The sequence below is a fragment of the Aquarana catesbeiana genome, linkage group LG04 (genome assembly GCF_042186555.1).
Source record: "Aquarana catesbeiana isolate 2022-GZ linkage group LG04, ASM4218655v1, whole genome shotgun sequence".
NCBI lineage: Eukaryota > Metazoa > Chordata > Amphibia > Anura > Ranidae > Aquarana > Aquarana catesbeiana.
In genome coordinates this window covers 446,298,301-446,875,016 of record NC_133327.1, presented here as the reverse complement: position 1 = coordinate 446,875,016, position 576,716 = coordinate 446,298,301, and the positions used below count along the sequence as shown (strand labels likewise).

General features: G+C 42.9%; 1 non-coding gene and 1 pseudogene across 1 annotated transcript; one reads left to right on the top strand and one right to left on the bottom strand.

The window, feature by feature from the left end:
• Positions 1-225,196: 225,196 nt before the first annotated feature.
• Positions 225,197-225,298, top strand: LOC141142043 (U6 spliceosomal RNA). The gene has a single exon (XR_012244292.1). It is a non-coding gene; the product is annotated as a U6 spliceosomal RNA (small nuclear RNA).
• Positions 225,299-523,772: 298,474 nt separating this feature from the next.
• Positions 523,773-525,737, bottom strand: LOC141141548 (E3 ubiquitin-protein ligase RNF128-like; annotated as a pseudogene).
• Between the last annotated feature and the right edge of the window lie 50,979 nt (positions 525,738-576,716).

The window sequence follows — 576,716 nt, the reverse complement described above, 5'->3', positions numbered from 1 at the left end:
ATTTTTAGTCTCGGAGGAATGAACCAATTTGTTTTTAACATGTTTTATCCTTCATTAATTAAAGATTTATGAACCTGAATTTTTCATTAATTAATTTTTAACACATTTTTTGTGATTAATACCTACTTAGTATTCATTGTATAATTATTTACGTTTTAATTTCTTATATGCACTTTTTTATTATGTACTTTATGAATTATATTTTTATTTTTCATATGTTGTTCCTATTATTATTATTGTGCTCTAGAGGTAGATATAATTATGCAGGAACACCCCCCCTTCAACGTAGTAGGGATTGATCTTGTCACTTGCATTGAAGGTACTTGTTTTTCTGCCTCACATACACTGGAAATCGATTGGAGGTATCTTCTGATTGAATTCTGGTGCCTCCTACTGAGGTATATATGCATCATGGTGTGTGACGTCTCATCCTAGCCTCCTTCCCTATAGATGCCTAGTATGGAGAAATGCAGCATTGGGCGGAGCTAGAGGATCTGACGTCACTGCGCACCAGCCAGCTGCGGCTGTGTTGTTTTTTCGCTTTGAAGTGTCTGCTTTTTTGTGCATGTCAGTGTTTTAATAAAATCCCTATTTTAAAATGGACTGCACTATGAAGCCCTCTTTTTTGTTTCTATGACTCATCCTTTGAAAGCCCCCATTCCTACTCGCTAACGCGGGTCCCACGGAGCATAGCGGAGCCTGGTCTTACCGGTGGAGGAGAGGATTCGGACGGACATTGGAATCTACCACCCTTGCCTGAGTGTTTCCTCCTGTCTGTGCCCATTAGACCTCTGTAACAGAGGTCCTACGGTTCTGGTAAGTGGCCATCCGGCATTCCTTATTATCCTTTGGCTATCGTGTGGGACTACATTCAGAAAAGGATTTACAGGGTGTCCCCGGGTTACAAACAAGTTAGGGACTGTAGGTTTATTCTTAAGTTGAATCTGTAAGTCGGAACAGGTACATTTTTAGAAGTGTAGCTCCAGCCAAAAAAACTATTTTTAAGCTTTTTGGATAGCATAGGGAAGGGTTAACACCCCTGTAACATTTGTTTTAATGTGAGTGCCCCTGTTCAGAAGATTTCACCTCACTTTCTGTCCCAATGACAGTTGGATTTTGAAAATTTTGGGCTGTTGTGGAAACAAGCCTTGGTGATAAAACATCGGTGGAGGTACCTTTTCCCCATAATAGCTCTTACAGGAGTGAATTTCCCTTCCTAGGGGTAGATTTCCTCTCACTTCCTGTTGTCTCCCTCTGTTTGTAAGTAGGAGTCGTTTGTAAGTCGGATGTTTGTAACTATGGGACCCCCTGTATTGGGGGTTTTCAACCTAAAATCTACATCTATTGGACTCTATAGAACACTTTATGGACCTTTTTCCGTGTCTTTGCTAGTATATGTTTTTATTTCAGCACAGGTTGAATTTATGTTAATTCCTTTTGACATTATTTTGCTGGTATTTGTTCTCATTTGGTTGATTTGTTTTAAAGGGACATTTATTGCACCTATTTGTGTCTTTTTTTGCACACATTTGATTTTCTTTCTTTTGTTTGGGTTGTGCATCTATTTCTTACATTACACCTATCCCAAATGAATGCCTGCCCCACTCAAACCTTCAGGTGCAGACTCTGCAAGCGTGTAGATCAGGGATCTCCAAACTACGGCCCTCCAGCTGTTGTGGAACTACACATCCCATGAGGCATTGTAAAACTCTGACATTCACAGACATGACTAGGCATGATGGGAATTGTAGTTCCTGAACAACTGGAGGGCCATAGTTTGGAGACCCCTGGTGTCAATGATCAAGGAAGATAGCTGAATGGCCGCACTCCAAATATACACCTTTATTGTGGCAAACAGTGCTTAAAAATCCAAAGCTGTCACATCATGGCTGAAGTTGGTACAGAAAAAGAGGCTAACAAGTTTCACATCATAGTAGATGCTTAGTCATAGCTGAGCTGAGCTATGACTAAGCATCTACTATGATGTGAAATGCGCTAGCCTCTTTTTCTGTACCAACTTCAGTCATGATGTTACAGCTTTGGATTTTTAAACACTGTTTTTGCCACAATAAAGGTGTATATTTGGAGTGTTGCCGTTTACCTATCTTCCTTGATCATCTATATTCTAGAGTATCTATATTGATAGCAAGTGAAGTAGACTTCTCCTGTATACCCCCCCATACTCCCCAGAGGTACTTAAAGAGCTATTTAATTTTATGTATGACAAAACGAAAGTTCCCTAGCTAATAGGAGATTTCAATAATTATCTTGATCCTCCTTTACATAAATGTATCCTGGATACAACTCCAGTAATTTCTGCATGTACTTCTTTTTCTTGATATATCCGGGAGATAGGCCTTATGGATATCTGGAGTAGGGATGAGCCGAACACCCCCCTGTGCGATCAGGCAAAAAATTTGTTCGAACACGCGAACACCGTTAAAGTCTATGGGACACGAACTTGAATAATCAAAAGTGCTAATTTTAAAGGCTTATATGCAAGTTATTGTCATAAAAAGTGTTTGGGGACCTGGGTCCTGCCCCAGGGGACAAGGATCAATGCAAAAAAAAGTTTTAAAAACGGCCGCTTTTTCGGAAGCAGTGATTTTAATAATGCTTAAAGTGAAACAATAAAAGTGTAATATCCCTTTAAATTTCATACCTGGGGGGGTGTCTATAGTATGCCTGTAAAGGGGCGCATGTTTCCCATGTTAAGAACAGTCTGACAGCAAAATGACATTTCAAAGGAAAAAAGTCATTTAAAACTACTCGCGGCTATTAATGAATTGCAGTTATGACAATACACATAAAAGTTCATTGATAAAAACAGCATGGGAATTCCCCACAGGGGAACCCTGAACCAAATTAAAAAAAAATGACATGGGGGTCCCCCTAAATTCCATACCAGGCCCTTCAGGTCTGGTATAGATAGTAAGGGGAACCCCGGCGAAAATTTTTTAAAAAATGGCGTGGGGTCCCCCTCAAAATCTATACCAGACCCTTATCTGAGCACGCAACCTGGCAGGCCGCAGGAAAAGAGGGGGGGAAGAGAGAGTGCCCCCTCTTGAACCATACCAGGCCACATGCCCTCAACATTGGGAGGGTGCTTTGGGGTAGCCCCCCAAAACAACTTGTCCCCATGTTGATGAGGACAAGGGCCTCATCACCACAACCCTGGCCGGTGGTTTTGGGGGTCTGCGGGCAGGGGCTTATCAGAATCTGGAAGCCCCCTTTAACAAGGGGACCCCCAGATCCCAGCCCTCCCCCCTGTGTGAAATGGTAAGGGGGTACAAAAGTACCCCTACCATTTCACAAAAAACTGTCAAAAATGTTAAAAATGACAAGAGAGAGTTTTTGACAATTCCTTTATTTAAATGCTTCTTCTTTTTTCTTTCTTCTTTCTTCTATCTTCCTTCGGTTTCTTCCTCCATCTTCTTCTTCTTCTGGTTCTTCTGGTTCTCCTGGTTCTTCCTCCGGTGTTCTCGTCCAGCATCTTCCTCCGCGGTGTCGGTGTATTCTTCCTTTCTTCTCCTTGGGCTGCTCCGCATCCATGATGGCATGGAGGGAGGCTCCCGCTGTGTGAGATTTCTCTCTTCATCTTCTTCTCTTCATCTTCTTCTCTTCATCTGCTTGTCTTCATCTTCTTTTTGGGCCGCTCCACATCCATGATGGCATGGAGGGAGGCTCCCGCTGTGTGACGCTTCTCCTCTTCTGACGGTTCTTAAATAACGGGGGGGTCGGGCCACCCGGTGACCCCGCCCCCCTCTGATGCACGGTGACTTGATGGGACTTCCCTGTGGCATCACGGGGAATGCCACAGGGAAGTCCCCTCAAGTCCTCGTGTGTCAGAGGGGGGCGGGGTCACTGGGTGGCCCCACCCCCCATTATTTAAGAACCGTCAGAAGAGGAGAAGCATCAAACAGCGGGAGCCTCCCTCCATGCCATCATGGATGCAGAGCGGCCCGAAAAGAAGATGAAGAGAAGAAGATGAAGAGAAGAAGATGAAGAGAGAAGCGTCACATGGCGGGAGCCTCCCTCCAAGCCATCATGGATGTGGAGCGGCCCGGAAAAGAAGGAAAGAAGACGCCGCTGAGGGAGATGCCGGACGAGAACACCGGAGGAAGAACCAGAAGAACCAGAAGAAGAAGATGGAGGAAGAAACCGAAGGAAGATAGAAGAAAGAAGAAAGAAGATAGAAGAAAGAAGAAGCATTTAAATAAAGCAATTGTTAAAAACTGTCTCTTGTCATTTTTAACATTTTTGACACTTTTTTAGTGAAATGGTAGTGGTACAACTACCCCCTTACCATTTCACACAGGGGGAGGGCCGGGATCTGGGGGTCCCCTTGCTAAAGGGGGCTTCCAGATTCCGATAAGCCCCCCACCCGCAGACCCCCACAACCACCGGCCAGGGTTGTGGGGATGAGGCCCTTGTCCTCATCAACATGGGGGACAAGGTGTTTTGGGGGGCTACCCCAAAGCACCCTCCCAATGTTGAGGGCATGTGGCCTGGTACGGTTCAGGAGGGGGGCCACTTTCTCATCCCCCCTCTTTTCCTACGGCCTGCCAGGTTGCGTGCTCGGATAATGGTCTAGTATGGATTTTTGGGGGGACCCCCACGCCGTTTTTTCTTAATTTTGGCATGGGGTTCCCCTTAAAATCCATACCAGACCTCAAGGGTCTGGTATAGATTTTGAGGGGGACCCCACGCCATTTTTTTTTTAATTTTGGCTGGGGTTCCCCTTAATATCCATACCAAACCTGAAGGGCCTGGTATGGAATTTAGGGGGACCCACCACATCATTTTTTTTTAAATTTTGGTTCAGGGTTCCCCTGTGGGGAATTCCCATGCCGTTTTTATCAATTAACTTTTATGTGTATTGTCGGACCGGCAATTCATTAATAGCCGCGAGTAGTTTAAATGACTTTTTTTCCTTTGAAATGTCATTTTGCTATCAGACTGCTCTAAACACGGGAAACATGCGCCCCTTTACAGGCATACTATAGACACCCCCCAGGTATGAAATTTAAAGGGATATTGCACTTTTATTGTTTCACTTTAAGCATTATTAAAATCACTGCTCCCGAAAAAACGTTTTTAAAACTTTTTTTTGCATTGATCCATGTCCCCTGGGGCAGGACCCAGGTCCCCAAACACTTTTTATGACAATAACTTGCATATAAGCCTTTAAAATTAGCACTTTTGATTTCTCCCAGAGACTTTTAAAGGGTGTTCCATGGCATTCGAATTTGCCGTGAACACCCCAAATTGTTCGTTGTTTGGCAAACTTGCGAACAGCCGATGTTCGAGTCGAACATGACTTCAACTCGAACTCGAAGCTCATCCCTAATCTGGAGAATGAGAGCGTTTTGCTGCTTCTCTTGCACCTATGGGACCTTATCTTGAATAGACATGGCATTGGTCACATCTATGTTACCTGTCATATCTGAAGCTACATATGCAGCTAGAGGATTGTCCGATCACTCCCCAATAGTTCTTAAGTTGACTTTAAATTTAACTCACATCAGTACTTTATGGAAAGTCAACCCCTATTTTCCAACAAAAATAAAGCTTGATATTTTGGCTCATGGTACTATTAACAAGTCTACTGTATCTCTACATATCTATTGGGATTCATTAAAAGCCAATATGAGAGGTCTGTTTATTTCTCAAATTTCAAGAATAAAAGATCTAGGGCCTGGGAATATTCAGTGACTGAAGATGTCTTAAAGGCTGAACTTCAATATATAGCGAACAGATATGGATACAAAAACAGATATATTCTGATATCTCTCGTAAAAAAGCAAAGCAGAAAAGTTTTTTCCTTCAGCAACCTTATATTTAGGATGGGGAAAACATGGGTCATCTTTTGTCTTCAATTGTACAATCCCCAAAACCAATGTCACAAGTAGTTCTCCTACTGAAATTGCGTGAATAACTTTTAAGATTTCATCAGCTTTTCTTAAATTCTACAAAAACCTGTATAATAGCAAAGTATCCTATTAGGAGACTGATTTGAAACTCTTCTTGAATTCCATTAAGTTAGCAGAACTATCAGAGAGTGATAGGAAGATGCTGGACCAACCCCTGGCACTATAGGAACTAAATAAAGCCCCAGGTACAGATGGGTTACCAGGGGAGGTTTATAAGGTTTTTGGAGAAGACTTATTGCCTTAATTGTCTTTAATACAGCATTTGAAAGTGGTTATTTACCATCTTCTATGAATGAAGCAATTATTATAGTGTTGTTAAAACCTGATAAAATCCCTAGTAACCCTGAAACATATCGTCCAATTTCTTTACTTACCTCAGATGTGAAGCTACTTGCAAAAGTGTTAGCCACCAGATTGACAAAAGTAATACCTAAGATAGTGCATAAGGCTTCAATCAGGCTTTATTCCAAATAGATCCACGGCAGTGAATATAAGGCGTTTATTTCTTAATTTACAGGTTCTGTCTGAAAAAATGGGTAATAAAGTAATATTGTCACTTGATGCGGCTAAAGCTTTTGATAGCATATAATGGGATTTTTTGTGGCATTGTTTAGAAAAATTGGATTTTGGACCCCAGTTTATAAGATGAATACAACTTCTTTATACTGCCCCAGTGGCACGGGTGCAGGTAAATGGACATATATCAGCACCTTTTTTCTGCAATGAGGAGCAAGACAGGGATGCCCATTATCACCTTTGTTGTTTGCTTTAGCTTTAGAACCTTTGGCTGCCTTTATTCATCAATCAAAGAATATCATTGGGTTTTGTAGATGTATAGGAGAGGATAAAATTGCCCTATATTCTGATGATATACTTCTATTTTTGGGAGATACCTTGTCTTCATTGGAGGTAGCAATGTCTCTAATTAACACATATGGCTCCTTTTCAGGCTTTAAGATAAATTGGGATAAGTCAGTACTTTTACCAGTGAACCCCATTGGTGACCAATCTGACAATCTCTGCTTCTCAGATTGCTGTAGTCTCAAGTGGATACATATATGGAGAGTAATATGACCCCATTACTTAAGCGGCTTGGGCAAGTGGGAAAAATTTGGAGTAAATTGCCTTTAACTATAATGCCCTGTACACACGGTCGGACATTGATCGGACATTCCGACAACAAAATCCATGGATTTTTTCCGACGGATGTTGGCTCAAACTTGTCTTGCATACACACAGTCACATAAAGTTGTCGGAAAATCCGATCGTTCTGAACACGGTGACGTAAAACACGTACTTCAGGACTATAAATGGGGCAGTAGCCAATAGCTTTCACCTCTTAATTTATTTTGAGCATGCGTGGCACTTTGTGCGTCAGATTTGTGTACACACGATCGGAATTTCCAACAACCGATTTTGTTGTCGGAAAATTTTATAGCAAGCTCTCAAATTTTGTAATTCCGATGGAAAATGTGTGATGGAGCCTACACACGGTCGGAATTTCCGACAACAAGGTCCTATCACACATTTTCCATCAGAAAATCCGACCGTGTGTACAGGGCATAATAGGTAAAGCCAATTTAATAAAGATGATTTGGATGGCACAACTATTATATTTGTTACAAACTGCCCCATATGTTTACCATGGACATTCAGATCAGTTTGGAAATTTTGCAGTTACCTAAGGGTGAAGGAGGGTTGACTGTCCCTAATGCCAGGTTTTATTATCTGGCATCCCAACTTCAACAATTAAATTGATGGAATACTATAGATTGTGAGGATCCCATACAACAAATTATACTTTCCCAATTGCCGATAGATCTACTAGTGCAGTCAATAGTTTCTTACCATTTTTACAACCAATGTAGATATCCTACATTCTATTTGGTGCATAGTATCTGGCATAGGATAGGATCACTGTTCAACAAGAAACTCATTATGAGGGTTATACACAATATACACCCATATGGAATAATCCACAACTACCTGAAGTGGCGAAACTTAAAAGTTTTGATCTGTGGAAAAAGGCAGGTATTCTGTTTTTTAGCCAACTTTATGATAATAATAAATTGAAAAATGAAATATCATTTGTCAAATTTTTTTTTTAATACTTACAGTTGCAACATGCATTGCAGACTCAAGCAAAGACCTTTATTAAAATATAATCCTTCACCAATTTTAGCTATGACGGTAAGTGGATGTACTAAACAGGGACTAATGGGAAAGATATATTCTTCTATTCAAAGGATGACTAGAATTAATTCACAAGAGGGTAGTTTTGGACAGTGGCATAGAGATCTAGAGACACTTAGTGATGAGGAACGAACAAAAATAAAGCAGACTTATAGGGAGCTCAGAACAGTAATGCCCTGTACATACGGTCGGATTTTCCTACAGAAAATGTGCGATCGGAGCGTGTTGTCGGAAATTCTGACTGTGTGTGGGCTCCATCGGACTTTTTCCATCGGATTTTCCGACACACAAAGTTTGAGAGCAGGCTATAAAATTTTCCGACAACCAAATCCGATCACGTCAATTACAACCGTGTGTGGACAATTCCAATGCACAAAGTGCATCGGAATTACTCAGAAGAAATTCCGAGATGGAACAGCTCGGTCTGGTAAAATTAGCATTCGGAATGGATATAGCACTTTCGTCAGGCTGCAATGTTTTAAATTATTTAATACAGCGCACTCTCTTCTTCTTTATAATGCTACAAGAATGAAGTAGTTTTGCTGCTGATATTCACACAGACTTCTCACAAACTTCTTTCTTTATTATTTATCGTGATTTCATCAATATATTTTGATTTGTCACATCTGACAAAAAAGATATGTTTTTTTTTTTTGGTTTGTGTTGTTTTTAAGCCTGATCGTGTTTTTAATTTTTTTTATTTTTTTATTTTACATCCTGAATATTTTTGGGTGTGTTTTGTGTGTCAAGTTATCACCACACCATTATTATCTTGTATTATTTAATCTCAAGGAGATTACTTGGTGTTGGTGTCTCTTGTTAATTTCACATTGTATTTTTGAAATGTACCTGCCTCCTCACAAACAAACTGTCCTTTTTGAAGGAAAACACACATAGGCAAGTATAATTGAATCACAAAATCCTTTATTAAGGGCTCAGAACCAAACAAAAAGGGAGGCAATGCTGGAGAAACAGCAGAAATTGGCGAAGCCTTTGGCCCCCAGGGCACACATCAATTATTTTACTGCAAAATTGGTGGCCTGAGGAGTCCATATCTAAGGAAGTGCAGTCTGGCCTAGAAGTCCCAGAGATCCTGAACAGCAGCAGATGACATCTGTGTTCCCAGGATGTGGTCATACAAGAGCCTGCATCTTTTGTCAGACCAGACTGAACCCAGGTCATCGCTCTCTGGTCTTCCTTCCACGCTTCCTTCCACGCTGTAGCTCTGTTGGTGGAGTTGTGGCAGGAGGAGGAGGAGGATGGTCCAGCTCACACAGGTGGGTTTTGTGTGTGATTTCGCCCCTCACCCCCTTAGTTAGTGTTTTGTAAAGAAGGTCCTCACATAGGAGGCATTGACCCTCCTGCATGCCCTGCAGTTTTGTGGCAGCCATCCAGGCAAAGGCCTCTTCAGGAGTGGATAAGGCTCTGAGGGACGCAGAAGCCTCCTGTATCAGCCTCAGTGCTGAATCCTGCACATTACTCCCCTTCCATGGGTCTTTTGTATGGAAGGCGGAGGGGAGGGACCTGCGATTCTGTCAGGCTCCTATTGGGCCCGGCCTCCTCCTGGCTGCCACATTCCACAGCCTCCTCCTGTGTGCCACATTCCACAGCCTCGTCCTGGCTGAGGTCTTCCTGTGTATGAAAAAGGGGACATAGTTTTAGTTTTTTCTTCATCAATCACACACAATTTTCACCTCATGACTGTTGCAAATTGAATGTTCAGAAATATAACTGATGATCATCCTGAGCCCAGCATTTTTCATTGTCCCAATTATTTTTGCCCACTACTGTCTATTGATATGTAAAACACTTTATGAAATCAGCAATCAGTGATCAATAATAACATCTAGTAAACATCATTTATTTATTGACCAGAAATCTGTAGAACAATGCTATACCTGGCTCCAGCTGGGCTCCTCCACTTCTTCCTGGCTTGAAGTCCCAGGTTGGACATCGGAAGCCTCAGCTGGGGTGGAGGATAGGGTGGAAGGAAGAGTGGAAGGAAGAGTTGAGAGGGATTCCCTGACTCCAGTCTGGTCTGACAGAAATCGCAGTCTCTCATAGTACCACAGCCTGGGGACATAAACGTCATCTGCTGAAGCTCCAAATCTCTGGGAATCCTGGACCTTCTTGCGCTCCCTAAGATAAGTGCTCCTCAGGCCACCAATTTTGGCTTTTAACCGGTTCAATACAGGGCATTTCCACCCCCTTCCATCCCTGGCCAATTTTTAGTTTTCAGCGCTGTCGCATTTTAAACGACAATTGCGCGGTCATGCAACGTTGTACCCAAAATAAATTGACGTCCTTTTTTCCCCACAAATAGAGCTTTCTTTTGGTGGTATTTGATCGCCTCTGCGGTTTTTATTTTTTGCGCTATAAACAAAAGAAGAGCGACAATTTTGAAAAAAACACAGTATATTTTACTTTTTGCTATAATAAATATCCCAATTTTTTTTTTAAAAACACATTTTTTCCTCAGTTTCGGCCGATACGTATTCTTCTACATATTTTTGGTAAAAAAAAAAATCACAATAAGCGTATATTGATTGGTTTGCGCAAAAGTTATAGCGTCTACAAAATAGATTTATGGCATTTTTAAAAAAAAAAAATGTATTTATTTTTTTAGCGGCGATCGCGATTTTTTTTCGTGACTGCGACATTATGGCAGACACATCGGACACTTTTGACACATTTTTGGGACCATTCACATTTATACAGCGATCAATGCTATAAAATTGCATTGATTACTGTGTAAATGTGACAGGCAGTGAAGGGGTTAACCACTAGGGGGCGGGGAGGGGTTAATATGTTTCCTAGGGAATGCTTCTAACTGTAGGGGAAGGGAACGTACAAGGGGAGGAGACAGATCAGTGTTCCTCCATTCTGGGAACACAGATCGGTCTCCTCTCACCTGACAGGCTGTGGATCTGTGTGTTTACACACACAGATCCACGGTCCGGCCCGGTTAACGGGCAATCGCGTGTGCCCGGTGGCTATCGCGGCCGCCGGGCACACGCACCGGGTCCCAAGCAACGCGGCGGGCCCCCTAGACGGCCAGGAATCCCAGGACGTCATATGACGTCCACCCAGGATGGGAGATCCCATCCTAGGACATCATATGACTATGGCTGGGTAGGGAAGTGGTTAAATAGGGGATGGTTGCTGTGGGGACCACTGGCGTCACCAACTCCAGCAGTTTCTCCAGCACTGCCTGCCTCTTTTGTTTATGATTATAATGAGGATGTTTCACCTGCCACAGACAGGGCAACTCCCTGTACTTGTCTATGAACAGGGGGAGGAAGTTGTGGTCATTGAAGCCATCCATTTTATCTGCAAGACACAACACAAGACAAACCCTAATGTCAGGCGAAATTCTCCTAATCTTGTTACAATATAGGCCTCAATCTAGAAGCAGTATAGGCCCAAGTTTAGATCTTACCTTCGTTATCACGATCGGCGTCTCCGATACTCCTTCCTCCGCTCACAAATCGTACGTACTACGCACTTGTGTTATGCTTTATATACACTGCACATGCGTGAAACTCCGCCTGCCCCTGACGTTCTTTCTAGCTTATTCCCTGCCCCTTCTCATTCAGCGCAGTGGGGAAGAGCACATGGTGGAAACACAGCAGGTGCGTGCTAATTACAGCAACGAGGAGGAAGAGGAAAGCCCGGAGCCAGAAACGTCCCGATCCCGGAAGAGATGATTTAAGGCCTCAAATATGTCCTTTGGGGAGATGTTGGAGATGGTCGACATACTGAAGAGGGCTGACTATGACGGGAAGTATGGACCTTACCCCAACCCCAATGTCAGAAAGGCCAAGATCATGATGAAAGTGGTCAAAAGTCTGCAGAAGAATTTTGGGGTATGTCGATCGAAAGATCAACTCAGGAAGCGGTGGTCGGACCTCAAATTAAGGGAGCATGAGCAGTACAGAAGGATCAGGAGAGTGCTGCAAAAAAGTAAGTAGTTGTCCTGTGTTCCTATTCTTTATTTTTCTAACGTTCGTGCTGCACCATGTGCTTTTCTTTACTGTTGTATAGTTTAAAATGGCAACTTTCATGTTCATGGGCACATTATTCGTTCGTATGAAACATTGTTCGTTCGGCATAGAAAACACCATGTTTTGGACATATGCATTCGAATACATTTTTGCTAGCCTACTTCTCGTCAAATAATTTTGGTGTCTAAATGGGTTGGTAACTAGAATGAAATGAAAACTAGATTCTGGGTAAGGAGAGTACACTCAGCAGCTGTTTACACATCTGGACACTGGAGCACTAGTGTGGGACACCAGAACACCCTTTTTTATTAGGGGGTCCCACACAGGTGCTCCAGTGTATACTATGGGGGTGACTCCATTTGTGAAGCTTGTACAAAACAGGTAAGTATTCAAGCTTGACAAAGTGACAAAAATATTTCTTCATCTTGGAACTCTAACAGACAATTGTACCCCACTTCCAAGCAATGTTTCATGTTCCTATTTCTGTCATCAAATATCTGTGTGCTAAGTATACCTATTTTTTTTTTACATAGGGGAGAAAAGACTCGGAGGACACCCCTCATCCGAGGAGACCACAGACCCCCCACCTCATGAGGAAGTGAAAATCCAACAAAGTCAACAGGAGGAGGATGATGAAGGAGACGTGATGGAAATAGTCACCACAACAGGTGAGTGTCTGCGACCACAGGCTCAGGTAAAAGATGGATGCCGGAATATTTATAATACATGGTGTGTTCTGGTTTTTATATTTTTAGGTGATCGTGATGTTGTGGATGAAGGACATTTCACCAGTGAGAGTGCCCAGATCCTGATCGGGGAGATCATGGGGTGTAATAGGGACTTGGAAAACATCCAGAAAAACATCAATGATGTTTGAAAACAAAATGAAGAACATCATTGATGTTTTAGGGAGAGTTTAAAACAGCTCCAAATCCCTTACTTTTTTTTAGTTTTTTGAATTGAAAATTTTTTTTAGGTTTTTGGACATATTCGAGAAAAGCCAAATTTTGAAGATGCACACAGTGTGTCAACATGTGCTATCTGCCATCACGGGAGATCAATGTAGGCATTTTGGGGGTGCAAAAAAATCCCATAAAAATACATATGAAGACTGGGAGCAGCTACAGTGTCTTATTGGCATCTTGATAAACCTATATCCCATAGATGGACATTAAAATTCCACATGCCTACATTTTGATACATTTATGTACTTTATATTTTAACAAATAAGTCTGACAGACACGCAATACTGCTGAGTTTATTTATATTACATTCACGTCAGTTTATATATATTGTGTTATCCTTCTTTACATAATTTGGTGTTTTCAGGTTATTCATAATCTGTTATTCTCATTCAGTTTGGAGGTCACACCCACTATAACAGATTTACTTATTTGTTATTTATTACTAGGAGTTACACGTTGTTAAATTTTAATACTCCTTATAACATAAGGACCCGAGGTGCAAGGGAGGCCTCCCTACAACTTCGGTCTCACATCAGGTACGTGGCCCTCGTGATAGAATAATCCAGCCATGTCTGAGACTGAGGGGAGTGCTTCCGCCTTCAAGGCCCTGTGCCAACAAGTGGCCTCTGTGTCTCAGGCCCTGACGTCCATACAAGAGGGGTACTTTCAACTGGAAGGTCAGCTGACTTGAATGGCCATTCCCTCAGTTCTGAGCCCTGCGGAACCACCTGTTATGGCTATTGAGCAGCCCATCTCTACTCCAGCTTCTGAACCACGGGTTCCTATGTTGAAACGTTTTTTAGGGGTTTGCCACAAGTTCCGGGCTTTCTGGAATGCCTGTCGGCTATACTTTACCTTACAGCCTAGGACCTTCTCTTCAGAGGATGCACAGGTCGAGTTCATAGTAGCCTTACTTCTAGAAGATCCTCAAGCATGGGCTCATCAGCTATTGGAAAGGGAGAGTCCTATACTGCAATCACTGTCTTCTTTCTTCGATGCCGTGGTAATCCTCTATGATGACCCACAACGAACCACCACGGCTGAAACAGTGTTGACCTCTCTACAACAGGGAAAATGCCCTGTTGAGGACTACGTAACGGAATTCCGCAAGTGGGCTGCAGAGACTCCATGGAACGAAGCTGCCTTGTGCCATCAGTTTCGCTTGGGCGTGTCCGAGCCCCTTTAAAGAGGAATTAGCAAGAGTGGGGCTCCCTGATAATTTGGAACCTACAATTCAGTTGACTATCCAGCTTGATCGCAGACTCATAGAAAGTTGTAGGGAACGATCCAGTATGGCCATCCCAGGTGGATGCTCCCACGAGTACCCATGGCTCCACACCTGAGAACCCCTGAGACCCACTCATCAACCCCAATTTATGACACAGAACCAATGCAACTCAGCTTAGTTCATGCACCCCTCACACCCGCAGAGCGACAATGCAATCGCCTGAACAATTTATGCCTGTATTGTGGTGGAGTGGGTCACTTTCTTCAGGTATGTCCCATTAGGCTGAGTAAGTGGATCGAACCCCCATCTGTTTCAACGTACAATGTTAAATCCTCACATCTCACTCTCTGCCGCTCGGAAGGATATTGACTCGGAGGCTTGCAGCTGCTTTATTGACATCCACTTCTCCAAAAAGCATGGAATCCCACTATGCAATAAGCCCCAGCCATTTACTGTTCATCTGGCAGATGGCTCCACACCATCCTCGGGTCCCATAACCCATGAGACCACCCTCATATTGGCCACCACCGAAGCAGACCATCAGGAATATCTTCTGCTGGACGTGATTTCTTCCCCCATTTTTCCAGTTATTTTGGGGTTACTGTGGCTTTGACAACACCAGCCACAGATTGATTTTCTTTTGGCTCACCCTATTGCTTACACCACTGTTTCCCACAACAAGCCTGTTGATGGTTCAACCCCTTTCCACAGATGACAACACTCTTCTCTCCCAGGTTTACAGAGACTTCCTGGACATCTTCAACAAGAAGTGGGCTGAATTCCTGCCGCCTCACCGGCCGTATGATTGCACCAACTCAAAATCTAAATGTGGTTAATCTATCCTCGTACAATTTGTCAAACCTAGAAACCCAGGTTCTGGCTCGAGGGCTGAGTTTCTGCCCCAACGAGGTCGAGGTGATCAAAGACTTACAACTCTTTGCTAGAAAACTCATTTTCAAACAAATGTATACCAAAGAAGTACCTACAAAACCTGACTTTGAGCCATATGAACTTGAAGCATTGGATACACTGATTGAACTTTTGGAGGAGAATGACACACCGGACCTGATTGACCACATAGACCTTGAGCATCTGCTTGGTCGATTCGACCGATCAGAACTTCCGGCTCCCCCCTCATCCACCTTGAAAAAGAAATCAGACAAATTTCCAATCTTAAGTACCATTTCGAATGTCCTGGCATTCGTGAAACTAACAACCAATTAGATCTGTAAGATTAAGTCACCTGAATCAAAACATGACAATCTATCTAAAGCCGAATGTGAAGCCCTTAGATCACTTAAAGACCATCCAACGATAACCATCAAACCCTCCGATAAGGGGGAACATCGTTGTGATGGATAACAAGATGTACGTGGAGATGTGTAATAAAATAATTAAAGTGGATGTAAACCCAATGTCATCCTTTCTAAACTACTGCCATAGGGGTTATCTATAAGGATATACATGTCTCCTGCATGTATCTTCACCCGTCAAATGTCTCCCCTCTGTCTGTTATTAGACCCGAAAAACTGCATATTCTGTGGGTGGGTCTGTTGTCTGGAGCTCGGTGGTGGAGTCGTGATGTCAGTAGACTCTCCGCCCACCTCTACACTCCCCTGTGTATTTCTAACACTGAACTTCTGCTATGATCTCTAACATCCAGTGAAAAAAGAGGAAAGTAACCACATGACTTCAGCATGCCAAATCATGCTGAGGTGTGGAACAGCCAATCCTTGCAGAGCTGCTGAAGAAAGGAGTGGGGGAGGGAATTAAAAAATACTTCATGTGTCTTAGGCTGTCACTCATTCCAAAGGGATTCCAAAGGGAGTTTTACAACTTTGTGGACCATGCCTACACTGAGAACATTCTCAACAAAGCAGAGTGGGAATTTATATACACGCAACTTCCATGTACCCCAATATTCTACGCTCTGCCCAAACTCCACAAAAGCATGACACACCCATCTGGGAGACCCATTATATCAGGGAATGGCTCCCAAACAGAGAAGTTAAGCAAGTTCCTAGATGGATACCTACACCCCATGTTCTCAACCTCCTGAGCTACATTTGGGACACCATGCACTTATTACAAAACATAGATGGGCTGTGCATCCCCTCCACATCTGTGCTTGTGGCAATAGATGTGGAGGCATTGTACAGCTCAATCCCACATGATAAGGGCATCCCATGCATACAACACATAATTGCTCAAAACAGCAGATACCAAAACAAGACCAATGACTTCCTCGTGGGTGCCTTGGAGTTTATCCTCCTCCACAATCATTAAAAATTCAATGGTTCCCCCTATCTCCAGGTGCAGGGTGTCTCGATGGGGACTTTGTGTGCCCCATCGTACACCAACCTGTACCCGGGGGAGTGGGAAAGCACGATCAATCAATCAGAATCTCTTGCCCCCCACATGGAGAACGTCTCCTTTAGGTATTGATACATTGACGACGTCCTCCTTGTGTGGAATGGACCCATGGACCAGTTGCCAACCTTCCTTGAAGAACTCAATTCCAACGATTTCAACCTGTATTTCACTATGACATGGGACCAGGAATCAATCACATTTCTGGATGTCACAATACACAAAGACATCAATGGATGCCTAACCACCAGCCTATATAGGAAACCCTCAGCTGGCAACTCAATCTTGCATGCCAGCAGATTTCATCCCCAACCTTTGATCTCCTCAATCCTGTACAGTCAGTATTTACAGACCAGGAGGAACTGTATGGATAAAGAGGTTTTCAAAAAAGAGGCTAATATACTAAGAACATGATTACAGGCACAGGGTTATTCTAACAAATGTCTTAAAAAAGCTTTCAAACGGGCATGTACCAGAACCTGTGATGACCAAAGACCCTATCTCTATCATTGCCAGATTTTCAAATCAACACCAAACCATCAGATGGGTGGTTAGCAAATACTGGCACATCTTAAACATGGACCCCCTAATTTGTCCATTTGTACCAGACACTCCAGCATTTACCTTCAGGTGGGCTGGCTCTCTTCGAGACCAACTGGTATGTAGAGAGTTCAGAGGAGATGGCAAACAGGACCCCTGTAAAAAAAAGGGACTTTCACATGTGGTGGCTGTAAATATTGCCAGTTTATGAATATTTATAAAAACATCACATTACCCAATGGCGAACTGTTCAAACCTAGACACTACACCAGTTGTCAAACATCTGGCGTAGTTTACCTTCTAATGTGTGAATGCATGTGTTTCTACGTGGGAAAAACCATCCAGAAATTCTGGCGTAGAGCATATAGACATATCACATCCATGAGAACTTGCAATCCCAACCTTCCACTTGGCAGACTTGTGACTTCAGTACATGAGGGTATCTGCCCCAAATTCTCTTCCCTTATCCTGTATGATGTACATCCAGGAATAAGATGGGGAGACAGGAACAAGACCCTTCTATAATTTGAGCAGATATGGATTTTTTGTTTAAAAGCCACCCAACCAACTGGACTGAACGGCTCTATGTCCTTCAGACCTTTCCTTGAAGGCTTCACTTCAGGGGGGTCAGAATGGGAGCCTAATGAACCATCCTAATACACATACCTATACTACAAACTAACTCCTCTCTTTGGTTGTATGCTCTACTTTTTGTTTGTTTTTTCTATTTTCCTACTATGCATCAGATATGCTCACGGGGGATTTTCTTGGGAAGGGGCGTGACCGAATAGTATGGGACACTCTGAAAGTCTTTTTGTGAGGTATGATGATACAGCAGATTTCAAAAATTAAGAAGCAGACTAAGGGCTGGGAGAGAATAATTGGTGAGAGGGTAACAACTGCGGAAGAACAATATATTAACAACCCGACACCCGATTCAGGAGCTGGATAGAGGAGCAACAAAATTACCGGCTAATGACCCTCCGGAAGGCAGAGAATAAATAACTCTTCCATAGACAAGTTGCCTTTGGAGAAGGGGAAAGGGTGGGATGGATGTTGGCACAACTAGTCAGGGCAAACTCCCCCACCTCTGTGGTACCTGCGATTACCATGGAGGATGGGAGAGTGACCTCATACACTCCAGAAATAGGGGATAAGTTCCAAGAATATTATGAAGATCTTTATAGACCCCGGCAGAGGGAGATGAATGAAGAGATGGACACTTTTTTCAAGGACTTGAACCTACCTCTCCTCAGTGAGATGGATAGAGCCGAGCTGGATCGCCCTATAACATTAGAGGAGATGACGCATATTATCAATGAGATAGTGAGGCAGAAATTGCCGGGACCAGATGGCCTTCCAGCCGAGATATATCGGCACTATGGAAAGGTGCTGCTCCCTGAGTTGTTAAGGATACTGAATAGTTCGCTAATACAGGTAGAGCTTTCTTCTTCAATGATGGACTCCACTATAATTATTATACATAAGGAGGGCAAAGACCCTCTTGATGTAGCCTCATATAGGCCGATCGCGCTGTTGAATACTGAAATGACCTGGCGAAGGTCTTGGCAGCTAGATTAAAGAGGGTTATATCTAAACTTATCCACCCTGACCAGTCGGGCTTTATACCTGGAAGAAAAACTAGTGTTAATATAAGGCACTTATATCTGAACCTCCAGGTCCCGATGGACAAGGATGGGGAGAGGGCTGTCCTGTCCCTGGATGCCGCCAAGGCCTTTGATAGCTTAGAGTGGCAGTACCTGTGGAAGGCCATGGAAATGGCTCAACTGGGGCCGGGCTTCATGAATTGGGTCAAAATGCTTTATAGAGCACCTGAGGCTAGAGTAAGGGTGAACAGCGAGCAATCCGACAAGTTTGGACTGGGGAGGGGGACGAGGCAGGGATGTCCCCTGTCGGTCTTGCTTTTTGCCATTGCAATTAAACTTTTGGCTATCGCTCTCAGGTCATCTGACCAGATGAAGGGTTTTAGAAGAGGTGATCTGGAAGAAAAAGTTGCACTATATGTAGATGACCTTCTGTTGTTTCTCAAAGATACACAGGATTCCCTTCGGAAAGCCATGAACATTATTAACAGATTTGGCCAAATTTTCGGATTACAGATAAATTGGGCAAAGTCCAGCCTGTTACCAGTGGACCCTTTGATAGTCTCCTTGCCTGAGGAAGTAGCTCAGATCCCAGTTGTGAATAAATTGAAAAATCTGGACATAAATATTTCAAAAGAACCTCAACAATACAATACCTCAGATAATATTGACCCTCTGTTGATTAAATTCAGGGGAAAAATAAAAGTCTGGAAACATTTGCCAATATCTGTGGAAGGTCGGTGTAATTTGATTAAAATTATTTGGATGCCCCAGTTCCTTTATGTATTACGTAATTTGCCAACCTGGCTCTATAAAAAATGGTTCCAAAGGATAGAGACTCTGCTTAGGGAAATGATCTGGAAAGGTGGTCCAGCAAGAATCCGAAAAAGTACCCTGCAACTCCAGAAACAGGAAGGAGGAGTAGCGCTTCCGCACCCCTTTAGCTACTTTTGGCGTCACAACTTCAGTACTTAGGGGGGGTAACATAGTTGGCCAAGAAGTAGGAAGAAAGATGCTTCTACAAATCACCCCACATGAATCTATACCTGAGGCTTTGGAGGCAGGATCCTTTCCCCCAAAACTACCAACTTTGAAGCTAATGTTGAGGGTTTGGGACACAGTGAAAACAATACTGGATTATAGAGGCTTTACGGAATTTACTCCACTGTGGGAAAATAGTAAACTAGGAGAGCTCCAGAAGATAAGGACAATAAGGGAATGGGAGAGATACGGAATAAAATTCATTTCACAGTTATACCAAGAAGGCACCTTGAAAACTTTCCAGGAATTGAAAGCCCAACATGCCTTACCGAATAAATCCTTTTTTTAATACTTACAGGTTAGGCACGCACTAGAGGAACAGTTTAGAGGAAGAACCTTAGAATGGAACACAATCCCTGTACTTCAAAAACTAATTAATGCATATTCAGCGAAAGGCTTAATTTCAAAAGTATACCCACATATTAATAATGGGAGATTGAGCAGGCTAAATCCCCCTTTGTACAAGAGCAAATGGAAGAAAGATGTAGGTGATATCTCTGATATCCAGTGGAATAGAATCCTCGCATTGTCCCCACTGGTCTCGTTATCCCCCTCGCAGAGGATGTCACATCTGTTTTTATTGTATAGAACTTATTACACTCCCTACAGACTTTTTCAGTTTGGTCGTCAGCCAAATTCTACTTGCCCCAGATGTGGGGACTCAGAGGGGGACCTGCTCCATATGTTTTGGAGGTGTTCAAAGCTTTTCCGGTATTGGACGGAGGTGCTGAAAATTATTGACGGGTTGTTTGGAACTTTCACTGAGCTAGAGCCGAAACAATGCCTATTGGGATTAGTGGAGGGAGAGGGTAAACTATGAAATACCCAAGTGGCAGCGGTGAGATGTCTATTTCAAGCAAGGATTTTGATTGCCCGAAGATGGCAGTCTGTATTACCCCCGTCCAGTGAGGAATGGTTAAATAGTAATCCTTAAAGAGAAATCGGTATACATAAAGCAAGGTGTGCCAAGGAAATATGATATGATCTGGAAACCCTGGTGGGAAGCAAGAGGGATTAGTATGTAAACTCTAATAAATATAGAAATAAACACATGAACGATAAGTGATGACCCAAGAGAAACCAAATTATGAAAGAGTGGAAGTTGAGGAAATGAGTGTGACGTACGAAGTTGTGAAGGCGATGGAAGTGGGCGAGAATTTTAGCTTATAATAATAACAGACAACCCCACGAGACACACCCCCAGGTTCCATCCAAATCTCACATAGGACACCCTAGGTTTACCAATTCTGTGGAAAGAATCTAGGAAGGAGGGTCGGGACATCATAGGGGAAGAATATGTACTGATTTTTTTTTTCTTTTTTATCTGTGAAAAAACTTAATAAAGAAATAAAGTAAAAAAAAATACATCAGATATGCTAATATAATGAGGTGTATTCTGCTCATCTTTGTGATCTGCCTGTATCATTATTAACATATCTCTCTCCATGGACATCGGCTCATTGGTGTACATTAATTTTTCACATGCAATTTATTTTACTGTAGATCTTGAATGTATTGCAGTCTGTACAATCTGTCCTTTACACAATCCTGTTTGTTCCATCATGCACAACAATTTGTGCATAGATGGTTAAGTGTCCTGCACTGTCCTGTGTTATCTGCAGTTCCTGCCATGGCCGGTGGGGCTTATCTGGTGTGGGCACATGGATTTTTTCACCACTCGATGCAGGGGGGCTGTCCTGTGCCTTTTGACACAGGCGGCGCCCCTTACATGGGAGGTGTGGTTTTGGGCTATCCTGCCATACTGCTCCTCCCATTACAACTGCGTCACGGGCCGCCGGCGTGGGCTCCTGTCCCTGCCGCGCCAGGTCCGGCATTATGACGCTGGACGTCTGACATCATCGCGCCCGGCGTCCCTGACGCCGGTTGCATCCACCATCCTTATGCACCAGATGCATGGGGGCGGAGGCAGCTGCGTGTGCCGATGGCTCGGGGGGTGTCTACACCCCCCGCAGCCTCACCCCTGATAAGTACAGGGACTGGCGCTTTGCCCGACCCCCTCACCATACTTAAACCCAGCCTCAGTTTGACATTGCCATGCCTGACACCTACAACAGCTGCCACCGCTTCTCCGCTGGATACTGCTCCATCCCAGGTCATATAGGTATGTTTTTCTCCCCTTATCAGGGGTTGCTGTACATGCAGCCCAGACCTGTTTTTGTCATTTAACTGTGCAAGGAGGACATCCCGTTTGACACCCTGGGAAAGCCATAGGGAAGTCCCCATGTGTCAGAGGGGGGCAGGGTCACCCAGGAACATCATGGTGTGGCCCCACCCTCAGTTATAAAAGAACTGTCAAAGCGAAGACACGTCATACGGAGGGAGCCTCCCATGGAGGCGGTTTGGTTGCGGCTTGTTTTTTTCCTTTTTTGATCCATCAGCGGAGAGAGAGAAGAAGAAAAATGGACTTCGTGGGACATTTTTATTTTTTAATTTTCTAATAAAGGACTTGTCCCAAGCTGTGTCTTGTCATTTTTACCATTTTGACACTGTTTTTGTGAAATGGTAGGGGTACATTTGTACCCCATTACCATTTCATACGGGGGGAGGCTGGGATCTGGGGGTCTCCTTGTTAAAGGGGGCTTCCAGATTCTGATAAGCCCCCGCCTGAAGACCCCCACAACCACCAGGCAAGGGTTGTGGGGATGAGGCCCTTGTCCCCATCAACATGGAGACAAGGTGCTTTGGGGGGCTACCCCAAAGCACCCTCCCCATGTTGAGGGCATGTGGCCTGGTAAAGTTCAGGGGGGCGCTCTTTTGTCCCCCCTCTTTTTCTGCAGCCTGCCAGGTTGCATGCTCAGATAAGGGTCTGGTATGGATTTTTGGGGGGACCCCACACCATTTTCTTTTTAATTTTGGTGCGGGGTTCCCCTTAAAATCCAAACCAGACCTGAAGAGCCTGGTATGGAATTTGGGGGACCCCCACACAATTTTTTTTTTTTAATTTTGGTTCGGAGGGTTCCCCTTAATATTCATACCAGACCCAAAGGTACTGGTAATGGACGGGGGAGATCCCATGATGTTTTTTTCAATGACTTCTTTTATCTGTATTGCTGGAACTGACAATTCATTATAGCCACGAGTAGTTTTAAATTACTTTCTTTCCTTTAGAAATGTCATTTTGTACAGGGACTGTTCTAAACACGGGAAACATGTGCCACGTTACTAGCATACTATAGACACCCCCCAGGTACGAAATTTAAAGGAATATTTCACTTTTACTGTTTCACTTTAAGCATTATTAAAATCACTGCTCCCAAAAAAATTGTAAAACTTTTTTTGCATTGATACATGTCCCCTGGGGCAAGACCCAGGTCCCCAAACAATTTTTATGATAATAACTTGCATATAACCTTTAAAATGAGCACTTTTGATTATTCATGTTTGTGTCCCATAGACTTTAACGGTGTTCGCGTGTTCAAACAAATTTTTTGCCTGTTCGCATGTTCTGTTGCGAACCGAAACCGGGGGGGTGTTCGGCTCATCCCTAGTCAGCGGTATGGTATTTGTATATTGAAATCATATCCCCTCTCAAGTGTCTCTTATCCAGAGAGAATAAGTTCAGTGCTCGCAACCTTTCCTCATAACTAATATCCTCCAGACCCTTTATTAGCTTTGTTGCCCTTCTTTGTACTCTCTCCATTTCCAGTACATCCTTCATGAGGACTGGTGCCCAGAACTGGACAGCATACTCTAGATGCGACCGGACCAGAGTTTTGTAGAGCGGGAGAATTATCGTTTTATCTCTGGAATTAATTCCCTTTTTAATTCATGCCAATATTCTGTTTGCTTTGTTAGCAGCAGCTTGGCATTACATGCCATTGCTGAGCCTATCATCTACTAGGACCCCCTGATCCTTTTCCATCCTAGATTCCCCCAGAGGTTCTCCCCCAGTATATAGATTGCATTAATATTTTTGCCACCCAAATGCATTATTTTACATTTTTCTACATTGAACCTCATTTGCCATGTAGTTGCCCCCCCCATTAATTCTTTCAGATCTTTTTGCAAGGTTTCCACATCCTGCGGAGAAGTTATTGCCCTGCTTAGCTTAGTATCGTCCGCAAATACAGAGATTGAACTGTTTACCCCATCCTCCAGGTCGTTTATAAACAAATTAAACAGGATTGGTCCCAGAACAGAACCCTGGGGGGGACCTCTTGTCCAGGATTAAACTTGCCTCCTCCCTAGACCAATTGCCCTCATGAGATCTGCAAAAAAAGGACGGACTTTTCTTCCATGACCATGCTGTGTTTGTGCCCCTTCAACTGAGAGTTCCTGTGCTCAAACTCTGCTATGACAACAAGTTAGCAGGGCATTTCGGGGTGAACAAAACCACCAATCTGCTTTTGCGAACCTTTTGGTGACCTGCCCTCAAGGCAGACTGCCACACTTACGTCAATTCCTGCCTGGTATGCAATCACAGCAAAACGTAAATTAATAAATCATGGGGTCTCCTACGCCCCCTGCCTGTTCCCTCCACACCCTGGGAACAGATCAGCATGGATTACATAGTGGAGCTACCACCCTCTAATGGATTTACATCCATATTTGTTGTTGTGGACCGCCTTACAAAAATGGCTCATTTTATTCCTATGGTTAGCACTCCTTCTGCCCCAGAAACAGCTCAGGCTTTTATCAAGGAGATCATACGCCTCCATGGGATCCCTAGAAATATTGTATCGGATCACGCACGCACGAACCAAACTCTTGAACAGTACCTTCATTGCTTCTCCACCTTTGTCCAAGACAATTGAGCATCCCTACTTCCTTGCGCAGAATTCGTATACAACAACGCAATACATTCTACCACTAAGCAATCACCATTCTACACCAACCTGGGGTACCACCCTTCTTTTTCCCCTGTCCTACCCACTTCCGCTTCAGTCCTGGCTGTTCTTCTTCTGATTAACCCTTTTATGCTTCCTTGCCCACCTGGACTTGACCTCGGCTCGGATCCCGGACTAAGGCTTGCACGGTGCTCCGCACCCCTGGCACCCTGCCACTTGGTGTCCCTACAAAGTCTCTGTCTCCATCTCCAGAGGCTTTAAGGACCCAGGGTGCAAGGGAGGCCTCACCACTACTTTTGTTTCACATCAGGTACGTGGCCCTCGTGACAGTCTCAAACCACTAGGTGAGCGCTGGGTAGTGGGATTGGAGAAATCAAACTTCTTTTTTTTTTTTAAATTCTTTATTTAATATATATAAAAATACAAAAACCACATAATTCAGAATATCACAACCATGTAAACACTTCATTATTACCCATGCAGCCCCTCCTTAACTCTACCCTCCCTCCCCCCTCCCCCCCATCCTCCAGTATCACTCTGTAAAATTCAAATACATTATCTCATAATCACTTCGGTGAATCTCTTTGATTTTTTAAAGGATAGCCCATTTATCCCTATCGTCTACACCTCCCCTGGGCAATATATCTACGACCTCAGTTTTCTCTAAGATGTAGGTTTCATTAACCCTTGCTATCCAATCTCGAATTGTTGGTCCCTCTACCTCCTGCCATTTTTTTGGTATTATGCTTTTAGCTGAGTTCAATAGAATAGGAATTATTGAAGATTTATACATTCTATTAAGTCCCTCTGACCCATGGAACAAGCAGGCCCAATGGGTCTTCCGGAATGTTTTTCCCCGTAATCTCATTAATAAGCTGAATAATTTCCTGCCAAAATTTTTTAATAATAGGGCAATCCCACCAAAAGTGTGCCATCGTTCCCAGGACCCTACACCCTCTCCAGCAGTTCGAGGATTTATCAGATTGAAATTTGCTGATCTTATCGGGTGTCGCATGCCACCTGGCCAGACACTTATAATTTGTCTCTATCATTCTCATATCCACTGCCGAGCTATGGGTTGCCTTAAAAATAGTCTCTAATGTGCTTTTACTACAAATTGATCCCAGTTCGTATTCCCACTTTTTGATGTATGGTGGCACATCCCGCTCCCCTCCACTCATCAAAATTTTATATAGCGCTGATATATTATTTTTTGATTTATCCCTTAAAAAGAGCTTCTCCAATGGCCTACAATTTTTTTCATCTCTTATAGGCCCTGGAAGGCTTTTAACAAAATGAGCAAGCTGGCAGTACCACCACACATCAACTTTCATTAAACCGTGAGTAAGGATAGTTCCTGAAAAGTGATAATTTTACCATTCTTGGTGATATCTTTTAGTTGTGCATCCCTTTTTTTATCCAATTACCTACCACCGCCTCCATCCCTGTCAAAAAAACTCTCATAATCTTTTAAATAAATTAATGGTGAATTATAATCCCATTTATTTTGTGAATAAATCTGATCCCAGATTTTAAATGTGTGAAGTGTTATGTCGTGTGTGCTTGAACCTAGGTTCCTAAAGTGTGGGGGATTCCAAATTAAATGATTTAACTGTGAATTACTCAAGGCCATTTGCCCAATCTAATAACCCTGACAAAACTATCGCATTATAATATTTTTTAAAATCTAGAATAGCAAGACCACTCTGTGCTTACTCAAAACCGTGTAGGCGATCCGTGGTTTCCTATTATTCCATACAAATCTCGTTATTAAACCATTCAGAATTCTAAAATATGTTTGGGCCAGTGGGATTGGGATGCATCTGTATCCTATAAAAGATTTTAGGGGCCAAGACCATTTTAACTATGTTTATACGACCGATACAAGAGATTGGGCGGTTGGAAATTTTTTAAATTTCCTGTTTAATTTCATCAAGTAGTGGGATGTAATTTAGCAGATAGATTTTCCTTAGCAAATTGGCTAGTTTAACCCACAGATAATTGATGTTTTTTCTCCAAGGGAAATGAAACACATTCATGAGTCTGGCTACTTCCTGTCTATCTATATTGATGTTTAGGGCTTCCGACTTACTGAGATTGATTTTATAGTTTGATAACTCTCCGTACTTCCTCAGGATGGACAGCAAATTTGGGATCGAGATACTCAGTTTGTTGATAAAGAACAGCACATCGTCGGCAAACACCACCAATTTGTGTTCTTCCCTTCCCACCGCACAACCACTGATGTCCGGGTTATTTCGAATCATAGCCAATAAAGGCTCAAATGTCAGGGCAGAACAGAAGAGGAGACAACGGACATCCTTGCCTGGTCCCATTCTCCTACTTTGACAAAAGCAGAAGGATGATTGTACAATATTTTAAGCCATTTCAACATAGTTGGGCCTACTCCCATGGCTTCCAGCATTTTAATCATGAATTCCCAGTCTACTCTGTCAAATGCTTTCTCAGCGTCAATTGACAGAAATAGACCTGGGGACCCACTATCTTTGATAGCTTCCAAAATAAGGAGCGACCGCACGCCATTGTCTCTCCCTTCTCTCCCTGGGATAAAGCCAACTTGGTCTGGATGGACCAAGTAGGACATTTTTTCCTTTAGCCGCATTGCCAGTACCTTGGCATAAAGTTTCATATCTGCGTTCAGTAAAGCAATCGGCCTGTAGCTGGAGCAAAGCATGCTATCCTTGCCTTCTTTTAAAATTAGGGTCACTGATGCTGTCAGTGCTCCCCCACATAGTTCCCCTTGCACCCCCAGCCCATTCCAAACCTGACAGAGCTTCGGGACCAAGGAATCTTTGCATTTTTTGTAAAAATAAGATGTAAAACCATCTGGTCTGGGACTTTTTCCCGGGGGAGATAATTTTAGAGCTAGAGAGATTTCTTCTTCAGTAATAGGTCTATCCAATTCTAGTGTATCATTTTCAGATAAAATGGGTAGTCTAGCAGCTTTTATAAATTCAATCACCCTCTCCTCTCTTCCCGAAGGTCCGCTTTCACTTTGACTGAATAGAGGGCTGCAAAATATTACCGAAATTCTTCTCCTATCTCTTTAGTTGTATGCCTAAATTCCCCTTTTTTATTTTGAATTTTATCGATAACGTTTATATCTCTTTTCTTCTTAAGCACTGCTGCCAAATGCTTAATTATCTTGTTTCCCCATAGAAATCTATCTTTTAAATGTTTATTCAAAATCCTATTTGATTCAATCTCCATTAAATCATTGAGTTCTTCTCTTTTAGTTATAAATTGCTGCAGGAGACTCCTATGGTTCCCTTTGTAGGCTTTATGTGCTTGGTCAAGTCTATGTATTTCAGTGATAATATTCTCCTTTCTTTTTAATCTTTCTTTTTTCTTGCCAGCCCCAATAGATATCAAAACACCCCTGATATACACTTTTAAGGTCTCCCACAAGACTGTTCCTGATGTCTCCCCCGTGTCGTTTATCGAAAGAAACAAGTCGATTTCCTGCTGTATTTTTTCGGCTACCTTTGCATTATTAATAAGATTTTCATTAAGACGCCATGTAAACGGGTACTTTTGGAGCCCCGTGATTCTCACTTTGAGGGGGGTGCGCACCGCATCTGGTTGACACCCACCAGAGGGGTGACACTAATGCGGAAATTAGGAGGGTGTGCATGTGCCCTGGTGCCACATTGAGAGGGGCACCACTGTCCCCATGCTCCAGGGGGCTGAGTGGCCTCCCTGTCTCACCTGGACAGGAGGGGAGGTGGAGCGATATTTGCTAAAACCGATCAGCAGTATTGAATGCTCCTGCGGGTGCTGATCCTGCCGCCCCTCCGCTCCATGTGCTCCTTTCTTCTGTTGCCCAGAATTCTTCCCCCCACAGCACTGCCTCTCCAGCCTGCTGCTGCGGGGGATGTTGACAGCCTGCTTTCACTTACGTTATCCAAAACCTTCAGCGTGCAGACTCAGGAGCGAGGCGGGGCAGGACATCTTTTCTGGACAAATGACAATCTGTGTGGAATCCACCCTCAGTGTGTATTCCCCCCTGGCTCACCGGCATCTGAGGAACCACAGCAACATACAGTAGGAAGTAGCTCAGTGACTGCAAAAGTGAGTGGTGATTGGGCGAGATTCAAAGAGGGAAGGGTACAGAAGTGTGCTGGGGGAAGTACAGAAGTGTACTAGGAGGTATAGATGTGTGCTGCGGGGTAAAAAAGGTGTGATGGGGTGCAAAAGTCCTGGGGGGTACCAAAGTATACTGGGGGGACAGAAGTGTGCTGGGGTGCTGAGCACTGCTGGGGGTTAAAAAATGTGCAAAGGGGTACAGAATTGTGCTCTGGGGAACGGAGACATGTTGGGGGTACATAAGTTTGTTGGGGGATTACAGAGGTGTTCTGGGGGATACAAAGGTTTGCTGGGGGGTTACAGAGGTGTGCTGGGGGGTACTGATCACTCACTATGTTCATTAAGCCTAGGTTCACACTATAATGCAGAGTGGGAAGCCCGTGATCTGTGAGCGTTTCCTGCACCACATTTACTATGCACTGCCTTTGCGATCCGCAGTGGGTGTAGTTTTAAACTGAAATTAAAAAATTAAAATTGAATCAGAAATGTATTACATCTTTCGTTACATTAAAATTATGATCCAGATGCAAAGCATGGAAAAGGTATTTACAAATGAAGATTGGTCATTTTAATGCAAATCTGAAACTGGAATTTTACTTTAAATGTTGTGTACATTCCCTAAACACGTCTATAAATGTTTGTGAACATTAAAAACTTCTATGTGGAGATATTGAACTTTCTGCTGTTAAAACCCTGACAACCCTACGATCTTCTAGGCACACTCTACTGGTAGATTGTGATTGATAGGTAGCCTACTTTAAAGCCTAAACTAAAACATATTGTATATTTAATATTTAGAGCTAATATATTTAAAATCTATTAATTTAAACATGTATTTCTGTGTCTATGTCTTTCTACATCATAATTATAAAGTGGACAGGAAATGTGAAATAGGCTAAAAATCCCTTCACCTATCCACAAGCAGATCTTCTTTCAAACATAGGGTATTTACTCACCATCACTTCCATTATCACATCATAATGAATATCTGCAAAATATACTGCACAGATATCTCTTTTATTTAAGACTCATTCTATGCATTTACAATAGTGTGGAGATGCGTGTGATATCCAGTCCTGAAAGATATACCTAAGAATCTTGTACATCTGCTTGATTTACATGGCTGTATTTGACATCTGTTACAAATCATAGAGATGTCCCATAGGTTTAGCAAGAAGAGATGCACTGCTTGCCCTCAGCTGCATATATTCTGCTTCTAAAAGAGACCTCCATTTGTCATTCTGCACCCAAAAGGCATGGAGCTCCATTTTCATCTATGCTCATGCTGTGTTATGAAAAATGAATTGCCACAGGCATAATCTACAAACTCTTCACACAACTCTCTTGTGCATGCTTTACATTGTCCCTCTCTGCCCTTATAACCCATAAACTGACTATTCCTATAGATGCCATCTACTCATGCTCACAAGTTTCCTACATTTGCTAATGTATCCTTATTTTCCTTCACGTTCCTCTAAAAATGGATCTTTTTACTACTGCATACACAAATCTACTTGCTACTATGTTCATACAGTATATGTGTTAATAAAGAACATGTTAATTCTTCCTACATGTTCATTCATTCCATCTATTCTCTATTTAGGGAAAATAAAATGTTTAAAGAATACATTTGCAGTTCTTACAATAACCTTTTCAATTTTAAACTTTTACAGTTTCCGAAATGATTTATAAACATTTCACACGGGGTGCTTCTATGATCCCATTTTTGCAGAGCATGCTTTTTTAAGCAATAGCCCAGTAGCAGTGCAACATTTGTGACAGTTACTGCAGAAGCACAATTGATACAAAGGGACAGGATGTGCTTGGACAAAGTATTATTTTCTGGAAAGCTGCAGAAAGAAATATTAAAAAATACTTTTGAAATTACAATAACGTATTAGAGATTATATGATTTTTTATTGATTGGATTTATATACATTCTTAAGTTGCCTTAGAAGGATGTGTGAATGTGAACAAGTAAGAGGATTGAGCCAGCAACTCTGTAGTCCATATAGCGATTTTAATGGTTGGTTACAGGAAGTGAAAATTAAACCTGTTGACATGTTTCAGCAACAGCCTTAGTTGTAGCATGTTGAACATAAAAATGGCAATACATTTATACTCATATAAGCTCCACCCCAAAATCAATTTGCATGGTAAATTGAAGCAATTAACTGAGCAATTAAGAGGTTAATATCAAGATGCCAAAATGCAGGAAAAGGATTGAGACAAAAGATATACATCACATGACATGTTTCAAAAGATATAAAAGCACAGTGGAATACTATACATGATCACCCTACACATGGGCAGAAAAAATGTGTGAATGTGCTTGGTTGTGTTCAGGGGTCATTCTTTCAACCCATTGTAAATTTCAAAAAATATCAGTATAAGTTAAACCTGAACCCCATTAAAGTCTATGGGGGGCTGAATCTGGAATATAAATTCTGGTCAATTTTAAGGCTAATAGGCAAGGATTGTCAATCAAAATGCATTGAGGGCTGGGCACTGCCCTGGGGGACATGCACCAATGCAATAATATCAATATTTTTTTAAATCACATTCAGCAGGGAGGAGATCCTACTTTTTAATCAGTTTTTAGGCAGACATTGGAAAAACACCAATTGCTTGCTTGACAGATGCCTTTAAGTTGTATGTGGTGTTACAGAACAGTTCTCACAGACAGCCCATCCACACTGCATTCTGACATCATGTAATTTGTAAGTGTAGTGCATTTTTTTTTTATTTTACACTATTGCTTGACATTAATATGGCATTAACAGCATCCCAATCTGATTCATTATCTCTAGGAAAAAAAAAGGTTTTTTTTAAGGTAGCGTTGGATGTGATGCCTTACTTTTGCAGTAGCAGCAACAAAAAATGTTAAACTGTACCCTTCAAAAAATAAAACTTAAGCCCTTAACTTCCTACCAAACAGCTTGATGGCATTTATTTGTATGCTTCTCTTTTTTTGCATTACCACACCGAGTTTAATAAAATGTCAAAGCAGATTGTACCAAAGCACTTCAAAATCCCAAAGCTACATCTCCAAAAACCCTACCATCTCTGTATCTCCAGTTATTTCCCAAATATTCAAAATATTTACTTCATGTTTGTGTCTGGTAGACATTTGCTAGCATGAAGACATACCCAAGCACTTGAATAGGCAGCAGATTAAAAGAGCTGTTTAGTGTAGGCTTCTGCTGCCATCAGGACATCTGCCTGTAGTGTATCAGCCACGGTAAAAGTGCCAGACATTTGAATACCAAGTACACAAAGAAACCCATGGCTATGCACCAAAAAGTTTGATGGGAGCAGCACCTCAATAATACCTGTCAGCAGCAAAATGACAAGGTCTTTGATCACCAAGGGCAAAGATGCCTAAGCATGCTCCCCCTTGAGCCTTGAGCTAGCTCAGCAGCAAGGTTGCAGGTCCTACCCTGTTTGCACTCTCCTGCTGAACATGCCTTCTACCCAAACTTCAATCTTGCCCTGACTGCACTTCTCTTCCTCCCTATTTGTTTCTCCCACCCTCCTCTCCCTCCATAATAATCACTATCTTTAACCACTGCAACATCAATGGCCTCAATGATAGAGAGAGAAGTCTGACAATGTTTTTGAGAGAATTACCTTATAGCACATCAAGTGTGGAAGAGGGTTAGTATGGGACAATGTAGGGCCAGGCATAGACATGAACCTTGCCATACATTTCCTAACTCCACCCCCACCATCTCTAGCAGCATCCTTTACAAAGCATATGTCTCTCTTCAGCAGGTGTTAGAGTAGAACAAAAATGTCCTTTAATCACCCCCATGCCCTGTGTCTCATAGCAAGCTTTGCAAAACAGCTGATTTTACAGCTGCTCCCATTCCATCTGGAAGTTGATCTCTTTCCACCCATTTATAGCCTGTGCTGCACCAGAATGGCAGGTACCCAGAAGGCCATGCCTGGATGGCCATGCATGGAAGGAACTGTACATCTTGTTTATAGCACACTGGGTAAATTTGATGGTGGATGGGAAGAATACAGGACAGAGAATGTCACATACCCAATTGAGGCAGAGCCGATGAGAGGGCTTCTCTTACACCTCCTTTCCAAACCCCCCGGCGTTAATGAAAAGGTGGCAGGATGAGGATTGTCATGGATGCCTACGGTAGGTCTGGATAGTGCTAAAACACTGTGTATGGAGAACTTGAGCTTGTGCAAAATACTGTTATGCAGATGGAAAACAGGAACTCATGAGTACAGGAGTCAAAGCCATAGTAAAAGCGAGCCAGAGTTGGCAACAACCGGGCAGACGAGGTACCAATTTGAAAAGGAGAAGCAGGGTCAGATGAGCAAAATAAGTAAAAAACAGCAGACAAATAACAGTCAGAGCACAAACCAAGGTCATCAACAGGAGATCAGAATCAAAGCAGAGGATAATCCAGATGCAGGTCTGGTCACTGAAGCTGGTGACCACTTAGCATTTCCCTTTAGTTATGTTATACCTTAACTGCTTTCGATTTGGCCATAGTACATAAATGGCCAGACTTGAGCAGCACCAAAGTGGATGGAGGTACCTGTACGTCCTCTTGCAACTCCCACTTATTCAAACTCTCTAGAGCATGTAGCGGTGGGTTCTGTGACTATCAAACACAGTTGATCATCGATAATTTTACCGGACCACTGTGAGCGGCCCTGGTGCCATGTGATCGCTGTCACCAATTACATTGAGATTATGAACAGTAGTAAACAATGCTGTCATTGTTTACTAATGAGTGAGCTCTGTGATTGGTCACAGTGATCACATGGTACCAGGGCAAATCACTGTGGCCCTGTACCACGTGAAAGCTGTGATCAATCACAGCATCACAGTAGTACACAAGGTTTCATAAATAAAACCCATACCCTTTTATTGATTGCTTATTACAGTGATCTTCACTGTTATAAGCAATCACAGTGTTAAGACAAACATCCTGCCCCCACAGAGTAGTACAGTGTCACTATGGTAACACTGCATGTCTCTGGTGACAGTATGTAAAAAAAATATATATATCTTGTGACATGGGGGATGTTTAGCTCAGTGGTAGATACATTTTTAAGTAAGTTCAAGTAAGTCAGTCAGGAACTATACAGTATTGTATACAGTAATAAAAGTGGGCCTGGTAGCCCACCTTTATTAAAAGGAAAACAGAAAGTCCATAAAACAAAAGGCTTCCCACACAGGGGTTCTTCTCCAGCAAAAAATAAAAATGAAAAATGCTAGCCAATCTGGCTCTTAAACTCTCACTCGGCTTTAATCGAAGTACCTCTGCTCTTTATGTTGATCACCCAGACCACAGTTTCTTCAATGCAGATGACTTCACTTCAATGCACACAGCTCCTCTCTGGCTCCAGGAGAGGGCTTGTAGTCCTTCTGACTCCTGGACAAGAGACCCACCTCTCTTGTGTGAATCCCTGGGGTATTCCCAAACCTCCACTATAAGGCCTGTGTGCTACAGAGCCTCGTACTGTCACAATATATATATATATATATATATATATATATATATATACAGTATTCATGTAATTCAAAAATGTACCGTAATTAGAACTCTCACCAGTCAGTGTCCTTGATCACTGCCACATAGAGATGAGCCAAACACCTCCCAGTTAGGTTTGCACCAGAACCTGCGAACGGACCGAAAATTTGCGCAAACTTTAGAACCCCATTGAAGTCTATGGGACTCGAATGATCAAAATCAAAAGTGCTAATTTTAAAGTCTAATTTGCATGGTATTGTGCTAAAAAGGGTTTGGGGACCCGGGTCCTGCCCCAGGGGACATGTATCAATGCAAAAAAAGTTTTAAAAACGGCTGTTTTTTTGGGAGCAGTGATTTTAATGATGCTTAAAGTGAAAAAAAAAAAGTGAAATATTCCTTTAAATATCGAACCTGGGGGGTGTCTATAGTATGCCTGTAAAGTGGCATGTGTTTTACATACTTAGAACAGTCCCTGCACAAGATGACATTTTTAAAGGAATAAAAGTCATTTAAAACTGCTTACGGCTTTAATGTAATGTCCGGTCCCAGTAATATGGATGAAAATCAGTGAGACAAATGGCATGGGTACCACCCCCCAGTCCATTACCAGGCCCTTTGGGTCTTGTATGGATATTAAGGGGAACCCAGCACCCAAATTAAAAAAAAGGAAAGACGTGGGGCCCCAGGCCCTCTGAACAGCAGTATACAGGCGGTGTAAACAAGACAGGGACTGTAGGTTTGTTGTTAAGTATAATCTGTTTGTAATTTTGAACTGGTACATTTTTAAAGTGTAGCTCCAGCCAAAAAAACTGTTTTAAGCTTTTTGCAAAACCTAGGGAAGGGTTATCACCCCTGTAGCAGTGGTTTTGCTGTCTGTGCACCTCTTCAGAAGACTTCACCTCACTTTCTGTCCCAATGACAAATTTTTTTTGAAAATTTGGGGTTTTTAGTGAAACAAGGATTGGTGATAAAGCATCAGTGAAGAGGAGACACGTTTATCCTATATTAACTCTTAAAGGAGAGAATTTCCCTTCCTAGGTGTAGATTTCATCTCACTTCCTGTTGTCTCCTTCCGTTTGCAAGTAGGAGTCATTTGTAAGTTGGATGTTTGAAAGAAGGGGCCTGCCCTATATACTCTGCAGAAATTGGGGCCTTAGGTGTTGCCACAACACTATAAGCCCTCAAAATTACTCTTGGTGGGCGCAGGAATGGGCTCTGATGTGAAATATTAGATCAAGAATTGTAATTACATGCCCCTGTTGAACAGGGTCAGAAAAAATGGGCCTTTGGTGGTGGTGGTGGTGCTGGTGCCACAACACTGTAAGTCCTCACAGTTACTCTTGGTGGGCACAGAAACGGGCCCCGCTGTGAAATATTAGATCAAGAATTGTAATTACATGTCCCTGTTGAACAGGGGCAGAAAAATTGGGCCTTAGGTACTGGTGCCACAACACTGCAACCCCTCACAGATACTCTAGTTGGAGCGCAGGAATGAGCCCTCCTGTAAAATATTGCATCAAAAATTGTAATTACACGCCTCTGCTAAACAGGGGATGAAAAATTGAGCCTTAGGCACTGGTGCTGGTGCCACAACACTGCAACCCCTCACAGATACTCTAGTTGGAGCACAGGAACGAGCCCTGCTGCAAAGTATTGCATCAAAAATTGCAATTACACGCCCCTGTTAAGCAGGGGCTGAAAAATTGGGTCTTAGGCACTGGTGCTGGTGCCACAACACTGCAACCCCTCACAAATACTCTAGTTGAGTGCAGCAACAAACCCTCCTTGCAAAATATTGCATCAAAAATTGTAATTACACGCCCCTGTTAAACAGGGGCTGAAAAATTGGGCCTTAGGCACTGGGGGCGGCGCCCAGAATCAAAAATATTCTTACAAGCTATCAGCATGATCATTGAGGAGGAAGAGGATAGTCACTCAGCATAACAGGATAGTCACTCAGCATCAGCATAGGCAGTCTTGAAGGGATCTGACATTTCAAAAAAAATTATCCGGTTACATCAGCATCAGGTGCTTGGTAGCTGGTGGTGATCCAAGACTGATTCATTTTTATGAAGGTCAGCCGATCGACCGAGTCGGTGGACAGGCGCACCATGTGATCGGTTACAAAACCATCAGCAGCACTGAATGTGCGTTCCGAAAGAACGCTGGATGCAGGACAGGCCAGTAGCTCAATTGCATACTGTGCAAGCTCTGGCCAGTGATCCATCCTCAAGACCCAGTAACCCAGAGGATTTTCGGTGGGAAAGGTGTCCAAGTCAGATCTTGCCCCTAGGTATTCCTGCACCATGTAAAACAGATGCTAGCGATGGTTGCTGGAACCGATCATACCTTGGGGCTGCGGACTAAAGAATTGTCTGAACGCATTGGTCAGACGGCCACCTTCTCCACCGCACCTTCTTTGACTGACTGATGCCTCAGCAACACGTTGTCCAGGAACAGGAGTTTGTAACCTCCCAGTCTGGGAACGCGTTGCACAGACCTTTCTGCAAGGCCTCCCGAAGATGTTTCATCCTCTGCTCTCTCTGCGACAGCAAGATAAGGTCCGCAACCTTACCCTTGTAACGTAGATCAAGGAGGGTTGCCAACCAGTATTGATACCACGAATACGAGGATCCTTCCACAGGCTTTGCAGGATCAGGGAGGCCATGCAGCGTAGGTTTGCTGAGGCATTCGGTCCGGAGTCCTCTGGGTCACTAAGGACGACATGATCTGCAGCCACCTCCTCCCAGTCACGTACAAGTCCATGGGTTTCTTGGAACTGTAAATGATCCCTCAAAAACTGATGCTGAGTGCCAGGCTCCACCTCCGTGCTGACACAATCCTCTTCCTCCTCGTCTTCTTCCTGTGTGATCGGCGGGCACGCAGGAACACTGTCTGGATAAAGGGGGCCTTGAGAGCTAAGGAAGTCCTCCTCTTCCTGTCTCTGTTCTGCCTCAAGTGCCCTGTCCATTATTCCATACAGCGTGTGCTCCAACAGGTGGACAAGGGGGACAGTGTCAATGATGCATGCACTGTCACTGCTCACCATCCTCGTGGCCTCCTCAAATGGTGACAGGACAATGCATGCATCCCTGACCATGCCCACTGGTGTGGGGGAAAAAAACAAGCTCTCCTGACCCTGTCCTGGTGCCATAGTGGCACAGGTACTCATTGATGGCCCTCTGCTGCATGTGCAGCCGCTGCAGCATGGCCAACATTGAGTTCCACCTGGTGGGCATGTCACAGATTAGGCGGTTCTTGGACAGGTTAAATTCCTTTTGGAAGTCAGCCAGCCAAGCACTGGCATTATATGACCGGTGGAAATGCACACAGACTTTCCTGGCCTGCCTCAGGACATCCTATAAGCCCGGGTACCTGCCCAAGAACCGCTGCACCACCAAGTTAAGGACGTGAGCCAAACAGGGCACATGGGTCATTTGTCCCTGTCGGAGGGCGGAAAGGAGGTTGGTGCCATTGTCGTAAACCACCATTCCTGCCTTAAGTTGGTGTGGCGTCAACCACCTCTAAACCTGCCCCTGCAGAGCTGACAGAACCTCTGCCCCAGTGTGGCTCCTGTCCCCCAAGCACACCAGCTCAAGCACCGCATGGCATTTTTTGGCCTGCGTAGTTGCGTAGCCCCTTGAACATCTACGGAGCACTGCTGGTTCAGAGGACAAAGCACAGGTAGAGGCCATGGAGGAAGAAGAAGAGGAGGGGGTGGAGGAGAGAGGTGTGTCAGAATCACCAGTAGTAGCATTTTGGAGGCATGGTGGCGGAACAACCTCCAACACTACTGCACCTTGTCCTGCATCCTTCCCAGCTGCCAGCAGAGTCACCCAATGCGCCGTGAAACTTAGGTAATGTCCCTGTCCATGCCTGCTGGACCATGAGTCAGCGGTAATATGCACCTTACCGCTGATCGCCCTGTACCAGGAGGCATGGACATTGCATTCCACATGCTGGTAGAGAGCCAGAATCGCCTTCCATGAAAAAAAGTGGCGTTTGGGTACCTGCCACTGAGGAACCGCACATTCCACAAACTCACAGAAGGGGGCAGAGTCTACCAATTGAAAAGGTAGCAGTTGAAGTGCTAGCAATTTTGCCAAGCTCACATTCAACCGCTGGGCATGTGGATGGCTGGGAGCGAACTTCTTTCAGCAGTGCAGCAGCTGGGGCAGGGAAATTTGCCTGGTGCAATCTGACGTCGGTGTACCGATAGCAGATTGCCCACAAGTACTTGGCTGTGACACACCTAATTCTACACCTTCATTCCTCTCAGTACAGGTCTCAGAGAGAACTGAAGGTATAGTGGGGTTGGCAATCTCAGCTGATGAGGAGCAAGGAGAGGTCCTCTTTGTTCTTTGGTGTGGGTCTTTAAGGTACGTTTGCCAACAAACTGCATGGCAGGTCAACGTATGTCTGGTCAAGCATGTGGTGCCCAAGTGGGAGATGTTTTGGCCACGCGAGAAACTCTTGAGACATATGTTGCAAATAGCAGAGGTGCAATCTGATGCACTCGTCTCAAAAAAGGCCCACCAAAGAACTTTTGGAATAACGCGCAGAGACAGCAGTGCCCTGCACATGCGGAGCTTTGCGGTGTGATGCAGTCAGTGTGCTGCCCTTAAGCTGGCCCCTGGAGGGCATCCTGCCTCGTTGGTGATGTGCCTCCTCCTCCTCTCTCCTATCAGGCACCCACGTGAAGTCAGTGACCTCATCATCCCCTCCCTCCTCATCACTGGACCAAACCTGGCAGTATGCTGCAGCAGGGGCAACATCACTGCCAGATTGATGTCCTTCTTGGGCACCCCCTCTATCTGGGCTCATGTTACTGCCTTCCTCTAGATGAGTACCATCATCGGAGCCTTCAAAACGCTTGGCATCCTCCTGGAGCATGTACCCAACACTGTGGTCAAACAGTTTGGGGGACTCCTCAGGAGGACATGGTGGGGCTAGGGAAGGAGTGACTGATTCCATTGAGCCAAGAAAAGAGGCCGGGTTGGCAGCTGCTTTGCCAGACAAAGTACCCTGAGCATGGGTGAGAGAGGATGAGGAGGATGAGGATGGCTTGGTCATCCACTTGACCAAGTCTTCCGCATGTTGCAGCTCAACGCGGCCAGCTGCCAAAAAAAAAGCCAAGCGTGCCCCACGGCCACGTGTTGATGAGGATGCACTATGTCCACAACCAGCACTGTTGCCTCTAGACACAGAGCCTGCTTGCCCTCTTTTATTGGCTTGTGACTGTCTGCCTCTCCTTGTTGGCCTTCCAGACATAGTAATGGCCTGCAGTGAGATGTAGCTGCACTAAGCTGGGATATATATATATGATATATATATATATATATATATATATATATATATATATATATATATATATATATATATATATATATATATATATATATAAAAAAATATATATATACTGATACTGCAGCTAGCAAAATCAACTGCTTGCCTGTAGTATTGTTAGTATGAGAACACCACCAATCTTCTACAGGTAGCTTTAGCTGAACACTGTGCAGAGGTTGCACTACACTAACTTGTAGCTTAAGCTGAACACTGTGCAGAGGTCGTACTACACTAACTTGTAGCTTTTGCTGAACACTGTGCAGAGGACGCACTACACTAACGTTTAAATAATGTAGCTACCTGCGGTAGTGATAGGATCAGGAAAACACCACCAACCTTCTACAGGTAGCTTTAGCTGAACACTGTGCAGAGGACAAACTACACTAACGTTTAAATAATGTAGCTGCCTGTGGTAGTGATAGGATCAGGAAAACACCACCAACCTTCTACAGGTAGCTTTAGCTGAACACTGTGCAGAGGACGCACTACACTAACGTTTAAATAATGTAGCTGCCTGCGGTAGTGATGGGATCAGGAAAACACCACCAACCTTCTACAGGTATCTTTAGCTGAACACTGTGCAGCGGTCGCACTACACTAACGTATAAATAATGTAGCTGCCTGCGGTAGTGATAGGATCAGGAAAACACCACCAACCTTCTACAGGTAGCTTTAGCTGAACACTGTGCAGAGGACACGCTACACTAACGTTTAAATAATGTAGCTGCCTGCGGTAGTGATAGGATCGGGAAAACACCACCAACCTTCTACAGGTATCTTTAGCTGAACACTGTGCAGAGGTCGCACTACACTAACGTGTAAATAATGTAGCTGCCTGCGGTAGTGATAGGATCAGGAAAACACCACCAACCTTCTACAGGTAGCTTTAGCTGAACACTGTGCAGAGGATGCGCTACACTAACGTATAAATAATGTAGCTGCCTGCGGTAGTGATAGGATCAGGAAAACACCACCAACGTTCTACAGATAGCTTTAGCTGAACACTGTGCAGAAGTCGCACTAAACTAACGTGTAAATAATGTAGCTGTCTTCGGTAGTGATAGGATCAGAAAAACACCACCGCAGTGAATTATGGGCCATGACGCGCCACTCGAATTTGATGTGAACGGCCCATATCGTTTGCAATTCAGCGAAAGACCGAACAGACGATGTTCAAGTCGAACATGGGTTCGACTCGAACACAAATCTCATCCCTACTGCCACACCAGTTACAGTGTCCTTGATCACCACAACACGTTACGGTGTCCCTGGACTGTGTTTTGGCCTAGGCCGACAAGGCCTAGGGCGGCACTTTGCAGGGGGGCGGCAAAAAAAAGGCACCTCCCCGCATGAGAGAAAGCCCCCCCACTCGATTCCCGGCTCCCGCGGCCGCCCCCCGCACACATGCAGCCCACGGCGACCGCCTTGCTGTAGCGGCTCTGCTGTGTATGGGCGTGTTTGGCAGAGGGTGGAGGGGCGTGTGTATGGGCGTACTTAGCAGAGCTCACGCCCTTCCACACTCTGCCAAGCACGCCCATACACAGCAGCACCGCCCACTACAGCAAGGCGCCCACCGTGGGCTGCATGTGTGCAGCCGCGGGAGCCGGGAATCGGGTGGGGGGACTTTCTCTCATGCAGGGGGCAGCGTGTGACTCACGCCCCCATAAGCGGCCGGTGACTGGCGGAGGTGGAGCCTTATGCTCCGCCTACCCTCCTCCACACTGCTTTCCTTAACTCTTCTACTCAGCACTGGGGCAGGATCTGGCTTTGACGTCAGGAGGAGAGAGAGAGAAGCACAAGGGAACCCCCCAAGACAGCAGATAAAGGCCTTTTTTATAAATTATATCAGTGTTATGGGAAGAGTGTTGGCATTTGATGGCACAGTGGCTACAATTGATGGGCACAGTGACAGCGTTTGAGGGCACAGTGGCTGCGTTTGGGGGCACAGTGGCTGCAATTGATGGGGCACAGTGGCTGCGTTTGATGGCACAGTGGCTGCAATTGATGGGCACAGTGGCTGCATTTGATGGCACAGTGGCTACAATTGATGGGCACATTGGCTGAGTTTGGGGGGCACAGTGGCTGCATTTGATGGCACAGTGGCTACAATTGATGGGCACAGTGGCTGCGTTTGATGGGCACAGTGGCTGCGTTTGATGGCACAGTGGCTGCATATAGGGATGAGCTTCGAGTTTGAGTCAAACTCATGTTCGACTCGAACATTGGCTGTTCGTAAGTTTGCTGAACAGTGAACAATTTGGGGTGTTCGTGGCAAATTCGAATGCCGCGGAACACCCTTTAAAAGTCTATGGGAGAAATCAAAAGTGCTAATTTTAAAGGCTTACATGCATGGTATTGTCATAAAAAGTGTTTGGGGACCTGGGTCCTGCCCCAGGGGATATGTATCAATGCAAAAAAAAAGTTTTAAAAACGTCCGTTTTTTCGGGAGCAGTGATTTTAATAATGCTTAAAGTGAAACAATAAAAGTGTAATGTCCCTTTAAATTTCATAGCTGGGGGGTGTCTATAGTATGTCTGTAAAGGGGCGCATGTTTCCCGTGTTTAGAACAGTCTGACAGCAAAATGACATTTCAAAGGAAAAAAAGTCATTTAAAACTACTCGCGGCTATTAATGCATTGCCGGTCCGACAATACACATAGAAGTTCATTGATAAAAATGGCATGGGAATTCCCCACAGGGGAACCCTGAACCAAAATTTAAAAAAAAATGACGTGGGGGGCCCCCTAAATTCCATACCAGGCCCTTCAGGTCTGGTATGGATATTAAGGGGAACCCCGTGCCAAAATTAAGAAAAAAACGGCGTGGGGTCCCCCCAAAGATCCATACCAGACCCTTATCCAAGCACGCAACCTGGCAGGCCGCAGGAAAAGAGGGGGGACAAGAGCACCCCCCCTGAACCGTACCAGGCAACATGCCCTCAACATTGGGAAGGTGCTTTGGGGTAGCCCCCCAAAACACCTTGTCCCCATGTTGATGAGGACAAGGGCCTCATCCCCACAACCCTGGCCGGTGGTTGTAGGGTCTGCGGGTGGGGGGCTTATCGGAATCTGGAAGCCCCCTTTAACAAGGGGACCCCCAGATCCCAGCCCTCCCCCATGTGTGAAATGGTAAGGGGGTACAAAAGTACCCCTACCATTTCACTAAAATCTGTCAAAAATGTTAAAAATGACAAGAGACAGTTTTTGACAATTCCTTCATTAAGACCCCAGTTGAAGTCTTGGTAGACGAAATGCATTGGGTGTGTGACGCTACCATAGCCACCATATTTTACTGCGCTAGATTTTTGTTCATATGAACCAAACTTTTACCTTTTAATTTTCATCGGAATTTTTTATCAATAGATTTTCCCCTTTTTATTTGGATTTACACCATGTGGAAGCTTTTTTCTTTTCCTTCTTCTTGATTGCATGCGGGGGGTTTCCAAGTGAGCGGCATCTGGTAGAGGACTCCAGCTGACAACCGAACATGTTTCCTGATCAAAATAAATCAACACAGGAGGAGCAGGTCCTACTTAGGAGTGTTAAAGTCGTGAAGCCCTTCCCGGTACCCTTCCAGCATTGGAGGCATCATTAACCCTACCGCCCAGACGGTAAAAGCCTGTATGACTCACCACCAATGGCCAGTGAGTCCATCTTTTCTGGTAAGGGCATTTTATTTTCATCCCCTCCAGTTGAAAGCAAGAATTTTTATGAAGATCCATCCTTGGCTTAACATGTATTTAGCAGTGTGAGATATGAATATAAGTTTTGGAATCACCTCCACACCTAAATGAACTGTGAACTCCCAGAGACTTTTGAGTCCATTTATTCATATCAGTCACTTTTTGATCACTCGGCTTTTATGTCACCTTTCTAAGTAAGATTTTGAGTCTTATGCCCTTCTTGGGGCCGTTTTGATGTGGCAACATTTTTTGGGTATGATAACACTTCACTATTAATTGATTATGCTGATTAAGCGTTCACAGGAGCCTTTAATGAGACCCTTTGATATCACTTATAGATATTTTTTATTTTTTATTGTTATAATCATTCACATTTTTTATGAAGAGGCGGCCTATGTATAGACCCCACCAGCATCACCTTCACATTTTTAGATGTGATTTCATTTGAATATAGCGCTACACTTCTTGCTTTATAGTTCTATACACAATTTGTCTAATTGTTAGTGTTGGCTGCTTTGTATATTAGAGTGGGCGCAGCAGTTTTTTTCCTTTTATTTACTAAACCTTTATTTAAATGCTTCTTCTTTCTTCTTTCTTCTATCTTCCTTCATCTTCTTCTTCTTCTGGTTCTTCTGGTTCTTCCACCGGTGTTCTCGTCCACCATCTCCTCCGCGGCGTCTTCTTCCCTTCTTCTCCTCGGGCCGCTCCGCATCCATGGCATGGAGGGAGTCTCCCGCTCTTCTCTTCATCTTCTTCTCATCTTCATCTTCTTCTCTTCTTCATCTTCTTCTCCGGGCCACTCCGCATCCATGGTGGCATGGAGGGAGGCTCCCACTGTGTGATGCTTCTCCTCTTCTGACGGTTCTTAAATAATGGGTGGCGGGGGCACCCGGTGACCCCGCCCCCCTCTGACACACAGTGACATGATGGGAATTCCTCATGACGCCACGGGCGAAGTCCCGTCAAGTCACTGTGTGTCAGAGGGGGACGGGGTCACCGGGTGGTCCCGCCCCCCGGTTATTTAAGAACCGTCTGAAGAGGAGAAGTGTCACACAATGGGAGCCTCCCTCCATGCCACCATGGATGGGGAGCGGCCCCGAGAAGAAGATGAAGAAGAAAAGAAGATGAATTAGAGAAGAAGATGAAGAAGAGAAGAAGATGAAGAAGAGAAGAAGATGAAGAGAAGAGCGGGAGCCTCCCTCCATGCCATGGATGCGGAGCGGCCCAAGGAGAAGAAGGGAAGAAGATGCCGAGGAGGAGATGCTGGACGAGAACACCGGAGGAAGAACCAGAAGAGACAGAAGAACCAGAAGAAGAAGAAGATGGAGGAAGAAACCGAAGGAATATAGAAGAAAGAAGAAGCATTTAAATAAAGGAATTGTCAAAAACTGTTTCTTGTCATTTTTAACATTTTTGACACTTTTTTAGTGAAATGGTAGGGGTACTTTTGTACCCCCTTACCATTTCACACAGGGGGGAGGGCCGGGATCTGGGATTCCTTGCTAAAGGGGGCTTCCAGATTCCGATAAGCCCCCCGCCCGCAGACCCCCACAACCACCGGCCAGGGTTGTGGGGATGAGGCCCTTGTCCTCATCAACGTGGGGACAGGGTGTTTTGGGGGGCTACCCCAAAGCACCCTCCCAATGTTGAGGGCATGTGGCCTGGTACGGTTCAGGAGAGGGGGCGCTCTCTCGTCCCCCCTCTTTTCCTGCAGCCTGCCAGGTTGCATGCTCGGATAAGGGCCTGGTATGGATTTTTGGGGGACCCCCATGCCGTTTTTTTTTTTTTTAATTTTGGCATGGGGTTCCCCTTAAAATCCATACCAGACCTGAAGGGCCTGGTATGAAATTTAGGGGGACCCCCCACGTCATTTTTTTTTAAATTTTGGTTCGGGGTTCCCCTGTGGGGAATTCCCATGCCGTTTTTATCAGTGAACTTCTATGTGTATTGTCGGACCAGCAATGCATTAATAGCGCAAGTAGTTTTAAATGACTTTTTTTCCTTTGAAATGTCATTTTGCTGTCAGACTGTTCTAAACATGCAAACATGCGCCCCTTTACAGGCATACTATAGACACCCCCCAGGTACGAAATTTAAAGGGATATTACACTTTTATTGTTTCACTTTAAGCATTATTAAAATCACTGCTCCCGAAAAAACGTCTGTTTTTAAAACTTTTTTTTGCATTGATCCATGTCCCCTGGGGCAGGACCCAGGTCCCCAAACACTTTTTATGACAATAACTTGCATATAAGCCTTTAAAATTAGCACTTTTGATTATTCATGTTCGTGTCCCATAGACTTTATCGGTTTTCGCATGTTCAAACTAATTTTTTCCTGTTCGCATGTTCTGGTGCGAACCAAACAGGGGGGTATTCGGCTCATCCTTAGCGTTGGCATTTGATGGCACAGTGGCTACAATTGATGGGCACAATGACAGCATTTGAGGGCACAGTGGCTGCGTTTGAAGGCACAGTGGCTGCAATTGATGGGGCACAGTGGCTGCATTTGATGGCACAGTGGCTGCAATTGATGGGCACAGTGGCTGCGTTTGGTGGGCACAGTGGCAGCATTTGATGGCACAGTGGCTGTGTTTGAGGGCACAGTGGCAGCAATTGATGGGGCACAGTGACTGCATTTGATGGCACAGTGGCTGCAATTGATGGGCACAGTGGCTGCGTTTGGTGGGCACAGTGGCAGCATTTGATGGCACAGTGGCTACAATTGATGGGCACAGTGGCTGCGTTTGATGGGCACAGTGTCTGCGTTTGATGGCACAGTGGCTGCAATTGATGGGCACAGTGGCTGCGCTTCATGGCACAGTGGCTGCAATTGATGGGCACAGTGGCTGTGTTTGATGGCACAGTGGCTGCAATTGATGGGCACAGTGGCTGCATTTGATGGCACAGTGGCTGCAATTGATGGGCACCATAGCTGCGTTTGGTGGGCACAGTGGCTGCGTTTGGTGGGCACAGTGGCTGCAATTAATGGGCACAGTGGCTGCGTTTGATGGCACAGTGGCTGCAATTGATGGAACAGTGGCCGTGTTTGATGGAACAGTGGCTGTGTTTGATGGGGCACAGTGAGGCTGCAATTGATGTCTTTTTTTTCTGAATTTTTTAGTTTGTTTGCACCCCCAAAAAAAATTTTGAGCACCAACCACCACTGGCATGTGTAAAGTGCTCCATGCATGCTAAAACCAATGCAAACCCTTTAAACAGTCCAATCTAAAAGGATAAAGAATGCGTTTGGGACTTTGCGTGAGGATAGTAGGGCCGCTCATTACCCCTCCTCCATCCCGGTTCAATAAGAAAATGAGAGAGAACAGGTGCGGGACTTTGAATGAGGCATAAGGAGGCAGAAGTATAAATTGGTTAAGAATGTAATTTATTGTTAAAATTATAAAAAATTTCATATATTTACATATTTAGGCACATAGCTCTATATATGCTGGCACATAGCTCTATAATGATAATTTGTAGTCATCCAGAAAATACATTCCGACAAGGGTTTCTATTGCAAACATAACATACAATAAATTAGGAACGTTCATACACATATGATGGATCATTGTGTGCACACAATGGTAGTTGTAAGCTCTACGACATTTCGGGGCCTTATAGCCACTCATCAGGAGCATAACCGTAGTGACCACCTATAAATTGGGGAAATAGCAGTAATGAATGATATTGAAAGACAAATGGGTAGTGATGGAACAGGACTTTGTACTATTTTCTCAGCAAAAACATGGACCCGCAGCATGTATGCGCAGAGGTAGCGCGGCCCCACATGTCCAACCAGCCAGTATGCCAGGGTCCGAAGCTGAGGGGGCATGTCCTGGCGGCACCACCAACACGGATGGTCCCCCAGACTGGATCAGTGTAGGGAGATGGAATGGATGAGTGATGAATGTGGCCTCATAGAGAGCAAAGGGAGGTGAGAGGATTTCCAACCTATAAAAGTAACAAGTGTGGGGAATGATGTGTGAATGACAAAGTTATATGCGACAAAGGACAGAAAATTGTAAAGTAGGAAGTGAATGGGGAAGAGGGGAGAGAAGAAAAGAAAACAGAGGGGAAAAGGGAGAGTGGAAAGGAAGATAGAAAAGAAGAGAGAAAGGAAAGGGTGGAGGAGTGTAGAGAAAGGAGGAATAAAATCTAGAAAGGAGAGGGGAGAGGAAGGGAAAAGTGAAGGGAGAAAGAAAGAGAGAAAGCAAAAAGGCAGAAGGAGAAAAGAATACAGCAGAACACTAAAAAAAGAGATGAAGGCGGTCAGGGAGAAGACCAAAAAAGTGGAAGAGTGAGTGATGGAAGGTGAGGGAAAACATACCTACTTGTGCGAATAAGGGCAGAACTGCCAATGAACTTATGATGGAGGTGAGTGGTGGGTGAAATAGACAGGTAAAAACCCATGCTGGGAGAGAACACTGCGGGGGGCGCCACCGAGGAAAAGACCCCCAACGTCATGCACCAGCTGCCCAAGGGGTGGCCGGGAAGCGCCCCGATCCCGCCAGCTAAGATCCTAGACCGGCCGGTCGTAGGTCTGCCTCCAAGCCTACCGAGCGCTGGAGAGTGTTATCTTGAGCAGCCATTATATGGCGTCTCAGGACACCATACAACCGGCGCGAGATGCGTGACGTTGACGCGCAGTGGGGAAGGTCCCGCCCGTCCTAGGTCGGAGGAAAGGGGCGGAGGGGATCCAACCACAGTGCGCGTCGCAGCTTCGGAACATAGCATAGGTGGCAGCAAGGACAGGCAGCAGCCAGAGCCACCAAAGCGCACACAGGAGGAGCCCCAATGCTCCAGGGGACAAAACAGACAAAGTGATAGCCCAAAGTTTGTTCAGTAGAAGGAATCACAATAGTTCATAGATAAACTTAGTAGAATATGTGTAAAATGAACAATGAACAATGAACAATTGAGTATTGAATGGAAAATAAAATGAAGAAAATGAAAAAAAAAATGAAAAAAATATAGTATTTATGCATGCGACCTTATGCCTCCATTCCTATTTAGTTTAATCTAAAAGGATAAAGAATGCATTTGGGACTTTGTGTGAGGATAGTAGGGCCGCTCATTACCCCTCCTCCATCCCGGTTCAATAAGAAAATGAGAGAGAACAGGTGCGGAACTTTGAATGAGGCTTAAGGAGGCAGAAGTATAAATTGGATAAGAATGTAATTTATTGTTAAAATTATACAAAATTTCATATATTTACATATTTAGGCACATAGCTCTATATATGCTGGCACATGGTTGGATCATTGTGTACACATAACGGAAGTTGTAAGCTCTACGTCGTTTCGGGGCCTTATAGCCACTCATCAGGAGCATAACCGTAGTGACCACCTATAAATTGGGGAAATAGCAGTAATGAATGATACTGAAAGACAAATGGGTAGTGATGGAACAGGACTTTGTACTATTTTCTCACCAAAAACATGGACCCGCAGCATGTATGCGCAGAGGTAGCGCGGCCCCACATGTCCAACCAGCCAGTATGCCGGTCTCCGAAGCTGAGGGGGCATGTCCCGGCGGCACCACCAACACGGATGGTCCCCCAGACTGGATCAGTGTAGGGAGATGGAATAGATGAATGATGAAAATTAGTACAAAGTCCTGTTCCATCACTACCCATTTGTCTTTCAATATCATTCATTACTGCTATTTGCCCAATTTATAGGTGGTCACTACGGTTATTCTCCTGATGAGTGGCTATAAGGGCCCGAAACAACGTAGAGCTTACAACTACCGTTATGTGTACACAATGATCCATCATATGCGTATGAACATTCCTAATTTATTGTATGTTATGTTTGCAATAGAAACCCTTGTCGGAATGTATTTTCTGGATGACTACAAATTATCATTATAGAGCTATGTGCCAGCATATATAGAGCCATGTGCCTAAATATGTAAATATATGAAATTTTGTATAATTTTAACAATAAATTACATTCTTATCCAATTTATACTTCTGCCTCCTTATGCCTCATTCAAAGTCCCGCACCTGTTCTCTCTCATTTTCTTTAAACAGTCCACATTTAGTGAAAGTGCATTAATATACAGATCATGATATTGCAATAAAGTGCTCCATCAATGCTGAAATCAATGCAAACTCATTAAAGAGGAGTCCCGCCCCCACCCTGTGAAAACATTGAAACTCAGCAGCTACAAATACTGTAGCTGCTGACTTTTAATATTAGGACACTTTCCTGTCCAGGGATCCCTCGATGTCGGAACCTCAGCCGATTTTCCGATTGGCTCTTGGGTTTTGCCAGCATCATTCATGGTAAGGGAAACCGGACGGTTCACTACTGCATGTGTTAGAAGCGCGTTGCACTTTCTGAATGCTCCAGTGGAGGAAGGAGGAGGGGGGCAGAACTTCAGAGGGGGCAGCGCAGTCTCCAGGGAGTGGGGAAGCGTACCTGTCAAAAACAGGTACCTGTTCCCCCCTCCCCCCTGAAAGGTGCCAAATGAGCCTAAAGAGGAAGGGGTGTGGTTTACAGATGATAGGGTGGGTCTTAAACAGGAAGGGGTGTGGCCGTGGCAGCAAGGGGTGGGTCTTATTTAAATTAGGGGGGTGCATGAGTTTAGTCAGGCCTAGGGCAGCACAAAACCTAAATACACCACTGCCCTGATACACCAGTTATGGTGTCTCTGATCCCCTCCACACCAGGCATATTGTCCCCAATCATTGCTACACCAGTTGCAGTGTCCCTAATCACCACCACACCAGTTATAGTGTCCATTATCTTTATTAGATTCTTAATTTATGCCCCTTAATAGCCTGAAGGTGCTCCTTGGATAATGGGCCTCTCAATGTGGGTAGGCTGTGAAAAAGTCTCACACATTTGGTATTGCCTATACTTAGAAGGAGTAGCAGAATATGTTTTAGAGTGTGATTCTAAGTATGCATATGCTGTGTGTTAGAAATATCTTATGAGTTGATAACTTTGTGTAAAAAAAATCATTTTCATTTTCTTTCCTGCATTTTTCAAAAACTTGTGGTAGATTTACCTGTTCATTTATTATTTTTTGTCAAAAAGTGAACTTATCCTTAATCTCCTCTTCTCAAGAAAGAATACATTCTGTTAAGCTAATCGTTCCTCGCAGCAGAGCTCCTTCATGCCACAAATCAGTTTGGCTGCCCACCTTTGCACTTTCTTCAGTTCTCTCTATGGTCAGAATGTTGATTGCAATGGTTTGGCTCAGGGAATCACCCCTGACTGTCCAGCAATGGATCGTGGCTATCAATGCTACCTTACCTTACAAAAAAGTCCTATATATTCATAGAAGCTGTCCAAACAAGTACCACAACTTGGGACAGATGGTTGGAGAATGCCTCCACATGCGTGGAAAAGGAATAAATCACCCTGCTAAGTTCACCTTACAGGAACCACATAACACTTCATGTACACTCTCCACCCAGGTTCCCCATGGTTCCTATTTGGACCATTTCTTATGCATATCAACAGATGTTATAGATGGCTGCCTGCATATTATTGCCAATAATCACTGTTTATCTGTACTCCCTTTTGGTATTGCAAGTGTTGTATACTCCAACATCCTCACTCTGTATGAAGTTGTCACCATGTATACTATATTTACGGAGCTTGTTGCACTGTTGTTTGTATGTCAATTTCTCTTTATATAATAATTAGTTTGTTTTGATTTTAAAAATAAGAACGTTATTCCACTACATCGTTTGGTGTCATCTGTAAACAATGAAAAGATACTTTTAATCCCAAACTCTATATCATGTATAAATACTGTAGGTTAAAAGGTAAGGGGCCCAACAATGAACCAATAACCTTAGACCATTCAGTATGAATCATTAATCACTACTTTCTGAATATGGTCTTTTAGCCAGTTTTCTATTCATTTGCCAACTGAATTTTCTACACCTTTAGACTTTAACTTACACATTACCTATGTGTTGGGAACTGTGCCAAGCGCTTTTGCAAAATCCATGCATACTATAGCTACAGTTACTCCTTTGTCTCAGTTTTTGTTTACCTCCTCATTATTGATTCATTTTGTTTTGTCTAAGTATTTGCATGCTTCAAAGGCATGAGTGTAACAGAGTGTAGTGCAATGAACATAAGAACATACAGTATATGTAGATTCAGAGGTGGGACATCCATGCTACTATCTTCTACTTAAAACTCCTCAAGATTCCAGTTACAATGAAAATTACCACCACTCATCGGATGTATTGATCTCAGAATAACAAAGAGGTCAAATGCTCATATTGAAAAAAAATCTTCATTTAAGAGGATCACCACCATCACCAGATAATTCAAATGTGAACTCACCAGACTGCATTTACAGATGTCAATCACCAGAGGGTGATGTGTTTCAAAGGTATTTCCTTATTAAAAATATAGTTCTATTTGAAATGTAATCATACAAAGATAGAAAACACTCCCATAGTGCAGCAATGTTATTTTATTAAAGCAAACATAAAAGCCAGCAATGCACTCTTATGCCCTGTACACACGATCGGACATTGATCGGACATTCCGACAACAAAATCCATGGATTTTTTCCGACGGATGTTGGCTCAAACTTGTCTTGCATACACACGGTCACACAAAGTTGTCGGAAAATCTGATCGTTCAGAACGTGGTGACGTAAAACACATCCATCGGGACTATGAACGGGGCAGTAACCAATAGCTTTTGTTTCTTTATTTATTCTGAGCATGCGTGGCACTTTGTGTGTCGGATTTGTGTACACACGATCGGAATTTCCAACAACGGATTTTGTTGTCGGAAAATTTTATAGCAAGCTCTCAAACTTTGTGTGTCGGAAATTCCTATGGAAAATGTGTGATGGAGCCTACACACAGTCAGAATTTCCGACAACAAGGTCCTATCACACATTTTCCATCGGAAAATCCGACCGTGTGTACAGGGCATGACAGAGAATGCTGTCACACTGACAAGAGCCGACAGCATATGACATCAGTGTGCAAAGCTCCAACTAAGGCATTTTGTCGCAAGGAACATCATTAGGGCTATCCATACAGATGACTCACATTTCCTTGAAAGATACACAGGAATTGATCTGCCCATCACCTCATCATATCTTTCCTATCTTCTTTCCACATAAAAGCCCAGTAAATCATCTTGGTGTATGACGTCAACAGATACTGACATGATACAATACTACAAAAAGATTACAGACATTACACAATATTGATGCACACGTTCCCCATTCATGTACACATCAAAACACCTGAGGCACGGTACATGTAAATGCTAAAATATATAGAAATACAGTACATATATACAATCCAAATACATGTACGCCCTAGTGTTAATATATTATGAATGGACATAAAAAATAAACTTAATATGAATCCTGTACATCTATATAAATGACCAGGGCAGTCATCAGAAATTTGTGGGCCCCTTACACAGCTTTAGGTCAACATTTCCCAGGGCTTGCCCATGGGCCATCCTACTGAATCCGCACACCGCCCCCCCCCTACCTGTACACACTGAGCCCCCCTCAATCCTGTATATATGTCAGCCCCCCACACACCTGTATATAAGCCAGCTCCCCACACAGCTGTATATGTGTCAGCCCCCCCCCACACACCTGTACATATGCTAGCCCCCCAAACACACACCTATATCTATATGTCAGCCCCCCACACACCTGTGTATATGTCAGCCCCCCACTCCACACACCTGTATGTATGTCAGCCCCCCACCCCACACACCTGTATATATGTCAGCCCCCCACCCCACACACCTGTATATATGTCACACCCCCACACACCTGTATATATGTCACACCCCCACACACCTGTATATATGCTAGCCCCCCACACACACACCTGTATACATGTCAGCCCCCCTCACACCTGTATATATGTCAGTCCCCCTTCACACCTGTATATATGTCAGGCTCCCCCCCACACACACCTGTATATATGTCACCCCCCCTCACCACTGTATATATGTCAGCCCCCACACACCTGTATAAATACTAGCCCCCACCACACACACACCTGTATACAGTGGTGGCTAGTGCTCCAAATTTTTGAGGGTGCAAACAAACTGAAAATTTCAGAAAAAAACATCAATTGCAGCCTCACTGTGCCCATCAATTGCAGCCACTGTGTCATCAAACGCAGTCACTGTGCCAATCAATTGCAGCCACAGTGCCATCAAATGCAGCCACTGTTCCCCATCAAACGCAGCCACTGTGCCCATCAAACGCAGCCACTGTGCCATCAAACGCAGCCACTGTGCCCATCAATTGCAGCCACTGTGCCCATCAATTGCTGCCACTGTGCCATCAAATGCTGCCACTGTGCCCATCAAATGCTGCCACTGTGCCATCAATTGCTGCCACTGTGCCCATCAAACGCAGCCATTGAGCCATCAAATGCCGACACTGTGCCCATTAAACGCAGCCATTGAGCCATCAAATGCCGACACTGTGCCCATCAAATGCCAACACTGTGCCCATCAAATGCTGCCACTGTGCCCATCAAATGCCGCCACTGTGCCCATCAAATACCGCCACTGTGCCCATCAAATGCAGCCACTGTGCCCATCAAATGCCACCACTGTGCCAATTTAAAAGTTAACACCATGACCCCCCTCCCGCCCGCTCGCTGTCTGCCCGGCATTTACACTCGGTGGGGCAGCGAGTGACGGCGGCGAGCTGTGTCCTCCATGCGTCTCCTCTCCTTCTCCTGATAGGTGTCTATTCACAGTGCCTGTCATTTTAGCCAATCAGGTGATAGGTAACACACTCGTGCTTCCTGATTGGTGGAGATGCGGTTCATTCGCTGTTCTAACACACCTGGGTGAACTTCGAGCGCAGTGCTCTGCGCTCGCATTTCACCTTTTTTGAAGCCTATTAGAGCCTATGGCTCTAATCAGGTGCTTCAAAAATATGCCCCCACTACTGTAAATCAGGTGCCCAGCATCCGAAAAGGGGCCAGACACCTGAATAGGGGGTGTCTACAGTGGCCATGGATAGATTCATGCAATGCAATGCATGAATCTATCCATTAACCACTTGACGACCGCCTCACGCCGATTTACGTCGGCAAGGTGGCACGGACAGGCAAAATCACGTACATATACGTGATTTGCCTTCCGCGGGTGGGGGGTCCGATCGGTCCCCCCCCGGTGCCCGAGGCGGTCGCCATTTCTTCCCAGGCGATGAGAGGTGAGGGGGAGGCCATCCATTGTTGGCCACCCCCTCCCGATCGCTCCCGGCGAATGAGAATGCTTCCTTTCCCTCTGTAATGTAAACAGAGGGAAAGGAAGTGATGTCATCCCTCCTCGAGTCGGTCTTTTTGATCCGGCGCCGAGGAGAGAAGACATCAAGCAAGTCTGCACAACACTACACTAACAGTAGAACACGCCAGGCACACTTGTCACCCCCCATCACCCCCCGATCACCCCCCTGTACCCCCTGTCACTCTGACACCAATACCTTTTTTTTTTTTTTTTGCATTGGTGTCAGTTTGTGTCAGTTACAAGTGTTAGGGCAGTTAGGTTAGCCCCCTTTAGGTCTAGGGTACCCCCCCTTAGGTCCAGGGTACCCCCCTAACCCCCCCTAATAAAAGTTAACCCCTTGATTACCCCCCGTCACCAGTGTCGCTAAGCGATCGTTTTTCTGATCGCTGCATTAGTGACACAGGTGACGCTAGTTAGGGAGGTAAGTATATAGGTTCGCTGTCAGTGTTTTATAGCGACAGGGACCCCCATATACTACCTGCTAAAGGTTTTAACCCCTTGATTGCCCCCTAGTTAACCCTTTCACCAGCGATCACCGTATAAGTGTTACGGGTGACGCTGGTTAGCTAGTTTGTTTTTTGTAGTTTATTACAGTTTATTACAGTTTATTATAGTTTTAGGGCACCCGCCGTTTATTACCCTATAAAGGTTTAACCCCCTAATTGCCCGGCGGTGATATAAATTACATTTTTAGGGTCAGATAAGGTCTGCGTCGCCCCAGGCAGCGTCAGGTTAGCGCCAGTACTGCTAAAACCCACGCACGCAGCATACACCTCCCTTAGTGCTATAGTATCTGAGCGGATCGATATCTGATCCGATCAGATCTATACTCCCCAGCAGTTTAGGGTTCCCTGAAACGCAGTGTTAGCGGGATCAGCCCAGATACCTGCTAGCACCTGCGTTTTGCTCCTCGGCCCAGCCCTGCCCAGCCCACCCAAGTGCAGTATCGATCGATAACTGACACTTACAAAACACTAAGCACACATAACTGCAGCGTTCGCAGAGTCAGGCCTAATCCCTGCGATCGCTAACAGTTTTTTGGTAGCATTTTGATACAGTCGCTGACAGTCAGGAGCTTTTTTGCCTGTGAGTCTCACTAGTGTACCCCTAAATTTAGAGCCCAAAATGGCAAATCGAAGGTACACTAGTGAAGAGGCCTACACGTTTCTGAGTATGACAGATAGTGAAGAGGAAGTCACTCATCTGTCAAGTTCAGGCTCAGAATACGAACCTGTAGAGGACAGCGGCTCCATGACAGATAGCTCTGACGACAGAGTTGTGGTCCCTGCTAAGGTCAGGCGTACCAGACCCCAATCTTCTTCTGTCCTTGAAGTGCAAGAACCGCAGGGCTCTCGTATGGAGCAGAGAAGTACTAGCGCCGCTATTCCTTCTGGTGAACTGGCAAGCACCAGCGGCCTAGTACACCCTGGTCGTACATCCAGCACTGCAGTATCACGTGGTGACGTGGCGAGTCCCATAAGTGCAGTTCAAGCTGGCGAGGTGGCAAGCACTAGTAGTGTCCCGCTGCCACCAAGAAGACAAAGACAGGCCCGTCGTGCCCATAGTGCCCTTCCTGCTGCATTGGCCAATCCGAATTGGGAACCCTCCACTTCTGCAGCACCCGTACTTCCCCCTTTCACTGGCCAACCCGGAATTCAGGTGGAAACAGTTGACTTTACGCCACTGGATTTTTATTCACTGTTTTTCACCGAAGATCTCTAAAGATCTATTGTGGACCAAAGCAATTTATACGCTGGTCAACACATCGCCGCTAATCCCCAGTCCTCCCTTGCCAGAGATTGGAGACCAATTACGGTCTCCGAATTTAAGACCTTTCTGGGCCTTTCCCTCCTCATGGGGTTGAATAAAAAGAGTAAGTTGCGGTCATATTGGTCCACTGACCCAATTTACCATTCACCCTTGTTCTCTGCTTCCATGGCCAGGGCACGATACGAGCAGATTTTGCGGTTCATGCACTTCAACGACAATGAACTCTGTCGTCCTCGTGGAGACCCTGCATATGATCGGCTCTACAAAATTCGGCCCCTCGTAAACCACTTCAACCAACGTTTTGCAGACTTGTTTACCCCCCATCAAGTTGTCTGCATTGATGAGTCCCTGATTAAATTTTCTGGCCGCTTGTCATTCAAACAGTACCTTCCCAGCAAGCGTGCCAGATACGGGGTCAAGATGTATAAGCTCTGTGACAGGGCCACAGGCTATACATATAGTTTTATGGTTTACGAGGGCAAAGATAGTCACGTAGAGCCGACAAACTGCCCTGACTACATAGGAAGCGCTGGCAAGATAGTGTGGGACTTGGTGTCACCCTTATTCGGAAAGGGGTACCACTTGTACGTGGACAATTATTATACGAGCGTGCCACTTTTTAGTCACTTGTTTGATCAGCAGATTGGAGCATGTGGCACCGTGCGACCTAATCACCGGGGCTTTCCCCAGCGGCTTGTAGATTCCTGTCTTAGGCTGGGGGAGAGAGCCTGCTTGAAGTATAATAATTTGCTCGCTATGAAGTGGAGGGATAAGAAGAATGTTTTCGTTCTCACCTCCCTTCATGCAGACACGACGACCCAAATTCCTACGGCGACTGGTGTTGTGGAGAAACCCCTCTGTGTCCACGAATACAACCTTAATATGGGAGGGGTGGACCTCAACGACCAGTTGTTGGCGCCGTACCTAGTTGCCCGTAAGGCCAGACGCTGGTACAAAAAAGTGTCTGTTTATTTATTTCAATTGGCTTTGCTGAACGCTCATGTGCTATACAGAGCTTCAGGACAGACTGGATCCTTCCTTAAATTCCAGGAAGAGATCGTCAGAGCCCTTCTGTTTCCAGACGGTGCTCTACCTCACCTTCCCCAACCAAATGTAGTAAGCCGGCTGCATGAGCGGCATTTTCTTTATGCCATCCCGAGTACCCCTACCCAACGAGCCCCCCAAAAAAGATGTCGTGTCTGCAGCAAGCGCGGATTTAGGCGTGACACCCGGTCTTATTGTCCCTCCTGTCCTGGCAATCCTGGTCTTTGCATGGGTGAATGCTTTGAACGCTACCATACATTAGTTGAGTATTAGCGTAGGGTTCAGCACTGCACAGACTAGGCACACTAACACAGGGTCTCCCAAGATGCCATTGCATTTTGAGAGACCCAAACCTGGAACGAGTTACAAAAGTTAAAAGTTACTAAAAAAAAGTGTAAAAAAAAAAAATAAATAAAAAATAAAAAAAATAAAAACACAAAAAAAAATATAAAATAAAAAAAACAAAAATAGTTGTTGTTTTATTGTTCTCTCTCTCTCTATTCTCTCTCTATTGTTCTGCTCTTTTTTACTCTATTCTATTCTGCAATGTTTTATTGTTATTATGTTTTACCATGTTTGCTTTTCAGATTTTTTATACTTTACCGTTTACTGTGTTTTGTTGGTAACCATTTTATTGTTTTCAGGTACGCCATTCAGTTGCAGCGCGGATTTATTTATCTTGACAGCAACAGCGTTTGCTCCCACGATATATAAAGCCGTGACTCCAGCGCTGTCGGAGGTGATTTCACCACCACAGTTACATACTTCAGCATATATGCCGAAGCGTGGGGGCAGCAGTGGGTGGAGGAGCAATTTGCTCCTGCCTTTTGCGGGAGGATGCCCCCATGCTTCGGCATATATATATTTTAGGCACAGGCTGCGTTAAATGTTTTATTTTTTACTATGTTTTTTTTTTTGTATTTGCTTTGCAGGTATGGTAAGTCTTACTGTTATACTGTAATGTTACTTTGTTTTATTGTTAACCATCATTTGCTTAGCAGGTACGCCATTCAGTTGCAGCGCGGATTTATTTATCTTGACAGCAACAGCGTTTGCTCCCACGATATATAAAGCCGTGACTCCAGCGCTGTCGGAGGTGATTTCACCACCACAGTTACATACTTCAGCATATATGCCAAAGCGTGGGGGCAGCAGTGGGTGGAGGAGCAATTTGCTCCTGCCTTTTGCGGGAGGATGCCCCCATGCTTCGGCATATATAAATGGTGCATGTATGCCCATCATTAGAAGTGGGTGGATGAAGGGAGGTATTCTAATGGTGGGCATACCCACCGATCAATATCTTTTTTTCGTTCAGCCCACAGGCTGCATGAAAAAAAAGTTTACAATATATGCCTAACAAGGACCAGCAACGTACTGGTATGTTGCTGGACTTTGAGTGGTTATACCAGAATGATGCCTGCAGGTTTAGGTATCATCTTGGTATCATTCTTTTCAGCCAGCGGTCGGCTTTCATGTAAAAGCAATCCTAGCGGCTAATTAGCCTCTAGACTGCTTTTGCAAGCAGTGGGAGGGAATGCCCCCCCCCACCGTCTTCCATGTTTTTCTCTGGCTTTCCTGTCCCAACAGGGAACCTGAAAATGCAGCCGGTGATTCAGCCAGCTGACCATAGAGCTGATCAGAGACCAGAATGGCTCCAAGCATCTCTATGGCCTAAGAAACCGGAAGCTACGAGCATTTCATGACTTAGATTTCGCCAAATGTAAACAGCGCCATTGGGAAATTGGGAAAGCATTTTATCACACCGATCTTGGTGTGGTCAGATGCTTTGAGGGCAGAGGAGAGATCTAGGGTCTAATAGAGCCCAATTTTTTAAAAAAAGAGTACCTGTCACTACCTATTGCTATCATAGGGGATATTTACATTCCCTGAGATAACAATAAAATTAATAAAAAAAAAATAAAAATGAAAGGAACAGTTTAAAAATAAGACAAAAAAGCAAAAAAATAATAAAGAAAAAAAAAAAAAAAAAAAAAGCACCCCTGTCCCCCCCTGCTCTCGCGCAAAGGCGAACGCAAGCGTCGGTCTGGCGTCAAATGTAAACAGCAATTGCACCATGCATGTGAGGTATCACCGCGAAGGACAGAACGAGGGCAGTAATTTTAGCAGTAGACCTCCTCTGTAAATCTAAAGTGGTAACCTGTAAAGGCTTTTAAAGGCTTTTAAAAATGTATTTATTTTATCGCCGCTGCGCGTTTGTGCGCAATTTTAAAGCATGTCATGTTTGGTATCCATGTACTCGGCCTAAGATCATCTTTTTTATTTCATCAAACATTTGGGCAATATAGTGTGTTTTAGTGCATTAAAATTTAAAAAAGTGTGTTTTTTCCCCAAAAAATGCGTTTGAAAAATCGCTGCGCAAATACTGTGTGAAAAAAAATATGAAACACCCACCATTTCAATCTGTAGGGCATTTGCTTTAAAAAAAATATATAATGTTTGGGGGTTCAAAGTAATTTTCTTGCAAAAAAAAATTATTTTTTCATGTAATCAAAAAGTGTCAGAAAGGGCTTTGTCTTCAAATGGTTAGAAGAGTGGGTGATGTGTGACATAAGCTTCTAAATGTTGTGCATAAAATGCCAGGACAGTTCAAACCCCCCCCAAATGACCCCATTTTGGAAAGTAGACACCCCAAGCTATTTGCTGAGAGGCATGTCGAGTCCATGGAATATTTTAAATTGTGACACAAGTTGCGGGAAAGAGACAAATCTTTTTTTTTTTTTTTTTTTTTGCACAAAGTTGTCACTAAATGATATATTGCTCAAACATGCCATGGGAATATGTGAAATTACACCCCAAAATACATTCTGTTGCTTCTCCTAAGTATGGGGATACCACATGTGTGGGACTTTTTGGGAGCCTAGCCGCACACGGGACCCCGAAAACCAAGCACCGCCTTCAGGCTTTCTAAGGGCGTAAATTTTTGATTTCACTCTTCACTGCCTAGCACAGTTTCGGAGGCCATGGAATGCCCAGATGGCACAACCCCCCCCCAAATGACCCCATTTTGGAAAATAGACACCCCAAGCTATTTGCTGAGAGGTATAGTGAGTATTTTGCAGACCTCACTTTTTGTCACAAACTTTCGAAAATTGAAAAAAGAAAAAAAAAATACATTTTTCTTGTCTTTCTTCATTTTCAAAAACAAATGAGAGCTGCAAAATACTCACCATGCCTCTCAGCAAATAGCTTGGGGTGTCTACTTTCCAAAATGGTGTCATTTGGGGGGGTTTTGTGCCATCTTGGCATTTTATTGCCTTCAAAACTGTGATAGGTAGTGAGGAGTGGAATCACAACTTAACGCCCTTAGAAATCATGAAGCCGGTGCTTGGTTTTCGGGGCCCCGTATGCGGCTAGGCTCCCAAAAAGTCCCACACATGTGGTATCCCCGTACTCAGGAGAAGCAGCAGAATATATTTTGGGGTGTAATTCCACATATGCCCATGGCATGTTTGAGCAATATATCATTTAGTGACAACTTTGTGCAAAAAAAAAAAAAAATTGTCACTTTCCCGCAACTTGTGTCAAAATATAAAATATTCCATGGACTCAACATGCCCCTCAGCAAATAGCTTGGGGTGTCTACTTTCCAAAATGGGGTCATTTGGGGGGGTTTTGTGCCATCTGGGCTTTTTATGGCCTTCAAAACTGTGATAGGCAGTGAGGAGTGAAATCACAACTTTACGCCCTTAGAAATCCTGAAGGCGGTGCTTGGTTTTCGGGGCCCCGTATGCGGCTAGGCTCCCAAAAAGTCCCACACATGTGGTATCCCCATACTCAGGAGAAGCAGCTAAATGTATTTTGGGGTGCAATTCCACATATGCCCATGGCCTGTGTGAGAAATATATCATTTAGTGACAACTTTGTGCAAAAAAAAAAAAAATTGTCACTTTCCCGCAACTTGTGTCAAAAAATAAAATATTCCATGGACTCAACATGCCTCTCAGCAAATAGCTTGGGGTGTCTACTTTCCAAAATGGGGTCATTTGGGGGGGTTTTGTGCCATCTGGGCATTTTATGGGCTTCAAAACTGTAATAGGTAGTGAGGAGTGAAATCAAAAATTTATGCCCTTAGAAATCCTGAAGGCGGTGATTGGTTTTCGGGGCCCCGTACGCGGCTAGGCTCCCAAAAAGTCCCACACATGTGGTATCCCCATACTCAGGAGAAGCAGCTGAATGTATTTTGGGGTGCAATTCCACATAGGCCCATGGCCTGTGTGAGCAATATATCATTTAGTGACAACTTTTTGTAAATATTTTTTTTTTTTTTTTGTCATTATTCAATCACTTGGGACAAAAAAATAAATATTCAATGGGTTCAACATGCCTCTCAGCAATTTCCTTGGGGTGTCTACTTTCCAAAATGGGGTCATTTGGGGGGGTTTTGTACTGCCCTGCCATTTTAGCACCTCAAGAAATGACATAGGCAGTCATAAACTAAAAGCTATGTAAATTCCAGAAAATGTACCCTAGTTTGTAGACGCTATAACTTTTGCGCAAACCAATAAATATACGCTTATTGACATTTTTTTTACCAAATACATGTGGCCGAATAAATTTTGGCCTAAATGTATGACTAAAATTGAGTTTATTGGATTTTTTTTATAACAAAAAGTAGAAAATATCATTTTTTTTCAAAATTTTCAGACTTTTCCATTATAGCGCAAAAAATAAAAACCGCAGAGGTGATCAAATGCCATCAAAAGAAAGCTCTATTTGTGGGAAGAAAAGGACGCAAATTTCGTTTGGGTACAGCATTGCATGACCGCGCAATTAAAAGTTAAAGCAACGCAGTGCCAAATTGGAAAAAGACCTCTGGTCCTTAGGCAGCATAATGGTCCGGGGCTCAAGTGGTTAAACATAGAGGTGGGTGGCTGGAGAGAGGGGGCCTGCCTGTGCACCCTTAAGGGGTGCACCGCCACTGCCTGTATATTTGCCAGCCCCCACACACACACCTGTATATATGGCAGCCCCCCACATACACAAATCTGTAAACACACAAGGCTCTGGCCCCTCCCTGTACACAAACACCCCCCCTCCCTTTCCTTCATAGTCCCTACTTGTAAAGAATTTCTTCCTACCTTGACTTAGCTCGTTTTCACAAAGCTGACATGTTGCTCAAACCAAAAAGCCCAGTACATGAGGGGTGCACATGCACATAGTAGCCAGAGGTGGCAGTAAAGAGCTTGATGTCTGCGCTCAATGCCACAGAGAACACACGCTGTGAGATCATTTCTATAATGCACAGCACGGCTCCCCTTCACCCGTCCTGCCTTCTTCTGGCTTGGGGCAGGCCCCTTGGGCCCTGGGGCCCCTTACAGTTGTAACGGCTGTACCCCCCTGATGGCGACCCTGTAAATGACTAATCATAACTTCAATACATTAAACATATGCACTGTGATATAAAGTGCCAAAAAATAATATGTAATGATATTTTACCTACATGATAAATATGATCATATATACCAAATGTGTTCTTACCTTATTATATTTAGTCAAATCTGTAACACAAATATTTACTCATTTGCTGTCTATAAAATAGTTAATCTTCCATTCAATATATAACCTATGTGGGGAAAATGTTTTAATTCATAGATTTTTCCCTTTTAGAAATGTCCTGTGTTCTGTTACACCCTCTCCAATTGGGATTCTGCTTGTTAATTATATTGTACACATGTTCCTTTAATCGTATTTGCAATGTCTATGGCCCTACTGTGTACTACGGGCCATATGGACATTGCAAAAAGATAGACAACATATTTAGTATGACATTGCAAAAGCACAACATTTTCAATATCATAGGAAATTAGTGTCACTGGAAGCAAAGAGTCCTTCTTTGGAACATGTACTGTACAGTTCCATTTTAATGTACATATAGTACATTTTTTATAAGGAACAAAACTTTTCAATCCACCAAATAAATTCAACTTTATGGGGTGGATTGGTTACATTTGGAGCCAGTTTACTACATAAATTAGAGACTCTTCTATATAAAACAGTGGGTTATTTGACAAAACCTTATTGAAGATGGGGTCCTTCCTTAAAAATAGCCAGTGTTGCCATTCAAAAGTTGGAAGGCATGCATGTATCATCTATCCATCCACCCACCCACCTGAGCCACTGAGAATCCTTGCAGAAAAGGAGTCCATCTGTTTAGTGTTTGAGCACATATTGACCTTTGTCTTGGGGGTCAATACAGTGAGATCTGATGTCCTTGGAAGTACCATACATTTCACCCAGCTGCCGAATGATTGGGAATCTAGGCACATCAGTCTATTGGAATTCCTGGTGTGTATCATCTACCCATCATCGTTCTGGATGTAACCATTGAAGTACACCATCACATCATCCGTGTCCTCCATTAAAGACCTGCTGGATTGAATGGTCCAAATGCTTGTCTGACCCACCACCGTATGGCATGTGTGTCCACCTTTTGCGGTAAGCGTACCCAATTTTCCTTTATTTTACATGCATACAGTATCTGCGAATGACATATGGAGAAGCCTATGCAGTTTCACCTATCATCTGTGGAAAGGACATCACTCTATTATTTCCCTTACATGGGACTATATCACACTCTATAGAGGAGCATTGCAGTTGACATTTTTGTTCACCATGGACTGACTGTCTGTTGGTTTTTTGGTCACAAAAACCTTATATGTTTTTTTATTGGTATTTATTTCTTTTTTGTCATTCACCGCACGCTGATTTTGCGATTTATTTTATGTTATACTCACTAGACATTGGCTTCTCATCTATGAACTGCCATTGGTCCTGTACTTATTCCTGGGGGCCACTCTGGGGATTGTGTATATCACATTAGCGCTGCATTTTTTCATGTTTTTTGGTCATTACACAGTTCACTACACTGCTGATGCTGGCTGCTGATCTACTGTTTCACAGATTCACTAGTAGCGCAACTTTTTTCACTTATACCAGCTTTCAATATAGATACCTGTGTGTAATAATCTTTATTATCATCACAGTTTCTTTTGATTCTAATGACTTGCTTATTCAGAACATTTGTTACCCATGTTGAGTGATGACATCTTTTTACTGGAAAAGAACTATTCCTATCAGTATTCTTGAAAAAGGAATCCAATACCTATGCTTTCGTCTTTAAATACAGGGTCATATCCAAGAGATTAACTTGAAAGATAGTTTTATGGTCCTATGATTGTCTTTAAGTAGGTAGTTTTTTTTATATTTGTCGTTTTATTTTTTTATTTTTTTTTACCTTTTTTTATAATATTATTTTTTATTATTTTTTTTTTAAATTGGGAGCCTCATTGGGGGACTTTGATGAGATATCAGTAGTCTAAACAGAACTCTGATGTTTCACCTTTGAGATAGAGAAAGAAGATCGAGGATACCACCCTAAATCTCCTTCTCTGCAGCCTCAGCTGCACTGAATAAATGGACAGGAAAATATCTGCACAAGAGCTTCCTATTTATTCACAAACTGAAGCATAGTAAACACAGTTTGCTATTTTTCAGTTGTGAATGGACAAAGTCATTGTACCGATCACTGATTCAGAAAAGGAAGGGGCCGGTAAATTATTAATTTACTGACCCCTTCCCTGCTCTCCATTCTGACAGATCCCCTGCAGCAGGCAGCAGGACAGGGGAGGAGGAACCTGGCAGAGCTGTGGGGCACAATGGGGGTCAGAAGAGAGCATGGCGGCTGGGAAAGAACACAGGGGCTGGAGAGCACATGGGCAGCAGCAGAAATAAGCTGAATAGGAGGAACAGTGGGGGTGGCTACATATAGAGGAACCAATCTCTCTATTTTCCTCCTGAAGTGACTAAATGCCCGCTTCTCCCCCTCTCCCTCCCGCAGGCATTTAGCGGTTGCAGGGGGAAAATGGAGAGATTGGTTCCTCTATATGCAGCCGTCCCCGCTCCTTCTCCTATCCAGGCATATGAGGGGGCTGTACGGACCCCCTGCAGAATAGGGCCAGGTCACAATTGCAACCCCTGCAACCCCTGTAGGTACGCTCCTGACCCTACTTCTCCTAAATCATACTAGCAATACATTGTCTACTACCAGTTTATTTCTGTTTATATCGGGAAATCTTCAAGCATGTTTTACAAGGACTTTCCCACTCCATGGTTAGTGGTTTGGTTCATGCTTTAGCCTGATTACTTTTTTGTTTATTTATGATTACATTGGCTTTTTACAGGTATATACCATTGTCCTCTTGTATCTACATTTTATGCGCTCAGGTCTAAATAATTCCTTTTATGTTATTCTGTCATTATCCATGCCTCCCACTGTTCTGTATTCATGTTTTGAATTCATGTTTTAAATTAATAAACATATTGAACAAGTTAGGAGTATGTAATGTAAAATGAAAATATCTGTACTTGTATCCACAATCTTGTAAATAATGGCAGCTAGACAAGAAGGACTCAGATATTTGGAAGCTTTCAAAAACAATATAACACACAGTTGCAGTGCCAGCAATGTAGCCCTGCTTTCACTGTAATTGCAAGGTGAGACTTCCTTTCTATTATCTTCTACTTAAAGACTCCTCCAGTTCCAAAAAAAATCACCAAAACCGAGCAAAGGTATTGACCTCAGAATACCAAGGGGATCAAATGCACATATTCAATAAAGTACTTCATTTATAAGGCTTACTATCATAACTTGAAGTTTTAAATGCAAACTCAGCAGTCTGTGAGACCTCACTTTGCATTTGCAGAGGTCAATATGCACTTGTAATCTCCAAACAAACTGCTAGAGTTTACCATGACACATAATTATCCACTTGAGCTCTGGAATATTCTACTCCCTTCATGACCATGCCATTTTTTTCCATAAGGTGTTTATTAAAGGTAAAGGAAGACAATGTAATATGATGTAATACAAAGCCGTCAAATACATAGCAATAGGTTTGTATCTTTATCCTTACAAACTGGAATAATGAACAGGAAGGGTACATGTTAATTGTAAGTACAAAACAAATGACATTTGAATAGGTAAATTAACAGAGATAATATTATGTCATATCAAGTATCAGCGAAGGACATGTAATTTAGGCAAATCACCAAAAATCCCATGAATTAGAATCAATCAGTTATAAGGATCTCTAGGTGTTAGGTGAAATAACATATAAGAGTGAGCGAGTCTTGGGATCCATTAGCTCAGAGGTGAGGATTAGGGTAATGGTTTAAGAGTTGGGTCATTTTGGTTTTAGACTGGTATTAACAGTTATCAAATATACCTAGGGGTTTATTTAAAATTATAAAAGGGGGTAAAATGATACAAGAAAGAATGGGATGTTGTCCAAGTTGTTGGGGGTTGGCATTTAAAGCTTGTGTTTGTCAGAAACTTTGAGTGATACTGGTGGGGAGGTCTCTGTATTTTGAGAAAAGAGCTCAAAGAGGAAAAGAAAAGAAAGAATCTGATGGGGGTGGGGGGTAGAGGCCTGGGAAGTCCATCTCTCCTTCCCTCTGGTAGGTGGTAGGAGAGGAGGTGGATTGAGTTAGGGTAAAGTTAGATAATGGATTAGGGATATTATATCTAGAGGGGCAAAATAGACACCTGGTATTGGCATTTCTTAGGAGACCATGTGGGTCGGGTTGTCAGCAAGATCAGGATGAGGGCTGTGTGGTAGGATTCACCAGGTGACAGGATTATGCAGTAGTCAGGAAATGGGTCCAGCAAGCCCATTTGGTTGAAAATTTTGCAGGGGTGTCACAAGCTATGCCAATCAAACGTTCCATTTCTGCTTGTTGACTTTAGCTAGCCATTCGTTAACTGAGGGGGTGTGTGAGGTACCCCAGAGGACCGGCATGCATTGCTTTGCAGTGTTAACCATGTACATGGCTAGGGATTTGAAATAAATGCCTTTTGGAAGGGAGGAGTGGTGTAGTATTAATGTTCTGTGCTCTGTGAGTGCACAAGTGCTGCGAGTGCACGCATGTTGCGAGTACCTGTGCATTGTTGAGTATTAGTGTCAGGAAGCTAGTTGTTAGTTAATTTGGACAGGGCATAATCCCAATCCCCGTTAAATTAGTGGGTACAATGCCCGGTGGGTGTGGAGCTGCGACTTGGTGTACATCTTGAGGCATGCATGCATTCCTTGATCATCCGATCGAGGGCGAATACTGCTGTGCAAATTGTAAGCATGTTGTTTCCCTGGAAGCCCAGGTTCTGAATCTAGGGAAGCAACTGTCAACACTGAAAAGGCTCTCCATACTAAAGGAGAATTGCGATCGTACCAGGCAGCTGCTGGCAGGGGCCAGTACAGAGGCGGGTGGAGATAAAGAGGGGCAGGCACCAAAGCAGAGTAGATGGGTGACAGTCCGGAAGGGTAGAAGGGAAAGTGTCAGGGAGGCCGGTCCTGGGCTGGAACATCCCAATAAGTACGCCCTGTTGCGTGACATTGGTGAAACCAGTCAGGGACCAGCATTGTTGGAGCTGAATGACTCCCCTAGCTGCCAGGGGAATAACTCGTCCAGTGCGGTCAGGGGCTTTTAAACTAGGTAACGGGGGGAAGGTCCAGAGGTAGAGATAGTCAGCGTGGGACAAATTCCAGAGGGTAGTATTGGGGGCATTATTGGTAGGTTGACTAAACCACCTAGACCGGGGTAAGTACAGTAACAAGTCCTATTTACAACCTCAGAACACCCAATAAGGAGATAGTATGCGACCGGTTTACACTACATGGCATATTCGCCAATGCCAGGAGTCTGGCGGACAAGATGGGAGAACTAGAGCTACTGTTGTACGATGAGGATTTAGATTTTGTAGGAATTTCAGAGACTTGGTTCAACAGGTCTCATGATTGGCTGGCAACCATTCAAGGGTATTCCCTATATCGCAGGAATAGAGAGGGTAAAAAAGGGGGAGGGGTGTGCCTGTATATCAAAAATGATGTACAAGTGAATGTGAGAGATGACATCAGTGAGGGAGCAAAGGAGGAGGTGGAATCCTATGGGTAGAGCTACAAAGGGAGGAAACTAAGGGGAAAGTAATACTGGGAGTATGCTATAGGCCCCCTAACCAGAGGGAAGAGGGGGGGGGCAGACCTATCACAATCTGGATTAGCGGCAAGAATGGGAAGTGTCATTATAATGGGGGATTTTAATTATCCAGACATAGACTGGGAACCACGCATTCATAGACTAAGGAACCACGCATTCATCTAAAGCTTGCCATTTCCTAAATGTCTTGCAGGACAATTTCATGGGTCAGATGGTAAATACACCAACTAGAAACAAAGCATTACTAGACCTACTGATTACCAACAATACAGACCTGATCACGTGTGGAAATATGGGGCAATTTCGGAAACAGCAATCTCAGGTCAATTCGTTTCAGTATAAATCACACAAATAGATAATATAAGGGGAATACAAAGACACTGAATTTCAAAAGAGCCAACTTCCCTAAACTACGATCCTTACTAGAAGGTACTAAATGGGATTAAATCTTAGGAATAAAGAACATGGAGAAAAAATGGGTATGCTTTAAGAGCATATTAGATAAAGGTATTAGCCAGTGCATCCCAGTGGGAAATACATTTAAAAGAGCTAATAAAAGTCCTGGGTGGCTTAACTCCAACATAAAAATGCATAAAAAAGCAAAGGAGAAGGCCTTCAAAAAATACAAGGTCGCGGGATCATCATGAGCATTCCAACTTTACAAAGGATGCAACAAGAAATGTAAGGGTGCAATCAGGGCAGCTAAGATAGAACACGAAAGGCACATAGCGGAGGAGAGTAAAAAAAATCCCAAGAAATTCTTTATGTATATAAATAGTAAGAAAGTGAGGTCAGATCATATTGGCCCCATTAGGAATGATGAAGGGAATCTGGTTACTAAGGATGGAGAGATGGCAAAGGTATTGAATTTATTCTTCTCCTCGGTCTTCACGAGGGAAACGGGTGGCTTCAGTAACCAAAACTGCAATGTTTATCCTCATGACACGTTACAGGAAGCACCCTCATGGCTAACCGAGGATTAAATTAGAAATAGATTTGAAAAACATAACATTAATAAGTCACCAGGACCAGATGGCTTGTACTCGAGGGTCCTTAAGGAACTCAGTCAAGTAATTGCCAGACCATTGTTCCTAATTTTTACGAACAGTCTACTGAATGGTACCAACTGATTGTAAAAAGCCAAAGTAGCACCAATATTTAAAAAAGGACCAAGATACACACCTGGGAATTACAGGCCAGTTAGCCTAACGTCAATAGTATGCAAACTCTTGGAGGGGATGATAAGAAACTATATAGAAGATTTTAGTAATGAAAACTGTATCATTAGCAGTAATCAGCATGGATTCATGAAGAATCTTCCTTGCCAAACCAATCGTGTTTAAGGAGGTGTGCTGCCATCTAGATAAAGGAAGGTCCATAGATGTGGTGTAGCTGGACTTTGCAAAGGCATTTGATACAATTCCCCATAAACGTTTACTGTACAAACTAAGGTCTGCATGGACCATAGGGTGAGTACATGGATTGAAAACTGGCTACAGGGGCGAGTTCAGAGGGTAGTGATAAATGGAGAGTACTTGTCTGGTGTGGAAAGCAGGGTCCCACAGGGTTCTGTCCTAGGACCAATCCTATTAAATTTATTCATAAACTATCTGGAGGATGGGATAAACAGCTCTATCTCAGTATTTGCGGACGATACAATGCTAAGCAGGGAAATTTCTCTGCAGGATGTGGAAACCTTACAAGAAGATCTAAATAAAAAAACTAATTTGGTGGGCAACTACATGGCAAATGAGGTTTAATGTAAAAAAAATTAAAATAATGCATTTGGGTGGCAAAAATATGAATGCAATCTACTCACTAGGGGGAGAACCTCTGGGGGAATCTAGGATGGAGAAGGACCTGGGGGTCCTAGTAGATGATAGGTGCAGCGGTGGCATGCAATGCCAAGCTGCTGCAAACAAAGCAAACAGAATATTGGCATGCATTAAAAAGGGGATTCACTCCAGAGATAAAGTGATAATTCTCCCACTCTACAAGACTCTGGTCCAGCCGCACCTGGAGTATGCCGCCAGTTCTAGGCACCAGTCCTCAGGAAGGATGTGCTGGAACTGGAGAGATTCCAGAGAAGGGCAACAAAGCTAAAAAAGGGCCTTGAGGACATTAGTTATGAGGAAAGGTTACGAGCACTGAACTTATTCTCTCTGGACAAGAGACGCTTGAGAGGGGATATGATTTCAATGTACAAATACAATACTAGTGACCCCACAATAGGGATAAAACTCTTCCGCGAAAGGGATTTTAAAAAGACATGCGGCCATTCACTAAAATTAGAGGAGAAGCGGTTTAACCTTAAACTGCGTAGAGGGTTCTTTACTGTAATAGCAGTAAGGATGTGGAATTGTCTTCTACAAGCAGTGATTTCAGCAGGGAGCATAGATAATCTCAAAAAACGATTAGATAGGATTAGATAGGCACCTAAATGACCATAACATACAGAGATATACAATGTAATACTGACATAAAAGCACACACAGGTTGTACTTGATGGACTTGTGTTTTTTTGTTCAACCTCGCCTACTATGCAACTATTTAACTATGTGTAGTCTAGCTCATAAGTTGTTACCTTTGTGATAATCCGATGGACCTTGGTCCAATAAGTTTGAATATTAGGGCATGCTCACCATGTGTGCAGAAGGGTTCCCCGATCGGATCGACATCTCCAGCAAGTCCCTGGAATGTCAGGGCAGAATTTATGGATGAGAGTAGGGGTTCGGTACCATCACACCTGGATTTTGTATCCATTTTTATGTGTAGAGATGATTATAGAGCCCTTATGAATGTTTAGGTATACTGTATTTGTTCCCAATCTTCTGGCAAAAATGAAAGAAAGAGGTCCCATGCTGTGCAAGCTAGTCCAGAATGGGGGGGGGTCTGCAAATAGAAGTGAGTGCATAGTGGATATTAAATGATGTTGAGGGTTTTCTTTAGAGCATAGGGTTTTGAAGGGAGTTAGGAGTCTAGAGACATTGAATTTTTTATCCAGCGAACAGATATAGTGTGAGAGTAATGTATAGGTCCAAGGGGAGGTAGAGGGTCCCTCCCTACTTGATGGAAGGATTTTCACATTAAAAATCTGCCCTGGGTGAAAAAGTGGTATACTGAGACAGTTTTGTGCGGCCAACTATCTTTCAGAAAGTGCCGGTGCATGCCAGGAGGGAAGTCTGGGTTAAGGCAAAGAGAGGTGAGTGGGCCAGGTACTGAGGACAAGGATGTGGATCTGCAAAAATGTTGCTAAAGCATCAAATGGTGAGACCAATTAGAGGATGCAGGCAAAGTTCTGTTGGGATGTGTTTTGGAAGTAGCTAAGGTAAGGAGTTTAGGGGGAATGGGGAGAAAGATGACTCCAAATCAACCTATTCTTTTTTTTTTTTTTAAAAGGTTTTTATTTGCCAAATAGTTATACATGTTATTAGCAAAATGCAATGGACATATATATATAGTACAATCCAAAATGTATCCAAATTCTAATATTGCATACAAATAAAAGATTAATACATTTATTATATTACTTTTGTCATTACTCTTTAAACATTTGGCTGGTTTTTTTTGAAAACCAGGACAAAACTAAACTTTGTCTAAACAGTATTACAACAGAAAAGATATCTTACGTTCCTATAAACAGAAACTATATCATTCATACAGTATTCCAAATACCAGAGGAAAATGTCCCTCATAAACCCTTTGTGCTGTGTGCTGCTGTGATTCAACTCCCTAGGAGATCATTTAGTTACCACCTAAAAGATATAAAAACCTTGTGCAGTTACAAGACAGATTGTAGGGTGTTTTCAGAATTAATCCATCTTCCCCATACTTTATTACATTTTTTGTTCGATCCTCTGGATTCATACGTCATTTTATATATGGTTATATTGGCATTAACTAAACCCTTCCAGGCATTCAATGTAAGATAGTCTCTTCTGATCCAGTGAAGTGCAATTAGTTTTCTTACATAGTAAAACAGTAATCTAAGTAGTTTTCTCATATAATTGCTCATAACTTCATCTTCTATGATCCCTAGGAGGCCCAGAAGTGGGCTACAGATGTTTGGTATATCTAAAGTGTCAGCAATAAATTGGGTCACCTGGGACCATTATGGTCTCACTCTGTCACACTCCCATACCATATGTATAAAGGATCCTTCTGCCCTCAAACATTTATGACAAAAGGGGTCCTCCCTTCGTCCCATTTTATAGAGCCTCAAAGGGGTATAATACATTTGATGCAAGTACCTAAGCTGTATTAGTTTGTCTCTGGCAGAAATAAACGTAGGCAAGTATGATGCAAGGACTCCCTCCCATTGACCATCTGTAATTTCTGGAATGATCTCCACCCATTTTCCTTTAAGTTTACTTTCTCTAGGATTCACCCTTTCTGCTAGTGTATTGTAATATGTAGATATTCGTTTAGTATGATCTGGATTTGCAAGTAGTCTTTCTATCTTAGAGTTCTCCAGTGGCACCGGTCCAACACCAAACTGAGCATGGGCAGCATGTCTCAATCTAGTATATTGGTATTCCCATGCCTCCGGGATATTCAATTCTCTTCTCAACTGTGAAAAGGTTTTCAGTTCCCCATTACTGTATAATTGGTGTAAGTATGTGAGCCCATACTTGGCCCATCTAAATCCCTCCTCCAAATTGAAAAATTCTTTCAGGTTAGGGTTGAACCATAATGGGGCATTAGGGGATAAGTGAAGAGGATTATCTATTATATGTTTTATACAGATCCCCAATATCCTTTTAGCAGATTTGAGTATCTCTTTGCCCCCTTCAGTGGGGACTTCTCCCCTAAAAAAGAAATTCAGTAAGGTTTCATATTAAGTCACTGCTGCTGCTTCTACTGCAATCGTAGCATTATTTAATTGTGGGAACATTCTCCAATGGATAAATACTAATTGAGATGCCAAATAGTATAATCGTAGGTCAGGTATTGCCAAACCACCTCTCTGAACTGGTAGCTGTAACATTTCAAGAGATACCCTAGCAGCCTTATTGCCCCATAAAAAAGATATCAATAGGGAATTTATATGTTTGAATATTTTTTTAGGGATATATATTGGTGCATTAGAAAGTACGTACAAAAATTTCGGAAGGAAGACCATTTTAAATAGATTGGCCCTACCATAGAGTGTAAGCTGAAGATCCTTCCATTTCTGTATTCTTTCACTAAACGTTCTAATTGTAGGCCATAAATTGGCCTCAATGAATGAATCTACTGGTAATTGGACCATTATTCCCAGGTATTTAAACGTCTCTACAATGGCCAGAGGGCACTGGGCTGGAAGTATTAAGTTCGGCTGTGGATCCAGCGGAAAGAGGACTGACTTGGTCCAATTGATTCGGAAGCCATAGAAATCTCTGAACTGCCGTGGCCAATGACTTGTCTGAATCTCTCAAATATAGGAGCATGTCATCCTCGTATAGCGACACACGCTCTTCCAGGTCTCCGACTAGAAACCCCTGTAAAGCGTCATTAGTTCTGAGTTTAGCAGCCAGTGGCTCTATGGCCAAAGCAAATAGGAGAGGAGACAGGGGACAACCCTGTCTCGTTCCCCTATGAATCTTGAAAGAAGCAGAAACAGAGCCATTTACTCTAATACTTGCTCGAGGGTCATTATACAAGAGTCTGATCCATGAGATAAATTTTGGTCCAAAACCCAGTTTACCTAGAAGAGAAAATAAATAGTTCCATTCCACGGAATCAAATGCCTTTTTTGGTGTCTAAGGACGCTACAACTCTTTTACCTTTATTTAGGTGATGGGTCTGAAGATTAACATACAGTCTACGTAAATTCATTTGAGTAGAACAGCCAGGTATAAATCCAGTTTGATCTGAATTAATTAATTTAAGGATCACCGACTTCAACCTACCGGCCAAAATTTTGGCCAGTATCTTGACGTCAGAATTTATCAAAGATATTGGCCTGTATGACTCACATTCCTGCAGATCCTTCCCCGGTTTGGGTAGCACTACAATTAAAGCTTCCCGCATAGACTCCGGTAATATGCCTTCTCTTTCTGCAGCTATAAAAACTTTTTGTAGTGTTGGCACCAGCTGCTCTTTATGCAACTGGTACCATTCAGCCAGGAACCCATCCAAGCCAGGTGATTTGCCCGGCTTGAAGGAGGAGATTGCGCCACTAATCTCCTCCAGTGATATTGGCTGCTCCAAAAGTTCACTATCTTCCTGAGCTAGGGATGGGAGAATTAAATTCTCAATATATAGCGCCAATTCCTGATTAGTGTGTTGGGTTTGTGTCTGGTAAAGAGTTTCTAAAAATTTAGGAAGGCGTTTAGAATCTCTTGGGGTTCCTCAACCACCTCGCCAGTTAGTTTCCTAATCTTCCCTATCGAAACCGGGGCATAAAGCGGGCTCTCCAGAAAGGATAAGAGGCGTCCACTCTTATTGCCAAACTCAAAGAAAGATCTAGCCTGACGTAATTGTGTTTTAACAGTGTGCTCAGTTAGAAGTAAGTTATACTGTCATGTTTAGTCTTGCCAAAATTGGTATCTACCTGGAGATGAATCATGAATATATTCCCTTTCAGCTTCTGAGGCCTTAATCTCTGCATCTTTCATATGGGAATTGAGTGCTTTGGTGAAACTCCTCGTTTCCGAGGCAAATACCCCTCTCATAGTTGCCTTAAAGGCATCCCGCTGATTAGCCAATGTTGTTTCCTTCCCATTCTCCTTCCAATAGTGATCAATGCTCTCTTTGCATTTTATAGTAATATAGTCTTCCTGGAGCCATTTTGTATTCATCCGCCATTGTCTCCTTCCCCGTGGAGCGTTCAGATCCAACGTAACCTCCAAAGGGGAATGGTCTGATATAGCTCTAGGGAGATGTCTGACAGCGGTTATGTAAGGAAGGCCATCTATAGATGACAATGTCAAGTCTATTCTAGAGAGTGTCTCATGGGTCTCAGAATGACATGAATACTCCCTGGCACCAGGGTTCCTCTGTCTCCAAATGTCAGTGAGTGCATAACTCTCCAACCATGAGGATAAATTATGTCGGGATTCAGAGACGGTCCCATGTTTGTCTAGAACTCCATCCGACACTGCGTTAAAATCTCCTAAAAGTAGTAATGGGCCTTGAGCAATAAGTATAGCCTCCTTAATAATATGATCTAGTATTGGGAAGGAGAATGGGGGTGGAATATAGACACATACCAACGTCAAAGACACATTATACATTTGACATACCAAGATAGCATATCTGCCATTCGGATCTAGTTTGACTTGCAATATGTGCGCTGCTGCTTTTTTTGTAACTAGAATAGCTACACCCCTAGAATACGTTGAGTATTCAGCATGTAGTACCCTCATTACATTAGCTTTTTTTAGTGCCATAACCTTAGATCCCTGCAAGTGCGTTTCTTGCAATAGTATGATATGAGGTTTGTATCGTTTTATGAAGTCGAAGATGAGAGATCTCTTAATCTTGGAGTTCATATCATGCACATTCCATGACAACAGCGTTATCTTAACCTCCATTTAAAAAAATAATTGTAGAGTACCCGGGAATATTTGCTTGCAAGTCGCATTCTGAATGGACAGATCTCCTGTGGGGAGAGAACAAAACACACCAGCAGCACACAGCACAAACCAACATTGAACAGTAACATGAACCCCATCCCTCCCTCCCTGCACACACCCCCAACTTGTTGTGTGCCTGAGTCCCATAACAAAAAGGCAGAAGAATTAAAGTGACCTCAGAGGGTCACGGTTCTCTAAGAAGAACAGAAACACCACATAATCATATATGATGTGTCATATAAAGGCGTAAAATCAACCAACTTAAAAAAAACCTGAGATGGTTCAACCAGGGGATATCTTCCTATAGAGGATAAGGAAAATACCTGAGGAAAGGGAGATAGGAATGAAGAAAAAAATATAATAATAAAAATAACAACTCAATGGGGGAACAAAAAGTATTCCCTCTTAAAACTAAAAAAAAAAAAAAAAAAAAAAAATTCTCCAGTAGCCCCTATCTCCTCCCTCTCTCTCCTATATCAGGAACAGTCCAGATAAGTGTTGATATGTACTGTATATCGATCCAGGTGGGACATTGCGCCATAGCATTGTAGTGTCAGAAGGTATCATGAGCATGGTCACCTCTACACGCTGGTATAGGGTGCCCTGTAACAAACATCATGTGTACTCAGCAATTATCTCCTTATACAGTTACCGGTGATCATTTGGGCTGCGACGCCCTCTGGTATCCAGCCATCTTGAGGCCTCTGTGGGATTTTTAAAGAACGACACCTTTCCCCCATCCACCACACTTAGTTTCGCTGGGTACAGCATACTGTAAGTAAGTTCTAAGTCTCTGAGTCTTTTTTTAACATGGATGAAGCTGGCTCTCTGTTTCTGTGTGGCCGCAGAAAAGTCGGGATAGATAGATATACGATTCCCATTATATTGCAATTCACCTCCAGTGCGTGCTGCTCTAAGTATGACTTCACGATCCCTGAAGTGTAGAATGTATGCAATCATAGGGCGCGGGTGTGCTCCAGGAGAAGGAGGTTTAGAAGGAATCCTGTGTGCCCTTTCTATGGTGAATAAGCGGGAAAAAATAGTGTCAGCCATATTATCTTTAAGCCAAGGTTCTAAAAAATCTTCCGGCTGCGTTCCCTCTGCTTTTTCAGGGAAACCTACAAAACGGACATTGTTCATCCTTTGTCTGTCTTCCATGTCCCCCAGCTTATCTGTCTGGGTTTTATTTCTCTATGTAGATGTTGTACCTTATCCTCCATAGGACGCACCACATCCTCCATGTCACTAATTCTTTGCTCGTCTTCCGAGGCCCTCTCTCTAATGGTCTGCACATCCTGCTTCAGAAAGGACATTTCTGCCCTAATCCCATCAATATGCTCAGTCAAAGTAGTTTGGCAGGTGTAAATGGCCTCCATAATTTGCTTTAAAGAGGGTTCCTCTGCACCATCTGCTGACTCTGTATCTCTTATACCATCACAGGGGAGTCTATCCAGGAATAAGCCTCTTTTCCTACCCAGAGATCTGCTTCCCAGGATGTGGGGATGTTCGCTGTGTTCTGCTGGGGCCTTGTTCTGCTGCCTCGTGTGCGCCGCCATCTTGGCTTCCCCAGGCATAGCTGGACAGACGCTCCGCGGCCGGTTCCATGGATGCCGGCCCGTATTTAACCATACCCTGACGATCTGCAGGGTCCTGTGAGTAAAGGGATGCCGGTATTGTAGAGGATCCGTGTCTCTGACACTCAGGATTTAGGCAATATGTTACGTCCCGGCTGGAGCTCCTGTGAAGAGCTGCTCACATGTCCGCTGCTAGCTCTGCCCCCAAATCAACCTATTCTTTGATTTTATCATGTATAATCCAGTCTAATATCCTGGATGGGTGGCAAGCATGGTGGTGATTCCTAAGGCCTGGTAGGCCTATCCTGCACTCGTGTTTGGGGAAAAATAGTTGGGAGTATCTTTGGGAGTAGCTTTCCTCATAGCTGAGCTCCTCCATGCCGCTTATCAGTTTGGTTGCCCTTTTCTACATTTTCTCATATTCCCCAATGTCCTTTTTGAGAACTGGTGCCCAAAACTGAACTGTATATTCCAGATGAGGTCTTACTAATGATTTGTACAGGGGCAAAATGATAGCTCTCTCTTTGGAGTTCATACCTCTCTTAATACAAGCAGGCCTGGACTGGGACAAAAAATAGGCCCGGGCAATTTAGACTAAGCAGCCAATTTTACGGCAAACACTCGTTCGCGAGGGCAGTGGGTGACAGGATAATCACAGAGTTGGTCCTCTGCACTATAATGTAATGGGGCACTGTGATAAAAAGGGGACTGCACTGTAAAGGAAACTGTAATCATTACAGTCCCCCTTTACAGTGCAGTTCCCTTTTCATCACAGTGCCCCTACCAATCACAGCCCCCCTTCACAGGGCCCCTTGCAATCATGCCCCCTCCTTTGTCTCTGTAATCACAGTGGCCCCTTTTACTCTCTCCCTCCCCTGCACAGTCCTACCTTTGGCAGGGCAGAGGCAGGATTCAGACTGTGTGCCTCTACTGGCTCTCCCACCCCTCCAACAATGTCATCCTATCAGCAGAGTAGTCTTTATGCTTTTTTATTTTTCACTCATATTTTTCTCTTAATTTTCTCTCCTTTGTCTCTCTTTTTCCGTTTCTTTTTTTCTTTTTTCTCTCATTCTCTTATTTTCTCTTTATATATCCCCCCTTTTTTGCTATAACGTTCTTCTTCCCTCCTTCCCCTCTTCTTCCCCCTTCCTTATCTCCTTTTTGCCGCCATTCATCTTTATCTATTTACACTTTCCCGTGTCCTCCATTACTCCTTGGTCTGCCTTTTCTTGTTTACCTGTTTTCCTTCTGTGTCTCCTTTCCTTGTATGCACTCCTGATCTGATGGCTTCACTTCTCTCTGTGCACTTAAACTTCTCAAGGTTACTGTCTCTTTCACTCCCCTTAGTTTTTTGAATGGATGTAATCTGCCTAGGTGGGCGGGGTCTCCTAACATCATACGTTTCCATGACATCAGAGGCCCCAGCCCTGGCAGCGTCCCCCATTGCCTAGCTATCGCCGGCCGCAGCGCATGTGAGCGGTTAGCGATAGCTGTTTTCATTGGATTCAACTTGCTGCCTAGCAACCACAGATCCCTGCACTCACGCTGTTTAGTGTACAGATCTCAGGCTCCTCCCGCCCCTGCTCTGCTGATAGATGACATAGTTGGCAGGGCAGGAGAGCCTGGAGAGGAGACACAGGCACAGCCGCATAGCGGGAGGTGAGCAGTGACCGGGGCCTGTGTTAACCCTCTCCAGGCCCAGAGGTTGTGCCCTGCTGCCCTGGCCCACTGGGCAAATGCCCAGTGTGCCCTATGGCCAGTCCTGGCATGAATACAAGAAAGGACTTTGCTCAGTTTGGAAACCAAGAAGGACAAAGAACAGTGCCCTCTAAGTGAAGCAGGTAAACAGTTTTCATTGTAAACAATAAATATGAATACACTCACAAAAGAGTAGTATGTTCAGGCATGGAATATAGTTCATCCGCTGGCATCACTGGCTTAGATGTTGGTCCGCGATCTGGCCATCCTCCGGCCGCACTGTTGGTTCACAGCACTTCCGTATGGCTGGAACAATGACAAGCGGTGCACACAGGCGGCGTCACTTACAGGTCAGGTCAGCGGGTGGTGTTTCACGTTCGGAGCATGCGTGCTCCTTCCTCAGGCTTCACTGGTGGCCATCTTTGAATGAGGTTATTATATACACACACACGCTATACTAAATGGCTCACGTAACAGGTAACCATGGTGACATAAAAACAATAATAATAATAGCAATAATACGATATCACGGCTAAGACACTGCATTAACTAATAAATAGCTAAGACACTGCATTAACTAATAAACGGCTACTATTGGACTATGATACCTACTTCTGACGACCAGTTGGATCATGATTTATCTGGCAATGGTATATCTATGAAAAGATAGTGGTAATACTTTTACAAATTATAGAAATTATAAAAAATCAGTTATTAATTAAAAAAGTTACGTAAATTAATGATTAAAAATCAAAAATAAACATTTAATTAATCACTAATATTAATTAATTGGTGTTAATCAATACCAAATATATGGCCTAATTATTTGGGTTATATTTTACCGCATATAGATTAATGCATATAGAGGAGTAAGTACACCTGTACAAAACTTGTTGTATATAGGGAGAAATTATGTATACAATATGATATATTATATGATATGCCAAAACCTATTATTATTCATTTTAATTGAGATTAATGAAATGCAGGACCATAAGGTGTCAGAGGAACTGAGCCACCCTCTTACACCAGGACCAGACCATGCCCCTGACCAGGCCATTTTTTGCTATTCAGCACTGCGCTATTTTAACAGGTAAATGTGCGGTCATGCAACACTGTACCCAAACAAAATTTATATAATTGTTTTCAAGCAAATAGAGCTTTCTTTTGGTGTTTTTTTTTAATTTGTTTGTGATATAAACAAAACAAAAATGTTGAAAAAATCAATTTTTTTACTTTCTGCTATAAAATATTTCCAATAAAAAATTTTTAAAAATATAATTTCCACATAAATTTTGACCTAAATGTATTCTGCTACATGTTTTTGATTTTAAAAAAATCCCAATAAGGCCTCATGTATACTACAGCTGATAAACAGAAGTTTAGGAGCTGTTAGGCATTTTTTTTTAGCAGCCCCTGAACTCTCCTTTATGTTATCCTATGTGTACATGTACACTCAGTCATTTATAGTACTTTAGAGGCAGTTTTACAGGCATTTTTTTTGAAAGGCAAAAAATTGCAATCTGCACTGTAGTTTACCGCCATTTCAAATACCAAATGTTTGTAACTGCGTGTAACCACATTTATGCATGTTTGTGTTTATAAGCATTTATAAAGGGATACAACATTTCTGATATATTTTGAACATATAAAAATGTTGAAAAAAATAACACAAATTTCATCACATACTGTTGCCTGCATCAATGTAGGAGTCCAGTAGTGATGAACTTTGGTCCTCTCACGTCATTTTCTATGTCTTTGGAGCCTCAGCAACATCAGGAGCATTTCCTCACATGTGCTCATGATGGGATCCATAGTGAAAACACAAAAATAAGACCGCTATCTACAATCACACTGCTCTCTCTGCTGCTGCTCTCTCTTCTCTCACAGAATGGCTGAAATAGTTAATAATTTTCATGCATTGTGGGCTATTGGGAGGGTCTCCTGAGGTTATCTTTAAAAAAAATGCTTCTAACCTCAATCGCTCATAACTGCTGCTAAACTTGCATAAACGCGGTATGTAAAAGCTGTCCAATGGAGGTTTTTTAGCATTGGTTTCCAGTGTTCAGAAAAGGTTTTCAACCACTCTGTGTACATGATCCCTAAGTGTATATTGATTGCTTTGTGTGAAAGTTATAGTGCCTACAAACTATGGTATGTATACTTGTGTAGCGCTGGTAGATTTTAAAATCTACCGCTTATATGTAAATGTAGTGGGTCATCTGTTCTGTACATAGTTCAGATTCAATCTATAGTTAAATTAGCTTCTGTTCCAGCCTTGGTTGTGTTGCGTGCAGTTCCACTCCGTCACCTGTAGATGTCGGTGTAACTACAGACCGGAGCTGGAAAGTAACAAACTGAGTTGTATTGAGTGCTCTTCTTTCTCAGAAGTAACTCGGCAGAGGTTGTCCCCTGAGGTGCATTCTGGGAGGGGGTATTTAAGGGACAGACGCCATATTTCTGGGTTTTTTCTTTCCGCCTGCTGGCCCTCCTGGCCGAAAGGTATGTGCTAGGAGTCCTACTTTGTGGTCCTCTGGGGCGGAGGACTGCGTTGCTGCAGCATGTGGGTGGGCCCAGAAGTCTGTCTGGGGCCTACTACAACTGTTGCAGAGATGGTCCTGTGCTGTCTGTCCTGCGGGAAGAAGCTGGACAATTGAGAAGAATCCAGGGGAGGACCCATCTTGGAAGGATCAAGCGAAGCACTGGTCTGGAGAGGGGCCTGGTGACTCAATTGGAGGACGCATCTTAAGTTAACCTACCACATAGTACTGCCAGGTCGGCTTAAAGGTTCTGGTACTGTTTTGCTGTTCATTTAAAACTACCACATCCTGTGGCAGAGGATTGTACAGTTTGTTCTGCCCAAGTCTGTGGCAGAGACTTTCTGTTCGTGCTGTGTTCCGGCTGCTAGGTTAGTGAGAGAGGCCTATCCGGGCGGGAAAAGATTTAATCCTGAACTGAAGATACATTCATCCCTGAGATTTCAATTCCTTAGTGCTACACCAAGAAAAGGTATTTGAACTTTCCTGCTACTTCTTCCAGTTATCTCCCATTAAAGCATTGGAAAAGTATTAAAGTGACTGGTGCCTACATTGTCAGATGATAAGTTCAACATGGACTCTAATTCTGGTATTGGTGAAACTACAGGTAAAAAGGTGACGGAAACAGCCCGTTTTAAATCAGCAGCTCCACCGTGAGTTATTGCTACACTTGAATTTAAATTCAATTTTTCTTTTTAAATTAACAATCGCGGTGATCAGTGACTTATAATGGGACAGTGACAGTGTGACAGAAATCTGACACTAACTGACGCTGGGGGGGGGGGACTGACTAACTGGCACTGACATCATCAGTGACATTAATACAGTGACCAGTGATAATACAATACACTGTCACTGTACTAATGACGCTGGCTGGGAAGGGGTTAGCATTTAGGGGGTTAAAAGTGTGCCTAACTATGTGTAATATGTGTAAAGTGTGCTGCTTTTTACTAATGATCTCTCAGTTTCTCATCCTTGCTTTGCAGGGATGAGAAACTGACAGATCGCTCCCTCTGTACAGAGCATTGTGTTGTCCACCAACACAGAGCTCTGGGCTGTGATGATCAGCAGGTCCTGGCTGTGATTTGTGAATCATTGGCTGGGACTTGCTGATAGGCTCCCTCTTTGTACAGACACAGAGGGAGTTGGAAAAACAAGGGGATGACGGGTCCACTTATGGCACCTCTACCATGCAAGTAGATTAATACAGACCAGGTGCCATTCATCCATGGAGGGTGTTGCTGCCGTAGCCAGACATACTGAACCAAAAAGAAAAATTGGGAGAACCCTCAGATGGGGAAGTCTCGGAGAATAAAGCAGCTACCAAGGCAGCAAAAGGCAAAGCTAAAGTCTGGTAATGAAATACAAAAATGTTTTTATTAATAAATATTCCGGTAAAAATGAATAGAATAAGCTGAAAAACAATTGATGTGCACACTGGTTATAGTTTGTTGATTCCACACTGCAAAATTGAAGTGTGGAACACAATGGACATACAAACAAATAAAAAAGAACTAACAAAACAAATAACAAGGTCCGGACACCAACTTACCATGCACACAGAGACTGCCAGTGCTAATAATCACATAAGAGATAGAGCAAAAATTGTACCAGGAGAACATCCTATTAAGACGGACTGTGCGTGTATGGCCTCCGGGCGATATTGAAGAGCAATTTTTAGTAAGTCTGCTGATTGCTGAATGGAAAATAGCAAATACTGGGGCTTGCCGTAATCTGAAGCAGAAGTTCAATGCATAATGCCTGTATCTTCCAATACTTCGGAGCTGTATGTCTGAGGACCAGGTAGAGATATATGACAACTGTCACGTGAGGAGATCCTACAAGACAGAATGGTGTGTTGCCATATATGATGATATCCAGAATAAATAGACCCAGGTAACTGCTGGTATAGTCTGCTACTCATATGAGCAAATAACGAGTCGTGGGCCTCCCACTATGTGCTTGGGACAGGCTACTAGCTCCTGAGTAGCATACAGTAGTGGGTCTCAGCAAAGGATGTCTACACGGTAATGCCCCGTACACACGGTCGGACTTTGTTCGGACATTCCGACAACAAAATCCTAGGTTTTATTCAGACGGATGTTGGCTCAAACTTGTCTTTCATACACACGGTCACACAAAGTTGTCGGAAAATCCGATCGTTCAGAACGCGGTGACGTAAAACACGTACGTCGGGACTATAAACGGGGCAGTGGCCAATAGCTTTCATCTCTTTATTTATTCTGAGCATGCGTGGCACTTTGTCCGTCGGATTTGTGTACACACGATCAGAATTTCCGACAACAGATTTTGTTGTCGGAAAATTTTATATCCTGCTCTCAAACTTTGTGTGTCGGAAAATCCGATGGAAAATGTGTGATGGAGCCTACACACGGTCGGAATTTCCGACAACAAGGTCCTATCACACATTTTCCATGGGAAAATCCGACCGTGTGTACGGGGCAGTACAGTTCATCCAAAGAAAGTTTTCATTTAAGCTGCTGCAATAATGAAGAATTCCGTGCATGTATTTAGTGACATGCACATCCCAAATCCAATCACAATAAAGTGGAATCCCAATTGGGAAATTCATAGTGTGTCAAATGAACAGGGTAGGCAGTTCAACTATTGTATGGATACTAGCTCCAGAGACGTACTTTAAGGCATAAAGAGGATCCTACTTTACCAAGTCCCAAAGCCGGTACGATAAATAGATTCCTTTTCCACGGCCGCCAAACCTGGAGTCCTCGCTGTGTGCCTCAGGCTGTCCCTGGCCAATTGAGGAGGCAACACTAATTCATAGCCAGCGCTAACCAGGTGTTAGTGCGGTGGACGCTGAACATGCCGTGATAGTTGCGAGCAGGTTCGTGGATGTTTCCGGCTGTATGACAGACCTGCGCTCTTCCTGTGCCTGATGAATGGGGGATCGTGTGAGTGGCATCACATGACCATGATGATGTCAACACATTTCGCAACAGCAAGTGGCGTAGCTTCGTCTTGGTGAGGTGATAACTTGGAATTGGATTATCTCATGGTGAAGAGCCCCTACGGCCATGAACAACGGAACAGTCTCATGAGTCACATGGGCAGGCTGTAGAGGTCTCCCATCAAGAGCCTCAATGGCAAGTGGAGTGTCATGCAGCTGCAGCAGAATCGAATGCTTCGATACAAAGGCAGCATCAATGAACAGCAGCCACAGAGTCGATTAGAGCCTGTATCTAGACATACGACTCAGCCGAAGAAAGGGTAACCAAAACCAGGGGCTTATCCTTCTGGATAACTGGGGATGAAACAACGCTACCTAAAGTCTGTCCATGACAGGACCTCAAGGTTTGGGCGTTCCCTGGATGGGTAGGACAAGACTTCAAAAAGTGACCTGCCTGGCCACAATAAAGGCACAATCTCTCCCTCCTCCTAAGAGTTCTTTCACCCACAGAGAGACACGCGAAGCCCGAGTGCATGATTTCATCTTCACAAACCGACTCGGTACCAGGAGGCATGGGAGGTGAGGGAGGCAAGGGTGGGACTGCAAAGTTCGGAGACCAATGTACAGGAGGCTTCCGCAAGCGCTCCTTAAAAGGAAGTCTTTCTCTGAGTCTGGAGTCAATGAGGATGGAAAATGTGATCAACTTCTCCATCTCAGTGGGTTTATCTCGGGCTGCTATGTCATCCTTGATGGTATCCGAGAGACCATGAGAAAAAGCAGCCAAGAGGGCCTCATTGTTCCAAGCAACCTCTGCTGCCAGAGTACAGAATTCAATGGCATAGTCGGCAATAGTTCTCGTACTCTGTTTGATTGACATGAGGCCGAGCGTGCGGGAACGTCAAATACCCATTTAAAGGAAGCCACAGACTCAGGGTAACTCAAGACAACAGGTTTTTGCGTCTTCCATAGAGGGTTTGCCAAGGCCAAGGCTCTCTCAGAAAGCAAAGATATCACAAAACCTGCTTTGCTTCTATCCATGGGAAACGCCTAGGGCAGCATTTCAAAGTATATCTCAACCTGGTTGAGAAACCCTCTGCATTGAACTGGATCGCCCCCAAATCGCTGGGGAAGCGGAGCGGAACCAGACATACTTCTTATAGAGGTAATACTCAAGGAGGGTGCCTGCACAGAGACTGGCACAGCACCAAGGATGGCCTGCAACTTAGGTTGTACCAGAGCAGCTACAGTGGGAGATTCCAGGTGAGCCGTGCGACTCAGAAGCATTTGTAACGCCATGGCAAGCTGATCCATGTGGTGATCTTGCTCATCCAATCTGGAGAAAATATTACCAACAAGTGGATTGACTGTATTTTCGAAATTCATGGCCTTCGCCTACTGTCAGAAACCATGAAATCAGACCGAGACAGAAGTACAGTTTAATCACACTTGTTTAATAATAAAAGTAAATAGAACAAATGTAGTCAATACATAGCCAGAGTTCAGGAACCGGAATGGATAGACAAGCCAAACGTCAGGGAGCCGGAGATGAGCGTAGTAAAACAGCAAGCAGGATCTGGAGCCAGAAGGGATGTCAGCCAAGCAAGTCTTTTAACAGGAATGCAGGAGAGCGTATCTGTGTTGTTGACTAAGGCGAAGGCAGAGCTTCGCTGGACTGGACGGCTTAAGTAGGCAGGACTGATGAGCAGGATATCATCAACAGATGAGTACTTGTAGAGAGATAGGAGCTGGCAATTAGCCAACAGCTGAGCGGCCAGCTCAGAGAAGGAAGGGCTGAGCCCAGCCCTGACAATATTGCAGTGCGTTAATACACATTTAACGCAGTATATTTCAGTGCATTACTGCAGGTTTAACAAAGTATATTTCAGTGCGTTTTTGCAGGTTTACCGCAGTATATTGCAGTGCATTACTGCAAGTTTAATGCAGTATATTAGATTGTGTTTTTGCAAGTTTACCGCAGTATATTGCAGTGTGTTGGTGCACGTTTAACGCAGAATATTTCAGTGCATTATTAGAGGCTTACCGCAGTATATTGCAGTGTGTTAGTGCCCACTTCCCAGAGCTCAGCTATCTGGGCCTTTTTTAGCACATGTGCAGCCGATCGCACTAATTATATATAATTTATCATTTTTATATGATTGTTTATCAGGAATCAATCAACATGATTGCATTTTATTCTTTAATAGTGTGCTTCATTTAACCCCTTCCCGACCAGCCGTCACAGTTTTACTGCGGCAGGTTGGCTCCCCTGGGTGAAACATTTTTACCTTACATCGCTTTGCCTTTTGACCACTAGGAGGCACGCACATCTGTGGCTCACCTCCGGAGCTGATGCGAGTGCCCGGCGGGCGCACCCGCGTAAACACACAGATCCCGGTTCTCTCAGGGGAGAGTAGACAGATCGTGTGTTCATACAAATTATGAACACTGATCTGTCATTTCCCCTAGTCAGTCCCTTCCCCCCCACAGTTAGAACACACACTAGGGAACACAGTTAATCCCTTGATCGCCCCCTAGTGTTAACCCCTTCCCTGCCAGTGACATTTATACGGTAATCAGTGCATTTTTATAGCACTGATCGCTGTATAATTGTCACTGGTCCCAAAAATGTGTCAAAAGTGTCCGATGTGTTTGCCGCAATATCACAGTCCAGATAAAAATCGCTGATCACTGCCATTACTAATAAAAAAATAATAATAATAAAAATGCCATAAATCTATCCCCTATTTTGTAGAGGCGATAACTTTTGCGCAAACCAATCCATATACGCTTATTGAGATTTTTTTTTTTTTTTTACCAAAAGTTTGTAGAATAATACATACTAGCCTAAACTGAGGGGAAAAATTATTTATTTATTTTTTTAAATGTGGGATATTTATTATAGCAAAAAAGTAAAAGATATTGTGTTTTTTTCAAAATTGTCACAAATTTTTTTGTTTATAGCGCAAAAAATAAAAACCACAGAGATGATCAAATACCACCAAAAGAAAGCTCTATGTGTGGGAAAAAAAGGATGTTAATTTTGTTTGGGTACAGCTTTACACGACCGCACAATTGTCACTTAAAGTGACACAGTGCTGTATTGCAAAAAATGGCCTGGTCATTGAGCAGCCAAATCTTCTGGGGCTGAAGTGATTAAATCCCATAATTCCTCCCTTTTTCTCAATATACAGTGGAGAGAACAAGTATTTGATACACTACTGATTTTGCAGGTTTTGCTACTTACAAAGGATGTAGAAGTCTGTAATTTTTATCAAACTGCGAGAGACGGAATCTAAAACAAAAATCCAGAAAATCACATTGTATGATTTTTAAATAATTAATTTGCATTTTATTGCATGACATAAGTATTTGATCACCTACCAACCAGCAAGAATTCAGGCTCTCACAGACCTGTTATTTTTTCTTTAAGAAGCCCTCCTGTTCTCCACTCATTACCTGTATTAACTGCACCTGTTTGAATTTGTTACCTGTATAAAAGACACCTGTTCACACACTCAAACAGACTCTCCACAATGGCCATGACCAGAGAGCTGTGTAAGGACATCAGGGATAAAATTGTAGACCTGCACAAGGCTGGGATGGGCTACAGGACAATAGGCAAGCAGCTTGGTGAGAAGGCAACAACTGCTGGCGCAATTATTAGAAAATGGAAAAAGTTCAAGATGACGGTCAATCTCCCTCAGTCTGGGGCTCCATGCAAGATCTCACCTCATGGGGCATCAATGATCATGAGGAAGGTAAGAAATCAGCCCAGAACTACACGGCAGGACCTGGTCAATGACCTGAAGAGAGCTGGGACCACAGTCTCAAAGAAAACCATTAGTAACACACTACGCTGTCATTGATTAAAATCCTGCAGCGCACGCAAGGTCCCCCTGCTCAATCCAGCGCATGTTCAGGCCCATCTGAAGTTTGCCAATGACCATCTGGATGATCCAGAGGAGGAATGGAAGAAGCTTATGTGGTTTGATGAGACAAAAATAGAACTTTTTGGTCTAAACTCCACTCGTCGTGTTAGGGGGAAGAAGAAGGATGAGTACAACCCCAAGAACACCATCCCAACCGTGAAGCATGGAGATGGAAACATCATTCTTTGGGGCTGCTTTTCTGCAAAGGGGAAAGGACAACTGTACTTTATTGAGGGGAGGATAGATGGGGCCATGTATCGTGAGATCTTGGCCAACAACCTCCTTCCCTCAGTAAGAGCATTGAAGATGGGTTGTGGCTAGGTCCAGCATAACAACGACCCAAAACACACAGCCAGGGCAACTAAGGAGTGGCTCCGTAAGAAGCATCTCAAGGTCCTGGAGTGGCCTAGCCAGTCTCCAGACCTGAACCCAATAGAAAATCTTTGGAGGAGCTGAAAGTTCCTATTGCCCAGCGACAGCTCCAAAACCTGAAGGATCTGGAAAAGATCTGTATGGAGGAGTGGGCCAAAATCCCTGCTGCAGTGTGTGCATACCTTTTCAAGAACTACAGGAAACATATGATCTCTGTAATTGCAAACAAAGGTTTCTGTGCCAAATATTAAGTTCTGCTTTTCTGATGTATCAAATACTTATGTCATGCAATAAAATGCAAATTAATTACTTAAAAATCAAACAATGTGATTTTCTGGATTTTTGTTTTAGATTCTGTCTCTCACAGTAGAAGAGTACCTATGATAAAAAATACAGACCTCTATATGGGCGGCACAGTGGTGTAGTGGGTAGCACTCTCGCCTAGCAGTAAAAAGGGTCGCTGGTTCCAATCCCAACCACAACACTACCTGCCTGGATGTTCTGCCATTGTGGGTTTCCTCCGGGTACTCCGGTTTCCTCCCACACTCTAAAGACATGATGGTAGGTTAATTGGCTTCTGTCCAAAATTGGCCCTAATATATGGATGTGAGTTGGTGATCTTGGATCTTGGATTGTGGGCTCCTTGAGGGTAGGGACTGATGTGAGTGTGCGATGTATGTGTGGAGTGCTGCATAAAAATTGACTGTGCTATATGGGTACCTTAAATAAATAATAATAAATAGATGAGAATCTTAATGAGACACAATGTACAGGGATAGGGACAATTGTAGATACTCAGGATGGACTGGTGTCTTTATTCAACCTTATTAACTATGTAATATGTTTTGTAAGTAGGAAAATCTGCAAAATCGGCAGTGTATCAAATACTTGTTCTCCCCACTGTATTAGGGATAGAGGCATTCAGTGCCTCATATAAAGTCCCACCCTTGTTTCCCCCGTTTCATGCACAGCTGGAACACACTTAACCCCTTGATCTTCCCCTAGTGTTAATCCCTTCTCTGCCAGTGTCATTTTTACATTGATCAATGCATTTTTACAGCACTGATCAATGTAATAATGTGTGAACAAAAATTTGATTCACCGCGAATAGACAACCCCAAAAATGGTGAAACAAATAGTGGCGCTAAACTAAATAAAGTAAAATAATCGCATAATGCATCAAATAAATGATTGCAACATACTAAACATAGACGATATATAACATGTGATAAAGTAAGTGATATATAACCTGTGACAAAGTACACCAAAGGATGATAAATATCCTGATGGGTGTAAATGAAGTGAAGAAACGATCAAATATATAATTATAATAAGTGATCCAAAAAAAAAAGGAAATATAATAAAATCCTTTAAAGTGAACAACCAAAAAGTGTAAATATGTGAACCAAGTCCATAATAAAATTCCAAAATAATTAATAAAAAATAAAGTCTTAATAAACTCTTCACAGGGTGCCGTGAAGAGGCCTTGCAGCTAATGCATGCGTTTGCAAATGCGTGCTAACTAAACCCCTGTTTTTAACGCAGACTGTTGGACAGGTTTATTTGGTCAGTTGGCAAATTGGTTGAGAGCATTTGTTTGAAAACCCTGGATGCTAACGCTGGAAGGTCGGAAGTCATTACTTATCCCCCGCTTGTGTGGGTTAATGCGCTGTAGCCGAACATGAGAGTGTAAGGCAAAGTCAGCTGGTGAGTTTGTTTTCTTTTTTTTTTTTTTTTTTTTTTTTTCAATTTTAAAGAAGTTTTATTGAAGAGCAGTACATTACACTTCATAGACTGGCAATGCTGTGGGACGCAGCCCACTTCTGTGAACAATGAACAATAACAGAGAAGTTGATCAAAAACGTATGGTTATACGTAAGGATAGGGAGAAAAGAACCCTCAGGAATGACAAGGTAAGACCTAGTGCTGCATGTGGGCTCGACACCCCTAACGGGAACATACTGTGTCGAGCACCGAAGAGTGGCCTTCGATAACCATAAGGTGAGTGGCTATTCTGTTAGGGCCCATCGCACCTTCCGGGAGATTAATTGTCCCAGACTGCATGAGGGAACCTTCCCAGGCTCTCTCTAGCCAGAAGGCCAAAGGGGCTAGGGGAGCCGTAAAGAAATCCTGAGGGTTCCAGCTTAGAAGATCGACCCATGTGGAATGGATCGAGGTACCATCTGAGTACACACTAGTGCAAATAAAACTGGAAGGAACCGTGTGAAACCGTATACTTACAGTAAAAATTTAATAACAACTTCCTGAGATTTAAGAAGAAAGAGAGAGAGGAAAAGTGGGAAGGAAGACAGAGGAGAAGAGAGGAAGGGGGTGGGGTGTGTTGACAGACTGCAAAATCACAATAGCACCAGGTCAAGCTTCAACTCCCGGTATAAGAGAGATGCCTACATGCCGCGCCCAGGGTTCCCAAACCGCCAAAAATGCTTTATTTGAGTCTGCTATGGTACTAACTAACTTTTCCTGAGACATGATCCATGAGATCTTTCTCTTGGCTGATGCTAGGGAGACCCCCGGTTGTTTCCAAGCCTTTGCTATGGAAATCTTGGCGCCTGTCAGAATAAAAGCGATAAGTTTAGCAGTTGTTTTGGAAGTTTTGGGGATATTACCATTTAAGAGAGCCATTTGGGGGGATTTTGGAATGGGAGTGTCCGTAATTTTCCTGATCAGGTGAAAGATCCCGTTCCAGAACCCCCTGATTTTAGGACATTCCCACCAAATGTGTAACATGGAACCCTGGGCTTGGCAGTTTCTAAAACATAAAGAAGACGAGGAAGGGAACATCAGTGCAAGTTTGGAAGGAACCAGATACCATCTCGTAAGGACTTTCATGTTAGCTTCTATTAATGCAATATTAACTATACCTTTGTAGGCTCTTGTGCTCATTCTGTTCCAGCTCTCCAGGTCCCAAGACTCGCCCAAGTCCCTCTCCCAGTCTGTCATGTATGTGAGTTTGGATGTGGGAGTTGACAGGGCTTCATAAATCAGGGATATGCCTCCTTTTTGCTCTGTTGCTTGTCCACACCATTGTTCATAAGGTGTGCACTCTGGTGGGATTGATTTGACTTTCCAAATGGTGTGAAGGAAATGGGATATTTGAAGAAATCTAAATTTCTCGGAATCTGGGAGTTCTAGTTTATCAACGCAGTATTTCTTGGAGATTGGACCGGAGGCGACGAGGTAATGTCCGATACGGTACATTCCCTTATCAAGCCACCATTGAAAGGATTTGATGTCTAATCCTGGCTTGAAAAGGGGGTTGCGGAAAATGTGTGAGAGAGGGCGGAGCTGTGAGGTCAGAGCTGGGTTTTGAATCAGGGTGTCCCAAAGTTTGAAGGAGTGTGAAAGTGTGGGTGCCATGATGGGCGGTCTAGATTTGCTGGGGGTCCAGAGTAGATAGTCTAGTGTGTGGGAAGGAACCGCTTGGCGTTCTATTTGTATCCAGTCGGGTTTTTCGCCTCTGAAATATAAGGTGGAGAGTTGGGCCAGTGTGGCTGCTTGGTAGTATTTGAATAGTTCGGGGAGACCCAGTCCTCCCTTAGACTTTGGGGCATAAAGGGTGTTTCTCGAGAATCTATAACCTTTCCCCCCCAGATAAATTTTATGATCTTCCCCTGGAAGTGTTTGAGGTGATTTCTGTTAATCGCGATTGGGAGAGCTCTAAATAAGTACAAAATTCTGGGGAACAGGGTCATTTTGATGGCATGGATTCTCCCCAGCCATGATAATTTGTGGAAAGACCAGGCTCGTATGTCTTCCTCCAATCTACAAAACATAGGAGGGAAGTTAGCTTGGTAGAGGGAGTCTATGCTGGGTGTGAGGTTTATACCTAGGTATCGGATTGAAGAGTCACTCCAGTTAAAATTAAAGGACAGTTTTAACCTCTCAACTAGGGCTGGATTAAGGGAGATGTTTAAAGCTTGTGATTTGGTCATGTTGACCCGCAGGCCTGAGACTTCGCCAAATGTCTGGAGTAGTCTGTTAATGTTAGGGAGGGTGGTAATTGGAGATGTGACGAATAGAAGAAGGTCGTCTGCGAAGAGGGCGCATTTATGGGTGTTCAAGCCGCAGTTGACACCTTTGATGTTTGGGTCTGACCTGATCGCAATGGCTAGTATTTCTATTATTAGAGCGAAAACGAGTGGGGAAAGGGGACAGCCCTGTCTTGTGCCCCTGGCAATTTTGATTGGGGATGAGAGGAAGCCCTGTAGTTTGACTTTCGCTTCCGGTTCTGAATAAAGAGATTTGAGGATTCCGATGAAATGTTCTCCGAATCCCCAGAATTTAAGGGAAGCGAATATAAAGGGCCAGGACACAGAATCGAAGGCCTTTTGAAGATCTAGGGAGAGGAAGAGACCCTCCTGCTTTGGGCCTCCGTCCCATCCCGAGTGCAAAATTGAGGCTATGTCTATGGCCCTTCTGACCTGGTCCGGACCCTGTCTGCCGGGGATAAAGCCCACCTGATCCTTGTGGATATAAGTGTTGATGAATGTATTTAATCTATTGGCGTAAATTTTCGTTAGGATTTTTAGATCGTTATTTATTAGTGATATTGGTCTGTAATTTTCTACCTGATCCGGATTTTTGTCGGGTTTAGGGATGACTGTAATGAAGGCAGCATTCATCTGGGGGTCTATGGGGTCTCCCTTTCGTTTGGAATTGAACATTTTAGTTAAATGTGGCGCTAGAGTCACGGCAAAAGTCTTGTAGTAAAGATTGGAAAGACCATCTGGACCTGGAGCCGAGCCCCCTTTCAGATTTTTTATGACCTCCAAGGTTTCCTCCACTGAGATCTGAGCCTCCATAATATCTTTGTGGGATTTTTGTATAGTGGGGATAGGGAGGTGCTCTAAAAATGCTTCTATAGCTCGTGAATCTTTGGAATCATTTGCTCTGTATAGTTGTGAGTAGAATGCTTGGAAAGAATCCAGGATTCTATGTGGATTTTGGGAAGACGTCCCATCCTGTAGTTTTATTTTGGGGAGGGCGAAGAGACGGGTCCTAGGGGATAACTTGGAGGCCAGCATCGTGCTCATTTTGTCCTGATTCAGGTAGAATTTCACCCCATTCCAAGGCAGAGAATCCTCAGCTTTAACCGTGAGCGCCAGGTTTAGTTTAATCCGAGCAGCATCAAGCTGGTCGGATTGAACCAGGGATGGGTTAGCTTTATGGTTTTTACGTAAGAGGAGGAAATCTCTCTCCAATTTTGCAATGTCCATGGTTCTCTCCTTTTTGAGTTTGGAGGATATTTGGATCAGTTTGCCTCGTATCACGGCTTTGTGGGCTGCCCAGAGGGTCTCGGCTGAGATGTCGTCTACGTTATTCAGGAGAAAATATTCTTTTAGTGTCTTGGTGAGTTCCGAAATCTGAATGGGGTCTTTAATGATGTGTTCTTTAATACGCCAGATGGGGGAAGAGGGTCTGAGAAGCGAGCCTTGGATAGATAGGGAGATCATAGAGTGGTCGGAGAGGGGAGTATCCTTAATTTTAGCTGAGATAGCGGCTGGAATATGCATGGAGGAGATCAGGATATGGTCAATTCTGGAGTATACTTGGTGGGGTATTGAAAAGTGGGTATAGTCCCTAGAAGTGGGGTTGAGTTCTCTCCAGATGTCTGTGAGGCCCTGTTGGTGAATCAGTTTAGCAATTTTGGAGCTGGTTTTTGTTGGCCTAGAGAGCTGTTTAGCCGGGGGTTTAGATTTATCGAGGCTCTGATCAAAGGCGACATTCGAGTCTCCTCCAAAGATTACTGTTCCTTCCAGAAGGGGACCTAGTGTTTGGAAAAGCGAAGTGAAGAATACAGTCTGTCCCTTGTTTGGGGCATAATAGGAGATCAGGGAGAGAGTTTGGTCTGCGATCTGACCTTTTACTAGTATGTACCTGCCTTCGGGGTCACAAAGAGTCTGGCTTACTTTGAATTGGCAATCCTTAGCAAATAGGATCGCGACTCCCCTGGTCTTATCCTCAGCATTCGCCAAATAAAACGAGGGGAAGCGCGCATGTAGGAATGAGGGGGAGAATCGAGAAGGGAAATGCGTTTCCTGGAGCATTACTATCGAAGCCCTTTGTTTATGATATGATTGGAAGGTTTTCCTTCTTTTAATTGGGGAATTGAAGCCTTGGACGTTGTGGGAAATAATTTTTATCTGGGGGCGAGATGGAGTGGTGTTAGGCATGTTTTTTGAGTGATGTGTGTGCTAATGAAAGAGGAACACTTACCCTGACCCAGTTGAAGAGGGGTGGGCAGGAGGCGAATGAGGAGCGAGGTCTGGAACCCGGAGATGCTGGACAAGAAGGAGCTGCAGACAATCCGTCAACCCTGGCAGGAGGGGGTAAGGGAGAAAAAAGCACAGATGGGTTAAAACATAGAGACAGAAGGAGAAAGATAATATGTACAAAATGACCTGAAATAGGCCGGAGGCGGAGAGGGGGGAAGGTATTCCCCTTTCCGAACTCCAACAACAGGAGAAGGTGGTCCTTGGATCGAACCACCAATCCATCGAACGAGAATGGGAATTCCATTTTCGTAGGATGGAAGAAGTCGCAGGGCAGCTACCGCAGCCCAAACCACCCTTGAGACCTTGCATAGAGAAATAAGCTTTGTAACAACATAGATAAAAAAAAGGCATACGGAGAACAATAAGGAGTATCAAAATCTGAAAAAAACTGAAGTGTTTTTAACTTGGGGCCGCTCTGGTCTGGAGTACAGATAGAGTCTTCCTGGTAGACATAATGGGTTCCTCTGTGGGGATGGAGAAGGAAGGTGGTGTGGGGAATCCAAGTCCCACTGTGGGCTTAGCCAGTCCGTTGTGAGGGAATGAGGTTGTGGAGATGGGCCATAACATCCTGCTGGCGCTGGGGGAGCCCAGAGGGACGATGAGGGAGTGATGTTCAAGAGCCGATGAGGCCATTCTTGTGGAGATCAATGGGCTAAATCTTTAAACCTCCTTGAGGCGTAGGTGAGGGATAGGGGCAATAGTAGATCTTGGGGATCTGGATGCGTAGCCCCGCTGGGGTGTTGGGATGCAAACTTGAGAGTTAGGGGCGAATGGAAAAATTTCCCCTCGCGGGGACAATGCCTCTTTGTGAAGGATCCGAGAAAGGTGGAGAACATCTGGTATGAGATGGATTGGGGACAGTGGAACACAAAGAGGAAGAAGGGTGTCGCCGGGGTCTTGTGTAAGACCTCCTCAGGTTGGTAATTGTTCTTTCAGTCGCCTGCTTTTATTAGCTTTCCAGGCTGGAGAAATGGGGCTGTTGGGAGTTTGGCGTTTAGATGAACCCGCTTGAGTGTTGGTTATGTCCATTTCCGAGTCTAGGGATATGAGCTTGAGTGAGAGGAGGATTCGTTCGCCTTCAGTGAACGTGGTGAATGAGTGGGTTCTGCCTTTAAGGGAAAATTTTAGGGCGAAAGGGAATGCCCACCAATATTTAATCTCCTTCTGGGAGAGGACGAGCAGAAGGGGCTTGAGGGCTCTGCGTTTCTGGATGGTCGTGGGGGAAATGTCCGCGAAAATTTGCACTTCCTGTCCTTGAAAAAGGATGCGGGATTGCTGGCGTGAAATTTTCATTATTTCTTCCTTTACACTATAGAAGTGTGGTTTCACGACCACATCTCTGGGGGATCCGTCTTTTCTGGGTGGGCCCAGGGATCTGTGTGCCCTGTCCAGCTCCAACTTGATGGGGGGCAGCTCAGGGATGAGGGATTTGATTAAATCCTGGATAGCTTTGGGGACGTCTGTGATTGATTCGGGGATACCTCTTACTCTGAAATTGTCCCTTCTCGACCTGTTCTCCAGGTCATCGATTCTGTTCAGTGCCACCTCTAGTTGCTCTTGAACAGTATGAATGTGCTCAGTGTTCTGGTTAGCTCTGGACACTGTAATGTCTAATTTGTGTTCTATGGCTTCCATCCTTGCTCCCAAGTTTTGAAAGTCTGCTCTTATCTCGTTTGTGATTCTTGTGGCTGTGTTTGCTAAGCCTCTGTCTAGTAGATCTGACAGTTTGAGGAATAAATCTCCTGTGTTAAGGGGTATGGCAGCCTCCGGATCTCCTATGGAGGTTCCAGCTCCCTGATGTGGTGGTGTAGCGATCAGTGGGGACAGGGAGTAGTTCTCATAGGTGCGCTCTAGGAGGGATACTGTGGAGGCTGGGGATGGGGTCCCCATAGGCTGGTTATGCAAAGCAGGTAAGGGTGTGTAGGCCAGAGTGGCAGGAGCGATCACTTGCCTGGTTTCCACGTGTCCCCCTGCATACTGCTCCTTGTGCTGTGCTGCGGCCGCCATCTTGGATAAGGCCCGGGAATCCTCTGCTGAAAACCGCGGTCCCAGGTCCCTACGGACCGTGCTGTTTGGCATGGGTTGATACAGCGGGTGTTCCCGGGTCCGGTTCCGCTAGTGGTGGGCGAAAAGGCGGCCTTAATCCAGCTCTAGGGTGGCTTGCTGGGCTGGGTAGAGCGGAGCTCCCGGCTTACGCGGCCATCTTGGGAGTCCCGCGCCTGCGCACTTCGTGAGTTTGTTTTCTAAAGGGGAGTGGAATCACAGACACGGAGGTGTGGTGGAAGATTTATTAAGCTGGAAGTCCTCACTGTATCACGTCATGGACTATATATATTAAGACTTTATTTTTTATTAATTATTTTGGAATTTTATTATGGACTTGGTTCACATATTTAACTGTTTGGTTGTTCAATTTAAAGGATTTTATTATATTTCCTTTTTTTTTTGGATCACTTATTATAATTATATATTTGATCATTTCTTCACTTCATTTACACCCATCAGGATATTTATCATCTTTTGGTGTACTTTGTCACAGGTTATATATCACTTACTTTATCACAAGTTATATATCGCCTATGTTTAGTATGTTACAATCATTTATTTGATGCATTATGCGATTATTTTATTTTATTTAGTTTAGCGCCACTATTTGTTTCACCATTTTGGGGGTTGTCTATTCACAGTGAATCAAATTTTTGTTCACATATTTACTCACACCAAGTGGCTGCTCTAGTTATTCAGGTTTGAAATTTCCAAGAGCGCAGTGCTGGTATTATAAGGGCGGGCGGATTTCCTTTATACCTAATTTTTTGATATTCAATGTAATAATGTCACTGGTCCCCAACAAGTGTTATTTGGGGTCAGATTTGTCAGCTGCAATGTTGCAGCCCCACTAAAAATCGCAGATCGCCGCCATTACCAGTAAAAACAATAAAAAAATAGAAGTCCCTAAATCTATCCTGTAGTTTGTGGACGCGATAACTTTTGCGCAAACCAATCAATGTACACCTATTGCGATTTTTTTTAACCAAAAATATTTAGAAGAATATATATCAACCTAAACTGATGAATAAATTAGTTTTTTATATATATTTTTTGGATGTTTATTATATCAGAAAGTAAAAAAAATATATATTTTTTAAATTGTTAGTCTTTTTTTGTTTATAGCACAAAAAATAAAAACAGCAGAGGTGATCGAATACCACCAAAAGAAAGCTTTATTTGTGGGTAAAAAGGGACACTAATTTTGTTTGGGTACAGCGTTGCATGACCACGCAATTGTTCCAGGGCTGAAGTGGTTAAACTTATGTTATTGTACATGTTGATCATATCCCCCTTAATCTCCTCTGCTCAAGAGAGAATACATTCAGTTACTCTGATCTTTCCTCATAGCTGAGCTCCTCCATGCCTCTTATCAGTTTTGTTGCCCTTCTCTGCACTTTCTCCATTTCCCCGATATCCTTTTTGAGAACTGGTGCCAAAAACTGAACTGTATATTCCAGATGAGGTCTTACTAATTATTTGAACAGGAGCAAAATGATATCTCGCTCTCTGGAGTCCATACCTCTCTTAATACGAGAAAGGACTTTGCTCGCTTTGGTAACCGCAGCTTGGCATTGCATGCTATTATTGAGCTTATGATCTACCAAAACCCCCAGATCCTTCTCCACTATGGATTCCGCCAGTTGTACTCCCCCTAGTATGTATGATGCATGCATATTCTTAGCTGCCAAGTGCATAACTTTACATTTATCAACATTAAACCTCATTTGCCACTTAGTTACCCAATTATACAGTGCATTGAGGTCAGCTTGCAAATTGTAAATCTTCCATTGCACAGCTTGGTATATAGACAGCTATAAAGACAGAAATTGTACTTTTAATTCCTGACCCTATTTTGTGTATAAAGTTAGTAAATAGTAAGGGTCCCAACACTGAACCTTGGGGTACACCACTGATAACCTTAGACCATTTAGAGTAAGAATCATTAACCACTACTCTCTGAATTTGTTTCCTATCCATTTACAATGTGATCTTTCCAAGCCTGTAGGCTTTACCTTACACATTAGTCATGTGGGGAACTGTGTCAAATGCTTTTGCAAAATCCAAGTATACCACATCCACAGCAGTCTCTCTGTCCAAGGTTTTACTTACCTCCTAATAAAAAGAAATCAGGTTTGTTTGACTACTTTGTTTTCTGTCTGTGTTTCATGAATCCATGCTGTCTCTTGCTTAAAATATTTTTTTTTCAGAAAGAATTAATCTATGTGGTCTTTAGTATCTTCCCAACTATAAAAGTTAAGCTAACAGGTCTACACAGGTTACTCCTCACTTAACGACCGGGTTCTGTTCCAGTGACCAAACGAATTGGTCATTAAACGAGGAATCACAAGAAATCAATATTTTAAGCATTCTTAACCACTGTACTGTACTGTATTGTGATAAAAAGGTCTAATCACTAAACTCCAGCTCAATAACATTGTTTTAATTTGAATAAGTACAGAACAAAAACAAAAATTCTGTACTGTACAATACAATGATGTATATACGCGACGTTAGAGTGGGGAAAGCCAGTCGGAAGTCAGAGGAGTCATTAAATGGGTAAGTCGTTAAACGAGGAGTATCTGTAGTTACTTGGTAAATACTTTGATCCTTTTTAAATATAGGCACCACATTGGCCCTATGCGAATCTAGTGGTACCATTCCAGTCATTAACAAGTCCCTAAAAATTAAAAAAAAATGGCTTTGAAATGACAGAGCTCAATTCTTTTAGGATTTGTGGGCGGATGCCATGTGGTCCATGTTCTTTATCCACCTTTATTATGCCTAAAAATTTCTGGACCATATCACTTTTGAGCCATTATGGATAATTTGGGGCTGTGTCAGTATCATCCCCATTATGGACATGAGCTCCCCCATGCTTCTTTGTATACACAGAGCTGAAGAAAGTATTTAATACATTTGCTTTCTCTTTGTCCCCAGTCACCCACTCTAGATTATTTTGTAAAGAGCCTACATGCTCAGACCTGACCATTTTACTATTTATATATTTGAAGATTTTTGGGGGGTTTGTCCTACTTTCTTTTGCAATCTGTTGTTCGTTTTGAATTTTTGCCTTGATTTCCTTTTTACATATTCTGTTATATTCTTTGTGACATTTAAATGATGATGGCATAGACTATATATTCAGTGTTTACTTGTTTACTCGATATTCAGTCAGGGCAGGCAGTGTATTTATATATATATATATAAATGCAGAGTATGCAGAGTATATATACTCTGCATCCAGTGAAGCCTATATCTACAGTGCATTCCATGGAGTACTGTTTCTAATACACTTCAGGCATTGTATTAATATATATATATATACGTATATATATTCTGCATCCAGTGTAGCCTATATCTACAGTGCATTCTGTGGTATACTGTTTCTAATACACTTCAGGCAGTGTACACAGTATCTAATACAGTGTGTACAGTTTCTACTACACTTCTGGTGGTGTACACAGTATAAAATACAGTGCAGCTGTTGTACAGTTTCTATTACAGTGCAGGCAGTGTACACCGTATCTAATACAGTGTGTACAGTTTCTACTACTTTTCTGGTGGTGTACACAGTGTCTAATACAGTGTGTACAGTTTCTACTACACTTCTGATGGTGTACATAGTACACAATACAGTGCAGCCATAGTACAGTTTCTAATACTTTCCTGGTGGTGTACACAGTATCTAATACAGTATGTACAGTTTCTACTACACTTCTGGTGGTGTACACAGTACAAAATACAGTGCAGCTGTAGTACAGTTTCTAATAAAGTGCAGGAGGTGTACACAGTATCTAATACTGTGTGTACAGTTTCTACTACACTTCTGGTGGTGTACACAATACACAATACAGTGCAGCCATAGTGTAGTTTCTAATACAGTGCAGGCAGTGTACACAGTATCTAATACAGGGTGTACAGTTTCTACTACATTTCTGGTGGTGTACACAGTATACAATACAGTGCAGCTGTTGTACAGTTGCTTATATTGTGCAGGTGGTGTACACAGTATCTAATACAGTGTGTACAGTTTCTACTACACTTCTGGTGGTGTACACAGTCCCCAATACAGTTCCGCCATAGTACAGTTTCTAATACTTTTCCGATGGTGTACACAGTATCTAATACAGTGTGTACAGTTTCTATAACACTTCTGGTGTTGTACACAGTACACAATACAGTGCAGCCATAGTACAGTTTCTAAATCAGTGCAGGCGGTGTACACAGTATCTAATACAGTGTGTACAATTTCTACTACACTTCAGGTGGTGTACACAGTATCTAATACAGTATAGTGTTGTGTTGAAAAAAAAAATACATTATGTCCAGAAGGCCACCAAGGAGAGGCAGAAGCTCACAGGCCACTACAAGTGAACAAGCAGCCTTTGTGTCTACAGTCAACAGTGTTGGTCGTGGACATGGTGCATCCTCTTCATGTGGCCGTGGGGCACGCTCATCCTTTTTTTCTGTTGCTGGCCGTGTTATTGAGCCAGAACATGCAGAAAAGTTGGTGGAGTGGATAACAAAGCCGTCCTCATCCTCCTCATTAGGGATGGGCTGTCCGTTCGAGTCGAACATGAGTTTGACTCATGTTTTGCCGTTCGTGCCAAATTCGAGCGGCGCGTCACGGTCCATAATGCACTGCGTCATTGCAGTGCATTGCTGGCTGATGATTGGCCAAGCATGCATTATGACCCGCATGCTTTGGCCAATCACAGTGCTGTCGGCACAGGGGGTTAAGTCCACGCCCCATACTATATAAGGCCGCCTGCACGTCGGCCGTGTGTAGTGTGTTGGTGGCGTTGTTAAGAGAGAGACAGAGAGAGAGAGAGAGAGAGAGTGTCATTTCATTTAGTTTGAGCAGGCAGGCGATTCAGTTAGCTGCAGTGTATATTTAGTATATATATATATACATCCCGGTTTTGTACATAGATAGATAGATAGATAGATAGATAGATAGATAGATAGATAGATAGATAGATAGATAGATAGATAGATAGACTGTATACAGTTTAGCTTCATATCACTGCAGACCATTCCTGGTGTACTGTTTCTGATATACTTCAGGCAGGCAGTTGATTCAGCTAGCTGCAGTGCATTTAATATATATATATATATATATATATATATATATATATATATATAGATAGATAGATAGATAGATAGATAGATAGATAGATAGATAGATAGATAGATAGATAGATACACTGTATACAGTTTAGCTAGATCTCACTGCATACCTTTCCTGTTGTGCTGTTTCTAATATACTTTAGGCAGGCATATACAGTGAGTATAGTATATATATATATCCACTGCATACAGTTTAGCTAGATCTCACTGCAGACCGTTCCTGGTGTACTGTTGCTAATATACTTCAGGCAGGCGATACAGTTAGCTGCAGTGTATCTAGTATATATATACATCCCAGCTTTGTCAGTCTCATATATATATATATATATATATATATATATATATATATATACTGTATACAATTTAGCTTCATCTCACTGCTGACCGTTCCTGGTGTACTGTTTCTGATATACTTCAGGCAGGCAGTTGATTCAGCTAGCTGCAGTGCATTTAATATATATATATATATATATATATATATATATATATATATATATATATATATATATGTATATATACAGGCTTGTATATATATATATATATATATATATATATATAGTCTATTGGGGCGTATGCGCGGCTCTCTAAGATGGCGGATGCGTGATCCCTGAGCTCCGCTCCCGTCCAGTGTTCCGCGGCCTCTACACAGCAACATTAGCCACCAAAAGCTCCGGAGGCGAGACGCCACGACTCTGCCACACACCCCAACACCCTATGGGCAAAATCAGGGACCAGAGATCCCACTATCGAGCTACGCAACACCCGAGGCCTTCCTCCACCATGGACCACTTCCTGACAAGGCCTCAATCCCCGGTCTTGATTTCTCCAAGGGAGATCCGGAGAATTACGTCAGCACCCAAATGGCGGAGGACGGATCGCAGCAGCAGGCCATCCTCCCATGCACGGCTTCCTCTCCTCACCCGGTTCTAACCCCAGAGATGATGGACCTTAAACTCCAGGACCTGGCTCAACAGATAACCAGAGATATAGCACAGGAGACGGGGAGAATATCTAGAAAGCTCAGGGGAGAGATAGATGCACTTGGAGAATGTACAGCTTCCCTAGAGACAAAATTTGATGAGACTCTGCTCTATGTACAGGCTCTTGAAGAGGAAAATGCAATCCTAAAAAACTCAGTGTCCCAATTGCAGCTTCAGCAGGAGGACCTCGGAAATAGGGAAAGACACCAGAATCTGAGAATTTGCGGAGTCCCTGAGACTGTTGCCGACAACAACATCAGGCCTTATCTCTTGGGCCTATTTAACACCCTCGCACCTAAAATTGTGGACATTGATTGGCGCCTCAACAGGGCTCATAGGTTCCTGGCCCCTAAACCCCCTGCGGGGGCCAGACCCTGTGACATAGTGGTATGTTTCCACTTCTATGAGTGTTAAGAGGCTCTAACTAAGGCCACATGCAACAGATCAGGCCTTGACTACAAAAGAGACAAAATGCAATTGTTCAGTGACCTCTCTGATCACTCTGGCACTCCATCAGTTCTCATCTACAGCAACACACGGTACCTTATTTTTGGGGCTTCCCCTTTTCGCCTTAATTTCACTCTGGATGGGGTCCAACATGCCCTTCGGGATCTTCAAGAAGGGGATGCATTCATCAAACATCTGGGTCTACCTCCACTCCCTGCGGACATGGATCAGGCCCTGCCTACCACCCCGCGTCCATTGTCAGCTCCATCCAGAATCTGGACCCCAGTGAGAGGAAGAGGTTCAAAGACCTACTCCTCACCCCAGCATTCTCAGCGCTCAAGACCACCCACTTGATTTGATGTGGACACCCCACCCTTGTCCATATCCTTTTTCTGCTCCATTTGGGATCTTGACCATCATTCAACTCCCTATATGGGCCCACTGTGTTTACAGCATGCCTCCCCTTACAGGTGTCCTGCAAAGTTTAGGCTATATTTGCTGCCAGTTTGTCTTTTTGTTTATAGTTCCAATTTTCTATAGGAAACAGTTGTTTTTTCTTTATCTAAGGTTCCCCCATGGCTGCTTCTTCCCAGGTAGCCCTGAGGTGTGCTCGGACAGGTAACGCTAATGGCGGATCATTGTGACGGGTAGTCGCGAGTCCCTCACCACCTTGGAGGCGGCTATGCTCCCCTACTGGTCCTCAGGCTACGGCCGAGGATTCCTGAGCAAGGACCTTGCTCAGGCCTTTTTGTGATGTTGTTTTCTTTTTTCCTCATTTTTGGGCCTCACAGGCCTTTTTGTTTCTAAGTGACATAATCTCCCATGATCCTTTTTTTGGATCACCTCAGTTTTGCTCCAGTGATGCTGTCTTACTTTTTCTTTTTTATATTTCTTATATTTTATGTTTTTTTATCAGCTCACAATAAGGGATCTTTTGGTCAGACTAAGGTCTGCACTTAGGCTACGCATACATACATTTACTGTTGGGCTGTTACCCATTGTTTTGAATATTTCTAAGCTGAATTATGATGTTTACTCATGGCTTTAAAACTATTATCATATAATGTGAAAGGTTTGAATTCCATAAAAAAAAGATGGATGGCCTTAAATGAATTCAGGGCCTCCGGTGCGGATGTTATCTCTGTGGGATCCCAGAGAAAGAGGGACTCAGTTCTTCTGAGGTCCTCTTTAATTTTGTAACTAACGACTGCTGAACGCTCTCTGCTACAGGCCCCCACGATGGTCCGGCTGCGCACGGTAACTTCTCTAAGCAACTGTATAAAGTCTCTAGACATGTCTAAAATCGATAAATCTATTCTCTGGGCTAAACAAAAATTCTATGAATTTTCAAATAAACCGCATAGGATATTGGTATCCAGGCTTAACCCTAGGCCCTCCCTCTTTTTCCCGGATCATATAAAATGCACGGATGGGACTCCCACCTATTGCCCACAGACAATGACTCAAGTATTTGGGGAATTTTATGACAAACTTTATAACTGCCTCTCCCCTGACCAACATCCCTCTTTTGACCAGAAAGCTTTTGAAACATTTATGGCGGATCTCCGTCTCCCCCAGCTTGCTGAGGAGGAGGTGCAAATTTTAAATGCACCCATTACTGAGGAAGAACTTACTTGCACCGTCAAATCTCTCCCATCCCATAAAGCCCCAGGTTCGGATGGCCTTCCATACACTTATTATAAGACCTTTCTCCCGACTCTTTCGAAACACTTGGTATCTCTATATAATTCCCTCCTTCAGGGTCAGCGCCCCTGCCAACACTTTTTACACTCCTATATTACGGTAATACCCAAACCAGACAAGGATCCATCGCTCTCAGACAGCTATAGGCCAATTGCGCTTTTAAACTCAGACTACAAGCTCTTTGCCAAAATTTTGGCTAATCGCCTTTCCCAATTCCTGATGAAACTGATAGATAGAGATCAAGTGGGTTTTGTCCCTTCTAGGCACGCAGGGGACAACACCAGACAAACCATCGATCTCATTGATATATTAAACAGAGTCCGCCGCCCTGCCCTGATCCTTATGCCCCGTACACACGGTCGGATTTTCCGATGGAAAATGTCCGATCGGAGTGTGTTGTCAGAAATTCCGACCGTGTGTGGGCTCCATCGGATATTTTCCATCGGATTTTCCGACACACAAAGTTGGAGAGCAGGAGATAAAATTTTCCGACAACAAAATCCGATCGCGTCAATTCCGACCGTGTGTGGCCTGTTCCGACGCACAAAGTGCCACGCATGCTCAGAAGAAATTTCGACACAGAACAGCTCGGTCAGGTAAAATTAGCATTCGCAATGGATACAGCACTTTCGTCACGCTGCAATGTTAAAAATGGTTTAATACAGCGCACTCTCTTCTTCTTTATAATGTGACAAGAATTAAGTAGTTTTGCAGCTCATATTCACACACACTTCTCACAAACTTATTTTTTTGTTTTTTTCTTGGGATTCCCTGAATATATTATTATTTGTCACATCTGACAGAATTTTTTTTTTGTTTTCTTTTTTTTTTTTTATTTAAAGCCATTTTTGGTTTAGATTTTATGTTTGTATTTTTTCCAAGGCTGATCTTTGTTTAATGTTATTTTTAGTTTTACTCCAGACTATTTTTGTGTGTGTTTTGTGTGTCAAGTTACCACAACACCATTGATATCTTTTATTATTTAATCTCAAGGAGATTGCTTGGTATCCCTTGTTAATTTCACATTGTATTTTTGAAATGTACCTGAATCCTCACAAACAAACTGTCCTTTTTGAAGTAAAACACACATAGGCAAGTATAATTCAAAACAAAATTCCTTTATTAAGGGCTCTGAACCAAACAAAGAGGGAGGCAATGCTGGATAAACAGGAGAAATTAGCGAAGCCTGGGACCCCCAGGGCAGACATCAATTCTTGAACATCAAAATTGGTGTCCTGAGGAGTCCATATGTAAAGGAGGGCAGTCTGGTCCAGAAGTCCCAGAGATCCGGAAAACAGCAGATGACATCTGTGTCCCCAGGCTGTGGTACCACAAGAGGCTGCATCTTTTGGCCGACCAGACTGGATCCAGGGTCCTCACTTTCTGGTCTTCCTAAAACCCTTCATTCCGGGCTGTGGCTGTGCTGTTGGAGAAGTGGCAGGAGGAGGAGTAGGACCTGGAGGAGGAGGAGGACTGAGAGGACCTGGAGGAGAAGGAGGAGGAGGAGCTGCAGGAGGAGGAGGAGGACCATCTGTGAGTTCGCAAAGGTGTGTCTGAGATGTAATTTGGGCCCTCATACCTTTATTAAGAGCCTCCAATATGAGCGACTCACACATGAGTTGTTGTCCCTCCTCCATCCTCTGCATTTTAGAGGCAATGATGGCAGCGAAGTCATCCTCCATGGTCTGTGGTGCTCCCAGGGCCTCTGTAGCCCTCCAAAAGAGGCCTATGGCAGCCTCCTCTAGGGCACTCCTCCTCCTGCCACTTTCTCTTTCCAGGTGTCGGGGAGGGACCTGGATATCAGGCAGCCAGCTCGGCCTGGCCACCTCCTGGCTGCAACTTCCCTGTGTACGAAAAAGGGACATGGTTTTAGTTTTTGCATCATCAATCACAATCATAAATTAGTACTCCAAACTAACATCTAGTTAACATCATTGATTGGACAAGTAGAAATATTTAGAAGAATGCTATACCTGGCTCAAGCTGGGCTCCTCCACATGTTGCTGCCTGGAAGGCCCAGGTTGGGCGTCAGAAGCCTCAGCTGGGGGGGAAGGAAGCGTGGAAGGAAGACTGGAGAGGGATGACCTGGGTTCAGTCTGACTGCCAGAAAATGCAGCCTGTCATAGTACCACATCCTGGGGACATAGATGTCATCTGCTGCTCCGGATCTCTGTGAATCCTGGACTTTCTGGCGCTCCCTTACATATGTGTTCCTCAGGCCACCAATTAGGATCTTCAAATATGTGATGTCTGCCGTGGCTATCACCTGCTTCACAATTTCCAACAATTGATCCAGCGGTGCCTTCCTCTTTGTTTGGTTCCTGTAATGTGGGTGGTTGATCTCCCACAAACAGGGCAGCTCCCTGAACATGTCAATGAATATTGACATGAAGTCATTATCTTGTAATAAGATATCCATGTTCACTGCAAGACACAACACAAGCCTAATGTCAGACCAAACTCTCCTAATCTTGTTACAATATAGGCCTCAATCTAGAAGCAGTATAGGCACAAGTATGTCTCTTACCTTTGTTCTTACGATTGGCGCGTCCAATGCTCCTTCCTCCGCTCACAGATCTTACGTAATATGCACATGTGTTACGCTTTATACACACTGCGCATGCGTGTAACTCCGCCCGCCCCGACGTTCTTTCTAGTCTATTCCCCGCCCCTTTTCATTTGGCACAGTGGGGGAAGAGCACATGGCGGAGTCAGAGCAGGTGCGTGCTAATTATAGCAACGAGGAGGAGGAAAGCCCGGATCCGGACATGTCCCGATCCAGAAGGAGAAGATTTAAGGCCACAAATATGTCCTTTGGGGAGATGTTGGAGATGGTGGACATCCTGAAGAAGGCTGACTATGATGGAAAGTATGGGCCTTACCCCAACCCCAATATCAGAAAGGCCAAGATCATGGGGAAAGTGGTCAAAAGTCTGCACCAAAATTTCGGGGTACGACGATCGAAAGATCAGCTCAGGAAGCGGTGGTCGGACCTGAAATTAAGAGAGCCCGAGCAGTGCCGAAAGATCCGGAGAGTGCTGCAAAAAAGTAAGTAGTTGTGCTGTGTTCCTATTCTTTTTGTCTTTATTACGTCCGTGCTGCTCCACCATATGCTTTTCTTAATTGTACAGTTTAAAATGTCAATTTTAATGTTCATGGGCCCATTATTTCGTTCGTATCAAACATTTTTTTTTCGGCCTCTAAAACACCATTGTTTAGGCCATATGCATTTTCCTACATTTTTTAGGGCCTACTTGGATGCAAAATATTTGGTTGTGTAGATGGGTTTGTTACTAGAATGAAATGCAAACTAGATTCTGTGTAAGGAGAGGACACTCAGCAGCTGTTTTCACATCTGGACGCTGGAGCACTAGTGTGGGACACAAGAACACCCTTTTTATTAGGGGGGGCACACAGGTGCTCCAGTGTATACTATAGGGGGGTCTCCATCTGTAAAGCTTGTACAAGACAGGTAAAGTATTGCAGGTTGACAAAGGACACTGAAAATGCTACATCTTGGAACTCTGCTAAAATTGACAATTGTACACCACTTCCAAGCAATGTTTCCTATCAATTTATAGTTCTGCCATCAAATATCTGTGTGCTAATTATACCATTTTTGTTTTACATAGGGGAGAAAAGACTCGGAGGACACCCCTCATCCGAGGAGACCAGAGACCCCCCACCTCGGGAAGAAAGTGAACTACCCCCAACACAAGTGGAGCAGGAGGAGGAAGAAGATGTGGTAGAAATTGGCACCACAACAGGTGAGTGTCTGCGACCACAGGCTCAGGTAAGAGATGGATGCTGGCAGATTTTTGATACCTGTTTTTGTTTGGTTTCTCTCTTTTTAGGTGATCGTGAGGTTAGGGATCGAGATCCTTTCACATCAGAAAGTGCCCAGATCCTGATCAGGGAGATAATGGGGTGTAATTTAGAATTGGAAAACATCAAGAAAAAAATCAATGATATGATTCAAAAAATAATAACATCATTGATGTTTTGGGGCGAATTTAAAACCCCACAAAATCACTTTTTTTTGTGTGGTACAATGTTTTAAATTTTTTAGCAATGTTTCGAAATGCCAAATTTGGAGGATGCACACAGTGTGCCAACATGTGCTATCTGCCATCACGGGAGATCAATGGATGCGTTTTGGGGGTGCAACCCCTTCCTCAATAATAAAGTAGCTGTGAGGAAGGGGTTCCTCCCAAAAAACATGTCCCTTGATCCCCCGTGATGGCAGCTAGCACATGTTGACATTCGTAAATTGGTGTGCATCTTCCAAATTTGGCTTTTCCAGGGGTGACTTCACCCCATCTGAACGCAATATCAAACACAGTTCCTAAATACTCATGTCTGATATTGCCTTCAAGTTTTACCTTATGTGAACTTTGTAAGTTCAAGTTTTTTGTCTTTCTTGTTGGTTTTACACAGGCCTGTTTTATCGTAAATGGACATTTTTATTTTTGATAATGCCACCCCAAAAATTGTTATACAACAAACATGTTGGTTTGTTTTAAAACCGTTTCTAAATGCACATGTGATTGTGCAGGTATTAAAAAGTTTGTTAATCAAGAATGTGTGGATTATTGTCTCAACGCTACAACACTTTTGTGGTGATGTAATTGCTGTTTTCTGAGAAAATGGTGGTTATTTCCTAAGGGCAAATCCTCTTTGCACTACAAGAGCATTTTCATTGCAGTTTCAAGAGCACTTGTAGTATAAAAAGTGTCTTTGCCTTTAGTAAATAACAGCCAACAGTGCTTTGTATAAGGTTACACAATCACGCCATTTTCAGGACTCCCCACATTTCTGTCAGGGTCAGCTAAAACAAACACAAGCAGTAAATGTCCACAAAGAATTTCTTTTTTTTTGCTTTTTTATTTGAAAAAGGCTTCACAAATTTGCAGGCATATTGATGGCCCCCCTACCTGCAAAGAACTCCAGGTATCGTAACCGGACATCACGGGCACTCAGGGAGGGCAAGCCAGGACGGCCGCCATCAGTGTTGTTTCAGGTATCACTCCGGCCTCAGGCCCAACTGAGCCAGCATAGTTGGCTGAATGTTTCCGTAAAAAGTTATGGAGAATAGAGCACGCCATGATTATATGATTAAGTTTATACTCCGCCATATGGATAGGTGTCAGAAATAGGTGGAACCGGCTGGCCAGGATTCCAAATGTGTTCTCCACCACTCTTCGGGCTCTGGCCAGCCGGTAATTAAAAACCCTCTTGTCACGGAACGTCCCACACTCCGCTTGAGTGCTTCCGTCATATACCGCTTCCTAAGTTCTGGAAAACGAGTCCAATGGATCTGGCTATAGGAACCCCAAGAACTAGACAACACCAGTCTTGGAGTACATCAGAACTAACTTTTATTTTGAGATCTCACACACATTTATACAGCAGGGATGACTCAAAGCTAACCTAATTAACATGAGCTAATTTACTACAAAATGTACCCAGACCAGATGACAGACTTGTGAGCACCGAGCTTCACACATTAATATAAACACAATAGCTGGAGCTAATTACAATTAACAATACAAACAACAATCTACCCCCTCCTCAGCCTAGACCATTCGTCTACTAGCCAGTGCTGGTGGCTAATGTGATCAGCTCTCTCAATTAACATAAACACAGGTTGATGACACCAGCATCTCCTCACAGGATGTGTCCCAACAGAATGAATCAGTCTTATCAGCAGGGGGCTGCTGGAGGAACCCCCCCTCCCTCTTCAGGGACACAGATCCACAGCAAGGAGTCCCCAACAGAATCAAACAACAAACAATATATACATATATACACGACTGAGTCCAATTAGTACAGTTCAGCCTGGATTTCTCATTCACCTCACAAAGAGTATTGTTCCATTGAAAATCCAGGGCCCATAATCAAAAGGCAACAGGCTTGCATACAGTCCTCTCCAACAGCCTCTGTTCTGGCTAGGTCTGTCACATTTCTCCCCTTTCGGCAGGAGACTAACACAGGAGGAGACCCCAGACGGGTTGACTCCGAAGTTAGTCCATAGTTCCAGTCCTCTACTGCCTGTACCCACACAGTACCCCAAACAAATTATTCCAAACAGAGTATTACTCACCCAGCCATCCTCTGCCTCTCTCAGAGAACATATCCGCCGCTGGGGAGAGGCCCGGACTGGCCCTTCTCCCTGGAATCCTTTCTGCCGCTGGAGAGAAGACAGGGGGACTGGGCTCACTCCATCCTGCTGTTGGGGATCTGGGCCGACTGCCCAGCATCCCTGGGGTATACAGGTGGGGACTGAAGCCCCATCAACCGACACCAGATCAAGCTGCAGTTGTGAGGTGATGACTGCATTCTCTCCTTGGATCCTGATCTGCAGCTCGCGATAGACTGCCACCTCCTCACCTTGGGCCTCCACAATTGCTGCAGGTGTGGGGCAGAGATCTTGGACCCTCTGTCCGGTTGCCAGCACTTCTGCTGGGGGTTTGCCAGGTGGTTCCTCCTCTACAGAAATGTCTATTAAATCCCCAGTCTCTGGAGGTGGTAAAATTGTGGGACAGAGGTCTTTTACTCTCTGTCTGGCTGCCAGGGCTTCAGCTGGATTGTTTTTAACATTCCTGGGCTCGGTCTGCTGCTGGGCAGAGGGGCCAATCACCCCTGCTTCTTGAAGCTGTAGAGGGACACTAGGTGCTAGGCAGAGGCCAGCGGTGCTCTGCCCTGTTGCCAGCGATTCAGCTGGGAGTAGCAGCTCCACTACATCAGCTTGTCGTCGGAGAGAGGGGCCAACTGCCCCGGCTCCCTGGAACTCCACAGTCGTTGCCGGTGCTGGGAAGAGGTTGGTAGCACTCTGCTCTGTTGCCAGCACTTCTGCTGGGGACTCTGCATCCTCTGCTCCGGCTAACCGTTGGGGCAGGAGGCTGGCTTCCTCCACTCCCAAACTGTGTAGTTGCCATTGGAAAAGGGAGCCAGCTGCTTCCTTTTCTATTCCCTCATCTGGCTTCTGGGACGACATGTCGATGGTACTGTCTCCCAGGTGCACGGATCTTTGCTGGGGAGGAAAGTCCGCTTCCTCCACCCTGGCCAACTGTTGGGGAGGGACAACACACACCTCCTCTCCCTTCTCCCCCTGTATCTGCTGCTGGGAAGAGATTGCCACCTTCTCACCCTGAGCCTCCGAAACTGCCACAGGTGTGGGGCAGAGGTCTTGGACCCTCTGTTCAGTTACCAGATTTTCAGCTGGAGAAGTTTGTTTTAACTCCATAGATGCTGCTGGCAGAAAATCACATGTCCCTGTCAGTGTTGTGGGAGAAAGGCCGACTACCTCTTCTCTCAAGAAGGCCGAAGCCACTGTTGGTGCTGGGCAGAACACAGTGAACTTTGGCCCTGATAGCAGCTCTTCTGCTGGAGGCTCATCAGGTTGTTTTTCCTCAGCAGAAAAGTCTATCAAATCCCATGTCTCTGCAACTGATGTCTGGGGATAGAGGTTCACCATCTCCTGTTCATGGAACCCAGAAGATGCTATCATTTCTGGGCAGAGGTTAGCAGAGCTCTGCCCTGTTGTCAGCACTTCAGGTTTGGGGATGGCAATCTCCAGATTTTCCACTGCTGATTCTCTGGCATGCTGCTGAACTTGTTCTAGCAGTTTCCTGTATGCCCTTTCCAGATGCTGTTCCTTCCTTAGCAAATGGTCCAGATCAGGTTTGAGCTCTGAGACCCCTGCAAGACCGAGCATAGACTCTCTATATTCTCTCAGGTCCTCAAGGTCAGGTTCCCCTTCATCGCCAAACATAAAAAGATCTGTAAGGTTCTCCCACAGCAATCCAGGGCCGCCAAAGTCATATCCCTCCGGAGAGCATTCTGTCGTCTCCCCTAAATATTCCTCCTCTGCGTGCCATTGCAGAGCCCGATAACGATTGTCCAGCTCTATCTCCTGCTGGACCAACCTGTCTAACTCAGTCACCCATCGCTCCTGGGGCTGCTCTCCCAGGAATGCCATCCACAATGCCCGTTGGTCACTGGCCCATTGCTCTTGGGTTGGAAAGCACTTGCCCTGTTTTATACCAGCGAGACGGAGGGCTGCAATCCAGAGCTCCACCCGAATTTGCTGCCTAAGCTCCAGGTATTCATCCTCAGACACAGTCCTGGTGTATGTTGAAAGGATGATCCGCAGCAGCCCCGGGAATTCTGATGCCAGGTCCATATCTCCGCTGGGGTGACTGAAGTCTGATATCCTGATCTTGGATCCAGGTGGAGGTTTAGATTTCCCAGACTACAGGAAGCTTTCCCGCTGCTTGCCACCAATGTCACGGAACGTCCCACACTCCGCTTGAGTGCTTCCGTCATATACCACTTCCTCCCAGTCTGTATACAGATATCAGATATTCCAACCTCTCTGAGCAGAAAACAAGGCGACACTTGCTTCACTGCTAACATGGACTGACTTTATTCAGAACCAGAATACAGTCTTATATACACAGGAGAAGATTACTCTAACAATACAAACGTAACCTAATTAACATGAGCTAATTATCTAATCCTTTATACAGCCTAGGTGACTGAGACATGACCTTTCGCCCAGACTTGTGGTCACCGAGCTTCATACAGTTAATTAACACAAAAGCAGTCGTCCCGTCTCCTACATTGTATAGAGGACAATGTCATTAGCTCATTCAATTAACATAAACACAGGTTGATGACACCAGCATCTCCTCACAGGATGTGTCCCAACAGAATGAATCCATTGAAAATCCAGGGCCCATAATCAAAAGGCAACAGGCTTGCATACAGTCCTCTCCAACAGCCTCTGTCCCGGGTAGGTCTGTGACACCTCTGTTCCGGGGTGAGGGTCCTCATGGGGAATGGCCGCATAAGATGGTCCCCCAGCGCAAACGCTTCATCAGCAACGAACACGAATGGGAGTCCTTCCACATTGTCCTCTGGAGCTGGCAAGTCCAAGCTGCCATTCTGGAGATGCCTGTAGAACTCCGTCTGGACGATGACTCCACCATCGGACATCTGGCCATTCTTCCCCACGTCCACATACAAGAAGTCGTAATTAGCCGACACCACCGCCAACATCACAATACTATTGAACCCCTTATAGTTGAAATAGTACGACCCCAAATTGGGTGGTGGGATGATGTGGACGTGTTTCCCATCAATTGCCCCTCCTCAGTTAGGAAAGTCCCACCGCTGGGGAAAGTGGGAGGCCACAGTCTGCCATTCCTGTGGCGTGGAAGGAAACTGTTGAGGGAAAAAAAAATAATATTTTTGCTCAGAAACATGGCAAGCAGTTTAGGCACAAACATTCTGGGGCAACCTCCAGATAGCATTTATTAAGGGGAATTTAACAACACCAAAGTATAAGGTACACCTATCATATCCCCCCCCCTCTCATGGGCCATTTCTAACATTATGGGGGGTGGGGAAATCTTGGACAGGTAACCCTCTTCACTTCATTGAGAGATGAATGCCTAAATCCAGGGTATTACTTGGAACAGCCCCTCCTTAGTTACACTATTGGCAGCCCACTGGACAGGTAAGAAATGTCATAATACAAAGATATAAATACACATTGTACACATTTGAGCACATTTGGACATTCTGCTATTACCTGTCAAGATAATAATAGGATATAAAAAGTTTAAACAGTACCATTTGAAAGTATACAGGCAGGCCCTTGCATTACATGCTTTGGGGAATTCATCCATACATCTGACCACAAAAGAGGTGGGTATAGTGTGTATGGGTTTGGCAAAGTCAGCAGATAGATGATTGAGGATAGATAGAGAATTGGGATCAGCTGACTTAGCAGTTGGGGGGAGGGAGGGTTACTAAAAATGATTTGGGGACATCACAAAAAAAGCCTCTGGCACTCTGCCTAAATTTAAAGCAAAAATCACATTTCTAAACATTTTAGGGGGTGTTTGGGGTAAAGCACTACTATGGAGCTGATAAAATACATTGTTAAGTGACTACATGAGGTGAATATAGGGCCCGTAGACCATGCTGGGGAGGTTATTGAAGGACAATCTGTATGAAGGACCTAAAAAATTAATTACATAAAAATCCAGCATGAATGAGAACAAAGGGGACATTCACAGCATATTCCAATCATGGTAATTAGGGAATGAGGAAAGAAATACAATATATTATCAAACATTAAATACAATAAAATGTGATATTAAATGATAAAAATCTTAGCTTCATATACTCCTTCTGCAGGACCTGGATGATGGCAGAACAGGTCTCTGGGATGATGATATCCAGAGCCTGGGGGGAGATGCCTGTCGAGAACTTGAGGTCCTGCAGGCTTCTCCCTGTCGCCAAGTACCGCAGGGTAGCGACAAGCCTCTGCTCCGGAGTGATGGCTTGCCTCATGCAGGTATCCTGCCCGCTGATATAGGGGGTCAGCAAAGCCAGCAGACGGTGAAATATGGGGTCCGTCATCCTGAGAAAGTTCCTGAAATCATCAGGATTATTCTCACGGATCTCACAGAGCAAAGGCATATGAGAGAACTGGTCATGCTGAAGCAACCAATTCTTGGTCCATGAACTCCTCCCCACCCTGTTCATGGACTGGACTTGTGTCAAGGTCAGGACCCCAACACCAAGCCCCCGCACAGCACGAACTCTACGAGGAGTACGCATACGCAACATGGCTAGAAAACGGACGGCTGCTCAGAACGAAGTAACAGAACGCACTGAAGAACAGCAAGGCCTGTGAAGAGCGACCTGAAAATCAGTAACGAACGCACAAGAACACAATGACTACTTAAAGTCACGCGGAACTTGCTTGCACGCACTGAAGAGCAGATACAAACCCATAAGCACAAACTGAATGGCAGAAAACGATCTGAAAACCACGAGTCTGAAAAAGCGCGAATCGTCTCTCACCAAACTTTTACTAACACAAGATTAGCAAAAGGAGCCCAAAGGGTGCGGCGCTTGGTTCTGAACTGGCCTTTTCTAGTCTCGTCGTATGTGGTCTATGTGACCGCGTGGTTGGCGATCGGAAATTCCGACAACTTTGTGCGACCGTGTGTACGCAAAACAATTTTGGGCCAACATCCGTCGGAAAAAATCCTAGGATTTTGTTGTCGGAATGTCCAAACAAAGTCCGACCATGTGTACGGGGCATTAGCCTCAATGCCCAAAAGACGTTTGACTGATTAAGCTGGCCATATATGTTCGCAACCCTTACTAAATTTGGATTAAGTGGTCCTTTCCTCACGACCCTTTACTCTAATCCCTCCTCTCAGGTCCAATTAGCATCCTTTACATCCCATCCGTTTTCTATGTCAAATGGTACCAGGCAGGGCTGCCCCCTCTCACCACTCCTTTTCATCCTCTGCCTGGAACCATTAGCTGAGGCTATTAGATCACACCCAGACATACGAGGGGTTCCTATGTGACAAAGGGAATATAAACTTTCTCTATTTGCCGACGACGTGCTTCTGACTCTTACAAATCTCCATGTATCACTCCCATCCCTACACACCCTACTTTCTCAGTTTAGTTTACTTTTGGGATACAAAATTAATACATCCAAGACTGAAGCTTTGCCCTTACATCTCCCTCCTGAAGATCTCCTTTCGCTAAAGAACTCATATCCCTATCGCTCTTGCACCTCTTCTCTCAAATACTTAGGAGTACAAATCACTCCGTCATATTCTACCCTTTACTCGGCCAACTATGTCCCCCTATTTAAATCTGTCAAAGATATGTTAAATAGATGGAATCCCCTCCCGATATCTTGGATAGGCAGGACTAAAGTGCTGAAGATGTCCGTAATGCCCAAACTGCTGTATTTTTTTGAAACACTACCTGTTCCTATCCCAATGGCCCAATTGAAACTCCTTAAACGGTGGTTTCTCAATTTTATATGGAACAATGGGGCACATAGAGTGGCCAGCTTGGTTATTTTTTTCCCAAGGGGTCAGGGAGGTATGGGAGCCCCGGACATCCACAAGTACTACTTGGCTTCCCACCTCCATGTGGTGGTGTCCTGGGCCAGCATGCGTCCTCCAAACAGGTGGACGGAGATAGAGATGGGTTCACTGTTCCCGACCCACCCCTGCTCCCTGGTTTGGTCTCCTGCATTATCTACTGATCCCAAACTCCATGACCTCTGTCTGGGCCCCATGCTGTTGTCACTCAGGATTTGGTGATCCTGTTACACCAAATTTTCACTGGCATCCACTTGCCCTCTCCTTAATAATGTTCTTTTTAATCCCCTGCTCCCTGACAGTCTCTCACACTCCCGGATGTTCCCTTGGGCCAAGGCGGGTTTGTTCCAGCTCCGACATTTTGTGCGCCCTATCACTCGGAAACTTTACTCCTTCCAGGACCTACAAACTATAAATCAAATTCCAAACCAGCTGTTATTTTCATACCTCCATATAACCCACGATCTAGCATCCCTCTCACCCTCTCTTACTTTGACCAAACCTACGCACTTCGAAGTTATATGCTCTCAGGCACCATACCAACCTCGACTGATATCTGACATATATCGACTTTTGGAAGAGAACCTTCCACTCTCCGTGGAGCCCCACTCATATATGAGTAAAGGGTCACATCTGACACAACAACAAATTTGGCAGTGTGAATTGATAGCTCCCTTCTGGTCCATGGTTGTATCCGTGCTCCAGCAGATTCTTGATTCCCCTATCCCAACAGATCCGGTTCATCTTCTTTTAGGCCTCCCAATCCTTGGATTGGTAAAAACTTCAAACAAATTGGCATCATATGTATTACTGGCTGCAAAGAGAGCTATTCCTGCATGCTGGCTTTCCACCCCCCCTCCAACTCAGTCCCAGCTTATACAAGCTATTACTGATATCCGTAGAATGGAGCATATGACAGCCATGGTGGAGGATGCTGTTGAGGGTTTTGATAGGATCTGGGCCCATTGGGACCGCTATATACATAGCTCTTCTTAATGTTACAGCTCCTATCATTCTATTGTTGCCCCTTGTCTGACAATTGAGACTCCCTTTATTCTTTTTCTTTTCTTTTTTTTCTACGATGGCCGACTATATATCCCTAATCCATCCAATGGTGGTTACAGTTTCCAAATATATAGTAGCGTTCACAGCTTGATGATCAACATATTTTGATTCTAATATGTTCCTTTTGCTGCTATTTTTTATTATTTTTGTTTACATTTTGTAAAAAAAATACTGTGTTTGTATTCTTACATCTGCTTATTTTCTGTTCTTGATTGATATTATCAAAGTCTGTATGCTATAATATTTGAAAAACTTTTTCAATAAAAATACAATAAAAAAAAAATATATATATAGTCTAGCAAAGCCTATACCTGACTGTAGGCCATTCCCGGAGTGCATGTTCAAAGACACTTTCAGGCAGGCAGGCGACTCAGTGAGCTGCAGTTCATAAAATATATATCAACTGCATTGTAGTCCAGCCAAGCCTATACCTGACTGGCTTTGATGATGGTACCCAGGTTGAGGATGAAGGCAGTAACCTGAGCCCAGAGAGAGAGGGTGCCCAAGAAGGACAAGAAACTGGCAGTCATGTTCCCGCAGCTTCGGCATACTGCCAGGTTTGCTCCAGTGGTGAGGAGGGAGGGGATGATGAGGTCACTGACTCTACGTGGGTGCCAGATAGAAGAGAGGAGGAGAAGGAGGAGGAGGCACGTCTCCAATGAGGCAGGATGCCCTCCAGGGGCTAGCTTGAGGGCAGGCAACCGACTGCATCACACTGTAGAGCTCTGCATTTGCAGGGCGCTGCTGACTCTGCGCGTTTTTCTAAAAGTTCTTTAGAGTGGGCCTTTTTTTGAGACGTGTGCAGCAGATCTCACCGTTGCTGTTTGCAACATATGTCTGAAACGTATCAAGCATGGCCAAAACAGCAGCCGCTTGAGGCACCACATGCTTGACTAGACATATGTCGAGCTCCCATGCAGACCGTTGGCAACAGTACTTAAAAAACCCGCACCAAAGAACAAGGTGGACCTCTCCTTTCTCCTCATCAGTTTGGATCTCCAACCCCACTATAACTTCAGTCCTCTCAGAGACCTGCACTGAGAGGAATGAAGGCATAGAATTAGGTGCCCCAAGCACTTCCGGGCAATCTGCTAGCAGTACACCAACATCCAATTGTAGCAAGCAAAATTCCCTATCCCAGTTGCTAAACCGGCTAAAGAAATTCGGTCCCAGCCATCCACATGCTCAGCGGTAGGGATGAGCCGAACACCCCCCTGTTCGGTTCGAACTAGAACTTGCGAACAGGCAAAAAATTTGTTCAAACATGCGAACACCTTAAAGTCTATGGGACACGAACATGAATAATCAAAAGTGCTAATTGTAAAGGCTTATATGCAAGTTATTGTCATAAAAAAGTGTTTGGGGACCTGGGTCCTTCCCCAGGGTACAAGGATCAATGCAAAAAAAGTTTTAAAAACGGCCGTTTTTTTCGGGAGCAGTGATTTTAATCATGCTTACAGTGAAACAATAAAAGTGTAATATTCCTTTAAATTTTGTACCTGGGGGGTGTCTATAGTATGCCTTAAAGGGGCGCATGTTTCCCGTGCTTAGAACAGTCTGACAGCAAAATGACATTTCAAAGGAAAAAAAGTCATTTAAAACTACTTGCGCTATTAATGAAATGCCGGTCCGACAATACACATTCATTGATAAAAACGGCATGGGAATTCCCCACAGGGGAACCCTGAACCAAAATTTAAAAAAAAATGACGTGGGGGTCCCCCTAAATTCCATACCAGGTCCTTCAGGTCTGGTATGGATATTAAGGGGAACCCTGCCAAAAATTTTTTTTTTAAATGGGCTGGGGTCCCCCTCAAAATCTATACCAGACCATTCATGAGTTTGACTTGAACTTGAAGCTCATCCCTACTCAGTGGCTGAATGCTAGTTTGGCTAAACTGCTAGCACTCCAACTGCTGCCTTTTCGGCTGGTAGACTCTGCCCCCTTTCGAGAATTTGTGGAATGTGCGGTACCTCAGTGGCACGTTCCCAAATGCCAATTTTTTTCTCGGAAGGCCATTTTCTACCAACATGTGGAAGGCAATGTCTTGGCCTCATTGGACAGGGCAGTCAGCGGTAAGGTGCATATTACCGCTGACTCATGGTCCAGCAGGCATGGACAGGGATGTTACCTTTCTTTCATGGCGCACTGGGTAACCCTGCTGGCAGCTGGGAAGGATGCAGGACAGGGTGCAGTATTATTGGAGCTTGTTCCCCCACCACGCCTCCAAAATGCTGGTAGTGGTGATTCTGCCACACCTCTCTCCTCCACCCCCTCCTCTTCTTCTTCCTCTATGACCTCTTCCTCTGCAGATCTGTCCTCGGAACCAGCGGTGCTCCGTAGGCATTCTAGGGGCTACGCAAGCACTCAGGCAAAAAGATGCCATGCAGTGCTTGAGTTGGTCTGCTTAGGGGACAGGAGCCACACTGGGGCAGAGATTCTGTCAGCTCTGCAGGGGCAGGCTCAGATGTGGTTGAAGCCATGCCAGCTTCAGCCAGGAATGGTGGTTTGCGACAATGGCACTAACCTCCTCTCCGCCCTCTGACAGGGACACTTCACCCATGTTCCTTGTTTGGCTCACGTCCTTAATTTGGTGGTGCAGTGGTTCTTGTGCAGGTACCTGGGCTTACAGGATCTCCTGAGGCAAACCAGGAAAGTCTGTGGGCTGACCTCCAAAAGAAATGCAACCTACCCAAGAAACACCTCATCTGTGACATGCCCACCAGGTGGAACTCAACGTTGGCAATGCTGCAGTGGCTGCACACGCAGCAGAGGGCATCAATGACTACCTGTGCGAGTATGGCACCAGGACAGGGTCAGGGGAGCTTGGCTTTTTTTCGCCACGCCAGTGGCTCATGATCAAGGATGCATGCACTGTCCTGTCACCATTTGAGGAGGCCACGGGGATGCTGGAGGGTTGTAACCAATCACAGAGTGCGCCTGTCCACTGACTCGGTTGATCGGCTCACCTTCATAAAAATGAATCAGTCTTGGATCACCAGCTACCAAGCACCTGATGCTGATGTAACTGATTAATTTTTTTTATGAATGTGAGATCCCTTCAAGACTGCCTATGCTGATGCTGAGTGACTATCCTGTTATGCTGAGTGACTATCCTATTCCTCCTCAATGTTCATGTTGATAGCTTCTAAGAACATTTTTGGTTCTGGGCACCACCACCAGTGGCTAAAGCTCAATTTTTATGCCCCTGTTTAACAGGGGCGTGTAATTACAATTTTTGATCAAATATTTAACAGCAGGGCTCATTACTGAGCTCAACAAGAGTATCTGAGAGGGGATGCAGTGTTGTGGCACCACCACCACTGCCTAAGCCCCAATTTTTCTTCCCCTGTTTAACAGGGGAGTGTAATTACAATTTTTGATCTAATATTTCACAGCAGGGCCCGTTCCAGCACCTACCAAGAGTAACTGTGAGGGCTTATGCCGCGTACACATGAGCGGACTTACCGGCATACTTGGTCCGGCGGTCGTGTGTAGGCTTCGGCTGACTTTTTTTTCCCAAAAGTCCGCCGGACCTAGATTTGAAACATGTTTTAAATCTTTCTGAAATTCATCAATTCCTGATGGAAAGCCCGTTCATCTGTATGCTGGTCCGACAGAAAGCCGTTCATCTGTATGCTGGTCCGACGGACCAGATACGATGCAAGGGCAGGGTATTGCATCTCGTGCTCGCTGCAAAAGGAAAAACAAATTTTCCTATTGCGGCAAGCGTGGGGCATACCAGGCCCTTAGATCTGGTATGGATTTTAAAGGGAACCCCTACACTGAAAAAACGGCGTGGGGTCGCCCTTAGAATCCATACCAGACCCCGATCCGAGCACGCAGCCTGGTCGGTCAGGAAAGGGGGTGGGGACGAGCGAGCGGCCCCTCCCCTCCTGAACCGTGCCAGGCCGAATGCCCTCAACAAGGGGTGGTGGGTGCTTTGGGGGTGGGGGCGCCCTGTGGGGCCCCCCACCACAAAGCACCTTGTCCCCATGTTGATGAGGACAAGGGCCTCTTCCCGACAACCCTGGCTGTTGGTTGTCGGGGTCTGCAGATGGGGGGCTTATCGGAATCCCGGAGCCCCCTATAATAAGAGGGCCCCCAGATCCCGGCCCCCCACCCTATGTGAATGAGTATGGGGTACATGGTACCCCTACCCATTTACCTAGGGAAAAAGTGACAATAATAAAACACACTACACAGGTTTTTAAAGTAATTTATTAGACAGCTCTGGGGGGGTCTTCTTCTGGCTTCGGGGGTCTTCTTCTGACTTCGGGGGTCCCTCCGGTTCCTCTTCTCCCGGCGTCCTGTTGGTTCTTCTCCGCTCTCTCTGGCCTCTTCTCCCGGGGTTCCAGTTCTTCTGCCAGCTCCTCCGCTGTCTTCATGCCGCTCTTTTGCCAGCGGAGGCCCGAACTTCTTGGCTTCTGGGTTTCTTGGCTTCTTGGCTTCTTGGCTTCTTCTCTTCTTCTCTTATTCCGATGTTGACACGATGGTCTCTCATTGACCACGCCCCCTTATGCCGTCACAGTCCCAGCATGCCCAGGGACTGCGACGGCATAAGGGGGCGGGGTCTCCGCCTATATAAGTCACATCGGAGCGCTCAGAGAGCATTCCAGCCAGAGAGACCATTGTGTCAACATCGGAAGAAGAGAAGAAGCCAAGAAGCCAAGAAGCCCAGAAGCCCAGAAGCCCAAAAGTCCAGGCCTCCGCTGGCAAAAAAGCGGCATGAAGACATCGGAGGAGCCAGCAGAAGAACTGGAACACCGGGAGAAGAGGCCAGAGAGAGCAGAGAAGAACCAACAGGACGCCGAGAGAAGAGGAACTGGAGGGACCTCCGAAGTTGGAAGAAGACCCCCAAAGCCAGAAGAAGACCCCCGGAGCTGTCTAATAAATTACTTTTAAACCTGTGTAGTGTGTTTTATTATTGACACTTTTTCCCTAGGTAAATAGGTAGGGGTACCATGTACCCCATACTCATTCACATAGGGTGGGGGGCCGGGATCTGGGTGCCCTCTTATTATAGGGGGCTCCCGGATTCCGATAAGCACCCCGCCCGCAGACCCCGACAACCAACGGCCAGCGTTGTTGGGAAGAGGCCCTTGTCCTCATCAACATGGGGACAAGGTGCTTTGTGGTGGGGGGCCCCGCAGGGTGCCCCCTCCCCCAAAGCACCCACCCCCCATGTTGAAGGCATGCGACCTGGCACAGTTCAGGAGGGGGGGCGCTCGCTCGTCCCCACCCCCTTTCCTGACCGACCGGGCTGTGTGCTTGGATCGGGGTCTGGTATGGATTCTAGAGGCGACCCCATGCCATTTTTTCAGCGTAGGGGGTTCCTTCTAAAACCCATACCAGACTTAAGGGCCTGGTATGCCCCGCGACGGGGCTCGCAAGGTGTCAATCTCGCCGATAAAAGCGGCAAGATTGACTTCTTTTTCTAGTCCTGTTGTACCTGAGTCACGTTCAAAATGAACGGACTTGTCAGTGTGTGGGCAAGTCCGTTCATTCTGAAAGTCCGCCGTAATTCCGGCGAAAGTCCGTCGGAAAGACGGGCGGACCTAGCCTGCTGGAAAGTCCGGTCGTGTCGGGTGGTGTGTAGGCAAGTCCGTCCGTTCAGGTAGTCCGGCAGAAAGACCGTTGGACCAAGTCTGCTGGAAAGTCTGCTCGTGTGTACGAGGCATTACAGTGTTCTGATACCACCAACACCTAAGACGAAATTTTCCGCAGAGTGTATAGGGCAGGCCATATAGTATATAAAGGCGGTCCCCTATTTTCAAAAATCTGACTTACAAACGACTCCTACTTACAATCGGAGGGAGATAACAGGAAGTGAGAAGAAATCTACCCCTAGGAAGGGAAATTCTCTCCTGTAAGAGTTATTATGGGAAAAAGGTGTCTCCTCCACTGATTTATCACCAATCATTGTTTCCCTTAAAAACCCCAAATTTTCTAAATCCAATTGTCATTGGGATAGAAAGTGAGGTGAAATCTTCTGAATAGGGGCACAGACAGCAAAACAAATGTTTAACGGGGGGTGATAACCCTTCCTTATGTTTTCCAAAAAGCTTTAAAATAGATTTTTTTGGCTGGAGCTACACTTACAAAATGTACCTGTCCCAAATTACAAACAGATTCTACATAAGAACAAACCTACAGTCCTGTCTTGTTTGCACCGCCTGTATACTGCTGTTCAGAGTATTTAGGGCCTGGGGGCCCAACGCCTTTTCTTTTTTTAATTTGGGTGTGGGGTTCCCCTTAATATCCATACAAGACTCAAAGGGCCTGGTAATGGACTGGGGAGGGGGGGTACCCGGGGTACCCATACCGTTTGTCACACTGATTTTCATCCATATTGCCGTGACCCGAAATTATATTAAAGCCTCAAGCAGTTTTAAATGACTTTTATTCCTTTAGAAATGTCATTTTGTGCAGGGACTGTTCTAAGCGCGGGAAACATATGCTACTTTAAAGGCATACTATTGACACCCCCCAGGTATGATATTTAACGGAATATTTCACTTTTAATTTTTAAATTTAAGCATCATTAAAATCACTGCTCCCGAAAAAATGTCTGTTTTAAAACTTTTTTTTGCATTGATACATGTCCCCTGGGGCAGCACCCGGGTCCCCAAACCCTTTTTAGGACAATAACTTGCATATTAGCCTTTAAAATGTGCACTTTTGATTTCTCACGTTCGAGTCCCATGGACTTACGGTGTTTGAATGTTCGCGCAAACTTTCGATCCGTTCACATGTTCTGGATGCGAGCCGAACCAGGGGGGGTTCGGCCCATCCCTACTCCTCATCCTCAGTCACTCAGGCCCAGAGTAGTTTGCCTTCCAACGCAGCTGCCAAAGCAGCCTATTCCATCGGCTCCTTGTCCACAGGTACTCCTTCCGTAGCCCCACCATCATGCACGGAGGAGTCCCCAGAATGATTCGACCACAGTTTTGGGTACATGCTGCTGGAGTATGTGCAGTGATTTGAAGGCTTCAATGTTGGTTCACAGGTTGAGGAAGGAAGTAACATGAGCCTAGAGAGAGGGGGTGCCCAAGAAGGACAAGAAACTGGCAGCCATGTTCCCCCAGCTGCAGCATACTGCCAAGTTTGCTCCAGTGACGAGGAGGGAGGAGATGATGAGGTCACTGACTGTACTTGGGTGCCTGAGAGAAGAGAGGAGGAGGCACAACTCCAATAAGGCAGGATGTCCTCTAGGGGGCAGCTTAAGGGCAGCCACCCTGTTTCTTCACACTGCAGAGCTCCGCAGGTGCAGGGCACTGCTGTCTCCCTGCTGACTTTTAAAAGTTCCTCGGTGTGGGCCTTTTTTGACACTTGTGCAGCAGATCGCACCATTGCTGTTTGCAACCTTTGTCTGAAGCGGAGCAAGCGGAGCCAGAACAGCAGCTGCTTGGGCACCACATGCTTGACCAGACATATGACGACCTGCTATGCAGTATGTTGGCAACAGCACTTGAAAAACCCACATCAAAGAAAAAGGCAGACTTCTCCTTGCTTCTCATCTCCACCTCCAGTCCTCTCAAAAACCTGCATTGAGAGGAATGAAGATATAGCAATAGGTGTCCCAAGTACTTGCAGTCAATCTGCTAGCAGTACACCACCATCTGATTTTAGCAGGCAAATTTCCCTACCCCAGTTGCTGAACCATAAAAAGAAATTTGGTCCCAGCTGGTAGACTCTGCCCTCTTTTGTGAATTTGTGGAATGTGCTGTACCTCAGTGACAGCTCTAAAACGCCATTTTTTTTCACTGAAGGCCATACCGGCATGTGGAAGGCAATATTTTGGCCTCATTGGACAGGGCGGTCAGCAGCAAGGTTATATTACCACTGACTCATGGTCCAGCAGGCATGGCAGGGACGTTACCTTTCCTTCACAGTGCACTGGATAACTCTGATGGCAGCTGGGAAGGATGCAGGACAGGGTTCAGTGTTGTTGGAGCTTGTTCCGCCACCACGCCTCCAAAATGCTAGTGGTGATTCTGCCACAGCTCTCTCCTCCACCCCCTCCTCTTATTCTTCCTCTATGGCCTCTTCCTCTGCAGATTTCTCCTCTGAACCAGCAGTGCTCTGCAAGCTTTCAAGGGGCTATGCACACAGTCGGGCTAAAAGATGCTATGCAGTGCTTGAGTTGGTCTGCCTAGGGGACAGGAGCCACACTGGGGCAGAGATTCTGTCAGCTCTGCAGGGGCAGTCTCAGAGGTGGTTTACCCCATGCCAGCTTCAGCCAGGAATAGTTGTATGCAACAACGGCACCAATCTTCTCTCCGCCCTCCGACAGGGACACTTGACACATGTTCTATGTTTGGCACAAATCCTGAATTTGGTGGTGCAGCGGTTCTTGAGCAGGTACCCAGGCTTACAGGATCTCCTGAGGAAGGCCAGAAAAGTCTGTGGTCATATCCACCGGTAATACAATGCCAATGCTTGGCTGGCTGACATTCAAAGGGAGTGCAACCTGCCCACCAACCGCCCCATTTGTGACATGCCCACCAGGTGGAACTCAACGTTGGCAGCTGCGGCGACTGCACACACAGCAAAGGGCCATTAATGAATACCTGTTTGGCTTCTTTTTGCCACTCCAGTGGCTACTGATCAAGAATGCATGCACTGTCCTGTCACCATTTGAGGAGGCCACAAGGATGGTGAGCAGCAACAATGCATGCATCAGTGACACTGTCCCTCTAGTCTTCCTGTTGGAGCACATGCTTCTTGGAATTAGGGATGAGCTTCGAGTTCGAGTCAAACTCATGTTTGACTCGAACATCAGCTGTTCGCAAGTTCGCCAAACAGCAAACAATTTGGGGTGTTCGTGGCAAATTCGCCCTCTCTATGGGAGAAATCAAAAGTGCTAATTTTAAAGGCTTATATGTATAAGCTGCGAGTCGTTTTAAATGGGTTTTTTCCTTTGAAATGTCATTTTGCTATCAGACTGTTCTAAACACGGGAAACATGAGCCCCTTTACAGGCATACTATAGACACCCCCCAGCTATGAAATTTAAAGGGATATTACACTTTTATTGTTTGACTTTAAGCATTATTAAAATCACTGCTCCTGAAAAAACGGCCGTTTTTAAAACTTTTTTTTGCATTGATCCATGTCCCCTGGGGCAGGACCCAGGTCCCCAAACACTTTTTATGACAATAACTTGCATATAAGCCTTTAAAATTAGCACTTTTGATTATTCATGTTCGTGTCCCATAGACTTTAACGGTGTTCGCGTGTTCGATTGAACTTTTTTCCTGTTCGCATGTTCTGGTGCGAACCGAACAGGGGGTTGTTTGGCTCATCCCTATTTATAAGAACGGCATGGGAATTCCCCACAGGGAAACCCTGAACCAAAATTAAAAAAAAAAAATGACGTGGGGGTCCCCCTAAATTCCATACCAGACCCTTCAGGTCTGGTATGGATTTTAAGGGGAACCCCGTGCCAAAATAAAAAAAAAAAACGGCGTGGGGTCCCCCCAAAAATCCATACCAGACCCTTATCCGAGCACGCAACTGGCAGGCCGCAGGAAAAAAGGGGGGGCGAGAGAGTGCCCCCCCTCTTGAACCGTACCAGGCCACATGCCCTCAACATTGGGAGGGTGCTTTGGGGTAGCCCCCCAAAACACCTTGTCCCCATGTTGATGAGGACAAGGGCCTCATCCCCACAACCCTGGGCGGTGGTTGTGGGGGTCTGCGGGCGGGGGGCTTATCGGAACCTGGAAGCCCCCTTTAACAAGGGGACCCCCAGATCCCGGCCCCTCCGTGTGAAATGGTAAGGGGGTACAAAAGTACCCCTACCATTTCACTAAAAAACTGTCAAAAATGTTAAAAATGACAAGAGACAGTTTTTGACAATTCCTTTATTTAAATGCTTCTTCTTTCTTCTATCTTCCTTCATCTTCTTCTTCCTCTTCTTCTGGTTCTTCTGGCTCTTCTTGTTCTTCCTCCGGTGTTCTCGTCCAGCATCTCCTCCGCGGCTTCTTCTATCTTCTTCTCCTCGGGCCGTTCCGCACCCATGGCATGGGGGGAGGCTCCCGCTCTTCTCTTCATCTTCTTCTCTTCTTCATCTTCTTCTCTGGCCCGCTCCGCATCCACGCTGGCATGGAGGGAGGCTCCCGCTGTGTGATGTGTCTTCTTTTCTGACGGTTCTTAAATAACGGGGCGGGGCCACCCATTGACCCTGCCCCCTCTGATGCACGGGACATGACAGGGCTTCCCTGTGGCATTCCCTGTGACATCACAGGGAAGTCCCGTCAAGTCACCGTGCGTCAGAGGTGGGAGGGGTCACCGGGTGGCCCCACCCCCCTGTTATTTAAGAACCGTCAGAAGAGGAGACGCATCACACAGCGGGAGCCTCCCTCCATGCCAGCATTGATGCGGAGCGGCCCGGAGAAGAAGATGAAGAAGAGAAGAAGATGAAGAGAAGAGCGGGAGCCTCCCCCATGCCATGGGTGTGGAGCGGCCCAAGGAGAAGAAGATAGAAGACGCTGCGGAGGAGATGCTGGACGAGAACACCGGAGGAAGAACCAGAAGAGCCAGAAGAACCAGAAGAAGAAGAAGATGAAGGAAGATAGAAGAAAGAAGAAGCATTTAAATAAAGGAATTGTCAAAAACTGTCTCTTGTCATTTTTAACATGTTTGACAGTTTTTTAGTGAAATGATAGGGGTACTTTTGTACCCCCTTACCATTTCACACAGGGGGGCCGGGATCTGGGGGTCCCCCCTCCCGCAGACCCCCACAACCACCAGCCAGGGTTGTGGGGATGAGGCCCTTGTCCTCATCAACATGGGGACAAGGTGTTTTGGGGGGCTACCCCAAAGCACCCTCCCAATGTTGAGGGCATGTTGCCTGATACGGTTCAGGAGGGGGGGCGTTCTCTCGCCCCCCTCTTTTCCTGCGGCCTGCCAGGTTGCGTTCTCGGATAAGGGTCTGGTATGGATTTTTGGGGGCTCCCCACGCTGTTTTTTTTTTATTTTGGCGCGGGGTTCCCCTTAAAATCCATACCAGACCTGAAGGGTCTGGTATGGTATTTAGGGGGACCCCCACGTCATTTTTTTTTTAAATTTTGGTTCGGGGTTCTCCTGTGGGAAATTCTCATGCCGTTTTTATCAATGAACTTTTTTGTGTATTGTCGGACCGGCAATGCAATAGCCACGAGTAGTTTTAAATGACTTTTTTTCCTTTGAAATGTCATTTTGCTGTCAGACTGTTCTAAACACGGGAAACATGCGCCCCTCTACAGGCAAACTATAGACATCCCCAGCTATGAAATTTAAAGGGATATTACACTTTTATTGTTTGACTTTAAGCATTATTAAAATCACTGCTCCTGAAAAAACTGCCGTTTTTAAAACTTTTTTTTGCATTGATCCATGTCCCCTGGGGCAGGACCTAGGTCCCCAAACACTTTTTATGACAATAACTTGCATATAAGCCTTTAAAATTAGCACTTTTGATTATTCATGTTTGTGTCCCATAGACTTTAATGGTGTTCGCGTGTTAGAACAAACTTTTTTCCTGTTCGCAAGTTCTGGTAGGAACCGAACAGGGGGGTGTTCGGCTCATCCCTACTTGGAATCATGGACAGGGCACTTGAAGCAGAACAGCAGGAGGAAGAGGAGAACTTCCTTACCTCTCTTCTTACCTCGAGATAGCATTCCTGCAGGCCCGCCAAACACACAGGAAGAAGAGGAGGAGGAGAAGGATTGTGTTAGCATGTATGTAGAGGATAACACTCAGCAGCAGTCTTCAAGGGATGGTTTTCAGTCTCCAGAAACCCAAGGAGTTGTACGTGGCTGGGAGGAGGTAGTTACAGATCATGTGATCCTTAGGGACGCAGAGGACTCAGAATCGAATGCCTCCGCAAACTTACACTGCATGGCCTCCCCCTGATTCTGTAAAGATTGCAAAAGCACCCTAATATATGTGGTGTCAAGGAGAGGGATCATTACTGACTGGCAACCCTTGTTGATCCACGTTACAAGGATAAGGTTGCAGAACTCATCCTGCCTTCGCAGAGGGAGCAGAGGATAAAACATCTTCAGGAGGCCTTGAAGAAAGGTTTGTGCAATGCAGTTCCAGACCCTGGGAGGTTACAATTTCCTGGTGCTAGACAACATGTTGCTGAGGCTTTGTTCAGTCAGAGGAAGAGCGGTGGAAAAGGGACCAGCTGACCGATGCCTTTAAACAATTTTTCAGCCCTCAGAGCCAAGGTCTGATCGGTTCAAGAAACCATCGCCAGTGTCTGCATTACATGGTGCAGGAATATCTAGGGGCAAGACCAGACTTGGAGACCTTTCCAACAGAGCATCCACTGGGTTACTGGGTCTTGAGGATGGATCAATGGCCAGAACTTGCTCAATATGCAATTAAGCTACTGGCCTGTCCTGCATCCAGCGTGCTTTCTGAATGCACATTCGGTGCTGCTGGAGGGTTTGTAACGGATCAAAGAGTCCGCCTGTCCACAGACTCCGTCGATAGGCTCACATTCATAAAAATGAATCAGTCTTAGTATAGCAGCTATCAAGCACCTGATGCTGATGTAACTGATTGAATTTGCTATGGATGTGGGATCCCCTGAAGACTACCTATGCTGACTATCCTATTCCTCCTCAATCTTGATGATGCTAGCTTCCAACAATATTTTGGTTTAGGGCACCACCACCACCACCCAAGGCCCAATTTTTCTGCCCCTGTTTAACATGGGCATGTAATTACAATTTTTGATATAATATTTCAACACAGGGCCAGTTCCTGCGCCCAACAACAGTAACTGTAAGGGCTTACAGTGTTGTGGCACTAACACCAAAGGCCCAATTTTTCTGCCCCTGTTTAACAGGGGCATGTAATTACAATTACAGCAGGGCCTGTGCCCAACAAGAGTATCTGTGAGGACTTACAGTGTTGTGGTACCACCACCGCCCAAGGCCCAAATTTTCTGCCCCTGTTCAACAGGGGGCATGCAATTACAATTCTTGATATAGTTTTTCACAGTAGGGCCCATTCCTGCGCCCAACAAGAGTAACTGTGAGGGCTTACAGTGTTCTGGTACCACCAACTAAGGCCCAATTTTCTTCAGAGTATATACTGTAGGGCAAGCCGTATAATATATATACTGAGGTTCAGAGTATATAGTGCCTGGGGGCCTGGGGAACATCCACGCCATTTTTTTTTAAATTTGGGTGCAGGGTTCCCCTTAATATCCATACCAGACCTGAAGGGCCTGGTATGGATTTTGGGGGTGACATCCACACCATTTTTTTTTTGGTATTTTTTGTATTTTTATCTATATTGCCAGGATCCCACAATACATTACAGCCGCAAGCAGTTTTAAATGACATTTTTCCTTTAGAAAAGTAATTTTGCTGTGGCACTGTTATAAACATGGGAAAGATGCATTAATTTACAGGCATACTAAGGACACCCCCCAGGCACGATATTTAAAGGAATATTTAATTTTTATTGTTTCACTTTAAGCATTATTAAAATCAGTGTTCCCGAAAAAAAACAGACGTTTTTAAAAAATTTTTTTGCATTGATACATGTCCCCTGGGGCAGGACCTGGGTCCCCAAACACTTTTTATGGCAATAACTTGCATATAAGCCTTTAAAATGAGCACTTTTGATTTTTCACGTTCGTGTCCCATAGACTTTAACGGTGTTCACGTGTTCAAACTAATTTTTTGCCTGTTCGCATGTTCTGCTGTGAACCGAGCTGGGGGGTGTTTGGCTCATCCCTACTTACAGCTAACATTAAATGAAATCATGTTATGGTCACTGCTACCCAGATGTTCTTTTATATGAATATTGGTAATAAGCTCTGCATGGTTTGAGATTACCAGGTCCAGCAGAGCATCATTCCTAGACAGGGCCTCAATAAACTGGACCATAAAATTGTCTTGTAATAGGGTTATACATTTTTTGCCCTTTAACTGTCCCAGCAGTGCCATTATTCCAGTCAATTTCCGGGTAGTTTAAATCCCTCATTATTATCACTGTCCCAGCCCTTGCAGTCCTTTCCATCTGTGCAGGGAGCTGAGTCTCCACCTCCTTATTAACACTGGAAGGTCTATAACAAACTCCAATGATAACCTTTGTAGTATGCACACCCATTTACAGTTCCACCCATAATGCTTCAGACTCATCACACTCTCCATCAACTAGGTCCTCTTTCACTCTCTTTTTGAGAAGAATGAAGCCAAGATTCAGCAATACAAATTAGACAATAGTTCTCCTCGTGCACCAGAGTTTCCAACTCACCTATTTTGCTTGGCAGATTTCTGGCATTGGTGAAAAAAACACATTCATTGTCTCATTTTGCAAACGTATGTTAAGTATTTTTTATTTTAGTTTAAATAGTACAATTTCCAATGGTTGATTGTAACATAGGAACCTTCATATCGTCTGCCATAGCCATCCTCCCATCTTTCCCCATTCCACCCTCCAATAGGAGCTGACCCCTGTCTGACCTGGCTGCCCCCTTATAATCTAATTCACCTTCCCCTCCACTATCCTAGTTTTAATACTCCCCCAGGCTTCCCATAAACCTCTCCCCCAGCACAGTAGACCTCCCTCCATTTAGGTGCAAACCATTCGGAGATAAACAGAGTTAGAAAAGAGTTGTAGGGAGTGCATGCTCACATTATCTCCCACGCTTGATTTTAGACTGCTGGGAGACACTAGTGCCCCTCCTCCTTCAGTAGTGATGTGTTTGCATAGATTACAGGACAGAGCACAGAGACCTTGGGAAACAGCATAGGTAAATGGAGGAGACCTACATTGAATGACACACACCTAGCATAGCATTGGCTGGACAGATGTTTTGCTTGCCATGTTTTTGCTAGAAGTGTGTGTTGATCTAGCTTGCACTTGCGTAATGATTACATGACTGCAAGGCAGATCAACAAACATGCATAGTAGGCAGGCACCAGTCAGCAAAAAAAAAGTGCATACTCATACAATAAAGTATTCAAATGCATTACTATTCTTCTATTGTTTGAATATTAATGAAAGTATAAGAATGAAAAATATGTATCCCCATATTTTTATTACGTTTTGATTGAGCTGCCCTTATTTAATAGGTTACATAATTTGCGGTAACGCACCACACCAAGTTAAGTAGACCCTTAGCCCTCATGCACACAGGCTGTTAAAAAAACGTTATGAAAACGCCAGTATCTTTGCAGTGATTTTCTTTTACTTTTTTCAGCGTTTTCAGCGTTTTTGCAATAGCGTTTTTTAGCGTTTTTGAGCGTTTTTTAGCGTTTTTCCGCGTTAGCGTTTTTGAGCGTTTTTTTTTTTTTTTCAAATTTTTTTTTTTTTTTTCAATGGATCAAAAACACTAAAAAACGTTGGTGAATGACGTTTTTGAGTGTTTTTGAGCGTTTTTGAGCGTTAGAGCGTTTTTACAGCTGAAAAACGTCTTTCAGAACCCACTGGTCCTGGGTTTTTTTTACAGCTTAAAAACGCCTATGCCACTTGCAGCTCAAAAACGCCTAGGTGGGCATGAAGCCATAGACTAACATAGACAGGCCTTTTTAAGCTGCAAAAAAAGCTCAAAAAAGCTGCTGTAAAAACGTCCGTGTGCATGAGGACTTATACCGCGTACACACGATCTCACATTCCGACAACAAAATCCATGTTTTTTTCCGATGGATGTTGGCTCAAACTTGTCTTGCATACACACGGTCACACAAATCTTGTTGGAAATTCCGAACGTCAAGAACGCGGTGACGTACAACATGTACATCAAGCCGAGAAAAATGTTCAATAGCCAGTGCGGCTCTTCTGCTTGATTTCGAGCATGCGTGGAACTTTGTGTGTCGGAATTGTGTACACATGATCGAAATTTACGACAATGGATTTTGTTGTCAGAAAATTTGAGATCCAGATGTCAAATTTTGTTTGTTGATAATTCCGATGGAAAATATCCGATGGAGCCTACACACAGTCGGAATTTCCAACAACAAGCTCCCATCAAACATATCCCATCAGAAAATCTGACCGTGTGTATGAGGCATAAGCCTGGGTTCACACATGTGCGGTGCGAATTGAAGCTCAGGTTTCACTGGGGAGATAAAAATCTCCTGTTCAAAGGAATCACTGCATTTTAGCTCAGGATCAGTGAGCAGGGAGAGGGGGAGGGAGAGGGGGGGAGAGGGGGAGGTGTAGTGAGGAGAGTGAGAAAATCCATGTTCAGAACGCAATGCATCTGCGAAGCAGATGCGTTCCCATAGAAGATAAGGGACTCGTAATTCGCACCGCAATGCCCAGAAAACGCACAAGTTTTTTGTGCAATGCACAGTGCGATTGCAACGCACATATGTGAACCAGATGCATTCATATGAATGTATTTTAAAATGTCCTTCGAATTAGATGCGGTGTAAGCCGCATCTAATTCGCATAGGTGTGAACGGGGGCTTACTGTAGAGGCATGGAAGAATTTGAGGAAAATTATCAGGCCTTGGTATCATTAAGTTCAAGAAACGCTGCTCTATACCTAGTGCATTATATGACTGACAGCTCAATCACTCTATTATGGATGCTTTTGGTTTGTTATTTTACCCGACCACTGTACTGGGCTGTATATAACTCAATCCTGACCACTGCACTGTGTATTGTGGCCTGTATAGGATATATTTCTAATCCCTGCACTCTGTACCCTGGGCTGTGCATGATATATTCCTGACTCCTGCACTCTGTATGCAGGGCTGTTTATAACATCCTCCTGACCACTGCACTCTGCAAGCTGGGTAGTATATGACATACAGTACTTCTGGCCTCTGTACATTTTTCTTTTTCCTGACCCCTGTACTGTTTATTATTTATTTTACAACAGTTTCTGGCTGCTCAGTAGTCACATGTTAATGAAGCTATTCCTAGAGGCTGTGTGCAGAAAAGCATAAAGTATGTATTGGAAGAATTATATTACAAATAAGTGTGCATGTCTGTTTGTCACTGTACATAATCCATAAAAATTGTGGCACATACAGAAAGTGAACACAATACATATTTATATGAGTAAAAACAGCACAGCAGAAATTGAGAGTCCATAATATGTAATATTGGGATTGGTCTACGAGTTTTGTGAACAATGCCGCTTCTTCAGGACCTTGGGCGCTAACTTGTCAAACTTGAAAATCATAGTTGTTGATACTCTACAACAAAGACAAAATGTAATTTAAAATGTACAAAACACAGAGTGGAACTTAATTTGCTGCTGACCACGAAATCTGGGAAGAGTATTCTTTGGGATACAGACCTGTTTTATGTCCATAGGGACAAAATAGGCACTATGTTGGCACATAGCCTATCCCCTAGGACTAGAAGTCATGCTATGCCTAAAATTAGATGCCTGGGAGGTCTGTTGTTGCAAAATCCACAAAAAGTCTTGGCAGCCTTTCACAAATGTATGCTGCCTACATTTTGGTTGTCCCTAAGCCTCAGAAGGACTATTGATTTGCCCTATTTCTGTGATAAAAAATGATCTTAAATTACCAAGCAGGCTCATAATTTACGTTATAAAAAAGTATAGAGTACACAACTGTTCGTTATGTATAATGTTTAACCACTTCAGCCCCGGAAGGGTTTACCCCCTTCCTGACCGGGACATTTTTTGTGATACGGCACTGCGTCGCTTTAACTGACAATTGCGCGGTCGTGTGATGCTGTAGCCAAACAAAATTTGTTCTTTTTTCCCCACAAATAGAGCTTTCTTTGGTGGAATTTGATCACCTCTGCGGTTTTATTTTTTGCGCTATAAGCAAAAAAGAACGACAATTTTGAAAAAAACACAATATTTTTTACTTTTTGCTCTAATAAATATCCCCAATTTTTTTTCAAAAACACATTTTTTCCTCAGTTTAGGCCGATATGTGATCTTCTTCATATTTTTGGTAAAAAAAATTGAAATAAGCGTTTATTGATTGGTTTGCTTAAAAGTTATAATGTCTACAAAATAGGGGATAGATTAATGGCATTTTTATTATTATTATTTTTTTACTAGTAATGGCAGTGATCCACGATTTTTATTTGTACTGCGATATTGCGGCGGACACATCGGACACTTTTGACACTTTTTTGGGACCATTGACCTTTATACAGGGATCAGAGCTAAAAATATCCACTGATTACTGTATAAATATCACTGGCAGGGAAGGGGTTAACACTAGGCTGCAATCAAGGGGTTAACTGTGTTCCTTCGTTGTTTTCTAACTGTGGGGGGACACACTAGGAACACACAATCTGTCTCCTCTCCCCTGTCAGAACATGGATTTGTGTGTTTACACACACACAGATCCTCGTTCTGACTCTGTCAGGACCAATTGCGTGTGCTCGGCGGACATCGCGGGCACCGGGCACGTGCATCGGCTCATCAGTACCGCAGCGGGCGCGCCCTATACCTCTTAAAGCAGCCTCCGTACAGCTACGGCGATTCGCGCAGGGGAGACATTCTGCTGCCGTCAGGCGGTCGGCAAGCAGTGAATGGAATGTCTTGTGAAAAAAGTGTACAATCCCGCTCAAGAATCCTGCATCACAACTGTTGTTATGTGCTGTATATCTAATACACTACTAGTGAATCTGAGATATCATGAGGATTTGATTAAATTCCATGGGTATTAGCATTGTGTAACAGGATACTATTGGCAGGGCAATTCGACTCCGTAATAGAGTCCATTGATTCTGGTAAGAGTCCATTCACTTATTGGTGATGGCCCATGTGGTGAATATGGAATTTTTATGACACCTTCTATCACACACAGCAGTGTATGAATTTTTGGATTTGGAATTGTTGCTCCCATAATATGTACAGTATTTAAAGTAAACATTATTATTTTTATTTTTTTGTACTTTATTGGTGTGTAACGCAGCAGAATTTTGTTTATTTAATTGCACAGTGTGTATTTTTTACACCTGCCAGCATGGTTTCTATTACAAATAGACCTTAAACTACTGACTAAAATTATGGTCAAAAGATTCTCCTCCTTTATTATTTTTACATTCATAAGGATCAGGTTGAGTTCATACGGTGCAGGCAGGGCCCAGACCAGATTAGACGGCGGCGGATGTAATTTCTCTCTTACACACCTGATGGGCCGGGTGCAGGAGGACCTCCTGCTTTCTATTGATTTGCAGAATATCTCGGATTTGGTATCTTGGCCCTGTTTGCTATTTTAAAGGCTTTGGGGGTTGGACCAGTATTTCTACATGTTTTAGGTACTTTATATTCTAACCCCACAGCACAAATTAAATTGAAGGTACATTTATCCAAACCCATCTCCATTGCTAGGGGAATCCAACAGGGCCGCCCGCTGTCCCCACTAATATTCGCTATTGCGTTAGCAACACTAGCCATACCACTTCGGAATAATGTTGATGTCAAGGGAGTACAATGCAGACATAGACAGCACAAAATGTGCACTATTTGCAGATGATTTATTGCTGTTTGGGGAGTTATCTGGCCTTAGGATGAATGAAAACAAATCATTGGTTATGGTCATGAATTAATTTCTGGACAGCCGCACTCATAGATAGCCTTGATTATTTAGAAGGTGCACATCAAATACAAAAATCACACCAGACAGGGAAGAGCTGACGTTTCGCACTAGCGTTAATGCTTACTCATAGCTGACAATCACACAAAAGGAAATCGAATAAATACTATTGTTAGGTATTGAAAACACATTTTTTTTGTTTTTTTATTTGTTTTTTTTATTATTATTTATTTTTATATTTATTTTTATTTTAATTTTTATATTTATTTTTATTTTTATTTGTATTTGTATCTTCACTTTTACTTCTACCTTTCTCTTACTCCTTCTTTCTTCTTTTACCTTCTGTTTGCACTGGATATTTGATAGCTAAGGGACACATATACAATTGTCTCGGATCACAGAGATTTTTTTCTTCAGAGACATGTGTATGCGCAAACCAACTATTAATTAATACTCATAAATATACATTATTTGTAGCTCGTACTGTCCCACTGCTAGTATAATGGTTACTCGTTCTTTCATTTTCCAGTTTTACATTGGGCTAGTGCTAGATGGCCAGGTTACAAGGCTATCTATGAGTGCAGCTGTCCAGAAATTCATTCATGTCCAACGCTATCAGCATTAGCCAGCACCTACGACCTCCGAACAAAGATCAATTCACTTTTGGTCTGCTAAACGCTCCTGGAGCGGTGATAGTTTTCTCCTATACTCGGCTTCTGGATCTTGCTATTATATTCACCAGTAGGGATGAGCCAAACACCCCCTGTTCGGTTCGCACCAGAACATGCGAACAGGAAAAAAATTTGTTCGAACACGCGAACACCGTTAAAGTCTTTGGGACATGAACATGAATAATCAAAAGTGCTCATTTTAAAGGCTTATATGCAAGTTATTGTCATAAAAAGTGTTTGGGCACCTGGGTCCTGCCCCAGGGGACATGTATCAATGCAAAAAAAAGTTTTAAAAATGGCCGTTTTTTCAGGAGCAGTGATTTTAATAATGCTTAAAGTCAAACAATAAAAGTGTAATATCCCTTTAAATTTCGTACCTGGGGGGTGTCTATAGTATGCCTGTAAAGGGGCGCATGTTTCCCATGTTTAGAACAGTCTGACAGCAAAATGACATTTCAAAGGAAAAAAAGTCATTTAAAACTACTCACGGATATTAATGTATTGCCGGTCCGACAATATACATAGAAGTTCATTGATAAAAACAGCATGGGAATTCCCCACAGGGGAACCCCGAACCAAAATTTGAAAAAAAAAAAATGACGTGGGGGTCCCCTAAATTCCATACCAGGCCCTTCAGGTCTGGTATGGATATTAGGGGAACCCGGCCAAAATTTAAAAAAAAAATGACGTGGGGGGTCCCCCTAAATTACATACCAGGCCCTTCAGGTCTGGTATGGATATTAAGGGGAACTCCAGCCAAAATTTTTAAAAAAATGAAGTGGGGGGGTCCCCCTAAATTCCATACCAGGCCCTACAGGTCTGGTATGGATATTAAGGGGAACCCCGCACCAAAATTAAAAAAAAAAACACTTTGGCTCCTCCCAAAAATCCATACCTGACCCTTATCCGAGCGTGCAACCTGGCAGGCCGCAGGAAAAGAGGGGGGATGAGAGAGCGCTCCCCCTCCTGAACCGTACCAGGCCATATGCTCTCAACATTGGAAGGGTGCTTTGGGGTAGCCCCCCAAACACCTTGTCCCCATGTTGATGAGGACAAGAGCCTCATCCCCACAACCCTGGCCAGTGGTTGTAGGGGTCTTTGGGCGGGGGGCTTATCGGAATCTGGAAGCCCCCTTTAACAAGGGGACCCCCAGATCCCGGCCCTCCCCCCTGTGTGAAATGGTAAGGGGGTACTCCTACCATTTCATTAAAAAACTGTCAAAGATGTTAAAAATGACAAGAGACAGTTTTTGACATTTCCTTTATTTAAATGCTTCTTCTTTCTTCTTTCTTCCTTCTTCTATCTTCTATCTTCCTTCGGTTTCTTCCTCCATCTTCTTCTTCTAATGGTTCTTCTGGCTCTTCTGGTTCTTCCTCCGGTGTTCTTGTCCAGCATCTCCTCCGTGGCGTCTTCTTGCCTTCTTCTCCTCTCCTTCTTCACAGGGAAGTCCTGTCATGTCCCCGTGCGTCAGAGGGGGAGGGGCCACCGAGTGGCCCCGCCCCCTGTTATTTAAGAACCGTCAGAAGAGGAGAAGCGTCACACAGTGGGAGCCTCCCTCCATGCCAGCATGGATGCAGAGCGGCCCAGAGAAGAAGATGAAGAAGAGAAGAAGATGAAGAAGAGAAGAAGATGAAGAGAAGAGCGGGAGCCTCCCTCCATGCCATGGATGCGGAGCGGCCCGAGGAGAAGAAGGGAAGAAGACGCCGCGGAGGAGCTGCTGGACGAGAACACCGGAGGAAGAACCAGAAGAGCCAGAAGAACCAGAAGAAGAAGATGGAGGAAGAAACCGAGGAAGATAGAAGATAGAAGAAAGAAGAAGGAAGAAAGAAGAAAGAAGAAGCATCTAAATAAAGGAATTGTCGAAAACTGTCTCTTGTCATTTTTAACATTTTTGACAGTTTTTTTGTGAAATGGTAGGGGTACTTTTGTACCCCCTTACCATTTCACACAGGGGGGAGGGCTGGGATCTATATAAAGAATCTTCACATTTATTTTTTATCCGGTCTTCCGGATCTTTATTTGTGTTTCTAATGGAGGCCAGTCCATCTATGGATCACGTCACACCAATTTCATCCACAGCAGATACTGGATACAGCAGAACCCTGACGGCACCTTTGAGTAACCCTTTGAGGACAAGACTACAGCCACACACGTTTCAATCCACTGATGATGATGGGGTTTCACTTATACGCCAATTCAGAAAATTGGAAAATCTAATGGCTAGGGAGATCAGGTCGTATTGGGACATTAGTTTCCTGACAGAGTACACTTCCCTTGCACAAATCCCACGTGGACTAAGGATTAAAAAGTTTCCTTCTTCTGAATTGTTTGACAAAAGCTTAAAGAAAGAATGGACAGACACACTTAACACTTGCTCGTTTAAACTCATGAGAATTTTGATTTTGTCCAAAAAGAAAGACGTTGAAACATTACAAGCCGAAATGTGTATAATACAAAAGGACTTAACTACCTTGCTAACCCATACAAACTTTCCAGAATTGGATGGGCGGCTCAATAAAAGATTAGACAAAATGGAGAAACTGGTTATAGAGAACAAAAAAGGCAAAATGACCCGTGGTAGAATAGACTATGAAAATGATAAAGTTTACACCTGGAAAAGGCCTATGTTCTACTCTAACAGATCCCGCAAGAATCATGGAAAGCAGGTCAGCTTTTCAGATCAGGAAAGCGATGCAGCTAATGACACCTTAGTCAATTCAGCATCAGATTCTTCACCTGAACGATCTACTATATCCATGGGACTACAGCCGCCAAACAACAGCCGCAATTCAGGACACCCTCATGACTCCAGCCGAACCCCAAAGAAAAAATCCATCATAAAAAACACGAAGAGGAGGCAGAAGACATAAAAACTCCAAAAAATACCCATTACTCTTTAAGAGGGAAGACGAATCGGTGATTTCTAACGTGAGTAACATCTCCAGCAGAGTTCTTAAAGAAGAGGAAACCACCCTACTTGCTAAAGGAGTTATTTTTTGCCCTAATCGACATTTCAATCTCTTTGGGACTTTATTGGATGTTAATAGATTTTTGCGCACTTTGACCCTCAAAAAACATTATTTTGAACTTCCTTCTGTTAATGACCGGTCCTCTATGGGCAGTCCCGGGTCAGGTGAGTCTTCTCCCCCTTTCCCTCACATTTTTACAGAGGTCTGCGCTTTGCAATACCTCATTGATCTAGCACAAGAGTCTAATCCAACCCCCGTCAATCCCACCGATACTCAGGGTAAAATATCATTTAAACATAGATCAGATTTTTATCCGGCGGCCCCTAGGGGGAAGGACCTTGACCTTTTTCAAAAAATGGTTGAGAGGGATTTGACTCAGCTGGCTCGGAACTGTCGTAAAGGACCAATTACTGACAATTCAACTAACTCTGAAAGACAAGCTCTCAAAACACTGTCATCTGACAATACAATTGTGATTAGGAATGCGGACAAGGGGGGCTCCGTGGTAGTTCTGGATTCAGTAGTTTATAAAGATTAAGCATTGCGTCAATTGTCTGATGCCAACACGTATCAAAAACTTGCGGGGGACCCCACATCCTCTTTTAAAAAAGCTTTGTCATCACTTTTAGACGGAGTAGTCCGTGCTGGCATTTTTTCAAACAAAGAAAAGGAATTGTTCATCCCTGAATGCCCTGTCATGCCTGTGTTCCACCACCTACCCAAGGTCCACAAGGGGTTCAATCCTCTTGTGGGCAGACCTATAGTCAATGAGCGTCTTGGAGAATGGATTGACAGACAGCTACAGCCACTTGTATATGGTCTCCCTGGGTTTCTCAGGGACACCAAACATTTACTTAGCCAACTACAAGATATAGAATGGCATGATAATTATAAGTGGATTAGCTGTGATGTCACAAGAATATACTCCAGCATTCCACATCATTTAGGCATCCAAGCGGTTGCTTGGCATTTAAAACAATCTGGCAAATTTTCACTTGTTCTTCAGGAGTTTATTTTAAAGTCTCTTGAATACCTTTTGAGTCACAATTATTTTATGTTTGACGGGGGCTATTATCTCCAGAGATGTGGTGCCTCTATGGGGGTTAAATTTTCACCCTCATTAGGGATTTACCATGAAATCCTTTCTGGGGGCATAAGGTCAGTCTCCCCAAGACCACCTACGTTGGGTAGTTTTCTTTCTCCCAGCCTTTTCTCATGTACACAGCCAGGGTCACATTGGCTACATTTCAAGGGGAATTTTAAATGTGGAATCAGAGAATGTAATTATTGTTGTTACATCAAAAAAGGCAAACAAGTACGATCCTGTACTAATGGTAAAACCTTTGACATATCGTCATTTATCAATTGCAATACCCGATTTTTGGTTTAATTACATGTGACATTTGTCACATCCAATATGTAGGTCGCACCAAACACCGCCTAAAAGATCGGCTATGTGATCATTTATTTGACATAGAAAAAGATAGATCTACAAATGTTGCCAAACATTGGAATTCCATCCATTCTAAAGATACTTCTAGCCTCTCCATACAGGGCATTGAAAAAATTGTCACACCAAAAAGGGGAGGTGATAGATTCAGGATGCTCTGCAAACGTGAGGTATTCTGGATCTTTTCCCTTCATACTAGAATCCCGTTCGGGCTCAACTTTGAGTGGGATGTTTCCCTCTATTACGATTGACTTTTCTTCTGTTAGTGAACTTTTTCTATACATTCATTTATTCAACCCTATATGCTAGATTTATTATACCACACTCTTTTTTATCCAATTCATTATCTTTACCGATGACATGATCTTTGCCATTACTCTGGATTGGTCAGTTTCAGTGGGCTTACACTGTCTGATTGACAATGAATTAGTTTGTCAATGCGTATATCTTTTGGGCTACTACCACCACTGTAGTCAGACTCTGTTTTCATCCTCTGTCTTCTGTTTCCATTCCTTCCCTTATCTTATTTTATACCCAATCTCCTTTTCTCGGACAGAATTTCCTCTGCCCAATCTACTTGGATTGCTACGTGTGTGTAGAACAGCCGTCAACTTTTAGATTACCGTCGGCTGATATGTATTGCACTATGGTGCTGTAGTATCTCAATAATTCACTATATGGCCAGTCATTTAGCTCATTACTATTGTAACGGTGTACCTTCATTTTTACCTTTATTTTCATCTTTTTTTTTATTATTTCTATATTTATTTTTATTTCTTTTTCTATTTTTATTTTTATTTATTTATTTATTTATTTATTTATTTATTTATTTATTTATTTATTTATTTATTTTTATATTTATATTTATATTTATTTTTATTTTTACTTTTACTTTTATTTTTATATTTATTTTTATTTTTATATTTATTTTTATTTTTATTTGTATTTTTATCTTCACTTTTACTTCTACCTTTCTCTTACTCCTTCTTTCTTCTTTTACCTTTCCATTTGCACTGGATATTTGATAGCTAAGGGACAATTGTAATTGTATATATAATTGTATAATATACAATTGTCTCGGGTCACAGAGATTTTTCCTTCAGAGACATGTGTATGCGCAAACCAACTATTAATTAATACTCATAAATATACATTAAGTATTGTTTTGGGTATATATTTTATATTTATATATTATATTGATTTTAATATACTTTTTGCACATTTTTCCCGTTTTTTAGACATTCTTCTTTCCCCCTCCTCTCTCCTAGCGACAGTGTCTAGACAGCACCGAGAAACTATTAAACCATGTATATATATGAGGGAGAAGACCTTTTGCGGGGGGGGGCGTGGGGGGGGCTGGGGTTCTCATTTTTATACCATTCCCTGGGATTTGATAGGTGTGTTGTGAATTGTGTTGATACAAAGTATGCCTTTCATGGATATGGATAAATACACTGCTTGTCCATTTTTTATCAATCAATTTCAACATCTATTCCCTTCAAATTAGCAGTCATTAGGCTTACAGGTTTTAGTACTTACTAACTTACACATCAATGCATCCTATTACCCCTACATTTTATTTTTCACGTATACATTTTTTAAAAATTTTTTTATATTTTTATATTTTTTATACATCTTCATATTTTCACTTCATCACTATACTTTCACTTTACCTTATTTCACTTCATAATATTCAATATTATTAGCAGCAACCCATATGCATTCCACTCAAATTACACACTAATAGGGCGTACACATGGTCGGACTTTGTTCGGACATTCCGACAACAAAATCCTAGGATTTTTTCCGACGGATGTTGGCTCAAACTTGTTTTGCCTACACACGGTCGCACAAAGTTGTCGGAATTTCTGATCGCCAACCACGCGGTCACGTACACCACGTACGACGAGACTAGAAAAGGCCGTTTCTGAACCAAGCGCTTCTTTTGCTAATCTCGTGTTAATAAAAGTTTGGTGAGAGACGATGCGCGCTTTTTCAGACTCGTGGCTTTTAGATCGTTTTCTGCCGTTCAGTTTGTGCTTGTGGGTTTGTATCTGCTCTTCAGTGCGTGTAGCAAGTTCCGCGTGACTTTAGGTAGTCATTGTATTCTTGTTCGTTTGTTACTGTTTTTCAGGTCACTCTTCACAGGCCTTGCTGTTCTTCAGTGCGTTCTGTTACTTCGTTCTGAGCAGCCGACCGTTTTCTAGCCATGTTTCGTATGCATACTCCTCGTAGAGTTCGTGCTGTGCGGGGGCTTGGTGTTGGGGTCCTGACCTTGACACAAGTCCAGTCCATGAACAGGGTGGGGAGGAGTTCATGGACCAAGAATTGGTTGCTTCAGCGTGACCAGTTCTCTCATATGCCTTTGCTCCGTGAGATCCGTGAGAATAATCCTGATGATTTCAGGAACTTTCTCAGGATGACGGACCCCGTGTTTCACCCTTTGTTGGCTTCGCTGACCCCCTATATCAGCAGGCAGGATACCTGCATGAGGCAAGCCATCACTCCGGAGCAGAGGTTGGTCGCTACCTTGCGGTATTTGGCCACAGGGAGAAGCCTGCAGGACTTGAAGTTCTCGACAGGCATCTCCCCCCAGGCTCTGGGTATCATTATCCCAGAGACCTGTTCTGCCATCATCCAGGTCCTGCAGAAGGAGTATATGAAGGTAAGATTTTTATCCTTTAATATCACATTTTATTGTATTGAATGTATGATAATATCTTGTATTTCTTTCCTCATTCCCTAATTACCATGATTGTAATATGCTGTGAATGTCCCCTTTGTTCTCATGCATGCTGGATTTTTATGTAATTATTATTTTAGGTCCTTCATACATATTTGCCCTTCAATAACCTCCCCAGCATGGTGTCTCCTGCCCTATATTCACCTCATGTAGTCACTTAACAATGTATTTTATCAGCTCCATAGTAGTGCTTTACCCCAAACACCCCCTAAAATGTTTGGAAATGTTATTTTTTCTTTAAATTCAGGCAGAGTGCCAGAGGCTTTTTTTTGTGGTGTCCCCAAATAATTTTTAGTAACTCTCCCTCCCCCAACTGCTAAGTCAGCTGATCCCAATTCTCCATCTATCCTCAATCATCTGTCTGCTGACTTTGCCAAACCCATACACACTATACCCACCTCTTTACTGGTCAGATTTATGGATGAATTACCCAAAGCATGTAGTGCAAGGGCCTGCCTGTATACTTTCCAATGGTACTGTTTAAAGTTTTTGTATCCTATTATTATCTTGATAGGTAATAGCAGAATGTCCAAATGTCCTCAAATGTGTACAGTGTGTATTTATATCTTTGTATTCAGACACTATCTTATTTAGGCATTCATCTCTCAATGAAGTGAAGAGGGTTACCTGTCCAAGATTTCCACACACCCCCTATAATGTTAGAAATGGCCCATGAGAGGGGGGGGGGGGAATATGATAGGTGTACCTTATACTTTGGTGTTGTTAAATTCCCCTTAATAAATGCTATCTGGAGGTTGCCCCATAATGTTTGTGTCTAATCTGCTTGCCATGTTTCAGAGTAAAAATAGTAATGTTTTTTCCTCAACAGTTTCCTTCCACGCCACAGGAATGGCAGACTGTGGCCTCCCACTTTGCCGAGCGGTGGGACTTTCCTAACTGCGGAGGGGCAATTGATGGGGAACACGTCCACATTGTCCCACCACCTAACTCGGGGTCGTACTATTATAATTACAAGGGGTTTAATAGTATAGTGATGTTGGCGGTGGTGTCGGCTAATAACGACTTCTTGTATGTGGACGTGGGGAAGAATGGCCGGATGTTCGATGGTGGAGTCATCGCCCAGACGGCGTTCTACAGGCGTCTCCAGAATGGCAGCTTGGACTTGCCAGCTCCAGAGGACAATGTGGAAGGACTCCCATTTGTGTTAGTTGCTGATGAAACATTTGCGCTGGGGGACCACCTGATGCGGCCATTCCCAATGAGGACCCTCACCCCGGAACAGAGGGTTTTTAATTACCGGCTGGCCAGAGCCCGAAGAGTGGTGGAGAACACATTTGGAATCCTGGCCAGCCGGTTCCGCCTATTTCTGACACCTATCCATATGGCGGAGTATAAACTGAACCATATAATACTTGCGTGCTGTGTTCTCCATAACTTTTTACAGAAACATTCGGCCAACTATGCTGGCTCAGTTGGGCCTGAGGCCGGAATCCTACATCAAACCACACTGACGGCGCTTGAAAGCGGCCGTCCTGGCTTGCCCTCCCTGAGTGCCCGTGATGTCCGGTTACACTACCTTTCTTTGTGGGTAGGGGGGCTATCAATATGCCAGACAATATGTGAAGCCTTTTTATAATAAAAAAAAAAGAAATTCTTTGTGGACATTTACTGCTTGTGTTTGTTTTAGCTGACCCTGACATAAATGTTTTGAGTGCAGAAAATGTTGTGATTGGTCTAACCTTATACAAAGCACTGTTGGCTGGTATTTCCTAAATGCAAAAACACATTTCACTACAAGTGCACTTGCAACTGCACTGAAACTGCACTTGTAGTGCAAAGAGGATTTGCCCTTAGGAAATAACCCCCATTTTTGCATAAAACAGCTATTACATCACCCCAAAAGTGTTGTCGTGTTGAGACAATAATCCACACATTCTTGAGTAAGCCACTTTTTTATACCTGCACAATCACGTGTGCATCTACCAAAGGTTTTTAAAACAAATCAACATGTTTGTTGTATAACAATTTTTGCAGTAGCATTAGCAAAATTCGAAATGTCCATTTCAGATAAAACAGGCCTGTGTAAAACCAACAAGAAAGCCAAAAAACTTGAACTTACAAAGTTCACATTAGGTAAAACCTGAAGGCTATATCAGACATCAGTATTTAGGAACTGGGTTTGATATAGCGTTCAGATGGGGGGAAATCACCCCTGGAAAAGCCAAATTTGGAAGATGCACACCAATTTACGAATGTCAACATGTACTATCTGCCATCAGGGGGGATCAAGGGACGTGTTTTGGGGGAGCAAGCCCTTCCTCAACGCAACTTTATAATTGAGGAAGGGGTTGCACCCCCAAAACGCGTCCATTGATCTCCCGTGATGGCAGATAGCACATGTTGGCACACTGTGTGCATCCTCCAAATTTGGCTTTTCAAAACATTGCAAAAAAATTTAAAAGATTGGACCACAATCCAAAAAGTGATTTTGTGGGGTTTTAAATTCGCCCCAAAACATGAATGATGTTATTATTTTTTTTTATAACATCATTGATTTTTTGCTTAATGTTTTGCAGTTCGGCATTATACCCCATGATCTCCCCGATCAGAATCTGGGCACTTTCTGAAGTAAAGCGTTCTCTATCCCTCACATCACGATCACCTAAAAAGAGAGAAAGAAAAAAAAAACAGGTCTCAAAAATCTGCCACCATCGGGGGACAGGAGGTGGAGCCTAGCGGAGCAGACATGCATTGTTAGAGCTCCGCACTGCTGAGGAGAGAAGAGAAGGACAAAGCGAAGCCTGCAGGCTCAAAAGGTATCCATTTGAACCTTTTTGCCCCAGGGAACAAACTGTGAAAGTTTGGGCAGGAAATATGGTACTGGGAGGAAGCCGTGGCAGAAATAAAAATCACCTCACAAAGAGCTCACAGGCACTCACTGCAACTAAAGCAGCTCCAGTCACCTCACAATATACAGCATCAGGGCGCTCTCACAGACAGAATATGTCACAGCAAGACTCTCCATTTGAGTCAGATACAGAACAAATCCTCTCACAAACTTCTCCACAAGCCTCCTCAGCATCCCCAGTAATATTATTACAATTTGAAAAGATGCTTCATAAGGCTTTAAAACAAACCTCAGACCAAATAACAAACAGCCTAACCAAAGAAATAAGAGAGCTGGGAAACCGCACCGCTGCCTTAGAAATAAAAATGGATGAAATTGAAATTACAACCCAAGAAAATATAACAGAATTGGAACAATTAAAAGAAGAGAATTTAATACTTCAAACTAAGCTTGAAAATTACGAAAATAGAGCCAGACGTTCAAACTTGCGCATAAGGGGAATACCTGAAACTGTGACAGACCTGCAATCTACTATTACTGCTCTATTACAAGAACTAAAGCCAGATATCCCTATTGAACGTTTAGAACTGGACAGAGTACACAGAGCCCTCACAGCCAAAAAGAAAGACGGACCCCCACGTGATATAATCACAAAATTTCATTATTACAGAACGAAAGAACAAATAATAATTGCTGCAAGAGAAAAAAAGGAACTTAATTTTCAAGGACACAATTATCAAATTTTTGCTGACCTATCCCAACTTACTATTACTAAAAGACGATCCATGAAACCCCAACTAATGGAACTGCAACGCCACAACATTATGTATCAATGGGGCTTCCCCTTTTCAGTCAGATTTAACTACCAAGGTACAATTTACAGAAGCAGATCAGCAGATGAACTACAATAAACCCTTTTAAAATTAACTCTGACAGAACCCACAAGCAGCAACACTCCCACACGCAGAAGAATGGCATCATCTTCACCTTCAGGCAGCACCCAGAAAATTTCAGAACAAAATGGGAATCATCATTCTCACAAAAGAGGCCGTTATGCCACATCATCCATGGACCAAGAAGATTCAATGGACTGACATCCTAATTCCTGATATCTCTTCATTTATTATACTAAGAGATGGTTCTCTATAAAAAACCTGTATTTATAACTGAATGTATCTGCATTCTGATAGACACACACTGTATGGGATCAAGTTACATTCCAGTTATATTTCTTATTACTTCTGATTCATATAGCCTTAGAATATATAAGTGAAATAAGGAAATTCTTGTTCAGTTATATATTTTCAGGTAATAACAATAGATTTATTACTTTTTAGGACAAATATGTTCAATAATCCAGAAGTAATGGAAGCTTTTTCTTTCTTTTCTTAAAACAAATATATTAGTACCTAACTAGTTCCTAGAACTATGTTTTTGTTTATTCTAATCTGAACCAATACAACCTCAATTTTATGAGTTAACATATCTAAACAGTTACATATGAATAAAATATGTAATTGTTTACTCTAAAAGGGTTAAAATCCCAAAATAATTCAAACTATCTTCATCAATACCAAAGTTATTAACAGTACCTTTCTAACTGAATTATTTAGCCTAGGGCAAGACTAACCATATACAACCACCCTGGAATAAATAATTTCAACAAAAACTATATTCTGCACTCCAATTAATGAATCATCATTTTGATGTCTTTTGACATAGCACTTCTCTCCTGTAAGCGGAAGATCCGTGTACCCCCATTAGCCCTCCTCATTCTCCCAACCATATTATGTGGGAGTGTGATGAAGGCACTTATTCCCCTGAGAGGGATATTTATTCTCTTTCACGGATAAATTGTGATTACTTGCAAAAAATAATTTATACAATGTATCATCTAATCTCATATGTTTTTTGTTTACTCTTTACTCCAGAATTCACTGGTTTCTTTTCTATCTTTTCATCTCTTCAGTCCACACAGGTTGATCTGCGCAGTCAGCTCTGCATAACAAAAAGTAAGTCAAAACTATTTGATCTGTTGCCATGGCACCACTGAATATATTTTCAGTGAATAAATGTCCCTCAAAAAAGGACCAAAGCCTTCCGTACTTTCCATAACAAGAAAGCTCACATAGTATGCCTCCAAGAAACACACTTCAGCAAAGATTTTATCAACAAATTTACACGGCTTCTGCCTGTACCAAACAAAGGGGTACTCTAATTGCATTTCACCGATCCACACCATTCACCTTATCATCAGAAATTAAAGACCCAGAAGGTAGATACCTGATACTCATGGGTTATATAATGGATACAGCAATCACGGTGATTCCCTACTACGCTCCTAACAAACAACCTACACCATTCCTCTCACATATATTACAAGTGATCAATACACACAAAATAGGAACAGTGATAATGTGCGGGGATTCGAACCAGGTCCTCCTCCCATTTCTAGATAAATCACCTTTTACACCATCCAAAATAACCTCTAGATTACCTTTTTCTCAACTTCTTTCCAAATACAATCTGGTAGATTCGTGGAGAGAAAGTAACCCAATGAAAAAGAAATTCACTTATTTCTCGCACCCTCATCAAACCTTCACCAGAATAGATCATATTTTTCTAACAATAGGAATGATACCAGAAATTATTGCATCAGATATAATTCCGATTCTGTGGTCTGACCATAATGCAGTATACACTACTATAGCCTCAACCATACCAAAAGCGCATGACCCAACGTGGTACTTACCGGACATAATGCTCAAACACCCACTACATCAGATGGCCATTGAACAAGCTTTAAAGGAATACATATCAATTAATAATACAACAGACATTTCCCCAATAACACTGTGGGAAGCTCATAAACCTGTCTTGCGTGGTACAATACAAAGACAAATGGCACTATTTAAACGGGAACGCAAAAATCTAGCAAAAAAAATAGAACTTAATTTTAATGCAGCCTACATATCATTCCAAGATAATCCATCTCAGAGTACAAAATCTCATCTGGAAAAATCTAGATTGGAATACGATCTATTTCTCACTGAGTCAGTTGATAAATCCCTCAAACGCTCCAAACACAATTTCTACATGAATACAAACAAACCAGGTACATATTTGGCTCGGGCATTAAATTCAACTAACAAATCTTTCAAACCAATACGTTTGAAATTATCAAAAAATGTTTATACTTGTAATCCATTTAAAATAGTCCATAAATTTCACTCACATCTCGCAACTTTATACAAGACAAACAATGAATTTAATCCTACAGAGGCTGAATCCTTCTTCTCAAAAATAACCTTACCTGAGTGGTCTCAGAATCAAAAAAGCAGTTTGGATGAGCCTATAACTATAGATGAAGTTGCTAACACCATAAAAAACCTAAAACTTAACAAAAGTCCAGGCCCAGACGGCTACTCGGCTTTATACTATAAAACATTCTCAGAAATACTCTCTCCCATTCTCACTGAAACTTTTAACAAACTTCTAGAAGGACATTCTTTTCGGCAAGAAACACTAATGGCAATTGTTTGTATGATCCCAAAACCCCTTTCTGATGATACTTCCTGTGTGAATTATCGGCCTATCTCTCTGTTAAACCTTGATATTAAATTATTAGCAAAAATAATAGCAAAACGCCTCAATAGCATTATAGGAAAATTAATACATAGAGATCAAGTAGGCTTCATGCCAAATAGACAGGCAGGCGATAGTATACGCAGGGCAGTGTTATTGGCACATATTGCTAAAAAACAGAAAATCCCTTTATGTTTTCTATCTCTCGATATTAAGAGGGCATTTGACACAGTATCTTGGCAATATATGCAATATTCATTACAAAAATGGGGTTTTGGACCCCACTTTTTAACATGGATCAAAGCATTATATAATAAACCCAAAGCCTATATAAAATACGCTGGATACAAATGTGATGCCTTTAATATCGAAAGAGGTACCCGACAGGGTTGCCCATTATCTCCCTTATTATTTGCCCTTATACTCGAACCCATGGCCCAATACATCAGAACAAACCAAACTATAACTGGCATTGAAGTAGGAGGTATTACACACAAATTATGTATATTTGCAGACGATATATTACTTTTTCTATCATCACCACAGGTCTCTGGTCCTAACTTAATACCAGCTCTTGATGGATTTGCAGCCCTATCCGGCCTTATGATTAATCCTAAGAAATGCCTAGTGTATAATATTTCACTCACAAACATGGAATTGATCCCGGCTAGGGCTGCACTTCCATTCACGTGGGCAGAAAAATCAATCCCATATCTTGGAATTCATTTAACAGCATCTCATTCTGACTTATTCTCAACCACTTATCCTCCTGTATTAAGACAGATCACAAATCTAATAAAACAATGGTCACAACTTCCTTTTCCTGGATAGGGAAGATTAATGCAATCAAAATGACTATTCTACCCAAATTGCTTTATCTATTCAGAGTCCTCCCTATTCCAATTCCTTCCTATTTTTTGAGAATAGTACAAAAAAGAGCAACTTCATTTATATGGGGCTCTTCTAAACCACGTATACCTATACACACACTACATCTTCCCAAAAATAAAGGAGGCCTGGGATACCCTAATTTTACTAACTACTACAGAGCAGCACATTTGGCCAGTCTGTCCAAATACCATGCAAAACAGGAAATCCCATTATGGGTATTTATAGAGGCTTCAGAAAATGACCCTCTATTAATATCAAACTTGTTATGGCTTGATCCTAAAGACCGCTTTAAAATTCATAATCCCATAACTAAACACTTCTTATCTCTCTGGGATAAACTAAAAACCAAATATCAGTTACAATCTCCACACAATCCTCTCCTTTCTTTTATCAGAAATCCGGCCTTTTATCCGGCATGGATCTACCCAAATTCTTTTAAAGCTTGGACAACATCAGGCATTCAGACACTAAATGACTTCATAGCATCTAAATCATTCCTTTCATTCCCATCGCTTAGAGAAAAATATGATCTACCAAACTCTGAGATATTTAGATATCTCCAAATCAAAAATTTCTATACACCATTCCTAAAGGGGGATACACCATTATCCCAATTATCCATTTTTGAATCAATCTGTACAAAAGATCCATTTGCTAAAGGTACAATTTCATCACTTTATAATCAATTATATGGAGTAGTAAATCTTAATAGACCCTCTTACGTTCAGAGGTGGGAGGAGGACCTGGGACGAACTTTAGAAGACATGGACTGGTCTAACACATGGCTCACATCTAAGTCATCTTCACCCAACATCTTAGCACTGGAGACAAATTATAAAGTCCTAACTCGCTGGTACCTTGTACCCGCTAGAGTGGCAAAATATTCACCTAATACCTCAGCTCTTTGTTTTCGAGGATGCCCAGAAATAGGCACACATTTACACATATGGTGGACGTGCCCAGTAATCCAAACCTTCTGGAAGGAAGTCTTCGTGATTGCATCTAAAATATTTAAAAAAATAATACAACCAGATCCATATATAACTTTACTTAATCTAAAACCGGAATGGTTAACACTCTCTCAATTCAAACTTATGATCCAACTAATAACGGCTGCAAAACAAACAGTGGCCAAAGCATGGAAATCTCCTACGTTGGTACTAGCAGAAACAATTCACAGAATGAATAATACAATGTCCCATGCTAAGATGGTAGCCATCGATCAAAATCAAATTCCAAAATTTGAAAAACTTTGGCATCCTTGGATAAAACAAAAGTTCCTGTCAAATTTCAATGACTCTGTCCTGTTGCCATGGTAACAGATTAAATGACTTACAGAGACACCCATTCTAAGGCTTCAAAGAGAACTAAAAAGAATAATAAACTGACGAGCGGGACAACCTTGTGGACCATACCTCTGCTTTTCTACCCTTTTTCTTCTTTCTCTTTCCTTTTCTCCACCTTACAATTAAAGATCATTATCAGAATGTATTTGACCTATATACACTCTACCTGTAAACAATATATATAGTAGGTATAAATCATTTAAATACCTACAAAAGTAACTAAGGAAATGATATATATCTTTTAGGTTTACGTGAACCCAATGTTTAATATTTGAAATTTCATGATATTTACCTATATAATCCCTACTGTAAAACAATGAGCTTACTTTATAGATCCTTGTAAACTTACTTTATGTATCTTTATAATATTGTATACTCAATAAACTTCTTTTGACAAGGAAAAATCTGCCACCATCCATTTCTTTTACCTGAGCCTGTGGTCGCAGACACTCACCTGTTGTGGTGCCAATCTCCACCACATCTTCTTCTTCCTCCTGCTCTTCTTCATTTGGGGGTATTTCACCTTCTTCCATAGGTGGGTGGTCTCTGGTCTCCTTGAATGAGGGGTGCCCTCCGAGTCTTTTCTCCCCTATGTAAAACAAAAATGGTATAATTAGCACACAGATATTTGATGGCAGAACTAGAAATAGGAAACATTGCTTGGAAGTGGGGTACAATTGTCTATTTTAGCCGAGTTCAAAGATGTTTTTTTTTATTGCCCTTTGTCAAGCTGCAATTCTTTACCTGTTTAGTACAAGCTTCACAGATGGAGACCCCCCTATAGTATACACTGGAGCACCTGTGTGGCCCCCTAATAAAAATGGTGTTCTGGGGTCCCACACTAGTGCTCCAGTGTCCAGATGTGAAAACAGCTGCTCAGTGTCCTCTCCTTACACACAATCTAGTTGGCATTTCATTCTAGTAACAAACCCATCTACACAAACAAATATTTGGCATCCAAGTAGGCCCAAAAAAAATGTAGGAAAATGCATATGGCCTAAACAATGGTGTTCTAGAGGCCGAAAGAAAAATGTTTGATACGAACGAATAATGGGCCCATGAACATTAAAGTTGCCCTTTTAAACGTTACAATTAATAAAAGCACATGGAGCAGCACGAACGTAATAAAGACAGAAAGAATAGGAACACAGCACAACTACTTACTTTTTTGCAGCACTCTCCGGATCTTTCGGTACTGCTCTGGCTCTCTTAACTTCAGGTCCGACCACCGCTTCCTGAGCTGATCTTTCGATCTTCGTACCCCGAAATTCCTGTGAAGGCTTTTGATCACTTTCGCCATGATCTTGGCCTTTCTGATGTTGGGGTTGGGGTAAGGCCCATACTTCCTGTCATAGTCGGACTTCCTCATGATGTCGACCATCTCCAACATCTCCCCAAAGGACATATTAGTGGCCTTAAAACGTCTCCTTCTGGATCAGGACGTGTCCGTATCCGGGCTTTCCTCCTCCTCCTCCTCGTTGCTATAATTAGCACACACCTGCTCTAACTCCGCCATCATGCTCTTCACCCACTGCGCCGAACGAAAAGGGGCAGGGAATAGACTAGAAGAACGTCAGGGGCGGGCGGAGTTACACGCATGCGCAGTGTGTATAAAGCGTAACACACGTGTGTATTACGTACAATCTGTGAGCGGAGGAAGGAGCATTGGACGCGCCGATCGTAAGAACGAAGGTAAGAGACAAACTTGTGCCTATACTGCTTCTAGATTGAGGCCTATATTGTAACAAGATTAGGAGAGTTTTGTCTGACATTAGGCTTTGTCTTGTGTTGTGTCTTGCAGTGAACATGGATATGCTACTCAAAGATAATGACTTCATGTCAGTATTCCTAGAGATGCTAAGGGAGCTGCCTTGTCTGTGGGAGATTAAACACCCCCATTTCAAGAACCAAGCAAAGAGGAAGGCAGCACTGGAGCAATTGTGTGAAATTGTGAAGCAGGTGATCCCCACGGCTAGGGATGAGCCAAACACCCCCCTGTTCGGTTCGCACCAGAACATGCGAACAGGAAAAAAGTTCGTTCGAACACGCGAACACCGTTAAAGACTATGGGACACGAACATGAATAATCAAAAGTGCTAATTTTAAAGGCTAATATGCAAGTTATTGTCATAAAAAGTGTTTGGGGACCTGGGCCCTGCCCCAGGGGACATGAATCAATGCAAAAAAAAGTTTTAAAAACGGCCGTTTTTTCAGGAGCAGTGATTTTAATAATGCTTAAAGTCAAACAATAAAAGTGTATTATCCCTTTAAATTTCGTACCTGGGGGGTGTCTATAGTATGCCTGTAAAGGGGCGCATGTTTCCTGTGTTTAGAACACTCTGACAGCAAAATGACATTTTGAAGGAAAAAACTCATTTAAAACTACCCGCGGCTATTGCATTGCCGACAATACACATAGAAGTTCATTGATAAAAACGGCATGGGAATTCCCCAAAGGGGAATCCCGAACCAAAATTAAAAAAAAAAAAAATGACGTGGGAGTCCCCCTAAATTCCATACCAGGCCCTTCAGGTCTGGTATGGATATTAAGGGGAACCCCGGCCAAAATTAAAAAAAAAAAATGACGTGGGGTTCCCCCTAAATTCCATACCAGACCCTTCAGGTCTGGTATGGATTTTAAGGGGAACCCCGCGCCAAAAAAAAAAAAAAAACGGCGTGGGGTCCCCCCAAAAATCCATACCAGACCCTTATCCGAGCACGCAACCTGGCAGGCCGCAGGAAAAGAGGGGGGGACAAGAGTGCGCCCCCCCTCCTGAACCGTACCAGGCCACATGCCCTCAACATTGGGAGGGTGCTTTGGGGTAGCCCCCCAAAACACCTTGTAACCATGTTGATGAGGACAAGGGCCTCATCCCCACAACCCTGGCCGGTGGTTGTGGGGGTCTGCGGGCGGGGGGCTTATTGGAATCTGGAAGCCCCCTTTAACAAGGGGACCCCCAGATCCCGGCCCCCCCTGTGTGAAATGGTAAGGGGGTACAAAAGTACCCCTACCATTTCACTAAAAAACTGTCAAAAATGTTAAAAATGACAAGAGACAGTTTTTGACAATTCCTTTATTTAAATACTTCTTCTTTCTTCTATCTTCCTTCATCTTCTTCTTCTTCTTCTGGTTCTTCTGGCTCTTCTGGTTCTTCCTCCGGCGTTCTCGTCCAGCATCTCCTCCGCGGCGTCTTCTATCTTCTTCTCCTCGGGCCGCTCCGCACCCATGGCATGGGGGGAGGCTCCCGCTCTTCTCTTCATCTTTTTCATCTTCTTCTCTTCTTCTTTTCTTCTCTTCTTCTCTTCTTCATTTTCTTCTCCGGGCTGCTCCGCACCCATGCTGGCATGGAGGGAGGCTCCCGCTGTGTGACGGCGCTCCTCGTCTGACAGTTCTTAAATAACGGGGGGGGGGCCACCCGGTGACCCCGCCCCCCTCTGACGCACGGGACATGACGGGACTTTCCTGTAGCATTCCCCGTGACGTCACAGGGAAGTCCCGTCAAGTCACCGTGCATCAGAGGGGGGCGGGGTCACCGGGTGGCCCCGCCCCCCATTATTTAAGAACCGTCAGACGAGGAGTGCCGTCACACAGCGGGAGCCTCCCTCCATGCCAGCATGGGTGCGGAGCGGCCCGGAGAAGAAAATGAAGAAGAGAAGAAAAGAAGAAGAGAAGAAGAGAAGAAGATGAAGAAGAAGAGAAGAGCGGGAGCCTCCCCCCATGCCATGGGTGCGGAGCGGCCCGAGGAGAAGAAGATAGAAGATGCCGCGGAGGAGATGCTGGATGAGAACGCCGGAGGAAGAACCAGAAGAGCCAGAAGAACCAGAAGAACCAGAAGATGAAGGAAGATAGAAGAAAGAAGAAGTATTTAAATAAAGGAATTGTCAAAAACTGTCTCTTGTCATTTTTAACATTTTTGACAGTTTTTTAGTGAAATGGTAGGGGTACTTTTGTACCCCCTTACCATTTCACACAGGGGGGGGCAGGGATCTGGGGGTCCCCTTGTTAAAGGGGGCTTCCAGATTCCGATAAGCCCCCCCGCCCGCAGACCCCCACAACCACCGGCCAGGGTTGTGGGGATGAGGCCCTTGTTTTTTTTTTTTTGGCCGGGGTTCCCCTTAATATCCATACCAGACCTGAAGGGCCTGGTATGGAATTTAGGGGGACTCCCACGTCATTTTTTTTTTTTAATTTTGGTTCGGGGTTCCCCTTTGGGGAATTCCCATGCCGTTTTTATCAATGAACTTCTATGTGTATTGTCGGCGATGCAATAGCCGCGGGTAGTTTTAAATGAGTTTTTTCCTTCAAAATGTCATTTTGCTGTCAGAGTGTTCTAAACACAGGAAACATGCGCCCCTTTACAGGCATACTATAGACACCCCCCAGGTACGAAATTTAAAGGGATATTACACTTTTATTGTTTGACTTTAAGCATTATTAAAATCACTGCTCCTGAAAAAACGGCCGTTTTTAAAACTTTTTTTTGCATTGATCCATGTCCCCTGGGGCAGGACCCAGGTCCCCAAACACTTTTTATGACAATAACTTGCATATTAGCCTTTAAAATTAGCACTTTTGATTTCTCCCATAGACTTTGAAAGGGTGTTCCGCGGCATTCAAATTTGCCGCGAACACCCCAAATTGTTCGCTGTTCAGCAAACAGGCGAACAGCCAATGTTCGAGTCGAACATGAGTTCGACTCGAACTCGAAGCTCATCCCTACCCACGGCAGACATCACCTATTTAAAGATATTAATTGGTTGCCTGAGGAGCACATATCTAAGGGAGCGCAAGAAGGTCCTGGATTCACAGAGATCCGGAGCAGCAGATGACATCTATGTCCCCAGGATGTTGTACTACGACAGGCTACATTTTCTGGCAGGCCAGACTGAACACAGGTCATCCCTCTCCGGTCTTCCTTCCACGCTTCCTTCCCCCCCGGCTGAGGCTTCTGACGCCCAACCTGGGCCTTCCAGGCCACATGTGGAGGAGCCTAGATTGAGCCAGGTATAGCATTCCTCTAAATATTTCTGCTTGTCCAATCAATGATGTTAACTAGATGTTAGTTGGGAGTACTAATTTAGGATTGGGATTGATGATGCAAAACATTACAACCATGTCCCTTTTTCATACACAGGGCAGTCTCGGCCAGGAGGCGGCCGGGCCGAGCCGGCTGGCTGATCTGCAGGTCCCTCCACCCCCCCTGAAAAGAGAAAGTGGCAGTAGGAGGAGTGCCCTAGAGGAGGCTGCTGTAGGATTCTTTTGGAGGGCTACAGAGGTCCTGGGAGCACCCCACACCATGGAGGAGAACATTGCTGCCTTCATTGCATATAAAATGCAGAGGATGGAGGAGGGCCAACAAGTCATGTGTGAGGCCCTCATATTGGAGGCTCTTGAGAAAGGTATGAGGGGCCAAATGACACCTCAGACACACCTTTGGGATGGTCCTCCTCCTCATCCTGCAGGTCCTCCTCCTCCTCCTCCCTCTCCTCCAGGTCCTCCCAGTCCTCCTCCAGGTCCTCCCAGTCCATCTCCTCCTCCAGGTCCTACTCCTCCTCCTGCCACATCTCCAACTGCACAGCCACAGCCCGGAAGGAAGCGTGGAAGGAAGACCAGACAGTGATTGCCCTGGGTTCAGTCTGGTCGGCCAAAAGATGCAGCCTCTTGTGGTACCACAGCCTGGGGACACAAATGTCATCTGCTGCTATCCAGATCTCTGCAAATTCTGGACCAGACTGCCCTCCCTTACATATGGACTCCTCAGGCCACCAATTTTGATGTTGAAGAATTGATGTCTGCCGTGGGGGTCCCAGGCTTTGCTAATTTCTCCTGTTGATCCAGTGTTGCCTTCCTCTTTGTTTGGTTCTGATCCCTTAATAAAGGATTTTTGTTTTGAATTCTACTCTCCTATGTGTTTTACTTCAAAAAGGACAGTTTGTTTGTGAGGATTAAGGTACATTTCAAATATACAATGTGAAATGAACAAGGGACACCAACACTAAACAATCTCCTTGAGATTAAATAATACAAGATATCAACGGTGTTGGGATAACTTGACACACAAAACACACACAAAAATATTCTGGAGTAAAAATAAAAATAACATTGAACAAAGATCAGCCTTGGAAAAAATACAAACATTAAAGAAAAAAAAAGGCTGAAAATTCAAAAAAAAAAAAAAAAAAATAATATAAAACTGTCAGATGTGACAACTAATAACAATATATTCAGGGAATCCCACTAAAAAAACACAAATAAAACTTTGTGAGAAGTGTGTGTGAATATGAGCAGCAAAACTACTTCATTCTTGTCACATTATAAAGAAGAAGAGAGTGCGCTGTATTAAACCATTTTTAACATTGCAGCGTGACGAAAGTGCTGTATCCATTGCGAACGCTAAGTTTTCCAGAATGAGCTGTCCCGTCTCGGAATTTCTTCTGAGCATGCGTGGCACTTTGTGTGTCGGAACAGGCCACACACGGTCGGAATTGACGCGATCGGATTTTGTTGTCGGAAAATTTTATCTCCTGCTGTCCAACTTTGTGTGTCGGAAAATCCGATGGAAACTGTCCGATGGAGCCCGCACACGGTCGGAATTTCCGACAACACGCTCCGATCGGACATTTTCCGTTGGAAAATCCGACCGTGTGTACGGGGCATAATAGTCTCTTTCATTATATTATGTTTTTACCCATATACATGCACTTTTCATTATTCACTCAATATATATGCATATATACATATTTTTCTTCATATATACATGTTTTTTACCTATTTTTTCACATTTCTCCATTTTTATTTTTCACATATTAATATATATATATATATATATATATATATATATATATATATATATATATATATATATATATACATATTTTTACTCACAGATTACTTTCATTTTTATTTTTATTCATTTACACATATATTTTTCACCTACGACCTCCGAACCAAGATCGATTCACTTTTGGTCTGCTAAATGCTCCTGGAGCAGTGATAGTTTTCTCCTAAAATCATTGGTTATGATTGCTAATCTTCACTCTTTTCAATAGGCTGCAATACTTCTACCAATTCCAATGGCAGGACTGCTCTCCTCTCTATTTGGAGGTCTCTCTATCCTCCTCTATATCTGTTATACCATCTTAACTACCCACCCCTGTTCCGATGTCTGAGGCAGAGCTCGCTAAATGGTCTTTATATGATCTCTCATGGCTGGGACGCTTATACGCAGTGAAAATAATGATCTTACCAAATGTGTTGTACCTTTTTCACTTTCTTCCTATCGCACTCAACTGGTCAGATCTGCTCCATTTCCAGGCATGTTTAAGTTTATTTGTGGTCAGCGGTGACATAGATTTTCAAAAAGAATCTTATACATTCCCAGTAGCCTAGGCACCCAAAATTTATGGATGAACTATCAGAGAGCTAACACTATTGTCTGTAGTCTATTATAACCATGAAAACCAGACTGGATGTGCATGGAAAGACAAGCTATTCGACCATTCACAGTGGATTTTGTGATGTGACAGTCCTCTAGGGCCCTCTCAGCGATCATGGTCCCATCATTGTCTCACTTCTTAGTTCTGAGGGATACATTGTGTACACATGATAATTTAATTTCCCGATTCCATCCTCTTACCCACATCTTTAATAATCCTAGATTCCCTCCAGGCATAGATGCTAGGGCATTGAACTGGTGGTTGGATAAAGGTCTCTATAGAATTGGGCACTATTTCACCTCAACTGGATCCTTCACTTTGGCCCACTGTGTATCTAAGCTGAATTACCACAATCTGAATTCCTTATGCCCAGTGGGGCAAGCCGCCCCCTCTCTCACACCCTATAAAAATGGTGTAATATGGATAAAGGACAGAGAGGAGGAATCTCACAGATATATGGCCTGTTGCTTGTCTTCCCAAATAAATTATCCTATATGGTGGATTGGGATAGGGATTTGTCCTCTGATGCAACCTTGGAAGCATGGCATACTTGCTTTTATGTTGCTTTCCACAGTTTTGTGTCTCTCTTTTAGGGATGAGCTTTGTGTTCGAATCGAACCCATGTTCGATTCGAACATCGGCTGTTCGATCGTTCGTAGAATTGCGAATGATATGGGCCGTTCAAGCCAAATTCATGTAGCACGTCACGACCCATAATTCACTGCGGCATCGCAGTGCATTGCTGGCTGATGATTGGCCAAGCATGCACTATGACCCGCATGTTTGGCCAATCACAGTGCCGTCGGTAGAGAGAGCTGTAAATGGCCAAAGCCAGAGTGGCTTTGGCCAATTATGGCTCAGGGGGTTTAGAACACACCCAACACTATATAAGGCCGCCTGCACAGCAGCCCTGTATAGTGTGTTCCGGCGTGCTTAGAGAGAGAGAGAGACAGTGTAATTTCATTTGAGTTAGCTTGATTAGGCAGGACAGTCAGTGAGTTAGCTGCACTTACAGTGTATTGTGTGTATATATATGCATCCCAGGTGTTGCATATATATATATATATATATATATATATATATATATATACACACTGTATTCAGTTTATCCGTTCCTGTTATCTTCCTACTGACAGGCAGGCTTGTCTTGTTACAGTATTTACAGCTACCTGAAGAAAATTGCTGGTGCTCTTTTGATCCTAATAGTACCACAGTCAGGCAGCTAGACTATTTACAGTTAGTGTAGTGCATCCTCCTCACAGTGTTCAGTTAAAGCTACAAGTTAGTTTAGTGTGACCTCTGCACAGTGTTCAGCTAGAACTACAAGTTAGTGTAGTGCACAGTATTCAGCTAAAGCTACAAGTTAGGGTAGTGCGTCCTCCTCACAGTGTTCAGCTAAAGCTACAAGTTAGTTTAGTGTGACCTCTGCACAGTGTTCAGCTAAAGCTACAAGTTAGGGTAGTGTGTCCTCCTCGCAGTGTTCAGCTAAAACTACAAGTTAGTGTAGTGCGACCTATGCACAGTGTTCAGCTAAAGCTACAAGTTAGTGTAGTGCGTCCTCCTCACAGTGTTCAGCTAAAACTACAAATTAGTGTAGAGAGACCTCTGCACAGTGTTCAGCTAAAGCTACAAGTTAGTGTAGTGCGTCCTGCTCACAGTGTTCAGCTAAAACTACAAGTTAGTGCAGTGCGACCTCTGCACAGTGTTCAGCTAAAGCTACAAGTTAGTGTAGTGCGTCCTCCTCTAAAGCTACAAGTTAGGGTAGTGTGTCCTCCTCACAGTGTTCAGCTAAAGCTACAAGTTGGTGTAGTGCATCTTCCTCACAGTGTTCAGCTAAAGCTAAAAGTTGGTGTAGTGTGTCCTCCTCACAGTGTTCAGCGAAAACTACAAGTTAGTGTAGTGCGACCTCTGCACAGTGTATAGCTAAAGCTACAAGTTAGTGTAGTGCGTCCTCCTCACAGTGTTCAGCTAAAACTACAAGTTAGTGTAGTGCGACCTCTGCGCAGTGTTCAGCTAAAGCTACAAGTTAGTGTAGTGCGTCCTCCTCACAGTGTTCAGCTAAACCTACAAGTTATTTTTTTGCGAGCTCTGCACAGTGTTCAGCTAAGCTACCTGTAGAAGGTTGGTGGTGTTTTCCTGATCCTATCACTACCACAGGCAGCTAAATAAGCTACAAGTTAGTGTAGTGCGAGCTCTGCACAGTGTTCACCTAAAGCTACCTTGTAACGAGCCCCTTACTTACTCGGTTCCACTCTCCCGACACTCCTCTGCAGCTATAGAATCAGATTGCAGATCACAACATCTGATTGTTCGGTCATCCGATGCTCCGGGATTAGAACTACAGCTCTGTGCCATTCTAGTCCAGTTGTGATAGCTCAGAACAAACACCAGGCAGGCTGTATGTAAGTTCAAACAGGAATCTCTTTTATTGCAATATACAGGCTCTTTTATACACTAAAAGTGGAGGTGCATACCTCCGACTCATATTACTCTAACAATACAGCTGTAACCTAATTAACCAAATTAACATGAGCTAATTAACTAATCCCTTTAGACAGCCTAGATGACTCAGACATGACCTTTAGGCCAGACTGGCCGTCTTGTAGTTCAGAAAATCCAATCAACATTATCACAATAGCAGAGTTAATTAAACAAAAACAACAATGGGATCTAATGACTCTTAGATCCCATACTAGAGACTTATTTACAATACACATTTTAGCAGACAACAGACAGGTAGTTGGAATTGATGACATTAGCATTTAACAATAGGAGTCCCAACGGTATGAATCAGTCACTATTCCAATATGGCAAATCCAGAGTCCCCAGAGTCTGTGTGTCCTGGGGGACCAGGACCCGAATCCACAGTAATACCACCTCAAGGGTCCACAGGCATACAGCTCACAAAGAGCACCGTTCCCCCAAATGCCAGGGCCCACGATCGATCGGCAAGAGGCTAGCATACAGTCCCCTCCAAAAGTCTCTCTCCCGGCTAGGTCTGTCACATACCTGTAGAAGGTTGGTGGTGTTTTCCTGATCCTATTACTATCACAGGCAGCTAAATAAGCTACAAGTTAGTGTAGTGCGAGCTCTGCACAGTGTTCACCTAAAGCTACCTGTAGAAGGTTGGTGGTGTTTTCCTGATCCTATCACTATCGCAGGCAGCTAAATAAGCTGCAAGTTTTTTTTTGGTGAGCTCTGCACAGTGTTCACCTAAAGCTACCTGTAGAAGGTTAGTGGTGTTTTCCTGATCCTATTACTACCGCAGGCAGCTAAATAAGCTACAAGTTAGTGTAGTGCGAGCTCTGCACGGTGTTCAGCTAAAGCTACCTGTAGAAGGTTGGCGGTGTTTTCCTGATCCTATCACTACCGCAGGCAGCTAAATAAACTACAAGTTATTTTTTGGCGAGCTCTGCACAGTGTTTACCTAAAGCTACCTGTAGAAGGTTGGTGGTGTTTTCCTGATCCTAATACTACCGCAGGCAGCTAAATAAGCTACAAGTTAGTGTAGTGCGAGCTCTGCACAGTGTTCACCTAAAGCTACCTGTAGAAGGTTGGTGGTGTTTTCCTGATCCTATCACTACCGCAGGCAGCTAAATAAGCTACAAGTTAGTGTAGTGCGAGCTCTGCACAGTGTTCACCTAAAGCTACCTTGTAACGAGCCCCTTGCTTGCTCGGTTCCACTCTCCCAACACTCCTCTGCAGCTATAGAATCAGATTGCAGATCACAACATCTGATTGTTCGGTCATCCGATGCTCCGGGATTAGAACTACAGCTCTGTGCCGTTCTAGTCCAGTTGTGATAGCTCAGAACAAACACCAGGCAGGCTGTATGTAAGTTCAAACAGGAATCTCTTTTATTGCAATATACAGGCTCTTTTATACACTAAAAGTGGAGGTGCATACCTCCGACTCATATTACTCTAACAATACAGCTGTAACCTAATTAACCAAATTAACATGAGCTAATTAACTAATCCCTTTAGACAGCCTAGATGACTCAGACATGACCTTTAGGCCAGACTGGCCGTCTTGTAGTTCAGAAAATCCAATCAACATTATCACAATAGCAGAGTTAATTAAACAGAAACAACAATGGGATCGGATTACCCAACCGAGCTGTTCCGTCTCGGAATTTCTTCTGAGCATGCGTGGCACTTTGTGTGTCGGAACAGGCCACACACGGTCTGAATTGACGCAATTGGATTTTGTTGTCGGAAAATTTTATAGCCTGCTCTCAAACTTTGTGTGTCGGAAAATCCGATGGAAAATGTCCGATAGAGCCCACACATGGTCAGAATTTCCGACAACACGCTCCGATCGGACATTGTCCATCGGAAAATCCGACCGTGTGTACGGGGCATTAGAATATTAATAATAATTATCTGTATATATCCTTTGAAGTACATGTTTTCAGTACAAAGTATTTTATATAGACTATTATTTTACATTTCCCAACCTATACTATTTCCCATAAAATAATTGTAAAATTCTTATAATTTCTTAACCTTGACTCCACCTATCAGTCACTTTTACCCTGGTCATGTCATACTGTCAATATAGTCAGTCCAGATATGTAATTAGTTTTAATTTTGTAGTCTTCCCACAAAGTTTGCTAAACCCAAAACCATTTCACTTTTTGTCTATCCCTGCACATACTATACTGCAGAATATTATACAACAGTCAGCATGAGTCTCTTCTGTCAGTCACTGCTATATTATCCAAGTTAGTAGTCTACCTCTCCTATGTCTTAAAACATAAGTTATAAAACAATATCAAGATAAATATCATAAAGTATCTTATAAAGCATCAATATCATACATTCTTATCGAAAATGTCATACTCATTACATTTTACCTCCCCACTTTTTTTTTTCAAAAAATGATAAAACTATTTGTTTATAATGGGAAAAAGGAGGGGGGGGTGTGGGATTATTGCGGTGCCACAAATAAAGTAGAACAGTTTTATTATAAAAATTTCTTTTTTATTTTAATCATATCAAAAAGGCTAACAAAAATGTACATTAGACATACATATATATAAAATTTAAAAAGACAAGAGAGCACAAATACAATTCAAAATAATGACCGTCACCAATGATGTTAGAGGGTGATCGCTGGTCACTTGTTCCCAAAACATTGGCTTCATCAGGGGAATGTACAAATTAACACATGAAGTAAAAACAATGGAACAAGAAAAAAGGAATAAATTATTAAATTGGGTCCACATGATCTGGTATCATTAAGGCGAACTGTCATATCGTGAAGCGGTCAAAATTCTGTCCAACCCCTGTCCCCGGTCTCCCAGTCCCTACACCCAGAACATACCATGCAGGAATTCCAGGATACGGGGAGGACACCACCAGAGCACTGAGAATGAGAGTCACACCCAGCCCTGTATTTGGCTACAGGGGAATCAAGAGGCGCCTAAGGAGATGAAAATTAGCATATAAGTATTCAGTTATTCATTAATTAATAAGGGGAACTAAGCCTCAATTACATACCCTGATTATATGCAAAAAGAACACTCACTGGTGCACAGGAAAAATTCACGGCACAGTAGATTGGATACAGGAATCACTAAATTTATGTATAGCCAAAAAGACTGGAAGAATGACAAGATAGTGGTATTAGTAAGGTGACCTAATATTTTATATAAATTGGATAACTTAATGACGAATACTTATAATGGATTTAGAAAGCTTATTAAATAATTAATAAACTAGGAATGCTTACCAAAAAGGTGCATATAGCTAGAAACAAAGGTGCACACTAAGCATGAGATTCTGCCAATGTATAGGCTAAGCATTGGAACCTCCCCGACATATCCTTCAGATAGCACCAACTGGATTAAGTGATCTAAAAATCCAATGCAAGTAGGGGTGCTGTCAGCATGGAGACCAGCCAACATAACCACATATAACAGCAATGAAGGAGATAAGAAGGCTTAGGCGCAAAATGAAAGAGAAGGGGGTACAAAGTTATTACCTTTAACAAGTATTGCTTGGCCACCACACATATCCCACAGCAGGTAAGTAAAGATTACTAAGATGTGGCTGCCTTTTAAATCCCCCACCTGATCAGCGTAGCAAAGATCAGCCAATCAGGAGTGGACAAACGACGGATGGGGCACATGCGCAGTGACCAAAGCCGCCAGCCTACACTACCCAGAGGGCTGAGCATCGATCGCGTCACATGGCAGTGTTTACCAGTGACGCGGTCTGTATAGATGTAAATAGGGCATCGGACCTATCCGAGGTGAGGGGGAGGGAAGATGGAAACATCACAACCATCCAAGGAGAAGGGGAAGGAGGCATTTGGATTGGCATTGGAATATCTGCGATGGTCCCGGCCAAAGGGGCGGGCTGACTATAGAGTCAGCCCTTGGGCGTCCATGCAGCCAAAGGCTGTAGTGAGACGAATTCTCAAACGGGATGGAGGCGAAACATCCGAGCATACTGGATCCACATAGCAGATCAAAGGGGAAACCGGAACGACCTAGGACATAAGCGGGACAGCCTGTCCAATGGACAGTTGTTGTCACCAAAACGACTGAGACACGACCCACCAGACAGGGCACCTACAACAATAGAGATGTGAATTAAATAACAAAAATACACTGATAAGAACAATGTTATAATCTGGTAATAAACTCAATATCTTTAAATTCCATTTGGTTTTACGTGAATAATAATCATCAGATTAGTCACCAAACCCTGGGGACCAGATTGGCCAAAGGACCGGTCAAGCATTAGGGGGACAATCGATGGATGGATTGGACAGGATTGGACAGCAAGAAACTAAGATGATTAATACAGGCAAATAATACCATTCTAAAGAAAAGATTTAAAACTAATATATTCATTTAAACCAGGGAATTTTACAGCGTCCAATATATATATCCATCTAGTCCCCATCTGAAGCAAGGTGTTATCGATATTACCACCCCGGGCATGTGAAGGAATATGCTCAAGGGCCGCAAATCTGACAACATCAGGGTCATAGTTATGTTCCAATGCAATATGCCTATTCAGGGCTGTAGTAGTTAAATGTTTGTATAAAGGTGCGATATGATCCTTGATGCGTTTGAAAAACGGACGCTTTGTTTTCCCCACGTAAAAGCAACCACATTCACATAGGGCTAGATATACTAGACCAGTTTTTTTACAGGTAACTCTATATCTCAAATGGTGAGTCTTACCATTTGGAAGAAGGGTGTTCCTGGAATTGTGGATGAAAGGACAAAAATCACATACACCACACGGAAAGGTACCAACAATGGAATGATCCACGGGACCTCATATCATGTGGTGACTGTGAACTAGTAGATCTCTCATAGATGGAGCACGTCTATAGGCAATTTCAGGGTATGGTTTGAGAAATTTTTTGATAGTATTGTACCTCCACATCTGAGGCCACCAGCCAGGTATTGGGAGGGACCTGTTTTCCATCGATATGACCAATACCTGGCTGGTGGCCTTAGATGTGGAATGTTTATATAATTCAATCCCACACACCAAAGGCATCAAAGTAATTCGTACCCATATTCAGGAACGAGGATCATCTTTTGATAGCTACAGCCGGTTTGTCCTTCAGCTGCTTGAGTTTATCTTGACTAGAAACGTTTTCATGTTTGGTTCCTCCCACTTCCTCCAGGTGCAGGGGGTGGCTATGGGGACTAAGTGTGCCCCTTCATACACCAACCTGTACCTGGGGGGGGTGGGAGAGGGACTTGTTTTCCCAAGAATCCATGTCAGAATTGCTTTCACATATTGTAGCCTGGTATAGGTACATTGATGATGTTTTTATTTTATGGTTGGGTGGTCGAGATGAACTCTCTCAGCTGATGGATTTACTGGCTGTTAACATCTTTAACATAAGTTTTACAATGGAATGTAGTCAATCTAAGATAAACTTTTTGGATTTACAAATACATCTAGGTAAGGATGGTATTTTACATTCATCCTTATATCGTAAGCCCTCTTCGGGCAATACGATTCTACATGCAGCTAGTGCACATCCCCAGCCGTTATTAGATAGCATACCCTATAGCCAATTTTTAAGGCTTAGAAGGAATTGCACTCAGGATTCAGATTTCCATCTGGCAGCTGGTGACCTGTATGAGAGACTTCGTCTGCGGGGATACAGTCGTTCCTTGCTGAAGAGGTCTTTCAACAGAGTCATTAAGCGAAACAGACATGTTCTCATTCACCTAACTAAACCTCGGAAATTAAACCCTTCTGTTAGGATTATTACCCAATTTTCCAAACAACATGGTCAGATGAGAGGGATTCTTCAAAAATACTGGCCACTTTTGACGGCCGACAATACTATCAAAAAATTTCTCAAACCATACCCCAAAATTACCTATAGACATGTTCCATCTATGAGAGATCTACTAGTTCACAGTCACCACATGATACGAGGTCCCATGGATCATTCCATTGTTGGTACCTTTCCGTGTGGTGTATGTGATTTTTGTCCTTTCATCCACAATTCCAGGAACACCCTTCTTCCAAACGGTAAGACTCACTGTTTGAGATATAGAGTTACCTGTAAAACAATTGGCGTAGTATATCTAGCCCTATGTCAATGTGGTTGCTTTTACGTGGGGAAAACCAAGCGTCCATTTTTCAAACGCATCAAGGATCATATTGCACCTTTATACAAACATTTAACTACTACAGCCCTGAATAGGCATATTGCATTGGAACATACCTATGACCCTGATGTTGTCAGATTTGCGGCCCTTGAGCATATTCCTTCACATGCCCGGGGTGGTAATATCGATAACACCTTGCTTTAGATAGAGACTAGATGGATATATATATTGGACGCTGTAAAATTCCCTGGTTTAAATGAATATATTAGTTTTAAATCTTTTCTTTAGAATGGTATTATTTGCCTGTATTAATCATCTTAGTTTCTTGCTGTCCAATCCTGTCCAATCCTGTCCAATCCATCCATCGATTGTCCCCCTACTGCTTGACCGGTCCTTTGGCCAATCTGGTCCCCAGGGTTTGGGGACTAATCTTGTCCTCATTTCCTGCCCTCATCCTGTGCCCACTGCTAGATTGTCTCTTTACATTAAGTTTAACAATGGATGTTGAGTTGTTTAACTAATTCTTTGTTTTTTCAAATTTTTCATTATATAAAAAATTATTTTATTTATGTATTTTTTCATTTTGTATCCACTGGAATGTATTGATATTCTGTATTGATTGATGAGTAAATAAATTCGTGGCTATGATGATTATTATTCATGTAAAACCGAATGGAATTTAAAGATATTGAGTTTATTACCAGATTATAACATTTTTCTTATCAGTGTATTTTTGTTATTTAATTCACATCTCTATTGTTGTAGGCGCCCTGTCTGGTGGGTTGTGTCTCGGTCATTTTGGTGACAACAACTGTCCATTGGACAGGCTGTCCCGCTTATGTCCTAGGTCGTTCCGGTTTTCCCCTTTGATCTGCTATGTGGATCCAGTATGCTTGGATGTTTCGCCTCCATCCTGCTTGAGAATTCATCTCACTACAGCCTTTGGCTGCATGGACGCCCAAGGGCTGACTCTATAGTCAGCCCGCCCCTTCGGCCGGGACCATCGCAGATATTCCAATGCCAATCCAAATGCCTCCTTCCCCTTCTCCTTGGATGGTTGTGATGTTTCCATCATTCCTCCCCCTCTCCTTGGATAGGTCCGATGCCCTATTTACATCTATACAGACCGCGTCACTGGTAAACACTGCCATGTGACGCGATCGACGCTCGGCCCTCTGGGTAGTGTAGGTTGGCGGCTTTGGTCACTGCGCATGTGCCCCGTCCGCCTTTCGTCCGCTCCTGATTGGCTGATCTTTGCTACGCTGATCAGGTGGGGGATTTAAAAGGCAGCCACATCTTAGTAATCTTTACTTACCTGCTGCGGGATATGTGTGGTGGCCAGGCGATACTTGTTAAAGGTAATAACTTTGTAAATCCTTCTCTTTCATTTTGCGCCTAAGCCTTCTTATCTCCTTCATTGCTGTTATATGTGGTTATGTTGGCTGGTCTCCATGCTGACAGCACCCCTACTTGCATTGGATTTTTAGATCACTTAATCCAGTTGGTGCTATCTGAAGGATATGTCGGGGAGGTTCCCATGCTTAGCCTATACATTGGCAGAATCTCATGCTTAGTGTGCACCTTTGTTTCCAGCTATATGCACCTTTTTGGTAAGCATTCCTAGTTTATTAATTATTTAATAAGCTTTCTAAATCCGTTATAAGTATTCGTCATTAAGTTATCCAATTTATATAAAATACTAGGTCACCTTACTAATACCACTATCTTGTCATTCTTCCAGTCTTTTTGGCTATACATAAATCCTGTGATTCCTGTATCCAATCTACTGTGCCGTGAATTTTTTCTGTGCATCAGTGGGTGTTCTTTTTGCATATAATCAGGGTATGTAATTGTCACAGACCTAGCCGGGACAGAGGCTGTTGGAGAGGACTGTATGCAAGCCTGTTGCCTTTTGATTATGGGCCCTGGTTTTTCAATGGATTCATTCTGTTGGGACACATCCTGTGAGGAGATGCTGGTGTCATCTACCTGTGTTTAGGTTAATTGAATGAGCTAATGACATTGTCCTCTATACAATGTAGGAGACGGGACGACTGCTATTGTGTTGATATAACTGTGTGAAACTCGGTGCCCACAAGTCTGGGCGAAAGGTCATGTCTCAGTCACCTAGGCTGTATAAAGGATTAGATAATTAGCTCATGTTAATTAGGTTACATTTGTATTGTTAGAGTAATCTTCTCCTGTGTATATAAGACTGTATTCTGGTATTGAATAAAGTGAGTTCTTGGTAGCAACAAGCAAGTGTCACCTTGTTTGTGCTCAGAGAGGTTGGGATATCTGTATACAGACTGGGAGGAAGTGGTATATGACGGAAGCACTCAAGCGGAGTGTGGGACGTTCCATGACATTGGTGGCAAGCAGCGGGAAAGCTTCCTGCAGTCTGGGACATCCAAACTTCCATCTGGATCCAAGGTCCAGATAGCAGGAGAGGAGAGGTACAGATACCAGCCACCATGGATGAGGAATTCAGAAGGAGGTTGCGAGAGATGCAGATACAGCACAGAGGACCAGTATCGGAGCAGGTCCTGCTGGGATGGTGTGATTCTATTCGCTGCAAACTCTGGAAGGAAGCGCTAGCCCGTGAGCAGCGACACCAGGGAAAAGTTCTCCCCTCCATCGAGGAAAGGTACTGGTCGCAGTACGGACTGCGGGTGCGGTTTTTGGGAGAAAAACCACACAAGAAGCAGACAGCTGAATTAAGCAGGCTGGTCTGGGCAGAGATAAAGCTGGATGAGAGCTACAGAGCCCTCCGGTGGCATGTATCCCAAGCATGTCCCTGGATAGCGGATGACAGCCCAACGGAAGACTTAAGCTACGGCGGCTTGGGACTGTTGTTTGTGAAGCTGACAGGGGACCCTAACTTTGGGAGTGATTTGGAGCGGCGGGTGGACGAAATCATGGATTTCAGAGAAGGGCTACTGAACATTTCGGAAGTGCACTGGGCACAGGAAGATTTGGAGTTTCTGGCCATTCAGGAATGGGAGCTAGAGATTGCCTACAGATGGCTGCTAGACATTGCTCAGTGCCAGGGCTGGGCTCCCTTTGCCTGGGACTATCAGGAAATACCAGCTGACAACCCTGAAATCCTGGCTGAAGAGGCGGCAATGTGGCAGAGCAATAGTGTGCTTTGCCAACCTGCCCCCACAGCTATGGAGGTGGAGGTCTTATGGCGGATGCAGCAAGTGCTGACTGACCTTGATGATCCTGTTTCTGCATGGGATGATCTTGGATGGAGGAATGTGCCTGTCCGGCAGCATGCCAGAGAATCTGCAGTGGAAAATCTGGAGATTGCCATCCCCAAAGCTGAAGTGCTGACAACAGGGCAGAGCTCTGCTAACCTCTGCCCAGCACTGATAACATCTTCTGGGTTCCATGAACAGGAGATGGTGAACCTCCATCCCCAGACACCAGTTGCAGAGACAGGGGATTTGATAGACTTTTCTGCTGAGGAAGAACCATCGGGTGAGCCCCCAGCAGAAGAGTTGGGATTAGGGCCAAACTTCATTGCGCTCTGCTCAGCACTGATGGCATCTTCTGAGTTCCACGGACAGGAGATGGTGAACCTCTATCCACAGACACCAGTTATAGAGGTAGGGGGTTTAATAGACTTTTCTGCTGAGGAAGAACAACCTGATGAGCCTCCAGCAGAAGAGCTGCTATTGGGGCCAAACTTCACTGTGCTCTGCCCCGCACCAACAGCAGTATCTGTGGAGTTACAGGGAACTTCCCAAGTTGAAGCACCGGCAACCGGGCAGAGTGCTACCAACCTCTGGCCATCACCTGCAACAACTACAGAGTTCCAGGGAGGTGGAGCAGTCGGCCTCCCTCCCCAACAGGTAGCCAGAGCAGATGGTGTGGGGTTTCCAGCAGAAGGGCTGGCGACAGGGCCGAGGACTGCTGGACTCTGCCCTCAACTAACAGAGGATGGATTTCCTGTGAAGGTGGATGGGACTTCAGTCTCCACCTGTATACCCCAGGGATGCTGGGCAGTGGGCCCCAATCCCCAACAGCATGACAGAGTGAGCCCAGACACCCTGTCTTCTCTCCAGCGGCAGAAAGGATTCCAGGGAGAAGAGCCAGTCCAAGCCTCTCCCCAGCGGCAGATATGTTCTCTGAGAGAGGCAGAGGTTGGCTGGGTGAGTAATACTCTGTTTGGAACAATTTGTTTGGGGTACTGTGTGGGTACAGGCAGTAGAGGACTAGAACTATGGACTAACTTCGGAGTCAACCCGTCTGGGGTCTCCTCCTGTGTTAGTCTCCTGCCGAAAGGGGAGAAATGTCACAGACCTAGCCGGGACAGAGGCTGTTGGAGAGGACTGTATGCAAGCCTGTTGCCTTTTGATTATGGGCCCTGGATTTTCAATGGATTCATTCTGTTGGGACACATCCTGTGAGGAGATGCTGGTGTCATCAACCTGTGTTTAGGTTAATTGAATGAGCTAATGACATTGTCCTCTACAATGTAGGAGACGGGACGACTGCTATTGTGTTGATATAACTGTGTGAAACTCGGTGCCCACAAGTCTGGGCGAAAGGTCATGTCTCAGTCACCTAGGCTGTATAAAGGATTAGATAATTAGCTCATGTTAATTAGGTTACATTTGTATTGTTAGAGTAATCTTCTCCTGTGTATATAAGACTGTATTCTGGTTCTGAATAAAGTGAGTTCTTGGTAGCAACAAGCAAGTGTCGCCTTGTTTGTGCTCTGAGAGGTTGGGATATCTGTATACAGACTGGGAGGAAGTGGTATATGACGGAAGCACTCAAGCGGAGTGTGGGATGTTCCGTGACAGTAATTGAGGCTTAATTCCCCTTATTAATTAATGAATAACTGAATACTTATATGCTAATTTTCATCTCCTTAGGCACCTCTTGATTCCCTTGTAGCTAAATACAGGGCTGGGTGTGACTCTCATTCTCAGTGCTCTGGTGGTGTCCTCCCCGAATCCTGGAATTCTTGCATGGTATGTTCTGGGTGTGGGGACTGGGAGACCGGGGACAGGGGTTGGACAGTATTTTGACCGTTTCACGATATGACAGTTCGCCTCAATGATACCAGATCATGTGGACCCAATTTAATAATTTATTCCTTTTTCTTGTTCCAGTGTTTTTACTTCATGTGTTAATTTGTACATTCCCCTGATGAAGCCAATGTTTTGGCGACACTAGTTGGGAACAAGTGACCAGCGATCACCCTCTAATATCATTGGTGACGGTCATTATTTTGAATTGTATTTGTGCTCTCTTGTCTTTTGAAATTTTCTATCTATGTATGTCTAATATACATTTTTTAGCCTTTTTGATATGATTAAAATAAAAAAGAAATTTTTATAATAAAACTGTTCTACTTTATTTGTGGCACTGCAATAATCCCTTCCCCCCTTTTTCCCATTAGAATATTCTTTAATAGGGATGAGGTGCCGTATCTACTAGGACATACCACCTATCACTTATTTATTTGTTTTAATGATTGAACATTTACTCAAAGTGGAACTCTACTCACAAAAATGTGATAAAATAAGGTTCATTAGCAAGAAAAATACATTCCACATTAATTATTATGCTACCATTTTACTGAAGCCCAGAACCTTTGAACAGCAGTAGAATTTCATGCTGTCAGCAGACTGGCCTCTAGATTTTAATCAGTGCAAAAAAATAGAGCACAACTGAGCCTGTGTAGAGCAGGGTGGAACAGTGGATTTTAAACAGTATAGGCACTTATTTTTTACTGTGTTTCATAGCTACACCTGCAAAAGGGGTCAGCCTCAAGTAACCCAGCAGGAATGAAGTTCCACTTTAAGGTGTTTACAATAATAATACTTATAACATATATAACAAACAAAACAACAGTAAGTCTCTACATACAAAGTATCACATATAATTGATTAGAATTGTCCATTACTGAAATACTCCCAATGCCTTTGTTTGGAACAGTCTCTTGTATGTATTCCACTTGCACTTATGTGAATAACACTCCTGCTGATCTCACTCAGACTTTGACTACTATAGAAACTGAAAATGTCACTGTCACAAATGTGGATTTAAATGGACACTTGAATTGTGAATTATTCCACTTCCTTTTATGATCTTTAATGTACTTGCAGTCATCAAGAGTTACTGACATACATTCCTTTAGTGGCTTTGATTGGAACAAGAGATCACATTTAAAACAAGGATCTGTTTAGAAACAAAACTACACCAATTTGGTTAATTATTTTAAACACATGAACATTTTATATCCCACTGTACAGCATGAAGTCTAAGCAACTATCATTTGCCTCTAGAACTCCTAAACTTAGTGACAAATCTATCCAAAGTTTCATATGGCCAGCAAATTGTATTTAATTTGGTCTACAACAGCCCACACAACCTATCCACCAATGAATATGAGTGTGGACACAAGGTTCTATTGTCTATGCCAAGCATAGAGCAGAATGGGACTGATTTTTCATAAAAATGGGTACAATTATCTGATATCAGTGCTGTATACACTCCAATCCTGGGAAAAATTTCCCACATCAGACACTTAGCTGTTGCATGACCATATGAAAAACTTTGATTTACTTTAAAAAGGAGCAGACATTTATTAAAGTATATCTATATCTACAGATTTGTTCTTTCATTGCAATAAAGTCTATATGCAGGCACACAAAATAGACTTTGAAGAACTACATTTTGTGAAACTACATTGTGATTGTCCATGATTAAAAAGAAATCAAAATAAAATTACACAGTCACTTGCACAGTCTGTTAAATCTAAAGAGATTAAGAAAATGTGCATTACTATGTCCCTACTTAGCTGAAAGAGGAAAATAAAACCTGAAAACATTAATCGGTGTTATTATCAATGATGAAACAATGCCTAGATCAACATCCTACAAACTTAAGATCTAAATATTTGAGTATACCATCACTAGCAACAAATACCACTGTTTATGAGCTTCTTTAACTCACCAACTCTGCTGCTATCTTTATTACCATTGATTTGTATGTGTTTGTTTTTCTCTTTTTTTTTTTTTTTTTTCTTCTTTAACATTCTGCTTAAAAATTTGTGAATCAGTACTGCTTGGACTTTGAAGAAGGGGACATACCCCGAAAGCTTGTCCTGAAAAATTGTATGTTAGTGCAAATTAAAAAAGTATCACGGACAGTACTCAATTTTCACTGTTTATGAGCGAAAGAAAGCTTCACATTTTTATAAGACACGGTTTCTGTTGTCAGTAAAACTTTCTAAATGTAAGATTAAAATGTATCATATATCCTTTACAGGGGCCATAAGTAAATAGAATGTCATTACAGTATATTTAATTACATTTGACACATTAGCACATTGTACTCATGTCTCCATAAAACATTTTTTCCCACATCAGTGAATGTAACCCTTATAATTGGTGACCATAAACAAGCCACATATCTGTGATAAGGCTAACCCAATGTTTAATGAAGTAACAAAACGATAGATTGATCCCGCACTACATAAATATATATACACATACTCCTTTTCCAAAAAGTATTATACTTAATTGATTGGTTGCAGAATTACATTGCATGCTATTACTATGTATGATCCCCAAAAATCCCAATTTTAATATAATGTTATTCAGGAGAGCGCCTCCTAAAATATGTCTCATGTATATTGCAACCGTAGTTTCCAGATCTTTAAAAATGTTAATAGTTAACTAGAGTTTCCTTAAGAATAATTATATACACATGTTATTGTTAATTAGATCATATTAATGCAGAGCGACCCTAATCCAAAAACTGACTTTGCCACCTGCAGTAGCATAACTAGGAACTTGAATAATAAAAAATCAAAAGGAGTGAAATTTTACAAAGTATAACTTTACATATGAAAAAGTGCTGGCTGCTCCTGGAATAAAGAAACAAATTATTTCTTTAGGCAAACTAATAATCAGCCTGATGATTACTAAATATTGTAATCAGGTAGGACAAAATAAGTTATAGCCAATACCAATAAGGGACCTTGCTCACCAGAGCTTACAAGCTAAGATTAAAAATTAAGACTCTAATTATCTAATTCACCCCCCTGTATGTGCTACATATAGCACATATAATAAGATGGTAGCACTGTTGTTACCATGCATTCACTATTCTTTTTAGAAAATAAGAAACAAATATAAATTTGGAGTTCCCTTGTACCAAATAAATACATCCTGTTGCTATCTCTGTGATTACTACTAAGTAGGCAAATATATAAAGATGACAGTATACATAATACTGTACAATAAGATAGGGACATGACAAAATAAACAACAAAAGCAACAAGGGAGAATAAGCACCCTACTTACAAGAGTGATACACTAAAAATAAAATACACCTTTCACTTCTACAGTCCATAATATAAAAGACAAAATACCTATTTATCTACAGTTCAAATTCTAATAAAAAATCAACAAATGTTTAAGAATAAGAACGTATTCTGAGATTTTATTTATTTATTGATTTATTATTTATTTATTTATTTATTTATTTGATTATTTATTTTCTGGTCAGCTCATCCAGTTTCTGTCTAAAAGCACCAGACATAACTCCCCTAAACGTGCCCCTTTCATCTTAGTACAGAGTGATTTAATGTTTTTGCATATACGTGCACACAGCTATTTCTAAAATGGTGGTTAAACTTTCTACGCTGGTACTGAAAGAAATACATTATCTGGTCTAACATGTAAAACCTACAACTGTAAAATCATTTTAAGCATGACATTAATTATATTAGCAGCACTGAATTTATCTACAGATTCAAGCTATGCTGTGACTTGTGGTTCTACAACAGATAGTACTTAGAGAGCAGCTACAGCAATGAGATATATACATACATTGTATCTAAGCACCCAATAAGGGGAGAGATCATTACAGTCATCTGTATCATCAAAACGCCTAATATTCTTATGACTATAAACTTCAGTATTATTTATGTCACATTGAATCCTCTGCCTTTGCAGTATTTCAGCAAGAAGGGGGCTAACGACTATAAAACAAAACAAACCCTTTGTTTTCAGTTTAAGATGCTATGATTACCTACATAAATTACTTAAAAAGAACAACTTTATTTTTTCTACAGTTTAAATAACTTCTAACTCCTCAGCCCATTCATGGTGCTATCCAGCTGAGGTACATATTTAAAAGAATATAAAAAAGATTGCTGAATTGTACCTTCCACACACACACTCACTGCCAATAACATTTAGAACTTTGACACCAATCAGTCACCATAGATGTATCAATCCCTAGCCTCTCCACGAAAGACACATACAATCATTCACATAGGGATTCATTTTACACCTCATACAAAAAAAACAAACACACACATTTAACTCATATAAATATAAATCCCCCTATCAAATACTAATAACAACTGTCACGAAATCAAAGATATGACACAGAAAGTTCTAATTGTATTTGTATGGACGATACATACCATTTCCCTATTCATCATACACTATGCAGAATTCAGCATCAGTTGCATACTTCTTACAAATCATTCATAGAACTAACACACAGGGTCCTTCCACACCAATGTTTTTACAACCACTACAGACTTATTCTAACCTAATTTGGGAGATGATCAGTCTCCCTCACACATACAATATTCCCTAACAGTCTACAAAGATTACAAAGAAATTAACTTACATTTGTGAACATTCATTAACAAAATGTCATTATTTTCTGTTTTCTATATAGCAATACACAGTCACTCCACCTAGCAAAGTATGCATACATATGAACACAAATTCCTGACTATATATATATATCTATGTATATAGATATATATACACATATACAAATATTCACAGAATTATTAAAACTGACAGGTTAGTTAGTAATTACTTATGGACAGCAGTGCTCAGAGTAAAGCCAATAGGCACCGTATGCGCATACGTCTCCTTACCAAAATGCTTGTCTCAAGACACAAAAAACCACCAAGCCCTGCTTGCCACGGTGATCAGGAATGTCTCAACCTGATCTTAACTCAGTTAGTACACAGACCGTTATAACAGATACATATAAACACATACACTTATAGCACAAAGACGATACATACCTTTTAACTTTGTTAACAAATGGAGCTCCAAAACCTTTACCTTATTTACCTGTCAGGACTTTCTCTAAACTCTTGAGTATTATTCTCCTGCTTTTAGTGCCGGCTTGAATTTCTGTACACACTTCTGGCCATTTAACGTACGTATGGAGTTATTTAAGGTCTTTTCACACAGATACTTATACACAATGTTTTCTTCTCGCAGATCGACACAGAATTCCTTAAGAGGTTACTGTACTTTTTCAACCCTCCTAGTCCTGTGCTCTACTAGAAAACATTGGTATTCTTACCCTTTATACACAATATTTTTGTCATCTCACAGATCAACACAGAATTTCTTTCCTAGTCCTGTGTTCTACTAAAAAACATTGGTATTCTTTACCTGTCAGGACTTATCTCTCCTGACATTTCTAAACTTATGAGTATTATTTTACACCACAATTTTTATGTTCAATATTTTACAAAACAAAGGTACCTTTTTCTACTAGGAACTAGGAACTACATATTAGTACTCATCCTAAAAAAAATATTTAACTTAGGCTTTCCAGGGATCTGATAACCCCAAAGCCTTCTCCTGATTGATTGCCAATCCAGGAAACCAACATGCATGTTAACGTAGGTTCTCCAGGGGTCTTTAAGTCCCCAAAAACCTCATCCAGACAAAATTTTGCAGTCAAGCTAAACAACATGCATGTGACGCAGGTTCTCCAGGGGTCTTTAAGTCCCCAAAACCTCATCCAGACAAAATTTTGCAGTCAAGGTAAACAACATGCATGTTATGCAGGTTCTCCAGGGATGTTTAACCACTTCAGCCCCGGAAGGATTTACCCCCTTCCTGACCAGAGCACTTTTTACAATTTGGCACTGCGTCGCTTTAACTGCTAATTGCGCGGTCATGCAATGCTGTACCCAAACAAAATTTGCCTCCTTTTCTTCCCACAAATAGAGCTTTCTTTTGATGGTATTTGATCACTCTGCCGTTTTTATTTTTTGCGCTATAAAAGGAAAAAGGCGGAAAATTTTGAAAAAAATGATATTTTCTACTTTTTGTTATAAAAAAATCCAATAAACTCAGTTTTAGTCATACATTTAGGTCAAAATGTATTCGGCCACATGTCTTTGGTAAAAAAAAATGTCAATAAGTGTATATTTATTGGTTTGTGCAAAAGTTATAAACTAGGGTACATTTTCTGGAATTTACACAGCTTTTAGTTTATGACTGCCTATGTCATTTCTTGAGGTGCTAAAATGGCAGGGCAGTACAACCCCCCCCCCCCCAAATTACCCCATTTTTGAAAATAGACACCTCAAGGAAATTGCTGAGAGGCATGTTGAGCCCATTGAATATTATTTTTTTTTTGTCCCAAGTGATTGAATAATAACAAAAAAAAAAATTACAAAAAGTTGTCACTAAATGATATATTGCTCACACAGGCCATGGGCATATATGGAATTGCACCCCAAAATACATTCAGCTGCTTCTCCTGAGTATGGGGATACCACATGTGTGGGACTTTTTGGGAGCCTAGCCGCGTACGGAGCCCCGAAAACCAATCACCGCCTTCAGGATTTCTAAGGGCGTAAATTTTTGATTTCACTCCTCACTACCTATCACAGTTTTGAAAGCCATAAAATGCCCAGATGGCACAAAACCCCAACAAATGACCCCATTTTGGAAAGTAGACACCCCAAGCTATTTGGTGAGAGGCATGTTGAGTCCATGGAATATTTTATATTTTGACACAAGTGGCGGGAAAGTGACAATTTTTTTTTTTTGCACAAAGTTGTTACTACATGATATATTGCTCACACAGGCCATGGGCATATGTGGGATTGCACCCCAAAATACATTTAGCTGCTTCTCCTGAGTATGGGGATACCACATGTGTGGGACTTTTTGGGAGCCTAGCCGCATATGGGACCCCGAAAACCAAGCACCGCCTTCAGGCTTTCTAAGGGCGTAAATTTTTTATTTCATTCTTCACTGCCTATCACAGTTTCGGAGGCCATGGAATGTCCAGGTGGCACAACCCCCCCAAATGACCCCATTTTGGAAAGTAGATACTCCAAGGTATTTGCTGAGAGGCATGGTGAGTATTTTGCAGCTCTCATTTGTTTTTGAAAATGAAGAAAGACAAGAAAACATTTTTTTTTCTTTTTTCAATTTTCAAAACTTTGTGACAAAAAGTGAGGTCTGCAAAATACTCACTATACCTCTCAGCAAATAGCTTGGGGTGTCTACTTTGCAAAATGGGGTCATTTGGGGGGGTTGTGCCACCTGGGCATTCCATGGCCTCCGAAACTGTGATAGGCAATGAAGAGTTAAATCAAAAATTTACGCCCTTAGAAGCCCTGAAGGCAGGGCTTGGTTTTCGGGTCCTGTACGTGGATAGGCTCCCAAAAAGTCTCATACATGTGGTATCCCCGTACTCAGGAGAAGCAACAGAATGTATTTTGAGGTGTAATTTCACATATTCCCATGGCATGTTTGAGCAATAGATCATTTAGTGAAAACTTTGTGCAAAAAAAAAAGTGTTTTTTTCCCGCAACTTGTGTCACAATATAAAATATTCCATGGACTCGACATGCCTCTCAGCAAATAGCTTGGGGTGTCTACTTTCCAAAATTGGGTCATTTGGGGGGGTTTGAACTGTCCTGGCATTTTATGCACAACATTTAGAAGCTTATGTCACACATCACCCACTCTTCTAACCACTTGAAGACAAAGCCCTTTCTGACACTTCTTGTTTACATGAAAAAATTTTTTTTTTTTGCAAGAAAATTACTTTGAACCCCCAAACATTATATATTTTTTTTAAAGCAAATGCACTTTTTTAAATTTTAATGCACTAAAACACACTATATTGCCCAAATGTTTGATGAAATAAAAAAGATGATCTTAGGCCGAGTACATGGATACCAAACATGACATGCTTTAAAATTGCGCACAAGCATGCAGTGGCGACAAACTAAATACATTTTTAAAAGCCTTGAAAAGCATTTACAGGTTACCACTTTAGATTTACAGAGGAGGTCTACTGCTAAAATTACTGCCCTCAATCTGACCTTTGCGGTGATACCTCACATGCATGGTGCAATTGCTGTTTACATTTGACGCCAGACCAACGCTTGCATTCGCCTTTGCGCGAGAGCAGGGGGGGACAGGGGTGCTTTTTTTTTTTTTTTTTTTGCTTTTTTATCTTATTTTTAAACTGTTCCTTTCATTTTTATTTTTTTTTAATCATTTTTATTGTTATCTCAGGGAATATAATTATCCCCTATGATAGCAATAGGTAGTGACAGGTACTCTTTTTTGAAAAAATTGGGGTCTATTAAACCCTAGATCTCTCCTCTGACCTCAAAGCATCTGGCCACACCAAGATTGGTGTGATAAAATGCTTTCCCAATTTCCCAATGGTGCTGTTTATATCCAGCGAAATCTAAGTCATGAAATGCTCTTAGCTTCCGGTTTCTTAGGCCATAGAGATGTTTGGAACCATTCTGGCCTCTGATAAGTTCTATGGTCAGCTGGCTGAATCACCGGCTGCATTCTCAGGTTCCCTGTTGAGACAGGAGAGCCAGCGAAAAACATGGAAGACCGTGGGGGGGGGCATTCCCTCTCACTGCTTGTAAAAGCAGTCTAGAGGCTAATTAGCTGCTAGGATTGCTTTTACATGAAAGCCGACCGCTGGCTGAAAAGAATGATACCAAGATGATACTTAAACCTGCAGGCATCATTCTGGTATAACCACTCAAAGTCGTGAATGGCGTACCTGAAGATAAAAATAAGGTTAACAATAAAACACAGTAAACAGTAAAGTATAAAAAATTGCATACCTGAAAAGCAAACATGATAAAACATAATAACAATAAAACATTGCAGAATAGAATACAGTAAAAAAATAGCAGAACAATAGAGAGAAAATAGAGAGAGAGAGAACAATAAAACGACAACTATTTTTTTTTATTTTATATATATTTTTTTTGTTTTTACACTGTTTTTTGTAACTGTAACTTTTATAACTGTAACTGGTTCCAGGTTGGGGTCTCTCAAAATGCGATGGCATCTTGGGAGACCCTGTGTTAGTGTGCCTAGTCTGTGCAATGCTGTACGCTAATACTCAACTAGTGTATGGTAGCGTTCAAAACATTCACCAATGCAAAGACCAGGATTGTCAGCACAGGAGGGACAATAATAGCGGGTGTCACGTCTATATCCATGCTTGCTGCAGACACGACATCTTTTTTGGGGGGGTTTGTTGGGTAGGGGGGCTCAGGAGGACATAAAGAAAATGCCTCTCATGCAGCCGACTCAATTTGGTTGGGGATGTGAATGGGGAGAGTATGGGCGCTGCAGAAATGGTGGGTTCCCAATTATTAGGATTGTGAATGCAGCAGGAAGGGCATTATGGGCACGACGGGCCTTTGTTTGTCTTCTTCTTGGTGGCAGCGGGACACTACTTGTGCTTGCCCCCTCACCAGCTTGAACTGCACTTATGGGACTCGCCACGTCACCAAGTGTTACTGCAGTGCTGGTTTGACTATGAGCGGGGTGTACTAGGCCGCTGGTGCTTGCCAGTTCACCAAAACGCTACCAAAAAAACTGTTAGCGATCGCAGGGATCAGGCCTGACTCTGCGAACGCTGCAGTTATGCATTTAGTAAGTGAAAGTGATCGATCGATACTGCACTTGGGTGGGCTGGGCTGGGCCGGGCGGAGGGGCGAAACGCAGTTGCTAGCAGGTATCTGGGCTGATCCCGCTAACACTGCATTTTTGGGAACCCTAAACTGCTGGGGACGCTAGTATAGATCTGATCGGATCAGATATTGATCCGTTCAGATACTATACCACTAAGGGAGGTGTATGATGCGTGCGTGGGTGTTAGCAGTACTGGCACTAACCGGACACTGCCTGGGGTGTTGCAGACCCTATCTGATCCTAAAACCTAAGTTATATCACCGCCGGGTGATCGGGGGGCTAAACCTTTATTAGGTAATAAACGGCGGGTGCCCTGACACTATAAAAAATAAACTAACTAACCAGCGTCACCCGTAACAGTTATACGGTGATCACTGGTGAAAGGGTTAACTAGGGGGCAATCAAGGGATTAAAACCTTTATTAGGTAGTATATGGGGGTCCCTGACGCTATAAAATGCTGATGGAGAACCTATATATTTACCTCCCTAACTAGCGTCACCAGTGACACTAATACAGCGATCAGAAAAATGATCGCTTAGTGACACTGGCGACGGGGGGTGATCAAGGGGTTAAAACTTTATTGGGGGGTTAGGGGGGTACCCTAGACCTAAAGGGGGCTAACACTAACTGCCCTACCACGCTAACTGTCAGAAACTGACACCAATGCAGTAGTCAGAAAAAAAACTGCTTGGTGTCAGTGTGACGGGGGGTGATCAGGGGGCGATCGGGGGGTGATGGGGGGTGTAATGTGTGCCTGGCATGTTCTACTGTGTGTGTGTTGTGCACTCACTTGGATGTCTTCTCTCCTCGGTGCCGGAACGAAAAATACAGATCCGAGGAGAGATTACATCACTTCCTCTGCTGCTGTTTACTATACAGCAGCAGAGGAAGAATCCCATTGGCTGGGAGCGATCACGAGGGAGGGGCCATGAATAGATGGTCTCCCCCTCACCTCTGATTGCTCCCAGACAGAAGCACCGGGAGGTCCGATCAGACCCCCCGCCCGCGGGAGGCAGATCACGTACCAGGTTCGTGATTTTGCCTGCCCGTGCCATTCTGCTGCAGTATATCTGCATGAGGCAGTCAGCAAGTGGTTAAGTCCCCAAAACCTCATCCAGACAAAATTTTGCAGTCAAGGTAAACAACATGCATGTTACGCAGGTTCTCCAGGGGTCCTTAAGTCCCCAAAACCTCATCCAGACTTAAATTTGCAGTCCAGGGAACCAACATACATGTTAACATAGGTTCTCCAGGGGTCCTAAATCCCCAAAACCTCTTCCTGACTAATTTTCGCAGTCCAGGGAACCAACATGCATGTTAAACCTAGGTTTACATAGAGAGTAATTAATCCTCTACAGGGGTACCCCTTCGGAAAAGAAAGAATTGAATGAAAAGAAAAAGAGAGAAGAAAAAAAATAAATTTTCTACCCAGGGTATCTCATCATGTACTTTAAGGCACCTACAGTTGAGAAAACCCAACCTGCCATCACAAAGATCTGCCTGGTGGACAGCGATACCCCAACAACAACCACCTGCCCCTCCTAGCTCTAGCAAAACATGGCACAACACAATGCAGAACTAATAATAGGTGTTTGCTAACCTGATATAAATTGCGCAAAATTGTGTTGAGCTCAGTGCCTCACCAGCATGGAGTTAGGCAAGATCAGAGTTGAGGTTATGCTGTCCCCTTACGAGCTACCAAATAAAGTAGAATAGTAAAGTATAGAACCAGGCAGAACTTCAGCAATGCAGGTTTATTAACAGCTGATAACATACAGGTTTATGTTAAAAGTATTACAAGATACAGGTGTCATTTATACAGTTTCTTACAATGGAAGCATATTAGATATAGGTATTCTTATCCTCTAACCAAATTGAAACAATTGTGAATTGTTCTCACCTTGAACCAGAATGGGTCTTTTCTGCCAATTCTTGGGAACCCATCACCTGATAGGGACCAGTCTGGGTTCCAGCTCAACCAAGTTTGTGAGGGAAATTCACCTGAGACCACTTTCTGGAACAAGTTAAGAAGTCTTCTCTGACTCGTACGAGGAGACAAGTTACGGACAGATACTTGCTCATTGGTTCTGACCTCTATGACCCTTGCAATAGGGCAGCATACACAGAGTTCAGCCTTATGAGCGCCTATCTGACTTGTCTAACAATTGTAGAGCTTGCGTTTATATACCCTTTTACAAGTCTTATCTTAACCATCTCTCTTACATATGATTGGTCGCTAAGATCTACGTCAATGTAACTAACCATTAATCTGACACCTGTTCTACAACCAGACAAACTTAATTATTACCAAAATTCCTATATGTTCATTAAAGTGATTTATAACTGTTTTTGTCCAATTAAAAACACCTGTGTAGAGACAGTCTGGCACCCAGCTGTGTTATCAAACTCTCCTCATCTTGATAAGATTTAACTAAGTTCAAGAATTACAGATTTATGACATTTGGGAAAATGAACTTTCAATAACCCCAACAGATGTTTTATATGTTTCACTATATTCATGTACTTTAACAGTTTTAATGAGGGCACAAGCAGACCTTTGTTTGACCCTGTCAAACTTAATTTAATGTACTGTACATAACTTTAATTATTTCTAAACCACCTGTTTTCTTATCTTTATCTGTCTGATTTATATGCATTTCAAAGACTTGAGACAATTCTATTTAACTTGAATCTATTCTAATGAACTTTCACACAGTAGACTATCTTAATACATTTTCAAGAACACCTGTGTACAAGTATTTGTCATAAAGCGGAGGTCATTTAAAGTTCAACACTTAAAAATGTAGACTTTCTAAATCTATGGAAAACACAGTATACATTATTAAAGATTAATAATTGTTGCTTTACTTATTGAATAATATTGATAAAACCACTACTATATAATAATAATAATATGAATAATAATAATAATTATATTATCAATAAAACATATGCAAATCAATATGAATAATATGAAATACATTGGCTAATATGAGATTCTACAACAATAGACACACATTATCCTGCTGCCTTCTAGCCATTCACAATTCCCTCATGTAGGGGCAATAGTGCAATGTTTCCTACAAGTTGGGGTGCAGAGCTGTGCTGTGCTGGCCATTGTGTTCTGTTATCTATGGAAGCTGTGTCCCCCCCACTCACACACCATACACATGTTTTCAGCATGGCTCTTTATGTTGGAGCAGATGACAGAGAAGAAGGATAAGACAGCAAACCAAGGAACTATTAATACAGTATTGGAACCAGAGAACCCAGCACTGCCTGCTTCCCTATACTGAGTGTTGTTAAAAAGATAGATTTACATATCCATATACATAGCAGAAGACATGTATGTCTGCAGAATGATGGCCTGTGGGTGTTACTACATTATTGCTCATTGGTCCTAAATTCTTCCTAATAGAGACTACTATATTTATAAACTCAGAATTCTGACTTTGAATCTCAGAATTCTGACTTTAAAACTCAAAATTCTGACTTTTAAACTCAGAATTCTGACTTTGAATCTCAGAATTCTGACTTTGAAACTCAGAATTCTGCCTTTTTTTTTTCCAACAGTTTTTTATTAAATTTTAACAGATTACAATTATAGACAGTAATCTTTGCCATACAGTTATATATATTCTTTCAAGATTCATTATACAAAAAAGTATGACAAAATAAAACTTATTCATTTACGATGAGATTAAACTGTGAGATATCTATGTGGATTTAATGCAGGAGGCTCAGGATGCCTTCCATCAGCTCCGATCACCCCAATTGGGTTCAGACTGTGTCCGGAGGAGAGAGTCGGCACCCTCTATTTTGCGTAATATCCGGTCTTTTCTTTTTGTGATATAAGAAAGTAATGGATACAGGTATCACGATTTGAGTTAGATATCTCTAGAGTAATGTAAATTGAGGTAAATGGTAGGAGAGAGGGGAGATAAAATAAAATATAGAAGGGAGAGAAAGGATGAAGGTTGGAAGGGCCTAGAAAAGATAAGGGGGGGGGAGGTTAATGTGTTCTAGATCCTCTCCGGCTTCCATCTTCAAGTTTGTTTGGGTATTTTGAAGACTTATTTGGGCAATGTAGATTTCGAAAAGGCTATTGTTTGGATATTAGAAGAGCTGTTTTGGGTTATTGATTCGAGAAGTAAGGCAGTTGTACAATTATTAAGGTGTGTGAGCAGTGTTTATTATTTCGAGGGGTTATTTAGTTTACTAAAATCAGAAGATGATTGGAAGTGGAGCCAGCAACTCCATTTTTGGGTGAATTTAGAAGGATTTTCCTGAGCAATATGAATTAGTTCTTCCATTTCTGATATTTTTCGGATTCTAGCAAACCATTCTCTTAAGGTGGGTGTTTGTGGGGAGTTCCAATGTATGGGGATGCATTGTTTAGCTGCGTTTATCATGTGCATTGCAAGTGATTTGTGGTATGTTTTATGTGGTAGAGGGGAGAGGTGAAGTAAGAATTGGGCTGGGGAAAGTTCAAGGTCATAGGATGTGACTTGTGAAGTGATTCTATGTATCTCCCTCCAGAACGTTTGTATCAAAGGGCAAGACCACCATATGTGTAGTAGAGTTCCCTCATCTGCATGACATCTCCAACAATTCACAGATGTAGCAGGATAAATTTTGTGTAGTAGGGAGGGAGTACGGTACCACCGTGAGAAAATTTTGAAACCATTTTCTTGTGTAGTGACGTTTCTTGATCCTTTATGTATGTTGAGGAAAGATTGTTCCCATTGAGTTGCCGAGGTCTTTTTCCCATTTTTGACAGGCTATGTTCTGGTTAGTCTGCAAGTTTGTGAAAAGGAGATTGTGAGTTATAGAGATTAGGTGTGATTGGGCGCTAGTTTGGTTACATATTGTTTCAAAAAGGGTGAGTGGTCTTGAGCATGCAACTAGTTTATCTTTTGATTGCAGGAAATGAGCAAGTAGAATATATGTCCAGGGGGAGATGGGTGGTTTTCCTGTTTGGGTAGAGATTTGGGAGGCAGTAAGGATTTTCCCTTGATGGAAGAATTGGTGTGCCTTTATGTTATCTTGTGGAAAGTTCTTAGATAGGAAGCGTTTATGCATTCCAGGAGGAAAATCTGGATTTAATTTCACAGGGGTTAGTGGTCCTGGGGCAGAGGATATATTCACTTGGGAGCAAACTTTATTAAAACACTTAAGTGTGGGTCCTATTAAGGGATGTGAAAAATGTGTCATAGGTATATGCTGTAGATTCATCCATGGTAGGGAGGCTAATGGCAGTGTTGTGAGGGATGCTTCCAAAGCAACCCAGTCTTTGTGGCTTGAGTGAATATTCCAATCTACTATTCTAGTAAGATGAGTTGCACTATAGTAGTTGAGAATATTCGGAAGACCTATGCCTCCTAGGTGCTTTGGTTTGGTGAGTTGTTTAAAGCTAATTCTAGGTTTCTTTGGCCCCCATAAGAATCTGGAGCATGCTGATTGATATGCTTTGAAGAACGTTTGAGGAATTAAGATGGGAATTGTTTGAAGGATGTATAGTACCCTTGGTAAGGCATTCATTTTTAATATTGCGGCTCTGCCGAACCACGAGAAGGATGGGTTGTTCCAAAGTTTAAAGTCTGAAATTAACTTGTTAAAGATGGGTATATAATTTTTTATGTATAAATCGGTGAGTTTGGAGGGAAGTTGTATTCCTAGGTAGGTTATCGATTCTTGTCTCCAGTGAAAGGGAAATTTTTTTTTGCATTGGTCTACTAACTGGTGAGATAGGGAGATATTTAGTGCGAAGGATTTCGCGAAATTTATTTTAAGGTTGGATAACACTTGAAAATGTTTGAATTCTGATAGTAAGACCAGTAAGGTAATCAGGGGTTGTGATAGGAACAATAAGATATCATCCGTAAAGGCAGCATATTTGTATTCCTTGAGGGGAGTGTTTATACCATGAATGTCTGGATTGAATTTTAGTTTTCGAAGAAGGGGTTCGAGGGTAAGGACAAAAAGAATAGGGGACAGGGGGCATCCCTGTCTTGTCCCATTACGTATGTGGAAGGCATTCGACAGAGTGTTATTGACCCTTACTCTAGCTGTAGGGTTCGTGCAAAGGGACAGGATCAGACCAGAGAAGTAAGGTCCAATTCCTATAGCTTGTAACACTGCTGCCATGTAGTCCCATGCCACTCTGTCGAATGCCTTCTCTGCATCTAGGGATAGAAAAAATCCTTTTTGGTTGGTATGGGTGATGATATGATGTAGATTGATTGCTTTGACTGTGTTGTCTCTAGCTTCTCTACCTATGACAAAACCTGCTTGATCTGTGGACACAAGGGAGGGGAGGAGGGGAGTTAGTCTATTTGCCAATATTTTGGAGAATATTTTGACATCTACATTCAATAGCGAGATTGGTCTGTAATTTCCTGTATTTGTGGGATCTTTACCTTCCTTGGGGATGACCGAAATATGGGCTTCTAGCCTTTCTTTGGTAAGTGGATTAGTAGGGGAAAGTGTGTTAAATGCATTAAGAAAGGGGCTTTTAAGTGTATCTGTAAATGTCTTGTAGTAGACTGCTGATATGCCATCTGGGCCTGGACTCTTGCCCGGTTTCAACTGTTTGATTGCTTGTTCCCATTCTTCTGGGGTGATTGGAGATTCTAGGGATGTCGAAATTTCTTCTGAAATTTTATCTGGGGAGAATTGCTCTAAAAAAGTTTTTATTTCGTTATGTCTTTTGGACAGGTGTGTAGGGGGAGAATTTGTCGTGTTTAGGGAGTATAGAGAAGTGTAATAGTTTTCAAACTCTTTCGCTATGTCATGGTTTTTTGTGATTGCTGCTCCTGTTTGTGAACATAGTTGATGTACTGTATTATTGGTTCTTTTTGTGCAGAGGGCCTGAGCAAGCAAGCGGCTACATTTGTTTCCGAACTCGTAGAAGAGTTTCTGAGATAGTGCAAATTTCTTCTTAAGTTTATGTCCCAGCTCTTCCTGTATTTGTGTGCGCGTTTCTATTAAATCTAGGTAAGTTCTCTGAGCTAGGTTCTTTTTATGAGAGGCTTCTAGTAGTTTAAGTTTGGAAAAGAGGTCAGACAGTGTCTTTTTCCTTTCTTTCTTTATTGCCGCTGTCATGGAAATCAGTTTACCCCTAATAACACATTTATGTGCTGCCCGCTGTGTCATTTTGGTGGTGTCAGGGGTGTCGTTTTCTTTGAAGTAATTGGTTAAGCATGTGCGAATTTCCATTTCCTTTATTTTGTCTGTTAGGATAGATGGATCTAATCTCCAAATGGGAGTGTAGGTGGTCTTTTCTGGGAAGCTAAGAGTGAGTGAAATGGGATGGTGGTCAGATAATGTCATTGGTTCAATGGAGGTAGTTTTTAGTGTTGGTAGGTCTTGTTGTGTGAGAAAGAAGTAATCTAGACGGGAGTATTTATTATGGGGGGTAGAGTAAAAGGTATAATCTTTTTCTTTTGGGTGCAGGGTGCGCCAGGTGTCGTGAAGTTGTAGCTCTTGGAGGCACCGTCTAATCTGTTTGATCGCTTTGTAAGGCAAGTGCCTGAGGAGGTGTCTAATAGAGGGTCGAGAGGAACGTTAAAGTCGCCCCCTAATATCAATATTCCTACTTGGAAATGGGCTAGAAGGTGGGTAATTTTGCGGAAAAATGGTACCTGGGCAGAATTAGGGCTATAAATATTCGCAAGCATGATTGGTGTGTTTCTAAAGGTGCCTTTGAGAAAGATGTATCTGCCCTGATCGTTTATTAGGGAGTCCGTAATTTTAATTGGGACATTTTTGGATAGGAGTATGGAAACCCCTTTGGATTTCGAGATTGGGGAGGTGGCATGAAAACTGTGTGGAAAGGAGTGGTTAGAAAATTTAGGGATGGCGTTGGTGCGAAAGTGGGTCTCCTGAAGGTATATTATGTCTGCCTTCATTGTCCTCATGGCCGTCAGCACTAGGGAGCGTTTCTCTGGTGTGTTGAGACCTTTTGCATTAAGGGATAGAAGTTTCAATGATATGTCGGCCATTTTGGGCTTTGAAGATGTCATTATGATGGGAGAGGAGTAGTTGTGAGCTGTTGAGAGAGCTTCTGGGAATGGGAAGCCGGAGAGGATCTCAAAAAAGAAGAAGAAGAGAAAAAAAAAAAAAGGGGAAGAGGGAGTAAGAGGGGTAGAAAGAGGGGGTGTGTGGGAGGGTGTGTAGCCGGATGTGGAGGTGTAAGAACACGTCCACTAAAAGTGTTAGGGGGGAGAACCGGCAGGTGTCAACGGTCACAACAGGGACCGCTGTATGGAGTAGTGGTAGGAGTCGTTCAACTAGTGAAACAAGGTGGACGTCTCCACGAGGTCAGTAAACTAGTAATTTTGGTGCGTCCTGTTGATGATCAGGGGATCAGTTAAAACGAGAAAATAAAAAAAATAAATTTCTCTTCTTCCCCTGTCCTCTGAATTGGCAGTAGATTATTAGTTTGTAAGTGTATGGAACATGAGAAGGATTTCGGGAAACTCGCAAAGGGGCAGATCTGTCAGGGAGTTGTTTTAGTACTTCCTGAACGTGGAGAGGTAATATAAGCATACCTAGACGTAAATGTTCATACCCGTACTCTAGGCTAAATAATCAATTAAGTGTGTAAAAAACATTTTAATATTTTAAGAAAGCCATCCTGGATAGTATATAGTTTGTTGACTCAAAACAGCAGAATGTATCTCAAAGTGGCAACTGGTTAAAACATAGAACTGTAACCATCATAACCTTTTAAATCATTGCAACTGTGGTGATACTGGAGTAGTTAAGACTACAGAGAGGGACCCTTGGGTCCCTCTCTGTATTGTCTGAGAGGGACGCGGAAATCACTAGGCCCATCAGTTGGGGCAATTTCCCCAATTAGTGATCACACCTGTGTGTATTACACTAGAGCCTTCCTAAAGGGAAGGTGTTATGTAAGAAATTATTGTGAATAGGAATTTCGCGCAAACACATCTAAATCAATAATAATCAAACATAAATGTAAATAATGGCTATTATGTCACGTGACCTGTGTGTAACCATTAGTATAAAGCAACAAAACAAGTGTCCAGTAAAGGTAAACTGATGATAAATACTGGCTCCAAAGCTCCTAGCCAGGTAATAAAGTGATCAAACAGCTGTGTAACGTGGCTTTAGTGGTGATAATTCCAAAAATATAAAATTCACGGCTAGGCTTGTCCCCTCTATGTAAGTTCTCCCATTGCCCTTACCTGAAGGGGCTTAAGATAAAGCCTTGATGTATGTAGTCTGGGGATGTCTATCCTCTAGGTTTCCAGGTGATGTCCTCTGGTTCCAAGAGAAAAAAGGCACCTTGGCTGCTTCTTAGTAAAGATGATTCTGCATCCTTGTCTTCCAGCAAAAAATGAGAGAGAAAAAAAGGGGGCCTCCAATAGTGTGTTACTTTTTAAAAAAAAATCAATTTATTTGGATAAAAATATATAAAAAGGTGGCATACACACTGTGGATACAGTGTGGAGATGTAACAGAGAAAGATGGCGTCGGATGCTGTACGTGATAGGCTAGCGGGATCCCACTAGCCTATCACGTACAGCATCCGACGCTGATCCCGGATGTTGTTCCTGTGAACCGGAAGCTTTGCACCAGGTGACGGCATTCTGCCGCCATCTTTCTCTGTTACATCTCCACACTGTATCCACAGTGTGTATGCCACCTTTTTATATATTTTTATCCAAATAAATTGATTTTTTTTTAAAAAACGTAACACACTATTGGAGGCCCCCTTTTCTTCTCTCTCATTTTTTGCTGGAAGACAAGGATGCAGAATCATCTTTACTAAGAAGCAGCCAAGGTGCCTTTTTTCTCTTGGAACCAGAGGACATCACCTGGAAACCTAGAGGATAGACATCCCCAGACTACATACATCAAGGCTTTATCTTAAGCCCCTTCAGGTAAGGGCAATGGGAGCACTTACATAGAGGGGACAAGCCTAGCCGTGAATTTTATATTTTTGGAATTATCACCACTAAAGCCACGTTACACAGCTGTTTGATCACTTTATTACCTGGCTAGGAGCTTTGGAGCCAGTATTTATCATCAGTTTACCTTTATTGGACACTTGTTTTGTTGCTTTATACTAATGGTTACACACAGGTCACGTGACATACTAGCCATTATTTACATTTATGTTTGATTATTACTGATTTAGATGTGTTTGCGCGAAATTCCTATTCACAATATTTACTTTATGGTGTTACAGTGTGCACTATTGATTTTGCAGCATCACTTTTTATAAGTTTTTTGGTAGCTTTATCTACATTGGAACCTTTTCATTGCATGTTCATATAGTAGCGCAGAGGTCCCAGTACAAATTATTTATGTGAGAAATTGTCATTACCATGGAGAGGTAGTGTTCTATAAATTTGAAATCAAGTGGAACCGTTACCTTTTCGTGGCCCTCTCAGAGTTTACCCTGCACGGACATCAGTGTATCAATTAGGCATTACAGATGATGTATTACCAACTACACAAAAAAAAAAAAAAAAAAAAAAAAAACAGTTAGTAATACTATATCTACCTTATACCTCTATTTTGCTATCAGCTTCTAATGGGGAGGGAGGGGAAGGTGAGGGGTGAAAAGGTGGGAGTGGGAGAAGGGGATGTGGAGAGGGGAGGGAGGGGGGTTAAGGGAAGAAGAGGGAAGGAGAGGGGAGAAGGGGATAAGAGTAGTAGTGAAGCACATGTATAGCTGGTTTTTAATGAAAAAGATAAGTTCAGTGACTGCCTTCCGGTTGTCTTCTGGGGACAGGTCTTCTGGTCAGCTTGTCTGTATCTGTTTAGTATAAGGCTTGATGGCTTATCTCCTTGCTGATCTTTTTGCTTGAGAAAGACTCGTGTGGTTGTAGCACTGTATGTTAGGTGTCATTGTGGAAAGATTAGGACACTGGTAATCCTTTTCTGGTTGTAAAATCAGTTTCTTATTATCCAGGGTATGATAGCATCAAGTCTGGTCCAAAAAAGAAGAGGATATTATCTGATTGGCGTTAATGATATAAAGACCAATAGTTATTGGATAGACTGTTTGTTGGTTTAAGCGTGATGAAATCCAGGAAAGGATTGTTAAGGTTGTGAAAGTGATAGTCAGTGGTATCTTGGTCGTTGTTTCCAGATGAGGGATATATGGGTGCAGTGCTCCATCATTTGAAAGATAGGAAAAAGTATAGTAAACCAGCGTGGACAGTAAGTCTCAGGTTAGTGAGGGGTATCCTTGGTATCGTATAAATGTGGTATAGCAAGTGTGAGCTTTAGTAATCTCCCTGGTTAGGTTAGGTGTGCCCTGCGGTGGACTGGTGAAGCAGTTGGGCTGCCATTGCGGGGTGTTTCTGAGGATCTCGTATTGGCACGAGAAGGGAAGTGGTGTGGGCGGCGGCGACCCAAAGTGAAATTGCCTGCTTCATCTATTCCTTCCATGGATAAGGCTCTATTCAGGGGAGGTAAGCGAAAGTCACTGTACCAATCTGGGACATCTACAAATGGGATGTCCAGGGTACTGAAGAAATATTCTAGATCTTCTGGAACTCTGAAATTCGCAGTGCGACCTTGATGAGTCGCAGATAAACAGAATGGGAATTTCCAACGATATAGGATTGATCTGGCTCTTAATGCTTCTAACAGGGGCTTTAGTTCCCTTCTGCGTTGGAGTGTGATATTAGAGAGATCCTTGTATATTTTAATTTCTGTGCCCTGAAAAAGGATTTGGTTGCGACCCCTGGCTTTACGGAGGATTTCTTCTTTCAGGGGGAACTGAGAGAGACAACAGACTGTGTCTCTGGGGGGGTCTGTGTCTCTTCCTCTCGGGCGTAATGCTCTGTGAATGCGTTCAAATGAAATTGGGGTACCAGGGGGCCTTTCTAGGAGATTATTAAAGATGTCGGTGACTGTTTGTGAGAGAAGATTGGCGTCTATGGCTTCCGGGACACCCCTCACTCTCAGATTGCATCTTCTCCCCCTATTGTCAAGGTCTTCCATATGGCGATTAATCTCCCTGAGATGAATAGCATGCGATTCTGTGACCTGTTGTACCTGGCAGAGGGAGACATCATGGCGGGCCTGTGTAGATTCTATGTCATCCACTCTCAATGCTATGGCTTGGATGTCTGCTTTTAGATCTGAGATGGCTGCCTGCAGTGTACATTTAATATCTGCAGCTACACTGCGTAGGTCGTCTATGTTAAGAGCAGGAGTGGTTGGCGGGGGTCCCTGTGTTGTGTCTATTGCGGCCGCCATGTGAGCTCCGATGCGCTGTGGGCTGTAGCTGGGGGAGCGGGAAGTACGAGCGGAGGTGGATTGTGAGGCCTGCACTCTTTCCCTGGGCCGGGAGCGGAAGATCTCGGGGATCTGAGCACTTAACTGAGTCCTCAGAGAGCGGGAGCGGGTTGCTGACATACTCCTCGGCGTCCTCACCATGTCCCAATAGCTTTGCGGAGGGGAGAATGTTGTTTAGCTGTAAAACGCTGATGTAGAAGGGCCTCGTGGAGCGGGAGCTCTTGTCTCACACGTCCATCTTGGATCGGCTCCAGGCCACGCCCATGAGAATTCTGACTTTGAATCTCAGAATTCTGACTTTGAATCTCAGAATTCTGATTTTGAAACTCAAAATTCTGACTTTTGAACTCAGAAGTCTGACTTTGAAACTCAGAATTCTGACTTTGAAACTCAGAATTCTGACTTTGAAACTCAGAATTCTGACTTTTAATTTCAGAATTCTGACTTTAAATCTCAGAATTCTGAATTTTAATCTCAGAATTCTGTAGATTTTTTTTTAAACTCACGATTCTGACTTTCAATTTCTGAATTCTGAGTTTGAAAGTGTCAGGTCACTCTGCAAGGGATCATCTGTGGGTAGCGGCACATCAGCCGGGTCCATGGCTAATCAAACTGTCAGGTCACCTGGGACCAGGTGACAAATGCACTCTGTAGGAGTCAAAAGTGCACCGCTAAGGTAGTGGACCCTAGGACTGACTGCTGTGGATTGAACCCTGGAAGCTTCAGGAAGCAGGTCTACAGGATAACTAACATGGATCCCAGTGGGAGCTAGAGCATAGATTCCCCAGGGCGCGGAGTCTAAGAGCCAGTGGATGTTCACCAGAAGATGGACTGCACTGCATACTGGCTCCAGGTCGCGGCCCCCAGGGTCTCACAGCTCACGCTCACCGTAGACTACAGGAGAAGGGGAAGGAGGCAGCAGGCTGGAACGGCAGGGAAGTAAGGGGTAAGCCAAAGGTCAGGGCGACTAGCAGGCAAGGATAAACATAACACACCAAAGGTCAGGGTAACAAGCAGACAGGGAGAGTCAAGAACAGGCCAAAGTCGGTAACAGGAATCAGACATAGGAAACACAGCAAGTACACACGGAGGCTAACACACAATGGTTGATCAGCACTGCTGGCTTGCAGTGCACAGGTTAATATAGGGTTCCCTGATAGGGCCTGGGGTGGGGCCATGCTTTGAGGAGAGGTTATAAAACCAGTCAGGTAAGAGGAAGCTGGTCTTTAGAGATGAACACATGGAGACAGGTAAGCTGACAGAGGAAACTCTATTGCATAACCATGACAGTACCCCCCCTCTTATGAGGCCTCCCCCTCCCCCGCCTGGGCCCTGGCTTAAAGGGAAACTCCAGATGAAACCTCCTCAACAGACGAGGCACAAAGATCTCAGATGCAGTGATCCAAGACCTCTCCTCAGGACCAAACCCTTCCCAATGTATGAGGTACTGAAGAATGCCTCTACAGCGCTGGGAATCGAGAACTTGACTAACCTCGTACTTAAGATTATCCTCAGAGACCGAAACCGAGGTAGGGAGAGGACAAGAGGACTTATTGAGGGCTGAAGGCTTCTTAGGAATGGGTAAAGGCATAAGAAGACCATCAGGAGTCTGAGCAGGGCCCCCCAGACCCTTAAAGTTGAGCTGGACATCCAACACAGGATCATCAGACTGGGCAGAAGTCAGCGGATCCCTGAGACCAGGTTGGTTAGAAAGTGATGTGTCACAGAAGTCAAGCTGGATAGCTTCACTGGGCATAGGCTGAACTGGTGCAGAGGCCGACTGAATGGCATTGCCAGGTGCAGTGACCACCAGAATCACATCACAGGGCGTAGCGACTGTGGAACTGGTAGATGAGTCAGCCTGGGTGTGCGTCCAAGGGGGTCCAGGAACAGGCAAAGGTAAATGACCATGCAAATTGGAGTGAATGATCGGCTCAAGTTCCCAGGTGGACTCCTCATCCAGAGTGCCACATGACCCAGAGAGTGCCTCAGCCTGACTATTGCAGGAGACATTCCAGAAATTGCTATATGCAGCAGGAAGAGCAGAAGATACTGGGATGGTGGCAACAGGAAGTTTCTCTTTTGGGGTAACCTTGAGTAGGCAGGAAGAGGAACAGGAGGAACCCCAAGCCAGGATCTGTCCAGCAGACCAGTCAATGTTTTGAGAATGGAACCATAACCAAGGAAGACCTAATATGATAGGAGATGAAGCTTTAGGTAAGACAAGGAAGGACATCCACTCCTGGTGCAGTGTCCCTACCGACATCTTAACAGGAAGGGGTCTGGAAGCGGATAGGACCCCCTGGGAGAACAGTGCCATCAATCGCCAAGACCACCAATGGCGTTGAAAGGGGCAAAAGGGTAAGTCTCATGGAAGATGCAGTTTCCCAATCCATGAAATTGCTAGCGGCTCCGGAATCCAGATGTGCCGAGACCGAACGTGAGGAAGCGCCGACATAAAGGAACACAGAAAGAAGAAGACGAGAAGGTGAAGGTGATACTTCAGGGTCTAAAACTCCACCTTCCAGATGTATTAGCCCCGATCGTTTTTCCGGATGAAGAGAACAAGTGTCACGAAAATTACCTTTGGCCCCACAATAGAGGCACAGGCCCAGAGTTCTGCACCTAGCGTGTTCTTCAGGATACAACTTGGTCCAGCCCAGCTGCATAGGTTCCTCAGCGGGCAGGGGGTGCTCCTCGGATCGAAGAGAAGGGACTGGGAGCTCAAGCTGCCTATGGAACGGGGAGTGCTGGAGTCTTTTTTCCAGGGCCCTCTCCTGAAAGCGAATATCGATCTAGTTACACAAGGTGATGACACCATCCAGATCAGCAGGAAGGGATCTTCCTGCTAATTCATCCTTCACTCTATCAGAGAGGCCATGTAAAAAGGTTGCAACTAGGGCCTCATTATTCCAGCTCAATTCAACTGTGAGGATACGGAACTGAAGAGCATACTGTCCCACAGAAGCGAACTCTTGCCAGAGATGTAAAAGAGCGCTAGCTGCTGAGATGACATGACCCGGTTCCTCGAAGATATTCCAAAAAAGTTTCAAGAAATCAGACAGGCTAGAAACCACTGGATCATTCAGTTCCCACAGAGGGGCAGCCCAAGCTAGCGCCTCGCCGGACAGGGGGGATATAATATAGGCTACTTTCGCCCGATCGAACAGGAAGTTTTGGGGTTGAAGTTCAAAATGAATCGTGCACTGGCTAAGGAACCCCCTGCAAGCCTTGGAGTCCCCAGAGAAAAGGGCCGGAGCTGGCAGCTATAATGAATGTGTGGCTGCGACTGGTGCGATAGGTGCAGCAGCAGATAGCAGTTGAGGTTGTTGAACCGGGGGTCCTAATGAGGCCTGAACCTGTTCAAAACGGGATGCCAAATGCTGAAGGAATCGCATCACTTGGGTCTGATGCGATTCCTGGGTCTCAAGTCTGCGAACTAAGCCCTGCAACGGATCATCTGCGGGTAGCGGCACATCAGCTGGGTCCATGGCTGATCAAACTTTCAGATCACCTGGGACCAGGTGACAGATGCACTCTGTAGGAGTCAGAAGTGCACCGCTAAGGTAGTGGACCCTAGGACTGACTGCTGTGGATTGAACCCTGGAAGCTTCAGGAAGCAGATCTACAGGATAACTAACATGGATCCCAGTGGGAGCTAGAGCATAGATTCCCCAGGGCGTGGAGTCTAAGAGCCAGCGGGTGTTTACCAGAGCCTCTAGTGGTGAGGATGGACTGCGCTGCAGTCTGGCTCCAGGTCATGGCCCACAGGGTCTCACAGCTCACGCTCACCGTAGGCTACAGGAGAAGAGGAAGGAGGCAGCAGGCTGGAATGACAGGGAAGTAATGGGTAAGCCAAAGGTCAGGGCGACAAGCAGACAAGGATAAACATAACACGCCAAAGGTCAGGGTAACAAGCAGACAGGGAGAGTCGAGAACAGGCCAAAGTCGGTTACAGGAATCAGACGTAGGAAACACAGCAAGTACACACGGAGATTAACACACAATGGTTGATCAGCACTGCTGGCTTGCAGTGCACAGGTTAATATAGGGTTCCCTGATAGGGTCTGGGATGGGGCCATGCTTAGAGGAGAGGTTATAAAACCAGTCAGGTGAGAGGCAACTGGTCTTTAGAGATGAACACATGGAGACAGGTAAGCTGACAGAGAAAACTCTATTGCATAACCATGACAGAAATTCAGAATTCTGAGTTTGAATCTCAGAATTCTGACTTTCAAACTCAGAATTCTGACTTTCAAACTCAGAATTCTGTAAAAAAAAAAAAAAAAAATTTTTTTTTTCAAACTCATAATTCTATATTTTTTTTATGATGGCCCCAGGGCTGGAGTATGTAAACTTTTGATCAGGGTCATTTGGGTAGTTTCTATTGTAATTACCGTATTTATCGGCGTATAACACGCACTTTTTTCCCCTTAAAATCAGGGGAAAGTCGCAGGTGCGTGTTATACGCCGATCCCCGCCGATCCCGAGCTGTCACATTTTCAAAATCGCGGACCGCGATTTGAAAATGGTGCCGCCGGAGCCGAAGTACACAGAGCCGGTCCTCGGCTCTTTCCGGCGGCTCTCGTTTACTTTCGGCTCCACTCGTAGTCCCGAGCGGAGCTATCCGAACCTACTCGGATAGCTCCGCTCGGGACTACGAGTGGAGCCGAAAGTAAACGAGAGCCGCCGGAAAGAGCCGAGGACCGGCTCTGTGTACTTCGGCGCCGGCGGCGCCATTTTCAAATCGCGGACCGCGATTTTGAAGCCCTGGAAGCAGGGACAGGGGATCCCAGGCTGCACTGGGGCAAGGCTGCACTGGGGAAGGCTGCACTGGGGAAGGCTGCACTGACAAGGCTGCACTGGGGAAGGCTGCACTGACAAGGCTGCACTGGGGAAGGCTGCACTGACAAGGCTGCACTGACATGGCTGCACTGGGGAAGGCTGCACTGACAAGGCTGCACTGACAAGGCTGCACTGGGGAAGGCTGCACTGACAAGGCTGCACTGACAAGGCTGCAATGATGGGCATTTAAATGTAAGTTTTTTTCCCTTCAACTTCCCTCCTAAAAGTTTTTTTTCCTTAAAATTCCCTCCTAAATTGGGGTGCGTGTTATACGCCGGTGCGTGTTATACGCCGATAAATACGGTATGTTTTTATGTTATCATTCATATTCTCTGAAAAATGGCCAAGAAAGTAGCACATACTGATCCCCTACTCTTTTCTTTGTATAGTGCCGTGCATTTTGTCACCTTTTTGATGTACATTTTAAGTGTTAAAGAGGTGGGGTGATGATCTGAAATAAGCATGGGGTCAATGGAGGTTTGGTGGATTAGAGATAGATCGTGTTGTGTCAGAAAAATGTAATCAATCCTTGAATATCTGTCGTGGGGAGCGGAATAAAAGGTGAAGTCTTTAACGTTTGGGTTCAGGGTGCGCCAGGAGTCATGGAGCAGTAGCTGAGTAACGATTTAATTGTCTTAAGGGCCGAATATGGGAGTGAGGATGAGCCAGTGGATGTGTCTTGGATAGGGTTAAGTGGAATATTGAAGTCTCCTCCCAAGATGAGGGTTCCTTCCTGGAAGGTCCTGAGTGTATTCGTGATAGTTCTAAAGAAAGGTACTTGACGTCTATTGGGGGCGTAAATATTAGCCAATGTGAATTTCCTATTGAGAAGAGATCCTTTTAAAAATAGGTATCTGCCTTCCACATCTATTAGCGAGTCGGTGATTTGAATGGGGCAGGATTTAGCAATGAGTATTGAGACTCCTTTTGATTTGTGCAACGGGTTGGTAGCATGATATACCGTGGGATACCGGTGGTTTTGTAATTTTGGCATGGCATTGGATCGGAAGTGGGTTTCTTGAAGGAAGATAATATCAGCCTTGTTGCGGTACATGGTAAGGAGTAGTTTAGAGCATTTCTCTGGCGTGTTAAGGCCTTTTACATTGAGTGAGATTATTTTGAGCATGGAGCTGTGTGTGGTGCTGGATGAATTTGTCATTGTATAGGTGTTTGAATGTATTTAAGAGGAGAGTAGGTGCTGCGGTAGTGGAGGTGGTGGGGTGGGTCGAAGGGTGTATGCGTATAGGCAAGGTAGATCGGGGGACAGGGGAAAGGGAGGGTTATCAATACCGGCAATGAATGTGATCTCAATCACCTAATTCAGTGATCAGGATCACAGTAATTTACTAGTCGGATGAGGTCAGTGGTGTATGTGGGTTAGTATAATGGAGATGCTTGATAAGATTTGCTTAACCACTGTGTGGGGGTTGGTCTATCAATCGAGAGATGTATACAGTAGGTGGGAGAGTCTGTCAGTGAGGTCTGGCTCACCAGCAGCCTTATTTTATATATTTGGTGGAAAAGGGGGGACATGTATGTGATACTCACGTTGGGATACGTGGTGGAATGGGGCCACATAATTGTTAGGGTGGCCAATAATTTGTGATGAAGAGACGTTTAGTTGGGTAATGTTATCAGTATTTATTTATGCCTCAGACCGTGTGAGAGGGAGCAGTTCTTTGGGTGATGGTTACAGGTAAGGTCATATCAACGAGGGGGGGAAAGGCAGATCTTGGTCCACGGATTCGGGTTGGCCTCTCACCCTGAGATTGTGTCTGCGGCCCCTGTTGTCGAGATCTTCAACATGGCGTTGAAGGTCTCTAAGTTGCATGGTGTGGGAGTCCACTTTGTAGTGAATGGTTTGCACTGCTGAGCCTTGTAGTGCCACATCATCCTCCACACGCTGCATTCTCCCTGAGATGGCCTGTAGCTCGTGGCGCAAGTCCGTGATGGCCGAGAACAGGGTGTCTTTAATGTCAGCTGCCACAGCTTGGAGATCCCGTAAGCTCGGTTGACAGAGAGATGTGCCGTCGGTCTCCATTTGCGATGTGCGGGCTTCGGATGGGGTGAGGACAATCCCTGTCAGCTCCTGAGGAGGAGGTGAGGCGGGAAGGGGAGCCGCCATGTTAGGTCTCTGGGAGCGGAATATCTCCGGTATAGTATGGTTCGTGCGGCCGGTAAATTCTCTCGGGGAGCGGGATCGTGACTGCGAGCTTCCGCGGGAAGAAGTTCCCATAGTGGGTGGTCGAGAAATGTCGGTTTTCCCCTGTATAAGCAAATGAAAAGGCAGTGGTGAGCGGGAGCCTAGGGATCAAGCAGCCATCTTCTCTCAAGGCAAACCACGCCCCCCTTGATGTACATTTTAAATTAATTTTAGTTTGTTTAATGGATAGATTTAACAGGAATTGAGTCAGCCCTTGAAGTGGATAACATTAACCTCTATTGCCCTAGCCCTTGAGGTGTAATTTGGTACCCAATAGAGGTCAGACCTCACAATTTGCTGCTGGATTTATGGAGGAGATGTGTCACGGAACGTCCCACACTCCGCTTGAGTGCTTCCGTCAGTATACTGCTTCCTAAGTTATGGAACACGAGTCCAATGGATCTGGCTATAGGAACCCCCAAGAACTAGACAACACCAGTCTTGGAGTAAATCAGGACTAACTCTTTATTTGAGATCTCACACACATTTATACACCAGGCTGACTCAAAGCTAACCTAATTAACATGAGCTAATTTACTAAAACATTTACCCGGACCAGATGACAGACTTGTGGGCACCAAGCTTCACACAGTAGTATAAACACAATAGCTGGAGCTAATTACAATTAACAATACAAACAAAACCTAATTAACCTAATTAACATGAGCTCCAATAGGAGTTGTCCCGTCTCCTACATTGTATAGAGGACAATGTGATCAGCTCATTCAATTAACATACATTACCATAAACATCAACACAGGGTTAATTAGAACAAACAACAATGAGTTGAATACCCTTAGAACCTAGACTAAACTTATTTACATTAAACACATTATAGCCGACATCAGACAGGTGAGTGGAGTTGATGACATTAGCATCTCCTCACAGGAAGTGTCCCAACAGTATAATTCGGTCTTATCATTCAAATATGGCATATAACGGGTTCCAGAGTCTGTGTGTTTTGGGGGGACATGGAGCTGAATCCAAAGTAACACCAACCCCAGGGTCCCCAGGCATACAGCTCACAGAGAGCACTATTCCCCCAAATGCTAGGGCCCATAATCGGTGGGCAAGAGGCTTGCGTTCAGTCCCCTCCAATAGCCTCTGTCCCGGGTGAGTCTGTCACAAGATGGTACATAGTAGGTGAGGTTGAAAAAAGACACAAGTCCATCAAGTCCAAACTATGTGTGTGATTATATGTCAGTATTACATTGTATATCCCTGTAAGTTGCTGTCGTTCAGGTGCTTATCTAATAGTTTTTTGAAACTATCAATGCTCCCCGCTGAGACCACCGCCTGTGGAAGGGAATTCCACATCCTTGCCGCTCTTACAGTAAAGAACCCTCTACATAGTTTAAGGTTACACCTCTTGTCTTCTAATTTTAATGAGTAGCTATGTGTCTTGTTAAACTTCCTTCCGCAAAAAAGTTTAATTGTGGGTTCACCAGTACGGTATTTATAAATTGAAATCATATCCCCTCTCAAGCGTTTTTTCTCCAGAAAGAATAAGTTCAGTGTTTGCAACCTTTCCTCATAACTAATATCCTCCAGACCCTTTATTAGTTTTGTTGCCCTTCTTTGTACTCGCTCCATTTCCAGTACATTCTTCCTGAGGACTGGTGCCCAGAACTGGACAGCATACTCTAGGTGCGGCCAGACCAGAGTCTTGTAGAGCAGGAGAATTATCATTTTATCTCTGGAGTTGCCCCCCTTTTTAATGCATGCCAATATTCTGCTTGCTTTGTTAGCAGCAGCTTGGCATTGCATGCTACTGCTGAGCCTATCATCTACTAGAACCCCCAGGTCCTTTTCCATCCTAGAATCCCCCAGAGGTTCTCCCCCCAGTGTATAGATTGCATTTATATTTTTCCCACCCAAATGCATTATTTTACATATTTCTACATTAAACCTCATTTGGTATGTAGTTGCCCACCCCATTAAATTGTTCAGATCTTTTTGCAAGGTTTCCACATCCTGCGGAGAAGTTATTGCCCCGCTTAGCTTAGTATCGTCCGCAAATACAGAGATTGAACTGTCTACCTCATCTTCCAGGTCATTTATGAACAAAATACATAGGATTGGTCCCAGCACAGAACCCTGGGTGACCCCACTACCCACCTCTGGCCATTCTGAGTACTCCCTATTTATCACCACCCTTTGAACGTGGCCTTGTAGCCAGTTTTCAATAAATATACTCACACTATGGTCCATATCAACGGACCTTATTTTGTACAGTAAACATTTATGGGGAACTGTGTCATATATGTGCTTGGTGATGCTGCTGCTGCATGTTCTGCAGTTGTTCTGGAGGAAGACCCTGTGAGGAAAAGAAGAAGATATTGGTATATATCACTGCTCAGAGTACTGCGAGTACCCACACCAACTCACTAAAAAGGACTTTGACACAGGGCTTTCATAAGGTGTTAAATCACCATTGTGACCTCCTATCTAACTTGTGTTATAGTTATGCAACTAAAAGATTATCCAGAGGACTGTTAATATTACATAAAAGTGTTATCCCAATATGAAGCTTAGTCCCCATACAAATTCCAAAGACCATCCGGTAGCTCTTGATCAACTTTATTCCTGCAATTTTACTTTTACCCATTTCCAGTGCATGGACCTCACCATCCTGAGATGACACCTTGGTGCCCTGATGTTCTTGGACATATACTGTATATATACTGTATATTGTGATTTGGGGGATGTTTAGCTCAGTGGTAGATGCGTTTTTACAGTGAGTCCATGGCAGTTGGCACTTTGGTTTAAGGGCATGGCAGCCCATTTTTATTAAAAGAAAACATAACTAATACAAAATACCAAGCCATCTGGCTCTTAGGCTCACTCAGCCTCGATTGCAGTACCTTGCTGCACGGGCCCAGTCCCGGCCTCCACATATGGTTCTCTAGCCTCCCCCCGGGTTTGCTTACTCTCTCTGAGACTACCAGACTGCCTCCAGCTTCTCTGGGCTCACTAGCCACCTTGGCTTTCCCAGATTCCCAAACAATCTCTTGGTCTCCCAGGCCCATGTAGCCATCACCACCTTCCACGTCCTTTGGGCAAGAATTCCCCCTCACCAGGGATGCAGTCTCAGAAACAACCAGGTATCTGGACAGGGGTCTGTCTCCAAATGGCAGCAATATATGGGTATTTTATCCAATTTATTTCATTCATTTTTGTGGGTACCACTGTATGCTTTTTTATACGAGGTATGTCTAAAAAGTTCTGTGAATGGTATCAGAAAACAAACAAAACAGAAGATACAAACAAATTACCTTTATTGGCCTTCAAAATAATTACCATACTTCACAACATACTTTTGGCAACGTTCATAAAGCTTCTGGAAACTGTCAGCAAAAGCCTCTTTAGGAATCGATCGCAGAACTGCTGTCACACATTCTTGGATTGCATCTTTCATGACACTGTTCAGGTGGGGAAACATAAAAGAAGTCCGCTGTCACCAGATCACCAGATCAGGGGAGTACGGTGGATAATCGAGAACAGGTATGCCGCACTGAGCACTGATAGCACTAGATCTCATTCCCTGTGAGGATGGTTCACAGAAAGGATGGATCCTGGTCACACATGGTAATGAAAACTCCAGAGGTTTCCATTCGTTTTGCTTTATGTTCGTTTGTCGGGTTGTGTGGAACACACCGGGAACAGATCTTCTGCTTACCCAATTTTTGCAGACGATGGTGAGCACTTTGCTAATGCCTAATTCCTCCACCATTAATTGTAGAGTCAGTCCCTGATCTTGTGCCAGCATTTGTCGCACTCACTTATGTCTGGATTTCTACTTGATGACTGCTGACCCGAATGTGACTCATCCTCAGACGTTTCCTTCCTGTTGCGAAAGCATTTGAACCAGTCGTCAGGTATATTATTCCTGCGCTACCATGCAATAATAGAAGTGGTGAGGGGGGAAAAGCAGCTTGCACCGAATGGGGTCCAACCTGGCCCCTGATACGGACGTAAGCTCACAAGTGGGAATGGTGCTGCGCTAATCTTTATATACACACGGGTGCATAGGTGCAATCATACTAGTGTATTACTAGCTGGAAGGAAAATCGCCTACACTCAGTATACTATATAATATTAAACTCAAACAAACAATTAAACTCAAACAAACAAAGGTATACACGTGCTGTGCTCGATTAGGAAAAAGTTAAAAAATAGGTGGAGATAATCAAACTACACATAAATAATACTAAATGAGAATATCAACATAAGTGTATAGATTATGCAGTGTAAGCACTTCACCTGTAGTGCAAAAAATAAATAATTAATAACATAAATCACATAAAAAAAGAATAGACCGCAAAGGTGCAATGTTACAATGGATGTCCGGAGAGATCACAATGTCTGTGACGGATGCAATAAAGTGCAATAAAGTGTCCAGTGCCAACAATAGGTGCTCACAATTGTATAAAAACAATATTAAAGTTCAAAGAAAAACTGACTTGTGCAGCAGCAAACAGCTCCAATGCTTCATCAGACGTGCCAGACAGTGAGATAGTGCAGGCAGCAGCTAGATTCTAGCATCACTTGCTTAAATAGGTGGAGAATGTGAAGTGTATAAACCAGTCCTCTTCATGCAACAATCCTACACTGGAAGGTAATGGCCTCTTACCTCATTACACTGAGGTTACAGAATAAGGCATGTGGTGATCTGACCTCAATACAAAGAAGGGGTGGCCAGGATAGTTAACTGAATCCCCCCAAGTGTCCACTTGTCCCAATACCGATCAGTGTGTGAATAGACAAGGGAAGGTGAATGTAAGATATGGATGTGGTATAGGGAGATAAATTGGTACTTCACTATGGAAATGTACCTTCCACTGTAATCAATGCACTCTCCTACAGTTACTCCACAATTAATCATCCTAATATTTACTCGACATTTAATATATAAAAATACTGTACAGTATATTATGATAATAATATAATGAGATGAGAGGCAATAAAAATAGAAAATACATTTTTTTTTGATAAAAATATAATAAAAATATAAAAAAATAAAAAACGCCCATAAGGTTAAAATTCGATATAAAAATAGTAATAATCATGATAATCAATGGGTCCAGAGGGGGCCATATTATTTGGAGACTAACATGCAATAGCAGAATGTGGTGCCGTAAACGAGGGTACAGGGACGGAAAATTGGGTGAGACACGGGAAGGGGGTGTGGGAATGGTAGGGGTACCGACTTTAATAGCGAAATAGGTGCATATACATACAAGACTAAAAGTCACTTAAAAAACAATTCAAATCGAATTCTATGTTAAGGCCCCGAGGTGCAAATGTGTCCAACGTGAATATCCATCTGGATTTGGCCTGGCTGAGGGTCCTAACCTTATGTCCCCCCCGCCAACGTCTGATATAGGGTTCAATCCCCCAGAATTTGAGATGGGTTGGATCTTTATTATGACATAGTAGAAAATGCTTAGAGACGCTGTGCTTATCATAGCCATTAAGGATATTTTTCACATGTTCTTTAATCCATATCCTAAGTGGTCTTTTTGTCCGGCCAACGTACTGGAGCCCACAACTGCATTCTAGGGCATATACAGCTCCTTCAGTATTGCAGCTAATAAAATTGTTTAACTTGTATGTGTCTCCCGTACTTATTGATGTGAACTTGAATTTTCTTTCGTTTGGCCTTCTCGTTTTCGAGCAAGCAAAACACCTTCTGCACGGGAAAAAACCTTTCCCGGTAAAAAAAGGTATAGGTTCTTTTAGGTGGGTCAATTACATTTTTTACCACCTTATCCCGAATAGTAGGTGCTCTTTTATATATAAAGTGCGGAAGCGCGGGTAGGGATCCTTGCAATTGTTTATCTGCTAACAGGATGTGCCAGTGGCTTTTAATGATCTTTTCAACTTTCTTATGCTGTGCGCTAAAGTCTAGAATTAAAGGTGCTCCCCCTAGTGGCTGTTTAGATTTGTTGGTATCCTTAATCAATTCATTTCGATCCATCGCAGAGACCTCTTTCACTTTCTTTTCTATGAATTGGCGATCATATCCTTTATTTGAAAATCTCAGTGCTAGCTTTTCTGCTTAGTCTAGGAACGGGTTCAGCTGCGTACAGTTCCGTCTTAGTCGTACAAATTGGCCCTTCAGTACATTGAAGAGCCAGTTCTTGTGATGACAACTCTCAATAGGCAGCTAACTATTTCTGTCTATGTTTTTAAAGTGCGTTTGTGATCTAAGTCCAGATTCATCTTGTATAATTTCAAGATCTAGAAATGTTACCTTACTGTTGCTAATGTCCCAGGCCATAGGATGAAGATATCGTTGATGTATCTTTTATAGATCATAAATTAAAAATTGATTCACCATAAACTCACCCCAAGTGAACTCAAATTAGCAGCGCTAAACCAATCCCTAACCACAAAGGGTCATAAAGTGAAGAATTATGAAAAATTATATCAACCAAAAAATATATGATCATAACATCACTCCTCCCCATTAATGTGCATCACGTGATATGATCAAGAGATCATAGAAGATGGTGCGCAAACCACTAAAGTGAATAACATAACTGTGCACACAAACTATGATATATAAACAAAAAGCAGTGTGAATCGATGTGAATCAGTCCACAAAATTATAAAAAAATATATAGACTGAAAAATAAATATGTGTCCACAAACAATTCAAAAAAAGTATAGTCCAAAAAAAATCCGTGACGTGATGTAGTGTAGATCTTCCACTTAATAAAATCTTCCACCGCACCTCTGTGACTGTGAATCCACTCCCCTTAGGTAAATAAACTCACCAGCTCCTTTTGCCCACACTCTCATGTCAGGGCCACCAAGCTTTTATCCCACACAATAAGGGGAAATATATGATCTCCAATGGTACACCTTTACATATCCAGAGTATGATGCCAAAGAGCAGGGATGTAGTCTCACACAGGGCGGACAGCTTTCCAGACACAAGTCTGTCTTGATACAGCAGCAGTAACAAGCTGCCCACACTTCCACCTTCCTCAACTACCCCAAGATATCAAGACTCTGATGGGAGAAACACGTATCACCAACCATCTACCCCATATCGAGGGGACATAAGACCTCAGCCAAATCGTACTCCGCAAAATGGAGGTAGAAAACCCTATTGGAAAAATAACAGGAAGCCGTTTAACAACTGGCATAAACAACCCTATGACCAGAGAGAGTATAGGGGACCACCTCAAGGATCTAGAGATCAGAGAAGATCATCCTATGAGTATAGGGAGAACAAGGAACCACCATATGAATACTACGGGCCAAGAGGAAGGAGTCCGATATACGAATATAGTCACGGGGAAAGAAGAGGCCCCCAACAAAGAAACCAATATCATAATGAACGGAGTCCAATACCGACATATAACTACTATGCTCCACTTATGCATAGAGGTGAAGAAGAGGGACAGGAGAGAAACCATACCTCACAGTATGGAGATCAAGCATACAATAGGCCTTTTTTAGACAGGGGCAGGGAAGACAATCCACCGAGATTGACAGAGGAGACCAGAAATTCCATAAAAAGTCCAGGAAGAAGAGAGGACGGAGATCAGGAAAGAGAGAACAAAAGAAAAAGAGAATGAAGGGAGAAGGGATCTTCAACCTAAGTGGACAGGAATTAACACACAAAGAGATTGCTGTGCTGGATAAAGGCCTGAAGTATGCACCCATGAAAAATCTGGATAAATTCCAGACGTACATTGGAATTCAGAAATTTATAAGAAAATTGAACATCCAGAAATACATTATAAGTAACCCCATTCGATCAAAATACCCGATCGTCGAGGATAATGGCGTCACACACAGCACATTGAGGAATAAATCTGTTTTTAATCCACCCATGAAGGATAACAAATATATTGAAGTTTTTAAAAAAGTGGTTTTAGAAGATATTAAAGAGCTTAAAATTAGGAAAAAGGAGGACCCCGATTACATAAAAAGTGGCACTCGGAAACTAGTAAACAGGAAAGATTTGGTAATCTGACCAGCCGATAAAGGAGGGGGGATTGTTGTGCTCTCAAAGGAACAATACCACCAGACCATGATAGAGATGCTTAGCGATGAGAATACCTACACGAGACTATTGAGTAATCCCGTATATAAGTGCAGGAAAGCACTGGAACAGACTATATGTCTTGGAGTGAAGAAAAATATACTGAACAAGAAGGAAGCTACGTTTTTAGTCCCAGAGTCGTGTCGTACACCTATCATATATACCGTACCTAAGATTCACAAAAATAACACTAATCCACCTCCAAGACCAATAGTAAATGGTATAGACTCTCTCACATCCCGACTAGGCCAATATATTGATTTTTTTTGCAACCTGCTGTACAAAACACACAAGCATATTTGAGGGACACAAAACAGATGCTGCAGATCCTAGAAAATATTCCAAATGAAGAAGGTCCATGGGTTATGGCCACTGCAGATGTCGCCTCCTTATATACTATTATAGTATATAATATATACTATATTATAAAGTGTATTGACCTCAATTTAAAGAAAAACTACTTCTGGTACAATAACAAGTACTACCGACAGCATACCGGAGTTGCAATGGGGGCCAAATTCGCCCCAAGCATAGCTGGATTATTCATGGCACAGTGGGAGGAGGATAGTGTCTTTGAAAATGTACCAAGAGAACTGGTGATCTACAAAAGATACATCGACGATATCTTCATCCTATGGAAAGGAGATACAGATCGTCTCATTTGCTTCTTGGAGAGACTCAGTAGGAATGACAAAAATATCACGCTGACCTGGGACATTAGCAACAGTAAGGTAACATTTCTAGATCTTGAAATTATACAAGATGAATCTGGACTTAGATCACAAACGCACTTTAAAAACGTAGACAGAAATAGTTAGCTGCCTATTGAGAGTTGTCATCACAAGAACTGGCTCTTCAATGTACCGAAGGGCCAATTTGTACGACTAAGACGGAACTGTACGCAGCTGAACACGTTCCTAGACCAAGCAGAAAAGCTAGCACTGAGATTTTCAAATAAAGGATATGATCGCCAATTCATAGAAAAGAAAGTGAAAGAGGTCTCTGCGATGGATCGAAATGAATTGATTAAGGATACCAACAAATCTAAACAGCCACTAGGGGGAGCACCTTTAATTCTAGACTTTAGCGCACAGCATAAGAAAGTTGAAAAGATCATTAAAAGCCACTGGCACATCCTGTTAGCAGATAAACAGTTGCAAGGATCCCTACCCGCACTTCCACACTTTATATATAAAAGAGCACCTACTATTCGGGATAAGGTGGTAAAAAATGTAATTGACCCACCTAAAAGAACCTATACCTTTTTTACCGGGAAAGGTTTTTTCCCGTGCAGAAGGTGTTTTGCTTGCTCGAAAACGAGAAGGCCAAACGAAAGAAAATTCGAGTTCACATCAACAAGTACGGGAGACACATACAAGATAAACAATTTTATTAGCTGCAATACTGAAGGAGCTGTATATGCCCTAGAATGCAGTTGTGGGCTCCAGTACGTTGGCCGAACAAAAAGACCACTTAGAATACGGATTAAAGAACATGTGAAAAATATCCTTAATGGTTATGATAAGCACAGCGTCTCTAAGCATTTTCTACTATGTCATAATAAAGATCCAACCCATCTCAAATTCTGGGGGATTGAACCCTATATCTGACACTGGCGGGGGGGACATAAGGTTAGGACCCTCAGGCAGGCCGAATCCAGATGGATATTCACGTTGGACACATTTGCACCTCGGGACCTTAACATAGAATTCGATTTGAATTGTTTTTTAAGTGACTTTTAGTCTTTTATGTATATGCACCTATTTCGCTATTAAAGTCGGTACCCCTACCATTCCCACACCCCCTTCCCATTTCTCTCCCAATTTTCCGTCCCTGTACCCTCGTTTATGGCACCACATTCTGCTATTGCATGTTAGTCTCCAAATAATATGGCCCCCTCTGGACCCGTTGATTATCATGATTATTACTATTTTTATATCGAATTTTAACCTTATGGGCGTTTTTTATTTTTTTATATTTTTATCAAAAAAAAAAAATGTATTTTCTATTTTTATTGCCTCTCATCTCATTATATTATTATCATAATACACTGTACAGTATTTTTATATATTAAATGTCGAGTAAATATTAGGATGATTAAGTGTGATCATCCGACTAGGCCAATATATTGATGTTTTTTTGCAACCTGCTGTACAAAACACACAAGCATATTTGAGGGACACAAAACAGATGCTGCAGATCCTAGAAAATATTCCAAAAGAAGAAGGTCCATGGATTATGGCCACTGCAGATGTCGTCTCGTTATATACTATTATACTGCACCATCTGGCATGCGAAGCAGCGAAATGGGGTCTGAGGAAATATACCCAATTACTCTGTATGCAGAGGAAATTCCTAATAAAGTGTATTGACCTCAATTTAAAGAACAACTACTTCTGGTACAATAACAAGCACTACCGACAGCATACCGGAGTTGCAATGGGGGCCAAATTCTCCCCAAGCATAGCCGGATTATTCATGGCCCAGTGGGAGGAGGATAGTGTCTTTGAAAATGTACCAAGTGAACTGGTGATCTACAAAAGATACATCGACGATATCTTCATCCTATGGAAAGGAGATACAGATCGTCTCATTTGCTTCTTGGAGAGACTCAATAGGAATGACAAAAATATCACACTGACCTGGGACATTAGCAACAGTAAGGTAACATTTCTAGATCTTGAAATTATACAAGATGAATCTGGACTTAGATCACAAACGCACTTTAAAAACGTAGACAGAAATAGTTAGCTGCCTATTGAGAGTTGTCATCACAAGAACTGGCTCTTCAATGTACCGAAGGGCCAATTTGTATGACTAAGACGGAACTGTACGCAGCTGAACACGTTCCTAGACCAAGCAGAAAACCTAGCACTGAGATTTTCAAATAAAGGATATGATCGCCAATTCATAGAAAAGAAAGTGAAAGAGGTCTCTGCGATGGATCGAAATGAATTGATTAAGGATACCAACAAATCTAAACAGCCACTAGGGGGAGCACCTTTAATTCTAGACTTTAGCGCACAGCACAAGAAAGTTGAAAAGATCATTTAAAGCCACTGGCACATCCTGTTAGCAGATAAACAGTTGCAAGGATCCCTACCCGCACTTCCGCACTTTATATATAAAAGAGCACCTACTATTCGGGATAAGGTGGTAAAAAATGTAATTGACCCACCTAAAAGAACCTATACCTTTTTTACCGGGAAAGGTTTTTTCCCGTGCCGAAGGTGTTTTGCTTGCTCGAAAACGAGAAGGCCAAACGAAAGAAAATTCGAGTTCACATCAACAAGTACGGGAGACACATACAAGATAAACAATTTTATTAGCTGCAATACTGAAGGAGCTGTATATGCCCTAGAATGCAGTTGTGGGCTCCAGTACGTTGGCCGGACAAAAAGACCACTTAGGATACAGATTAAAGAACATGTGAAAAATATCCTTAATGGTTATGATAAGCACAGCGTCTCTAAGCATTTTCTACTATGTCATAATAAAGATCCAACCCATCTCAAATTCTGGGGGATTGAACCCTATATCAGACACTGGCGGGGGGGACATAAGGTTAGGACCCTCAGCCAGGCCGAATCCAGATGGATATTCACGTTGGACACATTTGCACCTCGGGGCCTTAACATAGAATTCGATTTGAATTGTTTTTTAAGTGACTTTTAGTCTTGTATGTATATGCACCTATTTCGCTATTAAAGTCGGTACCCCTACCATTCCCACACCCCCTTCCCATTTCTCTCCCAATTTTCCGTCCCTGTACCCTCGTTTATGGCACCACATTCTGCTATTGCATGTTAGTCTCCAAATAATATGGCCCCCTCTGGACCCGTTGATTATCATGATTATTACTATTTTTATATCGAATTTTAACCTTATGGGCGTTTTTTATTTTTTTATATTTTTATTATATTTTTATCAAAAAAAAAAAATGTATTTTCTATTTTTATTGCCTCTCATCTCATTATATTATTATCATAATACACTGTACAGTATTTTTATATATTAAATGTCGAGTAAATATTAGGATGATTAAGTGTGATCATCCGACTAGGCCAATATATTGATGTTTTTTTGCAACCTGCTGTACAAAACACACAAGCATATTTGAGGGACACAAAACAGATGCTGCAGATCCTAGAAAATATTCCAAAAGAAGAAGGTCCATGGATTATGGCCACTGCAGATGTCGCCTCGTTATATACTATTATACTGCACCATCTGGCATGCGAAGCAGCGAAATGGGGTCTGAGGAAATTCACCCAATTACCCTGTATGCAGAGGAAATTCCTAATAAAGTGTATTGACCTCAATTTAAAGAACAACTACTTCTGGTACAATAAAAAGCACTACCGACAGCATACCGGAGTTGCAATGGGGGCCAAATTCTCCCCAAGCATAGCCGGATTATTCATGGCCCAGTGGGAGGAGGATAGTGTCTTTGAAAATGTACCAAGTGAACTGGTGAGCTACAAAAGATACATTGACGATATCTTCATCCTATGGAAAGGAGATACAGATCGTCTCATTTGCTTCTTGGAGAGACTCAATAGGAATGACAAAAATATCACACTGACCTGGGACATTAGCAACAGTAAGGTAACATTTCTAGATCTTGAAATTATACAAGATGAATCTGGACTTAGATCACAAACGCACTTTAAAAACGTAGACAGAAATAGTTAGCTGCCTATTGAGAGTTGTCATCACAAGAACTGGCTCTTCAATGTACTGAAGGGCCAATTTGTATGACTAAGACGGAACTGTACGCAGCTGAACACGTTCCTAGACCAAGCAGAAAACCTAGCACTGAGATTTTCAAATAAAGGATATGATCGCCAATTCATAGAAAAGAAAGTGAAAGAGGTCTCTGCGATGGATCGAAATGAATTGATTAAGGATACCAACAAATCTAAACAGCCACTAGGGGGAGCACCTTTAATTCTAGACTTTAGCGCACAGCATAAGAAAGTTGAAAAGATCATTTAAAGCCACTGGCACATCCTGTTAGCAGATAAACAGTTGCAAGGATCCCTACCTGCACTTCCGCACTTTATATATAAAAGAGCACCTACTATTCGGGATAAGGTGGTAAAAAATGTAATTGACCCACCTAAAAGAACCTATACCTTTTTTACCGGGAAAGGTTTTTTCCCGTGCAGAAGGTGTTTTGCTTGCTCGAAAACGAGAAGGCCAAACGAAAGAAAATTTGAGTTCACATCAACAAGTACGGGAGACACATACAAGATAAACAATTTTATTAGCTGCAATACTGAAGGAGCTGTATATGCCCTAGAATGCAGTTGTGGGCTCCAGTACGTTGGCCGGACAAAAAGACCACTTAGGATACAGATTAAAGAACATGTGAAAAATATCCTTAATGGTTATGATAAGCACAGCGTCTCTAAGCATTTTCTACTATGTCATAATAAAGATCCAACCCATCTCAAATTCTGGGGGATTGAACCCTATATCAGACACTGGCGGGGGGGACATAAGGTTAGGACCCTCAGCCAGGCCGAATCCAGATGGATATTCACGTTGGACACATTTGCACCTCGGGACCTTAACATAGAATTCGATTTGAATTGTTTTTTAAGTGACTTTTAGTCTTGTATGTATATGCACCTATTTCGCTATTAAAGTCGGTACCCCTACCATTCCCACACCCCCTTCCCATTTCTCTCCCAATTTTCCGTCCCTGTACCCTCGTTTATGGCACCACATTCTGCTATTGCATGTTAGTCTTCAAATAATATGGCCCCCTCTGGACCCGTTGATTATCATGATTATTACTATTTTTATATCGAATTTTAACCTTATAGGCGTTTTTTATTTTTTTATATTTTTATTATATTTTTATCAAAAAAAAAAATGTATTTTCTATTTTTATTGCCTCTCATCTCATTATATTATTATCATAATACACTGTACAGTATTTTTATATATTAAATGTCGAGTAAATATTAGGATGATTAAGTGTGATCATCCGACTAGGCCAATATATTGATGTTTTTTTGCAACCTGCTGTACAAAACACACAAGCATATTTGAGGGACACAAAACAGATGCTGCAGATCCTAGAAAATATTCCAAAAGAAGAAGGTCCATGGATTATGGCCACTGCAGATGTCGCCTCGTTATATACTATTATACTGCACCATCTGGCATGCGAAGCAGCGAAATGGGGTCTGAGGAAATATACCCAATTACCCTGTATGCAGAGGAAATTCCTAATAAAGTGTATTGACCTCAATTTAAAGAACAACTACTTCTGGTACAATAACAAGCACTACCGACAGCATACCGGAGTTGCAATGGGGGCCAAATTCGCCCCAAGCATAGCCGGATTATTCATGGCCCAGTGGGAGGAGGATAGTGTCTTTGAAAATGTATCAAGTGAACTGGTGATCTACAAAAGATACATCGACGATATCTTCATCCTATGGAAAGGAGATACAGATCGTCTCATTTGCTTCTTGGAGAGACTCAATAGGAATGACAAAAATATCACACTGACCTGGGACATTAGCAACAGTAAGGTAACATTTCTAGATCTTGAAATTATACAAGATGAATCTGGACTTAGATCACAAACGCACTTTAAAAACGTAGACAGAAATAGTTAGCTGCCTATTGAGAGTTGTCATCACAAGAACTGGCTCTTCAATGTACCGAAGGGCCAATTTGTATGACTAAGACGGAACTGTACGCAGCTGAACACATTCCTAGACCAAGCAGAAAACCTAGCACTGAGATTTTCAAATAAAGGATATGATCGCCAATTCATAGAAAAGAAAGTGAAAGAGGTCTCTGCGAAGGATCGAAATGAATTGATTAAGGATACCAACAAATCTAAACAGCCACTAGGGGGAGCACCTTTAATTCTAGACTTTAGCGCACAGCATAAGAAAGTTGAAAAGATCATTTAAAGCCACTGGCACATCCTGTTAGCAGATAAACAGTTGCAAGGATCCCTACCCGCACTTCCGCACTTTATATATAAAAGAGCACCTACTATTCGGGATAAGGTGGTAAAAAATGTAATTGACCCACCTAAAAGAACCTATACCTTTTTTACCGGGAAAGGTTTTTTCCCGTGCAGAAGGTGTTTTGCTTGCTCGAAAACGAGAAGGCCAAACAAAAGAAAATTCGAGTTCACATCAACAAGTAAGGGAGACACATACAAGATAAACAATTTTATTAGCTGCAATACTGAAGGAGCTGTATATGCCCTAGAATGCAGTTGTGGGCTCCAGTACGTTGGCCGGACAAAAAGACCACTTAGGATATGGATTAAAGAACATGTGAAAAATATCCTTAATGGCTATGATAAGCACAGCGTCTCTAAGCATTTTCTACTATGTCATAATAAAGATCCAACCCATCTCAAATTCTGGGGGATTGAACCCTATATCAGACACTGGCGGGGGGGACATAAGGTTAGGACCCTCAGCCAGGCCGAATCCAGATGGATATTCACGTTGGACACATTTGCACCTCGGGGCCTTAACATAGAATTTGATTTGAATTGTTTTTTAAGTGACTTTTAGTCTTGTATGTATATGCACCTATTTCGCTATTAAAGTCGGTACCCCTACCATTCCCACACCCCCTTCCCGTTTCTCTCCCAATTTTCCGTCCCTGTACCCTCATTTACGGCACCACATTCTGCTATTGCATGTTAGTCTCCAAATAATATGGCCCCCTCTGGACCCCTTGTTTATCATGATTATTACTATTTTTATATCGAATTTTAACCTTATGGGCATTTTTTTTTTTTTTTATATTTTTATTATATTTTTATAAAAAAAAAATAATTTTCTATTTTTATTGCCTCTCATCTCATTATATTATTATCATAATATACTGTACAGTATTTTTATATATTAAATTTCGAGTAAATATTAGGATGATTAAATGTGGAGTAACTGTAGGAGAGTGCATTGATTATAGTGGAAGGTACATTTCCATAGTGAAGTACCAATTTATCTCCCTATACCACATCCATATCTTACATTCACCTTCCCTTGTCTATTCACACACTGATCGGTATTGGCACAAGTGGACACTTGGGGGGATTCAGGTAAATATCCTGGCCACCCCTTCTTTGTATTGAGGTCAGATCACCACATGATTCCAGCAGGATTATACGGCAGAGACTGAGTTCACACCGGCCAGCAGCCTTGCTGACCTCTCTGTCCATTTGGATAACCAGAAAAATGGCCGCCCCCATGTATCCCCAGGAAGATGGCCGCTATGGTATTTTCCCATAGGACTTCGAGAAAATGGCCGCCATACATCTAGTTTACCTGATCTATTTAAAGACAATCCTGTGTGCCCTCTATCATCCCCTGATGAAGCCATGTGACCCGTGACGCCACGCGTAGGGACAGGAACCTTCCACTGTCAGCAGTGTACAAGCTCGCCGCTTGTTTGGTTACAATTTATCCTCTGCTACGTTACTGTGTGAGTACCCTTGTTTGTTATTTATGAATAAAGCCCTAAACATTTTAAAATACTACACTATATGGCATCCTTGTCTCTCCTTTGACCACTATGCCCCCTGTGGATCTGAGGTATACTGAATGACAGTCCGGGATCCAGGACCCACCCCCACAGGAGATACCACAAGCGCTGATTGCCTTATGCTGTAACCTCAGTGTAATGAGGTAAGGGGCCATTACCTTCCAGTGTAGGATTGTTGCATGAAGAGGACTGGTTTATACACTTCACATTCTCCACCTATTTAAGCAAGTGATGCTAGAATCTAGCTGCTGCCTGCACTATCTCACTGTCTGGCACGTCTGATGAAGCATTGGAGCTGTTTGCTGCTGCACAAGTCACTTTGTCTTTGAACTTTAATATTGTTTTTATACAATTGTGAGCACCTATTGTTGGCACTGGACACTTTATTGCACTTTATTGCATCCGTCACAGACATTGTGATCCATTGTAACATTGCACCTTTGCGGTCTATTCTGTTTTTATGTGATTTATGCTCCAGACATTTAATTATTTATTTTTTGCACTACAGGTGAAGTGCTTACACTGCATAAATTATACACTTATGTCGATATTCTCATTTAGTATTATTTATGTGTAGTTTGATTATCTCCACCTATTTTTTTATTTTTTCCTAATCGAGCACAGCACGTGTATACCTTTATTGTTTGTTTGAGTTTAATATTATATAGTGTACTGAGTGTAGGCGATTTGCCTTCCAGCTAGTAATACCCTAGTATGATTGCACCTATGCACCAGTGTGTATATAAGAATTAGCGCAGCACTATTCCCATTTGAACCAGTCGTAAACACATTTTCTGCTCACGGCGTCCGTCCTCCGTCCTGTACACTTGCACCAACATTTCATGCGTCTCCGTCATGGTTTTCCCCAATTTGTAGCAGAATTTGATGTTCACTTGTTGCTCCATTGCACTGTGACCCTACCTGTCACACTGACTATGTTCAACTGCCCACAGCAAGTTTACCCTGACAATCACATGTACTCTATGTTAGGTGGCGCTTCTCAACGTGTCTTTGGATTGGACAGTCATGTGCTTGCGCATGCACCTGGCCCATGTTGCTGTTGAGATATTGGACCATTCACTGATCTTTTTAGACACACCTTATATACAGTGTCTTGAAAAAGTATTCACACCCCTTTACATTTTCCACATTTTGTCATGATACAACCAAAAACATAAATGTATTTTATGGGGATTTTATGTGATAGACAAACACAAAGTGGCACACAATTTTGAAGTGGGAGGAAAATGATAATTGTTTTATTTTTAATTTTTTTTTACAAATAAATATCTGAAAAGTGTGGAATGCATTTGTATTCAGTCCCCCTGAGTGAAAACTCCATAGAACCACATTTTGCTGCAAATACAGCTGCAAGTCTTTTTGGGCATGTCTCTACCAGCTTTGAACAACTAGAGAGTGAAATGTTTGCCCATTCTTCTTTGTGAAATAGCTCAAGTTCTGTCAGATTGGATGTTGAGCATATGTGAACAGCAATTTTCAAGTCTTGCCACATATTCTTAATTGGATTTAGGTCTGGACTTTGACTGGGCCATTCTAACACATGCATATGCTTTGATCTAAACCATTCCATTGAAGCTCTGACTGTATGTTTATGGGTATTGTCCTGCTGGAAGGTTAACCTCCGCCCCAGTCTCAAGTCTTTTGCAGACTCTAACAGGTTTTGTTCTAAGATTGTCATGTATTTGGCTCCATCCATCTTCCCATCAACTCTGACCAACTTCCCTGTCTCTTCTGAAGAAAAGCATCCCCACAACATGATGCTGCCACCATGTTTCATGGTGGGCATGGTGTGTTCAGTGTGTTCAGGGTGATGTGCAGTGTTAGTTTTCTGTCACACATAGCATTTTGCTTTTGAGCCAAAGATTTCAGTTTTGGTCTCATCTGACCAGAGCACCATCTTCCATATCTTTGCAGTGTCCCCCATATGGCTTCTCGCAAACTGCAAACAGGATTTCCTATGGCTTTCTTTCAACAATGGCTTTCTTCTTGCCACTCTTCCATAAAGGCCAGATTTGTGGAGTGCACGACTAATAGTTGTCCTGTTTACCATGGGCCTCTTGGCTGCTTCTCTGATTAATGCTCTCCTTGCCTGGCCTGTCAGTTTAGGTGGACGGCCATGGCTTGGTAGGTTTGCAGTTGTGCCATACTCTTTCCATTTTCGGATGATGGATTAAACAGTATTCCGTGAGATGTTCAAAGCTTGGGATATTTTTTATAACCTAACCCTGCCTTAAATTTCTCCGCAACTTTATCCCTGACCTGTCTGGTGCGTTCCTTGGCCTTCATGATGCTGTTTGTTCACTAAAGTTCTCTAACAAACCTCTGAGCACTTCACAGAACAGCTGCATTTATGCAGAGGTTAAATTACACACAGGTGGACTCAATTTACTATTTAGGTGACTTACGAAGGCTATTGGTTCCATTAGATTTTAGTTAGGGGTATCAGAGTAAAGGGGGGCTGAATACAAAAGCACGCCACACTTTTTAGGTATTTGTAAAAAATTTGGAAAACCATTTAGCATTTTCCTTCCACTTAACAATTATGTACCACTTTGTGTTGGCCCATCACATAAAATCCCAATAAAATACATCTAGGTTTTTGATTGTGACAAAATGTGGAAAATTTCAAGGGATATGAATACTTTTTCAAGGCACTGTATATTCATGTACAGACAATTGCTATTACCATTTTTATTGGGCTATGTCTTTTTGTGTTACTACTTACATATTTAATTTGCTGTGGCTCACAGCTTGGCTATTGGTATGTTCCAGGCCCACACACTCAGAATTATTAGAACTGTTTATTTCCAGCTGTCTATATTTACTGGGTAGAGGTTTTGTTCATATTGTTTAGTACTGTTTCTTTTTCCCGATCCCACAACTGGTTTCATCTATCAACTTGCTGCTGTATATACAGTGTATTTCTGTTATATGTTTTTTTCTTTGTTTGATCTAGATGCTGGCAAACTGTACTATTGCAGTAGCTTTTAATGTTCTTTTACGTTAGGCTGTGTGACATGATCTGGATGGGCTGGCAACTTCTTGTAGCTACCTTTAGGGACATTGATCTTACACTTATAGGACCCGCACCAAATATTATCCCATTCCCCCATATCACACTAAAGCTTCTTGTAGTTGTAATTCATAGACATGTATTTAATATAAAGTGAAATACAGTATCAAGGAATTTGAGTGGACATTGTCCTCATCCAAGAGACACATTTGACTGGTAAACATCCCCAGTTTTTTTTCCAGATCCTTCTGACAATGTTTTTTCACCACCTTTTCTCCTAAAACAAGATGGTTGCCATCATTAACTATAACACCCTACCATTTGTATTGCAACATGTAAACTCATTTACAAAGGCCCTGATAGTATATTTGTAATTTTACAGGGCTCACTATCCCAAACATTTAAGTCGTATCCAAGTTGCACCCATCCTAAGTTGTGTCAAAGTTGCCCTCCAAAGTCGGCACAACTTTGGAGTCGTACAAGCGTGAATGGAGCCTAAATGATTCTATCATGACTGACCAACATTACTCCAACAGATTTGGAAAAATATTATCTTCATAGTGACACAATGGCTGTCTCTATCCCTATGGCATAGACAGCCCATAAAGCTGATATGAAAGGTCATCTGATTAGTATAGCCGCTGCTAAGAATAAAGCTGACCTAATGAACATTCTCTCACACTGAATAGCATGAATTTTACAAAGCCCATATTCAGGATCACTCTCCCCTCCTCCAGCAAATTACACAAAAACATCTATCATTAGATACCCTTTTCTGAAAAAGACCTATGCTGTTTTAAAGCTAGATTCATTTTACATAGTAAATTGCTTCAGCAGCACATATACTAAAATTGGAATGATACAGAGAAGATTAGCATGGCCCCTGGCAAGGATGACATGCAGATTTGTGAAGCGTAAGGGAGAAATGATCAACATGTATAAATACTTAAGTGGCCCATATAGTGAACTGGGTGTAGAGGCATTTACTTTAAAGTCAGCACAGAGGACAAGAGGCACTATTTACACCTGGAGGAAAAGAGATTTAATCTCCAAATATGGAAAGGTTTCTTCACAGTAAGACCTCTTTCACACTGAGGTGCTTAAAAACTGCCTATAAAACGGCAAACGTTTTTCCAGTGCTTTTCAATCGCTTTTTGGGTGCTTTTGAGGAGTTATGCCCCGTACACACGGTCGGACTTTGTTCGGACATTCCGACAACAAAATCCTAGGATTTTTTCAGACGGATGTTGGCTCAAACTTGTGTTGCGTACACACGGTCACATAAAGTTGTCGGAATTTCCGATCGCCAACAACGCGGTGACGTCAAGCACGTACGACGAGACTAGAAAAGACCATTTCAGAACCAAGCGCGGCACCCTTTGGGCTCCTTTTGCTAATCTCGTGTTAGTAAAAGTTTGGTGAGAGACGATTCGCGCTTTTTCAGACTCGTGGTTTTCAGATCAATTTCTGCCGTTTAGTTTGTGCTTGTGGGTTTTTATCTGCTCTTCAGTGCGTGCAAGCAAGTTCCGCGTGACTTTAAGTAGTCATTGTGTTCTTGTGCGTTCGTTACTGTTTTCAGGTCGCTCTTCACAGGCCTTGCTGTTCTTCAGTGCGTTCTGTTACTTCGTTCTGAGCAGCCGACCGTTTACTAGCCAAGTTGCGTATGCATACTCCTCGTAGAGTTCGTGCTGTGCGGGGGCTTGGGGTTGGGGTCCTGACCTTGACCCAAGTCCAGTCCATGAACAGGGTGGGGAGGAGTTCATGGACCAAGAATTGGTTGCTTCAGCGTGACCAGTTCTCTCAATGCCTTTGCTCCGTGAGATCCATGAGAATAATCCTGATGATTTCAGGAACTTTCTCAGGATGACGGACCCCGTATTTCACCGTCTGTTGGCTTTGCTGACCCCTTATATTAGCAGGCAGGATACCTGCATGAGGCAAGCCATCACTCCGGAGCAGAGGCTCGTCGCTACCCTGCAGTACTTGGCGACAGGGAGAAGTCTGCAGGACTTGAAGTTCTCGACAGGCATCTCCCCCCAGGCTCTGGGTATCATTATCCCAGAGACCTGTTCTGCCATCATACAGGTCCTGCAGAAGGAGTATATGAAGGTAAGATTTATCCTTTAATATCACATTTTATTGTATATAATGTTTGATAATATATTATATTTCTTTCCTCATTCCCTAATTACCATGATTGTAATATGCTGTGAATGTCCCCTTTGTCCTCATGCATGCTGGATTTGTATGTAATTAATTTTTTAGTCCTTCATACAGATTGTACTTCAATAACCTCCCCAGCATGTTCTCCTGCCCTATATTCACCTCATGTAGTCACTTAACAATGTATTTTATCATCTCCATAGTAGTGCTTTACCCCAAACACCCCCTAAACTGTTTTGTAATGTGATTTGTGCTTTAAATTCAGGCAGAGTGCCAGAGGCTTTTTTTGTGGTCCCCAAATCATTTTTCTTAACCCTCCCTCCCCCCAACTGCTAAGTCAGCTGATACCAATTATCTATCTATCCTCAATCCTCTATCTGATTACTTTGCCAAACCCATACACACTATACCCATCTCTTTTGTGCTCAGATGTATGGATGAATTCCCCAAAGCATGTAGTGCAAGGGCCTGCCTGTATACTTTCAAATGGTACAGTTTGAAGTTTTTAGATCCTATTATTATCTTGAGACAGGTATAGCAGAATGTTCAAATGTGCTCAAATGTGTACAGTGTGTATTTATATCTTTGTATTCTGACACTTCCTACCTGTCCAGTGGGCTGCCAATAGTGTAACTAAGGAGGGGCTGTTCCAAGTAATATCCTGTATTTAGGCATTCATTTCTCAATGAAGTGAAGAGGGTTACCTGTCCAAGATTTCCACACCCCCCATAATGTTAGAAATGGCCCATGAGAGGGGGGGGGATATGATAGGTGTACCTTATACTTTGGTGTTGTTAAATTCCCCTTAATAAATGCTATCTGGAGGTTGCCCCAGAATGTTTGTGCCTAATCTGCTTGCCATGTTTCTGAGCAAAAATATTATTTTTTTTTTCCTCAACAGTTTCCTTCCACGCCACAGGAATGGCAGACTGTGGCCTCCCACTTTGCCCAGCGGTGGGACTTTCCTAACTGCGGAGGGGCAATTGATGGGAAACACGTCCACATCATCCCACCACCCAACTCGGGGTCGTACTATTTCAACTATAAGGGGTTCAATAGTATTGTGATGTTGGCGGTGGTGCCGGCTAATTATGACTTCTTGTATGTGGACGTGGGGAAGAATGGCCGGATGTCCGATGGTGGAGTCATCACCCAGACGGAGTCCTACAGGCGTCTCCAGAATGGCAGCTTGGACTTGCCAGCTCCAGAGGACAATGTGAAAGGACTCCCATTCGTGTTCGTTGCTGATGAAGCGTTTGCGCTGGGGGACCATCTTATGCGGCCATTCCCTATGAGGACCCCCACCCCGGAACAGAGGGTTTTTAATTACCGGCTGGCCAGAGCCCGAAGAGTGGTGGAGAACACATTTGGAATCCTGGCCAGCCAGTTCCGCCTATTTCTGACACCTATCCATATGGCGGAGTATAAACTTAATCATATAATCATGGCGTGCTGTATTCTCCATAACTTTTTACGGAAACATTCGGCCAACTATGCTGGCTCAGTTGGGCCTGAGGCCGGAGTGATACCTGAAACAACACTGACGGTGCTTGAAAGCGGCCGTCCTGGCTTGCCCTCCCTGAGTGCCCGTGATGTCCGGTTACGATACCTGGAGTTCTTTGCGGGTAGGGGGGCCATCAATATGCCTGCAAATTTGTGAAGCCTTTTTCAAATAAAAAAGCAAAAAAAAGAAATTCTTTGTGGACATTTACTGCTTGTGTTTGTTTTAGCTGACCCTGACAGAAATGTGTTGAGTCCAGAAAATGGCGTGATTGTGTAACCTTATACAAAGCACTGTTGGCTGTTATTTACTAAAGGCGTACACACTTTTTATACTACAAGTGCTCGTGCAATGAAAATGCTCTTGTAGTGCAAAGAGGACTTGCCCTTAGGAAATAACCACCATTTTCTCAGAAAACAGCAATTACATCACCACAAAAGTGTTGTAGCGTTGAGACAATAATCCACACATTCTTGATTAACAAACTTTTTAATGCATGCACAATCACATGTGCATTTAGAAAAGGTTTTTAAAACAAACCAACATGTTTGTTGTATAACAATTTTTGGGGTGGCATTATCAAAAATAGAAATGTCCATTTACGATAAAACAGGCCTGTGTAAAACCAACAAGATTGAATGGCCTGTATTACCATAAGAATTTTAATACGTGCAAGTACCATCATCCCAGAATATCATTATCAAGGAAAATAAGAGGGTAGAGCCGCTATCAGGAATAGCCTCCTGACGCTGAGCCAAGTCCTGGATTGCTTCACACAAGCCATAGTGACCTTTGTGTTACGTACCCACTGTCCTATTTATTGGGGTGCCTGAAGTTACAATGCCCTTCACGGTTCCATATGATCCCGTTTACCTACGGTTTCTATAATGTGAATTTCTACATCCAACTCCAGCTCATGCGTCACACAGTACTCTAATTTTCAGTTGAGGCTGTCTGTCATCCCCTGTGTCCACCGCGAGGGGATTTTTATGGGGTCCGGCATGCCCACAGAAATCTCCAGAGTGGATATGGTTCTCCTGAAGAAGCGGTGCTAACCGCGAAACCGGTCGAGAATTAAAGCTATACATACACTTCCCATCTAAAATTGTGCAGAATCCACTGTCTCAGACTATGTGGTATTTCCTCCTTTATGGTTATATGTAGTGTTGTTGTTTATAATTGCAATTGTATGCGGAATTGCATTTTTATTAATATTTTTTCTATTAAAAGTGATTTTTTATAAATAAATTTTATTTCTTTGTTCCATACCCATTATTGTATACTGATATAGAGTACCGTAATAGTCCCTCTTCCTCCTCCTGTTGGGGGTCGAGACGCTAGCTGACACTAGCAGCAACTGCGGCTACCGCTCTACCCTCTTATTTTCCTTGATAAAACCAACAAGAAAGACAAAAAACTTGAACTTACAAAGTTCACATATGGTACAACTTGAAGGCAATATCAGACATGAGTATTTAGGAACTGTGTTTGATATCGCGTTCAGATGGGATGAAGTCACCCCTTGAAAAGCCAAATTTGGAAGATGCACACCAATTTACGAATGTCAACATGTGCTAGCTGCCATCACGGGGGATCAAGGGACGTGTTTTGTGGGAGCAACCCCTTCCTCACAGCTACTTTATTATTGAGGAAGGGGTTGCAGCCCCAAAACGCGTCCATTGATCTCCCGCGATTGGCAGATAGCACATGTTGGCACACTGTGTGCATCCTCCAAATTTGGCTTTTCGAAACATTGCTAAAAAATTTAAAACATTGTACCACACAAAAAAAAGTGATTTTGTGGGGTTTTAAATTCACCCCAAAACATCAATGATGTTATTATTTTTTTGAATCACATCATTGATTTTTTCTTGATGTTTTCCAATTCTAAATTACACCCCATTATCTCCCCGATCAAGATCTGGGCACTTTCTGATGTGAAAGGATCTCGATCCCTAACCTCATGATCACCTAAAAAGAGAGAAACCAAACAAAAACAGGTATCAAAAATCTGCCAGCATCCATCTCTTACCTGAGCCTGTGGTCGCAGACACTCACCTGTTGTGGTGCCAGTTTCCACCACATCTTCTTCCTCCTCCTCCTCCACTTCTATTGGGGGTATTCCACCTTCTTCCAGAGGTGGGGGGTCTCTGGTCTCCTCGGATGAGTGGTGTCCTCCGAGTCTTTTCTCCCCTATGTAAAACAAAAATGGTATAATTAGCACACAGATATTTGATGGCAGAACTATAAATAGGAAACATTGCTTGGAAGTGGTGTACTATTGTCAATTTTAGCAGAGTTCCAAGATGTCGCTATTTTATTGTCCTTTGTCAACCTGCAATACTTTACCTGTTTTGTACAAGCTTCACAGATGGAGACCCCCCTATAGTATACACTGGAGCACCTGTGTGGGCCCCCTAATAAAAATGGTGTTCTTGTGTCCCACACTAGTGCTCCAGTGTCCAGATGTGAAAACAGCTGCTGAGTGTCCTCTCCTTACACAGAATCTAGTTTGCATTTCATTCTAGTAACAAACCCATCTACACAACCAAATATTTTGCATCCAAGTAGGCCCTAAAAAATGTAGGAAAATGCATATGGCCTAAACAATGGTGTTTTAGAGGCCGAAAAAAAAATATTTGATACGAACGAATAATAGGCCCATGAACATTAAAATTGACATTTTAAACTGTACAATTAAGAAAAGCATATGAAGCAGCATGAACGTAATAAAGACAAAAAGAATAGGAACACAGCACAACTACTTACTTTTTTGCAGCACTCTCCGGATCTTTCGGTACTGCTCGGGCTCTCTTAATTTCAGGTCCGACCACCGCTTCCTGAGCTGATCCTTCGATCGTCGTACCCCGAAATTCCGGTGCAGACTTTTGACCACTTTCGCCATGATCTTGGCCTTTCTGATATTGGGGTTGGGGTAAGGCCCATTCTTTCCATCATAGTCGGCCTTCTTCAAGATGTGCACCATCTCCAACATCTCCCCAAAGGACATATTTGTGGCCTTAAATCTTCTCCTTCTGGATCGGGACGTTTCTGTCTCCGGGCTTTCCTCCTCCTCGTTGCTATAATTAGCACGCACCTGCTGTGACTCCGCCATGTGCTCTTCACCCACTGCGCCAAACGAAAAGGGGGGGAATAGACTAGAAAGAACGTCAGGGGTGGGCGGAATAACACGCATGCGCAGTGTGTATAAAGCGTAACACACGTGCGTATTACGTACAATCTGTGAGCGGAGGAAGGAGCATTGGACGTGCCGATCATAAGAACGAAGGTAAGAGACATACTTGTGCCTATACTGCTTCTAGATTGAGGCCTATATTGTAACAAGATTAGGAGAGTTTTGTCTGACATTAGGCTTTGTCTTGTGTTGTGTCTTGCAGTGAAGATGGATATCTTATTACAAGATAATGACTTCATGTCAATATTCATTGACATGTTCAGGGAGCTGCCCTGTTTGTGGGAGATCAACCACCCACATTACAGGAACCAAACAAAGAGGAAGGCAGCGCTGGATCAATTGTTGGAAATTGTGAAGCAGGTGATCCCCACGGCAGACATCACATATTTGAAGATCTTAATTGGTGGCCTGAGGAGCACATATGTAAGGGAGCACCAGAAAGTCCAGGATTCGCAGAGATCCGGAGCAGCAGATGACATCTATGTCCCCAGGATGTGGTACTATGACAGGCTGCATTTTCTGGCAGGCCAGGCTGAACCCAGGTCATCCCTCTCCAGTCTTCCTTCCATGCTTCCTTCCCCTCCAGCTGAGGCTTCTGACACCCAACCTGGGCCTTCCAGGCAACAACATGTGGAGGAGCCCAGCTTGAGCCAGGTATAACATTCCTCTCAATATTTCTGCTTGTCCAATCAATGATGTTAACTAGCTGTTAGTTTGAAGTACTAATTTAGGATTGTGATTGATGATGTAAAAAATAAAACCATGTCCCTTTTTCATACACAGGGAAGTCGCAGCCAGGAGGTGGCCGGGCCGAGCTGGCTGCCTGATCTGCAGGTCCCTCCCCTCCCCCTGGAAAGAGAAAGTGGCAGGAGGAGGAGTGCCCTAGAAGAGGCTGCCATAGGCCTCTTTTGGAGGGCTACAGAGGCCCTGGGAGCACCACAGACCGTGGAGGATGACTTCGCTGCCATCATTGCCTCTAAAATGCAGAGGATGAAGGAGGGACAACAACTCATGTGTGAGTCGCTCATATTGGAGGCTCTTAATAAAGGTATGAGGGCCCAAATTACATCACAGACACACCTTTGCGAACTCACAGATGGTCCTCCTCCTGCAGGTCCTCCTCCTCCTCCTCCTCCTTCTCCTCCAGGTCCTCCCAGTCCTCCTCCTCCTCCAGGTCCTACTCCTCCTCCTGCCATATCTCCAACAGCACAGCCACAGCCTGGAATGAAGCGTGGAAGGAAGACCAGAAAGTGAGGACCCTGGATCCAGTCTGGTCGGCCAAAAGATGCAGCCTCTTGTGGTACCACAGCCTGGGGACACAGATGTCATCTGCTGCTTTCCGGATCTCTGGGACTTCTGGACCAGACTGCCCTCCCTTACATATGGACTCCTCAGGCCACCAATTTTGATGTTCAAGAATTGATGTCTGCCCTGGGGGTCCCAGGCTTCGCTAAATTCTCCTGTTTATCCAGCGTTGCCTCTCTCTTTGTTTGGTTCAGAGCCCTTAATAAAGGAATTTTGTTTTGAATAATACTTGCCTATGTGTGTTTTACTTCAAAAAGGACAGTTTGTTTGTGAGGATTCAGGTACATTTCAAAAATACAATGTGAAATTAACAAGGGACACCAACACCAAGCAATCTCCTTGAGATTAAATAATAAAAGATATCAATGGTGTTGTGGTAACTTGACACACAAAACACACACAAAAATAGTCTGGAGTAAAACTAAAAATAACATTAAACAAAGATCAGCCTTGGAAAAAATACAAACATAAAATCTAAACCAAAAATGGCTTTAAATAAAAAAAAAAAGAAAACAAAAAAAAAAAAAATTCTGTCAGATGTGACAAATAACAATATATTCAGGGAATCCCAAGAAAAAACAAAAAAATAAGTTTGTGAGAAGTGTGTGTGAATATGAGCTGCAAAACTACTTCATTCTTGTCACTTTATAAAGAAGAAGAGAGTGCGCTGTATTAAACCATTTTTAACATTGCAGCATGACGAAAGTGCTGTATCCATTGCGAACGCTAATTTTACCTGACCGAGCTGTTCCGTGTCGAAATTTCTTCTGAGCATGCATGGCACTTTGTGCGTCGGAACAGGCCACACACGGTCGGAATTGACGCGATCGGATTTTGTTGTCGGAAAGTTTTATCTCCTGCTCTCCAACTTTGTGTGTCGGAAAATCCAATGGAAAATGTCCGATGGAGCCCACACACGGTCGGAATTTCCGACAACACGCTCCAATCGGACATTTTCCATCGGAAAATCCGACCGTGTGTACGGGGCATTAGAGGTGCACTTTTTTGAAGGTCACGTGACTCAAAAAATTGCTGCAAGAACAATTTGAGGCACTTTTGCAGCACTTTTGAAGAGCTTTTCAGGCGCTTCCTATTCATTTCAATGGAGAGGGGTGCATTTGAGGCTTTTTGTAGAGCTCCAAAGATGCTGCTTGCAGGAGTTTTTTCACCTCCCCACCAGTGCACCGCCCCAGTGTGAAAGCATCCATTGATTTTAAAGGGAAGAAGTTTTTCGTGAGCTTTTCAGGCACTTTTTTTTAACACAAAACCGCCTTAAAAACTCGTCAGTGTGAAAGTGGTCTAATGCCCCGTACACATGATCGGAAATTCCACCAGCAAAAGTCCGATGTGAGCTTTTGGTCGGAAATTCTGACTGTGTGTATACTCAATTGGACTTTTGCTGGCGGAATTCCCACCAACAAAAGATTGAGAGCAGGTTCTCTATTTTTCGGTCGGAAAAAGTTCTGATCGTCTGTACGGATTCCGATGCGCAAAATTCCTATGCATGCTTGGAAACAATTTGACGCATGCTCGAAAGCATTGAACTTCATTTTCTCGGCTCATCATATTGTTGTACGTCACTGCGTTCTTGATGGTCGAAAGTTCAGAAAACTTTTGTGTGACCGTGTGTATGCAAACCAAGCTTGAGCAGAAATCTGTGGAAAAAAACATCCAAGAGTTTTCCGACGGAAATTCCGCTCGTGTGTACGGGGCATAAGAGCTGTGAAAATGGGGAATAGACTTGCTCCAGAGGTGGTTTTGGCCAGCTCTGTAGATTGCTTTAAAAAGCCATAGATTCTTTCCTAAATGTACATAATATAACTGGATACTAACATTTATAGGTGAAGTTGATCCAGGAAATATCCGATTGCCTCTTGGGGGATCAGGAAGGAATTTTTTCCCCTGCTGGAGCAAAATGGATCATGCTTTGCTGGGGTTTTTTGCCTTCCTCCGGATCAACTGTGGGGATAGGATTGTGTACATAGGATTGTATACTTTTTTTTTTCTTTTATTTGGTTGAACTGGATGGACTGGATATATTTTTTCTACCAGACTAGCTATGTAACTACTGTATATGTAACTCAGCTACCTCTATGTTCACCTGTGAAATATATCACTCTTTAAACTCTTTATCCCTTACTTATAAATTTCAGAATCACAATGGCCACCTTCATCCCACCTAAAGACATTTTGAACATATTTTAAACCTTTTAAAATAATTTATTACCCCCACCTCTTATTGTGTGTGTTGTCCTCCAATATTCTAGCCTTGTTAAAAAGTATTTGCCTTCCCACCCTTACTAAATAGCAACTGTATAGCTTTAATGGCACTTGCTCTAAAACAGAAATTTTATGCACAATTAGCTCCCAGAAAACCTCTACAGTACCTGGTCCTGACAGATAATCAGACTTTTACTATAATAAACCTGGGACAATATCGGTGTCTAAAATACCTGAATTGTATAATACCATTAATTACTGTATTTCCCTAAGGAAATGTTATTAGCTAATAGTAAAACAATCAGAAACAGTGCTGCGCTACTAAATAATAACAAATGCATATATAAATCATGTGCTCATGAATCAATCGACAATAGTAATATAGCTAAACATATGCAATTAAAGTCAATAAATTAGTGACATGTGAAAAGTAGGAAAAATGATCCACCACTCTGTGCAGACAAATCCAAAAGTGCCCGTAATCTCCTCCATATGTATCTTAGGCTGCTCATCTCACACTTTGATTCCTGTTTCACCAGCGGGTCAAAGACAGCAATTCCCCTCTGGGGATATCAAAAGAAACTGACTTGATGCTGGCACTTGTAGTCCTCCGTCTTCTAAACTTCCTCTATCCGGCTCAATGAGCCCCGATGTCTTTCACCGGTCAACAGATATATGGCAGAATCTAGTGCTCTCTGTATAATAAATATTTATCCCCGTTACATCAAGGTGTAGACTTCTTTAGTAGGGGTCCCTATAACAACAATAATAACAAAAAATCCAGAAAAATGCATTTCATTGATTTGTATTTTAATGTGTGAAATAAGTATTTGACCACTTCGCAAAACATGACTTAGTACTTGGTGGCAAAACTCTTGTTTGCAATCACAGAGGTCAGATGTTTCTTGCAGTTTGGCACCGGGTTTGCACACAGCTCAAGAGGGATTTTGTCCCACTCCTCTTTGCAGATCCTCTCCAAGTCATTAGGGTTTTGAGGCTGATGTTTGGTAACTGGAACTTTCAGCTCCCTCCACATATTTTCTATGGGATTAAGGTCTGGAGACTGGCTCAGCCACTTCAGGACCTTAATGTGTTTCTTCTTAAGCCACTCCTTTGTTGCCTTGGCCATGTGTTTTGGGTCATTGTCATGCTGGAATACCCATCCACAACCGATTTTCAATGACCTGGCTGAGGGAAGGAGGTTTTCACTCAAGATTTGACAGTACATGGCCCTGTCCATTGTCCCTTTGATGCAGTGAAGTTGTCCTGTCTTCTTAGCATAAAAACACCCCTAAAGCATAATGTTTCCACATCCATGTTTGATGGTGGGGATGGTGTTCTTGGGGTCATAGGCAGCATTCCTCCTCCTCCAAACGCCGTGAGTTAAGTTGATGCCAAAGAGCTCGATTTTGGTCTCATATGAGCACAAAAATACGTACAAATGGTATACTTTCTGATTATGTAAAGATATCAAATGGTACCCGACAAGGGTACCCCTTGTCCCCCTTGTTATACGTGATAGTAATGGAACACCTTACCACAGCTATTCATAATAACAGGGATATTAAAGGGATTTGCATTAAAGAAAAGGAGTATAAGATGTCAGTATATACGGACGACCTATTAATATATGTCACTAATCCGATAGTAATGTTACCAAATCTTATGCAGGAATTTAAACGGTTTTGAGAGGTAAGCAATTTTAAAGTCAATTATGATAAGTCAGGGATGTTAAATATATCGTTATCTAACAAAACTCAGGAACTTCTTCAGAAAAACTTTTCCTTTAAATGGTAAGAAATAGCAATCAAATATCCAGGGGTATATATCCCAAGGGACATGGCCATACTACAGGAATTAAACTACTCTTCATTAATTTGTGAATTTATAAACTCACTTCAAATATATGATATATGTGTATTCATGGATAGGGAAAATGAATATAGTGAAAATGGATATTTTACCAATATTACTATATGTATTTCAAGCAATACCTTTGATTCCTTCAGTTAATTTATTGGTATAGCTACATAAAGCCATAGGAAGCTTTATTTGGGCTCAGAAAACACCACAATTAAAAAGATAAATCATAATTAGGACAAAAAAGAATGGAGGTCTCACTCTTCCGGATTTTACAATATATTTGCAGCATCTATAATTAGGATTATGGATTAGGATTATGGATTGGTTTCATAATTCAAAATACAAACAATGGGTAACTCTGGAGGAAGATATTACCCCTTTGAAACTTGGATCACTCCCATGGGTTAAACCCCAGTTTCGACCGGGAAAAAAGGATTAACGCTTTTTGTGTCATCAACCCTGAAGATATGGGATTTAATGCTGAAAAAAATGTCTTTCTACACAGATTGGGCCAATGACTCCTTTGTTCTCTAATCCCAAATTCCCACCAGCACTAGAGGCTACCACTTTTTTTAAATGGAATAGGATTGAGAATACAAGGATAGTTCAGACCCTATTGGATGGTAGGATCCTTCAGCTATCCGATTTTGGGCCTGAACATGACATAAATGGATGCAGTACCAACAGTTATATACATATATAGGATCTACTTTTCAACTTCCTTTGTTTGATAGATTGTTAACTAGTTTTGAGCAACTATTAATACAGGAACAGAGACTGACCCATGATTTATCAACTGTATATACGCTTCTACTCCCTTCAGGTTCTCTTAACTACTTGTTTACTGAGCACTTAAACCCCCTTCCGGCCAAGACCAATTTTCAGCTTTCAGCACTGACGCACTTTGAATGATAATTGCGCGGCCATACAACACTGTACCCAAATGAATTTTTAATCATTTTTTTCACACAAATAGAGCTTTCTTTTGGTGGTATTTAATCACAGCTGGGGTTTTTATTTTTTGCTAAACAAACAAAAAAAGATGGAAAATTTTATTTTCAATAGATTTTTATTGAATTTTGCATTTAATACACAAGAATACAATGTGCACATTGTATAGTGGTAAACAGTAAGTCAATTAAATATAGACATATAGTAAGATTATCTGGTTGTCCATATAACATAAATCAAGGAACTGTCTTAATCTCAACCGTAAATACTAAGAGTTAATTATTACTTAAGTGACCCCCTCCCAGGAACCCCATTGGGAACTCTTTTGTTACCTGGGGGGGTGACACTCCATGAGGACAGTATCCATCAGAAAGAGTATGTAGGTCTGAAAGCAGTAACAATAGAGAGTAGTAGTATCAAGTAGTAACTCTAACAACTTGTTGCTTGTCAATAAAAAAAATGAAAAAAAAAAAGGTAGGTTAGTGGGTATTAAAGTAATGTCGCAGCCCCAAACCACAGCTCCCATTGCTACCATTTTGCCCTTTCTTTGTGTAGGAGGCCTGTACTAGAGGCCATCATTAGTTCAAAACTATAGTGGAGATTCACCGTGTCAAGAGTGTGTTCTACGGATGGGGGTTTATCAGTTTTTCATAACCTCGCAATACATAGTCTCGCGGCCAAAAGAATATGGGTCACTACATGTCTATAAGTCGGGAGAACTGAGTCAATTTTGAGGATTAGAATCGCGAGATCAGGTGTTGGATGCAGGTCTTGATGTAGAATGTCTGAAAGTATTTGAAAAATTGTGTTCCAGTACTTCTGTAAGCGTGGGCAGGACCAAAAGATGTGGAGTAAGTCTCCCTTGGCTGAGCTGCAGCGCCAGCATTGGTCGCATGTAGAGGGTTTAAATTTAGAAAGTCTGGAGGGGGTTAGGTACCATCTAAGGTGCAATTTTTGGGTGGTTTCCCAAAGCGCGGAGCATTTTGTGGATTTGTATATTGACTGGAGTGCCTTCTGCCATTGGGGTTCTGTGTAGGTCTGACCTAAGTCGTGTTCCCAGTGTATATGGGGAGGTTTTTTAGTAAATTGCAGCTTGTGGTGCATGATGTTATAAAATAGAGATATTCCCATCTTTTTGGGGGTGGAGGTCGTTAGATGGTCAGATGCTTTGGGATGCACTGTGTATACATGGAGGTGGGAATCCCTAAGGCAGTGCGCGACACGCATGTATGTGAAGAGGTCTGTGTGAGGCAAGTTAAACTCTTGTTGAAGGACAGTGAAGGGTGTGGGTCTGTCTTTTTGGAGAATATCTTGGATGGTATGAATACCTTTCTTGGGCCATTGGGTCAAATATAAGTCGGGGGAGAGATGGTGAAGAGATTCGATCAGGATAGGAATGGGAGGGGTGTTAGGTGTGTCGTAATTGTTTTGTATTAGTTTTTTCCATGCTGCGATCAATGCCACCATGGTGGGAGGTGTTGCAGACGTTAGTTTTGGACCCCAGGGTGAGCTCATTACCCAAGATTTTAGATTTGGATGAAGTAGAGTTGAGTGCTCTATTGAGCTCCAGAGCTTGCTAGGGTTTGACTGGAACCACTCAGTGAGCTGGTCCAGTATCGCCGCTGTGTGGTAATCTTCGAAGTGTATGGTCCCTGAGCCTCCCGCCGATCTATGGTATCTAAGTGATGAGTGTGCACATCTAGGTTTGGCGCCATGCCAGATGGTTTTGTTAAGCATAGACTATAGTGTTTTGAAGTAGTATGTAGGCAAGGGGATGGGGAGAGTTCTGAACAGGTAGAGAATTTGAGGCAGGTGGAGCATTTTGAATGCTGCGAGTCTTCCAGACTAGGAAAGGTTGTGTTTGGTTATGACTTGTGTTTCTATCTTTAATTTGTCAAGGAGAGATTTGAAGTTTGCTGTAAATAGGTGTTTGACTGATTTTGTGAGGTGGACTCCCAAATATGAGATGCTATGGTCAGCCCGGGTAAAGGGAAATTGGGCCTGTAGTAAGTTTCTAGTGGTAGCGTCTAGATTAATGTCTAAGATATGTGACTTAATTACGTTAAGTTTGTAGTATGATACGCATCTGAACCAGTCTAGTAATTTTTGGGCTTCAGGGAGGGAGGAAGTTGGGTTGGTGAGTATGTGTGATATTTTGCCTATCCTTAGACCTGTGATTAGGGGGTTTGAGTGGACGTGTTCCGCTAGTGGTTCCATCGCCATGTTGAAGATCAACGGGGACAGTGGGCAACCCTGGCAAGTGCCATTCGTTATGTGGAATGGTTGTGAAAGCATGTCTGCAGAGTATACTGACGGGGGAGTATACAAAGCCATTATAGCAGTATATATGAGATCCTTGAAGCCAAGCTTAGTCAATACTGCCCTTAGGTAGGTCCAGTGGACTCTATTGAACTCCTTCTCTGTGTCCAAAGAGAGGAGCAGAGAAGGCGTTCCACTAGATTCAATATGGTGTATTAGGTTTATCATCCGTCTTGTGGCATCAGGGGCTTGTCTGCCTTTAATGAACCCTGATTGGTCATTGTGAATGAGATCAGGCATAACAGCCATCAGGTGTCTGGCAATCGTTTTGGCATACATTTTTACGTCAAGATTTAGTAAGGAGATAGGGCGTAAGTTTTGAGGGGAGGTAGGAGCTTTACCTGGTTTCGGGATGGTAATTATTATTAAGAGCATTAAGTGATTCATCAGTGAACTTTGAAGAGGAGGCAGCAATGTTGAAAAAATCCGTCAGATGGGGGAGTAAGTGGCTGGAAAACTTTTTATAGTATTCTCCCGTTAGACCATCTGGTCCAGGAGCTTTGCCTGAGGGCAAGGGTGATATCGTGTCCAGAATTTCCTGTTCCGAGAATGGTTCGTTAAGGGAGGAAAGTTGAGAGTCAGTCAGAGTTGGGAGTTTAATTTGGTGGAGAAAGTCATTGATGTCAATAGAGGATGGTTGGTAGGTAGTATGGTCATGTCTGATGTTGTACAGGTTGCTATAGTATTCACTAAATGTGTTCGCAATGTCCTGGGGGTTAGTCAGTTTGTCCTTGGCGTGGGGGTGGAATAGAATTGGAATTTTGGATTTGATCCTCTGTCCCTTGAGGCGTTGCACTAGTCTCTTGCCCACTATGTTGGATATGGAGTATGTGTTGGCTTTAAGCTTGCGCTGAATTAGTTCGTATGGAATGGAGAAGTAGCGAGCGTAGGTCTCATCGTAGGGTCAGTAGTTGGGCCTGGATGGTCGGGCCTGGGTTGGTCTTATGTTGGGATTCAAGAGTCGTGATTTGAGAAGTAAGGGTATCTATTTGCTGCATCCTCTTTCTCCTACAAATGGAACTCAATTTCATTATAGTACCTCTAAGAACAGCTTTGTGCGCATTCCACACAGTCACGGGGTCCCCCACTGATCCTTTATTTAAATCGAAATATTCGTGGATGTGTTTTTTTTTCTAGGGAGTAGATGGGGACTAATTCCGCTGGGGTGCAGTGTCATTGATAAAGATAGATATTGGGGCGTGGTCCGACCACGTCACGGTGTGGATTACAGATGCACCAATGTTTTGTAGTAACCATTTGTCTGTGAGGAACAAATCAATTCTGGAATACGATTTGTGGTGGGGGAGAAATAAGTGTAGTCTTTTTCAGACCCGTAATGGCATCTCCACACGACAAAGACATCATGTGACGTGAGGAGCTGCCACAGGGGGGATTCTCTTCAGGTACTATGTTGAAATCTCCGCAGATTATCAAGTGGCCCTTACAAACTGCTTGTGCCTTGGTTAGAGCTTTTCTCAGGAAGCTTATCTGGCGAGTGTTAGGGGCGTAGATATTCATTAAGGTATAAGTGACTTTGTTGAGGGTGAATGACAAAATGAGATAACGCCCATTTTGGTCGGAGATTTGTTGTAATAATTGGAAGTCTAGACCATGTTTTATAGCAATGAATACACCCCTTTTCTTGGAATTGTAGGGGGCATGGTATACTTGGGGGTACTTGCTGTTGTAGCATAGGGCTGTTGACGTGGGGAGCATGTGAGTCTCTTGGACACAGAGGATGTCACAGTCCAGTTTAACTGCTGTGTGCCAAAGGGAATGGCGTTTTGCCGGGTGGTTTAGGCCCTTGGCATTAAGGGACACAATGTTGCACGGCATGGCCGGAGGCTAGGGGAAGAGATGAATCAAGGACAGAAGTAGCACTTACAGTTCGTTGCTTGTAGTGTGTGGAGAGTAGGTGTCTCTTTCATGGAGTAGATTGCTGGCCGGACGTTCGGTCTTATGTTGTAGAAGATCTGGATCAAGAGCCGCGGGAGGTAGCCTGGGGGAAGCAACAAGTCAGAAGGCTAGAAAAAGAAACAATGAGATCAAGAACTATAGTAGGTTTACTGTTATACTATAATCCTGCTGTAAAAGGGACGTGGCAGCGTGTAAAACAGGAAGTTATGGAAAGCTATGCTGCAAGTGGGGGAAAACAGTTAGTAATTAGAAAATTTACAAAGATATGCATAAGGCAGCGAGGGAGAAATATGCATTTGTGGTTGTGGCCCAACTTATTCAAGTATCCATTTGGGGATGGTGTATTTTGGAGCTCTGGTTGGTGCGCCTGTGGTGAGATTTCCGTTGTGGCAGAGGTGGAACTCCTTCTGTTGGGGTTTCTAGAATGATCCCCCAGTCGTGTAGCAGGCGCATGCCTTTCATTAGGTCGTTGATAACGTGGGTGGTGCCATTTTTTGTGATAAGTATAGTCACAGGATACTTCCATTTATATAGGATTTTATGGTTGAAGAGGCCTTTGGTGATGGGGTTCAGCTTCCTCATCATTTGTAACGTATATTTGGAAAGATCTGGAAAGATCTGGAAAGATCTGGATTGCCTCATGTGGTCTGGGCAGAGGAGCTTTGGACCTAGCTTCTGTCATCATTTTTTCTTTGATGTGGAAAAAATGGACTCTCATGAGAACATCTCTTGGCACTGATGCAGATAGGTGAGAGGGTTTGGCAATCCTATGGATTCTATCTATGATGATATGTCTGGGGGCCGCGTCAGGTAGGATAGTGTGTATGAGGTCTTTGGTGCATTTAGGGAGGTCGCTCGGGGGTACAGACTCAGGGACCCCCCGCAATTAGACGTTGTTGCGTCTTGAGCGGTCTTCCAAATCTGCCAGCTTGGCCCGGACCCAGTCTTGCTCATCTTTAATGTCTTCCACTGTGTCAATGATGTCATTTACAGTGGATGAGCAGTCTGTCATACCTTGTTCCATGTTAGAGATTCTATTGTCCATAGAATGCATGTCTGTGGAGATTTTGCTAAACAGGGATGACAGGTCAGTCATCAGAGACGTTTGCAGGGACATGAGCATCTCTTTTAGGGTAGTGTCTATGACTGGCTGGCCTTAGTTGGGAAAGGATGCCATAGAGTTATGCAGGGCCTGGTTGGATTGGAACGGATTGAAGACCTGGGTCTGGGCTTCTCTCCTATCATGAGGAGATTGTGGATGCGGTGTATCCATCCACATCCGAGCCTTAGCTGGGCCGGAGGTAAGGGGGTCAGAGCCTGGGTCCTGTGTAGGGGATAGAGGTAGTGGAACTGTGCCCATTTCACTGTGGATGGCGTCTGGGAGGTCTGTGTAAGCCTTTTGAGGCTCCATCAGGCTGCCGGCGCCATCTTGGAACTCACTGATCTTGTCCTGTGGAAACATGAATGTGGTGAGTTTCCTGAGGCCGCGTTCTCCCATCCGTTTACGGGACATTGTTGGTCGGCACTCTGGGAAGGTGTGTGGCGATTTCGGGCTTAATCTTGCTGTTCTGTCGGGTCTAATGCACTCCGGTGTTGTACCTCGCTGTGGAGCTGTGAGATCAGGCAGCCATCTTCAGCACCAGCTAGCCACGCCCCCAAAGATGGAAAATTTTGAAAAAAAAATCATGTTTCATAGTTTGTTATAAAATTTTGCAAACAGGTAATTTTTCTCCTTCATTGATATGCACTGATGAGTCGGCAATGGTGGGCACTGATAGGCTGCACTGGTGGGCACTGATAGGCTGCACTGATGGGCACTGATAGGCACAATTAAGACAGCACTGATAGGCACAGGTAAGGCGGAACTGATGGGGGACAGATAAGGTGGTACTGATGGGTACAGATAAGGCAGCACTGATGGCCACTGATAAGATGGCACTGATGGGCCCTGATGGGTGGCACTGATGGGCACTGATAGGTGTTACTGATAGGTACCACTGATAGATGGCACTGATGGGCACTGATAGGTGGCACTGATGGGCACTGGTAGGTGACACTGATGGGCAGCACTGTTGATGAGGCACTGATTGGTGACACTGATAGGTGGCACTGTGGACACTGATGGGTGGCACTGTGGGCACTGGTAGGTGGTGCTGGTGGGCACTGGTAGGCAACACTGTTGTGTACTGCTAGGTGGCACTGGCAAGTGGCACAGGTGGGCACAGATGAGCTGGCGGCAGCTCTCTTGATCTTGACCGATGTCCCTCTGAGAGCTGCCGGTGATCGGATTTTATTTTTTCCTCACACTATCAGCGCGAGGAGAAAAAATAGCCGATTACAGCTCTGTTTACATCACATGATCAGCTGTCATTGACTGAAAGCTGATCATGTGGTAAGGGGTCAGGATCAACCCCTTACTCCGATCTGTGATCAGCCGAATCTCATAGACTCGCTGATCACAGAGCATGCCGCGCGCCCCCTGTAGGCTGCTCGGGCACAGGAGGACGTCAATAGACAGCAAAGTAGGTCCACGCTGTAGCCATCATTCAGCTATAGCGCGGATCCGAAGGAGTTAAGGAATTACCATGTATGAGAAAATGGGAAAATGAAGTAGAAAAAACAATTTCACTATAAGAATGGAAGAAGGCATTTCTTTTTACACACAAACTAGTGATATCGGCTAAACATCAGGAAAGAAATTACAAAATTGTGATAAGATGGTATTGGAGTCCAGTTGACTTGCACATTATAAATGGAGATAATTCAGATACATGTTGGAGATGCCTTAAGGAAAGAGTTACAATGGCACATATATGGCGCAGGTGTCCAATGGTGAAGGATTTCTGGCTTAAGATATTTGGCATCTACTGGATGGTATCGGGATCCGATACACAATCAAGTATCAGTATCTCAATGCTATCTATTATTCCAGGATCAATGAAAGCCATCAAAGCAGATATTCTGCGTCATATGATAATAGCCGCTAGAACAATAATAGCTCATAACTGGCGAAAAGCAAAAAGTCCTACAATAAATGAAGGGGTCTGGGAGATGAGGGTAATGCAATCCATGGAGGAAATTAGTATGTTTGAAGAGAATTCAAGTAATCAATCGCAAAAAAAATATGGCAATAATGGGAAGAGTTTTGGACCCCGGCAATTTTTTAAAAATACTTATGAACATGACCGTATCTTTTTTTTTTTTTTTTTTTTGCGTTGTCGCTTGGGTAGTGTTATAGTTTATATGTTTTGTTTAGTGATGAATGTTAGTGATGAATGGAGGTTGGACAATGTAGTGAACTATATATCAAGTGAATTGATATAGGATTGGAAAGTAGTAATTATTATGAAATATTGTTATCGTTTGCTGAAGATGCATTATAGTATCCAATTTTACAATGAGAATAATATATATGCATTTGTATAACTGTTTCAAAAAACGTATAAAAGGAGATTGAAAACAAAATATATAAAATCAAGCAACAGAATGCCTGCTTACATTCGTGAGTGCCTTCTCCTGTTCATTGAGGATAGTCTGCATAAATCACTAGGCAGGAATCATAGACCGCCCAGCTTGCGCTCGTGGGTCAGCGTACGTTCCACTGCTGTGTGGAGATGAAATCGGAAGTTCGGGACCCTGAAGTGACGTGACCATGATGTAGTTTATTTTACAATGTCATCAGGAAGTGTTCCGGTCACTAGGCAGAAGTTATTATATACCATGGAAGTGAAATGTGATTGGCAGGGAAGTTAGTCTCCGCTTACCTCATTCCTTCTCGTTCAATTAAACACAACCCCCATATAAAGACAAGCAGTGAGTGACTACAATCAATGATTTTTAAATCCGGAAATTATACAAGAATTTATAAATCCCTTAATCCAAATGAAAATAAATAGAAAAATTAATAAAATAAAAAGAAATAAAGTAAAAATAAAGATGAAAATAAAAGTAAAATTAAAAATTAAAAAACAACAAAAAAAGCAAGAAAATAAAATCAAATAAAAATAAAAAAACTAAAACTAAAATAAATATAAAAATAGAAATAAAATAAAATAAAAATAGATATAAATGGAAAAAAAAAATATATATATATTATTTGAAATATAGATAAAGAACATTACATAATAAATAAACAATGAATTGGTGGAACATGGCATATCATCTATAGGATAGAAATAAAAAAGAAAATAGGAATATAACCAATATCTTGGATCTGTGAGAGATCCAGATAATGTGAACTAGGTGAATTGTCAGAGAGAGAGGGAGGAGTTTCTGAAAGGCCACATGGTGAGTTATGCCAGTATAACCAAATATGATCAAAGAGATCTAATTGATCTCTCAATTTAGCAGTGAGATGTTCTAAGTGATGCAACTCTGAAATACCACTGAGGATTTGAGACAAAGTTGTGGAACTGTAGATCACCAGTTGGGCGGAATCTGTTACCCAGACACCGTCAAAATATGAATAATACTTTTCTTTGCATATTTAGGCATTCCAGGATAAGATAGGCAAGTATGCAATGCATAGGGTCTTATGTTAAGGATACATCAAACACTCATTGAAGCACTTGAAACTCCTGTTGTCAGAACGGTTGTATTAAGGAACAATGCTACAATATGTGAATTAATGTCCCTGTGTCTTGTCCATAATGTCTGCAATATTTTGAAATGAAACGATCAAGTGCATGTGGGACCTTGGGGATTCTATACCAAAACTTTAAAACCTTATCATTAGTTTCTTTGTGCAACACATGTGTCAATGATTTTTCAGTGACTGTGCAGAATTTATCCCAGTTTGCCGGGAGAATAGGACACTGAAGAGCAACCCCCCATTTTTTTTTATTAAGGAATGTTGTACTCCCAATCCTTGAGTAGAGTTATGCAGACACTTATAAATAATGGTTTCAATCGGGAGGGGCCCTGGCTACAGACACGTTCAAAATCAGTAGATCTTACCAAAAAGAAAGAAGATTGTTTAGATAGGAGGTAGTGTTTAAACTGTAGATAGGAGTACAGCATGTGATCAGGAAGCTTCTTTTTGAGGGACAAATCAGCAAAAGTGCTAAATTTGAGAGAAGTTGGATTAAGAAAGTGTTCGAGCTGAAGGAGTCTTGCCAGGACCCAGGGAAGCATCTGTAAGGTGGATAAACTATCTGGGATATAAAACAATATGGATGATCTGAACACCCCCCCCTCCCCCAGTTTGGTTCACGCTAGAACAAAAACAGGCAAAAAATTTGTACGAACAAGTGAACACTGTTAAAGTCTATGGGACATGAACATAAAAAACCAAAGTGCTCATTTTAAAGGCTTATATGCACATTATTGCCATAAAAAGTGTATGGGGTCCTGGGTCCTGCCCCAGGGGACATGTATCAATGCAAAAAAAAGTTTTAAAAACGGCCGTTTTTTTCTGAAGGAGTGATTTTAATAATGCTTAAAGTGAAACAATAAAAAAGAAATATTCATTTAAATATCTTGCCTGGGGGTGTCTGCAGTATGCCTGTAAAATAGCGCATCTTTCCCGTGTTTAGAACAATACCACAGCAAAATGACATTTCTAAAGGAAAAAAGTAATTCAAAACTGCTGGCAGCTGTAATGAATTGTCGGATCCCGACAATATAGGTAAAAATTATTGAAAAAGTGGCAGGGGTCCCCCCGAGTACATTACCAGGCCCTTCAGGTCTGAAGTGGATATTAAGGGGCACCTTGCACCAAAATAAAAAAAATGGTGTAGAGGTCCCCCCAAAATCCATACCAGATCCTTATCTAAGCACGCAAACTGGCAGTCCACAGGAAAAAGGGGGGAACGAGAGAGGGAACGAGAGACGCCCCCTCCTGAACCGTACCAGGCCACATGCCCTCAACATGGGGAGGGTGCTTTGGGGCCTCATCCCCACAACCCTTGCCCGGGGGTCTGCAGGCGTGGGGCTTATCGGAATCTGGAAGCCCCCTTTAACACACCCCACTATGTGATAGGGTATCGGGTACAAAAATGGCAGTAGACAATTTGGGACAAGTCCTTTATAAAAAAAAAACTGTCCCGCAATGTCAATTCATCTTTGATCACAGCATCCGACGACCCGAGAAAAAAAATAAAAATGCAACAACTCTGCCTTCATGGGAGGCTCCCTCTGACTTAAGCCTCTTCGTGATGACAGCTGTTATATAGCTGAGGGCAGGGTCACACGGTGACGTAAACGGATGACCCCATCTTCCTCTGTCATGACGTGGCGTCACCTGTTCACGTCATCGGGTGGCCCCGCTCTCAGCTATATAACAGCTGTCGTCGCGAAGAGGCTTCAGTCAGCGGGACCCTCCCATGGAGGCAGAGTTGCATTTCTTTTTTCTCGAGTCATCGGACGCTGTGATCGAAGATGAATGGACATTGTGGGACAGTTTTATTTTTTTATTTTTTTATAAAGGACTTGTCCCAAATTGTCTACTGCCATTTTTACCATTTTGACACTTTTTTGGTGAATGTGTAGGGGTACAATGTACCCAATACCCATTCACATAGGGTGGGCCAGGATCTGGGGGTCCCCTTGTTAAAGGGGTTCCAGATTCCGATAAGCCCTCTGCCTGCAGACCCCCACAACCACCAGGCAAGGGTTGTAGGAATGAGGCCCTTATCCCCATCAACATGGGGACAAGGTGCTTTGGGGGGACCCCAATGCACCCTCCCCATGGTGAGGGCATGGAGCCTGGTACTGTTCAGGAGGGGGGCGCTCTCTCACCCCCCCCTTTTCCTGCAGCCTGCCAGGTTGTGTGTTCAGATAAGGGTCTGGTATGGATTTTTAAGGGACCCCACGCCATTTTTTTAATTTTGGTGCAGGGTTCCCCTTAAAACCTATACCAAACCTGAAGGGCCTGGTATGGATTTTGGGGGGACCCCTACGCCATTAAAAAAAAAAAATTGGTGCAGGGTTCCCCTTAATAATCATACCAGACCTGAACGGCCTGGTATGGATTTTGGAGGGACCCACTAGCATTTTTTTTTAAATTTTGGTGAGGAGTTCACCTTAATAGTCCCAAAAGGCCTGGTAATGGACTGGGGGGAACCCATGCTGTTTTTATCAATTATCTTGATCTATATTCCCGGGATCCGACAATTCATTGCAGCCGCAAGCAGTTTTAAATGACTTTTTTTCCTTTCCTTGTCATTTTTCTGTGGTATTGTTCTAAACATGGGAAAAATGTGCTACTTTACAGGCATTCTAAGGACACAACCCCAGGCACGATATTTAAAGGAATATTTCATGTTTATTGTTTCACTTTAAGCATTATTAAAATCACTGCTCCTGAAAAAACGACGGTTTACAAAACTTTTTGTTTGCATTGATACATGTCCCCTGGGGCAGGACCCAGGTCCCTATACACTTTTTATGGCAATAACTTGCATATAAGCCTTTAAAATTAGCACTTTTGGTTTTTCATGTTATGCCCTGTACACACGATCGGACATTGATCTTACATTCTGACAACAAAATCCATGGATTTTTTCCAACGGATGTTGGCTCAAACTTGTCTTGTATACACACGGTTGCACAAAGTGAAAATCCGATCGTTCTGAACGCGGTGACGTAAAACATGTATGTCGGGACTATAAACGTGGCAGTAGCCAATAGCTTTTGTCTCTTAGTTTATTCTGAGCGTGCGTGGTACTTTGTGCGTCGGATTTGTGTACACACGATCGGAATTTAACCGATCGGATTTTGTTGTCGGAAAATTTTATAACCTGCTCTAAAACTTTGTGTGTCGGAAATTCCGACAAAAAAAGTCAGATGGAGCACACACACAATCGGAAATTTCCAACAACACAATCCAATCGCACTTTTTCCGTCGGAAAATCCGACCATGTGTACAGAACATTAGTTTCCCATAGACTTTAACGGTGTTCCACGGCTTTCGAATTTGCCGCGAACACCGCATAATGTTTACTGGTCAGCGAACACCCGATGTTGGAGTCGAACTTACATTCGACTTGAACATCGGGCTCATCCCTACTAAACAAGACACTTTTAGAGAGTAATCTTATTACATTTTTGCCAAATGCATAGTGTAAAAGTCAAATGTGCTAAGAATTGATAATTCAATGAGGTGGCATATTTAGCATTGTCCGCCCAGAGGAAATAATTTAAATGTACTGGTGCTAAGCATCCTTGTTCTTCTTTTGTCTAAGAGTTAGGAGAGGTCTGGATGGACCATGAGGCTAACTGTCGGAGGTGGGCCATATAGTAATATTTAAGTAGGTCAGGAGCGTGCAATCCTCCCTTATGCCCTGTACACACGGTCGGACTTTGTTTGGACATTCCGACAACAAAATCCTAGGATGTTGGCTCAAACTTGTCTTGCATACACACGGTCACTAAACGCGGTGACGTAAAACATGTACGTCAGGATTATAAACGGGGCAGTGGCCAATAGCTTTCATCTCTTTATTTATTCTGAGCATGCGTGGCACTTTGTCCGTCGGATTTGTGTACACACGATCGGAATTTCCGACAACGGATTTTGTTGTCTGAAAATTTTTTATCCTGCTCTCAAACTTTGTGTGTCAGAAAATCCAATGGAAAATGTGTGATGGAGCCTACACACGGTCAGAATTTCCGACAACAAGGTCCTATCACACATTTTCCGTCGGAAAATCCGACCGTGTGTACGGGGCATAAGTCTTTCTCATTGGGTCCACAGTGTGAGCTATTCTATGTGCACATGATGCCATATAAATTTAATGAAAGCCCTTTCAGATTACGCAGCTGAAGAATGGGAATTGGGATGAGTAGGGTCTCAAAATAATATAGCAGCTTTGGAAGAATTGCCATTTTGAGGGCTGCTATACGGCCCAGTACGGAGAGGTTATAAGTATTCCACTGTCTTAACGATCTGTAAATATCTTGAAATAAAGGATAATTTGTATTGTAGAATTCATAATATGTGGGGCTGATATTATTCTCTAAATATGTGATTGAATGTTGACACCAAAGATAGTGGTAGTGCATTTGTAGGCCTGAGAGTCTATCTAGTATTTTCACCAGCCTGTCAGGATATACCTTTCTAAATATGGTAAATAGTGGGATACTGAGAATGTGAAAACAAACCACATCTATGAAGACACACACATAAGCATATACATACATCAAGAAAGAGCTGTAGGTCTCCATATTGAAATGCATATGTGTACAAAGCTGTGATTGTTAATCATCCTAATCAAGTGCCATACTGCACATAGTTAAAATGTAATACAGTATAGAAAAGCATAGTTAATCTTTTTTTTAAGTGAATTCATTAATTATTAATTTAGCTAGATTCTGTATGTGTAAGGGTTATGAACTATGTTCTTGATGTGTGTAAAAAGTTGACATTTTTAACTAACAATATCAGATGTTGCAATCATTAAGAAGCCCTATGGACCACTGCTCTAGGTTTGTTGAACATAGTAAGATAACTGATGGGCAAATAACATGTTGTAACTAATAAAATAGTGATTTAATAGACTCACAAACCAGAATATTGCTTATAAACCTTAATGCAAAAGATTGACAAATTAATTTGTTAATTAAACACTTCCTGGGTCATGCGCTGGCCAAAAAGAATGACTTCACAGGTTCCATGTTTGATTGCCATGGATTTTTACATTTAAATCATGTTTTTTTAATTATTTGGAATATGACAAAAGTACTCTACAATGATTAGTTCATGTAAAGTAAACCATTATACTTTGTGCTTTGTGTTTTAATTAAAATACAAATGCAGTAAATCAAACACAGCACATTTATTTTCCATTTTTGGTGTGTAGTGATATTCAAATGAAACATCTGCTCTAATGAGTTTGACATTTGCACTAATGACTGCATTCGTTTACTTAATGCCCTACATTAGACTTCTGTCCCAAAAGAGTTTTTTTTTTTGCGGGGGAACACATTTGCACTTGTTACACAGACAGCTTATTTGGCAATTGCTCTTAGAAATTAAACATGTTATGAAATAGTTATTATTTAGTTAACTATTGCTGTTTTTAATAACATTAGCACATTTCTTCTGTTTCAATAAATGTTATTAGGAATGTGCAAAATAAACTGCTACTGAATCGCATGTTTAATAAGTCAACCATCAAGTGATTAAACAATCTTAAAAAAAAAGCATGAATGATTTTTTTCGACACATACATGAAATAAAAACAAAGATCCAAGTACCATTATATTAAGCACTATTCAATTAAGGATCTATATAGACTCGTTCAAGTTCTTAAATTATTCAAACAAGTTATTTAACTAAAGATTTTTCATGTCCTTTTCCATTGATTTGGTGGATAACAGTGGATCAGAAGTCTGTGGGTCTATTCCACTGTAAACCATAAACTGTCATTTTGACTGTGACCATGATAACTAAGTTAACCAATGAAAAAAATCTTTCTTGATAAGTACTAACTCTCACACCCAGTTCCAGGTGTCAGTCCTTTCATAGAATAGGCAAACTGCTTGGAAATGTCACATAGCAGATTATGTGTTGTTTGTAAGCTGTTTGCCTATTCTAAAAAAAGATTAGAACTAGGAACTGGGTGTGAGAGTGACTACTTTTCTTGATATGGGCATATACAAAGCCCTTTCTTGGATCAGTGCTTTCATTGGGAGAGGATGGAGTGGTGGGGTTGAGTAGATATGCAGCTTATTCCTCTTTTTTAGTCGAAGCACACAAAAAGCCATTAACTCACTTTTTTACGAATGTCATAGTGTAGGTTTGTATATGTACACACCAGATAAAAGGTAAAACAAACCCTTAAATAGAGATGGTGAAAACAGAAAATAAACTGCGCTTATGATAAAAAATAAAATATACAGCTGCAACAATCAAGTGAGATAATATCACCAAACAAAGTAAGTAAATAGGTATGTTGCGCTAAATAAAAAAAACAATAAAAAAATTATATGGAACAAGTGAGTCCGAGAGTCACAAAACTTGACAAAAAGTGAAAGTTTGACTGTTGTGTCACCAACTTCACATATTGTGGCATTTGTCTCTCATTTGGGGTATTTGACCTGATGTCATGGTTGGAGTGAAAGAAACCTGATGTCTTTCCCGATGATGGCTTGGATCTTTGGTTGAGCGGACCTCTTTACAGACGTGGTGTATCCCAGATACAAGCCTATGTTAATCCCCCATCCTATTTTTTGGTGGTGGTCTCACAAGGTGGAGGAAATTGGTGACACAATAGTCAAACTTTCACTTTTTGTCAAGTTTTGGAACTATTGGGCTTACTTGTGCCATATAATTTATTTATTGTTTATTTTATTTAGCACAACATACCTATTTACTTAAATAGAGATGAGCTGCTAGTTTGGTCCAAACCTAGCTTCAGACTTAACGTTGCTTGTTCAGAGGTTCATCAAGCGGCCAAACTATAATTTAACAAAGTTGTTTAAAAAAGTTATGGGGGGGCGTGGCCTGACTCTGCATGGCGTAGGACACATCTTCCCTGAGCTCCGGTGAATACTCCTGTATATACTTTAATCCTGCAACTCCGGGGCAAGAATTCACCCTCAGCTAAGTGCGGACAGGTGCCAGTGCTCCCAGCCAGCATGTCCCCTCCAAAATCCCAGAAATCGGCGGCCACCAAGCTCTCACAATACCGCCGTCAGGAGGGAGAGGATGGGGAGGAAGATGGTGGCGCCAAGAAAGAAACAGGAAAGCATTGAACGCGGACACAGACAAACTCCTGGAGGCTATCACGCTATGCCGCACCTCTCTTACAGCCCGTATAAAGGGAGTCAAAATGGACATATCATTAATTAGGCAAGATTTTCAAAAACTCAGAGACCATGTCAGAGAGACAGAGACCCGAATCAGCACAGTTGAAGATACTTTACCGCCACTGCAAGCAGGATAGGATTGCATGCAGCGACAAATCACTCAGCTCATTGCTAAGCAGGATGAATTGGAGAAATGCCTGCGGAGGTGCAATATCCACCTCACTTATCTCCCAGAGGGGGCAGAAGGTAAGCATCCGACAACCTTCCTGGAACAGCTACTCATAAACACCTATGGGCGTGATGCCTTCTCCCCCATGCTGGTGGTCGAGAGGGCACATCACGTGCCTGCAAGGCCCCCCAGGGAGCTCCCCCACGCATCTTCATCGCAAAACTTTTGAACTATAAGGAACGGGATGCTGCTCTCATGATGGCGAGGGAGAAGTTCAATATCCCCATTGGTAATATTAAAGTGGCAATCTTCCCTGACTTTTCTGCTGAAATACAGAAACGTCGCCAGGGATTCATAGAGGCGAAACGGATGCTACGCACTCACCATCTGAAATACTCCATGTTGTTCCCAGCCCACCTAATGCCGCGTACACACGGTCGGACGTTTCAGCTACAAAAGTCCGACAGACTTTTGACAGACTTTCGACGGACTTTTGGCGGACTTTCAACAGACTTTCTAATGACCGGACTTGCCTACACACGATCACACCAAAGTCCGATGGATTCGTATGTGATGACGTACACCAGACTAAAATAAGGAAGTTGATAGCCAGTAGCTAATAGCTGCCCTAGCATTGGTTTTTGTCCGTTGGACTAGCATACAGACGAGCGGATTTCTGGGTCCGGCGGAGTTACGACATAAAGATTTGAAGCAAGTTCCAAATCTAAAGTCCGTCAGATTTGTGACTGGAAAAGTCCGCTGAAGGTCCGGTGAAGCCCACACAAAGTCCGACTGTGTGTACGCGGCATAAGAGTTGAGAGTGGTGATCGTGTCCTTTTTTTCAAAGACCCCCTGGAGGTCTCTTCCTGGCTAGGACGAAGGATTGCTCCTGACAGAGCGGAATGAACGAACGCCAGTAGGACTGCATGGTGAAGTGTTGCTTCTCTTTTCCCTTGCTGTACTGATTCCCATACCCCTTGAATCAAAATGTCTTTCTACTGGATACATGGTCACTCTGACCCTCATCCTCAGTTGTCACTCTTCTCAAAACTCATTACATCAGACTATGGTGGCACAAGAAGTCCATTCAATCTATTGGGCATGGAGCTAGTAGTGCTGGCATAGACCCAGGCAAGTGTCATTCAGCACGCAGGACCCCTTCGTCAGGCATGTGATAAATGTGGAAAAACAGTGTAAAATATTTAAAGAAACATCAACCAATCAGAAAAAGAGAAAGGAAAAAAAACAGAAGCTCCTCCCACCCCCAGACTGGTATGACGTCACAAATCCCGCCAAAAAAAAATAACAAATGTTTAAAAAAATTTTTTCACGAATGAAAGAAAAGCAAATGACAAAGGAAGGTTTAGAAAAAAGTATTATGAAACTGTCATCATGGTACCTTCATGATAATGTTGCAGACCATTGTGGGGATTAAATAGCTGTAAGGTAACATCAGGCTGCAGCGCATGATCCTGCAAAGGATCGGCGCCAGTGCAGGGATCGGAGGCTGTGTGGCAAGATACCAGCAATAATCATAGGACACGCTTGCATCAATCTCTTTTTCTGATTGGTTGATGTTTCTTTAAATATTTTCCAGTTTTTTCACATTTATCACATGCCTGACGAAGGGGTCCTGTGTGACTCCGAAACGTTGCACTCTCCTTGTGTTGTGATTGTTCAATAAATTACACGCTTGGACGCTATCTACGCTGTTCCATGGTGTGCTGGCAAATATGACTTGTACCAGTATCCAGCTTGTTGTTGCTGCAGCACCCATATTCATGAGCCTATCCAGGAATGTGTGCAATGGGAATATGAAGTATGTAAATATATTGAACGGTTGCTGCATACATTGTTTACCTTATTGATGCTCCTAATGTTATTCATGTTTTTGTTTTTTCATGCTTTCTCAATGGGCTATGTAACGCAAGATGCTATTGAGGGGTGTTACATCCCAAATGCACTATTATGCACTATTATGGCATCTATAAAATTCCTCACATGGAATGTAAGGGGTCTGTGTGAGAAAATTAAGCTCTCAGCAGCCCTTTCATTCCTCAAAAAGCAGAGGGCGGATGTGGTGGCATTGGTGGAGACACACGTGGAGGGGCGGCTGCAGATGGCCCTCCGCCGACTATGGGTGGGGTGGGCGTACCATTCCACCCATACAACTCATGCTAGAGGGGTCTCAATTCTAATAGCCAAATCAGTTCACTTTGAAATGTACAAAGTACTCACAGACCCACAGGGCCAGTATGTGTTTATCCATGCTAAACTATACGGTGAACCGTTTCTCCTCATGGCTCTTTACATACAAACTCCAGACTACACAGACAACATGGACAGGAGCTGAAGAGACAAAAGTCTCGAAAATGATCTCCACCTTCCACTAAATAGACACTTGGCGTTATAAATATCCACACACAAAGGCCTGCTCATGCTTTTCCTCATCCCACAATTCTATGTCCCGTATCGATTTCATTCTCATGTCAAGTACCCTAACACCACGGATCCTTGACGCTGCTTTTGGTCCAAGACTATTATCTGACCATAGCCATATTGGACCTCCCTAAGAATCCCTATGGATAAACCCATGAGGCCATGGTGCCTAAACCCATTCTGTCTGTCATTATTACCAGAAGATAATGAGCCCTCAAACCTTTGGGAAAAATACTTTCTAGAAAATGACCAAAAAGCATCTTCAGCAATTTGGAAAAATATATGCCCGCACGACACTGAACTCGCTCATAAATAAATTCAAGACAGATTGCCTTTGATAGGGCGGTAGTGGAATTAACTTCCACAGAATGGGAATATACCACCAATCCCACTCCAGAAATCACAGCCCGACTCAAAATGCAATCTAGAGTAGTAACCCAACTTCAATTCACAAAAGCCAGACAAAAACTCTTTTTTACCAAGCAAAAATTATTCTATCACAGGGAAAAGGCGGGTAAACTTCTAGCATATCTGGTACATAGTAAGGACAGACCCCCAGTGGTTATCACCCTGCGTGGGCCCAGGGACCAACGGATTACAGATCCACATAGCGTATCAACTAGGTTCAGAGAATTCTTTGCAGACCTATACAACACGACAGCGACAGATTCAACAGAAGTGAGAATGACGTTCTTCCATAGTATAACTCTCCCTCAACTGACGCACGATCAAATTGAACTCCTTGAGGCACCCCTTAATACAGATGAAATAACTACTGCTGTGGCTAGCTTCGCTAGATCCAAATCCCCAGTCTCAGATGGTCTTTCAATCGAGTTTTACTCCCCGTTCAGCGAAATAATTACTCCAAAATTACTCAATCATTTGTTCGAGACATTTACTTTATCACCCTCTATGACTGAGGCCATGATACTCCTCATACCTAAACCGGGGAAATATCCAGGATACCCAGAATCATATCGCCCCATCTCCCTACTTCAAGTAGATATAAAAATCTTAGCCAAGGTACTATCCCTGAGATTGAACCAAGTCATTCTTTCGTTGATACATGCAGACCAGGCAGGATTCATGCCAGGCCATAATACTTCATTTAACCAACTTAAACTCTATATTAATCTACAAGCCACACATATAGAAGCTGGATCCCGAGTAGTAGTAACTTTAGATACGGCAAAAGCATTTGACTCCGTAGAGTGTGATTATTTGTGGAGATGCCTGGAGGGATATGGCTTTGGTCCAAGGTTCATCAAATGAGTACAACTCTTATATCAGTCACCCATGGCTAGGGTGGTAGCTAATGGATGGCTCTCCGAGCGGTTTGACCTCAGTAGAGGCACAAGGCAGGGCTGCCCTCTATCACCAATTTTATACGCTTTGGCCGAGGAACTCTTGGCCATCTCCATATGGGCTAATCCAGAAATCAAGGGATTGAGCTCTGGCACCCTAACCGAAAAAATTAGTATGTATGCGGACGATACACTGCTCTACTTGGCGGACCTGGGCCCCTCTCTGTGCATAGCATTGCAGACAATAGAACAGTTTGGGACCTTCTCTGGACTAAAATCAACTGGGAGAAGTCTCAAATATTGCCAATAGACAGTTTCCCATCGACTGAATCACAAGCCAACCTACCACTCAAACGGGTCAGTACCATCAAATACCTAGGGATACACGTATCCAGAATACCAGACTATATCCAATTAAATATAGAACCTCTTATATCCCACGTGAAATCCAAACTTAGGGTCTGGGCCGCTTGCCATTGGGAGTATGGGGCCATATAAATTTAATTAAAATGATTCTCCTCCCCAAAATATTATATGTCATTTGGCACACCCCAATATACTTACCCCTGAAATACTTCAGATCCATAGAGGCCCTCCCTAAACCCTTTGTCTGGGGTTCTAACAGACATAAACTGGCACAGCAGGCGCTTAAAAACCCAACTGATCTTGGAGGTACTGCAAAGCCTGATTTCAATCTTTATTATATTGCGGCCCAACTGTCCCAACTTTACCACCTGGACAAGACAGATAGTGAGAGGTTTCTTCAACTAATATGTCCTAAGTGGGCTAGAAATACCAAAGATGCAATATATGCGATAGCAGTAGGATCTAGTGATACAGGACCACGAAGTAATAAGAAAACCCTGTTATACCATTACAGACAAATATGGGAAATTGCTTCAACTAAATTGGAGATCCCTCAATACAATGATTACACCCCACTGTGGCGTAATAAAAACCTAGCTGAATTCATGCAATTGCAGGATGTGAACCTTTGGTTCACTCACGGCATCCTCTATCTACATCAACTTACTACAAATGGAACTCTCAAAACCTTTAATGCACTTAAAGAAGAATTCACACTCCCTAATCACATGCTCTACAGATATTTGCAAGTCCAATATGCGGCTCAAACTCAATTCCCAACGTCCACCCCAACCCACTCCAAATGTCATTATGGCAATAGTTAAAAACACGGATCCCCAAAAACTAACATCGGCATTTTACAACATACTTACCACTCCAGTTACCACTAAACTAGCATATGGCCTCAAGCCCCGCTGGGAGAGAGCAATAGGACCTGTAGAAGATGAGGAATGAGAGGAGGCCATGGAATCCTGCAAGACAGTTTCACCTAAACTCTCCGATAGACTAACCCAAATCTTCATACTTCATCAGGCATACCTCACCCCCCAGGGTAGCTAGATATAAGAGCTCATAATCCACCCTATGCCAGTTGTGTGGGAAGGAGGTAGGCACATTTATCCATCTACTATAGTCATGTCCCAAACTACAAGGTTTATGGACTCAAGTGGTGACATTCCTTCATGACATCATGGGCTCTCCAGTAACACTTGACCCAAAAATATGCCTTCTCGGGATACTGCCTGAATCTATTGATAAGTACACAAAGACGTTCTTGCATGAGACACTGTTCTTGGCGCGGAAAGTAATAGCTGGGAAGTGGATGAGACCCTTACCCCCGAAGATTACGGAATGGAAGGCTGAAATAAATAACACCCTACCATACAAAAAATTCATATATACTAATAGAGGGTGTCCTATTAAATACAATAACATTTGGGATAGATGGCTGCAAGAATTTGACACCTACTCATAGCATAATGTATACACTACCCTCCAGATAGATATTTTTTTTTTTTGCCACTTCAGTCGACCTTTTCGAGGGGCTTAAATCAACTTTATAGTTCATTTTGCTTGAGTCACCCTCTAGTGTCTCATCATCGTGGCCATTTGCCATATCAAAAAAGTAGTGTAGACATAGAATAAAAACACTATTTCGTACCACGGCCCCTAATAGACTTAATCAAGCCCAAATTTCTATGCTTTACTCCCCTTTCCTTTTAATTCTATTCCCACCCCCCCATCTCCTCCCTCCCCTTCCCCGGGCCCTCCCCACCCCACCTCTCCAAGGTCTGTTCTTCTTCTGTTCTCCTTCTTTAGTCTAAGGCTTTCAGTTCTTTAGCATAACTCCATGTTTTTTTTAATTTTTTTCCAGCGGTCCCACCTGCCTAGATTCACACTTCTTGTTTCGTCTAGCATGCTCCCCAAAATCTCCATATTGCATATCTCCTCTACTGCGTCTAACCACTCCCATATCTCTGGGCTCTCCCTCCTCTGCCAACTCCTCGGTATCGTTCTTTTTGCCGCATTCAAAAGCTGCGGGACCAGTGACTGCTTGTATTTATTTAAATCTCCAACCCCCCCATGGAACAGAACCTCCCATGGGTCTTCTACTACTTCTATTTCCGTGATCTTCTTAATTAGAGCGAGTATCTTCCTCCAGAAATTTTTAATTTTGGGGCAACTCCACCATAGGTGCCCCATTGTTCCTACTTCTTGGCAGCCTCGCCAACAGTTAGCCGACCCTTTCTGGTATTTGCTTGTTATCTCTGGGGTTAAATAACTTCTACTAATACATTTATAATTCATTTCTGCCATTGGGGCATCAATTGCTGAGTTGGCGATCATTTTCAAAATTCTTCTGATTGTGTGTTCATCCTTCTTTGAGCCTAATTCCCTTTCCCATTTAGCCAAGAATGACGGTATCTCCAATTTTTCTGACGTCATCAGAATTTTATATATTTTGGAGATTATATTTCTTGGGTCCTCCATATCACACAACCTTTCAAAGTCTGTCAATTGTTCCCCAGACCTAATCGGATGTGGTAGTTTATTGACGAAATGATTCCGCTGAAGATATTGCCATTCATCCAAACCCCGTGTTTCCCTCCCGAGTGAAAGTTGTTGAAATGACATAATTTTACCTTCTTTCATGATTTCTCTTAATTGTGTTTTCCCCCTTAGTGCTTCTTTTCCTCCTATATTCTCTGTTCCCGGTGCAAAAAGATTATTATCTATTAATGTAATCAGCGGTGAATTATATTTCCCATTAACTTTCTTGTATACCCCATCCCATATTTTAAAGGCATTTCGTGTTATTACGTGCGTGCTGTTATCCATTATTCTAAAGTGTGGGGGATTCCAAATAATATTGCCTAATTGTGCTTTACTAAAACTTTCCTCTATTTTCACCCACTTTTTTAACTTTTCCTTCCTCGCCCATTCTACCATTCTTGATAGTACTACGGCTTTGTAATAGATCTGCACGTCTGGCACTGCCAGGCCGCCATCTGTTTTCCTTTGTTTTAACTTCTGGAAGGAGACTCTCGGTCTTTTGTTTTTCCAAATGAAAGTCATTATTATTTTTCTTAACTTCCTCAAGTAGTACTGGGGGAGAGGCACTGGTATCATCTGGAAATGATACATAATTTTAGGTAATAGGACCATTTTAATGACGTTAATGCGTCCTATCCATGAGAGGGCCTTACAGGCAAATCTATTACAGTCCAATCTAACAGTGTCAAGTAGGGGCATGTAATTAATAGTAAACATCTTCTTGATTGAATTAGTTAGTTTAATACCCAGATACTTTAATTCCTTAGTCCATTTAAAATTAAATTCTTTTTTCAAGGTCTCTACCTCTGTCTTGCTTAAATTTATATTTAATATTTCTGATTTAGTCATATTTATTTGAAAGTTAGATACCTCTCCATATTTCCTCACAGCTTTTACGAGGTTGGGCATGGTGGAAACTGGGTCCGTTAAATAGAACAACACGTCGTCCGCAAATGCTGCGACTTTGTGTTCCTCCTCTCCTACCTTGACTCCTCTTATATCGGGATCCCTTCGTATTGTTGCCAGGAGGGGTTCCATAGCCAAGACGAAGAGCAACGGGGAAAGGGGACACCCCTGTCTCGTACCGTTTTCCTTCTTAAATGGTTGAGACATTAACCCATTAACTTTTATTACAGCGGTTGGATGGTGGTACAGAGTTTTAATCCTCCAAATCATTTTAGGTCCTAGTCCCATGGTCTCCAAGGTCTGTATTATGAACCCCCAGTCTACTCTGTCAAAAGCCTTTTCGGCATCAATTGACAGAAATAGTCCTGGGGGCCCACTCTCCTTTATTTTTTCAAGCAGGAGGAGGGTCCTAACCCCGTTGTCCCTCCCCTCCCTATTAGGGACAAACCCCACCTGGTCTGGGTTAACCAACGAGTTCATAAATTCCTTCAATCTCTCTGCCAAAACCCTTGCATATAATTTTGTGTCGATATTAAGCAGAGAGATTGAGCGATAACTTGAGCATAGTGTTTTCTCTTTACCTTCTTTCAATATGATTGTAATGGAGGCCTTTAATGCTTCCCTACTCATATCAAAGCTGTCTCCCAATCCATTCATATAATGACACAGCCTAGGTACTAATATTTCTTTGAATGTTTTATAATAGAGTGATGTAAGGCCGTCCGGGCCGGGGCTTTTCCCAAGGGCCATTCCTGCTAATGCTTTCCTTATTTCATCTTCAGAGATTGGTCTTTCCAGTAGTTCTCTACCCACCTCAGTAATCTTGGGGAGCGCTGCCTTTTTTAAATAATTATAATTTCTCGTTCTCCTATTTTTTAAAGGGATGTCTTGTTTAGAGACTGAGTATAGATCCTGGTAGTAATTCTTAAAGATATCCGCCACCTTCCTAGCTGAATACTCCATATGGCCCTCTTTAGTCTGGATTCTCTCAATGAAATTCCTAGCTTTCTTCTTTTGTACCATTTTTGCTAGCTGTTTGCTAGGTTTATTGCCCCATCTATATCTCTCCCAGGCTATCTTACTATATAATGCTCTAGACTCCTGCTCCATTGCCGTTTTCATCTCTGATCTTTTAATTACCATCTGCTGGTGTATCTCTTGAGGTAGCTGGCCGAGTTGTTTTTTGTGTTTTTGTTCCAATCCTGCAAGGTCTACCATTAATTTTTGGATTTTCTCACGTCTCTCTTTTTTCTTCCTCGCCCCCATTTCAGTTAGGACCCCTCTGATGTAGGCTTTATGAGCCTCCCACAGAGTGGCCCCTGATACATCCCCGGTGTCGTTTACCGCAAAATAGTTCTCCAATTCCTTTCTGATTCTATTGACCCCCTCCTCCTCCCTTATCAGCTCCTCGTTTAGCCGCCACTGCCCCGCATAGGCCTGACCTCTGCCTATTATCATTTCAATGGTCATAGGTGCGTGGTCTGAGTAGGTTATGTTTCCTATCCTGGACTCCACTACCTTATCAATCTCCCTATGCTCCACTAATCCCCAATCGATCCGGGAGTATGACCCGTGCACAGGGGAGTAAAACGTATAATCCCTTTTACCTGGGTGTTGGACTCTCCATATATCCACCAATTGGTGGGTGGAGAGTTTTTGCTTTATCTCTTTCAAATGTACGCAGTTCTTCCCCTGTGCTCGGGCCGTACTGTCCAATCCCGGGTCTAAACAAAAGTTAAGATCCCCCATTAATATCAAATGCCCTTTCGTAAACTCTATTATTTTCCCCAATATGTTTGTGAGGTATTTCATCAGATTTTTGTTAGGGGCATAGATATTAACTAAATGGGGAAATGGCGCTACCCTGTATATATCTAATATTAAATAACTGGCTATAATATAAAAAATACAAATCCTAATATGGCTACCAAATTAGGGGTAAATTCCATAAATGTGTGTAACAATAAGCATGTATTAATTTCCTTACCATACAGTGTCTAAACTGTGACAGTGTGCCCCTCAGGGCAAACAACATTAGTGTGCAATAAGGTATATATTCAATGTGTGTATTTATTCCAGAGGCAAAATACCACTTAGAACAGACACCAGCAGTAATGCATACTCAAGTAAAGACTCAAAATATGCATACAGTACAATGGCTGCTGTTCAAGGTGGAGTGTTGTGAAGTGACAACAACTAAAATGTCAGAAAACCCACCACATATGCATATATAATCAAAAAATAAATAAAAAACCTTAAACCATACATAAACTCATGTGACATATATATACCACAATCTATAAAGATATATCAGGACCGCATGTGTAAATACCTATATGGACTCATATAGCACAATTTATAAAAATATATCAAGACCACATGTGCAAATGCCTATATGAACTCATATATGTGACAAAAGTCTGTGAAAAAAATAAAAATTATAAAGATTATAAACTCTGTGAGGAACCACAGTCTCTGTGCAGTCCAAAAAAGTAGAAATTGAAAGTAATAAATATGTATATCAGCGGTGACTTCTGTGCTCATCAAAAAATGGTGACTCCAGGTGCTCCCCCAATGTGTCCCCACTCACCAGAAGCAGTCACCCCTGCAGGGGTAGTGGGCATAGAGTGGGTGTCTGGGGTGGATGTTCCCTTGGATGTCCTAATTAACCTCCGATCGTCCGTGTGTGAGCGTGACTCCGTCTTACGCGTTTTGTCATAGGACGTTGTCAAAGACGTCTTTGATAACGTCCTATGATGAAACGCGTAAGGCGGAGTCACGCTCACACGTCACACCCAGAAGCTTTGGTTGGAACGCAAGCTGGGACGCATGCCGCTCTTGGCTTCCTGGGTTCATTTTTGGGCAGCCGGGCTGCACTGGGTCAGCTGTTTATGATTTTATGCAAATGTTTTAAATAAACCTGAACATACTTCACTACGGAAGTCCCCTGTTTCTTCTTTCCAATGGAGGAAATTACATTGATATGGTGATGAGGCACGGTGGAGTCCACCTCTGAAAAACGCCAGCTGGAAACCTCAAAGTGGACTACCGGGATATACCCACGGACGATCGGAGATTAATTAGGACATCCAAGGGAACATCCACCCCAGACACCCACTCTATGCCCACTACCCCTGCAGGGGTGACTGCTTCTGGTGAGTGGGGACACATTGGGGGAGCACCTGGAGTCACCATTTTTTGATGAGTACAGAAGTCACCGCTGATATACATATTTATTACTTTCAATTTCTACTTTTTTGGACTGCACAGAGACTGTGGTTCCTCACAGAGTTTATAATCTTTATAATTTTTATTTTTTTCACAGACTTTTGTCACATATATGAGTTCATATAGGCATTTGCACATGTGGTCTTGATATATTTTTATAAATTGTGCTATATGAGTCCATATAGGTATTTACACATGCGGTCCTGATATATCTTTATAGATTGTGGTATATATATGTCACATGAGTTTATGTATGATTTAAGGTTTTTTATTTATTTTTTGATTATATATGCATATGTGGTGGGTTTTCTGACATTTTAGTTGTTGTCACTTCACAACACTCCACCTTGAACAGCAGCCATTGTACTGTATGCATATTTTGAGTCTTTACTTGAATATGCATTACTGCTGGCGTCTGTTCTAAGTGGTATTTTGCCTCTGGAATAAATACACACATTGAATATATACCTTATTGCACACTAATGTTGTTTGCCCTGAGGGGCACACTGTCACAGTTTAGACACTGTATGGTAAGGAAATTAATACATGCTTATTGTTACGCACATTTATGGAATTTACCCCTAATTTGGTAGCCATATTGGGATTTGTATTTTTTATATTATAGCCAGTTATTTAATATTAGATATATACAGGGTAGCGCCATTTCCCCATTTATTTTATATAACACTCAAATAGTCCCATTAGGGACTAATTAGGGGAGGCTGCAACCCTTTGACTCCTAAGCGTGGACTTGTTATTTATATAGATATTAACTAATGTGTATTCCCCTTCATTCAATCTGCCTCTGAGAAATAGGTATCTACCTTCTGGGTCCACCATTCTATCCTCCAACACGAACCTTGTTTTCTTTGCAAAACCAATAGCTACTCGCCGTGCTCTACCTGAGATAGTATCTCCTTGGTACCAGACCGGGTATCCGCTTGAAAACAGTCTAAGTCTCGATTGATGTGAGATATGTGTTTCTTGCAAGAACACCACGTCTGGTCCTAATAATTTAAGCTCGTTAAAGATTTTAAGTCTTTTATTGGAGGTATTTAAACCTTTGACGTTATACATTGTAAATTTTATTGTGGCCATAACCATTTTTCCGTTCACCCTTTACCTTAGACCTTGGAGAGGTTTCCTCCTTTCTTAATGTTGAGGTTAGGAAGAGCCCCCTTCCCCTATTTCCCCTCCCTCCACCCCCCCTCTTCCCCTCCCTCATCCCTCCCCATCCCCCCGCAACCCCCTACGTCCCCCCTTCCCTCCCTCCCCCCCAATTGGTCCCCTCAGGACGTTTAGACCAGTGAGGGTCACCTATATTGTGGCCCTCCATTGGTCTCCTCCTCTGAAGGTGGAGCTTTAGGTGTGTCATCCCTCCGGTCTATGGTGCCTTAGTGACCGGATGTGCTAGACTTCTCCTATCGGGACTTCCCTCTCCATTGTTTTCTATTAGTATTAATCTTATCCCACCCCCTCCCCCCCTGAACCCCCCCGTCCTTGTGGCATTTTACACTGAACCCATACTCAATTCAATCCACCATTCATTAGACCAGTCCAGCAACGGGGGCACCTGCATGCCCAGTTTCTCACAGAACTCCTCTAATTCTCCCAGGAATCTTAATCTTGCAGATCTCCCATCTTTACTTCCTAACAAGCAGGCTGGGAATCCCCATGTGTATTTTATATTTTGATTTATCATTTGTTCCAGTAGGGGTTTCAGATGTCGCCTTCTCGCCAGTGTGTCTTTGGCCAGATCCTCAAAAATTTGAATCCTTGCCTCTTCATATTGCAGTGGGGTATGCCCTCTCAGTTTAACCCATATATTTTCCTTATCCTCATAGAATCTAAACCTCACGATTATATTGCGACTTCTTTCTGTCCGTCTGGTGTCTAACCTACCCACCCGGTGCACCCGCTCAATTTTTGGGAAGTCTTCTCCTCCCAGTCCCAAGAGGGGGCTGAAGATTGTCGCTACAGTCCTCCTCAGGTCCTCTCCCCTATTTTCCGGGACCCCTTGGAGTTTCAAATTTTGTCTACGATCTCTGTTTTCCTGATCTTCCATCCTGTAACTTATTTTTATCTGATTTTTTAGGGTTATTTTAAGTTGTTCTTTTAATTCTGAGATCTCCCACTCTTGTTTGTCCAGCTTGTCCTCAGCCCCTTCCACTCTGGTCAGAAGGCTGCCCAGATCTGTCCTCAACATACCAATCTCTGCTTTAATTGAAGTTTCAAGTGCTTTAAACATTTCTGCCATTTCATTTTTCGAGGGTAATTGTGATTCCTGTTTATATTCATCTGATCTAGATATCTCCAGAGTGTTTTCAGCTAATAGATCCTATCTTGAGTGACCAGGGGTCTGATCTTCCCTCTCATTTAGTCCCTTCTTCTTTTTGTCTGCCATACTTGATTTTTGGGTCTCTTGATGGGCACTCCCCGGGCTCCCCCCCTTAGCCAGATATTGCTTGCTTGTGCTCCTGGCAGCACTTCCCGAAAGATTATCTTTTGGGGTTTTCAGTGGTCCCCCCTTCCCAGTTTTGGATGCGTTCCGACTCATACTGTTTTCCTGTTGACCTAGTCCAGTTGATTTTGATCACTGTATCCAACAGTATTAAGACTAGTCCTGGGTCCAACTCTCGCTAATAACCGACCAGTGATATTTGAATGCACACTGCACATACAAGTGTGGCAATGGTGTAGTATTAGCAGGTTTAAAAGAGCTCTGTACTACTGAGTTTGGCACTGTGTCGCAGTGTCTAGAAAAATCGTTTCCAAGGTGTTTTATGGCTCATCAGTATTGTACTTATAACAATCTTGGCGGTAATTTATAATGATACTAGACGTAATTTAACTGACCTGTGCCTGACTTCAGATGATGTGGGTGTGAAGTTAGCAAATGGGTGGTTTGGTATTAGGTTACAGAGATGTGGTTAACTATGAATGCCAACCTCTCAACCTCAAGAGGCTGCCCATATTGTCTATTTAAAATGGATAAATACTTCAAATGCTACAATCGTGCGTTTCTATGGGTATTGATGGGAGTATGTCCGAATTTATTTTGCACAACATCTAAATATCGACAAATCGTACTCCCAATAGTTTAAATGTGCCACTAGGATGAAAGGTGAGTATATACACGTAGAGATTGTATTGGTATATTAGGCTGGTTATTTATTGCCCAGCCTTCCCTCCCATCTGGGGTACGGGTACCATAAATAGAAACTTAATTGCAGTGTTCGTCGTGGCTATCTCTGTTACACTTCAGCTGTACATAATGTCTTGAGGCTCCTCCCCAGTGTAGTATATATAGAATATAGTTACAACCAAGGGTTAAGGTACTTAGATAGCATCGTCTTAACTTTGGTAGAGTTCATGGTAGTAAGTATATACAGTGAATAGCCAAGAGTCACATTACCCATAGACCGTCCCACCGGTTTTGCAGAATAAACAGATATTACCATATACAGGCTGCTCTGCAGAGTCTCTTACATCTCAATCCACAGTCTTCCTTCTCCTGGCGTGATCCTATTGCACTCTTACCTTTGTAGTTGTAAAACTTAGTGTATCTCTTACCGCCACCACTTGTTGTACCTCTGCCTTCTGCTTAGTACTTTCTGCGATTGGATTTGGTTGCCGAGTCTGCTTGCCGCTTTCAGGGCACTGTGTATCCCAGCGTTTGCCTCTCTTTGCAGCGTTCTATCTAGGTCTTATCACACGTACTGCCAGCTTTCGGTACGAAGGATAGGGGAGGGAGGGGGAGCGGGGATCCCCGGGCGGGTGGCCGAGGTCGTCACCGCGTCAGTTCCTTTCAGGTCTCCGTGCGCAGCCCTGAATCCATCAGGCTCCTGTTTCTCTAGCAGCCACGTAGTTCTCCCAACGTGATGGTTCTCCCTGCTCCTCTCGGTCTGCCCCTTTCCACTTATCCTGCTATGGGAGAGAGCCCGCCAGAGCGCCAGCAGGCTGTCACACCTCCCACTCCTCCCTTCCCATCCAACGTCTCACGTCATACCGCCCCCTCCAGATAGATATTAAGCAGTAGATTGGTAATCCCACAAGAAATAAGATTTTTTTTTTGTTTCACGTCTGAATAGGCCATGGTAACATAGTTCTAAGATGAGTATGCAACTGTTATTTACAATTCTCTACGATATGTACTATTCCCTGTAAAGTATGTCATAGCATGTAAGCACTTTGGACTAACTGAGAAAAAACTTTTTTGTTAAAAAAAGTTGTTGGGAAGAGGTCCTTGTCCCTATCAACAAGGTGCTGGGGGGGGGCAGAGTCCCTTCTGCCCCAAAGCACACCCTATGTTGATGGCATGTGACTTGGTATGGTTCAGGAGGAAGCCATTCGCTTGTCCACCCCCTTTCCTGGTTTGCTAGGCTGCATGCTCAGATAAGGGTCTGGTATGGATATTTGGCGTGGGGTTCCCCTTGAAATCTATACCATATCCAAAGGGCCTGGTATGGATTGGGAGGACCCCCACGCCATTTTTTGTTCATATTTCTATATTTCCGGCAATTTTTTTTTTTTTTTTACATCCAGCTGTCAGTGAGGAACCCCACTGACAGCTGATGACTCATCTGTTGTTAAGGACGTGGCAGGCCGGCAGTTAAAAAAGAAGGACCAACTCCCAAAACAGCAACTGTAAAAATGGCCAGTGCGCATGAGGCCTAATTATTGAAAAACACAAGGCACCAACAACTCCACCAGTTTTATACTGCCTCTAATCCCAAGTCATTCCAGACTCTTAGGGGAGAATCTCATTCCCAAAACACAGGTTATGTTTATTCCTGCTGTATTTTTCCCCTATCCAAAAGGCCATTTTACCATCCATCTGCTCCATGCCCCCTAATCTCCTTTGTATTAAACATATACAATCATTAACATTTATCAAGCACCTTCTACTGAGGTCATATCAGTGAAGTTAAACTTCAATATGATTAACACACCAATTTGCCATTTCCTTAATATCTCTAAGATTATTGGATTAATGATATACACTAGGAGCTACTTTATTCATTCCTGATCCCAGAGGTATCCTCAGGCAGGACTTACAGTATGTTTAATGACATTGAATTTTGCATCAGGGTATAAATACTGTAGATCTATCTCTTGAACCCCTTTGTGAGTATAAGAAAAAGTCACAAATTTCCACAACAAACTAATGCACATGTTGAGCGGTTTGTGCAACTTGTTACAAAGGAAATAGAACAGATCCCATTTAAATCAGGCCACTCTAAGTTTACAGGCCCAACAGACAGCATTGGGAACTTCACAAGAAAGGGGGGACATCAATATTAAACCTTCGGACAAGGGACGAAATATACTGATTCTGACGATGTGAAAAAAAAAAAATTTGTACGGAAGAGGGATATGTCACAATATATGAAAAAATTCTGAACAATCGTGAATGATATTGCAAGATTCTTAACTGACCCCCTGGTAAGGCCCATAATATCGAGGATAGAATCTCTAACACATAAAGCCAGTTAGATGATTGGCGAATATCTAAAACCACATGTGGAAGGTTTGCCTTCCTTTTTGAAGGAAACAATCCATTTGTTTACAAATCTAGGTAATGTACCTGTTACAATAGACTTTATTATTGCCTCAATAGATATGGAGGGACTTTACTCAAATATCCCACATGACAGACACATTAACCTCCTTTCTATAAGAGAAGGGTGTGGAATTTGCGCCTTATAATGCATTTATAATTGAAATGTTGACTTTTATTCTTTTGCATAATGAGTTGCTATTCAATGGCTCCCACTACCTCCAGGTGAAGGGTGTGGTGAAGGGGACAACTTTTGCTCCATTGTATGCAAGTCTGTACCGGGATGTGTGGGAACAGGCCATTTTTTTCATCTGAGGATTGACACTGACTTGTTGCAGGTGTGTTAATAATATCCTAATATTCTGGACAGGCTCAAAACAAATAAACCCAAACTAAAGTGCAGCACTCATAAAACAAAAAATAAAAGTGATAACAGTGCAAAGCATGTGTCTATGATAGATTGTCCATGCAAATAAAAAAGTCCACTGTAAATTAAAGATGAACTAAAGATGACAAAATCTTCATATGGTATAAAAAACTCTGGAAGAATAAATCTTTAAAGCATTCCCTAATTTCAAGTCACTCCTCAAGGAATGGCTCTGAGGAGCCATGTGACTTTCTGCCTAGGGGGTCATTTTAAATTGGCAGGTCCTCATGTTGCAAGTATATTGATGGAAGGCAGCAGATAGTCCTGCCCAAATAAAATGTTAATTCTTTAACCACTTGCCTACTGGGCTCTTTCACCCCCTTCCTGCCCAGGCCAATTTTCAGCTTTCAGTGCTGTCGCATTTTCAATGACAATTGCACACTCATGCGATTGTAGATAGTGATAAAGAATTGGTACTTGGACTTTATAGGCACTGAGGTACACAATATCAATATAAAAAATGTTTTAAATTGATTAAAAAAAATCACAAACAATCACACAAACAATGATTAAAAAGCTTTGCAAAGTAAGGGTTGCCTAGATACTGATACCACATACAACTCATGCACCAAGGAAACAATACTGTAAAATTGTAACAGTATTCTTGTTGCAGTAACAAATAGTTGGTCTTTCAGTCTTGGTGGGAGTTAGTCATGTTGTGCAGTAGCTTGGCTATACATGTTATGTGTATCTATAAACTTCTTCAGGAGCTTAGGCATACATTCTGAATAAATTAAAAAAAACAAAGATAAAACTTGAAATGAAAGACTGATCTTCATTATTAATCAATCTATAGCACATAATAAGGTAGTACAAACTGACCGTTAATTAACCCATATGAGTGGACTTAAAAAAGCAATACATAGATCTAGTACAGAGGAGACACAAAGGCAGCCATGGGATGGATGGGGTAATATCTAACAGTGTATAAAAACATTATACACAAATATATTACAAATTGCTACTTGAAAAATCAAAAAGACAAAAAAGTCTCTCAAAATGATCATCATCAAAAAGATCCTACATAGCAGTTTTAAAGGACAAGATATCTTAACAATTTCAAACTTACAGTTCACTCATCACACAGGATTTGGCAACAAGGTAGGTATTGAGGTAAGTAAATGTCCAGGAATGCGGCAGGTATGATAAATATATAGCATCAAAAAGGTGACTAATCTATGTAATAAAGAAAAATGGTAAAAATCAATTTCAATCACAAAAAGAATATATATGTGTTATGATGCAAGTAATTAAAGCAGAGTTCTGCTTTTAAAAAAAATAAAAGTCAGCAGCTACAAATGCTACAGCTGCTGACTTTTAATAATCGGACACTTACCTGTCCCAGGGTCCAGCGATGCGGCGGAACGAAGCCCTGCTTGTCTCCCCCTCCTCTCTGTGGCGCCAGCATTGCAACTGTGGGCTCCCATCTGTGGCTTCACAGCCGAGCACCCACTGCGCATGTGAGAGCCGCACCGTATGCCGTGACTGGCCGGGCAATCATCTGGGACCTTTGACATGTCCCAGATGATTGCCGAGAGGGAGAGAGGAGAGGTGATCTCCCTTCCAGTGCCGCGGTGCACCGGGAGGAAGTGGGAGCTGGGACCCTCTGAAAAGAGGGTACCTGCCCCCCCCAAAAAAAATGACATGCCAAATGTGGCATGTCAGGGGGTCACCTCCCTTAAAGCGGAAGTTCCATTTTTGGGTGGAACTCCGCTTTAACTGAAGAATAAGGCATAGGGATAACAGACTTACCCATAATTTTTTTTAAGGGTTAAGTATTACTGTGATGTTATAGGATGGGTATAAACAAAGAATAAGTGAACAAGCCTGCGACTCCCAAATAGTAGTTAAAGCTGCATAGGGTCTCTGAAGAGAGATGCGATCCTTATAAAATACAGCAGTAGGTTGTCAACATCTCTGTGAGAAAAGACATTTCTCTGGTCAAAAAGCTGTGTTTAACAGCTTGATTCAAAAAAGCAAGGTGGCGTACAAAATACAGCAAAGAGAGGGCCAAAACGGCACCTACCATGGGTGTGAGGTTGCTTGCTGATTTCTGCCGCTCCAAGGAACGCACATCGTGGTAATGGTGTGGATGTATTGAGCGGCGCCATAGCAGCCATTTATACCCCAACCTGAACCAAGAAATGCCGCAGGCCATGCCTACAGTAACGTCAGACACTCCGGCCTATGTGGCAATGTGCACAAGCACAGGAACCTTGCATGCTCCATGTTTACGAAACGGCACAGAGATCAGAGCGAAAAGCACATATTAAACCACCTATGGAAACTTTGTCCCCTAGAGTGGGCCTCCGTGCACTGCATACTAAAGGACAAACAGAAAGCAGGGGAAATAGTAATACAGCGCTGATGGGCCACATTGCTGCACCAAGTGCCTCCAATTAACAGAAAGGCCAGGACTCTACTCATGATTGCAAAACAAGGAACACAAATGGTCAGCTTGAAGTAAGACAAGTTCAAAGAAGATAGGGACATAGCCAGTCCCACATAAGCATGGGTAATCTTAACCTCAAAATGATAATGATTTTTGATCAAACACAAATTTTTAGTATAACCAAATACAAAAAGAAACACCAGTATATACTAACCATTTGTGTTTGATCAAAAATTGTTATCATTTTGATGTTAAGATTACCCATGCTTATGTGGGCTATGTCCCTGTCTTCTTTGAACTTGTCTTACTTCAAGCTGACTGTTTTTGTTCCATGTTTTGCAATTATGAGTAGAGTCCTGGCCTTCCTGTTCATTGGAGGCACTTGGTGCATCGAGGTGGCTTATCAGCGCTGTATTACTATTTCCCCTTCTTTTTCTTTGTCCTTTAGGATGCGGTGCACGGAGGCCGACTCCAGGGGCCACTGTCCCCCTAGGTGGTTTCATATGTGCTTATCACGAGTAGTCGAAGGCTTGTTGACTTATTTTTTGTTTATACCCATCCTATTACAACACAGTAATACTTAACCCTTGAAAAAACATTATGGGCACGTCAGCTTAGAGTATGAGTATTTTGCTATTTCATACTCATTCATTGAACACCCTCATCCTTTTCCTGATGAAGCCGCTACGGCGAAACATGTTGAAATTCCAGGATGTGGGAATAATTTGTATGTGACTTCAGCTCTCTCATTGTTCAGGGTTAGGATATGTGTGTATACCCAGGACTATGATTGTAACTGCAGTCCTTACTTTTATCTGGCTTTTTCTTAATAAATGATTTATATTTCTATACTATTAAATTGTCTTGTTTTATATATGATGTACCTTTAAAGTCCCATTTTCTCAATTTTCCTGCTTTACCATCAGTCAGAGCATAGCAAATTAAAATAAAAAGGTGTCATTCAGCACAGTTGCTAGCTTCTCATGGATCATAATCCACAAAACGTTATGTTTAGCATGGGTAAAAGATGCAGATGACTTCTTCCAGGTCCCCACAATTGTATATTTAGCCACTAGAATGAAGAAGGAGGCAGACCTTTGTTCACTGTGAGAGAAGTCAGGAATAGCCTCATTTAACAGAGCATAGTGAGTCTGCTGTGTGATACTTTTACCAAGTACATGACAAAGTAATGAGAAGATCCTATTCCAATATCCTCTAATAAGAGGATATGTATGGTACTGTACATAGTTCTCTTCATGGATCATCCATGAAAGCAGCACAGAGAAGAGCCACTGTACATCTTTGCAGGGTGAGCTGGGACAAGGTACTACTGTGTAATAATTTTAAGATTTGCCTCAATGAGGGAGATAGAGAGTAGGGATGAGCCGAACACCCCCGGTTCGGTTCGCACCAGAACCTGCGAACGGACCGAAAATTTGCACGAACGTTAGTACCCCATTGATGTCTATGGGACTCGAACGTTCGAAATCAAAAGTGCTAATTTTAAAGGCTAATTTTCATGGTATTGTCCTAAATAGGGTTTGGGGACCCGGGTCCATCCCCAGGGGACATGTATCAATGCAAAAGTTGTAAAAATGGCTGTTTTTTCGGGAGCAGTGATTTTAATGATGCTTAAAGTAAAAAAAAAAAAGTGAAATATTCCTTTAAATATTGTACCTGGGGGGTGTCTATAGTATGCCTGTAAAGTGGTGCGTGTTTCCCGTGCTTAGAACAGTCCCTGCACAAAATGTCTTTTTTAAAGGAAAAAAAAGTAATTTAAAACTGCTTGCGGCTTTAATGTAATGTCGGGTCCTGGCAATATGGATGAAAATCAGTGAGACAAATGGCATGGGTACCACCCAGTCCATTACCAGGCCCTTTGGGTCTTGTATGGATATTAAAGGGAACCCCGCACAAAAATTAAAAAAAGGAAAGGTGTGGGGCCACCAGGCCCTATATACTCTGAACAGCAGTACACAGGCGGTGCAAACAAGACAGGGACTGTAGGTTTGTTGTTAAGTAGAATCTATTTGTAATTTTGAACGGGTACATTTTTAACATGTTTAGCTCCAGCCAAAAAATCTTTTTTAAGCTTTTTGGAAAACATCACCCCTGTGACATTTGTTTTGCTGTCTGTGCTCCTCTTCAGAAGATTGAACCTCACTTTTTGTCCCAATGCCAAATGTTTTTTGAAAATTTGGGGTTTTTTGTGAAACAAGGATTGGTGATAAAGCATCAATGGAAAGGAGAAATGTTTTTCCCATATTAACTCTTACAGGAGAGAATTTCCCTTCCTAGGGGTAGATTTCATCTCACTTCCTGTTGTCTCCTTCCGTTTGCAAGTAGGAGTCGTTTGTAAGTTGGATGTTTGAAAGTAGGGGCCTGCCTTATATACTCAGCAGAAATTTGAGCCTTAGGTGTTGTTGTGGCCACAACACTGTAAGCCCTCACAGGGCCCTGCTGTGAAATATTAGATTAAGAATTGTAATTACATGCCCCTGTTGAACAAGGGCAGAAAAATTGGGCCTTTGGTGGTGGTGGTGGTGCTGGTGCCACAACACTGTAAGTCCTCACTCGCTCTTGGTGGGCGCAGAAATGGACTCTGCTGTGAAATATTAGATCAAGAATTGTAATTACATGCCCATGTTGAACAGGGGCAGAAAAATTGGGCCTTTGGTGGTGGTGGTGCCACAACACTGTAAGTCCTCACTCGCTCTTGGTGGGAGCAGAAATGGGCCCTGCTGTGAAATATTAGATCAAGAATTGTAATTACATTCCCCTGTTGAACAGGGGCAGAAAAATTGGGCCTTTGGTGGTGGTGGTGGTGCTGGTGCCACAACACTGTAAGTCCTCACTCGCTTTTGGTGGGCACAGAAACGGGCCCTGCTGTGAAACATTAGATCAAGAATTGTAATTACATGCCCCTGTTGAACAGGGGCAGATAATTTGGGCCTTTGGTGGTGGTGGTGCCACAACACTGTAAGTCCTCACTCGCTCTTGGTGGGCGCAGAAATGGGCCCTGCTGTGAAATATTAGATCAAGAATTGTAATTACATGCCCCTGTTTAACAGGGGCTGAAAAATTGGGCCTTTGGTGGTGGTGGTAGTGCTGGTGCCACAACACTGTAAGTCCTCACTCGCTCTTGGTGGGCGCAGAAACAGGCCCTGCTGTGAAATATTAGATCAAGAATTGTAATTACATGCCCCTGTTGAACAGGGGCAGAAAAATTGGGCCTTTGGTGGTGGTGGTAGTGCTGGTGCCACAACACTGTAAGTCCTCACTCGCTCTTGGTGGGCGCAGAAACAGGCCCTGCTGTGAAATATTAGATCAAGAATTGTAATTACATGCCCCTGTTGAACAGGGGCAGAAAAATTGGGCCTTTGGTGGTGGTGGTGGTGGTGCTGGTGCCACAACACTGTAAGTCCTCACTCGCTCTTGGTGGGCGCAGAAATGGGCCCTGCTGTGAAATATTAGATCAAGAATTGTAATTACATGCCCCTGTTTAACAGGGGCTGAAAAATTGGGCCTTTGGTGGTGGTGGTGGTGCTGGTGCCACAACACTGTAAGCCCTCACTCGCTCTTGGTGGGCATAGAAACGGGCCCCGCTGTGAAATACAGTATTAGATCAAAAATTGTAATTACATGCCCCTATTGAACAGGGGCTGAAAAATTGGGCCTTAGGCACTGGTGCTGGTGCCACAACACTGCAACCCCTCACAGATACTCTAGTTGGAACGCAGGAACGAGCCCTGCTGCAAAGTATTGCATCAAAAATTGTAATTACATGCCCCTGTTAAACTGGGGCTGAAAAATGAGGCCTTAGGCTCTGGTGCTGGTGCCACAACACTGCAACCCCTCACAGAAACTCTAGCTGGAACGCAGGAACGAGCCCTGCTGCAAAGTATTGCATCAAAAATTGTAATTACACGCCCCTGTTAAACAGGGGCTGAAAAATTGGGCCTTAGGCACTGGTGGAGGTGCCCAGAACCAAAAATGTTCTTATAAGCTATCAGCGTGATCATTGAGGAGGAAGAGGATAATTACTTAGGATAGTCACTCAGCATCAGCATAGGCAGTCTTTGATGGGATCTGAGATTTAAAAAAAAAATATTCGGTTACACCAGCATCAGGTGCTTGGTAGCTGGTGGTGATCCAAGACTGATTCATCTGTATGAAAGGTCAGTCGATCGACCGAGTCGGTGGACAGACGCACCCTGTTACAAAGCCTCCAGCAGCACTGAATGTGCGTTACAAAAGAACGCTGGATGCAGGACAGGCCAGTAGCTCAATTGCTTACTGTGCAAGCTCTGGCCAGTGATCCATCCTCAAGACCCAGTAACCCAGAGGATTTTCGGTGGGAAAGGTGTCCAAGTCAGATCTTGCCCCTAGGTATTCCTGCACCATGTAAAACAGACGCTGGCGATGGTTGCTGGAACCAATCATACCTTGGGGCTGTGGACTAAAAAATTGTCTGAACGCATTGGTCAGACGGCCACCTTCTCCACCGCTCCTTCTTTGACTGACCGAAGCCTCAGCAACACGTTGTCCAGAAACAGGAGTTTGTAACCTCCCAGTCTCTGGGAACGCGTTGCACAGACCTTTCTGCAAGGCCTCCTGAAGATGTTTCATCCTCTGCTCCCTCTGCGACGGCAATATAAGGTCCGCAACCTTACCCTTGTAACGTGGATCAAGGAGGGTTGCCAGCCAGTATTGGTCCTTCTCCTTGATACCACGAATACGAGGATCCTTACGCAGGCTTTGCAGGATCAGGGAGGCCATGCAGCGTAGGTTTGCTGAGGCATTTGGTCCGGAGTCCTCTGGGTCACTAAGGACGACATGGTCCGCAGCCACCTCCTCCCAGCCACATACAAGTCTATGTGTTTCTTGGGACTGATCCCTTAAAGACTGCTGCTGATGCTGAGTGCCAGGCTCCACCTTTATACTGACACAATCCTCCTCCTCATCCTCTTCCTGTGTGATCGGCGGGCACGCAGGAACACTGTCTGGATAAAGGGGGCCTTGAGAGCTAAGGAAGTCCTCCTCTTCCTGCCTCTGTTCTGCCTCAAGTGCCTTGTCCATTATTCCACGCAGCATGTGCTCCAACAGGTGGACAAGGGGGACAGTGTCACTGATGCATGCACTGTCACTGCTCACCATCCTCGTGGCCTCCTCAAACGGTGACAGGACAGTGCATGCATCCCTGATCATGGCCCACTGGCATGGGGAAAAAAAACAAGCTCCCCTGACCCTGTCCTGGTGCCATAGTCGCACAGGTATTCATTGATGGCCCTCTGCTGCATGTGCAGCCGCTGCAGCATGGCCAACGTTGAGTTCCACCTGGTGGGCATGTCACAGATTAGGCAGTTCTTGGGCAGGTTAAACTCCTTTTGGAGGTCCGCCAGCCGAGCACTGGCATTATATGACCGGCGGAAATGCACACAGACTTTCCTGGCCTTCTTCAGGACATCCTGTAAGCCCGGGTACCTGCCCAAGAACCACTGCACCACCAAGTTAAGGACGTGAGCCAAACAGGGCACATGGGTCATTTGTCTCTGTTGGAGGGTGGAGAGGAGGTTGGTGCCATTGTCGCAAACGAAGAGGGGGTGGAGGAGAGAGGTGTGTCACAATCATTAGTAGTGGCATTTTGGAGGCGTGGTGGTGGAACAAATTCCAACACTACTGCACCTTGTCCTGCATCCTTCCCAGCTGCCAGCAGCATCACCCAATGCGTGGTGAAACTTAGGTAACGTCCCTGTCCATGCCTGCTGGACCATTAGTCAGCGGTAATATGCACCTTACCGCTGACCGCCCTGTCCAGCGAGGCCAAGACATTGCCTTCCACATGCCGGTAGAGAGCCGGAATCGCCTTCCGTGAGAAAAAGTGGCGTTTGGGTACCTGCCACTGAGGAACCGCACATTCCACAAACTCACGGAAGGGGGCAGAGTCTACCAACTGAAAAGGCAGCAGTTGAAGTGCTAGCAATTTTGCCAAGCTAGCATTCAACCGCTGGGCATGTGTATGGCTGGGAGTGAACTTCTTTTGGCGGTGCAGCAGCTGGGGCAGGGAAATTTGCCTGGTACAATCTGACGTCGGTGTACCGAAAGCAGATTGCCCACAAGTACTTGGCCGTGACACATCTAATTCTACACCTTCATTCCTCTCATCTCAGAGTGGACTGAAGGTATAGTGGGGTTGGAGATCTCAACTGATGAGGAGCAAGGAGAGGTCCTCTTTGTTCTTTGGTGTGGGTCTTTTAGATATGCTTGCCAACGAACTGCATGGCAGGTCAACATATGTCTGGTCAAGCATGTGGTGCCCAAGTGGGAGATGTTTTGGCCATGCGAGATACGCTTGAGACATATGTTGCAAATAGCAGCGGTGCGATCTGATGCACTCGTCTCAAAAAATGCCCACACCAAAGAACTTTTTGAATAACGTGCAGAGACTGCAGCGCCCTGCACATGCGGAACTTTGGGGTGTGATGCAGTCAGTGTGCTTCCCTTAGGCTGGCCCCTGGAGGGCATCCTGCCTCATTGGTGATGTGCTTCCTCCTCCTCCTCTCTCCTATCAGACACCCACATTGAGTCAGTGACCTCATCATCCCCTCCCTCCTCATCACTGGAGCAAACCTGGCAGTGTGCTGCAGCAGATGGGAGCATGACTGCCAGATTGCTGTCCTTCTTGGGCACACCCTCTGTCCGTGCTCACGTTACTGCCTTCATCTAGCTCAGTATCATCATCAGAGCCTTCCAAACGCTGGGCATCCTCCTGGAGCATGTACCCAACACTGTGGTCAAACAGTTCGAGGGACTCCTCAGGAGGACACGGTGGGGTTAGGGAAGGAGTCACTGATGACATTGAGCCAAGGGAAGAGGCCGCTGCTTTGCCAGACAAAGTACCCTGAGCATGGGTGAGAGAGGATGAGGAGGATGAGGATGGCTTGGTCATCAACTCGACCAAGTCTTCCGCATGTTGCGGCTCAACACGGCCAGCTGCCGAAAAAAAGGCCAAGTGTGTCCCTTGGCCACGTGCTGATGAGGATGCACCGTTTCCACGACCAGCACTGTTGCCTCTAGACACAGAGCCTGCTTGCCCTCTTTTATTGGCTTGTGACTGTCTGCCTCTCCTTGTTGGCCTTCCAGACATACTAATGGCCTGTAGCTGCACTATGTACTGATACTACAGCTAGCAAAATAAACTGCCTGCCTGTAGTATGAGAACACCACCAACCTTCTACAGGTAGTTTTAGCTGAACACTGTGCAGAGCTCGCCAAAAAAAAACTTGTAGCTTATTTAGCTGTCTTCGGTAGTGATAGGATCAGGAAAATACCACCAACCTTCTACAGGTAGCTTTAGGTGAACACTGTGCAGAGCTTGCCAAAAAATAACTTGTAGCTTATTTAGTTGCCTGCGGTAGTGATAGGATCAGGAAAACACCACCAACCTTCTACAGGTAGCTTTAGGTAAACACTGTGCAGAGCTCGCCAAAAAATAACTTGTAGCTTATTTAGCTGCCTGCGGTAGTGATAGGATCAGGAAAACACCGCCAACCTTCTACAGGTAGCTTTAGCTGAACACCATGCAGAGCTCGCACTACACTAACTTGTAGCTTATTTAGCTGCCTGCGGTAGTAATAGGATCAGTAAAACACCACCAACCTTCTACAGGTAGCTTTAGGTGAACACTGTGCAGAGCTCACCAAACAATAACTTGTAGCTTATTTAGCTGCCTGCTGTAGTGATAGGATCAGGAAAACACCACCAACCTTCTACAGGTAGCTTTAGGTGAACACTGTGCAGAGCTCGCACTACACTAACTTGTAGCTTATTTAGCTGCCTGTGGTAGTAATAGGATCAGGAAAACACCACCAACCTTCTACAGGTATGTGACAGACCTTGCCGGGAGAGAGACTGTTGGAGGGGACTGTATGCTAGCCTCTTGCCGATCGATCGTGGGCCCTGGTATTTGGGGGAACGGTGCTCTTTGTGAGCTGTATGCCTGGGGACCCTTGAGGTGGTATTACTGTGGATTCGGGTCCTGGTCCCCCAGGACACACAGACTCTGGGGACTCTGGATTTGCCATATTGGAATAGTGACTGATTCATACCGTTGGGACTCCTATTGTTAAATGCTAATGTCATCATTTCCAGCTACCTGTCTGTTGTCTGCTAAAATGTGTATTGTAAATAAGTCTCTAGTATGGGATCTAAGAGTCATTAGATCCCATTGTTGTTTCTGTTTAATTAACTCTGCTATTGTGATAATGTTGATTGGATTTTCTGAACTACAAGACGGCCAGTCTGGCCTAAAGGTCATGTCTGAGTCATCTAGGCTGTCTAAAGGGATTTGTTAATTAGCTCATGTTAATTAGGTTAATTAGGTTACAGCTGTATTGTTAGAGTAATATGAGTGGGAGGTATGCACCTCCACTTTTAGTGTATAAAAGAGCCTGTATATTGCAATAAAAGAGATTCCTGTTTGAACTTACATACAGCCTGCCTGGTGTTTGTTCTGAGCTATCACAACTGGACTAGAACGGCACAGAGCTGTAGTTCTAATCCCGGAGCATCGGATGACCGAACAATCAGATGTTGTGATCTGCAATCTGATTCTATAGCTGCAGAGGAGTGTTGGGAGAGTGGAACCGAGCAAGCAAGGGGCTCGTTACAAGGTAGCTTTAGGTGAACACTGTGCAGAGCTCGCACTACACTAACTTGTAGCTTATTTAGCTGCCTGCGGTAGTAATAGGATCAGTAAAACACCACCAACCTTCTACAGGTAGCTTTAGGTGAACACTGTGCAGAGCTCACCAAACAATAACTTGTAGCTTATTTAGCTGCCTGCTGTAGTGATAGGATCAGGAAAACACCACCAACCTTCTACAGGTAGCTTTAGGTGAACACTGTGCAGAGCTCCCACTACACTAACTTGTAGCTTATTTAGCTGCCTGTGGTAGTAATAGGATCAGGAAAACACCACCAACCTTCTACAGGTATGTGACAGACCTTGCCGGGAGAGAGACTGTTGGAGGGGACTGTATGCTAGCCTCTTGCCGATCGATCGTGGGCCCTGGTATTTGGAGGAACGGTGCTCTTTGTGAGCTGTATGCCTGGGGACCCTTGAGGTGGTATTACTGTGGATTCGGGTCCTGGTCCCCCAGGACACACAGACTCTGGGGACTCTGGATTTGCCATATTGGAATAGTGACTGATTCATACCGTTGGGACTCCTATTGTTAAATGCTAATGTCATCAATTCCAGCTACCTGTCTGTTGTCTGCTAAAATGTGTATTGTAAATAAGTCTCTAGTATGGGATCTAAGAGTCATTAGATCCCATTGTTGTTTCTGTTTAATTAACTCTGCTATTGTGATAATGTTGATTGGATTTTCTGAACTACAAGACGGCCAGTCTGGCCTAAAGGTCATGTCTGAGTCATCTAGGCTGTCTAAAGGGATTAGTTAATTAGCTCATGTTAATTAGGTTAATTAGGTTACAGCTGTATTGTTAGAGTAATATGAGTGGGAGGTATGCACCTCCACTTTTAGTGTATAAAAGAGCCTGTATATTGCAATAAAAGAGATTCCTGTTTGAACTTACATACAGCCTGCCTGGTGTTTGTTCTGAGCTATCACAACTGGACTAGAACGGCACAGAGCTGTAGTTCTAATCCCGGAGCATCGGATGACCGAACAATCAGATGTTGTGATCTGCAATCTGATTCTATAGCTGCAGAGGAGTGTTGGGAGAGTGGAACCGAGCAAGCAAGGGGCTCGTTACAAGGTAGCTTTAGGTGAACACTGTGCAGAGCTCGCACTACACTAACTTGTAGCTTATTTAGCTGCCTGCGGTAGTAATAGGATCAGTAAAACACCACCAACCTTCTACAGGTAGCTTTAGGTGAACACTGTGCAGAGCTCACCAAACAATAACTTGTAGCTTATTTAGCTGCCTGCTGTAGTGATAGGATCAGGAAAACACCACCAACCTTCTACAGGTAGCTTTAGGTGAACACTGTGCAGAGCTCGCACTACACTAACTTGTAGCTTATTTAGCTGCCTGTGGTAGTAATAGGATCAGGAAAACACCACCAACCTTCTACAGGTATGTGACAGACCTTGCCGGGAGAGAGACTGTTGGAGGGGACTGTATGCTAGCCTCTTGCCGATCGATCGTGGGCCCTGGTATTTGGGGGAATGGTGCTCTTTGTGAGCTGTATGCCTGGGGACCCTTGAGGTGGTATTACTGTGGATTCGGGTCCTGGTCCCCCAGGACACACAGACTCTGGGGACTCTGGATTTGCCATATTGGAATAGTGACTGATTCATACCGTTGGGACTCCTATTGTTAAATGCTAATGTCATCAATTCCAGCTACCTGTCTGTTGTCTGCTAAAATGTGTATTGTAAATAAGTCTCTAGTATGGGATCTAAGAGTCATTAGATCCCATTGTTGTTTCTGTTTAATTAACTATGCTATTGTGATAATGTTGATTGGATTTTCTGAACTACAAGACGGCCAGTCTGGCCTAAAGGTCATGTCTGAGTCATCTAGGCTGTCTAAAGGGATTAGTTAATTAGCTCATGTTAATTAGGTTAATTAGGTTACAGCTGTATTGTTAGAGTAATATGAGTGGGAGGTATGCACCTCCACTTTTAGTGTATAAAAGAGCCTGTATATTGCAATAAAAGAGATTCCTGTTTGAACTTACATACAGCCTGCCTGGTGTTTGTTCTGAGCTATCACAACTGGACTAGAACGGCACAGAGCTGTAGTTCTAATCCCGGCGCATCGGATGACCGAACAATCAGATGTTGTGATCTGCAATCTGATTCTATAGCTGCAGAGGAGTGTTGGGAGAGTGGAACCGAGCAAGCAAGGGGCTCGTTACAAGGTAGCTTTAGGTGAACACTGTGCAGAGCTCGCACTACACTAACTTGTAGCTTATTTAGCTGCCTGCGGTAGTAATAGGATCAGTAAAACACCACCAACCTTCTACAGGTAGCTTTAGGTGAACACTGTGCAGAGCTCACCAAACAATAACTTGTAGCTTATTTAGCTGCCTGCTGTAGTGATAGGATCAGGAAAACACCACCAACCTTCTACAGGTAGCTTTAGGTGAACACTGTGCAGAGCTCGCACTACACTAACTTGTAGCCTATTTAGCTGCCTGTGGTAGTAATAGGATCAGGAAAACACCACCAACCTTCTACAGGTATGTGACAGACCTTGCCGGGAGAGAGACTGTTGGAGGGGACTGTATGCTAGCCTCTTGCCGATCGATCGTGGGCCCTGGTATTTGGGGGAACGGTGCTCTTTGTGAGCTGTATGCCTGGGGACCCTTGAGGTGGTATTACTGTGGATTCGGGTCCTGGTCCCCCAGGACACACAGACTCTGGGGACTCTGGATTTGCCATATTGGAATAGTGACTGATTCATACCGTTGGGACTCCTATTGTTAAATGCTAATGTCATCAATTCCAGCTACCTGTCTGTTGTCTGCTAAAATGTGTATTGTAAATAAGTCTCTAGTATGGGATCTAAGAGTCATTAGATCCCATTGTGGTTTCTGTTTAATTAACTCTGCTATTGTGATAATGTTGATTGGATTTTCTGAACTACAAGACGGCCAGTCTGGCCTAAAGGTCATGTCTGAGTCATCTAGGCTGTCTAAAGGGATTTGTTAATTAGCTCATGTTAATTAGGTTAATTAGGTTACAGCTGTATTGTTAGAGTAATATGAGTGGGAGGTATGCACCTCCACTTTTAGTGTATAAAAGAGCCTGTATATTGCAATAAAAGAGATTCCTGTTTGAACTTACATACAGCCTGCCTGGTGTTTGTTCTGAGCTATCACAACTGGACTAGAACGGCACAGAGCTGTAGTTCTAATCCCGGAGCATCGGATGACCGAACAATCAGATGTTGTGATCTGCAATCTGATTCTATAGCTGCAGAGGAGTGTTGGGAGAGTGGAACCGAGCAAGCAAGGGGCTCGTTACAAGGTAGCTTTAGGTGAACACTGTGCAGAGCTCGCACTACACTAACTTGTAGCTTATTTAGCTGCCTGCGGTAGTAATAGGATCAGTAAAACACCACCAACCTTCTACAGGTAGCTTTAGGTGAACACTGTGCAGAGCTCACCAAACAATAACTTGTAGCTTATTTAGCTGCCTGCTGTAGTGATAGGATCAGGAAAACACCACCAACCTTCTACAGGTAGCTTTAGGTGAACACTGTGCAGAGCTCCCACTACACTAACTTGTAGCTTATTTAGCTGCCTGTGGTAGTAATAGGATCAGGAAAACACCACCAACCTTCTACAGGTATGTGACAGACCTTGCCGGGAGAGAGACTGTTGGAGGGGACTGTATGCTAGCCTCTTGCCGATCGATCGTGGGCCCTGGTATTTGGAGGAACGGTGCTCTTTGTGAGCTGTATGCCTGGGGACCCTTGAGGTGGTATTACTGTGGATTCGGGTCCTGGTCCCCCAGGACACACAGACTCTGGGGACTCTGGATTTGCCATATTGGAATAGTGACTGATTCATACCGTTGGGACTCCTATTGTTAAATGCTAATGTCATCAATTCCAGCTACCTGTCTGTTGTCTGCTAAAATGTGTATTGTAAATAAGTCTCTAGTATGGGATCTAAGAGTCATTAGATCCCATTGTTGTTTATGTTTAATTAACTCTGCTATTGTGATAATGTTGATTGGATTTTCTGAACTACAAGACGGCCAGTCTGGCCTAAAGGTCATGTCTGAGTCATCTAGGCTGTCTAAAGGGATTAGTTAATTAGCTCATGTTAATTAGGTTAATTAGGTTACAGCTGTATTGTTAGAGTAATATGAGTGGGAGGTATGCACCTCCACTTTTAGTGTATAAAAGAGCCTGTATATTGCAATAAAAGAGATTCCTGTTTGAACTTACATACAGCCTGCCTGGTGTTTGTTCTGAGCTATCACAACTGGACTAGAACGGCACAGAGCTGTAGTTCTAATCCCGGAGCATCGGATGACCGAACAATCAGATGTTGTGATCTGCAATCTGATTCTATAGCTGCAGAGGAGTGTTGGGAGAGTGGAACCGAGCAAGCAAGGGGCTCGTTACAAGGTAGCTTTAGGTGAACACTGTGCAGAGCTCGCACTACACTAACTTGTAGCTTATTTAGCTGCCTGCGGTAGTAATAGGATCAGTAAAACACCACCAACCTTCTACAGGTAGCTTTAGGTGAACACTGTGCAGAGCTCACCAAACAATAACTTGTAGCTTATTTAGCTGCCTGCTGTAGTGATAGGATCAGGAAAACACCACCAACCTTCTACAGGTAGCTTTAGGTGAACACTGTGCAGAGCTCGCACTACACTAACTTGTAGCTTATTTAGCTGCCTGTGGTAGTAATAGGATCAGGAAAACACCACCAACCTTCTACAGGTATGTGACAGACCTTGCCGGGAGAGAGACTGTTGGAGGGGACTGTATGCTAGCCTCTTGCCGATCGATCGTGGGCCCTGGTATTTGGGGGAACGGTGCTCTTTGTGAGCTGTATGCCTGGGGACCCTTGAGGTGGTATTACTGTGGATTCGGGTCCTGGTCCCCCAGGACACACAGACTCTGGGGACTCTGGATTTGCCATATTGGAATAGTGACTGATTCATACCGTTGGGACTCCTATTGTTAAATGCTAATGTCATCAATTCCATCTACCTGTCTGTTGTCTGCTAAAATGTGTATTGTAAATAAGTCTCTAGTATGGGATCTAAGAGTCATTAGATCCCATTGTTGTTTCTGTTTAATTAACTATGCTATTGTGATAATGTTGATTGGATTTTCTGAACTACAAGACGGCCAGTCTGGCCTAAAGGTCATGTCTGAGTCATCTAGGCTGTCTAAAGGGATTAGTTAATTAGCTCATGTTAATTAGGTTAATTAGGTTACAGCTGTATTGTTAGAGTAATATGAGTGGGAGGTATGCACCTCCACTTTTAGTGTATAAAAGAGCCTGTATATTGCAATAAAAGAGATTCCTGTTTGAACTTACATACAGCCTGCCTGGTGTTTGTTCTGAGCTATCACAACTGGACTAGAACGGCACAGAGCTGTAGTTCTAATCCCGGCGCATCGGATGACCGAACAATCAGATGTTGTGATCTGCAATCTGATTCTATAGCTGCAGAGGAGTGTTGGGAGAGTGGAACCGAGCAAGCAAGGGGCTCGTTACAAGGTAGCTTTAGGTGAACACTGTGCAGAGCTCGCACTACACTAACTTGTAGCTTATTTAGCTGCCTGCGGTAGTAATAGGATCAGTAAAACACCACCAACCTTCTACAGGTAGCTTTAGGTGAACACTGTGCAGAGCTCACCAAACAATAACTTGTAGCTTATTTAGCTGCCTGCTGTAGTGATAGGATCAGGAAAACACCACCAACCTTCTACAGGTAGCTTTAGGTGAACACTGTGCAGAGCTCGCACTACACTAACTTGTAGCTTATTTAGCTGCCTGTGGTAGTAATAGGATCAGGAAAACACCACCAACCTTCTACAGGTATGTGACAGACCTTGCCGGGAGAGAGACTGTTGGAGGGGACTGTATGCTAGCCTCTTGCCGATCGATCGTGGGCCCTGGTATTTGGGGGAACGGTGCTCTTTGTGAGCTGTATGCCTGGGGACCCTTGAGGTGGTATTACTGTGGATTCGGGTCCTGGTCCCCCAGGACACACAGACTCTGGGGACTCTGGATTTGCCATATTGGAATAGTGACTGATTCATACCGTTGGGACTCCTATTGTTAAATGCTAATGTCATCAATTCCAGCTACCTGTCTGTTGTCTGCTAAAATGTGTATTGTAAATAAGTCTCTAGTATGGGATCTAAGAGTCATTAGATCCCATTGTTGTTTCTGTTTAATTAACTATGCTATTGTGATAATGTTGATTGGATTTTCTGAACTACAAGACGGCCAGTCTGGCCTAAAGGTCATGTCTGAGTCATCTAGGCTGTCTAAAGGGATTAGTTAATTAGCTCATGTTAATTAGGTTAATTAGGTTACAGCTGTATTGTTAGAGTAATATGAGTGGGAGGTATGCACCTCCACTTTTAGTGTATAAAAGAGCCTGTATATTGCAATAAAAGAGATTCCTGTTTGAACTTACATACAGCCTGCCTGGTGTTTGTTCTGAGCTATCACAACTGGACTAGAACGGCACAGAGCTGTAGTTCTAATCCTGGAGCATCGGATGACCGAACAATCAGATGTTGTGATCTGCAATCTGATTCTATAGCTGCAGAGGAGTGTTGGGAGAGTGGAACCGAGCAAGCAAGGGGCTCGTTACAAGGTAGCTTTAGGTGAACACTGTGCAGAGCTCGCACTACACTAACTTGTAGCTTATTTAGCTGCCTGCGGTAGTAATAGGATCAGTAAAACACCACCAACCTTCTACAGGTAGCTTTAGGTGAACACTGTGCAGAGCTCACCAAACAATAACTTGTAGCTTATTTAGCTGCCTGCTGTAGTGATAGGATCAGGAAAACACCACCAACCTTCTACAGGTAGCTTTAGGTGAACACTGTGCAGAGCTCGCACTACACTAACTTGTAGCTTATTTAGCTGCCTGTGGTAGTAATAGGATCAGGAAAACACCACCAACCTTCTACAGGTATGTGACAGACCTTGCCGGGAGAGAGACTGTTGGAGGGGACTGTATGCTAGCCTCTTGCCGATCGATCGTGGGCCCTGGTATTTGGGGGAACGGTGCTCTTTGTGAGCTGTATGCCTGGGGACCCTTGAGGTGGTATTACTGTGGATTCGGGTCCTGGTCCCCCAGGACACACAGACTCTGGGGACTCTGGATTTGCCATATTGGAATAGTGACTGATTCATACCGTTGGGACTCCTATTGTTAAATGCTAATGTCATCAATTCCAGCTACCTGTCTGTTGTCTGCTAAAATGTGTATTGTAAATAAGTCTCTAGTATGGGATCTAAGAGTCATTAGATCCCATTGTTGTTTCTGTTTAATTAACTATGCTATTGTGATAATGTTGATTGGATTTTCTGAACTACAAGACGGCCAGTCTGGCCTAAAGGTCATGTCTGAGTCATCTAGGCTGTCTAAAGGGATTAGTTAATTAGCTCATGTTAATTAGGTTAATTAGGTTACAGCTGTATTGTTAGAGTAATATGAGTGGGAGGTATGCACCTCCACTTTTAGTGTATAAAAGAGCCTGTATATTGCAATAAAAGAGATTCCTGTTTGAACTTACATACAGCCTGCCTGGTGTTTGTTCTGAGCTATCACAACTGGACTAGAACGGCACAGAGCTGTAGTTCTAATCCCGGCGCATCGGATGACCGAACAATCAGATGTTGTGATCTGCAATCTGATTCTATAGCTGCAGAGGAGTGTTGGGAGAGTGGAACCGAGCAAGCAAGGGGCTCGTTACAAGGTAGCTTTAGGTGAACACTGTGCAGAGCTCGCACTACACTAACTTGTAGCTTATTTAGCTGCCTGCGGTAGTAATAGGATCAGTAAAACACCACCAACCTTCTACAGGTAGCTTTAGGTGAACACTGTGCAGAGCTCACCAAACAATAACTTGTAGCTTATTTAGCTGCCTGCTGTAGTGATAGGATCAGGAAAACACCACCAACCTTCTACAGGTAGCTTTAGGTGAACACTGTGCAGAGCTCGCACTACACTAACTTGTAGCTTATTTAGCTGCCTGTGGTAGTAATAGGATCAGGAAAACACCACCAACCTTCTACAGGTATGTGACAGACCTTGCCGGGAGAGAGACTGTTGGAGGGGACTGTATGCTAGCCTCTTGCCGATCGATCGTGGGCCCTGGTATTTGGGGGAACGGTGCTCTTTGTGAGCTGTATGCCTGGGGACCCTTGAGGTGGTATTACTGTGGATTCGGGTCCTGGTCCCCCAGGACACACAGACTCTGGGGACTCTGGATTTGCCATATTGGAATAGTGACTGATTCATACCGTTGGGACTCCTATTGTTAAATGCTAATGTCATCAATTCCAGCTACCTGTCTGTTGTCTGCTAAAATGTGTATTGTAAATAAGTCTCTAGTATGGGATCTAAGAGTCATTAGATCCCATTGTTGTTTCTGTTTAATTAACTCTGCTATTGTGATAATGTTGATTGGATTTTCTGAACTACAAGACGGCCAGTCTGGCCTAAAGGTCATGTCTGAGTCATCTAGGCTGTCTAAAGGGATTTGTTAATTAGCTCATGTTAATTAGGTTAATTAGGTTACAGCTGTATTGTTAGAGTAATATGAGTGGGAGGTATGCACCTCCACTTTTAGTGTATAAAAGAGCCTGTATATTGCAATAAAAGAGATTCTTGTTTGAACTTACATACAGCCTGCCTGGTGTTTGTTCTGAGCTATCACAACTGGACTAGAACGGCACAGAGCTGTAGTTCTAATCCCGGAGCATCGGATGACCGAACAATCAGATGTTGTGATCTGCAATCTGATTCTATAGCTGCAGAGGAGTGTTGGGAGAGTGGAACCGAGCAAGCAAGGGGCTCGTTACAAGGTAGCTTTAGGTGAACACTGTGCAGAGCTCGCACTACACTAACTTGTAGCTTATTTAGCTGCCTGCGGTAGTAATAGGATCAGTAAAACACCACCAACCTTCTACAGGTAGCTTTAGGTGAACACTGTGCAGAGCTCACCAAACAATAACTTGTAGCTTATTTAGCTGCCTGCTGTAGTGATAGGATCAGGAAAACACCACCAACCTTCTACAGGTAGCTTTAGGTGAACACTGTGCAGAGCTCCCACTACACTAACTTGTAGCTTATTTAGCTGCCTGTGGTAGTAATAGGATCAGGAAAACACCACCAACCTTCTACAGGTATGTGACAGACCTTGCCGGGAGAGAGACTGTTGGAGGGGACTGTATGCTAGCCTCTTGCCGATCGATCGTGGGCCCTGGTATTTGGAGGAACGGTGCTCTTTGTGAGCTGTATGCCTGGGGACCCTTGAGGTGGTATTACTGTGGATTCGGGTCCTGGTCCCCCAGGACACACAGACTCTGGGGACTCTGGATTTGCCATATTGGAATAGTGACTGATTCATACCGTTGGGACTCCTATTGTTAAATGCTAATGTCATCAATTCCAGCTACCTGTCTGTTGTCTGCTAAAATGTGTATTGTAAATAAGTCTCTAGTATGGGATCTAAGAGTCATTAGATCCCATTGTTGTTTCTGTTTAATTAACTCTGCTATTGTGATAATGTTGATTGGATTTTCTGAACTACAAGACGGCCAGTCTGGCCTAAAGGTCATGTCTGAGTCATCTAGGCTGTCTAAAGGGATTAGTTAATTAGCTCATGTTAATTAGGTTAATTAGGTTACAGCTGTATTGTTAGAGTAATATGAGTGGGAGGTATGCACCTCCACTTTTAGTGTATAAAAGAGCCTGTATATTGCAATAAAAGAGATTCCTGTTTGAACTTACATACAGCCTGCCTGGTGTTTGTTCTGAGCTATCACAACTGGACTAGAATGGCACAGAGCTGTAGTTCTAATCCCGGAGCATCGGATGACCGAACAATCAGATGTTGTGATCTGCAATCTGATTCTATAGCTGCAGAGGAGTGTTGGGAGAGTGGAACCGAGCAAGCAAGGGGCTCGTTACAAGGTAGCTTTAGGTGAACACTGTGCAGAGCTCGCACTACACTAACTTGTAGCTTATTTAGCTGCCTGCGGTAGTAATAGGATCAGTAAAACACCACCAACCTTCTACAGGTAGCTTTAGGTGAACACTGTGCAGAGCTCACCAAACAATAACTTGTAGCTTATTTAGCTGCCTGCTGTAGTGATAGGATCAGGAAAACACCACCAACCTTCTACAGGTAGCTTTAGGTGAACACTGTGCAGAGCTCGCACTACACTAACTTGTAGCTTATTTAGCTGCCTGTGGTAGTAATAGGATCAGGAAAACACCACCAACCTTCTACAGGTATGTGACAGACCTTGCCGGGAGAGAGACTGTTGGAGGGGACTGTATGCTAGCCTCTTGCCGATCGATCGTGGGCCCTGGTATTTGGGGGAACGGTGCTCTTTGTGAGCTGTATGCCTGGGGACCCTTGAGGTGGTATTACTGTGGATTCGGGTCCTGGTCCCCCAGGACACACAGACTCTGGGGACTCTGGATTTGCCATATTGGAATAGTGACTGATTCATACCGTTGGGACTCCTATTGTTAAATGCTAATGTCATCAATTCCATCTACCTGTCTGTTGTCTGCTAAAATGTGTATTGTAAATAAGTCTCTAGTATGGGATCTAAGAGTCATTAGATCCCATTGTTGTTTCTGTTTAATTAACTATGCTATTGTGATAATGTTGATTGGATTTTCTGAACTACAAGACGGCCAGTCTGGCCTAAAGGTCATGTCTGAGTCATCTAGGCTGTCTAAAGGGATTAGTTAATTAGCTCATGTTAATTAGGTTAATTAGGTTACAGCTGTATTGTTAGAGTAATATGAGTGGGAGGTATGCACCTCCACTTTTAGTGTATAAAAGAGCCTGTATATTGCAATAAAAGAGATTCCTGTTTGAACTTACATACAGCCTGCCTGGTGTTTGTTCTGAGCTATCACAACTGGACTAGAACGGCACAGAGCTGTAGTTCTAATCCCGGCGCATCGGATGACCGAACAATCAGATGTTGTGATCTGCAATCTGATTCTATAGCTGCAGAGGAGTGTTGGGAGAGTGGAACCGAGCAAGCAAGGGGCTCGTTACAAGGTAGCTTTAGGTGAACACTGTGCAGAGCTCGCACTACACTAACTTGTAGCTTATTTAGCTGCCTGCGGTAGTAATAGGATCAGTAAAACACCACCAACCTTCTACAGGTAGCTTTAGGTGAACACTGTGCAGAGCTCACCAAACAATAACTTGTAGCTTATTTAGCTGCCTGCTGTAGTGATAGGATCAGGAAAACACCACCAACCTTCTACAGGTAGCTTTAGGTGAACACTGTGCAGAGCTCGCACTACACTAACTTGTAGCTTATTTAGCTGCCTGTGGTAGTAATAGGATCAGGAAAACACCACCAACCTTCTACAGGTATGTGACAGACCTTGCCGGGAGAGAGACTGTTGGAGGGGACTGTATGCTAGCCTCTTGCCGATCGATCGTGGGCCCTGGTATTTGGGGGAACGGTGCTCTTTGTGAGCTGTATGCCTGGGGACCCTTGAGGTGGTATTACTGTGGATTCGGGTCCTGGTCCCCCAGGACACACAGACTCTGGGGACTCTGGATTTGCCATATTGGAATAGTGACTGATTCATACAGTTGGGACTCCTATTGTTAAATGCTAATGTCATCAATTCCAGCTACCTGTCTGTTGTCTGCTAAAATGTGTATTGTAAATAAGTCTCTAGTATGGGATCTAAGAGTCATTAGATCCCATTGTTGTTTCTGTTTAATTAACTATGCTATTGTGATAATGTTGATTGGATTTTCTGAACTACAAGACGGCCAGTCTGGCCTAAAGGTCATGTCTGAGTCATCTAGGCTGTCTAAAGGGATTAGTTAATTAGCTCATGTTAATTAGGTTAATTAGGTTACAGCTGTATTGTTAGAGTAATATGAGTGGGAGGTATGCACCTCCACTTTTAGTGTATAAAAGAGCCTGTATATTGCAATAAAAGAGATTCCTGTTTGAACTTACATACAGCCTGCCTGGTGTTTGTTCTGAGCTATCACAACTGGACTAGAACGGCACAGAGCTGTAGTTCTAATCCCGGAGCATCGGATGACCGAACAATCAGATGTTGTGATCTGCAATCTGATTCTATAGCTGCAGAGGAGTGTTGGGAGAGTGGAACCGAGCAAGCAAGGGGCTCGTTACAAGGTAGCTTTAGGTGAACACTGTGCAGAGCTCGCACTACACTAACTTGTAGCTTATTTAGCTGCCTGCGGTAGTAATAGGATCAGTAAAACACCACCAACCTTCTACAGGTAGCTTTAGGTGAACACTGTGCAGAGCTCACCAAACAATAACTTGTAGCTTATTTAGCTGCCTGCTGTAGTGATAGGATCAGGAAAACACCACCAACCTTCTACAGGTAGCTTTAGGTGAACACTGTGCAGAGCTCGCACTACACTAACTTGTAGCTTATTTAGCTGCCTGTGGTAGTAATAGGATCAGGAAAACACCACCAACCTTCTACAGGTATGTGACAGACCTTGCCGGGAGAGAGACTGTTGGAGGGGACTGTATGCTAGCCTCTTGCCGATCGATCGTGGGCCCTGGTATTTGGGGGAACGGTGCTCTTTGTGAGCTGTATGCCTGGGGACCCTTGAGGTGGTATTACTGTGGATTCGGGTCCTGGTCCCCCAGGACACACAGACTCTGGGGACTCTGGATTTGCCATATTGGAATAGTGACTGATTCATACCGTTGGGACTCCTATTGTTAAATGCTAATGTCATCAATTCCAGCTACCTGTCTGTTGTCTGCTAAAATGTGTATTGTAAATAAGTCTCTAGTATGGGATCTAAGAGTCATTAGATCCCATTGTTGTTTCTGTTTAATTAACTATGCTATTGTGATAATGTTGATTGGATTTTCTGAACTACAAGACGGCCAGTCTGGCCTAAAGGTCATGTCTGAGTCATCTAGGCTGTCTAAAGGGATTAGTTAATTAGCTCATGTTAATTAGGTTAATTAGGTTACAGCTGTATTGTTAGAGTAATATGAGTGGGAGGTATGCACCTCCACTTTTAGTGTATAAAAGAGCCTGTATATTGCAATAAAAGAGATTCCTGTTTGAACTTACATACAGCCTGCCTGGTGTTTGTTCTGAGCTATCACAACTGGACTAGAACGGCACAGAGCTGTAGTTCTAATCCCGGCGCATCGGATGACCGAACAATCAGATGTTGTGATCTGCAATCTGATTCTATAGCTGCAGAGGAGTGTTGGGAGAGTGGAACCGAGCAAGCAAGGGGCTCGTTACAAGGTAGCTTTAGGTGAACACTGTGCAGAGCTCGCACTACACTAACTTGTAGCTTATTTAGCTGCCTGCGGTAGTAATAGGATCAGTAAAACACCACCAACCTTCTACAGGTAGCTTTAGGTGAACACTGTGCAGAGCTCACCAAACAATAACTTGTAGCTTATTTAGCTGCCTGCTGTAGTGATAGGATCAGGAAAACACCACCAACCTTCTACAGGTAGCTTTAGGTGAACACTGTGCAGAGCTCGCACTACACTAACTTGTAGCTTATTTAGCTGCCTGTGGTAGTAATAGGATCAGGAAAACACCACCAACCTTCTACAGGTATGTGACAGACCTTGCCGGGAGAGAGACTGTTGGAGGGGACTGTATGCTAGCCTCTTGCCGATCGATCGTGGGCCCTGGTATTTGGGGGAACGGTGCTCTTTGTGAGCTGTATGCCTGGGGACCCTTGAGGTGGTATTACTGTGGATTCGGGTCCTGGTCCCCCAGGACACACAGACTCTGGGGACTCTGGATTTGCCATATTGGAATAGTGACTGATTCATACCGTTGGGACTCCTATTGTTAAATGCTAATGTCATCAATTCCAGCTACCTGTCTGTTGTCTGCTAAAATGTGTATTGTAAATAAGTCTCTAGTATGGGATCTAAGAGTCATTAGATCCCATTGTTGTTTCTGTTTAATTAACTATGCTATTGTGATAATGTTGATTGGATTTTCTGAACTACAAGACGGCCAGTCTGGCCTAAAGGTCATGTCTGAGTCATCTAGGCTGTCTAAAGGGATTAGTTAATTAGCTCATGTTAATTAGGTTAATTAGGTTACAGCTGTATTGTTAGAGTAATATGAGTGGGAGGTATGCACCTCCACTTTTAGTGTATAAAAGAGCCTGTATATTGCAATAAAAGAGATTCCTGTTTGAACTTACATACAGCCTGCCTGGTGTTTGTTCTGAGCTATCACAACTGGACTAGAACGGCACAGAGCTGTAGTTCTAATCCCGGAGCATCGGATGACCGAACAATCAGATGTTGTGATCTGCAATCTGATTCTATAGCTGCAGAGGAGTGTTGGGAGAGTGGAACCGAGCAAGCAAGGGGCTCGTTACAAGGTAGCTTTAGGTGAACACTGTGCAGAGCTCGCACTACACTAACTTGTAGCTTATTTAGCTGCCTGCGGTAGTAATAGGATCAGTAAAACACCACCAACCTTCTACAGGTAGCTTTAGGTGAACACTGTGCAGAGCTCACCAAACAATAACTTGTAGCTTATTTAGCTGCCAGCTGTAGTGATAGGATCAGGAAAACACCACCAACCTTCTACAGGTAGCTTTAGGTGAACACTGTGCAGAGCTCCCACTACACTAACTTGTAGCTTATTTAGCTGCCTGTGGTAGTAATAGGATCAGGAAAACACCACCAACCTTCTACAGGTATGTGACAGACCTTGCCGGGAGAGAGACTGTTGGAGGGGACTGTATGCTAGCCTCTTGCCGATCGATCGTGGGCCCTGGTATTTGGAGGAACGGTGCTCTTTGTGAGCTGTATGCCTGGGGACCCTTGAGGTGGTATTACTGTGGATTCGGGTCCTGGTCCCCCAGGACACACAGACTCTGGGGACTCTGGATTTGCCATATTGGAATAGTGACTGATTCATACCGTTGGGACTCCTATTGTTAAATGCTAATGTCATCAATTCCAGCTACCTGTCTGTTGTCTGCTAAAATGTGTATTGTAAATAAGTCTCTAGTATGGGATCTAAGAGTCATTAGATCCCATTGTTGTTTATGTTTAATTAACTCTGCTATTGTGATAATGTTGATTGGATTTTCTGAACTACAAGACGGCCAGTCTGGCCTAAAGGTCATGTCTGAGTCATCTAGGCTGTCTAAAGGGATTAGTTAATTAGCTCATGTTAATTAGGTTAATTAGGTTACAGCTGTATTGTTAGAGTAATATGAGTGGGAGGTATGCACCTCCACTTTTAGTGTATAAAAGAGCCTGTATATTGCAATAAAAGAGATTCCTGTTTGAACTTACATACAGCCTGCCTGGTGTTTGTTCTGAGCTATCACAACTGGACTAGAACGGCACAGAGCTGTAGTTCTAATCCCGGAGCATCGGATGACCGAACAATCAGATGTTGTGATCTGCAATCTGATTCTATAGCTGCAGAGGAGTGTTGGGAGAGTGGAACCGAGCAAGCAAGGGGCTCGTTACAAGGTAGCTTTAGGTGAACACTGTGCAGAGCTCGCACTACACTAACTTGTAGCTTATTTAGCTGCCTGCGGTAGTAATAGGATCAGTAAAACACCACCAACCTTCTACAGGTAGCTTTAGGTGAACACTGTGCAGAGCTCACCAAACAATAACTTGTAGCTTATTTAGCTGCCTGCTGTAGTGATAGGATCAGGAAAACACCACCAACCTTCTACAGGTAGCTTTAGGTGAACACTGTGCAGAGCTCGCACTACACTAACTTGTAGCTTATTTAGCTGCCTGTGGTAGTAATAGGATCAGGAAAACACCACCAACCTTCTACAGGTATGTGACAGACCTTGCCGGGAGAGAGACTGTTGGAGGGGACTGTATTCTAGTCTCTTGCCGATCGATCGTGGGCCCTGGTATTTGGGGGAACGGTGCTCTTTGTGAGCTGTATGCCTGGGGACCCTTGAGGTGGTATTACTGTGGATTCGGGTCCTGGTCCCCCAGGACACACAGACTCTGGGGACTCTGGATTTGCCATATTGGAATAGTGACTGATTCATACAGTTGGGACTCCTATTGTTAAATGCTAATGTCATCAATTCCAGCTACCTGTCTGTTGTCTGCTAAAATGTGTATTGTAAATAAGTCTCTAGTATGGGATCTAAGAGTCATTAGATCCCATTGTTGTTTCTGTTTAATTAACTATGCTATTGTGATAATGTTGATTGGATTTTCTGAACTACAAGACGGCCAGTCTGGCCTAAAGGTCATGTCTGAGTCATCTAGGCTGTCTAAAGGGATTAGTTAATTAGCTCATGTTAATTAGGTTAATTAGGTTACAGCTGTATTGTTAGAGTAATATGAGTGGGAGGTATGCACCTCCACTTTTAGTGTATAAAAGAGCCTGTATATTGCAATAAAAGAGATTCCTGTTTGAACTTACATACAGCCTGCCTGGTGTTTGTTCTGAGCTATCACAACTGGACTAGAACGGCACAGAGCTGTAGTTCTAATCCCGGAGCATCGGATGACCGAACAATCAGATGTTGTGATCTGCAATCTGATTCTATAGCTGCAGAGGAGTGTTGGGAGAGTGGAACCGAGCAAGCAAGGGGCTCGTTACAAGGTAGCTTTAGGTGAACACTGTGCAGAGCTCGCACTACACTAACTTGTAGCTTATTTAGCTGCCTGCGGTAGTGATAGGATCAGGAAAACACCACCAACCTTCTACAGGTAGCTTTAGGTGAACACTGTGCAGAGCTCGCACTACACTAACTTGTAGCTTATTTAGCTGCCTGCGGTAGTATTAGGATCAGGAAAACACCACCAACCTTCTACAGGTAGCTTTAGGTAAACACTGTGCAGAGCTCGCCAAAAAATAACTTGTAGTTTATTTAGCTGCCTGCGGTAGTGATAGGATCAGGAAAACACCGCCAACCTTCTACAGGTAGCTTTAGCTGAACACCGTGCAGAGCTCGCACTACACTAACTTGTAGCTTATTTAGCTGCCTGCGGTAGTAATAGGATCAGGAAAACACCACTAACCTTCTACAGGTAGCTTTAGGTGAACACTGTGCAGAGCTCACCAAAAAATAACTTGCAGCTTATTTAGCTGCCTGCGATAGTGATAGGATCAGGAAAACACCACCAACCTTCTACAGGTAGCTTTAGGTGAACACTGTGCAGAGCTCGCACTACACTAACTTGTAGCTTATTTAGCTGCCTGTGATAGTAATAGGATCAGGAAAACACCACCAACCTTCTACAGGTATGTGACAGACCTAGCCGGGAGAGAGACTTTTGGAGGGGACTGTATGCTAGCCTCTTGCCGATCGATCGTGGGCCCTGGCATTTGGGGGAACGGTGCTCTTTGTGAGCTGTATGCCTGTGGACCCTTGAGGTGGTATTACTGTGGATTCGGGTCCTGGTCCCCCAGGACACACAGACTCTGGGGACTCTGGATTTGCCATATTGGAATAGTGACTGATTCATACCGTTGGGACTCCTATTGTTAAATGCTAATGTCATCAATTCCAACTACCTGTCTGTTGTCTGCTAAAATGTGTATTGTAAATAAGTCTCTAGTATGGGATCTAAGAGTCATTAGATCCCATTGTTGTTTCTGTTTAATTAACTCTGCTATTGTGATAATGTTGATTGGATTTTCTGAACTACAAGACGGCCAGTCTGGCCTAAAGGTCATGTCTGAGTCATCTAGGCTGTCTAAAGGGATTAGTTAATTAGCTCATGTTAATTAGGTTAATTAGGTTACAGCTGTATTGTTAGAGTAATATGAGTGGGAGGTATGCACCTCCACTTTTAGTGTATAAAAGAGCCTGTATATTGCAATAAAAGAGATTCCTGTTTGAACTTACATACAGCCTGCCTGGTGTTTGTTCTGAGCTATCACAACTGGACTAGAATGGCACAGAGCTGTAGTTCTAATCCCGGAGCATCGGATGACCGAACAATCAGATGTTGTGATCTGCAATCTGATTCTATAGCTGCAGAGGAGTGTCGGGAGAGTGGAACCGAGCAAGTAAGGGGCTCGTTACAAGGTAGCTTTAGGTGAACACTGTGCAGAGCTCGCACTACACTAACTTGTAGCTTATTTAGCTGCCTGTGGTAGTGATAGGATCAGGAAAACACCACCAACCTTCTACAGGTAGCTTTAGCTGAACACTGTGCAGAGCTCGCAAAAAAATAACTTGTAGGTTTAGCTGAACACTGTGAGGAGGACGCACTACACTAACTTGTAGCTTTAGCTGAACACTGCGCAGAGGTCGCACTACACTAACTTGTAGTTTTAGCTGAACACTGTGAGGAGGACGCACTACACTAACTTGTAGCTTTAGCTATACACTGTGCAGAGGTCGCACTACACTAACTTGTAGTTTTCGCTGAACACTGTGAGGAGGACACACTACACCAACTTTTAGCTTTAGCTGAACACTGTGAGGAAGATGCACTACACCAACTTGTAGCTTTAGCTGAACACTGTGAGGAGGACACACTACCCTAACTTGTAGCTTTAGAGGAGGACGCACTACACTAACTTGTAGCTTTAGCTGAACACTGTGCAGAGGTCGCACTACACTAACTTGTAGTTTTAGCTGAACACTGTGAGCAGGACGCACTACACTAACTTGTAGCTTTAGCTGAACACTGTGCAGAGGTCTCTCTACACTAATTTGTAGTTTTAGCTGAACACTGTGAGGAGGACGCACTACACTAACTTGTAGCTTTAGCTGAACACTGTGCATAGGTCGCACTACACTAACTTGTAGTTTTAGCTGAACACTGCGAGGAGGACACACTACCCTAACTTGTAGCTTTAGCTGAACACTGTGCAGAGGTCACACTAAACTAACTTGTAGCTTTAGCTGAACACTGTGAGGAGGACGCACTACCCTAACTTGTAGCTTTAGCTGAACACTGTGCACTACACTAACTTGTAGTTCTAGCTGAACACTGTGCAGAGGTCACACTAAACTAACTTGTAGCTTTAACTGAACACTGTGAGGAGGATGCACTACACTAACTGTAAATAGTCTAGCTGCCTGACTGTGGTACTATTAGGATCAAAAGAGCACCAGCAGTTTTCTTCAGGTAGCTGTAAATACTGTAACAAGACAAGCCTGCCTGTCAGTAGGAAGATAACAGGAACGGATAAACTGAATACAGTGTGTATATATATATATATATATATATATATATATATATATATATATATATGCAACACCTGGGATGCATATATATACACACAATACACTGTAAGTGCAGCTAACTCACTGACTGTCCTGCCTAATCAAGCTAACTCAAATGAAATTACACTGTCTCTCTCTCTCTCTAAGCACGCCGGAACACACTATACAGGGCTGCTGTGCAGGCGGCCTTATATAGTGTTGGGTGTGTTCTAAACCCCCTGAGCCATAATTGGCCAAAGCCACTCTGGCTTTGGCCATTTACAGCTCTCTCTACCGACGGCACTGTGATTGGCCAAACATGCGGGTCATAGTGCATGCTTGGCCAATCATCAGCCAGCAATGCACTGCGATGCCGCAGTGAATTATGGGTCGTGACGTGCTACATGAATTTGGCTTGAACGGCCCATATCATTCGCAATTCTACGAACGATCGAACAGCCGATGTTCGAATCGAACATGGGTTCGATTCGAACACAAAGCTCATCCCTAAAAGAGAGACACAAAACTGTGGAAAGCAGCATAAAAGCAAGTATGCCATGCTTCCAAGGTTGCATCAGAGGACAAATCCCTATCCCAATCCACCATATAGGATAATTTATTTGGGAAGACAAGCAACAGGCCATATATCTGTGAGATTCCTCCTCTCTGTCCTTTATCCATATTACACCATTTTTATAGGGGGTGAGAGAGGGGGCGGCTTGCCCCACTGGGCATAAGGAATTCAGATTGTGGTAATTCAGCTTAGATACACAGTGGGCCAAAGTGAAGGATCCAGTTGAGGTGAAATAGTGCCCAATTCTATAGAGACCTTTATCCAACCACCAGTTCAATGCCCTAGCATCTATGCCTGGAGGGAATCTAGGATTATTAAAGATGTGGGTAAGAGGATGGAATCGGGAAATTAAATTATCATGTGTACACAATGTATCCCTCAGAACTAAGAAGTGAGACAATGATGGGACCATGATCGCTGAGAGGGCCCTAGAGGACTGTCACATCACAAAATCCACTGTGAATGGTCGAATAGCTTGTCTTTCCATGCACATCCAGTCTGGTTTTCATGGTTATAATAGACTACAGACAATAGTGTTAGCTCTCTGATAGTTCATCCATAAATTTTGGGTGCCTAGGCTACTGGGAATGTATAAGATTCTTTTTGAAAATCTATGTCACCGCTGACCACAAATAAACTTAAACATGCCTGGAAATGGAGCAGATCTGACCAGTTGAGTGCGATAGGAAGAAAGTGAAAAAGGTACAACACATTTGGTAAGATCATTATTTTCACTGCGTATAAGCGTCCCAGCCATGAGAGATCATATAAAGACCATTTAGCGAGCTCTGCCTCAGACATCGGAACAGGGGTGGGTAGTTAAGATGGTATAACAGATATAGAGGAGGATAGAGAGACCTCCAAATAGAGAGGAGAGCAGTCCTGCCATTGGAATTGGTAGAAGTATTGCAGCCTATTGAAAAGAGTGAAGATTAGCAATCATAACCAATGATTTTAGGAGAAAACTATCACTGCTCCAGGAGCATTTAGCAGACCAAAAGTGAATCGATCTTGGTTCGGAGGTCGTAGGTGAAAAATATATGTGCAAATGAATAAAAATAAAAATGAAAGTAATCTGTGAGTAAAAATATGTATATATATATATATATATATATATATATATATATATATATATATATATATATATATATATATATATATTAATATGTGAAAAATAAAAATGGAGAAATGTGAAAAAATAGGTAAAAAACATGTATATATGAAGAAAAATATGTATATATGCATATATATTGAGTGAATAATGAAAAGTGCATGTATATGGGTTAAAACATAATATAATGAAAGAGACTATTATGCCCCGTACACACGGTCGGATTTTCCAATGGAAAATGTCCGATCGGAGCGTGTTGTCGGAAATTCCGACCGTGTGCGGGCTCCATCGGACAGTTTCCATCGGATTTTCCGACACACAAAGTTGGACAGCAGGAGATAAAATTTTCCGACAACAAAATCCGATCGCGTCAATTCCGACCGTGTGTGGCCTGTTCCGACGCACAAAGTGCCACGCATGCTCAGAAGAAATTCCGAGACGGGACAGCTCATTCTGGAAAACTTAGCGTTCGGAATGGATACAGCACTTTCGTCAGGCTGCAATGTTAAAAATGGTTTAATACAGCGCACTCTCTTCTTCTTTATAATGTGAGAAGAATGAAGTAGTTTTGCTGCTCATATTCACACAGACTTCTCACAAACTTATTTCTTTACTATTTATCGGGATTCCCTCAATATATTTGGATTTGTCACATCTGACAACATTCTTTTTTTTTTTTTTTTTTTGGTTTTAAGGCAGATTTTTTTTGGTTTGTCTTTTTTTCAAGGCTGATCTTTGTTTCATTGTATTTTAATTTTTACTCCAGAATATTTTTGTGTGTGTTTTGTGTGTCAACTTACCACAACACCATTGATATGTTGTTCTATTTAATCTGTAGGAGATTGTTTGGTGTTGTCTCTTGTTAATTTCACATTGTATTTTGAAATGTACCTGAATCCTCACCAACCAACTGTCCTTTTTGGATGAAAACACACATAGGAGAGTATAATTTTCCAAAAAATTTCATTTATTAAGGGCTCACAACTAAACAAAGAGGGAGGCAACGCTGGAGAAACAGCAGAAATGGGTGAAGCCTTGGACACCCAGGGCACACATCAACTATTTTCAATCAAAATTGGTGGCCTGAGGAGTCCATATATAAGGGAGTGCAGTCTGGTCCAGAAGTCCCAGAGATCCGGAAAGCAGCAGATGACATCTGTGTCCCCAGGCTGTGGTCATACAAGAGACTGCATCTTTTGCCAGACCAGACTGAACCCAGGGCCATCACTCTCTGGTCTTCCTTCCACGCTTCCTTCCACACTGTGGCTGTGGTGGCGGAGTTGTGGAAGCAGGAGGAGGAGGATGGTCCAACTCAATCACGTCGGTCTTGTGTGTTATTTCACCACTCACCCCCTTAGTTAGGACTTTATAAATAAGTTGCTCACACATGAGGTGTTGACCCTCCTGCATGCCCTGCAGTTTTGTGGCAGCCATGCAGGCAAAGGCCTCTTCAGGAGTGGGTAAGGCTCTAAGGGACGCAGAAGCCTTCTGAATGAGCCTGAGTGCAGAATCCTGAATGTGGCTCCCCTTCCTGGGTCTTTTGTATGGAAGGCGGAGGGGAGGAACCTGTGATTCGGTCAGGCTTCGACTGGTCCCAGGCTTCTCCTGGCTGACACTTAGCCCCGCCTCCTCCTGGCTGCCACTAACCCCCGCCTCCTCCTGGCTGCCACATTCCACAGCCTCCTCCTGGCTGAGGTCTTCTTGTGTATGAAAAAGGGACATAGTTTTAGTATTTGTTTCATCAATCACACACAATTTTCACCTCCTGACTGTTGCAAATAGAATGTGAACAAATATAACAGACTATCATTCTGAGCCTAGCATTTTTCATTCTTGTCCCAATTTTGGGTGCCCACTACTGTCTATTGATATGTCAAACACTTTATTAAATCACCATTTAGTGATCAATAATAACATCTAGTAAAGATCGTTTATTTATTGACCAGAAATCTGTAGAAGAATGCTATACCTGACTCCAGCTGGGCTCCTCCACTTCTTCCTGGCTGGAAGGCCCAGGTTGGACATCGGAAGCCTCAGCTGGGGTGAAAGGAAGAGTGGAAGGAAGAGTGGAGAGGGATTCCCTGACTTCAGTCTGCTCTGACAGAAATCGCAGTCTCTCATAGTACCAGAGCCTGGGGACATAAACATCATCTGCTGCAGCTCCAGATCTCTGGGAATCTGTGACCTTCTTGCGCTCCCTAAGATATGTGCTCCTCAGGCCACCAATTTTGTTTTTTAAATAGGGGATGGTTGCTGTGGTTGCGGCTTCACCAACTCCAGCAGTTTCTCCAGCGCTGCCTGCCTCTTTTGTTTATGATTATAATGGGGGTGTCTCACTTGCCACAGACAGGGCAGCTCCCTATATTTGTCTATGAACAGGGGGAGGAAGTTGTGGTCATTGAAGCCATCCATTTTCTCTGCAAGACACAACACGAGACAAACCCTAATGTCAGGCCAAACTCTCCTAATCATGTTACAATATAGGCTTCAATTTCGAAGCAGTATAGGCCCAAGTTTAGATCTTACCTTCGTTATCACGATCGGTGCCTCCGATGCTCCTTCCTCCGCTCACACGCTCACAGATCGTATGTAATACGCACGCGTGTTACGCTTTATACACACTGCGCATGCCTCTAACTCCGCCCGCCCCTGACGTTCTTTCTAGTCTATTCCCCGCCCCTTTTCGTTCTGCTAAGTGGGGGAGAGCACATGGCGGATACACAGCAGGTGCGTGCTAATTACAGCAACGAGGAGGAGGAAAGGCCGGAGCCTGAAACGTCTGGATCCAGAAGAAGACGATTTAAGGCCTCAAATATGTCCTTTGGGGAGATGTTGGAGATGGTCGATATCCTGAAGAAGACCGACTATGACGGGAAGTATGGACCTTACCCCAACCCCAATGTCAGAAAGGCCAAGATCATGGCGAAAGTGGTCAGGAGTCTGCACCGGAATTTCGGGGTACGACAATCGAAAGATCAGCTCAGGAAGCGGTGGTCGGACCTGAAATTACTAGAACATGAGCAGTACAGAAAGATACGGAGAGTGCTGCAAAAAAGTAAGTAGTTGTGCTGTGTTCCTAATCTTTTTCTGTTTATTACGTTCGTGCTGCTCCATGTGCTTTTCTTAAATGTGTACATTTTAAAATGGCAACTTTCATGTTCATGGCCACATTATTCATTCGTATCAAACATTTTTATTTCGGACTATAAAACACCATTGTTTAGGCCATATGCATTTGGCCACATTTTTGACTCCCTACTTGTATGAAACTAATTTGGTTGTGTAGATGTGTTTGTTACTAGAATGAAATGCAAACTAGATTCTGTGTAAGGAGAGGACACTCAGCAGCTGTTTTCACATCTGGACTCTGGAGCACTAGTGTGGGACACAAGAACACCATTTTTATTAGGGGGCCAACACAGGTGCTCCAGTGTATACTATAGGGGTGACTCCATCTGTGAAGCTTGTTTAAAACAGGTAAAAAGTATTGCAGCTTGACAAAGGACACTGAAAATGCTACATTTTGGAACTCGGACAAAATAGACAATTGTACCCCACTTCCAAGCAATGTTTCCTATTTATAGTTCTGCCATCAAATATCTGTGTGCTAATTATACCATTTTTATTTTATATAGGGGAGAAAAGACTCGGAGGACACCCCTCATCCGAGGAGAACAGAGACCCCCCACCTCGGGAAGAAGGAGAAATACCCCCAACCCAAGCAGAGCAGGAGGAGGAAGAAGATGTGGTGGAAATTGTCACCACAACAGGTGAGTGTCTGCGACCACAGACTCAGGTAAGAGATGGATGCCGGCATATTTTTGATACCTGTTTTTGTTTGGTTTCTCTCTTTTTAGGTGATCGTGATATTGTGGATCCAGATCCTTTCACATCAGAAAGTGCCCAGATCCTGATCGGGGAGATCATGGGGTGTAATTTAGAATTGGAAAACCTCAAGAAAAACATCAATGATTTTATTCAAAAAACTAAAAACATCATTGATGTTTTGGGGCGAGTTTAAAACCCCTCCAAATCCCTTTGTTTTTTTGTGTGCTACAATCTTAAAAATGTTTGAGCGATTTTTAGAAAAGCCAAATTTGGAGGATGCACACAGTGTGTCAACATGTGCTATCTGCCATCACGGGAGATCAATGGACGCGTTTTGGGGGTGCAACCCCTTCCTCAATAATAAAGTAGCTGAGAGGAAGGGGTTTCTCCCCCAAAACACGTCCCTTGATCCCCCGTGATGGCAGATAGCACATGTTGACATTGGCAAAATTGTGTGCATCTTGCAAATTTGGCTTTTCCTGGGGTGACTTCACCCCATCTGAACGCAATATGAAACACAGTTCCTAAATACTCATGTATGATATTGCCTTCAAGTTCTACCAAATGTGAACTTTCTAAGTTCAAGATTTGTGTCTTTCTTGTTGGTTTTACACATGCCTGTTTTATCTTAAATGGATATTTCTATTTTTGATAATGCCACCCCAAAAAAGGTTATACAGCAAACATGTTGGTTTATTTTAAAAACCTTTTCTAAATGTGATTGTGCAGGTATTAAAAAGATTGTGAATCAAGAATGTGTGGATTATTGTCTCAATGCTACAACACTTTTGTGGTGATGTAATTGCTGCTTTCTGTGAAAATGAGGGTTATTTCCTAAGGGCAAATCCTCTTTGCACTACAAGTGCAGTTTCAGTGCAGTTTCAAGTGCACTTGTAGTGCAAAGTGTCTTTGCCTTTAATAAATAACAGCCAACAGTGCTTTGGATAAGGTTACACAATCACGCCATTTTCAGGACTACCCACATTTCAGTCAGGGTCAGCTAAAACAAACACAAGCAGTAAATGTCACCAAAGATTTATTTTTTTCTTTTGTTTTTATTTGATAAAGGCTTCACAAATTGTCTGGCATATTGATGGCCCCCCTACCCGCAAAGAACTCAAGGTATCTTAACCGGACATCACGGGCACTCAGGGAGGGCAAGCCAGGACGGCCACTTTCAAGCACCGTCAGGGTTGTTTGATTTAGAATTCCAGGCCTCAGGCCCAACTGAGCCAGCATAGTTGGCAGAATGTTGGCGTACAAAGTTATGTCGAACACAGCACGCCAGGATTATATGATTATAGCAGTTGGGGGGAGGGAGGGTTAATAAAAATGATTTGGGGACACCACAAAAAAAAGCCTCTGGCACTCTGCCTGAATTTAAAGCACAAATCACATTTCTAAACATTTTAGGGGGTGTTTGGGGTAAAACACTACTATGTAGCTGATAAAATACATTGTTAAGTGACTAAATGAGGTGAATATAGGGCCAGGAGAGACCATGCTGGGGAGGTAAGTGAAGGCAAATATGTATGAAGGACAAAAAAAATTATTACATAAAAATCCAGCATGCACAAAGGGGACATTCACAGCATATTACAATCATGGTAATTAGGGAATGAGGAGAGAAATACAATATATTAGCAAACATTATATACAATAAAATGTGATATTAAAGGATAAATCTTACCTTCATATACTCCTTCTGTAGGACCTGTATGATGGCAGAACAGGTCTCTGGGATGATAATCTCCAGAGCCTGGGGGGAGATGCCTGTTGAGAACTTCAAGTCCTGCAGGCTTCTCCCTGTCGCCAAGTACCGCAGGGTAGTGACGAGCCTCTGCTCCGCAGTGATGGCTTACCTCATGCAGGTACCCTGCCTGCTGATATAGGGGGTCAGCAAAGCCAGCAGACGGTGAAATATGGGGTCCGTCATCCTGAGAAAGTTCCTGAAATCATCAGGATTATTCTCACGGATCTCACGGAGCAAAGGCATGTGACAGAACTGGTCACGCTGAAGCAACCAATTCTTGGTCCATTAACTCCTCCCCACCCTGTTCATGGACTGGACTTGTGTCAAGGTCAGGACCCCAACAACAAGCCCCCGCACAGCACGAACTCTACGAGGAGTACGTATACGCAACATGGCTAGAAAACGGTTGGCTGCTCAGAACGAAGTAACAGAACGCACTGAAGAACAACAAGGCCTGTGAAGAGCGACCTGAAAAACAGTAACGAACGAACAAGAACACAATGACTAATCCAAGTCACGCGGAGCTTGCTTGCATGCACTGAAGAGCAGATATAAACCCACAAGCACAAACTGAACTGCAGAAAACGATCTGAAAGCCACGAGTCTGAAAAAGCGCGAATCCTCTCTCACCAAATTTTTACTAACACGAGATTAGCAAAAGGAGCCCAAAGGGTGCCGCGCTTGGTTCTGAACTGGCCTTTTCCAGTCTCGTCGGACGTGGTTGATGTCACCGCATTGTTGGTGATCGGAAATTCCGACAACTTTGTGCGACCGTGTGTACGCAAAAAAGTTTGAGCCACCATCCATCGGAAAAAATCCTAGGATTTTGTTGTCGGAATGTCCAATCAATGTCCGACCGTGTGTACGGGGCATAAGAGTATATAGTATATGGATACATGTATATTATTTTAGTGGATGTTGTAGAAGTAAAAGGAACACGCTAAATTAAGTTATTAAATAAAATGAGAGTGTAGGAGCCATTGCTTTGTAGGTTGCCCTGAAGTGCTTGCCAGAGACTAATTGTATCCTGACACTGATTATTATTTTTATTTTTTATAACTATAATTTGAGAGATAGCATAGTGGTTAGAGAAGTTGTGGGTTCTAATCCAGGTGAGGGATTTTTTTTTATATATATGTTTTAAAATATGAGATAGTGACGGCTTAAATTGTATTTTATCAATATATCCAAATTGATTTCAAGGTATATTAACAAAGACACACTGATATATTGAGCACACGAAGTTGTAGTATATGCTGGCTACTATAAATTAGAAAGTAGAGATTTCAAAGAAAAAACTGTGTGGGGGCAGGAGGCGGAGCCTAGCGGAGCAGACATGCATTGTTAGAGCTCCACACCGCTGAGGAGAGAAGAGAAGGACAAAGCGGAGCCTGCAGGCTCAAAAGGTATCCATTTGAACCTTTTTGCCCCAGGGAACAAACTATGAAAGTTTGGGTAGGAAATATGGTACTGGGAGGAAACCGTGGCAGAAATAAAAATCACCTCACAAAGAGCTCACAGGCACTCACTGCAGCTGAAGCAGCTCCAGTCACCTCACAAGATACAGCATCAGGGCGCTCTCACAGACAGAAAATGTCACAGCAAGACTCTCCATTTGAGTCAGATACAGAACAAATCCTCTCACAAACTTCTCCACAAGCCTCCTCAGTATCCCCAGTAATATTATTACAATTTGAAAAGATGCTTCATAAGGCTTTAAAACAAACCTCAGACCAAATAACAAAAAGCCTAACCAAATAAATAAGAGAGCTGGGAAACCGCACCGCAGCCTTAGAAATAAAAATGGATGAAATTGAAATTACAACCCAAGAAAATATAACAGAATTGTAACAATTAAAAAAAGAGAATTTAATACTTCAAACTAAGCTCGAAGATAACGAAAATAGAGCCAGACGTTCAAACTTGCGCATAAGGGGAATACCTGAAACTGTGACAGACCTGCAATCTACTATTACTGCTCTATTACAAGAACTAAAGCCAGATATCCCTATTGAACATTTAGAACTGGACAGAGTACACAGAGCCCTCACAGCCAAAAAGAAAGATGGACCCCCACGTGATATAATCACAAAATTTCATTATTACAGAACGAAAGAACAAATACTAATTGCTGCAAGAGAAAAAAAGGAACTTAATTTTCAAGGACACAATTATCACATTTTTGCTGACCTATCCCAACTTACTATTACTAAAAGACGATCCATGAAACCCCAACTAATGGAACTGCAACGCCACAACATTATGTATCAATGGGGTTTCCCCTTTTCAGTCAGATTTAACTACCAAGGTACAATTTACAGAAGCAGATTAGCAGATGAACTACAACAAACCCTTTTAAAATTAAATCTGACAGAACCCACAAGCAGCAACACTCCCACGCGCAGAAGAATGGCATCATCTTCACCTTCAGGCAGCACCCAGAAAATTCCAGAACAAAATGGGAATCATCATTCTAACAAAAGAGGCCGTTATGCCACATCATCCATGGACCAAGAAGATTCAATGGACTGACATCCTAATTCCTGATATCTCTTCATTTATTATACTAAGAGATGGTTCTCTGTAAAAAACCTGTATTTATAACTGAATGTAACTGCATTCTGATAGTCACACACTATGTGGGATCATGTTACATTCCAGTTATATTTTTTATTACTTCTGATTCATATAGCCTTAGAATATATAAGTGAAATAAGGAAATTCTTGTTCAGTTATATATTATCAGGTAATAACAATAGATTTATTACTTTTTAGGACAAATATGTTCAATAATCCAGAAGTAATGGAAGCTTTTTCTTTCTTTTCTTAAAACAAATATATTATTACCTAACTAGTTCCTAGAATTATGTTTTTGTTTATTCTAATCTGAAGCAATACAACCTCAATTTTATGAGTTAACATATCTAAACAGTTACATATGAATAAAATATGTAATTGTTTACTCTAAAAGGGTTAAAATCCCAAAATAATTCAAACTATCTTCATCAATACCAAAGTTATTAACAGTGCCTTTCTAACTGAATTATTTAGCCTAGGGCAAGACTAACCATATACAACCACCCTGGAATAAATAATTTCAACAAAAACTATATTCTGCACTCCAATTAATGAAACATCATTTTGATGTCTTTTGACATAGCACTTCTCTCCTGTAAGCGGAAGATCCATGTACCCCCATTAGCCCTCCTCATTCTCCCAACCATATTATGTGGGAGTGTGACGAAGGCACTTATTCCCCTGAGAGAGATATTTATTCTCTTTCACGGGTAAATTGTGATTACTTGCAAAAAATAATTTATACAATGTATCATCTAATCTCATATGTTTTTTGTTTACTCTTTACTCCAGAATTCACTGGTTTCTTTTCTATCTATTCATCTCTTCAGTCCACACAGGTTGATCTGCGCAGTCAGCTCTGCATAACAAAAAGTAAGTCAAAACTATTTGATCTATTGCCATGGCACCACTAAATATACTTTCTCTGAATGTTCAGGGAATAAATGTCCCTCAAAAAAGGACCAAAGCCTTCCGTACTTTTCATAACAAGAAGGCTCACATAGTATGCCTCCAAGAAACACACTTCACCAAAGATTCTACTCCAAAATATATTTCTCCTTTTTATCAACAAATTTACACGGCTTCTGCCTGTACCAAGCAAAGGGGAACTCTAATTGCATTTCACCGATCCACACCATTCACCTTATCATCAGAAATTAAAGACCCAGAAGGTAGATACCTGATACTCATGGGTTATATAATGGATACAGCAATCACGGTGATTTCCTACTACGCTCCTAACAAACAACCTACACCATTCCTCTCACATATATTACAAGTGATTAATACACACAAAATAGGAACAGTGATAATGTGTGGGGATTCGAACCAGGTCCTCCTCCCATTTCTAGATAAATCACCTTTTACACCATCCAAAATAACCTCTAGATTACCTTTTTCTCAACTTCTTTCCAAATACAATCTGGTAGATTCATGGAGAGAAAGTAACCCAATGAAAAAGAAATTCACTTATTTCTCGCACCCTCATCAAACCTTCACCAGAATAGATCATATTTATCAATTTTAATGCAGCCTACATATCATTTCAAGATAATCCATCTCAGAGTACAAAATCTCATCTGGAAAAATCTAGATTGGAATACGATCTATTTCTCACTGAGTCAGTTGATAAATCCCTCAAACGCTCCAAACACAATTTCTACATGAATACAAACAAACCAGGTACATATTTGGCTCGGGCATTAAATTCAACTAACAAATCTTTCAAGCCAATACGTTTGAAATTATCAAAAAATGTTTACACTTGTAATCCAGTTAAAATAGTCCATAAATTTCACTCACATCTCGCAACTTTATACAAGACAAACAATGAATTTAATCCTACAGAGGCTGAATCCTTCTTCTCAAAAATAACCTTACCTGAATTATCTCAGAATCAAAAAAGCAGTTTGGATGAGCCTATAACTATAGATGAAGTTGCTAACGCCATAAAAGACCTAAAACTTAACAAAAGACCAGGCCCAGACGGCTACTCGGCTTTATACTATAAAACATTCTCAGAAATACTCTCTCCCATTCTCACTGAAACTTTTAACAATCTTCTAGATGGACATTCTTTTCGGCAAGAAACACTAATGGCAATTGTTTGTATGATCCCAAAACCCCTTTCTGATGATACTTCCTGTGTGAATTATCGGCCTATCTCTCTGTTAAACCTCAATATTAAATTATTAGCAAAAATAATAGCAAAACGCCTCAATAGCATTATAGGAAAATTAATACATAGAGATCAAGTAGGCTTCATGCCAAATAGACAGGCAGGCGATAATATACGCAGGGCAGTGTTATTGGCACATATTGCTAAAAAACGGAAAATCCCTTTATGTTTTCTATCTCTCGATATTAAGAGGGCATTTGACACAGTATCCTGGCAATATATGCAATATTCATTACAAAAATGGGGTTTTGGACCACACTTTTTAACATGGATCAAAGCATTATATAATAAACCCAAAGCCTATATAAAATATGCTGGATACAAATCTGAAGCCTTTAATATCGAAAGAGGTACCCGACAGGGTTGCCCATTATCTCCCTTATTATACTCGAACCCATGGCCCAATACATCAGAACAAACCAAACTATAACTGGCATTGAAGTAGGAGGTATTACACACAAATTATGTATATTTGCAGACGATATATTACTTTTTCTATCATCACCACAGGTCTCTGGTCCTAACTTAATACCAGCTCTTGATGGATTTGCAGCCCTATCCGGCCTTATGATTAATCCTAAGAAATGCCTAGTGCTTAATATTTCACTCACAAACATGGAATTGATCCCGGCTAGGGCTGCACTCCCATTCACATGGGCAGAAAAATCAATCCCATATCTTGGAATTCATTTAACAGCATCTCATTCTGACTTATTCTCAACCAATTATCCTCCTGTATTAAGACAGATCACAAATCTAATAAAACAATGGTTGCAACTTCCTTTGTCCTGGATAGGGAAGATTAATGCAATCAAAATGACTATTCTACCCAAATTGCTTTATCTATTCAGAGTCCTCCCTATTCCAATTCCTTACTATTTTTTGAGAATAGTACAAAAAAGAGCAACTTCGTTTATATGGGGCTCTTCTAAACCACGTATACCTATACACACACTACATCTTCCCAAAAATAAAGGAGGCCTGGGATACCCTAATTTTACTAACTACTACAGAGCAGCACATTTGGCCAGTCTGTCCAAATACCATGCAAAACAGGAAATCCCATTATGGGTATTTATAGAGGCTTCAGAAAATGACCCTCTATTAATATCAAATTTATTATGGCTTGATCCTAAAGACCGCTTTAAAATTCATAATCCCATAACTAAACACTTCTTATCTCTCTGGGATAAACTAAAAACCAAATATCAGTTACAATCTCCACACAATCCTCTCCTTTCTTTTATCAGAAATCCGGCCTTTTACCCGGCATGGATCTACCCAAATTCTTTTAAAGCTTGGACAACATCAGGCATTCAGACACTAAATGACTTCATAGCATCTAAATCATTCCTTTCATTCCCATCACTTAGAGAAAAATATGATCTACCAAACTCTGAGATATTTAGATATCTCCAAATCAAAAATTTCTATACACCATTCCTAAAGGGGGGATACACCATTATCCCAATTATCCATTTTTGAATCAATCTGTACAAAAGATCCATTTGCTAAAGGTACAATTTCATCACTTTATAATCAATTATATGGAGTAGCAAATCTTAATAGACCCTCTTACGTTCAGAGGTGGGAGGAGGACCTGGGACAAACTTTAGAAGACACGGACTGGTCTAACATATGGCTCACATCTAAGTCATCTTCACCCAACATCTTAGCACTGGAGACAAATTATAAAGTCCTAACTCGCTGGTACCTTGTACCCGCTAGAGTGGCAAAATATTCACCTAATACCTCAGCTCTTTGTTTTCGAGGATGCCCAGAAATAGGCACATATTTACACATATGGTGGACGTGCCCAGTAATCCAAACCTTCTGGAAGGAAGTCTTCGTGATTGCATCTAAAATATTTAAAAAAATAATACAACCAGATCCATATTTAACTTTACTTAATCTAAAACCGGAATGGTTAACACTCTCTCAATTCAAACTTATGATCCAACTAATAACGGCTGCAAAACAAACAGTGGCCAAAGCATGGAAATCTCCTACATTGGTACTAGCAGAAATAATTCACAGAATGAATAATACAATGTCCCATGCTAAGATGGTAGCCATCGATCAAAACCAAATTCCAAAATTTGAAAAACTTTGGCATCCTTGGATAAAACAACAGTTCCTGTCAAACTTCAATGACTCTGTCCTGTTGCCATGGTAACAGATTAAATGACTTACAGAGACACCCATTCTAAGGCTTCAAAGAGAACTAAAAAGAATAATAAACTGACGAGCGGGACAACCTTGTGGACCATACCTCTACCTTTCAACCCTTTTTCTTCTTTCTCTTTCCTTTTCTCCACCTTACGATTAAAGCTCATTATCAGAATTTATTTGACCTATATACACTCTACTTGTAAACAATATGTATAGTAGGTATAAATCATTTAAATACCTACAAAAGTAACTAAGGAAATGATATATATCTTTAATTTAGGTTTACGTGAACCCAATGTTTAATATTTGAAATTTCATGATATTTACCTATATAAACCCTACTGTAAAACAATGAGCTTACTTTATAGATCCTTGTAAATTTACTTTATGTATCTTTATAACATTGTATACTCAATAAACTTCTTTTGACAAGGAAAAAACTGTGTACAAAATGGCCCTGCATCGGTGGTGTCATTGGATGGAAAAAAAAATGACCCCCCTGCATCGGTGGTGTCACTGGATGGAAAAAATGACCCTGCATTGGTGGTGTCAGTGGATGGAAAAATGACCCTGCATCGGTGGTGTCACTGGATGGAAAAATTAACCTGCACTGGTGGTGTCACTAGATGGAAAAAAAATGACCCTGCATCAGTGTTGTCACTGGATGAAAAAAATGACCCTGCATCAATGGTGTCACTAGATGGAAAAAATGACCCTGCATCGGTGGTGTCACTAGATGGAAACAAAATGACCCTGCATCGGTGGTGTCACAGGATGGAAAAAATGACCCTGTATCGGTAGTGTCAGTGGATGGAAAAATGGCCCTGCATCGGTGGTGTCACTGAATGGAAAATTGACCCTGCATCGGTGGTGTCACAGGATGGAAAAATGACCCTGCATCAGTGGTGTCACTGGATGGAATAATGACCCTGCATCGGTGGTGTCACTGGATGGAAAAAAATGACCCTGCATCGGTGGTGTCATTGGATGGAAAAAAATGACTGTGCATCGGTGGTGTCATTGGATGGAAAAAAATTACCCTGCATTGGTGATGTCATTAGCTGGAAAAAATTTCCCTGTGTCACTTGAAACAGATTTAAGCCTGCCATACATGGAACAAAATCTGGTCATTTCAGCAGGGACTGGCCCAATTTCAATACATGTATGGGCAAGCTGGTTGTACACAAAAAGTTTTGAAACATTGACTTTTGTACAAACAGCCTGTCAGGTTTTTTTCCAAAAGATTAGTGCCACCAGCTATAGCTGGCAACATTAATTATTGTGTTCAGCAGGCAGGGAAAGGTCCCTGCCAGCAGAACACAATAGCACTGTGGGAGGGATTTCCCCATCCACACTGACTTTGTTGATGGGGGAATCAAGCAATTTTTTTTTCCTTCCATCCATGGTGGAAGGAAAGAAAATTGCACAATCTATGGCCTGCCTTATACATTAACCCAACTGTTTTAGGCCTTCCAGACCTCCCAGTGTTAATGGGGAGGTGGAGACTCATAATAATAACTGGGGATTTTAACTACCCAGAAGTTGAGTAATGGCACTGCTGGAACAGTTACATAGTTAATCAGGTTGAAAAAAAGACACAAGTCCATCTAGTTGAACTAATAAAAAAAACAACAACCATACAATCCCATATACACAATTCTATACCCACAGTTGATCCAGAGGAAGGCAAAAAAACCCAGCAAAGCATGATCCAATTTGCTACAGCAGGGGAAAAAATTCCTTCCCGATCCCCCGAGAGGCAATTGGATATTCCCTGGATCAACTTTACCTATAAATGTTTGTACCCAGTTATATTATGTACATTTATGAAAGAATCCAGGCCTTTTTTAAAGCAATCTACTGAACTGACCAGAACCACCTCCGGAGAGAATCTATTCCACATTTTCACAGCTCTTACTGTGAAGAAACCTTTCTGTATTTGGAGATGAAATCTCTAGATGTAAAGAGTGCCCCTTTTCCTCTGTGAGGACAGTTAAAGGGCAAAAATTTGTAAAATATTACAAAACAATTTTATGGTCCAGTTTATTGAGGCCCTGACTAGGAATGATGCTCTGCTGGACCTGGTAATCTCAAACCATGCAGAGTTTATTACCAATATTCATATAAAAGAACATCTTTGTAGCAGTATAGCAGTGACCATAACACAATTTTATTTTATGTTAGCTGTAAGCTACAAACACATACAGGAAATATTAAAACACTTAACTTTAAGAGAGCAAATTTTCCAATGATGAGGCCTGCTTTCCAAGACTTAGACTGGGAGGCAATATTGGCATTGATGAACACAGAACAGAAATGGGAATTCTTCAAAAAGACTATGCAAACTCACTGCAAAGTATATTTCCATGGGCAATAAGTTTAAAAGGCTAAACATTAAAATCATGTGGCTCACGGCCAAAGTTAAAAAAGCTATAAATTATAAGAAAAAAGCTTTTAAAAAATAGAACAATAAAGGAACATTATCATCATTTAAATGTTACAAAGAATATAACATAATATGTAAAAAGGAAATCAAGGACACAAAAATTCAAAACGAATGACAGATTGCAAAAGATAGTAGGACAAACCCCAAAATGTTTTTAAATATATTAATAGTAAAAAGGTCAGGTCTAAGCATATAGGCCCTTTACAAAATAAGCTGGGGTGGGTGACCAGTCATCTCTATGACCATTGGAGGCCCGGGCGCGATGTAAATCACTTTAAGGTCATCACAGAGGACAAGTTGGCACTCTTTACGTATAGAGGAAAAGAGATTTAATCTCTAAATATGGAAATATTTCTTCACAGTAAAAGCTGTGAAAATGGTGGTTCTGGTCAGCTCAGTAGATTGCTTTAAAAAAGGCCTGCATTCTTTTCTAAATGTACATAATATACTGGATACTAACATTTATAGGTAAAGTCCATCTAGGGAGTATCTGATTGCCTCTCGGGGGATCGGGAAGGAACGCTGTATCAAATTGGATCATGCTTTGCTGGGGTTTTTCGCCGTCCTCTGGATCAAATGTGGGTATAGGATTGTGTATATGGGATTGTATGTTTATTTTTATTTTTGAATTAGTTGAACTAAATGGACTTGTGTCTTTTTTCAACCTGACTAACTATAAACTTTTATTACACTCTAGCTCACATCCGCCGAAGTCTTTAAATCTATCTCAATAAGTCAGTTTGCTAAGGGTTAATCATATTGTCAGTGAGGAATTGATGAGGGGGCGAAGGATGAAGGAGATGCAAGAGAGATTAAATGATAGGGGTTATCCACTATAGCAGGATATGCAATTAGCGGACCTCCAGCTGTTGCAAAACTACAAGTCCCATCATGCCTCTGCCTCTGGGTGTCATCCTTGTGGCTGTCAGAGTCTTGCGATGCCTCATGGGACTTGTAGTTCTGCAACAGCTGGAGGTCCGCTAATTGCATATCCTTGCACTATAGCATTTAATTCTCAAAATAATGACATTTGAGGGGGTTAATAATGAAAGAAATAAACAGAAGAGGAGGATTGCATTGTGTTACAATCTCATTCAGCATTTGACAAGATTTCTTCTATCATTAGGAAACACTAAAAGGTTTTAAAGGAAAGTTACACAGGCATTCAAGAATTTCATCTTCCACTGCTACAGTCTTAAAGAAAAGGGAGATCAATTGGAGACATTGTGGTTCAAGCAGAATTTCAGGGTGAGAAGATGGATAGACCTTTAACTTTACAGGGTCCTAGAAGGAGCATATCCTTTTTCCCTGCCTATCATGTGCACGGTATTCTAATATGATTAAGGGCATTGCATTTACACATCCACACACAGGAAAGGTGATCAACATTAAATAATTTTTTGAGGATTTTTAATTTGTTTTGTGATTTATATTCTTAAATCGGTAGTAAACCGCCAACCCCCCCACAAAATGGCCAGAGCCGTGATGATGTTACTCCAGCGCATGTGCGAGGGAATCTTCCATTCCGGCAAGTTCCGGCACGAGTCGCAGGCCCTTCAGCTCGCATGTCCCGCTGACGTCAGGAAGGGTGAATATCTCCTAAACCATGCAGGTTTAGGAGATGTTCATTTTACCTACAGGTAAGCCTTATTATAGGCTTACCTGTAAGTAAAAATGACAAAGCGGACAATACAACCGCTTTAAATGCCCTTGTGACTTTTATTATGGGAGTGAGACAACACAGAAAATAAAGCACAGGATCTCACAACACAAATAATATTTGTGATTGTCTAACACTCTACTGCCGCGTACACACGGTCGGATTTTCCAACGGTAAATGTTGGATGGGAGCTTGTTGTCGGAAATTCCAACCGTGTGTAGGCTCCATCGGACATTTTGCGTCTGAATTTCCGACAAACAAAATTTGAGATCTGGATCTCAAATTTTCCGACAACAAAAATTCCGATTGTGTGTACACAATTCTGACGCACAAAGTTCCACGCATTCTCGGAATCAAGCAGAAGAGCCGGAATTTCCGACAAGATTTGTGTGACCGTGTGTATGCAAGACAAGTTTAAGCCAACATCTGTCAGAAAAAAAACATGGATTTTGTTGTCGGAATGTGCGATCGTGTGTACACGGCATAACGCTTTAAACAATGTGGCCATTCACCTGCACAACTCAGATTTATGGTGATCGATAGCGTACCTCAATCCAAGAGAGGAGGTAATAGGTGAACTGAGACTGAAAAAAAAGGCCTTAAATTGATTGCTCAGTTAGATACTGTAGCACTATAAAAGGGTTAAAGGTTAAGTTCACCTTTTGTAGCATGTTACACGTTACACCTATATTCCGGGTGTAACATGTTACAAATGTTATAGCCCCCAAATCCCCTGAGTCCATATTTTGACATCTCGTGGGGAGGTCAGAAAAAAAAATGTGACTCCACCCGCCTGGCCCCATCATTCATTCACAGTGTTCTGTGAATGGGAAACCTACAAGCCCTCAAAGCCTGTGCGACTGTCGGCTTGTAGTTCTCAATGAACTACCAGAGTGCTATTGATCTCGTGTTAGTGCACTGAGCTTCCTGCCAGAGAGTCAGCAAAGACGTGAAGTAGACTCACCCTTAGTTCAGGGGAATCAATGTGGGGCTTCTTTAACCACTTGCCGCCCGCCGGCTGTCATATGATGGCCAGGCGGCGCGGCTCTCATTCTGGGAGGGCGTCATATGACGCCCTCGCCTTCCCTACCCACAAGGGGGCACGCACGTGCCGCTGGCAGCAATCGCGCGTGCCCACCGTGTCACTGGGCACCCGATGCGCGTGCCCGGCGGCTGCAATGTTGGCTTCAATGGGCACATGCGATTGCTCGGTAACACGGCAGGACATGGATCTGTGTATGTAAACACACAGATCCACGTCCTGTCAGGGAGGAGAGGAGACCGATCTGTGTTCTCAGTACAGAGCAACACAGATTGGTCTCCTCCCCTTGTGAGTCCCCTCCCCCTTCAGTTAGAAACATTCCCTAGGAACACAGTTAACCCCTCAATCACCCCCTAGTGTTAACCTCTTCCCTGCCAGTCACATTTATACAGTAATCAGTGCATTTTTATAGCACGGATTGCTGTATAAATGTGAATGGACCCAAAAATGTGTCAAAAGTGTCCGATGTGTCCGCCGCAATATTGCAGTCACAATAAAAATCGCAGATCAACGCCATTACTAGTGTAGGAACGGTTTCCGCGCTCACGGACAGAGGCTTGCAGCCTCCCCTTACGCACCCCCAAGGGGGTGAGATATGTTAAAATGAGTTTATAGATAGGGGCAAGTGGCGCTACCTGTGTTGGATACCTAGTTAGATATATAGTCTCGTCTGGATGAGCAAATGTGCACTCAACTCAAAATAAAATTGTATTGATTTTATTAAAAGAGGCGGAGCTACGTACCTACATCACACGCGGAAGTCGGAGAGAGTGTGGAGCGCAGCTGAGGCGCACGCCGCTCGGCTGTCAGCTTGCATCCACGAGCTCCTCTCCGGGATTGACCTCCCATTACGCAGTGTGATAGTCTGACTCCTGTTTAGGAGTACGGACCTTTTTTAATACTTTTTATTATTTATTTTATTTAATTTGGTTGCTGTTATCTAGCATTTTTTAATAAAATCAATTACGTTATCACACTATGGGAGCCCTGTTTCTTTCATATGAGGATAACCCGGAGCATTGAAGGGTACATCGTACTTGGAGCGGAAGCCCCCAGGGACAATTTCATTGGAATCCTAGACGCCATCGAGTGCCGGATACTATATGCTGATTACCCCTGTAGGGGTGTAGGGAGATGGTGAGTGGGGATCCTTGAGGGGGAGCACCGGAGTCACTGGATATCAACTGTCGTTGTCACTAAGGTCACTTTACACAGAAACTTTGAATTTGGTGGAACTATATGGAATTTTTTCAAGCTGGGACTTTCACAATTAATTTTTCATATTTCATTTTTTATATTTAATTTGGTTCAAAATTTTTCACAAGTTTTCACATTTTTTCTTATTACTATTGTATCTCTTTTAACGCTGATGAACTGTGTTAAGACTGTATTCAGCTGCCCAATTGTCTGTTGGGGAGATAATGTGGTAACACGTAAATCAGATGTTATATTAATAGTTGTAAATTGATTAATGGTCAATGATTAGTTATTACATTAGTTGGAAGGAGGATTTCAATTATATCTATTTAGTCCCCTCCACGCACCTAGGGGGGACGTTTACTAGATTATTTATACATCTTGGATTAACTGTCACTGATGTGGATGCATTTACACCTTTTTATACAATAAGGATCCATTTGTTTGCACACACTAGCACGGGACATTAATCCCAATGGGCACATATTCACTTTACAATTTTATTTTGAGTTGAGTGCACATTTGCTCATCCAGACGAGACTATATATCTAACTAGGTATCCAACACAGGTAGCGCCACTTGCCCCTATCTATAAACTCGTTTTAACAACGCCATTACTAGTAAAAAAAATTAAATAAATAAAAATGCTATAAATCTAGCCCCTATTTTGTAGATGCTATAACTTTTGCGCAAACCAATCAATATACGCTTATTGATATTTTTTTTTACCAAAAATATGTAGAAGAATACATATCGGCCTAAACTGAGGAAAAAATTTGTTTTAAAAAAAAATTGGATATTTATTATAGCAAAAGTAAAAAATATTGTGTTTTTTTCAAACTTGTCCCTTTTCTTTTGTTTATAGCGCAAAAAAAAAAAACGCAGATGTGATCAAATACCACCAAAATAATGCTCTATTTGTGGGGAAAAAATAATAAAAATTACATTTGGGTACAGTGTTGTATGACCGCGCAATTGTCATTCAAAGTGTGACAGCGCTGAAAGCTGAAAAATGGCTTGGGCAGGAAGGGGGTGAAAATGCCCTGTATTGAGATGGTTAAACATCTGTCATTCCTTTACCAATGGGGTGGGTCTACATACCAGAAAAATTGAATGCCTTTGAGTAATGGGAAGAGTACCCAAAGTTGGTATAGAGTGACCCATTTTATACCAACTTTCCCTGGGAACTCTTTCCATTACTCAAAGGCATTCCTGCCAGAGAGTACCTGCCTGCCTGTATCCAAGGTACGGCAGACAGATACACAGACAGTCTGCAGCTCGGCTCCGTGATTGTCCACGTGTGTCTACCTCAGCTCCCATGCCGGACCTTTCTAACAGCTCTGATCCTCTGTTCACATCTATGCAGTTGATGTGAGTATTTATAGGGATGTCCATGCTGTCCCTTATACCCATTACTTATTCATATTATTAAGCTACAATAATATGCATGATGTCCATACAGATGATTTTATGTCTCTTATATTGTTTTACTCTAGATTTTCCAACACCATCCAGCCCTTCCAGTGGCCCATGTTGCTCAGTACTTGTCTTTACCCCATGATAAGCCAAGTACCATGGCGTCAATATTTATATGTGGTTTTTAGCATGCCCTGTATTTATGCGATTCTGTGTATGCTTTTTTTTTTTTTTTAGTGTCATTCAGTATGCTGTACATGATTTCCTAAGGTATAATAAAATGTTCTTTGCCAAGACACATCTCTCATTCAAAGTCCCCCAAAAAACTCCCCCCCTTTTTGTTGGAACACATAAAAGCAATACTGTGTTTTATATCCCACATGCTTACTCTATATAGCGATTGGCCTCATTCAAAGTCCCGCCGACCAAACTTTCTCTCTTTTTGTTCAAATTTGGGATGGAGGCCAATTACTTATGATGCCTTGGACCACATCATTCTCTCTCGCAGGACTGTGGCAGTACATCCACGATCTGCTGATCATGGGTGCAATGCTTTACAGGTCCCTAACAAAAAATAATAAATGCATATTTTTTTACCTGCATGTGCATTTTTATTTTTTTGTAAAAGTGAATGTATCCTTTAAATAAAGATTTTGATTTGCATTTATTTTTGTGATCTTTAAGATGTTGATTAATGATATTGTTTTTTGTTTGTTGTTATGTTATAGGAATTGAGACTAGGCTTCTGAAAATATTATCTTGTATCCCTTTGTATTAAAAAGATTACATAATTAGCTGTCTTTATTTGAAAAGTATTTCAGCTGTTATGTGTTTAAATTTACAACTATATGCTATGTACAGTGGGGACAGAAAGTACTCAGACCCCCTTAAATTTTTCACACTTTGTTATATTGCAGCCATTTGCTAAAATCATTTAGGTTCATTTTTTTTTCCTCATTAATGTACACACAGCACCCCATATTGACAGAAAAACACAGAATTGTTGACATTTTTGCAGATTTATTAAAAAAGAAAAACTGAAATATCACATTCTAAGTATTCAGACCCTTAGCTCAGTATTTAGTAGAAGCACCCTTTTGATCTAATACAGCCATAAGTCTTTTTGGGAAAGATGCAACAAGTTTTTCACACCTGGATTTGGGGATCCTCTGCCATTCCTCCTTGCAGATTCTCTCCAGTTCTGTCAGGTTGGATGGTAAACGTTGGTGGACAGCCATTTTTAGGTCTCTCCAGAGATGCTCAGTTGGGTTTAAGTCAGGGCTCTGGCTGGGCCATTCAAGAACAGTCACGGAGTTGTTGTGAAGCCACTCCTTCGTTATTTTTGCTGTGTGCTTAGGGTCATTGTCTTGTTGGAAGGTAAACCTTCGGCCCAATCTGAGCCCTGACTTAAACCCAATTGAGAATCTCTGGAGAGACCTAAAAATGTCTGTCCACCAACATTTACCATCCAACCTGACAGGACAGGAGAGGATCTGCAAGGAGGAATGGCAGAGGATCCCCAAATCCAGGTGTGAAAAACTTGTTGCATCTTTCCCAAAAAGACTAATGGCTGTATTAGGTCAAGAGGGTGCTTCTACTAAATACTGAGCAAAGGGTCTGAATACTTAGGACCATGTGATATTTCAGTTTTTCTTTTTTAATAAATCTGCAAAAATGTCAACAATTCTGTGTTTTTCTGTCAATATGGGGTGCTGTGTGTACATTAATGAGGAAAAAAAATGAACTCAAATGATTTTAACAAATGGCTGCAATATAACAAAGAGTGAAAAATTTAAGGGGGTCTGAATACTTTCTGTCCCCACTGCATATACAGTATCTCACAAAAGTGAGTACGCCCCTCACATTTTTGTAAATGTTTTATTATATCTTTTCATGTGACAACACTGAAGAAATGACACTTTGCTACAATGTAAAGTAGTGAGTGTACAGCTTGTATAACGGTGTAAATTTGCTGTCTCCTCAAAATAACTCAACACACAGCCATTAATGTCTAAACCACTGGCAACAAAAGTGAGTACACCCCTAAGTGAAAGTGTCCAAATTGGGCCCAAAGTGTTAATATTTTGTGTGGCCACCATTATTTTCCAGCACTGCCTTAACCCTCTTGGGCATGGAGTTCACCAGAGCTTCACAGGTTGCCACTGGAGTCCTCTTCCACTCCTCCCTGACGACATCATGGAGCTGGTGGATGTTAGCGACCTTGCACTCCTCCACCTTCCATTTGAGGATGACCCACAGATGCTCAATAGTGTTTAGTTCTGGAGACATGCTTGGCCAGTGCATCACCTTTACCCTCAGTTTCTTTAGGAAGGCAGTGGTCGTCTTGGAGGTGTGTTTGAGGTGGTTATCATGTTGTAATACTGCCCTGCGATCCAGTCTCCGAAGGGAGGGGATCATGCTCTGCTTCAATATGTCACAGTACATGTTGGCATTCATGGTTCCCTCAATGAACTGTAGCTCCCCAGTGCTGGCAGCACTCATGCAGCCCCAGACCATGAAACTCCTAGACCATGACACTCCCACCACCATGCTTGACGTCTGTGTACTCCTCACCTGGTTGCCGCTACACATACTTGACACCATCTGAAACAAATAAGTATATCTTGGTCTCATCAGACCACAGGACATGGTTCCAGTAATCCATGTCCTTAGTTTGCTTGTCTTGAGCAAACTGTTTGCGGGCTTTCTTGTGCATCATCTTTAGGCTTCCTTTTGGGACGACATCCATGCAGACCAATTTGATGCAGTGTGCGGCGTATGGTCTGACCACTGACAGAATGGCCCCCCACCCTTTCAACCTCTGCAGCAATGCTGGAAGCATTCGTACGTCTATTTCCCAAAGACAACCTCTGGATATGACGCTGAGCACGTGCACTCAACTTTTTTGGTTGACCATGGCGAGGCCTGTTCTGAGTGGAACCTGTCCTGTTAAACCTCTGTATGGTCTTGGCCACCATGCTGCAGCTCAGTTTCAGGGTCTTGGCAATCTTCTTATAGCCTAGGCCATCTTTAAATAGAGCAACAATTCTTTTTTCAGATCCTCAGAGAGTTCTTTGCCATGAGGTGCCATGCTGAACTTCCAGTGACCAGTATGAGAGAGTGAGAGCGATAACACCAAATTTAACACACCTGCTCCCCATTCACACATGAGACCTTGTAACACTAACGAGTCACATGGCACCAGGGAGGGAAAATGGCTAATTGGGCCCAATTTGGACATTTTCACTTAGGGCTGTTAGGGCAATTTTTGTTGCCAGTGGTTTAGACATTATTGGCTGTGTGTTGAGTTATTTTGACAGGACAGCAAATTTACACTGTTATACAAGCTGTACACTCACTACTTTACATTGTAGCAAAGTGTCATTTCTTCGGTGTTGTCACATGAAAAGATATAATAAAATATTTACAAAAATGTGAGAAGTGTACTCACTTTTGTGAGATACTGTATATATATATATATATATATATATATATATATATATATATACTAAACTGCCTGCACACCTCTGACTAACCTGCCTCTAGCTAACTTCTCTCATTCATAAATACTATATATGGCCGCTGTGTAAGCAGCCTTATATAGTGCGAGACGTGGCCATGATTGGCTAAAGGCATGCTGCCTTTGGCCAATCATGGCTCTCACAGCAGAGTGCACTGTATTTGGCCAAAGCATGCAGGTCAGGTGCATGATTTGACCAATCATCAGACTTCAGTGCATTATGGGGCATTCTGTGGTGCTCAAATTTGCTGCAAATGCCCCATAATGTTCGTGATTCGACGAACTTTCGTTCGACTCGAACATCAGGCTCATCTATAGTTTTTAAGGTAATTTACTATATTTTCAAAAACTGTACTCAAGCAGGTGGCTTAACAGACAAGTTACTGCAGTTTGAAGTTATGTATGACTTCAAACCAGTAATTTCACAGTACAGGGGGTCCCCTAGTTACAAACATCCGACTTACAAACGACTCCTACTTACAAACGGAGGGAGACAACAGGAAGTGAGAGGAAATCTACCCCTAGGAAGGGAAATTCACTCCTGTAAGAGCTATTATGGGGAAAAGGTACCTCCACTGATGCTTTATCACCAAGGCTTGTTTCCACAACAATCCAAAATGTTCAAAATCCAATTGTCATTGGGACAGAAAGTGAGGTGAAATCTTCTGAACAGGGACACAGACAGCAAAACAAATGTTACAGGGGTGTTAACCCTTCCCTATGCTATCAAAAAAGCTTAAAAATTGTTTTTTTGGCTGGAGCTACACTTAAAAAATGTACCTGTTCCGACTTACAAACAGATTCAACTTAAGAACAAACCTACAGTCCCTAACTTGTTTGTAACCCGGGGACCCCCTGTAAATAGATAAATTATACATTATTATGTTATAACATATAGCATAATAATATATGGTTTATCTTGATTAAAACAGTACCTTTTCAGCAAGCAGAAAATTCTCATTCTCCCTCTTAACTGTGTGAGAAAAACATGGGATTATGGGTAAATCTTATACCCATAAACCCATGCTTTTTCCTTCTAGTTAAGAGGGCTGGGCTGGAAGGGAGCATTTTTTTTTTAGACACATGCCCCTTCTATGACACTGCACTGAGAGGAGAGCCTCCACTGCAGCATTTTTATTGGACAGCTTGTTTCAATGGTGCTTTAAGCTGTCCATTAAGCTCAGTGCTTCTGACAAGAAGTGAGAGGCACTGTGAGCTCATCCTCCCTCCTCCTTTTGTCTGCTGCAAACAGAGTGTGCCAGCTTGTACTTAAAGAGTTACTGTAGTCTGCTCAAATAATTTGTAATAAAAACATCTTTGCCATTCTGAAGCTTCCCTACAACCACTTTGCATATTATTTTATATATGATGTGATTCTGTACTTGCCAAATATGCTGCAGAAATCTCCCTCCACTGAATCTGGCTGCATCCATTTTAACTGCGGGCAGCTAAAGCTGCTGACTGTTCACTTGCTGAATTTACACAGACACACAGAGGTGCACCTCTAACTCTGCATCTCTGTAGCTCTCATTGGCCCTCTTATGACTCATCCCCCTTCCTTCCTGCAAACTCTGAGGAGAGTGAGAGAAAGAGAGCTGTGCATGATGTCATAAGCTTAGGTTTTTTACCAGACAAGAAACAGGAAGCGGGTTGTATAAGGTATTTACTGGCAGAAAAAAAAATACTATCCAAAGTTAAAACAAGGGCAGAAGATTTAATAGATGGAAAGATGAAAAAATTACTGAAGGTCCGCTTTAAACTGGCTGCTCTGTATGTAGATTCTGACAGGCTGCACAGGAAGCCCCAAATTTTGACCAATAGTGGGGTAGGACTTCAGCGACCCCAGGTCGCTGAGCTACGACCCTCAAAGCTCAATCTTCTTTTTTTTTTGGTATTTTTTTTTTTTAGATTCATGGCTCTGCCTCCCCTGCCTCCCCTGACTGCACATCCCTGATACATAGTTCAAACTGCTTTGGTGCAAACTTCTAAACATTTAGCCAGATCAAGGGACAATGTGTTTTGACAATTGTGTGATTTTCATGCATTCTTTTAACTGGTTCAGTATTCTACTTACTTGATCTTTGTTGATAGTTACGTTGTTGGCTTTTAATGTGAACCTTCTGATTCTATTTACAACGTAGATAGATTTCACTTAGATCTATGCGTGTGCATAGAGGTGCATTATCTGCATCAATGTGCTTTGCCATCGTGTGTTAGCATGTGTTAAAAGGCATTTTCAAATGCATTGTAAGGGGTCAACACACATTATTTTTTTATATGTTACAACCGTATCACCAGAGCAGCACTCAACAAGTAAAACACTTGTATAATAAGATGCATTGCAGAGCAGGCATAGACCCAATCTCCAAAACATATCAAATAAAAGTAGACCAATCTGCAGCACTGTGTATATTTATTTAGTAATCCATAACCATGTATAACAGTTACGGCTCACCACCGATGCTTCATCAGGTACAAAATGATCACAGCAACCACAAACAACATTCACATACAGTATATATATATATATATATATATATATATATATATATATATATATACTGTATATTATATACAGTGTAGTCAGTGTATTGTAGACTATATATACAGTGCAGGCAGTGTATTAACATATATATATATATATATATATATATATATATATATATATATACTGTGTAGTTATATATATACTCTGCATTCAGTGGAGAATATATATACAGTGCAGGCAGTGTAATTAATATATATATATATATATATATATATATACAGATACACAGTGCAGTCAGTGTACAGTATATAATACAGTGCAGGGTATATAGTGCAGTGTACAGTATATAATACAGTGTATTGAAGTGGTCAGGGGAACTCCCCTATGACTGAATTAAGAAAAAAAATGTCATGGGTTTCCCCCCAGTCCATACCAGGCCCTTTGGGTCTGATATAGATTTTAAGGGGAACTCTACACCAAAATTTTAAAAAACAAATATGGCGTGGTTCCCCCCGAAATCCATACCAGGTACTTTGGGTCTGGCATAGATTTTAAGGGTAACTACGTCAAATTAAAAAAAAAAATGGTGTGGGGTCCCCCCAAAATCCATACCAGAAGCTTATCTGAGCAAGCAGTCTGGCAGGCCAGGATAGGAGGGGACGAGTGAGCGCCCCCCCTCCTGAACCATACCAGGCCACTTGCCCTCAACATGGGGAGGGTGATTTGGGGCCGCCCCAAAGCACCTTGTCCCCATGTTGATGGGGACAAGGGCCTTGTCCCCACAACTCCCACCCGGGGGTTGTGGGGGTCTGCAGGCGGGGAGCTTATTGGAATCAGATCCCACCCCCCATTCACCAAAAAAATGTAAAATAGTAAAAACCACAATACACAGTTTTTTGACAATTCCTTTATTAAAAAAATAAATAAATAAGTGTCCCGCGATGTCCATCCATCTTCAATCACTGCGCCAATGGACCTGAAAGATAGAAAAAACAAACGAAAATACTCTGCCTCCATGGAAGGCGTCCCACCGACTGCTGTCTTTTCACATTGACAGCTGTTATATAGGCAAGGGACCCCACTGTCAGGAAAGTCCCCGTTGAAGACGCAGTGCTGGCCACTCTGGTGGGCACCAGCATTCCCCCGTGCACCAGCATGCAAAGGCGCGCGCACACCAATGCGCACCTTAACGCGCATAGGCGCATGCGCACCAACGCACACAGGCGTGCACCAGAGCGGCCAGCACTTGCATCTTCCACGGGGACTTTTCTGACAGTGAGAGCATAAAAACTTGGAATATCTGAGGACTGCCAAGAGACTGCCAAGAGACTTTTTTTTCAAGATTCCTGTTCCACATCATGTACAGACCAGGGTCAAAGAATATTAAACTAGATGCTCTTTCCCGTATGTTCAATGACCCTGAGAAATCCACAATCCCAGACACCAGCCTCCATTCGGGAAACTTCCTGTTGCTTCAAGGGGATCTCATATGCTGAATCAAGCAAGCTTCTGCTGAGTTGGCCCCGTCTCCTGAAACCAGCGTAAGGGCGCAGGATGGTTTAAATTGGCACCAGGGCAAAATTGTGGTCCCTGAGAACCTAAGGGTAGCAGCGTTGGAGCTCTGTCATGACCATAAGTTAGCCGGACACTTTGGTGCTCTGAAGACGGCCGTGTTGATACAACGCACATTCTGGTGGCCTCAGCTGGTGAGTGATTGCAAAAGCTACATAGAGTCATGTAACACCTGCTCCCGAAGCAAGAGTAGCCGGGCAAGATTGAGGCCAATTCCTATCCCTGAGAGACCTTGGAAAATGATCTCGATGGATTTCATCGTGGAACTCCCCCCGGCAGAAGGTTTTTCCACCATTTTCAAGGTAGTGGACAGGCTGTCCAAAATGGCTCACTTTCTGCCTATGAAAGGAACACCCTCAGCTATGGAGACTGCAAAGATCTTTATTAGAGAAATAGTGAGGCTGCATGGAGTCCCAGCCAACATTGTGTCTGATCGAGGTGTCCAGTTCACCTCCAGGTTCTGGAAGGCTCTATGCGGTTCCCTTGAGATCGAGTTGGCTTGTTTTTCTGCTTACCACCCCCAGACGAATGGGCAAACAGAGAGAAACAATCAAACCTTGGAGCAATATCTCCGTTGCTTTGCTTCTTTCTCACAGGATGATTCGGTCTCATTACTGCCTATGGCTGAGTTTGCTTACAATAACTCTCTTCATTCTGCTATCAAGCAGACTCCGTTTTTTGCCAATTACGGCTTCCACACATCCTTCTTGCCCAGTACTATACCTGAGTGTGCTATTCCTGTGGTCTCCGAGACAATGGATTTATTTTCCACAAACAATAAACTATTACAGGAAACCATGTCCAGAACACAGGAATATAACAAAAAAATGTTTGACAAGAAGAAGCGAGGAGAGCTTATTCTGGAACCTAGCAACCAGGTATGGTTATCCACGACAAACTTAAAAATGGATTGCCCCTCAAGGAAATTGGGCCCTAAATTCGTGGGGCCTTTCCCCGTAAAAGAGAAAAATGAACAATGTAACTTATGAGCTTAAGCTGCCTGACACACTTAAGGTCCATCCAGTCATCCAGTCTTCCAACCTGTTGTCCCTAACCCATTTGCCGACCAAACTGCCCCACCAGAACCTGTAATAGTTAACGATGAGGAGGAATTTGAGGTGGAAACAATTCTGAATTGTAGGAAAAGCTACAACCAGATCCAGTACTTGATAAAATGGAAGGGTTATGGACCAGAAGACAACTCCTGGGAGCCTGAGAGTAATATACATGCTGACGAGCTTATACAGTCCTTCAGGAGATCCCATGCTACAAGACTTGCCCGACTGGGCATCCAGAGGCTTCCCTTGAGGAGGGGGCACTGTCAGGAAAGTTCCGTGGAAGATGCAGTGCTGGTCACTCTGGCGCACACCCGTGCGCGCTGGTGCGCGGGTGCGTGCTGGTGCACGTGCGCCGCTTGGCGCCAATCAGTCTATTTAAACCGGAAGTGCACTCCAGTCCGGTGCTGTCTGATCTGCAGCTCCCTGTGATCCATGCTCCTGTTTAACTGCCTTATACGTTTGATCTCCTGACGACCCGGCTTTCCCTTTGGATTCTCCTTATCTTCTGCCTGCACCTGACCTCAGCCTGCCTTTGACTCTGAACCCATCTGCTCCTCTGGTACCTCGTTGCCTGCCTGTTGTTGACCCGGCCTGTGACCTGACCTGTTGCTCTGCTCCTGCTCCAGCTCTTCTGCTTGCCTGTCTGCTGTTCTGGTGTCATCTCCCCTGCACTTGTGATCCAAGAGCCGCCCTTCCTGCAACAAACCCACCAGGCTCTCATACCACTCTGTACTCCTATGCCTCCTGTTTGCTCTACCAGGGGCCACGAGTCAGATACGTAAGAGAGACCTTCCTCTGCTCCATTGGGCTCATCAGCCAGGTACGTGAAATTCTGACACCCATGCTGTTTTTTTGTTTTTTTTTAAATCTTGGCGTGGAGTTCCTCTTAATATCCGTACCAGACCTGAAAGGCCTGGTATGGAATTGGGGGGACCCACGCCAATGTTTTCCACAATTTCTTTATCTATTTTGCGGGATCCGGCAATTCATTACAGCCGCAAGCAATTTTAAATGACATTTCTTCCTTTAGAAATTTCATTTTGCTGCGGCACAGTAAAACACATGAGTCAAATATGCTACTTTACTTGCAGACTAAGGGGACCCCCAGGCACAATATTTAAAGTAATATTTCATTTTTATTGTTTCACTTTAAGCATTATTAAAATCACTACTCCTGAAAAAAACGTCCATTTTAAAAACTTTTTTTTGTATTGATACATGTCCCCTGGGGCAGTACCTGGGTCCCCAAACACTTTTCATGGTAATGACTTGCATATAAGCCTTTAAAATGAACACTTTTGATTTTTCACGTTCGTGTCCCATAGACTTTAACGGTGTTCGCACAAATTTTTTGTCTGTTCGGATGTTCTGGTGCAAACTAAACCAGGTGGTGTTTTGCTGATCCATATTAAAAACAATATATAATAATTATCTGTATATAACTTACTTATGGTAATTAACCACTTGCCACCCAGGCCAATTCTGACACTTCTCTCCTACATGTAAAAATCATAATTTGTTTGCTAGAAAATCACTCAGAACCCCCAAACATTATATATATTGTTTTAGCAGACACCCTAGGGAATAAAATGGTGGTTGTTGCAACTTTTTATGTTACACGGTATTTGTGCAGCAATTTTTCAAACACTTTTTTTTGGAAAAAAACTGTTTCATGAATATAAAAAGAAAACACTAAAGTTAGCCCGATTTTTTTGTATAATGTGAAAGATGATGTTAAGCCAAGTAAATAGGTACTTGACACAATTTAAAATTGCGCACACTCATGGAATGGCGCCAAACTTCGGTACTTAAAAATCTCCATAGGCAATGCTTTACATTTTTTTACAGGTTACATGTTTAAAGTTACAGAGGAGGTCTAGTGCTAGAATTATTGCTCTTGCACTAACAGTCGCAGGGTATGTAACCTGTGTGTATTTGGCTCTAATACTAGCCAGTGCCTCACCAGCCACTGAACTGACCGCATTTCCCTGCTATGTATGCATGTTTTTTCTTGAAAGCAAAAAACCCTTATTTAAATGTTCAATGCATACTGAAAAGGGAAATTGTAAAGAATCAATTTTACCGTGCATTGTACTAGATTAGTTAAGGGGCCATCCAGCTCTAGCTTTTTGCTATTTGCTTTTAGTAAAGCAGGTCCAGAGTGTTCACAGATACAAAACCATATTGTCTGTCATCTTTTGTGGTATTTTTACAAATTTTGATGTGCTATACATAATGATAAACATAATTTATACATTTCACTGTATAATTTAATACATAAATACAGTATACTGCATTTCTAAAAACTTAAATATAGCACTCAAATCGTCCCAATTTGTTAAGCTTCAGTGAAAACCTCTATGCTGCAAAAAAAGATTAAGACTGATTTCCGCAAATGGACCTTTTAATAAACTGATACATTTTTGCAATGTATGCAGAAACTTGAACAGGATAGTGCATTGGAAAAATTTAAAGAGATTTCCACATTGCAGCTGAAGAACAGGCCTAAGGCTTAGGGAAAGGCTTTTCTTCTGCTGTAATGTGCAGATCTCAACAAAGCCTCCCGATGCTCTATCTTGCTGTTTCTGGAAACATTTCAGCACAGCAAAAGCTGGTGGACCAGTATGCTGCAAGCAGTGTAGATGCTGTCCAGTTCCCTAGCAACAGCAGCTATGGATTGGATACATGGACTTACAATTTTTGCAACATTGCAATTTATGAGCTGCTTGGCTGTGTTTAGCTTTTGCATTCGCACTTGCACTAGTATAATAATTCACTTTGCAGGGTTGGAAAATGTTTTTTTTTACAACCATTACTTAATGGCCCTGTAATCTATTTTTCATGAAATAGTTTATTACTATGTTTTTTAGTCTTCTTGTAAAGTCCTTCATGATCATGAGCTCCACAACCTCTTCTTTTATTCATCTCTTGAATGAACAATATGTAACCATAGTACATAAGTCATCTCTGGAGTGAGCAAAAGAGGGTTGCTCGGTTTCTACATACAGTGTGGCTATGGAGAATGGGCATAGCAAGCCTCTAACATGAAATCCAACCACATCAGCAAGTAAAGGGAGATTTGGAGGTGTCTGAGAGCAATAGAAGGTATTTTTTGAGTTGAGAATACATACTTGATTAGATTTTTTAAAACCAGAGTTTAGTGTCACTTTAAGGAATATCATATCTTGCTTTTAACTTGAAGACTGGTATGGTAAACCCCCGTCCTGTCCAGGCAATTTTTCACATTTTGAATGACAATTACTCAGCCATGCAACACTGTACCCTGTTGAATTTGATATAATTTTTAATAGTGACAATTTCTCCTGTTTGCCTTTATTGTTTGCTATATTTAAAAAATAAAAATAAAAAAAAAGTTCTTACTTTCTGTTAAAACCGATATTATTATATTATCCCCTTCCCGCTGAGTATACACAGATGTGTGTACTCGGGTTTCAGTGGTTATACTGGGATGATGCCCACAGCTGCAGGCATCATCCCAGTACTGTTTTTTAGAGCCAGCGATCGGCTTTCCAGGTATAACAACCAATGTGGCTAAAAGGGATGTCCCCCCTCCCGCTGCCTCCCGCCGCTCCTACTGGGCCTCCCGTTCCATCGGGAGGCCCGATGACCAATTTGCCACCTCCAGTGGCTAGTGACAGTCTGGAATGAAGCCGTGAGTGGCTTTGTTCTAGCCTCCTAATTGTAAACACGGAAGCAACGTCATGACGTCACTTCCCATTTACTCGGCTGCCAATGGCGCCGTTTTTAAAAAAATATACAGTATTCAGAATTGCCGAAAATGGCGATCTGAATACTTTGAAGTGAAAAGGAGGGATCGGGGGTCTAGACCCCCGATCCCTCCATAAAGAGTACCTGTCACCACCTATTACTGTCACAAGGGATGTTTACATTCCTTGTGACAGCAATAAAAGTGATCAATTTTTTTTTTTTTTTTTAAACACAATTTATTAATATAAAAATAAATAAATAAGAAAAAAAAAAATTTTAAAGCGCCCCCCTCCCCGCCAGCAAAGAAAACGAATATGGAAGTCACGCCCGCATATGTAAATGGTGTTCAATTCACACATGTGAGGTATCGCCTCTGTAACTCTAACCTGGTAACCGTAAAAAAATTTAAAGCGTCGCCTATGGAGATTTTTAGGTGCCATAGTTTGTCGATATTCCACGAGTGCATGCAATTATAAAGCGTGATATGTTTGGTATCTATTTACTCGGCATAACATCATCTTTCACATTATACAAAAAAATTGGGCTAACTTTACTGTTTTTTTTTTTTTTTTTAATTCATGAGTTGCATTTAAAACACCGTTGCACAAATACTGTGTGATATAAAATATTGCAACAATCGCCATTTTATTCTCTACATTCTCTGCTAAAAAATATATATATAATGTTTGGGGGTTCTAAGTAATTTTCTAGCAAAAAATACGGATTTTAACTTGTAAACACCAAATGTCAAAAATAGGCTTAGTCATGAAAGGGTTATTATAGTCTACAAACTATGGTATACAGTATATATTTGAAAATGGATCAACCCTGATATTTTGACTGCCTATCTCATTTCTTACACTCCTAAATGTCCAGAACAAATACCCCCAAAATTACCCTTTCTGGATGGTAGACAGTCCAAGGTATTAAGTAGGAGGCATGGTGAGATTTTGAAATTCTTTGGAAAATTACAAAAACAGATTTCCTTTTTCACAAAGTTGTAATTTTAACAAATTTAACAAATCTCACACACACAGAATAGGCATACCTACAGTGGAAACCCACACAAAATTACCGCATGCCAAGGTATTTTCTAAGATGCATATGTATAATTAGAGCATAGGCATTGAAAAAGTAATTTTTTGGCACAAGTTTTTGGAGTGCGGCAAGAAAATGAAAATGTATTTTTTACACAAAGTTGTTATTATTAGTATTATTATTATTAGTAGTATTATTGTTACTATTATGGATTTCAATATCACCAACAATTTGTGCAGACCTTTAAAAAAAGGGAGACAGTACAAATACAATATAATACAATAGGGTTGGGAGGGCCCTGCTCATGTCAGCTTACAGTCGAATAAGGTGGGGCAAGTGGTACAAAAATTAATAGCTGTAAGGAATGAGCTGATGGAAGAATTAAAAGTTCAGTTGTTAGGTAAAGGCGGTATAGTCTTCCCTGTAGAGATGAGTTTTCAGGGATCACCTAAAGGTGGACAGAGTAGAGGATGGCCAGACAGATTGAGGTAGAGAGTTCCAGAGGTTGGAAGAGGGTCTGAAGAAGTCCAGGAAGCAAGCATGGAAGGAGGAGACAAGGGAGCTAGAGAGCAGGAGGTGTTGGGAGAAGTGGAGAGGACAGTTTGGGTGATATTTTGAGACAACATTGATCTTGGGGACTCCAAGTTGTGAGTTGCTTTGTATATTGTTATTTATATTTTGAATTCTATTTGTTCGTCAATCGAAAACCAGTGGAGGGAATGGCAGAGAATGTGGTGGACACTGAGTAGTTGGTAAGGCAGATGAGTCTGGCAGCAGCATTGATGATGGACTGAAAGGGTAATAGCCTGTGTAGAAGCTAGGGAAAGTTGACACATGTGCCATGCCTGGCATATACCATCAATTTAGTGGTGCCGTGTTTCTTAACCACTTAAGCCCCGGACCATTTGGCTGGCCAAAGACCAAAGCACTTTTTGCAATTCGGCACTGCACCACTTTAACTGACAATTGCGCAGTCGTGCGGCGTGGCTCCCAAACAAAATCGACGCCCTTTTTTCCCCACAAATAGAGATTTCTTTTGGTGGTATTTGATTTTTTCAAAAAGAGTGACAATTTTGAAAAAAAACACATTATTTTTTACTTTTTGCTATAATAAATATCCCCAAAAAATATATAAAAAAACATTTTTTTCCTTAGTTCAGTCCGATACATATTCTTTTTGTTTTCAAAAGGTTTTTATTGGAAATAGTAAAGAAAAGAGCACTTACATATAAAGTAGCATTAGGAACCATAACCATCAGGGTCATATAACAATCATGGGATGTCATATCAAGGATGTACATCTACAATTGGGATTATGAGCTATATATCACAGTTATAACCACTTGAGTTATATTCAGTCATAGAATGACATCCTAGGACACAGTAAATGTTTTCTTTTTTTTAAAAAAAACAAAAAAGAAAGAAGCCAAAAACAAACCGAAAAGAAAAAAAAAAAAAGGGGGAAAGAAAAATTAAAAATTTTTGAACAGAAAGGAAGTGTAGCATAATCAAACATGTTGTTACACGGTCAGTCTTGGAGCCTGTGAAGGAACCAAGGGTTCCATTTAGCATCAAAAACAGGTATGGAATCATGTAAGGTATGAAATATTTTCTCGGTAACCCTCATAGAATCTATACGGGATATGATTTGTGCAAAAGGGATCGAAGAGGATTTCCAGTGAAGGGTGATTCCCCAAAGCATGGCGAGACACATTGTGTGAATCAACCTCATCTGGGGTTTGGTGATATCTGGGATATCTTGAAATAGAATACAATGATGGAAGGTGAGATTTATGGGGTCCCCCACTAATTTGTCAATTAATTTTAGTATTTCTTTCCAGGTGGGCTGTAACTTATCACATTCCCAGAAAATGTGGATGTATGAGCCCAATTGAGCGCAACCCCTAAAGCAGTTAGGTGAGGTCTGCGGATAAATCTTGTGTATCCGGGCTGGGGTATAATACCATGTCGTTATGAGTTTGATGGCTGTCTCTTTTATTGTAAGGGATTTTGAACACTTATGTATATTCAACCATCCCTTATCCCAGTCTATATCATCTTGGTGTAAAACTAGCTCCTGCTCCCATTGAGATCTGTATTTCAGAGCCAGAAAATCATCCCCCGATACCAGTGAGCTATGGATCAGTGAGATGAGGCCCTTTTGACGGGGGGCCGCATGACACACGTCCTCATATAACGTCTTATGGTCAGCTGGAGAGGGGGGGTAGTGATGTTGGAAAAAATGTCTGATCTGAAGGAAGTGGTAGAATTCTCTATCTGGCATAAGAAAACGAGACTTAAAAGAAGAAAATGAGATAAATTTGAAGTCTTCTAGGAAATCCCCTAATGTGATCAGGTTATGTTGGGTCCACTCCTTAAATAGTTCTGGGTGAGCATAGGCTATAGGGAATCTGGGATCACCTATATAGGAGGCACCCAAGGGGGGTTGAGAGGAGAGATTGTATTTTTTCTTATAGGTATTCCAGAGTTTCAAACCTATAGTGACTATGAGATTTTTGCTAGATATTGCAGTGAGGGGGGGGTTGGAGGACCACATAATTCCAGGTAAGTACAGTGGGGCAATAGAGTCTAGTTCAAATTTGACCCATGGGACCTTGGAGTTCCTTATGTTCCACTGAGCCTGTTGAGCAAATCTACATGCAATATAGTAAAACCAAATGCGGGGAACCCCCAATCCCCCCCTCTTTGAAGAACGATATAGAATTTCTCTAGCAAATCTGGGAGGCTTGTCTTGCTAAATAAATTTATTAATGTGAGCTTGAAAGGAGAGGAGGTAAGATTTAGACACTCTAACTGGAAGGGATCGAAAAAGGTACAGCAATCTTCGAAGTATTACCATTTTAAGGGCTGTTATTCTGCCAAGAAAAGAGATGTGGAGCTGCGACCATGATTTAAGTGTTTTCTTCAATTTAGATAGCATGGGGGGGTAGTTGTGTTCAAAAAATTTGCTAAAGGCCCCTGTCAGATCAATGCCCAGATATGATAAGCAGGTTTCCTTCCATACAAAGTGAAAGGTATTTTTAAATTGTTGCAACTCTGCCTGAGAGAAGCCCACAGGGAGGGCAACTGATTTCGAGACATTGACCTTGAGACCGGAGACTCCAGCAAAACTTGATAAGGTTTGTAAGAGATTTGGCAGGGAGGTGTGGGGATTCGTTAGAAACAAAAGGACATCATCCGCATACATACAGAATTTGTATGAAGAGGAGCCCCTGGTGTAACCGGAAATATTTTGGTTATTGAGAATCGCAATAGCCAGGGGTTCAAGAGCCAGGGCAAAAATTAGTGGGGAAAGTGGGCATCCCTGCCTGGTGCCCCTCCCTAAGGAGAAGAAATCAGAACTACAGCCTTGGATTTTGATCCGAGTTTTGGGGTTTATATAAAGGGCTCTAAACCCATGTAAGAATTCCTCCCGAAATCCCATGCGTTGAAGAAGCGTGGATAGATAGCTCCAGGAGACGCTATCAAACGCCTTGTGTATGTCTAGGCTGAGTAAAAAAAGTTTACGGGAATTTAAATTGGAGTCCTAGATAATGTTAGAGGCTAATCTGATGTTATCTGTTATAAATCTGTGGGGTATAAAACCTGACTGGAAAGGTGAAATAAGAGAGGATATGATGGAAGCCAATCTGTCCGCCAGGATTCTGCTAAAGATTTTAACATCATTGTTCATGACCGAAATTGGTCTATAATTTTGGGGGAGTAAGTGATTTTCGTTAGGTTTAGGGATCAGGGACATATTTGCCAGCAGCATCTCGTCTGGAAAATTACCTCCTTGTAAGATCCAATTAAACAATTGAACTAGGCCAGGGGTGAGTAGGGTGGCGAATTTCTTGTAGTATATGGCCGAAAAGCCATCTGGGCCGGGGGCAGAGCCTGTCTTAAGGGACTTAATGACATTTAGTACCTCTGAGGGGGTGATTGGGGTATTGAGCTTTTCTATTTGGGTGGGTGAGAGAGTGGGAATATGAATATCCTGGAACCAGGTACTATCTGCTGGAGTAGGGGAATTTGGGGACGGAGATAATAGTGAGGAATAAAATTGTTCGAAAATTTGCAGTACCTCTTTGGGATGGGAGGTGGGCAGCCCTGTACTTGAGGTAAGTTTATATACATGTGTGGGGCGGAATGTCTGGTTTAGTTTTCTTGCAAATAAAGTGGAGGTAGTGTTGTTGTGCAGTAAAAATTTGGCCTTGGACCAACGTAAATCCTTTTCGATCCTAGAGGACAGAAGGGAGTCCAATTCAAGGCGTTTTTGGTCTATCAATTTTCTAGTTGAGTCTAGGCCTAACGTGTTAGTATTTTTATATATGCGGTCCAGTTCGGTGGTGAGGGTCATGATTTTTTGTCTGTGGATTTTGTTGTGGGATGAGGCAATGCTGATTAGTTTACCTCTCAGGACTGCCTTATGTGCTGTCCATAAGATGGAAGGGGGGGTGTCGGGGAGGGCGTTTAGAGAAAAGTATTCTTCAATAGATTTAGCTGTCTCGGATTCGGCCACTACGTCTGAAAGTAAAGCTTCATTCAGTCTCCATGTATAAGGTGTCGGGGTCAGCCCTATAAATTTAGTAGTAAAGGATGTTACGTGATGGTCTGACCAAACACAGGGGTGGATCGAGGCTTCAGTTGAGTTTGCCAATATAATGGGGGTGGTGTAGATGTAATCTAACCTGGCGTAACTATTGTGGGGGTGAGAGTAAAAGGTGAATTCCTTAATCCCCAGATTGTGCGTTCTCCAGGTATCCACCAGCTGGTGGTCCAAAAGGCCTTTGGTGAGAGACCTGGAGAAAGCTTTGGAGACCTTTGTGGAGGAGGATCTATCAAGTGTGGGGTTAGCCACTAGGTTGAAATCCCCTCCTATTATAAGATGGGGAGAGTTCAAGGAGGCCAATTTATCAATGAAGGATTTAAAAAAGGATGCGGGTGCATCATTGGGGGCGTAAACACTGGCAATCGTGATTTCTCTATTGTGTAACACACCCTTGATAACAACAAACCTGCTATCCTTATCCTTGAAACATTGTTTAACCTCCATGGGGAGGGAAGCATGTAAAAATATGGCGGCACCCCTGCTCTTGGCTGAGTAAAGGGAGTAAAATGACTGGGGGAAATGCCTATGGAAAAATTTAGGATGTGAGGAATGGGAGAAATGTGTCTCCTGTATTAGGAGAATTTTGGCACCAAGCTGCCCATACACCGATACATATTCTTCTACATATTTTTGGTAAAAAAATTGCAATAAGTGTTTATTGATTGGATTGCGCAAAAGTTATAGTGTCTACAAAATAGGGGATAGTTTTATGGCATTTTTATTAATTTTTTTTTTACTAGTAATGGCGGCGATCAGCGATTTTTATCTTGACGGCGACACTATGGTGGACAGATTTTGGTGCTATTTTGGGACCATTCACATTTATACAGCGTTCAGTGCGATTAAAAATGCATTGATTACTGTGTAAATGTGACTGGCAGTGAAGGGGTTAACCAGGAGGGGGCACTGCAGGGGTTAAGTGTGTCCTAGGGATGTGTTCTAACTGTAGGGGGGATGGGCTACGTGTGTTATGACACTGATCACCGCTCCCGATCACAGGGAGCAGTGATCAGTTTCACTAGGAAGAATGGGGAAATGCTTGTTTACATCAGCATTTCCCTGTTCTTCCTCTCCGTGAGACGATCGTGGGTATCCCTGCCTACATCGAGTCCACGGGACCCGTGATCACACTCATGGAGCTTGCAGCAGGGTTGCGCATGTACCGCCACACAGTGGAAAATATAAAGGGACATACCTGTACGCCCATTTGCCTGTCCGTGCCATTCTGTCGACGTAAATGTTTGTGCGTCGGTCGGCAAGTGGTTAAATATGTACCCAGGTTTGCAAGATCTACTAAAGCAGGCCAGAAGAGTCTGTAGCCATTTCAGGCGGTCATACACAGCCAGTGCTTGGTTGGCTGAAATTCAGCGGGAATTCCACATGCCCATAAACCGACTGATTTGAGTCATACCCACCAGGTGGAACTCAACTTTGGCAATGCTGCAGTAGCAGATTGACTGAAAGGGTAATAGCTTGTGTAGAGGTAGGCCTATAAGATGAACAAGTAAGTGAATGTGTAGCTTGGTGGATCCTTTGGGTAAAAATATTTTAGTGATGTTATGGGGCTAAAATCCACACCCTTTGACAGTGATTGCATTTGTGGGTAAAAGGACAGGTCAGAGTTAAAGATTACACCTAGTACACTGGCTTGAGGGGGGGGGGTGGGCTCATAGTTGTATTATTGATCTTGATAGAAAAGTCAGGGAGTAGAGGAAAATAATTTGAACATGGTTTTAGAAAGATTTAGTTTGAGGAAGTGGTGTAACATCCATGCCAATAAGTCATTGAATAAATTAGTAATGCAAGAGGACAGGCTCAGGGCACCAATGGCTACTGATAAAGGATGCATGCACTGTACTGTCACCATATGAGCAGGCGACAAGGATGGTGATCCACAGGGATGGCACCAGGTGGGTGCTTGGGTGTGCTGAAGCTCCCCCAAAAAGTCTTCAAGCACCCTCATAGCACCCCCAAAATTTCCACAGCGGTATTGCAGTACAGTCACATTTTTTTTTTAAATAACCTGGTACCTACTGTGAATCTTGTCTGCAAATGACTAGGGGGCTAGGGACTCTTTTCTGAAGTGGAGGGATACAGCCGAATAAGCCGGTAATGATCATTTAGACGCGGCAGGGGCTGGGTGGTGAGGCCGCATCAGTGGTGGATTGATCCAGTGCTGGTGCTACCTTATAAAAGTACTGGTGGTGACACGTGATGCCTCCTGCATTTCCTGCCAAAAGACAAATGGGATTGAAGCAGCTGAGAAAGCTCAGCCCTGTGCACTGCCCTAAGAGCCTGGAGGAAGCAGGTAAGCTAAGAAGAGAGAAGAGGAGAGCAGCTGTGTTTCCTGGTGGAGGAGGGAGCATAACAAAGCTGCTACACTCAGTGCATTGCAGTCTGCAGGGCTGACTGAGCCTGTCAGTCTTAGAGGACAAGAGCAGTGTACGTGTGGGATTTCCTGTTGTGCAGGTGCTGTGGTCACATGGTGTGGTCTGAGGAGGAAGGCTGAGGAGGAGCCAGGATGGTTCATCATTGCTGCAGGCATTGTTCTGTTCTTAATGGAGCTGCTGAGCCTGGAAAGGGGGAGGGGGCAGCTCACCAATCCTCTGATCTGATCTATGGCAGCATGCTGTTGCACACAGGCACTGACTGAAGTACCATGCCTGATCTGGTCACCGACTGAGGGGACATGCCTGATCTGCTCTGGTCACTGACTGAGCGGACATGCCTGATCTGCTCTGGTCACTGACTGAAGGGACATGCCTGATCTGTTCTGGTCACTGACTGAGGGGACATGCCTGATCTGCTCTGGTCATTGACTGAGGGGACATGCCCGATCTGCTCTGAGCACTGACTGAGGGGTCATGCCTGATCTGCTCTGGGCACTGACTGAGGGCACATGCCTGATCTGCTCTAGTCACTGACTGAAGGGACATGCCTGATCTGCTCTGGTCACTGACTGAAGGGACATCCCCGATTTGCTCTGGTCACTGACTGAGGGGACATGCCTGATCTGCTCTGGTCACTGGCTGAAGGGACATGCCTGATCTGCTCTGGTCACTGACTGAGGGGACATGCCCGATCTGCTCTGGTCACTGACTGAGGGGACATGCCTGATCTGCTCTGGGCACTGACTGAGGGGACATGCCTGATCTGCTCTGGGCACTGACTGAGGGGACATGCCTGATCTGCTCTGGGCACTGACTGAGGGGACATGCCTGATCTGCTCTGGTCACTGATTGAAGGGACATGCCTGATCTGCTCTGGGCACTGACTGAAGGGACGCACAATCAATTCTGTGTGCCCGAAGGCTCCATTATCTATACAATGGGAAAGACCATGAAAAAACACCCACTTCTTTGGCCACGCCCACCAGTGACCACACCCACTTTTGGGCACGCCCACACGAGGGGCGGCATGCTATGCACCGCCTTAGCACCACCACTAATGCTTTCAGCACCCACACAGTACCCCCCCAAAAAAATTGTCTGGAGGCGCCCCTGGTGATCCATAACAATTCGTGGATGAGTGACACAATCCCTTTTGTGTTCTTGCTGGAGCATACTCTGCATGGCATTATTGACAGGAAACTCAAGGCAGAGCAGCAGGAGGAAGAGGAGGACTTCCTTTCCTCTCAATTTTTCCACACCTGTTTGACGGGTGCATTAAATTTCAATTTTTTTACAGCAAAGCCAATTCTTGCTTTTTATCAAGAGTACCTCTAGAAGGTTACAGGGTAAAGGCACCACCAACACCCATAGACCAATTTTTCTGCAGCTGTTTGACAGGGGCATCAAATTTAAATTTTTTAAAACAAGGTCAATTCTTACTTTCATCAAGAGTACCTCTAGAAGGTTATAGGTTAAAGGCACCACCAACACCCAAAGCCCAGTTTATTTGCACCTGTTACTTCTATCTATAAAAGAGGCAACAAACTTTATCTAAAAATAAATTGTTAATCTTGGCCTGAGTGTACTATAATTTGACTTCTTCACATAAGGCTTGCTCACTGTGGTGCAAAAATGTGTTATTTCCATCCAAAGTCTGACACCAGAATGTATCCAAAAATCTCTAATCTTGTTCCGAGTGGACTAAATTGTGGCCTCATCATACAGACTGGTTCCCCAAGCCATTGTTTACAAAATAAAGAAAGCTCGCAGAGAAAATCTCCATCATGTTATCCTATGTGTCCATGCACACATAGGCTGTTATCAGCAGCTTTGGGCAGTAACGTTTTTGAGCAGTAAACACTGATAAACGCTGATAAACGTTGAAAAATGCTCAAAAACTTCGCTCACCAGCATTTTTTATCCATTGAAAAAAAATGTTTAAAAAAAAAAAAAAAAAAACGCTAAAAAATGCTAACGCAGAAAAACGCTAAAAAACGCTATTTCAAAAATGTTGAAAAAAGTTGAAAAATTCACTGCAAAGCTACTAACGTTATTTTAACGTCCGCTGTGCATGAGGCCTAAATGTCAATTTTGCTGCACCAGGTTCTATACACCGTACAGATGTGCCACTTTACAGGCAGACTAAAGGGGTGCCCCCGGCACTATATTTAAATAGTTTTTAAAGTGATTTTAATGATGCTTAAAGTGAAACAATAAGGCCTCATGCACACTGGACGTTAAAATAACGTTCTAAAAACGTCAGTAGCTTTGCAGTGAGTTTTTCAACTTTTTTCAACTCTTTCCAACATTTTTGCAATAGCGTTTTTTTAGTGTTTATTAGCCCTTTTAGCATTTTTCCACGTTAGCAGTTTTAAAAAAAAAAATATATATATCTATATATATAGATATATATAGATATATATATATATATATTTTTTTTTTTTTTTCAATGGATCAAAACCATAAAAAAAACGCTGGTGAGCAACGTTTTTGAATGGTTATCGAAGTTTATCGACGTTTATCAGCGTTAGAACGTTTTTACAGCTGAAAAATGTCTCTCAGAACCCACTAGTTTTGGGGTTTTTTTAATGCTCAAAAACCCCACTGCCCAAAACTGCTGATAACAGCCTATGTGTGCATGGACACATAGGATAACATGATGGAGAATTTAATGACTGTAGAAAAAAACGTCTACAGCCAAAATCAGCTGCTGTAAAAACGTCAAAAAACGTCCAGTGTGCATGAGGCCTAATGACTGTAGAAAAAAATGTCTACTGCCAAAAACAACTGCTCTAAAAACGTCCAAAAATGTCCAGTGTGCATGAGGCCTTACAGTGATAGGCACGTGACAGCTCTACACCCAGAGATATTTAAGCCTAAAACAGTCAAGACCCCTAACCCTATAATAAGGCAGGACTGGGAGGAAGAAGAGGTTAAGACACCTGCCCCATCGGTAATATCTAAATGTACTGAGATTTGTGGAGATGGAGGTGAAGGTAGATCTTGCTCGAAGATATGCCTTGTGGCAGTGTACCCAGAGGGACAACCGGAAAGAACTGTTATGCCCCGTACACACGGTCGTATTTTCCGACGGAAAATGTGTGATAGGACCTTGTTGTCGGAAATTCCAACCGTGTGTAGGCTCCATCACACATTTTCCATCGGATTTTCCGACACACAAAGTTTGAGAGCAGGATATAAAATTTTCCGACAACAAAATCCGTTGTCGGAAATTCCGATCGTGTGTACACAAATCCGACGGACAAAATGCCACGCATGCTCAGAATAAATAAAGAGATGAAAGCTATTGGCCACTGCCCCGTTTATAGTCCCGACGTACGTGTTTTACGTCACCACGTTCAGAATGATCGGATTTTCCGACAACTTTGTGTGACCGTGTGTATGCAAGACAAGTTTGAGCCAACATCCGTCGGAAAAAATCCTAGGATTTTGTTGTCGGAATGTCCGAACAAAGTCCGACCGTGTGTACGGGGCATAAGAATGTATGCTATAATCGAAAATCAGAGCAATCGATCGTTGGTTAGATCAGAATTCTTTAACCTATTCAACATACAAGATAACGCCTCCCCTTACATGCTCCGAACGTGTGCGGGATGAATAGAGACAACAGGGAGGAGAGTAAACAGCTACATCATATGTTCTGTGGACGGTAAGGTAAAGATGCCACAACCCACACTTATCGAGTGTAATCACATGGCGGAGGATAGGAGCGAAATCCCGAACCCAATCGTGGCGCACCACCACCCTCATCTCAAGGCGATAACTGACTACATCCCATTACTAGACGAAAGTGCCCAGATCTTGCTGCTACTCGGTAGGGATGTTATAAAATCCGTGAACAACGGGATGGGGAACATGATGACCCATGCACCCAGAGGCTTTATCTAGGATGGGTGATATTAAGCGAAGTATGCATTGACAAGACACACAGGCCTGACAATGTAGAAGCCCTACGTACAAACTTGCTGGAAAACGGTCGTGCATCTATCTTTAAGCCATATCCGAACCACTTTCCTGTTAAGGAGATGCTCGGGATCAAAGGGAGACATATTGTAGGTATGTCCTCGGAGCACAGGGTGCACAGTGTTCCAGACAAGGGACTATAACAAACAAGCACCTTCGATAGAAGATAGAGAATCCCTTAGGTTGATGGACAAGGAGCTCTACAAAGACAAATCAGGTAGCTGGGACTCCCAATTGCCTCCAGAAAGATGAAAAGAATGGGAAACATGGAAGGATTCTTTGAAGTTACTTGAACAACTTGAGATCCCACGCCCCTACATCTCTCACCGCTGTACACAGCAAAGAACTTTGTGTATCCTCGGATGCCTCAACCAAGGCAGTAGCAGCGGTGGCCTACTTAAGAACTAAAGATGCAAGTGGTAAACACAATACCAGGTTCATCCTAGGCAAAGCTAAACTGGCACCACAATCCAACCATACCATACACAGACTTGAGTTATGTGGCGCAATATTGGCAGTAGAGTTGGCGGAACTCATTGAAAATGAAATAAACTGTAAATTAGATGCTATCAAGTTCTACACAGACAGTAAAGCGGTGTTAGGTTACATATGCAATACGAAGGGGGCGTGGCTTGGAGCCGAACGAGCATGGCTGCCTGATCTCCTCGCTCTGTCCCACGGAGGTCCTGCAAGCTGCCTAAAGGAGCCCTTATCTGCCGCCAACATGGGGAAACCGAAGGACAAAACATCCCAGTCCCGGTCCCGATCCCCCAGGGGCACGGATCCACTTTCCGGACACAACATCCCGGAAATCTTCCGGCCGCGATCACGCGAGGCCCCGGCTTCATCTCCGGCCTACTCCGGAACTCGCGCCTCAAGCCTCAGCCCTGCCAGGAGAAGCTCACAGCGTGCAGAGAGCCCATCTGCTGCCCGACCACTTAACATGAGTGATCTCAGGTCGGTGGCAACAGATATAAAAGACTCCTTTGCTGCTGCCTTTACAGATCTCAGGAGGGATATTCAATCGATGCACATGCGAATTGATGACCTAGAAACAACCACAACCCGCCATGATGCTGCCTTACAACAGCTACAGCATTCGTCTCAGATATACAACAGCCAGCTCAGAGATTTACACAGGCATATGGAGGATCTGGACAATCGCGGATGCCGCCATAATGTAAGGGTAAGAGGCATACCTGAGTCCGTTGAGCAGAACCACATCATACAGGCCACAATCCAGATCTTCAATGATTTACTGGGAAGACCCCCTGAGACCCCCATTGAGTATGAGCGTCTACACAGAGCTCTTAAACCCAGAGGCAGAGATTCAGACCCTCCCAGAGACGTGATATGCTGCCTAATAAATTTCAGATTGAAGGAAGACATACTGAGAAGAGCCAGAGAGCGCCGCAGCTTAATGTACCAGGGTGCAGAAATCAAAATTTTTCAAGATCTATCCCCCATAACCCTACAAAACAGAAGAGACCTGCGCCCGCTGCTCGACCTACTATGCCAAAAAGGGATCCAATATCGCTGGAAATTTCCCTTCTGCCTGTCTGCAACAAATGCTGGACGCACTGCCAATCTGAAAGTCCCGGAAGATCTCAGGGGGTTCTGCAATACTCTCCAGATACCATTCATCGAACTCCCGGACTGGTATAGAGCTTTTCGCTCCCCCCAGCTCCAAAGAACCAACTCCATGGAAGCTATCCCGGTAAGAGATGAATTCCACATTAGAAGGCGCAGATCATCCTCTCCAAGACCATTTCCTCAGAGGGACCAGCTGGACAGAGACCGACAAAGCCCAACAGCGTCTCCAGCTCACAGGCGGGCTAGGCCAGATCAGCCTTAATCAATCCTGTCCAAATGCTTGAAAACAGTACAACTCATGTTCAGAGTTGCAGTCTTTCTCAGGTCGCCACCCCAACCCAAGTTCCAGGACCACAGAATTAGGACAGAACAGCAAACGGCCTATTTCAAACCTGACCCGAACTGGATCCACCAGATACAGATAGACAATGACACATTCCTACAAGTTTAGAAACCCATGAAGATCCCGCGCTATATACCTCTACATCAATTCAACTCCAAGCCATCCTTCAAGGGGAAATATCCCTCTTCCACAGACCCCAACAGAATTCATTCCACTCTCCTAAGTACCAGAACTTAAGCCGCACACATCACCAGTGGAATATTGTCTGTCTGAACAACAGGCCACCACACAAGCCACCAACACCCTTACTCAACTGCCAGCCTTTACTGAGCCCAGGACTAGATGCTCGAGATGGACCCCCCCCTTCAATATGATGTCATCCACCACAGCTCACAGCACTACTTGGGTCCCCCCTCGCTATTTTCCCCTCTCCCCTTCCTCCCACTTCCCTACCTACCCCAACCCCCCCTATTTTCAGGTACCTTCTCCAGATTGAAGACGACGCAACAAAGAGACGAACTGCACTTCCGGAACCAATACAAGTTAGATGCTCAACTCACGGTATTCCACCGTGCTCCAAGATACATTTAGAGTTCTCTCTTTTTTGACCCTTTTTTTTTCTTTTCTCCCCTTGTATTTTCCATCAACTTTATTTTCTGCTTTTGAACATACTTATGCTGAATGTCTTGATATATGTATTGGGAAGAAGGGGGGCTCATCCCGCATGGAAAAGGGCTCTTTCCCTACCCGGCACACTCCTACTAGCTTTACACTTGCCAGAGGCGTCCATGGGGGATGAGCTTCCTAATGATGGGCGGGTTGTACTAAACTAACCACTCTAGGGCCATAGTCGCTGAGTTTTGTACCGTAAATTTAATACCTACTAAAGACCACTTCATCTAATATACTGCTAAATTTTGCCAGGAACAATTATAGACCACTTTGGAAATGAGCAACTGCCCGAGATACAGCTCTATCCTAACCCGGTCACGAGACCACACCTAGACTAATCCCTACACTTAAACATCAATGGATCCTTATTTATTTTCCCCCCCATAGCCAAATACCCCCCCAAATTATAGTGAGCTAGCCTCTTTGAGGCTGCGCCACCTCACGCCCCCATATAGCCTCAATATTTATCACGGGATCATACTTTGCACTAAACCCAACCTATCCTTAGGATTATTGCTGCTACTAGTATCAGTATTATTCCTAAGATATATCTATAGATGGTTTAGCAACGCCACTCTTCCTGTGCCATTATACTTGCTGTCCAGGTGGCGACCTCCCCATGTTTCCTAACGTAGCGAGAATATTTCTAGGAACATAGTTTAAAGTTCAAAGTTTCAATTGTCTATATTACTGATTGTTATTATTATTACATCATCAATCTGAGATCTTTAACCACACATTCTCCCCTTGATACGTAAGCAGGCTCCCTCCATACAAGTCGAATAGACCCAGGACGACCTCCCACAGACAGAACGTCCTTCGAACCTTTCTTCGAGCACCTTCCACTCCTCCACACAACAGGACAGTGACTATCCTAGTTGACCCACACCGGACGTTCCAACCCATAACAGGGTAAGGTAGCCAGACTACGTTTACCTCCGGTAAGTACATCTTACTCCCCGATACTAAATCCCATTTGACTAATTTCTCCCCTCCTTTCTCCCAACTCTCCCCCCTTTCTATACGCTCTCTTTCCCTCCCTTCCCCCTCCCCCCTTTATATATCTGGGTTTTTCCCCCTCCCTGGTCTCCACCGTAGCATTTCCCACTGTAACGCTTAAATACCTTTGAAGAGCGTACCACTCTCCACGGATTACACTCACCCACATCGGCCACATCGGCAAATCGCACCCCCTCCCCGTACCTAATACACCAACTAGACTATACCCAACTACCATGGATCCCCTACATTCTACTACGCAACACAGCACGCTCAAAGTAGTCTCTCAAAATGTCAAAGGACTAAATATCCCTGAGAAGCGTAGTCAAATCCTCAGCATGATGAGTAAATTAAAAGCAGATGTAGTATTTCTGCAAGAAACCCACTTTCGCACGAACAATACCCCTAAACTAGCAAGCCGCAGGTACCCTACCTCCTTCCATGCTACAAACCCTCTAGCCAAAACAAAAGGGGTCTCAATCTTGCTCTCTAAAAATCTTCCATGGCAACTGATAGATTCCCTAGTAGACCCAGAGGGCCGCTATATATTCCTAAAGGGAACCATCCATAATCGGACGGTCACTTTAGCAAACATATACAGCCCCAACACTGCCCAGGTCAGCTTCTTCCGTTCTATCGCAACCACCCTTGCAGGCTTTCAAGCTGGGATTACAATCCTTGGAGGCGATTTTAATGTGACACTTCAGCCCATCCTAGATTCCTCATCGGGGTCTTCCACCCTACCTTACAGAGCACTGAGACAAATTAAGATACAAATACAGGAACTCCTTTTACACGACACATGGCGTACCCTACACCCGAATGGGAAAGATTACTCCTTTTTCTCCGCACCTCACAATCGGTACTCTAGGCTAGATTACCTGTTCCTCTCCCAAAAAGATCTCCCCTTTCTAAAATCTGCTACCATTGAACCCCTACTCATCTCAGATCACCACCCGATCACCCTCTCCCTTTCCTTCCCGGAAAGAAACTTGGTCACAAAGATATGGCGTCTTGACACATCTCTCCTTACTTCAGAAATTGACACTAATCACATCCGCACCAGCCTAAGCAACTACTTCAGGGAAAATGATAATTCCGAAACAGCACCCCTGTCCCTCTGGGAGGCACATAAGTGCGTCATCCGAGGGGAATTCCTCACACTTCAGGCCAACCGGAAAAAGACATAACAAATAACTTTACGGGAACTAACTAACAAAATAAAGAGACTAGAAATACTTCACAAGCAGTCTCAATCACAAGACACATACCTAGAACTTACTCAAACCAGGAAACTTCTGTTGGAAGTCCTCAACCGCAAAACCCGACGCAAATTTATGTTAAATCAAAAGCTATTTTATGAACAGGGGAACAAGTGCGGGAAGCTACTAGCCAGAGCGATACAATCTAAAAAAGCTAGCACCAACATCCACACCATAAAAGACCCTTTAGGTAACCCAAGCTCAAACTCCACAGACATAGCATCTCAATTTGAACGCTACTACACAGAACTTTACAACATACCTCAGCAACCCGAAACAACTGTAGGCCAAAGCTCGAGAAAAGCCATTATCACAGACTTCCTTAAAAAATTCAGCCCCAAACCCATACCCCGGGAAGAAGCTCGCGATTTAGACAACCCCATATCCGAAGAGGAACTTAAGAGAGCTATTAAAAAACTAAAAATGGGCAAAAGCCCAGGCCCAGACGGCTTTTCAGCACCTTATTATAAGACCTTTATGGACATACTCTCAGCCCCGTTTCTGAAGACATTCAACTCCTTAACCTCATCAAAGTTACCTTTTCACAGACTACTTGAAGCGCATATCACGGTCACCCAGAAGGAGGGGAAGGATGCCACTTCAGTCACTAGTTACAGACCAATCTCCCTACTCAACGTAGATCTTAAATTATTTGCTAAAATTTTAGCAAACCGACTCCTTCCCCTCCTTCCTACAATAATAGGGAAAGACCAGGTTGGATTTGTCCCTGGCAGAGAGACCAGGGACAACACCATCAAGGCAATTAACTTAAACCATTGGCTAACTTCCCAAAAACAAAGAGGCTTCTTTCTATCCCTGGATGCTGAGAAGGCGTTTGACAGGCTGGCCTGGGACTACCTGGGGGCGGTTTTACGCCACCTAGGTTTACAGAACCGAATGTTCAACTTAATTATGTCCCTATACACCACACCAACAGCAAAAGTCAAAGTCAACGGCCACCTGTCAGACGCCTTCTCCATCCGGAATGGAACGAGACAAGGATGTCCATTGTCCCCTATTCTTTTTATTTTAATTCTAGAACCCCTACTACGCTGCCTGCGATCGAACGAGAATATCAAGGGTATCCCCATTGCAGGACATACGTATAAAATAGCAGCGTTTGCCGATGACATTCTGCTATTTCTAAGTGACCCACTTACCTCGATCCCAAACCTCCTCAGAGATTTTGACCTATTTCGGCAAATATCCAACCTAAAGATTCTTCTCAAAATCCCATGCCCTCAACATATCCCTCCCGAAAGACCTAGTCTCCCAATGCCAAGATAATTTTCACTTTGTCTGGAAACAAAACGCCATCACCTATCTGGGAATCCAATTGACCACACATCTGTCGGATTTGTACACTAAAAATTTCACCCCGCTGATTCGCACAATCTCCGAGGACCTACGCAGATGGGACAAACCCCATTTTTCTTGGTTCGGCCATGCGGCCATCCTAAAGATGAATGTGCTCCCGCGTGTCCTATATCTGCTACAAACAATACCCATCAAACTCCCTGCAGCTTTCTTTCACACAATCAAACAACAATCTCTAAAGTTTCTCTGGAAACACAAGCGTCCTAGGATAAGCTACACCCAACTCTCGAAACCCAAAAACAAAGGGGGTATTGGGCTACCAGATTTGCAGAACTATTCCAGAGCTTGCCATCTGGGAAGAATTGTAGACTGGGCAGTACACGGAGGGGTTAAGGACTGGGTGAGACTAGAAGGCTCTTTCTCACACTTGCCAATTAGAAGCACCCCTTGGATTCTCCAATGCCACATTCCCAAAACCCTAAAAGAACACCCCCTAATAGAGGCTACCCTCAGGAGCTTTAGGGATGTATGTAAAAAATTCAAAATCTCCTCTAACCCTGGGCCCCTTACGCCTATCCGTCTTAACCCAGCCTTTGTCCCGGGGATGTCCAACACCTTCCTTAAAGATACTTGGCCACACAAAGACATACTAGCCCAACACTTCTTTAGAGATGGTAATTTCATAAACCGTGATGCATTTCCCACAAATACAGGAGGCGAACCCCTCCCGCTATGGACTTACTTCCAGATTCGCCATTTTCCTACAACAACACACCGAAACGCGTCTGTATCTAGAAACTTAACCCCATTTGAAAATTTATGCTCCCAAACCACACCGCAACAACACTTGATTGCAAATACCCACTCCATGCTCTTTGCCATGACTTCCCCCAAAGATACCAAAGCTTGCCAGGCTTGGGAAAGAGAACTTCAAATAGACCTAACGGAAGAGAACTGGGAACGAATTTTCACAATAGCACACAAGGGTTCCCTCAATGTCACTATACAAGAGAATAATTACAAAACCCTATCCCGATGGTACTGTACGCCTGAATTACTAAACAAATTTATTCCTGATATGTCAAACAAATGTTGGAGATGCCTCAATGATATAGGCACATTTTTACACATCTGGTGGTCCTGCCCTCTTCTCCAGACTTTCTGGAAACAGGTTCATGACATCACTTCCCAGGTAACCACATACCCCCTGGACTATACTCCTGCCAGACTCATTCTCCACCATTCCTCCACTTCAGCCCACACATACAGAAAGTCTCTGGGAATACATATGATCAACGCAGCCAAATTATGCATCTCAGCCCATTGGAGATCCCCCTGTATCACAACTATGTCTGAATGGTTTTCCCGTGTGGGCAAAGTGGCTGAAATGGAGGAATTAATCCACACTGCAAAAGATACGCCTTCTAAATACTCCCGAACGTGGGCATGTTGGACCCACTTCTGCACCACAGAGAGATATACCTCCATTATGAGGCCAATCCGTCCCGAATCCTCCCACAACGACTGACTGAAATAAGCCAAATAACACCTTTGAGACACACACCTATTCATCTAAACTCGCTGATTCGCTCACTCCCGCCTTAATGCGGATCCCGGGGGGAATCCCCCTTCAGACAGGGATCCGCCCACGAAAACATCCATGCTCTTGAAGCCCAGTGGAGACTAGGGAGGGGATACCCCAGTTCCCTCCCTCCCCCATTTACTTCTATCTTTCACTTTATCCCTCAATCCCATTCACGTCTATGTCTATCCCCCTTTCTATACCCCTACCCCAACTGAACTGACGACGATAACCATCTACTTACTCCCATGACTACCCTAACTTTGGTGTATAATTCGCCATCTAATCCTCACATTCAAAAACCGACGAGACTAACTCACCACACAGACAGACCCCACTTTACAAGCCTGACACATCCACACATGATCAGAAACAAACATACGGACTCATAGCTAACTACACTCGACCATTTCTCCAATTAGCCCCTAATTTCTGAAACCATATTCAAGGTGATACTCCTGCTCAAGATGGTTCCTGATCTCAGATGATGAGGTAAGCCTCAAATTCGAGGCTTTCTTACCCTTTTATACGTCTGTTTGATTTACAGTTGAACATATATCTGATTTGCTTTACTGTAGTGAAATAAGTCATGTTAATATGATCAATGTTGTCTATCCACCTATTGTTTGTAAAAACTGTGTAACAACATTTGTTCACAATAAAAACTTTTATGGAAGAAAAAAAAAAGCAATACGAAGAGAAGATTCTATGTATATGTGGCAAATCAGGTGGAAGGATCAGGAAGTCTACCCAATCAAAACAATGGCACTATGTGTCCACAGACCAGAACCCGGTAGATATTGCAACCAGATCAGCACATCTACAGGATACGTTGTGGCTCACAGGACCAACATTCCAAACACAGGTAGATGGTATACCATCAACCCTAATTAATGACTTTGATCTTGTATATCCCGAAAGAGACCTTGAGGTAAGGCCCCAAGTGTCTGTCCTACTTGCCAATGTACAGCCCGGAAATGTATTTGGTTTTCATAGTTTTCACCTCTTCTCAAGGTGGACGGCTCTCCTGCTAGCAATAGCGTACCTTAGACACATAGCCATCTCCTTTTGCCAAACGCTTGGTGAGAAAACAAACAAATGCCACAGTTGGCATATCAGAAGATTCTTTGCAATCAGGGGACCAGTCAAACAAATACATTCTGACCGTGGAACCAATTTCATTGGAGCATGTAAGGAATTATGAATAGACACTGAAGACATTGAAGATTTCAGCATCCAAAAGTATCTGCATGATCAAGGGTGCATGTGGATATTCAACTCTCCTCCTTCCTCTCACATGGGTGGAGCATGGGAACGCATGATCGGAGTGACTCAACGCATTTTAGACTCTATGATGATGACTACTAGTTTAGCTCGACTCACCCATAAAGTGCCAACCACATTTATGACTGAAGTGTCAGCCATTATCAATGCAAGGCCTTTGATTACAGTTTCAACAGATCCAGAATCACCAAGCATTCTGACCCCAGCAATGCTCCTCACACAGAAGATAGGAGACATCCCCACTCCAGTCGGGGACTTCAATTCAAAAAACCTGTATAAATGCCAATGGAGACAGGTGCAGTGCCTCGCTAGCACCTTTTGGGACCGTTGGAGGCGCAAATATCTTGTGACACTTCAGGAACATCACAAATGGCAAGTTGTCAAACAGAACATTCAAGGAGATGTCATTCTGTTAAGAGACAAGCAGGTGCCGTGAAACAAGTGGCCTATAGGTCTTATTGTTAAATCCATCCCTAGCGCAGATGGGAAGGTCCGCAAGGTCGAAGTAAAAATTGTCAGACAAGGGACTGTGAAAATCTTTACAAGGCCCATTACAGAAACCATCCTTTTAAAGGCCAAAGCAGACTATAACAAAGAAAAGGACTGAACACCCATTCTGGGAATCTTCAAAGACATTGTGGCACACTCAAGCATCCTGAACAGTGCACCCCTCTGGCCTCAGTTGCTGGAAGGGACTTTGGAGACTTGATATTGCATTATTATGTGTACATGATGTTATGCACTGTTTTGTTTTCACATATGTACCACATAGTTAGTAAAAGTGGTATCTCCAGATACCAGACGGGGAGTATCATGGAACAAGAGTCCCTAGTTTGTTTGCCCCGTCTCTCTTTTTGCAGTGTTTACTTTTCTGATCTACTACAGTCTAGTTGCCATAGTAATCTTTCAATTCTATGGTAGTGGGAATGGATTAGCTCACTCTCCCTGTCTAAATTCATTAGTTAGTTTCTCCCTTTTCCTGGTTAGCCCTGCCCTCTTGTTTTTTTTCACTCATGGAAGGCTCTGTAAGTACAAGCTGGCAAACCTTGCAATAAGCATTCTGTTTTTTATCTCCTTCACTGCATAAGTACTCCACATAGAGAAGCTCTCTCTTAACACCCTGCAACATCTACAAATTCATCTACAAACTCTCTGCTGTTATTTCACAAATAAAGTTAAGAAAGTTAAAGGACTTTGTTGTGCTTTGATAGGAAGACGAGTTAAGCTATCTGGCCTTATTCATATCCTTGCATATGACACTGGGGTTGCAGAATACCTATAATCAATACAAGGTTTCAGTTCACCACTCTTCTTCACAAAGAAGAACCAGCACCAGCAGGAGACAAGGATTTGCAGATGAAACCTCAAAGTGCGTCTGCAACATACTCCTCCATGGCCTTATCTTCCAAAAAGGGTAAACCCGGCCATGAGGGGGCATGGCCCCAGGTTGAAGGTCAATTGCGCAATCATATGGCCGGTGTGGAGGCAAACTACTGGCTTGACCTTTGTCAAAGACATCGCTAAAATCGTGGTACTCCTCTGGCAGGGAGGAGAGTGAAGAGGTGCACAGAACCTTGGCTACCTTCTGGAAGCATGTTTCACTGCATTGTGGTGAACAGGAGAGAACCTCAGCACAGAGCCAATTAAAAGAGGGGTTATTCCTCTGTAACCAAGGATAACCAATAACCAGTGGAACCTTGGGTGAGGAAATAACTTGGAATTGGATTATCCCATGGTGAAGAGCCCCTACGGCCATGGACAACAGAATCATCTCATGAGTCACATGGACAGGCTGTAGAGGTCTCCCATCAGAAGCCTCAATGGCAAGTGGAGTGTCATGCAGCTGCAGTGGAATCGAGTGCTTCAATACAAAGGCAGCATCAATGAACAGGCCTGCAGCCCCAGAGTCAATTAGAGCCTGCATCTTGATGGACGACTCAGCCCAAGAAAGGGTAACCTAAACCAGGGGCTTAACCTTCTGGATAACTGGGGATGAAACAACGCCACCTAAGGTCTATCTGTGACAGGACCTCAAGGTTCGGGTGTTCACTGGATGGGTAGGACAAGACTTCAAAAAGTGACCTGCCTGGCCACAATAAAGGCACAATCCCTCCCTCCTCCTAAAGGTTCTCTCATCCGCAGAGAGACGCGTAAAACCCAAGTGCATGGGTTCACCTTCACTGACCGACTCGGTACAAGGAGGCATGAGAAGTGAGGGAGGCATGGGTGGGACTGCAAAGCTCGGAGACAAACGTACAGGAGGCTTCCGCAAGCGCTCCTTAAAAGAGAGTCTTTCTCTGAGTCTGGAGCCAATGAGGATGGCATACGTGATCAACTTCTCCAGCTCAGTAGATATATCTCGGGCTGCTATCTCATCCTTGATGGTATCCGAGAGACCATGAGAAAAAGCAGCCACAAGGGTCTGGAATTCCATGGCGTAGTCGGCAACAGTTCTTGTACTATGTTGGATGGACATGAGGCACTTGGCAGCAGAAGCACAGCATGCAGGAACATCAAATACCCTTTTAAATGGAACCACAAACTCAGGGTAGCTCAAGACAACATGTTTTTGTGTCTCCCATAGAGGGTTTGCCCAGGTCAAGTTTCTCTCAGAAAGCAAAGATATCACAAAACCTACTTTGCTTCTGTCCGTGGGAAACGCTTGGGGCAGCATCTCAAAGTATATCTCAACCTGGTTGAGAAACCCTCTGCATTGGACTGGATTGCCCCCAAATCGCTGGGGAAGTGGAGCGTAACCAGACATACCTCTTATAGAGGTAACACTCGAGGCGGGTGCCTGCACAGAGACTGGTGCAGCAGCAGGGTCACCCTGCAACATAGGTTGTACCGGAGCGGCCACAGTGGGACTTTGCAGGTGAGCTGTGCGACTCAGGAGCGTTTGTAACGCAATGGTGAACTGATCCATGCAGTGATCCAGTTCATTCAATCTGGAAAAAATATTACCAACAAGTGGATTGACGGCATCTTCTGAATTCATGGCCTTGGCATACTTTCAGAAACTATGAAGTCAGACCGAGACAGAAGTACAGTTAAATCACACTTGTTTAATAATAAAAGTAAAAAGAACAAACGTAGTCAAAACATAGTCAGGGTTCAGTAACCAGAACGGATAGTCAGCCAAGCCAGAAGTCAGGGATCAAAGTAGTGGAACAGCAAGCAGGATCTGGAGCCAGAAGGGATGTCAGCAAAGCCAGTCTTTAAACAGGACCGCAGGAGACGTTTCTTGTGATGCTGACCAAGGCGAAGGCAGAGACCCTCTGGACTGGATGGCTTAAGTAGGCAGGACTGACGAGCAGCATATGAACCCATAGCTGAGTAACTGTGGAGAGAGATGGGATTGCTCATGCAACTCGCACAGAACACGCATGGCAATGCCTACCAAACACGAGTTGCTCTCACAGTACCATTTAGGCTAGATTCGCATCTGCAAGTTTCTGAAGGCATGGCAACCCACACAGAAAAAACACGCGTTTCTAAAATGCACATTAATGCATGTCGCACTTTTATTACCATTTAGACTGCATTGTCATCTGCATGTTTCCGAAAACATGGCAACCCGCAAGAAAACGCACGCTTTACAATATGTTTCTAAAAATGTGCAGCAATGTATGTCATGCATGTGTTACTATTTAGGCTACATTTCCGAATGCAACTAGCACAGAAAACACGCATTTGTCAATGCACTTTGTCATGCCTTTCAAAAACACATAGCAAGGTGCAGCATGCGCAGCAACCCGCACAAAAACCCACATTTTGCCGCACATTTTGAAAACATACAACAACACGTGTCACACTTGCGTTACCATTCAAAACACGTGGCAATGTGCCGTTCGCTTGCATTACCATTCATTTGCATCTGCGTGTTTCTAAGCACACAGCAACCTGCAATAAAAATACACACTTTGCCAAATGTTTGAAAAATATGCAGCAGTGTGTCATGTCAGTGTTACTATTTAGGCTGTGTTATCATTTATAAGTTTCCGAAAGCACAGCAATCAGCAAAGAAAACATGCTTTGTCATGTGTTTCAAAAACAAACTGCAACTCTCATCTTGTTTGTGTTACCATTCATTTGCATCTGCATGGTTCTGAATGCACAGCAACCTGTACAAACACGCTTTTTATTGCGTGTTTAAAAAACATGCTGCAATGTGCATTGCACTTGTGTCATCATTAGTTCACATCTGCACGTTTCCAAACGCACAGCAACTCACAAGAAAAAGTACAGCGACATGCAGCATGCTTGCATTACCATTCGTTTGCATCCGAACGTGTGGCAACCCACAAAAATATGCACATTATTCCATGCTTTTCAAAAACGTGCGGCAATGCGTGTCATGCTTGCATTACCATTTAGGCTTTATTAGCATATACCCATTTTCGAACAAGCAGCAACCTGCTGATTCGAAGCATTTTTCGCATGTAGGGCAGCCTATTTAAGTGCACATTTACACTTTAAGAACATGCAAGAAACCATAAAGGAAACATGCATTTCCGCTACGCTGAGGTGTGAGTGGAATGTGCTTGGGAGGAAGTTTTTAAGCAGCAAGAATAACCAGGGAGGAGGGTTAAAAAAATAAAGACTCTGATCCATCAAGGTTGCATAGGAATGATAGTTGCGCTGGAAATCACATGACTTTCATGTCACTCTAGTGTGAGCTAAAGCTATTTTTTCATTCCCTCCCAGAATCAGCACAGCTATCATTCAGAACAGGCCATGTATGTGTTTATATAAAGGGGTTTCCTTCTTAAATAATGCTGTGATCTGTGAGACGGGACCATCGTAGCTGTGAAGAAAGTTGCATCATTTACAGGGGAGTGTTATAGACTTGCTGCAGGAAGTGGCTGTGGAAGGAACAGAGTCTATCAGCAGGCTATACAAAGTGTCACATGTTACAAAGCCACGACTAAACCCAAAATATCCAAGAATCTGCAGACAACAGAGCAACATGGTACAGAGGTATGATCTATGCTGGAATTGATTATTGCATTTATTTCTTGTAAAAATAATGTTGGACTTTATCTTTGAATACTGTCTGCATGGTATTGAGGAAATTAGTGATTTGGGATGAAAGCCGGTAGCATTGACAATTGAGTTCCCTTCTGTGGATTTTCTAAACAGCTTACTCAATAGTTGTCCATTTTCCCTCTTCTTGATCTCCACATCAAGAAAGGTGATAGAATCCATGTCGCATACCACTGTGAAGCAGAGATTAAACTCATTGGTGTTAATGAGTCTCATATAGTCATATAATTAGTCTCTTGGACCATCCCACGCCAAAAAGATTATTAATGTGGCGATACCAGAGGGCAATGTGGCTTGTATAGGAATGCAATTCCTCCACATTCATGATCATACGTTCCAACTCCCCAAGGTACAGGTTGGCGTATGATGGGGCAAAACTTGTCCCCATCACTAGGTCCTTTACCTGGACGAAATGGGAACCATTAAATACAAAATAGTTGTGAAGTAAGATAAAGTCAAGTGACGCAATTACAAATGAATTAAATTGTCATTCCTGGCATTTCCTCTGGGAGAGAATGTGTTTAACACAGGACAGGCCCTTGTCTTGCAGGATTGAACTATATAAGGCCTCAACATCTATTGCAACTAGTAAAAACTGTTGCTGGAATGCAGAGACCATCAATGATTTGTAATAGATGGATCATGTCTCGTATGTAACTTGGAAGACTGAGAACATGTGGCCTTAGATGGTCACCGATTTGCTCAAATTCTCTGTCAGGGAGCTTCTACCAGAAATATTGGGTCTACTTGGTGGATGATTAATATTTTTGTGTAATTTGGGTAGCGAATAAAATGTACGTGTACTTGGAAAGTTTGTACAAACAAACTCCTAATCGGATTTGGAAATAGTTCCATCCGAGTAGGCCAAATCATCCATTTTGCAGAAATCTTCATGAAATTTGTTGATCTTGGTACTAGAGATACGACTATACCATTTTCTGTTACTTAGAATCTTGTTACACGTATTGAGATATTGGTTGTTGTCCATGACAACGATGTTGCCCCCCTTGTCGGAAGGCTTTATCATTATCATGGAGTTATGAGACAGGTAAATTAAGGCTTGATTTTCTTCTCTAGATAGATTGTTTTCTTATTTTTTGTGTTTAATTCTAATGTTGTTGATTTCTTTACAGGTAAGTCTGATAAATGCTGAGACATTCAAATAAAGATTTAGTGGAGGAAATTTGTCAGATTTCTTTTTGTTTTTAGACATGGAAGATAAGCTTGAGCTCTCATGTTCAGATTGTTCAACCTGTTGGAGCAATTGTTCTAAGTCTACACAGTCAATAATGTAGCCAGGTACTGGCTAACTTTTAAATACTATAAGTAAAAACAGCGCTCACTAAAAATAAACAGAATACACTCTTAAAGTGAGACACAGACGGAAGGGAAACATTCCAAAGAAGCTTCATCAGAGGGAACATCACTAGAGTTGCTTGACCCATTTTGGACTTAGGAATGTTATAAAACCTTTGGAAAGACACTTTTTGGACTGGGACTTTAAGAGTACATTCTGTCTATTTTTAGTGAGTGCTGTTTTTACTTATATGTTGTTTCCCCATTAGAATTGTGGGGTTTTCTCAATTGCCACTGTAGCCTTCAGGTAGATAATATGTAAATCCTTGGTGAGCTGATTTTTTTAACCTATAAGTGCTAGCCAACTTTGCCTGTGTCATTGTGGTATATTCTGTAACACCAGCTGCAGTGAGCCTGTTTCCCTCTAATGCTCAGCCTGGACACTGTTATCTCCTGAATGCAGCGCAAGCAGAGACCACAGCTGAGAGCGAGGGATCAAGGGATAAGTGGTCCGAGGAGCCAGGATTTGCATTGGAGCCAGACTTCTGCAGACTAAAATTTCCAGCCAGCTTGGAGAGAGAGAAGAATGCTAAGTGAGGACATAAATAGCCTGGTCTGGGGAGAAGTCTTTCCAGCCTTCAGCTGAGAACAGGGACCCTGCCGCTCTGGGGGATATGAGCAGGCTCCACGGCCTAGAAAGCATGGAGAATCTCCAGTAAGTGAGCGAGGAGACTCACGATTGCCAGCTCCCTGTCGGCCAACTGACTGTCTGGGGTCACTCTCATCGTCACTGGTACAGTTACAGAAAAATCCCAGCATCGCTAGGTACACATCCAGGCTCCCTTCACTGGTCGCAGATTCGTTAAGAGCCTGTTCCAGGACATCCTATTCCCTTGAGCCTTGGTATCAGCAGGATTGGTGAGCATGCAGAGCCGGTGTACACCCTACAGAGACACTGGTTGGAGACATCTTTATTCCATTTTCTTGTATTAAAGCCTCAAAAATGAAACACTTTGCACATGCTATTTTCTGTTGCTGGTCGCCATTGCACAGCAATCCTTCTGGGCCATTTGTTGAGCTAGCTGATGACATTGAACATCTACATCACAAGGACTCCTCCACTCTTCTCTTCTCCCCCCACTTAAAGGAATCTGTGCACAATATCTGCACACTTTAAGGGGAACTCTACTCAGAGCTTAAGTATTGCATTTCTAACTTGTTGCTTTAGAATTGTGCCACAAAGTTTGTTGGGCCCATGGCATCAGAATTTGAAGAGAGCAGCGTGACATGAAAAGTCATTCTCTTCCCTTTTATACCTGGGGTCATATGTTCTTTCAGGACCTACTGGTTAATACTGTTTGACTTATTGTGATTTTATTTGCATTGCATACCCTTTACATATTTACCAAGAGTAAGAGTTTAACATTGAAAGATATCTGCCTAAGTTATTCTTTTTCTTATTTGCTTCAAGAATCTTAAGTAAAATACTTGTCTACTTTGCTACAGTCTGGTGTCTGTGTAATTGCATCAACACTTTGAAATACTATATGTCCAAACCCAGGGTGTCAGAGGTATTGGGAGGCTTGCAAGGTCAGGGCAACCGCACCACGGGGCTGATTTACAAAGCATTTGCGCCATGACTTGCGGTGCATGCCAATGCGCAAATGACATTTTCGTATTTACAAAGCATTTGCGCCGGTAACACAGCGCGATCCCCCATTTACTATTCTCTTGCCAGCGCATGGGAAGAGGTGATCGGTACGCCACTATAGACATGGCGCACGACATCTTTAACTTAAACAAGCTGGAAGTGCCAATATTATGGGGGTGATGTGGGGAAGTGTAGTACTAACTGTCCATGTAACAAATATGACCAAAATAGAATGAGAAAGTAACTTTTTCTGACAAAGTGGCAGTGCTGGCAAATACATTTAGAGCTGTGGGAGGTGAATTTATACACTGCGCATGCTCAAACGGCATGCTTGTTCAAATGCTTTGGTTCAGTGCGCCGTAAAAATCTTAGTAAATGTCAAGCAACGTAAATGCATTTGCATAGGTTGAACGGGCGCACCTCTAGACTTTTTTTTTTTATGCTGGTTCACTTCGCGGCTATAATAAAAACACATAAAAGTTCATTGATAAAAACAGCATTAAGAAAAAAAACAAAATTCAGAAAAAAAAATGCGTGGGGTTCCCCCGAAATTCAATACCAAGCCCTTCAGGTCTGGTATGGATATTAAGGGGAACCCCACGCCAAAAAAAAATGGTGTGGGGTCCCCCTAAAAATCCATACCAGACCCTTATCTGAACACGCAGCCCGGCCGGTCAGGAAAGGGGGTGGGGACGAGCAAGCGCTCCCCCTCCTGAACCGTACCAGGCCACATGCCCTCAACATGGAGGATGGGTACTTTGGGGAAGGGGTCGTGCTGCAGGCCCCCCCAAAGCACCTTGTCCCCATGTTGATGAGGACAAGGGCCTCTTCCTGACAACCCTGACCATTGGTTGTCGGGGTCTGCGGGCGGGGGGCTTATCAGAATCCGGGAGCCCCCTTTAATAAGGGGGCCCCCAGATCCTGGCCCCCCACCCTACGTGAATGAATATGGGGTACATGGTACCCCTACCCATTCACCTGGGGGAGAAAAGCGTCAAGAAAAAAACACACTACACAGGTTTTTAAAGTAATTTATTAGGCAGCTCCGGGGGTCTTCTTCCGACTTCGGGAATCTTCTTCCGTGCTCTCCGCAACTTCTCCCGGTGTCCGGTTCTTCTCCGCACTGTCCAGCCTCTTCTCCCGGTGTCCGGTATCTTCTGCCGGCCTCCCATGCTATCTTCTTCCAGCTCTTTTGCTAGCAGGGGCCTGGTCTTCTGCCGTTGTCCGGTTCTTCTCAGGTATCTTCTGCCGGCCTCCCTTGCTATCTTCTTCCAGCTCTTTTTCTAGCGGGGACCCGGTCTTCTGCCGCTGTTCGGTTCTTCTGTCGCTGTCTGGTTCTTCTCCAGTATTCTCTGCAGGCCTCCCCCGCTATCTTATTCCAGCTCTTTTGCTAGTGGGGGCCCAGTCTTCTGCCACTGTCCGGTTCTTCTGGCCTCCCCCGCTATCTTCTTCCAACTCTTTTGCTAGCGGGGGCCCAGTCTTCTGCCGCTGTCTGGTTCTTCTGTCGCTGTCCGGTTCTTCTCCAGTATCTTCTGCCGGATCTCCCGCTATCTTCTTCCAGCTCTTTTGCTAGCAGGGGCCCGGTCGCCGTCTTCTCCCCTCTTCTCTTCTCTTCTTCCAATGGTGACACAACGCTCTCTCCAGCTGTAATGCCGTATGCGAGGTGTGCGGCGACTTATATAGGCATGGGGTGTGGTCACCGTGTGATGTCACCGGATGACCCCGCCTCTTATGATGGCATAGTCCCATTTATCTGCCTCAGACAGTGTGTGTTTGGAAAGATTTAGCACACTTAGCTCGACTTCACTACGTTCGGTTGTTGTAAGTGTGGTTCCAGCCCCTTCATAATTTTTGGTGTGTTGGAGTTGTGGTTGCTCTGTAGTTCTAAAAAATCCCATTTTGTGTAGAAGTTTGCCTGGAACCAATTTTGTGAATTCAATGTTAGAAGATTTGTGTATAAGAGAGTCACCCACAGAGAAAGAAAAGGGGAAACAGGCACCACCCTGTGTGTTACCTGCTACAGGATAGAAAGCGCCATTTTACCCAGAAGGAAGTGACTGTTCTATAGTTTGTTTTTAAGGGACTTTTCTTGTGAATCTGGACCCTGTGATCACCATTTAGATTTGGATGGCTCCTTGGCTTTTGAAGATCCTTTGGAGGAAATAGAAGTTAAAGAAGTTATGTTAGATAGTGTGGACTGAGTGTCAAAAAACTAGTTATTTCTAAATTCACATTGTGAATGATTTTGATTCCAGTTATATGCCCTATTTTCTTGGAAGGATCTCTATGAAACTTTTTCTCCTTTTTAAATAATAAGTCTTTGTTAGACTGCTCTAGGAGTTCTCGCAATTCTTTCTCATATTGAGTACATGAGGGATGTGTTTTAAACTATAGGAGTTGGGTGTTAATGGAATCAAGTTCCTTATCCATATCTTTTTTTTTTTTTTTTTTTTCCTTGTCAAAAGAAGTTTATTGAGTATACAATGTTATAAAGATACATAAAGTAAGTTTACAAGGATCTATAAAGTAAGCTCATTGTTTTACAGTAGGGTTTATATAGGTAAATATCATGAAATTTCAAATATTAAACATTGGGTTCACGTAAACCTAAATTAAAGATATATATCATTTCCTTAGTTACTTTTGTAGGTATAGGTATTTAAATGATTTATACCTACTATACATATTGTTTACAAGTAGAGTGTATATAGGTCAAATAAATTCTGATAATGAGCTTTAATCGTAAGGTGGAGAAAAGGAAAGAGAAAGAAGAAAAAGGGTTGAAAGGTAGAGGTATGGTCCACAAGGTTGTCCCGCTCGTCAGTTTATTATTCTTTTTAGTTCTCTTTGAAGCCTTAGAATGGGTGTCTCTGTAAGTCATTTAATCTGTTACCATGGCAACAGGACAGAGTCATTGAAATTTGACAGGAACTGTTGTTTTATCCAAGGGTGCCAAAGTTTTTCAAATTTTGGAATTTGATTTTGATCGATGGCTACCATCTTAGCATGGGACATTGTATTATTCATTCTGTGAATTGTTTCTGCTAGTACCAATGTAGGAGATTTCCATGCCTTGGCCACTGTTTGTTTTGCAGCCGTTATTAGTTGGATCATAAGTTTGAATTGAGAGAGTGTTAACCATTCCGGTTTTAGATTAAGTAAAGTTAAATATGGATTTGGTTGTATTATCTTTTTAAATATTTTAGATGCAATCACGAAAACTTCCTTCCAGAAGGTTTGGATTACTGGGCACGTCCACCATATGTGTAAATATGTGCCTATTTCTGGGCATCCTCGAAAACAAAGAGCTGAAGTATTAGGTGAATATTTTGCCACTCTAGCGGGTACAAGGTACCAGCGAGTTAGGACTTTATAATTTGTCTCCAGTGCTAAGATGTTGGGTGAAGATGACTTAGATGTGAGCCATATGTTAGACCAGTCCGTGTCTTCTAAAGTTCGTCCCAGGTCCTCCTCCCACCTCTGAACGTAAGAGGGTCTATTAAGATTTGCTACTCCATATAATTGATTATAAAGTGATGAAATTGTACCTTTAGCAAATGGATCTTTTGTACAGATTGATTCAAAAATGGATAATTGGGATAATGGTGTATCCCCCTTTAGGAATGGTGTATAGAAATTTTTGATTTGGAGATATCTAAATATCTCAGAGTTTGGTAGATCATATTTTTCTCTAAGCGATGGGAATGAAAGGAATGATTTAGATGCTATGAAGTCATTTAGTGTCTGAATGCCTGATGTTGTCCAAGCTTTAAAAGAATTTGGGTAGATCCATGCCGGATAAAAGGCCGGATTTCTGATAAAAGAAAGGAGAGGATTGTGTGGAGATTGTAACTGATATTTGGTTTTTAGTTTATCCCAGAGAGATAAGAAGTGTTTAGTTATGGGATTATGAATTTTAAAGCGGTCTTTAGGATCAAGCCATAATAAATTTGATATTAATAGAGGGTCATTTTCTGAAGCCTCTATAAATACCCATAATGGGATTTCCTGTTTTGCATGGTATTTGGACAGACTGGCCAAATGTGCTGCTCTGTAGTAGTTAGTAAAATTAGGGTATCCCAGGCCTCCTTTATTTTTGGGAAGATGTAGTGTGTGTATAGGTATACGTGGTTTAGAAGAGCCCCATATAAACGAAGTTGCTCTTTTTTGTACTATTCTCAAAAAATAGGAAGGAATTGGAATAGGGAGGACTCTGAATAGATAAAGCAATTTGGGTAGAATAGTCATTTTGATTGCATTAATTTTCCCTATCCAGGATAAAGGAAGTTGCGACCATTGTTTTATTAGATTTGTGATCTGTCTTAATACAGGAGGATAATTGGTTGAGAATAAGTCAGAATGAGATGCTGTTAAATGAATTCCAAGATATGGGATTGATTTTTCTGCCCATGTGAATGGGAGTGCAGCCCTAGCCGGGATCAATTCCATGTTTGTGAGTGAAATATTAAGCACTAGGCATTTCTTAGGATTAATCATAAGGCCGGATAGGGCTGCAAATCCATCAAGAGCTGGTATTAAGTTAGGACCAGAGACCTGTGGTGATGATAGAAATAGTAATATATCGTCTGCAAATATACATAATTTGTGTGTAATACCTCCTACTTCAATGCCAGTTATAGTTTGGTTTGTTCTGATGTATTGGGCCATGGGTTCGAGTATAAGGGCAAATAATAAGGGAGATAATGGGCAACCCTGTCGGGTACCTCTTTCGATATTAAAGGCTTCAGATTTGTATCCAGCATATTTTATATAGGCTTTGGGTTTATTATATAATGCTTTGATCCATGTTAAAAAGTGGGGTCCAAAACCCCATTTTTGTAATGAATATTGCATATATTGCCAGGATACTGTGTCAAATGCCCTCTTAATATCGAGAGATAGAAAACATAAAGGGATTTTCCGTTTTTTAGCAATATGTGCCAATAACACTGCCCTGCGTATATTATCGCCTGCCTGTCTATTTGGCATGAAGCCTACTTGATCTCTATGTATTAATTTTCCTATAATGCTATTGAGGCGTTTTGCTATTATTTTTGCTAATAATTTAATATCAAGGTTTAACAGAGAGATAGGCCGATAATTCACACAGGAAGTATCATCAGAAAGGGGTTTTGGGATCATACAAACAATTGCCATTAGTGTTTCTTGCCGAAAAGAATGTCCATCTAGAAGTTTGTTAAAAGTTTCAGTGAGAATGGGCGAGAGTATTTCTGAGAATGTTTTATAGTATAAAGCCGAGTAGCCGTCTGGGCCTGGTCTTTTGTTAAGTTTTAGGTCTTTTATGGCGTTAGCAACTTCATCTATAGTTATAGGCTCATCCAAACTGCTTTTGTGATTCTGAGATAACTCAGGTAAGTTTATTTTTGAGAAGAAGGATTCAGCTTCTGTAGGATTAAATTCATTGTTTGTCTTGTATAAAGTTGCGAGATGTGAGTGAAATTTATGGACTATTTTAACTGGATTACAAGTGTAAACATTTTTTGATAATTTCAAACGTATTGGTTTGAAAGATTTGTTAGTTGAATTTAATGCCCGAGCCAAATATGTACCTGGTTTGTTTGTATTCATGTAGAAATTGTGTTTGGAGCGTTTGAGGGATTTATCAACTGACTCAGTGAGAAATAGATCGTATTCCAATCTAGATTTTTCCAGATGAGATTTTGTACTCTGAGATGGATTATCTTGAAATGATATGTAGGCTGCATTAAAATTGAGTTCTAGTTTTTTTGCTAGATTTTTGCGTTCCCGTTTAAATAGTGCCATTTGTCTTTGTATTGTACCACGCAAGACAGGCTTATGAGCTTCCCACAGTGTTATTGGGGAGATATCTGTTGTATTATTAATTGATATGTATTCCTTTAAAGCTTGTTCAATGGCCATCTGATGTAGTGGGTGTTTGAGCATTATGTCCGGTAAGTACCACGTTGGGTCATGCGCTTTTGGTATGGCTGAGGCTATAGTAGTGTATACTGCATTATGGTCAGACCACGGAATCGGAATTATATCTGATGCAATAATTTCTGGTATCATTCCTATTGTTAGAAAAATATGATCTATTCTGGTGAAGGTTTGATGAGGGTGCGAGAAATAAGTGAATTTCTTTTTCATTGGGTTACTTTCTCTCCATGAATCTACCAGATTGTATTTGGAAAGAAGTTGAGAAAAAGGTAATCTAGAGGTTATTTTGGATGGTGTAAAAGGTGATTTATCTAGAAATGGGAGGAGGACCTGGTTCGAATCCCCGCACATTATCACTGTTCCTATTTTGTGTGTATTAATCACTTGTAATATATGTGAGAGGAATGGTGTAGGTTGTTTGTTAGGAGCGTAGTAGGAAATCACAGTGATTGCTGTATCCATTATATAACCCATGAGTATCAGGTATCTACCTTCTGGGTCTTTAATTTCTGATGATAAGGTGAATGGTGTGGATCGGTGAAATGCAATTAGAGTTCCCCTTTGCTTGGTACAGGCAGAAGCCGTGTAAATTTGTTGATAAAAAGGAGAAATATATTTTGGAGTAGAATCTTTGGTGAAGTGTGTTTCTTGGAGGCATACTATGTGAGCCTTCTTGTTATGGAAAGTACGGAAGGCTTTGTTCCTTTTTTGAGGGACATTTATTCCCTGAACATTCAGGGAAAGTATATTCAGTGGTGCCATGGCAATAGATCAAATAGTTTTGACTTACTTTTTGTTATGCAGAGCTGACTGCGCAGATCAACCTGTGTGGACTGAAGAGATGAATAGATAGAAAAGAAACCAGTGAATTCTGGAGTAAAGAGTAAACAAAAAACATATGAGATTAAATGATACATTGTATAAATTATTTTTTGCAAGTAATCACAATTTACCCGTGAAAGAGAGTAAATATCTCTCTCAGGGGAATAAGTGCCTTCGTCACACTCCCACATAATATGATTGGGAGAATGAGGAGGGCTAATGGGGGTACACGGATCTTCCGCTTACAGGAGAGAAGTGCTATGTCAAAAGACATCAAAATGATGTTTCATTAATTGGAGTGCAGAATATAGTTTTTGTTGAAATTATTTATTCCAGGGTGGTTGTATATGGTTAGTCTTGCCCTAGGCTAAATAATTCAGTTAGAAAGGTACTGTTAATAACTTTGGTATTGATGAAGATAGTTTGAATTATTTTGGGATTTTAACCAATTTAGAGTAAACAATTACATATTTTATTCATATGCAACTGTTTAGATATGTTAACTCATAAAATTGAGGTTGTATTGCTTCAGATTAGAATAAACAAAAACATAATTCTAGGAACTAGTTAGATAATAATATATTTGTTTTAAGAAAAGAAAGAAAAAGCTTCCATTACTTCTGGATTATTGAACATATTTGTCCTAAAAAGTAATAAATCTATTATTACCTGATAATATATAACTGAACAAGAATTTCCTTATTTCACTTATATATTCTAAGGCTATATGAATCAGAAGTAATAAAAAATATAACTGGAATGTAACATGATCCCACACAGTGTGTGAGTATCAGAATGCAGTTACATTCAGTTATAAATATAGGTTTTTTAAAGAGAACCATCTCTTAGTATAATAAATGAAGAGATATCAGGAATTAGGATGTCAGTCCATTGAATCTTCTTGGTCCATGGATGATGTGGCATAACGGCCTCTTTTGTGAGAATGATGATTCCCATTTTGTTCTGAAATTTTCTGGGTGCTGCCTGAAGGTGAAGATGACGCCATTCTTCTGCGTGTGGGAGTGTTGCTGCTTGTGGGTTCTGTCAGATTTAATTTTAAAAGGGTTTGTTGTAGTTCATCTGCTGATCTGCTTCTGTAAATTGTACCTTGGTAGTTAAATCTGACTGAAAAGGGGAAGCCCCATTGATACATAATGTTGTGGCGTTGCAGTTCCATTAGTTGGGGTTTCATGGATCGTCTTTTAGTAATAGTAAGTTGGGATAGGTCAGCAAAAATGTGATAATTGTGTCCTTGAAAATTAAGTTCCTTTTTTTCTCTTGCAGCAATTAGTATTTGTTCTTTCGTTCTGTAATAATGAAATTTTGTGATTATATCACGTGGGGGTCCATCTTTCTTTTGGCTGTGAGGGCTCTGTGTACTCTGTCCAGTTCTAAACGTTCAATAGGGATATCTGGCTTTAGTTCTTGTAATAGAGCAGTAATAGTAGATTGCAGGTCTGTCACAGATTCAGGTATTCCCCTTATGCGCAAGTTTGAACGTCTGGCTCTATTTTCGTAATCTTCGAGCTTAGTTTGAAGTATTAAATTCTCTTTTTTTAATTGTTCCAATTCTGTTATATTTTCTTGGGTTGTAATTTCAATTTCATCCATTTTTATTTCTAAGGCTGCGGTGCGGTTTCCCAGCTCTCTTATTTCTTTTGTTAGGCTTTTTGTTATTTGGTCTGAGGTTTGTTTTAAAGCCTTATGAAGCATCTTTTCAAATTGTAATAATATTTCTGGGGATACTGAGGAGGCTTGTGGAGAAGTTTGTGAGAGGATTTGTTCTGTATCTGACTCAAATGGAGAGTCTTGCTGTGACATTTTCTGTCTGTGAGAGCGCCCTGATGCTGTATCTTGTGAGGTGACTGGAGCTGCTTCAGCTGCAGTGAGTGCCTGTGTGCTCTTTGTGAGGTGATTTTTATTTCTGCCACGGTTTCCTCCCAGTACCATATTTCCTGCCCAAACTTTCACAGTTTGTTCCCTGGGACAAAAAGGTTCAAATGGATACCTTTTGAGCCTGCAGGCTCCGCTTTGTCCTTCTCTTCTCTCCTCAGCGGTGTGGAGCTCTAACAATGCATGTCTGCTCTGCTAGGCTCCGCCTCCTGCCCCCTTATCCATATCTTTTAACCACTTTTGATATTCCACAATTAAAAGGGACATCATTCCTTTAGAGCAGTGGTCATCAACCCTGTCCACAGGGCTGACTAACAGACCAGGTTTGCAAGATGACTGAAATACATCACAGGTGATATCATTTGCTGCTCAGTGATTGCAGTATTCTAGTCTGCATCTCCCCAAGGTAATACATAAAACCTGGCCTGTTAGTGGGCCCTGAGGACAGGGTTGATGACCACTGCTTTAGAGCACAAAGGCAGTTTTTTTTTCTCCCGTTCCTTTTTAAAGAATGCATCTAAATTGTCCAGAGCTGGAAAAATTTGAACCCTCAGTACAAAAAGGTGTATGTCTTATATGATCTAATGCTCAAAGGACTGAATGTGCCAAAAATAAGAGGATTTTTTTTCCCAGTATTTTTCTCAAATTAAAAAATAAAGAAGAAAGTTCTACTTTAGGCTAATTGTAGAAACTGGGCATTAGAGTGTCCCAGTCTCTACCCTAAAATGTGGTCATGTAGTGGTTTTCATTTCAAATCTTGCTACACTGTCAGAAAAGTTGGCCTGACCTTTTATATTGGATTATATACTTTTGCATTTATTAGCTGATAAGGATTATTTAAAAATGCAGGTAAAGAGACATTTTTATGATATAGGTAAACCTGACATTCTCTCTGCATTTTGGAGACAGTTGTGACCAGTGTTACTGGCCACAGATTACTAAAAATGTAATCACTCTAAATAGAATATATTAAAAGTATTGTGACATTAATGATATAATAGCATAAGGCATGCATTTAAGGCTCATACTGTACAGGTATTTATCAGTTTCCATATGTTTTTCGCAATTCAATAGTAGCTAACAATGTCAATTTGTATCTCTTTAAGCTCCAATTTTCTTATTAATTTGTATTCTGGATAAAGCTTTTCTGCCTCCCGGTAGCAGATAGGGTCATTTTTTTTCAAAATTAGTTTTCTTATCACAAAGTGCTCTTTAATATGACAAAGGCAAGTAAACAGCTTATTTAAAATAACCCCCTTGTGTTCTGAAAATTGAAAAAACATTCTCATATTTCATGGACTCTGGCGTTAAGAACAGAGCATGTTAAGTTTAATTCCCATACTTTAAAAAGCAATATGTCAAACTTACTTCCTGACTTAACAACTAAAGAAGGGTGTCTGATGAAGACTGCCAGCAAGGTCTATGTTAAATTGTAGATAGCAAGGAGAAAACACTCCGTGAAATTATAATAAAAGAGATTTTATTATCAACTCTGTACAGATTTCAAATCAAAGCTGTATGCTAATGACAACTGACTAGTCATACTATTTATACTGTATGTATTTAACTTCAGTGAATCTAATTAACAGCCAATCGTATCTTTGAGATGTAGTTTTGGCCATAAAGAAGCTATAAAATCACATTGAAATTGCTTACTTGTGTGGTGTTTTAACCATAACTAATAAATTACTTTTTCCAGTATTCTATTGTTTTTTAACTAAAGCTGAACTCCAGGCAAGCAGATACAATACAGCTGGAACATATATATCTGAACCTACTAAATCTGTAATTCTGTTCAACAAACTTGTAATCCACGAATCCTTGTCAAACAGCAAAGCCTGGTCAGTGTAATCTCTGTTTGCTCCAATGCAGCCAAGCAAGGATCTACCCATTCTATGAATTGGGGATTGGCAAAATGACAACAAATAGGCAATGAAATCTCTATAGAAGTGCTGTTAAAAAAAGAGACCTCTCTAAGTCAGGATCATATTGTTTGATCTCTCTTACCAACGTTGACGCAAAAACTTCTGTCTAAATGAATAGTGATCAGGCTTGCCCTATCAATGTCATCTCTGCTTCACCCTATTGATGTGGACTTAACACAGGGGTGATCCATGGTCACAAACATATGCCAAATTTTAGCAGTCCTGGAGCAATGTAGGACAAACCCAAAGCAGGGAGCAGCCATTAGAGCACTAAATGTAGTCTTTGACAATATACATCATGGATGGCTGTTAACTATCAAGGATTGCATTGAATTTAGAGGACCATTTATTAAATTACTGCATACTATGTAAGCTTTAATCACTGTGGAAGCTTATACAGTACCTCTGGTTTCCTGTCACCACACATACAGCTCAGGGACATGCAGTGAGGTCAGTGGCAGTGAGGCACTGGCTAGTGTCAGAGCCAGATACACACAGGTTACGCCACAAACGTAGAGCGAGAGCAATAATTCTAGCACTAGACCTCTTCTGTAACTCTAAGGGCCAGTTCACATCACATGCATTTTTTTTTAGGCTTTAAAAATGAATAGAAAGTAGGTTATATGGTTTTCAATGGCATAGTTCACATCAGTGCTTGCAGTTCCAGTGCGTTACAGTTCCAGAAAAAAAAGTAGGACACCCTGCATTTTTTCCTGCACCGGACTGTACTGGAACACTGTAAAACGCATAAAAAATGCACTGGAACGCACCTCAACGCACCAAAAATGCACTGAAACACACATGTCCTTTTGTAAGGTTAATAAAAAAAGAGGAGGAAAAAATGCACTAGACTGCATCAAAATCGCACCAAAAATGGATCAAACACGCACTGGAATGCATCAAAAATGCGTGGGCAGAAAGCATCTGGAACGCATCCGGACTGCATGTCTATGATGTGAACTGGCCCTAAACATGTAACCTGTAAAAATATTTAAAGCGCTGCCTATAGAGATTTTAAGTACTGAAGTTTGGCGCCATTCCACAAGTGTGCGTAATTTTAAAGTGTGACATGTTAGGTATCTGTTTACTCACCATAACATCATCTTTAACATTATACAAAAAAATCTGGCTAACTTTAGTGTTTTTTTAGTTTTTTTTATTCATGAAACAGTTTTTTTTCCCAAAAAAACGCGTTCGAGAAATTGCTACGCAAATATCATGTAACATAAAAAGTTGCAACGACCAAAGATTTGCAACCATTTTATTCCATATGGTGTCTGTCTAATACAATATATATAATGCTTGGGGGTTATGAGTAATTTCCTAACAAAAAAAATTATGATTTTTACATGTAGCAGAGAGGTTTTAGAATTGGCCTGGGTGGCAAGGGGTTAATTACCATAAGTAAGTACAGGGGTAATATACAAATAATTATTATATTGTTTTTAAGGTAATTTACTATATTTTCAAAAACTGTACTCAAGCAGGTGGCTTAACGGACAAATTACTGAAGTTTGAAGTTATAACTTCAAACCAGTAATTTCACAGTAAATAGATAAATAATAAATGATTATGTTATAGTTATAACATATAGCATAATAAGATATTATTTAGCTTGATTAAAATAGTACCTTTTCAGCAGGTAGATTCTCATTCTCCCTCCTAACTGTGTGAGGAAAAACATGGGATTATGAGTAAATCTTATACCCATAAACCCATGTTTTTTCCTTCTAGTTAAAGGGGTTGTAAACCCTTGTGGTTTTTCACCTTAATGCATTCTGTGCATTAAAGGGGTTGTAAACCTTTGTGTTTTTCACCTTAATGCATCTTATACCTGTACATTAAGGTGAAAAAACACCTGGCAGTAACCGGTCCCCCAGCCCCCCATTTTACTTACCTGAGCCCTGGAAATTGACCAGGCGGGGACGCGCTGTCTCTCTACAGGGGGTTCTCGGCTCTTGATTGGATAGATTGATAGCAGCACAGCTATTTGCTCCCACTGCTGTCAATCAAATCCAATGACGCGGGCACTGGGGGCGGGGCTGAGTCATACATTCGGCGTCTATGGACGCTGAATGCTGGACTCGAGAGCGCGCCTGCAAGGTAACCACCTTGGGAGAGCGCTTCTCATATAGGGTTATCTGATGTGGGGAGGAGCCGCGAGAGCCGTCGGGCGACCCCAGAAGACCAGTTTGGGGGCCACTCTGTGCAAAATGAGCTGCACAGTGGAGGTAAGTATGATATGTTTGTTATTTAAAAAAAAAAAACGAACCATTATAATCCCCAGACCTTCCCTTTTACTCACCTGAGCCTGGTCTTTCCAGAGCTGAGAACGAGCACACCAGCTCCAGCCGGTGTCTTGGGTCCTGATTGGATAGATTGATAGTACCACAGCCATTGGCTCCCGCTGCTGTCAATCAAATTCAATAATGTGGGAGCCAGGGGGCGGGCTGAGTCCTACTGTCTGTGTCAATAGACACAGCAGCAGGACACGGGAGTGTGCTCGCATGAATGCCCCGAGGGAGAACGCTTTTTCCAACGGGGCACTTGAGAAGAGGAGAAGCCAGGAGTGACGCTGAGGGACCCCAGAAGAGGGGTATTGAGGCCACTCTGTGCAAAACCAACTGCACAGTGGAGGTAAGTATGACTTGTTTGTTATTTAACTGCTTGCCGACCAGCGCACGCCGATGTACGTCAGCAGAATGGCACTGGTCCATCGGGTGCCCGCGATCATGTCACGGAGAGGAAAAACGGGGAGATGCTTATGTAAACAAAGCATTCCCCATTCTGCCTACTAAGGGTGAGCTTTGAGCTCGAGTCGAACTCATGTTTGACTCGAACATCGGCTGTTCGCCAGTTCTCCGAACAGCGAACAATTTGGGGTGTTCGCGGCAAATTCGTAAGCCGCGGAACACCCTTTAAAAGTCTATGGGACAAATCAAAAGTGCTAATTTTAAAGGCTTATATGCATGGTATTGTCATAAAAAGTGTTTGGGGACCTGGGTCCTGCCCCAGGGGACCTGGACCAATGCAAAAAAAAGTTTTAAAAATGGACGTTTTTTCAGGAGCAGTGATTTTAATAATGCTTAAAGTGAAACAATAAAAGTGTAATATTCCTTTAAATTTCGTACCTCGGGGGTGTCTATAGTATGTAAAGGGGCGCATATTTCCCGTGTTTATTAAAATCATTAAAAGCATTATTAAAATCACTGCTCCCAAAAAAAGGCCGTTTTAAAACTTTTTTTTGCATTGATCCATGCCCCCTGGGGCAGGACCCAGGTCCCCAAACACTTTTTATGACAATAACTTGCATATAAGCCTTTAAAATTAGCACTTTTGATTATTCATGTTTGTGTCCCATAGACTTTAACGGTGTTAGCGTGTTCGAACAAATTTTTTGCCTGTTCGCATGTTCTGGTGCGAACCAAACAGGGGAGTGTTCGGCTCATCCTTACTGCCTAGTGACAGGACAGTAATTTACTGCTCTCTGTGATCGAGAGCTGTGATCACTGTCCTGTGTGTTCAAGCCCAGCCCCCTCACAGTTAGAATCACTCCCTAGGACACACTTAACCCCTTCACTGCCCCCTAGTGGTTAACCCCTACACTGCCAGTGTCATTTACACAGTAATCAACGCATTTTTAATCGCACTGAATGCTGTATAAATGACAATGGTCTCAAAAATGTGTCAAAAATGTCTGATGTGTTCACCATAATGTCACAGTCCCGATAAAAATTGCAGATCGCTGCCATAAAAAAAAATTAAAATGCCATAAAATGATCCCCTCTTTTGTAGACGCTATACATTTTGTGCAAACCAATCAATATACGCTTATTGCGATTTTTTTTACCAAAAATATGTAGAAGAATACATATCGGCCTAAACTGAGGAAAAATTTTTTTTTTTTTATATATTTTTGGGGGATAATTATTATAGCAAAAAGTAAAAAATACTGCGTTTTATTTTCAAAATTGTCACACCTTTTTTGTTTATAGCGCAAAAAATAAAAAAAACGCAGAGGCGATCAAATACCACCAAAAGAAAGCTCTATTTGTGGGAAAAAAAGGACGTCAATTTTGTTTGGGTACAGCATTGCACGACCATGCTATTGTCAGTTAAAGCGATGCAGTGCCGAATCGCAAAAAAAAAACGTTCTGGTCTTTGGGCAGCCAAATGATCTGGGGCTGAAGTGGTTAAAACCAAATAAAAAAACTAAGGTTTACTTATCCTTTAAGAGGGCTGGGCTGGAAGGGAGTATTTGTCTTTCAGACACATGCCCCCTTCTATGATACTGCAGTGAGAGGAGAGCCTCCACTGCAGCATTTTTATTGGACAGCTTGGACCAATGGTATGTTACCATTGGTCCAAGTCTGTCCATTGAGCTCAGTGCCTCTAAAAAGAAGTGAGAGGCACTGCGAGCTCATCCTCTTATGCCGCGTACACACAATTGGAAATTCGGCCAGCAAAAGACCGATGAGAGCTTTTGGTCGGAAAATGCGACTGTGTGTTTGCTCCATCGAACTTTTGCTGGCTGAATTTCCATCAGCAAAAGATTGAGAGCGTGTTCTCAATTTTTCTTATGGAAAAAGTTTTGGAAATTCCGTTCGTGTGTATGCAATTCTGACACGCAAAAAACACCATGCATGCTCAGAATCAAGTACGAGACGGAGCCGCTCAGTCTGGTAAAACGACCGTTCGTAATGGAGATGGAACATTCGTCACACTGCAAATTTTTACATCTTTCAATGCAGCACATTCTCTTCTTTATAATGCTAGAAGAATGAAGTTGTTTTGCTGCTGATATTCACACAGAGTTCTCACAAACTTATTTCTTTATTTTTTCTCGTGGTTTCTTTTTTGTTTTTAAAGCCAGATCTCCATAATAATGTTTTGATTTTTTTTTTTTTTATAGTCATTTTTTATTTTTTTTAAATCAAGATCTCCTGTTGTATTTTTTTTTATTATTATTATTTTATAGTCATCTCCATATTTTTTTTGTATGTCACGTTTCCACAACACCATTATTATCTTGTGTTTGTAAACCTCAAGGAGGTTGCTTGGTGTTGGTGTCCCTTGTTAATTTGACATTGTATTTTTGAAATGTACTTGCCTACTGACCAAAAAACTGTCCTATTTGAAGAAAAACACATTGGCAAGTATTTTCATATAAAAAAAATCTCCATTTATTCTGGCTCATAATAATAAAATAAAGAGGGAAGGCAACGCTGGAGAAACAGCTGGAATTTGCGAAGCCTTTGGCCCCCAGGGCAGACATCAACTCTGTGGATAAAAAAATTGGTAGCTTGAGAAGTCCATATAGAAGGGAGCACAATCTGGTCCAGGACTCCAAGAGATCAGGAACAGCAGCAGATAACATGTATGTCCCCAGGCTGTGGTACTACAACAGGCTGCGTCTTCTGTCAGACCAGACTGAACCCAGACCATCAGTTTCTTGTCTTCCGTGAAACCTCCATGATTCCCTGCAGCCTTCCCTGCAGCCTTTCCTGCAGACTGTGGATTTGGAGGTGGACTTGTAGCAGGAGGAGGAGGAGGAGGAGGAGGATGGGCAAGCATACATAAGTGGACATCATCCGTCATTTGGACACTCAACCCCATATGGATGGCCTCAAAAATTATTTTCTCGCATTTGTGGCATGGGCCCTCCTCCATTTCCTGCAAATTTGAGGCTATATAGATGCCATAGGCCTCTACAGCGTCGAGGGGGGCTTTCAGGGCATCATTAGCCTCCTTAATGAGACCCAGTGCTGCCTGCTCCACGTTCCTCCCCTTCCTGGCCCTTTTTGTTGTAAGGTGGAGGGGAGGCACCTGGGATTGGGTGAGGCTACTGGGCCCCGCCACCTCCTGGCTGACACTTACCCCCGCCTCCTCTTGGCTGACACTTACTCCCGCCACCTCCAGTGTGCCACATTCCAGAGCCTCATCCTGGCTGAGGTCTTCCTGTGTATGACAAAGGGACATAGTTTTAGTTTTTGGTTCATTAATCACACACAATTTTCAGCTCATGACTCTTGCAAATGAAATGTTAATAAATAGAAAAGACTACCATTCTGAGGCCAGCATTTTTCATTCTTGTCCTAATCATTTTTGGCCCCTACTGTCTATTGATATGTCAAACACTTTTTGTTAAATCATTCATTTGTTAGCAATAATAACATCTAGTTAACAACAATAATTTTCCCACAAAAAAATATGTTTAAAAATACTATACCTGGCTCCATCTCAATTTCTTCCAGGATGGAAGGCCCAGGTTGGTCCTCGGAAGGCTCAGCTGGGGTTGGGGGAAGGGTGGATAGAAGGGGGGGCCGGCAGAGTCGAAAGTGATTCCCTGGCTGCAATCTGGTCTTCCAGAAACCGCATCTTGTTGTAGTACCACAGACTGGGTACATACACGTCTTCTGCTGCTGCTCCTGACCTCATGGACTTATGGACCTTCTGAAGCTCCTTTCTATGCGTGCTTCTCAAGCTACCAATTTTCTTATCCACAAACTTGATATCTGCATTGGGGACCCGAGTCTTCACAAATTCCAGCAGTTTCTCCAGCGATGCCTTCCTTGCTGGTTTGTTGCGATATAAGGCTTTTTTCACCTCCCACAAATTGCACATATCCCTGTATTTGTCTATGAATTAGCCGAGGAAGTCTGGGTCTTTAAATTGTTTCATTTTTGCTGCAAGACCAAACGAAAGACAAAAACACTAATATCAGGCTAAACTCTCCTAATCTTATCCCAATATAGGCCTCAATCTAGAATCAGTATAGGCCACTCATGTCCCAAGTTAAAATGTTACCTTCCTTATTACATTCGTCGCTTCCGTTCCTCCTTCCTCTGCACGCAGAACGTAGGTACAACACACGCGTGTTAGCTTTAAAGACCCTGCGCATGCGTGAAACTCCACCTGCATCGCCCGCCCCTGACGTTCTTTTTTAAATATTCCTCACCCGTAGCAGTGGGAGAGGAACATGGCGGAGACACAGCAGGTGCATAATAGCAGTAACGACGAGGAGGAAAGCCCGGAGCCAGAAACATCCCGATCCAGTAGGAGATTTAAGGCCTCAAATATGTTCTTTGTAGAGATGGTGAGATGGTGGACATATTGAAGAGGGCTGACTATGATGGGAAGTATGGACCATACACCAACCCTAATGAGAGAAAGGCCAAGATCATGACTAAAGTTATGAAGAGTCTGCACCAGAATTTTGGGGTATGACGATCCAAGGAGCAATTGAGGAAATGCTGGTCAGACGTGAAACTGAGGGAGCAGCATCAGTACAGAAAGATCAAGAAAGTGCTTTTAAAATGTAAGTAGTTGTCGTGTGTTCCTATTATTATTATCCCTTGCATGCTGCGCCATATGCTTTTCTTTACTGTTGGACAGTTTAAAATGGGTACTTTCATGTTCGTGGGCACAGTAATAGTAAACATTGTTTGTTTGCCAAATAAATACGATGTTTTGGCCAGATACAGGGTTAACTACATATGGTCATGATAATTTGTATTCAAAGAAGTTTAGGACATTGTTGTCTAGATGTGTTTCAAACTAGAATGAATTGCAAACTTGATTCAGTGTAATGTAAGGAGAGGACACTCAGCAGCTGTTTACACATCTGGACTCAGGAGCACTAGTGTGGGACACAAGAACAAACTTTTTAGGGTGTCCCACACAGGTGCTCCAGTGGATATTTGGGGCGTCTACATGTGTGAAATTTGTCCAAAAAAGGTAAGTATTCCAGCTTTGGTAAGGGAAAAAATCACGTCTTCAGCTTTGAACTCTGCCAAAACAGACAATTGTACCCCACTTCCAAGCTAGGTTTCATATTCCTATTTCTGGCCTCAACTATCAGTGTGCTAAGTATACCTTTTGTTTCATTCTCATAGGGGAGCAAAGACTCGTAAAATATGAGGACACCAGGGACCCCCCCAACTCCTGAAGAAGGGGAACAGAGGTCACAACCTGAGGATGTGGAGGAAGGAGAGGTGGTTGAAATTAACACCACAACAGGGGGGGCAGGAGGCGGAGCCTAGCGGAGCAGACATGCATTGTTAGAGCTCCACACCGCTGAGGAGAGAAGAGAAGGACAAAGCGGAGCCTGCAGGCTCAAAAGGTATCCATTTGAACCTTTTTGCCCCAGGGAACAAACTGTGAAAGTTTGGGCAGGAAATATGGTACTGGGAGGAAACCGTGGCAGAAATAAAAATCACCTCACAAAGAGCTCACAGGCACTCACTGCAGCTGAAGCAGCTCCAGTCACCTCACAAGATACAGCATCAGGGCGCTCTCACAGACAGAAAATGTCACAGCAAGACTCTCCATTTGAGTCAGATACAGAACAAATCCTCTCACAAACTTCTCCACAAGCCTCCACAGTATCCCCAGTAATATTATTACAATTTGAAAAGATGCTTCATAAGGCTTTAAAACAAACCTCAGACCAAATAACAAAAAGCCTAACCAAAGAAATAAGAGAGCTGGGAAACCGCACCGCAGCCTTAGAAATAAAAATGGATGAAATTGAAATTACAACCCAAGAAAATATAACAGAATTGGAACAATTAAAAAAAGAGAATTTAATACTTCAAACTAAGCTCGAAGATTACGAAAATAGAGCCAGACGTTCAAACTTGCGCATAAGGGGAATACCTGAAACTGTGACAGACCTGCAATCTACTATTACTGCTCTATTACAAGAACTAAAGCCAGATATCCCTATTGAACGTTTAGAACTGGACAGAGTACACAGAGCCCTCACAGCCAAAAAGAAAGATGGACCCCCACGTGATATAATCACAAAATTTCATTATTACAGAACGAAAGAACAAATACTAATTGCTGCAAGAGAAAAAAAGGAACTTAATTTTCAAGGACACAATTATCACATTTTTGCTGACCTATCCTAACTTACTATTACTAAAAGACGATCCATGAAACCCCAACTAATGGAACTGCAACGCCACAACATTATGTATCAATGGGGCTTCCCCTTTTCAGTCAGATTTAACTACCAAGGTACAATTTACAGAAGCAGATCAGCAGATGAACTACAACAAACCCTTTTAAAATTAAATCTGACAGAACCCACAAGCAGCAACACTCCCACACGCAGAAGAATGGTGTCATCTTCACCTTCAGGCAGCACCCAGAAAATTTCAGAACAAAATGGGAATCATCATTCTCACAAAAGAGGCCGTTATGCCACATCATCCATGGACCAAGAAGATTCAATGGACTGACATCCTAATTCCTGATATCTCTTCATTTATTATACTAAGAGATGGTTCTCTATAAAAAACCTATATTTATAACTGAATGTAACTGCATTCTGATAGTCACACACTGTGTGGGATCATGTTACATTCCAGTTATATTTCTTATTACTTCTGATTCATATAGCCTTAGAATATATAAGTGAAATAAGGAAATTCTTGTTCAGTTATATATTATCAGGTAATAACAATAGATTTATTACTTTTTAGGACAAATATGTTCAATAATCCAGAAGTAATGGAAGCTTTTTCTTTCTTTTCTTAACCACTTAAGGACCGCCTAACGCCGATTTACGTCGGCAAGGCGGCACGGGCAGGCAAAATCACGTACATGTACGTGATTTGCCTCTCGCGGGTGGGGGGTCCGATCGGACCCCCCCCCGGTGCCCGAAGCGGTCCCGTTCTGTTCCCCGGCGATCCGAGATGAGGGGGAGGCCATCCGTTCGTGGCCCCCCCCTCGCGATCGCCGCCGGCCAATGGGAACACTCCTTTGCTGCTGTATGCTAAACAGCAGCAAAGGAAATGATGTCATCTCCCCTCGGCTCGGTATTTTCCGTTCCAGCGCCGAGGGGAGAAGACATCAATGTGAGTGCACAACACACACACACACAGTAGAACATGCCAGGCATACAAAACACCCCGATCCCCCCCCGATCGCCCCCCGATCCCCCCCCAATCACCCCCCCCCCCCTGTCACAAACTGACACCAGCAGGTTTTTTTTTTTTTTTTTTTTTTTTTTTTCTGATTACTGCATAGTGTCAGTTTGTGACAGTTACAGTGTTGGGACAGTGAGTATCACCCCCCTTTAGGTCTAGGGTACCCCCCTAACCCCCCCTAATAAAGTTTTAACCCCTTGATCACCCCCTGTCACCAGTGTTGCTAAGCGATCATTTTTCTGATCGCTGTATTAGTGTCGCTGGTGACGCTAGTTAGTGAGGTAAATATTTAGGTTCGCCGTCAGCGTTTTATAGTGACAGGGACCCCCATATACTACCTAATAAATGTTTTAACCCCTTGATTGCCCCCTAGTTAACCCTTTCACCACTGATCACCGTATAACCGTTACGGGTGACGCAGGTTAGTTCGTTTATTTTTTATAGTGTCAGGGCACCCGCCGTTTATTACCTAATAAAGGTTTAGCCCCCTGATCGCCCGGCGGTGATATGCGTCGCCCCAGGCAGCGTCAGATTAGCGCCAGTACCGCTAACACCCACGCACGCAGCATGCGCCTCCCTTAGTGGTATAGTATCTGATCGGATCAATATCTGATCTGATCAGATCTATACTAGCGTCCCCAGCAGTTTAGGGTTCCCAAAAACACAGTGTTAGCGGGATCAGCCCAGATACCCGCTAGCACCTGCGTTTTGCCCCTCCGCCCAGCCCACCCAAGTGCAGTATCGATCGATCACTGTCACTTACAAAACACTAAACGCATAACTGCAGCGTTCACAGAGTCAGGCCTGATCCCTGCGATCGCTAACAGTTTTTTTGGTAGCATTTTGGTGAACTGGCAAGCAAGCACCAGGCAGCGTCAGGTTAGCGCCAGTACCGCTAACACCCACGCACGCACCGTACACCTCCCTTAGTGGTATAGTATCTGATCGGATCAATATCTGATCCGATCAGATCTATACTAGCGTCCCCAGCAGTTTAGGGTTCCCAAAAACGCAGTGTTAGCGGGATCAGCCCAGATACCTGCTAGCACCTGCGTTGTGCCCCTCCGCCCGGCCCAGCCCATCCCACCCAAGTGCAGTATCGATCGATCACTGACACTTACAAGGCACTAAACGCATAACTGCAGCGTTCGCAGAGTCAGGCCTGATCCCTGCGATCGCTAACAGTTTTTTTGGTAGCATTTTGGTGAACTAGCAAGCACCGGCCCCAGGCAGCGTCAGGTTAGCGCCAGTACCACTAACACCCACGCACGCAGCATACGCCTCCTTTAGTGGTATAGTATCTGAACGGATCAATATCTGATCCGATCAGATCAGATCTATACTAGCGTCCCCAGCAGTTTAGGGTTCCCAAAAACGCAGTGTTAGCGGGATCAACCCAGATACCTGCTAGCACCTGCGTTTTGCCCCTCCGCCCGGCCCAGTCCAGCCCACCCAAGTGCAGTATCGATCGATCACTGTCACTTACAAAACACTAAACGCATAACTGCAGCGTTTGCAGAGTCAGGCCTGATCCCTGCGATCGCTAACAGTTTTTTTGGAAGCTTTTTATTGAACTGGCAAGCACCAGCGGCCTAGTACACCCCGGTCGTAGTCAAACCAGCACTGCAGTAACACTTGGTGACGTGGCGAGTCCCATAAGTGCAGTTCAAGCTGGTGAGGTGACAAGCACAAGTAGTGTCCCGCTGCCACCAAGAAGACAAACACAGGCCCGTCGTGCCCATAGTGCCCTTCCTGCTGCATTCGCCAATCCTAATTGGGAACCCACCACTTCTGCAGCGCCCGTACTTCCCCCATTCACATCCCCAACCAAATGCAGTCGGCTGCATGAGAGGCATTTTTATGTGCTCCCGAGTACCCCTACCCAACGAACCCCCCCCAAAAAGATGTTGTGTCTGCAGCAAACGCGGATATAGGCGTGACACCCGCTATTATTGTCCCTTCTGTCCTGACAATCCTGGTCTTTGCATTGGTGAATGTTTTGAACGCTACCATACACTAGTTGAGTATTAGCGTAGGGTACAGCATTGCACAGACTAGGCACACTTTCACAGGGTCTCCCAAGATGCCATCGCATTTTGAGAGACCCGAACCTGGAACCGGTTACAGTTATAAAAGTTAGTTACAAAAAAAGTGTAAAAAAAAAAAAATATATATAAAATAAAAAAAAATAGTTGTCGTTTTATTGTTCTCTCTCTCTATTCTCTCTCTCTATTGTTCTGCTCTTTTTTTACTGTATTCTATTCTGCAGTGTTTTATTGTTATTGTTATTGTTATTATGTTTTATCATGTTTGTTTTTCAGGTATGTAATTATTTATACTTTATTGTTTACTGTGCTTTATTGTTAACCATTTTTTTGTCTTCAGGTACGCCATTCACAACTTTGAGTGGTTATACCAGAATGATGCCTGCAGGTTTAGGTATCATCTTGGTATCATTCTTTTCAGCCAGCGGTCGGCTTTCATGTAAAAGCAATCCTAGCGGCTAATTAGCCTCTAGACTGCCTTTACAACCCGTGGGAGGGAATGCCCCCCCCCCCCCCACCGTCTTCCGTGTTTTTCTCTGGCTCTCCTGTCTCAACAGGGAACCTGAGAATGCAGCCGGTGATTCAGCCAGCTGACCATAGAGCTGATCAGAGACAAGAGTGGCTCCAAACATCTCTATGGCCTAAGAAACCGGAAGCTACGAGCATTTTATGACTTAGATTTCGCCGGATGTAAATAGCGCCATTGGGAAATTGGGGAAGCATTTTATCACACCGATCTTGGTGTGGTCAGATGCTTTGAGGGCAGAGGAGAGATCTAGGGTCTAATAGACCCCAATTTTTTCAAAAAAGAGTACCTGTCACTACCTATTGCTATCATAGGGGATATTTACATTCCCCGAGATAACAATAAAAATGATTTAAAAAAAAAAAAAATGAAAGGAACAGTTTAAAAATAAGATAAAAAAGCAAAAAAATAATAAAGAAAAAAAAAAAAAAAAAAAAAAGCACCCCTGTCGCCCCCTGCTCTTGCGCTAAGGCGAACGCAAGCGGCGGTCTGTCGTCAAACGTAAACAGCAATTGCACCATGCATGTGAGGTATCGCCGCGAAGGTCAGATCGAGGGCAGTAATTTTTGCAGTAGACCTCCTCTGTAGATCTAAAGTGGTAACCTGTAAAGGCTTTTAAAGGCTTTTAAAAATGTATTTATTTTGTTGCCACTGCACGTTTGTGCGCAATTGTAAAGCATGTCATGTTTGGTATCCATGTACTCGGTCTAAGATCATCTTTTTTATTTCATCAAACATTTGGGCAATATAGTGTGTTTTAGTGCATTAAAATTTAAAAAAGTGTGTTTTTTCCCCAAAAAATGCGTTTGAAAAATCGCTGCGCAAATACTGTGTGAAAAAAAAAAATGAAACACCCACCATTTTAATCTGTAGGGCATTTGCTTTAAAAAAATATATAATGTTTGGGGGTTCAAAGTAATTTTCTTGCAAAAAAAAAAAAACTTTTTCATGTAAAAAATAAGTGTCAGAAAGGGCTTTGTCTTCAAGTGGTTAGAAGAGTGGGTGATGTGTGACATAAGCTTCTAAATGTTGTGCATAAAATGCCAGGACAGTTCAAAACCCCCCCAAATGACCCCATTTTGGAAAGTAGACACCCCAAGCTATTTGCTGAGAGGCATGTCGAGTCCATGGAATATTTTATATTGCGACACAAGTTGCGGGAAAGAGACAAATTTTTTTTTTTTTTTTTTTTTTTTTGCACAAAGTTGTCACTAAATGATATATTGCTCAAACATGCCATGGGAATATGTGAAATTACACCCCAAAATACATTCTGCTGCTTCTCCTGAGTACGGGGATACCATATGTGTGAGACTTTTTGGGAGCCTAGCCGTGTACGGGACCCCGAAAACCAAGCACCGCCTTCAGGCTTTCTAAGGGGCGTGAATTTTTGATTTCACTCTTCACTGCCTATCACAGTTTCGGAGGCCATGGAATGCCCAGGTGGCACAAAACCCCCCCAAATGACCCCATTTTGGAAAGTAGACACCCCAAGCTATTTGCTGAGAGGTATAGTGAGTATTTTGCAGACCTCACTTTTTGTCACAAAGTTTTGAAATTTGAAAAAAGAAAAAAAAAAAAAGTTTTTTCTTGTCTTTCTTCATTTTCAAAAACAAATGAGAGCTGCAAAATACTCACCATGCCTCTCAGCAAATAGCTTGGGGTGTCTACTTTCCAAAATGGGGTCATTTGGGGGGGGTTTGTGCCACCTGGGCATTCCATGGCCTCCGAAACGGTGTTAGGCAGTGAAGAGTAAAATCAAAAATTCACGCCCTTAAAAACGCTGAAGGCGGTGATTGGTTTTCGGGGCCCCGTACGCGGCTAGGCTCCCAAAAAGTCCCACACATGTGGTATCCCCATACTCAGGAGAAGCAGCTAAATGTATTTTGGGGTGCAATTCCACATAGGCCCATGGCCTGTGTGAGCAATATATCATTTAGTGACAACTTTGTGCAAAAAAAAAAAAAAAAAAAAAAAAGTGTCACTTTCCCGCAACTTGTGTCAAAATATAAAATATTCCATGGACTCAATATGCCTCTCAGCAAATAGCTTGGGGTGTCTACTTTCCAAAATGGGGTCATTTGGGGGGGGGTTGTGCCACCTGGGCATTCCATGGCCTCCGAAACTGTGATAGGCAGTGAAGAGTGAAATCAAAAAGTTACACCCTTAGAAATCCTGAAGGCGGTGATTGGTTTTCGTTGTCCCATTCGCGGCTAGGCTCCCAAAAAGTCCCACACATGTGGTATCCCCGTACTCAGGAGAAGTAGCTGAATATATTTTGGGGTGCAATTCCACATAGGCCCATGGCCTGTGTGAGCAATATATCATTTAGTGACAACTTTTTGTAAATATTTTTTTTTTTTTTTTTTTTGTCATTATTCAATCACTTGGGACAAAAAAAATAAATATTCAATGGGTTCAACATGCCTATCAGCAATTTCCTTGGGGTGTCTACTTTCCAAAATGGGGTCATTTGGGGGGGTTTTGTACTGCCCTGCCATTTTAGCACCTCAAGAAATGACATAGGCAGTCATAAACTAAAAGCTGTGTAAATTCCAGAAAATGTACCCTAGTTTGTAGACGCTATAACTTTTGCGCAAACCAATAAATATACGCTTATTGACATTTTTTTTACCAAAGACATGTGGCCGAATACATTTTGGCCTAAATGTATGACTAAAATTGAGTTTATTGGATTTTTTTTATAACAAAAAGTAGAAAATATCATTTTTTTTCAAAATTTTCGGTCTTTTTCCGTTTATAGCGCAAAAAATAAAAACTGCAGAAGTGATCAAATACCATCAAAAGAAAGCTCTATTTGTGGGAAGAAAAGGACGCAAATTTCGTTTGGGTACAGCATTGCATAACCGCGCAATTAGCAGTTAAAGCGACGCAGTGCCAAATTGGAAAAAGACCTCTGGTCCTTAGGCAGCATAATGGTCCGGGGCTCAAGTGGTTAAAACAAATATATTATTACCTAACTAGTTCCTAGAATTATGTTTTTGTTTATTCTAATCTGAAGCAATACAACCTCAATTTTATGAGTTAACATATCTAAACAGTTACATATGAATAAAATATGTAATTGTTTACTCTAAAAGGGTTAAAATCCCAAAATAATTCAAACTATCTTCATCAATACCAAAGTTATTAACAGTACCTTTCTAACTGAATTATTTAGCCTAGGGCAAGACTAACCATATACAACCACCCTGGAATAAATAATTTCAACAAAAACTATATTCTGCACTCCAATTAATAAACCATCATTTTGATGTCTTTTGACATAGCACTTCTCTCCTGTAAGCGGAAGATCCGTGTACCCCCATTAGCCCTCCTCATTCTCCCAACCATATTATGTGGGAGTGTGACGAAGGCACTTATTCCCCTGAGAGAGATATTTATTCTCTTTCACGGGTAAATTGTGATTACTTGCAAAAAATAATTTATACAATGTATCATCTAATCTCATATGTTTTTTGTTTACTCTTTACTCCAGAATTCACTGGTTTCTTTTTTATCTATTCATCTCTTCAGTCCACACAGGTTGATCTGCGCAGTCAGCTCTGCATAACAAAAAGTAAGTCAAAACTATTTGATATTTGACTGTTCAGGGAATAAATGTCCCTCAAAAAAGGACCAAAGCCTTCTGTACTTTCCATAACAAGAAGGCTCACATAGTATGCCTCCAAGAAACACACTTCACCAAAGATTCTACTCCAAAATATATTTCTCCTTTTTATCAACAAATTTACACGGCTTCTGCCTGTACCAAGCAAAGGGGAACTCTAATTGCATTTCACCGATCCACACCATTCACCTTATCATCAGAAATTAAAGACCCAGAAGGTAGATACCTAATACTCATGGGTTATATAATGGATACAGCAATCACGGTGATTTCCTACTACGCTCCTAACAAACAACCTACACCATTCCTCTCACATATATTACAAGTGATTAATACACACAAAATAGGAACAGTGATAATGTGTGGGGATTCGAACCAGGTCCTCCTCCCATTTCTAGATAAATCACCTTTTACACCATCCAAAATAACCTCTAGATTACCTTTTTCTCAACTTCTTTCCAAATACAATCTGGTAGATTCATGGAGAGAAAGTAACCCAATGAAAAAGAAATTCACTTATTTCTCGCACCCTCATCAAACCTTCACCAGAATAGATCATATTTTTCTAACAATAGGAATGATACCAGAAATTATTGCATCAGATATAATTCCGATTCCGTGGTCTGACCATAATGCAGTATACACTACTATAGCCTCAGCCATACCAAAAGCGCATGACCCAACGTGGTACTTACCGGACATAATGCTCAAACACCCACTACATCAGATGGCCATTGAACAAGCTTTAAAGGAATACATATCAATTAATAATACAACAGACATCTCCCCAATAACACTGTGGGAAGCTCATAAGCCTGTCTTGCGTGGTACAATACAAAGACAAATGGCACTATTTAAACGGGAACGCAAAAATCTAGCAAAAAAACTAGAACTCAATTTTAATGCAGCCTACATATCATTTCAAGATAATCCATCTCAGAGTACAAAATCTCATCTGGAAAAATCTAGATTGGAATACGATCTATTTCTCACTGAGTCAGTTGATAAATCCCTCAAACGCTCCAAACACAATTTCTACATGAATACAAACAAACCAGGTACATATTTGGCTCGGGCATTAAATTCAACTAACAAATCTTTCAAACCAATACGTTTGAAATTATCAAAAAATGTTTACACTTGTAATCCAGTTAAAATAGTCCATAAATTTCACTCACATCTCGCAACTTTATACAAGACAAACAATGAATTTAATCCTACAGAAGCTGAATCCTTCTTCTCAAAAATAACCTTACCTGAGTTATCTCAGAATCAAAAAAGCAGTTTGGATGAGCCTATAACTATAGATGAAGTTGCTAACGCCATAAAAGACCTAAAACTTAACAAAAGACCAGGCCCAGACGGCTACTCGGCTTTATACTATAAAACATTCTCAGAAATACTCTCTCCCATTCTCACTGAAACTTTTAACAAACTTCTAGATGGACATTCTTTTCGGCAGGAAACACTAATGGCAATTGTTTGTATGATCCCAAAACCCCTTTCTGATGATACTTCCTGTGTGAATTATCGGCCTATCTCTCTGTTAAACCTCGATATTAAATTATTAGCAAAAATAATAGCAAAATGCCTCAATAGCATTATAGGAAAATTAATACATAGAGATCAAGTAGGCTTCATGCCAAATAGACAGGCAGGCGATAATATACGCAGGGCAGTGTTATTGGCACATATTGCTAAAAAACGGAAAATCCCTTTATGTTTTCTGTCTCTCGATATTAAGAGGGCATTTGACACAGTATCCTGGCAATATATGCAATATTCATTACAAAAATGGGGTTTTGGACCCCACTTTTTAACATGGATCAAAGCATTATATAATAAACCCAAAGCCTATATAAAATATGCTGGATACAAATCTGAAGCCTTTAATATCGAAAGAGGTACCCGACATGGTTGCCCATTATCTCCCTTATTATTTGCCCTTATACTCGAACCCATGGCCCAATACATCAGAACAAACCAAACTATAACTGGCATTGAAGTAGGAGGTATTACACACAAATTATGTATATTTGCAGACGATATATTACTTTTTCTATCATCACCACAGGTCTCTGGTCCTAACTTAATACCAGCTCTTGATGGATTTGCAGCCCTATCCGGCCTTATGATTAATCCTAAGAAATGCCTAGTGCTTAATATTTCACTCACAAACATGGAATTGATCCCGGCTAGGGCTGCACTCCCATTCACATGGGCAGAAAAATCAATCCCATATCTTGGAATTCATTTAACAGCATCTCATTCTGACTTATTCTCAACCAATTATCCTCCTGTATTAAGACAGATCACAAATCTAATAAAACAATGGTTGCAACTTCCTTTGTCCTGGATAGGGAAGATTAATGCAATCAAAATGACTATTCTACCCAAATTGCTTTATCTATTCAGAGTCCTCCCTATTCCAATTCCTTACTATTTTTTGAGAATAGTACAAAAAAGAGCAACTTCGTTTATATGGGGCTCTTCTAAACCACGTATACCTATACACACACTACATCTTCCCAAAAATAAAGGAGGCCTGGGATACCCTAATTTTACTAACTACTACAGAGCAGCACATTTGGCCAGTCTGTCCAAATACCATGCAAAACAGGAAATCCCATTATGGGTATTTATAGAGGCTTCAGAAAATGACCCTCTATTAATATCAAATTTATTATGGCTTGATCCTAAAGACCGCTTTAAAATTCATAATCCCATAACTAAACATTTCTTATCTCTCTGGGATAAACTAAAAACCAAATATCAGTTACAATCTCCACACAATCCTCTCCTTTCTTTTATCAGAAATGCTGCCTTTTATCCGGCATGGATCTACAAAAATTATTTTAAAGCTTGGACAACATCAGGCATTCAGACACTAAATGACTTCATAGCATCTAAATCATTCCTTTCATTCCCATCGCTTAGAGAAAAATATGATCTACCAAACTCTGAGATATTTAGATATCTCCAAATCAAACATTTCTATACACCATTCCTAAAGGGGGATACACCATTATCCCAATTATCCATTTTTGAATCAATCTGTACAAAAGATCCATTTGCTAAAAGTACAATTTCATCACTTTATAATCAATTATATGGAGTAGCAAATCTTAATAGACCCTCTTATGTTCAGAGGTGGGAGGAGGACCTGGGACGAACTTTAGAAGACACGGACTGGTCTAACATATGGCTCACATCTAAGTCATCTTCACCCAACATCTTAGCACTGGAGACAAATTATAAAGTCCTAACTCGCTGGTACCTTGTACCCACTAGAGTGGCAAAATATTCACCTAATACCTCAGCTCTTTGTTTTCGAGGATGCCCAGAAATAGGCACATATTTACACATATGGTGGACGTGCCCAGTAATCCAAACCTTCTGGAAGGAAATCTTTGTGATTGCATCTAAAATATTTTAAAAAATAATACAACCAGATCCATATTTAACTTTACTTAATCTAAAACCGGAATGGTTAACACTCTCTCAATTCAAACTTATGATCCAACTAATAACGGCTGCAAAACAAACAGTGGCCAAGGCATGGAAATCTCCTACATTGGTACTAGCAGAAACAATTCACAGAATGAATAATACAATGTCCCATGCTAAGATGGTAGCCATCGATCAAAATCAAATTCCAAAATTTGAAAAACTTTGGCATCCTTGGATAAAACAACAGTTCCTGTCAAACTTCAATGACTCTGTCCTGTTGCCATGGTAACAGATTAAATGACTTACAGAGACACCCATTCTAAGGCTTCAAAGAGAACTAAAAAGAATAATAAACTGACGAGCGGGACAACCTTGTGGACCATACCTCTACCTTTCAACCCTTTTTCTTCTTTCTCTTTCCTTTTCTCCACCTTACGATTAAAGCTCATTATCAGAATTTATTTGACCTATATACACTCTACTTGTAAACAATATGTATAGTAGGTATAAATCATTTAAATACCTACAAAAGTAACTAAGGAAATGTTATATATCTTTAATTTAGGTTTACGTGAACCCAATGTTTAATATTTGAAATTTCATGATATTTACCTATATAAACCCTACTGTAAAACATTGAGCTTACTTTATAGATCCTTGTAAACTTACTTTATGTATCTTTATAACATTGTATACTCAATAAACTTCTTTTGACAAGGAAATTAACACCACAACAGGTCAGTGTCTGACACCACAGATTCAGGTAATAGATGTTGCATATTTTTAATACATGGTGTGTATTTTTATTTTAGGTGATGTTCAGGTTTTGTGGTACCAAAATCCAGTTATTTCACCAGTGACAGTGCACAACGGCTTATCCTGGAAATCATGTTTTGTAGTCGTGGTTTGGACCTTATCAAAGAAAAAAACAAGGAGACTGAACAAAGACTGAAGAACATGATTGATGTACTAGGGAGAAACTAAATCCTAAAAAAATTCCTGGACTTTTTTTTTTTTTCTAAAAATTTTATCTAAAGTTAAATAGCCACATTTGGAAGATGCACACAGTTTGACAACATGTGCTATCTGCCATCAGGGGATTACAATGTACGCATTTTGTGGGTGCAACCCCTTCCTCCCAAAACTGTAGTAGGTGAGAGGAAGGGGTTGCACCCCCAAAACACGTCCATTGATCCCCCATGATGGGAGATAGCACATGTTGACATTAGGTATGGGATCAGAAAGAAAATCCCCATTTTGACTCACAATTTGTGTGCATCTTCTAAATTTGGCTTTTACAGGGGTGACTTCACCCCATCTGATGAAGGCAAGATCAAGACCTTTTTCACACTATAAAATGTCTGATATTGCCTTCTTTTTTGCAATGTTGAACTTTGTAAGTTCCAGAGTTGTGTATGTTATGTTTGGAAACATGCCATACAAGTGCACTAGAAGAACCTAGGAGACAACAAAAATAAACCCAAGCAGTAAATGAAAATCAAGATTTTATCTCATAAAAGAGAACATTTATTCAAAATGTGCTGGCATAGCAATGGCCCCCCTACTCGTTATATATTCTACATATTTTCTCGCACTTCACAAGCACTTTGGGGGGGCAAGCCAGGACGGACAGCTTCCAGGGCCATCAATGTTTCCTGAAGTCCGGCCTCAGGCCCAACTGAGGCAACATAATTAGGATTATTGCGTTTCAAAAAGTTATGCAGGATGCAGCAACATAAAATTATGTGATTTAGTTTGTACTCCGCCATATTTATGGCTGTTTGAAATAGGCAGAACTGGCTGGCCAGTATCCCAAAGGCATTCTGCACAACTCTTCTGGCTCTGGCCAGCCGGTAATTAAAAATCCTCTTCTTCGGGGTGAGGGTCCTCTGGGGGAATGGCCTCATCACATGGTCACCCAGACTGAATTCCTTATCTGCAACGAAGACAAATGGCAGTCCTTCCACGTTCTCCTCCGGAGGTGGCAATCCCAAGCCACCACTCTCAAGACATCAGTAGAACTCGGTCCGGGCAAAGACTCCACCATCAAACATCCGGCCATTCCTCCCCACTTCCACAAAGAGAAACTCATATGTCGCCGACACCACCGCCATCAACACAATACTATTAAACCCCTTGTAATTATAATAGTATGATACCAAATGGGGTGGTGGGATGATGTGGACATGCTTCCCATCAATTGCCCCTCCGCAGTTAGGAAAGTCCCACCGCTGGGCAAAATGGGAAGGCACAGTCTGCCATTCCTGTGGTGTTGAAGGAAACTGTGGAGTCAAACAGGAAAAAAAAAAAGTCATTTTACACATAAACATTGCAAGCAGATTAGACACAAACATTATTGGCCAACATCAGTATAACATTTATTTTAAGGAGTATTTAAAGGCAAAAATATAATGTCTACTTATCAGATCCCCCCCCCCCCCCCCGATGGCCCATTGTAAAAATTTTAGGGGGGTGTATGTTTTGGACAGGTAACCCTCTCAACTTAATTGAGAGCTGAATGCATAAATAATGTGTTTTACTTTGGCCAGCCCCTCCTTACTTACACTATTGGCAGTCCACTGGACAGGTAAGAAGTGTCATAATACAAATATATAAATACACACTGTACAAATGGAAGCACATTTTTACATTCTGCAATTACTTATCAAGATAATAATAGGAGAACAAAACTTTAAACAGTACCATTTGAAAGTATTCTGGCAGGCACTTTCACTTCATGCTTTGGTGAATTCAGCCATAAATATGAACACAAAAGAGGTAGGTATAGTGTGTATGGGTTTGGCAAAGTCAGCAGATAAAGGATTGGTATGGGTTGATTTAGAGTTTGGGGGGTTCCAAATGATTTTGGGCCCCCCCAAAAAAAGCCTCTGGTGTAGCCTGAATTTAAGGACACAAATAACATTTGTACACATTTTAGGGTAAAGCACTACAATGGAACTGACAAAATACATTGTTAAGTGACTAGGCTAGGTGGATATGGGCCCAGGATAGCATGTTGGGGAGGTTAGTGAAGGCAAATGTGCATGAAGGACAAAAGATGAAATTTTAAAAATTCCAGCATGCGTGAGGACAAAGGGGATGTTCACAGCAAATTACAATCATAGTAATTAGGGAATGATGAAAGAAATACAATACATTAGCAACATTAAATGTGATGTTAAAGGAGAAATCTTACCTTAATATAGTCCTTCTGCAGGACTTGAATGATGGCAGAACAGGTCTCTGGGATAGTGATCCCCAGAGGCTGGGGGGAGATGCCTGTCGAGAACTTGAGGTCCTGCAGGCTTCTCCCAGTCACCAAGTACCACAAGGTGGCGACTAGCCTCTGCTCCAGAGTGATGGCTTGCCGCATGCAGGTGTCCTGCCTGGTGATATAAGGGGACAGCAAAGCCAACAAACAGGGTCTGTTATCCAGAGAAAATTCCTGAAATCATCAGGGTTATTCTCCTGGATCTCCCGCAACAAAGGCATATGAGAGAATTGGTCACGCTGGAGCAACCAATTCTTGATCCATGAACTCCTCCTCCTGAAAAAAAGATATGAACTGACTACACGCACTGAAAATCAGATACAAACCCACAAGCACAAATTGAACAGCAGTAAAATGATCTGAAAAAGCACGAGTCTCAAAAGCTCTCTCACCAAACTTCTACTAACATGAGATAAACACGAGATTAGCAGAAGGAGCCCAAAGGGTGGCGCACTGGGTATTAAACTTCCTTTTTCTAGTCCCATTGTACGTATTGTACATCACCACATTCTTGATGGTCGCAATTTGGTGTGACCGTGTGTATGCAAGACAGACAGCTTGAGCAAAATCTGTCGGAATTCTGTTGAACAAACCATCAGAGCTTTTTCCGACCAAAACTCCGATCGTGTGTACGTGGCATTAGTCTGCTGCAAACAGAATGTGCCAGCTTGTATTTAAACTGGCTGCTCTGTATGTAGCTTCTGACAGGCTGCACAAGGAGCCCCGTATCTCCAGAACCATAGGTGGCAGGAGCCCCAAACCAGTAGTGAGGTAGGACTTTGGCTTCACCGAGTTATGACCCTCAAAGCTTGATCTTATTTTTTTTTTCATGGCAGGTGAGGCTCTGCCTCACCTGCCTCCCCTGACTGCACGTCCCTGATACAGCTACACAAAGGCACACGTCAGGGATACCCCCTGACTCCATTGCCATTTAATCTTGAGATTGAACGCATATCAAGACATTCGTTAGACATCAGTAGAGATCAATAGACAGTGATATTCCAGTGGGCAGAGAGAAGGCTTGTACGGTGTCATTTGTAGAGGACTTTTTACTGTTCACATCCAAAGTCAAGGCAGACACTCCAAAGATCAAAAAATCAAAAACATTATAGAATACTTACAGTATACTAGTCATATTTAAAAATACATCTAATAAATTTATAATTAACCACTTGACCTACAGAAGATTTACCCCCCTTCATGACCAGGCCTTTTTTTGCGATGTATAGCACTGCGTTACTTTAACTGACAATTGCACGATTGTGGACACTGTACCCAAATAGTTTTCTTTTAGTGGTATTTGATCACCACTGCATTTTTTCTATTTTCTGCGCTATAAAAAAAAATTGACATTAAAAAAAGAAAAAAAAAAAAACCCGACATTTTCTACTTTATGCTAAAAAAACACATCCAATAAAATATGTAAAAAAAAAATGTATTTCTTCATGAATTCAGGCCAATATGTATTCTTTTTTTATATACAAGTAATGGCGGCAATCAGTGAGGTATAGTGTGACTTGAATATTGCGTTGGACATTCGGGCACTAACTGACACTTTTGACACTTTGCAGGAACCAGTGACACTAATATAGGGATCACTGCTAAAAATATTCACTGTCATTATACTAATGACACTTGCTGGGAAGAGGTTTAACATCCAGGGTGATCAAAGGGTTAACTATGTGCCTAGCCAGTGTCTTTGTGTACACAGTGTGCTACCTTCATTAGGGGAAGAGAACAATTCTAGTCCCTGCTTTGCAGAGCCACAGAATACAACCCCCCCCTCCCCCACCATCAGAACTGAGATATGTGTTGTTAACATAGGCATATCTAAGTTCTCTGTGTTTTACTGACGATCGGCAGGTGCTGGAGGACATTGGGTTTTATTTACTAAAGCTGCAGAGTGCAAACTCAGGCTCACGTTTGCATAGAACCCAATCAGCTTCCAGGTTTTATTGCAAAAGCTTAATTGATCAAGCTGAGGTTAAAAGCTGATTGGCTCCCATGCGGAGCTGCACCAGATTCTGAGTGCACCAGTTTTAGTAAATCTACCCCACTGAGTCCCTGGGAATATTAGACTGGCTTCTGCTGTGAATTATCACAGCTGTGAATTATGTGCTGTGAATTATCACAGCAAAAGCTGGCTGCCGGCGGTGCACGGGAGCCCTTTGCAGGCGGAAGTACAGGATCACGTATACTGTATATACGTGATCCTGCAACAACAGTAACCCCTGCACAAAATAAATAAAATTAAATAATGTAATGTAAATTATTAGAGCTGCCTGACTTAAAGCCTCAGAGAAAAGCCATGAATGTGACTGGTCCGACGCTCTATCTGACAGACTTTCGGCGGACTTCCGATGGACTTTCCCAACGAACGGACTTGGCTACACATGATCACACCAAAGTCCGATAGATTCGTACGTGATGATGTAAGACCAGACTAAAATAAGGAAGTTGATAGCCAGTAGCCAATAGCTGCCCTAGTGTCGTTTTTTGTCCGTCAGACTAGCATACAGATGAGCGGACTTTTCGACCAGACTCAAGTCCGTCGAAAAGATTTGAAACATGTTCCAAATCTAAAGTCCACTGCAGGTCCGATGAAGCCCAAACACTGTCGAATTGTCCGCCGCACTCAGTCCGTCGGACCAGTCTGGTCGAAAAGTCCGCTCGTGTGTACACGGCATTAGTTCCAAATCAGAACAAACTTAAAAGTAAAAGAAGTCTGTGCCTTGAAAGAAAAGATGACACCCCAGTCAACTAATAGTGCTATATCTTCACCCAAATACTGTAGTGACACTCCACACTCACCAGAAATATATTTTCGGAAAGAAGGTCAAACTCGCTTGAGGTATATCATCCAATATACAGCATATATTCGATCACCAATGGAATCCTAAGCCTCTAGCCGGCTAAATGGGATCATCTCTTGTAAAGTGCCCCTGTGCCTTTAAGAAATCCTGCATATACCTCGTTCACAGGGCAGAAATGTAAAGGAATCTCTTTAAGAAGTGATTAAAATTACATTTACTTCACTGAGACATATCATAGTCATGTAAAAAACTCAAAAATGATGGTTTATGTTCTACCTGCATTCCATCCATCGGAAGTGACATGTCTCGGAAAGTCCCACCCAATGCGTATCGTTAACAAAATCTGACAAAATCAGGAGTCACATGCCTGGACACGTCTCCATATATATATATATATATATATATATATTCACTATAGATGAGAAAAGCAGCACCCAGTCTGTATCCAGTGCAATGCAATCTCGTCTTTCCACCGACCAAATATAGAAAAAGTCCTGAGGTTAATGACTAATCAGTACAATTACATTCCTTCATTGGTTATTTTTCTCCACTCTCACAGAAATGGTTAACTTCAATCAGGATCCATTACTTTATCAGTCTGTCAAAATACATACATATGGATATCACCACATATTGAATCTATGTTTTAAATAAACAAATCCAAATCCAAATCAGTATTTAATCCTTTAGGGGTAATAGTATTGAGAAAATCTATCCAGTATATCTCATGTTTTCTGAGAATTCATTCTTGATCACCTCCTCTCCTATTTTTATTAATCCCTTCCAATACCATATACTTTAGTTGGGAAATAGAATGACCTTTATCTATAAAATGTCTAGCTAACAGAAGTTGTGTTAATTTGTCCCTAATTGAATACTTCGGCCTAGCTATACGGTCTTTAACCTTTTGTGTTGTTTCACCAATATAAAGTAACCCGCAAGGGCACTTTACGGCATAGATTACAAAAGGGGATTGGCATGTATAGTGTCCTTTCATTGGGATTTCAAAGCCTTTATGAGGGTGTGATATAGATTTCCCTGTGATCATAGAATTGCATTGTATGCATGACATTCAGGGATAAGAGCCTGTATTATGCGGTCCCAAAAATGTTACATTAGGACTAGAAGGAAAATACTGTACCATACAGGGAGTTAAATTCAGAGAATGACCTGGGCACACCATTGTCTAGAATGTCATCGACCTAGTGAATATTTCTTCCACTCCTCTTTTGTACAGACAGGTAAGGAATACGGATTACTAGTGCTGTAAGGGCCATACATAGTTATATAGCTTTAGAGGGGTCCCCTGGGTAAGTTAGTAAAGCCCTCCACATTCTGACAGAAGCTTGGACTGGGATTGGTAAGTTAATAAATTAGAGTGGATTCCAACAGTCAGCCATATGTAAAGTTGAGAGCCTGTGTACCTTCACTATTGCTGCTTCAGCTTGGACCCAGTGAGTGTCAGGGGAGGAGGTAAATCAGTGTTTGATATGTGATAGTTGTGTTGCCAGGTAATAATCTCTTAACTCTACCATGCCAAAGCCCCCAATTTTTTGTGCTTAATCAGGTGTGACCAGGAGCACCTCAGGCATTTACCCTGCCAGACATATTGTTTGAGAAGACTGTGGAGTGATGCAAGATAAGGGGAGTGAGGTAGAATAGACAGGGTGCAAAAGAGATAAAAAATTTGTGGAAGCACCATCATCTTAAACGCAGATAATCTGCCTGCCCAAGACAGTTCCTTATAGGAAGATTGCAACATCTCTTGATGTATTTTTGTTAATAAGGGTTTGAATTTGGCTTCTGCTAGTGATAGGACAGATGGGGGTTAAAGTTATTCCCAGGTAAGGGATTTCATCTGTCGTCCAAATGTACGGGAGCATGGCCTCTAAGTGGGCTTTGGTATGTTTTTGTACTCCTAAATCCAGAATCAGGGATTTTAAGTTAACTTTGTATTAAGACACATTACTGAAAGTGGTTAGTTCCTGATGAACAAAGTGTAGTCAAATGAATGGGTTAGTCATAGACAAAATAACATCAACCGCAAAGAGGCTCACTGTATGGTGTTCTCCTTCCAGCCTGAAACCTGAGATGTGTGGGTGTGTGCAGTTTCTGCAAGAGGTTCTATCATGAGATTGAATATGGGGTGAGAGGGCACCCCTGCCTGGTCCCATTAGTGATGGAGAAAGGCTTAGAGAGTAACCCAGAGGTAAATACTTGGGCTGATGGGGTAGAATATAACACCAGTATTGCTGCTAGGATGGACCCCTGAAATCCAAATCTCTCCAACACCATGGACATGTATCCAGGGCCGTCTTTAATGTGGGGCAAAAGGGGCAGCTGCCCAAGGTCCTGTCATTGTTGAGGGGCCCAAAGCAGCTGCCCCTTGAGCCCCTTGGCATGGGGAGTCCTGGACTGGGAGCAATGAGAAGCGAGAGCCCGGGAGGAGAAAGAGCTCCCTGACCACCAGAGAGGTGAAGAGCGGCAGGCGCGTGCAGCCAGGGACTGCTACCAGGAACAGTTCGCTGTCTAAGAAGGATCCGCTGGAAGGAGCAGAGCACCCCCATCCTCACCACCCAGAAGGAGAAGGACCCTGCCCACTGCTGGCCAGTAGGGAAGAGCTTCGAGTTCGAATCAAACTCATGTTCCACTCCAACATCGGCTGTTCGCAAGTTCGCCGAACAGCGAACAATTTTGGGTGTTCGCGGCAAATTCGAATGCCACGGAACACCCTTTAAAAGTTTATGGGAGAAATCAAAAGTGCTAATTTTAAAGGCTTATATGCATGGTATTGTCATAAAAAGTGTTTGGGGACCTGGATCCTGCCCCAGGGGACATGGATCAATGCAAAAGAAAGTTTTAAAAACGGCCGTTTTTTCGGAAACAGTGATTTTAATAATGCTTAAAGTGAAACAATAAAAGTGTAATATCCCTTTAAATTTCATAGCTGGGGGTGTCTATAGTATGCCTGTCAAGGGGCGCATGTTTCCCATGTTTAGAACAGTCTGACAGCAAAATGACATTTCAAAGGAAAAAAGTCATTTAAAACTACTCGCGGCTATTAATGCATTGCCGGTCCGACAATACACATAGAATTCACAAGAAACGGCATGGGAATTCCCCACAGGGGAACCCCGAACCAAAATTAAAAAAAAAATGAGGTGGGGGTTCCCCCTAAATTCCATATCAGGCCCTTCAGGTCTGGTATGGATATTAAGGGGAACCCCGGCCAAAATTAAAAAAAAAAAACGGCATGGGGTCCCCCCAAAAATCCATACCAGACCCTTATCCAAGCACGCAGCCCGACAGGCCGCAGGAAAAGAGGGGGGGACGAGAGAGCGGCCCCCCCTCCTGAACCGTTGGTCTGGGGTAAACAACTGGGGGAAGATTTCAGAAAAATAATTTATTAGCGGCCGAATTTTATAAAGCTTGTCAAAATTTGGGTGATTTCAAGGAGGGCACTGGGTATTGTCATTATAGTGTAGGAATCTCATAATCATGAGATATCTGGTCCTGGGCATTACTGAGGAAAAGATGGGCATGTGGTAGATGGGGAGGGTAGACCAATACGAACGTAATTCATTTTTTCTGTTTAGTTTCATACAGAATGTGAGGCCCAAAAAAATTTTAAACTCCTCCACTGTTAGGGTTTTCCACTCGTAGGGACGGGCATAGAAGGACGTTGGGTTACTTGCTATAAATTGTTGTGCGTACAGGTTGCACTGGGCCACAATTGATGCAAGTATGTCCTCAGTAAAAATTAAATGGAAAAAGTCTATCGGGGAAAAAATTTCTGTGTCCACCTGGATTCCTGGCTGGGCAGTGAAAGGGGGAACGTTAGCTTCTCCTAAATTAGGAGGCAGCCACAAGGGGTTCTGAAGGGAAAAGGGAAGGCTGGCATGGGACCTAACCCTTTGGGACTGAGGTGACACCCCACTGGTACGTGGCCTATTCCGAGGTACTGCGGTGCTGGTGGATGGCACTGCGGTGCTGGTGGATGGCACTGCCTCCGCACCAGTACGCCTTCGTCTGGCGGGCGGACTCATCCTCCTCCTCTGAGGCTGTCAGTGTACCACTGGATAGGACAGGCTCGTAGTCCACGTCAGACTCAGAATCTGAAAATGAGGAGGAATCCGAAGTGGAGAGCTCCCCGTTGCTCTCGTCGCCCACAAGAATATTGTACACCTCCTCAGCTGAATATAATCTTCTAGCCATTGTTGGTGAGGACAGAAGGCACCGATGACAAGTGACACTGATGATAGCTGGCACTCTTACGTGGCACTGATGACACGTGACACTGGTGACACTGATAACAGATGGCATGTGGCACTGACAGGTGGCACTGATGACAGATGTTACTGACAGATGGTACTGACAGGTTGCACTGACAGATGGCACTGACAGGTGGAACTGATGACAGGTGGAACTGATGGCAGGTGGCACTGATAGCAGGTGGAACTGATGGCAGGTGGCACTGATGGCAGTTGGCACTGGCAGATGGACTGGCAGATGGCACTGGCACTGGCAGATGGCACTGGCAAATGGGACTGGCAGATGGGACTGGCAGATGGCACTGGCAGATGGGACTGGCAGATGGGACTGACAGATGGCACTGATAGGTACTGTGGGCACTGTATATGTGTTTTTGTAAACTCACAATTTCACAATCTGAAGCACAGGTCGCTCTCCCTCCTCATACGCGGTCTCTGTGTGAGGAGGGAGAGCCAGCAATGAGAGATGATCTCATATGTTTGCATTTGAGATCATCTCCCACTGGAAGCTGCGATCACGCTGTAAACGGCCGCTGTGATTGGCCATTTACAGCTATCTGTGACTGGCTGTGTCCAAGTGACGTGGCCAGCACAGAATTTCCCCGATGCACGCCCGCGGGAGTGCGCATCGCGGTAGTAAGCAGCTGGACGTCCAGGGACGGCCACCCGGCAGTTAGCATCTGCGCTGCAGCCGTCTTTCGGTTATAGCGTGAAGTGGTTAAAGGAGACGTATGGTCAAAGCATTCTTTGGATCTGCTTCTCCTATAAATCACAGGAGTGCAGTTCTTTATGAAAAAAATTATCCAAACTGTGGAAAAAATCCTAACTTTACAGTCAGCATCCACCTAAATGCCTGAATCGGCAGCTGGATCAGCCTCTCAGCTGTGCCGCTGGGAGACTGAGCCAGCCTTTCCCTTCCTGCCCCAGCACTCCATTGAGCACTGGAGGGGCAGAGCAGAGAGCCAGTGACTGACAGTCATTGCTCTCTTTTTTAGAGCAGAGGGGAGAACTGTCGATCGGCGGTGTTTGATTGCTCAGTTCTCAGTACAGAGGCAGCAGGACCTAGGTGAGTATAAGGGGTTTTTTTTTCTATAAACCCCATACTTTTATATTAATTAGGAAGCCCCCTTGGTGGGTCTAGAAGGATAGATATGTGACTGATTTTATTTATTTTTGGTTGCATTTTTGTTTGAAGTTTGACACAAACTTCCTTTGTTGAAGCTGTATTCCAGATGTTTATTTCCATGTGACCATTTAGGGTGGATTGCATTATACATAGGTAGGGGCAAAGTGTACACAATTTGTCTAAATATTTGATACACTATATAGTCAAAAGTATTGGAACGCCTGCCTTTACACGCACATGAACTTTAATGGCATCCCAATCTTAGTCTGTAGGGTTCAAAATTGAGTTGTCCTACCCTTTGCACCTATAACAACTTCAACTCTTCTGAAAAGGCTGTCCACATTGTTTAGGAGTGTGTCTATGGGAATGTTTGACCCTTCTTCCAGAAGCACATTTGTGAGGTCAAGCACTGATGTTGGAAGAGAAGGCCTGGCTTGCAGTCTCCACTCTAAATTATCCCAGTGTGTGTGTGTGTGTGTGTGTGTGTGTGTGTGTGTATATACAGTCAGGTCCATAAATATTGGGATATTGACACAATTCTAATCTTTTTGGCTCTATACACCACCACAATGGATTTGAAATGAAACAAAGATGTACTTTAACTGCAGACATTCAGTTTTAATTTGAGGGTATTTACATCCAAATCAGGTGAGCGGTGTAGGAATTACAACAGTTTGTATATGTGCCTCCCACTTTTTAAGGGACCAAAAGTAATGGGACAGATTAACAATCATCCATCAAACTTTCACTTTTTAATACTTGGTTGCAAATCCTTTGCAGTCAATTACAGCCTGAAGTCTGTAACGCATAGACATCACCAGACGCTGGGTTTCATCCCCAGTGATGCTCTGCCAGGCCTCTACTGCAACTGTCTTCAGTTCCTGCTTGTTCTTGGGGCAATTTCCCTTCAGTTTTGTCTTCAGCAAGTGAAATGCATGCTCAATCGGATTCAGGTCAGGTGATTGACTTGGCCATTGCATAACATTCTACTTCTTTCCCTTAAAAAACTCTTTGGTTGCTTTCACAGTAAGCTTCGGGTCATTGTCCATCTGTACTGTGAAGCCTCTTCCAATGAGTTCTGAAGCATTTTGCTGAATATGAGCAGATAATATTGCCCGAAACACTTCAGAATTCATCCTGCTGCTTTTGTCAGCAGTCACATCATCAATAAATACAAGAGAACCAGTTCCATTGGCAGCCATACATGCCCACGCCATGACACTACCACCATGCTTCACTGATGAGGTGGTATGCTTTGGATCATGAGAAGTTCCTTTCCTTCTCCATACTCTTCTCTTCCTATCACTCTGGTACAAGTTGATCTTGATCTCATCTCTCCATAGGATGTTGTTCCAGAACTGTGAAGGCTTTTGTTTGGCAAACTCTAATCTGGCCTTCCTGTTTTTGAGGCTCACCAATGTTTTACATCTCGTGGTGAACCCTCTGTATTCACTCTAGTGAAGTCTCCTCTTGATTGTTGACTTTGACACCTACCTCCTGGAGAGTGTTCTTGATCTGGCCAACTGTTGTGAAGGGTGTCTTCTTCACCAGGGAAAGAATTCTTTGGTCATCCACCACAGTTGTTTTCCGTGGTCTTCCGGGTCTTTTGGTGTTGCTGAGCTCACCGGTGTGTTCTTTCTTTTTAATCACTTACCGACCGACTCCTGTACATATACATCGGCACTTTAAAGATGGATACCTCGGTAACGGCAGCAGCTGCTGCCACAACCCGAGGTATCCATCTTTTCAGGAGCCAGTTGTGTTTACGATAATGGTGGTCTCTGCGGTGGATTTTCAGCGAGATCACCGTTATCAGCAGTGGGAGAGGTGTCACCCCCCTCCCGCCGCTCTCCTGAGCCCTCCGCCGCTTACTGGAGCCATCAGTAGCGGCAGAAGCGATCAGGACCTGTCACGTCTGTGGTATGGAGATGAGTGAGGGGAAGATGGCCCCCACCCGTCTCCATACCATGGGAGGGCAGAAGCGACATCTTAACGTCAGCTCCGCCCATACCTCTTAAAGGGCCATATTTTTGTTGTCATTTTTTCAAATGACAATTTTTTTTTTTTTTTGCATTTAAGTCCAAATATGAGATCTGAGGACTTTTTGACCCTAGATCTCATATTTAAGAGGACCTGTCATGCTTTTTTCTATTACAAGGGAAGTTTACATCCCTTGTAATAGGAATAAAAGTGATCCAATTTTTTTTTTAAAAAACATTGAAAAAATAAAGTAAAATAAATAAGAAAAAACATTTTTTTTTAAGCACCCCATCCCGACGAGCTCGCGCGCAGAAGCCAGCGCATACATGAGTAGCGCCCGCATATGAAATCAGTGGTCAAACCACACATGTGAGGTATCACCACAATAATTAGAGCAAGAGCAATAATTCTAGCCCTAGACCTCCTCTGTAACTCAAAACATGCAACCTGTAGAATTTTTTAAACATCGCTTATAAAGATTTTTAAGGGTAAAAGTTTAACGCCATTCCACGAGTGGGCGCAATTTTGAAGCATGACATGTTGGGTATCAATTTACTTGGCATAACTTTATCTTTCACAATATAAAAAACTTGGGCTAACTTTACTGTTGTCTTATTTTTTTATTCAAAAAAGTGAATTTTTTCCAAAAAAAGTGCGCTTGTAAGACCACTGAGCAAATACGGTGCAAAAAAAAGTATTGCAATGACTGCCATTTTATTCTCTAGGGTGTTAGAAAATAAACAATATATAATGTTTGAGGGTTCTAAGTAATTTTCTAGCAAAAAAAAACTGTTTTAAACTTGTAAAGACCCAAATCTCAATACGAGGCTAGTCCTTAAGTGGTTAAGGATGTTCCAAACAGTTGATTTGGCCACACCTAATGTTTTTGCTATCTCTCTGATGGGTTTGTTTTGTTTTTTCAGCCTAATGATGGCTTGCTTCACTGATAGTGACAGCTCTTTGGATCTCATATTGAGAGTTGACAGCAACAGATTCCAAATGCAAATAGCACACTTGAAATTAACTCTGGACCTTTTATCTGCTCCTTGTAAATGGGATAATGAGGGAATAACACACGCCTGGCCATGGAACAGCTAAGCAGCCAATTGTCCCATTACTTCCCTTAAAAAGTGAGGGGCACATACACAAACTGTTGTAATTCCTTCACCGTTCACCTGATTTGGATGTAAATACCCTCATATTAAAGCTGAAAGTCTGCAGTTAAAGCAAATCTTGTTCGTTTCATTTCAAATCCACTGTGGTGGTGTATAGAGCCAAAAAGATTACAATTGTGTCGATGGCCCAATATTTATGGACCTGACTATATATATATATATATATTCTATAAGATTTCCTTTCCTATTTATACAAACAAAACTGGGGCTAAGAAACACTGAGGACACCCCATATTCCTACTGTACATACTGTACTCGTGCAAATCTACCTCTCCCTCTCTCTTGTATTTTATATGTTATGTGTGTGTGTGCAGTATATGCATCTGTATATAGTATTAAGGGAATACCCTAATAATGCAATATAACAATTATATGGTTCGTTGGTGAGAAGGAAAATTACTTTTTTTGTGTTAAATTATCTACACTAAATTATCCTCACTTCAAGTGTCTGCAATAGGTACAATTCATCATTTCACTGAAAAGGTCCCATTATGTTAATATTGCGGAAATCTCTTTCCAGTGCTATAAGAGGTTATAAATTTCTAAATTCAAGCCAGGAATAGTGACATTACTAATTTATAATGCCAAAGGGTTAATTTGTTTAATTGAAGCAATAATAATTCAGAGTAATTTTTGAAGGTCTTAACAGCGACTGTGTTCAATCTATTATATGTCTAATTTCATTTAAATGATTTATTGCAATTTTTAATCTTAGCTTTAAAGCTTTTATAGAGCAAAAGTAACTCAATAAATTGTTGCGTAATTTACAAAATATTGTTACCTAGAGTGACAAAATAAATTATACCATTTATAAATGGAATAAAACAACATGCTAGTGCTGATATTTAAGAATTTGTCCTATTAATTTTAAATAAATCTTGCATACTGGCAGTGCCTTATGCATATACATTTGTATGCATTATTGATTGTTTTTAAATTGATGAATGATAAAATAACAAAGTTTAGTTCAGTCATCGCAACAGTAATAGTTTAGTTGTCATGGAGCCTGAAATTTATATTAATAGTTTTATACCTTTAATGCTTTAACAAAGAGATCTCCTTCCCATAGGTGTTTTGAGGGCTCCTACCCACCTTAGTGTTTTTTATCACCCCTGCTGGAGAAACAGCGTGATGTCACAATCTCCACCTCAGCCAATGAGAATGCCACCTCAGCATTCATTCATAAAAGTACAGGGCTTCTTGTGAATGACTGTGCAGTTCTCTTAGTTGTGTTCCAGCAATGAGACAGGAAGTCCCCTGTACTGTTGCTAGAACACAATTCTGTATACTGTATCCTGCTGATCCAACATGCAGCTTATACAGTCCAGACAGCTGCTGCATGTATTAGTAAGGGAAATGGTTCATTTGAGTAAGCTCGGTCCAAATGCTTAGAGTTAGGCTTTAAAGCCCAATGCAATGGTTTTGAGTCCATTAAAACCACCTTAACTTCACATTTCCCATAGTGAAAGTATATAAAGAGATATAAATAATGATGAGGTAGCCTTATTTTCAAGCATTAATTAAAAACTGAGATATCAGTTTTGGTGGGCTGAGAATTCAAACTGGTAGAATCTACACTGGAAAAATAAAATATCTCCAAAACAACTTTAGAAAACCACAATTTTATGGAGTTCCATTTAGGAGCTTTGGTCAAAATGCCAAAAGCTCCTAAGTTCAAGTTTAGAAGCTGTCGTGTACATGAGCCCTTAGGGTAGCTCAAGCATATATGATCACTGTAATGATCACATGTGTAAACAATGCAGTACCACTGCAGTGCACCCTCCCATCTCCTCAGACCATGTCAGAGGGAATCTGAGAGCTGTGTTGCCAAACATGTTGCATTCTAACAGGATATCGCTTTTCCATCTGTACCACCAATCAGATCCTATTTAATTCTGTACCTGTTGATCCTATTATATCCTGTCCAGATGCACTGTATTACTGTGTCATTTGTACCAGCCATGAGAGCAGATTTAACCCTGTGACTGCCGGTCTTGTTGCATCTTTCCCAGATACTTTGTATTACTGATTCAATTAACCAGTTCACTATTAGGCAAAAAATACAGTCTTAACCAGCCATCAGAGCCATGTCTAACCCTGTGCCTACCTGTCCAGACTTTACTAGATGCAAACACATATCTTGTCCAGCCAGCTTTTCTTTTTTTTTTTTTTTTAAATAAGTTTTTATTGAAAGATGTAACATACAGGGAATGACATCAAAAGACAGTATCCTTGTATTTTTTGTTTTTTTTTACAGAAATATCAAAGAAGACATCAGCCTGATACAAAATAGAAATATAGAACAGCTGATAAAGATAATTAGCCTGGGGAATGGGGAGAAAGGTAACCTTCTATGTGGATGAGAGGAAGTAGAACTGGATGGATCTAGGTGGGGGGGGGAGAAGGAATCCCTGAGATTGCTAGCAGAATGTTACTGGATGAACCCCGCATAGGGTGGGGGGGGTGAGTGGGGGAAAGCCAGATAGATGCAAATTATCAACATCGGGGGGGGCAAGAAGAAAAGAGCACCAAGTTCATGTTTTGGATGGAACAATGCAGCCTGTGGGTAGAAAATACAGGTTAAAATGATAATAATAATTATGATTTTTATGGTAATAGCATTTATGTCCTTTGTAGCAGTTGTGGTCACCACCTTCCTATATGGGGAGGATATGGAGTTTTGAAGAGCGTGAAGACGTCTTGGATTATGTTGTAGTATTTGGTAAGAGTTGGATTCCTTATGTTGTAGAATCTTGGTTTGAGGGAATCATTCCAACTAAGGAGGGGGGGAGGATCATGATAGAGGAAAGAGAAAGTCTCAAGATGAACTATATCCGTGGGAGAGAGTGTTGAGGTCATGAAAGCTCCCCATTTGTGGTGGAAGCGTGTCTTGGTTATTTCATTTGTAAAGTCCATGTTGGTCCTGTCTTTGTAGAGCAACTGTAGGAGATCCCTTTTGATTTGAGAGGTGTTGGGACATGCGTTGGAGATCCAATTTTTTAATATGGCTCTTCTAGCGAGTAGGAGGCATATCAGGATCCAATCCTTGCGTGAAGGGGTAGAGTTTGGTGACCAGGGTAACAGTTGGGGGTCCCAGTGTCCGAAAATTAGGAGTAGGGGGTCCTTAGGTAATTTTAGCAGGGTCACCTCGAATATGTAATGTAGGACCTGGTCCCAGAAGGTGGATATGTAAGAGCATGACCAGAAACGATGGGTCAAAGAAGGCCTGGGGTGTAGACATAAGGGGCATGTGGAGGAGGTTTGAGCTTGTTTGTTCGAGAGGAAAGGTATGTGGGCTCGATGGACGATCTTAAGTTGGGTTTCCCTCCAGGAATCGTTGGGCACCAGTTTGTGAATCGTGTTGAGGCCTTGAAGTAGTTTGTTGACCAAGTCGGCATCAGGGAAGTCTTTTGCCCAGTTGGCTGCTGATGAGGTCTCCAGTGAGGGAATGACTTTTAGAAGGAGAGGCTGGTATATGTCTGAGATTTTATAGGGGCCCTTTAAAAGAAGAGAGTCCGATAGGGACGTTTTAAATCTTTTGTGATCGTCTCTGCAAGCATTTTTGAGAAAGCTGATACATTGACCATAATGGAATATGTGTGACTGTGGAAGTTGGAATGTCTCCGCTAATGACTTGAAAGGGATGGGGCGGCCAGACTCTGGGTCACAAAGTGAAGAAAAGTTGGAGATGCCTTTTTGTTGCCATGTGGTATATGGCTGACGTTCCAGACCTGGGGGAAAGCTCGGGTTTCCTTGTATTGGGAGGTGTCTAGAAATAAACGGTGAAAGTTTGAGGCTTTTCCGGATCTCCCTCCAAGCAAATGCTGTGTCCCGAAGTAGGAGGTTATGTTGAAGGGGCGGAGGAATGGATTTCCACTTGCAGTGGAGAAGAGCTACCAGGGCGTATGGGTTGACCATTTCAGTTTCCAGGTAAAAGTTGGAGTAACGAGATGTTTGAGCTACCCAATCTAAACTTATCCTCAAGAGGCAGGCTAAATTATAGATCCTGACATTAGGGAGACTGATACCCCCTTCGCACCTGGGAAGGTAAAGTTTAGTGAATGCAATTCGTGGTCGCTTATTTCGCCATAAAAATTTGGATATTGCCTCGTTGAGAATTTTTGTGTCTTTATGCTGCAAGAGTAAGGGAATGGTTTGTAGTGGATAAAGTAGGCGGGCGAAGCTAACCATTTTCACTAGATGACATCTTCCCAGTAGCGAAAGAGGCAGATCCATCCAGTTTGCTAATTCTTGAGAGATTTTTTTGAGTAAAGGTGGGTAATTGAGGTGATAGAGAGAGGAGGGTAGTTTTCCTATTCTTATGCCTAAGTAGGTGATGTGGGATTGTGCTACCGAGAATATGGAGTTCTGTGTCCAAAGAGGGTTGGATACGGTGCCTAGGGGGAGGATTTCACTTTTGATGTAGTTTATGCTAAGGCCCGAGCATAATCTAAATTGGTCAAAGATTAGCTTAATCGTGAGCATGTCAGAGGAGGGGTTTGCTGTGAATATAAGGACATCGTCCGCAAAGAGTGAGGTGCGAAGCTCCTGTTTGCCGATGGGGATGCCGTTTAGTGGGGCTACGTGTGATAAGTACCTAGATAGTGGTTCTAATGCAATGTTAAAGAGGAGAGGTGATAAGGGGCAACCCTGCCGAGTTCCTTTGTGTAGGCGGAATTCCTCTGATAGGAGGCCTGCCGCCACCAGTCTAGCAGCTGGGGCGGTATACATGGTGTTTATAAGATGGGCGAAGGGACCAGAGAATCCCATTTTATTCATGACCAGAGAAAGCCATTCGAAGCTGACGTTATCGAAGGCTTTCTCCGTGTCCAGGGTGATGATAGCATACTTTCCCTCATTTGGCATGTTCCAGGGCCATCATTACCTTCCTGATGTTCATGGTGGCAGTTCTGCCTTTCACGAACCCTGATTGGGCAGGGTGTATCAGAGAGGGTATGATGTCTGCTAATCTTGTGGCAATGATTTTGGAAAGGATTTTGACATCCAGGTTTAGAAGTGAGATAGGCCTATATGAGCCTGGTTCTTGGGGGTCTTTACCTTTTTTGGCTAGTAATTTGATAGTGGCTTGGTTGCCCGTAGGTAGGTATGTTCCCCCTGACCATATATGCTGATATACTTCATGAAGTGTGGATTCTAAGAGTGGTTGTAGGGATTTGTAGAATTCTCCCTTGAATCCATCAGGACCTGGGGCTTTCGAAGGAGCTAGGTTTTTAATTGTAGTGGATATTTCATGGAGGGATATTGGGGCGTTTAGAGCTTCTAACTGTGAGGGTGATACTTGAGAAAGGGTTACCTTTTCAAGAAAGGATTGTGCTGTCGCAGGGTTTATGGGATCTGGTCCGTATAGGTAGTAGTATTGTAGCATGGTTCCATTTATGTCTTTTTGGGTGGTTTTTATGTTACCCAGGGAGTCACGGAGAGATGAGATGTGTGTCCGACGATAGGGTCCCCTACATAAATTGGCGAGGAGTTTACCTGCCTTATTGCCGAATTTGTGGAGGGTGGCATCCATGTAGGCTTTTTTTGTTTGTTCTAGGGTTTCGGCCCAAGTGTCAAAGGATTGTTTTGCTGATTGCCATGCCTTCCTGTTATCATTGGAGTTGTTTATGTATAGTGATCTTTGGGCTAGGTGTAGTCGGGAGCTGGCTTGTTTGTATTTTTTGAGTGCGTTTCTCTTAAAGGACGCTGCATAGGAGATTATACGGCCTCTGAGGAATGCTTTGCCTGCTTCCCAGAATAAATTGGGGTTGTCGGAGTGTTCAGCATTGGTCGAAGTGTATTCTGACCAGACGTTTTCCATGTATTGTCGGAAGTCAGAGTTGTTGTGGAGATAAGAAGGGAAACGCCATATTTTAGGATTCGGGTGTAAATCAGGGTTATCAATCGTGGTCGAGATTGGTGCATGGTTGGATATGGCAATGTCGTGGATGTCCGCGTCGGATATCAGTGGTAGAAGGTCGTCTGAGCAGAAGAGATAGTCAATTCTGGTGAAGACGTTGTGGGGATTGGAGTAAAAAGTAAATTCTCTGTCAGCTGGGTGCCGGAGTCGCCAAATGTCGTGTAGGTGGAGGGATTCCATCGTTGAGGCTAGTAAAGTTTGTGAATCGAGATCTGAGGGGAGATATGTGTGCTTAGAAGTGGATCTGTCATCTATTGAGTGAGCTGTGGAGTTAAAGTCTCCGCCCGCTATATGTGGGAGAGTCGGGTCGCTAAGGAGCCATGTTGAAAGTTCACTATAAAATTGTTTTGTGGGGTTATTGGGCACATAGATGTTTGAGATTATCATTTCCTTGGTTCCTAATTTGATGTGGGCTGAAATAAGGTGACCCTGTGCGTCTGCTTTGATAGATAGGACCTCACATGGCAGGTTTTTGTGAATGAGTATCAGGAATCCTGCTTTGCGTCCATTGGAATCTGAGCCTAGTACTGTGCCTAATTTTTTCATTCGGTGGAAGTCAGAGGTGGAGAGGTGGGTTTCTTGGAGTAGGGCAATGTCGGTTTTGAGTCTTTTAAGGTGACGGAGGATTTTCATTCTCTTATTGGGTGAACGAAGCCCTTTAACATTCCAGGAGATTAGTTTCATATAGGAGGGGTCACTGGGAGGATATGTGAAGATATTGTATGATTTTCACCTGTTAATAGGTGGTGGTGTGATGTGAAAGTAGGCTGGGTTCTAGAGGGGATTGTTTTGTCTGAACGAGGGTTTGTATGACCGCTAAGGGCGTGTGTACCATAAGATGGGGGTGCGTAGTACAGGGAGGGGTGTAGAAGGAAGGGGGTAGAAGAGAGAAACAATAAAACATAATCAATAAACTTCGCTTTTTTCCGCATGGAGTCGACTGTGTAGGCCAACTCCCATCGCAAGACCCAGAGACTGCTGTATTTGAGAACCCGTATTTAAGGGGGTGAAGAGCATTGGCAGCTTGGGTTGTGCAATAATTGACGGAGGAGTTGGTTACACAGGAGAGCCAGGGGAGAGAGTCAGCACCTTAGTTATAACAAAATCAAGTTTACCAGTTAGCAAAATGTAAACAGTATGTCAAAAAAAACAAAAGAGAACTGCTTGGCCTACCAGTAGCTGAATTGCCTGGTGAGGAAGAGAGAACAAGCTTGAGAGAAAAAATTTTTAACTTCGTCTTTTGAGTAGGATATCCCGTTAAGAGTTAGACCACCATAGCCGTAGAGGCGAGGCAGTATGGAGTAGCAATGAGGGACCGTGCTTGTGGTCCTCAGTGAGGTGTGGAGCGGTGTTGGTCCGGTGCCGAAGCTCTGAACCGTTTTGGAGAGTCTTTGCGTGGGCTCCTTTGGTCTAGAGCACGGTTGACAGGAGCCGCTCTAGGAGAGGGGCTGAGGTTGGGGCCTGAGTGTAGCGATCGTAGGAAAGCCTCAGCTTCTTTTGAGTCATGGAAGGAGAGTTGGTCGCCATTTGGGGCTTTAAGTCGGAGGGTAGCTGGAAAAGCCAAAGTGAATTTGAGTTGTTGATGATGCAGCTCCGAGCAAACCTGTTGAAAAGCTTTCCTCTTTTGGGACACTTCAATAGAGTAAACTGCGAAAATCAGGATTTTCATGCCGTCTATTTGAAGAGATCTAGATTGCCTGAATTTTTGCAGGATGTAAGCTTTATCCGAGTAATTGAGGTATTTTGCGATTATGGGATGGGGCGATTTGCGATCTGAGTTGAAGGTTCCCATGCGATGTGCCCGTTCTACTGTGCAGGGAGCTGGCAGGCCTAGTGCTTCAGGAATACGTCTGGTGCATAGGTCTGTGAGAGCTGAGGGTTGCAGCGATTCTGGGATGCCCACAAATCGCAGATTGCTCCTTCTGGATCTATTTTCCAGATCGTCCAGCTTTTCAAGAATATATTTGTTGGTTTTATTTTGGGCCTGCACTGAGGATTGAGAGTGGTATAGTTCTTCCTCAATATTAGCTATGCGGTGCTCAGTTTCATTCAGCCTGGAGGCATGTTCCCCTAGTTGGGCCTGGAGCTGTTGCATGCCTGCGCTGACAGCCTTCTCCACCGAGGCTGTTATCATTGGGGAGAGGAGGGCTGCCACAGCCTGTGCTATCCTTTCTGTACTGGATGTGCTGGATGTGCTTGTAGGTTGTGAAGTAGCATCAGCAGATGGGGAGGGGGCCGCAGCGCCGCTTACCTCCATGTCAGGCTCTGACTCTGTGGGAGGCTCCGCAGAGGCGGCTCTCTAATTAGGCGAAATAGGCGGTGGCCTCAGGCCTCGCAGTCATAGGGGCCTCGCACAGCTGGCTAGTTTACCTAATTAGAGAGCCGCCCCTTCCAGCAGCAGAGATCTCCGCCATCACACAGTCCTGTATCCCCTCACTCTGCTATAGGGAGAGATAACAGGCTGGGAGTGAGCCGTGTGATCGGAGCTCTGGATCACAGACAGGGAGGGAGAGCCGCTCAGTAGAGCTCTGACAGATCTCCCCCCTCCCCCTGCTGCCCGCACAGCCAGACAGAAGAGGAGAGAGAGCTTCTGCCCCTCCTCCTCCCACCCTCTCCTCCTGTGTCTGCCTCGCCCACTCTCCTCAGCAGTGTTCTCTGTTCTGCCTTAGAGAAGGGGATGTGTGGGCGGGAAGATTCAAGCTGAAGCCCAGCAAAGAGAAAAGGACAAGGGGAGTCTGATCCATCCATCCATCCATTCATCCATCCAGTCCCTCCTGCGTCCCAGTGAGTACACTGATGTAGGGGATGCTCTTCTTTCCCTTCCGTCTCCATCCCCTTCTCTTTCTTTCTTTCCTTCTATCTATCTATCTATCTATCTATCTATCTATCTATCTATCTATCTTCTATCTATCTATCTATCTATCTATCTATCTATCTATCTATCTATCTATCTATCTATCTATCTATCTATCTATCTATCTTTCTTTCTTTCTTTCTTTCTTTCTTTCTTTCTTTCTTTCTTTCTTTCTTTCTTTCTTTCCTTCTATCTATCTATCTATCTATCTATCTATCTATCTATCTATCTATCTATCTATCTATCTATCTATCTTTCTTTCTTTCTTTCTTTCTTTCTTTCTCTCTCTCTCTCTCTCAGGCCTTGCAGTCATAGGGGCCTCGCACAGTTGGCTAGTTTACCTAATTAGAGAGCCGCCCCTTCCAGCAGCAGAGATCTCCGCCATCACACAGTCCTGTATCCCCTCACTCTGCTATAGGGAGAGATAACAGGCTGCAAGTGAGCCGTGTGATCAGAGCTCCGGATCACAGACAGGGAGGGAGAGCCGCTCAGTAGAGCTCTGACAGATCTCTCCCCTCCCCCTGCTGCCCGCACAGCCAGACAGAAGAGGAGAGAGAGCTTCTGCCCCTCCTCCTCCCGCCCTCTCCTCCTGTGTCTGCCTCGCCCACTCTCCTCAGCAGTGTTCTCTGTTCTGCCTTAGAGAAGGGGATGTGTGGGCGGGAAGATTCAAGCTGAAGCCCAGCAAAGAGAAAAGGACAAGGGGAGTCTGATCCATCCATCCATCCAGTCCCTCCTGCCTCCCAGTGAGTACACTGATGTAGGGGATGCTCTTCCTTCCCTTCCGTCTCCATCCCCTTCTCTTTCTTTCTTTCCGTCTATCTATCTATCTATCTATCTATCTATCTATCTATCTATCTATCTATCTATCTTTCTTTCTTTCTTTCTTTCTTTCTTTCTTTCTTTCTTTCTTTCTTTCTTTCTTTCCTTCTATCTATCTATCTATCTATCTATCTATCTATCTATCTATCTATCTATCTATCTATCTATCTATCTTTCTTTCTTTCTTTCTTTCTTTCTTTCTTTCTTTCTTTCTTTCTCTCTCTCTCTCTCTCAGGCCTTGCAGTCATAGGGGCCTCGCACAGTTGGCTAGTTTACCTAATTAGAGAGCCGCCCCTTCCAGCAGCAGAGATCTCCGCCATCACACAGTCCTGTATCCCCTCACTCTGCTATAGGGAGAGATAACAGGCTGCAAGTGAGCCGTGTGATCAGAGCTCCGGATCACAGACAGGGAGGGAGAGCCGCTCAGTAGAGCTCTGACAGATCTCTCCCCTCCCCCTGCTGCCCGCACAGCCAGACAGAAGAGGAGAGAGAGCTTCTGCCCCTCCTCCTCCCGCCCTCTCCTCCTGTGTCTGCCTCGCCCACTCTCCTCAGCAGTGTTCTCTGTTCTGCCTTAGAGAAGGGGATGTGTGGGCGGGAAGATTCAAGCTGAAGCCCAGCAAAGAGAAAAGGACAAGGGGAGTCTGATCCATCCATCCATCCAGTCCCTCCTGCCTCCCAGTGAGTACACTGATGTAGGGGATGCTCTTCCTTCCCTTCCGTCTCCATCCCCTTCTCTTTCTTTCTTTCCGTCTATCTATCTATCTATCTATCTATCTATCTATCTATCTATCTATCTATCTATCTATCTATCTATCTTTCTTTCTTTCTTTCTTTCTTTCTTTCTTTCTTTCTTTCTTTCTTTCTTTCTTTCCATCTTTCTTTCCTTCCATCTTTCCTTCCATCTTTCTTTCTTTCTTTCTTTCTTTCTTTCTTTCTTTCTTTCTTTCTTTCTTTCTTTCTTTCTTTCTTTCTTTCCTTCTATCTATCTATCTATCTATCTATCTATCTATCTATCTATCTATCTATCTATCTATCTATCTTTATTTCTTTCCTTCCATCTATCTTTCTTTCTTTCTTTCTTTCTTTCTTTCTTTCTTTCTTTCTTTCTTTCTTTCTTTCTTTCTTTCTTTCTTTCTTTCTTTCTTTCCATCTTTCTTTTCTTTCTTTCTTTCTTTCTTTCTTTCTTTCTTTCTTTCTTTCTTTCTTTCTTTCTTTCTTTCTTTCTTTCTTTCTTTCTTTCCATCTTTCTTTCTATCTATCTATCTATCTATCTATCTATCTATCTATCTTTTTTTCTTTCCTTCCATCTAATTAGGTAAACTAGCCAGCTGTGCGAGGCCCCTATGACTGCAAGGCCTGAGAGAGAGAGAGAGAAATATCTATCTTTATTTCTTTCCTTCCATCTTTCTTTCTTTCTTTCTTTCCTTCCATCTTTCTTTCTTTCTTTCTTTCTTTCTTTCTTTCTTTCTTTCTTTCTTTCTTTCTTTCTTTCTTTCTTTCTTTCTTTCCATCTTTTCTTCCATCTTTCTTTCCATCTTTCTTTCCTTCCATCTTTCTTTCCTTCCATCTTTCTTTTTTTTTCCCATTATGGGAGTGAGTAGGGCCTCATGTCTAAGTTTTGCCTAAGGCCTCACAAAGTCTAGAGCCGCCTCTGAGGCTCTGTGCAGGCCGAAGCCGGGGCCTCGATTTGCGGCTGTAGGGTCCACGCCGCCGCGGCCGCGTACGATCGCGAGCCGTTTTTTTCAACGAATCGGTCCATCCTGTGACCGGGGATGGCGTGGGGTGAGTGCCGGTGTTTTTAGCGGGTTTGCCGGCTTTATAAGCAGATTTTGGAGTCGAGCTGCGGGAGCTGATGAGGAGAGCAGCTACTCCATGCGGCGCCGGAACCGGAAGTTCGGCCAGCTTTTCCACTGCTGTGTCCCACATTGAACAGGTCACTTCCCAGCATACCTCTGCCGACCCTAGAGGTCATGGCATTCAGTGTCTTGTTGTCCAGACAATGCGGCTACACCTTGGGTCTCTTATTTTTCCTCTTATTGGCCACAGTGTGCTGTATTCTGATTCAACCATATTTTGAGTATCTAGTCACTGATCCTCAGGAAGAAGGTGCTGGAAATGGGGAGTGTCCAGAAAAGGGCAGCAAAGCTAATAATGGGGCTGGAGGACCTCTGTTATGAGTAACAACTACAAACAATAAAATTAAGCTTTCTGGAGAAGAAATGTTTAGGGGATTTAATCACAATATACAAATCTTTATTTTGTAGGAAACTATGTATCCTAAGGTCTCTAAAGAAGACAACTGGCCACACAATGAAGCTTAATGAGTAGTGATTCCATCTTAAACTATGTAAGTGGTTCTTTATGTTAGAGCGGTAAGGTTGTGGAACTCTTTTCCACAAATGGTGGTGTCAGTGGAGAGTGTAGATAAATAAAAAAAAACTTTTAGATGTGTTCCTTAGCAAACACAGTGTACAGAGATATTGAAAATGGTAGCAATACACACACATGCACACGCACACTTAGGTTGAACTTGATAGACTGGTGTTTTAATTCAACCTTACTAACTATGTAACTGTGTATTCTTACAACAGCCCAGTTCTGCAGTCCCTGTAGGAAAGAAAATACGCAATATGATGACAAAGCTCTTATGATGTACAGTACAAAGGCACAAATATGGAAGAGCCCTGGGGCCATCATAAAAAAAAACTGAATTCTGACTTTGAAACTCAGAATTCTGAGATTGAAATTCAGAATTGTAAGTTTAAAAAAAAATACAGAATTCTGAGATTCAAAGTCAGAATTCTGAGTTTCAAAGTCAGAATTCTGAGATTAAAAGTCAGAATTCTGAGTTTCAAAGTCAGAATTCTGAGATTAAAAGTCAGTGAGTTTCAAAGTCAGAATTCTGAGATTAAAAGTCAGAATTCTGAGATTAAAAGTCAGTGAGTTTCAAAGTCAGAATTCTGAGATTAAAAGTCAGAATTCTGAGTTTCAAAGTCAGAATTCTGAGTTTCAAAGTCAGAATTCTGAGATTTAAAGTCAGAATTCTGAGATTTAAAGTCAGAATTCTGAGATTAAAAGTCAGAAGTCTGGGTTTCAAAGTCAGAATTCTGAGATTCAAAGTCAGAATTCTGAGATTAAAAGTCAGAATTCTGAGTTTCAAAGTCAGAATTCTGAGTTTCAAAGTCAGAATTCTGAGTTTCAAAGTCAGAATTCTGAGTTTATAAATACAGTAGTCTATAGGAAGATTTTAGGACCAATAATGTAGTAACACCCACAGATCATCATTCTGCAGACATACATGTCTTCTGCTCTGTATATGGATATGTAAATCTATCTTAGTTACAGCACACAGTATAGTTCCCTATAGTGCTGGATTCTCTGGTTCCTCTGCTGTCTTATCCTTCTCTGTCATCTGCTCCAACATAATGAGCCATGCTGAAAACATGTGTATTGTGTGTGAGGGGGGGGGGCACAGCTTCCATAGATAACAGAACATAATGGCCAGCACAGCACAGCTCTGCACCCCAACTTGTAGGAAACATTGCACTTTTGCCCCTACACGAGGGAATTGTGAATGGCTAGAAAGCAGCAGGATAATGTGTGTCTATGTTCATAACGGATTGATCATAGCAATTACTTGTCTGGACTAAGAGAGATGTTTCACATACAATTAACCTCATATTAAACATAAAAGCAAATACAAACCACTACTGAGAGATAGTGTAGTGGTTAGCACAGCAGACTTATATTGGTGAAGTTGTGTGTTCTAGTCCAGCTGAGGGCATTTTTTTATACATATATATTTTAAAATATGAGATAGTGAGGGCTTAAATTGTAATTTATCAATATATCCAAAATTGATTTCAAGGTATATCAACAAAGAAATACTGATATATTGAGCACACAAAGTTGTAGTATATGCTGCCTACTATAAATTAGAGAGTAGAGTATTCAAAGAAAAAACTGTGTATTTATTATTAGGGTGAGCAGATGGGATCATTAGGGTGTCATCTTCAGTTTCCCCAGGGGCAGTTCACAATTTCAAGAGACTGGTCATAACAAATCGATCATAAATCACTCGTCTGGATTAATATAGTTGTTTCACAGATAATGAATCACATATTAAACATTAAGAAAGCAACAATTAAGACCCTTTAAGTGATAGCATAGTGGGCAGAGTACCAGGCTTATAGTGTTGAAACTTCTGGTTCTTATCCAATTCAGAGCATGTTTTTTAATTATATATATATTTTCAATATATTGATTTTATATTAAACTTATTTTAAACTATAAGTTACTGAGAACTTAAATTGTATTTTATTGATATATCCAAATTGATTTCAAGGCATATTAACAAAGGCATATTGATAAAATTGTTGTATAAACTGACTAATATAAATTAGAGAGTAGGGATTTTTTTTACAAATCAGTGCATATATTGGGATGATTTTGGTGACATGGGGCCAGTTCTCAATTTCAGGAGATTGTCCCTGGAAGCTGCATGATAACCATCATATCTCATATCTCAACCACCGATGCAGGGGCATTTTTCCATCCAGTGACACCACCGATGCAGGGGCATTTTTCCATCCAGTGACACCACCGATGCAGGGTCATTTTTTCCATCCAGTGACACCACCGATGCAGGGTCATTTTGTTTCCATCTAGTGACGCCACCGATGCAGGGTCATTTTTTTCCATCCAGTGACACCACCGATGCAGGGTCATTTTTTTCCATCCAATGATACCACCGATGCAGGGTGATTTTTTTCCATCCAATGACACCACCGATGCAGGGCCATTTTTTTCCATCCAATGACACCACCGATGCATGGCCATTTTTTTCCATCCAATTACATCACCGATGCAGGGTCATTTTTCTTCTTCACTACTGTTAGCTCCTTATGTGTGCTCCAGTTTTAAACTCTAAGACCCCTTTCACACCGTGCTGCCTATAACGTCCGCGGTAAAACGCAGCTATTTTTATCGGCGTTTTACCGTCGGATTAGTGGCGCATTTCGGCCGCTAGCGGGGCAATTTTACCCCCCGCTAGCGGGCGAGAAAGGGTTAAAACCGCCCGCAATGCACCACAATAGCGGCGTTTTGCCGGCGGTATCCCAGCACTGCCCCATTAATTTCAATGGGGAGCAGCGGTGGAGGAGCGGTAAACACATCGCTCCAAAGAATCTGCTGACAGGACTTTTTTTCCTGTCCTGCCAGCGCAGCGCTCCGGTGTGAAAGTCCTTGGGTAGAGTAATGTGAAGCCCTCGGGTAGAGTAATGTGAAGTGTGAAGGAGGGGTGGCTTGAGCTGTTGTGGTTGACAGCCGGGAGATGGTGCTGCACTCGCGGGTGTCTGTGAGCCCCGCCATCAATTATGGGAGACTTGGGATGTCGGCATTGCCTCATATACTGCTGATTGGACAGAACTGCTATTACACTCTGCTCACTGCCCTGACACTACAATGTGTTTAATCTCTGCCCTGACACAGCCAGTACATACAGATCATGGCCTGCACTGCCATTATATACACTGGTTACTGTGCCCCTCCCCCCTCTCAGGTGGGGATTCTGGGAAAATAGTGGCATGCAGAGCAAAATACTGTATCTGTGTATATATATATATATATATATATATTTGTAGTATGTAAGACCCCTTTCACACTGAGGGCGTTTTGCAGGCGCTATAGCGTTAAAAATAGCGCCTGAAATCTGCCCTCAAACAGCTGCAGCATTGTCTCCAGTGTGAAAGTCTGAGGACTTCACATTACTCTACCCGAGGGCTTCACATTACTCTACCCAAGGACTTTCACACCGGAGCGCTGCGCTGGCAGGACAGGAAAAAAAGTCCTGTCAGCAGCTTCTTTGGAGCGATGTGTTTACCGCTCCTCCACCGCTGCTCCCCATTGAAATCAATGGGGCAGCGCTGGGATACCGCCGGCAAAACGCCGCTATTGCGGTGCATTGCGGGCGGTTTTAACCCTTTCTCGGCCGCTAGCGGGGGGTAAAAGTGCCCCGCTAGCGGCCGAAATGCGTCACTAAACCAACGGTAAAACGCCAATAAATATAGCTGCATTTTACCACGGACGCTATAGGCAGCTCGTGTGAAAGGGGTCTTAGAGTTTAAAACTGGAGCACACATAAGGGGCTAACAGTAGTGAAGAAGAAAAATGACCCTGCATCGGTGGTGTAATTGGATGGAAAAAAATGGCCCTGTATCGGTGATGTCATTGGATGGAAAAAAATGGCCCTGCATCGGTGGTGTCATTGGATGGAAAAAAATCGCCCTGCATCGGTGGTGTCACCGGATGGAAAAAAATGACCCTGCATCGGTGGTGTCACTGGATGGAAAAAATGACCCTGCATCGGTGGTGTCACTGGATGGAAAAATGCCCCTGCATCGGTGGTTGAGTTATGAGATATGATGGCTATCATGCAGCTTCCAGGGACAATCTCCTGAAATTGAGAACTGGCCCCATGTCACCAAAATCATCCCAATATATGCACCGATTTGTAAAAAAAATCCCTACTCTCTAATTTATATTAGTCAGTTTATACAACAATTTTATCAATATGCCTTTGTTAATATGCCTTGAAATCAATTTGGATATATCAATAAAATACAATTTAAGTTCTCAGTAACTTATAGTTTAAAATAAGTTTAATATAAAATCAATATATTGAAAATATATATAATTAAAAAACATGCTCTGAATTGGATAAGAACCAGAACTTTCAACACTATAAGCCTGGTACTTTACCCACTATACTATCACTTAAAGGTTCTTAATTGTTGCTTTCTTAATGTTTAATATGTGGTTCATTATCTGTGAAACAACTATATTAACCCAGACGAGTGATTTATGATCGATTTGTTATGACCAGTCTCTTGAAATTGTGAACTGCCCCCGGGGGAAACTGAAGATGACACCCTAATGATCCCATCTGATCACCCTAATAATAAATACACAGTTTTTTCTTTGAAATCTCTACTCTCTAATTTATAGTAGGCAGCATATACTACAACTTTGTGTGCTCAATATATCAGTATGTCTTTGTTAATATACCTTGAAATCAATTTTGGATATATTGATAAAATACAATTTAAGCCCTCACTATCTCATATTTTAAAATATATATGTATAAAAAAAATGCCCTCACCTGGACTAGAACCAACAACTTCACCAATATAAGTCTGCTGCTCTACTCACTACACTATCTCTCAGTAGTGGTGTGCATTTGCTTTTAGGTTTAATATGAGGTTAATTGTATGTGAAACATCTCTATTAGTCCAGACAAGTAATTGCTATGATCAATCCGTTATGAACATAGACACACATTGTCCTGCTGCTTTCTAGCCATTCACAATTCCCTCATGTAGGGGCAAAAGTGCACTGTTTCCTACAAGTTGGGGTGCAGAGCTGTGCTGTGCTGGCCATTGTGTTCTGTTATCTATGGAAGCTGTGTCCCCACCCCCCCCCCCTCACACACAATACACATGTTTTCAGCATGGCTCTTTATGTTGGAGCAGATGACAGAGAAGGATAAGACAGCAGAGGAGGAACCAGAGAATCCAGCATTTCCTGTTTCCCTATACTGTGTGTTGTAACTAAGATAGATTTACATATCCATATACAGAGCAGAAGACATGTATGTCTGCAGAATGATGATCTGTGGGTGTTACTACATTATTGCTCATTGGTCCTAAAATCTTCCTATAGACTACTATATTTATAAACTCAGAATTCTGACTTTGAAACTCAGAATTCTGACTTTAAAACTCAGAATTCTGACTTTGAAACTCAGAATTCTGACTTTGAATCTCAGAATTCTGACTTTGAATCTCAGAATTCTGACTTTGAAACTCAGAATTCTGACTTTGAAACCCAGAATTCTGACTTTTAATCTCAGAATTCTGACTTTTAATCTCAGAATTCTGACTTTGAAACTCAGAATTCTGACTTTGAATCTCAGAATTCTGTATTTTTTTTTTAAACTTACAATTTTGAATTTCAATCTCAGAATTCTGAGTTTCAAAGTCAGAATTCAGTTTCTTTTTTTTATGATGGCCCCAGGGCTCTTCCATACACAAAGCACAACAAAGAAGGCAGATCCTATTTTCACTGCAAAAGGACCAGTCACTTAAAAAAGGACTGGAAAGCTGAGCAGCGAAAGCTAGAGTTATCTACAAAGAAAAGAGTCAAAGCAGCCACAAAGGAAACTGCAGACACACCATGAAGTAACACAGAGCAGCAAGCCATGAGGCTGGTGCATAGACTTAGGTGCAGCGAAAGCTAGAGTTATCCACAAAAGAAAGAGTCCAAGCAGCCACAAAGGAAACTGCAGACACACCATGGAGGGACACAGAGCAGCAAGCCACGTGGCTGGTGCATAGACTCAGGTGCGACGAGCCACATGACTAGCGCCAAGACCTTCTTCACAAATATTGATTACAGTGCAAAAGACAAAGTTTTCCAAGCAAATGGGAAAAGCATCACTTCAGAAGGTAGAGGCCAGGGCAGGCATGTACTGGCCATTGGGACTACCGGGAGTTTACCCGCTGGGGCGATGGCTCAGTGGGTCGGTTAAAATGACAGCCTTGCTCAGTCATTACTTTGAGCACTGCTGTACTATCGGGCACTGGGGGGCTCCATGGCAGGATCTGCAACACTAGCACTGGAAGCAGCTGCAATAGGACCTCTCACAGCATGCTGTTCCCCGCCAGCCCCTCCTTCCTTCCTGTCCACCCCAGGTGCTTGTACATGACATCATCTGGGATGGATGAGAAGAGCGGAGGGGCTGGCAGAGAGCAGCGCGCCATGACAGGTCTTATTGCAGGCATCAAGTGAGGCTGTGTACTATCGCCATCACTGGGGAGGGGGAGCAGAGGCAGCCAGCACAGATGTAGGTGGCCCGGGCCCAACAGGATCGCACAAGGCCTCATGATACTCTCCTGTTTCCCCCCACGCTGTCCCCCTCTGTCCTCCACCCCCCACGCTGTCCCCCTCTGTCCTCCACTCCCCACTGTGTCCTCCACCCCCCCTGCTGTCCCCCTCTGACCTCCACACCCCCACTGTGTCCTCCACCCCCCACGCTGTCCCCCTCTGTCCTCCAACCCCCATTGTGTCCTCCACCCCCATGTGGTCCCCCTCTGTCCTCCACCCCCACTGTGTCCTCCACCCCCCACAGGGTCCACCTGTGTCCTCCACCCCCCACTGTGTCCCCCTCTGTCCTTCCCCTCCACTGTGTCCTTCACTCCCATGGAGTCCCCTGTGTCCTCCACCCCCCACGGTGTCCCCCTGTGTCCTCCACCTCCCACAGTGTCCCACATGGTGTCCTCTACCCCCCACTGTGTCCCATTGAGTCCTGCACCCCCCACTGTGTCCCCCTGTGTCCTCCACCCCCCCGGGGTTCCCCTGTGTCCTCCACACCCCACAGTGTCCTCCACCCCTTCACTGTGTCTCCCTGTGTCCTCCACCCCCCCACTGTGTCCCCCTGTGTCCTCCATTCCCCACGGTATCCCACTGTGTCCTACACCCCCCACTGTGTCCTCTGCCCCCCATGGTGTCCTCCACCCCCCACTGTGTCCCACTTTGTCCTGCACCCCCCACAGTGTCCCCTTGTGTCCTCCACCCCCACGGTGTCCTCCACCCCCCACGTGCCCCCCTGTGTCCTGCACACCCCACAGTGTCCTCCACCCCCCCATTGTGTCCCCCATGTCCTCCACCCCCACTGTGTCCCCTTGTGTCCTGCAACCCCCACGGTGTCCCCCTGTGTCCTGCAACCCCCACGGTGTCCCCCTGTGTCCTCCACCCCCACGGTATCCCACTGTGTCCTACACCCCTCACTGTGTCCTCCACCCCCAAGGTGTCCTCCACTCCCCACTGTGTCCCACTTTGTCCTGCACCCCCACGGTGTCTCCCTTTGTCCTCCACACCCCATGGTGGCCTCCACCCCTCACGGTGTCCCCCTGTGTCCTCCACACACCACAGTGTCCTCCAACCCCCATGGTTTCTCCCTGTGTCCTCCACCCCCCAATGTGTCTTTCTGTGTCCTTCACCCCAATGGTGTTTCACTGTGTTCTCCACCCCCCACGGTGTCCTCCACCCCCCCACGGTGTCTCCCTGTGTCCTCCACACCCCACAGTGTCCTCCACCCCCCACTGTGTCCCCCTGTGTCCTCCAACCCCCACGGTGTCCCACTGTATCCTCCACCCCCACAGTGTCCTCCTGTGTCCTCCACCCCCCCATGGTGTCCCCCTGTGTCCTCCACCCCCACACTGTCCCTTTGTGTCCCCCCCCCCACTGTGTCCCCCTGTGTCCTCCACCCCCCCAACAGTATATATGCTGTTTTTGTATGTGTTTGCAAAATAAAAGTGGATGAAGTCCAGGGCCAAATTTTTGTCCCAGTCCAGCCCTGAGCCAGGGCTTCCTGAACTGCATTACACCACAAGGTAAACAGAGTATCCTTGTAAAGAAAGTGCTGTTTGTTTCAGAACTAGAAGGCAGCCTTCTATCAGTGAAAAGTCTTGCAAACAGCGGTCTCACAGTTAAGTTCCAAGGTGATGAATGCATAATTCACAATAATAAGCAATTCCTCACAAAAGGAAAACTGGATGATCACCTGTACAGGCTCATCACCACAGACCAGCAGCCAATATAGTGTCTAATAACCTACAAAGCAAATGTATTTACTTATGGCACAGGCGGCTGGGGCACAGAAGTCCAGAAGCTATACAGGACATTATAAAGAGAGGCTTATCAGAAGATTTAACAATAACGCCTTGCAAAGTGCTCATGAAATGCAAGTGCTGTACTGAAGCAAAAAACACATGTGCTCCTCTTCCACAGGCATTTCAAAGAAAAACTACCCACCCCCTGCAGCTCATACACAGTGACATATGCGGTTCAATGTAAACTCCCACGTTGGGTGGGAACAGATAGCTACTGACTTTCATTGATAAATATTCCAGGTTCATTAGATAAATGTACCACTAGCAACAAATCCCAAAGCAAGCCAGGAATAGTACGCACCGACAATGGTACAGAATATATAAGCAAAGAAGTGGCCTCATACCTGAAGAGACAAGAAATAGTACACCAGACAACCACACCATTAACTCCTGAACAAAACAGTGTAGTAGAAAGGAAAAATTGTACTTTCATAGAAATGGCCAGGTGCATGTTGTTGGGTGCCAACCTACCTCACAATTACTGGGTAGAAGCAGTCATGACTCCAACCTACCTACAGAACAGACTACCCTTAAGAGTCATTAAAAGTACTCCATTCGAAATGTGGCACGAATAAAGCCTGGCATACATCAGAGTATTTGGATATAAACCATATACCTATATTCCAAGTGAAAAGCGATCCAAGCTGGAGAAAAGAGCCATAGAGGGCATTCTAATAGTCTACAGTGAGCAAACTAAGGGTTACATATTCCTACACTGAAAGGCTGACAAAGTGACAATAAGTCATAGTGTTTATTTTGATGAGAGCCCATCATCAGAAACACCAATCCCTGAAAGCTGTGATTTGAAAATGTCAAGCAAACCAGAAGAAAAGGTGGACCAAAGCGAACCTATGCAGGAGTCAGAACAAGAGGTGGAACTCACATTGTCTAAACCAAGTTCCCCACCAGATCAGTAATAAGGGTCGCTGGTTCGAATCCCAGCCATGACACTACCTGCCTGGAGTTTGCATATTCTCCCTGTGCCTGCGTGGGTTTCCTCCAGGTACTTGGGTTCCTCCCACACTCCAAAGACATGCTGGTAGGTTAATTGGATCCTGTCTAAATTGTCCCTAGTATGTATGAATGTGAGTTAGGGACCTTAGATTGTAAGCTCCTTAAGGGTAGTGACTGATGTGAATTTACAATGTATATGTAAAGCGCTGCGTAAATTGATGGCGCTATATAAGTACCTGAAATAAATAAAATAAATAAATCCTGCCAAACTGCCTGAAATCAGAAGATCCGCTCGGACTACACAGGGGATACCACCTCACAAGCTGTCATATGCTGTCAAAACATACAGCATACTTGAACCAACATCCTGGAAAGACATTGAAAAATTGCCAAAATATGAAGCCAATAAATTAAGAAAGGTGGCAGAAGAAGAATTAAAGTCACTTCAAGAATGTAAAACCTGGACACTCACAGAGCTCCCTCCTAATCACAAAACGACAGGAAGTAAGTGGACTTTCAAAGTAAAGTCAGACGCAGAAGGAAATATCCACAAATACAAAGCCAGACTAGTTATCAAGGGTTACTCCCAGAAATATATTTTCATGTGACAACACTGAAGAAATGACACTTTGCTACAATGTAAAGTAGTGAGTGTAAATTTGCTGTCCCCTCAAAATAACTCAACACACAGCCATTAATGTCTAATCCGCTGGCAACAAAAGTGAGTACACCCCTAAGTGAAAATGTCCAAATCGGGCTCAATTAGCCATTTTCCCTCCTCTGTGTCATGTGATTCGTTCGTGTTACAAGATCTCAGGTGTGAATGGGGAGCAGGTGTGTTATATTGGGTGTTATCGCTCTCACTCTCTCATACTGGTCACTGGAAGTTCAACATGGCACCTCATGGCAAATAACTCTTTGAGGATCTGAAAAAAAGAATTGTTGCTCTACATAAAGATGACCTAGGCTATAAGAAGAGTGAAAAGACCCTGAAACTGAGCTGCAGCACGGTGACCAAGACCATACAGCGGTTTAACAGAACAGCTTCCACTCAGAACAGGCCTCACCATGGTCGACCAAAGAAGTTGAGTGCATGTGCTCAGCGTCATATCCAGAGGTTGTCCTTGAGAAATAGATGTATGAGTGCTGCCAGCATTGCTGTCTGGTCTGCATGGCTGTTGTCCGAAAAGGAAGCTTCTTCTAAAGATGATGCACAGAAAGCCCGCAAACAGTTTGTTGAAGACAAGCAGACTAAGGACATGGATTACTGGAACCATGTCCTGCGGTCTGATGAGAACAAGATAAACTTGGTTCAGATGGTGTCAAGCTTGTGTGGTGGCAACCAGGTGAGGAGTACAAAGGCAAGTGTCTCTTGTCTACAGTCAAGCTTGGTGGTGGGAGTGTCATGGTTTGGGGCTGCATGAGTGCTGCTGGCACTGGGGAGCTACAGTTCATTGAGGGAACCATGAATGCCAACATGTACTGTGACATACATGAAGCAAAGCATGATCCCCTCCCTTCGGAGACTGGGTGGCAGGGCTGCATTCCAACATGATAACGACCCTAAACATACTTCCAAGATGACCACTGCCTTGCTAAAGAAGCTGAGGGTATAGGTGATGTACTGACCAACCATGTCTCCAGACCTAAACCCTATTGAGCATCTGTGGGACATCCTCAAATGGAAGGTGGAGGTCTCTAAGCATCCACCAGGTCTTTAGCATCCACCAGATTAATGATGTCGTCATGGAGGAGTGGAAGAGGACTCCAGTGGCAACCTGTGAAGTTCTGATGAACTCCATGCCCAAAAGGGTTAAGGCAGTGCTGGAAAATAATGGTGGCCGCACAAAATATTGACACTTTGGGCCCAATTTGGACATTTTCACTTAGGGGTATACTCACTTTTGTTGCCAGTGGTTTAGACATTAATGGCTATGTGTTGAGTTATTTTGAGGGGACAACAAATTTACACTGTTATACAGGCTGTACACTCACTACTTTACATTGTAGCAAAGTGTCATGTCTTCAGTGTTGTCACATGAAAAGATATAATAAAATATTTATAAAAATGTGAGAGGTGTACTCACTTTTGTGAGATACTGTATATTCTCAACCAGTCTCAGAAAATCTCAGAAATCTTGGAACAATTCCATATGCAAGATGCAAAGGAAGTGAAAACTCCTATGGAACCAGGCTATCAAAAGAGCAGTGAAGGAGAAAATGTGCTACCCAACAATGACATGTATCGCAAAGCAATTGGTAAGCTGCTATATGTTGCCACTGTGAGAATACCAGAGATAGCCACAGCAGTGGGCATACTATGCAGGAAAATCTCAGCTCCCTATCAGCGTGACTGGAACGCAGTAAAAAGAGTGATACAGTACCTCAAAGAAACAATTCAGATGAAGTTACGGTTACCATGAACATCAAATCCAAAACTGGTCAGATATGTGGATGCTGATTGGGCCAGGGACTGCACAGACCACAAATCCACTAGTGGATTCATCTTCCAGTATGGGGAAGGAACCATAAGTAGGTCTAATCGAAAGCAATCAACTGTCGCTCTATCCTAAACTGAAGAAGAGTACATTGCAGCAGCATACGCATGTCAAGAAGCGATATGGATTCTTCAACTTTTTGTGGACATTGGGGTAGACATGTCAAAACCAATTCCCATTTTTGAAGACAACCAGGGATGTATAAAGCTTACACAATCAGAAAGGGACAATCCTAGGACCAAACACATCAACATCAAGTATCACCTATTGAGGGATAATCAAGGGCAAGGTGTTATTGTTATTGTGCCTTTGTTGAAAGAACGTCATAGTTATTTCCAGAAGAAGCTGAATTTAATTTGACAAAGAACATGCTGTTGAGAAGGGATGGAAAAGAGCAACAGCAAAGTTGCTTATAAACTGACTATATATATATATATATATATATATATATATATATATATATATATATATATATATATATATTGTGACAGACCTAGCCGGGAGAGAGACTTTTGGAGGGGACTGTATGCTAGCCTCTTGCGGTTCAATCAGGGGCCCTTGCATTTGGGGGAACGGTGCTCTTGTAAGCTGTATGCCTGGGGACCCTTGAGGTGGTATTACTGTGGATTCGGGTCCTGGATCCGCAAGACACACAGACTCTGGGGACCCTGGATTTGCCATATTGGAATAGTGGCTGATTCATAATGCTGGGACAGATACTGTTAGGAGATGCTGATGTAAATTCCAACACCTGTCTGTCTATTGTCTGCTAAAATGTGTATTGTAAATAAGTCTACTATGGGATCTAAGAGTCATTAGATCCCCATTGTTATTTGTGTTAATTAACTCTGTTATTGTGTGAAGAAGAGTCTATGTTGATTGTGATAATGTTGATTGGATTTCCTGAACTACAAGACAGCCAGTCTGGCCTAAAAGTCATGTCTGTGTCATCTAGGCTGTCTAAAGGGATTAGTTAATTAGCTCATGTTAATTAGGTTAATTAGGTTACAGCTGTATTGTTAGAGTAATATGAGCAGGTCTGCACCTCCACTTTTAATGTATAAAAGCCTGTATTTTGCAATAAAGTGAGATTCCTGTTTGAAATTACATACAGTCTGCCTGGTGTTTGTTCTGAGCTATCACAACTGGGTTAGAACGGCACAGAGCTGTAGTTCTAATCCCGGAGCATCGGATGACCGAGCAATCAGATGGTGCGATCTGCAATCTGATTCAATAGCTGCAGAGGAGTGTCGGGAGAGTGGAACCGAGCGAGCAAGGGGCTCGTTATTTATATATATATATATATATATATATATATATATATATATATATATATATATATATATATATATATATATATATATATATATATATATATATATATTATATATATATATATTATATACATATGTATTATACCTATCTTTGCCAGCAGGTAGTGCTGTATTATTATACTGTATAGTTCATGTAGTCTATTATATGAGAGGAAGTACCCTCTGTATCTAAGTGTGCATTTGTTTATTGTTTTCTTCCTGTTTCATGTTTCCAATGCTTTAAGACTAGGGATGAGCCAAACACCCCCGGTTCGGTTCGCACCAGAACCTGTAAACGGAACAAAAATTTGCACGAAAGTTAGAACCCCATTGAAGTCTATGGGACTTGAACGTTCAAAATCAAAAGTGCTAATTTTAAAGGCTAATTTGCATGGTATTGTCCTAGAAAGGGTTTGGGGACCTGGGTCCTACCCCAGGGGACATGTATCAATGCAAAAAAAAAGTTTTAAAAATGGGTGTTTTGTCGGGAGCAGTGATTTTAATGATGCTTAAAGTGAAAAAAAGTGAAATATTCCTTTAAATATCGTACCTGGGGGGTGACATTTTTAAAGTAATAAAAGTCATTTAAAACTGCTTACGGCTTTAATGTAATGTCCGATCCCGGTAATATGGATGAAAATCAGTGAGACAAATGACATGGGTACCCCCCAGTCCATTACCAGGCCCTTTGGGTCTTGTATGGGTATTAAGGGGAACCCCACAGCCAAATTCGAAAAAGGAAAGGCGTGGGGCCCCAGGCCCTCTGAACGGCTGTATACAGGTGGTGCAAACAAGACAGGAACTGTAGGTTTGTTGTTAAGTAGAATCTGTCTGTAATTTTGAACTGGTACATTTTTAAAGTGTAGCTCCAGCTAAAAAATCTATTTTTAAGCTTTTTGGAAAACATAGGGAAGGTTTATCACCCCTGTGACATTTGTTTTGCTGTCTGTGCACCTCTTCAGAAGATTTTACCTCACTTTCTGTCCCAATGACAAATGTTTTTTGACAATTTGGGGGTTTTAGTGAAACAAGGATTGATGATAAAGCATCAGTGGAAAGGAGATATATTTTTCCCATATTAACTCTTACAGGAGAGAATTTCCCTTCCTAGAGGTAGATTTCATCTCACTTCCTGTTGTCTCCTTCCGTTTGCAAGTAGGAGTCGTTTGTAAGTTGGTTGTTTGAAAGTAGGGGCCTGCCCTATATACTCTGCAGAATTTGGGGCCTTAGATGTTGGTGTTGCCACAACACTGTAAGCCCTCACAGTTACTCTTGGTGGGTGCAGGAACGGGCTCTGCTGTGAAATATTAGATGAAGAATTGTAATTACATGCCCCTGTTGAACAGGGTCAGAAAAATTGGGCCTTTGGTGGTGGTGGTGGTGGTGCTCGTGCCACAACACTGTAAGTCCTCACAGTTACTCTTGGTGGGCGCAGAAACGGGCCCTGCTGTGAAATATTAGATCAAGAATTGTAATTACATGTTCCTGTTGAACAGGGGCAGAAAAACTGGGCCTTGGGCACTGGTGCCACAACACTGCAACCCCTCACAGATACTCTAGTTGGAACGCAGGAATGAGCCCTCCTGCAAAATATTGCATCAAAAATTGTAATTACACGCCCCTGTTAAACAGGGGCTGAAAAATTGGGCTTTAGGCACTGGAGCTGGTGCCACAACACTGCAACCCCTCACAAATATTCTAGTTGAGTGCAGCAACGAACCCTCCTTGCAAAATATTTCATTGAAAATTGTAATTACACGCCCCTGTTAAAGAGGGGCTGAAAAATTGGGCCTTAGCCACTGGTGGCAGCGCCCAGAACCAAAAATATTCTTACAAGCTATCAGCATGATCATTGAGGAGGAAGAGGGTAGTCACATAGCATAACAGGATAGTCATTCAGCATCAGCATAGGCAGTCTTGAAGGGATCTGACATTTCAAAAAAAAATTATTTGGTTAGATCAGCATCAGGTGCTTGGTATCTGGTGGTGATCCATGACTGATTCATTTTTCTGAAGGTCAGTCGATTGACCGAGTCGGTTGACAGGCGCACCCTGTGATCGGTTACAAAGCCTCCAGCAGCACTGAATGTGCGTTCCGAAAGAACGCTGGATGCAGGACAGGCCAGTAGCTCAATTGCATACTGTGTAAGCTCTGGCCAGTGATCCATCCTCAAGACCCAGTAACCCAGAGGATTTTTGGTGGGAAAGGTGTCCAAGTCAGATCTTGCCCCTAGGTATTCCTGCACCATGTAAAACAGACGCTGGCGATGGTTGCTGGAACCGATCATACCTTGGGGCTGTGGACTAAAAAATTGTCTGAATGCATCGGTCAGACGGCCACCTTCTCCACCGCTCCTTCTTTGACTGACCGAAGCCTCAGCAATGCGTTGTCCAGGAACAGGAGCTTGTAACCTCCCAGTCTGTGGGAACGCGTTGCACAGACCTTTCTGCAAGGCCTCCCGAAGATGTTTCATCCTCTGCTCCCTCTGCGATGGCAAGATAAGGTCCGCAACCTTACCCTTGTAACGTGGATCAAGGAGGGTTGCCAGCCAGTATTGATCCCTCTCCTTGATACCACGAATACGAGGATCCTTCCGCAGGCTTTGCAGGATCAGGGAGGCCATGCAGCATAGGTTTTCTGAGGCATTCGGTCCGGGGTCCTCTGGGTCACTAAGGACGACATGATCCGCAGCCACCTCCTCCCAGCCACATACAAGTCCATGGGTTTCTTGGGACTGTAAATGATCCCTTAAAGACTGCTGCTGATGCTGAGTGCCAGGCTCCACCTCCATGCTGACACAATCCTCCTCTTCCTCCTCCTCCTTGTCCTCTTCCTGTGTGATCAGCAGGCACGCAGGAACACTGTCTGGATAAAGGGGGCCTTGAGAGCTAAGGAAGTCCTCCTCTTCCTGCCTCTGTTCTGCCTCAAGTGCCCTGTCAATTATTCCACGCAGCGTGTGCTCCAACAGGTGGACAAGAGGGATAGTGTCACTGATGCATGCACTGTCACTGCTCACCATCCTTGTGGCCTCCTCAAATGGTGACAGGACAGTGCATGCATCCCTGATCATTGCCCACTGGCATGGGGAAAAAAAAAACAAGCTCCACTGACCCTGTCTATAGTCGCACAGGTACTCATTGATGGCCCTCTGCTGTGTGTGCAGCCGCTGCAGCATGGCCAACGTTGAGTTCCACATGGTGGGCATGTCACAGATTAGGCGGTTCTTGGGCAGGTTAAATTCCTTTTGGAGGTCAGCCAGCCAAGCACTGGCATTATATGACCTGCGGAAATGCACACAGACTTTCCTGGCATGCCTCAGGACATCCTGTAAGCCCGGATACCTGCCCAAGAACTGCTGAAGCACCAAGTTAAGGATGTGAGCCAAACAGGGCACATGGGTCAGTTTTCCCTGTCGGAGGGCAGAGAGGAGGTTGGTGCCATTGTCGCAAACCACCATACCTGCCTTAGGCTGGCATGGCGTCAACCACCTCTAAACCTGCCCCTGCAGAGCTGACAGAATCTCTGCCCCAGTGTGGCTCCTATCCCCCAAGCACACCAGCTCAAGCACCGCATGGCATCTTTTGGCCTGCGTGCTTGCGTAGCCCCTTGAACACCTACAGAGCACCGCTGGTTCCGAAGTCAAATCAGCACAGGAAGAGGCCATGGAGGAAGAAGAAGAGGAGGGGGTGGAGGAGAGAGGTGTGGCAGAATCACCACTAGTAGTATTTTGGAGGCATGGTGGCAGAAGAACCTCCAACACTACTGCACCCTGTCCTGCATCCTTCCCAGCTGCCAGAAGAGTCACCCAGTGCGCAGTGAAAGATAGGTAACATCCCTGTCCGTGCCTGCTGGACCATGAGTCAGAGGTAATATGCACCTTACCGCTGACCGCCCTGTCCAGCGAGGCCAAGACATTGCCTTCCACATGCCGGTAGAGAGCCGGAATTGCCTTCCGTGCCAAAAAGTAGCATTTGGGAACCTGCCACTGAGGAACTGCACATTCCACAAACTCTTGGAAGGGGGCAGAGTCTACCAACTGAAAAGGCAGCAGTTGAAGTGCTAGCAATTTAGCCAAGCTAGCATTCAACCGATGGGCATGTAGATGGCTGGGAGCGAACTTCTTTCGGCAGTGCAGAAGCTGGGGCAGCCTGGTACAATCTGACGTCAGTGTACCGATAGCAGATTGCCCCCAAGTACTTGGCTGTGACACACCTAATTCTACACCTTCATTCCTCTCAATGCAGGTCTCAGAGAGCACAGAAGGTATAGTGGGGTTGGAGATCCCAGCTGATGAGGAGCAAGGAGAGATCCTCTTTGTTCTTTGGTGTGGGTCTTTTAGGTACGCTTGCCAACAAACTCCATGGCAGGTCAACATATGTCTGGTCAAGCATGTGGTGCCCAAGCGGGAGATGTTTTGGCCACAAGAGATACGCTTGAGACATATGTTGCAAATAGCAGCGGTGGGATCTGATGCACTCGTCTCAAAACAGGCCCACACCAAAGAACTTTTGGAATAACGCGCAGAGACAGCAGCGCCATGCACATGCGGAGCTCTGCGGTGTGAAGCAGTCGGTGTGCTGCCCTTATGGCCCCTGGAGGGCATCCTGCCTCGTTGGTGATGTGCCTCCTCCTCCTCCTCTCTCCTATCAGGCACCCGCGTGGAGTCAGTGACCTCATCATCCCCTCCCTCCTCATCACTGGAGCAAAGCTGGCAGTATGCTGCAGCTGGGGGAATATGACTGCCAGATTGCTGTCCTTCTTGGGCACCCCCTCTCTCTGGGCTCACTTTACTGCCTTCCTCTAGCTGGGTACCAGCCTTCAAAACGCTGGGCATTCTCCTGGAGCATGTAACCAACACTGTGGTCAAACAGTTTGGGGGACTCCTCAGGAGGACATGGTGGGGCTAGGGAAGGAGTGACTGATGCCATTGAGCCAAGGGAAGAGGCCACGTTGGCAGCTGCTTTGCCAGACAAAGTACCCTGAGCCTGGGTGGGAGAGGATGAGGAGGATGAGGACGGCTTGGTTATCCACTCTACCAAGTCTTCCTTATGTTGCGGCTCAACACGGCCAGCTGCCGAAAAAAAGGACAAGCGTGTCCCACGGCCACGTGCTGATCAGGATGCACCGTATCCACAACCAGCACTGTTGACTCTAGACACAGATCCTTCTTGCCTTCTTTTATTGGCTTGTGACTGTCTGCCTCTCCTTCTTGGCCTTCCAGACATAATAATGGCCTGCAGTGAGATGTAGCTGCACAAAGCTGGGATGTATATATACACTGATACTGCAGCTAGCAGAATCAACTGCCTGCCTGTAGTATTATTAGTATGAGAACCCCAGCAAGTCCTCAGGTAGCTTTAGGTGAACGCTGTGCAGAGGACGCAGTACACTAACTGTAAATACTGTAACTGCCTGCCTGTGGTATTAATAGGAGCAGAACAACAGCAATTGTCTTCAGGTATCTTTAGGTGCACACTGTGCAGAGGATGTAGTACACTAACTGTAAATACTGTAGCTGCCTGCCTGTGGTATTAATAGGATCATAAGAACACCACCAATTTTATTCAGGTAGCTTTAGGTGCACACTGTGCCGAGGACACAGTACACTAACTGTAAATACTGTAGCTGCCTGCCTGTGGTATTAATAGGAGCAGAACAACATCAATTTTCTTCAGGTAGCTTTGGGTGCACACTGTGCAGAGGACGTAATACACTAACTGTAAATACTGTAGCTGCCTTCCTGTGGTATCAATAGGAGCAGAACCACAGCAGTTGTCTCCAGGTAGCTTTAGGTGCACACTGTGCAGAGGATGCACTACACTAATTGTAAATACTGTAGCTGCCTGCCTGTGGTATTAATAGGATCAGAAGAAAACCACTAATTTTCTTCAGGTAGCTTTAGGTGCACACTGTGCAGAGGACACAGTGCACTAACTGTAAATACTGTAGCTGCCTGCCTGTAGTATCAATAGGAGCAGAACAACAGCAATTGTCTCCAGGTAGCTTTAGGTGCACATTGTGCAGAGGACGCACTACACTAACTTGTAAATACTGCAGATGCCTGTGGTACTGTACTAATAGGATCAGAAGAACACTAATTTTCTTCAGGTAGCTTTAGGTGCACACTGTGCAGAGGACGTACTACACTAACTGTAAATACTGTAGCTAATAGGACTAATAGGATCAGAAGAACACCAGCAATTTTCTTCAGGTAGCTGTAAATACTGTAAAAACACCTGCCTGCCTGTCAGTAGTAGGAAGAGAATTATGCCCTGTACATGCAGTCGGATATTCCAATGGAAAATGTCCGATCCGAGCGTGTTGTCGGACATTCCGACCGTGTGTGGGCTTCATCGGACATTTTCCATCGGATTTTCCGACACACAAAGTTTGAGAGCAGGCTATAAAATTTTCCGACAACAAAATCCGATCGCATCAATTCCGACCGTGTGTGGCCAGTTCCGACGCACAAAGTGCCACGCATGCTCAGAAGAAATTCCGAGACGGAACAGCTCGGTCTGGTAAAATTAGCGTTCGCAATGGATACAGCACTTTCGTCACGCTGCAATGTAAAAAATGGTTTAATACAGCTCACTCTCTTCTTCTTTATAATGTGAGAAGAATGAAGTAGTTTTGCTGCTCATATTCACACAGACTTCTCTCAAACTTCTTTCTTTGTTATTTATCGTGATTCCCTCAATATATTTTGATTTGTCACATCTGACAAAATTTTTTTTTTTTTTTAAGGCTGTTTTTTTTTGGGCGGGGGTTTGTATTTTTTTCAAGGCTGATCTTTGTTTTATTTTATTTTTTGTTTTACTCCCTAATATTTTTGTGTGTGTTTTGTGTGTCAAGTTACCACAACACCATTGATATCGTATATTATTTAATCTCAAGAAGGTTGCTTGGTGTTGGTGTCCATTGTTAATTTAACATTGTATTTTTGAAATGTACCTGAATCCTCACAAACAAACTGTCCTTTTTTAAGGAAAACACACATTGGCAAGTATAATTGAAACAAAAAATCCTTTATTAAGGGCTCAGAACCAAACAAAGATGGAGGCAACGCTGGAGAAACATCAGAAGTTGGCGAAGCCTTGGACCCCCAGGGCAAACATCAATTATTTAACATCAAAATTGGTGGCCTGAGGAGTCCATATCTAAGGGAGTGCAGTCTGGTCCAGAAGTCCCAGAGATCCGGAAAGCAGCAGATGACATCTGTATCCCCAGGCTGTGGTACTACAAAAGGCTGCATCTTTTGCCAGACCAGACTGGACCCAGGGTCATCACTCTCTGGTCTTCTTTCCATGCTTCCTTCCATGCTGTGGCTCTGGTGTTGGAGATGTGGCAGGAGGAGGAGTAGGACCTGGAGGAGGAGGAGGAGGAGTAGTAGGACCTGAAGGAGGAGGAGGAGGAGTAGTAGGACCTGGAGGAGGAGGAGGGCTATGTGTGAGGTCACAAATGTGGGTAGCAGATGTTATTTGACCTCTCAACCCATTATTGAGAGCTTCCAAAATTAAGGACTCAAACAGGAGTCGTTGGCCCTCCTCCATCTGCAGCATTCTGCAGGCAGTTATGCAAGCAAAGTCCTCCTCCACACTGTGGGGGCTTTCTTAGGGCCTCTGTAGCCTTCCAAAAGAGGCCAATGGCAGCCTCCTCCAGGTTACTCCTCTTCCTGCCACTTTGTCTTTGAAGGTGTAGGGGAGGGACCTGAATATCAGGCAGCCTGCTTGGCCTGGCCACCTCCTGGCTGAGACTTCCCTGTGTATGAAAAAGGGACATGGTTTTAGTTTTTGCATCATCAATCACAATCATAAATTAGTACTCCAAACTAACATCTAGTTAACATCATTGATTGGACAACCAGAAATATTTAGAGGAATGCTATACCTGGCTCAAGCTGGGCTCCTCCACATGTTGCTGCCTGGAAGGCCCAGGTTGGGCTTCAGAAGCCTCAGCTGGGGGGAAAGGAAGCGTGGAAGGAAGATGGAGAGTGCTGGTCTGGGTTCAGTCTGACCTGCCAGAAAATGCAGCCTGTCATAGTACCACATCCTGGGGACATAGATGTCATCTGCAGCTCCTGATCTCTGGGAATCCTGGACCTTCTTGTGCTCCCTTAGATAAGTGCTCCTCAGGCCACCAATTAGGATCTTCGAATAGGTGATGTCTGCCGTGGGGATCACCGTCTTCACAAATTCCAGCAATTGATCCAGCGCTGCCTTCCTCTTTGTTTGGTTCTTATATTCAGGGTGGTTTATCTCCCACAGACAAGGCAGCTCCCTGAACATATCAATGAATATTGGCATAAAGTCCTTATCTTTCAAGATATCCATTTTCACTGCAAGACACAACACAAGACAAACCCTAATGTCAGCCTAAAGTCTTCTAAACTTGTGCAAATACAGGCCTCAATCTAGAAGCAGTATAGGCCCAATGTTAAATCTTACCTTCGTTATCATGATCGGTGCCTCCGTTACTCCTTCCTCCGCTCACAGATCGTATGTACTACACACGCGTGTTAAGCTTTATAGACACTGCGCATGCGTGAAACTCCGCCCACCCCTGACGTTCTTTCTAGTCTATTCCCCGCCCCTTCTTGTTCGGCGCAATGGGGAAGAGCACATGGCAGTGTCAGAGCAGGTGTCTGATATTTACACCAACGAGGAGGGGGAGAAGGAGCCTGAAACGTCCCGATCCAGAAGGAGATGATTTAAGGCATCAAATATGTCCTTTGGGGAGATGTTGGAGACGGTCGACATAATAAAGAGGGCCGACTATGATGGAAAGTATGGACCTTACCCCAACCCCAATGTCCGTAAGGCCAAGATCATGGCGAAAGTGGTCAAAAGTCTGCACCAGAATTTCGGGGTACATCGATCGAAAGATCAGCTCAAGAAGCGGTGGTCGGACCTGAAATTAAGAGAACACGAGCAGTACAGAAAGATCCGGAGAGTGCTGCAAAAAAGTAAGTAGTTGTGCTGTGTTCCTATTCTTTTTGTCTTTATTATGTTCGTGCTGCTCCATGTGCTTTTCTTAACTGTTAATCCAGTTTAAAATGTCAACTTTCAGGTTCATGGGCACATTATTCGTTCGTATCAAACATTTTTCTTTCGGCCTATAAAACACCATTGTTTGGGCCATATGCATTTGGACACTCAGCAGCTGTTTAGACATCTGGATGCTGGAGTACTAGTGTGGGACACAAGAACACCCTTTTTATTAGGGGGCCCACACAGGGTCCAGTGTATACTATAGGGGTGTCTCCATCTGTGAAGCTTGTACAAAACAGGTAAAATATTGAAGCTTGACAAAGGACACTAAACATTCTACATCTTGGAACTCAGCCAAAATAGACAATTGTACCCCACTTCCAAGCAATGTTTCATATTTATAGTTCTTCCCTCAAATATCTGTGTGCTAAGTATACAATTTTTTTTTTACACAGGGGAGAAAAGACTCGGAGGACACCCCTCATCCGAGGAGACCAGAGACCCCCCACCTCTGGAAGAAGGGGAAATCCAACCAAGACAAGAAGAGCAGGAGAAGGAAGACATGGTGGAAATTGGCACCACAACACGTGAGTGTCTGCGACCACAGGCTTAGGTAAGAGATGGATGCCGGCATATTTATAATACATGGTGTGTTTTTGTTTCTTTTTAGGTGATCGTGATGTTGTGGATCCAGATCCTTTCACCTCGGAAAGTGCACAGATCCTGATTGGGGAGATCATGGGGTGTAATAGGGACTTGGAAAACATCAAGAAAAACATCAATGATGTTCTGCAAAAAAATATGAACATCATTGATGTTTTGGGGAGAGTTTAAAACCCCTCCAAATCCCTTTGTTTTATGGTGTACTACAATTTTTACATTTTTTGTCAAATAGTAGAAAAGCCAAATTTTGAAGATGCACACAGTGTTTCAACAAGTGCTATCTGCCATCACGGCAGATCAATGGACGCGTTTTGGGGGTGCAACCCCTTCCTCAATAATAAAGTAGCTGAGAGGAAGGGGTTGCTCCCCCAAAACACGTCCCTTGATCCCCCGTGATGGCAGGTAGCACATGTTGACATTTGTAAATTTGTGTGCATCTTCAAAATTTGGCTTTTCCGGGGGTGACTTCACCCCATCTGAACGCAATATTAAACACAGTTCCTAAATACTCATGTCTGATATTGCCTTCAAGTTCTACCAAATGTGAACTTTGTAAGTTCAAGATTTGTGTCTTTCTTGTTGGTTTTATACATGCCTGTTTTATCTTAAATGGACATTTCTACTTTTTCTAATGCTACCCCAAAAATTGTTATACAACAAACATGTTGGTTTGTTTTAAAAACCTTTTCTAAATGCACATGTGATTGTGCTGATATTAAAAAGATTGTTAATCAAGAATGTATGGATTATTGTCTCAACGCTACAACACTTTTGTGGTGCTCTAATTGCTGCTTTCTGTGACAATGGGGGTTATTTCCTAAGGGCAAATCCACTTTGCACTACAAGTGCAGTTTCAACTGCACTTGTAGTGCAAAGTGTCTTTGCCTTTAGTAAATAACACCCAACAATGCTTTGTAAGGTTACACAATCACGTCATTTTCAGGCCTCCACACATTTCTGTCAGGGTCAGCTAAAACAAACACAAGCAGTAAATGTCACCAAAGATTTGCTTAATTATTTTTTTTATTTGAAAAAGGTTTCACACATTGTCTGGCATATTGATAGCCCCCCTACCCGCAAAGAATTCAAGGTATCTTAGCCGGACATCATGGGCACTCAGGGAGGGCAAGCCAGGACGGCCACTTTCAAGCACCGTCAGGGTTTTTTCATTTTGAATTCCGGCCTCAGGCCCCACTGAGCCAGCATAGTTGGCAGAATGTTGCCGTAAAAAGTTGTGTAGAACACAGCACGCCAGGATAATGTGATTCAGTTTGTATTCCACCATATGTATGGGTGTAAGAAATAGGCGGAACCGGCTGGCCATGATTCCAAACATGTTCTCTACCACTCTTCTGGCTCTGGCCAGCTGGTAATTAAAAACCCTCTGGTCCGGGGTGAGGATCCTCATCGGGAATGGCCGCATAAGATGGTCCCCCAGCGCAAAAGCTTCATCTGAAACAAAGATGAATGGGAGTCCTTCCACATTGTCTTCTGGAGGTGGCAAGTCCAAGCTGCCATTCTGGAGATGCCTGTAGAACTCTGTCTGGGTGATGACTCCACAATCGGACATCCAGCCATTCTTCCCCACGTCCACATACAGAAATTCATAAGTAGCCGACACCACCGCCAACATCAAAATACTATTGAACCCCTTATAATTATAATAGTACAACCCCGAGTTAAGTGGTGGGATGATGTGGTGTTTCCCATCCGCAGTTAGGAAAGTCCCACCGCTGGGCAAAGTGGGAGGCCACAGTCTGCCATTCCTATGGCATGGAAGGAAACTGTGGAGGAAAACATAAAAAATTAGTCTTTTTGCACATAAACATGGAAAGCAGATTAGACACAAACAATCTTGTCCAACATCAAGATAACATTGATTTATGGGAATTTTTATAGACCAAAGTATAAGGTACACCTATCATATTCCCCCTCCCCCCTCTCATGGGCCATGACTAACATTATAGGGGGGAGCTCTTGGACAGGTAACCCTCTCCACTTCATTGAGAGATGAATGCCTAAATAATGTGTATTACTTGGAACAACCCCTACTTAGTTACACTATTGGCAGCCCTCTGGACAGGTAAGAAGTGTCATAATACAAAGATATAAATACACATTGTACACATTTGAGCACATTTGGACATTCTGCTATTACCTATCAAGATAATAATAGGATACAAAAACTTTAAACAGTACCATTTGAAATTATACAGGCAGGCCCTTGCACTACATGCTTTGGGGAATTCATCCATAAATCTGACCACAAATAAGATGGGTATAGTGTGTATGGGTTTGGCAAAGTCAGCAGATAGATGATTGAGGATAGATAGAGAATTGTTATCAGCTGACTTAGCAGTTGTGGGGAGGGAGGGTTCCAAATGATTTGGGGACCCCCCAAAAAAAGCCTCTGGCACTCTGCCTGAATTTGAAGCACCAATCACATTTAAAGACATTTTAGGGGGTGTTTGGGGTAAAGCACTACTATGGAGCTGATAAATACATTGTTAAGTGACTACATGAGGTGAATATAGGACCAGGAGACCATGCTGGAGAGGCAAGTGAAGGCAAATATGTATGAAGGACAACAAAAATAATTACATAAAAATCCAGCATGCATGAGGATAAAGGGGACATTCACAGCATATTCCAATCAGGGTAATTAGGGAATGAGGAAAGAAATACAATATATTATCAAACATTAAATACAATAAAATGTGATATTAAAGGATAAATCTTACCTTAATATACTCCTTCTGCAGGACCTGTATGATGGCAGAACAGGTCTCTGGGATAATGATCCCCAGAGCCTGGGGGGAGATGCCTGTCGAGAACTTCAAGTCCTGCAGACTTCTCCCCGTCGCCAAGTACCGCAGGGTGGTGACGAGCCTCTGATCCGGAGTGATGGCTTGCCTCATGCAGGTATCCTGCCTGCTGATATAGGGAGTCAGCAAAGCCAACAAATGGTGAAATACGGGGTCCGTCATCCGGAGAAAGTTCCTGAAATCATCAGGATTATTCTCACGGATCTCACGCAGCAAAGGCATATGACAGAACTGGTCACGCTGAAGCAACCAATTCTTGGTCCATGAACTCCTCCCCACCCTGTTCATGGACTGGACTTGTGTCAAGGTCAGGACCCCACACAGCACGAACTCTACGAGGAGTACGTATACGCAACATGGCTAGAAAATGGTCGGCTGCTCAGAACGAAGTAACAGAACGCACTGAAGAACAGCAAGGCCTGTGAAGAGCGACCTGAAAAACAGTAATTAATGAACAAGAACACAATGACAACGTCACGCGTAGCTTGCTTTCACGCACTGAAGAGCAGATACAAACCCACAAGCACAAACTGAACAGCAGAAAACGATCTGAAAACCACGAGTCTGAAAAAGCGCGAATCGTCTCTCACCAAACTTGTACTAACACGAGATTAGCAAAAGGAGCCCAAAGGGTGCCACGCTTGGTTCTGAACTGGCCTTTTCTAGTCTCGTCATACGTGGTGTACGTCACCGTGTTCTTGGCGATCAGAAATTCCGACACCTTTGTGCGACCGGGTGTACACAAAACAAGTTTGAGCCAACATCCGTCTGAAAAAATCCTAGGATTTTGTTGTTGGAATGTCTGATCAATGTCCGACCGTGTATACGGGGCATAACAGGAACGGATCTAGCTAAACTGAATACAGTGTGTATATATATATAGATATATCTATATCTATATATATAGATATAGATATATCTATATATATACAACACCTAGGATGTATATATATACACAATACACTGTAAGTGCAGCTAACTGACTCGCCTGCCTACTTTATCTGACTTAAATCAAATGACACTGTCTCTTTGTCTACCTATCTCTCTCTCAACGCTGGAACACACTGTGCAGGCGGCCTTATATAGTGTGGGGCGTGTACTAGACCCCCTGAGCCATAATTGGCCAAAGCCACCCTGGCTTTGGCCCATTACGGCTCTCTGTATAAACAGCGCTGTGATTGGCCAAGCATGTGGGTCATAGTGCATGCTTGGCCAATCATCAGCCAGCAATGCACTGTGATGCCGCAGTGAATTATGGGCCGTGATGCGCCATTCGAATTTGGCGCAAACGGCCCATATCGTTCGGAATTCGGCGAACGACAGAACAGGCAACGTTCGAGTCGAACATGCGTTCGATTCGAACACGAAGCTCATCCCTATTTAAGACATGTATTGCTGCAAACAACAAGCTTCCAGCACATGATTTCAATACTCAACCAATAGTCCCAGTGTCCTCTGTAGACACCTGCCACATCACTGCTAAGAGGTCCAGACACAAATTTATTCCAATAAAAGTCAGGAGGACGATCCAAAAAGTATCCAACATGTTTTGATATCAGTATAATATGTACTCCTTCTGGTCATATTCAAAACCAAATCCCCAATAACCAATAGTATTGAAAGTATAAAAATTTATGTCAGTGTCATGGCCAGGGGTCAGGCTCAGAGACCAGTAGCTAGGTCACCCTGGAAGATGTTGCAGGCTCACCCGAGGTGCGGTGTCTAAGTACCGTACTAACTGGTATTCACCAGAGTTCCTGATGGTGGAGATGGGTTTTGCATGTTAGTACTCGGTTGTGGTCTTCAGGATCACTTCACCAGGAGGTGAGCAAGCTGGGTTCCAGTAGCAGATATAGGAGGTAGTGATCAAGCAGAGGCATAGTCAGTAAGCAAGCCAAAAGTCAATAGCAAGTGGTTGCAGGTTGGGATCAAGCAGAAGTGTAGTCAATGAACAAGCCAAAGGTTTTGTAACGAGTGGTAATGAAGAATACGGATGGCAGCGGCAGTGCAAAGAGCAAGATATTGGCTGGAGGGAGCACAATAATACAGCAAAGATGGAGTGCAAAGACATGGCATAAATAGAAAGTTCATGGGAGGAGAAAAGGGTTCAGGGTCCAAGAGAAATAAGACATAAGACAAGGTTGCCTAAGCAATTAGGCAGGGAGATGTCTCAGGTGGCCCACCAAGAAGAGTTACTGTCAGACACAGCAGAGATCCTGGGTTCAGACCCAACTGACAGTGAGGAAACATGTGCTGGAAATCTCTTGTTATTCTAGAGGCATGAACGCTCTCCTCAGGCTCAAAATAATTTTCTACTGGCCCATATCCTTCCCATTGAACCAGATATTGTAATTTGTTCCAAAAGATCCTGGATTTAAGAATTTTATCCATCACAAATTCTTCATCACCCTGTACCTAAACAGGTGGAAGTATTCTTCCAGAAAAAAGATTTTAATTAAACAGTTTAACCACTTCAGCCCCGGAAGGATTTGCCCCCTTTCTGACCAGGCCATTTTTTGCGATATGGCACTGCGTGGCTTTAACTGCCAATTGCGCGGTCGTGCGATGTTGTACCCAAACAAAATTTAATTCCTTTTTTCCCCACAAATAGAGCTTTCTTGTGTTCCCTATTTGTGCTTCTAACTGTGGGGGGAATGTGGCTGACTAGAGAAGGAGAGAGATCGTTGATCTTTCTCCTCTCCCCTGACAGAATCAGGATTTGTGTGTTTAAACACACACAGGTCCCGGTTCTCGCTCTGTCACGAGCAATCGCAGGTGCCCAGCGGTCATCGCGCCCGCCGGGCACACACATTGGCTCTGGGAACATGCTGCTGGTGTGTGCCTGCTACTGTGTCTTAAAGATCTGACGTACAGCTATGACGGCTCGCCCAGGGGAGCCAACCTGCCGCAGTATAACTGCGGTGGCTGGTCGGGAAGTGGTTAAGTAGCGATATGTGAAAAATAGGGGGAATTTTCATACTGTCAGTTTTAAGCAAAAGGTGACCAGAATGAGGTGAGCAGAAATCTGGAGAGGTCCCACAAACTTTTGACACAATTTAGCAGATGGAACATGAACCTTCAAATTAGTAGATAACCAAATTTTGTCATCCATATGAAATGTAGGAAGTTACCTGCAATGTCTGTCAGCAGCCTCATTGTAGCATTCCTGAGCACCATTCAAAGTATCAAAAAATTCTCCTGAATCTCCTGTAATATAGTTAATCTATTTGTAACAGCAGGTATTGAAGATAGGGAGATCCAGAATAAAAATTGGATGATACCAGGTGCTTAAGAAAAAACAACTTTGAGAAGTGGAGCCATGTGTGGAATTGTTATAAGCAAACTTTGTTGTAGTAAGGGCGAGTTCAGAGGATGGTGATAAATGGGGAGTTCTCGGAATGGTCAGGGTTGGGTAGTGGGGTCCCCTAGGGTTCTGTGCTGGGACCAATCCTATTTAATTTGTTCATAAACGACCTGGAGGGTGGGGTAAACAGTTCAATCTCTGTATTTGCGGACGATACTAAGCTAAGCAGGGCAATAACTTCTCCGCAGGATGTGGAAACCTTGCAAAAAGATCTGAACAAATTAATGGGGTGGGCAACTACATGGAAAATGAGGCTCTGGAGAAGAGACGCTTGAGAGGGGCATGATTTAAATATACAAATACCATACTGGTGATCCCACAACAGGGATAAAACTGTTTCGCAGTTAAACTACAAAGAGGGCTCTTTACTGTAAGAGCGGCAAGGATGTGGAATTCCCTTCCACAGGTGGTGGTCTCAGCAGGGAGCATTGATAGTTTCAAAAAACTTTTAGATAAGCACCTGAACGACCGCAACATACAGGGATATACAATGTAATACTGACATATAATCACACACATGGGTTGGACTTGATGGACGTTTGTCTTTTTTCAACCTCACCTACTATGTAACTATGTAAGTGTATCCAGTCATCCTGAAGATAACTAACAAAACATCAAAGTGTTCAAAAGTTTAAATAGTCTTTTTGATCTAACCATTCAACGGAGAATGAACAGCATAAAACAGCATAAAACAGAATAACTTTTATACCTAAATGTCCCACTGGGGGACATGTATCAATGCAAAAAACGTTTTTTTTTTTTTTTTACAGGAGCAGGGATTTTAATGATGATTAAAGTGAAATAATAAAAATGAAAAATTCCTTTAAATATAGTGCCTGGGGGAGTCCCCCTAGTCTGCATATAAAGTGGCACATCTGTACCATGTATAAAACATGCTGCAGCAAAACTGACATTTATAAAGAAAATAAATGACATTTAAATTGCTGACAATACAATACCTTTGCTGACAATACAAAAATGTTTAAAAAATGGCATGGGGGTCCCCCAAACTATACCAGGCCCTTTGGGTCTGGTATGAATGTTAAAAGGAACCCCACGCCAAAAAATAAAAAACTGCTTGGAGTCCCCCTGAAATTCATACCAGACCCTTATCCACACATGCAGCATGGCAGATCAGGAAAGGGGGGGGGACGAGTGAGTTCTTGGGGACAAGAGCCTCTTCCTGACAAGATCCCGGCCCTCTCCCTATGTGAATGAGTATGGGGTACATTGTACCCCTACCCAGTCACCAAAAAAAGTGTCAATAGTAAATAAAGACAGGTAGCAGTATTTGACAATTCCTTTATTAAAAAAATTAAAAAAAACAATTTCCCCCAATTTATATCCATGGTTAATCACAACGCTCGCCACACTGCCGGACCAGGGAAAAAAAAACCTGTTCCGCACATGACGAAGGCTAACTGCCGAATGCCTGCTCTGCCTTTGATAGTTCTTAAATAGATAAGGGGCAGGACACCTGGTGATGTTACACGGTGGCACCACCCCCTTGTGACATCACCGACCCAGGGGGCAGTTGAAGAACTGTCAAACGGCAGAGCAGGCATTCAGCAATTAGCCTTTGTCATGGGCGGAGTGTTTTCTTTTTTCGGGTGTGGCAGCCATCATGATTGATGATGGATCTACATTAGGGGACATTGTTTTTTTTTTTAATAAATAATTTGTCAAAAACTGCTTCCTGTCTTTATTTGTTTTTGACACTTTTTTTGGTGAATGGGTATGGGTACAATGCACCCCATACTCATTCACATAGGGTGGCGAGATCTGGGGGCCCCCTTATTAAAGTGGGCTTCCAGATTCCGATAAGCCCCCTGTTCACAACCCCCACAAACACTTTGCCCCCCCCCCATGTTGAGGGCATGTGGCTTGGTATGGTTCGGGGGGAGGTGGCGCTTGCTTATCACTTTTTTTCTATTGCCAGCAATGTTTTTTTTTTCATTCAGCTGTCAGTGGGGAATTCTGTTGACAGCTGATGACTCATCTGTTGTTAAGGACACTCCTTAACAACCAGCTATTCACTTTGCCCTGATTGGGCAAAGCTTTGCCCAATCAGGGCTTACAATGCACTGTGCAGCGTGCAGTGCATTGTGGGGCACTCAGCCGGCGAACATCACGTCAAGCAATCACCAAATTTGGGTGTTCACTGAACAGGCAAACAGGCAATGTTCGGGCCGAACTTTTGCTTGGCTCGAATTGTTTGCCCAACTCTAGTTGAGACCAGTAGTTATAGCAGTAGAGAGACTCCCACCGACCAGCAGGAAAGATATACAAGCAGGTCACCCTGGCAGGTGATGCAGGCTCATCCGAGGTGCAGAGACTAAGTACTAACCAGTATTCACTAGAGCTCCTTATGGTGGAGATGGGTTTTGCTGTGTGTTATTACCATGTCATGGACCTCAGGATTGCCCCATCAGGAGCTGGGTGAGCCAGGGCCCAGTAGCATATACAGTAAAGCAGGTAGGGATCAAGCAGAAGTGTAGTCAATAAACAAACCAAAGTTCAAGTGACAAGAACGAGACATTGGCTGGAAGGAGCAAAATAATCTGGCAAACAAAGTGCAAAGGTATGGCTTAAATAGGAAGTTCATGGGAGGAGTAAAGCTTTCAAGAGAAACAAGACTTAAGGCAAGGTTGTCTAAGCAATCAGGCAGGGCACTGTCCAGCCTTTTAGGTGGCTTAGCAAGATGAGCTATTGCCAGATCCAGCAGAGGTCCCGGGTTAAAATCTAGGCCTTGACAGTCAGATAACATTGAAAATACAATCAATATTAGGATATTGGACTTATATGTCCTTATGTTTTTTCTAGCCCTGATGAAGGGTGTGCACTTGGACCCCCAAAACACATTGGATAATTTTTGGATTGGCACGTTAATGATATTGGAATAACGTTGTATCTGGTCTTCTTAGCAGTGGTGTGGTGCTTCAATTTCTATCTTTGTTACATTTCACTGAAATAATAATCCTCCAATTTAAATATTTAAAGACACTTACCTTGAATTGACAACTATTCTTGGCAATCAACATACAGCTTTTTAATCTTTTTATTTCTCTGATGTATAGAGCAGTACTTGAGAAAAAGTCTCACGCATGAAGTTATTAATAACCACCAGAATAAAGCTTTATCTGTCCTAAAAATGTAAGAGTAATTGTGAGTCAAACTATCATGGCCCAGAAAAATAAAATATGGCCTGGTAATGAAGGGGTTTAGACTAGTACTCAAAAGGTTAAGGTAGGCTAAAACAAAGTGTTGGCTCTATGTCTATCTTCTGATGGCAGAAAAGCATATATCAGGTGTACATTTATAACCAGTGCTTGCCAATAATGTTCCCAGAAAAGTCAATGAGATATAGCATCCTAAAGTGATTCTAAAGGCTTTATTTTTTTTTTAAATAACAAACATGTCATACTTGCCTCCTCTGTGCAGTGGTTTTGCACAGAGAAGCCCCAATCCACCTGTTCTCAAGTCCTTCTCTGATGCTCCTGGCCCCTCCCTCCTGTCGAGTACCCCCAGAGCAAGCAGCGTGTCCATGCACACACAGAGCCAGAGCTCTGCCATGCCCCCTCTCTGTCCTCATTGGCTGTGATTGACAGTAGCGGGAGCCAATGGTGGGAAGGGAGAGTCCCCAGAGAGCCCAGGCTCTCCTGCACATTACTGGATCGAGATGGGGTTCAAGTAAATAGTGGGGGCTGGGGGGCTGCTGCATAGAGACAGTTTTTACCTTTATGCATAGAAGGCATTAAACTAAAAAACTTGAGCGGTTAAAACTGTGAGGCGGGGCAGTCGGCCTCCCTCCCCAGTAGTTAGCCGGAACAGATGGTGTGGGGTTTCCAGCAGACGGGCTTGCAACTGGGCTGAGGACTGCTGGACTCTGCCCTCAACTAACAGAGGATGGATTTCCTGTGAAGGTGGATGGGACTTCAGTCTCCACCTGTATACCCCAGGGATGCTGGGCAGTGGGCCCAGATCCCCAACAGCATGACAGAGTGAGCCCAGTCACCCTGTCTTCTCTCCAGCGGCAGAAAGGACTCCAGGGAGAAGGGCCAGTCCAGTCCTCTCCCCAGCGGCAGATATGTTCTCTGAGAGAGGCAGAGGTTGGCTGGGTGAGTAATGCTTTGTTTGGAACAATTTATTTGGGGTACTGTGTGGGTACAGGCATTAGAGGACTGGAACTACTTACTAACTTCGGAGTCAACCCGTATGGGGTCTCCTACTCTGTTAGTCTTCTGCCGAAAGGGGAGAGATGTGACAGGAGGGCCCGTGGAACTCAGAATACATCTTATGTCTAAGTCACCCTGTGCCAGTTAGAAAATATATCTTGGACTACTTAAAATGGGACAGTAATATTTGTCCACAATATCTCCCAAGATGTATGTAGAGACTATTATTGGTTTGGTTGATTCTGAACTCAACCTGTTAATTGAGTGAGCTGACCACATTGTCCTCTATACAATGTAGGAGACAGGACGACTCCTATTGGAGCTCATGTTAATTAGGTTAATTAGGTTTTGTTTGTATTGTTAATTGTAATTAGCTCCAGCTATTGTGTTTATACTACTGTGTGAAGCTCGGTGCCCACAAGTCTGTCATCTGGTCTGGGTAAATTTTTTAGTTAATTAGCTCATGTTAATTATGTTAATTAGGTTACAGTTGTATTGTTAGAGGAGGTTCCAACGGCATATAAAGTCTTGTAACTTTGATTCTAAATAAACAGTCCATGTTAGCAGTGAAGCAAGTATCGCCTTGTTTTCTGCTCAGAGCAGTTGGAATATCTGAAATCTGTTCCAGAACTTAGGAAGCGGTATATGACGGAAGCACTCAAGCGAAGTGAGGGACGTTCCGTGACATTGGTGGCAAGCAGCGGGAAAGCTTCCTGCAGTCTGGGACATCCAAATTTCCATCTGGATCCAAGGTCCAGATAGCAGGAGAGGAGAGGTACAGATACCAGCCGCCATGGATGAGGAATTCAGAAGGAGGTTGCGAGAGATGCAGATACAGCACAGAGGACCAGTATCAGAGCAGGTCCTGCTGGTATGGTGTGATTCTATTCGCTGCAAACTCTGGAAAGAAGCGCTAGCCTGTGAGCAGCGACACCAGGGAAAAGTTCTCCCCTCCATCGAGGAAAGGTACTGGTCGCAGTACGGACTGTGGGTGCGGTTTTTAGGAGAAAAACCGCACAAGAAGCAGACAGCTGAATTAAGCAGGCTGGTCTGGGCAGAGATAAAGCTGGATGAGAACTACAGAGCCCTTCGGTGGCATGTATCCCAAGCATGTCCCTGGATAGTGGATGACAGCCCAACGGAAGGCTTAAGCTACGGCGGCCTGGGACTGTTGTATGTGAAGCTGACAGGGGACCCTAACTTTGGGAGTGATTTGGAGTGGCGGGTGGACGAAATCATGGATTTCAGAGAAGGGCTACTGAACATTTCGGAAGTGCACTGGGCACAGGAAGATTTGGAATTTCTGGCCGTTCAGGAATGGGAGCTAGAGATTGCCTACAGACGGCTGCTAGACATTGCTCAGTGCCAGGGCTGGGCTCCCTTTGCCTGGGACTATCAGGAAATACCAAATGACAACCCAGAAATCCTGGCTGAAGAGTCGGCAATGTGGCAGAGCAATAGTGTGCTTTGCCAACCTGACCCCGCAGCTATGGAGGCGGAGGTCTTATGGCGGATGCAGCAAGTGCTGACTGACCTTGATGATCCTGTTTCTGCATGGGATGATCTTGGATGGAGGAATGTGCCTGTCCAGCAGCATGCCAGAGAATCTGCAGTGGAAAATCAGGAGATTGCCGTCCCCAAACTTGAAGTGCTGACAACAGGGCAGAGCTCTGCTAACCTCTGCCCAGAAATGATAGCATCTTCTGGGCTCCATGGACAGGAGATGGTGAACCTATATCCCCAGACATAAGTTGTAGAGACATGGGATTTGATAGACTTTTCTGCTGAGGAAGAACCATCGGGTGAGCCCCCAGCAGAAGAGTTGGGATTAGGGCCAAACTTCATTGCGCTCTGCTCAGCACTGATGGCATCTTCTGAGTTCCACGGACAGGAGATGGTGAACCTCTATCCACAGACACCAGTTATAGAGGTAGGGGATTTAATAGACTTTTCTGCTGAGGAAGAACAACCTGATGAGCCTCCAGCAGAAGAGCTGGTATTAGAGCCAAACTTCACTGTGCTCTGCCCAGCACCAACAGCAGTATCTGTGGAGTTACAACAAACTTCTCTAGCAGAAGTGCTGGCAACTGGACAGAGGGTCCAAGACCTCTGCCCCACACCTGTGGCAGTTTCGGAGGCCCAGGGTGAGAAGGTGGCAATCACTTCCCAGCAGCAGATACAGGGGGAGAAGGGAGAGGAGGTGTGTGTTGTCCCTCCCCAACAGTAGGCCAGGGTGGAGGAAGCGGCCTTCCCTCCCCAGCAAAGATCAGTGCACCTGGGAGACAGTACCATAGACATGTCGTCCAAGCAACCAGATGAGGGAATGGAAAAGGAAGCAGCTAGCTCACCTCCCCGATGGAAGCTACACAGTTTGGAAGTGGAGGAAGCCAGCCTCCTGCCCCAATGGTTAGCCGGAATGGAGGATGCGGAGTCCCCAGCAGAAGTGCTGGCAACAGGGCAGAGTGTTACCAACCTCTGCCCAGCACCAGCAACAATTACAGAGTTCCAGGGAGGCGGGGCAGTCGGCCTCCCTCCCCAACAGTTAGCCGGAACAGATGGTGTGGGGTTTCCAGCAGACGGGCTTGCAACTGGGCTGAGGACTGCTGGACTCTGCCCTCAACTAACAGAGGGTGGATTTCCTGTGAAGGTGGATGGGACTTCAGTCTCCACCTGTATACCCCAGGGATGCTGGGCAGTGGGCCCAGATCCCCAACAGCATGACAGAGTGAGCCCAGTCACCCTGTCTTCTCTCCAGCGGCAGAAAGGACTCCAGGGAGAAGGGCCAGTCCAGTCCTCTCCCCAGCGGCAGATATGTTCTCTGAGAGAGGCAGAGGTTGGCTGGGTGAGTAATGCTTTGTTTGGAACAATTTATTTGGGGTACTGTGTGGGTACAGGCATTAGAGGACTGAAACTACTTACTAACTTCGGAGTCAACCCGTATGGGGTCTCCTACTCTGTTAGTCTTCTGCCGAAAGGGGAGAGATGTGACGGGAGGGCCCGTGGAACTCAGAATACATCTTATGTCTAAGTCACCCTGTGCCAGTGAGAAAATATATCTTGGACTACTTAAAATGGGACAGTAATATTTGTCCACAATATCTCCCAAGATGTATGTAGAGACTATTATTGGTTTGGTTGATTCTGAACTCAACCTGTTAATTGAGTGAGCTGACCACATTGTCCTCTATACAATGTAGGAGACAGGACGACTCCTATTGGAGCTCATGTTAATTAGGTTAATTAGGTTTTGTTTGTATTGTTAATTGTAATTAGCTCCAGCTATTGTGTTTATACTACTGTGTGAAGCTCGGTGCCCACAAGTCTGTCATCTGGTCTGGGTAAATTTTTTAGGTAATTAGCTCATGTTAATTATGTTAATTAGGTTACAGTTGTATTGTTAGAGGAGGTTCCAACGGCATATAAAGTCTTGTAACTTTGATTCTAAATAAACAGTCCATGTTAGCAGTGAAGCAAGTGTCGCCTTGTTTTCTGCTCAGAGCAGTTGGAATATCTGAAATCTGTTCCAGAACTTAGGAAGCGGTATATGACGGAAGCACTCAAGCGAAGTGAGGGACGTTCCGTGACAAAAACCAATTAAATTAACAAAATATATGTTGGATTCAATAAAAGTATGTGCAACAATGTTTCTGGCTTCTACAAATTCCTTATCACAAGGTGAAGTCTCCCCTCTGCAAAATGATCTCGCCAGAAGATAATCTAAAAAAAACAAAAACAACTGTATATCATATAGTATAGTATGTCATAATCACCAATCCACCCTCAAACTAATTCCCCATGCACTTACATCAAATAAGTGCAAATATTCACTGCAGGGCCAGACTGGGAATAAAAACCAGCCCTGGAAAAAATGTCATACCAGCACCATAGCATTATTATACCAGCCCAAAATCATAACGTCATTATTTTCTTGTTCATGAAAGGGAAAACCATGTATTCTAAAGCACATTTGAAGAGTTTATTATATATAGAGAAGACGGCTATGCAAGCACATAGGGCTTTATATATATATATATATATATATATATATATATATATATATATATAAAAGCAAATTCCAGTTAAAAGTGGTCAATCATCAAGGGGGACACCAGGGAAAGTAGATGGGAATCTGGTGGCCAGAGACCGCCTTCCGCAGAAATAATACACTAAGGTGGGGGGGGGGAGTCACTAATATAAGGGGGAAACCTTTATATCAGTGCCCTCTTAAATTATTGTATTCATTCCCCCTTACATCAGTGACCTCTCTCAGACTGGCCTGGCGGCGCTGTCACTGACCTCCTCTCAGGTGCACCATGCAGGGCTCAGTCAGTCGGTTCCAGCTTGGTGGCTTTGGTTTTATTCTATAGTCTCCTCTCCACAGTCCACACACGTCTGACTTCTCCCATGACCCCCATCCTGGCAGCACTCCCACTCTTGACTCTTCTGTAGCCCCCCCCCGAGACCGCAGAGATGATATAAGACAAGAGATGGTAAGAGACTGCAGACATGATACAAGAGGCGGTCAGAGACTGCGGACATGACACAAGAAATGGTCAGAGACTATGGACATGATACAAGAGATGGTCAGAGACTGTGGACATGACACAAGAGATGGTCAGAGACTGCACAAATGATACAAGAGATGGTCAGAGACCGCAGACATGATACAAGAGATGATCAGAGACCACACACATGATACAAGAGATGGTCAGAGACTGCGGACATGGTACAAGAGATCAATGCAGCCTCATCAGTGCCCATCAAATGCAGCCTCATCAGTGCCTATCAAATGCAGCCTCACTGTGCCCATCAAATGCAGCCTCACTGTGCCCATAAACGCAGCCTCACTGTGCCCATCAAATGAAGCTTTACGATGCCAATGAATGCAGCCTCACTGTGCCCATCTGTGCACTCTCACTGTGCCCATTAATGCAGCCTCACTGTGCCCATCAGTGCACTCTCACTGTGCCCATCAATGCAACCTTACTGTGCCCATCATCGCAGCCTCGCTGTGCCCATCATCGCAGCCTCACTGTTCCCATCATCGCAGCCTCACTGTGTCCATCAAATGCAGCTTTATGGTGCCCAAAAATGCAGCATCACTGTGCCCATCAATGCAGCCTCACTATACCCATCAGTGCACTCTCACTGCTCATCATCAGTCTCACTTTACCTATCATCGCAGCCTCACTGTGCCCATCAAATGCAGCTTTACGGTGCCCATTAATGCAGCCTCACTGTGCCTATGAATGCAGCCTCACTGTGCACATCATTGCAGCCTCACTGTGCCCATATTCGCAGCCTCACTGTGCCTATAATCACAGCCTCACTGTGCCCATCAAATGCAGCTTTACGGTGCCCATGAATGCAGCCTCACTGTGCCCATCAATGCGGCCTCACTGTGCCCATCAAATGCAGCTTTATGGTGCCCATTATTGCAACCTCACTGTGCCCATCATTGCAGCCTCACTGTGCCCATCATTGCAGCCTAACTGTGCCCATGAATGCAGCCTCACTGTGCCCATCATTGCAGCCTCACTGTGCTCATTATTGCAGCCTCACTGTGCCATCATTGCATCATTGCAGCCTTATGCCCCATACACATGGTCGGATTTTCCGACAGAAAATGTGTGATAGGACCTTGTTGTCGGAAATTCCGACCGTGTGTGGGCTCCATCACACATTTTCCATCGGATTTTCCGACACACAAAGTTTGAGAGCATGATATAAAATTTTCCGACAACAAAATCCGTTGTTGGAAATTCCGAGCAAGTGTACACAAATCCGACGCACAAAGTGCCACGCATGCTCAGAATTAGGGATGAGCCGAACACCCCCCTGTTCGGTTTGCACCAGAACATGCGAACAGGAAAAAAGTTCATTCGAACACGCGAACACCGTTAAAGTCTATGGGACACGAACATGAATAATCAAAAGTGCTAATTTTAAAGGCTTATATGCAAGTTATTGTCATAAAAAGTGTTTGGGGACCTGGGTCCTGCCCCAGGGGACATGGATCAATGCAAAAAAAGTTTTAAAAACGGCCGTTTTTTCAGAAGCAGTGATTTTAATAATGCTTAAAGTCAAACAATAAAAGTGTAATATCCCTTTAAATTTCGTACCTGGGGGGTGTCTATAGTATGCCTGTAAAGGGGCGCATGTTTCCTGTGTTTAGAACAGTCTGACAGCAAAATGACATTTTGAAGGAAAAAACTCATTTAAAACTACCCGCGGCTATTGCATTGCCGACAATACACATAGAAGTTCATTGATAAAAACGGCATGGGAATTCCCCAAAGGGGAACCCCGAACCAAAATTAAAAAAAAAAATGAGGTGGGAGTCCCCCTAAATTCCATACCAGGCCCTTCAGGTCTGGTATGGATATTAAGGGGAACCCCGGCCAAAATTTAAAAAAAAAAATGACGTGGGGTTCCCCCTAAATTCCATACCAGACCCTTCAGGTCAGGTATGGTTTTTAAGGGGAACCCCGCGCAAAAAAAAACAAAAAACGGCGTGGGGTCCCCCCAAAAATCCATACCAGACCCTTATCCGAGCACGCAACCTGGCAGGCCGCAGGAAAAGAGGGGGGGACGAGAATGCGGCCCCCCCTCCTGAACCGTACCAGGCCACATGCCCTCAACATTGGGAGGGTGCTTTGGGGTAGCCCCCCAAAACACCTTGTCCCCATGTTGATGAGGACAAGGGCCTCATCCCCACAACCCTGGCCGGTGGTTGTGGGGGTCTGCGGGCGGGGGGCTTATCGGAATCTGGAAGCCCCCTTTAACAAGGGGACCCCCAGATCCCGGCCCCCCCCCTGTGTGAAATGGTAAGGGGGTACAAAAGTACCCCTACCATTTCACTAAAAAACTGTCAAAAATGTTAAAAATGACAAGAGACAGTTTTTGACAATTCCTTTATTTAAATACTTCTTCTTTCTTCTATCTTCCTTCATCTTCTGGTTCTTCTGGTTCTTCTGGCTCTTCTGGTTCTTCCTCCGGCGTTCTCGTCCAACATCTCCTCCGCGGCGTCTTCTATCTTCTTCTCCTCGGGCCGCTCCGCACCCATGGCATGGGGGGGAGGCTCCCGCTCTTCTCTTCATCTTCTTCTCTTCTTCTTTTCTTCTCTTCTTCTCTTCTTCTCTTCTTCATTTTCTTCTCCGGGCCGCTCCGCACCCATGCTGGCATGGAGGGAGGCTCCCGCTGTGTGACGGCGTTCCTCGTCTGACAGTTCTTAAATAACGGGGGGCGGGGCCACCTGGTGACCCCGCCCCCTCTGATGCACGGGACATGACGGGACTTCCCTGTGGCATTCCCCGTGACGTCACAGGGAAGTCCCGTCAAGTCACCGTGCATCAGAGGGGGGCGGGGTCACCGGGTGGCCCCGCCCCCCCGTTATTTAAGAACTATCAGACGAGGAGCGCCGTCACACAGCGGGAGCCTCCCTCCATGCCAGCATGGGTGCCCAGCGGCCGGAGAAGAAAATGAAGAAGAGAAGAAAAGAAGAGAAGAAGATGAAGAAGAAGAGAAGAGCGGGAGCCTCCCCCCATTCCATGGGTGCGGAGCGGCCCGAGGAGAAGAAGATAGAAGACGCCGCAGAGGAGATGCTGGACGAGAACGCTGGAGGAAGAACCAGAAGAGCCAGAAGAACCAGAAGAACCAGAAGATGAAGGAAGATAGAAGAAAGAAGAAGTATTTAAATAAAGGAATTGTCAAAAACTGTCTCTTGTCATTTTTAACATTTTTGACAGTTTTTTAGTGAAATGGTAGGGGTACTTTTGTACCCCCTTACCATTTCACACAGGGGGGGGCCGGGATCTGGGGGTCCCCTTGTTAAAGGTGGCTTCCAGATTCCGATAAGCCCCCCACCCGCAGACCCCCACAACCACCGGCCAGGGTTGTGGGGATGAGGCCCTTGTCCTCATCAACATGGGGACAAGGTGTTTTGGGGGGCTACCCCAAAGCACCCTCCCAATGTTGAGGGCATGTGGCCTGGTACGGTTCAGGAGGGGGGGGGCCGCACTCTCATCCCCCCTCTTTACCTGCGGCCTGCCAGGTTGCGTGCTCGGATAAGGGTCTGGTATGGATTTTTGGGGGGACCCCACGCCGTTTTTTTTTTTTTTTGGCGCGGGGTTCCCCTTAAAATCCATACCAGACCTGAAGGGTCTGGTATGGAATTTAGGGGGAACCCCACGTCATTTTTTTTTTAAATTTTGGCCGGGGTTCCCCTTAATATCCATATCAGACCTGAAGGGCCTGGTATGGAATTTAGGGGGACTCCCACATCATTTTTTTTTTTAATTTTGGTTCGGGATTCCCCTTTGGGGAATTCCCATGCCGTTTTTATCAATGAACTTCTATGTGTATTGTCGGCAATGCAATAGCCGCGGGTAGTTTTAAATGAGTTTTTTCCTTCAAAATGTCATTTTGCTGTCAGACTGTTCTAAACACAGGAAACATGCGCTCCTTTACAGGCATACTATAGACACCCCCCAGGTATGAAATTTAAAGGGATATTACACTTTTATTGTTTGACTTCAAGCATTATTAAAATCACTGCTCCTGAAAAAACGGACGTTTTTAAAAATTTTTTTTGCATTGATCCATGTCCCCTGGGGCAGGACCCAGGTCCCCAAACACTTTTTATGACAATAACTTGCATATTAGCCTTTAAAATTAGCACTTTTGATTTCTCCCATAGACTTTTAAAGGGTGTTCCGCGGCATTCGAATTTGCCGCGAACACCCCAAATTGTTCGCTGTTCGAATTCGAAGCTCATCCCTACTCAGAATAGATAAAGAGATAAAAGCTATTGGCCACTGCCCCGTTTATAGTCCCAACATACGTGTTTTATGTCACCGCATTTAGAACGATCGGATTTTCCAACAACTTTGTGTGACCGTGTGTATGCAAGACAAGTTTGAGCCAACATCCGTCGGAAAAAATCCATGGATTTTGTTGTTGGAATGTCCAAACAAAGTCCGACCGTGTGTACGGGGCATAACTGTGCACATCAATGCAGCCTCACTGTGCCCATCATCACAGCCTCACTGTGCCCATCATCACAGTCTCACTGTGCCCATAATCACAGCCTCACTGTGCCCATCAAATGCAGATTTACGGTGCCCATGAATGCAGCTTTACTGTGCCCATCAATGCGGCCTCACTGTGCCCATCAAATGCAGCTCTACGGTGTCCATCATTGCAACCTCACTGTGCCCATCATTGCAGCCTCACTGTGCCCATCATTGCAGCCCCACTGTGCCCATGAATGCAGCCTCACTGTGCCCATCATTGCAGAATAACTGTGCCCATAATTGCAGCCTCACTGTGCCCATCATTGCATCATTGCAGCCTCACTGTGCCCATCAGTGCAGCCTCACTGTGCCCATCATCACAGCCTCACTGTGCATATCATCGCAGCCTCACTGTGCCTATCAAATGCAGCTTCACGGTGCCCATGAATGCAGCCTCACTGTACCCATCAATGCGGCCTCACTGTGCCCATCAAATGCAGCTTTACAGTGCCCATCATTGCAGCCTCAATGTGACCATCATTGCAGCCTCACTGTGCTCATCATTGCAGGCTAACTTTGCCCATGAATTCAGCCTCACTGTGCCCATCATCGCAGTCTCACTGTGCCCATCAAATGCAGCTTTACGGTGCCCATGAATGCTGCCTCACTGTACCCATCAATGCGGCCTCACTGTGCCCATCAAATGCAGCTTTACGGTGCCCATCATTGCAGCCTCACTGTGCCCATCATTGCAGCCTAACTGTGCCCATGAATGCAGCCTCACTGTGCCCATCATTGCAGCCTCACTGTGCCCATTATTGCAGCCTCACTGTGCCCATCATTGCATCATTGCAGCCTCACTGTGCCCATCAATGCAGCCTCACTGTGCCCATCATCACAGCCTCACTGTGCCCATCATCACAGTCTCACTGTGCCCATAATCACTGCCTCACTGTGCCCATAATCACTGCCTCACTGTGCCCATCAAATACAGCTTTATGGTGCCCACGAATGCAGCTTCACTGTGCCCATCAATGCGGCCTCACTGTGCCCATCAAATGCAGCTCTACGGTGTCCATCATTGCATCCCCACTGTGCCCATCAAATGCAGCTCTACGGTGTCCATCATTGCAACTTCACTGTGCCTATCTTTGCAGCCTCACTGTGCCCATCATTGCAGCCTAACTGTGCTCATGAATGCAGCCTCACTGTGCCCATAATTGCAGACTAACTGTGCCCATCATTGCAGCCTCACTGTGCCCATCATTGCATCCTCACTGTGCCAATCAATGCAGCCTCACTGTGCCCATCATCACAGCCTCACTGTGCTTATCATCGCAGCCTCACTGTGCCCATCAAATGCAGCTTTACGGTGCCCATGAATGCAGCCTCACTATACCCATCAATGCGGCCTCACTGTGCCCAACAAATGCAGCTTTACGGTGCCCATCATTGCAGCCTCAATGTGACCATCATTGCAGCCTCACTGTGCTCATCATTGCAGGCTAACTTTGCCCATGAATGCAGCCTCACTATGCCCATTATCGCAGTCTCACTGTGCCCATAATCACAGCCTCACTGTGCCCGTCAAAAGCAGCTTTACGGTGCCCATGAATGCAACCTCACTGTACCCATCAATGCAGCCTCATTGTGCCCATCAAATGCAGCTTTACGGTGCCCATCATTGCAGCCTTAATGTGCCCATCATTGCAGCCTCACTGTGCTCATCATTGCAGGCTAACTTTGCCCATGAATGCAGCCTCCCTGTGCCCATTATTTCAGCCTACCTGTGCCCATAATTGCATTCTCACTCTGCCCATCATTGCAGCCTCGCTGTGCCCATCATCGCAGCCTCACTGTGCCCATCAAATGCAGCTTAACGGTGCCAATCATTGCAGCCTCACTTTGCTCATAATTACCTCACCATTGCCTGCCCTGGATCACACACACAGCAGGAGCATGATTTGTCACGGAGCTGGGTCTGTGTGTGTCGTCGTCGGCATTGTAACAAGGTCCCACTGCCCTAGACCATCTTGTGTGATAGTAGATTAAATCAGTGTTCCGCCTATCACAGGAGACGGTCTAGGGGGGCAGGACCTTGTTACAGTGCCGCCGACAACACACACAGACCCAGCTCCGTGACACACAGCAGGAGTTTATATGCGAAATACCCCTGTAGGGGTTAAAGGAGCTGGTGAGTGGGGACCTAAGAGGGGGAGCATGAAAGTCACCTGCTAAACCTGTTACCACAAACACCATTCACATTGGAATTGACGCCTGTTTTGTTTTTTGCGCATTTTTTCTTTTTTGCATTTTTTTGTGCAACTTGCCTGTGTTTGGACAATTTACAGAAATATTGCATGGATTGCGTATTGCTAAATATCACATTTGTCACATATGTTATATGTTTTGGATTATTTATTTCATTATTTTTTCACTCATTAATGTACTTACTTTTTATCATCACTTACAAGTTTTTTAAGCACTCCTAGGGGAGTGGATATCCTAGCATCTACTTTTGATTTGGTTCACATTTAGTTTACACTTCATATGGTGTATTACTTACACTTTATAATATGGATGATTTGTGTACACACCCTCTTATATTCCTGCACAAGAGGTTCTGTTTTCACACAGGTGGATTCTATATCCTGCTCAAACTTTAACGCAGGTCACAGCAAGGGTGTTAGCAGTTAATTGCACTACTGCGAATTTCTTTGATTATATGATCCCATCTATCTTTCTGGTCTACATAGCCATATAAATAGAGACCCAACAGGTCACCTTTCGGTACTAGAAAGTCAAGAATATTGTCTATTTTTGTTCATAGTGCAAAAAATAAAAACCGCAGAAGTGAGCAAATACCACCAAAAGAAAGCTCTATTTGTGGGAAAAAAGGACATCAATTTTATTTGGGTACAGTGTAGCACGACCATGCAATTGTCAGTTAAAGCGACGCAGTGCCGTATCGCTAAAAAGGCCTGGTCAGGAAGGGCGTAAAACCTTCCGGAGCTGAAGTGTTTAAAGACATACAGGGAAAAGAAATTAAAATGACAATAAACTGGGTGAAAATAACTGCAAAGGGTAATTTTTTAAAGAATCCCCTTTTTATATAAAGAAAAAAGCCACAGATTTTGAATAAAAACCCTGTTTCTCTTTATTTCTTTTATAAAGCAGAAACAAAATTTAACTCAAAATGTATTACGTTACATTTCTTTGTCGTGGTATGTATATTTGAAATTTGTGAACCCCGATTGCCTATCTATCACATTTCTTGAGGACAGTACAAACATCTCCAAAATGACCACTTTTTGGAAAGTAGGCAACCCAAAGTGATTATTAAGAGGCATAATAATTCCCTTTTTTTTAGAAAATAAAGAAAATCAATTCAATACAATTTTTTTTAAGTTTTTATTTTAAAATGTTACTTCTTATACAAAGCATGGGTATTCTTACACCACAAAATACATTTTGCTACTCCTTCTGAGTATGGACATATCATATATGCGAGTCATTTTTTATGCCTAGCCTGAAATACAAGAAGCACCTTCAGGCTTTCAAGGGGCATACATTATGCATCCTTTTTCCTGATTACCCCACCATTTTTGGAAGCCCTGAAGTTCCACAACACATTTTAACCACTTTCCGCCCACACAATAGCCAAATGACGAGCTACAGCGCAGGCTTCCAGTCCTGGGAGGACGTCTATTGACTCAGGTGGCGTGCTCTGTGATAGCCGAGTCCTTCTGACTCGGCTGATCACAGACAGGGTAAAGGGCCAATCAAAATGGGCCCTTTACCACATGACCAGCTGTCAGTCAATGACAGCTGATCACGGAAGTAAACAGAAGCCGGTTATAGGCTTTTTTCTCCTCACAATCAGCATGAGGAGAGAAGCAGAAAGCTGGTAACCAGCTTCTGTTACAGGGACTTCGGTCCCTGCCTCAGCACCCACCAGTGCTGCTAATCAGTGCCTATCAGTGCCCACCAGTGCCACCCATTAGTGCCCACCCATGCCACCTATCAGTGACCACCAGTGCTGTCAATCAGTGCTCACCAGTGCCACCTATCAATGTCCATCAGTGCTGCCAATCAGTGCCCACCAGTGCTTCACCATCAGTGTTACCTGTCAGTGCTGCCTATCAGTGCCCATCAGTGCCACCTACCAGTGCCCATCAGTGCTGCCTATCTGTTCAGTGCCACATATTAATGCCCATCAGTGCTGCCTTTTAGAGCCCATCAGTGCCACCTCTCAGTGCCTATCAGTGCCGCCTATCAGAGCCCAGTAATTTCACCTATCAGTTCCCACCAGTGCCACCTATCAGTGCAGCCTCATCAGTGCCCACGAGTGCCACCTCAGTGCCCATCAGTGCAGCTTCATCAGTGCCCATCAGTGCTACCTATCAATGCAGCCTCATCAGTGCCCATCAGTGCAGCCTCATTAGTGCACATCAGTGAAGGAGAAAAATTACCTGTTTACAAAATTTTATAACAAACTATATATTTTTTTGTTTCTTTAGCATAAAATAAAACCCCCATAAGTGATTAAATACCACCTAAAGAAAGCTCTATGTGTGTGAAAAAAAGATAAAACTTTTGTTTGGGTACAGTGTTGCATGACCACGCAATTGTCATTCAAAGTGTGACAGTGCTGAAAATAAAAAAATTGGCATGGGCAGGAAGGGGGTATAAGTGCCCAGTAAGCAAATGGTTAATAATCAGGTATCACAAGGCAAAAAGGCACTGGTGCTGGCTGTAATCAGACACTGGCACATACTGGAACAATGGGGGGCAATCAACACTTAACTCTCCCCTTCCTCTCACAATGGCTCTGTATGTGACAGGAAAAGAAGGTGGCTGCTAATTGCAGCATTGTTTATACTTTTGATTGCTGTGATTGGCCAAAACAATGACATATTGCAGAGCAACTTACATTAGCTCTGTACTTTTTTCCAGTGATCTGCACTGTCCAATCACAATACGATCACAGAACTGTGCACACACATGGACAAGATCAGAGAAGAAAGAATACACAGGTATTTTTGTTATTTTCAACTGAATTAAACATTTATCATGGTTAATTGCAGCCATTGTTTATACTTTTTATTGCTGTGATTGGTCAAAGCAATCACATGGTACAGAGCAACTTTCATTGGCTTTGCACCTTTTCCAGTGATCTGTACTGTTGAATCACAATGCAACTATTGGACTGTGCATACATATGCATTAGAACAGAGAAGAAAGAAAGCACAGGTATTTTGCTAATTTTCAACTGAATTGAACAGTTATCGTTGTTTCTGGATTTCTTGTTGCTGGATTTGGTGCAGAAACACAACAGGCTTTTTTTAGCTGCCATTGAGCAACATTGGTCTTCTAGTGTTTTTGGTGTACATTTACAGAGTAGAGAACTGCCTCCTGATAACCGGTTCTCAGATAATTTTGAGTTAGGGATCACACTTTACAGAGGTAGATATGGTAATGTAACTTTACATGTATATCTTCAACAAAAACCTATATATGGATGTGCATTTATGCAGTATCTATATACAGTATCTCACAAAAGTGAGTACACCCTCACATTTTTGTAATTTTTTTTATTATATCTTTTCATGTGACAACACTGAAGAAGTGACCCTTTGCTACATGTAAAGTAGTGAGTGTACAGCTTGTATAACAGTGTAAATGTGCTGTTCCCTAAAAATAACTCAACACACAGCCATTAATGTCTAAACCACTGCCAACCCAAGTGAGTACACCCCTACGTGAAAATGTCCAAATTGGGCCCAATTAGCCATTTTCCCTCCCGGTGTCATGTGACTCATTAGTGTTACAATGTCTCAGGAGTGCATTAATTTGGTGTCATAGCTCTCACTCTCTCATAGTGGTCACTGGAAGTTCAACATGGCACCTCATGGCAAAGAACTCTCTGAGGATCTGAAAAAAAGAATTGTTGCTCTACATAAAGCCTAGACTATAAGAAGATTGCCAAGACCCTGAAACTGAGCTGCAGCACAGTGGCAAGGACCATACAATGGTTTAACAGGACAGGTTCCACTCAGAACAGGCCTAGCCATGGTAGACCAAAGAAGTTAAGTGCACATGCTCAGCATCATATCCAGAGGTTGTCTTTGGGAAATAAATATATGAGTGCTGCCAACATTGCTGCAGAGGTTGAAGGGGTGTGGGGTCTGCCTGTCAGTGCTCAGACCATATGCCGCACACTGCATCAAATTGGTCTGCATAGCTGTCGTCACAGAAGGAAGTTTCTTCTAAAGATGATACACAAGAAAGCCCGCAAACAGTTTGCTGAAGACAAGCAGACTGAGGACATGGATTACTAGAACCATGTCCTGTGGTCTGATGAGAACAAGTTAACTTATTTGGTTCAGATGGTGTCAAGTGTGTGTGGCAGCAAACCGGGTGAGGAGCACAAAGACAAGTGTTTCTTGCCTGCTGTCAAGCATGGTGATGGGAGTGTCATGGTCTGGGGCTGCATGAGTGCTGCCAGCACTGGGGAGCTACAGTTCATTGAGCGAACCATGAATGCCAACATGTACTGTGACATACTGAAGCAGAGCATGATCCCCTCCCTTCTGAGACTGGGCCGCGGGGCTGTATTCCAACATAATGACCCCAAACATACCTCCAAGATGACCACTGCCTTCTTGCTAAAGAAGGTGAGGGTAAAGGTGATGGACTGGCCATGCATGTTTCCAGACCTAAACCCTATTGAGCATCTGTGGGGCATCCTCAAACAGAACAGGGAAGAGCGCAAGGTCTCTAACATCCACCAGCTCCGTGATGTCATCATGGAGGAGTGGAAGAGGACTCCAATGGTAACCTGTGAAGCTCTGGTGAACTCCTTGCCCAAGAGTGTTAAGGCAGTGCTGGAAAATAATGGTGTCCACGCAAAATATTGACACTTTGGACCCAATTTGGACATTTTCACTTAGGAGTGTACTCGCTTTTGTTGCCAGTTATACAAGTTGTACACTCACTACTTTACATTGTAGCAAAGTGTAATTTCTTCAGTGTTGTCACATGGTAGGATATAATAAAATATTTACAAAAATGTGAGGGGTGTACTCACTTTTGTGAGATACTGTATATGTATATATAGATATCTATCTATATCTATATATAGATAGATATCTATTTATCTATATATAGATATAGATATATATCTATAGATATATAGATATATGTCTATATCTATATATAGATAGATATATATCTATATATATATATTGTACAGGCCGCTGTGGCTGGGTCCTGGAAGGATGCTATATTTTCCCTCTGTTTGGACTGTGGTCCACTTAGAGGGGAACAAAAGAAGATTTTACCCTCTGCAAAATTCGGGGACTGTTTTACTGCGATGGCAGTTCTGAACTCCGCAAGTCAGTGAAACTTATATTTCTTTCTTTTGTGTTATTTTGCCGCCGTGAAGCTGTTTAAGTTTAATGAACATTACATTGGTTGCAAAGCCTGTGTCCTGCCATCTAGTTGGTTCTCCCCAAACTTTACAACTGGTGGAGGATGTGGGCAGGACAGAGTAACAGGCATAAGAAGAAAAAATAAATATATATATATATATATATATATATATATATATATATATATATATATATATATATATATATATATATATATATTTTTTTTTTTTTTTTTTTGTTTGTTTGTTTTTTTTTTTTGTTTTGTTTTGTTTTGTTTTGTTCTGTTTTTGTTTTTGCATTGGATTTTGCATTGCATTTTTGTTTTGTTTTTGCTTTTTGCATTGGACTTAAAACTCACATTTAAAGGAACATTGCATTGGATTTATGTCCTGGGTTGAAGCTGCACAAACCCTGAAAGCTGAAACAATGGAGGAGCTAATTAAACAGCTATCTCTGGTTAATATGCAAGCATAAACTCACCATGAGGAAGCTAATCGGTGCTTAGCAACCCAGCTGGAGGTACAACAAACTCACCGCAAAGAGGCGCTGGCTCCGCAGCAAGTAAGTACTCACCTATTGGAAGCCCAGCAGGGGGCCCAGCAAGGGCTTATGCAGACTCAGGTGACTTCCTTACAAGAAGCAGTGCACCAGCTTTCTCAGGGGCGTGAACAAGCGGCTGTTGCCCCTGGCAACCAGGTGACCATGAGGGTGAGCAATTTTCTTCAGAAGTTGTCCCTGAGTGATGATATAGAGGCATTTCTTGCTACATTTAAGAGCATGGCAGAGAGAGAAGGGTGGCCCCAGGACCAGTGGGCTGGCCTCATAGCTCCTTCTTTTCTTTACCGGAGATCCTCAAAAGGTCTACTTCAACCTGCCACCTGATGACACTAAAGACTATCAAAAGCTAAAGGAAGAAATTCTGGCTCATCTGGGGGTGACTACGGCCATCCGGGCCCAATGGGTGCACCAATGGAAGTATTGTCCAGATCGGCCACCCAGGTCTCAAATGCATGACCTGGTGCAGCTGGTAAAAAAATGGCTGCAGCCTGAGGTGTTGTCTGGCCTCCAAATCGTGGAGCGGGTCGTGCTGGACTGATACCTGAGGTATCTGCCAGATGACCTTCAATGGTGGGTCAGCCATGGAGACCCCAAAACAGTGAAACCTCCTTGTCAAGATGGTGGAAAGTTATACAGTAGTGGAGGATCTACTCGGGCCTACCAAGCGCCCAGGGCCCAGTCTGCCACGGCCTATTCGATCAACTGCAGCCCTTCAGAAGAATGTCCCACTGAGCCCTGGAACAAACATCCCTGAAGGCCAGTAGTCACTCCCCATACCTCCTCAGCTGTCTGTTTCTGCTTGGAAAGTGGGGGGTGTACAATGTTGGCGGTGTCATTTCTGAGGCCATACCCGGCACACTGCTCACTGCAAGAGAAGCCCATGGAATGCGGGGTTCTCTGGAGGGGGTCTTCTATGCCCATAAAGCATGCACCACACATCTTGACCTTGGTGAGGGGAAATTTGAGTGTGAAGTTCAAGTGAACCACCTCCCTGCCAGGGCTTTGTTGGACACCGGAAGCATGGTAACCCTGGTTCACCCCAGAGTAGTGGGAGGATAGTCCCGGTAAGCAAAACTTTATGAGTGGTGTGCATTCATGGAGACACTAGAGAGTACCCTCTCATCTAGGTGTCCATCTCCACAGCATGTGGCAGTGGTACTCAAGAGGTGGGGGTGGTAAAGAACTTGGTGCATGATGTTATAATAGGACGAGACTGTCCATTATTTGTAAAACTCTGGGAACAAGGAGAACTACATGAATGGCCCAGAGACTGGGGAGAAACTAGTCCCTCTGTTCCTGCTATTTAGGGGAGTAACCCTGAACTGCCAAATCTTGTAGCATAATGAAAATGCTAATAATCTGGTTGCTGGTAATAAAAGTAATACTGTTGAGAATGCCAAAATATGTGGTCCACAGAACGACCTGAACATCAAGAGGGGGGGACCTTCTCCACTTCAGGTAATGCTGGGAGAAGAGGACGAGCAAGTGGCCTTTACCCCTGCCCTGCCAGATTTGAGTATTCCCCAGGGGGCATTTGGTACAGCCCAGATGCAGGACTCCGGACCCAGGAACAGGTTGTAGTGGTAAAAACCAGCCATGTGCGAATGAGCGATGGCCACACTTTGCAGTATGTGATGAATTGCTTTATCGGGTTACAAAGTAAGAGAAAATGTGGTAGAACAATTGTTGGTACCCCAACAGTAAAGACGACAGGTCCTGGGCCTGGCCCAAAACGATGAGTTAGGGGGACACCTGGGAACTGAGAAGACGGAGGCATGGATCACCGACCGGTTTTACTGGCCAGGTCTGAAAGGAGAGGTAAGAAAATACTGTACCTCTTGTCCCACCTGTCAGTTAACTGCTCTGGTTACTCACTTCCATAGCCCTTTGGTCCCTCTGCCCATAACTGAGGTCCCATTTGAAAGGATAGCAGTGGATATAGTGGGTCACTTAGTAAAGTCTGCTCGAGGTCACTCCTACATACTGGTTCCTCGACTACACCACTAGATATTCTGAAGCCCTATCCCTGCAGAATACCTCCTCTAAAACTATTGCCCGGGAGTTATTCCAGTTGTTTATATGGACTGGTTTTCCTAAGGAAATACTCATGGACCAGGATGCTCCATTTATGTCAAGGGCTATGGCCGATGTGTGCAAGCTGTTCCGGATTAAACAGCTACGCACATCGATCTACCATCCCCAAATGGATAGCTTGGTAAAACGCTTTAATAAGACTCTAATATCCATGCTCAAGAGAGTGGTACAAAGGGATGGGAAATACTGGGACTGCCTGTTACTGGCTCTCCTGTTTGCTATCCGGGAAGTGCCCCAGGCCTCCATGGGGTTTTCACCCTTTGAGTTGGTGTATGGGTGGGGACCTCGCAGACTACTTGACTTTGTTAAAGAGGAATGGGAAAGTGGACCTATTTAGCATAAGAGTGTTCTTGAATATATCTCCCAAATGCAAGAAAGCATCCTAACCGTGATGCCACTGGTCAAGAAGCATTTGCAAAAAGCCCAGGAGGCTCAACGACGGGTTTATAGTAGGGCCACTAAAATAAGGCACTTCCAAGTGGGGAATCGAGTAGTGGTGTTGATTTCCACTGTGGAAAGTAAAATCTTGGCCAGATGGCAAGGTCCCTTTGAAGTTGTGGAAAAAAATGGGTAAAATACAGAGTCCACCAGCCAGGCATAAGGAAACTGTATCAGATATATCATGTGAACTTGTTAAAGCCCTGGACGGACATGGAACCTGTGACCTCCCTGGCTGGTGCAAGACTTAAGTCTCAGGTTGGGGTGAAGAGTGTCCAAGTAGTGAATACCCTGTCTAAAATACAAAGTCAGTAAGCAAAGGAGTTCTTACAGAGAAAAAAAAGAAACATTTTCAGACTTGCCAGGTCTAACTAAAGTCATAGAACATGATATTATCATGAAACCAGGACTCAAAGTTTGTGTCCGGCCTTACCGTATCCCAGAGGCTCAGAGGAAGGGCATTTCCAAGGAAGTGAAGAAGATGTTAGACCTGGAGATTATTGAAGAATCGCAGAGTGAATGGTAGAGCCTGATTGTGTTGGAACTGAAGCCCAATGGGATTCTGCAATGATTTCCGGAAACTTAATGAAGTTTCAAGGTTTGATGCCTACCTCATGCCCCAGGTAGATGAGCTTATTGAGAGACTAGGTACAGCCAGATATATCACTACATTAGATCTTACTAAGGGGTATTGGCAAATCCCATTGACTAAGGCTGCTAGTGAGAAAACAGTTTTTTTCTACCCCAGAGGGCAGTTTTCAGTACAAAAGAATTCCTTTTGAGCTACAAACTCCTCCAGCCATGTTCCAGCGAGCAATGGATAGGATTTTAAGACCTCACTGGACTGCCTTTGAAAGGGGGGGGTTTACTGTGAACCCTGAAAAATGTGCTTTGGGAATGGAGGAGGTGAAATACCTAGGGTATATCGTAGGCAAAGGGCTGGTGAAACCTCAGGTCAGCAACGTAGAAGCTATACAGAACTGGCCCCACCACCTCATAAAGAAGCAGATATGGGCATTCCTGGGCATGGTGGGAAACTACAGATTGAGTTGTACTCAACTTTGCCACATTGGTGGCTCCACTGACCGATCTGACTAAGGGTCGGAAATCGGTCATGGTTGAGTGGACTGCAAGAGCTGAAAAGGCTTTTTTTGAGCTCAAGTCGGCACTGTGCCAACACCCTGTCCTGATAGCACCAATTTTTTGAAAAGAGTTCATTGTTCAGATTGATGTAGGATTAGGAGCGGTTCTGTCACTGGTTGTTCACGGCGAGGAGCACCTGGTAGTCTCCCTTAGTAGGAAGTTGACACCAGCGGAAAAAAACTACAATGTAGTTGAGCGAGAGTGTCTAACCATTAGGTGGGCTCTGGAATCCCTTGGATATTATCTCTTGGGGAGGAAGTTTAGGCTGATTTCCTTTAACATGGATGAGACAAGGTAAAGGGACTAATGCCAGGATTATTCATTGGTTCCTGGCACTCCAGGAATTTAAGTTTGTAGTGGAGCATAGGTCCAGGAGACTGCATCAAAAGGCAGATGTCCTCTCCTGAGTCCATTGTTTCAGCGCCACTGTTGCCTCCACCTCCTTGGCGTTGGGGTGGAGGGGGGGACGAACAGGACGTCGTGACTGGGTCCCGGAAGGATGCTATATTTTCCCTCTGAAAAAATTGGGGACTGTTTTACTGTGATGGCAGTTCTGAACTCTGCAAGTCGGTGAAACATACTTCCTTCTGTTGTGTTATTTTGCTGCCGTGAAGCTGATTACGTTTAATAAACACTACTTCGGTTGCAAATCCTGTGTCCTACAAGCTAGATGGTTCCCCGAACTTTACAATATATATATATATATATATATGTATATATATATATATATATATATATATATATATATACACACACACTATATATATATATATATATATACATACATATATATATATATATATATATATATATATATATATATATATATATATATATATATACAAACTTCTGCCACTGTTGATGTCAAGTATTTATTTGCCTCTCTGTTATTCTATATTGTGATAAATACAAAGCCTCCCATGTTACATTTTCTGCTCTTTACGCATTTTCTAGCAATACGTCCTACTGTCGCATCAACCTTAATGGAAATTTCTTCTGTCTGTAAAATTTATGCAAACTTTCTGCTGACAAGATTTTACAGTTTGTAGTTCAATTTAGTTATGAACAGCCAAGGAAACGGATGAGAAAAGGAAAGAAAAATAGCTTTCCAGTTTTATTATACCTGTATCTATTAAATGCTACCGCAAGAGTCTCCCACACAGTAACTTTATAGACAAGTAAATTCAGGCTGGAAGCTAAGAAAATTTCATCCAGGTGTACTCTATTGCAGCTAATAAAATGTGTTATTTATAGAAAGGTTCTTGGTAAAGAAATTTGTCTTTGTATGAGGTTGTAATTTATTTCAAATAACTAAACTATATTCAAAAGATGGAAGCAAGGTCACACCTAAGAGGAGAAATTGGATAAAAGCCAAGGGAAACAGTTATGAAATATGCATAGAAATGCTGCTTTCAATAGCTCACTGGGGTACTTAATCCTATAGTTTTTGTATACTGTATCATACTGCATATAGTAATAAACTGTGAGGGTAAAATTATTCTGTAAGGATTGTCATATTTAAAAGATAATGACTAAAAAAAAAAAATGACCTGTTGAAATTCTTTCACTGACATGAACTATCTGCTGTTGAAGCAAATATATGAGCATATTCTTATATAAATGTGGATTTTGCTGCTCTTGATTAATTTTAGACTAGATATGGCTCATATCACATACCCTAAGGGGGTCTACAGATCACTTTAGTATAGTATGGAGAACAATTATTGTGTATGCTGCATGTTAAAACAAGTGGATGTTTAAAGAGCGATTCCACCCAATAAGTGCAACAAATCCTTACATTTTTAATGGTCTGCAATAAAGGTATAGGTGACAACCAGCATGGATTTATGAAAGACTGTTCTTGTTAGACCAGCCTGTTACTATTCTGTAGGGAGGTAAGTGAGAAATTGGATGGAGTAGTGACAAATGACTCATTCTCTAAATGGTCTAAAATTGTGAATAGCATGCCCCAGGGTTTTGTTCAATTTGTTTATTAACAGTATAGAGTTTGGAATTAAAAGCTTACAGTACATTCAGTGTTTGCTGATGATACCAAATTATGCAGGAAATTAAACTTTGTGCAGGATGTAGCATTATTACAGGAATACCTTAAAAATAGAGGGTCGTTTAGTTACATGGCAGATGAGGTTCAGTAATGAGAAATGTAACCACTTCAGCCCCAGAAAGATTTACCCCTTCCCTGACCAGAGCACTTTTTGCGATATGGCACTGCTTTGCTTTGACTGACAATTGCGCGGTTGTGCGACGTTGCTCCCAAACAAAATTGACATCCTTTTTTTCCCACAAATAAAGCTTCTTTTGGTGGTGTTTGTGAATAATATAAAATTTAAACTCGCGCTGAATGGTGAAAAAACAATGGAAAAGAAAACTAAAGCAGCTGCCACACACAAAGTGCTACTCACTAAAAATGTAAAATTATGGAAATGTGGCGCTCGCAAATGTTATTAAACATGTGTGACCAAGTGTAGATGAGTGCAGATGTAAATATACAAAGCAAAAAACATGTAAATAAAGTCCAAATAAATGTGCTGAATGTTCTGATCCGAAATGGGACAAAACTTTTGAAGTGCAATAAACCACAGACGCTCGAGGACTTTTCAGGTGCAGAAACGCCACCCCCACACGTGTCCCCACTCACCAAATGGCGATGACCCCCAGCTTTGCAGTCTGGGGGTCACTTCAAGCTTATGCGATGGTATCCAGAGAAGCTCAGGAGTGGTGTTGTGCACATCAGATCAAAGGATTTCTTGTTGGAATTTCTCAGCAGAATCAACAGGCACCAAAAAAGGAAAAAATTAAACTAATAGTGAAAAGTACCATTTGAAAGGGGATTTATTCCATATACAAATGGGTACTTTCAAAATAGTTGATAAAAACAGGCATGTAAAGGGATTAGATATGGATCCGGACGCTGCTCACGGCGTGCGTTCCAGAAACCAGGAAGTGCTTTCCAAAGAGCAGGAAATGACGTCAGTGCCACCGGAAATACGTCGACATGTTTCGCCAACCTACAGGGCGTTATCAAAGACCTAATTCCCGGCCCACTCGACCATCTTAAATAGAGGGAACATCCCCCACACAGAGAACTAATCACCATCCACATGGGAACCATGCTGATGATGAAATGAAAAAAGGTCACTCCCACAGGTAGAGCACAGCCGCTAGGAGAGACCAAAAAAGTGCAAATAGCAATCTGCAAAAACGATTCCAAGGACTAAAGATGTCAATTCCGGCTAAACCATGGAGCTCACTGAATATACATTAACATGCAAAATGAAGCTTCCCACATTGCCATGTTTATGCCTTTTATCTGTTTGTGATCACCTACATTTTGTACAATTTTTTTGATTATTAAACCTCATTTTGATCTGCACTGTGTGGAGTCCCTTTTTCTTTTCCTCCATGGTCCCACTAAGAACCATCTGCTTGTGATCGATCAATTCCGGTATCGGAGATCGGGTGCATTGGAGATCCATAGCCTGCCTAGGACAACCACCTCCCCATTGGTGGTCGGGACCCGGAAGACACTACCTGGTTGGATATCCTGGATGACCATCCCTTTTTGCCTTATTGACACACTGTTATATGGTAGATGGGTCCCACCGATCCGGTAAGAGTACCCACCTTTTTTCTTGAAGTTTGGAGTGTCATTGCAACTTGTGGTCGCCCCCTTACTGTGTCCACAGCCCCTTCAAGACATTGATACTCCCCTGCTTGGGAGAGGACCTTCTGTTTTCATCATTTATAGACTTTTGGGATTGCCACTTTGTCCAGAGTCACTAATTTGCACATTTTTGCTATGTTATTGTTTTTTGGTGTCTTTGTCACTTGACTTTTGATATACAGAGTCACATATTTGTTTATTTTCACTTATTGATTAGCGCTGCACTTTTTTACTTTCATATTATTTGCGACTTGGTTTGTTGTGTGCTAGCAGCTGTAGTTGTTTTTAGTCTTAGTTTGTCTCACGTGATAGCGCAGCTTTTTCTTTTTCATTATGAAATAAATATAAATACAAGCCAGAGGCGTAACTAGAAACCTCAGGGCCCCGGTGCAAGAAATCAGGAAGCCCCCCCCCCCGAAAAGCATGATTTTGATACTATATTTTTTCCACTGTACAACAAAGTTGTCCCCAGTGCAACCGGTGTCCCCAGTGCCACCTATGTCCCCAGTGCAGCCTGTGTCACCGGTGCAGCCTGAAGGGGGTGGTGGTGGCACTGGAGGGGGTGGTGGTGGCACTGAAGGGGGTGGTGGTGGCACTGGAGGGGGGTGGTGGTGGCACTGGAGGGGGTGGTGGTGGCACTGGAGGGGGAGGGTGGTGGTACTGGAGGGGGACCTCTGACTGATCCCATCCCCCCACCAACACCACCACTGATCTCATCCCTATCCCCCCCACCCCCCATCTCCTCTGTTGTAGAGGTGATGGGGGGTGGGGGGATAGGGATGAGATCAGTGGTGGTAGTGGGGGGATGGGATCAGTAAGAGGCAGAGCCGCAGAGGTGGTGGAGGTTGGGATCGATCGATTGGAGTGCAAAATGGGGACTTACCACTTACCGCCAATCAATCGATCGATTCCCCCTCCTCAGAAGAATGAAGTCAGAAACAATCCTTCGGAATCTGCGTGCCTGCTCCTCCAGCCCAGGATGCTTTGCTTGCCTCAGGACAGGATAGGTCACACGCCGCCGCCGTAGGTACTGCACAGAAGCAGAGGGCAGAGCTCCTCCCCCACCTTCAGTGAATTGGTGTGCTTCAATGTCCCACACAGTCCCTCAGGCCTCAGCTCAGCGCTTCTCGTGCAGGCATAGCGGGTGAAAGCCCCCCTCCCTCCTGACACAGTGACAGTGAAACATGATGGATGGACACACACACCTCCGGACAGTCAGGTGGGCCCATCACACGGCGGGCGGGCGGGCGGACCCCTCACACGGCTGATGGGCCCCCTGAAGTGGCGGAGAACTACAGGGCCCAGTCGCACTTGCGACTGTTGCGACCCCTATAATTCCGCCACTGATACAAGCCGAAAAATGAAATATAAAAGGAAAAACTAATATTGAAAATAAAAATGAAATAAAAATAAGAAAAAAAAAAAAAAACTAAAACTAAAAATACAAATAAAGAAAAAAAGAGAAAAATAGAAACAAATTAAAATAAAAATAAAAATAAAAAATACAAATTAAAAAAAATTTAAAATGGAGAGAAAAAAGAAAAATACAATGGATACAAAGTACTATATTGTGCTAAATATTTGACAGGAAGCAGTCCAGATCCAATTCAATGTTTAACCCTCGGGGGCTCATCATTTTTAAATGATGGATCCACTGGGTCTCATTACGAGAAATAGCTCGCTTGAGCTTACCTCCTCTCCAATGCCCCTGAACTCTGTCAATGCCACAGAAGGTGAGGTTACTGGGGTCCCTACCATGAACTAATCTGAAATGTTTGAACAAACTGTGGTGTTTGTAACCCTTTTTAATCCTATTAACATGCTCGCGTAATCTCACTCCCAATGCTATGGTGGTCCTACCTACATATTGTAACTCACATGGGCAGGACATAGGTAGGTAACGTGGGTAGTGCCACATGTAATAATTTTTTTAATTTTATAGGATTGACCAGTGGAGTGTGCTGTAAACTCAGTTGTTTTCTTCACCCTGTGTTTAAATGTCCTACATATAGCACATCTCCCAGAACTGAAAAAACCCACCTGGTCCAAAAAAGTGCATAGCTTTTTAGGGGGGTCAACAACATTGGGTGCCAGCTTGAGTGGTAGTGTAGAAGGCTTGGTGTAAATGAACTGTGGTCTACTGGGTAAAACAATGGCTAAATCGTCATCTTTCAATAGAAGATGCCAATGCTTACGAACAATATGTTCCACTTGTTTATATTGGTGGATAAAACCTGACATAAAAGCAATACCAAAATCTATTTTGGCAACTTCCTTCTTTTTAAACAAATCATCCCTATTCATAACCCTTACCAAGGATAGGGTTTTGTTTAACGCACATGGGGTGTAACCTTTTTCCAAGAACCTCTCATACAGAACTTGCGCTTGTAGGTCAAAATCCTTGATTCTTGCGCAATTGCGTCTGACTCTTAGAAATTGGCTTTTAGGAGTGGAACTAAGCCAACAGGGGTGATGGCAGATCCCAAGGGGGATGTAACCATTTCTGTCCACTTCCTTAAAATAGGTTTTAGTGGACAGTGTATGGTTATCCTTAAAAATAAATAGATCTAGATTTACTAGAAGTTTTATCCTATTGCGGATCAGAACATTCAGCACATTTATTTGGACTTTATTTACATGTTTTTTGCTTTGTATATTCACATCTGCACTCATCTACACTTTGTCACACATGTTTAAGGGGGATGTCACCATTTCTGTCCACTTTCTTAAAATAGGTTTTAGTGGACAGTGTATGGTTATCCTTAAAAATAACTAGATCAAGAAAATTGAGGCAATGAATGTCAGAAGTTGCCGAGAATGATATCTCATATCTATTCTCACCAATTTTTGACAAAAACTGAGAAAAAGACTCTTTTGATCCTGCCCAAATAATGATGATATCGTCTATATAGCGCTTGTAAAACTTAAGCTGAGGAATGTTCGCAACAAAAATGGCATCCTTCTCCCAGAAACTCAAATAAATTTGCCACTGAGGGGGCATATTTAGCCCCCATTGCCACACCCTTCTTCTGTCTAAAGCAGGGGTCTCAAACTGGTGGCCCTCCAGCTGTTACAAAACTACAAGTCCCATGAGGCATTGCAAGGCTGACAGTTACAAGCATGACTCCCTCAGGCAGAGGCATGATGGGATTTGTAGTTCTGCAACAGCTGGAGGGCCACTAGTTTGAGACCCCTGGTCTAAAGAATTGCTTATCATGCCAGAAGAAGTTGTGGCTCATGGCTAAATCTAGGGCATGGACAAGAAAATTCTTTTGTTTATTTTTCATTTTGGTATTGTTTAAGGCCCAAACCACAGCTTCTACTGCATGCCTTTGCTGGATATTGGTATACAGGGAATTGACGTCAATACTAGCTAGTATATGACCATCACCAACTTCTACCTGCTGTAATAATTCCATGAGATGCCTGCTATCCCTGAGATAGGATGGATAACTTTGTGCCATTGGCTGTAGAAAACAATTGATGTATTCACCAATTCTGGCAAACAAAGAGTCCACCCCACTCACTATAGGCCTGCCAGGAGGTTTAGCTGGATTCTTGTGGATTTTAGGTAATTGGTAGATATCTGGCACCGAGGGGCATCCGGTACCAGATATCCAGCCTCTTTCTTGGTGACAATACCTTCATCTTGGGCATCTTTAACCAGACGTTTTGGCTTAGCTTTGAATTTGTTGGTAGGGTTACCTCTCAGTTTTTCATTTGTTTCAGCATCATAGACTGTTAAGTTCAGCTAAATAGTCAGATTTATTAAGAATAACAAGCCCTCCCTTTATCCGCCTACGGATGACAATCTGTTTGTTTTCTTCTAGGGATTTTAGGCCCCTTTCAATGTCTACTAGGTTTGATTGACAATCCTTTAGTCCTGCTGGACCAAGGATTTGAACACCTCTAAAAAATGAGTGTTAGAATTTCTAGGATTAAAAACTGAGTTATTCCTCAACTCAGTATGACTATAATCAGACGGTTCCTGTTCTGTTTTGGGTGCTACTTTACTAAAATGTTTCCTAATATTAACTTTTCTCATAAATTTCTGACGATCAATAAAAGTGTCAAACTTAAAAAATATATAAAAAAACAAATTTCTTTCTCAGTTTAGGCTGATATGTACTCTTCTACATATTTTTGGTAAAAAAAATTGCAATAAGCGCATATTGATTGGTTTGCGCAAAAGTTATAGCGCCTACAAAATAGGGTATGTATTTATGGCATTTTTATTATTAATTTTTTTTTATTAGTAATGGCGGCAAGCTGCAATTTTTATCATGACTGCGACATTATGGCGGACACATCGGACACTTTTGACACTATTTTGGGACCATTGTAATTTATACAGCAATCAGTGCTACAAAAATGCACTGATTACTGTGTAAATGACACTGGCAAGGAAGGGGTTAAACACTAGGGGGCGATCAAGGGGTTCAGTGTGTCCTAGGGAGTGATTCACATAGGCATCTCCCCATTCTGATGCTCCGTGACACGATTGTTGGCCCCTGCCGGCAGTGCGTGCATGTCCACTATGCAGCGATTTCAAGGGGACGTACCTGTATGCCTATTTGCCCAGCTGTGCCATTGTGCAGACGTATATCGTCATGCGCTGGTCAGCAAGGAGCCATGCGCTGGTCAGCAAGGGGGTAAAGTTGTGTACTCGAATGCCAAAAATACACGTGCAAATTACACAATAGGCGGGGCTCCACTAGCAAAAGCAGTTATGGAAAAGGATCTAGAGGTGCTTGTAGATCACTGACTTAGCAATAGCATGCTATGCCAAGCTGTAGCTAACAAAGCTAGCAAAATACCCTAGTGCATTAAAAATAACATATATTAAAGAGATAAATCAATAATTTACACAACACTGATTTGGCCTCATCTTGAATTTGCAGTTCAGTTTTGGTCACCAATCCTCAGGAAATGTATTGGACAGAGTTCAGTAAAGGACGACAAAATCATGAAGGGGGATGGAGGGCCTCAGCTATGAGGATTGATTACATACACTATATTGTCAAAAGTATTGGGACACCTGCCTTTACACGCACATGAACTTTAATGGCATCCCAGTCTTAGTCCGTAGGGTTCAATATTGAGTTGGCCCACCCTTTGCAGCTATAACAGCTTCAACTTTTCTGGAAAGGCTGTCCACAAGGTTTAGGAGTGTGTCTATGGGAATGTTTAACCATACTTCCAAAAAGACATTTGTGAGGTCAGGTACTGATGTTGGACGAGAAGGCCTGGCTTGCAGTCTCAGCTCTAATTCATCCCAAAAATGTTCTATCGGGTTGAGGTCAGGACTCTGTGTAGGCCAGTCAAGTTTGTCCACCCCAAACTCGCTCATTCATGTCTTTATAGACCTTGCTTTGTGCACTGGTGTGCAGTCATGTTGGAACAGGAAGGGGCCATCCCCAAACTGTTTCCACAAAGTAGGGAGCATGAAATTGTCCAAAATGTCTTGGTATGCTGATGCCTTAACAGTTCCCTTCACAGGAACTAAGGGGCCAAGCCCAATCCCTGAAAAACAACCCCTCCTCCACTAAATTATTTGGACCAGAGCACAACACAAAGTCCATAAAAACATGGATGAGCGAGTTTGGGGTGGACAAATTTGACTGGCATGCACAGAGTCCTGGCCTCAACCCGACAGAACACCTTCGGGATGAATTAAAGCAGAGACTGTGAGCCAAGCCTTATCGTCCAACATCAGTGCCTGGCCTCACAAATGTGCTTCTGGAAGAATGGTCAAACATGCCCATAGACACACTCCTAAACCTTGTGGACAGCCTTCCCACAAGAGTTGGGCCATCTTAATATTGAACCCTATGGACTAAAACTGGGATGCCATTAAAGTTCATGTACGTTTAAAGGCAGGTGTACCAATACTTTTGACTATATACACTGTACATAACAGTTATTCACTTTGGGGAAGAGGCCCTCATTAGGGGATATGATTATCATTTGCAAATATAACAAAGGTGACTCCAGTAACTGATAAATTGTTTACATCGAGGTCCTTGAAGAGGCCATGCAGCCATGATTTGAGGTTAGAAGAAATATGGTTTAACCTTATGTTGTGGAAAGGGTTATTTACTATTAGAGCAGTAAAAATGTGAAACTCCCTCTCTAGGAAAGGGATACTAGCTGTTATGTCAGTGAATGTCTGAACAATTAATTTAACTGTTAATTTGCCAAGCAAAGCTCTTTAATAACACAACAAGATCAATGTAGGTATAGACTGAGGCTATCAAAAATAAAAGAATATTTATTACAATAAATTCTTTATTAAAAAAATTAAAGAAAACAATGTCCCCCTATGTAGATCCATCTTCAATCACAACGCCACCACCACCGCTGGACCCTAACCCCCCCTAAACCCCCCCCAAAAGAAACATTCACTCCACAATTAAGGCTGACCACCTACTGCAGGCTCTGCCATTTGACAGTGATTATATAGGTAAGGGATGAAATTACGTGATGACGTCACCTGGTGGCACGGCCCCCTTGTAATGTCACTGACCCAGCATGCACCCGTCTGTGATGTCACAAAGAGCGGGGGCCACCAGGTGATGTCACCAGATGGTCCCGCCCCTTACCTTAGTAGGACCTGTCAAAGGACGGAGCAGGCATTCGGCAGTCAGCCATCCTCGCAGGCGCAGCTTTTTTTTTTCAGCCGTCCTCGCAGACCAGGCCAGCCCAGGGTTGTCGGGAAGAGGCACTTATCCCCTTAGACATGGAGACAAGGTGCTTTATCAGAGCCCCCCATCCCAAAGCACCCCCCATGTTGAGGGTATGTGGCCTGGCATGGTTCAGGAGGGTGGAGGCACTCGTCCCCCCCCTTTCATGACCTGCCGGGCTGCATGTTCGGAGAAGGAACCTTGGGGGGGACCCTACACCCATTTTTTTTTTTTTTTACATTTTAGCCCCCGACTTAACAACCAGCTATTCTACACACAAAATTCTAATCCATCGAACAATTTTCGACCAATCCATAGTCTAATCATTCTGAAAATTTGTTAGAAAACAAATAAACTAAACAAATTTTAATGAATTTCAAATAAATTGTATCCGAATCTCCAAATAACCAAAATTGTGTCCCATTTTGTATTTGGACATGTATTTTCACATGTCTGATATTTACAAATATGTCCATGATAGTATTTTGTACAGTGAAAGAGTTTATAATCCATTGGCTATTAAGTAGGCACAAATATAAATAGTGCCTTGAAAAAGTATTCATACCTATTGAAATTTTCTAAATTTTGTCATGTTACAACCAAAAACTTAATTGCATTTTATTGGGATTTTATGTGATAGGCCAACACAAAGTGGCACATAATTGTGAAGTGGAAGAAAAATAATACATGGTTTTCAAACTTTTTTACAAATAAATATCTGAAAAGTGTGGCGTGCATTTGTATTCAGCCCCCTGAGTCAATACTTTGTAGAACCACCTTTCTCTGCAATTACAGCTGCAAGTGTTTTGGGTATGTCTCTACCAGCTTTGCACATCTAGAGAGTGACATTTTTGCTCATTCTTCTTTGCAAAATAGCTCAAGCTCTGTCAGACTGAATGGAGAGCCTCTGTGAACAGCAATTTTCAAGTTTGGCCACAGATTCTCAATTGAATTTAGGTCTGGACATTGACTGGGTCATTCTAAAGCCTCATACACACGATCGACTTCCATCGGACTTTTTCGTGGATTTTGGTCCGAAGGGCTTTGGCCGTGAACTTGTTCTGCATACACACGGCAGAACATCTTCAGCCAACTTTCACCAAATCACATGGTTTTTCAGCTCTTTACTGCCACCCTTTGGGCAACTTCTGGTATTGATATCTGATTTTTACCATTGGTTCTGAGCATGCGTGTTTGTACTTTGGATTTTAGTCCTATGGACTTGTGTACACATGGTCGGCTTATCCTCCTACGGACATCTGTTGCGTTTGAGAGCATGCACAGCGAACACTTGTTCTTTGAAAAACCAAAAACATTTGTCCGGTGGAGCATACACACGGTCGGATTGTCCGATAAGCCAGGTCCGTCGGACCATTGTTGTCAAAAAGTCTGATCGTGTGCATGGGCCTTTACACATAAATATGCTTTGATCAAAACCATTCCATTGTAGCTCCAGCTGTATGTTTAGGGTCGTTGTCCTGCTGGAAGGTGAACCTCCCCCTCAGTCTCAAGTCTTTTGCAGACTCTAACAGGTTTTCTTCTAAGATTGCCCTGAATTTGGCTCCATCCATCTTCCCATCAATTCTGACCAGCTCCCCTGTCCCTACTGAAAAAAGCATCCTCAAAACATGATGGTGCCACCACCGTGTTTCACGGTTGGGGTGGTGTGTTCAGGGTGATGTGCAGTGTTCGTTTTCTGCCACACATAGCATTTGGCTTTTAGGCCAAACAGGTCCATTTTGGTCTCATCTGACCAGAGCACCTTCATCCACATTTTTGCTGTGTCCCTCACATGGCTTCTCACAAACTGCAAATGGGACTTCTTATGGCTTTCTTTCAACAATGGCTTTCTTCTTGCCACTCTTCCATAAAGGCGAGATTTGTGGAATGCACAACTATTAGTTGTCTTGTGGACAGATTCTCCTACCTGAGCTGTGGATCTCTGCAGCTACTCCAGAGTTACCATGGGCCTCTTGCTTCTCTGATTAATGCTTTCCTTGTCCGGCCTGTCAGTTTAGGAGGACGCCCATGTGTTTGTAGGTTTGCAGTTTGCCATACTCTTTCCATTTTCAGATGATGGATTGAACAGTGCTCCATGAGATGTTCAAAGCTTGGGATTTTTTTTTATAACCTAACCCTGCTTTGAACTTCTCCACAACGTTATCCCTAACCTGCCTGGTGTGTTCCTTGGCCTTCATGACGCTGTTTGTTCACTAAGGTTCTTTAAAAAAACCTCTGAGGGCTTCACAGGACAGCTGTATTTATAGTGAGATTCAATTACACACAGGTGGACTCTATTTACTAATTAGGTGACTTCTGTAGGCAATTGGTTCCACTAGATTTTAGTTAAGGGTATCAGATTAAAAGGGGCTGATTTCATATGCACAGCACACTTTTCAGATATTAATTTGTAAAACAATTTGAAAAAAACATGGAAGTGAATGTTAACCCCCTCATCCCCCCACTTTGCATTGGTCTTCATAGCAGTGAGTGTTACCACCTTCACCCCCCCACCTTGCATTGGTCTTCATGGCAGTGAATGTTATCCCCCCACCCCCACCTTGTTTTGGTCTTCATGGCAGTGAATGTTGATCCCCTCATCCCCCACACCTTGCATTGGTCCTCATGCCAGTGAAATTTTAACCCACCACCCCCCTTTTGCATTTGTAGTAATGTCAGGGAAAGATAACCACTGCCCTCACATTGATGGTCATGGGAGGGGTTACATTCAATGCCATTGACCACCAATGTGGGGGAGGGGGTTAATAATACTGACCCTTGTGCTAATGGTTATGAATGTGTCTGCTGACATCAATGCTGTGTTATTAAAGGGGTTGTAAACCTACTGAAAAAAAAAACTGTGAGACAAAGGCATAATGAGCTAGTATGCATAGCATACTAGCTCATTATGAAATACTCACCTTAGATCGAAGCCCCCGCAGCGGTCCCGGCACACTGCTCTGCCCAGCAACGTCTCCCATAGTTATTTCCTGGTATTACGGGCTCCGGTGCCTTTAACGGCACATCAGCTAAAGCAACGTCACAAACGATGATGTTGCCACATGCTGTTACAGGGGATATCTCCTAAACCATTCAGGTTTAGGAGATTTCCACAGTAGCTAAAGGTAAGCCTTATTATAGGCTTACCCGTAGTGAAAAGTGGTTTGTAAGAGTTTGCAACCACTTTAATGCGTCCTCTGATACCTGTGTTAGGGCTTGTTAATGTGTCCACTGGCACCAGTGCTGGGAGTGATTCTTGCGTCCGGGAAGGAGGGGGGCACAATTTGGCATCTTTGCCCTGAGCACTGATTGACCTTGTCCCACCACTGCATACACACACACGTAAGTTGAACTGGATGGACCTTTGTTTTTTTTTTTCAACCTTGCAATATAACTATGTAACTCCAGCCAAAACTATAAATATCATTTTGGATGGATCGGGGAAGGGCTAAAGATTAATTATTTTTTTTATTACCATCTGTGTCCATGCTGGAGAAAGTTTTTCTTATTTTCTGTTGGAATAGCAATTGATAAGAAATTTCTTAAATGGGGACCAGGAAAAAAATGGTAGAGTGAACAAAGGTTAGAACTTTTCCAAATGTTTTTATTTTTTTACAAGCCCTCCTGTTACAGTGACAACACCTTTACCCCATCTTATGTACATCACAAGTACATCCATTGGGATAGGTCAGAGACAAATGTGAACTCTCCCCTGCTTTATCCAAAATTTTGTCTGGAGTTATGCTTTAATCTCTCCCCACTTAAGGATTGGAAGGATTTACCCCCTTAGGATCAATTCACATCTATGCATGTTGCTTTTGCAGTGATTTTTGCAGTGCTTGCTGCGTTTTTGGATGCGTGGTTTTACGTCGATTATACCGATTTGCGTTTTTTTTCTTTTCAGTGTTAGTTCACACCAGATGCAGTTCCGTGTGCTTTTTTTCTGCACTAAAAATGCATGCAATGTTTTCCATGTATTCCAATGGCTCTAGTTCATACCAGTGCAGTCAGTTTCTGGTGCAGAAAAAAAATAGAGCGTGCTGCTGCATTTTTTTTGCATGGAACTGTACTGGAACCTAGCAAATTGTATCAAAATGCACTGGAACTGTACCGGAACTGCACTGGAACTGCATGTGGTGTGAACTGTATGCAAAAACTGATCCAGAATGTATGAGTGCATTTTTGTGGTGTGAACTGGCCCTTAAAATTCATGCACAGTGTTTTCCATGTATTCCAGTGGTTCTAGTTCACACCAGCCGGCATGACGGCTAAAAATCATGAAAAAAAAAGCGTGGGGACCCCCCGGTCCATACTAGGCATTTCAAAAAAAATGTTGACGTGGGGACCCCCCAAAATCCGTACCAGACCCTTTTACAAGCATGCAGCTCATCAGTGAGCGAGTGCCCCCCCGAACCATACCAGGCCACATGCCCTCAACATGGGGGGGTGCTCTGCCCCCACCCCAAAGCACCTTGCCCCCATGTTCACGAGGACATGGTCCTCTTCCCAACAACCCTGGCCGGTGGTTGTCAACCATTTCTAAGGGTTATTGGGCATACAAAGGGTATGGGTATCCGAGTACTGCCTTGAGGGACATGTATCAATTAAAAAAATGTTTGTAAAAAAGATAATTTTTAAATGATCAGTGATTTTCTGATGCTAAAGTGATGCATTAAAAATTCCTTTAAATATAGTGTCGGGGGGGGGGTCCCCTTAGTCTGCCTGTAAAGTGGTGCATCTGTACCGTGTATAGAACCTGCTGCAGCAAAAATTACATTTATAATGCCAAAAAAATTACATTTTCCCTGCAAGCTTTCTTTAGTTTATAGACAATGGCTTGAGAAGTCAGTCTGTATGATGAGGCCACAATTTAGTGCACTTGAAACAAGATATGAGATATTTTGGATAAATTCTGGTGTCTGTTTCACAGACTTTGGATAAAAGTAACAGGTGCGGAAAAAATGGGCTTTGGGTGTTGGTGGTGCCTTTACATTGTAACCCTATAGAGGTACTCTTGATGAAAGCAAGAATTGGCCTTGCTGTCAAAAATTGAAATGATATGCACCCATCAAACAGGTGCAGAAAAATTGGGCTTTGGGCGTTGGTGGTGACTTCACACTGTAACCCTATAGAGGTACTCTTGATGAAAGCAAGAATTGGCCTTGCTGTCAAAAAATTTAAATGATATGGACAAGTCAAACAGGTGCAGGAAAATTGGGCCTTAGGTGTTAATTGGTCCTTAGGTATCCCATGAAATCTATACAAAAAAATTCTTCCAGATAAAATCAACACCCACAAAGCTAGGCAGCATAGACAGTTTTGCAGAGTTTCCAGATCAAGAAATTACTTAATCTGCGGCAGCGATCGGCATCAGGAGCTTGATAGTTGCTGCTAATAGAGGAATGATTCATTTTGATAAATGTCAGCCGGTCAATAGAGTCTGTGGACAGATGGGCTTTTTTTATCTGTCACAAAACCTCTGGCAGCACTGAACGCTCATTCAGAAAGCACGCTGGATGCAGGGCAGCCCAGCAGCTCAGTTGCATTCTGGGCAACTTCTGGCCAGTGGTCTATTCTCATGACCCAGTAACCCAGTGAATTGTCAACTGGAAATCTCTCCATGTCTGTTTTTGCCCCTAGTTAATCTCCCACCATATAATGCAGACCCTGCTGATGGGATTTGGAAGCTGACAGCCCTGGGTGCCATGGACTAAAACATTTTGAAATGCATCACCGAGGCAGAATGTATGAAGGTGAAAATCTTTGAGCCTTTCTGGGAATGGGAAAATAATAGAATTAGTTACAAAAAATGTAACTGTACTGTACAGTTGTCCTTTAAGTACTTGCCTGCGCTCCCAAGTGTAGCCCATATGGATATAAACCTTCAGCCGTGATCCTGTGACCCCACTCACACAGCCTTTTGTCCAAAAAAGTGTACAGGTCCACTCATTGTGTATGAGTGGACCTGTACACTTTTTTGGACAAAATGCTCTTTATACATGCAAAAAAAAAAATGCTGCATGTATAAAATGCATTAATTTATTTGCAGTTTCTTTCCAAAGGGACTTGTGTCTTTGGAAAGATGCTGCAAATAAGTTAATGCACTTTATACATGCAGCATTTTTTATATGAGATATTTAATTATGTAAGGTTGAATATAGTTTTTATTAATTTTAAAAGGAAAAAATAACAGGAACAAAGGGGGGGATACGGAATGAAGAAACTAGGGGGGGGGGAGCGGTTCTCACATACCGCCCATCATATAAAACATTATATAACACATACATGAGTGTTTAAATCAGTTCTTAGCAATGTAATAACATACAACCCAATGCCCATTTTACTTAGGACACGGCACATAATATAACATATAAGTTTACTGTCGGATGGGAGGGGGTATGGTAGCGGGAGCAATAAGGAGGGGAGAACAAGTGAGGGGGGAGGGGAACTCAGCAGTGTAGGACTAAAAACATCCTGATTTTTCATACATTCGGCCTTGAAGGGGTATCAGGACCACCTGCAGTGGTGAATCTAGATTTACGGGGGTCCCCTACCCCGGTGTAAACACAGTAATACCTAATTTTTCTGTGCAAAATTGAACTTATGCCTCAGGCAAAAATTCTGTTGTGGAGGAAGTCCGAGGATGAGTGGTGGAGCCATAGGAACCATAGCTGTTTGTGTTTATCCCATGTGTCCCCCATCTTTGCCTGCAGCTCTTCCATGAGCATGGTGTCGTTGAGGACATCTATCTATCCACTAATAGGGGGGATAGTTTCTGTTTTCCAGTGTTGCAATATGACATGGCGTGCTGCAGACAAAAAGAATCTAAGGAGGCTTTTCTTGTGAGTTTTAATGGGGCCCGGTAGAATGGATAAAAGAGCCACTGTGGGAGAGGGCACGAGTGAAGCATTGTATAAATTATTATATATACCAAAAACCTTGTTCCAGAAAGGGTGGACTCGGTCGCACTCCCTCCACATGTGAAGATAAGAGCCTTTTCCTTTGTGACAGCACCAGCAAGCATCCAGAGTGTTGGGGTACATTTTATTCACCATGACTGGATCCCTGTACCACCGGGATAGCAGTCTGTAATTTTTCTCTTGTGAGAACCCAGAAATAGATGATTTGTGTGTGAATGTAAATGAGGTATGCCATTGTTCCGGGGATATCTCCGTGTCCAGATCCATGGACTATCTTTGCGTGAAGTTAGGGAGTGAGTTGTAGGGCTGTATGTCTTTATATATCAGAGAGAGAGGGTGTTTGGGGTCTGAGAGAGACTACACATATCCTCAAATGTTTTGAGTGGTCTGTGGACCTGTCCTGAGAAGTGAAATGTCTTACTATGTTGTGACAGAGACAACTTGGAGAGCCAGTCAATCAAGGTGGGGGTTTGTATGTCTGGTTGCGGTTGGAATTGGTCTATGGTGGGATGGACAAACTGTCTAGCTGGGGGCCATTGCGATCTTGTATAAGAACCGCATTGTCCCCACGTATTGTATGTTAGGAGTGCTGGATTATTAAATAGGGGTGATAACGGGCTAGGGTCTGTGGATAGGGCGAAGGTGGTTTGTTTGCCACGTGGAGAGCACCACCACTGTCATATGGGATAGTCCAGTCATCATGCGGAATTTAACATTTTATCCCCATAGGAGAGACCGAAGGTCTACTTGTGCCATGTCTTGCTTGATGACCATAGACGGTTTAATTAGAGGTTTGGGAAACCATTCGAGGAGTCTTGAAAACATGGCTGAGAAATGGTAGAGTTGGAAGTCTGGGAGACCTATGTCCCCTCTACTTTTGGGGGCACACAGTATTTTATGTTTAAATCTAGGGGGGTGATGTTGCCAGATTAACTTGACCGCTAGGGATCGGAGTGTATGAAAAAAGGCATTGGAGAGAAGGATGGGGAGGGTTTGAAATAGATATAGTGATTTAGGGAGAATATCCATCTTTAAGACATTCATTTGGCCAAAACATGAGAGTTTGAGGTGATGCCAAGATTCTAGTGAGTGCTGAATTCTAGTCATCAGAGGACTGTAATTCAAGGCGTATATGTTGTGCGAGTCCCTGGGGATCTCTGTCCCTAAGTATTTAATTGAGCGTGATTGCCAGTGGAATGGAAATTTTTTTTGGATTAGGGATATGGTTATTGGGGTGTGGGAGGTATTCAAAGCTTCTGTTTTGGTAATGTTTCATTTGAAATTGCTGTGCGCTCCGAAGCGGTCGAGCTCTTGTAGTAAGGCGAGTATACTTATGAGTGGTTGTGTGACATAAAGGAGCAGGTCATCTGCATGTAGTGAGAGCTTGTGGTGTGCCGAGGGAGTGGGAATCCCATGGATAGTATTGTTACTATGAATGGCTTGGGCCAGATGTTCGACAGTAAGCGTGAACAGTAAAGATGGGCTGAACACCCCCCGGTTCGGTTCACAGCAGAACATGCAAACAGGCAAAAAATGTGTTTGAACACGCAAACACTGTTAAAGTCTATGGGACACGAACATGAATAATCAAAAGTGCTAATTTTTTTAAAGGCTTATATGCATGGTATTGACATAAAAAGTTGGGGTTTGGGGACCTGGGTCCTGCCCCAGGGGACATGTATCAATGCAAAAAAAGTTTTAAAAACGTCTGTTTTTTCGGGAGCAGTGATTTTAATAATGCTTAAAGTGAAACAATAAAAGTAAAATATTCCTTCAAATTTCATACCTGGGGGGTGTCTATAGTATGCCTGTAAAGTAGCACATTTTTCCGGTATTTAGAACAGTCCAAGAGAAAAATGACATTTCTAAAGGAAAAAAGTAATTTAAAAGTACTCGTGGCTATAATGAATTGTCTATGGGAGAAATCAAAAGTGCTAATTTTAAAGGCTTATATGCACGGTATTGTCATAAAAAGTGTTTGGGGACCCGGGTCCTGCCTTTTAATAATGCTTAAAGTGAAACAATAAAAGTGAAATATTCCCTTAAATGTTGTACCTGGGGGGTGTCTATAGTATGCCTGTAAAGTAGCACATGTTTCCTGTGTTTAGAACAGTCCGAGAGCAAAATGGCATTTCTAAAGGAAAAAAAGTCATTTAAAAGTACTGGCGGCTATATGAATTGTCGGTCCCGGCAATACACATAAAAGTCATTGAAAAAAACTGCATGAGATTCCCCACAGTCCATTACCAGGCCCTTTGGGTCTGGTATGAATATTAAGGGGAACCCCAAACCAAATTTTTTTAAAAAATTGCGTGGGAGTCCTCCCAAATTACATACCGGGCCCTTCAGGTCTGGTATGGATATTAAGGGGAACCCCGCACCAAAATAAAAAAAAATGGCATGGGGGGTCCCCCCAAAAATCCATACCAGACCCTTATCCAAGCACGCAACCTGGCAGGCCACAGGAAAAGAGGGGGGACGAGAGAGTGCCCCCCCTCCTGAACCATACCAGGCCACATGCCCATAACATGGGGAGGGTGCTTTGGGGTATCCCCCCAAAGCACCTTGTCCCCATGTTGATGGAGACAAGGGCCTCATCCCCACAACCCTTGCCTGGTGGTTGTGGGGGTCTGTGGATGGGGGGCTTATCAGAATCTGGAAGCCCCCTTTAACAAGGGGACCCCTAGATACTGACCCCCCCTGTGTGAATTGGTAATGGCGTACAAATGTACCCCTACCATTTCACAAAAAAAGTGTCAAAAATGTTAAAATAGCCGTTTTTTGACAACTCCTTTATTAATGTCTTCTTCTTTCCCCGCTTCTTCTTCCATCTTCTTCTGGTCTTCCTTCGGTTTTCTTCTTCTTCCTCCATCTTGTTCTTCCCCCACTTCTTCCTCTATCTTCCTCTGCTTCATCCTCCGGTCTCCTCCGACATCTTCCTCCGGTCTTCTCCTCTGGCATCTTCCCCATTACCAATTCACACGGGGGGGTCAGATCTGGGGGTCCCCTTGTTTAAGGGGGCTTCCAGATTCCCTTAAGCCCCCCACCCACAAACCCCCACAACCACTGGGCAAGGGTTGTGGGGATAGGGCCCTTGTACATCACTGGAATCTCTTTTTTTATTTTTTATTTTTAATAAAGGACTTGTTACAAGCCGTCTCCTGTGTTTTTTTTAACATTTTGACACTTTCTTTTTGTGAAATGGTAGGGGTACAATGTACCCCTTACCAATTCACATAGGGGGGCAGGATCTGGGTGTCCCCTTTGTAAAGGGGGCTTCCAGATTCCGATAAGCCCCCCCACCCACAGACCCCCACAACCACCAGGCAAGGGTTGTGGGGATGAGACCCTTGTCCCCATCAACATGGGGACATCCTCCCCATGTTGAGGGCATGTGGCCTGGTACGTTCAGGAGGGGGGTGCTCTCTCATCCCCCCTCTTTTCCTGTGGCCTGCCAGGTTGCATGATCGGATAAGGGTATGGTATGGGTTTTTAGGGGGACCCCCACGCCATTTTTTTTTAATTTTGGCGGTGAGCGAGCTCCTGATCTGAGGACCAGGGAGAGTGAGGGGTGCATGCAGCCTGTACCTGTGTTGCTGCCTGTGCGGCCTGTGCAGCCAGCGAACAGGTCGCTGCCATCTTGGAAGCTGGCGTGTTCCTTATGTCCGGTCCCTTCATGGGGAAGTAACTGCCTATTTCTCCTGGCTTTTGGTTCCCCGATGTGCGAGGGGTATTGCTACACCCTCTCTGGCTCATAGGGGAAGCTGAGTGGGGTTCTATCCATGGTGCTTTGTGCTGCAAGAAGGACAGGAGAGGGAGCCGGTCAGTCATACGTCTTGTCACTCCATGCGCCAAGCCATGCCCCACCTTCATTATGTGAAATAGCTGTCACTTATATAGATTCAAATGTAATATTGATGAAGGGAACATTTTTAAATGGAGAGTGGAGATTGAATAGATCACCGATCACTTGCTGATTTTTTACTATGTTCTTGTTATATTATCATGTAATGTATTTATATATTAGGGGTTCAGATTTGCCCATATACATCAGAATTGTGTCATTCTTCAATGGCAAATCTAGGTTCAAATAATGTAACATTCCTCTTACTTTTAAAACAGCCTGGTATACAGCCTGGTAAATATCACTGTCACTGTATATTTACCAGTATTAACAGGTGAGTCAATTGTGTTGTTATTTCTGTATGGAAATCAACCCATTGTGTATTTACACCAATGGAAAGATTTAGGTAAAAACAGTATTAAACTCAAAAGCAAACATTCATTATATACTGCAACTTACCAGTTCTTAGATGTGATTGATGTTTCCTTTTTTAGGCTTTCTTTCTTCTTTTTTCCATCTGGTAATTCAGACAACAAGTCTGTTTTTTGCAACACAAACTCTCCAGCAGAATGTATCAGTTTATATGGATGTGATAAACCATTTACCATTACCAGGGGTATATAAAATGTTCAGCTTCCATTTATTCTTCTAAAGCTTTATCCCAAAAGAAAAACTGCTCTAACTGCTTATAAAGTGTCACTTGGCTTTTGGCTTCAATTTATTAATCTGCTAATACATTTAACACTCCCCCCTCCCCCAGACTGACAATGCTGCTCTCTGCTGCACCTTATTCGTCCAGAGTTGTGTTTTACTAATACAGGGGATGTGTTACTGACCAGATCACCAGGTGAAAACAGGGAAAAAAAGCCAAAGAAAAAAATGATGTAGCCACTACATCCAATGATTGAATGATTGGTAAGCTGTAATATAATACATTTTTGGTTTTGCGTTTAATACCGTGTTAATATCGTAGTTTTTATTGTCCATATTCTCATTCTGCATACAAAATACTGGTTCCTCTTTTGGAAGGAGAATGCACTTTATTCCAAGCACACAAAATTGACAGAAGTATTATATTTTTTAAATTATACCCCCATATGTACATTGTATTGCAATTGACTTCAGCACTATAATGTAGTCTAATACTTTTATTTATGTGTGATTTTGCTTTTTTTTTGGTTTTAAAACTTTTTAGCTGAAATTACACTATCGCGCTGCCCTTCACTAAAAAAAACTCATTAACAGTTCAAAGCTCGCCCTAGAGCAAAGAACTATTTATAATATGTTTTACAGTCAAATTCACTTGCGAAATATTGTTTTATTGCCAAAAAGACCTGCACAGAATCACTTCATTAAGTCCTACAATATAAGTGAGAATTTCTGTGCAATGTGCCATTAAAATCCTTGCTGCTAGAAGTCTCGGAGCTTGATTCATTAACCTCTTTACTCACAGAGGTTACATTAAGCATCACTTGAAGTAACTATCTGTGCCACTCGAAGTAATTACTTCAGTGGCCACTGGGATCAAAAACTCTATCAGACTCCAGGGTAGTAAGTTAATAATAAAATTAGCTGTGTGCTTAAAATGGAAAAAATAAATACAGAAATTACAGAATTACAGTATTGGTTAATGTATTTGTAAAAAAAAAAAAAATAAGAAATAGGTATAATGGTTATCATAAGTATATATAAGTTATATACAATATATATATATATATATATATTTATGGTCGTGGCCCTATGACCGAGAGAGATGTGGATCACATAAACACGCGACAAGACTTACAACATAAATAGAACTGAAATGTGCCTAGGTGGTCTGGTCAGTATGCCAAGAAAAGGGGACATACCCAAAGTAAGTAATGGGTAGTTTATTAAGAAGGATGAAGGATGTGCTGAGAAGTGCCCTGAAAAAGGGAAGGGCGGGAGGTCATCGCACACTGGAACCAACAAAGAGCATGGGTGAGTGGGCTGCTTAAATACCCTCCGGGCTCCTCCCATAAACTTAGGCCACCATACTGGCCTTCTTATTTATGGTCATGGCCCTATGACCGAGAGAGATGTGAATCACATGAAAATGCAACAAGACTTACAACATAAATAGACTTAAAGGGTGCCTTGGTGGTCTAGTCAGTATGCCAAAAAAGGGGGCAAAAGACTCACATAGGGGAATAACTCTTAATTGATTCTTGTGGTTATTGAGCCAGCTTGGTGAAGGCTTGTGCCATTTCTTCCTGATGATTTGGGATGTATGTGGCAAAACAAGCAGACTTCCATGGCCTAGTTTCTTGATTACGTGGTCTGGTACTCCATTTTGGCAGGCAGCTGAGGCTCCTCCATCCAGAAGGAATGTCCAGAGAACTTACTGGGGTTGAAGCCCAAGAGGCTTAGGAGGATCCTGACATGCTGGATAAACTGGCTGCCACTCGGGGGGCTGGTTAGAAAGGGTAGCAACAAGCTACCATCAGATTGGCTAGCTCTATGGGGCAATAGTCGGTCGAGCACCATCACTGGCACCAGGCGTTGTTAGTCTGAAACAGGTTGATGTCAACCCCGGGGACGGTTTGTTGCATTTTGCAGACTGTGAGATGAAGGGTGTAATGGTTCAGAAAGCGAGTCAGGTGGCGTCGGAGCAGTGTCAGACTGTCGGAGCAGCTGACAGTAAATTTACTAGGTCATAGGAAACCGTAGAAGGCCTGGTAGATGGTCGCTTGGATGACTAGGCTGGGCAAAGCCCCAAATGGAGAATGTGTAAGGATTTCAGACATGTTCCTGAAGAGGGCACTCGTGATAGGTAGGCAATTGCCACTGACTATGGGTTGGTGCTTCTGTATGCCCCGTAGGAGGGACTTGACTGCATAGGCCGAGAATACTGACAGTTTACTGGGGTCTTATAATGACAGGAAATGCTGGATGCCGGCTAGGTATAGCCTGATAGTATTGTGAGAAAAGGGCCAGCTGCATGTGGCAATACGATATGAAGGCTCGGACATGTCTAACGTTGCCTATCACTACTCCAGGGCAAGAGGCCAAAAACTTGTGGTAAGTGTCCCAAGCAGTGTGATAGGCCTTCAGTGTGTTGCATACCAAGGAGTGGTTAATGAGCTGGATTGCATTGTGAGATGCGACTTCAGTCCATCCAGGCTCCTGCTGGAAAAACAAAGTAAGGTTGAAACGGGACAGCGCATCAGCTGCGATTTTGCATTTACCTGGATCTACCTTTATTGATGATGCTAGCCATGGCCTGATTGTCCGTGGTGAAGAGCACCTGTCCAAGTGTGGCCCCAGACCTGGGCAGCTACCACGATAGGATACAGCTCAAAGAGTGATGAAGACTGGGTGAAAGCAGAGTTTTAAGAGAATTTCTGGGGGCCAAGGTTTAGTGAACCAGTGGCGGCTGAAAATGGCCGCGAAGCCTGTGGAGTCTGCGGCATAGGTGACCGCCCGTGGTGGCTAGGCTGACACTGCCGGGATGAACATTTAAATGCCTTTCTAGCTGGTGAGGAACTTGTCCCACAGTAGCAAGTCTGCTACTGCTGCTTGGTCTAGTTTGAGAACTTGGTCTGGATCTTGCACTGGTGTGAGAAAGACTAAAGCTGTGATATAAAGAACCATAATTGGGGAATAATCCTCATTCCGAAGTTCAGCAACCTTAGTAAGGATTGCAACTGCCTCATGGTGCACCCTTGTGACCGGGTGAAGTCATGGATAATTGTTCTGGTATGGGCTAGTTTGTCGGGAGGCAAGCTAGCCTGTATGGCACGCATGTCTAGAGTGACACCTAGGAAGGTGATAGAGTGTGCCGGGCCTTCCACTTTATGCTCGGCTATGGGCACATTGAGGTTGCTGAACACCATTCTCAACCTGTCTAGATCTGCCAGTGGTGTGACTGGTTGTTTCGATTAGCAGGAAGGTGGTGGATAATCGTCTGACAGTGCGCCTGGTGTGACTTTTACCTGAAATGAACTGGCCCACCCCTGTCATGCGACTGACCCTGGTGAAGATGTAAACTGTACATTATATATATATATATATATATATATATATATATATATATTATCTCACAAAAGTCAGTACACCCCTCACATTTTTGTAAATATTATATTATAACCTTTTATGTGACAACACTAAATAAATGACACTTTGCTACAATGTAAAGTAGTGAGTGTACAGCTTGTATAACAGTGTAAATTTGCTTCCACCTCAAAATAACTCAACAAGCATCTGAGGGGCATCCTTAAACGGAAGGTGGAGGAGCTCAAGGTCTCTAACATCCACCAGCTCTGCGATGTCATCATGGAGGAGTGGAAGAGGACTCCAGTGGCAACCTGTGAAGCTTTGGTGAACTCCATGCCAAAGAGGGTTGAGGCAGTGCTGGAAAATAATGGTGGCCACACAAAATATTGACACTTTGGGCCCAATTTGGATATTTTCACTTAGGGGTGCACTCACTTTTGTTGCCTGCAGTTTAGACATTAATGGCAGTATCGTGAGTTATTTTGAGGGGACAGCAAATTTACACTGTTATACAAGCTGTACACTCACTACTTTACATTGTAGCAAAGTGTAATTTCTTCAGTGCTGTAACATGAAAAGATATAATAAAATATAATACTGTATATGTAAGCCCATGTACTAATATTGAAACTAAGAAATAGACATGTGCATTCGTTTTCATTCCCTTTGCATTTTCGGGTGAATTTCAGGTATTTTCGTTATCGTTTTAACAAACGATAACGAAAGTGCAGAATCCGAAAAATGAAAGATCCGACATAAACAAATGCTTTATTTTCGTTTTCGTTGCTACAACAGTTCGATATAGATAGAAGATTCGACATGATGATGACAATAACAATCTGTGTCCATCAAACCTGTGGTCGATTGTGCCTAACCTTAACTCTATTAGTCCAAGATTATTCTACATAGAGAGAAAAGATTCGACATAGAGAGAAAAGATTCGACGTAGGGGAGAAAAGATTCGACGTAGGGGAGAAAAGATAAATAAAAATAATGATGATGATGAATGTTATTGGCTGATTGTAACCAAAGAGGAGGAGCAGTAAAATAGCTAGAACTAAGTACACACGTACTTTGGCTTATGGTGTCTGTTGAAAGTTCTAAGAAGATTCGACGGAGCAGGTAAACTATACGGCGTCGTACAGTTTAGCTGCTCCGTCGAATCTTCTTTGAACATTCGACAGACACCAAAAGCATTCAATGACAGATTTGACCTTAATTTGGATTTTCGGACGAATGCAATTTTTAACAAAAAACTAAATAAATAAAAACGAATTTTGGGAGTAACTAAATAAATGTATTTTTCGGATGAAAACAAAATTCCGAAACAAAATATTTCAGTGTGCACATGTCTACTAAGAAAGGGGGAACTTGACATTGAATATAATATTGTTACTTATTTCTTACATGAATATCATATAATGTTAACACATAATATTGCTATCTTTGTTCTGATAATTCAAAAATAGAAGTTAGAAATTAAGGTAGATGATATGATAAAACTGATTCTTATAAATTTTATTTTATGGGTGCACTTCACCCTCTATTATTCGAGAATGCATGTTGCTGCATTTGTATTCCATATTCAACAAGTCCTAGCCTTGCTGGAATGGAGAGTGAGTGTCGAAGACAAATGTGAGTTGTTGAGAAGGGTTTAGTTTAGAGAAGTTAGTTCACGGAATGTGTTGGGCACATATTATTAAGCCCATGCCCAATACACTGTTAATTGAAATCATATATTGAAATCGGGCGGCACAGTGGTGTAGTGGGTAGCACTCTCACCTAGCAGTAAGAAGGGTCACTGGTTCGAATCCCAACCACGACACTACCTGCCTGGAGTTTGCATGTTCTCCCTGTGCCTGCGTGGGTTTCCTCCGGGTACTCCGGTTTCCTCCCACACTCCAAAGACATGCTGGTAGGTTAATTGGATCCTGTCTAAATTGTCCCTAGTATGTATGAATGTGAGTTAGGGACCTTAGATTGTAAGCTCCTTGAGGGTAGGGACTGATGTGAATGTACAATGTATATGTAAAGCGCTGCGTAAATTGACGGCGCTATATAAGTACCTGAAATAAATAAATAAATATATGGGGAATGTGACATCACTATTAAATTACATGTATTTGGTGGTACCAAATGCCCTCTTTTGAGGAATCTGATCAGATAGTTAAGTATAAATTTGAAGGTTAAAGTGATTGTAAAGGTTTGTTTTTTATTTTTTTTTAAATAACAAGCATGTCATACTTACCTCCACTGTGCAGCTCGTTTTGGGGAATCGCTCTCCCAAGGAGGTTACCTTGCGGGCGCACTCCCGAGTCCAGCATTTGCGTCCACAGACAAGAATGCCAGACTCGGCTCAGCCCCCGGAGCCAGCGTCATTGGACTTAATTGATAATGGCTGCACTGCTATCAATCTACCCAAACAAGAGCCGGGACCCCGTGCAAAGAGGATGCAATAAGGTGAAAAAACACGAGGGTTTACAACCCCTTCAAGATAATTGCAAAATACATACCTGGGGTATTTTGATTATTCCAGTTAGAGTCTGACTTTAAGGAATGTTTTTAATTGTGCAATTGCCTATCCTCACATTGTTGAAAGTTTGGAAGGTACATTTGAATGAATATTTTTGAATGTCAACAGATGTACTATATTTCGGATTGATATAATTGCCCTGGGCCCCGATGTGTTCAATAAATGGCATTATAGTTTTTGTAGAAGAGCCTAGAGTGATATATATATATATATATATATATATATATATATATATATATATATATATATCTATATATAGGAAAACATATGTTGTTCAATATTAATTAGGAAAAATAGATTATATGTTTGAAGTAATTGTGCGGACGGGCCCATTTGTGGATATTGAAATGAAAGAAATGGGAACTTTGCATTGCACAAGGACATTGCCTGTTACAAAACAAAGGGAATGGTTATGTGTCCAAATGTTACAATATTGGAATAATTATTACAATATTTTGGGATTTATAAATGTTTGATTTTTAGTTTTGGGTTAAGAAAAAAAAAAAAAGAGGAAGCTTGTTCCAGGCTATGTGTTCCAGGCATTATGCCAAAAAAATGGTGGTTAAGAAAAGGGGAAGTAACTTTAGGTTGTGTAATTTTATGTATTAAGTAACAAAAAGAATTTGATATTTGAAAAGGTGTTTGAGAGGAAAATATGGAAGTGTTTCTAAATGGAGAATGAATGAAATGGCCAATGAATGTGGAATGAGAAAATGGTATTGTATTGTGTTTAATGAATGCATAAGGTCTGTTTTAAAATGTACACAAAGATATGGTTATCTCATGGGATATTGTGTTCTCTTATTATTGGGAGTAGAGGTTACTAGGCCCATGTTCCTGATAATATATATATATATATATATATATATATATATATATATATATATATATATATATATATATATATATATATATATATATATATATATATATATATATATATGTGTGTGTGTGTGTATTTACAAAAGATTTCCCTAGAAGTTCCGGGTTAAAATTGAAATTTGATAATGGGATTTTGGTAAAAAAAAGGGTGAAATTATAAATGTTTGAAGAGTACTGAAATTAAGTAATCAGAACAAAAATAAATTGCTGTATATATTGAGTCCGTGAAATGCTAAAATTTGAGGGGAAAGTTTGTTTGAATAACAGTCAGGGTGACTATTCTGGATATATTACTTTTTGAATTCCCAGAATTTCAACTGTAAAGTGTTAATGATGTAATGTTGTTTATTCATCAAATATTTTGTTTGCTGTTGATGGTCATATATATTTGCAAAGTTGGGAGGCTGACTTCTGAGTCAGAATGTGTGGTTGGGTAAAACGTTCTGCTCTGAGACCCTCAGGTCCACTTGGATAGAAGGAACTAAAGGTGTTTATGTTTTGTTTAAATCCTGCTTTAATACTGGACTTGGGAAAAATGTTCAGTTAAATATAGTTAAATATATTAAATACATATAATGAAAACTGTTGCTGAGAAACATTTTATTTCTGCATGCTTTATGGACTTATGTTTGAATTAATGAGGAATATTATTTTTATTACCTCCAATGGTTAAGGCCTGAATCGATCAGGCAGATTATGTGGTTATTCATGTTGGATGAGGAGTATCCACCCCAGCCAGTATTAACCCCAGCTCCATGCACATGAAGAAATGTCCCCCATTCACAACCATTTATACCCTACCCTATACCCTATCTGGATGTCACGTTACTTGAAGAAATAACTACAGCTTTTACATGGAAATCTTTGTTGTTCATCTATGTTGTTCCAATGCCATGGGAGGTGCTGAGATGAGTAAAGGCAGACTCCTGCTGGAAAATGTTCCTGGGAATGACACCTTGAGGGTTAGCCAATGACGCATGCCAAGGTCTACGAATTCCAGTGAACATCATAAGGGAGAGATCCAGATGCCAGCCCAAAGACCCAAGTCTAGCCCAATGTATCAGTTCCTGTCTGTGGATATCGAGTTCTGTCCTTAGAAGGAGGCAGGGTTTGGGGTGGAGAATTTATTTCTGTAAATATGGATAAACACAGAATCGAACCAAAAGTTTGGGAAAAGTTTAGGAGAATGAAAATTATAATGTGGACATTTTCCTTTTCCTTTTTCTTTTGTATTTTTTGGACATTCATAAGCCATACAAGAGATTTTTTTGTGTTCTTCTTTGGGACTATTTTTTAATTTAGCCTAAAGGCTGTCATGCCCCTCCCACTTGCTTTTATGGTCTGTCACACTCCTTCCCCCTTTATATTTCATGGACAATTGCTATGCAGCTGAGATTTTGATATTTACTAATTCTGATGAATTTATTGTTCTCTATTTTTACATGCTTAAGATAGTGGTACATTTTTGGGAAAGTAGTCCAGGTGAATGTGGGGGGCATATTGGGGGCAACAGGGTTTGTGATTGTCACATTTGTGAAAAAAGAGAGGATTGAAAGCCATGTAAAAAAGCCCCTCTTGTGTTTTGTAATCTAAGGCTCAACCGTTCCTTTAGGCCTCATGCCCACAGATGTTTTTACAGCTGCTTTTAGGAGCATTTTTCACAGCTTAACCACTTCAGCGAAGATTTGACCCCTTCCTGAGCACTTTTTACAATTTGGCACTGCATCACTTTAACTGACAATTGCGCGGTCGTGCGACGCTGTACCCAAACGAAATTTGCGTCCTTTTTTTCCCCACAAATAGAGCTTTCTTTTGGTGCTATAAACAAAAGAACAGTGACAATTTTGAAAAAAACACAATATTTTTACTTTTTGCTATAATAAATATCCCACATTTTTTTTCAAAAAAAATATTTTTTGCCTCAGTTTAGGCAGATATGTATTCTTCTACATATTTTTGGTAAAAAAATTGCAATAAGCGTATATTGATTGGTTTGCGCAAAAGTTATAGCGTCTACAAAATAGGGGATAGATTTATGGCATTTTTATTATTATTTATTTTTCTACAAGTAATGGTACCCACTAATTCTTTCACTGCCCAAGAATTTGACAATCACTTCAAAGACAAGATTGATGCAATTCGTGATGATAACTCCACTGTACGTACATCTTCCCCACCCAACATACCTTGCCTAAAAGCACATTCAACACTCTCCTCTTTTGAATTGGTTACTACTGAAGAGGTTACAAAACTTTTCTCACATGCCCACCTAACCAATTGTCCCTTGGATCCTGTTCCCTCACAACTTCTACAGTCACCCTCTTCTTCTATCCTATGCTCCCTCACTCACATCTTCAATCTCTCCCTCTCTAGTGGCACCTTCCCCTCCCCTCTAAAACATGCACAGATCACTCCCATACTTAAAAAGCCCTCACTGGACCCTACCATCCTGAACAACTTAGGACCCATCTCATTGCTCCCATTCAGCTCTAAACTTCTAGAAAGCTTAGTCTACAACCATCTTAGCTCCTACCTCAGTGAAAATAACCTTCTTGACCCCTTACAGTCTTGTTTTGGCTTGCAGCACTCCACAGAAACTGCCTTACTAAAACTCATTAACAATTTACTAAATTTGCAATTTGCTAAAACCAACAGCCAGTACTCCATACTCCATACTCCTACTACTTGACCTCTCTGCGGCCTTTGATGCTGTTGACCACCTGCTCCTTTCTCAATAAACTACATTCCCTTGGCCTCCGAGATTCTGCTCTATCCTGGTTCTCTGCCTATTTATCGCAGTGCTCCTTCAGTGTCGCCTACAACTCTGTCTGCTCCTCTCCATTGCCCCTTTCTGTGGGGGTCCCCCAAGGCTCTGTTCTTGGACCGCTTCTCTTCTCTATCTACACCTCCTGCCTTGGTCACTTGATAACTGCCCCAATACCACTTATACGCTGATGACACCCAAATCTATCTGTCTACTCCTCACCTCACTCCTTCAGTCTCCTCTTGCATTACTAACTTACTAATTGACATATCAGCATGGATGTCGCACCACTTCCTTAAACTAAATCTCTCTAAAACTGAGCTATTAATATTCCCTCTGCCTGTGCCCCCCTCCATGACTTTTCCATCAAAATCAACAATGCAACCATCAGGTGTAATCCTATACTTTGACTTGTCATTTCAGCCTCAAATCCAATCGTTGTCAAAAGTTTGTAGAATTCACCTCCGTAACATCTCTAAAATTCGCCCCTTTTTAACAAATGAAACCACCAAGCTCCTCATTCACTCCCTTGTTATCTCTCGCCTTGACTATTGCAACTCCCTTCTCATTGGCCTGCCTCTCCATAGGCTATCCACTCTTCAGTCTATCATGTATGCTGCTGCCAGACTTATACACCTTGCCAACCACTTAGTGTCTGCCAACCCTCTCCTCCAATTCCTACACTGGCTCCCAATCACTCAGCGAATTAAATTCATCCCTGAAAATCCCTGAAAACTCATCTCTTCAGGAAAGCCTATCACGTCTCTAACTAATCTTTTACCACTTCCATCAGCTCATTCCCCATAGTTACAACCTTTTGTACCACCTGCCCAACCCTATTAGATTGTAAGCTCTTCTGAACAGGGCCCTCTTAATCCTCTTGTATTTTATTGTATTATAACTGTATTGTCTCCCTTTTATATTGTAAAGTGCTGCGTAAACTGTTGGTGCTATATAAATCCTGTATAATAATAATAATAATGGCAGCGATCTGCGATTTTTATCGGGACTGAGATATTGCGGCAGACAAATTGGACACGTTTGACACATTTTTGGGACCATTGACAATTATACAGTGATCAGTGCTATTAAAATGCACTGATTACTGTAAAAATGTCACTGGCGGGGATGGGGTTAACACTAGGGGGCGATCAAGGGGTTAACTGTGTTCCCTCTCTGTGTTCTAACTGTAGGGGGGAAGGGACTTGCAAAGGGAAGAGAGAGATCGGTGTTCATACTTTGTATGAACACACGATCAGTCTCTTCTCCCCTCAGTGAACCGGGATCTGTGTTTTTACACACACAGATCCTGGTTCTTGCTGTGTCACGAGCGATCGCGGGAGCCCGGTGGGCATTGTGCGCACTGGGCACTCGCATTGGCTCTGGGGGCGAGCTGCGGGTGACTTGTGTGCTGAGAATCTTGAAAGGGAATCCCACCAAAATGTAAGAAAATAATTTGCGTGAGGTCCCCCCCAGGACGATACCAGACCCTTCGGTCTGGTATGGATTTTAAGGGGAACCCTCAAGATCTATACCAGACCTTTGTCCAAGCAAGTAGCCCGGAAGGACAGGAAAGGGGGGGGAACGAGAGATCGCCCCCCCTGGACCATACCAGGCCACATGCCCTCAACTTGGGGGTGGGTGCTTTGGGGCAGGGGTGGCACCCCTCACCCCAAAGCACCTTATCCCTATGTTGAAGAGGACAAGGGCCTCATCAACATAGGGAAAACCCTTGCCCGGTGGTTGTTGGGGTCTGTGGGCAGGGACTTATCGGACTCTGTAAGCCCCCTTTAACAAGGGGGCCCCCAGATCCCAGCCCCCCACCCTAGGTAAATGAGTATGGGGTGCATGATACCCCTACCCATTCACCTAAAGAAAAAGTGTCAAAGATAAACACACTACACATTTTTTAAAGTATTTTATTAAGGTAGCTCTGGCTCTTCTCCCTCTTCTGTCGACGTATTCTCCCTCTGCCGGTCCTTCTTCCCTCTCTGGTTCTTCTCCTCTCTGCTCTGTCCTCTCTCTCTCTCTGCTATCTTCTTGCTCTTTTGCAGGCCTGGTATGGTCCAGGAGGGGAGGGGGAGCGCTTGCTCCCCCCCTTTCCTGACCTTCCGGGCTGCATGCTCAGATAAGGGTCTGGTATGGATCTTGGGGGGGGGGACCTCACACAAATTTTTTTTACATTTTGGCAGGGTTCCCCTTCAAGATCCTCAGCACACAAGTCGCACCGCAAGTCAGAACATCTTGATCCGACTTCTGGTGCGACTTCTATTCAAATCAATGGGCTTCCATAGGGAACCATTGATTTTGAATAGAGACAGAGAAACGCGGCTAAAAGCTAGCACGGCTAAAACACACATTGATGCCAATGCAAAACGTGGATAAAATTGCATTTTTAATGCCGCTTTTTCCTGGCGTCAGTACTAGATTTACAGCTCATTTTTTTAAATGCCCGTGGGCATGAGGCCTTAAAGTTATCATATTGCTGATCAAGTAAATATATATATTGTTATTCAAGAAGTGAGCTTGTGTTGAAATCGAAACCAGACATTGGAATGTTATGTGTGTGTCATGAGATGGTCTGCAGTTATATCTGTCTGGGTGACATAATATAATGTGACAAAATGAGATATAATGATAAAGTTAATGATTATGATTGGTTGAATACATTGTAAAAGGAAATGTGTCATTTGAACATATACCCCTTATTGGTGGAAGATGGTCAGTGACGCCTATCTTTCAGTCATACTTAACACCCTGTCTGGGATAATAAAACTGAACAGTGTATGAAGCGACTTTGCTTTGTCAATTATTTATATATGCTGTTTCCTATTCAAAGAGATATTTGGGTATGAAAGCAACAGAATCAGCCAAAGATAAGATAATTATAATTAGATAATAACATAATAGTCAAGACTAGTGATTAAAGGTGAAATTGCACCTTTCACCTCCTCTTAGGTTAAGGTGAATGGCTGTCTGTCCTTGGTTTTCCCTATCAGGAATGGCACGAGACAGGGGTGTCCACTTTTGCCCCTATTGTTCGCACTGGTTTTAGAATACAAACTAACCTGAACATCAGATGGGTACCTGTGGGTTCTTTGGAACACACTGTAAACTTTCAGTATACGTGGATGATGTCCTACTTCAAAACGCTCTGGGACTTTGAGTGAGGTGAGAGAAGTTAGCCAATATTCATAGCAAGAGTAAAAGAATCTCAATATATATTGCAAAATATCATGCATATACTGTATAAGCAACAGCAATACATATGAATATGAATTGCCAAGCCAATAGGTGTACATACACAGTAAAGGAATAACAATCCATATACAGTTGTACAGAAATGTAAGAAGACAAAATACAAGCATCAATGATACCCTACACTTCGTCAGGGATGGATGCATAAGTATTAGTATTGTATCGGCAATATAAGTAATGAGATCAATAAATATATGTTAACAATGGAGGCATATGACGTGAATCGTCAGAGAGGTCTATAGAAAAGACCTTGTACTCACCAATGGGCTTGGCCAAATCACCAGTGGGTATCCAGACGGCGGCAGCAACAAACATCCAGTTTGGGAGCTGAGGGGGCGGAGCAAACAACGGCCACAACAGGGGGACATCCGGAGGACCGACATGGCCTGGGTGGAAGTGTGTGTCCCTATGGTCTCAACTTGTCCACTTTGAATGACAACTAGAAAATAATATATGTAAATGTATACGTGTCAGAGGACACAATGATAGCAAGTTAAGCTTAACTCAATAAATTCTTGTAAATAAAATTGTATATAAACATATATGTGTCAAAGGCACTTCAATGGCAAATTAAGCTTGATACAGTAAAATAGTATGGATAAATGTATATAATATAATATATATGAACTAGCATGGTTGAAAAGCTGGTGCGAACAGGGAGACTGTGGAACATTGTGGTAATGGTAGAGATATAAGAAATCATGTGCAATGTGTGTATTTGTAAAGTGCTGAGAGAGTGAGAGATCCTAGAATATGTATATGAGAACAGCGAAAAAAAACATACAGAATTGTGCATGGTATGTGTGAGATGTTACCTGAGTAGAGTGAAAGGAACCAAATAAATTTAAGCTCCACCTCAAAAATGAGGCTGCTGTGTAGGAACGCCAAGCTAAAAGTAAAAAGATCCCAGGCATGCCGGGCCTCCAGTTTATGCCCCCAGAATGTCATGTACAGGTAGTGTGGCACGCAAGCGTGGAGAAAGCTCGCCGCCAATGGGGGTGCGCGTGCACAGTGACCACCGACCATCCAAGATGAGACACACAGCCCGAACATGATGACGCCAAGCGGGCATCAATCAGTGGGCGTGGAAAACATGGTGCCGATTTGTAGGTGGTCACGCCCATCTGGATGGACAGGAGAGGAAAGCAGGATATCAGAAAGCCTCCTTTGTGCACATCGCAGCTCCCGAGCTGGATGGCGGGTGCCGCCACCGTCAGGAGACAGCATGAGAGGACCGAACCAGCCCAAAACCCCCCAATGCCAGTATGCAAACTGAACCGGCGAGGGAATGGCTACACAGTAGACATATGATATGTAATGGCTATTGGTGACAACAGACCAGGTTGTGGGCTAAATGGGTGTCTTCCACTCAGGTTCAATGAAAATATTGATAAGGTCTGATGTCACCCCTATAACAACTCCATCCCTAATACAATACATGAAAACATAAAAATTGCCCTGGGACTCTGAGTGAGGTGAGAGAGGTTAGCCAATATTCATAGCACGAGTAAAAGAATCTCAATTCATTGCAAAATATCATGCACATATAAGCAACAGCAATAAATATGAATTGCCAAGCCGAAGGGTGTACATACACAGTTAAAGAATAACAATCCACATACAGTTGTACAGAAATGTAAGAAGGCACAATACAAGCATCAATGATACCCTACGCGTTTTGCGAGATCACGCTCGCTTCTTCAGGGGAGGATGCATAAGTATTAGTATTGTATCGGCAATATAAGTAATGGGATCAATAAATATATGTTAACAGTGGAGGCATGTGAGGTGAATGGTCAGAGAGGTCTATAGAAAAGACCTCATACTCACCAATGGGCTGGGCCAAATCGCCAGTCACTGAGTATCCAGACGGCGGCAGCAACAAACATCCAGCTCGGGAGCTAAGGGGGCGGAGCAAACAACGGCCACAACAGGGGGACATCCGGGAGACCGACATGGCCTGGGTATAAATGCATGTCCCTATGGTCTCAACTTGTCCACTTTGAATGGCAACTAGAAAGTAATATATGTAAATGTGGTGGACCCTACAGTCTCGCTGCTGAACCTAATGGAGGAATTAGTAGCTTATAGCCGGGTTTCTAACTTTAAGATTAACTACAATAAATTGGAGATCTTACCAATTACAATCCCTCCAGCAATGACTGCCGTCTTGCAGGGGGCATTCCCCTTTGCTTGGGCATCTTCCTCAAAGCGGTATTTAGGAATTGAATTTGCTTAGATTTGCGATCTTGGGATAAGATGACTTTCACCTGGGTTGGTTGCACAAATTTTTAAAAAATGACAATTCCTCCCCGCATACTGTAGATGGTAGCTGTCTGCCTACCCCAATGCTTCTTCATGAAGCTGATTAGCCATGGCTTTGCTACAGCAGTCCAAGCAAAATGGGGGTCTTGGTCTGCCTAATGTCTTCCAATATTTTCAGCTCTGCAGCATTTACTTGACTGGAAATTTCACGCTTCCTCTAAATTATGGGTCTGACTAGAAAAGACCATTGCCAGTCGCAACTTATCAGATGCTCCCTGGGTTTCGATGGGGGATAGATGTCTCTCTGATTGGGTGTTCCCATTGACCACCCAGTCTTTGAATGTCTGGGATAAACTGAATAGATCCTTGGATCTAGCTCCCCCAACATCTCCGCTGGTTTCAGTGAGGGGTTCCCCTAGTTCACGCCTGGGGAGCGGCTGTCTTTCCTCACTTCCTGGGTGAGAGACGGCATTATAAGAGAATGGGAGCGTGGTCTTCAATGTGAGTTTTCTAAGGAACAATTGCAGCAGTTATACTACTTGACCCATTCTAGCTCAGTGGAGTCTAAGGCTCAAGAAAATAACTGCAAGCTATTGACCAGGTGGTATTGCGTTCTCACGACTCTAGCAAAAATGTACTCTTCAAATTCTGATTTGTGCTGGAGGGGTTGTGGACAGAGGGGTACTGCCCTTTTGTCCAACCTTTTTGGGTAGTGGTACGTAAACATGTGTTGGACAGCCTTGAGATAGACTTCCCCAGGATCGAAAGTCTGTGACATAGGAGAGTCCCTTTGTATTTAAAGGTGATGAGGTAGCTCTTAGCTTCTCTATAATAACTGTTACCTATGTTGTAAGTGATGACTTCTGGTACTTCTATATTCTATGTATATACCTATTTTGTTACTGTTTACTTTTTTTATTTCTTTTTGGTCCTTTTCCCTTGATTTGTTCTTATACAATGCTAAATAAAATAAAAATCATTAAAAAAAATGTTTTTTCCCTGCATAAAGTGTTCTAGTTCTATGCCTGTCTGGTACTAAAGCCAAGGGATTAGTAGAGTAGAATAATTTTTAGCGACTTTAACACCTGATTTTTTTTTTATTGTTCTGTTTTGATACTACTTATACATACATAAACTATTCTGTATACTTCTGTATCTTATTGATTGTACTTTTATATATAGTACTTATTACTACATTCATTAAAGCGCATATTTCTCTACATAAAGTGTGCCAGTCCTTTGCCTTTTTTCCAATGACCAGAAATAAAAATCTGACAGAAATTTAGTCCATTTCCCAATCTATCCCCAAAAAATTGGGTGAAGTTGAACACATACACAATTTATTGCTAATGACATTTTAGAACATATTTATCTAGCTATGAATTAAAATGATTAATATTCAAAACACTGATAAAATAGCTGAGAGTGACAATTCAAATGATATACAAACAAAACACTAGCAGTTAAAGATCTCATGCTGAATGAAGTATTATATAAACAATGCCTAAGGTACCAGTAATGGTAGAATATAATAATGGTTATCATTACCTGTAATTTTGTGGAACAGAAATCTGACATCAATCAGAATTTATTGGGTTATTATTAGCAAGAGAAACAGCTTTACTGTTCTATTATCTTGTAACACTGCCCTGCATTGTCTGGATTTTTTCTTCTACCCTGAGCTGCTCTCTGCGTGAAATGATTCACATTCATTAAAATGAACTTTGATGAATTTGGCTGTTCCTAAGAAAACAGAGGAACATAATGAGAGAGAATTAGGAGATGTTGTATACATTAATTCCCAATGCTGGGAGGTGGTGGCAACAGCAGACAGCAGCAAGAATAAACAGCGATGATAAAAGAGGCCATTAGAAGTGGGAGGTCGTCTGTTCATTGTGATGATTATTATTAGTTTTTATTTTGCTGGTTATAAATGTCAAAATTTGAATGAAACATTTAATATGTAAGTATTGTACATGTAAAATAGCACACAGATTTTAATTTCTTTGAAATAAAGTCTATTTAGTTTTCAAAAATAGTCTTGAAGTGGAATTAGATTTCTTTTTCTTGAAATATATATATGTATATATATAGAGTGTATATATATATATATATATATATATATATATATACACAAACAAAAATTAAAATGTACAAGAAATTGTAATCATACAATTTTTGTAAACACCCTGCACAGTGATACATAGCAACTAAACTGAATTTACTTTTCTGAAGTCAAACCAGACACTAGAACAAGATGGATTCTGATTTGATTCTACAGATAATACACTTTAAACATTTATTGAATTTAGTCAAACTGAATGGAGTGTTTATATTCCACCAAAGCATAGAATAAACTAGGTATGTGTACTCTACATTTAGGTATGAGGGAAGGAGTTTAATTCAATGTGTTAGCATAGCAATTAATGGCATGCTAAAGGATATGGCCATCTGAGGGAGGTCTAGCAGTGCAACTCTATCCTGTGACTCATTCTTTCAGTATTGCTTAGTGATTGTACCCCTGCATTATAGGGAAAGCACCCTGATTCTTTGCTAAACCCCCAGCCATAGTTAAAATCAGGCAGAATGATCCTAAACCAGCAGAAGACCAGCTGAATAAGTTCTCCCATGGCAGCTCCAAAGATGGTGGGAGATCCTCTGCACCATAATCTCTCCCATGACTGGACAAGCACAGGAAGCCAGTGATGGGTGAATCACCAGTCCCTGATCACAAACACCCACAGTCTCCTCATAAGTCATGTTTGCCCAGTGCAATTGAGAAGTATTTTACTGAAAGTGGTCACCCTTACACCCCTCTTTGTTCTGTACACACATACTAATACTAAATATGCTAGATATTAATGATGACACAGGTACCATTAACCATGTGAGAGATTGGGATGACTGTGATACCTCAGCTCAGGCTTTACACAGCTAACTGATAATCTCAACACCAACACCCGGGGATCAGGCTGACAAAAAACTTGTACACATGTAATGGAGGCTTTACTTACATGCCAGGTTGCACTGACTACTCAGATAGACTCAGTCAGACTAGACCTTTCTATTATGAAACATGACATGCAAAAACAACATGGACGATACAGTCAATCCTCTGAATGCAGATTTTCGTACTATGCAGAAAGATCTGACAGATCATTCCACTAAATTGGGAGACTTGGAAGGCCATCATCACCAAAAACAACCTCCAATTTTAAGGTTTCTCTGAAGAATTGGAGGGCAGGGAACCTGAAAGATTTCTGGAAAACTGTCTCAAGTCACTTACCGGTTCTGATCTGATTTCTTCCCTTATTCGCCATTGAGAGGGACACCAATACACCATATACCAATGCGCCCCCCCCACGGTGCACCAATATGATCATTACTGTCGAAAATTCTACACTTCAACTTCAAAGGAATTTAACTTGCATATTGCCCACAATTGGGGGAAATCAAATACAATAGAAACAATGTGACCATAGAAAGCTTGGGGTGCCACTCCAGAAAACCATCCAGAGCTTTGGTGACTCCTACTCATGGGTGCAGGTGAATAAAGAGCCCATCTCAGCTCTGTAAACACACTCCGGGGAACAGAAACTGTTTGTTTCTTGAGTTTACAGTTTGGGCTGGGTTGGTGTGCAGTGGTTTTGGTTTATTTTCCCCACAATGGCAACAAAATCATGATTTTCTCTAATTTCTCTGCAACTACTCAAAAACAAGTATTTGCATATCTGATGGTTAAACGCCAACTATAGGAAAAAAACAGAATGTTATACCCTGTAAAATGCAGAGTGATAAATACAGCAAAACGCAGTTCTTCACCTACCTTGTGGAGGCTGCAGCATAACTAGATGGCCTGAGAGATGTACCCTAAGATTCTTTATTTTCATACTGACTCATTTTGTACTTTTCTGCAGTTCACCATGTGAGACAATGCCCCTTCTTTATATGTTCTTTTCTAGGCTGAACACTTCAAAAGAACATTATGATCCATGCCCTACTACTACAAATGGTCAAATTACTTATCTGTGACCCTCTTTTACACCTGGGCATTCTAACTATATATCACATACAGTGCCTTGAAAAAGTATTCATACCCCTTGAAATTTTCCACATTTTGTCATGTTACAACCAAAAACATAAATGTATTTTATTGGGATTTTATGTGATAAACCAACACAAAGTGGCACATAATTGTGAAGTGGAAGGAAAATGATAAATGGTTTTCAAAATTGTTTACAAATAAATATCTGAAAAGTGTGGCGTGTATTCAGCCCCCTTTACTCTGATACCCCTAACTAAAATCTAGTGGAACCAATTGCCTTCAGAAGTCACCTAATTAGTAAATTGAGTCCACCTGTGTGTAATTTAAGCCCTCAGGGGTTTGTTAGAGAACCTTAGTGAACCAACAGCATCATGAAGGCCAAGGAAAACAACAGACAGGCCAAAGATAAAGTTGTGGAGAAGTTTAAAGCAGGGTTAGGTTATAAATAAATATCCTAAGCTTTGAACATCTCAGGTCGCACTGTTCAATCCATCATCCGAAAATGAAAAGAGTATGGCACAACTGCAAACCTACCAAGACATGGCCGTCCACCTAAACTGACAGGCCGAGCAAGGAGAGCATTAATCAGAGAAGCAGCCAAGAGGACCATGGTAACTCTGGAAGGGCTGCAGAGATCCATAGCTCAGGTGGGAGAATCTGTCCACAGGACAACTATTAGTCATGCACTCCACAAATCTGTCTTTTATGGAAGAGTGGCATGAAGAAAGTCATTGTTGAAAGAAAGCCATAAGAAGTCCCATTTGCAGTTCGCAAGAAGCCATGTGGGGGACACAGCAAACATGTGGAAGAAGGTGCTCAGGTCAGATGGGACCCAAATTGAACTTTTTGGCCTAAAAGCCAAACGCTATGTGTGGTGGAAAACTTCAGCCCCGTACGATGGAAAATGTCCGATCGGAGCGTGTTGTCGGAAATTCCGACCATGTGTGGGCGCCATCGGACATTTTCCATCGGATTTTCCGACACACAAAGTTGGACAGCAGGAGATAAAATTTTCCGACAACAAAATCCGTTGTCGGAAATTCCGATCGTGTGTACACAAATCCGACGGACAAAGTGCCACGCATGCTCAGAATAAATAAAGAGATGAAAGCTATTGGCCACTGCCCCGTTTAAAGTCCCGACGTACGTGTTTTACGTCACCGCGTTTAGAACGATCGGATTTTCCGACAACTTTGTGCGACCGTGTGTAGACAAAACAAGTTTGAGCCAACATCCGTCGGAAAAAATCCTAGGATTTTGTTGTCGGAATGTCCGAACAAAGTCCGACCGTGTGTACGCCCTATAACACTGTACATCACCCTGAACAAACCATTCCCAACGTGAAACATGGTGGTGGCAGCATCATGCTGTGGGGATGCTTTTCTTCAGCAGGGACAGGGAAGCTGGTCAGAGTTGATGGGAAGATGATGGAGCCAAATATAGGGGAATGTTAGAAGAAAACCTGTTAGAGCCTGCAAAAGACTTAATACTGGGGTGGAGGTTCACCTTCCAGCAGGACAATGACCTTAAACATACAGCCAGAACTACAATGGAATGGTTTAGATCAAAGCATATTGATGTGTTAGAATGGCCCAATTAAAGTCAAGACCTAAATCCAATTGAGGATCTGTGGCAAGACTTGAAAATTGCTGTTCACAGACGCTCTCTGTCCAATTTGACAGAGCCTGAGCTATTTTGCAATGAAGAATGGGCAAAATTTCACTCTCTAGATGTGCAAAGCTGGTAGAGACATACTCAAAAAGACTTGCAGCTGTAATTGCAGTGAAAGGAGATTCTACAAAGTATTGACTCTTTTTTCAGATATTTATTTGTAAAAAACTTTGAAAATCATTTATCATTTTCCTTTCACTTCACAATTATGTGCTACTTTGTGTTGGTCTATCACATAAAATCCATTTATGCTTTTGGTTTGTAACATGACAAAAATTTCAAGGGGTATGAATACACTGTACCTCCCGATAATACTGTGAATATGCAGAATTATCTCCACTTCTTACAGAGATGGACTAATGTTGCAATTTAGATTCCACTGAGTGATGTTGTTGCTGCTTTTCAGGTTGGGTTTCAGGTTGGGTAATGATTCAGGAGGCGAAATTGTGCAGATTTTTTGAGTGTTCTTATATTCACTTACTGTACTTTTTACTGCTTGCTTTTAATTTGCTGGGCTAGGAGTATCTTTCTCAAATACATTTTTATGCTCCTTTTGGCACATTGCTTGTGTAAAACCATTTTTGGGGGTTCGTTCTAAAATCAAGAGATGCCTAGTACTGTATTTGAACAGATTTAATGAACTCACCATTTAATGAACTCACCAGACTGGTTCAATGCTTTATATGCTTTCCATGTCAATTATTCATCTTACTCTAGAGGTGTACTTATTTTAACCATTTAAGGACCAGAAGGATTTGCCCCCTTAATGACCAGACCATTTTTGTGATACAGCACTGTGTTACTTTAACTGACGTTTGTGCGATCATGCAATGCTGTACCCAAACAAAATTGATATCCTTTTTTTCCACAAATAGAGCTTTTTTTTGGTGGTATTTGATCACCTCTGCGGTTTTTATTTTTTGCACTATTAACAAACAAAGTGCGACAATTTAAAAAAAAAAAAGATTTTTTTTACTTTTTTTTACTTATTTTTTTACTTTTTGCTGTAATACATATCCAAAAAAAAAATATAAAAAACAAATTTATTCATCGATATATATTCTTCTACATTTTTTTAGTTAAAAAATCGCAATAGCTGTATATTGATTAGTTTGCGCAAAAGTTATCGGGCCTACAAAATAGGGTATAGATTTAGGGATTTAATTTTTTTTTCATTGTTTTTACTAGTAATGGGGGCGATCTGCGATTTTTAGCAGGACTGTGACATTGCGGCGGACAAATCTGACCCCAAATGACACTTTTTGGGGACCAGTGACATTATTAGATTGATCAATGCTATAAAAATGCACTGACCAATGTAAAAATGACACTGGCAGGGAAGGGGTTTAAACAAGGTGGCGATCAAAGAGTTAACTGTGTTCCCTGGGTGTATTCTAACTGTAGGGGGATGGGCTGCCTGGGACATGACAGAGATCACTGTTCCTGTTCCTGATCACATGTCCCCTGTCAGAAAATTGATTGTTTACAAAGGCAGATCCCCATTCTGCCTCTCGTCACCGCTATAAATAACATGTACTCAGACTGGTCTGGAGTAGTGAGTGGGGTACTCCAAGGTTCTGTCTTGGGACCATATATTTATAAACGACATGGAGGATGGGATGAATAGTTCAGTCTCAGTTTTTTGCGGATGACTAGGTGGCGTACAGCTGGGGGAGTCAAGGATGGAGAAGGATCTAGGGGTACTAGTATATGACAGGTTGTGCAACAGCAAGCAGTGCCAAGCTGCAGCTGCCAAAGCCGGCAGAATATTAGCATGCATAAAAAAGGGGATATACTCCAGGGACAAAACCATAATTCTGCCACTTGATAAAACTCTGGTTAGGCCTTATCTGGAGTTTTCAGTCCAGTTGTGGTCACCAGTCCTCTGAAGGGATGTGCTGGAGCTGGCGAGAGTCCAAAGAAGGGCAACAAAACTAATAAGGGGGCTGGAGGACCTCAATTATGAGGAATGGCTACAAACACTAAATTTATTCTCGCTGGAGAAAAGGCGCTTGAGAGGAGATATGATCTCAATGGAGATCCCAGCAAAGGAAATAAACTATTCAGTCATAGGAAGTGTAAAAGGACATGGGGCCACACAATGAGACTGGAGAAGAAGCTGTTCAACCTTAAACTGCGTAGGGGGTTCTTCACTGTTAGGGCAATAAGGATATGGAACTCTCTCCCACAATTGGTGGTGGCTGCGAGGAGTATGGATAGCTTTAAAAGACTTTTAGATGTACATCTTAAAGGACACAACATACAGGGATATGGGAAAGCATTATAGACATTGCTACACATGCACCCACACAGGTTGAACTGGATGGACTATTGTGCTTTTTCAACCTTACCTACTATGTAACTATGCGATCGTGAGGCGCCGGCAGACATCCGTGGGCATGCTCCCGCAGTGTGCAGCGGGCGTGTGCCCGCATGCAAGAGCGCCTGCGTGAGCCACTGTATAATGATGGTGGTTCACACAGGAGAGCCGACCTGCCGCAGTACAACTGTGGCGGGCGGTCTTTAAGTAGTTAATCACTGAATCTCTCATTCCATAGGAAAGTTATGTTATTCTAGCCTCTTGAAGACCAGGCTTTTTTCTGGCACTTTTTGTTAACTTGTTTATATCAGTATTTTTGCTAGAAATATACTTCTAACCCCAAACATTTTACATTAAAAAAAATTGGCGATTGTTGCAATTTTTTATGTCATGCGGTATTTGCGCAGCGGTTTTGCACACACAATTTTTGGGGAAAAAATACTTTAGTGAATTAATAGAAAAAAACAAAACACAAAAGTTACCCCAATTTTTTTGTATAATGTGAAAGATGATGTTATGCTGAGCAAATAGATACCTAACATGTCACACTTAAAAATTGTGCACGCTCCTGGAATGGCGACAAACTACGGTACTTAAAAATCTCCATAGGCGACTCTTTAAACATCTTTACAGGTTTCCTGTTTAGAGTTACAGAGGAGGTCTAGCACAAGAAATATTGCTCTTGCACTAACTTTCGCAGTGATATCTCACACGTGTGGTTCAAATACCATTTGCATATGTGTACATGACTTACGTATGCGTTCCCTTTTGCACGTGAGCACAGAGGGATGGAGGCGCTTTACTTTTTTTTATTATTACTTATTTTACTTTATATTTTTACACTGTTCCTTTAATTACAAGGAATATAAACATCCCTTGTAATAGAAATAGGGATTACAGGTCAAAAAGACCCCAAATCTCTTCTTTACCTTTTAAAAGCAAAAGTTCAAAATTAAAATCTTTCACTTTTATAAAAAAAAAAAATAAATAAATAAATAAATATATATATATGGAAGTGATGTAATGATGAGTATTAACTCTTTGATCTAACAGGCGAACCGGTGGTAACAATAGACAGAGAGACATTGTCAAGTGGCGGAAGGGGGTCGTTCCCTCTTGCCACATCAGAAACTGTTCCAGTGGTTCATGAGCCGCTCAGACCAGCGTCATGAGAAAGTCAGCCATCTGCAGTAGAAAATGGTACCCGGGTTATGGCTGTATTGTGATTGGCAAGTGACTAGTATCACGATTAGGGATGGGCTATCTGTTCTAGTCGAACATGAGTTCGACTCAAACATTGGCTGTTCGCCCGTTCGCCGAACAGTGAACAATTTGGGGTGTTCGGCAAATTCGAAAAGCCGCGGAACACCCTTTAACATTCTATGGGAGAAATCTAAAGTGCTAATTTTAAAGGTTAATGTGCAAATTATTGTCATAAAAAGCGTTTGGGAACCTGGGTCCTGCCCCAGGGGACATGTATCAATGCAAAAAGTTTTAAAAACGTCCTTTTTTTCGGGAGCAGTGATTTTAATAATGCCTAAAGTGAAACAATAAAAGTGAAATATTCCTTTAAATTTCATACCTGTCTATAGTATGCCTGTAAAGTAGTGCATGTTTCCCGTGTTTATAACAGTCCGAGAGCAAAAATGACATTTCTAAAGGAAAAAAAAGTAATTTAAAAGTGCTAGCACTAGTGCCGGCTATTAATGAATTGTCAGTCCCAACAATACACATAAAAGTCATTGAAAGTCATTGAAAAAAAAGAATAAATAAATAAAAAAATGCGTGGGGGTCCCCCAAATTCCATTACCAGGCCCTTCAGGTCGCCAAAATTTTTTAAAAAATGGCCTGGGGTTCCCCCCAAAAATCCATACCAGACCTGTGTATGGATTTTAAGGGGAACTCCATGCCAAAATTTTAAAAAAAATGGCGTGGGGTTCCCCCAAGAATCCACACCAGACCCTTATCTGAGCACGCAACCTGGCAGGCCGCAGCAAAAGAGGGGGGATGAGAGAGCACCCCCCTCCTGAACGTACCAGGCCACATGCCCTCAACATGGGGAGGATGTCCCCATGTTGATGGGGACAAGGGCCTCATCTCCACAACCCTTGCCCGGTGGTTGTGGGGGTCTACGGGTGGGGGCTTATCGGAATCTGGAAGCCCCCTTTAACAAAGGGGACACCCAGATCCTGACCCCCCATGTGAATTGGTATGGGGTACATTGTACCCCTACCATTTCACAAAAAGAAAATGTCAAAATGTTAAAATGCAACAGGAATGCTGCATTGCATCAGGGGGGGCGGGGTCACCCGTACACGTCACTGGGAAACCCTGGCATTTCCCCTTGTCAGTGGGGGGGTGGGGTCACATGACGGGTGGCCCCTCCCTCAGCTACATAAGAGCTGTCAAGCTAGCGCCGCGTCATTGGCTAGGTGCCTCCGGTGGAGGCAGGATCCTGTGCGTGTTCCTCGCTGGAGTCGCTGGAGATCATCCATCGCTGGAGAACCAGAATTGGATTACATCGCTGGAGTAGGAACATGGATTTATTGGATTACATCGCTGGAATCTCTTTTTTATTTTTTATTTTTAATAAAGGACTTGTTACTAGCTGTCTCCTGTGGTTTTTTAACATTTTGACACTTTCTTTTTGTGAAATGGTAGGGGTACAATGTACCCCTTACCAATTCACAAAAGGGGGTCTGGGATCTGGGTGTCCCCTTTGTTAAAGGGGGCTTCCAGATTCTGATAAGCTCCCCGCCCGCAGACCCCAACAACCACTGGGCAAGGGTTGTGGGGATGAGGCCCTTGTCCCTATCAACATGGGGACATCCTCCCCATGTTGAGGGCATGTGGCCTGGTACGGTTCAGGAGGGGGGGCGCTCTCTCTCATCCCCCCTCTTTTTGATGTGGCCTGCCAGGTTGCGTGCGTGGATAAGGGTCTGGTGTGGATTTTTGGGGTAAACCCACGCCATTTTTTAAAAAATTTGGCACGGAGTTCCCCTTAAAATCCACAAAAGACCTGAAGGGCCTGGTAATGGAATTTTGGGGGGGACCCACGCATTTTTTTTTTAATTTTTCAATGACTTTCAATGACTTTTATGTGTATTGTCAGGACCGACAATTCATTAATAGCCGGCACTAGCACTTTTAAATGACTTTTTTTCCTTTAGAAATGTCATTTTGCTCTCGGAATGTTGTAAACATGGGAAACATGTGCTACTTTACAGGCATACTATAGACACCCCCCAGGTACAAAATTTAAATGAATATTTCACTTTTACTGTTTCACTTTCACTTTCTATCCTTAGGTGAAACCTCTTGTCATGTTGGATCACAGAATTTTAGATGTTAATGTTGCCTCCTGCACTGCTTTATAATATAAGCCCACTCCGGCATACTAAGATGATCCACAAGTATTTAATTAGGGGTATTTGTCATCTAGATTTCACAAATGCCTGTCATGATGCCTCCTCTTTAGTGGAGTTCTCTTTGCTAAGATGGAGGTATGGAAATTGCTAATAAAATAATTAAAGACATTGCCATTATTGTGACTCAAAATAGAAATGATTTGACACTGCATAACAGGACCAGCAACTTGTGGCTCTCCAACAGCAGTGCAGGTGCAAGTAAAAGTTGGAGAGTCACAGATTACCGATTACCTTCTGTCTACCAAACTGCAGACTAGTGTTTGTGATAGTTACCCATTTAATGAAGCAACATCTAATGCGAAAAGTATATTACGTTGCATTACAATCTTTTGTCTATTATAGTTTCAACAATGATTTTTTGCACTCAGTTTGACTAATCATATCCATTAAGCTAGTTTAGCCTAGGAAACGAAATCTGAATGTCTGTTATGGTTACTGCACTTTGCTGTTTGCATTATTAAAGAGGCCTCACTGAGTTATCTACTGCTTCAAAACTGCAATTATAGGACAAACATATATATATTTTTAATTAAATATAACTATTTAGTGTGAATATATTATAATGCAACTTTTGATAGGATTTTGTTTGGTCTGAGCTATACAAACCTGAGTTAAAATATGTACGGACAAAAAAAAAATCAATGAACAAAAAAATAAAATGTGTTATGAATAAAAAAAAAAAAAAAGCTACACGACTAAAACTCTGCATTCCCTTAGGCTAGACAAGCCAGGTTCTGCATGTCCTTCAGTTTATGACTTTACATTGTGCACGTGGGAGGGGTTTTTACTTTCAAATGTCGGGTTGTCTGCATGTGGAAGAACTTCAGTTGCGATTGCTGAGGAGTCGTTGCTAACAAGCTCAGCATTCTCATATATGTATATATGTTTTCAGGGTCTTCTACTGGCTCATCAGCACCTCGAACAGATGATGCATTATCACTGCGGGTCTCATCTTCTACCTGTACAGAGCTCCTCTGCAGCTCACTGGACACAGACGCGATCACCATAGCATTATCTGATTTGTCGTCTTCAACCGCAATTCCCAGTGATTTCAGAATATCACACTTGCACATAGAGCATCTTCTGTGCTCAAGCAGCCAGGGATAAATGCAGTTTTTATGGAAGAAGTGTGTCACGGAACATCCCACACTCCATTTGAGTGTTTCCGTCATATGCCACTTCCTCCCAGTCTGGATACAGATATCGGATATTCCAACCGCTCATAAGCACAAAACAAGGCGAGACTTGCTTAGATGCTAACATGGACTCATTTATTAGAACCAGTCTTATATACAGTAGAAGAGAAGGTTCCCCCCTCCTGCTCATATTACTCTAACAATACAGCTGTAACCTAATTAACATGAGCTAGCTAACTAATCCCTTTAAGCAGCTGATGTGACTCTGTGCCCATCAGGATTTCACGACAGGTCAGACTTGTTGTCACCGAGCTTCACACAGTACATTAAACACAATAGCAGGAGCTAATTACAATTAACAATACAAACAACAATGAGTTGAATAATCTTAGAACCTGTGTTAAGCCAGACTAGACTCATTTACATTAAACACATTATAGCTGACATCAGACAGGTGAGTGGAGTTGATGACATTAGCATCCCCTCAAAGTATGAGTCCCAACAGTATGACTCAGTCACTATTGCTAATATGGCAAATACAGGGTCCCCAGAGTCTGTGTGTCCTGGGGGACAAGGACCCGAAGCCAAAAGAACAACACCTCAAGGGTACCCCAAATGCCAGGGCCCATAATCTGTAGGCAAGAGGCTCACATTCAGTCCCCTCCAAAAGCCTCTGTCCCGGGTAAGTCTGTCACAAAGTGATTGCATGTTAAAAGACGCACAACATCATTTGCTTTGTATGTTTCGATACACACAGCACAGCTATCACCATCCGGTCCAAGTACCTTATTTTCTTGCTTTATGGTGTGGAGCTGAAGCTGACCAATGGCCTTCTTTGCTTCATCCTTTAACTGTTTCATCTTTTGGTTCTGAGCTTGTGTGTGTCTCCACCGGTGAGCTGAGTAGAAGATGAAGTAACCAACTGTAGCTGCCGTGACAACGAAGAAGGAAATTGACACAAAGATGATGGAATAGTGGTTTACCCAAGAACCATGTTTCTTTCCCACTTCAATCACCATGGTGACTTGAATGCCATTACAAACCAAGCTTACAATTTCATTCCCTTTCATGTTTCCTATCATGATGGCAACTGTATCTTTTGTGCCTGGATGAGACATTTCAATGACCTCATTGTCATCTCCATTGGTGTTGTATATGACCACTGCTCTGGCTCCCACCATAGAAGCAGCATTTATTTTATGACCAAAGGTGCAGCCCCCTCCTCACTGTATAAGTGCAATCCAAGGTCCATTCCAGTTCTCTGGAATACTGAAGTTCACATTGGATGTACATGCATAAAAATTTGAATTCCTATGATTCTTTGGTAGAACCACCAGTCCATAAGCTCTGTCCACTGGTGAGTCATGGCCAAAGAACCCAATCTCTCCCTCCTCAAACAGTGTCCTTTTGTCCAACACATAGGAGAGATTTACATTGGCTGTCCACAGAATGTCAGCTTTGGAGCTCTGTACACATAGAAAATACTGCAGCAAGGAAACCAAGGTTCCTCCTGATTGAGGCCTCATTTTATTCTCTACAAGGCAGACCATTCTAACATGGAAGCAACTCTACTCAATCTGCACTAGAAAGTATATCTGTGATACAGAAACCAGATCTGTTCTCTTCACTCTGGCCAGTGATTCTAAAGTGAACTCCTACCTGCCAGATTTTTTATCTTAATGCGTTCTAGGCATTAAAATAAAAAGTCTTCTGTGTGTAGCAGCCTCCCCAGCACCCCCTAATACTTACCTGAGCCCCATCTCTGTCAAGCGACAGAGATGGGGCCAGCGATGTCCACGAGTCCCTCGGCCATCCAAGACTCTCCTTTTTGATTGGCTGAGACAAAGCAGTGACATCATTGGCTCTTAAAGTCAGTTAGCCAACGAGGAGAGAGAGGGGTGTGGCTGGACGGCAGCTCCGTGTCTGAATGGACACATGGAGCTGCAGCTCAGCTCGGGTGCCCCCATAGCAAGCAACTTGCTGTGGGGGCACTCAACAGGAGGGAGGGGCCAGGAGCAGCAAAAAGGCACCTAAGAAGAGGAGAATCAAGGCTGCTCTGTGCAAATCCACTGCTCCAAATTACTAACACATTTCAAGTTGGAGCTGCAGAAATCTACCACAATATTATCACAAGTGATTGCTGTATTACCCACAGATCTTCTTGAAACTAAGCATGATGAAATTGCTATTGCCTTTAATAATCTCTCAAGGGAGCATGAAGCTCTTTCTACTGCATTCCTTCAACTCCAAATTAATATTGAGGACCTTGATAACAGAAACCGAAGAAATAACCTCAGAATTAGGGGGCTCCAGAATCAGTTACTGATCTTCCTTTCTACACTATAAAGCTTTTTCAATCTCTGCTACCAAATCATGACGCTCACTCTTTTACTTGTGATTGTATTTACTGTGCCCTAAGAGCTAAACCTCCTCCAAATAAACCATCCAGGGACATTGTCTTATGCATGAAAGACTTTTTAGTCAAAAAAGAAATATTGCATGCGGCACATAACTGCAGGAATATAATGCTTGATGGGGTCTCACTGCAAATTTACCCTGATATCTCACAAGCCACACTTGATAGATGCAGGAAGATGAAGGAAATCACCTCTGTCACGGGGATCTGCTATCATTGGGGCTTCTCATTTAAACTGATAATTCCACACAATGGTACAACCTACATTGCCACTTCTATCCCTGAGGGCCAAGATATTTTGTAAAGCTAGATCTTCTGGATCCTGTGAACTTACCTCGTACGCAATCTACACCACATCCTATCCCTATTTGGAACACACCTTCTCCATGCAGAGACAGGCGTAGAATCCGTCATGAAGCAAGATGTCCAAATCCCTCTTAACTTGAAGGACATTTCACAGTATTCACCTCTGTTTAATTCGGTTTATAATTCTGCATTGCTCTGAATAGACGAATATTCTTAAACTCTCTACTGTCATCTAGTGACTTTATTTGGGATTACATTGATGCATGTTCAGTACCTCACATTGCAAACCTGTTGATATGCAGAATTATAGCATTACACACTTTGTACAGTTAACACTTATTGTTGGAAATTGTGGCTGCCTGCCTCTATGTTGACATTATTTTCCCCCACTCAGTTTTTACCCCCTAGTTTGTTGGAGCAAACCCAGAAATTTTTGAGTTTTTTTCTACTTTCCTTTTAAGCTGGTTTTATTTTACCACTTTGATCCAATGTTTGAGCTCCAACTTGGTTCGACTTGTTTGGGACCTTCACATGGTCTTTTTGTTGGTTGGGTCTGGAATCTTTCCCCGACTCCATTTTCACTACTAGATGTTTTATACCCTCTCACCTACATACTGTATGTTTCTTATAAATATCTTGTTTCATTTTTTGGGTAATTTTTGTGGTACAGTAAAAAGCCTTATTCAAAGGTACTTACTACATTGGATGAACACCCCATTTTTGTTATTTTTGTATGCTGTGTTGACACCTCTATCTTTAACTGAATGGTGACTCCCAGTAATTTTTTATATAACCTTTTTGCCATCATCCTACTTCCTGAAGATATTTTACAATATCACCGCCCATCATGGCGATTATTTCTATCTCACATAATGTCCAAAGTTTTAATTCTCCAAACGTAAGAAAACATTCTTACATTATAAAAAAAATAGGTGCTAAGATTATTTTGTTACAAGAAACTCATTTTTCAAAAGATAACCATCCTACTTTCTTCCATAAAGCTCATAACCAATTATTCTATACCCTTGTCATTTCCAAAACCAAAGGAGTCCCTATTTTTCTCCATCACTCCTTTCCAATGGAGGTTCAACACGTGTATAAGGATCTTAATGTCTGGTTTGTCATTATTAAAGGATTTGACCATTGCCAATGTATATGCACTATATGAAGCTCAGGCAACTTTTTTCACCCAATCTTACAACACTATCACTCTTCTCACATCATGGTAGGCAGAGATTTTTACTTAGTCTCGCAGCCTCATTTAGATCAGAGTAAACAAACACCAAATTCTAAAGCTTTTACCAAATCTATTTGTATACACCTGAACTCATTACAACGTATTGACTCATGGCGAGCCCTAAACATTGGAGTTCGTAAATATACATTTTATTTACACCTTCATGACTCCTATGTGCACTTGGATTAAATCTTTTGCACACCTATTATATTATCAAACTCACAAGGAGCATTAATTCACCCTTGCCCATAGTCAGACCACCACATAACTACCCTAAGCACTCATGTTATTGACCTCTCTTCTACACCATTGAGTCTCTATTCCTGGAGACTCAATGAATACTTACTAACAGATCCCACTTGCCAAAAGAAGATTGCTTGTGCTATTGAAGATTATTTTACATTGAAGTCCACCCCAGACATCTCAACTACAACCCTTTGGCTTGCCCATAAAGCAGTCCTTTGAGGACGCCTTGTTAAATTGGCAGCAGATCACAATAAAAAGAATTGGCAAAAAATACTAGCTCTCACAAAAGATCTGCAAAAAATTTATACGTAAAAAAAGGTTAGACCCCCTTAAGAGCTGGGATTTTAATGGCAGGCAACACACCACATTGTACAAAAGTATAACAATGTATTCAATTTGTTAAAAACATATAGCAAAAAAAGCATGATACAAAAACAATACATTTTCATAAAAAAACAACAGCTGGCTGATTTACACAGTCATCAAGGTATCTGATATATTTGGTAAGCTGGTATTTTCTCTAGTTCAACCGACACATTTCAGGTATGTAACCTTTCTTCCGGGGAATTAATTAAGGAGATAATTGAATTGTTTGTACAGAGAGAGATATATCATGATGTTAAAATGACAAATAATCCAATACATACAGAAATGGGCTACAGGTAAACGCCTTTAGTTACTTGTCATCTTGGCTGTAATGGTAGGTATGGAGGCAGTACACACATCAGAAAGGGGGGGCGAGAGATGTCCCATGGATGCCACCTAGAGGAAGCCGGCACTGGCGGGTGCTCTGACAGGTGGTAAGTACTGCGAATAGTAATGGGTATATATAAGAGGTCTATGTAACTGCGAAATCTAGACTTACATTAATTCGTACTCCTTGTCTTGGAATTCATTTTATTCCCAACCATTTTTTCTCTTTCGATGGGTGCCACTACCTCCAGGTGCAGGGCATAGTGATGGTGACATGTTGTGCCCAATCCTATGCCAATCTGTACCTTGGGAGTGGGAACAATCTTTATTGGTGGATGAAAGTCTCACACCATTGACGGATATTATTTTGGTTTGGTACCGCTATATAGATGATGTTTTCGTGGTCTGGAATGGCACAACTGAGTCTCTTGAGACGTGCATGGCAGCCATGAACACTAATGACTTTAATCTAAAATTCACAATGTCTTATGATCCAAACAAAATAACTTTCTTAGATGTTACCATAATCAAAAAAGTCAATGGTAAATTAGCAAGCACCCTTTTCTACAAATAAACAGCGTGTGCCACGATATTACAGGCAACGAGTTCACACCCAGAACCCCTCATCAAATAAATTCATACAGTCAGTATCTGCAAATTCACTGCAACTGTTCTGAAAAAATGACATTTAAAACTGAACCGCAAACTTGCGAGATAGACTATTACAAAGCGGGTACTCACACACATGTTTAAAGAAAGCCTACAGAAGAGCTAACAACCATATGAGACAAGATCTTCTTTTTAAAAATACTCCGGTATAATCAGACATATTTCAATCCAATCCAGTGTGGATTATCATGACATATAAGAAACAACACAAAAAACTTAAGAAAATCTTAGCCAAACTTTGGCATTTATTGCAAATTGATCCCACTTTAAATTATTTCATAGCAGCAACCCCACCTTCATATTGTAGGTCAAGATCCCTTAAAGACTGTCTAGTCTAGATTGAATTCACAGGCCACTTCAGAAAGAATCCCTGTAAATGTCTAGGGAACTTTAAATGGAGGGTGCCCCTATTGCCAATTTATGAATACGGAAACCAACATAATAAGATTGCCCAATGGCAACATAATCAAACCACTCCAGTTTGCTAATTGTAAAACATGTGGGGTAGTGTACCCACTTTTATGCGCCTGTGGGTCCTTTTCTATAGGTAAAACCAAGCTTAAATTTCATAAAAGAATGTACAGACATGTACTTAGTATGATAAATAGTGATCCAGACATGTCAGGGAAGTTCATTTTGGGATTTTTCCAAAAATCAAATTCCTAGTGTTAGACCAAGTGCATCCAATCATGGGGGGTGACTGGAACAAGACGATGCCCCAGCGTAAAACATGATGGATTGCCGGAGAGTGACTTTTGGGGCTGCCTCTGGATCTTAATGACATGATTAGCTAAACCTTCTTAGAGGGATTTGTTTCAGGGGGTGTGAGAAATTAGGTATCTACACATTAGTGTTCATGCCAACATATACAATCTTATCTGCACTCAAAGTTACTACAACATCATACTTACTGTGACGGGGGGGCCCGTGGAACTCAGAATACATCTTATGTCTAAGTCACCCTGTGCCATCCTGGCACAGGGTGAGTGAGAAAATATATCTTGGATTACTTAAAATGGGACAGTAATATTTGTCCACAATATCTCCCAGGATGGATGTTAATTGAATGAGCTGATCACATTGTCCTCTATACAATGTAGGAGACGGGATGACTCCTATTGGAGCTCATGTTAATTAGGTTTTGTTTGTATTGATAATTGTAATTAGCTCCAGCTATTGTGTTGATATAACTGTGTGAAGCTCGGTGACCACAAGTCTGGGTGAAAGGTCATGTCTCAGTCACCTAGGCTGTATAAAGGATTAGATAATTAGCTCATGTTAATTAAGTTACAGTTGTATTGTTAGAGGAGGTTCCAACAGCATATAAAGTCTTGTAATTGTGATTCTAAATAAAGTGAGTTCTTGGTAGCAACAAGTAAGTGTCGCCTTGTTTGTGCTCAGAGAGGTTGGGATATCTGTATACAGCTGGGAGGAAGCGGTATATGACGGAAGCACTCAAGCGGAGTGTGGGACGTTCCGTGACATTGGTGGCAAGCAGCGGGAAAGCTTCCTGAAGTCTGGGACATCCAAACCTCCAACTGGATCCAAGATCAGCATAGCAGACTTCAGTCACCCCAGCGGAGATATGGACCTGGCATCAGAATTCCCGGGGCTGCTGCGGATCATCCTTTCAATGTACACCAGGACTGTGTCGGAGGATGAATACCTGGAGCTCAGGCAGCTGATTCGGGTGGAGCTCTGGATTGCAGCCCTCCGTCTCGCTGGTATAAAACAGGGCAAGTGCTTTCCAACCCAAGAGCAACGGGCCAGTGACCAACGGGCATTGCAGATGGCATTCCTGGGAGAGCAGCCCCAGGAGCAATGGGTGACTGAGTTGGACAGGTTGGTCCAGCAGGAGATAGAGCTGGACAATCATTATCGGGCCCTGCAATGGCACGCAGAGGAGGGATATTTAGGGGAGACAACAGAATGCTCTCTGGAGGGATATGACTTTGGCGGCCCTGGATTGCTGTGGGAGAACCTTACAGATCTTTTTATGTTTGGCGATGAAGGGGAACCTGACCTTGAGGACCTGAGAGACTATAGAGAGTCTATGCTCGGTCTTGCAGGGGTCTCAGAGCTCAAACCTGATCTGGACCATTTGCTAAGGAAGGAACAGCATCTGGAAAGGGCATACAGGAAACTGCTAGAACAAGTTCAGCAGCATGCCAGAGAATCGGCAGTGGAAAATCCGGAGATTGCCGTCCCCAAACCTGAAGTGCTGATAACAGGGCAGAGCTCTGCTAACCTCTGCCCAGAAATGATAGCATCTTCTGGGTTCCATGGACAGGAGATGGTGAACCTCTATCCCCAGACATCAGTTGCAGAGACATGGGATTTGATAGACTTTTCTGCTGAGGAAGAACAACCTGATGAGCCTCCAGCAGAAGAGCTGCTATCAGGGCCAAAGTTCACTGTGTTCTGCCCAGCACCAACAGTGGCTTCAGCCTTCCTGAGAGAAGAGGTAGTCGGCCTTTCTCCCACAACACTGACAGGGACATGTGATTTTCTGCCAGCAGCATCTATGGAGTTAAAACAAACTTCTCCAGCTGAAGATCTGGTAACTGAACAGAGGGTCCAAGACCTCTGTCCCACACTTTTACCAATTCCAGAGACTGGGGATTTAATAGACGTTTCTGTAGAGGAGGAACCACCTGGCAAACCCCCAGCAGAAGTGCTGGCAACCGGACAGAGGGTTCAAGACCTCTGCCCCACACCTGCAGCAATTGTGGAGGCTCAGGCTGAGAAGATGGCAATCACTTCCCAGCAGCAGATACAGGGGGAGAAGGGAGAGGAGGTGTGTGTTGTCCCTCCCCAACAGTTGGCCAGGGTGGAGGAAGTGGGCTTTCCTCCCCAGCAAAGATCCATGTACCTGGGAGACAGTACCATCAACATGTCGTCCCAGCAGCCAGATGAGGGAATGGAAAAGGAAGCAGCCGGCTCACCTCCCCAATGGCAGCTACACAGTTTGGGAGTGGAGGAAGCCAGCCTCCTGCCCCAACAGTTAGCCGGAGCAGAGGATGCGGAGTCCCCAGCAGACGTGCTGGCAACAGGGCAGAGTGCTACCAACCTCTGCCCAGCACCGGCAACAACTACAGAGTTCCAGGGAGGCGGGGCAGTCGGCCTCCCTCTCCAACAGTTAGCCGGAACAGATGGTGTGGGGTTTCCAGCAGAAGGGCTGGCAACAGGGCCGAGGACTGCTGGACTCTGCCCTCAACTAACAGAGGATGGATTTCCTGTGAAGGTGGATGGGACTTCAGTCTCCACCTGTATACTCCAGGGATGGTGGGCAGTGGGCCCAGATCCCCAACAGCATGACAGAGTGAGCCCAGACACCCTGTCTTCTCTCCAGCGGCAGAAATCATTCCAGGGAGAAGAGCCAGTCCAGGCCTCTCCCCAGCGGCAGATATGTTCTCTGAGAGAGGCAGAGGTTGGCTGGGTGAGTAATACTCTGTTTGGAACAATTTGTTTGGGGTACTGTGTAGGTACAGGCATTAGAGGACTGGAGCTACTTACTAACTTCGGAGTCAACCCATCTGGGGTCTCCTCCTGTGTTAGTCTTCTGCCGAAAGGGGAGAGATGTGACGGGGGGGCCCGTGGAACTCAGAATACATCTTATGTCTAAGTCACCCTGTGCCATCCTGGCACAGGGTGAGTGAGAAAATATATCTTGGATTACTTAAAATGGGACAGTAATATTTGTCCACAATATCTCCCAGGATGGATGTTAATTGAATGAGCTGATCACATTGTCCTCTATACAATGTAGGAGACGGGACGACTCCTATTGGAGCTCATGTTAATTAGGTTTTGTTTGTATTGATAATTGTAATTAGCTCCAGCTATTGTGTTGATATAACTGTGTGACGCTCGGTGACCACAAGTCTGGGTGAAAGGTCATGTCTCAGTCACCTAGGCTGTATAAAGGATTAGATAATTAGCTCATGTTAATTAAGTTACAGTTTATTGTTAGAGGAGGTTCCAACAGCATATAAAGTCTTGTAATTGTGATTCTAAATAAAGTGAGTTCTTGGTAGCAACAAGTAAGTGTCGCCTTGTTTGTGCTCAGAGAGGTTGGGATATCTGTATACAGCTGGGAGGAAGCGGTATATGACGGAAGCACTCAAGCGGAGTGTGGGACGTTCCGTGACACTTACTTTTTGTCTAACTCACTCTCTATTTTTAGAAGTTGATCTTTGAAATTAGTTTAACCTAATGTTTGTTCATCTCTCTACGGGGGTACAGGGTCCTATTCTATCTGGGCCATGTCTGTTGGTTGATGTCCATCTCCTCTGCAGTGACATTCATTCCCCATTCATTTACTAATAGTAGAAGTATTCCTCATCTCCTGATATATAAACCTCAGGAAAACAAAATGACCCCATTTTGGAAAGCAGACACCCCAATGTATAATCTATGAGGCATAATGAGTCTTTTGAACAGTTCATTTTTTTCCAGAAGTTTTTGGAAAATGTGGAAAAAAAATTAAAACGCATTTTTTTCCCACAAAGTTGTCCATTTTTAAGTTATTTCCAACACATAGCATGTACATAGCAAAAATGATACCCCAAAATACATTCTGCTACTCCTCTTGAGTATGGCGATACCACATGTGTGAGACTTTTACACAGCCTGGCCACACACAGAGGCCCACCAGTGAAGTAGCATCTTCAGGCGTTCTACAAGCATAAATTACACATTTCATTTCTCATCCACCTATTACACTTTTGAATGCCCTGGAGCACCAGGACAATGGAAACGCCCACAAAATAACCCCATTTTGGAAAGCAGACACCTCAACGTATAATCTATGAGGCATAATGAGTCTTTTTAACGGTTAATTTTTTTCAAGAAATTTTTGGAAAATGTGGAAAAAAAATGAAAACACATTTGTTATCCACAAAGTTGTCCATTTTTAAGATACTTCCAACACATAGCATGTACATAGCAAAAATTACACCCCAAAATGCATTATGCTACTGCTCCTGAGTATGGCAATACTATATGTGTGAGACTTTTACATAGCCTGTCCACATACAGAGGCCCACCAGTGAAGTAGCACCTTCAGGCGTTCTACAAGCATAAATTACACATCTCATTTCTCAACCACCTATTACACTTTTGAAGGCCCTGGAGCACCAGGACAATGGAAACACCCACAAAATGACCTCATTTTGGAAAGCAGACACCCCAACATATAATCTATGAGGCATAATGAGCCTTTTGAATGGTTAATTTTTTCCAAAAGTTTTTAGAAAAAAAATGAAAATGCATTTGTTTTCCACAAAGTTGTCCATTTTTAAGATATTTCCAACACATAGCATGTACATAGCAAAAATGACACCCCAAAATACATTTTGCTACTCCTCTTGAGTATGGCAATACCACATGTGTGAGACTTTTACACAGCCTGTCCACATACAGAGGCCCACCAGTGAAGTAGCACCTTCAGGCATTCTACAAGCATAAATTACACATCTCATTTCTCAACCACTTATTATACTTTTGAAGGCCCTGGAGCACCAGGACAATGGAAACGCAAACAAAATGACCCTATTTTGGAAAGCAGACACCCCAACGTATAATCTATGAGGCATAATGAGTCTTTTGAACAGTTCTTTTTCCAGAAATTTTTGGAAAATGTGGAAAAAAAATGAAAACGCTTTTTTTTCCACAAAGTTGTCAATTTTTAAGATACTTCCAACACATAGCATGTACATAGCAAAAATAACACCCTAAAATACATTCTACTTCTCCTCCTGAGTCAGGCGATGCCACATGTTTGAGTCTTTTACACAGCCTGGCCACATACAGAGGCCCACCATTGAAGTAGCACCTTCAGGCGTTCTACAAGCATAAAATACACTTCTAATTTCCTGACAACCTATTATTTTTAAAGGCCCTTATTTTTCTAAAACATAGCATTTACATACCAAAAATTATACTCCAAAATAAATTCTAATGAGGAAAGGGTAAAAAAAAGTATTACCTGTGGTTTTGGTAGTGTCCCCAGAGGTGAGCAGGCAGCAGGGAGGATGCAGGGATGTGCTTAGCAACAATAGTAATTATCCAGGCAGCAGGCAGGAATATTGTCTATAGTCAGCACAAGGATATTGTCAGCACAGCCAAAGCATTTGTCCATAGAAATTGTCCAGGCAGAGACAGCCAGCACAGCCATAATATTGGTCCTGGTACACCGTTACCTGCCTGCACTCATTATTGTACTGCTCCCCAGCCCTTCATAAACATACTGCCTCTTGCTACAGCTAATTATTTCCATAGTCCAGGTAGCAGGCAGAAGTGTGGTCAGTTTATGCTGCAGGCAGGGGGGTGGCGGCATTAAGTCAGCAGCAGGCTGAGGGCCACAATCAGGTAAGACCTGTGCACAGGGGTAGAGGCTTCGACCCACCCAAATCTCTATGAAGACTCCAGACCCTAATCCAGAAACTACGAAGCCTGGAGACAACAAAAAAAAATTGTTTTCTCCATCCGGAAAAGCATTTCTAAAGCCCCTCACATGTGAGACCCCTGTGTACTACAGTAGCAGGGAAACAGATCAGTCCAAACGGAAGGCAAAATCATAGTCCATAAAACAGGCCAGGGTGAGTTCACGTGCAAGCAGTCCAAGCGGTAGGCAGAAGTGTAGTTGATAAAACAGGCCAGGGTCAGTTCACGTGGAAGCAGTCCAAACGGTTGGCAGAGGCATAGTCAAAAAACAGGCCAGGGTCAGTTCACGTGGAAGGCAGTGGCATGGTTATTTGTGGAAGCATGGGAAATGGTCAGCACAGATGATGAAAATGGGGAAATGGTTAAGAATATAGTCTCCCCAGAGGGGGAGACTGGAACAAGAGCCTATTACAGATGGAATCAAGATGGATATATAGATTAAAGGCCACCCAACCTCCGGGCTTCAATGAAACAATATGGTTCAAGCCATTTCTTGAGGGTTTTTACTCAGGGGGTAGGGAACAATAATATTGAGATTCCTCTCTCCCTTGCTTTGTTCTCCCCTCTAAACTCTGGGATTCTGGTGCGGGTGGTCCAGTTATATCTATCTATCCTTAGCTTCTGAGACTGGAACAAATAGGACAATAATGATTTTCTACTAATTATTACTATCCTAGTGTATTACCATACTAGCACTACACTATCCTTTTATTGTACTTGTATACGGCACGATAAACATTGAATATTACCTGCTATGTTTAATTTATGTACCTCTCAGATGTGCATGTGGACATAGGAGCACAGATCAATATATATATTTATACACGGATGTGTTATCGCATTTTTTGGTAATATAGAATATATAGCACTTGATATATTATATAAGTGTAAGCTGCTTCATTCATTATTTATTTTTTTATTTTTTGCGATATACCTATGCCTTACTCATTAATTCTATGATCTGGACTCTCTCTGCCCATTTGCACTCCTTGATATCGAATAGGAAAATGTGGTTTAACACTATTTCTCAAAAAATTTCTGTTGATCCTGCCATTAACCTCCCCTTTCTGCCCATCTTATAATAATCAGTCCAAAGACTCGGACTATCTGTCTATCTACATCCTTGATATGTATTCAATAAGAAAATGTTTTTTTACTATTTTCCTATGCAAGAAATTCTGTTGATCCTGCCATTAACTTTGTCTTTTGATGTATATGATGCTTTGGACCCCATACAACTTTCTTAATATGTTGAAGCAGGTACTTTCTAAATATATAATGAATAGGAAAATGTTATTTAACATTGTTTCTCAAAAAAAATTTCTGTTGATCCTGCCATTAACCCCCCCCCCCTCCTGCTAATTACATCTATATTTGGCTCTGTCTGGGACCTCTCTGTTGACTCCCAGTCAACCTGATAGATTAACCCTATACAAGATTAACTATATGAGGACTACTATACTTTATAGATCATATAAGATTAACTATACGATGACTACTATACTTTAGACCTAGCCTCACTATACATACTGTACATGTGACTCTGCCAAGCAAATCTAGTCCCACCTGGCCACCTAACATCACAGTATCTATATTATTTCTTTCTAAGCAACCCTTTAGCGCAAGGACACAATAATTTAAAATAATACCTGCAATCCAAATAGACAACTAATTGAATATCCTATCTTATCTACTACCTCTCTAGCTATCAATATATACACCTATGAACATCAACTTTTGAGCCACCTTCAGGTATGAACTTAATTTTGCAAACCAACTTTCTTACTATATTAAAATAGGACCTCCTACTATATTATGTTATTACATTTTTTGCAGGATTTGCCTCTCAGCCTCAGTGGAGCCTCAAGCATTTAGTTTACGCCCATATTTCTTGGGCTTTTCTTTTCTTTTTGAAGAGAACAACATATATATTCTCTTGGTGGAGTACAAAAAACCCACTTCTACCTGTTTACATCATCTCCAACACATAGATGTTTGTTCAATTTGGAATCAAGAGCATACTGGGCAGACAGACTTTGTCACTGTCGCTGTTTTTAATCACAAATTTTATGGAAAGTCAAGTCAGCCAATACAGTGTTTCATGTAAGTGTATCAGATATGAAAATTACATTATGAAATGCTTTATTGATGGATACTCAGATATTGATTATTATCTTTTCAATATATCTTCTTTAACACAGAACTATCTAAAGCATACACTACCCCTGAGGAAGGAGTTTAATTGACCCCGAAACATGTCGGGTGAATAAGTACTGCTTCGAAACTCTGTATATTACATTCCTAAACAATAGATGTTACAGTTGTTGTTATATTTTATTATGTTAATTCAATAAATTATATTGTACCAAGTATACCTCTTTTATGATTGCTACATGTGCCTGAAAAGTCCACCACTAGGGGACCCCCTTTGCTGTTATGTCTGATGGTGACAGGTGCACTTTGTGGGCACTGATGGGTGACAGATGCACTGATGGGTGACAGGTGCACTTATATAAGCACTGATGTGGTGACTGTTGGGTGACAGCTGTAATGGGGGGGTGATGTGACAGGTTCTCTTTTTTTTTTTTTTTTTTGTGTTGGTACAGTACAATACATAGATCGGTAACTCACTGCTCACTGGCTCTTCTCTGTTTACACTGGAAATGGTGTGTGAGGAGAGAAGAGCCGGTAACAGCTAGTAAACGGTCTATGTTTACATTTGGTGATCGGCTGTGAATGGATCACAGCTGATGACGTGGTAAACAGCCGCCAGCCATTGGCTGTTTACCCTTGTCGGTGACGAGCAGTGTTCCTGGAAACACACCGCCACTGACATGAGGCGCTGCGTGTTCCCGATTGCGCGGTCTAAAGCTGGGAATACCCATTTGTGATCAGCCATGACGTAATTGCGGCCGATAACATGGTGAACAGCCATGCTCAATGGCTGTTCACCCCTGTCGGTGACGTGCTGAGTCTCGGTGACACGCTGCCAACGTGCGCATGCCCTGAGTGAATGGGCCGTCATCATATAATGGCAGGCCAGAACAAGAGCCGCACCGCTCCATCGTCATATGACAGTGGGCAGGTCAGCAACAGGTTAAGGTAAGATTTTCTTACTCCCCCACCTTCCCCCCCCCACCCCACCCTTCCCTTCTCCCCCCTCCACCTCTTTCCCTTCCCCCTACTTTACCCTTTCTCCCTCCCACCCCTTTCTTTCCTTTCCCTCTTTTTCCTTCCCCTCTTTCCTTTTTCTTTCTTTCTTTCCTCGTTCTTTTTCTTTCTTTCTTTTTCTTTCTGTTTCTTTCTTTTTCTTTCTTTCTTATTAAGGATGAGCCGAACACCCCCTGGTTCGGTTCACACCAGAACATGCGCACAGGCAAAAAATTCAGACGAACACGTGAACACCATTAAAGTCTATGGGACACGAACATGAAAAATCAAAAGTGCTAATTTTAAAGGCTTGTATGCAAGTTATTGTCATAAAAAGTGTTTGGGGACCCGGGTCCTGCCCCAGGGGACATGCAAAAAAAAGTTTTAAAAATGGCCATTTTTTCGGGAGCAGTGATTTTAATAATGCTTAAAGTGAAACTATAAAAATGACATATTCTTTATCGGAATCTGAAAGCCCCCTTTAACAAGGGGACCCCTAGATCCCGGCTTCCCCCCCATGTGAATTGGTAACGGGTGTGACAGACCTAGCCGGGACAGAGGCTGTTGGAGAGGACTGAATGCAAGCCTCTTGCCTTTTGATTATGGGCCCTGGATTTTCAATGGAACAATACTTTTTGTGAGGTGAATTAGAAATCCAGTCTGAACTGTACTAATTGGACTCAGTCGTGTATATATGTATATATTGTATGTTGTTTGATTCTGTTGGGGACTCCTTGCTGTGGTCATCTGGGATTTGTGTCCCTGAAGAGGGAGGGGGGACTCCTCCAGCAGCCCCCTGCTGATAAGGCTGACTCATACTGTTGGGACACATCCTGTGAGGAGATGCTGGTGTCATCAACTCCAACTGCCTGTGTTTATGTTAATTGAATGAGCTGATCACATTGTCCTCTATACAATGTAGGAGACGGGACGACTCCTATTGGAGCTGCTGCTATTGTGAGAAAATGTCCTCAACGGGTATATTGTACCCCTAGCATTTCACAAAAAGTGTAAAAAATAGTAAAAAAGACATGAGACACTTTGGGACAAGTCTTTTATTAAAAGATAAAAAAATAAAAATGTCCCACGATGTACTTCCATCTCACGCTGCCCTAAAAGCCTAAAAAAGAAAAATAAAGCTGCAACAGCTCCGCCTCCATGGGAGGCTCTCGCCGAGTGACGCTTCTTCTCGGTGACAGCTGTTATATAGCTGAAGGCGGTGCCACTCGGTTTAGTAAATGGGTGACACCTCCTTCCTCTGACATTACGTGGCGTTCCAGATTCTGATAAGTCCTCCTCCCGCAGACCCCCACAACCATCGGGCAAGGGTTGTGGGGATGAGGCCCTTGTCCCCATCAACATTTTTCCTGCGACCTGCCAGGTAGCGTGCTCAGATAAGGGTCTGGTATGGATTTTGGGGGAGCCCTATGCCTTTTTTTTTTAACTACTTCCCACCCAAGGTATGTCATATGACATCCTTGAATTTGTGGGGGTATATCTGAATGATGCCTGCAGCTACAGGCATCGTTCAGATATCGGCTTTTTCAGCTGGTGATTCCCTGCACCATTAGAGTGATCATAGTGGCTGTTCCACTGCCTGATTGTTCTTATGGGAGGCGAGAGGGGACACCCCACTCCCATCACCCTCCGGTGCTTCTACCGACTCACCGCTTCCATCGGTGAGTCGAACACAGGATCCGGCGGTCCCGGATGGTGACGATAGAGATTTCCAGAGGACCAGATGGTCGCTGGAGTCTCTATGATCGTTCGGAGGCCGGGCACAATGTTATGATGTCACGCCCGGCCTCTGCATTCAAACGAATGGCGCCGCCTCGGCTGGGAAGCCGAGATCGTTTTTATATATTTTTTATTTTATTTCAGGCTTCCCAGTCTAGAGGTGAGATGTGGGGTCTTATTGACCCCATATCTCACTGTAAAGAGGACCGATCAGGCCATATTCCTATTACAAGGGATGTTTACATTCCTTGTAATAGGAATAAAAGTGATCAAATTTTTTATTTTTTTTTTTTAAACGTCAAACTAAAAAAAGAAAAGTAAAATTAACAATAAAAAATTTTTTAAAGCGCCCCTGTCCCTGTGTGCTCGCACGCAGAAGCGAATGCATAAGTAAATCCCGCCCACATTTGAAAACGGTGAACATCAGACACGAATGTTAGAGCGAGAGCAATAATTCTAGCCCTAGACCTTCTCTGTAGCTCAAAATATGTAACCAGTAAAACATTTTAAAGCGTCATCCATGGGGATTTTTAGATAACAAAGTTTGGCGCCATTCCATGAGCGTGTGCAATTTTGAGGCATGACATGTTAGGTATCTATTTACTCGGCATATCTTCATCTTTCACATTATGCAAAAAAATTGGGCTAACTTTTTAATGTTTTGTTTTTTTTTTAAGCATGAAACTGTTTTTTTTTTTTTTTTTTTTTTTAAAGTGTTTGAAAAACTGCTGCGCAAATACTGTGTGAGATAAAAAGTTGCAATGACCGCCTTTGTATTCTCTAGGGTCTTTGCTAAAAAACATAATGTATGGGGGTTCTATGTAATTTTCTAGCAAAAAAATAATGAATTTTACATGTAGGAGAGAAATGTCAGAATTGGCCTGGATGGGAAGTGGTTAATTTTAGCACAGGGTTCCCCTTAAAATCCATACCAGACCTGAAGGGCCTGGTATGGATTTTTGGGGGGGGCCCCCACGCAATTTTTTTTTTTTTTTAATTTTTGGTTCCCCCTTAATAATCATACCAGACCCAAAAGGCCTGGTAATGGACTGAGGGGAACCCATGCCATTTTTTTTCAATGAGTTTTATCTTTTATGAGCGACCCGACAATCCATTACAGCCGTGAGCAGTTTTAAATTACTTTTTTCCTTTAGAAATGTAATTTTACTGTGGTATTGTTCTAAACACGGGAAAATTGTGCCACTTTACAGGCATACCATAGACACCCCCAGGCATGATATTTAAAGGAATATTTCATTTTTATTTCACTTTAATGCCACGTATACACAATCTGAATTTTCATTGGAAAAACCTTGGATGTTTTTTCGGACGGAATTCCGCTCAAGCTTGTCTTGCATACACACGATCACACAAGTTCTCTGAACTTTTGACCATCAAGAAACAACAACACGTACAATGGGACTAGAAAAGGTAAGTTCCATACGAAGCGCGCCACCCTTTGGGCTCCTTCTGCTAATCTCGTGTTCTTCTCGTGTTTAGTAGAAGTTTGGTGAGAGATGGTTCGCGCTCTTCAGCCTCGTGCTTTTCTGATCGTTACTGCACTTCAGTTTGTGCTTGTGTGTTCATATCTGTTCTTCAGTGTGTGTAGTCAGTTCGCATCTGGGTTTCAGTACGTATTATTATTAATAATGATATTATTACTATTATTATAGTACGTATTTGTTTTTCAGTGCGTTCTTGTCCGCTCATTTCTGATTTTCAGCCTGCTCTTCTCAGGCCTTTCTGTTTTTCAGTGCTTTCTGTTAAGTTCGTTCTGACCAGCCGACCTTTTTGAAGCCATGTTGTGGGTACGTACTCATCGAGTTCATGCTATGCGGGGGCTTGGTGCTGGGGTTCTTACTTTGACACAAGCCCAGTCCATGTACAGGGTGGGGAGGAGTTCATGGACCAAGAATTGGTTGCTCCAGCGTGACCAATTCTGTCATATGCCTTTGTTGAGGGAGATCCAGGAGAATAATCATGATGATTTCAAGAATTTTCTCCGGATGATGGACCCCGTTTTTCACTGTCTGTTGGCTTTACTGTCCCCTTATATTACGAATCAGGGCACCTGCATGCCATCACTCCTGAATAGAGGCTAGTCGCCACGTTGCGGTACTTGGCGACAGGGAGAAGTCTGCAGGACCTCAAGTTCTCAACAGGCATCTCCCCCCCAGGCTCTGGGGATCATTATTCCAGAGACCTGTTCTGCCATCATTCAGGTCCTGCAGAAGGACTATATTAAGGTAAATTTTCTCTTTTAACATCACATTCTATGTATTTAATGTTTGCTAATGTATTGTATTTCTTTCATCATTCCCTAATTACCATGATTGTAATATGCTGTGAATGTCCCCTTTGTCCTCATGCATGCTGGAAGTTTTTAATGCTCTTTTTTTGTCCTTAATGCATATTTCCCTTCACTAACCTCCCCAGCATGCTATCCTGGGCCCATACCCACCTAGCCTAGTCACTTAACAATGTATTTTGTCAGCTCCATTGTAGTGCTTTACCCTAAACACCCCCTAAAATGTGTACAAATGTTATTTGTGTCCTTAAATTCAGGCAGAGTGCCATAGGCTTTTTTTTTTTTTTTTTTGGGCTCCCAAACTCGTCTAGAACCCACCCTAACATTTTTACAATGGGCCATCGGAGGGGGTGAGGAATCTAATAAATGTACCTTATATTTTTGTCTTTAAATACTCCTTAAAATAAATGTTATACTGATGTTGGCCAAGAATGTTTGTGTCTAATCTGCTTGCAATGTTATGTGCAAAAGTACTATTTTTTTTTTTCTGGTTTAACTCCACAGTTTCCTTCAATGCCACAGGAATGGCAGACTGTGGCCTCCCAGTTTGTCGAGCGTTGGGACTTTCCCAACTGCGGAGGGGCAATCAATGGGAAACACATCCACATCATCCCACCACCCCACTCCTGGTCATACTATTTTAACTATAAGGAGTTTCATAGTATAGTGTTGATGGCGGTGGTGTCGGCGACATAAGATTTTCTCTATGTGGAAGTGGGGAAGAATGTCGGTGTAGTCTTTGCCCAGACCAAGTTCTACGGATGTCTCCAGAGTGGTAGCTTGGGATTGCCACCTGCGGAAGAGAACATGGAAGGACTCCCATTTATGTTTGTCGCAGATGAAGTATTTGGTCTGGGTGAACATCTGATGAGGCCATTCCCCCAGAGGACCCTCACCCCGGAGAAGAGGGTTTTTAAGTACCGGCTGGCCAGAGCCAGAAGAGTGGTTAAGAATGCATTTGGTATAATGGCCAGCCAGTTATGCCTATTCCTTATGGCAATCAATATGGCGGAGTATACACTGAATCACATAGTGCTAGCGTGCTGTATTCTCCATAATTATTTAAGGAGAAATGCTCCAAACTATAGGTGGGCCTGAGGCCGCAATTCAGGACATAAATACAATGACGGCCCTGGAAGCTGGCCATCCTGGCTTGTCCCCCCAAAGCACCCGTGATGTGTATCAAAAGTATCTGGACTATTTTACGGGTGGGGGGGGCATAGCTATGCGAGCAAATTTTTAATCCTTTTTTAAAATTAAAAATTATTTTGATCTGAAATCATCTTGAATTTGATTTACTGCTTGTGTTTCTTTTAGCTGTCTCCTAGGTTCTCCTAGTGCACTTTTAGTGCCAAGTGGATTTTGCCTTATTAAATAACCCCCATTGTCACTGTAAACAGCAACTTAATACAAAAACTGGTATTGAACATTGAAATAAGCCACACATTGTTGAGTATAAAATCTTTTACTCCGTGCACATTCGCATGTGCATTGTAAAACATTTTTCCACCAAAAATACATCTTTGTTTAATTAAGTTTGACATTTTTAGTTTTATATTTGGCAATAACAGGCATGTTTCAAACCATAACATACACAACTTTGGAACTTACAAAGTTCCATGTACAAAAAGTGAAGGCAATATCAGACATTAGTATGTCAAAACTGTGTTGATATTGCCTTCATCAGATGGGGTGATGTCACCCCTGTAAATGCCAAATTTTGAAGATGCACAAAAATTGGGATTCAAAATGAGGATTTCCCTCCTGATCCCATGCCTATTGTCAACATGTGCTAGCTCCCATCATGGATGATCAATGGATGTGTTTTGGGGGTGCAACCTCTTCCTCTCACCTACTTGAGTTGCGAGGAAGAGGTTGCACCCACAAAACGCATACATTGATATCCCATGATGGCAGATAGCACATGTTGACACACTGTGTGCATCTTCAAAAAAAATGTAGGACATTTCTCCCCAAAAATATAAAATAGTGTCATTTTGTTGATATTTAGATTCTCCTTAATACATCAATCATGTTCAGTTTTTGTTCAACATCATTGTTTTTTTGCTTTATGATGTCTAAATCCCGACTACACAGCATGATGTCCCAGATTAACATTTGTGCACTTTCACTTATGAAATGCGAATCTTCTTCCATAACATGCACATCTACTAAAATAAAAAAAAACACCATGTATTATAAATATGCAGGCATACATCTATTACCTGAAGCTGTGGTCTCAGACACTCACCTGTTGTGGTCACAATTTCAACCACCTCTCCTTCCTCCACATCCTCTGGTTGTGTGCTGAGTTCCCCTTCTTTTGGAGGTGGGGGGTCCCTGGTGTTCTCAGATGGCTCAATTCTTTTATCAACTATGAGTATTTAAAAAAAGGTGTACTTAGCACACAGATATTTGAGGGCATAAATAGGAATATCCCGGGTGAGTCTGTCACAGAAACATTGCTTTGAAGTGTGGTACAACTGTCTGTTTTGAGTTCCAAGCTGAAGACATTTTTCTCCCCTTTCTAAAGCTGGAATACTTACATTTTTTTGACAATATTCACACATGGAGACACCCCTAGTATCCACTGGAGCACCTGTGTGGGACACCCTAAAAAGTTTGTTCTGGTGTCCCACACTAGTGCTCCTGAGTGCAGATGTGTAAACAGCTGCTGAGTGTCCTCTCCTTACATTACACTGAATCAAGTTTGAAATTTAATTCTAGTTACAAACACATCTAGACAACAATGTACTAAACTTATTTTAATACAAATAGGCATGACCAAATATAGTTAACCTGCATCTGCAAAAAACATTGTATTATTAGTGGGTGAACGAACGATGTTTACTACGACCGATTACTGTGCCCACGAGCATGAAAGTTGCCATTTTAAACTGTACAACAGCAAAGAAAAGCACATGGAGCAGCATGCAAGTAATAATAATAATAATAATAATAGGAACACAGGACAAATACTTAGAACAAAGGATTAGGTCTGGTTCATGGTATAACACCCTTCAAATAGGCACCTCATCCCAAATAATCAGGACAAATACTTACTTTTTAGAAGCACTTTCTTGATCCTTCTGTACTGATCCTGCTCCCTCAGTTTCACCCCAAAATTCCTGTGCAGACTTCTCACAACTTTAGACAGAATCTTGGCCTTTCTCACATTTGGGTTTAGGTAAGGTCCATACTTCCCATCATAGTCAGCCCTCTTCAAGATGTCCACCATCTCCACCATCTCTACAAAGGACATATTTGAGGCCTTAAATCTCCTTCGGGATCGTGATGTTTCGGGCTCCAGGCTTTCCTCATCGTTACTGGAATTGCACACCTGTTGTGTCTCTGCCATGTCCTCCCCCACTGCGCCGAAAGAGAAGGGGCAGGGAGTATTCTAGAAAGAATGTCAGGGGCGGGCGAAGAGGGCAGAATTTCACGCATGCGCAGTGTATATAAAGTGTAACATGCGTGCGTCAAACGTACAATCTGTGAGTGGAGGAAGTGCCGATCGTGAGAAGGAAGGTAACATTTGAACTTGGGGCATCAGTGGCCAATACTGCTTCTAGATTGAGGCCTATATTGGGACAAGATTATAAGAGTTTAACCTGACATTAGGGTTTTTCTCTTGTTTTTTGTCTTGCAGAAATAATTAATCCGTTCAAAAAGCCAGAGTTTATGAGCCAGTTTATAGATAGGTACAGGGAGCTGCTCAGTTTGTGGCAGGTCAAACATAATTTATACCATAACAGACCAGCCAGGAAGGCAGCGCTGGAGAAACTTTTGGAATTTGTGAAGATGGAGGTCCCCAACGCAGACAGAGATTTATTTATTTTGTATTTATTTTTATTTTTTTTTTGGACAGGAAAATTGGTAGCTTGAGGAGCACATACAAGAAGGAGTGTAATAAGGTCCTGTCATCCCAGAGGTCAGGACCACCAGCATAGGACGTCTATGTACCCAGTCTGTGGTACTATGACAAAATGCGTTTTTTGGAAGACCAGACTGAAGTGAGGTCATCACTTTTCACACTTCCTTACTCCCCACTGAGGCTTCTGAGGATCAACCTTGGCCTTCCAGCCAGGAAGAAGTAGAGGAGCCTAGCTTGAGGCAGGTATAATATTTTTCTACATATTTATTGTCCTAAAATTAATGATGTTAACTAGATGGTATTATTGATTAAGAAATTAATGATTGAACAAAAAGTGTTTTACATATCAATATACAGTAGTGGCCAAAAATAATTGGGACAAGAATGAAAAATGCTGGGGTCAGAATGATAGTCTTTTCTATTTATTAACATTGAATTTGCAACAGTCATGAGCTGAAAATTGTGTGTGATTGATGAAGAAAAAACTAAAACTATGTCCCTTTTTTATACACAGGAAAGCCTCAGCCAGGATGAGGGTCTGGAATGTGGCAGCCAGGAGGTGGCAGGGGTAAGTTGTAGCCAGGAGGTGCAGGGGGAAGTGGCAGCCAGAAGGTGGCCGGGCCCAGTGGACTGACCCAATCCCAGGTCCCTCCCCTCCGCCTTCCACCCAAAAGGCCCAGGAAGGGGAGGAACATGGAGGAGGCAGCACTTGCCCTCATTTGGGGTGCTCATGAGACCCTAAGAGACCCCCCCAGCGTTCAAGAGGGCTATGGCTGCATAGTAGCAGCAAAAATGCAGGAAATGGAGAAGGGACAATGCATCTTATGTTAGAACATAATTTTACAGACCCTAAATAAGGGGTTGAGTGGCCAAATGACCGAAAATGCCTACCTTTCAGAGTTCATCCATCCTCCTCCACCTCCTGTCACAACTCCACGAACACAGCCACAGCATGGAAGTGTGGAAGGAAGAAAAGAGTGATGGCCTGGGTTCAGTCTGGTCTGACAGAAGACGCAGGCTGTTGTAGTACCACAGCCTGGGGACATATATGTCATTTGCTGCTGTTCCTGATCTCTCGGAGTCCAGGACCAGATTGTGCTCCCTATTGTATGGACTCCTCAGGCTACCAATTTTTTTTTTTCAAATAGTTGATGTCTGCCTGGGGTCCAAAGGCTTCGCAAATTTCTGCAGTTTCTCCAGCGTTGCCTTCCCTCTTTCTTTTGTTATGACCCAGAATAAATGGTAATTTTGTTTTTAGCAAATACTTGCCTATGTGTTTTTATTAAAAAAGGACAGTTTGTTTGTGAGTAGGCAGGTACATTTCAAAAATACAATGTCAAATTAACAAGGGACACCAACCTCCTTAAGGTTAAAAAATACAAGTTAATAATGTTAGACATCAAAAAAATTCTGGACAGCCACACTCCGAACATATTTGCCTTTATTCAATAAGGTGTCATCCAAAATACAGGTCACAGCAAAGTGGAACAAAGCTTACGCGTTTTGCACTACAAGGCGTGCTTAGTCATAGCTATAAGCTATGACTAAGCACGCTTTGTAGTGTGGCTGTCCAGAATTTCTTTGATGTCTAACTGCCATAGCATTGCCAGCACCTGGACTTCTAGACTGAAGGAGATGCCTTTTACCTTGATCTGACCCATCTGGAGCGGTGATACACTATCTCTCTATTAAGATAATAATGTTGTGGTAACTTGACACACAAAAAATAAAAAAAAAATATGGAGATCACTATAAAATAATTTTTAAATAATCCAAAAAAAGGAGATCTTGATTAAAATAAAAAAAAGGAAAAAAAATCACTATAAAAAATAATTCCAAACATTATTATGGAGATCTGGCTTTAAAAACTAAAAATATTATTAAGGAGATCACAAGAAATAATAAAGAAATAAGTTTGTCAGAACTCTATGTGAATATCAGCAGCAAAACAACTTCATTCTTCTAGAATTATAAAGAACAAAAGAATGCGCTGCATTAAAAGATCCAAAAATTTACAGTGTGACGAATGTGCTATCTCCATTACGATCGCTAGTTTTACCAGACCGAGCGCTTCCGTTTCATACTTGATTCTGAGCATGCATGGTCAAAATTGCATACAGACGAACGGAATTTCCAATAGGAACTTTTTCAGACGGGAAAATAGAGAACCTGCTCTCAATCTTTTGCTGGCGGGAATTCCGCCAGCAAAAGTCTGATGGAGCATACACATGGTCGGAATTTCAGTCCAAAAGCTCACATTGGACTTTTGCTTGCAGAATTTCCGATTGTGTGTATGGGGCATTAGCATTATTAAAATCACTGCTCCCGAAAAAATGGCCATTTTTAAAACTTTTTTTTTTCATTGATACATGTCCCCTGGGGCAGGACCCGGCTCTCCAAACACTTTTTATGGCAATAAATAGCATATAAGCCTTTAGAATGAGCACTTTTGGTTTTTGTCTCATAGACTTTAACGGTGTTCTGCTGTTCGGCAAACAGGCAAAACCCGATGTTCAAGTTGAACTTACGTTCGACTCGAACATCAGGCTCATCCCTACTCAGTATATTGAAAGTTTATAATGTTTAATACTTCTTGGTAATATAATTATTTGTTAATGTTTATATACGTTATTTGTTAATAATGTTTGTATATCTTTTCAGTATATGTACAAATTTGTGCTCCAATCTAAGGCCCTGATGAAGTGGGACTCCATGTGAAATGCGTAGGCCAGTTTTTTTCATTCTCCAGCCAGGACCAGCACATCCTGGATAGACTTACAGTAACTTTGGTTTTAACCAGTTGTATTCAACTTTTTTAAATCTAACCATTTGTATATGGAAATTAAAGATTTGTTCATTTTTAAGTCTTTTTGGTATGTGTATTTATTAGACATTTATTACATGTACCTGCAAGGTACATATAAAGTCCCACCCCATTTTTTGTTCTCATTCAGTAATTGTTCTATATGGGATGGTACCTTTGTTAGGGTCATAATTGCCTCACATTCATCCCTCATACTCTTCAATACAGTGGAACCTTGGATTAAGAGCATAATCCGTTCCAGGAGAATGCTTGTAATCCAAAGCACTTGCATATCAAAGCAAAATTTCCCCATAGAAGTCAATTGAAATGAAGATAATTTGTTCCACATTGACTTCTATTGCATGCAATACCGCATGTGGCCAGAGGTAGGGGGTGCTGGAGAGACTCTTAAATACTCGGAGACCGCTCGGCTGCACTTGGAAACCCTCGGAAAGGCTCAGAAACACTCAGGAATGGAGTATTTCCGAATATTTCCGAACGGTGCCCCCGCATCTCTGGCCAAATGCAGTACTGCACACCGCAGAGACTTGAATCCTGCTCGTTTTGCAAGACAACACTCGCAAACCGAGTCAGGATTTTAAAAAAATAATAGCTCGTATTGCGAAACGCTTGTTTACCCCATTACTCGCAATCCAAGGTTTCACTGTACATACCTGAAACACCTCGGGTGAACTGGAGAAAATACCAGTTTACCAAATGTATCAGTAGGGATGAGCCGAACAACCCCCTGTTCGGTTCGCACCAGAACATGCGAACAGGAAAAAAGTTCATTCGAACACCGTTAAAGTCTATGGGACACGAACATGAATAATCAATCGTAACTTCTATGTGTATTGTCGGACCAGCAATGCATTAATAGCCAGGAGTAGTTTTAAATGACTTTTTTTCCTTTGAAATGTCATTTTGCTGTCAGACTGTTCTAACCACGGGAAACATGCGCCCCTTTACAGGAATACTATAGACACCCCCCCAGCTATGAAATTTAAAGGGATATTACACTTTTATTGTTTCACTTTAAGCATTATTAAAATCACTGCTCCCGAAAAAACAGCTGTTTTTAAAACTTTTTTTTGCATTGATCCATGTCCCCTGGGGCAGGACCCAGGTCCCCAAACACTTTTTATGACAATACCATGCATATAAGCCTCTAAAATTAGCACTTTTGATTTCTCCCATAGACTTTTAAAGGGTGTTCCGCGGCATTCAAATTTGCCGCGAATACCCGAAATTGTTCGCTGTTCGGCGAACTTGCAAACAGCTGATGTTTGAGTCGAACATGAGTTTGACTCGAACTCGAAACTCATCCCTATGTATCAGATACCTTGATGTCTGTGTAAATGAGCCAGCTGTTGTCTTTTTATGAATATTTTCTGTTTTTGTATCATTTTTTTTTTGCTATATGTTTTTAACAAATTTAATAAATTGCTATTCTTTTATACAATGTGGTGTGTTGCCTGCCATTAAAATCCTAGCTCTTATGGGGGGGTCTAACCTTTTTTCACTACTATCGAGGGATATCGTCAGACAAACATCAGACTCCATTAAAGTGCATTTTTCCTTTCTTGGCAAAAAAAATTATAAAACCCACACTAATGCCCTGTACACACGGTCAGACATTAATCGGACATTCCGGCAACAAAATCCATGATTTTTTCCGACGGATGTTGGCTCAAACTTGTCTTGCATACACACGGTCACACACAGTTGTCGGAAAATCCAATTGTTCTGAACGCAGTGACGTAAAAGACGTACGCCAGGACTATAAATGGGGCAGTAGCCAATAGCTTTCATCTCTTAATTTATTCTGAGCATGAGTGGCACTCTGTGCGTCGGATTTGTGCACACACGATCGTAATTTCCGACAAAGGATTTTGTTGTCAGAAAATTTTATAGCAAGCTCTCAAACTTTGTGTGTCAGAAATTTTGATGAAAAATGTGTGATGGAGCCCACACACAGTCGGAATTTCCGACAACAAGGTCCTATCACAAATCTTCCGATGGAAAATCCGACCGTGTGTACAGGGCATAACACTCATGTTCAATTGCCAACACAATCTCTCAAAAGAGCTTAGAATTAGACTCACTCCTTTCTTATAAAGCTGAAAAAGCACTTAGATGGTCCAAAGCCAAATTTCTTGTACTTCAATGTTTGCTCGGAAACGTATTCAATCTATTAGACCCACACATATTTACAAATTTAAAAATGCATCCAATCAATTGTCACACATCCACAAGAAATACTATCTATCTTCCAAAAATTATATTCAGACCTCCTTTCCAGCCCCACAACCTTTATTTCATCTTCTGCTCTGTCCTGGTTGGCAAACATTCCAATCCCATCGTTATCCTCCACTCAACATGACAAGTTAAACGCACCCTGTATAGACGATGAAATCCTACAAATTATTGAATCCACGAAACAATGTTCAGCTCCAGGCCCAGACAGTTTCTCCTCGTTTTATTATAAACAATTTGCCCCACTTTTGACCCCATAATTAACATCTCTATATAATAATATCCTCAAAGAAGGTCTATTCCTAGAGGAGATGTTACTTGCCAATATGTCCCTGACACCAAAACCTGAAAAGAACCATACCTTACCTCAAAATTACAGATCAATATCAGTGATAAATAGTGATCTTAAAATATTCAGTAGACTGTTGGCTAATAGACATTCCTCAGTGATTTCCTGATTGATATCTCCCTATCAATCAGGAGGTATCCCAGGCTGCCAAATTACTATACTATACTATAATATTAATTTAGCTACCAATATAATACAGGACACTAATCTTAAATCTCGGGTTGTTCTAGACATTAATAAAGCATATGATAGTGTCTCTTGGGGCATAGTTCTCTTCTCAATATTTTTCTTTTCAATATTATGTTGCAAAGATATGGGTTCACTCATTTCAAGCAATTTACAATACTCCTAATACAAGGATGTGTTTACCAGGATGTAATTCAGATTTTTTTTTTTAGGGTAGGTAAGGAGACCCGTCAAGGCTGTCCTCTGTCCCCCCTCCTATTTGTACTAGCTATCAAACCCCTGGTTATGGCTATATTATCACATCCAGATATTAGAGGCTATACATCATCCAACTCTACATATAAACTCAGTATGTATGCCAATGACATGTTATTATTCCTTACCCAACCCAATATTGCATCACCAAACGTATTTAAAACCCTACAACAATTTTCAGCACTTTCTGGATTAATATTTTGGTTAATATTTCAAAATCCATAGGGATGCCTATAAGTATACAAACATCACAACTTAGTGCCTTAGGTGACTCATTTACTTTTACATGGTTCATGGAGTCTCACCCCAGATTTAAAATCTATGTTTTCCAGAAACTACCTCCCATAGATGTAAAAATTAAGATAGATGCTAAAGCTACGGAAATCCTACCATGTCACCTTTTTAGGCAGAATCACGGGCACTAAAATGACAATACTTCCAAAACTGTCATATCTATTTAGAGCACTCCCCATTAGACTAAACAAAGTTTTTGTGACTAAATTTCAAACTGAAGTTTACAAATTTGTATGGGCTGACTGCCGCCCTTGTTTCTCTAAATCAGTTTTATATAAATCACAACACAGAGGAGGCTTTGGCATACCAGATTTCTGTCTTTATTACTTAGCTTCCCATTTTTCACAAATTGCTCAAAAGGTATGTATATAAATCAAAGATCCCATGGGTAAAATTTGAAAATGACTCAATTTCTCTGTACTTTCTCACAGGACTATTATGGTCTAAAGGAGTTCCACAAGGTAACCTTGTCCTTCTGAGCCAGTTGGTATTCCAATCATTACTGTTCTGGAGATTATATATACAAAAATTTGGTTTGAACTTAGAGACACCCCCTCCTCAAGCATCATTCTCAAAATTTCCTCCCAGGGTGCATAGATTGTTTGCTTTTTCCTGATGGATCACTATTGACCTAATATTTTTGACAAGATATATAGAGAACTCTACATTGACCACCTTATCATCCTTTCAAGCATCCTATCATATTCCAAACACTGAACAGTGCCGATTTCTTAAAATTAGACATTTCTTCACCACACACTTTAAAATATATGCTTTAAAGCCCCAAAAGGGAAATGCCTTAAATCAGAAATATAGAGTTGTTTAGTGAATAGTGATCCTCAAGAAAAGTTACCATATATGCATAAATCAGAATGTAACCAATCCTTATCTGAATACTAGGAAAAAAGTATTGCCAATCTTCGTAAATGTACAAGATCACTTACTGCCCCAGAAACAGCTATCAAACTTTTTACCACATGGTATTTTCCACCCACCAAATTACATGCCATCTTCCTATTTTAGAGGATGCCTTTCCCTAGGCTCCTTCTCTCATATTGTTGGTGAATGCGAGAAAATATCCCATATTTGGCTTCAACTAGAAAATTTTGCTACAACTATGTCTGGTAACCATATCCATCTTTCCCCAGCCAATTGTTTATTATTCACTCCCATTCCAGGGATTTCTATTCCTCATATGAGACTCCTCCACACTATATGTGTCGCTGTACACTGGCTTATTGACAATCATTGGAAATCCTCCTCAGTTCCTATTGCACCCAATTACTCCCAATTGAAAGTGAGAGCACTAGTTTTATTCCTATTAATGACCCATTAATAACTGTCCATATATTATTCATTCCAATTATGTTACCCAACTTATATAGTGATAATATTTCAGTACTGTGTTATATTTTCTACTAAGGTTCTACAAACCCACTCAGCATTACTTCTATTTAATTGTAATTCCATTTTTTACACCCTTTTACAATGTATGTTTTTCTGTGGGCTGTATTATACTGAATAAAAAAGTTTGTAAACAAAAAAAAGCATCAGTGGCTTTAAAAAGCACAGCTCATCTTAATTTACTTTTTTTTTTTTTTCCACAAAAAAGATTTTTATTGAGAGAGAATAAGGTAGCAGGTACAATACATTGAAAAGGTAGCATAAGGAATCAAACATGACACTCATTAGATGTTGATACAGAAGAAGAATTATTGTAACAAGCTTGGATTTTCATAGTGCATATATAATGATTGAAATACAGATAAACAAGAGGGGGGTAACCATGGTATCAGAAATTGCACCATTGGTGCTTATACTGTGGTGAGAATATTTCGGTACCTCTGGTGCTGGAAAGGTCAGATAACCGCCCTGTTCCTTGGGTTTATTGTATGTAGAGGGGCAGGCTCGAGTGTCTCTAGTGGGAGATTCGAGCATGTTAGGTCGGTCATACGAGGAGTATGATCCCAGATTCAGAAATATAAATGAATGAGTGTGAGGTGGTTGCAGAAAAAGGAAGGGTAGGAGTTGAGGGGGAGATATAGAGGGGGGGGAGAAAGGAAAGTGATAGATAAAGAGAGAGGGGACCGCTCCTCAACCCAGACCCCACGGACGCGTCCAGGGGATATTTGCGATTATGAACTTTAGGCTAGGAAAGGCCGGGCGTTTAGAACGGAAAGAAGGATCTGTAGTGATCGGTGGTTTTAAAATGTATCCAGCAAGCCCATCTGACAATAAATTTCTGTATGCGATCTTGGGAGATATAAATCAGTTCTTCCATCTCCTCAATCCTTGCAATCCTAGTTAGCCATTCTGTAATGGTCGGGGGAGTAGTTGAGCGCTAGGGATGAGCTTCGAGTTCGAGTCGAACTCATGTTCGACTCGAACATTGGCTGTTCGCAAGTTCACCGAACAGCGAACAATGTGGGGTGTTCGCGGCAAATTCGAATGCCGCGGAACACCCTTTAAAAGTCTATGGGAGAAATCAAAAGTGCTAATTTTAAAGGCTAATATGCAAGTTATTGTCATAAAAAGTGTTTGGGGACCTGGGTCCTGCCCCAGGGGACATGGATCAATGCAAAAAAAAGTTTTAAAAACGGCCGTTTTTTCAGGAGCAGTGATTTTAATAATACTTAAAGTCAATCAATAAAAGTGTAATATCCCTTTAAATTTCGTACCTGGGGGGTGTCTATAGTGTGCCTGTAAAGGGGCGCATGTTTCCTGTGTTTAGAACAGTCTGACAGCAAAATGACATTTTGAAGGAAAAAACTCATTTAAAACTACCCGCGGCTATTGCATTGCCGACAATACACATAGAAGTTCATTGATAAAAACGGCATGGGAATTCCCCAAAGGGGAACCCCGAACCAAAATTAAAAAAAAAAAATGACGTGGGGGTCCCCCTAAATTCCATACCAGGCCCTTCAGGTCTGGTATGGATATTAAGGGGAACCCCGGCCAAAATTTAAAAAAAAAAATGACGTGGGGTTCCCCCTAAATTCCATACCAGACCCTTCAGGTCTGGTATGGATTTTAAGGGGAACCCCGCGCCAAAAAAAAAAAAAAAAACGGCGTGGGGTCACCCCAAAAATCCATACCAGACCCTTATCCGAGCACGCAACCTGGCAGGCCGCAGGAAAAGAGGGGGGGACAAGAGTGCGGCCCCCTCCCTCCTGAACCGTACCAGGCCACATGCCCTCAACATTGGGAGGGTGCTTTGGGGTAGCCCCCCAAAACACCTTGTCCCCATGTTGATGAGGACAAGGGCCTCATCCCCACAACCCTGGCCGGTGGTTGTGGGGGTCTGCGGGCGGGGGGCTTATCGGAATCTGGAAGCCCCCTTTAACAAGGTGACCCCCAGATCCCGGCCCCCCCCTGTGTGAAATGGTAAGGGGGTACATAAGTACCCCTACCATTTCACGAAAAAAGTGTCAAAAATGTTAAAAATGACAAGAGACAGTTTTTGACAATTCCTTTATTTAAATGCTTCTTCTTTCTTCTATCTTCCTTCATCTTCTGGTTCTTCTGGCTCTTCTGGTTCTTCTGGTTCTTCCTCTGGCGTTCTCGTCCAGCATCTCCTCCGCGGCGTCTTCTGTCTTCTTCTCCTCGGGCCGCTCCGCACCCATGGCATGGGGGGGAGGCTCCCGTTCTTCTCTTCTTCTCTTCTTCTTTTCTTCTTTTCTTCTTTTCTTCTTTTCTTCTCTTCTTCTCTTCTTCTTCATTTTCTTCTCCGGGCCGCTCCGCAATCCATGCTGGCATGGAGGGAGGCTCCCGCTGTGTGACGGCGCTCCTCGTCTGACAGTTCTTAAATAACGGGGGGGCGGGGCCACCCGGTGACCCCGCCCCCCTCTGACGCACGGTGACTTGACGGGACTTCCCTGTGGCATTCCCCGTGACGTCACAGGGAAGTCCCGTCAAGTGACCGTGCGTCAGAGGGGGCGGGGTCACCGGGTGGCCCCGCCCCCCGTTATTTAAGAACTGTCAGACGAGGAGCGCCGTCACACAGCGGGAGCCTCCCTCCATGCCATCATGGATTGCGGAGCGGCCCGGAGAAGAAAATGAAGAAGAAGAGAAGAAGAGAAGAAAAGAAGAAAAGAAGAAGAGAAGAAGAGAAGAGCGGGAGCCTTCCCCCCATGCCATGGGTGCGGAGCGGCCCGAGGAGAAGAAGACAGAAGACGCCGCGGAGGAGATGCTGGACGAGAACGCCGGAGGAAGAACCAGAAGAACCAGAAGAGCCAGAAGAACCAGAAGATGAAGGAAGATAGAAGAAAGAAGAAGCATTTAAATAAAGGAATTGTCAAAAACTGTCTCTTGTCATTTTTAACATTTTTGACACTTTTTTCGTGAAATGGTAGGGGTACTTATGTACCCCCTTACCATTTCACACGGGGGGGGGGCCGGGATCTGGGGGTCACCTTGTTAAAGGGGGCTTCCAGATTCCGATAAGCCCCCCGCCCGCAGACCCCCACAACCACCGGCCAGGGTTGTGGGGATGAGGCCCTTGTCCTCATCAACATGGGGACAAGGTGTTTTGGGGGGCTACCCCAAAGCACCCTCCCAATGTTGAGGGCATGTGGCCTGGTACGGTTCAGGAGGGAGGGGGGGCCGCACTCTCGTCCCCCCTCTTTTCCTGCGGCCTGCCAGGTTGCGTGCTCGGATAAGGGTCTGGTATGGATTTTTGGGGGGACCCCACGCCGTTTTTTTTTTTTTTTTGGCGCGGGGTTCCCCTTAAAATCCATACCAGACCTGAAGGGTCTGGTATGGAATTTAGGGGGAACCCCACGTCATTTTTTTTTTTAAATTTTGGCCGGGGTTCCTCTTAATATCCATACCAGACCTGAAGGGCCTGGTATGGAATTTAGGGGGACCCCCACGTCATTTTTTTTTTTTAATTTTGGTTCGGGGTTCCCATTTGGGGAATTCCCATGCCGTTTTTATCAATGAACTTCTATGTGTATTGTCGGCAATGCAATAGCCGCGGGTAGTTTTAAATGAGTTTTTTCCTTCAAAATGTCATTTTGCTGTCAGACTGTTCTAAACACAGGAAACATGCGCCCCTTTACAGGCACACTATAGACACCCCCCAGGTACGAAATTTAAAGGGATATTACACTTTTATTGTTTGACTTTAAGCATTATTAAAATCACTGCTCCTGAAAAAACGGCCGTTTTTAAAACTTTTTTTTGCATTGATCCATGTCCCCTGGGGCAGGACCCAGGTCCCCAAACACTTTTTATGACAATAACTTGCATATAAGCCTTGAAAATTAGCACTTTTGATTATTCATGTTCGTGTCCCATAGACTTTAACGGTGTTCGCATGTTCGAACAAACTTTTTTCCTGTTCGCATGTTCTGGTGCGAACCGAACAGGGGGGTGTTCGGCTCATCCCTATTGAGCGCCAATGTGCGGGGATGCACAATCTAGCAGCGCTCACCATATGCATTGCTAATGATTTGTGGTAAACTTTTTTGGACAGGGTTGAATGATGGAGGAGATATTGGGTCGGGTTAAAGTTTAGGGAGTAGGTTGTTACACGTGTAATAATGGAATGTACCTCTTTCCAAAATGGTTGGAGTATTGGGCATTCCCACCATATATGTACCATGTTTCCTATAGCCTTGTTACATCTCCAACAGATGTTGGGAGTGGAGGGCGAAAATTGGTGTAAGCGAACAGGAGTTCTATACCATTTCGTGGCTATTTTGTAACCATTCTCTTGTATTGCTACATTCAATGACCCCTTGTGAGCAGATGTGAGGATGGATTCCCAGTCCTCATCAGAGAAATTGATTTGTAAGTCTTTCCCCCAAGATATTCTTGAGGTTTCTGTCTGTGGGAGTTGCGAGTCGTCCTGGAGGAAGGAGTAAATCATGGAGATCAAATGTCTTTGTGGAATGGACTGGGAGTACATTGTTTTGAATGGAGTAAGTGGTCTTGTCCAAATGTCGTTAGCATTAGTCGATGTAAAAAAAGTGTCTTAGCTGTCTATAGGACCAGAAGGGGAAGTCTTTCATGCGGGAGATGGATTTTAATTCGTTATATGTACGTTTCCTCCCGTCAACAAAAAAATGACGAGTATGGATATCATCATATGGCCACTCTTGTAATAGGAAAGTATTCGATTCTCCAGGAGGAAAATCTGGATTAGCTCTAAGAGGGGTCAGTGGTCCTGGTGTTGAGGATATTTGGTATAAGTTCCTAGCTGTGGAGAAAGCTTGCAATGAAGGGTATATGAGTGGATGTATTTTAACGTCTTGGGGATAGTGCTTCGTTGGAATCCAGGTCAGGGTGTGCAAAGGTATATTACTGAAGGCATTTTCCAAAATGGTCCATGTCTTACCTATTTTATGAGTTTTCCAGTTTACCACTCTAGTAAGGTGGGATGCTAAATAGTACTTATACAGGTCTGGTAAAGCAATCCCCCCTTTCGTTTTAGTGCATGTCAGCTTCGTATATTTGATGCGTGGGGAATTATTTTTCCAGATAAATTTTGAACAGGCTTTTTTATAGGACTTAAAGAAAGATGGGGGCAAGTGGATCGGAATCGTCTGCATAAGATACAAAAGTCGGGGTAGAACTATCATCTTTATCAATGCCGAGCGTCCAAACCAGGAAACATTCAGGGTAGCCCAGTTTTGAAGGTCTGTCTGGATTTTCGTCAAGGCGTTGAGAAAGTTGTGGTCATAGAGATCTGTTAGACGCCTGGGAATTCTTATGCCCAGGTAGGTAAAAGCGTCATTTTCCCACTGAAATGGGAACGAGGATTGGCAGTGAATAACTTCTGGTGGTGGAAGAGAAACATTTAGGGCCTGGGATTTAGAGTAGTTAATTTTGAAGTTGGACAATATTCCAAAGTGTTTAATGTCTTTCAAAAGGTTAGGAAGAGATGTGCGGGGTGCTTGTAGTGATAGTAGGATGTCGTCCGCAAAAGCGGCTACCTTAAATTCCCTGCGGTTAATAGAGACACCCTGAATATCGGGGTTGGCCCTTAATCTGTTGAGAAGGGGTTCAAGAGACAGGACAAATATTAGGGGGGATAGAGGGCACCCCTGACGAGTACCATTGCTGATGTGGAAGGCGTTCGACAGGAGGCCATTTGCTCTAACCCTCGCTGTTGGATTAGTGTATAGAGCATTAATATGTGCAAACATGCGTGGTAGAAGGCCAATGCCTTTGAGTACTTCTTGCATGTAGTCTCAGGCCACCCTGTCGAACGCCTTCTCAGCGTCTAGGGATAACAGAAATCCCTTAGTATTAGATGTAGTAAGCCAATGGTGAAGGTTCAGGGTGCGGATAGTATTGTCTCTTGCCTCTCTACCCGGAATAAAACCTACTTGGTCGGGCAAGACTAGGTCTTGGATAAGGGGTAGTAATCTATTTGCAATGATTTTAGCATATAACTTAATGTCCACATTGAGCAGTGATATGGGTCTGTAGTTGGAAACAAGCAGTGGGTCTTTATCTGTTTTGGGTATCACTGCTATCTGGGCTTCTAACATATGTCTGGACGAGCAGAGTGGGTTTGAAAGAAAGTTGAAAGCCGACAACATTTTGGGCGCTAGTGTCTCTAAAAAGGTTTTGTAGTATATGAGAGGTAGGCCATCTGGGCCTGGGCTCTTACCCACTTTCGTTTGCTTAATAGCAAGATTGAGTTCTTCTATTGTCATTGGGTGCTCTAAGGCCTCAGCTTTTTTTGATGAAATTGGTTTGGGGCAGTACTGTGTCAGGAACTCCCGGATTTGTGAGGACCGGTCATGTGCGGAAGGAGAGTCTGGTGCATTTTGTGGTAAGTTATACAACTGAGAGTAAAACTCCTCAAAATGTTTAGCTATATCCTCATTTTTAGAAAAAAGTGTGCCTTGGGCAGTGCGGAGGTGATGAATAGTGGAGGATGTTTTAGCTGCCTGAATTGTACGAGCAAGAAGTCTCCCACTTTTGTTACCATGTTCATAGAACACTTTTTGACTGAGGATATATCTTCGCCTAGTGCATTTCATCCAACAAAGAGGATCTTGCCTGTGAGAGGGCTTGTAATGTAGATTGGGAGACGGACTTTTTATGTGCTGTTTCAAGTCTGTGGATTGTTGTGATAAGGGTCGTGATCTGTTCCTGGTGTCTCTTTTTTTCCGCCGTATCTAGGGCTATAAGTTTGCCTCCTAAAACGCACTTAAGTGCTTCCCAAAGCATCACCGGAGTGATACCTGGGGTTGAATTTTCCTGGAAATATAGTTGGATTCGGGCGTTCAGTTGCCGAATTGTTTCAGGATCTTTTAGGAGGGATGGATTCAACCTCCAAGTTTTAGTGATCTTTTGGGAGTCTGGGAATGTAAGGGTTATCGTAATGGGGTGGTGGTCAGACAGAAACATGGGCTCTATTGTGGCTTGTGAAAGAGATGAGAGAACTGATTGGGATAAGAATATATAATCAATTCTAGAATATTTCTGGTGTGGAGGGGAGAAGTACGTGTAGTCTCTATCTGTTGGGTATATGGTGCGCCAGGTGTAGTGTAAAGTAAGGTTCTGTAGTTGGAGTTTGATCTGTTTTAAGGCTCAGTATGGGAGTGTGGAAGTGCCTGTAGAGGAGTCAAGACAAGGGTTCAATGGGACATTGAAATCTCCTCCTAGTATCAGTATGCCTGTTCGGAAGGAGGAAAGTAGATCACAAATTTTCCGGAAAAATGTAACCTGGTGATCATTTGGGCAGTAGATATTCGCTATTGTAATGGGTTTGGACGCGTACGTGCCTTTAATAAAGATGTATCTGCCTTCTTGATCAATCAACGAATCAGACAATTGAAAGTCTGCGTTTTTGGAAATGAGTATAGAAACCCCTTTTGTCTTAGAAGATGGATTTGTAGAATGTAGGGCCTGTTTATATACATGATTTGTCAATTTAGGTATGGCTTTGGCTCGGAAATGCGTTTCCTGCAATAATAGGAAGTGGGCTTTATGTTTCGTTAGCTCTGAGAGAACTTGAGATCTCTTTTCAGGGAGGTTTAGGCCTCTCACATTGAGTGACAGGCATTTAAGCGAAAGTTGTCGCTTGCTGGTGGTTTCCTTCTGCATGGTATGTGTGTAGTGAGTATTGGTGTTAATTTATGTGGGTGCTATCGTGTACCCCAGTAATGCTTGTCTGGTTGATAAAGTCCCCAAGAGCGAGGACGGGGAGCAGGGTGGAGGAGCGGCCCCCCTGTGGAAATGAAACAAGAGAGGAGCAGGTATGAGAGGGAAGAGAAGGGAAGGCGGGAGAGGGAGGGGATTAGATGTTTAGATGAGGGTAGTTGTGTACGAGGGGGAAAAAACACCAGTTAATAAACTGGGTAAGTCAGTTACCGGAGGTGGTCCTAGGCGTGCCTATCCACCTAGTAATAATTCCGGGTTGGTAGCTCAAGTCCGTGTGGACAGCTATGTGGGGTACGTAAAGCTAAACGGGGGTGAGATCTGTTGCACTGGTGAGGACGAATAGAGATATATGTCTCAGCTTCGTGGGGTGTAAGAGATCTACAGTTGCCTAAGTTTCGGAAGTCATAAGTCATAAGGCCATTATGTAGGGGCATGGGGTATGATTAGACCACTGTATCTGTAGTGGTCGAACCCTAGGAACTACAAAACTGGATAAGAACCTGGATCTATGTTAACTGAGAGCAACTGGACAACCTAGGCCAGAATAAACCAAGATAAAACAAGAACATAACATAACAATCAGAACAGCACGGTACATTACATTCTACCAGCAAGGCGTGGCTCTCTGTAGATGTGAGAGTAGCAGATAGCGGTACGGCAAGAAAATTTTTTTTTTTTTAAACCAAGACTCAGTTATGACTGCTCTATGAGAGGGTGAGCAAACTGGCATGTCTAGGGCGGTATCTGTAATCCACCTCGGTATAGGCTATTTAATCCCTAAAAGTGTTTGTTTAGCCCTTAGTGTAGTAGACAGTGTGCCTTGGGGATCGGCTCATTCGGGTTTGTGTTTAGAGTGAGCAGGTTATCTGTAATTATCTACGTGCGAGTGGCTTGGATTACCCTTTGCATAGAATGATAATGTTCAGAGCTTATGGAGTTGCTTTGGTGACCCTCTAAGGCTACACGGATATTCCATAGGAATGGAAACCAATATTCTAAGAGGGTGACCAAACTGAGTTAGAGGAGTCATCTCCATCAGCATGTGTGTGGTTGCGAGTAAGCAATACCTGGATAACGGATGAATAGGTTACACATATATGAGTCCATATAAGGCATCTCGTTCTTCCTGTAGTAGGCATGAAGTAGAAAGTCTCAGTGATCCTCGATTTCCATATTCAGAGTCTGCAAAGTGCGATAGTTGATAGACGTCCTGAAGTATGTCGGGTTCGAATGATTCCGGTATTCAAAAAGAGTGTTGAATCAAGCAAAGAAGGCTGAACCGTTGCTGGAAGGAAAGATAAAGTTAGTGTTGACCGTGTTTATGCATGGTAGACTACCCAGGAGACTATCATGCCATCGGGAGGTTCCGACGCTGGGTGTCATGTCGCCCAGGGCTATGTGCAAGCATGTCTCGGTGTGATAGGCGATCTCCAGGAGATGTAGGATCTAACCTGTGGCATCTCGAGTGTTGCCTTTGAGCTTTGGTTTCCAAGGTTCTGTGGGGAAATAGAATGAGTACCATTCAGGGATATCCATCAGGGGAATGTCCATCTGCTCGCAGAAGTTGGGCAGGTCTTCCGGGGTCCTTAGCAATGCTGTGCAGCCTCTGGTTGATGCAGAAAGACACAAAGGAAATTTCCATCTGTACTGGATGTTGCGAGAGCGAAGCACCTCCAGCAGGGGGCGTAGGGTACGTCTATTCTGCAGCGTGATTTGTGACAAGTCTTGGAATAATTTCACCTCCGTTCCATTAAATATTATACGACCCTTTTCTCTCGCCTTCCTGAGGATTTCCTCTTTTAGGGGGAAATTGACGATGCAGCAAATAATGCCTCTGGGTGGTTCAGTGTCTCGGGGCGGGGGTCGCAAGGCTCGGTGTAGGCGCTCCATCCCTATGGGGGAGTCTGCCGGATGATCAAGCAAGTCATTAAAGATGGCACTGACTGTGTGAGGGAGTCAATCCCCTCCGGGACCCCCCTCACCCGTATGTTATGCCTGCGGCCTCTGTTATCTAAGTCTTCCACCTGTCTGTGTAACTCAAACATGTGTGGCAAATGGAGATCGTATCTTTTTGCACTTGCCTGATGGCTGAGGCTTGAATTCTGGCTTTCTCCTCCACATCGTTGATCTGATGAGTTATTGCATGGATGTCCTCCTTTAGGTCAGAGATCGCGGACATCATGGTATGTTTGATGTCTATGGTGACCTTTTGGAGGTCTCTTTGGAGGTCTAGCAGGCTTGGATGCGGAGTGCTGGGGTCGCCGCCGTCCATTAGCGGGTCCGTGATGCTCCTAATCGAGTCCGGGGATGAGGCCTGTGTGGCGTGCGCGGCCTGCGACGAGGCCTGTGTCGCCTCTAGAAGTGCTGACTGGCGGGTCGAAATATGTCCGGGATGCTACCGCTAAGCTGCGGTGCGGGTTCTTTTTGTGTGCGAGGTGTGGAGGTGCTTCTGTTGGACTTTCCCATCGTGGGTCGTGTCTCAAATACCCCAAAATCGGCTTCTTTCGTCCTCACTGTGCGGGAGCTGTCTCTTCAAGCAGCCATCTCGGGTCCCGTCCAGGCCACGCCCCCCTTAATTTACTTTTTAACCCCCACAACAGCATGTTTCGTATTTTTCAAAAAACTGTAGAAAAAAATGAGATCCACTTTTTCAAAAATTATCCTTGTGGGTGTTATTACTGTCCTGGCATTTATATTTGACATTTGTTATACTAGAAACTGCTTTTTTAAAACCGTTTTTGGTTCTTTATTTAAATAGTTAAAAATTAAAAAAAAACAGTAGTTATTTATTAAAACTAAAAGAAAGCTATCTCAAATGATGATATAAAATTCATTTGGTAACAGTGTTGTATGACTGAATAATTGTCACTCAAACTATCACAGCACTGAAAACTGAAAAATGGCCTAGACAGTAAAGGAGACTAACATGCCGATGCTGAAGTGGGTAAGGACCAATATCTGTCTACAACAAATGATCGATTAGCTAGCTCCTAAATTATCATAGGGATGGGCGAACAGTTCGGCTCGAACTAATGCGCCACTTTACAGGCAGACTAAGGGGACCCACCAGGCACTATATTTAAAGGAATTTCTCATTTGTATTGTTTGACATTAAACATAATTAAAATCACTGCTCCTTTAAAAGCGATGTTCTTTCAAAGTTTTTTTTGCACTGATACATCTCCCCCAGGGCAGGACCCGGGCCCCCATACCCTTTTATGACCAATGACTTGCATATAAGCCTTCAAAATGGGGACTTTTGATTTTTAAAGTTCGGGTCCCATAGACTTTAATAGAGTTTGTGGCTTGAGCCTGAACTTTTTCCCTTGGTCGTGAGTTCTGGTGTGAACCGAAATGGTTGGATGTTCAGCCCATCACTATTGTCCACACCTCGCCTAAGTTTTCTCCCTTCGCCTTTCACGACAGCACCTTGGAGAGAGCACAGCTCCACCTCTTAGACAGGAAACACTCCGTGACAACGCCCCTTTAAAAAGCAGCTGCTTCCACCATGCAGTCAGTTTTAGTGTTTCCTCTGCCACGGTGGAAGCACTGCTTGGGGAACCAGAGGGGCTGCGCTCTCTCCAAGGAGAGGGTTTTGGCAGGACCTCCATGTTTGGGTACTCAGACCAGCCCAGCTCCTTCCCGCATGTGAGGGGGGTGCTCTGGTGTCCCTTCCTTCTCCGGCTCACAGGAGTAATGGTCTGCCGGAAGTTTTTCCACCCAGGGTGTTCAGGGGGCCATGGTTGTGCTCAGTAAGAGCGTCCATGCCAGGCCTCTGCATGGCGGCGCCAAATCCCGGACAGCGGATGATGCCAGTTCCGGTGGGAGGAGACTTCCAGCGGGGCGTAGCAGCGATTAGTTCCTGCTGCTGGAACGCAGGAGGAAGGGGCGGGTCCTCTGGCCAGGACTTCCTTTTTGTTTGGCACATGGAGCCTAGTACACAGTGCAGCAGCTGCGGATTTCACTATGGAAACAGCGGAATCGTCAGCAGCAATGGCGGATACAGGCACCCAGGTTCCCGGCCAGGCCCAGGTAGGAGAGGTGCGGTGGCACCTCTTTCCTTTTATATCACTGGGTGTTTTATCTTTTATGTGGTTACTCAAAGAAAACCTGCTGCTGTCTGCTATGGGGTAACAGTTTCCATTAGCAGTTCAGCAAAGGAGTGAGACTCTGGGAACTTAGGGTGTTGGCTGGAGGTACTACTTTTCTCTGAAGCCTTAGTTCTAAGGACCTGGCTTTTTCTTGTTTCTCTGTTTCAGAAAGCTACTGCCAAATCAGAGAGAACAGGGAGAAAGTGCCCCTCATGCAAAAATCCTTTAAGGGACTCTTGGCCCAAACCACTGTGCAAATCCTGCATTGTGGATTTAGTAAAAGAAGAATCCTCACAAGAGTGCAAAGAACTCTTATCTTCTGTGAGGAAAGAATTAGCAGAGGCCCTAGGGACAGTGCGTTCCCTTGTGAAGCGCGGTCAGAGTTCCAGCCAAGAACAGAGTTCTCACTCCAGTTTCCCTCAGTCCACTTCCAGACAGGTGGAAAGTGAGTCGGAGGAGGAAAGGTAAAACATTCCACCCTCAACCATTGATTCTGAGGAGGAGGAGGTGGAAGAAGAGTCAAGATCATCTAGATATAAGCTTTCACTTGAGGAGGTGGATGAATTACTCAAGGCAATTTATACTACCCTGGAGATCCAGGAAGAAAAAGCTCAGCTGTCCGTGCATGACAAGATGTACCTGGGGCTGGAGGAAGTTAAACACAGGGTGTTCCCTGTGCATAAAGTGTTAACAGACACTATTAAAAAGGAATGGAAGGATCCAGAGAAAGGACTGTTTTTTTCTAAAGCCCTCAAAAGGAGGTTTCCTTTTGAGGAGAATGAGGAACTGTTGTGGAATAAAAAACCAAAGATAGACGCTGCTTTTTCTCAAGTATCTAGGAAAACTGATTTAGCTTTTGAGGACATGGGTATTCTCAAAGATGCTATGGATAAGAGGGCAGATGGGCTACTGAAGAAAGCCTGGGACTCATCTCTAGCTAATCTTAAGCCAGCAATGGCGGCTACAGTTGTGGCTAGGAATCTGGAGTGTTGGTTAGATCAGTGTTTCTCAACTCCAGTCCTCAAGGCGCCCCAACATGTCATGTTTTCAGGCTCTCCATTATTTTGCACAGGTGATTGGATCAGTTTCACTGCCTTAGTAATTACCACAGCCATTTCATCTGAGGGAAATCCTGAAAACATGACCTGTTGGGGCGCCTTGAGGACTAGAGTTGAGAAACACAGGGTTAGATCAACTTAAAAATCATGTCGTTGCAGGTACCTCCACAAAAGACTTATTGGAGTCCTTCCCTACCCTGCTTAAGGCAGTAAAATATATGGCAGATGCCTCTGCAGAATCTATCAGGATGTCAGCCAGGTCCTCCTGCGCTTGTTAACTCAGCAAGAAGAGCACTCTGGCTAAAGACCTGGTCAGGGGATTCAGCTTCTAAAGTAAAACTGTGCGGAATTCCCTTTTCAGGAGACCTGATGTTTAGGCCAGAACTGGAGACTGTCCTTGACAGGACAGCAGATAAGAAGAAAGCTTTCCCAGAGAAGAAGAAAACGGTACAGCAGAGGAAAAATTTTCGTCCTTTTCGACAAGCCGATAAGGAAAAGGACCACACACAGAAGAGACCCTGGTCTTCTCAGAGAGGAAGAGGTAGAGGTGGGGTACTCTTTAGAACCCCAGAACAAACCCCTAAAAAAACAATGACCATCTAGTAGGGGGGAGACTACAGGACTTCTTACCAATTTGGGAAAAAACAACAAAGAGTCCTTTTGTTCTGGGGTTAATCAAAAAGGGTTATCAATTGGAATTCTCACAAAGCCCCCCAAATCGGTTTTACATCACAAACCTGCCAAAGGATCGGGAAAAGGCTCTGGCCATGAAGTCTCTGTTACAGGAACTGATGCAACAGAAGGTCATTTCCCAGGTTCCGAAAGATCAAGAGGGGAAGGGGTTTTACTCCCACATTTTTCTGGTCAAAAAGCCATCAGGAAAGTTCCGCCTGATTCTCAATTTGAAGGTTCTAAATCGATCCATAAAATACAAAAAATTTAGGATGGATACGATTTTCTCAGTGAGGAACTTGCTAACCCCCAAATGTCATATGGCTTCCATCGATTTGAGAGATGCCTTTCTCCATATACCAATAGCGCCCCCATCACAAAGGTTCCTGCGTCTCGCAGTCAATCTGGGGGGAGATTTGGCACCTGCAGTTTCGGGCTCTGCCTATCGGTCTTTCCTCTTCTCCCAGGGTATTCACAAAAGTGATGGCGGAATCTTTGGAGCCCCTGAGGCTGAATGGGATTTCAATAGTACCCTATTTGGACGACCTGCTACTGTTTGCAGACTCAAAGGGTCAAGTAGAGGTCAACCTACAGACATTTCAAACACATTTAAGAGGTTTGGGATGGCTTCTCAATCTTCAGAAGTCAAACTTAATTCCATCTCAAAGGGTAAGGTTTCTGGGGTACGAAATAGACTCGATAGAACAGATAATTTTTCTACCCCAGGAGACAATAGAGAAGATGCAGTTGACCCTGAAAACACTTCAATCCAACGCAGAGATCTTTGTAAGACAAGCCATGTCCACTCTGGGACTGTTGACAGCGGCAATTCCTTCGGTACAGTGGGCCAGGTTGCATGCCCGTCCTCTGCAATCGGATATTCTAATGAATTGGTCATACCAGGAACCTCTGGAGAAGAAATTCAACATGGGGGCAAGAGCCAAAAGATCGCTCTGGTGGTGGAGGAACCTAGGAAACATTTCAAAAGGGCTTCCTTGGGTCTTTCCGGTAACCAGAAGGCTGACTACAGATGCCAGCGCATGGGGATGGGGAGCTCATCTGGAAGAAAAAACAATTCAGGGAGTTTGGACCAAACCAGAAGCAAGAAGATCTTCAAATTGGAGAGAGTTAAAGGCTGTTCACCTAAGCCTCCTCTCCCTCCGGGAATTTCTAGTGAATCAACATGTCCAAATATTGTCAGACAATATGACGACAGTATTATATTTAACAAAGCAAGGGGGCACAAAAAGCAAAACCCTAATGGGTCTAGCTCAACAGATCCTAAGATGGGCAGAGAACAATGTGGCCTCTCTATCAGCAGTCCATCTGAAGGGGACGGAAAACACCTTAGCAGATCTCCTCAGCAGGAAAGAAATAAGGGAAGCAGAGTGGTCTCTCAATCAGGAATTATTCAAAACAATTTCCAAGAGTTGGGGTTATCCCCAAGTGGACCTCTTTGCAAAGCAGGAAAATGTAAAAATACCAGTCTTCTTCTCTCTTCAGAGACAGGATCAAGCTCTCGGAGTAGATGTGTTAGCTCACAAGTGGGACTTCCATCTGTTCTACGCTTTTCCCCCGTTTCAACTGATACCAAAGGTGTTAGCCAAATTCAGATTGGAGTCCACGGAGCTAATATTAATAGCTCCTTATTGGCCAAAAAGACCCTGGTTTTCAACCTTGATGAATCTCTCAGTGAAACCTGCTTGGAGATTACCAATCAGGGCAGACCTGTTGAGTCAGGGCCAAATTCTCCATCCAGATCCAGCTTATCTCAAACTAACAGCTTGGTTTCTGAAGAACAAATCTTAAGACAGAAGGGTTTATCAGAGAAGCTTATTTCTACCCTTCTTGCAAGTAGAAAAAAAGTGACGAGAGACATTTACTTTAAAGTCTGGAAGATCTATAATTCTTGGTGTTCCAGTAAAAACTTTGATTTTCGTACCACATTTTCAGTTTTGGAATTTCTTCAAGAGGGATTGGAGAAGGGGTTAGCAGCAAGTACGCTCAAGACGCAGGTAGCTGCTTTATCAGTTTTTTTGGAAATAACCCTGTCAGGGGAACCTTTAATAATCAGATTTTTTTGGGCAATGGCAAAAGTAAAGCCTAGACCTGTTGTTAGTTTTCCCAAATGGGATTTATCTTTAGTTCTTCAGGGACTAACTAAGGCATCGTTTGAACCCATAGAAGAAGCATCATTAAGTTTCTTGACGTTAAAGACTATTTTACTGGTAGCAGTAACTTCCGCACGTAGAATTAGTGAGTTACAGGCCCTTTCAATTAAGGAGCCCTTTATGAGATGTCTACAGGATAGGGTAGTTTTAAGGACGGATCCAGCATTTCTACCAAAGGTGGCTTCAGTTTTTCACCGTACACAGGAAATCATTCTACCTACTTTTTGTCCTTTACCTTTGGGAGCAGGAGAAGAAGCTTTCCATACCCTTGATCTCAGGAGGTGTCTGCTTAAATATCTGGAAAGAACAAAGGAAATCAGAAAGTCAGCTTCACTCTTTGTTTTAATGGAAGGTACTCACAAAGGAGGTAAAGCTTCCAAGAGCACCCTCAGAAGATGGTTAAAGCAGGCCATTAAAGAGGCATACAAATCTTTGGGTCTGGAACCTCCGGAAGGGGTATTACCTCATTCTACTCGAGCAGTGGTGGCATCATGGGCAGAAAGGGCCGGGGCATCTCCTGAGCAAATCTGCAAGGCTGCCACATGGTCCAGTTTTTTGACCTCCATAAGGCACTACCGCTTGGATCTACTATCAGCCTCGGATCAATCATTTGGTAGGAAGGTTTTGCAGGCAGTAGTCCCACCCTGAAGTAAATTTCTCGGTTATCCTCTCCAAGGTGCTGTCCTGAAAGGCGAAGGGAGAAAACCTTAGTTAGACTTACCGGTGATGGTATTTCTACGAGCCTTTCAGGACAGCAGCCTACTTCCCTCCCTTGGTTATCATATGTAAAGTATAATTATAGGACCTGGTAATTGTCTGATTATATTTTCCAGCATGTCAGAGGATTTCTCGGTAACAACTGATGGCATGGTGGAAGCAGCTGCTTTTTAAAGGGGCCTTGTCACGCAGTGTTTCCTGTCTAAGAGGTGGAGCTGCGCTCTCTCCAAGGTGCTGTCCTGAAAGGCTCGTAGAAATACCGTCACCAGTAAGTCTAACTAAGGTTTTTTTTTATTAATTTGGATCTTTTCCAATTTTTTTACATCATTTTGAGGCTCAATGCACACTAAACTAGAAAATCTCTCATAGCAGCAGATTTTGAGCGTTTTTTTTGTCTGCTTCTAGAAGCAAATAGTGTTATCCTATGTGTTCAAGCACACCATTTTAGTCTAGAAGTGTTTTTGAAGCTTCAGCTTCCAGGAGCAGAAAACAAAACTTTTTTCTGAACTTTTGGGAGCGATTTGCTGGCAGAAATAATGCTGAACGCTCCTTGCAAAACGCTGCTAAGAGATGATTTTCAGCATTTTTTTGTGAATAGCTGGTTGCTAAGGAGCAGGCCGGCAAGCTAGCTACCATGCCCTGAACAGATGACTCCCGCTGACAGCTGAGTGTAAATAAAATAATTCCAGCAATTATTTGCGAAAAAACAGTGTGGGGTCCCCCCAAATTCATACCAGGCCCTTGAGGTTTGGTATGGATTTTAAGGGTAACCCCACGCCAAAATAAAATAAACAGCATGAGGTCCCCCTAAATCTGTACTAGACCCTTAGATTTGGTACGACAAAAAGGAGGGTTTCACCATGTCAGATCAAAGTGTGGTTGCCACATCCCTTATATGTAATTGAGAAAAAGAGAAGTCCCCCTTCATTGGGACTTTGTAGGCAACACACACATGTATTGAAACAAAAGGCTATATTTATTGAATATACAAAAAAAAAACAATCATAAGGTGATCAATATTAAAAAAGACATCAGAATATTACTGTGACAGACCTAGCCGGGAGAGAGACTTTTGGAGGGGACTGTATGCTAGCCTCTTGCCGATCGATCGTGGGCCCTGGCATTTGGGGGAATGGTGCTCTTTGTGAGCTGTATGCCTGGGGACCCTTGAGGTGGTATTACTGTGGATTCGGGTCCTGGTCCCCCAGGACACACAGACTCTGGGGACCCTGGATTTGCCATATTGGAATAGTGACTGATTCATACCGTTGGGACTCCTACTGTTAAATGCTAATGTCATCATTTCCAGCTACCTGTCTGTTGTCTGCTAAAATGTGTATTGTAAATAAGTCTCTAGTATGGGATAGTATAGTATTGGATTTTCTGAACTACAAGACGGCCAGTCTGGCCTAAAAGTCATGTCTGAGTCATCTAGGCTGTCTAAAGGGATTAGTTAATTAGCTCATGTTAATTAGGTTACAGGTGTATTGTTAGAGTAATATGAGTCGGAGGTATGCACCTCCACTTTTAGTGTATAAAAGAGCCTGTATACTGGTTGAACTTACATACAGCCTGCCTGGTGTTTGTTCTGAGCTATCACAACTGGGTTAGAATGGCACATAGCTGAAGTTCTAATCCCGGAGCATTGGATGACCGAACCATCAGACGTTGCAATCTGATTTAATAGCTGCAGAGTGGAATCGAGCGAGCAAGGGGCTCGTTACAATTACAAATATGTGCAAACATAAAAAAACAAAAATGACAAGTTACATGAAAAAATTAGTACTCTCTGGTATATAGTAATCCCCAGTACCCAGCGCATTTCTGGTTAAAGCACCTTCGTCAGGGGTATAAGGTAGGAGTATGTATGGACATAATTCTGTTTTTACTGTAAAAGATAAAAAGAACATGTTATAATGGTACAGAAAAACAGGGATATCCATGACAGCCATATAGAACAGATGAACAACCACATTATCAGGGAAATACCTACCATGCAAACAATTCCTTACAAAGAATGGGTGAAGCAGCCATGCCAGGGGGGGTGTGGGTGGGCACCAACCAAAAAGCGGTAAGAGTGTGGGAACCAAATGTTCCCTACATTAGCATTTGCCTGATGAGCAGCAAAGGATCAATTATGGCAATTTGACGGAACTAGTGGTGAAAAAACATAATTAATAAAAAATAGAAAAATCTGAAAATTGTTTAAGAAGTATGCCTATGAGCTCACACTGCAGGCCTTAATAACTATTCCTAACCATGGGGTGTGTGAGACCCCCTATCTTATATACTAGTGTGTCACCTAGATTATCACACAGAAAAAAGTAACATAGGGGGACAAAAAAAGGTATATTTACCGAGGTCCGTGGATTTATAAGAGGTGGGAGGCTAATCAGGGCTTTTAATAGAGCTCCAAGTCTGTATATGACTCCAAACATCCCGTGTCCTATAGGTATATCTCCCCTATAGAGGACAAGGCTAGATTCAGAGGACAAGTGGTAAAACATAAAATCTAAGCGGCCGTCACAAGGCAACCTTTTGTTTGTCCAAATGGGTCATCAAAGAGGATGAAGCTTACCGTGTAGATGTAGAAAGACAAAGAGGTTGGCGTCACCCTGCTCTGCAGTGCTTGTCAGACTGGGGATCCATTAAGCCAATGGCACTGGACGCCTGCGCGAGTGCACATTCCCGTTGCGACAGCGCATGTGCGATCAACTGACGAGAGGGCACACGCGCAGTTGGCACCAAAGTAACTGGGACAGATGGCATGCATCTCGCATTCACAAGTTTCCCAGAGGGGCGGCGCCATGCATCCCATCGCAGGAACGCCCTAAGAGGTGGCAGGTCTCATTAGGAAACAAGAAATGAGACAAAAATAAAACCAAAAAAAGTAAAAAAAAAAAACAAAAGAATAAAAAGATAAGCAAAACTGCTGAAGCCCATTGGCTCCATAGGAACCTAGTATGATGAAGTCTGGGACATCCAAACCTCCAACTGGATCCAAGATCAGCATAGCAGACTTCAGTCACCCCAGCAGAGATATGGACCTGGCATCAGAGTTCCCGGGGCTCCTGCGGATCATCCTTTCAACATACACCAGGTCTGTGTCTGAGGATGCATACCTGGAGCTCAGGCAGCAGATTCGGGTGGAGCTCTGGATTGGAGCCCTCCAGCTCGCTGGTATAAAACAGGGCAAGTGCTTTCCAACCCAAGAGCAATGGGCCAGTGACCAATGGGCATTGCGGATGGCATTCCTGGGAGAGCGGCCCCAGGAGCAATGGGTGACTGAGTTGGATAGGCTGGTCCAGCAGGAGATAGAGCTGGACAATAGTTATCAGGCTCTGCATTGGCACGCAGAGGAGGGATATTTAGGGGAGACAACAGAATGCTCTCCAGTGGGATATGACTTTGGAGGCCCTGGATTACTGTGGGAGAGCCTTACAGATCATTTTGCGTTTGGCGATGAAGGGGAACCTGCCCTTGAGGGCCTGCGAGAATATAGAGAGGCTATGCTCGGTCTTGCAGGGGTCTCAGAGACCATTTGCTAAGGAAGGAACAGCATCTGGAAAGGGCATACAGGAAACTGATAGAACACGTTCAGCAGCATGCCAGAGAATCGGCAGTGGAAAATCCGGAGATTGCCGTCCCCAAACCTGAAGTGCTGACAACAGGGCAGAGCTCTGCTAACCTCTGCCCAGCAATGATAGCATCTTCTGGGTTCCATGGACAGGAGATGTGAACCTCGATCCCCAGACATCAGTTGCAGACTTTTGATTTGATAGACTTTTCTGCTGAGGAAGAACAACCTGATGAGCCTCCAGCAGAAGAGCTGCTATCAGGACCAAAGTTCGCTGTGCTCTGCTCAGCACCAATAGTGGTTCGGCCTTCTTGAGAGAAGAGGTAGTCAGCCTTTCTCCTACAACACTACCAGGGACATGTGATTTTCTGCCAGCAGCATCTATGGAGTTACAACAAACTTCTCCAGCTGAAGATCTGGTATCTGAACAGAGGGTCCAAGACCTTTGTCCCACACTTTTAGCAATTCCAGAGACTGAGGATTTGATAGACGTTTCTGTAGAGGAGGAACCACCTAGCAAACCCTCAGCAGAAGTGCTGGCAACCGGACAGAGGGTCCAAGACCTCTGCCCCACACCTGCAGCAATTGTGGAGGCCCAAGGTGAGGAGGTGGCAGTCTATCATGAGCTGCAGATCAGGATCCAAGGAGAGAAGGCAGTCATCACCTCACAACTGCAGCTTGATCTGGTGTCGGTGGATGGGGCTACAGTCCCCCCCTGTATACCCCAGGGATGCTGGGCAGTCGGCCCAGATCCCCAACAGCAGGATGGAGTGAGCCCAGTCCCCCTGTCTTCTCTCCAGTGGCAGAAAGGACTCCAGGGAGAAGGGCCAGTCCAGGCCTCTCCCCAGCGGCAGATATGTTCTCTGAGAGAGGCAGAGGTTGGCTGGGTGAGTAATGCTTTGTTTGGAACAATTTATTTGGGGTACTGTGTGGGTACAGGCATTAGAGGACTGGAACTACTGACTAACTTCGGAATCAACCCGTCTGGGGTCTCCTCCTGTGTTAGTCTTCTGCTGAAAGGGGAGAGATGTGACAGGAGGGCCCGTGGAACTCAGAATCCCTTGGAAAGTAGGGGATGCCCTTGTTCCAGCTCCCCATACACCTCTTATGTCTAAGTCACCCTGTGCTATCCTGGCACAGGGTGAGTGAGAAAATATATATTGGACTACTTAAAATGGGACAGTAATATTTGTCCACAATATCTCCCAGGATGTATGTAGAGACTATTCTTGGTTTGATTCTGAATTGAGTGAGCTGATCACATTAGCCTCCAGGACTGGCTAGGAGACGAACAGTCTAGTCTGGCTTACCACAGGTTCTAAGGGTATTCCACACATTGTTGTTCTAATTAACCCTGTGTTGATATTTATGGTAATGTGTATTGAATAGTCACCTAGTCTGGGTAAATGATTTAGTAAACTAGCTCATGTTAATTAGGTTACAGTTGTATTGTTAGAGGAGGTTCCAACGGCATATAAAGTCTTGTAATTTTGATTCTAAATAAAAATAGTCCATGTTAGCAGTGAAGCAAGTCTTGCCTTGTTTTATGCTTGAGAGCAGTTGGAATATCTGATATCTGTATCCAGACTACAAGGAAGCGGTATACTGACGGAAGCAGTCAAGTGGAGTGTGGGACGTTCCGTGACAGTGAGTTACACAAACACCTCTAAGGGTGTCTAACCCACTCCCTCCCAGACACCAGATGTAAAACCTTCTAGAAATGGGCGATAGCTTATACAATCATTGAGGCCTGGCGGTAGAGTGGTCCGTAGTGCCACTATCCACCTTGTTTCTCTCTGTAATAGGGTTTTATCCCAGTCACCCCCTCTATTGTTGGGATAAACGCGATCCAGTATTAAGAATTTGA